The sequence below is a fragment of the Somniosus microcephalus genome, unplaced genomic scaffold, assembly GCF_052327205.1.
Source record: "Somniosus microcephalus isolate GS21.2 unplaced genomic scaffold, FLI_Smic_1.0 unresolved_chr1, whole genome shotgun sequence".
Lineage (NCBI taxonomy): Eukaryota > Metazoa > Chordata > Chondrichthyes > Squaliformes > Somniosidae > Somniosus > Somniosus microcephalus.
Genome location: NW_028225179.1, coordinates 169,281,282 through 169,844,347, shown reverse-complemented (window position 1 = coordinate 169,844,347; position 563,066 = coordinate 169,281,282). Strand labels below are relative to the sequence as shown.

At 50.2% G+C, this 563,066-nt stretch overlaps 6 protein-coding genes, 2 long non-coding RNA genes and 1 pseudogene across 19 annotated transcripts; 3 read left to right on the top strand and 6 right to left on the bottom strand.

The window, feature by feature from the left end:
- Positions 1-3,095: 3,095 nt before the first annotated feature.
- LOC147096547 (uncharacterized) lies at positions 3,096-41,382 on the bottom strand. The gene is made up of 5 exons (XM_085975359.1): positions 41,042-41,382; positions 33,511-33,677; positions 29,876-30,396; positions 18,067-19,849; positions 3,096-4,058 (listed from the first exon to the last, which is right to left on the bottom strand). The coding sequence occupies exons 4-5, from the start codon at positions 19,740-19,742 to the stop codon at positions 3,458-3,460; spliced, it is 2,277 nt and encodes a 758-aa protein (XP_085831485.1). The 5' UTR covers positions 19,743-19,849; positions 29,876-30,396; positions 33,511-33,677; positions 41,042-41,382; the 3' UTR covers positions 3,096-3,457.
- Positions 41,383-50,036: 8,654 nt separating this feature from the next.
- On the bottom strand, positions 50,037-50,750 carry LOC147096546 (uncharacterized). Its single transcript, XR_015074662.1, has 2 exons — positions 50,345-50,750; positions 50,037-50,076 (listed from the first exon to the last, which is right to left on the bottom strand). It is a non-coding gene; the product is annotated as an uncharacterized LOC147096546 (long non-coding RNA).
- Positions 50,751-54,214: 3,464 nt separating this feature from the next.
- LOC147096545 (uncharacterized) lies at positions 54,215-54,972 on the bottom strand. Its single transcript, XR_015074661.1, has 2 exons — positions 54,523-54,972; positions 54,215-54,254 (listed from the first exon to the last, which is right to left on the bottom strand). It is a non-coding gene; the product is annotated as an uncharacterized LOC147096545 (long non-coding RNA).
- A 43,242-nt stretch (positions 54,973-98,214) lies between these two features.
- Positions 98,215-539,764, top strand: LOC147096539 (uncharacterized). Of its 5 annotated transcripts, none has more exons than XM_085975343.1 (4): positions 98,215-98,945; positions 99,538-99,702; positions 522,110-522,894; positions 534,905-539,764. In XM_085975343.1, exon 4 carries the CDS (start codon positions 535,014-535,016, stop codon positions 536,901-536,903), a length of 1,890 nt encoding a protein of 629 aa, XP_085831469.1. In that variant the 5' UTR covers positions 98,215-98,945; positions 99,538-99,702; positions 522,110-522,894; positions 534,905-535,013; the 3' UTR covers positions 536,904-539,764. The 5 variants fall into 5 exon arrangements, 4 of the variants coding, with proteins under 4 accessions (XP_085831469.1, XP_085831467.1, XP_085831466.1 ...); XR_015074933.1 differs by lacking the exons at positions 98,215-98,945; positions 99,538-99,702; positions 534,905-539,764 and adding exons at positions 509,038-509,437; positions 513,665-513,877; positions 532,168-532,318; XM_085975341.1 differs by lacking the exons at positions 98,215-98,945; positions 99,538-99,702 and adding exons at positions 509,038-509,437; positions 513,665-513,816.
- LOC147096544 (uncharacterized) lies at positions 123,620-168,273 on the top strand (the record flags this gene model as incomplete). The annotated part of the gene is made up of 2 exons (XM_085973836.1): positions 123,620-124,635; positions 165,141-168,273. Coding segments are annotated over 2 exons (1,314 nt in total), but the record flags the coding sequence as incomplete, so codon positions are not given.
- On the top strand, positions 186,703-188,081 carry LOC147096543 (uncharacterized; annotated as a pseudogene).
- On the bottom strand, positions 231,886-488,063 carry LOC147096540 (uncharacterized). Of its 8 annotated transcripts, none has more exons than XM_085975334.1 (5): positions 260,965-261,049; positions 259,017-259,181; positions 250,286-250,467; positions 246,558-247,058; positions 231,886-236,736 (listed from the first exon to the last, which is right to left on the bottom strand). In XM_085975334.1, exon 5 carries the CDS (start codon positions 236,625-236,627, stop codon positions 234,738-234,740), a length of 1,890 nt encoding a protein of 629 aa, XP_085831460.1. In that variant the 5' UTR covers positions 236,628-236,736; positions 246,558-247,058; positions 250,286-250,467; positions 259,017-259,181; positions 260,965-261,049; the 3' UTR covers positions 231,886-234,737. The 8 variants fall into 8 exon arrangements, with proteins under 8 accessions (XP_085831460.1, XP_085831458.1, XP_085831457.1 ...); XM_085975332.1 differs by lacking the exon at positions 260,965-261,049 and adding an exon at positions 259,259-259,673; XM_085975331.1 differs by lacking the exon at positions 260,965-261,049 and adding an exon at positions 259,358-259,672.
- LOC147096542 (uncharacterized) lies at positions 292,329-378,719 on the bottom strand. Its single transcript, XM_085974184.1, is given in 3 exon segments — positions 292,329-293,398; positions 376,823-377,063; positions 377,065-378,719. Coding segments are annotated over 3 exon segments (1,863 nt in total). The 5' UTR covers positions 377,784-378,719; the 3' UTR covers positions 292,329-292,495.
- On the bottom strand, positions 473,793-482,087 carry LOC147096541 (uncharacterized). Its single transcript, XM_085975356.1, has 2 exons — positions 481,267-482,087; positions 473,793-476,108 (listed from the first exon to the last, which is right to left on the bottom strand). The coding sequence occupies exon 1, from the start codon at positions 481,857-481,859 to the stop codon at positions 481,359-481,361; it is 501 nt and encodes a 166-aa protein (XP_085831482.1). The 5' UTR covers positions 481,860-482,087; the 3' UTR covers positions 473,793-476,108; positions 481,267-481,358.
- Positions 539,765-563,066: the final 23,302 nt, after the last annotated feature.

Here is a 563,066-nt window from a genome sequence, read left to right as displayed (position 1 = left end):
AGGTTGCAGCCGGGGTGCTGCGCATGGCGATGACGTCATTGCCGGCGGTGCAGTGCCACGGGGAGCTACCGACTACCTCCGCCGCTAACCTCCTGCTGAATATCGCGGGAGGCACAAAGCAACCCAATTTCACCCCCTTGTCCAAGTAGTGAGCGGCCTCCTTATTCTACCCACCAAAACACACCACCTCACACTGACCTATAGTGAAATTCATTAACACACCACCTCGCACTGATCTATAGTGAAATTCATTAACACACTCCCTCACACTGATCAATGGTGAAATTCATTAACACACCGCCTCACACTGATCTAAAGTGAAATTAATTAACACACCACCTCACACTGACCTATAGTGAAATTCATTAACACACCACCTCACACTGATCTATAGTGAAATTCATTAACACACCACCTCACACTGATCTACAGTGAAATTCATTAACACACCACCTCACACTGATCTATAGTGAAATTCATTAACACACCACCTCACACTGATCTATAGTGAAATTCATTAACACACCACCTCACACTGATCTACAGTGAAATTCATTTGCCAATTACACGCCCATTGTGAAATTTATTAATGTCTTCTTGCATTTTGTCTTCCTCAGTATTAACTCTACCTCCCAATTTGGTGTTATCGACAAATTTTGAAATTGTTCTTCTGATTCACGTGTCCAAATCGTTTATGTAAATGGTGAACAATAGTGATCCCAGTGCCGATCCCTGTGGAACACCACTTCCCACCTTTTGCCAGTCTGAGTAGCTACTCTTAACCCCTACTCTCTGTTTTCTGTTTTGTGACCAGCTTGCTAGCCATAACAGTATGTAAGATCGACAAGATGACCAAGGGCAGGCCGTGCGGAGTGAAGGGCCAGGCAGCAGAATGGATGGAAAGCTGGCTACAAAACAGAAATCAGAGGGTTGGAGTTAAGGGTAGTTTGTTGCGATCTTTCCATTCATTCTGTTGCCTGGCCCTTGACTCCACACAGCCTGACCGTGGTCATCTTGTAGACCGTACATACTGCAGACACAGTGCACCAGTGGTGGAGGGGGTGGATATTGAGTCCTGTGGCAGGGGCACTGATGAAGTGGATTTCTCTGTCCGTGAGTTTCGAGGCATCGCTAGTTGTGTTTTTCACCTCTTTTCACCTTTAAAAAAAACCTTGCTGCCGGTTTATTAAAGCCATTAACAGCCGCTCGGGTGGGACACACCAATAAATGAGGCCTTGTTTCCCTCAGAATGACAGGCCTGAAACCCGAGTTAGAAAACATTCAGTAATTAAACCAGACTGGGCGGGGCCTGAGGTGCGAGTTAGTAACGGAAAATTGGTGGCCAGCGTACTTCACACTAGGGCTGAGGACCCGGGGACTCGGGTTTCTGTGTCATTTATTGATTAATTTTGTTTATTGCTGAATCTCAATCAGACTGGTGGGTCATCTTGCTGTCTGATGGAGGTGAGGGTCCCCAATGGAGGGCTCTCTATGCGGGAGTCCTTCCCAGCACCATTGGGGATCTGGGGTGGAGACTGTTGCAGGGAGCTGTCGTGTGCAACAGTTTAAGCTCCTTTCCGGACTCCAAGGTCAGATGTGATGTTTGTGACCTAGAGGAGTCCACGGGCCGTGTATATATTCAGTGTGAGAGGTTACAGCCCCTGTATAGTTCCCTGAAGGGGCTGCTCCTCAACTCTTGGTTACACTTTAGCCCCACGCTCCTAATCTTTGGCCGCCCGGTGCGGAGGATCTCCTCCTGGACCTGCTCGTGGGCCTGGTGAAAACAGCAATTTGTAGGCCCTGGATGGGCGGGGCCCATGGGGGTTCACTCTGGCTGCCTGCTTCTCTCCCATGGTCTTGTCCCTGCCCGGGTGGCACTGGAGAGGGAGCAGGCGGTGTCCACCGGTTCACTTGATACCTTCCTCGACTGGTGGACATGGAAGGTATCAAGATGCGATAATCGATCCTCACAATCACATTGTGATTTAATTATTAATTGTGTGTGTGTCACAAATACACTTCTTCTATTTTGATACAGAAGTTCTACTAGACATGTTAAACTACTAGTTATTTAATCCGGGCTGCAGCTGCTGAAAGGTTGACTGTACTGAGGTTTGTGGCCAGAGCTGGCAGACATGTTGTTCTGAAGTCTGATGTCTCACACCTGAAGAGTCTGTTTATGTCGTGTTGTAATGACACTTTTCTGTTGCCTGGTGTCAGAAATAGAAATCAAAGGAAGATGATGCCCCACTCTGTTAATCAACTCTTCGACACATTTCCATTTCTTAATTTACAAAGATCACAACTCCATTAGTGAACAATGGATTGCCAGTCTGCCACTTTTTAGTGAGGCTTGAAAGGATTTGCTGTGAAGCTACACCTGCCCATCTGTCTGTGTGTCACTGTGTTTGGATTGTGTTAGACAACAGTCCTAATATCTCACCTACATCCATTACAATTTTTGAAATGTTAGATTGTACTTGGAAGAGGTTGAGTTTGAATCTGACAATTCTGAAATTGGGAGCTGTTAATAATTTCTGTTTTTCACATAACTATATAGTGATGTGATCAGTCAAAGCAAATTAAAAGATGCTGCTATTTACTCAACACAACTGAATAATTCTACAAGGATGCTATCACAGTCTTCCTCAGTATTAAATACACCCCCCAATTTAGTGTCATCAGCAAATTTTGAAATTGTACTTCAGATTCCCAAGTCCAAATCATTCATGTAAATGGTGAACAACAGTGGTCCCAGCACCAATCCCCGTGGAACACCACTTCCCACCTTCCACCCGTCTGAGTAAATACCTTTAACTCATCCCATCACTATAACTGGACTTGTCTCCATTCCCGTGCCGAGGGGATTGCTGTACCAGATGGGAGGGGCAACATTTGGGGACTCTCGATTCTCCACCAATTCCCATTCCCCTTCTTTCTGGTGGATAACGGAGGTGCCACTGTGTGTAATGTGCAAGTCAGTAAGAGTTGTCAGCGAGGATTAATCAGCACTTTCTAATTGGAGATGATAATCAATGGAATCTTTCAGACAATGAATTGTAGATTTTATAGCAAAGATTAATATACAATTGAAGTAAAAGTTCATAATTTTATTGTAAAATATTTCAGGGACACACATCAGAAATTAAGGGGAAAGATCAGACAGCAGTACTTAAAGGGACACTGTTGCCCCGACAACTCAATCAGCTATATATCCAGAATATTAAAATCCAGCCCAGTTATAGGGGTTATTAACATCAGCAGAAACAAACCCCAACTGTCAGAATGAACATGGTTCAGTCCTGGATGTGATTAACAGCAGCAATAACAGCAGAATCGAACCTCTGCAGTCACTTGTGAACTTGCTGGTGTCTCAGCAGGTTGGATGACTGATTGAATCCCTTCCCTCACACTGAGCAGGTGAACGGCCTCTCCCCGGTGTGAACTCGCTGGTGTGTCAGCAGGTTGGATGACTGATTGAATCTCTTCTCACACACACTGAGCAGGTGAACGGCCTCACCCCGGCGTGAACTCGCTGGTGTGTCAGCAGGTTGGATGACTGAGTGAATCTCTTCCCACACACGGAGCAGGTGAACGGCCTCTCCCCGGTGTGAACTCGCTGGTGTGCCAGCAGGTTGGATGAATGATTGAATCCCTTCTCACACACTGAGCAGGTGAACGGCCTCTCCCCGGCATGAACTCGCTGGTGTGCCAGCAGGTTGGATGACTGATTGAATCCCTTCTCACACACTGAGCAGGTGAACGGCCTCTCCCCGGTGTGAACTCGCTGGTGTGTCAGCAGGTTGGAGGACTGAGTGAATCCCTTCCCACACACGGAGCAGGTGAACGACCTCACCCCAGTGTGAGCTCTCAGGTGTGTCAGCAGGTTGGATGAATTAGTGAATCCCTTCCCACACACGGAGCAGGTGAATGGCCTCTCCCCAGTGTGAATGTGCTGGTGTCTCAGAAGGTCAGAGGAATTAGTGAATCCCTTCTCACACACAGAGCAGGTGAACGGTCTCTCCCCAGTGTGAATGTGCTGGTGTATCAGCAGGTTGGATGAATTAGTGAATCCCTTCTCACACACGGATCAGGTGAATGGTCTCTCCCCAGTGTGAATGTGCTGGTTTATCAGCAGGTTGGATGAATTAGTGAATCCCTCCTCAGACATGGAGCAGGTGAACGGTCTCTCCCCAGTGTGAATGTGCTGGTGTCTCAGCAGGTTGGATGAATTAGTGAATCCCTTCCCACACTCGGAGCAGGTGAATGGCCTCTCCCCGGTGTGAACTCACTGCGTCGATGAGTTTCCAGCTGGGACATGGAGCTGAATCAGTTGAAGCCTCATCCACACACACAACACGTGTACGGTTTCTCCCCGCTGTGAACGGTGCGATGTTTTTTCAGACTGTGTAACTGGTTAAAGCTCTTTCCACAGTCAGTGCACTGGAACACTCTCACTAGGGTGTGTGAGTCTCGGTGCTTTTCCAGTCACACCGATCTTTGAAATCTTTTCCCACAGACAGAACAGGCAAACATTTCTCCTTCCAAATTCAAAGGCCAATATTCCCTGTAAAAGCAGTTTACAAAAGACATCACTGTAAGTTCAGGATTAAAATTTGGAACAGATAATTCTAGTTTCTATGGAACATTCTCTCCTCTCTTATTACATAGAATTACACAGATTGTACAGCACAGAAACAGGCCAATCGGCCCAACTGGTCCATGTGGTGTTTATGCTCCACACGAGCCTCCTCCCATCTCTCTTCATCTCACCCTATCAGCATCTCCTTCTATTCCTTTCTCCCATGTGTTTATCCAGCTTCCCCTTAAATACATCCATGCTCTTCGCCTCAACTATTCCCTGTGGCAGCAAGTTCCACATTCTCAGCACCCTCTGGGTGAAGGCGTTTAATCTAAATAGGACTTCCCTGGGCAGCCAATCAGCACTGCTGCCTCTTTTGTGCATTTCCTGGCGAGGCGAAACAGTTGATATTTTCTGATCAAAAAGAGCTGAGGCAGCATTAGTCCTGTTTTGCCTCCTTTGGAGACCAGGTGTACGAGTACAGTGAGCGCAGCCTTCACAGCAACCGCAATAAAATTGTTACAGTTGTGAAGGAACTTTGTGTAAGTGCACTGGATCACAAACAAAATATGTGTGTTGATTATTGTCTTATTACATGATGTGCCAAATAACTGCCTGAATCCAAGAGGTTAAAGCTTAAAACTAAAGGCTTTTATTAAGTAAGAACATGGCATCGAGTTAACACAGGGCAACCATCATTCATCACTGACCCAGCCCTTATGAGTAAGACTCACACAAATCCGGAAGGATCCAGAGGGGCAGGGCTAGGGAGGAGCATTAGTGGCTACACCTGTAGAACATTCCAGACATTAACAAGTACAACAACAACAGACAATACAAATGCCAGAACACAGAGTTATTTCATCACATTCACCTCCTGCTATAGATTCAGTCTGTCAGGAGGTCTGATAGTCCTCTGGGAATGACGTAACTCTTGCTGAGGTTCCTCCCAGGGTACTAACTCCGGTTCATTCAAATTCCCAAATCATCAGTGTTTTCCACACTGAGGGTTTGTGTCTCTGAAGGTCCAATACCACGATTGAAAACTACTCTCAGAGTCGAACTCTTTTCGAGCTCCAGCAGGTGCAAGATCTTTAATAGAGACTGTATCCTCTCACCCATCTGGATATTGAATGTACGCAAACTGGGGATTAGCATGGAGGAGTTGTACTTCCTCCACCAGTGGATCAGTCTTGTGGCCTCTCACATGTCTGCGCAACAGCACAGGGCCCGTGGTCGTCAACCACGTGGGTAACAGTACTCCATTGGTAGCTTTTCTTGGAAAGCTAAACATCCTTTCTTGAGGGGTGGCATTCGTCACTGTACACAAAAGAGACCTTATGGAATGCAGCATGTCTGGCAGGACATCCTGCCAGTGAGAGGTCGGCAGGCCTCGCGACTTCAGAGACTGTACGCTAGCCTTCCACACTGTCACATTTTCTTTCTCGACCTGACTATTACCACAAGGGTTATAGCTGGTAGTTCTACTCGTTGCAATCCCTTTCGATAGCAAAAACTGTCGCAATTCTTCGCTCATAAAGGCAGAACCCCTATCACTATGTTATAGTTAGGCATGCCAAACAAGGAAAACAGTTGGCAGAGGCATTTAATCACAACAGCACTGGTCACATCCGGACAGGGGATAACAAAAGGGAACCGAGAGTGCTCGTCTATTATATTAAGAAAATAGACATTACGGTCGCTCGATGGAATGGGACCTTTAAAATCGAGACTCAAACGCACAAATGGTCGAGTTGCTTTAATAAGATGAGCTGGCTCGGACGGCTTATAGAAGCGGGGTTTGCATTCAGCACAAACACGACAGGTTCTGTTCATTGTCCGGACCTCCTCAATAGAATAGGGTAGATTGTGGGACTTAATGAAGTGGTTCATTCTGGTAACCCCAGGGTGGCAGAGTTCATCATGGAGACTTTGAAGCTTATCTATATCTAGACTAGCACATACTCCTCATGACAAAGCATCCGATGGCTCATTGAATACTCCAGGCCTGTACTGAATATCATAGTCATATGTTGACAGTTCTATTCGCCATCTTAAAATCTTATCATTTTTGATCTTGCCTCTCTGCTTAGTATTGAACATAAAGGCCACAGATCGCTGGCCAGTAATAAGCGTAAAATGTTGGCCAGCGAGATAATGTCTCCAATACCTGACTGCTTCGATAATCGCCTGTGCCTCCTTTTCCACTGAAGAATGTCGAACTTCTGGTCCTTGCAAAGTACGAGAGAAGAAAGCTACTGGTCTACCAGCTTGGTTAAGAGTTGCTGCCAACGCAAAATCAGATGCATCACTTTCCACTTGAAAAGGGAGCTTCTCATCCACGGCACATACCACTGCCTTCGCAATGTCCTGTTTGATATTAAAGAAAACCTCCTGAGCTTCCACCGATAGCAGAAAAGACCTTGACTTAATGAGGTCGGACTTTATCTGAGTAGCTAGCCACCCACTGGGCATAGTACGAGAAGAATCCCAGACACCTTCTTAAAGCTTTTACAGTGTGAGGTAAAGATAATTCCTTAAGTGGGCGTAATCTTTCAGGATCTGGCCCGATTACCCCATTCCCCACAACGCAACCAAGAATACACAAACATGTAGTATTGAAGGTACACTTGTTTTCGTTGTAGGTCAGGTTTAACCTCTTAGCAGTCTCCTGGAACTTCACGAGATTTTGATCATGCTCCCGTTGGTCGCGGCCATAGATAGTAACATTGTCCAGGTACGGGAATGTTGCTTCCAATGCGTATTCATCCACCATATGATCCATCTCCCGTTGGAAGATGGATACCCCACTCGTCACTCCAAAGAGCACCCTAAGGAATTGGTACAGGCGCCCATTAGCTTCAAAGGCCATATAAGGTTGGTCTTCTATTTTGACGGGGAGTTGATGGCAGGCAGACTTTAAATCAATGGTGGAGAACACGCGGTACTGAGCTATCTGGTTCACCATCTCAGAAATACGAGGCAAAGGGTAGGCATCTAATTGGGTATACAAGTTTATAGTCTGACTACAATCAACCACAAGTCTTTTCTTTTCATTAGTTTTAACCACCACCACCTGGGCACGCCATGGGCTATTACTGTGTTTGATGATTCCCTCCCGTTGAAGCCTTTCCACTTCCTCTTTTACTAATTTTTTATCTTCTGAACTATACCGTCGACTCTTAGTCGCTATAGGTCTACAATTACGAGCAAGGTTCACGAACAAAGAAGGCGGACTTATTTTTAAAGTAGAAAGGCCGCAGACTGTGAGCGGAGGCTGGGATCCACCATACTTAAGGGTGACGCTCTCATGCTGACACTGGAAGTCCAAGCCTAAAATTAAGTTCACACACAACTGAGGTAATATGAGGAGTTTAAAGTCCTTATACTCTGTATCCTTAACGGTCAATGTGACTTTACAATATCCAGTTACCTCCGAAGTAAGGAACTTGGACGCCATCACGATTTCACTTTGAGTAGGATACACCTTCAATGAACAGGAGTTAACAAGGTTGGGGTATATAAAACTTTCAGTACTGCCACAGTCTATCAAACACCCAGTAGGACGACCATTAATCTCGATGTCCATCATAGATTTCGACAAGGAACATGGTATGGTCTGGTCAACCGTTGCCGAGGCTAGAGTAAAACGATAGGCGGCAGCAGAGAAGACATCGGGTACAGGATTACCCTTACACATTTTACGAAAATGTCCCCGTTTCTTACATTTAAAACAGGTAGCCTCTCTGGCTGGGCATCTTTGCCTGGGGTGTTTAGATTGGCCACAAAAATAACACATAGACCCATGGGGTACAGCCACAACAATAGGATTAAGTGGAGGCTCCTTTGGTGTTATGGATGCCTCCATACTCAGAACGCACGAGGCTGAGAGAGATGCATGGGCTGATGCATACACTTCTAAATTCTTCTGGGCTACATCGAATGATCGAGCAGTAGCGACGACCGTTTTTAAAACTAATGAGTCATTCTCGAGGAGTCTCTGTCTAATATAATTAGATCGGAGGCCAGATATGAAAGAATCGTGGATGGATTCTTCCTGATACAATATGGCAGAGACAGCCTTATAGTTGCAATCCTTAGCCAAAGCCTTAAGACCTTGCAGGAAATCGTCCAGGGATTCCTCGGGTAATTGCCTGCGAGTAGACAAATGATACCTGACGTATACTTCATTAACCAACTTAAGGTACTGGGCCTTAAGGGCTGCGAGGGCCTCTTCATATGTAGTAATATCTTCAATTATAAAGTAAGTTTGATGACTTACCAAGTTGGTTAGAAGACCCAACTTGTTAACCGTCGGATCGAACGATGCGATGAAGTGTTCAAAACATCGAAGCCAATGCGTAAATTTCTTCAACGCATCTGCCGAATGGGGATCGATATCCAGATGCTCTGGTTTCAAAAATCGATCCATCGTGCAAAAATTGTTACTTAATAGAATTGATGTGCCAAATAACTGCCTGAATCCAAGAGGTTAAAGCTTAAAACTAAAGGCTTTTATTAAGTAAGAACATGGCATCGAGTTAACACAGGGCAACCATCATTCATCACCGACCCAGCCCTTATGAGTAAGACTCACACCAATCCGGAAGGATCCAGAGGGGCGGGGCTAGGGAGGAGCATTAGTGGCTACACCTGGAGAACATTCCAGACATTAACAAGTACAACAACAACAGACAATACAAATGCCAGAACACAGAGTTATTTCATCACATTACCCTACTGTAAAGTGCCTTGAGATGTTTTAAAAGCTCTATATAAATGTAAATTGTTGTTGGTGTATAGAGAACTCTGTTGAAATTTAGTGAAATGATCAATAATGAAGGAAGATCATTTCTTTGTTTGGTTCTGTTAGTTTTCATAGAATCATGGAAATGTACAGCACGAAGGAGGCCATTCGGCCCATCGTGCCTGTGCTGTCTCTTAGAAAGAGCACTCGTGCTTAGTCCCACATCCCTGCTTGTTGTCCGTAACCCTGTAAGATCCTCATCCTCAAGTACCCGCCCAACTCCCTTTTAAACTCATTGATGGAATCAGCTCATGACCTTTTCAGGTCGAGCGTTCCAGATCCCCACAACTCTCTGAGTTTTATTCAATTGTTACCACAGTTGCTTCTGTGGAGGTTTAATAATAAATGCATTTTGCCATGAAAGCAATTAAAACATTCCTAGTATATAAATAGACAGATGCATCAAAATATTAAAATTGTGGGAGGGAGGGCAGTGCTCGCCCAGGGCCCAATAAACAATGGAATTCTTGTTTCCCAACCCAATGTTCAGAAGATGAAGTCCCAGAGCTGCCTCTGGCTCGGTTCCACCTGCCCTATTCTGACAAGCTGAGGTGTTGGTCAGTGCACTGTGATTGCCCTGTGGGCAGAAAATGGCAAATCTAGAAATATGACCAAAATAACACATTTTAACCCCAAAGCTGTAAATCCCCGTCCCACACACTCTCCCTCCTCCCTGTGCTGAAATCCAAACCCATCGCACCATCTCCAACATTTCTTTCCTCCACTCCCAGTTTTCCCCCTCCCTCTACTCTGGTTGGGTTCAGTTCCACACCCGCTGTGTGCAGAGTGAGAATAAAATCAATGAGTCAATGATTGTCTCTCCTGGTCACTGGGACCCTGAAACCTTCAGTTCCACACCCGCTGTGTGCAGAGTGAGAATAAAATCAATGAGTCAATGATTCTCTCCTGGTCACTGGGACCCTGAAGCCCCGCCCACTCTCTGTTCCTGTACCAAGATGGCCGCACATGCGCCGTGCTACAGGTGGAACCGGTCTGTCTTTCCTCCACCAAGATGGTGGCATCTAACCCGGGCCTGTCACTGAGAAAAAGCCTCACCGCTGCCATCCGGTGGAACACATTCGGCCGCTGGATCTCATTCGGGCCTGAGACCATTCTCCAACTTTAAAAACTCTGCGGTGCGGCCTACCCATAGTTTATTAATCTCCCGGCCCCGCTCCCACCGACCTGCATCTCCGCCCGGCGACCGCGCGGGGCTTTCTCTGTAAAGTCGGTGAGGGCCACATGACCCGAGCCCAGGGCCTGATTGATGGGAGCTTCCTACCAACAGGGAGCGAGTGGGGCGGGGCTGGAGGAGCGAGCCGGCGGCGGTTCCTCCAACCAATCGGGGAGCCCGAGGGGCAGGAATGGCGGCACCCAGTGGGTGGGGCTGGAGGAGCAAGCCAGTGGCGGGTCCTCCAACCAATTGGGGAGCCCAAGGCGTGGGACTAGCGGCACCCAGTAGGCGGGGCTGGAGGAGCGATCCGGCGGCGGGTCCTCCAACCAATCCGGGAGCTCAAGGGGCAGGACTAGTGCCGGCTGATTGTCTGATCCGCAGGGTAGCGAGTTTCTCCAGTCCCTTATTCAGGGCCCGGGGCCAGGGGAGGCTGTGGGCCTTTATTCCCCGCATTGGACACAAGGCTCTTTGGCTCACAACACACTGGCTCAGGTTTTAATACAGACTTTTAAAATTAATCAATAAAAGCAGATAAACCCCGTGCTTCTGTGGAAACCCGCCCCTAACTGACAAGGCGCCCGCACTTCCCCACCATGACTCCTCAATAGCTAGGTTTCCCGCAAGTGAAATTCGGTCAGGATAGTGCTGGGTTGGGGCCATGCCCCACCCAGCTCGGGCCATCTCTTCCACGTAGGATGAATAGGCAGGTTCCTCCAGACCCTGTCCGGTTTCTCCCGAAGGTCGCTGCGGGGTCTCCTCCTAGATTCGTCCAGTGGCGAGGTGATCCCCAACATTCTGTATAACTATATCTTCATTCGATGCTCAGCTCGGGCTGGGCGAACAGGGCTGCTCCTTTGTCCACTCTCCTGCAAAAGAACTTAAAAGGACACGCAGCCAGGTCTCTCACTGACCTGCTGCCTTAGGTGGAGACATGGTCGGGTCCCTCGGCCTCGGACCAAAATACAAGCATTTGGCACACTTATAAACTTAAACCTTGAACTTAAACTCAAAACTACTAGTTACATTCTAAACTTAAAATTTAAACACCTTAAAAGCAAGCTATAAACATTGGTAACTTAACACAAAGCTATAATACAAATGCCGCCCATCTCCAGACGGCCAGGTTAATCTCTGGTGTCACTGTCGCAGATTACTGCTGCCTGCAGCAAAGCTGGACTGCCTCCTGCTTCAGGTCCCTGGCAGCTTATGGCTGCTAGTTGGGGACCTCTGTGGTCTGTTTCCTCCCGGGCTCAGGAGATTGCTCTTTGTGGCGGGTACTCTGGTGACCATCTTATCTTGGGCTTGTGGACCCGCTGAGACCTTCTGAGGGGCGTCTCTGTGGGGGAAACTTTGGCTGACGGACCCTGAGCCTGGGTCACAGCCCTAGCTGGCTGGGAACCTTCTCCCCCTGATGCAAACAGCCCGCACTGTTTAATATACCTGGCAGCCTGCCAGTAATCCGGGTTTGTCTCCTTTTCCCTACCCACTCCTGTACTGGGGGCAGGTATCCCCTCACCACCCGCTGCTGGTGGCTGAAAATCTTCCTCTCCAGGTCCAAAACCTGGTACCAGCTCCTTCCATATGTCCCCTGCAAGAGGAATTGCTATCCCTTCCTCCCAGAGTCCCACACCATAGGGGGAATCACTCTAGAAGCAGGCTGGGAAGCTTGTCCCTTTAACCAGGCGACTGTGCCTGCGTGAGAAAACTGAAGAGGAGCCGCTGTGGTCACGGGCTGGGGAACTGCACCTGCGCGAACAGGCCATTCAAAAGACTGGGGAATTCCTGTCTCCAGGCCGGTGACTACGCTTGAGCAGGCAGTCTCTTCAAAAGGCGGCTCCTCCCTGGAGCCCCCCAAGCGATTTTCTGTGAATGAACTTGCAGCAGCCTGCAGATTTCTACTCTCAGGCTGCGGTTTCTCTGTTTCTGAACTAAGTAACTGGTTCAAATTTAAACTTTGGCCAAAACTTAGGTCCCACTGGGGCGGGGAAGTGTCCCAATTGGTGGGCCGGACAACTTTTCCCTTGAAACAAGCCACAGCGCCTGTCTTTACAGCCTGTGAACTTGAACTTGTATGGTCAGATTTATACAATTTACATTGGTTGGCGTGGAACCACTTTGTGCACCGGGGTAGTTTTACTGCATAGACCATGGGGCTGGCCCTATCAACTATACTATAGGGTCCCATGTAGAGCGGCTCTAAACTTCCCACCTGGGCATAGTTTCTTACCATCATGAGGTCTCCTATCTCCCACTGGTGGCTCTTGCTAGGCTCGAGCAGAGGCCGGTTATTCCGATGCTGCTTCCCCATGCTGTCTGCTGCCTGCCCATAAATTACCCCCGCCTGCTCCTGACCGGTGAATCCCGATAGTATGTATGGAACCCCGTTAGACAGAGATGTGGTGGTGGGATTATCCGTATGGATCACGGTGCATGATGCCCCCGTATTCAATAGATAAGTCCCTGTAACCTTCTCTACCTCCATCTGTACGAGCGGTCTCTTCCATTCATCGTCCTGGAGATTACACAGACGGACAGGCTGCGCGGGCTCCAGTCATTGTGGGGAGGCAGAGGTGGGCGAGGGGGCTGCAGCACCACTGATGGCTGCTACCTTTCCCTGATTGGCCCTGAGGAAAGATTTTATCGACTCCATGACGGACTCGACTGTATCGGGAGGAGTTTCTGTCTCTGCCTTCTGAGTTGGGCCTCGGGGGTCCGGGCTTTATCATCTCTCCCAGGCTTTTCACAATCCCTGTGCCAGTGGCCATCCTCCCCGCACCTGGAACAAGTGACCTTGTTCTGGGAGGGGCGGCTCCCCTCCTGGCACCACTCTTTCTTAAGAGTTTTGAGCCCCTGGTTTAACCTCGTGGACCTTACCCTTTTGCTGGGGGTTCCCACTATTCCGACCGTTCCTATATGCTACTGTGAGCTGCCGGATTACAGTCTCTTCAGTTGCTAGGAGGTCTCGGTGGTCAAACCAAGTATCAGCCTTTGCTTTTATCTGGGGCAGGCAATTGGACACCAGGCAACGAAGCCATTGGGTCCGCTGCTGCTGGTTCAGGTGTGCCCTATCTTGTCCCCCTGTACACGCGCTGTTGTAGACTGGCCACAGCCTGTCTGCAAATGCCTGTGGGGTCTCCCCTTCCTTCTGCAGAGTTTTCCCTATGCGATCAAACGGACTGCCGTCGTTCGCACCCATGGCTTCCAGTGTTTCCTCCTTTAGGTCCTCAAAACCCTTCTGCCCTCTCTTAGCCTCATCTGAAAGGGTCTGATAGAGCTTACTATCTACAGAGAAAAGCAACATCTTGGCTTTCTCTTCGTCATCACAGCCGTTAACACAGGCTGCCTGTTCTATCTCTTGGAAGTGCACTGAGGGTTTCCCTTTTCGGAGAGCAGGGGAATATGTTTCACCAGGCCTCTGAGCTGTTCGGTATCATAGGGTACCAGATAGGTATGCTGAACAGCCCCATGGTCATTATCGTTCACGGGCGGACCGTACCTCCGTTGTCGGAGGGGGTACACTGGTCCTGGTCCCCGCCTACCTAGTGGGGCTTGCTGGCGTTCTCCGACCACCCCATTGTCCACCCCTTCTTGCTGCCAGAGCTCCTCAAAACTCGGAGCTGTGGGCTGCGGTCTTGGGATCTCTAATTCCCTAGCCAGCTCTGTTCTGGGTGCTGCCTGTGGGGCGGTTTGATTTGGGCTGCTGGTACTGTCCGACGGACTTCCCTTCGGACTTATGAGACATACCATCCCTTTAGTCCTTAATAACTCCATACCCAAACTCTCTATCTTTCTGTTACATGGGGTATGATCTGCTCCACTAAATCTTTGGTCGCAGGCCAGCTTATAAGCTGCCTTTACCTCCCTAACCTTTTCCTCCTGCTCTGTTACTTCTGAGGTGAGGCGGGCATTCTCTTCCAGCAGTCTCATCTCGTTACTCTTTGCTTCTGTAATTTGGCACTTTAGGAACTCTATCTTGTGCCTCGTGTGGCTTTTGCCCTCGCTAGCTTCTTGGGTGAGATGAGCATTTTCCTCCTGTAGCCTCATCTAGCCTCTGTGACTTCCTGCACAAGGCGCTCTATCTCTGCCTGGCATTTTGTGACCTCTAGTGTGAGGCGTGCATTTCCTTCCCACACCCTCATCCCACTATCTCTGGCCTCATTCACCTCTCTTATGAGGCGTTCTACCTCCGCCTGGCATTTTTCAAACTCTGACTCCCGATTCTTGGCCTCTGTAACCTCCTCCCGCACCCTCATCTCACCCTTCTTAACCCAGCCACCTATACTATAATAGGTCAGCTTACATGCTGCCGCTAACTTCTGCAGGGCTACCCACAGACTGAAAGCAAGAAAAGCAAGAGCTGATGCTTTCTCCAGATCCAGACCACTTATCCTATCAAAAACTTCCTCCAGTCCTGCCGCGGTCACCAATTTGTAGGTGGGCATCCTTTACCTGGTTTACGGTAATTTACCTGGTCAGGCAGCCTTTGCCATTGCACTGTGACCAATTTCAATCAGCGGTTTCCAATTGCTAAAAAAAAAACCTCCAGTTCTGACTGGAGGAACTTATAATTAATGATATATTAAAAACGGACAAATAGCCTGGATGCAAGAAAGTCAAATTTTATTAAAACTAAAGAAACTACACCACACGATCAAAGTAATCACAGTAAAATTGCTTAACAGGGGAAGGCAGACGGCAAAAATGAGGGATAAATGGCTGCAATGTTAACCTTACAATCTTAGCAATATTTCCCTTAAATTACCACCCCTTTACTTCTCCCTAGATTGTCTTGCTAGTGGGTCAGAAGTCTTGCTCACCTGCAGTCCAAAGAGTAAAAGAGACAAAAAAGGGGGCAGAGGACTTCCTGGGCTTAATCTTTATACCCTGGGAGTCCCTGCTGTTTTCGCGCCGAAAAGGTCCGTGCTCAATTTCGCTCCAAAAAGTCCAAATACACAAGAGAAGGGCTTTTAACTTCCTCCATTCATACATGGAGACATCACGTAGTAGTCAATTTCAGTGAATGGATGTGTGTTAGCAACCCATTGTGCTTGCCGTCCGATGATTGGCTGATTCAAATGGGCCACTCCCCAGTGTAAACAAGCAGCTTGTAGGCTACCAGACCCACCCAATACCACAGGGTGACTGACAGCTCGGTCTCCATTCAAACTTACTACAGGGCAGCGCTGAGCTTCTCATATGCTAACAGCCTGTCTGTCCTTTTCTGCTGCCTTTTAAAATTCTGTTTCCATGAAGTCTGTTCAGCCATTTTTATGCCCTGGGCAATTTAAACAGTCCAAAACTCAAGAGTACATCTTTTAATAAAATGTACAATCTTAAAGTGTGCGATTTTCACAAAGTTCTTTGATTCCAGTGTCCAAGTGCTGCCTAGCTTACGAGCTTTTTAACGCAGCCTTTTGCGGTTCTGGGTATGTTTTAAAACATTGTCCAACCCAGAGACAATTTAATTCACACAAGTCTTCGTCTACGATGTGGATTAATATTTCCCGATCTTCGGGGGCTGAGGGGATTTTGCGACCCCTACAGTGGTGGGTGAACGACTAGAGACCATTGTCAAGGACAAAATTAATTCTCACTTGGAGAAGCATGGATTAATAAGGGGCAGCCAGTATGGATTTGTTAAAGGTAAATCGTGTCTGATTAACCTGATTGAGTTCGCTGATGAAGTAACAGAGGGTTGATGAAGGTAGTGCAGCAGATGTTGTATATATGGACTTTCAAAAGGCATTTGATAAAATACCACAAGAGACTTACTCTGAAAATAGAAGCAGAGGGAATTAAAGGGCTGATGGTAATTTGGGTATATAATTGGCTAAGGGAGAGGAGGCAGTGAGCAGTGCTGAGGGATGTTTTTCTGACTGGAGGGAAGTATGCAGTGGGCTCCCCCAGGGGTCGGGATTAGGACCATTGCTTTTCTGGTTATATATAACTGACCTGGACTTGGGTATAGGTGAACAATTTCAAAGTTTACGGATGATATTATTTACTATGTTGCCAAGTTTTGAGAGTGTAGTAGTAGCAGACTTCAGAAGGACAGAGACAGACTGTGAAATGAGCAGACACAAGGCAGATGAAATTAAATGAGGATAAGTGTGAAGTGATGCACTTTGGGAGAAACAACAGGGAGAGGCCGTATCATCTAAATGGGACTAGTTTGAGGGGGTGCAAGAGCAGAGGGACCTGGGGGTCCATATTCACAAGTCTTTGAAAGTGCCACGGCAAGTTGGTGAGGCGGTTCAGAAAGCGTATGGGATACTTGGCTTTGTAAATAGGGCCATTGAATACAAAAACAAGGAAGTTACACTAAACCTTTACAAATCACTAGTTAGGAACATAGGACAGGAGGAGGCCATTCAGCCCCTCGAGCCTGTTCCGCCATTCAATGAGATCATGGCTGATCTGTGACCTAACTCCATACACCCGCCTTTGGCCCATATCCCTTAATACCTTTGGGTAACAAAACCTATCAATCTCAGATTTAAAATTAACAATTGACCGAGCATCAATTGCTGTTTGCGGAAGAGAGTTCCAAACTTCTACCACCCTTTGTGTGTAGAAGTGTTTCCTAATTTCACTCCTGAAAGGTCTGGCTCTAATTTTTAGACTATGCCCCCAGTCCTAGAATCCCCAACCAGCGGAAATAGTTTCTCTCTATCTACCCTATCTGTTCCCCTTAATATCCTGAAAACTTCGATCAGATCACCCCTTAACTTGCTAAATTCCAGGGAATACAACCCTAATTTGTGTAATCTCTCCTCGTAACTTAACCCTTGAAGTCCGGGTATCATTCTGGTAAACCTACACTGCACTCCCTCCAAGGCCAATATATCCTTCCTAAGGTGTGATGCCCAGAACTGCTCACAGTGCTCCAGGTGTGGTCTAACCCGGGTTTTGTACAGCTGCAGGGTTTTGGCCTCAGCTGGAGTCTTGTGTACAGTTCTGGGCACCACACTTTAGGAAGGATGTCAAGGTCTTGGAGAGGGTGCAGAGGAGGTTGGCCAGGATGGTACCAGGGATGAGGGACTTCAGTTATGTGGAGAGATTGGAGAAGCTGGGATTGTTCCCCTTAGAGCAGAGAAGGTTAAGAGGAGACCTAATAGAGGTGTTCAAAATGATGAGGGGATTTGATCGAGAAAGTAGAGAGAAACTGTTCACTCTGGCAAGTAGGTCGGTAACCAAAGGTCACAGATTTAAAATAGTTGCTAAAAGAACTAGAGGGGAAATGAGGAGAATTGTTTTCATACAGGGGGTTGTTAAGGTCTGGAACACACCATCTGAAAGGATGCTGGAATCAGGTTCCACAGGAACTTTCAAACAGTAATTGGACAAGTCCTTGAAGAGGACTAGTTTGCAGAGTTCTGGGGTAAAGCTGGGGTGTGGGACTAAATTGGACAGCTCTTTCAAAGACACGATGGGCCGAATCACCTCCTTCTGTGCTGTTAGATTCTATGATCAGTGTGAAGTCGCTGGTGTCTCTTCAACTCCCCGGAGCTTTTAAAGCTCTTCCCACAGTCAGAACATTTAAAGGGCCTCTCGTCAGTGTGAACTTGCTGATGTGTCAGCAGGTTGGAGGGCCGAGCGAATCCCTTCCCACACACGGAGCAAATGAATGGTCTCTCCCCAGTGTGAACTCGCTGGTGTGTCAGCAGGTTGGATGACTGAGTGAATCCCTTCCCACACACGGAGCAAGTGAACGGTCTCTCCCCAGTGTGAACTCGCCGATGTGCCAGCAGGTTGGCTGAATCAGCGAATCCCTTCCCACACACAGAGCAGCTGAACGGCCTCTCCCCGGTGTGTAGGTGTTGGTGTAGCTTGAGGTCCCCGGATCTTATAAAACTCTTCCCACACTCAGAACATTTAAAAGGTCTCTCGTTAGTGTGAACTCGCTGGTGCCCCTTCAGCTCCCCGGAGCTTTTAAAGCTCTTCCCACAGTCAGAACATTTAAAGGGCCTCTCGTCAGTGTGAACTCGCTGATGTACCAGCAAGGTGGATGACTGAGTGAATCCCTTCCCACACATGGAGCAGGTGAACGGGCTCTCCCCGGTGTGTAGGTGTTGGTGTAGCTTGAGCTCCCCGGAGCTTTTAAAACTCTTCGCACACTCAGAACATTGAAAGGGTCTCTCGTCAGTGTGAACGCGCTGGTGTCCCTTCAGCTCCCCAGAGCTTTTAAAGCTCTTCCCACAGTCAGAACATTGAAATGGTCTCTCATCAGTGTGAACTCGCTGGTGTCCCTTCAGTTCCTGGGGGCTTTTAAAGCTCTTCCCACAGTCAGAACATTGAAATGGTCTCTCATCAGTGTGAACTCGCTGGTGTCCCTTCAGTTCCCAGGAGCTTTTAAAGCTCTTCCCACAGTCAGAACATTGAAATGGTCTCTCATCAGTGTGGACAAGTTGGTGTCCCTTCAGTTCCCCGGGGCTTTTAAAGCTCTTCCCACAGTCAGGACACTGAAATGGTCTCTCATCAGTGTGGACAAGTTGGTGTAGCTTTAGTACCTTGGGGCTTTTAAAGCTCTTCCCACAGTCAGGACACTGAAATGGTCTCTCATCAGTGTGGACAAGTTGGTGTCCCTTCAGTTCCCTGGGGCTTTTAAAGCTCGTCCCACAGTCAGCACATTGAAATGGTCTCTCATCAGTGTGAACAAGCTGGTGTCTCTTCAGATACTTAGCGCTTTTAAAGCTCTTCCCACAGTCAGAACATTGAAATGGTCTCTCATCAGTGTGGACAAGTTGGTGTTGCTTTAGTTCCCCGGGGCTTTTAAAGCTCTTCCCACAGTCAGAACATTGAAATGGTCTCTCATCAGTGTGGACAAGTTGGTGTTGCTTTAGTTCCCCGGGGTTTTTAAAGCTCTTCCCACAGTCAGGACACTGAAATGGTCTCTCCTTAGTGTGAACTCCCTGGTGTGTTTGCAGGTGGGATGAACAAACAAATCCCATTCCACACACGGAGCAGGTGAACAGACTGTCCCTGGTGTGACTGCGCCGTTGAACTTTCAATGCAGACGGGGAACTGAAGCCCTTCCCGCCGTCCCCACCTTTACCCGGTTTCTCCCCGGTGTGACGGTGCAAGTGTCTCACCAGGTCAGGCGATCGGCTGAATCCGCGTCCACACACTGAACACGTGTGTGGTTTGTCTGCGTTGCGATCGCTGCTCTCTCCTTCCATGTGCAAAGGCCGATGATATTCAGGTCCTGATGAATCCAGCGACTGTCAGATCTTGACGTGATGTTTGGTCTGAGCTTCCCGCCTGTAACTGCTCCACTTCTATAACCCTGCAAATTGAGATCAGAAAAGGATCAGAGGCAAACTGTTGTTCAATTTTCCCCTTTCCGAACCTAGGGGCAGTGAAACTGATTTTCAGGCCCCAGCTGCTGCACAGGTTGGTTGAAAGGATCAGCAGTAATGGCGGCTGTAATACCCACAAGGCCCTGGCTCTGCAGAAAGTGCTCTGTTGACTCTGAGTCCCGCACATGTGCTCATGGCCCCCGCGCTCTCTCTCCTGCTCTACAATCGCCCATCCCGATCGGTCCACAACACGCATGCTCAGCACACAAAACCCCGCGGTTGGAACATCGGGCGTGCATGCGGAGCCGCAACATCTGGTACACGTGAGCGGCTCAGGTGGGGGCGAGTCGGTGTTTCGCCTCAGCCGCCAGGGAGGTGCGCATGCACAGGACAACCCAACATTCTTCCCGTCAGCAATCACTCCCTCGTTTCTTTAATAAAAACAGAAAATGCTGGAAATACTCAGCAGGTCAGGCAGCATCTGTGGAGAGAGAAACAGAGTTAACATTTCAGGTCGATGACCATTTGTCAGAACTGCTTGCTCTTTAGTGTCAGCCAGTGGCTCAGTGGGTAGCACTCGCGCCTGAGTCAGAAAGTTGTTGGTTCATAGTCCCACTCCAGAGACTTGAGCACAAAAATCCAGGCTGACACTCCAGTGCAGTGCTGAGGGAGTGCTGCACTGTCAGAGGTGCCGTCTTTCGGATAAGATGTTAAATTGAGGCCCTGTTTGCTCTCTCAGGTGGATGTAAAAGATCCCATGGCAATATTTCAGGAAAGAAAGACTTGCATTTATATAGTGCCACCAGATATCCTAAAGTGCTTTACAGCCAATGAAGTACTACAATGAAGTAGTCACTGTTGTAATGTGGGAAAGAGCAGGGGAATTATCCCCAGCGTCTGAGCCAATGTTTATCCCTCAATCAACATAAAAAAGATAGATTATCTGGTCATTATCACATTGCTGTCTGTGGGAGCTTGCTGTGCTCTAACTGACTGCCGCATTTCCTACATTACAACAGTTACACTTCAAAAGTACTTCATTGGCTGTAAAGTACTTTGGGACGTCCGGTGGTGGTGAAAGGCGCAATATAAATGCAAGTCTTTCTTTCTTCACTGGTCTCACCAGCGACCTCTTCTGGCGGTTGGTTGATTGACAGGCGAGAGCCCGCACAAGCGCACTCGGAGCAGCGGATTGGGCCGAGTCCGGCACAGTGACCCCTCCCAGTCACAAAGGGTAATGACTGCGCATGCCCAGAGGAGACCAACCCCCCTCCCCCACTCGGAGCTGCGCCTGCGCACTTGGATCCTGCTGGACAGAGTCGGCGCGGGGCCATTCCGGGGAAAGGCCTTGGTGTCGGTTCCAGAGTCGCGATCGGTGACGCGAAGTGAGTTTTCTCCGTTCCGATTGGGTGGAGAATGGCGCGGGGTGGATCGGGAGAGAATCGAGAGAAATAGAAAAACCGGAGAGTCTGCGAGGCCCCGGACCGAGCGGCGGCACTTGGACGGTGCACGTGATCTCCTCGGGGACACGTCACCCGGGCCCGCGGCCTGATTGACGGCAGCTTCCGACCAATAGGGAGCAAGCGAGGCGGGGCTGGAGGAGCAAGCCGGCGGCGGGTCCTCCAATCGGGGAGCCTGAGGGGCGGGACTAGCGGCACCCAGTGGGCAGGGCTGGAGGATCGAGCGGGCGGCGGGTCCTCCAACCAATCGGAGAGCCCGAGGGGCGGGACCAGCGCCGGCTGATTGTCTGATCCGCAGGGCAGCGAGTTTCTCCAGTCCCTTGTTCAGGGCCAGGGGAAGCTGTGGGCCTTTATTCCCCGCATTGGACACAAGGCTCTTTGTCTCAGGCATAGGGTGACGTCACACTGAAACTTTCCGCCCTCCTTTACAAAGATGGCTGCCGTTAACCTGGGCCTGTAAGGGGAAGAAATCCCCACAACTGCAAACACAGGATCTTCAGCTTATTATTGGGGGCTTGCCTCCTGCACGAGTTGTTTATGAAGCCTCCCCACCCACCTACTGGTCCATTACTCCCTCCGTCGCGATTTTTACCCACTGCACCATCGCACTCCCGGCTTCAGCCCCTCTCCATCTCCAGTAACGCACTGCGCATGCTCAATATACCGCCCCCCCCCCGCGCCTGCGCGCTGGGCTCTTGTAGGCTGGGTGCGGCACGTGGTCCACCACGGGGAATGCTGGGTAAAAGACCAGATTAGTGAATGGAACATGATTTACTGTGATCAGATTGAGGACTGAACCATGTTCATTCTAGTAGTCATGGTTTGTTTCTGCTGATCTTAATAACTCCTGTATCTGCGCTGGAGATTAATATTCTGTTTAAATAGTGAATAAATAAAGCTCGAGGAACAGCACCTCATCTTTCGATTAGCCACTTTACAGCCTTCTGGACTCAACATTAAGTTCAACAATTTCAGACTTTAACCCTTACTCCCATTTTTCATGCTGTATGATTTTGCCATCCCCATTTGCAACATTTTCCAAGACTCGGTTTCACAGCCACATCTCTTTCCTCAGCACCTGTCTCCAGTTCCAACTTATTCCACGTGGATTCCAACTGAACTTCCACCCTTCGTGTTTCAGATCCACCCAGGATAACTTTCCTGCCTCTTACCTTAGTAATATCTGTTACATCTCCAGCTTTTTCCAGTTCTGATGAAGGGTCCCAGACCTGAAACGTTAACTCTGTTTCTCTCTCCACGGATCCTGCCTGGCCTGCTGAGTATTTCCAGCATTTTCTGTTGTTATTTCAGTGAATAAATAAGCTTTGTTTCAAACACAGTGTGTCAAATATTTGATTTCTCCATGATAAGAGAAGACGAATTGATGTTCTGTTCCAGACTGTTTAATTTTTGGGCCTTTTCTTACTCGAGATTATTTCCGTTCTCACCTCGTTCGCCTTCTACTACATCAAACCCCAAGCTTGCTCCGTTTACATAGAAACATAGAAGATAGGAGCAGGAGTAGGCCATTCGGCCCCTTGAGCCTGCTCCGCCATTCAATGAGATCATGGCTGATCATCCAAATTCAGTACCCGGTCCCTGCCTTCTCCCCATATCCCTTGATACCTTTAGCTCTAAGAAATATATCTAACTCCTTCTTGAATATATTTAAAGACTTGGCCTCAACCGCCTTCTGTGGTAGAGAATTTCACAGGTTCACCACTCTCTGGGTGAAGAAATTCTTCCTCATCTCTATCCTAAATGGCTTACCCCTTATCCTTAGACTGTGACCCCTGGTTCTGGGCTCTCCGACCATCAGGAACATTCTACCTGCATCTAATTTGTCCAGACCTGTCAGAATTTTATAAGTTTCGATGAGATCCCCGCTCATTCTTCTAAACTCCAGCGAGTATAAGCCCAATCGACCCAATCTCTCCTCATACGTCATTCCTGCCATCCCAGGGATCAGCCTTGTGAATCTTCGCTGAACTCCTTCCATGGCAAGAACATCCTTCCTCAGATAAGGCGACCAAAACTACACCCAATACTCAAGGTGTGGTCTCACCAAGGCCCTGTACAACTGCAGCAGGACATCCTTGCTCCTGTACTCAAACCCTTTTGCTATGAAGGCCAACATACCATTTGCCTTCTTCACCGCCTGCTACACCTGCATGCTTACCTTCAGCGACTGGTGCACAAGGACACCCAGGTCTCGTTGCACTTCCCCTTCTCCCAATCTATTGCCATTCAGATAACAGTCTGCCTTTCTGTTTTTGACACCAAAGTGGATAACCTCGCATTTATCCACGTTATATTGCATCTGCCACGCTTCTGCCCAATCACCCAACCTCTGGGATCTCAGAAAACACCATGAATATACAACTGGTGGATTTGACTGCTGTTTTACAATCATAATTCTCCATTTGTGTGTGTGCCCGTGCATTATAACTATCAATCAGCGGCCTTTCCTTTCCCCACTGTGGAAATGTAAAAGCGATTCAGTTAATTCAGTACCAGTTTGAGTCTTTGTAAAATTCAGTACTTTGCTGTTTCACTGACACTGCCACTAGTGTAATAAACACACAAAAGCAACAGAGGGGCAGGGAGAATGTATGAGAAATGACTAGTGGTAACATAATAGGGAACACTAATGCCTTTTATAAACATATAAAGCGTGAAAGAATAGTCCAAGGAAAGGTGGGGCCGATTACTGACCAAAAAGGCAATCTTGTGGAAGCAGAGGACATGGCTGAGGTACTAAATTAACACTTTGGCTCCGTATTCACTAAAGGAGAGGATGCTGCCAATCGTACAGTAAAGGAGGAGGTGGTAGAGAAATTGGACAGGATATAAATCGATTAGGACGATGTACTAAAACGGTCGACAGGGCTCAAAGTAGAAATGTCACCCACTCTGCCACAATCTTCCAATCCTTAGATATGGGAAAGGTGCCAGAGGACGGGAGGGCTGCAAACGTTACTTCACTGTTCAAAAAAGGAGAGCGCGATGAACCAAATAACTACAGGCGACTCAGCTTAACATCGGTGTTATTTCCGAAACACAATTAACCGTCACTTGGAAGAACATGGGTTGATTAGCGACAGACAAAATGGATTTTATTTAAAGGCAAATCAAACCTGGCTGACTTGAATGAGCCAATGGATGAAATAGGAGAGGGTTGATGAAGGTAGTGCAGTTGATGTTCTGTTTCTGGACTTTCAGAAGGCCTTTGATAAAGTACCTCATAATAGACTGGTGAACAAAATTGGAGCCAATGATATTAAAGGAGCAGTGGCAGCGTGGATACTAAATTGGTGAAGGGACAGAAAACAGACAGTAGTTGTGAACCGATATTGTTCACACTGGAGGGAAGTTTACAGTGTCCCCAGGGGGCGGGATTAGGACCACTGCTCTTTGATTTATTTCAGTGACATGGACTTAGGTATACAGGGCATAGTTTAAAAGTTTGTCGATGACACGAATCTCGGAAAAGTCGGAAACCGTGAGGAGGATAGCAGAAGACTTCAGGAGGAAATAGAGACACTGGTGAAATGGGCAGACACATGGCAGGTGAAGTTTAATGCAGAGAAGTGTGAAATGCTGCATTTTGGAAGGAAGAATGAGGCGATGCAATTTAAACCAACTGGTACAATTTAAAAGGGTTGCAGGAACAGTAAAACTTGGGGGTATAGATACAGAAATCTTTTGACGGTGGTAGGACAGGACGATAAGGCTTTCAGAAACGTATATGGGAGCATTGGCTTTATAAATTGAGGCACAGGAACATCGGAACAGGAGTAGGCCGCTCATTCACTCCCAGCTTGTTCCTCCATTCAATTCGATCATGGCTGAGCTGTATCTTAACTCCATCTCCCCACCTTGGTTCCATAACCCTAAATACCATTGCCTAACACAAATCTCTCAATGACAGTTCTGTCATTTTTAATTGACCGAACCTCAACAGCTTCTTGAGGGCGAGTGTTCTAGATTTCCACTACACTGTCTGAAGAAATGCTTTGTAACATCACCCCTGAACGGCCTCGCTCTGCGGTTAAGGTTACGTGGACCCCTAGTTCTCTCTGCCCATCCACAGTTCCTAACTTCTAACATCACCCCTGAACGGCCTCGCTCTGCGGTTAAGGTTACGTGGACCCCTCGTTCTCTCTGCTCATCCACAGTTCCTAACTTCTAACCATTTAGAACATTCTCTGATCGATCCTTTTTAGGTCCAACGTGAATGAGCTCATTTCTTTCTGAAGTGAGGGGAGTGCGACAAACTCGCTCAATCCACTCCAGGAGGGTGGGTTCTCCGGCGTTCTGAATGTTATTTAATATTGGTGTCGCGAGTCTAACGCCCTCGAACGTCTATGTGGACACGGTGTCAAGATGTAATGAGAGTGGGAGGAGGCTCCCGTGGAGTATAAACACAGCATAGACCACTAGAGCCGAATGGACTGTTTCTCTGCTGCAGTTTCGATGTAAATCTAATCTGCCCCGAACTGTCACAAACTCCAATCTCTGTGACTGTGACCATGGTGTGTAACCCTTCCTTGTCCATCATTCACCTTCCCACAGCATTCGATATAGTCTCATCTGGCATTCTTTTCCATGTCATGGCCTCCACTGTCCATCCCATAAAACTGATCCTCATGTGCTTCCTGTCCTAGCTCCCTGATCGCAGATCGCAAATCTCCAGCAATGGGTTAACTTTTGTCTTTCTATCAACACCTATATTGTTGGCCAATATTGAACCGATGATGCTGCTTCTGGTGCATAGTAACCGATTACTGTAGCGCCGGAGGCAGATTGGATTGTTTCAATATCTGCTTCTTGGGATTTGCTGGTGGATTGAAATCTCGGTGCCGAGATCGCCTCATCAGGCACCTCCATTGACTGGGCGAGGCTGCATCATAGACCCATAATATGATACAGCACAGAAGGTCATTCAGCCCATCAGGCACCTCCATTGACTGGGCGAGGCTGCATCATAGACCCATATGATACAGCACAGAAGGTCATTCAGCCCATCAGGCACCTCCATTGACTGGGCGAGGCTGCATCATAGACCCATAATATGATACAGCACAGGAGGTCATTCAGCCCATCACACCGGTGCTGACTCTTTGGAAGAGCTATCCCATTATTACCACTGTCCCTCTCTTTCCCCATAGCCCTGTAAATGTTTTCCCTTCAAGTATTTATCCAATTCCCTTTTCAATGTTACAACAGAATCTGCTTCCTCCACCCTTTCGGGCAATGCATTCCAGATCACACTAACTCGCTGTGTAACACAATGTTACCTCACCACCCTTTCGGACAATGCATTCCAGATCTCACTAACTCGCTGTGTAACACAATGTTACCTCACCACCCTTTCGGACAATGCATTCCAGATCTCACTAACTCGCTGTGTAACACAATGTTACCTCACCACCCTTTCGGACAATGCATTCCAGATCTCACTAACTCGCTGTGTAACACAATGTTACCTCACCACCCTTTCGGACAATGCATTCCAGATCACACTAACTCGCTGTGTAACACAATGTTACCTCACCACCCTTTCGGACAATGCATTCCAGATCTCACTAACTCGCTGTGTAACACAATGTTACCTCACCACCCTTTCGGACAATGCATTCCAGATCTCACTAACTCGCTGTGTAACACAATGTTACCTCACCACCCTTTCGGGCAATGCATTCCAGATCACACTAACTCGCTGTGTAACAATGTTTTCTCACCTCGCCTGTGGCTCTTTTTCCACTCACTTGAAGTCTGCGTCGTCTGGTTACTGACCCTTCTGCCAATGGAAACAGTTCCTCCTTATTTACTCATCAAAACTATTCATGAGTTTCAACAGCTCTATAAAATCTTCGTTTAACCAACTCTGCTCTAAAGAGAACAAACCAGTCTCTCCCCAGAACTGAAGTCCCTGATCCTTGGTGCAGAAGAGATTTGAGAGAATTGTACTATCTCCAAGGCCTTGATATCCTTCCTAAAGTGTGGTGCCCAGAATTGAAAACCAGACTCCAGCTGAGGCCTAACCAGTCTGTTATAACAGTTTAACATAACTTCCTTGCTGTTATTCGCTATTCCTCTTGTAATAAAGCCAAGGACCTCGCTCATGGTGTCAGCACTTGACTAATGAGCACTGTAGGAGGGGAGGACATTCACCACTGCTCCACTAATATTAACAGTGGTGTCACTTTAAGCAGATTGGTGACGCAATATCTTTAGGGGTCTTACAATATCTGGAAATGTCAAATACATAACTGGTTTGATCTGACTGCTGTTTTACAATTATAATTCTCCACGTGTGCGCGTGTCCCGCTGTGTGTCTAACAAACTCTCAGTCAGCGTCCTTCCCTTTCCCCACTGGGGAAATGTGAAAGCGATTCAGTCGCGGATCAGTAATTTCTCCAAACTTAAGTTGATGTTATTCGCCGGCATTAAGTTATAACCCAATTTGAGACCTTGTAAGATGGAGTTTTCTGCTGTTTGACACACGCAGACTCTGGTATAATAAACACACGACAACAACAGCAGCACCGTAGGGAATCAAGCTGAATACAGAAAGTACAGAGGAGAAATCAAAAACAAACTAAGAGGGGCACGGAAAAACTGAGGAAAGATTAGTGGGAATAGAATAGGGAACATTAAAATCTTTCTTAAACATGTAAAGCCTAAAAGGAGAGTCAATGGAAAGGTGCGATGATTAAGGACCAAAAGCGCAATCTTCTGGTGGATGCAGTGGGCATGGCTGAGGTACTGAATGAGTACTTTGCATCTGCCTTCACTAAAGAAGAGGATGCTGCCAATGTTACAGTGAAGGAGAGGGTGGTAGTGAAATTGGACAGGATATAAATAGACCAAGAGGATGTAGTGAAACAGTTGACAGCGCTCAAAGTGGAAGTGTCATGGTCTGGATGGGATACATCCTGGGTTACTGAGAGAAGTCTGGCTCTGGCCACAATCTTTGAATCCTCCTTGGATAGGGGAGTGGTGCCACAGGACTGGGGATTTGCAAATGTTACCCCCTCGTTTAAAAATGGAGCGTGTGGTAAACCAATGAACGACAGGCGAATCAGTCTAGCGCCGGTGTTCAGGAACCTTCTGGAGATAAATCATTGAGAACCTGCTAAGATATCATCTCTCCTTACAGCAGTAATTGACTCCTTGATTAATATTGCAACACCCCCTCCTCTTTTACACCCCTGTCTTGCCTGAAGATTCTATACCCTGGAATACTGAGCTGCCAGTCCTGCCCCTCCCTCAACCATGTCTCTGTGATAGCAACAATATCATACTCCCATGTGTTCATCAACACCTTGAATTCATCTGCCTTACTCGCAAGACTCCTTGCATTAAAATAAATGCCATCCAGCCTTGCCATGCTCCCTTGTGCCGTTACATATTTGCTCTGCCTTGCAGGCTGACCTGGTTTTTCCTCTATATTTGGCTGTGCATCACCCTCTACTGTAGCTCCACTCTGTATCCCATCCCCCTGCCAAGTTAGTTTAAACTCCCAACAGTACTAACAAACCTCCCTGCAAGGATGTTGGTCCCGTTCCGGTTCAGGTGCAAACCGTCCGACTTGTACAGGTCCCACCTTCCCCAGAAACAGAGCCAGTGATCAAAGAAACTAAAGCCCTCCCCCCTGCACCAACTCTTTAGCCACGCATTCATCTGCTCTATCCTCCTATTCCTATACTCACTAGCACATGGCACCGGGAGTAATCCAGAGATTACAACCTTTGAGGTCCTGCTTTTTAATCTGCTACCTAGCTCCCTAAATTCTTGTTGCAGGACCTCATCCCGCTTTCTATCTATGTCCTTGGTACCAATGTGAACCACGACCTCTGACTGTTCGCCCTCCCCCTTCAGAATACCCTGCAGCCGTTCAGTGACATCCTTGACCCTGGCACCAGGGAGGCAACATACCATCCTGGAGTCACGTCTGCGGCCACAGAAACGTCTATCTGTTCCCCTTACGATAGAATCCCCCATCACTATTGCTCTCCCACTCTTTTTCCTCCCCTCCTGTGCAGCTGAGCCACTCGTAGTGCCACGGACTTGGCTCTTGCTGCATTCCCAAGAAAGCATCTCCCCCAGCAGTATCCAAAACGGAAAATCTGTTGGCGAGGGAGATGGACCCTGCACTACCTTCCTAGTTCTTTTACTCTGTCTGGCGGTCACCCATTCCGTCTGACCACCTCGTTAGACGAGCTATCTATGAAGATCTCAGCTTCGCGGATGCTCCACAGTGACTCCAGCCACAGCTCCAGCTCAGAAACATGGATTTTGAGTAGCTGCAGCTGGAGACACTTCCTGCACACATGTTCGCCCTGGACACCGAAAGTGTCCCTGACTTCCCACACAGCACAGGAGGAGCACGCCACACTGCCGAGCTGCCCTGCCATGTCCTACCCTTAATTTACTCCCTTTAAAGAATATTAAATACACTAGGGACCTTACTTCCCTTTAAACACTACTTACGCTAAACTAGAGACCTTACTTTTACTTTAACGACTGGGCTGTAGAAATACTCACCAGGTCCTACTTCCCAATCAGCTCCTTCCCTGGTTGCGACGTCACTTTAGCGGTTTTGCAGTTGTAGTTTGACTGCTCCCGCTCTCAGACTCTTTCCTGCAGTCCTGTGACGTCTCTCCTCGATTTTGCTGTACTTTTGGAATTCGCCGGACTTGTATCTGCCTCTTCACTGCTGCCGACTCCTTGAAGGTCCACGCTGTCCTCGGCCTCCCGCTCTATTTATGCCTCCTCACTGCTGCCGACTCCTTGAAGGTCCGCGCTGTCCTCGGCCTCCCGCTGTATTTATGCCTCCTCACTGCTGCTGCCGACTCCTCGCAGGTCCGCGCTGTCCTTGGCCTCACGCTCTATTTATGCCTCCTCGCTGCTGCTGCCGACTCCTCGCAGGTCCGCGCTGTCCTCGGCCTCACGTTGTATTTATGCCTCCTCGCTGCTGCTGCTGCCGACTCCTCGCAGGTCCACGCTGTCCTCGGCCTCCCGCTCTATTTATGCCTCCTCGCTGCTGCCAACTCCTCGCAGGTTCTCTTTAGAGCAGAAAAATGTTAATTGGGAGATTTAATAGAGGTGTTCAAAATCATGAAGGTGTTTCCATAGAGTAAATAAGGAGCAACTGTACCCACTGACAGAAGGGTCGGTAAACAGAGGAGACGGATTTAATGTAATTGACAAAACGCCAGAGGTGAGGTGAGAAGATTGTTTTTAGGCATCGTGTTATTATGATCTGGAATGCAATGTCTGAATGAGTGATGGGAGCAGAGACAATAGTAACTTTTAAACCTGAATTAGTGAAATACACAAAGGGGAGAACATTAGCAGTGCTCTGGGCACAGAGCAGGGGAGTGGGACACATTGGCCTGCTCTTTCAAAGAGCCGCTACAGGCCCGCTGGGCCCAATGGCCTCATTCTGTGCTGTCTGGTCCCAAGTTTCTATGGTATCAACCTCGAACTCTTTGTTCCTGAGCGAGTAATAAACGATAAATGTACCTGAATGCTATTTACAGAAGCAGACCTTTAGCGTCTGAAATTGCATTGGGAAGTTTAATTCTGTTAACCAGCAAACGATGACCAAAAATGGATTAAAAAAGGGAGAAAATCAAATGAGTATACCAGCAAGAAACATTTAAAAATTGTAGGAGCTTCTGAAAGTAAGTAAACATGGAGAGTAGCAAAAGTAAGCATTGGTCCCTTAGAGGCTGAGACAGGAGAAATTATAATGGGAAATGAGGAAATGGCAGATTTTAAACAAATATTTTGTATCTGTCTTCACAGTAGAAAACACAAATAGCGTACCAAAAATAGCAGGGAACCAAGGGACTAATGAAAGTGCTGACATCAATTACTTTAAGTTCCTTCAAGAAAAAAAGTACTTGAGAAACTAATGGGACTAAAATCCGACAAATCCCATGGACCTGACGGCCGACATCCTAAGGTTCTACAAGAGGTGGCTGAAGAGAGAGTGGATGCATTGGTTGTGATCTTCCAAAATCCCCTACATTCTGGAACAGTCCCAGCAGATTAGAAGGTAGAAAAAGTAACCCCGCTATTCTAGAAAGGGGGGGGGGGAGAGAGAGAAAGCAGGGAACTACAGGCCAGTGAGCCTGGCGTCAGGAAAATGCTGGAATCCATTATTAAGGGAGGGGTAAGAGGGCACTTAGAAAATCATATGATCAGGCGGAGTCAACATGGTTTTATGAAAGAGAAATCATGCTATTAGTGTTTTTTGAGGATGCAACTAGCTGGATAGATAATGGGGAACTGGTGGATGTAAAATATTTGGATTGCCAAAAGGCATTTGATAAGGTGCCACATAAAAGGTTGCTGTGCAAGATAAGGACTCATGGGGTTGAGGGGAATATATTAGCTACAAGGACAGGTTGGAGAAGCTGGATCTGTTTTCATTAGAGCAAAGGAGGTTGAGGGGTGATTTGATCGAGGTGTACAAGATTATGACGGGTTTGGATAGATTAGACAGGGAAAGGCTGTTCCCACTAATGGATGGTACAAGGACTAGGGGACACAGAGTTAAGGTTTTGGACAAGAGGTACAAGGGGGGATGTGAGTAAAAACCTTTTTACACAGCGAGTGGTGAGGACCTGGAACTCGCTGCCGACGGAAGTGGTGGAAGCGGAGACACTCAATGTTTTCAAGGGGAGACTGGATAGGCACTTGAGGGAAATAAACTTGCAGGGCTACGGGGATAGAGCGGGGGAATGGGACTGACTGGATTGCTCTACAGAGAGCCGGCACGGACTGGGTGGGCCGAATGGCCTCCTTCTGTGCCATTATGACTATTAGCATTGATAGAGGATTGGTTAACTGACAGAAAACAGAGAGTAGGGATAAACAGGACATTTTCAGCTTGGCAGGCTAGTGGGGTGCCACAAGGATCAGTGCTGGGGCCTCTGCTATTTACAATCTATATTACTGACTTAGATGAAGGGACCGAGTGTAATGGATCCAAGTTTGCTGCTGATACAAAGCTAGGTGGGACAGTAAGCTATGGGGACACAGAGCCTGCAAAGAGATATGGGCAGTCTAAGTGTGCGGGCAGTAAGGTGACAGATGGAACATAATGTGGGGAAATGTGTGCGTATTCACTTTAGTAGGAAGAACAGAAAAACAGAACCTTTTTTAAATGGTGAAAAATTATTAAATGTTGGTGTTCAGAGAGATTTAGGTGTTCTCGTACAGGAAACAAAGTTAGCATGCAGGTACAGCGAGCAATTGGGCAGGCGGATGGCATGTTGGCCTTTATTACAATTGGAATACAACAGTGAGGAAGTCTTGCTACAATTGGACAGGGCTTTGGTGAGACAACACCGGAGTACCGGGCACAGTTTGGTCTCCTTATCGTTAAAGGATGGGATAAAGACAGTAGGGAGAAATGAACTTAGTTCCAAAAGTAAAGTAAATAAATCAGTTTGGGTGGAGCCAAGAAACAGCAAGGGGCAGAAAACATTGGTTGGAGGTGATTATAGGCCCCCAAACTGTACTTGTAATGTAGGGCAGCGTATAATTCAGGGAACTAGAGGTACATGTAGCAAGGGTAATATATTAATCATGGGGGATTTTAAGCTCTGTATAGATTGGGAAAAACAAATCTGCAGTAATAGTGTGGGGACATCATCTGAGTCAATGGGACTCTCTCTGACTTTTCTCCCCGGTCCATCTCCGGGACCAGTGTGTATCTGAGTCAATGGGACTCTCTGACCTTTCTCCCCAGTCTATCTCCAGGACCAGTGTGTATCTGAGTCAATGGGACTCTCTCTGACCTTTCTCCCCAGTCTATCTCCAGGACCAGTGTGTATCTGAGTCAATGGGACTCTCTCTGACCTTTCTCCCCAGTCTATCTCCAGGACCAGTGTGTATCTGAGTCAATGGGACTTTCTCTGACCTTTCTCCCCAGTCTATCTCCAGGACCAGTGTGTATCTGAGTCAATGGGACTCTCTCTGACCTTTCTCCCCAGTCCATCTCCAGGACCAGTGTGTATCTGAGTCAATGGGACTCGCTCTGACCTTTCTCCCCAGTCCATCTCCAGGACCAGTGTGTATCTGAGTCAATGGGACTCGCTCTGACCTTTCTCCCCAGTCCATCTCCAGGACCAGTGTGTATCTGAGTCAATGGGACTCTCTCTGACCTTTTTCCCCGGTCGATCTCTGGAAGCTCTTTGAATCGGAAGAGTTCTCTCCGGTTGGTGCTCTCACAATCCTGTGTTGGTTCACCTGCTGTCGCTCCTCAGTCTAAAATCCCGGGTTACTCTGAGCTGTGAACCTTTCTCAATCACTCAGTCAATCACCGGGAGATCTAATTACGGCAAAACAGAAAATAACAACATGAAAAGTGTGAAGTAATGTAATGTAGACCTTTCTTCAGCTTAATAAAAATAAAAGTTTGGGTCCGAGTGCTTCTGTCTGATGTTGTCCCTTCTCTCAGATCCCCGCCACGCCCGCCTGGGCTTCCAGCAAATCACCAAAGTTCTGGATAGAAATGTACAATTTCCCTGTGCTTTCGGCAAACCGAAGCTGGGGCATCTCTCCCAGGAAACACACTGGCTGATCTCACTGGGCCCATCCTCCCCGGGTTACACACTGTCTGATCTCACTGGGCCCATCCTCCCCGGGTTACACACTGTCTGATCTCACTGGGCCCATCCTCCCCGGGTTACACACTGTTTCATCTCACTGGGCCCATCCTCCCCGGGTTACACACTGTCTGATCTCACTGGGCCCATCCTCCCCGGGTTACACACTGTCTGATCTCACTGGGCCCATCCTCCCCGGGTTACACACTGTCTGATCTGACTGGGCCCATCCTCCCCGGGTTACACACTGTCTGATCTCACTGGGCCCATCCTCCCCGGGTTACACACTGTCTGATCTCACTGGGCCCATCCTTCCCAGGTTACACACTGTCTGATCTCACTGGGCCCATCCTCCCCGGGTTACACACTGCCTGATCACACTGGGCCCATCCTCCCCGGGTTACACACTGTCTGATCTCACTGGGCCCATCCTCCCCGGGTTACACACTGCCTGATCTCACTGGGCCCATCCTCCCCGGGTTACACACTGTCTGATCTCACTGGGCCCATCCTCCCCAGGTTACACACTGTCTGATCTCACTGGGCCCATCCTCCCCGGGTTACACACTGTCTGATCTCACTGGGCCCATCCTCCCCGGGTTACACTGTCTGATCTCACTGGGCCCATCCTCCCCGGGTTACACACTGTCTGATCTCACTGGGCCCATCCTCCCCGGGTTACACACTGTCTGATCTCACTGGGCCCATCCTCCCCGGGTTACACACTGTCTGATCTCACTGGGCCCATCCTCCCCGGGTTACACACTGTCTGATCTCACTGGGCCCATCCTCCCCGGGTTACACACTGTCTGATCTCACTGGGCCCATCCTCCCCGGGTTGCACACTGTCTGATCTCACTGGGCCCATCCTCCCTGGGTTACACACTGTCTGATCTCACTGGGCCCATCCTCCCCGGGTTACACACTGTCTGATCTCACTGGGCCCACCCTCCCCGGGTTACACACTGTCTGATCTCACTGGGCCCACCCTCCCCGGGTTACACACTGTCTGATCTCACTGGGCCCATCCTCCCCGGGTTACACTGTCTGATCTCACTGGGCCCATCCTCCCCGGGTTACACACTGCCTGATCTCACTGGGCCCATCTTCCCCGGCTTACACACTGTCTGATCTCACTGGGCCCATCCTCCCCGGGTTACACACTGTCTGATTTCACTGGGCCCATCCTGCCGTGTTACACACTGTCTGATCTCACTGGGCCCATCCTCCCCGGGTTACACACTGTCTGATCTCACTAGGCCTATCCTCCCCAGGTTACACACTGCCTGATCTCACTGGGCCCATCCTCCCCGGGTTACACACTGTCTGATCTCACTGGGCCCATCCTCCCCGGGTTACACACTGTCTGATCTCACTGGGCCCATCCTCCCCGGGTTACACACTGTCTGATCTCACTGGGCCCATCCTCCCCGGGTTACACACTGTCTGATCTCACTGGGCCCATCCTACCCGGGTTACACACTGTCTGATCTCACTGGACCCATCCTCCCCGGGTTACACACTGTCTGATCTCACTGGGCCCATCCTCCCCGGGTTACACACTGTCTGATCTCACTGGGCCCATCCTCCCCGGGTTACACACTGCCTGATCTCACTGGGCCCATCCTCCCCGGGTTACACACTGTCTGATCTCACTGGGCCCATCCTCCCCAGGAAACACACGGTCTGATCTCACTGGGCCCATCCTCCCCGGGTTACACTGTCTGATCTCACTGGGCCCATCCTCCCCAGGTTACACACTGTCTGATCTCACTGGGCCCACCCTCCCCGGGTTACACACTGTCTGATCTCACTGGGCCCATCCTCCCCGGGTTACACACTGTCTGATCTCACTGGGCCCATCCTCCCCGGGTTACACACTGTCTGATCTCACTGGGCCCATCCTCCCCGGGTTACACACTGTCTGATCTCACTGGGCCCATCCTCCCCGGGTTACACACTGTCTGATCTCACTGGGCCCATCCTCCCCGGGTTACACACTGTCTGATCTCACTGGGCCCACCCTCCCCGGGTGACACACTGTCTGATCTCACTGGGCCCATCCTCCCCGGGTTACACACTGTCTGATCTCACTGGGCCCATCCTCCCCAGGTAACACACTGTCTGATCTCACTGGGCTCATCCTCCCCGGGTTACACACTGTCTGATCTCACTGGGCCCACCCTCCCCGGGTTACACACTGTCTGATCTCACTGGACCCATCCTCTCCGGGTTACACACTGTCTGATCTCACTGGGCCCATCCTCCCCGGGTTACACACTGTCTGATCTCACTGGGCCCATCCTCCCCGGGGTACACACTGTCTGATCTCACTGGGCCCATCCTCCCCGGGTTACACACAGTCTGATCTCACTGGGCCCATCCTCCCCAGGTTACACACTGTCTGATCTCACTGGGCCCATCCTCCCCAGGTTACACACTGTGAGCTCACTGGGCCCATCCTCCCCGGGTTACACACTGTCTGATCTCACTGGGCCCATCCTCCCCGGGTTACACACTGTCTGATCTCACTGGGCCCATCCTCCCCGGGTTACACACTGTCTGATCTCACTGGGCCCATCCTCCCCGGGTTACACACTGTCTGATCTCACTGGGCCCATCCTCCCCGGGTTACACACTGTCTGATCTGACTGGGCCCATCCTCCCCGGGTTACACACTGTCTGATCTCACTGGGCCCATCCTCCCCGGGTTACACACTGTCTGATCTCACTGGGCCCATCCTCCCCGGGTTACACACTGTCTGATCTCACTGGGCCCATCCTCCCCGGGTTACACACTGTCTGATCTCACTGGGCCCACCCACCCCCCGGGTTACACACTGTCTGATCTCACTGGGCCCATCCTCCCCGGGTTACACACTGTCTGATCACACTGGGCCCATCCTCCCCGGGTTACACACTGTCTGATCTCACTGGGCCCATCCTCCCCGGGTTACACACTGTCTGATCTCACTGGGCCCATCCTCCCCGGGTTACACACTGTCTGATCTCACTGGGCCCATCCTCCCCGGGTTACACACTGCCTGATCTCACTGGGCCCATCCTCCCCGGGTTACACACTGTCTGATCTCACTGGGCCCATCCTCCCCCGGTTACACACTGTCTGATCTCACTGGGCCCATCCTCCCCCGGTTACACACTGTCTGATCTCACTGGGCCCATCCTCCCCAGGTAACACACGGTCTGATCTCACTGGGCCCATCCTCCCCGGGTTACACTGTCTGATCTCACTGGGCCCATCCTCCCCGGGTTACACACTGTCTGATCTCACTGGGCCCATCTTCCCCGGCTTACACACTGTCTGATCTCACTGGGCCCATCTTCCCCGGCTTACACACTGTCTGATTTCACTGGGCCCATCCTGCCGTGTTACACACTGTCTGATCTCACTGGGCCCATCCTCCCCGGGTTACACACTGTCTGATCTCACTGGGCCCATCCTCCCCGGGTTACACACTGTCTGATCTCACTGGGCCCATCCTCCCCGGGTTCCACACTGTCTGATCTCACTGGGCCCATCCTCCCCGGGTTCCACACTGTCTGATTTCACTGGGCCCATCCTGCCGTGTTACACACTGTCTGATCTCACTGGGCCCATCCTCCCCGGGTTACACACTGTCTGATCTCACTAGGCCTATCCTCCCCAGGTTACACACTGCCTGATCTCACTGCGCCCATCCTCCCCGGGTTACACACTGTCTGATCTCACTGGGCCCATCCTCCCCGGGTTACACACTGTCTGATCTCACTGGGCCCATCCTCCCCGGGTTACACACTGTCTGATCTCACTGGGCCCATCCTCCCCGGGTTACACACTGTGTGATCTCACTGGGCCCATCCTCCCCGGGTTACACACTGTCTGATCTCACTGGGCCCATCCTCCCCGGGTTACACACTGTCTGATCTCACTGGGCCCATCCTCCCCGGGTTACACACTGTCTGATCTCACTGGGCCCATCCTCCCCGGGTTACACACTGTGTGATCTCACTGGGCCCATCCTCCCCGGGTTACACACTGTCTGATCTCACTGGGCCCATCCTCCCCGGGTTACACACTGTCTGATCTCACTGGGCCCATCCTCCCCGTGTTACACACTGTCTGATCTCACTGGGCCCATCCTCCCCGGGTTACACACTGTCTGATCTCACTGGGCCCATCCTCCCTGGGTTACACACTGTCTGATCTCACTGGGCCCATCCTCCCCGGGTTACACACTGTCTGATCTCACTGGGCTCATCCTCCCCGGGTTACACACTGTCTGATCTCACTGGGCCCATCCTCCCCGGGTTACACACTGTCTGATCTCACTGGGCCCATCCTCCCCGGGTTACACACTGTCTGATCTCACTGGGCCCATCCTCCCCGGGTTGCACACTGTCTGATCTCACTGGGCCCATCCTCCCTGGGTTACACACTGTCTGATCTCACTGGGCCCATCCTCCCCGGGTTACAGACACTCTGATCTCACTGGGCCCATCCTCCCCGGGTTACACACTGTCTGATCTCACTGGGCCCATCCTCCCTAGGTTACACACTGTGAGCTCACTGGGCCCATCCTCCCCGGGTTACACACTGTCTGATCTCACTGGGCCCATCCTCCCCGGGTTACACACTGTCTGATCTCACTGGGCCCATCCTCCCCGGGTTACACACTGTCTGATCTCACTGGGCCCATCCTCCCCGGGTTACACACTGTCTGATCTCACTGGGCCCATCCTCCCCGGGTTACACACTGTCTGATCTGACTGGGCCCATCCTCCCCGGCTTACACACTGTCTGATCTCACTGGGCCCATCCTCCCCGGGTTACACACTGTCTGATCTCACTGGGCCCACCCACCCCCCGGGTTACACACTGTCTGATCTCACTGGGCCCATCCTCCCCGGGTTACACACTGTCTGATCACACTGGGCCCATCCTCCCCGGGTTACACACTGTCTGATCTCACTGGGCCCATCCTCCCCGGGTTACACACTGTCTGATCTCACTGGGCCCATCCTCCCCGGGTTACACACTGTCTGATCTCACTGGGCCCATCCTCCCCGGGTTACACACTGTCTGATCTCACTGGGCCCATCCTCCCCGGGTTACACACTGTCTGATCTCACTGGGCCCATCCTCCCCGGGTTCCACACTGCCTGATCTCACTGGGCCCATCCTCCCCGGGTTACACACTGCCTGATCTCACTGGGCCCATCCTCCCCCGGTTACACACTGTCTGATCTCACTGGGCCCATCCTCCCCAGGTAACACACGGTCTGATCTCACTGGGCCCATCCTCCCCGGGTTACACTGTCTGATCTCACTGGGCCCATGCTCCCCGGGTTACACACTGTCTGATCTCACTGGGCCCATCTTCCCCGGCTTACACACTGTCTGATCTCACTGGGCCCATCTTCCCCGGCTTACACACTGTCTGATTTCACTGGGCCCATCCTGCCGTGTTACACACTGTCTGATGTCACTGGGCCCATCCTCCCCGGGTTACACACTGTCTGATCTCACTGGGCCCATCCTCCCCGGGTTACACACTGTCTGATCTCACTGGGCCCATCCTCCCCGGGTTACACACTGTCTGATCTCACTGGGCCCATCCTCCCCGGGTTACACACTGTGTGATCTCACTGGGCCCATCCTCCCCGGGTTACACACTGTCTGATCTCACTGGGCCCATCCTCCCCGGGTTACACACTGTCTGATCTCACTGGGCCCATCCTCCCCGGGTTACACACTGTCTGATCTCACTGGGCCCATCCTCCCCGGGTTACACACTGTCTGATCTCACTGGGCTCATCCTCCCCGGGTTACACACTGTCTGATCTCACTGGGCCCATCCTCCCCGGGTTACACACTGTCTGATCTCACTGGGCCCATCCTCCCCGGGTTACACACTGTCTGATCTCACTGGGCCCATCCTCCCCGGGTTACACACTGTCTGATCTCACTGGGCCCATCCTCCCCGGGTTACACTGTCTGATCTCACTGGGCCCATCCTCCCCGGGTTACACACTGTGTGATCTCACTGGGCCCATCCTCCCCGGGTTACACACTGTCTGATCTCACTGAGCCCATCCTCCCCGGGTTACACACTGTCTGATCTCACTGGGCCCATCCTCCCCGGGTTACACACTGTCTGATCTCACTTAGCCCATCCTCCCCGGGTTGCACACTGTCTGATCTCACTGGGCCCATCCTCCCCGGGTTACACACTGTCTGATCTCACTGGGCCCATCCTCCCCGGGTTACACACTGTCTGATCTCACTGGGCCCATCCTCCCCGGGTTACACACTGTCTGATCTCACTGGGCCCATCCTCCCCGGGTTACACACTGTCTGATCTCACTGGGCCCATCCTCCCCGGGTTACACACTGTCTGATCTCACTGGGCCCATCCTCCCCGGGTTACACACTGTCTGATCTCACTGGGCCCATCCTCCCCGGGTTACACACTGTCTGATCTCACTGGGCCCATCCTCCCCGGGTTACACACTGTCTGATCTCACTGGGCCCATCCTCCCCGGGTTACACACTGTCTGATCTCACTGGGCCCATCCTCCCCGGGTTACACACTGTCTGATCTCACTGGGCCCATCCTCCCCGGGTTACACACTGTCTGATCTCACTGGGCCCATCCTCCCCGGGTTACACACTGTCTGATCTCACTAGGCCCATCCTCCCCGGGTTACACACTGTCTGATCTCACTGGGCCCATCCTCCCCGGGTTACACACTGTCTGATCTCACTGGGCCCATCCTCCCCGGGTTACACACTGTCTGATCTCACTGGGCCCATCCTCCCCGGGTTACACACTGTCTGATCTCACTGGGCCCATCCTCCCCGGGTTACACACTGTCTGATCTCACTGGGCCCATCCTCCCCGGGTTACACACTGTCTGATCTCACTAGGCCCATCCTCCCCGGGTTACACACTGTCTGATCTCACTGGGCCCATCCTCCCCGGGTTACATCCTGTCTGATCTCACTGGGCCCCACACTCCGACCCTAGATTGCCTGAGAGAGGCCGGCGCTGCTGTAAATGCCGGAGATTCTCTGATCCACACTCACCGCACCATCCGCCGCTCCTCAGTCCCGCCGCCACTTTCTCTCCTTCCTCAAACCGGAGCCTCATCCGGGGACTGCGAGCAGCACCGAGCATGCGCACTGCGGCCTCACAGCGCGCGCTTAAAGTCCCTCACGGAGTCCGTCTCTTCTATTGGCTGCGACTGGTAGATTGACAGTTTGCACCACCAATCGCAGCCCGCAACGCCTCGGTGTCCCGCCCACTATGTTGAAAGTCCGCCGCCTGCGCCGGGGTCACGTGGCTTCTGATCGGCCGTTCAACCGCCGCAGCGCGCGGGTGACGTCATAGCCCAGGTCCGTCCTCCCTCCCCCGGGTGGGCTGCGGATGTCCTTCCCCCGCTGGGCGGACTCCGCTCTAACTCTGTTCCTCCGGGCTGCGGCTGCAGCAGCCGCCGGCCCAGCCGAACCTTCTGATTGGCTGAAAACCCGCAAATCTCTGCCTCTGATTGGCGCGTTTTTCAGTCCGCTCCAACCTCGGACACCAACGAAAAAGGCGGCTTATAGAATAAGAGCTCGTCTGTGAATCAGACTGGTTATTGTTAAAGTGATGGCCCTCTGTGGGACTGAATATTAACCAGTTATTGAAATCATTGCATCTGTGGGACTGAATATTAACCAGTTATTGAAATCATTGCATCTGTGGGACTGAATATTAACCAGTTATTGAAATCATTGCATCTGTGGGACTGAATATTAACCAGTTATTAAAATCATTGCATCTGTGGGACTGAATATTAACCAGTTATTAAAATCATTGCATCTGTGGGACTGAATATTAACCAGTTATTAAAATCATTGCATCTGTGGGACTGAATATTAACCAGTTATTGAAATCATTGCAACTGTGGGATTGAATAATCATTTTGATTAAAATTATAGCGTCTGTGGGACTGAATAATCATTAAAATGGCATCTGTGAGACTGAATAATTCATTATTAAATTTGAATTATGGCAAATTGATCCTTTAAAATTACTGGTTCCTGAATTGACAGATTTAATTTCATTTTAGCTTTTCAGCGACCCGCTTATAAATGAGTGCTTTGTACAAAACACGGCAGTGACAATGCATCATTTTGTTATATATTTGTTAAATTTCAATCTATTTTAAATTAACGATATACTGTATTACAAAAACACACCAGCAAAATCTGAACATACGACAAAAAAATGAAAGTGAGGGTCAAATAAAGAAAGGATGATAAAACATTTTTTAAAAGAGTTTCATTCTGTCCATATTTCAAATGTCATTAGTCAAATGAAAATAAATAGTCCCTTCTGGATCTCGTGAGTGGCTCTGAAAAGAGCCTTTGGGTTGAGTTTTTAAGGTGGGAGGAACGAGAGGCTTTATTTGCAGCTGGTGTATTTGGTGACTGCTTTTGTCCCCTCCGAGACGGCGTGCTTGGCCAGTTCCCCCGGGCAGCAGGAGACGGACGGCGGTCTGGATCTCCCAGCCGGGAGGAGATGATCTGGCGTTTGGTGTAATGGATCAGGCGGGAGGCCTCGCAGGACTGAGTGATTGATAGGGAATAAGGCGGACGTCAACCCTTTATATCAGAGGGGAGAAGAAGCTCTCCCGGTTTACCCTTACTGAAGTGCCGAACAACGGTCTGAATCCAAGAGGTTAAGGCTTATAACTCAAGGCTTTTATTAAGTAAGAACATAACATAATATTAACACAGGGCAACCATCATTCATCACCGACCCAGCCCTTATGAGTAAAACCCAGCTCTTATAAGTAAGACTCACACCAATCCAGAGGCGCCGGGTTAGGGAAGAGCATTAGTGATTACACCTGTAAAACATTCCAGACATTAACAAGTACAACACAACAGCCAATACAAATGCCAGAACACAGAGTTATTTCATCACATTCACCCCCTGCTATAGATTCAGTCTGTCAGGAGGTCTAATAGTCCTCTGGGAACGACGTAACTCTTGCTGAGGCTCCTCCCGGAGTACTAACTCCGGTTCATTCAAAGTCCCAGAATGATCAGTGTTTTCCACACTGAGAGTTTGTGTCTCTAAAGGTCCAATACCATGATTAAAAACTCTACTCTCAGAGTCAAACTCTTTTTGAGCTCCAGCAGGTGCAAGATCTTTAATAGGGACCGTATCCTCTCGCCCATCCGGATATTGAATATACGCATACTGGGGATTAGCATGGAGGGGTTGTACTTCCTCCACCAGTGGATCAGTCTTGTGGCCTCTCATGTCTGCGCAACAGCACAGGGCCCGTGGTCGTCAACCATGTGGGTAACGATACTCCATTAGTAGCTTTTCTTGGAAAGCTAAACATCCTTTCATGAGGAGTGGCATTCGTCGCTGTACACAAAAGAGACCTTATGGAATGCAGCATGTCTGGAAGGACATCCTGCCAGCAAGAGGTCGGCAGGCCTCGCGACTTCAGAGACAATACGATAGTCTTCCACACTGTCGCATTTTCTTTCTCGACCTGCCCATTACCACGAGGGTTATAGCTGGTAGTTCTACTCGTTGCAATCCCTTTCGATAGCAAAAACTGTCGCAATTCTTCACTCATAAAGGAAGAACCCCTATCACTATGTATATAGTTAGGCATGCCAAACAAAGAAAACAGTTGGCAGAGGCATTTAATTACAACAGCACTAGTCACATCCGGACAAGGGATAACAAAAGGGAACCGAGAGTACTCGTCTATAATATTAAGAAAATAGACATTACGGTCACTCGATGGAAGGGGACCTTTAAAATCGAGACTCAAACGCTCAAATGGTCGAGTTGCTTCAATAAGATGGGCTGGCTCGGACGGCTTATAGAAGTGGGGTTTGCATTCAGCACAAACACGACAGGTTCTGGTCATTGTCCGGACCTCCTCAACAGAGTAGTGTAGATTGTGAGACTTAATGAAGTGGTTCATTCTGGTAACCCCAGGGTGGCAGAGTGCGTCGTGGAGACTTTGAAGCTTATCTATACCCAGACTAGCACATACTCCTCGTGACAAAGCATCCGATGGCTCATTAAATACTCCAGGCCTGTACTGAATATCATAGTCATATGTTGACAGTTCTATTCGCCATCTTAAAATCTTATCATTTTTGATCTTGCCTCTCTGCTTAGTATTGAACATAAAGGCCACAGATCGCTGGTCAGTAATGAGCGTAAAACGTCGGCCAGCGAGATAATGTCTCCAATACCTGACTGCTTCAATAATTGCCTGTGCCTCCTTTTCCACTGAAGAATGTCGAACTTCTGGTCCTTGCAATGTACGAGAGAAGAAAGCTGCTGGTCTACCAGCTTGGTTAAGAGTTGCTGCCAACGCAAAATCAGATGCATCACTTTCCACTTGAAGAGGGATCTTCTCATCCACGGCACATACCACTGCCTTCTCAATGTCCCGTTTGATTTTTAAAAAGCCTCCTGAGCTTCCACCGACAGCGGAAAAGACATTGACTTAATGAGGTCGGACTTTATCTGAGTAGTTAGCCACCCACTGGGCATAGTACGAGAAGAATCCCAGACACCTTCTTAAAGCTTTTACAGTGTGAGGTAAAGGTAATTCCTTAAGTGGGCGTTGTGGCGTACCGATCACAGAAAGGACACAATCTGCTTTTCGGTCCGTAGACTATAAATCAGGCGTCATGCCTTTAAGAAGGATCACACCTTTAAGAAACTCGATCTGCAACATAGTTAAGCCCAGAGCAGGGGAGGAGCAGTCGAAGCTGCGGACTGATGAAAGGCAGTCGGACTTGGTGTAGTCTCTGACGCCATTTTTGTGTTCAACATGCAGTCTCAACAATTAAACCTTTTCTGTTGAACCTCTCCGAGTTCAGTATTTTTTGCTAGGAGTACGTAGACTCCTACAGCGTAATCTTTCAGGATCCGGCCCAATTACCCCATTCTCCACAACGCAACCAAGAATACACAAACGTGTAGTATTGAAGGTACACTTGTTTTCGTTGTAGGTCAGGTTTAACCTCTTTGCAGTCTCTCGGAACTTCGCGAGATTTTGATCATGCTCCCATTGGTCGCGCCCACGGATAGTAACATTGTCCAGGTACGGGAATGTTGCTTCCAATGCGTATTCATCCACCATACAATCCATCTCCTGTTGGAAGATGGATACCCCATTCGTCACTACAAAGGGCACCCTAAGGAATTGGTACAGGCGCCCATTAGCTTCGAAGGCCGTATAAGGTCGGTCTTCTATTTTAATGGGGAGTTGATGGTAGGCAGACTTTAAATCAATGGTGGAGAACACGCGGTACTGAGCTATCTGGTTCACCATCTCAGAAATACGAGGCAAAGGATAGGCGTCTAATTGGGTATACAAGTTTATAGTCTGGCTATAATCGACCACAAGTCTTTTCTTTTCATTAGTTTTAACCACCACCACCTGGGCACACCACGGGCTATTACTGTGTTCGATGATTCCCTCCCGTTGAAGCCTTTCCACTTCTTCTTTTATAAATTTTTTATCTTCTGAACTATACCGTCGACTCTTAGTCGCTATAGGCCTACAATTAGGAGCAAGGTTCACGAACAAAGAAGGCGGACTTATTTTTAAAGTAGAAAGGCCGCAGACTGTGAGTGGAGGCTGGGATCCACCATACTTAAGGGTGATGCTCTCATGCTGACACTGGAAGTCCAAGCCTAAAATTAAGTTCACACACAACTGAGGTAATATGAGGAGTTTAAAGTCCTTATACTCCGTATCCTTAACGGTCAATGTGACTTTACAATATCCAGTTGCCTCCGAAGTAAGGGACTTAGACGCCATCACGATTTCACTTCGAGTAGGATACACCTTCAATGAACAGGAGTTAACAAGGTTGGGGTGTATAAAACTTTCAGTACTGCCACAGTCTATCAAACACCCAGTAGGACGACCATTAATCTTGATGTCCATCATAGATTTCGACAAGGAACTCGGTATGGGCTGGTCAACCGTAACCGAGGCAACAGCAGAGAAAACATCGGGTACAGGATTACCCTTACACACTTTACTAAAATGTCCCCGTTTCTTACATTTAAAACAGGTAGCCTCTCTGGCTGGGCATCTTTGCCTGGGATGTTTAGATTGGCCACAAAAATAACACTTAGACCCATGGGGTACAGCCGCAACAATAGGATTAAGTGGAGGCTCCTTTGGTGTTATGGATGCCTCCATACTTGGAGCACACGAGGCTGAAAGAGACACATGGGCAGATGCATACACTTCTAAATTCTTCTGGGCTACCTCTAATGATCGAGCAGTAGCGACGACCATTTTTAAAACTAACGAGTCATTCTCGAGAAGTCTCTGTCTAATATAATTAGATCAGAGACCAGATATGAAAGAATCACGGATGGCTTCTTCCTGATACACTATGGCAGAGACAGCCTTGTAGTTGCAATCCTTTGCCAAAGCCTTAAGGTCCTGCAGGAAATCGTCCAGAGATTCCTCAGGTAATTGCCTGCGAGTAGACAAAAGATACCTGGCGTATACTTCATTGACCGACTTAAGGTACTGGGCTTTAAGGGCTGCCAGGGCCTCTTCATAAGTAGTAATATCTTCAATTATGAAGTAAGTTTGATGACTTACCAAGTTGGTTAAAAGACCCAACTTGTTAACCGTCGGATCAGTGAATGATGCGATGAAGTGTTCAAAACATCGAAGCCAATGCGTAAATTTCTTCGACGCATCTGCCGAATGGGGATCGATATCCAAACGCTCTGGTTTCAATAATCGATCCATCTTCCAAAGGTTGTTACTTAATAAAATTGAAGTGCCGAACAATGGTCTGAATCCAAGCGGTTAAGGCTTAAAACTCAAGGCAAGTAAGAACAGAACATAATATTAACACAGGGCAACCATCATTCATCACCAACCCAGCCCTTATGAGTGAAACCCAGCTCTTATAAGTAAGACTCCCACCAATCCAAAGGATCCAGAGGGGCACTCTTTTGGTTGAACCAAACATAAACAAATAGACTGTAACTAATAAAACTTGAAATATACCTTAACAAATCAAATTAAAATTTGGTTGTCCAAATCAATTATGCACTCCAGTCCCCGCGGCGCCCACCGGTCACGGAAATACTCGAGCATGCCGGCGGACACTGCGTGCTCCATCTCCAGGGCCACCCGGGCGCGAACATGGCCGCGGAAGAGAGGCAGGCAATCCGGCTGGACGACCCCCTCGACCGCCCGCTGCCTGGACCAATTGATGGCTTTTTTAGCCAGGCCCAGGAGCAGACCCACGAGGAGGTCCTCCAACCTGCCCGCTCCCCTCCGCACCGGGTGACCGTAGATCAAGAGCGTGGGACTGAAGTGCAACCAAAAATCGAGGAACAGCCCCTTCAAATAATGGAAGAGGGGCTGCAACCTCTCACACTCTGTATATATATGAAAAACGGACTCCTCCAGGCCGCAGAAAAAACAGGCGGCCTGGGAGTCCGTGAACCTATTAAAAAATATATTGCACGGGACTGCTCCGTGCAACACCCTCCAGGCCAAGTCCCCAATAGAACAAGGGAGGACTCCCGCATAGAGAGCCCTCCATTGGGGACCTCCGCCTCCGCCGGGAGGCAAGACGGCACGCCAAGATGTGTCCGGACGGCAGGCGAAGATGGCAAAGTGGAGAGTGTGCAGGAGCAGCCTGTACAGGAAACACCTCCGTATGGAATGAAAAGGCATGGAGGGTATTTCCTCGAGATGGCTCAAGTTGTGAGGCGCCGGTTCCCGAGGGGAGTTTCGGGGCCGGGCGCCGATGAGGAATTCCGTCCGAACGGGGGAAAGCTCGGATGGGATCGCCCAACGTGCTTGAGCCGCCTCGATACACCTTGTGGCGCCGGGGCGCAGTGTCGCTTTCATCGACTCGATGGCTTTGACCGCGAGCTGGACGTTGGCCCAAGACATGCGCCGCGCCAACTCCTCCAGCGCCATCCAGCTCGCTCCTCCACCATCGAGCAGGTCCCCGACTCTGGTCACCTTGCCAGGCACAGCCCTGCCCTCCGCCAGCCGCCTGAACCCACGGCCGTGGAGGTGCGGATTCCTGAGCAGCGGCTCCCGAAGGACAGCCGCCATTCCTGACGGGGGAGAGCTCCACCTGGAAGCGACGTAGTTCCAAACCCATAGCAGTTCCTGGTAAAAGACAGGCAGCTCCTGCAGGCTGGCACGCGTGCCACCCACTTTCACAAACAGGAGCTGCATGTCGTAATTGAGGCCGTGCAGCTGGCGGAAAAAATACGTCGCCAGTGCACACCATCTCGGAGGATTCTCGACATACAGGTATCTCTGCAGCGTCTGAAGATGGAAAGTCGCAGCCTGGGTGCGAAGGCACACCAGCGCCTGACTGCCCTCCCTAAGCGGAAGACTCAGAACCGCGGCAGAGACCCAGTGCTTCCTTTTGTCCCAGAAGAAGTCGATGAGCTTCTTCTGCATCTTGGCGACAAACGCAGGGGGAGGGATCAAAGTGACCAACCGGTACCACAACATGGCGGCCACCAGCTGGTTTATGACCAGCGCTCGACCCCTGTAGGACAACACTCGGAGCAGTCCTGTCCAGCGTCCTAAGCGAGTGGTGACTTTGGCCTCCAACTCTTGCCAGTTCGCCGGCCAGGCGTCCTCGGCAGGGCTAAGGTTCGGATCAGCCACAATCCTATTGAATGGCGGAGCAGGCCCGAGGGGCCGTATGGTCTACTTCTGCTCCTACTTCTGATGTTCTTATGTTCTTTTTCTCTTCACATATCTATAAAAGCTTTTACAGTCAGTTTATATGTTCCCTGCAAGCTTACTCTCATATTCTATTTTCCCCTTCTTAATTAATCCCTTTGTCCTCCTTTGTTGAATCCTAAACTTCTCCCAATCCTCAGGTTTACTGCTTTTTCTGGCCAATTTATATGTCCTCTCCTTGGATCTTATGCTATCCCTAATTTCCCTTGTTAGCCACGGTTGAGTCACCTTTTTTGTTTTATTTTTATGCCAAACTGGGATGAACAAATTCTGTAGTTCATCCATGCGGTCTTTGAATGTTTGCCATTGCCTATCCACCATCAACCCTTTGAGTGACATTCCCCAATCAATGCTACCCAACTCGTTCCTCAGACCATCGTAGTTTCCTTTATTTAAATTTAGGACCCTAGTCTCTGAGTCAACAATTTCATTCTCCATCTTAATTAAGAATTCGATCATATTATGATCACTCCGACCCAAGGGGCCTCGTACAACAAGATTACTGATTAATCCTTTCTCGTTACATAATACCCAGTCTAAGATGACCTGATCTCTGGTTGGTTCCTCGACATATTGGTCCAGGAAACCATCCTGTAAGCATAAGAACATAAGAACATAAAAAATAGGAGCAGGAGTAGGCCATACGGCCCCTCGGGCCTGCTCCGCCATTCAATAGGATCATGGCTGATCTGAATCTAGGCTCATGTCCACTTCCCTGCCCTCTCCCCATAACCCCTAATTCCCTTATCTGCTAGGAAAATGTCTATCTCCATTTTAAATTTATTTAATGTTGCAGCTTCCACAGCTCTCTGGGGTAGCAAATTCCATAGATTTACTACCCTCTGAGTGAAGAAGTTTCTCCTCATCTCAGTTTTGAAAGGGCAGCCCCTTATTCTAAGATTATGCCCCCTAGTTCTAGTCTCACCCATCAGTGGAAACATCCTCACCGTATCCACCCGATCAAGCCCCCTCACAATCTTATATGTTTTGATAAGATCGCCTCTCATTCTTCTGAACTCCAATGAGTAGAGTCCCAACCTACTCAACCTTTCCTCATACGTCAACCCCCTCATCTCTGGAATCAACCGAGTGAACCTTCTCTGAACCGCCTCGAGAGCAAGTATATCTTTTCTTAAATATGGAAACCAAAACTGCATGCAGTATTCCAGGTGTGGCCTCACCAATACCCTGTATAACTGCTGTTCTGCCCTCGCAACGCGATCCTATGCAGAGCTAGACAGATAGCGAACAACTCGATATCTTCCAATAAAATCACAAGGCTTGACTTTTCTTGTAACGCTTTACTGAAAGATTCTTACTGTAAAACTGAAATACAACACAGAAATGGAAGGACACATTAGTATACAGACGCATAATTGATATGTATACACAAATTTAGGTACGCCTGGGCAACACGGTACATCTGGCAACGAATTACATTTAGCAAGCTGGAAGGCATTCTCTTTAAATTAGCCCTGTACATAGTGTATCCAATACGGCTGCTAGTTAACCAGCTAGACAGAAAAAGTTACAACTAAACATTTTCTACAACATACAGTGTACGCTAATCGCCTATAGCATTCTAAATACTCACAGACAAACAATTTCCAAGACTGAAGCGTGGGGACAATACAACCGAGGAGCACCGTGGCGCAGGTCTTGTTCCGGCGGCAGCTCCACGAGGAATGAACTTGCAGTGCCGTGGGGAGCGTGATGACCTCATCACGCTCGGGGTCGTGACGTCGTCGCGTTTGCCGGTAGTTGCGTCGCTGGCCGTTGGGGCCTAGGTCGGGAGCAGGAGCTGGAGGCCAGGCTGGGCCGGTGCTTGCCGCGGGAGCGGAAGATAGCGGCGCTCCCGGCGGCTGATCGATGCGGCCGAAGACGCTGGGCCGGGCTGTGCCGGCAGCCTTTCTGGAGAGCCGAGTCGGGCCGGCAGCCGCCTCACGCACGTCACGTCGTACGTGACGTGACGTCAGCACGCTAAGGCGCGTCTTAAAGGGGCAATGGTCCTAAACGGTGAGTTAAAGGGGCAACGGCCCTAACAGGTAAGTTATACATATATAAGTAGGTTATGTACATACAGTGAGGTTAAGTTAGAGGGAGAGACAGCACACTCCCCACTTGGTACAATTCCATTTGTACCACTACAGATACAAAATAACCTGAAGAAAACGTCCTTTGGCTGCCACACACTCAGAGTCCGTTCTCTAGATTTCTTCGGAAAGGAGGACTATGATCTGAGACTGGCCTCAGAAACACCTTGACAGTCTCTTCCTTGACGATCTTCGCCTCCACCTTGCGGACCCTCTTGTCCCTGCTCGGCAGAGTTTTGACAGCCAGTCCCACTGGCCGTTTGTTTGTGTGCTTGGCTGTCTTTCAGCAAGACGACATCTCTCATTTTGACATTCGGCTTGTCTTCTGTCCATTTCCTACGGCTCTGTAGGGTGGGCAAATACTCTCCTCTCCATCTCTTCCAAGAAGTGTCTGCACGACACTGTACTTGCTTCCCATGCAGCTCGGCCATGTCGAAGTTTCCAGGGGGAGCTGAAATAGCACTCATCTTTTGAGTCAGGAGCATCGCTGGGGTGGGGACTGCAGGCATGCCTGGGTCAGTGGACACCGGCACCAGGGTTCTCCTGAGCGAGCAGAGGCGCCCCGCAGCCTGCTCCCCGCTACTTGGAAGACGGCGTCCAGGAGAGCGAAACGGCAGGGGTGCCGCCCAGCTGTGTCTATCGTCCTTGGACCTTTCAAACACTGAGCATCCGAGGCCATCTGTGCTCACAGTGGGGCCTGCCTCTTCCTCACAGGCAGAGGAGGTTGACCTATGATGCTGCGTCATGTCGTCGTAGTCCTCCTTTACCTGGATCCTGTTTGGGCATGGGCTGAGACAGGATGTGCGACCGTTGCGCAACACGTTTGCTTTATAGACGCTGACATCCGCTGGTTTGTGGACTGTTCCCAGGCAAACTCCACCCACGAGGACCCATCCCAAGTCAAGCCGCTGCGCATAGGGAGCATCGTGGGGCCCGTTGATGTGCTCACGCACCTTGTGCACCCTTAAGATGTCTCTTCCCAATAGCAGGAGGATTGCAGCGTCCGGGTCCACAGCTGGAATCTTATTGGCAATTGGCTGTAGGTGGGGTTGATGGCGTGCGACCTCTGGGGAGGGGATTTCCGTCCTGTCCTCTGGCATCATGTCGCACTCAATCAAGGTGGGGAGGGGAAGCTGTAGTTTCCCATCCATGGACTCGATCATGAAGTTCCCAACTCTCCTACCCGTAGTCTCTGTTGTCCCTGCACAGGTTTTTAGCGTGTACGGAGCGGTGCTGGCCTTGACGTCGAAGAGATTGAAGAATTCCGTCTTCGCTAGGGACTTGTTACTTTGCTCGTCGAGCACTGCATACATTTTGATTGCCTTCTCCTTTTTCCCTGCAGGATATGCTTTAACCAAGCAGATTTTGGAGCATGAGCGTGGGCTGCTTGCATTTCCGCAAACCTCTGTACACTTGGAGGTGACTGAAGATGTGCTTTCGCTTTGCTCCCCGCTATCCTCTTTGTCAACCGCGGCGCTCTCGGTGGTTGACGGAGGAGGACCTGGATGCAGGGCTGCTATGTGTTTTTCGCTGTTGCACTCAAGGCACTTGATTGTCGCCTTGCAGTCTTTTGCCATGTGCGTAGTCGACCCACAACACCTGAAGCAGATGCGGTTCTCTTTCAGGTATGACGTGCGTTCATCAATGGGCTTGTCTCTAAAGCTTCGACACTTTTTGAGTGGGTGGGGCTTCTTGTGTATAGGACACTGACGATCTGGGTCATCCACTTCATTCCCAGCAGAACTGGATTGGTTGACTGAGGGTTCGGCTGGAACATCTGTTTTGTGCACACTCACAGAGGCTTTGTTGCTGTCCTTTGTGGGTTTCTCTGTTCTCGAAGGAGCGTAACTGCTGGAGGTGGAGAAAGCGAAACTTGGATCATTCCTCACCCTTGCCTGTTGTTGGACAAACCTGGAGAAGAGAGAGAAGGGGGGAAATGCCACTCCATTGTCCTCCTTGTACTTGGATCCCTTAGCTATCCATTTCTCTTGAAGATTGTGGGGGAGCTTTTCCACTATTGGGTTTACCCCACGAGCCGTATCCAAATACGAGAGGCCGGTCAGGTAACCTTCTCCCTTGGCACACTCCAGTTCGAGGAGAATGTCACCCAGTTCTCTGAGCTCGGCATTATCCTTGTTGGTTAGCTTCGGGAAGTCCTCAAGCTTCTTGAGCAGTGCGTGTTCGATGACTTCTGGTGTCCCATAGCAGTCGTCGAGACGTTGCCAGACCAGGTTGAGGCCTGCTGTGGGATTGAGGACGTGCGCTGAGCGAATTCTCTTTGCCTGCCTTGACGACTCGGCTCTGAGCCACTTTATCATCAAGTCTAGTTCTTCTCTGGCCGACAGATTCAAGTCCTTGGTGGTACTCAGGAAGGATGCTCTCCATGACCAACAATCTTCAGGATGGTCATCGAATTCTAGGAGGCCTGAACTTAATAATTCTCGGCGAGTAAGGTACCTGGCGAAGTCTTGTGCGCCTTGTGGCTCGGGCGAGGACTGCTTAGCTGGATTGGCCGAGTGTTGTGGAGGTCTCTGCAGGTGAGTCTTACTCGTTTCTTCTCTTTTAAGCTCAGTGTCTCTGAAAACAGGCCGTTTGTTGCTGGGGTGAGTAGCTAGTTCTACGTCGAGATACCTGAATGTTTCCTTTGGGAGCACTTTGGAGTGTTGTTGGACATACTCATTTGTACGTTGCACTGGACTGAGGGGCTGTTCCAGGTCATATGTTTCCTGGCTGGGCTCCCCGCGTTCGCTCTCCTCATCTCCTTCATAGGCTGCGGCTTCGGCTTTAGCGGCAGCGGCAGCTCTCTGGCTTTGGAGAATGTGGAGAATGGCAGCGAGATCAGCTCTCTGCTTTACAAGGTCAGCTTTCTGCTTCATCATACTAGCGTCGAGGTCGGCTCTCTGCTTCATGAGGTCAGCTTCTTTTTCAGCGAAGGACAATTGCACTTGGGTGGCCTTTGCCTTGGCACGTGCTTTGGCGGCTGTAGAAGCTGTCGATGACGACGGTCTGCTGGACCGCCGAGATGACCTAGAGGATACTTTAGAGAACTGTGACTTGGCATCGTTTGCTGGGAGAGCTGTCGGTGACGACGGTCTGCTGGACCGTCGAGATGTTCTAGAGGCTGCTTTAGAGGACTGTGACTTGGCCTCGTTTGCTGGGAGAGGCTCATTCTTCTCGATTGGCTGGTCGACTTCCTCTAGAGTATATTGTTTTCCTGAGCGTAGACTCATGGTAGCTGAGTGGTATCTTCCTGTGCTTGAGCCCGCTGTGCTGCTGTCTTTTTACTGTTCTGCCCTCGCAACGCGATCCTATGCAGAGCTAGACAGATAGCGAACAACTCGATATCTTCCAATAAAATCACAAGGCTTGACTTTTCTTGTAACGCTTTACTGAAAGATTCTTACTGTAAAACTGAAATACAACACAGAAATGGAAGGACACATTAGTATACAGACGCATAATTGATATGTATACACAAATTTAGGTACGCCTGGGCAACACAGTACATCTAGCAACGAATTACATTTAGCAAGCTGGAAGGCATTCTCTTTAAATTAGCCCTGTACATAGTGTATCCAATACGGCTGCTAGTTAACCAGCTAGACAGAGAAAGTTACAACTAAACATTTTCTACAATATGCAGTGTACGCTAATCGCCTATAGCATTCTAAATACTCACAGACAAACAATTTCCAAGACTGAAGCGTGGGGACAATACAACCGAGGAGCACCGTGGCGCAGGTCTTGTTCCGGCGGCAGCTCCACGAGGAATGAACTTGCAGTGCCGTGGGGAGCGTGATGACCTCATCACGCTCGGGGTCGTGACGTCGTCGCGTTTGCCGGTAGTTGCGTCGCTGGCCGTTGGGGCCTAGGTCGGGAGCAGGAGCTGGAGGCCAGGCTGGGCCGGTGCTTGCCGCGGGAGCGGAAGATAGCGGCGCTCCCGGCGGCTGATCGATGCGGCCGAAGACGCTGGGCCGGGCTGTGCCGGCAGCCTTTCTGGAGAGCCGAGTCGGGCCGGCAGCCGCCTCACGCACGTCACGTCGTACGTGACGTGACGTCAGCACGCTAAGGCGCGTCTTAAAGGGGCAATGGCCCTAAACGGTGAGTTAAAGGGGCAACAGCCCTAACAGGTAAGTTATACATATATAAGTAGGTTATGTACATACAGTGAGGTTAAGTTAGAGGGAGAGACAGCACAACTGCAGCAAGACTTCCCTGCTTTTATACTCCATCCCCCTTGCAATAAAAGCCAAGATTCCATTGGCCTTCCTGATCACCTGCTGCAACTGCATACTAACCTTCTGTGTTTCATGCACCAGGACCCCCAGATCCCTTTGTACTGTAGCACTTTGCAGTTTCTCTCCATTTAGATAATAACTTGCTCTTTGATTTTTCCTGCCAAAGTGCATAACCTCACACTTTCCAACATTATATTCCATCTGCCAAATCTCTGCCCACTCATTTAGCCTGTCTATGTCCTTTTGCAGGTTTTTTATGTCTTCTTCACTCACTGTTTTCCCTCCCATCTTTGTATCGTCGGCAAACTTGGATATGTTGCACTCGGTCACTTCCCCCAAATCGTTAATATAGATTGTAAAGAGTTGGGGTCCCAGCACTGATCCCTGTGGGACACCACTAGTTACTAATTGCCAGCCCGAGAACGAACCATTTATCCCAACTCTTTGTTTTCTGTTAGATAGCCAATCTTCCACCCATGCCAGTATATTACCCCCAATCCCGTGATTTTTTATCTTGATCAGTAATCTTTTGTGTGGAACCTTGTCAAATGCCTTTTGGAAGTCCAAATACACTACATCCACTGGTTCCCCTTTATCCACCCTGTATGTTACATCCTCAAAGAATTCGAGCAAATTTGTCAAACATGACTTCCCCTTCATAAAACCATGCTGACTCTGTCCTATTAAATTATGTTTATCCAAATGCTCTGATACTGTTTCCTTAATAATGGACTCCAACATTTTGCCAACCACAGATGTTAGGCTAACTGGTCTATAGTTTCCAGCTTCTTGTCTACTTCCCTTCTTAAATAAGGGTGTTACATTAGCAGTTTTCCAATCTGCCAGGACCTTTCCTGAGTCCAGGGAGTTCTGGAAAATAATCACCAATGCATCCACAATCCCTACCGCCACTTCTCTCAAGACCCTAGGATGTAGGCCAGCAGGTCCGGGGGATTTATCCGCCTTAAGTCCCATTATTTTACTGAGTACCATCTCTTTAGTTATTTTAATCGTGTTTAGCTCCTCCCCCCCAATTGCCCCCTGTTTGTCCAGTGTTGGGATATTTTTAGTGTCCTCTACTGTAAAGACTGATACAAAATATTTGTTCAGCATCTTTGCCATCTCCATGTTCCCCACCACTACTTTCCCGGTCCCATCCTCTAAGGGACCAACGTTCACTTTAGCCACTCTATTTCTTTTTATATCGCTGTAGAAACTCTTGCTACCTGTTTTTATATTTTTTGCTAGTTTACTTTCATAATCTATCTTCCCTTTCTTAATTAATCTTTTAGTTATTGTTTGCTGGCTTTTAAATGCTTCCCAATCTTCTATCCTCCCACTAGATTTGGCTAATTTATATGCCCTTGTTTTCAGTTGGATACTATCCTTTATTACTTTACTAAGCCACGGATGGCTGTCTTTTCTTTTACTCCCCTTTTTCCTCAGTGGAATATATTTATCTTGAAAGATGTGAAATATCTCCTTGAATGTAGACCACTGCTCTTGTACCGTCTTACACTTTAATCTGTTTTCCCAGTCCACTTTAGTCAATTCTACTCTCATACCTTCATAGTCTCCTTTATTTAAGCTTAGTACACTGGTTTGAGATCCAACTCTCTCACCCTCAAACTGAATTTGGAATTCAACCATATTATGGTCACTCATTCCAAGGGGATCCTTTACTGGGACATTTTTTATTAATCCTGTCTCATTACACAGGACCAGATCTAAGATTGCCTGCCCCCTGGTTGGTTCAGTTACATACTGCTCAAGGAACCCATCCCTAATACACTCTATGAACTCTTCCTCAATGCTGCCCTGCCCAATTTGATTTGTCCAGTCAATATGAAAGTTAAAATCCCCCATGATTATAGCTGTTCCCTTATTACAAGCCCCAACTATTTCCTGATTTATACTCCGACCAACAGAGTTGCAACTGTTAGGAGGCCTATAGACTACGCCCACTAGTGACTTTTTCCCCTTATTATTCCTTATCTCCACCCAAACTGTTTCACTATCCTGATCCTTTGACCCAATATCATTTCTGACTATTGCAGTGATTCCATCCTTGATTAACATAGCAACCCCACCTCCCTTTCCTTCCTGTCTGTCCTTCCTAATTGTCAAATACCCTTGTATGTTTAGTTCCCAGTCATGATTATCTTGCAGCCATGTTTCCGTAATGGCCACCAGATCATACCCATGTGTAGTTATTTGCACCGTCAACTCGTCAATTTTGTTACGAATGCTGCGTGCATTCAGATAAAGAACTTTCAAATATGTTTTCTGACAATTTATTCCTGCTTTTACCCCTTTTTCTACTTTACCTTTATCATTATACATTCTGTCCCTTCCTGACACGCTCTGGTTTTTAATTCCCCCACTGGGTTGACCATTTAGGACTGAGATGAGGAGAAATGTCTTCACTCAGAGGGTTGTGAATCTTTGGAATTCTCTGCCCCAGAGGGCTGTGGAGGCTCAGTTGTTGAGTATAATCAAGGCTGAGATCGATAGATTTTGGGACTCATGGGGAATCGAGGGATATGGGGATCGGGCGGGAAGGTGGAGATGAGGTAAAAGATCAGCCATGATCTTATTGAATGGTGGAGCAGGCTCGAAGGGCCGAATGGCCTGCTCCTGCTCCTATTTCTTATGTTCTTAAGAAAGCTGTTTGCTATAGCCGGCTGCGCCACGACAAATACACAGAGGATTTCAGTTACGTGGAGAGACTGGAGAAGCTGGGATTGTCCTCCTTGGAGCAGAGAAGGTGCAGCGGAGATTCAATAGAGGTGTTCAAAACATGAAGGGTTTTGATAGAGTAAATAGGAGCATGGGAACAGGAGGAGGCCATTCAGCCCCTCCAGCCTGTTCCGCCATTCAATGAGAACATGGCCGATCTGTGTCTTAACTACACCCACCTGCCTTGGTTCCATATCCCTTTGCTCCCTTGTCTAGCAAAAATCTATCGCTCTGGGATTTAAAATGATTAATTGAGCTGGCATTGACTGCTTTCTGTGGGAAAGGGTTCCACACTTCTACCACCATTTGTGTGAAGAAGTGTTTCCCAACTTCTCTCCTGAATGACCTGGCTCTGATTTTAAGGTGATGTCCCCTTGTCCTCGACTTCCCCACCGGCAGAAAAAGTTTCTCTCTATCTACTCTACCAATTCCTTTCAAAATCCTAAAATCCTCAATCACTCCTTAACCTTCTAGATTCCAGGGAATACAAGCCTAGTTTATGTAATCTCTCCCTCATAATCTAACCCTTGGAGCCCGGGTAACATTCTGGTGAATCTGTGCTGCACTCCTTCCAAGGCCAGTATATCCTTTCTGACGTGCGGTGCCCAGAACTGTACACAGTGCTCCAGGGAGTTCCTGGGAGTTAATGTGCGTAGGTCACTGAAGGTAGCAGGACATATTGAGAGAGTGGTTAACAAAGCATATGGGATCTTGGGCTTCATAAATAGAGGTATTGAGTACAAAAGTAGAGAAGTTATGCTGAACCTTTATAAAGCGCTGGTTAGGCCACAACTGGAGTATTGCATCCAGTGCTGGTCACCACACTTTAGGAAGGATGTGAAGGCCCTTGAGAGGGTGCAGAGGAGATTCACCAGAATGGTTCCGGGGATGGGGGATCTTAGCTACAAGGACAGGTTGGAGAAGCTGGATTTGTTTTCATTAGAGCAAAGGAGGTTGAGGGGTGATTTGAATGAGGTGTAAAAGATTATGACAGGTTTGGATAGGCTAGACAGGGAAAGGCTGTTCCCACTAGTTGATGGTACAAGGTCTAGGGGACACAGATTTAAGGTTTTGGGCAAGAGATACAGGGGGGATGTGAGGAAAAACTTTTTTACGCAGCCAGTGGTGATGACCTGGATCTCGCTGCCGATGGAAGTGGTGGAAGTGGAGACACTCAATGTTTTCAAGGGGAGACTGGATAGGCACTTGAGGGAAATAAACTTGCAGGGCTACGGGGATAGAGTGGGGGAATGGGACTGACTGGATTGCTCTACAGAGAGCCGGCACGGGCTCAATGAGCCGAATGGCCTCCTTCTGTGCCATTATGACTCTCTGGGGTCTAACCAGGGCTTTGTATAGCTGTAGCTTATAAGGAGAAACTGGTTCCAGTGGCAGGAGGGTCGGTAACCAGAAGACACAGATTTAAGGTCATTGACAAAAGAACCAGAGGCGAGGTGAGGAGAATTTTATTGACACAGCGAGTTGTTGTGATCTGGAATGCGCTGCCTGAAAGGGCGGTGGAAGCAGAGTCAATAATAACGTTCAATGGGGAATTGGATAAACACTTGAAGGGGAAACATTTGCAGGGCTATGGGGACAGAGCAGGGGAGTGGGACTAAATGGAGAGCTCTTTCAAAGAGCCGGCACAGGCACAATGGGCTGAATGGCCTCCTTCTGTGCTGTATGATTCTAGGAGCCACTCCTGGAGCGGAGTGGTGCCCACAGGGATCGTTTGGCAGGAAATTGGGAGGAGATGGTGCACACGCAGACAGCACCTGATTTCGAGACACTGTCCTTTTAAAATTGGTCCTCCACAGGCAAGGAGGGACTTGGTCCCTTTAATGAAAATCACATTGAAAAGGAGAGTCCCTGTCCCTTTAAGAGCCCTCTGCCCACCATTCCCACGTTTTTCTTAAAGTCTTTGAAATTAATAATAAAAGTTCATGCAGAAAAAATGTGAGTGTGTGACTGTATTTTTGTGAGTATCTGTGTCTGTGTCTGTCTGACTGTATGTGTGTGTGTCTGTGTAGAATAGCATCATAGAATGATACAGTACAGAATCTCTTCTTAATCTTCTCTGCTCCAAGGAGAACAACCCCAGCTTCTCCCGTCTCTCCACAGAACTGAAGTCCCTCATCCTTGATCAAATTCTCCTAAATTTATTCTGCACCCTCTCAAGGCCTTGACATCCTTCCTAAAGTGTGGTGCCCAGCGGAAGCCTAGCCAGTGTTTTATAAAGGCTTAGCATAACTTCCTTGCTTTTGTACTCTATTCCTCTATTAATAAAGTCAAGGATCCTGTATGCTTTATTAACAGCCTTCTCAACTTGTCCTGCCACCTTCTAAGATTAGTGTACATACCCCCCGAGGCCTCTCTGTTCCTGCACCCTCTTTAAAACTGGACCATTTAGTTTATATTGCCTCTCCTCATTCTTCCTACCTGTGGTGATTATTCTTGTTTTATAAGAAGCATTGTAATTGGTTGCCTGTTTTCCTGCCTTGAGATATATGCTGTAAACTTATTGGTTAGTTGATTCCATGTGATTTGTGGTGGCCATCTTAAATTCAGTTTTCTACAGTTTGGTTGAGACTGGGTGCTCAACATGTACTTGCTGGTTTTTTAAGGTTAATAAAGCCTAGCTTTTGAAAGGCAAGCTACTCTTTATTTCCCTACCAAAATGAATCACTTCACACTTCTCTACATTAAATTTAATCTGCCACGTTTCTGCCCATTTCACCAGTCTGGCTACATCCTCCTGAAGTCTGTTACTATCCTCATTGTTTGCTACATTTCCGAGTTTCATGTCATCTGTAAATTTTGAAATTTTGCCCTGGATCCCCAAGTCCAGGTCATTAATATATATCAAAAAAAGCAGTGGTCTGAATCAATGTTCACGTTAAGTTGCGCGGCCACGCAGCGGTCTGGAGGTCCCGCGCAGCCGGCTCACCGCCCTATAAATGGAATAAACGCGCATGCGCGGAAATTTGAATGGGCCGTGCAGCCCGTTAAAGGGACACGCACCTCAAAAAAAGAGGGAACATTGATCCTAATACCGATCCCTGGGGAACATCACTGTTTACCTCCCTCCAGTCTGAAAAGAAACCGTTCACCACTACTCTCTGCTTTCTGTCCCTTGGCAGAAAATTGGGAGGGGGGCGAGAGCAAACAGCACCTGATTTCTCACCAAGCACTCACGGGAGCAGGGGATTTGCCCTACTTTAAATGTCAGTCTCTTAAATATACATTATAATATAAAAAGGGAGACGCTGTCCCTTTAAAATCGGTCATCCACGTGGACGCGGTCCCTTTAATGAAAACTCATAGAAAAAGAGCGCGCCCGCCACTCCCATATTCTCTTAAAGTGCTTGAAATTAATAATTAAAAATGCAGAAAATTAACATTAAAAAAATTAATTCAGGGAGAAAAGATATTTTTATTCACATTTGCTCCACAGGGTTTCTTGTTTCTGTTTCATCAATTTAAAAACGAACTGCTTTTTTTATGATCAGCCATGATCGCATTGAATGGCGGAGCAGGCTTGAGGGGCTGAATGGCCGACTCCTGCTCCTATCTCCTATGTTTCTCTGTTTAAAACAAGTATCTTCTGTAAAATAAAATTAGTTTGAGCTGTAAAATGGGAAAGGAACATTAAAAATAAACTTTCCCAGGCTCACAGATCCTGACCAGGCCCCTTTACAAAATGGCGGCGGGCTGATCCCAGGCCCCGCCTCCTCCTTCACCGCGATTGGTTGGAGGACCAAAGCCCCTCGGTCGGTCCTCCAGGCTCCGCCCCCCCACGCTCATTGGTGGAGAGCTCAGTGTCAGTCGGTGCACGCCGGCGACGTCATGACGTTGCAGGGTGGGTGGTTGGAGCAGGCGGGAAATTAAATTCATTTAAATTAAATCTCCCGTCAGCCTCCTCTGTCCCACTCAGTCGGCGCAAGTCTTGCCTCTCGGGCTCCCCGATTGGTTGGAGGACCCGCCGCCGGCTCGCTCCTCCATCCCCACCACTGGGTGCCGCTAGTCCCGCCCCTCGGGCTCCCCGATTGGTTGGAGGACCCGCCGCCAGCTCGCTCCTCCAGCCCCGCCCCGCTCGCTCCCTATTGGTGGGAAGCTGCCGTCAATCAGGCCGCGGGCCCGGGTGACGTGTCCCCGAGGAGATCACGTGCACCGTCCAAGTGCCGCCGCTCGGTCTGGGGCCTCGCGGACTCTGAGGTTTTTCTATTTCTCTCGATTCTCTCCCGATCCACCCCGCGCCATTCTCCACCCAATCGGAGCGGAGAAAACTCACTTCGCGTCACCGATCACGACTCTGGAACCGACACCAAGGCCTTTCCCCGGGATGGCTCCGCGCCGACTCCGTCTGGCAGGATCCGAGTGCGCAGGCGCAGCTCCGAGTGGGGGAGGGGGGGTTGGTCTCCTCTGGGCATGCGCGGTCATTACCCTTGGTGACTGGGAGGGGCCACTGTGCCGAACTCGGCCCAAGCCGCCACTCCGAGTGCGCATGCGCGGAATCTCGGCTGTCAATCAACCAACCACCAGAAGAGGTCGCTGGTGAGACCAGTGAAGAAAGAAAGACTTGCATTTATATAGCGCCTTTCAACACCACCGGACGTCCCAAAGTACTTTACAGCCAATGAAGTACTTTTGCAGTGTAGTCACTGTTGTAATGTAGGAAATGCGGCAGTCAATTAGCGCACAGCAAGCTCCCACAAACAGCAATGTGATAATGACCAGATAATCTATCGTTTTTTATGTTGATTGAGGGATAAACATTGGCTCGGACACTGGGGATAATTCCCCTGCTCTTTCCCACATTACAACAGTGACTACTTCATTGTAGTACTTCATTGGCTGTAAAGCACTTTCGGATATCTGGTGGCACGATATAAATGCAAGTCTTTCTTTCCTGAAATAATGCCATGGGATCTTTTACATCCACCTGAGAGAGCAAACAGGGCCTCAATTTAACATCTCATCCGAAAGACGGCACCTCCGACAGTGCCACACTCCCTCAGCACTGCACTGGAGTGTCAGCCTGGATTTTTGTGCTCAAGTCTCTGGAGTGGGACTATGAACCCACAACTTTCTGACTCCGAGGCGTGAGTGCTGCCCACTGAGCCACTGGCTGACACGAAAGAGCAAGCAGTTCTGACAAATGGTCATCGACCTGAAACGTTAACTCTGTTTCTCTCTCCACAGATGCTGCCTGACCTGCTGAGTATTTCCAGCATTTTCTGTTTTTATTAAAGAAACGAGGGAGTGATTGCTGACAGGAAGAATGTTGGGTTGTCCTGCGCATGCGCACCTCCCTGGCGGCTGAGGCGAAACACCGACTCGCCCCCACCTGAGCCGCTCACGCATACCAGATGTTGCGGCTCCGCATGCACGCCCGATGTTCCAACCGCGAGGTTTTGTGTGCTGAGCATGCATGTTGCAGACCGATCGGGACGGGCGATTGTAGAGCAGGAGGGAGAGCGCGGGGGCCATGAGCACATGCGCGGGACTCGGAGTCAACAGAGCACTTTCTGCAGAGCCGGGGCCTTGTGGGTATTACAGCCGCCATTACTGCTGATCCTTTCAACCAACCTGTGCAGCAGCTGGGGCCTGAAAATCGGCTTCACTGCCCCTAGGTTCGGAAAGGGGAAAATTAAACAACAGTTTGCCTCTGATCCTTTTCTGATCTCAATTTACAGGGTTATAGAAGTGGAGCAGTTACAGGCGGGAAGCTCAGACCAAACATCACGTCAAGATCTGACAGAGTCGCTGGATTCATCAGGACCTGAATATCATCGGCCTTTGCACATGGAAGGAGAGAGCAGGGATCGCAACGCAGACAAACCGCACACGTGTTCAGTGTGTGGACGCGGATTCAGCCGATCGCCTGACCTGGTGAGACACGTGCACCGTCACACCAGGGAGAAACCGGGTAAAGGTGGGGATGGCGGGAAGGGCTTCAGTTCCCCGTCTGCATTGGAAGTTCAACGGGGCAGTCACACCAGGGACAGTCTGTTCACCTGCTCCGTGTGTGGAAAGGGATTTGTTTGTTCATCCCACCTGCAAACACACCAGGGAGTTCACACCGAGGAGAGACCATTTCAGTGTTCTGACTGTGGGAAGAGCTTTAAAAGCCCCGGGGAACTAAAGCAACACCAACTTGTCCACACTGAGGAGAGACCATTTCAATGTTCTGACTGTGGGAAGAGCTTTAAAAGAGCTCAGTTTCTGAAGGGACACCAGCTTGTTCACACTGATGAGAGACCATTTCAATGTTCTGACTGTGGGAAGAGCTTTAAAGCCCCAAGGAACTAAAGCTACACCAACTTGTTCACACTGATGAGAGACCATTTCAGTGTCCTAACTGTGGAAAGGTCTTTAAAAGCCCCGGGGAACTAAAGCAACACCAACTTGTTCACACTGACGAGAGACCCTTTAAATGTTCTGACTGTGGGAAGAGCTTTAAAAGCTCCAGGGAGCTGAAGGGACACCAGCGACTTCACACTGGGGAGAGACTCATGCAATGTTCTGAGTGTGGGAATAGTTTTAAAAGCTCCGGGGCGCTCAAGAAACACCAACACCTACACACTGGGGAGAGGCCGTTCACCTGCTCCGTGTGTGGGAAGGGATTCACTGTGTCATCCAGCCTGCTGGCACATCAACGAGTTCACACTGGGGAGAGACCGTTCACCTGCTCTGTGTGTGGGAAGGGATTCACTCGGTCATCCCACCTGCTGACACATCAGCGAGTTCACACTGACGCGAGGCCCTTTAAATGTTCTGACTGTGGGAACAGCTTTAAAAGCTCCAGCGAGCTGAAGAGACACCAGCGAGTTCACACTGGGGAGAGACCGTTCACCTGCTCTGTGTGTGGGAAGGGATTCACTTGGTCATCCAACCTGCTGACACATCAGCGAGTTCACACTGACGAGAGGCCCTTTCAATGTTCTGACTGTGGGAAGAGCTTTAAAAGCTCCAGGGATCTGAAGAGACACCAATACCTACACACTGGGGAGAGGCTGTTCACCTGCTCCGTGTGTGGGAAGGGATTCGCTCGGCCCTCCTACGTGCTGGTACACCAGCGAGTTCACACTGACGAGAGGCCCTTTAAATGTTCTGACTGTGGGAAGAGCTTTATAAGCTCCGGGGAGCTGAAGGAACATCAGCGAGTTCACACTGACGAGAGGCCCTTTAAATGTTCTGACTGTGGGAAGAGTTTTAAAAGCTCCCGGGAGCTCAAGAGACACCAACACCTACACACTGGGGAGTGGCCGTTCACCTGCTCCGTGTGTGGTAAGGGATTCAATCAGTCATCCTACCTGCTGGTACATCAGCGAGTTCACACTGGGGAGAGACCGTTCACCTGCTCCGTGTGTGGGAAGGGATTCACTCAGTCATCCAACCTGCTGACACACCAGCGACTTCACACTGATCATAGATTCTAACAGCACAGAAGGAGGTGATTCGGCCCATCGTGTCTGTGCCAATCGTGTCTTTGAAAGAGCTGTCCAATTTAGTCCCAAACCCCAGCTTTATCCCCAGAACTCTGCAAACTAGTCCTCTTCAAGGACTCGTCCAATTACTGTTTGAAAGTTCCTGTGGAACCTGATTCCAGCATCCTTTCAGATGGTGCATTCCAGATCTGAACAACCCTCTGTATGAAAACAATTCTCCTCATTTCACCTATAGTTCTTTTAGTAACTATTTTAAATCTGTGACCTTTGGTTACCGACCCACTTGCCAGAGTGAAAAGTTTCTCTCTACTTGCTCGATCAAATCCCCTCATCATTTTGAATACCTCTATTAGGTCTCCTCTTAACCTTCTCTGCTCTAAGGGGAACAATCCCAGCTTCTCCAGTCTCTCCACATAACTGAAGTCCCTCATCCCTGGTACCATCCTGGTCAACCTCTTCTGCACCCTCTCCAAGGCCTTGACATCCTTCCTAAAGTGTGGTGCCCAGAACTGTACACAAGACTCCAGCTGAGGCCAAAACCCTGCAGCTGTACAAAACCCTGGTTAGACCACACCTGGAGCACTGTGAGCAGTTCTGGGCATCACACCTTAGGAAGGATATATTGGCCTTGGAGGGAGTGCAGCGTAGGTTTACCAGAATGATACCTGGACTTCAAGGGTTAAGTTACGAGGAGGGATTATACAAATTAGGGTTGTATTCCCTGGAATTTAGAAAGTTAAGGGGTGATCTGATCGAAGTTTTCAGGATATTAAGGGGAACAGATAGGGTAGATAGAGAGAAACTATTTCCGCTGGTTGGGGATTCTAGGACTGGGGGCAGAGTCTAAAAATTAGAGCCAAACTTTTCAGGAGTGAAATTAGGAAACACTTCTACACACAAAGGGTGGTAGAAGTTTGGAACTCTCTTCCGCAAACAGCATTTGATGGGGGATCAATTGTTAATTTTAAATCTGAGATTGATAGGTTTTTGTTAACCAAAGGTATTAAGGGATATGGGCCAAAGGCGGGTGTATGGATTAGGTCGCAGATCAGCCATGATCTCGTTGAATGGCGGAACAGGCTCGAGGGACTGAATGGCCTCCTGTCCTATGTTCCTAACTAGTGATTTGTAAAAGTTTAGTGTAACTTCCTTGTTTTTGTATTCAATGGCCCTATTTACAAAGCCAAGTATCCCATACGCTTTCTGAACCGCCTCAACAACTTGCCGTGGCACTCTCAAAGACTTGTGAATATGGACCCCCAGGTCCCTCTGCTCTTGCACCCCCTCAAAATAGTCCCATTTAGATTATACGGCCTCTCCCTGTTGTTTCTCCCAAAGTGCATCACTTCACACTTATCCTCATTTAATGTCATCTGCCTTGTGTCTGCTCATTTCACAGTCTGTCTCTGTCCTTCTGAAGTCTGCTACTACTACACTCACAAAACTTGACAACATAGTAAATAGTATCATCCGTAAACTTTGAAATTGTTCACCTATACCCAAGTCCAGGTCATTTATATCTAACAAGAAAAGCAATGGTCCTAATCCCGACCCCTGGGGGAGCCCACTGCATACTTCCCTCCAGTCAGAAAAACATCCCTCAGCACTGCTCACTGCCTCCTCTCCCTTAGCCAATTATATACCCAAATTACCATCAGCCCTTTCATTCCCTCTGCTTCTATTGTCAGAGTAAGTCTCTTATGTGATATTTTATCAAATGCCTTTTGAAAGTCCATATATACAACATCTGCTGCACTACCTTCATCAACCCTCTGTTACTTCATCAGAGAACTCAATCAGGTTAATCAGACACGATTTACCTTTAACAAATCCATACTGGCTGCCCCTTATTAATCCATGCTTCTCCAAGTGAGAATTAATTTTGTCCTTGACAATGGTCTCTAGTCGTTCACCCACCACTGTAGGGGCCGCAAAATCCCCTCAGCCCCCGAAGATCGGGAAATATTAATCCACATCGTAGACGAAGACTTGTGTGATTTAAATTGTCTCTGGGTTGGACAATGTTTTAAAACATAGCCAGAACTGCAAAAGGCTGCGTTAAAAAGCTCGTAAGCTAGGCAGCACTTGGACACTGGAATCAAAGAACTTTGTCAAAATCGCACACTTTAAGATTGTACATTTTATTAAAAGATGTACTCTTGAGTTTTGGACTGTTTAAATTGCCCAGGGCATAAAAATGGCTGAACAGACCTCATGGAAACAGAATTTTAAAAGGCAGCAGAAAAGGACAGACAGGCTGTTAGCATATGAAAAGCTCAGCGCTGCCCTGTAGTAAGTTTGAATGGAGCCCGAGCTGTCAGTCACCCTGTGGTATTGGGCGGGTCCGGTAACCTACAAGCTGCTTGTTTACACTGGGGAGTGGCCCATTTGAACCAGCCAATCATCGGACGGCAAGCACAATGGGTTGTTAACACACATCCATTCGCTGAAATTGACTCTACTAGGTGATGTCTCCATGTATGAATGGAGGAAGTTAAAAGCCCTTCTCTTGTGTATTCGGACTTTTTGGCGCGAAATTGCGCACGGACCTTTTCGGCGCGAAAACAGCAGGGACTTCCAGGGTATAAAGATTAAGCCCAGGAAGTCCTCTGCCCCCTTTTTTGTCTCTTTTACTCTTTGGACTGCAGGTGAGCAAGGCTTCTGACCCACTAGCAAGACAATCTAGGGAGAAGTAAAGGGATGGTAATTTAAGGGAAATGTTGCTAAGATTGTACGGTTAACATTGTCGCCATTTATCCCTCGTTTTTGCCGTCTGCCTTCCCCTGTTAAGCAATTTTACCATGATTACTTTGATCGTGTGGTGTAGTTTCTTTAGTTTTAATAAAATTTGACTTTCTTGCATCCAGACCATTTGTCCGTTTTTAATATATCATTAATTATAAGTTCCTCCAGTCAGAACTGGAGGTTTTTTTTTTAGCGATTCGAAACCGCTGATTGAAATTGGTCACAGTGCAGTGGCAAAGGCTGCCTGACCAGGTAAATTACCATAAACCAGGTAAAGGATGCCCACCTACAAATTGGCGACCGCAGCAGGACTGGAGGCAGTTTTTGATATGATCAGTGGTCTGGATCTGGAGAAAGCATCAGCTCTTGCTTTTCTTGCTTTCAGTCTGTGGGTAGCCCTGCAGAAGTTAGCGGCAGCATGTAAGCTGACCTATTATAGTATAGGTGGCTGGGTTAAGAAGGGTGAGATGAGGGTGCGGGCGGAGGTTACAGAGGCCAAGAATCGGGAGTCAGAGTTTGAAAAATGCCAGGCGGAGGTAGAACGTCTCATAAGAGAGGTGAATGAGGCCAGAGATAGTGGGATGAGGGTGTGGGAAGAAAATGCACGCCTCACACGAGAGGTCACAAAATGCCAGGCAGAGATAGAGCGCCTTGTGCAGGAAGTCACAGAGGCTAGGGACAGTGAGATGAGGCTACAGGAGGAAAACGCACATCTCACCCAAGAAGCCAGCGAGGGCAAAAGCCACACGAGGCACAAGATAGAGTTCCTAAAGTGCCAAATTACAGAAGCAAAGAGTAACGAGATGAGTCTGCGGGAAGAGAATGCCCGCCTCACCTCAGAAGTAACAGAGCAGGAAGAAAAGGTTCGGGAGGTAAAGGCAGCTTATAAGCTGGCCTGCGACCAAAGATTTAGTGGAGCAGATCATACCCCATGTAACAAAAAGATAGAGAGTTTGGGTATGGAGTTATTAAGGACTAAAGGGATGGTATGTCTCATAAGTCCGAAGGGAAGTCCGTCGGACAGTACCAGCAGCCCATATCAAACCGCCCCATAGGCAGCACCCAGAACAGAGCTGACTAGGGAATTAGAGATCCCAAGACCACAGCCCACAGCTCCGAGTTTTGAGGAGCTCTGGCAGCAAGAAGGGGTGGAAAATGGGGTGGTAGGAGAACGCCAGCAAGTCCCACTAGGCAGGCAGGGACCAGGACCAGTGTACACCCTCCGACAACAGAGGTACGGTCCGCCCGTGAATGATAATGACCCAGGGGCTGTTCAGCATACCTATCTGGTACCTTATGATACCCACAGCTCAGAGGCCTGGTGAAACATATTCCCCTGCTGTCCGAAAAGGGAAACCCTCAATGCACTTCCAAGAGATAGAACAGGCAGCCTGTGTTAACGGCTGTGATGACGAAGAGAAAGCCAAAATGTTGCTTTTCTCTGTAGATAGTAAGCTCTATCAGACCCTTTCAGATGAGGCTAAGAGAGGGCAGAAGGGTTTTGAGGACCTAAAGGAGGAAACACTGGAAGCCATGGGCGCGAACGACGGCAGTCAGTTCGATCGCATAGGGAAAACTCTGCAGAAGGAAGGGGAGACCCCTGCAGGCATTTGCAGACAGGCTGTGGCCAGTCTACAACAGCGCGTGTACAGGGGGACAAGATAGGGCACGCCTGAACCAGCGGCAGCGGACCCAATGGCTTCGTTGCCTGGTGTCCAATTGCCTGCCCCAGATAACAGCAAAGGCTGATACTTGGTTTGACCACCGAGACCCCCTAGCAACCGAAGAGACTGTAATCCGGCAGCTCACGGTAGCATATAGGAATGGTAGGAATAGTGGGACCCCCCAGCAAAAGGGTAAGGTCCACGAGGTTAAACCTGGGGCTCAATACAAGAAAGAGTGGCGCCAGGAGGGGAGCCGTCCCTCCCAGAACAAGGTCACTTGTTACAGGTGCGGGGAGGATGGCCACTGGTGCAGTGATTGTGAAAAGCCTCAGAGAGATAAAGCCAGGACCCCCGAGGCCCAACTCAGAAGGCAGAGACAGAAACTTCTCCCGATACAGTCGAGTCCGTCATGGATTCGATAAAATCTTTCCTCAGGGCCAATCAGGGAAAGGTAGCAGCCATCAGTGGTGCTGCAGCCCCCTCGCCCACCTCTGCCTCCCCACAATGACTGGAGCCCGCGCAGCCTGTTCGTCTGTGTAATCTCCGGTACGATGAATGGAAGAGACCGCTCGTACAGATGGAGGTACAGAAGGTTACAGGGACTTATCTATTGGATACGGGGGCATCATGCACCGTGATCCATATGGATAATCCCACCACCTCACCTCATACTATCGGGATTCACCAGTCAGGAGCAGGCGGGGGTAATTCATGGGCAGGCAGCAGACAGCATGGGGAAGCAGCATCGGAATAACCTGCTGCTGCTCGAGCCTAGCAAGAGCCACCAGTGGGAGATAGGAGACCTAGTGATGGTAAGAAACTATGCCCAGGTGGGAAGTTTAGAGTCACTCTACATGGGACCCTATAGTATAGTTGATAGGGCCAGCCCCATGGTCTATGCAGTAAAACTACCCTGGTGCACAAAGTGGTTCCACGCCAACCAATGTAAATTGTATAAATCTGACCATACAAGTTCAAGTTCACAGGCTGTAAAGACAGGCGCTGTGGCTTGTTTCAAAGGAAAAGTTGTCCGGGCCACCAATTGGGACACTTCCCCGCCCCAGTGGGACCTAAGTTTTGTCCAAAGTTTAAATTTGAACCAGTTATTTAGTTCAGAAACAGAGAAACCGCAGCCTGAGAGTAGAAATCTGCAGGCTGCTGCAAGTTCATTCACAGAAAATCGCTTGGGGGGCTCCAGGGAGGAGCCACTTTTTGAAGAGACTGCCTGCTCCTGTGTAGTCACCGGTCTGGAGACAGGAATTCCCCAGTCTTTTGAACGGCCTGTTCACGCAGGTGCAGTTCCCCAGCCCGTGACCACAGCGGCTCCTCTTCAGTTTTCTCGCGCAGGCGCAGTCGCCTGGTTAAAGGGACAAGCTTCCCAGCCCACTTCTAGAGTGGTTCCCCCTATGGTGTGGGACTCTGGGAGGAAGGGATAGCAATTCCTCTTGCAGGGGACATATGGAAGGAGCTGGTACCAGGTTTTGGACCTGGAGAGGAAGATTTTCAGCCACCAGCAGCGGGTGGTGAGGGGATGCCTGCCCCCAGTACAGGAGTGGGTAGGGAAAAGGAGACAAACCCGGATTACTGGCAGGCTGCCAGGTATATTAAACAGTGCGGGCTGTTTGCATCAGGGGGAGAAGGTTCCCAGCCAGCTAGGGCTGTGACCCAGGCTCAGGGTCCGTCAGCCAAAGTTTCCCCCACAGAGACGCCCCTCAGAAGGTCTCAGCGGGTCCACAAGCCCAAGATAAGATGGTCACCAGAGTACCCGCCACAAAGAGCAATCTCCCGAGCCCGGGAGGAAACAGACCACAGAGGTCCCCAACTAGCAGCCATAAGCTGCCAGGGACCAGAAGCAGGAGGCAGTCAAGCTTTGCTGCAGGCAGCAATAATCTGCGACAGTGACACCAGAGATTAACCTGGCCGTCCGGAGATGGGCGGCATTTGTATTATAGCTTTGTGTTAAGTTACCAATGTTTATAGCTTGCTTTTAAGGTGTTTAAATTTTAAGTTTAGAATGTAACTAGTAGTTTTGAGTTTAAGTTCAAGGTTTAAGTTTATAAGTGTGCCAAATGCTTGTATTTTGGTCCGAGGCCGAGGGACCCGACCATGTCTCCACCTAAGACAGCAGGTCAGTGAGAGACCTGGCTGCATGTCCTTTTAAGTTCTTTTGCAGGAGAGTGGACAAAGGAGCAGCCCTGTTCGCTCAGCCCGAGCTGGGCATCGAATGAAGGTATAGTTATACAGAATGTTGGGGATCACCTCGCCACTGGACGAATCCAGGAGGAGACCCCGCAGCGACCTTCGGGAGAAACCGGACAGGGTCTGGAGGAACCTGCCTATTCATCCTAAGTGGAAGAGATGGCCCCAGCTGGGTGGGGCACGGCCCCAACCCAGCACTATCCTGACCGAATTCCACTTGCGGGAGACCTCGCTATTGCGGAGTCATGGTGGGGAAGCACGGGCGCCTTGTCAGATAGGGACGTGTTCCCCGGAAGTGGGTGGTGGTGGCCCAGGAAAGATTGTAAAGGGGAGGGGGAGACCCAAGAGTCACGTGGGTGCGTTCGGGGAAGGGAGGAACTCACCCGGGGCACACGGGTAAAGTTAGAGTGTAAGTGTGGCTGGGAAGGATGAGTGGGTGGCCGGATCTGGGATCCAAGTTTGAGTGTGGGGCCAGTGAGAGCCGCCACACAGGCACCCATCATTTTCTGCAGCCAGTCGAGGGAAGACGGGAGGGGGTGGGACTGGGAGTCACAATCCCATACTCCCCGGTCTCGGTCTGTGAAACATGAGGGGTACCCCGCCTCCACAAAGGGACAAGGGAATGGCTCGGGGCTGGCTGATCAGACTGTTCTGTAAAATCCATTCTGTATGTTTTAAAAGTTTAAGACCATTAAAGGGGGGGTGGAAGGAACATTTACTGCCCGGGTGGGAGGAGCAATACCCACTCGAATTTCGCGACCCATCATTGGCACATGATGGTCGGGGTTTATTTCAGCATTTTGTTTCAAATGTTTAATGAAGATTTTTGTATTTTGTTTTACAGTTCCAAGCAGTGCAGAGGCGTAGGACCGTCTCCGTGCTTGGGATCATTTTGATTACATTGTATAACCAAGATTGCAACATTTTGTAATATGTTATAATATAACAAGTGGTGCAGGGGTATGAGACCCCTTATTGTAACATTTTGTAATTGATGTATTTGTAGATGCCTACTGTACCATGGTTTTTCTCAGATTTGAGGGGAATAGACGGGTCGGGGAATCAGTGATAGGTAGCTATAGGTAAATACAGGGGATGATTGTTTGTGGGGGGTCAGAAAATTTGCTCACTTCTTCAAGAGGATACTACAAGCAAGTTGGAAGTATCCAAGGGGGAATGTAGGGGTCACAAAATCCCCTCAGCCCCCGAAGATTGGGAAATATTAATCCACATCGTGGACGAAGACTTGTCCAAGTGCTGCCTCGCTTACGAGCTTTTTAACGCAGCCTTTTGCAGTTCTGGGTATGTTTTAAAACATTGTCCAACCCAGAGACAATTTAAATCACACTGGAATCAAAGAACTTTGTGAACATCGCACACTTTAAGATTGTACATTTTATTAAAAGATGTGCTCTTGAGTTTTGGACTGTTTAAATTGCCCAGGGCATAAAAATGGCTGAACAGACCTCATGGAAACAGAATTTTAAAAGGCAGCAGAAAAGGACAGACAGGCTGTTAGCACATGAAAAGCTCAGTGCTGCCCTGCAGTAAGTTTAAATGGAGCCCGAGCTGTCAGTCACCCTGTGGTATTGGGTGGGTCCGGTAACCTACAAACTGCTTGTTTACACTGGGGAGTAGCCCGTTTGAATCAGCCAATCATCGGACAGCAAGCACAATGGGTTGTTAACACACATCCATTCACTGAAATTGACTCTACTATGTGATGCCTCCATGTATGAATGGAGGAAGTTAAAAGCCCTTCTCTTGTGTATTCGGACTTTTCGGTGCAAAATTGCGCACGGACCTTTTCTGCGCGAAAACAGCAGGGACTCCCAGGGTATAAAGATTAAGCCCAGGAAGTCCTCTGCCCCCTTTTTTGTCTCTTACTCGTTGTACTGCAGGTGAGCAAGGTTTTGACCCACTAGCAAGACAATCTAGTGAGAAGTAAAGGGGTGGTAATTTAAGGGAAATGTTGCTAAGATTGTAAGGTTAACATTGTAGCCATTTATCCCTCATTTTTGCCGTCTGCCTTCCCCTGTTAAGCAATTTTACCATGATTACTTTGATCATGTGGTGTAGTTTCTTTAGTTTTAATAAAATTTGACTTTCTTGCATCCAAACCATTTGTCTGTTTTTAATATATCATTAATTATAAGTTCCTCCAGTCAGAACTGGAGGGGGGGTTTAGCGATTCGAAACCACTGATCGGAATTGGTCACAGTGCAGTGCCAAAGGCTGCCTGACCAGGTCAATTACCGTAAACCAGGTAAAGGATGCCCACCTACACCACTGACATTAGACTGATTGGCCTGTAGTTACCAGGTTTATCCCTCTTCCCTTTTTTAAACAGGGTGTAACATTTGCAATCCTCCAGTCTTCTGGCACCACTCCCATATATCTGAGGGAGATTGAAAGATTGTGGTTGGAGCTTCTGCTATCTCCACCCTAGCTTCCCTCTGCAATCTAGGATGCATCCACCTGGACTGGGTGACTTGTTAACTTTGAGTGATGACAACGTACTTAGCACTTCCTTTCTATCCATTTTTATCCAATTTCTCTACACCCCCTCCTCTACTGCGACATTAACTTCATCCTCTTCTTTTGTGAAGACAGATGCTAAGTACTCAATCAGTACCTCAGCCACGACCTCTGCCTCCGTATGATGAGCTCCTATTTGGTCCCTAATCGGCCCCACCATTCCTTTAACTATCCTTTTACTTTTCAGATGTTTATAAAAGATTTTTGGGTTCCCTTTTACATTACCCACTAATCTTTTCTTGTGTTCGCCCTTGTGTCAGCTGTGGCTCAGTGGCTAGCACACTTACTCTCTGAGTCAGAAGGTTGTGGGTTCTAGTCCCACTCCATGGAACTTGAGCACATAAAGCTAGGCTGATACTCCAGGGGAGTGCTGCACTGTTTCTGATGAGACTTTAAACCGAGTCCCTGTCTGCTCTCTCAGGTGGATGTAAAAGATCCCATGGCACTCTTTTGAAGAAGAGTAGGGGAGTTATCCCCAGTGTCCTGGCCAATTTTTCCTTCAACCAACACAACAAAAACAGATTACCTGGTTATTATCACAATGCTGTTTGTGGGAGCTTGCTGAGCACAAATTGGCTGCTGTGTTTCCCACATTACAACAATGACTCCACTTCAAAAGTACTTCATTGGCTGTAAAGAGCTTTGAGATGTCTGGTGGTCGTGAAAGGCGTTATATCAATGCAAGTCTTTCTTTCATATATCCTTTTTCAATTTCCCCCCACTCTCTCTATTCTCCTGGTTTTTAGCTGTATTCTGTACCTGACATTTGTCGTAAACCTCCTTTTTCTGTTTTATTCTAATGTCTACATCCTTTGTCATCCAGGGAGCTTGAGCTTTGGACGCCCCATCTTTCCTCCTTATGGGAATATGCTTGGTTTGTACCTGGTGTCAAATTTTGTTTTATAACGCTCCCATGAAGCACGTTGGGACATTTCACTATGTTAAATACATTCTATAAATACAAGTTGTTGTTATTGTCTGAAACTAACAAATTCCACAGAGGAAAAATAACAGTATTTTTACTCCCAAATATTAAATATTTTGTTCCATGAGATTTATCTGCTTTTATTGATGAATTTGAAAAGTCTCTATTAAAACCTGAGCCAGTGTGTTGTGAGACAAAGAGCCTTGTGTCCAATGCGGGGAATAAAGTCCCACAGCCTCCCCGGGCCCCGGGCCCCGAACAAAGGACTGGAGAAACTCGCTGCCCTGCGATCAGACAATCAGCCGGCGCTAGTCCCGCCCCTCGGGCTCCCCGATTGGTTGGAGGACCCGCCGCCGGCTCGTTCCTCCAGCCCCGCCCACTGGGTGCCGCTAGTCCCGCCCCTCGGGCTCCCCGATTGGTTGGAGGACCCGCCGCCGGCGCCGCTGGTCCCGCCCCTCGGGCTCTCCGATTGGTTGGAGGACCCGCCGCCGGCTCGCTCCTCCAGCCCCGCCCCGCTCGCTCCCTATTGATCGGAAGCTCCCGTCAATCACCCGGGCAGTGTGAGCTCAGCATGCGCGGACCTTGGCAGCTGCCGCTGACACATCAGGTAAGAGAGCTCAGGGAGCGGGTTAATGAACCCCAGGGGAGGCTGCGAGATTCTCAGCAGCTCAGCTCTGCTCGGTGCTGTGTGAACGGGCTGCTCCACACCCCGGCTGCTCACGGGGAATGTCAGTGTGGAGGGCCCAGTGCAGAAGGCCCAGGGTAGAAGGCCCAGAGGAGAGTGTCCTCGGTGGGGGGCCCAGCACGGAGGACCCCAGGTGGGGGGCCCAGCAAGGAGGACCCTAGGCGGGAGGCCCAGCATGGAGGACCCCAGGCGAGCGGCCCAGCACGGAGGACCCCAGGCGGGGGGCCCAATGCGGAGGACCCCAGGCGGGGGCCCAGTGCGGAGGGCCCACTGGAGAGTGTCCTAGGCGGGAGGCACAGCACGGAGGACCCCAGGCGGAAGGCCCAGCATGGAGGGCCCCAGGCGGGAGGCCCACCACGGAGGGCCCCAGGTGGGGGGCCCAGCACGGAGGACCCCAGGCAGGGGGCCCAGGGCGGAGGGCCCACTGGAGAGTGTCCTAGGCAGGAGGCACAGCACGGAGGACCCCAGGCGGAAGGCCCAGCATGGAGGGCCCCAGATGGGAGGCCCACCACGGAGGGCCCCAGGCGGGGGGCCCAGCACGGAGGACCCCAGGCAGGGGGCCCAGGGCGGAGGACCCTAGGCGGGGGGCCCAGGGCGGAGCGGCTGGTCGACAGAAGCGGAGTCGGGAGATGCTGTGGGTGAGCATGCTGCACTGTTTCTAAAGTTGAAGAACGGTCTCCGGCCCGAATGAGTTCCAGCGGCCCCGCCTGTGCTTCATCTGGTGGCAGCTGTGAGGCTTTGTTTCGGGTGATGGGATCGGGTTTGTGCGCTGCCATTTTGGTGGAGGAAAGACAGACTGTTCCTATCTATAGTCTGGTGCTTGAACAGCCATAAGATGGGAAAAGAGAACGGGATACAAGAGAAAGGAAAAAAGGAAAATAAAAGACAAAACAAGGTATATCGGCAAGGAATAACCAATGTCTTGATGGCTGGGTCCTGTGAGTGATTACAGCAAGAAGAAGGAAATTTGAGTACTCGTTTTCCTCTTTTACGGGATTTGAGAAAGTGGTCGGCTTCTTTTCTGTGGAAAGGTTGAAGACTGTGGATAAGGATTATGACATTATTTGGTTGGATAACATCAAGTGAAGACCAGGAGTTATTAGAGTGCCAATAGGACTGGTGTTGAACTGGTATGACTTGTTTTTTGAAGAAGTTTCGGGTTCTGGTTAAAAGTAGTTTACTTGAAGTCTTAAGTGATTTTTTGATATGGTTGTGGACTTTGAATATTGTGGTGTTATTTAGTGTTAAAGCCTTCATTAATCGAATGAACGAACGAATGCTCTAGTGAACGCACGCATGCGGATACAAATATATGCACGCACGCATACACAATGGAACTTACGTTCGACCGAATGAAGGGCCCGCTCCCCAGGACGGGGGTCACTCGGTGAGTGTGAGGCCTGCCGGATGGATGAATGAACGCACGCATGCACAAAGGTCGACAAATGACACGCACACATACACAATGGAACTTATGTTCGACCGAATGAAGGGCCCGCTCCCCAGGATGAAGGCCAGCTTGGTGAGCGTGAAGCCTGCCGGACGGGTGAACGAACGCACGCATGCACGCAGATAGAAATGGCACACATGTACACAGTCATGCACATTGGAACTTACGCTTGAGCGAACGAACGGACGAATGGAGGAATGAATGATTGAACGATGCCAGTTGGACTGGTGTGTATGGATTCTTGGTTTATTAAATAGTTGCAGTTTGTACTGTAAATATTGATTTACCTGTAAAATTTATTGTTGTATTTATATTGTTGACCATAATTGGTCAATGAATGTAATGGATTTACTATGTAACTGATGAGTTGTATAAGTACTGTTGTACTTGAATGTTAAAATTTTAAAAAGGACAACAGGTTATACCAAGCAAAAGTGACGAGTTACTAGATTGCCAGTAGGACTGGGATGTATTGTTTTTTACTATGGGTACCTGTATTGTTGACATTGGTATTGTCTGGAAAAATTTATTATTGTATTTGTACTGTTAATCTTAAAGCTGTTTTTTTTTAAGGCTTAGCCTTATTGTGGTTAATGAATGTAATGGATTTATCATGTAATTGTTGAGTTGTAACAAGTACTACCAGATTTAAATAAAAGAGAAAAAATGAACCTCGGGATCCCCGATAGCCAGCCAGGAATCTGGTGCTGCTGCTGTGCCAGAAGAGAAGAGAGGAGAGGAGAGGACAGGACAGGTGAGGTCTCTCTCTCTGTGTCCAGGAGGAGAGACCACATCTGTTGCTGCTGCAGCTACTATTGGGGTGCCAGAGGAGAGGAGAGGAGAGACCAGGAGACCAGACCAGAGCTAACAACAAAGGGAAGCCATTCCATCACTGTTTCCCCAGCTGGTCTCCATTACAGGAGAGGGAGAGAGGTGAGAAAAATGAACATCCTACATCTGTTCAGAAGGAGGGAGAGCCATTGGAATACTTCTACAGGTGGGTGTTTCATGGTGCACTCTCATAAAGACTCTGGGCTAGAAATTCGGTATCGCCCCATTTGGGGCGCTAGTCCTGGCGAAGCGCAAAGTTTAGCGCCACCTAGCGTGATATTGGGCTGCAGCGCCCCCGAAGGCGATTGCGGCGCTAAATCAGGTGCTGCACGCTACTCTTAAGGCGCTAACCCGGCGGCACAACCCAATTTCACCGCGGCGGGGCGCAGCGCAGGTGCTGTCAATAATCACTTTCCCTGAGACACACTGGCGCCGGCCAGCTCTTAAAGGGGCAGGTCAATTGGCATCACCAGGCACACTCACTGCCTTGTAGGCCTTTAAATCGGTGGATTTATCATGTCATTGATGAGTTGTAACAAGTACTACCAGATTTAAATAAAAGAGAAAAAATGAACCCCGGGATCCCTGATAGCCAGCTAGGAATCTTGTGCTCAATGGACAATTGATGGATATGAGGTGCCTCTTTAGAGAGAGACAAAGAGAGGCAAAGAGAGAGAGAAAGGGGGGTGGGAAGGAGGGAGGCCGCAGGGGCTGGGTCTCCACTCAAGATGGTGGGTGGGTGCTCACAGGGGTGCACTCTCCGAAAAGTAAGTCTCTATTGATGGTCTTCTTGTGGGGGGAGAAGATGTCTTCACCTGGGCAAATAAAGCTGGAGATGCCCAGGCTCAGTCCACCACCAGGTCTTAACGATGTGATAATTAAATGATGACTTCACCTGGGCAGCTCCAGCTGTCCCAGGTCAAGCAATAGGGAGGGGTGTTTGCTAGTGGTGTGTGTGGCCTAGTTTTTACAAGAGCCACACACACTCACACACACCCCTAGATGTTTTCTTCTCCTTCTTCTTTCCTCCCCCCCACTTAAATACAAAGTCTTTATGAGAGTGCACCATGAAACACCCACCTGTAGAAGTTTTCCAATGGCTCTCCCTCCTTCTGAACAGATGTAGGATGTTCGTTTTTCTCACCTCTCTCCCTCTCCTGTAATGGAGACCAGTTGGGGAAACAGTGATGGAATGGCTTCCCTTTGTTGTTAGCTCTGGTCTGGTCTCCTGGTCTCTCCTCTCCTCTGGCACCCCAATAGTAGCTGCAGCAGCAACAGATGTGGTCTCTCCTCCTGGACACAGAGAGAGAGACCTCACCTGTCCTCTCCTCTCCTCTCTTCTCTTCTGGCACAGCAGCAGCACAAGATTCCTGGCTGGCTATCAGGGATCCCGAGGTTCATTTTTTCTCTTTTATTTAAATCTGGTAGTACTTGTTACAACTCATTAATTACATGATAAATCCATTACATTCATTAACCACAATAAGCCTTAAAAAACAGCTTTAAGATTAACAGTACAAATACAATAATACATTTTTCCAGACAAAACCAATGTCAACAATACAGGTACCCATAGTAAAAAACAATACATACCAGTCCTACTGGCAATCTAGTAACTCTTCATTTTTGCTTGGTATAACCTGTTGTCCTTTTTAAAATGTTAACATTCAAGTACAACAGTACTTATACAACTCATCAGTTACATAGTAAATCCATTACATTCACTGACCAATTATGGTCAACAATATAAATACAACAATAAATTTTACAGGTAAATCAATAATGTTTACAGTACAAACTGCAACTATTTAATAAACCAAGAATCCGTACACACCAGTCCAACTGGCATCGTTCAATCATTCATTCCTCCATTCGTGCGTTCGTTCGCTCAAGCGTAAGTTCCATTGTGCATGACTGCATACATGTGTGTCATTTCTATCTGCGTGCATGCGTGCGTTCGTTCATCCGTCCGGCAGGCTTCACGCTCACCAAGCGGGCCTTCATCCTGGGGAGCAAGGGCCCTTCATTCGATCGAACGTAAGTTCCATTGTGTATGTGTGTGTATCATTTGTCTACCTGTGTGCATGCATTCGTTCATCCATCCGGCAGGCCTCACGCTCACCGAGTGACCCCCGTCCTGGGGAGCGGGCCCTTCATTCGGTCGAACGTAAGTTCCACTGTGTATGCGTGTGTGCGTGGATATATTTGTATCCGCATGCGTGCGTTCACTAGAGCATTCGTTCGTTCATTCGATTAAGGAAGGCTTTAACACTAAATAACACCACAATATACAAATTCCTACAACCATATCAAAAAATCACTTAAGACTTCAAGTAAACTACTTTTAACCAGAACCCGAAACTTCTTCAAAAAACAAGTAATACCAGTTCAACACCAGTCCTATTGGCACTCTAATAACTCCTCGTCTTCACGTGATGTTATCCAACCATATAATGTCATAATCCTTATCCACAGTCTTCAACCTTTCCACAGAAAAGAAGCCGACCACTATCTCAAATCCCGTAAAAGAGGAAAATGAGTACTCAAATTTCCTTCTTCTTGCTGTTATCACTCACAGGACCCAACCATCAAGACATTGGTTATTCCTTGCCGATATACCTTGTTTTGTCTTTTATTTTCCTTTTTCACTTTTATCCCGTTCTCTTTTCCCATCTTATGTCTGTTCAAGCACCAGACTATAGATAGGAACAGTCTGTCTCTCCTCCACCAAAATGGCAGCGCACAAACCCGATCCCATCTCCGAAACAAAGCCTCACAGCTGCCACCAGACGAAGCACAGGCGGGGCCGCTGGACCTCATTCGGGCCGGAGACCGTTCTTCAACTTTAGAAACCGTGCAGCATGCTCACCCACAGCATCTCCCGACTCCGCTTCTGTCGACCAGCCGCTCCACCCTGGGCCCCCAGCCTGGGGTCCTCCGCCCTGGGCCCCCCGCCTGGCGTCCTCCGTGCTGGGCCCCCCGCCTGGGGTCCTCCGCCCTGGGCCCCCCTCCTGATGTCCTCTGCCCTGGGCCCCCCGCCTGGGGTCCTCCGCCCTGGGCCCCCCGCCTGGGGTCCTCCTTGCTGGGCCTCCCGCCTAGGGCCCTCCGTGCTGTGCCTCCCGCCTGGGGTCCTCCATGCTGGGCCCCCCGCCTAGGGTCCTCCAAGCTGGGCCCCCTGCCTAGGGTCCTCCGTGCTGGCCCCCCCCCCCGCCTAGGGTCCTCTGTGCTGGGCCTCCCGCCTGGGGTCCTCCGTACTGGGCCCCCCGCCTGGGGTCCTCCCTGCTGGGCCCCCCACCTGGGGTCCTCCGTGCTGGGCCTCCCGCCTAGGACACTCTCCTCTGGGTCCTCCGTGCTGGGCCTCCCACCTGGGGTCCTCCGTGCTGGGCCCCCCGCCTAGGACACTCTCCTCTGGGCCTTCCACCCTGGGCCTTCTGCACTGGGCCTTCCGCACTGACATTCTCCGTGAGCAGCCGGGGTGTGGAGCAGCCCGTTCACACAGCACCGAGCAGAGCTGAGCTGCTGAGAATCTCGCAGCCTCCCCTGGGGTTCATTAACCCGCTGCCTGAGCTCTCTCACCTGATGTGTCAGTGGCAGCTGCCAAGGTCTGCGCACGTTCAGCTCACACTGCCCGGGTGATTGCCGGGAGCTTCCGACCAATAGGGAGCCGGCGGCGGGTCCTCCAACCAATCGGGGAGCCCGAGGGGCGGGACTAGTGCTGGCTGATTGATCCGCAGGGCAGCGAGTTTCTCCAGTCCCTTGTTCAGGGCCCGGGGCCAGGGGAGGCTGTGGGCCTTTATTCCCCGCATTGGACACAAGGCTCTTTGTCTCACAACACACTGGCTCAGGTTTTAATAGAGACTTTTTAAATTCATCAATAAAAGCAGATAAATCTCGTGGAACAAAATATTTAATATTTGGGAGTAAAAATACTGTTATTTTTCCTCTGTGGAATTTGTTAGTTTCCGACAATAACAACGATTTGTATTTATAGAACGTATTTAATGTAGTAAAATGTCCCAACGTGCTTCACGGGAGCGTTATAAAACAAAATTTGACACCAGGTACAAACCAAGCACATTCCCATAAGGAGGAAAGATGGGGCGTCCAAAGCTCAAGCTCCCTGGATGACAAAGGATGTAGACGTTAGAATAAAACAGAAAAAGGAGGTTTACGACAAATGTCAGGTACAGAATACCGTCAAAAACCAGGAGAATACAGAGAGTGGGGGGAAATTGAAGAAGGATATATGAAAGAAAGACTTGCATTTATATAGCACCTTTCACAACCACCAGACATCTCAAAGCTCTTTACAGCCAATGAAGTACTTTTGAAGTGGAGTCATTGTTGTAATGTGGGAAACACGGCAGCCAATTTGTGCTCAGCAAGCTCCCACAAACAGCATTGTGATAATAACCAGGTAATCTGTTTTTGTTATGTTGGTTGAGGGATAAATATTGGCCAGGACACCGGGGATAACTCCCCTACTCTTCTTCAAAAGAGTGCCATGGGATCTTTTACATCCACCTGAGAGCAGACAGGGCCTCAGTTTAAAGTCTCATCAGAAACAGTGCAGCACTCCCTCAGCACTGCACTGGAGTGTCAGCCGAGCTTTATGTGCTCAAGTCCCTGGAGTGGGACGAGAACCCACAACCTTCTGACTCAGAGAGCAAGTGTGCTGCCCACTTTTTTTTTATGTTGTACTTTATTGAACATTAAGAAGATTTACAACATCGTGATCATTACATTGTATGATACAAATCAATTCCACTGCCCTGCACAGCCATTCCGCCACCACATTTTAACATCAAAACCTGAAGTTTAATTTGTCACCTGTAACATATATTAATCGATTGTACTTTAAAAATTGGTTGTAAAATACTGTCCTTAAATTCCTTTCTGAATAAAACATCCACAGAGCCTTATAATGATCTTTTAGCTTATATTTAAAATACTCTTTTAGATTGATTCTCCTCCCCTTAAAAAACAGAGCATTCCTTCTTTGTACAATCACGAATCTAGCCAAACTGAATATTAAATTAATTGCCACTCCGCTAGACTCTGGCAGACTCTCCTGCAATCCCCATCTCAAAATTGAGTCCCACAGGATTCCCATTCTCGCTGTTCGGTCCCCACACAGCAAAAAAGCTTCACACAACTGTCGAACATAGTACTTAAAGTCATTTACCTGTGGACATAACACCAGTAAATGGGACAGAGTCTCATCCTGTGTCCCACACATTGGGCAAGTTGCCGCCTCCACTCGTCCAATCTTGCACAAGGCCGTCATGGTAAAAATCCGGTTATGAGCCAATTTGAAATCCAGTTCAATCCATTCTGGGCATTTAAAATTCGCCCACACTCCCTTCCAAATCCTGTTGAAGTCCAGCTGTGGGTGAATACTCTGCCAAAACTCCTGACCAGCAGGTGTCTTGAATCTCCATTCTCTGAATACCTCACAGAAATCTCGAGTATTACAGTTGTCAAATTGAACTAACTCTCCCCCTTTCTCCAGTACAAAGCTTGGAAAAGCATGACGCATTTTACTTCCTTTGGAGATTTCCACATTTATTTCTTCCATCCAATCCTGTGGCATTGCCCTCACAATCTTCTCATACATGATTCCTGTTGCTTTTCCTTCTACCTCCTGATCCTCCTCCCACACCATGTCCCTCACTATCGCTTCTGGCAACCAACCTGGAATCACCTCGTATAATACATCTTTCACAGATATAATCCCAGCTTCTATAAAAGCTTGATTAAATAAAACCTCTCCTTCGATGTTGACCCACCTGTTCAAAAATAAGGGCTGTTCTAAAAATTCCTCAGCCCCCTTGGGCGTAAACAGCACACTTTTTAAAAATTGAGCCCAAGTCTCTACAACCCCCTTATAAAACCTAGGGAGAAGCTTAATCGATTTCAAAAACATATTATTGTATTCCACATACAATATCCCCTGCCCTCCTATCCCACTTTGTTTTAAAAAATGCTCAAAACATCTCTTCCAAAAACTTGAATTTGACTTCTGAAGAAATCTCTTCACACATTTGATTCTAAAGGATTTTTTCTTCAAATCAATATCTGGGAAATTGAGTCCTCCCTGATTTCTCTGTCCAATGATGGTATTGTAAGCCACCAAGGCTGGTTTCCCTTCCCATAAAAACCTCACACAAGCCTCTCGGATGGACTTTTCTGCCCACTCAGGAATATCCTCCACCGTCAATAAGTACCATAGCTTAGATAGCAGGAGAGCAGACACCACTGTCACTCTTCCTTGCACTTTCAACCACCTTCTTTCCCATCTTCCCAAAATCTTTTTAATTTTCATAACCTTCGGTTCCCAATTTAATCGATCCACTTCTTCCCTGTCTTTCTTGCACCCCATATGCACCCCCAGAACTTCCAAAACCTCCACCACCTTAAAGGGACATTCCCCCAACCATTCCCCCCTACCCCACCCTGCAACCAGGCATTGGGACTTACTATAATTCACTCTGGCACCTGAAGCTCTCCAATATTCCTCCACTACCTCCATAGCTTTCCTCACTGACTCCCCATTTCTCAATGTTAAGGTTGTGTCATCTGCATATTGGTGTATCACCAACACCAGCCCGGAACTGGGTACCACAATCCCAACTACACCTTGTTTCTTTCGCATCATGTAACCTAATGGTTCTGCTACCAATGTGTACAGCAGTGGGGACAGGGGACAACCCTGTCTCACTGATCTCTGTATCGGAAAATACTTAGATAAAAAACCATTACATTTAACACAGCTAAATATGTTTGAATAAAAAATCCTTATCCACTGAATGAAATTTTCCTTGAAACCAAATGCTTCCAAAACCTTCAATAAAAACTCATGAGAGACCCTATCAAAGGCTTTCTCTTGATCTATCTTTAATACATAAGCCTCCCTCCCACTCTCTTCCATGAGTTCTATTGCATCTCGGATTGAGACCACAGAGTCTGCAATGTCCCGGCCTATGACTCCATAGGACTGAGAGGGCCAAACTATCTCCGGTAACACCTCCTTCAAACGATTTGCCATAACTCTCGCCAAGATCTTATAATCCACATTTAATAGTGTGATGGGCCTCCAATTCTTCAGATCCCGTCTATCCTCTTTATTTTTATAAGCTAAGCTTATGATACCTCTCCTCATAGATGGGGCCAGGCTTCCCTCAATTTTAATTTCCTTAAAAACTTCTAAGAGCAATGGACTTAAAATCTCGAAAAATTCCTTATAAAATTCTGCACTTAGTCCATCGGACCCTAGGCTTTTCCCCCCCTTCATTCCACTTATTGCTATTTTTATTTCCGCTAATCCTACTTCTTTATCACACATGCTTCTCTCATCCTCCTTTAACCCCTTTTCAATAAAAGCAGTAACCTTCTCCATCTCCAAATTGGAAATGTCTTCTTTTGTATATAGCTCTTGATAAAAGCTGCTAGCTGCCTCCAAAATCTCCTCACTTTCATGAATGATCTTCTCCCCAACCTTCAACTCCTCAATTAACGATAATCTCTGTCGCAGCTTCTCTTGCTCTAGAAAATATCTAGTGCATCTTTCGCCCTCCAATGCATCTCTAGCCTTTGCACGGAGAATGGCCCCCTTGCATTTTTCAGCTTGCAATAATTCCCACTCTTCCTTTAGCACCCGGAACTTAGTCTCAGCTCCCTTATCTCCTCCGTCAACTGCTTTACAGACATCCGTAAAGCTTTTGTTTATATTCTCTTCTCAATGCCGGTTAGCTGCCGCCCTCTTTTTCCCATAACGTACCGAAAAAACTTTTACCTCATATTTGAAATTGTCCCACCAAACTCTTCTTTCTTTCAAGAACAGAAGTTCCTTCTGAGCATTCTTTATTATATTTATAATCCCTTCTTTATAAGCACTTTCCTTCAGGTGTTGATTGTTTAAAATCCACACCCCTGAACCGATCTTAACTCTGCTGTTCCTAATTCTAAGAACCAAAGCCGAGTGATCACTAAAAAATACTTTTTTATAATAAATTTCCATCACCTCCGAACTTAACCCTTCCCGCATTAGCACAAAATCTATTCGGCTCTTTTTTAAAACATCACCCACCCAACCTGCTCTGGAGAATTCCCTTTTTATGGGGTTCCGGTCCCTCCATAAGTCTCTCAAATTTAAATTTGCCATCATTTTTATAATCATCCCTCTGGAGTTATCCTCTTTAAAGGTCATCTGGGCTGAAATGTCCATCCAAGATAAAAATACATTAAAATCCCCCACTAAACAAGGATGTTCCACCTCTGCCACTTCAGTGAATAACCCCCGAAAAAACTCGCGACGCTTGCAATGGTCGTTCGGTGCATAGATATTAAAAAGATCGCAATTAAATCCCTCCAATTTTACCCTTAGCCGTAAAAACCTCCCCTCAGTGTCCTTGTCCACCAAGGCAACGTTCTCTTCTATGGACGGACTCACCAAAACAGCCACCCCTCTACGGTTATTGTTTGCACAACTTGCAAACACCTCTCCCTTCCAAACCTTCTGAACTCTTTCTAGAATATCCTCATCCCAAAAGGTTTCTTGCAGACACAACAAGTCCGTGCCTTTAAAACCCTGCAACAACTGCTGCAATTTCTTCTCACCCCTCAGTCCGTTCACATTGATCGAGACCAATGTAATCATGGCTCCAAAGAAGGGAATTATGCCTGATAATCTCCCCATCATTTAATCTCTGGCTCTTCCCTCATCTCATGCTCCTTCTCAACTTTTCGGGCAGCTGTTGCTTTTTCCTGCAGCCTCCGGCTCTTTTTCCCCTCCTGTTTGACCCCTCCCTGCTGTTTCAGCCTCTTCCTTGCCTTAAGTTTGGACCCATGAGCTGCCCTTTCTCCCTCCTTCTGCCCCTCACTAACCTTTGCCTTTCCAAATGATGCCACCCCATCCCCGACTTCCATGTCTCTGTCCCCCTCTAATTCCTCACACTCAAGCTCTTCTGCAACCCCCTGTGCCTGCTCCCCGTCAGATACATAATCCTGCTCCCCGTCAAGATACTTCATCTCCCATAGAGAGTCTTCCTGCTATCGCAGTTTCTCCCACTGTGCCGCCCCCTTCGACCACGTCTCTACCTCTGACCCTTGCACCTTGTTCCCTCACTCCATGGGACAATGGTGCACCTAAATTGTTCCCTTCTGACGCCTCTATCTCGCCGATCCCATTCTGCTGTCCCTTTAAGGCTCCTGCCTCTTGCACCCTCTCCCCGCCCTGCCCCCTCCCGTTCACCAAAATATCTGACTCCCCGCCTCTCCCCGGAGCACTCACTTCCACCACACACCCCGCTCCTGCCTCCTCTCCCCCCGCAGACACCAGACTCCCCAGGGGGAGCCGAACTGCACTAAGGCTCGAGTCTGCACTCGACCCTTGCTGCCCGCTGCTGTCTTTATTCTCCTCCATAGCACTCACCGTGTTTTCCACCATCTCCATCTCGATCTCTGCTCCGCCAACCTCTACCTCTTCCTGTGCTCCTTTTTCCTTCATTTTACCGGCTGTGTCCTCCGACTGCACCGCACCTCCGGCCGTTCCACACTCCTCTCCTGCTCCTTCTCCCATCTCATCACTCATTTCGCTCCCTTCCACCACACACTCACAGCGGGCGGGGCCTTTACGACACACCCCACAGCTCTCCGCCTTGCAGCTCCGTGCGATATGTCCTGACTAACCGCAATTGTAACAATACAAATCAGGACAGTTTCTTACGAGATGGTCATGCCCCAGACAATAGTAACACACCTTTACTTGGTTATCATGCAGCACACGAAAGTACTGTACTCCTTCCAGTGTCTCGAACTTCATACTGTAAGGCAAAGACCTCACCCCCTCTGGGAACCGCACCTTTACATACCGGGTTCCGTCTGCTACCCGTGTTCCCGGATAGTACCTCCTCTTTATTTCAGAACAGATTTTAATGTCCCACAACTCCAACCTTTTGCTCAGCACTTCGTCCTCGATGTATACAGGCAAGTTCAAAAATGAAACCACCACCTCCTCTGAATATAGCAGAGTCACCTCCAAAAATTTTTCCCCAACTTTCAGACTGAGCAGCAGTTTTTCCACCTCCTCACGACCACTGACCGTCACCTCAAATCCCACATTTGGTTTTGGTCGGCAGGCAAAACAGCTTCCCTCACCACAGTCCTCATGAACCGCCTGGATTATATCCCAGGCTCGAATCTTCTTATCTTCACATTGCACCACCACCGTATTTTCTTTACCAAACCTCCTGAGGTCCCGGCCCAAATCTTTGGGCCTTTTTTTTCCTCTTCCCACCACAGTTTCTTCCCTAATAAAATTCCTCTCGGGAATATTGTCCTCTGAGGGGCCCGGCACTCCGGACCCCTCAGCAGCCATCTGGCTGTTTTTGTGGGCCAAAAAGGCCCTAAAACCTGAAAACACCCCAAAACTCTCCACCAACTTTTTACAAAACTTCCTCCAACACCCAGCTGCAATTAGGCAATCAGTCACATCTGGCTCACTCCTAGCACCTCCCACCTAGAGAGTGCTACCCACTGAGCCCCAGCTGACACAAGGGAGAGAATACAAGAAAAAATTAGTGGGTAATGTAAAAGTTAATGTCGCAGTAGAGGAGGGGGGAGTAGAGAAATTGGATAAAAATGGATAGAAAGGAGGTGCTAAATAGGTTGTCATCACTCAAAGTTAACAAGTCACCCAGTCCAGGTGGATGCATCCTAGATTGCAGAGGGAAGCTAGGGTGGAGATAGCAGAAGCTCCGACCACAATCTTTCAATCTCCCTCAGATATATGGGAGTGGTGCCAGAGGACTGGAGGATTGCAAATGTTACACCCTGTTTAAAAAAAGGGGAGAGGGATAAACCTGGTAACTACAGGCCAATCAGTCTAATATCAGTGGTGTAGGTGGGCATCCTTTACCTGGTTTACGGTAATTGACCTGGTCAGGCAGCCTTTGCCACTGCACTGTGGCCAATTCCAATCAGCGGTTTCGAATCGCTAAACCCCCCCTCCCTCCAGTTCTGACTGGAGGAACTTATAATTAATGATATATTAAAAACGGACAAATGGTCTGGATGCAAGAAAGTCAAATTTTATTGAAACTAAAGAAACTACACCACACGATCAAAGTAATCACGGTAAAATTGCTTAACAGGGGAAGGCAGACGGCAAAAACGAGGGATAAATGGCTACAATGTTAACCTTACAATCTTAGCAACATTTCCCTTAAATTACCACCCCTTTACTTCTCACTAGATTGTCTTGCGAGTGGGTCAAAACCTTGCTCACCTGCAGTCCAAAGAGTAAGAGACAAAAACGGGGGCAGAGGACTTCCTGAGCTTAATCTTTATACCCTGGGAGTCTTCGTCTACGATGTGGATTAATATTTCCCGATCTTCGGGGGCTGAGGGGATTTTGCGGCCCCTACAGTGGTGGGTGAACGACTGGAGACCATTGTCAAGGACAAAATTAATTCTCACTTGGAGAGGCATGGATTAATAAGGGGCAGCCAGGATGGATTTGTTAAAGGTAAATCGTGTCTGATTAACCTGATTGAGTTCTCTGATAAAGTAACAGAGGGTTGATGAAGGAGTTCCATATTCAATTAGAGGGTGAGAAAGTTGGATCTCAAACAAGCGTGCTGAGCTTGAATAAAGGAGACTATGAAGGTATGAGAGCGGAATTAATTAGAGTGGACTGGGAAAATTGATTAAAGGGTAAGACGGTACATGACCAGTGGTGTACATTTAAGGAGTTATTTTACAACTTCCAAAAAAAATATATTCCACTGAGGGAAAAAGGGTGTAAAAGAAAAGATAGCCATCCGTGGCTAAGTAAAGTAATTAAGGATAGTATCCGACTAAAAACAAGGGCATATAAGGTAGCCAAATCTAGTGGGAGGATGGAAGATTGGGAAGTCTTTAAAAGACAGCAAAAAATAACAAAAAGATTGATTAAGAAAGGGAAGATAGATTATGAAAGTAAATTAGCAAAAAATATAAAAACAGACAGTAAAAGTTTCTATAGTTATATAAAAAGAAAAAGGGTGGCTAAAGTAAATGTTGGTCCCTTAGAGGATGAGACCGGGAAATTAATGGTGGGAAACATGGAGATGGCAAAAACACTGAACAATTATTTTGTATCAGTCTTTACAGTAGAGGACACTAAGAATATCCCAACACTGGACAAACAGGGGGCTCTAGGGGGGGAGGAACTAAATACAATTAAAATCACTAAGGAAGTGGTACTTGGTAAAATAATGGGACTCAAGGCGGATAAATCCCCTGGACCTGATGGCTTGCATCCCAGGGTCTTGAGGGAAGTAGCGGTAGGGATTGTGGATGCATTGGTAATAATTTTCCAAAACTCACTGGACTCAGCAAAGGTCCCGGCAGATTGGAAAACTGCTAATGTAACACCCTTATTTAAAAAGGGTAGTAGGCAGAAGGCTGGAAACTATAGACCTGTTAGCCTAACATCTGTGGTTGGTAAAATGTTAGAGTCCATTATTAAGGAGACAGTAACGGGACATTTGGATAAACATAATTTAATAGGGCAAACTCAGCATGGTTTCATGAAGGGGAAGTCATGTTTAACAAATTTGCTTGAGTTTTTTGAGGAAGCAACATACAGGGTGGATAAAGGGGAACCAGTGGACGTAGTGTATTTAGACTTCCAAAAGGCATTTGACAAGGTGCCACACAAAAGATTATTGCTCAAGATAAAAAATCACGGGATTGGGGGTAATATTCTGGTGTGGGTGGAGGATTGGCTCTCTAACAGAAAGCAGAGAGTTGGGATGAATGGTTCGTTCTCAGATTGGCAACCAGTAACTAGTGGTGTTCCGCAGGGGTCAGTGCTGGGTCCCCAACTCTTTACAATCTATATTAACGATTTGGAGGAGGGGACCGAGTGTAACATATCAAAGTTTGCAGATGATACAAAGATGGGACGGAAAGTAGTGAGTGAGGAGGACATAAAAAACCTGCAAAGGGACATAGACAGGCTAAGTAAGTGGGCAGAGATTTGGCAGATGGAATACAATACTGGAAAGTGTGAGGTTATGCACTTTGGCAGGAAAAATCATAGAGCAAGTTATTATCTTAATGGCAAGAAACTGGAAAGTACTGTAGTACAAAGGGATCTGGGGGTCCTGGTGCACGAAACTCAAAAAGTTAGTATGCAGGTGCAGCAAGTGATTAAGAAGGCCAATGGAATGTTGGCTTTTATTGCTAGGGGGTTGGAATATAAAAACAGGGAGGTATTGCTGCAGTTGTACAAGGTATTGGTGAGGCCGCACCTGGAATACTGCATACAGTTTTGGTGTCCATACTTAAGAAAAGACATACTTGCTCTCGAGTCAGTACAAAGAAGGTTCACTCGGTTAATCCCGGGGATGAGGGGGTGGACATATGAGGAGAGGTTGAGTAGATTGGGACTCTACTCATTGGAGTTCAGAAGAATGAGAGGCGATCTTATTGAAACATATAAGATTGTGAAGGGGCTTGATCGGGTGGATGCGGTGAGGATGTTCCCAATGATGGGTGAAACTAGAACTAGGGGGCATAATCTTAAAATAAGGGGCTGCTCATTCAAAACTGAGATGAGGAGAAACTTCTTCACTCAGAGGGTGGTAGGTTTGTGGAATTTGCTGCCCCAGAAAGCTGTGGAAGCTACATCATTAAATAAATTTAAAACAGAAATAGTTTCCTAGAAGTAAAGGGAATTAAGGGTTACGGGGAGCGGGCAGGAAATTGGACATGAGTCTGGGTTCGGAATGGTCATGGCCCTGTGGGTAGTGGAGCGGGCCCAGGGGCCGTGTAGCCTTGTTCTGCTCCTACTGTGTTCTAATTCTGTTAGATTTCAGGAGATGGTTTTATTCCTGTTCCTGGCTGGGGTGGAGATCGCCTTTACAGAAGGTAAGTACTGTAGAAAATATAGGGACAGAGTGATCTCCTGGAAGAATTTCGATCGCCTAGATGGGTCGGAGAGGAATTTCCCAGATTTTTTTCTCCCAAATTGGCCATTGGGTCTTTATCTGGTTTTTCGCCTCTCCCGGGAGATCACATGGGTTCGGGTGGATGCAGAGTGATAGAAGATTTGAGGTTAGGATCAGATCAGCCATGATCTTATTGAATGGTGGAGCAGGCTCGAGGGGCCGATTGGCCTACTCCTGCTCCTATTTCTTATGTTCTTATGTTCTTATGTACTGCAGATGTTGTATATATGGACTTTCAAAAGGCATTTGATAAAATACCACATAAGAGACTTACTCTGAAAATAGAAGCAGAGGGAATTAAAGGGCTGATGGTAATTTGGGTATATAATTGGCTAAGGGAGAGGAGGCAGTGAGCAGTGCTGAGGGATGTTTTTCTGACTGGAGGGAAGTATGCAGTGGGTTCCCCCAGGGGTCGGGATTAGGACCATTGCTTTTCTTGTTATATATAACTGACCTGGACTTGGGTATAGGTGAACAATTTCAAAGTTTACGGATGATACTATTTACTGTGTTGCCAAGTTTTGTGAGTGTAGTAGTAGCAGACTTCAGAAGGACAGAGACAGACTGTGAAATGAGCAGACACAAGGCAGATGACATTAAATGAGGATAAGTGTGAAGTGATGCACTTTGGGAGAAACAACAGGGAGAGGCCGTATAATCTAAATGGGACTATTTTGAGGGGGTGCAAGAGCAGAGGGACCTGGGGGTCCATATTCACAAGTCTTTGAAAGTGCCACGGCAAGTTGGTGAGGCGGTTCAGAAAGCGTATGGGATACTTGGCTTTGTCAATAGGGCCATTGAATACAAAAACAAGGAAGTTACACTAAACCTTTACAAATCACTAGTTAGGAACATAGGACAGGAGGAGGCCATTCAGCCCCTCGAGCCTGTTCCGCCATTCAATGAGATCATGGCTGATCTGTGACCTAACTCTATACACCCGCCTTTGGCCCATATCCCTTAATACCTTTGGTTAACAAAAACCTATCAATCTCAGATTGAAAATTAACAATTGATCGAGCATCAATTGCTGTTTGCGGAAGAGAGTTACAAACCTCTACCACCCTTTGTGTGTAGAAGTGTTTCCTAATTTCACTCCTGAAAGGTCTGGCTCTAATTTTTAGACTATGCCCCCAGTCCGAGAATCCCCAACCAGCAGAAATAGTTTCTCTCTATCTACCCTATCTGTTCCCCTTAATATCCTGAAAACTTCGATCAGATGACCCCTTATCTTTCTAAATTCCAGGGAATACAACCCTAATTTGTGTAACCCCTCCTCGTAACTTAACCCTTGAAGTCCAGGTATCATTCTGATAAACCTACGCTGCACTCCCTCCAAGGCCAATATATCCTTCCTAAGGTGTGGTGCCCAGAACTGCTCACAGTGCTCCAGGTGTGGTCTAACCAGGGTTTTGTACAGCTGCAGGGTTTTGGCCTCAGTTGGAGTCTTGTGTACAGTTCTGGGCACCACACTTTAGGAAGGATGTCAAGGCATTGGAGAGGGTGCAGAGGAGGTTGACCAGGATAGTACCAGGGATGAGGGACTTCAGTTATGTGGAGAGATTGGAGAAGCTGGGATTGTTCCCCTTAGAGCAGAGAAGGTTAAGAGGAGACCTAATAGAGGTGTTCAAAATGATGAGGGGTTTTGATCGAGCAAGTAGGGAGAAACCGTTCACTCTGGCAAGTGGGTCGGTAACCAAAGGTCACAGATTTAAAATAGTTGCTAAAAGAACTAGAGGGAAATGAGGAGAATTGTTTTCACACAGAGGGTTGTTAAGATCTGGAACACACCATCTGAAAGGATGCTGGAATCAGGTTCCACAGGAACTTTCAAATGGTAATTGGACATGCCCTTGAAGAGGACTAGTTTGCAGAATTCTGGGGATAAAGCTGGGGTTTGGGACTAAATTGGACAGCTCTTTCAAAGAGCCGGCACAGACATGATGGGCCGAATCACCTCCTTCTGTGCTGTTAGATTCGATGATCAGTGTGAAGACGCTGGTGTCTCTTAAGGCTCTTCGAGCTTTTAAAACTCTTCCCACAGTCAGAACATTTAAAGGGTCTCTTGTCAGTGTGAACAAGCTGGTGTGACAGGAGGGTGGATGACTGAGTGAATCCCTTCCCACACACGGAGCAGGTGAACGGCCTCTCACCAGTGTGGAGGAGCCGGTGTCTCTTCAGCTCCCAGGAGCTTTTAAATCAGAATCAGAAGAATCAGAATCAGAAACCCCACAGTGTAGATAGAGGCCATTTCGGCCCATCGAGCCTGCACCGACACATATCCCACGTAACCCCTACACCAACACATATCCCACCCTATCCCCGTAACCCCACGTATTTAATCCCCCTAACACTAAGGGTCAATTTATCATAGCCAATCAACCTAACCCGCACATCTCCCACACTCAGAACAGTTAAATGGTCTCTCCCCAGTGTGAACAAGCTGGTGTCTCTTCAGCTCCTGGGGGCTTTTAAAGCTCTTCCCACAGTCAGAACATTTAAAGGGTCTCTCGTCAGCGTGAACAAGCTGGTGTGACAGGAGGGCGGATGACACAGTGAATCCCTTCCCACACATGGAGCAGGTGAACAGCCTCTCTGCAGTGTGAACTCGCTAGTGTTGCTTGAGCTCCCCAGGGATTTTAAAACTCTTCCCACACTCAGAACATTTAAAGGGTCTCTCATTCGTGTGAACTCGCTGGTGTCCCTTCAGCTCCCCAGGGCTTTTAAAGCTCTTCCCACAGTCAGAACAGTTAAATGGCCTCTCATCAGTGTGAACAAGCTGTTGTCTCAGCAGGGTGGAGGACTTCAAGAATCCCTTCCCACACATGGAGCAAGTGAACAGCCTCTCCGCAGTGTGAACTCGCTGGTGTCCCTTCAGATCCCCGGGGCTTTTAAAACGCTTCCCACAGTCAGGGCAGTTAAATGGCCTCTCATCAGTGTGAACAAGCTGGTGTGAAAGGAGGGTGGAGGACCGAGCGAATCCCTTCCCACACACGGAGCAGGTGAACGGTCTCTCCCCAGTGTGTAGGAGCCAGTGTCCCTTCAGCTCCTGGGGGCTTTTAAAGCTCTTCCCACAGTCAGAACATTTAAAGGATCTCTCGTCACTGTGAACAAGCTGGTGTGTCTGCAGGTTGGATGACTCACTGAATCCCTTCCCACACATGGAGCAGGTGAATGGCCTCTCCCCAGTGTGGAGGCGCTGGTGTCTCTGCAGGTTGGCTGTCTGAGTGAATCCCTTCCCACAATTGGAGCAGGTGAACGGCCTCTCCCCAGTGTGAACTCGCTGGTGTTGCTTGAGCTCCCGGGGACTTTTAAAGCTCTTACCACAGTCAGGACAGTTAAAGGGTCTCACATCAGTGTGAACAAGCTGGTGTTTCTTCAGATCCCTGGGGCTTTTAAAGCTCTTCCCACAGTCAGAACACTGAAATGGTCTCTCCCCAGTGTGAACTCGCTGGTGTGTTTGCAGGTGGGATGAACAAACAAATCCCTTTCCACACACGGAGCAGGTGAACAGACTGTCCCTGGTGTGACTGTGCCATTGAACTTCCAATGCAGACGGGGAACTGAATCCCTTCCCGCCGTCCCCACCTTTACCCGGTTTCTCCCCGGTGTGACGGTGCACGTGTCTCACCAGTTCAGGCAATTGGCTGAATCCGCGTCCACACACCGAACACGTGTGTGGTTTGTCATCGCTGCAATTGCTGCTTTCTCCTTCCATGTGCAAAGGCTGATGATATTCAGGTCCTGATGAATCGAGTGACTCTGTCAGATCTTGACGTGATGTTTGGTCTGAGCTTCCCGCCTGTAACTGCTCCACTTCTATAACCCTGTAAATTGAGATCAGAAAAGGATCAGAGGCAAACTGTTGTTTAATTTTCCCCTTTCCGAACCTAGGGGCAGTGAAGCTGATTTGCAGGCTCCAGCTGCTACACAGGTTGGTTGAAAGGATCAGCAGTAATGGCGGCTGTAATACCCACAAGCCCCCGCGCTCCAGAAAGCACTCTGTTGACGCTGAGTCCCGTGCATGTGCTCATGGCCCCGGCGCTCTCCCTCCTGCTCTACAGTTGCCCGTCCCGATCAGTCCGCAACACGCATGCTCAGCACACAAAACCCCGCGGTTGGAACACCGGCCGCGCATGCGGAGCCGCAACATCTGGTACTGGTGCGCGGCTCAGGTGGGGGCGAGTCGGTGTTTTGCTTCAGCCGCCAGGGAGGTGCACATGCGCAGGACGACCCAACATTCTTCCTGTCAGCAATCACTCCCTCGTTTCTTTAATAAAAACAGAAACTACTGGAAATACTCAGCAGGTCAGGCAGCATCTGTGGAGACAGAAACAGAGTTAATGTTTCAGGTCGATGACCTTTCGTCAGAACTGCTTGTTCTTTAGTGTCAGCCAGTGGCTCAGTGGGTAGCACTCTCGCCTCTGAGTCAGAAAGTTGTGGGTTCATAGTCCCACTCCAGAGACTTGAGCACAAAAATGCAGGCTGACACTCCAGTTCAGTGCTGAGGGAGTGTGGCACTGTCGGAGGTGTCGTTTTTTGGATGAGATGTTAAACTGAGGCCCTGTCTGCTCTCTCAGGTGGATATAAAAGATCCCATGGCACTATTTCAAGAAAGACAGGCTTGCATTTATATGGTGCCTTTCACGACCAGCAGATGTCTTGAAGTGCTTTACAGCCAATGAGGTACGATTGGAGTGTAGTCACTGTTGTAATGTGGGAAAGAGCAGGGGAGTTATCCCCCGGTGTCCTAGCCAATGTTTATCCCTCAATTAACACAACAAAAAGATAAGATTATCTGGTCATTATCACATTGCTGTTTGTGGGAGCTTGCGGTGCGCTTACTGACTTCCGCGGTTCCTACGCCAGAACCAGGGGTCACAGTCTAAGGATAAGGGGTAGGCCATTTAGGACAGAGATGAGGAGGAATTTCTTCACCCAGAGAGTGGTGAACCTGTGGAATTCTCTACCACAGAAAGCTGTGGAGGCCAATTCATTAAATATATTCAAGAAGGAGTTGGATATATTTCTTAAGGCTAAAGGGATCAAGGGGTATGGGGAGAAAGCAGGAACAGGGTACTGAATTTGGATGATCAGCCATGATTTCATTGAATGGCGGAGCAGGCTCGAGGGGCCGAATGGCCTACTCCTGCTCCTATCTTCTCTGTTTCTTTGTTTACATTATAACAGTAACTGCACTTCAAAAAGTACTTCATTGGCTGTAAAGCGCTTTGGGACATCCGGTGGTGGTGAAAGGCGCTATATAAATGCAAGTCTTTCTTTCTTCACTGGTCTCACCAGCGACCTCTTCTGGCTGCTGGCTGATTGACAGCCATGAGCCGGCGCATGCGCACACGGAGCGGCGGTTTGTGCCGAGTCCGGCACAGCGACCCCTGCCGGTCACCAAGGGTAATAACCGCGCATGCCCACTGGAGACCAACCCCATCCCCCACTCGGACCTACGCCTGCGCACTCGGATCCTGCCGGACAGAGTCGGCGCGGGGCATTCCGGGAAAGGTCTTGGTGTCGGTTCCAGAGTCGCGATCGGTGAGGCGAAGTGAGTTTTCTCCGCTCCGATTGGGTGGAGAATGGCGCGGGGTGGATCGGGAGAGAATCGAGAGAAATAGAAAAACCTCAGAGTCCGCGAGGCCCCGGACCGAGCGGCGGCAGTTGGACAGTGAACGTGATCTCCTCGGGGACACGTCACCCGGGCCCGCGGCCTGATTGACGGCAGCTTCCCACCAATAGGGAGTGAGCGGGGCGGGGCTGGAGGAGCGAGCCGGCGGAGGGTCCTCCAACCAATCGGGGAGTCCGAGGGGCGGGACTAGCGCCCGCTGATTGTCTGATCCGCAGGGCAGCGAGTTTCTCCAGTCCCTTGTCCGGGGCCCGGGGCGGCTGTGGGCTTTTATTCCCCGCATTGGACACAAGGCTTTTTGTCTCAGGCATATGGTGACGTCGCACTGAAACTTTCCTCCCTCCTTTACAAAGATGGCTGCCGTTAACCTGGGCCTGTATATGTTCTGATGTAGTCCTCCCACCACTGGGAGCGACAGTGATGCGTTCGTGCGACATATCTCTACCGCGCAGGCGCAGTGCCGCTCCCTTTCCTCTCCCGCGCAGGCGCAGTGCCGCTCCCCTTCTCCCGCGCAGGCGCAGTGCCGCTCCCCTGCCCTCCGGCGCAGGCGCAGTGCCGCACCCTTTCTCCCTCTCCCGCGCAGGTGCAGTGCCGCTCCCCTGCCCTCCGGCGCAGGCGCAGTGCCGCTCCCCTGCCCTCCGGCGCAGGCGCAGTGCCGCTCCCCTGCCCTCCGGCGCAGGCGCAGTGCCGCTCCCCTGCCCTCCGGCGCAGGCGCAGTGCCGCGCCCCTGCCCTCCGGCGCAGGCGCAGTGCATTTTCCCTGCTGTGTGCTGTGCCGGGCGGCGCAGGTTGATCGGTGAGTGAGGGTCAAACACAGGCTGGTTGCCCGGTTTACAGGGCCTGCTCTGTGATTGAGGGTACTCGGCCCGACAGCGGCTGCTCAGCCCCGAGTTTAGATCACAGCGAGGGAGGGTCACCGCTCCGGGCAGTAACTCCGCACAGAAAATGGCGCATCTCCGCCCAGAGCAGTGAGAATGGGGGAGTCTCAGGAGGCCGGAAATTTACTGTGAGCAAAATCTCCAAACTAAACACACAGCCCCGCAACTGGGGATCTGAGGAAAATCTCCAAACTAAACACACAGCCCCGCAACTGGGGATCTGAGGAAAATCTCCAAACTAAACACACAGCCCTGCAACTGGGGATCTGAGCAAAGGCACAAAATCAAACAAATACTCTGCCTTCACATTGGATTATTAGTAAGCAGATTAAAAGTCTACATTAGTGGTTAGCACTGTTGCCTCACAGCGCCAGGGACCCGGGTTCGAATCCGGCCTCGGGTGACTGTGTGGAGTTTGCACATTCTCCCCGTGTTTGCGTGGGTTTCCTCCGGGTGCTCCGGTTTCCTCCCACAGTCCAAAGATGTGCGGGTTAGGTTGATTGGCTATGATAAATTGACCCTTAGTGTTAGGGGGATTAAATACGTGGGGTTACGGGGATAGGGTGGGATATGTGTTGGTGTAGGGGTTACGGGGATCGGGTGGGATATGTGTCGGTGCAGGCTCGATGGGCCGAAATGGCCTCTGCACTGTGGGGTTTCTGTGATTACTTTATTTCACGCTTTCAGTGTTGTTCTTATTTTCTGCTTTGCCACAATTAGATCTCCCGGTGAATGATGGTGTGATTGACGAAGGTGCTCAGCTCGAAGTAAACAGGGATTGTCGACTGAGGAACAACAGCCGGTTAACCAGCACAGGATTGTGAGCACCAACCGGAGAGAACCCTTCCGATTCAAAGAGCTTCCAGAGATCGACTGGGGAGCAAGGTAAGAGAAAGTCCCATTGACTCAGATACACACTGGTCCCAGAGATGGACGGGGGAGAAAGGTCAGAGAGAGTCCCATTGACTCAGATACACACTGGTCCTGGAGATGGACTGGGGAGAAATGTCAGAGAGAGTCCCATTGACTCAGATACACACTGGTCCTGGAGATGGACGGGGGAGAAAGGCCAGAGAGAGTCCCATTGACTCAGATACACACTGGTCCTGGAGATGGACTGGGGAGAAAGGTCAGAGAGTCCCATTGACTCAGATACACACTGGTCCTGGAGATGGACTGGGGAGAAAGGTCTGAGAAAGTCTCATTGACTCAGATACACACTGGTCCTGGAGATGGACTGGGGAGAAAGGTCAGAGAGAGTCCCATTGACTCAGATACACACTGGTCCTGGAGATGGACTGGGGAGAAAGGCCAGAGAGAGGCCCATTGACTCAGATACACACTGGTCCTGGAGATGGACTGGGGGGAAAGGTCAGAGAGAGTCCCATTGACTCAGATACACACTGGTCCTGGAGATGGACTGGGGAGAAAGGTCAGAGAGTCCCATTGACTCAGATACACACTGGTCCTGGAGATGGACTGGGGAGAAAGGTCAGAGAGAGTCCCATTGACTCAGATACACACTGGTCCTGGAGATGGACTGGGGAGAAAGGTCAGAGAGTCCCATTGACTCAGATACACACTGGTCCTGGAGATGGACTGGGGAGAAAGGTCAGAGAGGGTCCCATTGACTCAGATACACACTGGTCCTGGAGATGGACTGGGGGGAAAGGTCAGAGAGAGTCCCATTGACTCAGATACACACTGGTCCTGGAGATGGACTGGGGAGAAAGGTCAGAGAGTCCCATTGACTCAGATACACACTGGTCCTGGAGATGGAGTGGGGAGAAAGGTCAGAGAGAGTCCCATTGACTCAGATACACACTGGTCCTGGAGATGGACTGGGGAGAGAGGTCAGAGAGTCCCATTGACTCAGATACACACTGGTCCTGGAGATGGACTGGGGAGAAAGGTCAGAGAGGGTCCCATTGACTCAGATACACACTGGTCCTGGAGATGGACTTGGGAGAAAGGCCAGAGAGAGTCCCATTGACTCAGATACACACTGGTCCTGGAGATGGACTGGGGAGAAAGGTCAGAGAGAGTCCCATTGACTCAGATACACACTGGTCCTGGAGATGGATTGGGGAGAAAGGTCAAAGATTGTCCCATTGACTCAGATACACACTGGTCCTGGAGATGGACCGGGGAGAAAGGTCAGAGAGAGTCCCATTGACTCAGATACACACTGGTCCTGGAGATGGATTGGGGAGAAAGGTCAGAGATTGTCCCATTGACTCAGATACACACTGGTCCTGGAGATGGACCGGGGAGAAAGGTCAGAGAGAGACCCATTGACCCAGATACACACTGGTCCTGTAGATGGACTGGGGAGAAAGGTCAGAGAGAGTCCCATTGACTCAGATACACACTGGTCCTGGAGATGGACTGGGGAGAAAGGTCAGAGAGTCCCATGGACTCAGATACACACTGGTCCTGGAGATGGACTGGGGAGAAAGGTCAGAGAGTCCCATTGACTCAGATACACACTGGTCCTGGAGATGGACTGGGGAGAAAGGTCAGAGAGGGTCCCATTGACTCAGATACACACTGGTCCTGGAGATGGACTGGGGAGAAAGGTCAGAGAGAGTCCCATTGACTCAGATACACACTGGTCCTGGAGATGGACTGGGGAGAAAGGTCAGAGAGAGTCTCATTGACTCAGATACACACTGGTCCTGGAGATGGACTGGGGAGAAAGGTCAGAGAGTCCCATTGACTCAGATACACACTGGTCCTGGAGATAGACTGGGGAGAAAGGTCAGAGAGAGTCTCATTGACTCAGATACACACTGGTCCTGGAGATGGACTGGGGAGAAAGGTCAGAGAGTCCCATTGACTCAGATACACACTGGTCCTGGAGATGGACTGGGGAGAAAGGTCAGAGAGAGTCCCATTGACTCAGATACACACTGGTCCTTGGGATGGACTGGGGAGAAAGGTCAGAGAGAGTCCCATTGACTCAGATACACACTGGTCCTGGAGATGGACTGGGGAGAAAGGTCAGAGAGGGTCCCATTGACTCAGATACACACTGGTCCTGGAGATGGACTGGGGAGAAAGGTCAGAGAGAGTCCCATTGACTCAGATACACACTGGTCCTGGAGATGGACTGGGGAGAAAGGTCAGAGAGAGTCTCATTGACTCAGATACACACTGGTCCTGGAGATGGACTGGGGAGAAAGGTCAGAGAGTCCCATTGACTCAGATACACACTGGTCCTGGAGATAGACTGGGGAGAAAGGTCAGAGAGAGTCTCATTGACTCAGATACACACTGGTCCTGGAGATGGACTGGGGAGAAAGGTCAGAGAGTCCCATTGACTCAGATACACACTGGTCCTGGAGATGGACTGGGGAGAAAGGTCAGAGAGAGTCCCATTGACTCAGATACACACTGGTCCCGGAGATAGACTGGGGAGAAAGGTCAGAGAGAGTCCCATTGACTCAGATACACACTGGTCCTTGGGATGGACTGGGGAGAAAGGTCAGAGAGAGTCCCATTGACTCAGATACACACCGGTCCTGGAGATGGACTGGCGAGAAAGGTCAGAGAGAGTCTCATTGACTCAGATACACACTGGTCCTGGAGGTGGGCTGGGGAGAAAGGTCAGAGAGAGTCCCATTGACTCAGATACACACTGGTCCTGGAGATAGACTGGGGAGAAAGGTCAGAGAGAGTCCTATTAAGAACATAAGAAGCAGAAGCAGGAGTAGGTCATATGGCCCCTCGGGCCTGCTTCGCCATTCAATAGGATCATGGCTGATCCGAACCTAGACTCACGTCCACTTCCCTGCCCTCTCCCCGTAACCTTTAATTCCCTTATCTGCTAGGAAAATGTCTGTCTCCGTTTTAAATTTATTTAATGTCGCAGCTTCCACAGCTCTCTGAGGTAGCAAATTCCATAGATTTACTACCCTCTGAGTGAAGAAGTTTCTCCTCATCTCAGTTTTGAAAGGGCAGCCCCTTATTCTAAGATTATGCCCCCTAGTTCTAGTCTCACCCATCAGTGGAAACATCCTCACTGCATCCACCCGATCAAGCCCCCTCACAATCTTATATGTTTCGATAAGATCGCCTCTCATTCTTCTGAACTCCAATGAGTAGAGTCCCAATCTACTCAACCTTTCCTCATAAGTCAAACCCCTCATCTCCGGAATCAACCGAGTGAACCTTCTCTGAACCGCCTCAAGAGCAAGTTTATCTTTTCTTAAATATGGAAACCAAAACTGCACGCAGTATTCCAGGTGTGGCCTCACCAATACCCTGTATAACTGCAGCAAGACTTCCCTGTTTTTATACTCCATCCCCCTTGCAATAAAAGCCAAGGTTCCATTGGTCTTCCTGATCACCTGCTGCACCTGCATACTAACTTTTTGTGTTTCATGCACCAGGACCCCCAGATCCCTTTGTACTGTAGTACTTTGCAGTTTCTCTCCATTTAGATAATAACTTGCTCTTTGATTTTTTCTGCCAAAGTGCATAACCTCACACTTTCCAACGTTATATTGCATCTGCCAAATCTCTGCCCACTCACTTAGCCTGTCTATGTCCTTTTGCAGGTTTTTTATGTCTGCCTCACTCACTGCTTTCCCTCCCATCTTTGTATTGTCGGCAAACTTGGATATGTCGCACTCGGTCCCTTCCTCCAAATCGTTAATATAGATTGTAAAGAGTTGGGGTCCCAGCACTGACACCTGCAGAACACCACTAGTTACTGATTGCCAGCCCGAGAACGAACCATTTATCCCAACTCTTTGTTTTCTGTTAGATAGCCAATCTTCCACCCATGCCAATATATTACCCCCAATCCCGTGATTTTTTATCTTGATCAGTAATCTTTTGTGTGGAACCTTGTCAAATGCCTTTTGGAAGTCCAAATACACTACATCCACTGGTTCCCCTTTATCCACCCTGTATGTTACATCCTCAAAGAATTCGAGCAAATTTGTCAAACATGACTTCCCCTTCGTAAAACCATGCTGACTCTGTCCTATTAAATTATGTTTATCCAAATGCTCTGTTACTGTTTCCTTAATAATGGACTCCAACATTTTGCCAACCACAGATGTTAGGCTAACTGGTCTATAGTTTCCAGCTTTTTGTCGACTTCCCTTCTTAAATAAGGGTGTTACATTAGCAGTTTTCCAATCTGCCGGGACCTTTCCTGAGTCCAGGGAGTTCTGGAAAATGATCACCAATGCATCCACAATCCCTACCGCCACTTATCTCAAGACCCTAGGATGTAGGCCATCAGGTCCGAGGGATTTATCCGCCTTAAGTCCCATTATTTTACTGAGTACCATCTCCTTAGTGATTTTAATCGTGTTTAGCTCCTCCCACCACCCCCCCCCCCCCATTGCCCCCTGTTTGTCCAGTGTTGGGATATTTTTAGTGTCCTCTACTGTAAAGACTGATACAAAATATTTGTTTAACATCTTTGCCATCTCCATGTTCCCCACCACTAGTTTCCCGGTCCCATCCTCTAAGGGACCAACGTTCACTTTAGCCACCCTTTTTCTTTTTATATAGCTGTAGAAACTCTTGCTATCTGTTTTTATATTTTTTGCTAGTTTACTTTCATAATCTATCTTCCCTTTCTTAATTAATCTTTTAGTTATTGTTTGCTGGCTTTTAAATGCTTCCCAATCTTCTATCCTCCCACTAGATTTGGCTACTTTATATGCCCTTGTTCTGCCCTCGCAACGCGCTTCTATGCAGAGCTAGACAGATAGCGAACAACTCGATATCTTCCAATAAAATCACAAGGCTTGACTTTTCTTGTAACGCTTTACTGAACGATTCTAATTGTAAAACTGAAATACAACACAGAAATGGAAGCACACATTAGTATACAGGCGCATAACTGATATGTATACACAGATTTAGGTACGCCTGAGCAACACAGTACATTTAGTAAACTGGGAGGCATTCTCTTTAAATTAGCCCTGTACATAGTGTATGAAAATACAGCTACTAGTTAATCAGCTAGACAGAGAAAAGTTACAACTAAACATTTTCTACAACATACAGTGCACATTAATCATCCATAGCATTCTAAAATACTTACAGACAAACAATTTCCAAGACTCAAGCATGGGGACGATACAACTGCCCGGAGCCTGTGCTGCTGTAGGAGCACCGTGGTGTAGGTCTGTGTCCCAGCGAGGACTCCACGAGGACTACGTAGCAGTCCTGTGGGGAGCGTGATGACCTCATCACGCTCGGTAGCGTTGTCCGCGCTTGGGGCGTCACGTGATGCGCGTGGTCGCGTTTCTGGCCGTGGAGGCCGAAGTCGGGAGCGGGAGCTGGAGGCCAGGCTGAGCCGATGCTTGCCGCGGGAGCGGAAGATCGCGTCGCTCCCGGCGGCTGGTAGATGCGGCCGAAGACGCTAGGCCGGGCTGTGCCGGCAGCCTTTCTGGAAGGCCGAGTCGGGCCGGCAGCCGCCTCACGCACGTCACGTCGTACGTGCCGTGACGTCAGCACGCTACGTTGTACGTGACGTGACGTCAGCACACTAAGGCGCGTCTTAAAGGGGCAATGGCCCTAAAAGGTAAGTTAAAGGGGCAACGGCCCCAACAGGTAGGTTATACATATATAAGTAAGTTAAATACATACAGTGAGGTTAAGTTAGAGGGAGAGGCAGCACAGCCCTTGTTTTCAGTTGGATACTATCCTTTATTACTTTACTAAGCCACGGCTGGCTGTCTTTTCTTTTACTCCCCTTTTTCCTCAGTGGAATATATTTATCTTGAAAGATGTGAAATAGCTCCTTGAATGTAGACCACTGCTCTTGTACCGTCTTACACTTTAATCTGTTTTCCCAGTCCACTTTAGTCAATTCTACTCTCATACCTTCATAGTCCCTTTATTTAAGCTTAGCACGCTGGTTTGAGTTCCAACTCCCTCACCCTAAAACTGAATTTGGAATTCAACCATATTATGGTCACTCAGTCCAAGGGGATCCTTTACTAGGACATTTTTTATTAATCCTGTCTCATTACACAGGACTAGATCTAAGATTGCCTGCCCCCTGGTTGGTTTAGTTACATACTGCTCAAGGAACCCGTCCCTAATACACTCTATGAACTCTTCCTCAATGCTGCCATGCCCAATTTGATTAGTCCAGTCAATATGAAAGTTAAAATCCCCCATGATTATAGCTGTTCCCTTATTACAAGCCCCAACTATTTCCTGATTTATACTCCGACCAACAGAGTTGCAACTGTTAGGAGGCCTATAGACTACGCCCACTGGTGACTTTTTCTTCTTCTTATTCCTTATCTCCACCCAAACTGTTTCACTATCCTGATCCTTTGACCCAATATCATTTCTGACTATTGCAGTGATTCCATCCTTGATTAACATAGCAACCCCACCTCCCTTTCCTTCCTGTCTGTCCTTCCTAATTGTCAAATACCCTTGTATGTTTAGTTCCCAGTCATGATTATCTTGCAGCCATGTTTCCGTAATGGCCACCAGATCATACCCATGTGTAGTTATTTGCACCGTCAACTCGTCAATTTTGTTACAAATGCTGCATGCATTCAGATAAAGAACTTTCAAATATGTTTTCTGACAATTTATTCCTGCTTTTACCCCTTTTACTACTTTATCTTTTTCATTATACATTCTGCCCCTTCCTGACACGCTCTGGTTTTTAATTCCCCCACTGCTACCTTGCTCTATTGCCTTCTCCACTGTCATTTTTATTTTTCGCTCTCTTAAAACCTCCCCCCCACTAATTAGTTTAAAGCCCTCTCTACAGCCCTAGTTATTCGATTCGCCAGGATTCTAGTCCCAGCACTGGCCAAGTGAAGTCCGTCCCAACGGAACAGCTCTCTCCTGTCCCAGTACTGATGCCAGTGTCCCAGGAAGCAAAACCCATTTCTCCCACACCAGTCTTTGAGCCACGCATTTAACTCTCTAACTTTATTTACCCTAGCCAAATTTGCACGTGGCTCAGGTAGTAATCCAGAGATTATTACCCTTGTGGTTCTGCTTTTTAATTTGGCCCCTAGCTGCTCAAACTCCCTCAGCAGAACCTCCTTCCTTGTCCTATCTATGTCATTGGTACCAACATGGACCACGACAACTGGATCCTCCCCCTCCCACTCCAAGTTTCTCTCCAGCCCAGAGGAGATGTCCTTAACCCTGGCACCGGGCAGGCAACACAGCCTTCGGGACTCTCGCTCTCGGCTGCAAAGAACTCTATCTATCCCCCTAACGATACTATCCCCCTACCACTACAACATTTCTTTTAACTCCCCCCACTTGAATGGCCCCCCGCTCCATGGTGCTGTTGCCAGGTTGCTCATCCTCCCCGCAGTCCCTGTTCCCATCCTCACAGGGAGTAAGAGCCTCGAACCTGTTGGACAAGTGCAAGGGCTGCGGCTCCTCCAACGCTACCTCCTGGATCCCCGTACCTGCCTCACTTCTAGTCCCTGGCCACGGACTACATCTGAATTAATTAATCTAATTGGTGTGACTACCTCCTGATACAGAGTCCAGGTAACTCTCCCCCTCCCTGATGTGTCTCAGTGTTTGAAGCTCGGACTCCAGCTCTTCAACACGGAGCCGGAATTCCTCGAGCAGCCAACACTTACTGCAAATGTGATCACCGTGAGCATCAATGGTGTCCACCAGCTCCCACATATTGCAGCAGCAATACATCACCTGATCTCCCATTCTATGTAATTAATTACATTTATTAATATTATTTTTAAATACCCTCTGCTCTGATTCTAGATGATGAATATCGCACCTTAGAAACTATAAACCAGAGTTTAAGCTTAAAAAAAAAAGAGAAATACTTACCAACCAATCACTTACCAGCTTTCTGGTGACGTCACACTTGGATTAATTTTTACCTCTCTCCTTCCCTCCGAGTTCCGAGTTCGGAGACTGGTAAACCTTACCTGGTCTCTGGGTCCTTTTATAGCCCCGCTCTGCCGCTCGAGATTCCCGCCGACGCTGTGAGGCCTTACCTGGGTCTCTGGGGCCTTTTATAGCCCCGCTCTGCCGCTCGAGATTCCCGCCGACGCTGTGAGGCCTTACCTGGTCTCTGGGGCCTTTTATAGCCCCGCTCTGCCGCTCGAGTTTCCTGCCGATGCTGTGAGGCCTTACCTGGTCTCTGGGGCCTTTTATAGCCCCGCTCTGCCGCTCGAGTTTCCCGCCGACGGTGTGAGGCCTTACCTGGTCTCTGGGGCCTTTTATAGCCCCGCTCTGCCGCTCGAGATTCCCGCCGACGCTGTGAGGCCTCACCTGGTCTCTGGGGCCTTTTATAGCCCCGCTCTGCCGCTCGAGATTCCCACCGACGCTGTGAGGCCTTACCTGGTCTCTGGGGCCTTTTACAGCCCCGCTCTGCCGCTCGAGATTCCCGCCGACGCTGTGAGGCCTTACCTGGGTCTCTGGGGCCTTTTATAGCCCCGCTCTGCCGCTCGAGATTCCCGCCGACGCTGTGAGGCCTCACCTGGTCTCTGGGGCCTTTTATAGCCCCGCTCTGCCGCTCGAGATTCCCGCCGACGCTGTGAGGCTTTACCTGGTCTCTGGGGCCTTTTATAGCCCCGCTCTGCCGCTCGAGTTTCCCGCCGACGCTGTGATATACACTGGTCCTGGAGATGGACTGGGGAGAAAGGTCAGAGAGAGTCCCATTGACTCAGATACACACTGGTCCTGGAGAAGGACTGGGGAGAAAGGTCAGAGAGAGTCCCATTGACTCAGATACACACTGGTCCTGGAGATGGACTGGGGAGAAAGGTCAGAGAGGGTCCCATTGACTCAGATAGTCAGAGTGTGAAAGGCTTAGAGGGTGCAGAATTCTTAAAGTGCATCCAGGAGAGCTTTTTGAGCCAGCATGTAGAAAGTCCTACAAGAGAGGGGGCGGTACTGGACCTAATTCTAGGGAATGTGGCCGTGCAAGTGGTAGAAGTGTTAGTAGGAGAGCACTTTGGTGACAGTGACCATAATTCAGTGAGATTTAAGGTAGCCATGGAAAAGGACAGAGATGGACCGGAAATAAAGGTTCTAAATTGGGGGAAGGCCGATTTTAATAGGATAAGGCAGGATCTGGCCAAAATGGACTGGGATCAGCTACTTGTAGGAAAATCCACATCGGAGCAATGGGAGTCTTTCAGAAGGGAATTTGAGATCGTACAATGGCAACATGTTCCCGTAAAGGTCAAGGGTGGGTCCAAAAACCCCAGGGAACCTTGGATGTCAAGGGATATACGAGAATGGATTAGGAAAATAAGGAGGGCTTTTGGCAGATACAAAAGGCTAAAGACAGAGGAAGCCCTAGAGGAGTATAAAAAGTGCAGGGGGATACTTAAAAAAGAAATTAGGAGAGCGAGGAGGGGCCATGAAATAACACTGGCGAGCAAAATCAAGGAAAATCCTAAGGTGTTTTATAAGTATATTAAGGGAAAGAGGATAACTAGGGAAAGAGTAGGGACCAAAGTGGCAATCTGTGTGTGGAGCCGGAAGATGTAGGTGGGGTTCTAAATGAATTTTTTGCATCTGTTTTCACTATGGAGAAGGACGATGTCAACATAGATATAGGGCAGGGGGACTGTGATATACTCGAACATATTAGCATCGAGAAGGAGGAGGTATTGGCGGTTCTAGCAGGCTTAAAAGTGGATAAATCCCCAGGCCCGGACGAGATGTATCCCAGGCTGCTGTGTGAGGCAAAAGAGGAGATTGCAGGGGCTCTAACACAAATTTTCAGAACCTCTCTGGCCACAGGGGATGTGCCAGAGGACTGGAGAACAGCTAATGTAGTACCATTATTCAAGAAGGGTAGTAGGGATAAACCAGGGAACTACAGGCCAGTGAGCCTAACATCAGTGGTAGGGAAATTATTGGAAAAAATTCTGAGGGACAAAATTAGTCTCCACTTGGAGAGGCAAGGATTAATCAGGGATAGTCAACATGGCTTTGTCAAGGGAAGTTCATGTCTGACTAATTTGATTGAATTTTTTGAGGGGGTGACTAGGTGTGTGGATGAGGGTAGTGCAGTGGATGTGGTATACATGGATTTCAGTAAGGCTTTCGATAAAGTCCCGCATAGGAGACTGGTCAAGAAGGTAAGAGCCCATGGGATCCAGGGTGCCTTGGCACATTGGATACAAAACTGGCTTAGTGGCAGAAGGCACAGGGTGATGGTCAAAGGTTGTTTTTGTGACTGGAAGCCTGTGTCCAGTGGGGTACCGCAGGGATCGGTGCTGGGTCCCTTGCTGTTTGTGGTCTACATTAATCATTTAGATGTGAATGTAAAAGGTATGATCAGTAAGTTCGCAGATGACACGAAAATTGGTGAGGTGGTAAATAGCGAGGAGGGTAGCCTCAGTCTGTAGGACGATATAGATGGGTTGGTCAGATGGACGGAACAGTGGCAAATGGAATTTAACTCTGAAAAGTGTGAGGTGATGCACTTTGGAGGGACTAACAAGGTAAGGGAATACACAATGAATGGTAAGACCCTAGGTAAGACGGAGGGTCAGAGGGTCAAGGATGTCACTGAACTGCTGCAGGGCATTCTGAAGGGGGAGGGTGAACAGGCAGAGGTCGTGGTTCACATTGGGACCAATGACATGGGTAGGAAGAGGGATGAGGTCCTGCAGCAAGAATTTAGGGAGCTAGGTAGCAGATTAAAGGGCAGGACCTCAAAGGTTGTAATCTCTGGATTACTCCCGGTGCCACGTGCTAGTGAGTATAGGAATAGGAGGATAGAGCAGATGAATGCGTGGCTAAAGAGTTGGTGTAGGAGGGAGGGCTTTAGTTTCCTGGATCACTGGCTCTGCTTCTGGGGAAGGTGGGACTTGTACAAGTCGGACGGGTTACACCTGAACCAGAGAGTGACAAATATCCTTGCGGGGAGGTTTGCTAGCACTGTTGTGGGGGGTTTAAACTAACCTGGCAGGGGGATGGGATACAGAGTGGAGCTACAATAAGGGGTGATGTACAGCCAAATATAGAGGAAAAAACAAGTCAGCTTGGAAGGAAGGGCAAATATGTAACGGCACAAGGGAGTAGGGCAAGGCTGGATGGCATTTATTTAATGCAAGGAGTCTTGTGAATAAGGTGGATGAACTGAAGGTGTTGATGAACACATGGGAGTATGATATTGTTGCTATCACGGAGACATGGTTGAGGGAGGGGCAAGACTGGCAGCTCAATATTCCGGGGTATAGAATCTTCAGGCGAGACAGAGGGGGAGGTAAAAGAGGAGGGAGTGTCGCAATATTAATTAAGGAGTCAATTACTGCTATAAGGAAGGATGATATATTAGCAGGTTCCTCTAATGAGGCCATATGGGTGGAACTTAAAAACAAAAAGGGGGCAAGCACTTTGCTGGGAGTGTACTATAGGCCCCCAAACAGTCAGGGGGAGATAGAGGAACAGATATGTAGGCAAATCTCAAAGAAATGTGCAAATAATAGGGTAATAATAGTGGGGGATTTCAACTTCCCCAATATTAACTGGGATAGTCAGAGTGTGAAAGGCTTAGAGGGTGCAGAATTCTTGAAGTGCATCCAGGAGAGCTTTTTGAGCCAGCATGTAGAAAGTCCTACAAGAGAGGGGGCGGTACTGGACCTAATTCTATGGAATGTGGCCAGCCAAGTGGAAGAAGTGTTAGTAGGTGAGCACTTTGGTGACAGTGACCATAATTCGGTGAGATTTAAGGTAGTCATGGAAAAGGACAGAGATGGACTGGAAATAAAGGTTCTAAATTGGGGGAAGGCCGATTTTAATAGGATAAGGCAGGATCTGGCCAATGTGGACTGGGATCAGCTACTTGTAGGAAAATCCGCATCGGAGCAATGGCAGTCTTTCAGAAGGGAAATTGAGATCGTACAATGGCAACATGTTCCTGTAAAGGTCAAGGGTGGGTCCAAAAACCCCAGGGAACCTTGGATGTCAAGGGATATACGAGAATGGATTAGGAAAAAAAGGAGGGCTTTTGGCAGATACAAAGGACTAAAGACAGAGGAAGCCCTAGAGGAGTATAAAAAGTGCAGGGGGATACTTAAAAAAGAAATTAGGAGAGCGAGGAGGGGCCATGAAATAACACTAGCGAGCAAAATCAAGGAAAATCCTAAGGTGTTTTATAAGTATATTAAGGATAAGAGGATAACTAGGGAAAGAGTAGGGCCCATTCGGGACCAAAGTGACGATCTGTGTGTGGAGCCGGAAGATGTAGGTGGGGTTCTAAATGAATTTTTTGCATCTGTTTTCACTATGGAGATGGACAATGTAAACATAGATATAGGGCAGGGGGACTGTGATATACTCGAACATATTAGCATCGAGAGGGAGGAGGTATTGGCGGTTCTAGCAGGCTTAAAAGTGGATAAATCCCCAGGCCCGGACGAGATGTATCCCAGGCTGCTGTGTGAGGCGAAAGAGGAGATTGCAGGGACTCTAACACAAATTTTCAGAACCTCTCTGGCCACAGGGGATGTGCCGGAGGACTGGAGAACAGCTAATGTCGTACCATTATTCAAGAAGGGTAGTAGGGATAAACCAGTGAACTGCAGGCCAGTGAGCCTAACATCAGTGGTAGGGAAATTATTGGAAAAAATTCTGAGGGACAAAATTAGTCTCCACTTGGAGCGGCAAGAATTAATCAGGGATAGTCAGCATGGCTTTGTCAACGGAAGATCATGTCTGACTAATTTGATTGAATTTTTTGAGGGGGTGACTAGGTGTGTGGATGAGGGTAGTGCAGTGGATGTGGCTTAGTGGCAGAAGGCAGAGGGTGATGGTGGAAGGTTGTTTTTGTGACTGGAAGCCTGTGTCCAGTGGGGTACCGCAGGGATCGGTGCTGGGTCCCTTGCTGTTTGTGGTCTACATTAATGATTTGGATGTGAGGGAGCCGATGTCCTCGGGGTAATATTTTCTAGGGCGGTTCGGGAGGATTTAAACTAATTTGGCAGGGGGATGGGAACCTAGGTAGTGGAAAAGAGGGAAGTCATATGAAGTTAGAAATAGATGGTAGAAAGGTGAGAAGCAATAAGCAAAGGAGAGAAACACAAAGGGCCAAACTAATTTATAATGAGAGTGTGAAAAAAGCAAGCCTGAAGGCTTTGTATCTTAATGCTAGAAGCATTAGGAACAAGGTGGATGAATTAGTTGTGGAAATAGAGGTAAACAAGTATGATTTGATTGGGATTACAGAAACGTGGCTGCAGGGTGGGCAAGGCTGGGAACTTAACATCCAGGGATATACAATATTTAGGAAGGATCGGCAAAAAGGTAGGGGAGGTGGGGTAGCATTGCTGGTAAAGGAGGGGATTAATGCAATGGAAAGGAAGGATATTAACTCGGATGAAACGGAATCTGTATGGGTAGAAATGAGAAATAGCAAGGGGAGGAAAACGTTAGTGGGTGTGATATATAGGCCTCCAAATAGTAATATGGAGGTGAGGGAAGGCATAAAAAGGGAAATTAGAGAAGCGTGCGATAAGAGCACAGCTGTCATCATGGATGACTTTAATTTACATATTGATTGGACTACCCAAATTAGTAAAAATTCTGAGGAGGAGGAATTCCTGGAATGTTTTCGGGACGGTTATCTGGACCAATATGTCGAGGAGCCGACTCGAGATCAGGCCATTTTAGACTGGGTATTGTGCAATGAGAAGGGACTTATCAGCAATCTTCTTGTACGAGGCCCCTTGGGTCAGAGCGATCATAATATGATCGAGCTCTCAGTCGAGATGGAGAGTGAGGAAATTGAATCAGAGACTAAGGTCCAGAACTTAAATAAAGGGAATTACGAGGGTATGAGACGGGAATTGGGTAAGATTGATTGGGTGGTGTTTCTGGGGGGATTGACAGTGGAGAGACAATGGCAAGCATTCAAAGATAGAATGGAAGAATTCCAGAACATGTTTATACCGGTTTGGCATAAAAATAAACCTAAAAAGGTGACTCAACCGTGGATAACGAGGGAAATTAGGGACAGTATAAAATCAAAAAAAAGGGCATATCAACTGGCAAAAAAAAGCACCAGACCGGAAGATTGGGGGCAGTACAGGATACAGCAAAAGAGGACAAAGGGATTAATCAGGAAGGGGAAAATAGAATACGAAAGTAAACTTGCAGCAAACATAAAGACAGACTGCAAAAGCTTTTATCGGTATATCAGGAGGAAAAGACTGGTAAAATCCCAAGTCGGTCCCTTGCAGTCCGATTCGGGAGAATATATAATGGAGAATAAGGAAATGGCAGACCAATTAAACTCATACTTTGGTTCTGTATTCACAAAGGAGGACACAAATAACCTCCCAGGAATATCGGCAAACATAGGGACTAATGAGAGGGAGGAGCTGACAGAAATTAGTATCTCTAGGGATATGGTGTTGGGTAAGTTGAGGGGACTGAAGGCCGACAAATCCCCGGGGCCTGATAAACTACATAACCACATAAAAGATTAGCATGGAAAATTGAGGCTCATGGGATAAAGGGGAAAGTTTTGGCGTGGATAGGGAACTGGCTGTCAGATAGAAAACAGAGAGTTGGAATAAACGGCTCATTTTCTGAATGGCAGGCAGTAACAAGTGGGGTACCACAGGGATCTGTCCTGGGCCCCCAGCTGTTCACAATTTACATTAATGACCTGGATCAGGGAGTCGGATGCAGCATTTCCAAATTTGCAGACGACACTAAACTAGGAGGGGGGGTGGGCTCAGAGGAAGAGACCAGGAAGCTCCAGAGCGATTTGGACAGACTGGGCGATTGGGCGGATAAATGGCAGATGCACTATAATGTGGACAAGTGCGAAGTTATCCACCTTGGGTGCAGGAACGGGAGGGCAAATTATTATTTAAATGGCAATAGATTGGGAGAGGGGGAAGTACAGAGAGACCTGGGTGTTCTTGTACACCAGTCACTGAAGGCGAGCATGCAGGTGCAACAGGCGGTCAAGAAGGCAAACGGTATGCTGGCCTTCATAGCAAAAGGGTTAGAATACAGGAACAGGGATACCTTGCTGCAGCTGTACAGGGCACTGGTGAGACCACACCTCGAGTACTGTGTACAGTTTTGGTCGCCTCATCTGAGGAAGGATGTTCTTGCCATGGAGGGGGTGCAGCGGCGATTCACCAGGCTGATACCAGGAATGGCGGGAATGACCTATGAGGAGAGACTATGTAGTTTAGGGATGTACACACTGGAGTTTAGAAGATTGAGAGGGGACCTCATAGAAGTGTATAAAATTCTGACAGGTCTAGACAGACTGGATGCAGAAGGAATGTTTCCCTTGGCGGGTGAGAACAGAACTAGAGGACATAATTTAAGGATAAGGGCTAAACCATTTAGGACAGAGATGAGGGGGAATTTCTTCACTCAGAGAGTGGTGAACCTGTGGAACTCATTGCCACAGAGGGCAGTGTACGCCAGCTCATTAAATATATTTAAGAGGGAATTAGATATATTTCTACGGGCAAAAGGGGTTAAGGGTTACGGAGAGAAGGCGGGGACGGGATACTGAATTAAAGGATCAGCCATGATCTCATCGAATGGCGGAGCAGGCACGAAGGGCCGAATGGCCTACTCCTGCTCCTATCTTCTATGTATCTATGTATGTATCTATGTACATCCTAGGGTACTTAAGGAGGTGGCCCTGGAGATAGCAGATGCTCTAAGGATCATCTTCCGGAACTCCATTGACTCGGGAACAGTACCCGTGGATTGGAGGGTAGCTAATGTTACCCCAATATTTAAAAAGGGGGGTAGAGAGAAAGCAGGGAATTATAGACCAGTAAGCCTTACATCGGTTGTGGGCAAAATGCTAGAGTCCATTATTAAGGATAAAATAGCGGAGCACTTGACAAATGGGGAAAGGATCGGACAGAGTCAACATGGATTTACAAAGGGTAAATCGTGTTTGACTAATCTGCTGGAATTTTTTGAGGAAGTAACTGGTAAAATAGATGGGGGAGAGCCAGTGGATGTGGTGTACCTTGACTTCCAGAAAGCCTTCGATAAGGTTCCACACAAAAGATTATCATGCAAAATTAAGGCTCATGGGATTGGGGGCAAAGTATTAACGTGGATAGAGAACTGGCTGGCGGATAGAAAACAGAGAGTTGGAATAAACGGCTCGTTTTCGGAGTGGCAGGCAGTGACCAGCGGGGTGCCGCAAGGATCTGTCCTGGGACCCCAGCTGTTCACAATATATATAAATGATCTGGATCAGGGAATTGGATGCAATATTTCCAAATTCGCTGACGACACTAAACTAGGAGGAGGGGTGGGCTCTGATGAGGATGTCAGGAGGCTACAGTGCGATTTGGACAGGTTGGGGGACTGGGCGGATACGTGGCAGATGCACTATAATGTGGATAAATGCGAGGTTATCCACTTTGGGGGTAAAAACAGGAGGGTGGATTATTATCTAAATGGCAATAGATTGGGAGATGGGGAAGTGCAGAGGGACCTGGGTGTTCTTGTGCACCAGTCACTGAAGGAGAGCATGCAGGTGCAACAGGCGATTAAGAAGGCAAATGGTATGTTGGCCTTCATATCAAGGGGGTTCGAGTATAGGAATAGGGATACCTTACTACAGCTGTACAAGGTGCTGGTGAGACCACATCTGGAGTATTGTGTACAGTTTTGGTCGCCCCATCTGCGGAAGGATGTTCTTGCCATGGAAAGAGTGCAGCGGCGATTCACCAGGCTGATACCTGGAATGGCGGGAATGACCTACGAGGAGAGATTGAATAGTTTGGGCTTGTACTCACTGGAGTTTAGAAGATTGAGAGGGGATCTCATCGAAACATATAAAATTATGGCAGGCCTGGACAGGCTGAATTCAGAGAGAATGTTTCCAATGGCAGGGGAGCACAGAACCAGGGGCCACAGTCTAAAAATAGCGGGCAAATCATTTAAAACAGAGATGAGGAAGAATTTCTTCACTCAAAGAGTGGTGAGCCTGTGGAATTCCCTGCCACAGAGGGCTGTGAAGGCTAATTCAATAAATATTTTCAAGAGAGAATTGGATATATTTCTGAAGGCTAAGGGGATTAAGGGTTACGGAGAAAAGGCGGGGACGGGGTACTGAACTGGTAAGATCAGCTATGATCTCAGACGAAGATCAGCCATGATCTCATTGAATGGCGGAGCAGGCTCGAAGGGCCGAATGGCCTACTCCTGTTCCTATCTCTATGTTTCTATGTATGATCAGTAAGTTCGCAGATGACACGAAAATTGGTGGGGTGGTAAATAGTGAAGAGGGTAGCCTCAGTCTGCAGGATGATATAGATGGGTTGGTCAGATGGGCGGAACAGTGGCAAATGGAATTTAACCCTGAAAAGTGTGAGGTGATGCACTTTGGAGGGACTAACAAGGCAAGGGAATACACAATGAATGGTAAGACCCTTGGTAAGGCGGAGGGTCAGAGGGACCTTGGTGTGCAAGTACACAGATCCCTGAAGGCAGCAGAACAGGTGGATAAGGTGGTTAAAAAGGCATATGGGATACTTGCCTTCATTAGCCGAGGCATAGAATATAAGAGCAGGGAGGTTATGGTGGAGCTGTATAAAACGCTGGTTAGGCCACAGCTGGAATACTGTGTGCAGTTCTGGTCGCCACACTATAGGAAGGATGTGATTGCTTTGGAGAGGGTGCAGAGGAGATTCACCAGGATGTTACCTGGGCTGGAGAGTGTCAGCTATGAAAAGAGACTGGACAGGCTGGGTTTGTTTTCCTTGGAGCAGAGAAGGCTGAGGGGGGACCTGATTGAGGTGTACAAAATTATGAGGGGCATAGATAGGGTAGATAGAAAGGAACTTTTCCCCTTGGTAGAGGGGTCAATAACAAGGGGGCATAGATTCAAGGTAAGGGGCAGGAGGTTTAGAGGGGATTTGAGGAAGAACTTTTTCACCCAGAGGGTGGTTGGAATCTGGAACTCACTGTCTGAAAGGGTGGTAGAGGCAGAAACCCTCGCAACATTCAAGAAGCATTTGGAAGAGCACTTGAAATGCCAGAGCATACAAGGCTACGGACCAAACGCTGGAAAATGGGATTAGGTTAGACAGGGCTTGATGGCCGGCACGGACGCGATGGGCCGAAGGGCCTCTTTCCGTGCTGTATAACTCTATGACTCTATGACTACAGTTCATTCTATGACACCCACAAGTCGTGTACTCAAACGGATCAAGCTTGGGGTTTGATGTGGTAGAAGGCGAACGAGATGAGAATGGAAATAATCTCGAGTAAGAAAAGGCCCAAAAATTAAACAGTCTGGAACAGAACATCAATTCGTCTTCTCTTATCATGGAGAAATCAAATATTTGACACATTGTGTGTTTGAAACAAAGCTTATTTATTCACTGAAATAACAACAGAAAATGCTGGAAATACTCAGCAGGCCAGGCAGGATCCGTGGAGAGAGAAACAGAGTTAACGTTTCAGGTCTGGGACCCTTCATCAGAACTGGAAAAAGCTGGAGATGTAACAGATATTACTAAGGTAAGAGGCAGGAAAGTTATCCTGGGTGGATCTGAAACATGAAGGGTGGAAGTTCAGTTGGAATCCACGTGGAATAAGTTGGAACCGGAGACAGGTGCTGAGGAAAGAGATGTGGCTGTGAAACCGAGTCTTGGAAAATGTTGCAAATGGGGATGGCAAAATCATACAGCATGAAAAATGGGAGTAAGGGTTAAAGTCTGAAATTGTTGAACTCAATGTTGAGTCCAGAAGGCTGTAAAGTGCCGAATCGAAAGATGAGGTGCTGTTCCTCAAGCTTTATTTATTCACTATTAAAACAGAATATTAATCTCCAGCGCAGATACAGGGGTTATTAAGATCAGCAGAAACAAACCATGACTACTAGAATGAACATGGTTCAGTCCTCAATCTGATCACAGTAAATCATGTTCCATTCACTAATCTGGTCTTTTACCCAGCATTCCCCGCGGTGGACCACATGCCGCACCCAGACTACAAGAGCCCAGCGCGCAGGCGCGGGAGGGGCCGGTATATTGAGCATGCGCAGTGCGTTACTGGAGATGGAGAGGAGCTGAAGCCGGGAGCGCGATGGTGCAGCGGGTAAAAATCGCGACGGAGGGGAGTAATGGACCGGTAGGTGGGTGGGGAGGCTTCATAAACAACTCGTGCAGGAGGCAAGCCCCGAATAATAAGCTGAAGATCCCGTGTTTGCAGTTGTGGGGATTTCTTCCCCTTACAGGCCCAGGTTAACGGCAGCCATCTTTGTAAAGGAGGGCGGAAAGTTTCAGTGCGACGTCACCCTACCTGAAACAAAGAGCCTTGTGTCCAATGCGGGGAATAAAGGTCCACAGCCTCCCCTGGCCCCGGGCCCTGAACAAGGGACTGGAGAGACTCGCTGCCCTGCGGATCAGACAATCAGCCGGGGCTAGTCCCGCCCCTCGGGCTCCCCGATTGGTTGAAGGACCCGCCGCCGGCTCGCTCCTCCAGCCCCGCCCACTGGGTGCCGCAAACCCCGCCCCTCGGGCTCCCCGATTGGTTGGAGGACCCGCCGCCGGCTAGCTCCTCCAGCCCCGCCCACTGGGTGCCGCTAGTCCCGCCCCTCGGGCTCCCCGATTGGTTGGAGGACCCGCCGCCGGCTCGCTCCTCCAGCCCCGCCCCGCTCGCTCCCTATTGGTCGGAAGCTGCCGTCAATCAGGCCGCGGGCCCGGGTCACGTGTCCCTGAGGAGATCACGTGCACCGTCCAACTGCCGCCGCTCGGTCTGGGTCCTCGCGGACTCTGAGGTTTTTCTATCTCTCTTTATTCTCTCCCGATCCACCCCGCGCGATTCTCCACCCAATCGGAGCGGAGAAAACTCACTTCGCGTCACCGATCGCGACTCTGGAACCGACACCAAGGCCTTTCCCCGGAATGGCCCCGCGCCGACTCCGTTCGGCAGGATCCGAGTGCGCAGGCGCAGCTCCGAGTGGGGGAGGGGGTTGGTGTCCTCTGGGCATGCGCGGTTGTTGCCCTTGGTGACCGGGAGGGGTCGCTGTGCCGGACCCTTAATGGCAAGAAACTGAAAGTACTGAAGTACAAAGAGATCTGGGGGTCCTGGTGCACGAAACTCAAAAGGTTAGTATGCAGGTGTAGCAAGTGATTAAGAAGGCCAATGGAATGTTGGCTTTCATTGCTAAGGGGATAGAATATAAAAATAGGGAGGTATTGCTTCAGTTGTACAAGGTATTGGTGAGACCGCACCTGGAATACTGCGTACAGTTTTGGTGTCCATACTTAAGAAAGGACATACTTGCTCTCGAGTCAGTACAAAGAAGGTTCACTCGGTTAATCCCGGGCATGAGGGGATGGACATATGAGGAGAGGTTGAGTAGATTGGGACTCTACTCATTGGAGTTCAGAAGAATGAGAGGCGATCTTATTGAAACATATAAGATTGTGAAGGGGTTGGATCGGGTGGATGCGGGGAGGATGTTCCCGATGATTGGTGAAACTAGAACTAGGGGACATAGTCTTAGAATAAGGGGCTGCTCTTTCAAAACTGAGATGAGGAGGAACTACTTCACTCAGAGGGTGGTAGGTCCATGGAATATGCTGCCCCAAAAAGCTGTAGAAGCAAATCATTACATAAATTTAAAACAGAAATAGACAGTTTCCTAGAAGTAAAGGGAATTAAGGGTTACGGGGAGCGGGCAGGAATTTGGACATGAGTCTAGGTTCGGATCGGTCATGGCCCTGTGGGTAGCGGAGCGGGCCCAGGGGCCATGTAGCCTGATCCTGCTCCTATTTCATGTGTCTAATTCTGTTAGATTCAGGAGATGGTTCTGTGATAGTAGATTGGCGGTTAGGATCAGATCAGCCATGATCTTATTGAATGGCGGAACAGGCTCGAGGGGCCGATTGGCCTACTCCTGCTCCTATTTCTTATGTCCTTAAACCGCCGCTCCCTGTGCGCACTCTCAGCTGTCAATCAACCAACCGCCAGAAGAGGTCGCTGGTGAGACCAGTGAAGAAAGAAAGACTTGGATTTCGATAGCGCCTTTCACCACCACCGGACGTCCCAAAGTGCTTTACAGCCAATGAAGTACTTTTGCAGTGTAGTCACTGTTGTAATGTAGGAAATGCGGCAGTCAATTAGCACACAGCAAGCTCCCACAAACAGCAATGTGATAATGACCAGATAATCTATCGTTTTTTTATGTTGATTGAGGGATAAACATTGGCTCGGACACTGGGGATAATTCCCCTGCTCTTTCCCACATTGCAACAGTGACTACTTCATTGTAGTACTTCATTGGCTGTAAAGCCCTTTAGGATATCTGGTGGCACTATATAAATGCAAGTCTTTCTTTCCTGAAATAGTGCCATGGGATCTTTTACATCCACCTGAGAGGGCAAACAGGGCCTCAATTTAACATCTCATCTGAAAGACGGCACCTCCGACAGTGCCGCACTCCCTCAGCGCTGCACTGGAGTGTCAGCCTGGATTTTTGTGCTCAAGTCTCTGGAGTGGGACTATGAACCCACAACTTTCTGACTCAGAGGCGCGAGTGCTGCCCACTGAGCCACTGGCTGACACTAAAGAGCAAGCAGTTCTGACGAATGGTCATCGACCTGAAACGTTAACTCTGTTTCTCTCTCCACAGATGCTGCCTGACCTGCTGAGTATTTCCAGAATTTTCTGTTTTTATTAAAGAAACGAGGGAGTGATTGCTGACGGGAAGAATGTTGGGTCGTCCTGCGCATGCGCACCTCCCTGGCGGCTGAGGCGAAACACAGACTCGCCCCCACCTGAGCCGCGCACCAGTACCAGATGTTGTGGCTCCGCATGCACGCCCGATGTTCCAACCGCGGGATTTTGTGTGCTGAGCATGCGTGTTGCGGACCGATCGGGATGGGCGATTGTGGAGCAGGAGGGAGAGCGCGGGGGCCATGAGCACATGCGCGGGACTCAGAGTCAACAGAGTGCTTTCTGGAGCGTGGGGGCTTGTGGGTATTACAGCCGCCATTACTGCTGATCCTTTCAACCAACCTGTGCAGCAGCTGGGGCCTGAAAATCAGCTTCACTGCCACTAGGTTCGGAAAGGGGAAAATTAAACAACAGTTTGCCTCTGATCCTTTTCTGATCTCAATTTACAGGGTTATAGAAGTGGAGCAGTTACAGGCGGGAAGCTCAGACCAAACATCACGTCAAGATCTGACAGAGTCGCTGGATTCATCAGGACCTGAATATCATCGGCCTTTGCACATGGAAGGAGAGAGCAGGGATCGCAACGCAGACAAACCACACACGTGTTCAGTGTGTGGACGCGGATTCAGCCGATCGCCTGACCTGTTGAGACACGTGCACCATCACACCGGGGAGAAACTGAGTAAAGGTGGGGACGGCGGGAAGGGCTTCAGTTCCCTGTCTGCATTGAAAGTTCAACGGCGCAGTCACACCAGGGACAGTCTGTTCACCTGCTCCGTGTGTGGAATGGGATTTGTTTGTTCATCCCACCTGCAAACACACCAGGGAGTTCACACTGAGGAGAGACCATTTCAGTGTCCTGACTGTGGGAAGAGCTTTAAAAGCCCCGGGGAACTAAAGCAACACCAACTTGTCCACACTGATGAGAGACCATTTCAATGTTCTGACTGTGGGAAGAGCTTTAAAAGCGCTCAGTATCTGAAGGGACACCAGCTTGTTCACACTGATGAGAGACCATTTCAATGTTCTGACTGTGGGAAGAGCTTTAAAAGCCCCAAGGAACTAAAGCAACACCAACTTGTCCACACTGACGAGAGACCCTTTAAATGTTCTGACTGTGGGAAAAGCTTTAAAAGCCCCCAGGAGCTGAAGGGACACTGGCTCCTACACACTGGGGAGAGGCCGTTCACCTGCTCTGTGTGTGGGAAGGGATTCACTCAGTCATCCAAACTGCTGACACATCAGCGAGTTCACACTGGGGAGAGACCCTTTAAATGTTCTGACTGTGGGAAGAGCTTTAAAAGCTCCGAGGATGTGAAGGGACACCAGCGAGTTCACACTGGGGAGAGGCTGTTGCAATGTTCTGAGTGTGGGAAGAGTTTTAAAAGCTCCGGGGAGCTCAAGAGACACCAACACCTACACACTGGGGAGAGGCCGTACATCTGCTCTGTGTGTGGGAAGGGATTCGCTCATTCATCCAACCTGCCGGTACATCAGCGAGTTCACACTGGGGAGAGGCCGTTCACCTGCTCCGTGTGTGGGAAGGGATTCACTCAGTCATCCAGCCTGCTGATACATCAGCGAGTTCACACTGGGGAGAGACAGTTCACCTGCTCTGTGTGTGGGAAGGGATTCACTCAGTCATCCCACCTGCAAACACACCAGGTAGTTCACACTGGGGAGAGACCATTTCAGTGTCCTGACTGTGGGAAGAGATTTAAAAGCCCCGGGGAATTAAAGCAACACCAACTTGTCCACACTGATGAGAGACCATTTCAATGTTCTGACTGTGGGAAGAGCTTTAAAAGCGCTCATTATCTGAAGGGACACCAGCTTGTTCACACTGATGAGAGACCATTTCAATGTCCTGACTGTGGGAAGAGCTTTAAAAGCCCTGGGGAACTAAAGCAACACCAACTTGTCCACACTGATGAGAGACCATTTCAATGTTCTGACTGTGGGAATTGCTTTAAAAGCGCTCAGTATCTGAAGGGACACCAACTTGTTCACACTGATGAGAGACCATTTCAATGTCCTGACTGTGGGAAGAGCTTTAAAAGCCCCGGGGAACTAAAGCAACACCAACTTGTCCACACTGATGAGAGACCATTTCAATGTTCTGACTGTGGGAAGAGCTTTAGAAGCGCTCAGTATCTGAAGGGACACCAGCTTGTTCACACTGACGAGAGTCCCTTTAAACGTTCTGACTGGGAAGAGCTTTAAAAGCTCTGGGGAGCTGAAGGGACACCAGCGAGTTCACACTGGGGAGAGACTCTTTCAATGTTCTGAGTGTGGGAAGAGTTTTAAAAGCTCCGGGGAGCTCAAGAGACACCAACACCTACACACTGGGGAGAGACCGTTCAGCTGCTCTATGTGTGGGAAGGGATTCGCTCATTCATCCGACCTGCTGATACATCAGCGAGTTCACACTGCGGAGAGACAGTTCACCTGCTCTGTGTGTCGTAAGGGATTCGCTCATTCACCCAACCTGCTGGTACATCAGCGAGTTCACACTGGGGAGAGGCCGTTCGCCTGCTCCGTGTGTGGGAAGGGATTCACTCAGTCATCCAACCTGCTGATACATCAGCGAGTTCACACTGGGGAGAGACAGTTCACCTGCTCTGTGTGTGGGAAGGGATTCGCTCATTCACCCAACCTGCTGGTACATCAGCGAGTTCACACTGGGGAGAGGCCGTTCGCCTGCTCCGTGTGTGGGAAGGGATTCACTCAGTCATCCAACCTGCTGATACATCAGCGAGTTCACACTGGGGAGAGACAGTTCACCTGCTCTGTGTGTGGGAAGGGATTTACTCAGTCATCCAACCTGCTGACACATCAGTTAGTTCACACTGACGAGAGGCCCTTTAAATGTTCTGACTGTGGGAAGAGCTTTAAAAGCTCCGGGGAGCTGAAGGCACACCAGCGAGTTCACACTGGGGAGAGACTCTTTCAATGTTCTGAGTGTGGGAAGAGCTTTAAAAGCACCTGGGAGCTCAAGAGACACCAACACCTACACACTGGGGAGAGGCCGTTCACCTGCTCCGTGTGTGGGAAGGGATTCACTCGGTCATCCTACCTGCTGGTACATCAGCGAGTTCACACTGGGGAGAGACCGTTCACCTGCTCCGTGTGTGGGAAGGGATTCACTCAGTCACCCAACCTGCTGACACACCAGCGACTTCACACTGATCATAGAATCTAACAGCACAGAAGGTGGTGATTTGGCCCATCGTGTCTTTGAAAGAGCTGTCCAATTTAGTCCCAAACCCCAGCTTTATCCCCAGAACTCTGCAAACTAGTCCTCTTCAAGGACTCGTCCAATTACTGTTTGAAAGTTTCTGTGGAACCTGATTCCAGCATCCTTTCAGATGGTGCGTTCCAGATCTGAACAACCCTCTGTATGAAAACAATTCTCCTCATTTCACCTATAGTTCTTTTAGTAACTATTTTAAATCTGTGACCTTTGGTTACCAACCCACTTGCCAGAGTGAACAGTTTCTCCCTCCTTGCTCGATCAAAATCCCTCATCATTTTGAACACCTCTATTAGGTCTCCTCTTAACCTTCTCTGCTCTAAGGGGAACAATCCCAGCTTCTCCAGTCTCTCCACATAACTGAAGTCCCTCATCCCTGGTACCATCCTGGTCAACCTCCTCTGCACCCTCTCCAAGGCCTTGACATCCTTCCTAAAGTGTGGTGCCCAGAACTGTACACAAGACTCCAGCTGAGGCCAAAACCCTGCAGCTGTACAAAACCCTGGTTAGACCATACCTGGAGCACTATGAGCAGTTCTGGGCACCACATCTTAGGAAGGATATATTGGCCTTGGAGGGAGTGCAGCGTAGGTTTACCAGAATGATACCCGGACTTCAAGGGTTAAGTTACGAGGAGAGATTACACAAATTAGGGTTGTATTCCCTGGAATTTAGGAAGTTAAGGGGTGATCTGATCGAAGTTTTCAGGATATTAAGGGGAACAGATAGGGTAGATAGAGAGAAACTATTTCCGCTGGTTGGGGATTCTAGGACTGGGGGCATAGTCTAAAAATTAGAGCCAGACCTTTCAGGAGTGAAATTAGGAAACACTTCTACACACAAAGGGTGGTAGAAGTTTGGAACTCTCTTCCGCAAACAGCAATTGATGCGAGATCAATTGTTAATTTTAAATCTGAGATTGATAGGTTTTTGTTAACCAAAGGTATTAAGGGATATGGGCCAAAGGCGGGTGTATGGAGTTAGGTCACAGATCAACCATGATCTCATTGAATGGCGGAACAGGCTCGAGGGGCTGAATGGCCTCCTCCTGTCCTATGTTCCTAACTAGTGATTTGTAAAGGTTTAGTGTAACTTCCTTGTCTTTGTATTCAATGGCCCTATTGACAAAGCCAAGTATCCCATACGCTTTCTGAACCGCCTCACCAACTTGCCGTGGCACTTTCAAAGACTTGTGAATATGGACCCCCAGGTCCCTCTGCTCTTGCACCCCCTCAAAATAGTCCCATTTAGATTATACGGCCTCTCCCTGTTGTTTCTCCCAAAGTGCAACACTTCACACTTATCCTCATTTAATGTCATCTGCCTTGTGTCTGCTCACTTCACAGTCTATCTCTGTCCTTCTGAAGTCTGCTACTACTACACTCACAAAACTTGGCAACACAGTAAATAGTATCATCCGTAAACTTTGAAATTGTTCACCTATACCCAAGTCCAGGTCATTTATATATAACAAGAAAAACAATGGTCCGAATTCTGACCCCTGGGGGAGCCCACTGCATACCTCCCTCCAGTCAGAAAAACATCCCTCAGTACTGCTCACTGCCTCCTCTCCCTTAGCCAATTATATACCTAAATTACCATCTGCCCTTTAATTCCCTCTGCTTCTATTTTCAGAGTAAGTCTCTTATGTGGTACTTTATCAAATGTCTTTTGAAAGTCCATATATACAACATCTGCTGCACTACCTTCATCAACCCTCTGTTACTTCATCAGAGAACTCAATCAGTTTAATCAGACACGATTTACCTTTAACAAATCCATACTGGCTGCCCCTTATTAATCCATGCTTCTCCAAGTGAGAATTAATTTTGTCCTTGGCAATGGTCTCTAGTCGTTCACCCACCACTGTAGGATCGCAAAATCCCCTCAGCCCCCGAAGATCGGGAAATATTAATCCACATCATGGATGAAGACTTGTGTGATTTAAATTGTCTCTGGGTTGGACAATGTTTTAAAACATACCCAGAAGCGCAAAAGGCTGCGTTAAAAAGCTCGTAAGCTAGGCAGCACTTGGACACTGGAATCAAAGAACTTTGTGAAAATCGCACACTTTAAGATTGTACATTTTATTAAAAGATGTACTCTTGAGTTTTGGACTGTTTAAATTGCCCAGGGCATAAAAATGGCTGAACAGACCTCATGGAAACAGAATTTTAAAAGGCAGCAGAAAAGGACAGACAGGCTGTTAGCATATGAAAAGCTCAGCGCTGCCCTGTAGTAAGTTTGAATGGAGCCCGAGCTGTCAGTCACCCTGTGGTATTGGGCGGGTCCGGTAACCTACAAGCTGCTTGTTTACACTGGGGAGTAACCCGTTTGAATCAGCCAATCATCGGACAGCAAGCACAATGGGTTGTTTACACACATCCATTCACTGAAATTGACTCTACTACGTGATGTCTCCATGTATGAATGGAGGAAGTTAAAAGCCCTTCTCTTGTGTATTCGGACTTTTCGGCGTGAAATTGCGCACGGACCTTTTTGGCGCAAAAACAGCAGGGACTCTCAGGGTATATACATTAAGCCCAGGAAGTCCTCTGCCCCCTTTTTTGTCTCTTACTCTTTGGACTGCAGGTGAGCAAGGTTTTGACTCACTAGCAAGACAATCTAGTGAGAAGTAAAGGGGTGGTAATTTAAGGGAAATGTTGCTAAGATTGTAAGGTTAACATTGTAGCCATTTATCCCTCGTTTTTACCGTCTGCCTTCCCCTGTTAAGCAATTTTACCGTGATTACTTTGATCGTGTGGTGTAGTTTCTTTAGTTTTAATAAAATGTCACAGGTGGCAGAGGTCGTTGTGGAGGGTCTGCAGTCCATCAATTTGCGCGTTGGCGCATGTACTTCGTGATAGAGCATCTGGGGGTTCGTTCAGTTTACCAGGCCGGTACAAGATATCATAATCGTAGGTGGAGAGCTCGATTCTCCACCTCAAGATCTTGTCGTTCTTGATTTTGCCCCTCAGCTTGTTATTAAACATAAAAGCGACCGAGCGCTGGTCGGTGAGGAGGGTAAATCGTTTGCCTGCCAGGTAATGCCTCCAGCGTCGTACTGCCTCCACGATCGCCTGGGCCTCCTTCTCGACCGAAGAGTGTCGGATCTCAGGGCCCTGGAGGGTCCTTGAGAAGAAGGCCACAGGTCTCCCCGCCTGGTTAAGGGTTGCAGCTAGGGCGAAGTCGGATGCATCGCTCTCCACTTGGAAAGGGATAGACTCATCCACCGCGTGCATTGTGGCCTTAGCAATGTCTCCCTTTATGAGGGAGAAGGCTGCGCATGCTTCTGCCGTCAGGGGGAAGGAGGTCGACTTCATGAGGGGTCTGGCTTTGTCCGCATAATTGGGCACCCATTGGGCATAGTAGGCGAAGAGCCCCAGGGTTCTCTTCAGCGCCTTTGGACAGTGGGGGAGGGGAAGCTCCATGAGGGGGCACATTCTTTCGGGGTCGGGGCCGATGACTCCATTCTCTACTACGCAGCCGACGATGGCAAGGCGCGAGGTGTTAAACACACATTTCTCCTTATTGTAGGTGAGGTTCAGCCGTTGGGCCGTACGGAGGAATCTCTCCAGATTAACATCATGGTCCTGCCGGTCGCAGCTGCAGATGGTGACGTTATCTAGATAAGGGAACGTGGCATGCAGCCCGTTCTGGTCAACCATCCGGTCCATCTCCCTTTGGAAGACCGAAACCCCGTTGGTGACGCCGAAGGGAACCCTAAGGAAGTGGTAGAGGCGGCCATTCGCCTCGAAGGCGGTATACTGGTGGTTCTCAGGGCGGATAGGGAGTTGGTGATAGGCCGACTTAAGGTCGATGGTAGAGAATACCCGGTACTGTGCAATCTGATTGACCATATCAGATATGCGGGGAAGGGGGTATGCGTCCAGCTGGGTGTACAGGTTTATGGTTTGGCTGTAGTCGATGACCAGGCGGTGTTTATCGCCGGTCTTAACGACTACGACCTGGGCACGCCAGGGGCTGTTGCTTCTCTCGATGATGCCCTCCTTCAGGAGTCGCTGCACCTCGGAGCTTATAAAAGCTCTGTCCCCGGCGCTGTACCGCCTGCTCTTGGTAGCGATGGGTTTACAGTCACGGGTGAGGTTAGCAAACAGGGAGGGGGGCGGGACCTTGAGGGTGGATAGGCCGCAGGTGGTATGCGGTGGGCAGTTTAAAAGCTGCTGGTTGTAGACTGTGAGTGGGGGGAGGGGTCCACCATATGCCAAAGTGACACTTTGAAGGTGGGATTGGAAATCCAGCCCTAGTAGGACGGCAGCGCAGAGCTGGGGCAGGACGAGAAGTTTAAAATTTTTATACTCCGTGCCCCTAACCGACAGGGTCACAACACAATAGCCGCTGATGTCTGTAGAATGGGACCTCGACGCCATCGAGATCCGGTTGTGCGTTGGCCGGACAGTGAGGGAGTAGTGGCTCACCGTGTCTGGATGGATGAAACTCTCCGTGCTTCCGCTGTCGAACAGGCAGGTCGTGGCGTGGCCGTTTACTTTGATGTCCATCATGGACTTGGACAGGTGATGCGGGCGAGCTTGGTCAAGTGTGACGGAGGCTAGTGTATGGCTGAGCGAGCTGCTGTAGTCTGTGGGTGAGGCGGTGGTCAGGTCTGGAGACAAGGTGGCGGTCGAGTGTGGTGAACAAAATGGCGACGCCCACGACGTTGAATAAAATGGCGGAGAAGATGGCCGCCCCCACAACTCACATGAGGCACTGCCGGCGTCGGTGGCCTTGATCAAAGATGGCCGCCCCCACGACTCACACGAGGGGATACTGGCATCTGTGGCCTTGATGAAAGATGGCCGCCCCCACAACTCGCATGAGGCACTGCTGGCGTCTGTGGCTTTCCCCCTGCAGGCCTTCGCGAAGTGGCCTTTCTTGTGGCAGTCGGAGCAGGTCGCGTTTCTTGCAGGGCAGCGCACCCTCGGGTGTTTCGCCTGGCCACAGAAGAAGCAGCCGGCGGCCCGATCGCGGGGCTCCGATGTCGCAGCCGGTGCCGGGGGTGGCGGTCCCGATCGGTTCCGGGACACCGACGCTGTGGTAGGTCCCAGAGGTGGCGGTGCGAGGGGTATTGCGGCCGGGATCGGGCCCGAGTCCCAGGGTCGCGCAGCACAGTACCTGGAGTATGCCTCGAGGTCCCGATGGACCACTTCCAAGGAGCGAGCGAGGATAGCAGCTGTTTTCAGGTCGAGGTCCTTTGATTCCAGCAGTCTTTGCCGTGAGTAGTCTGACCGAAGGCCTTTCACGAAGGCATCTTGGATGTTTCCATCTGTATGTTCTGCAGCTGTTACGGCTTTAAAGTCACAGTCCCTGCCGAGTATTTGCAGCGCCCGTAAGAAATCATCAACCGACTCTCCTGGCTGTTGCGAGCGGGATCTTAGGAGATGCCTGGCGTACATTGAGTTTACAGGGCTCCGATACTGTTCTTTTAGCAGGTTGAGGGTGTCCTCGTATGTGGCAATATCCCAGATGAGTGCAAATACTTTAGGGCTCACCTGAGCGGTCAGAACTCTTAGTTTAGATGCCGGAGGCACGCCGGATTCTCCCAGGTAGGCTTCGAAGCAGCTCAGCCAGTGTTCGAAGTCGAAGGCTGAATTCGCAGCCTGTGGGTTTAGATCCAGGTACGGCGGCCGGAGGGCTCGTAGCCAGGCCGGCTGCTAGGGCTGTTGTAGATGGCCGTTTGGCTGAGGCTGTACGTCTGGCTGGTCGTTTGGCTGCTCCGTTGTAGACATTTCAAAATTTAGCCAATAAAATTGATATACCTATCAATTCAGTTCATGAAAAGCGACGAGTTAAGTTAGTAACTATAGGTTTTTATTGGCTAAATAACAGAGCCCACCCTCGTGGGTGATCGGATCCAACAAGGAGGAATACCAGCCAGTCGACCACCTTTATACCTGGGCAAGCAGGCGGAGCCATGGGCGGAGTCAGCTGTGGTCAGCCCAGGTATAACAGCATGGCAAGAGGTGACCTTGTGTAGTGATACAACAGTGTAAACAGTGATAACCATAGTGTAACGATATAAACAGTGATAACCATAGTGTAACGATAGTGAACGATAAAAGTGGTTTACCACAGGCGTCACCAGGTTTTTCCATTTCATCAAATCCCGTAACCTGCCCTACTCCATCGAGGAGGTCAGGACCTTGACCAGGAACTGCCAAATCTGTGCCGAGTGCAAACCGCATTTTTATAGGCCAGACAGAGTGAGCCTGATCAAAGCCACGCGCCCCTTCGAGCGGCTGAGCGGCGATTTTAAAGGGCCCCTCCCCTCCTCTGACCGCAATGTGTACTTCCTCAATATAATTGACGAGTACTCCCATTTCCCGTTTGCCATCCCTTGCTCAGACATGACCAATACCACGGTCATTAAATGTCTGAATGACCTCTTCGCATTGTTCGGTTTCCCTAGCTATATTCATAGCGACAGGGGCTCATCCTTTATGAGCGATGAACTTCGTCAGTACCTGCTCGCGAGAGGTATTGCTACAAGCAGGACCACCAGCTACAACCCCCGGGGGAATGGCCAGGTGGAAAGAGAGAATGCGATGGTCTGGAAGGCAGTCCTTTTAAACTTGAAATCTAAGGGCCTTCCGACTTCTCGCTGGCAGGAGGTCCTCCCTGCGGCGCTCCATTCCATTCGGTCACTGCTCTGTACAGCCACCAATGCCACCCCTCATGAGAGAATGTTCTCCTTCCCCAGGAAGTCCACGTCGGGGGTCTCGTTACCGACATGGCTGACTTCTCCCGGACCCGTCCTACTGCGGAAGCACGTGAGGTCCCATAAGACGGACCCCCTGGTCGAGAGGGTGAGCCTCCTCCACGCCAACCCTCAGTATGCTTACGTGGTGTACCCGGACGGGCGGGAGGACACAGTCTCCATACGAGACCTCGCACCTTCGGGTGCTCCCGAAACACTTCCTTCGCCACCCACCACTACCCACGCCTACCCCCAGTATGCTTACGTAGCGTACCCGGACGGGTGGGAGGACACAGTCTCCACACAAGACCTCGCACCTTCGGGTGCCCCTGAGACACCACCATCGCCACCCACCACTACCCACACCCCGACCCCTGTAGACGGCATGCCGCAGCCCCAGGACCCGCCATTGACTACACAACCTCTCAACGAGACGCCAGGTTCGGCGTTGGATGCTGCACCATCACCGCCGCTGCTACGATGATCAGGACGGCATACAAGGCCACCTGATAGACTTAATTACACGAACTTTTAGGTTACACGAACTTTTAGTACACTTCACCCCGCCGGACTCAATTTTAAACAAGGGGTGAATGTGGTAAACCACTGTTTGTTATTGTTGTTGTTGTTGTTGTTGCACACTGTTGTGCCTATGCATGCCTCAGCTGACTCCGCCCCTGGCTCCACCCACATTGCCGGGTATAAAGGTGACTGCTCTGCAGCCCCCTGCCCTTTTGGATACCAGGCAACCACGAGAGGCATGCTCTGTTCTTTGCTAATAAAAGCCTATTAATTAACTCTCTGTCTTTTATGAGGAATTGATAGCGCATCAATTTTATTAGCAAAACAAAATGTCGGGTCCAAATGCTGAACAGCAGGAGCTGCATCAACCGACGGCGCCAAATGCTGAGCAGCAGGCGCTGCTGCGAGCCCTCAGACCAACATGCCTGGACCTAGACCCCCAAGAAGCGGGTTCGGCTACCAAATTCGCTCAATGGCTGCGTTGCTTCGAGGCTTACCTGGAAGCCTCAACTGTGACCCTAGATGAAAACAAGCTGAAAATCCTGGCCTCAAAGGTGAGCCACCAAGTTTATACACTAATCCAGGACGCGATGACCTATGCGGCGGCTATCAATCTGCTTAAAGGGCAGTACGCACACCCGGTAAATACGGTCTATGCCAGGCACCTCTTAAGATCCCGCAGACAGCAGCCCGGGGAATCGGTGGAGGCTTTCCTGCGGGCACTACGGATACTCGGCTGAGGCTGCGATTGCAAAGAAGTATCAGCCGCAGCACACACGGACGGACTGATCTGAGATGCTTTCGTTGCAGGTCTAAGGTCCGACTACTCCCGGCAGAGACTGTTGGAGAAGGGAGAAATAGACCTGAAAAAGGCAGTGTCCCTCGCGCTCTCACTCGACGCGGCCCACAGGAATATGGACGCTTTCTCCCCTAACCGCTCCGCACCATGGACGCCGCAACCTTGGCTCATGGGACCACCACCTCCAACTGCTGCAGCGATGTCCAAGGCACAGAAATGTTATTTTTGTGGCCAGGCAAAACACCCCAGAGCACGCTGCCCGGTGAAAAACGCTACCTGCTCCGGCTGCGGGAAGAAAGGACACTATGTCAGCGCCTGCAAAGGTAAAACCGCTAACGCCAGCAGCGCCGCGTGCGAACCGTGGGGGCAGCCATCTGGTCCGCCATCTTGGGCTCCCCCAGCCGCGTAGGGATCGGGATCATGTAAGAATTCGCAATAATTTACAGTTCTGAAGATTCATGTTTTTGATTAAAGTATCCCTGGGCAATGTGCTTTTTAAATTTCCAAGGATAAAATGGCTGTCACACCACATGGCTGAAGGACAAAAGAGGTTTGGAATGCAGCTTTCTGTGTGGAAGTAAGGTTCAATGAAGACAAAGGACAATGCTTTGTTTACAAAGCAACTGAATGCTATTTAGCATTTGTTTAGATACACCTGAAACTGCAGAAGAGCCGTTTGCACCTTGAATGGGAAGCGTTAACTTTGAATGGGTTTCCAATCACCCAGTACTGGACTATAGAGCAGATGTATCTCCCTATTGTTTCAGCACAGGGAGCTCTGAAAATCACATTCACTCAGGCTAACTCAAAGTGGTTAGATTATCACAGGGAAATTTTGCACACAGCCTGCAAGGCAGGATATGAGGGGCTCACCAGATATAAAGATAGATGCTGAAGCCAGCTCTCTCTCTCTTGACTTCCTGGGATGATAAGGTGAGCTCTCTCTCTCTCTCTCTCTCTCTCTCTCTCTTCGCTGGACCATGTGAGCAGAGATTTTCTGACTCTCAACAAGGCAACCTAGCTTGTACCCCTCGTTTTTGCCGTGTGTACCCCCTTGATATATAGTTTTACAATTTTACTGTGTTCGTGTGGGATAGTTTGATATTGTGATTGTAGTTTCTTTTAGTTAATAAAGCTTGATAATTTTCTCTCATCCAAACCACGTGTTCCGTTTTAATATCATTAATTATAAGTTCCTCCACTCAGAACTAAAGGAGGGGTAGCAAAATTGGTTTAGAGTGCAGCAGCAAAAAGACTGCTGGCCAGGTAGATTACCTTAAACCAGTTTAAACGAAGCCCCCGGAATCCTTACAATCATGGGCGCCGCCATTTTGTCCGCCATCTTGGACGCCTCCAACTTCAATCACGGGGGACCCGGACTCAACCACCGCCTCATCTGACGACCACATCGACTCGCTTGACCATACGCTGGCCTCTGTGACGCTGGACCAATCTCTCCCTCATCAACTGTCCAGGTCCATGATGGACATTACGGTAAACGGCCGCGCCACTACCTGCCTTTTTGACAGCGGGAGCACGGAGAGCTTTATCCACCCCGACACGGTGCGCAGTTACTCTCTCCCGGTCCTGCCGATGCGCCATCGGATATCTATGGCTTCCAAAGCCCAGTCAGCGGACGTCGGTGGCTACTGTGCAGTGACCCTTTCAGTACGGGGCACAGAATACAAAAATTTTAAACTTCTGGCCCTGCCCCATCTCTGCGCTGCCATTCTACTGGGGTTGGATTTTCAGTGCAACCTTAAAAGTGTCACATTAGCATACGACGGACCCCTCCCCCCACTCACAGTCTGCAGCCAGCAGTTTTTAAATCGCCCGCCGTGCACCATTTGCAGCCTCTCCACCCTTAAAGTCCCCCCCCTCCTTGTTCGCTAACCTCACCCGCGACTGTAAGCCCATCGCTACCAAAAGCAGGCGTTACAGTGCCGGGGATAGGAGCTTCATTAAATCCGAGGTAGCGAGACTCCTGAAGGAAGGGATTATTGAGAGTAGCACCAGCCCATGGCGAGCACAAGTGGTGGTAGTGAAGACTGGCGGAAAACAGCGCCTAGTTATTGACTACAGCCAGACGATCAATCGCTACACCCAGTTGGATGCATACCCACTCCCCCGCATATCTGACATGGTCAATCAGATAGCACAATACCGGGTGTTCTCGACGATTGATCTGAAGTCGGCATACCACCAGCTCCCCATCAGGGCTGAGGACCGCCAGTACACAGCTTTTGAAGCTGACAGTCATCTCTACCACTTCCTCAGAGTTCCCTTCGGCGTCACCAATGGGGTTTCAGTCTTCCAACGGGAGATGGACCGGATGGTTGACCAGAACGCGCTCCAGGCCACTTTCCCCTATCTAGACAACGTCACCATCTGCGGCCACGACCAGCAGGACCATAATGTAAACCTAGAGAAATTCCTCCGTACGGCCCAGCGGCTGAATCTAACATACAACAAGGACAAATGTATGTTTCGTACCACGCGCCTTGCCATTCTTGGCTGCGTAGTGGAGAACGGAGTCATCGGCCCCGACCCCGACAGAATGCACCCCCTTATGGAGCTCCCCCTCCCCCACTGCCAAAAAGCACTGAAGAGATGCCTAGGGTTTTTCTCTTACTATGCTCAGTGGGTGCCCAACTATGCGGACAAAGCCAGACCCCTCATCAAGTCCGCCTCCTTCCCCCTGACAGCAGAGGCATGTGCAGCCTTCACTGTCATAAAAAGAGATATTGCGAAGGCCACAATGCACACAGTGGATGAGTCCATCCCTTTCCAAGTGGAGAGCGACGCATCCGACTTTGCCCTAGCTGCAACCCTTAACCAGGCAGGGAGACCCGTGGCCTTTTTCTCAAGGACCCTCCAGGGCCCCGAGATTCGACACTCCTCTGCCGAAAAGGAGGCCCAGGCCATTGTGGAAGCTGTGTGACATTGGAGGCATTACCTGGCCGGAAAACGATTTACCCTGCTCACTGACCAGCGGTCAGTAGCTTTTATGTTTAATAATAAGCAGAGGGGCAAAATCAAGAATGACAAGATCTTGAGGTGGAGAATCGAACTCTCCACCTACAATTATGATATCTTGTACCGGCCCGGGAAACTCAATGAGCCCCCAGATGCCCTATCACGTGGTACATGCACCAACGCGCAGGTTGATAGACTGAAGACCCTCCACAATACCTATCAATTCAGTTCATGAAAAGCGACGAGTTAAGTTAGTAACTATAGGTTTCTTTTGGCTAAATAACAGAGCCCACCCTCGTGGGTGATTGGATCCAACAAGGAGGAATACCAGCCAGTCGACCACCTTTATACCTGGGCAAGCAGGCGGAGCCATGGGCGGAGTCAGCTGTGGTCAGCCCAGGTATAACAGCATGGCAAGAGGTGACCTTGTGTAGTGATACAACAGTGTAAACAGTGATAACCATAGTGTAACGATATAAACAGTGATAACCATAGTGTAACGATAGTGAACGATAAAAGTGGTTTACCACATTCACCCCTTGTTTAAATTTGAGTCCGGCGGGGTGAAGTGTACTACCAGTTCGGGTATGTCAGTCTGTCCGGAGGCCTCGTAAGCCTTTCTGATTGGCGCAGCAGCAGCGGCGGTGGTGCAGTATCCGATGTTAATGCTGGTGTCTGCGTGGTCGGCGAAGGCTCATGGGGTTCCGGCATGCCGTCTACCTGGGCTGGATTTGGGGGTGTGGTGGGGGGTAACGGTGGTGTCTCAGGGGTGCCCGAGGGTGCGAGGTCTCGTAAGGAGACTGTGTCCTCCCGCCCGTCTGGGTATGCCACATAGGCGGACTGGGGGTTGGCGTGCAGAAGGTCCACCCTCTCGACCAGGGGGTCTGTTTTATGGGCCCTCACGTGCTTTCGCAGCAAGACGGGCCCCGGAGAAGTCAGCCATGTTGGTAGCGAGGTTCCCGTAGTCGACTTCCTGGGGAAAACAAACATTCATTCATGGGGGGTGGCGTTAATGGCAGTGCAAAGCAGTGACCGGATGGAATGCAGCGCTGCCGGGAGGACTTCCTGCCAGCGAGAGGTTGGGAGGCCCTTAGACTTTAAGGCTAAGAGAACGGCCTTCCAGACAGTCGCGTTCTCTCTTTCCACCTGGCCGTTCCCTCGGGGGTTGTAGCTGGTGGTCCTGCTTGCAGCAATACCTCTCGCTAGTAGGAACTGGCGAAGTTCCTCGCTCATGAAGGATGAGCCCCGGTCGCTATGTATATAGTTCGGGAACCCGAACAAGGCGAAGAGGTCGTTCAGGCATTTGATGACCGTGGTACTGGTCATGTCTGGGCAGGGGAAGGCAAAGGGGAAACGGGAGTACTCATCAATAATGTTGAGGAAGTACACAGTACGGTCAGAGGACGGGAGGGGCCCCTTAAAATCGATGCTCAAGCGCTTGAAGGGGCGGGTGGCCTTGATCAGGCTTGCTCTGTCCGGCCTAAAGAAATGCAGTTTGCATTCGGCACAGGTTTGGCAGTTCCTGGTCATGGTCCTGACCTCCTCGATGGAGTAGGGCAGGTTGCGGGCCTTAATGAAGTGGTAAAGTCTGGTGACCCCGGGGTGGCAGAGGTCGTTGTGGAGGGTCTGCAGTCTATCAATTTGCGCGTTGGCGCATGTACTTCGTGATAGAGCATCTGGGGGTTCGTTCAGTTTACCAGGCCGGTACAAGATATCATAATCGTAGGTGGAGAGCTCGATTCTCCACCTCAAGATCTTGTCGTTCTTGATTTTGCCCCTCAGCTTGTTATTAAACATAAAAGCAACCGAGCGCTGGTCGGTGAGGAGGGTAAATCGTTTGCCTGCCAGGTAATGCCTCCAGCGTCATACTGCCTCCACGATCGCCTGGGCCTCCTTCTCGACCGAAGAGTGTCGGATCTCAGGGCCCTGGAGGGTCCTTGAGAAGAAGGCCACAGGTCTCCCCACCTGGTTAAGGGTTGCAGCTAGGGCGAAGTCGGATGCATCGCTCTCCACTTGGAAAGGGATAGACTCATCCACCGCGTGCATTGTGGCCTTAGCAATGTCTCCCTTTATGAGGGAGAAGGCTGCGCATGCTTCTGCCATCAGGGGGAAGGAGGTCGACTTCATGAGGGGTCTGGCTTTGTCCGCATAATTGGGCACCCATTGGGCATTGTAGGCGAAGAGCCCCAGGGTTCTCTTCAGCGCCTTTGGACAGTGGGGGAGGGGAAGCTCCATGAGGGGGCACATTCTTTCGGGGTCGGGGCCGATGACTCCATTCTCTACTACGCAGCTGAGGATGGCAAGGCGCGAGGTGTTAAACACACATTTCTCCTTATTGTAGGTGAGGTTCAGCCGTTGGGCCGTATGGAGGAATCTCTCCAGATTAACATCATGGTCCTGCCGGTCGCGGCTGCAGATGGTGACGTTATCTAGATAAGGGAACGTGGCATGCAGCCCGTTCTGGTCAACCATCCGGTCCATCTCCCTTTGGAAGACCGAAACCCCGTTGGTGACGCTGAAGGGAACCCTAAGGAAGTGGTAGAGGCGGCCATTCGCCTCGAAGGCGGTATACTGGTGGTCCTCAGGGCGGATAGGGAGTTGGTGATAGGCCAACTTAAGGTCGATGGTAGAGAATACCCGGTACTGTGCAATCTGATTGACCATATCAGATATGCGGGGAAGGGGGTATGCGTCCAGCTGGGTGTACCGGTTTATGGTTTGGCTATAGTCGATGACCAGGCGGTGTTTATCGCCGGTCTTAACGACTACGACCTGGGCACGCCAGGGGCTGTTGCTTCTCTCGATGATGCCCTCCTTCAGGAGTCGCTGCACCTCGGAGCTAATAAAAGCTCTGTCCCCGGCGCTGTACCACCTGCTCTTGGTAGCGATGGGTTTACAGTCACGGGTGAGGTTAGCGAACAGGGAGGGGGGCGGGACCTTGAGGGTGGATAGGCCGCAGGTGGTACGCGGTGGGCGGTTTAAAAGCTGCTGGTTGTAGACTGTGAGTGGGGGGAGGGGTCCACCGTATGCCAAAGTGACACTTTGAAGGTGGGATTGGAAATCCAGCCCTAGTAGGACGGCAACGCAGAGCTGTGGCAGGACGAGAAGTTTAAAATTTTTATACTCCGTGCCCCTAACCGACAGGGTCACAGCACAATAGCCGCTGATGTCTGTAGAATGGGACCTCGACGCCATCGAGATCCGGTTGCGCGTTGGCCGGACAGTGAGGGAGTAGTGGCTCACCGTGTCTGGATGGATGAAACTCTCCGTGCTTCCGCTGTCGAACAGGCAGGTCGTGGCGTGGCCGTTTACTTTGATGTCCATCATGGACTTGGACAGGTGATGCGGGCGAGCTTGGTCAAGTGTGACGGAGGCTAGTGTATGGCTGAGCGAGCTGCTGTAGTCTGCGGGTGAGGCGGTGGTCAGGTCTGGAGACAAGGTGGCGGTCGAGTGTGGTGAACAAAATGGCGACGCCCACGACGTTGAATAAAATGGCGGAGAAGATGGCCGCCCCCACAACTCACATGAGGCACTGCCGGCATCGGTGGCCTTGATCAAAGATGGCCGCCCCCACGACTCACACGAGGGGATACTGGCATCTGTGGCCTTGATGAAAGATGGCCGCCCCCACAACTCGCATGAGGCACTGCTGGCGTCTGTGGCTTTCCCCCTGCAGGCCTTCGCGAAGTGGCCTTTCTTGTGGCAGTTGGAGCAGGTCGCGTTTCTTGCAGGGCAGCGCGCCCTCGGGTGTTTCGCCTGGCCACAGAAGAAGCAGCCGGCGGCCCGATCGCGGGGCTCCGATGTCGCAGCCGGTGCCGGGGGTGGCGGTCCCGATCGGTTCCGGGACACCGACGCTGTGGTAGGTCCCAGAGGTGGCGGTGCGAGGGGTATTGCGGCCGGGATCGGGCCCGAGTCCCAGGGTCGCGCAGCACAGTACCTGGAGTATGCCTCGAGGTCCCGATGGACCACTTCCAAGGAGCGAGCGAGGATAGCAGCTGTTTTCAGGTCGAGGTCCTTTGATTCCAGCAGTCTTTGCCGTGAGTAGTCTGACCGAAGGCCTTTCACGAAGGCATCTTGGATGTTTCCATCTGTATGTTCTGCAGCTGTTACGGCTTTAAAGTCACAGTCCCTGCCGAGTATTTGCAGCGCCCGTAAGAAATCATCAACCGACTCTCCTGGCTGTTGCGAGCGGGATCTTAGGAGATGCCTGGCGTACATTGAGTTTACAGGGCTCCGATACTGTTCTTTTAGCAGGTTGAGGGCGTCCTCGTATGTGGCAATGTCCCAGATGAGTGCAAATACTTTAGGGCTCACCTGAGCGGTCAGAACTCTTAGTTTAGATGCCGGAGGCACGCCGGATTCTCCCAGGTAGGCTTCGAAGCAGCTCAGCCAGTGTTCGAAGTCGAGGGCTCAATTCGCAGCCTGTGGGTTTAGATCCAGGTACGGCGGCCGGAGGGCTCGTAGTCAGGCCGGCTGCTGGGGCTGTTGTAGATGGCCGTTTGGCTGAGGCTGTACGTCTGGCTGGTAGTTTGGCTGCTCCGTTGTAGACATTTCAAAATTTAGCCAATAAAATTGATATACCTATCAATTCAGTTCATGAAAAGCGACGAGTTAAGTTAGTAACTAGGTTTTTATTGGCTAAATAACAGAGCCCACCCTCGTGGGTGATCGGATCCAACAAGGAGGAATACCAGCCAGTCGACCACCTTTATACCTGGGCAAGCAGGCGGAGCCATGGGCGGAGTCAGCTGTGGTCAGCCCAGGTATAACAGCGTGGCAAGAGGTGACCTTGTGTATTGATACAACAGTGTAAACAGTGATAACCATAGTGTAACGATATAAACAGTGATAACCATAGTGTAACGATAGTGAACGATAAAAGTGGTTTACCACAGGCGTCACCAGGTTTTTCCATTTCATCAAATCCCGTAACCTGCCCTACTCCATCGAGGAGGTCAGGACCTTGACCAGGAACTGCCAAATCTGTGCCGAGTGCAAACCGCATTTTTATAGGCCAGACAGAGTGAGCCTGATCAAAGCCACGCGCCCCTTCGAGCGGCTGAGCGGCGATTTTAAAGGGCCCCTCCCCTCCTCTGACCGCAATGTGTACTTCCTCAATATAATTGACGAGTACTCCCATTTCCCGTTTGCCATCCCTTGCTCAGACATGACCAGTACCACGGTCATTAAATGTCTGAATGACCTCTTCGCATTGTTCGGTTTCCCTAGCTATATTCATAGCGACAGGGGCTCATCCTTTATGAGCGATGAACTTCGTCAGTACCTGCTCGCGAGAGGTATTGCTACAAGCAGGACCACCAGCTACAACCCCCGGGGGAATGGCCAGGTGGAAAGAGAGAATGCGATGGTCTGGAAGGCAGTCCTTTTAAACTTGAAATCTAAGGGCCTTCCGACCTCTCGCTGGCAGGAGGTCCTCCCTGCGGCGCTCCATTCCATTCAGTCACTGCTCTGTACAGCCACCAATGCCACCCCTCATGAGAGAATGTTCTCCTTCCCCAGGAAGTCCACGTCGGGGGTCTCGTTACCGACATGGTTGACTTCTCCCGGACCCGTCCTACTGCGGAAGCACGTGAGGTCCCATAAGACGGACCCCCTGGTCGAGAGGGTGAGCCTCCTCCACGCCAACCCTCAGTATGCTTACGTGGTGTACCCGGACGGGCGGGAGGACACAGTCTCCATACGAGACCTCGCACCTTCGGGTGCTCCCGAAACACTTCCTTCGCCACCCACCACTACCCACGCCTACCCCCAGTATGCTTACGTAGCGTACCCGGACGGGTGGGAGGACACAGTCTCCACACGAGACCTCGCACCTTCGGGTGCCCCTGAGACACCACCATCGCCACCCACCACTACCCACACCCCGACCCCTGTAGACGGCATGCCGCAGCCCCAGGACCCGCCATTGACTACACAACCTCTCAACGAGACGCCAGGTTCGGCGTTGGATGCTGCACCATCACCGCCGCTGCTACGATGATCAGGACGGCATACAAGGCCACCTGATAGACTTAATTACACGAACTTTTAGGTTACATGAACTTTTAGTACACTTCACCCCGCCGGACTCAATTTTAAACAAGGGGTGAATGTGGTAAACCACTGTTTGTTATTGTTGTTGTTGTTGTTGTTGCACACTGTTGTGCCTATGCATGCCTCAGCTGACTCCGCCCCTGGCTCCACCCACATGCCCGGGTATAAAGGTGACTGCTCTGCAGCCCCCTGCCCTTTTGGATACCAGGCAACCACGAGAGGCATGCTCTGTTCTTTGCTAATAAAAGCCTATTAATTAACTCTCTGTCTTTTATGAGGAATTGATAGCACATCAGTCACTTTCTTGCATCCAGACCATTTGTCCATTTTTAATATATCATTAATTATAAGTTCCTCAAGTCAGAACTGGAGGGGGGCGGGGGTTTAGCGATTCAAAACCGCTGATTGGAATTGGTCACAGTGTAGTGGCAAAGGCTGCCTGACCAGGTAAATTACCGTAAACCAGGTAAAGGATGCCCACCTACACCACTGACATTAGACTGATTGGCCTGTAGTTACCAGGTTTATCCCTCTTCCCTTTTTTTAAACAGGGTGTAACATTTGCAATCCTCCAGTCCTCTGGCACCACTCCCATATATCTGAGGGCAATTGAAAGATTGTGGTCGGAGCTTCTGCTATCTCCACCCTAGCTTCCCACTGCAATCTAGGATGCATCCACCTGGACTGGGTGACTTGTTAACTTTGAGTGATGACAACCTATTTAGCACCTCCTTTCTATCCATTTTTATCCAATTTCTCTACTCCCCCCTCCTCTACTGCGACAGTAACTTCATCCTCTTCTTTTGTGAAGACAGATGCTAAGTACTCAATCAGTACCTCAGCCATGCCCTCTGCCTCCGTATGATGAGCTCCTATTTGGTCCCTAATCGGCCCCACCATTCATTTAACTATCCTTTTACTTTTCATATGTTAATAAAAGATTTTTCGGTTCCCTTTTACATTACCCACTAATCTTTTCTTGTATTCTCTCCCTTGTGTCAGCTGTGGCTCAGTGGGTAGCACACTTGCTCTCTGAGTCAGAAGGTTGTGGGTTCTAGTCCCACTCCAGGGACTTGAGCACATAAAGCTAGGCTGACACTCCAGTGCAGTGCTGAGGGAGTGCTGCACTGTTTCTGATGAGACTTTAAACTGACGCCCCGTCTGCTCTCAGGTGGATGTAAAAGATCCCATGGCACTCTTTTGAAGAAGAGTAGAGGAGTTATCCCCGGTGTCCTGGCCAATATTTATCCCTCAACCAACATAACAAAAACAGATTACCTGGTTATTATCACAATGCTGTTTGTGGGAGCTTGCTGAGCACAAATTGGCTGCCGTGTTTCCCACATTACAACAATGACTCCACTTCAAAAGTACTTAATTGGCTGTAAAGAGCTTTGAGATGTCTGGTGGTTGTGAAAGGCGCTATATAAATGCAAGTCTTTCTTTCATATATCCTTTTTCAATTTCCCCCCACTCTCTCTATTCTCCTGGCTTTTGACTGCATTCTGTACCTGACATTTGTCGTAAACCTCCTTTTTCTGTTTTATTCTAACGTCTACATCCTTTGTCATCCAGGGAGCTTGAGCTTTGGTCGCCCCATCTTTCCTCCTTATGGGAATATGCTTGGTTTGTACCTGGTGTCAAATTTTGTTTTGTAACGCTCCCGTGAAGCATGTTGGGACATTTTACTACATTAAATACGTTCTATAAATACAAATCGTTGTTATTGTCGGAAACTAACAAATTCCACAGAGGAAAAATAACAGTATTTTTACTCCCAAATATTAAATATTTTGTTCCACGAGATTTATCTGCTTTTATTGATGAATTTAAAAAGTCTCTATTAAAACCTGAGCCAGTGTGTTGTGAGACAAAGAGCCTTGTGTCCAATGCGGGGAATAAAGGCCCACAGCCTCCCCGAGCCCCGGGCCCTGAACAAGGGACTGGAAAAAGGATGCCCCGGAGCATGGTACATCGGCGAGACCATGCAGACACTGCGACAACGGATGAACGGACACCGCGCAACAATCGCCAGGCAGGAGTGTTCCCTCCCAGTCGGGGAACACTTCAGCAGTCAAGGACATTCAACCTCCGATCTTTGGGTAAGCATTCGCCAAGGCGGCCTTCGAGACACACGACAACGCAAAATCGTCGAGCAGAAACTGATAGCCAAGTTCCGCACACATGAGGACGGCCTCAACCGCGATCTTGGGTTCATGTCACGCTACATGTAACCCCACCTGACATACGGTCACCCAGAGTCAAGTCGTCGTTGGCTTGTTCTCTCTACACAGATGCGGCCGGACCTGCTGTGATTTCCAGCAAAAAAAAATGTTTTTTTGTCTGTTTTTTGTTTTTCATACAGACCCCAGCATCTGCAACATTTGACCACTTGTGACCCCACCTCATTGTTCTTTGATGTAATGTTTTCCTGACTAACCTGTTTGGACACCATTCACACCTTTGATCGCTGTGATTATCTCTCTGCCGAGGTGTGATAAATGGCAGTTAGAAAGATTACCTGTAATCATCTGGCATTATTCTCTGACTATATAAGCTGTGTCTTTATGCATCTCTCCTATTCTGCCCTTGCAGTGCGTTCCTATGCAGAGCTAGACAGGTAGCTAACAACTTGATATCTTCCCATAAAAATCACAAGGCTTGACTTTTCTTGTAAACTTTACTGAAAGATTCTTATTGTGAAACTGAAATACAATACAGAAATGGAAGCACACATTAGTATACAAGCACATAACTGATGTGCAGACACAAATTTAGGTACGCCTGAGCAACACAGTACATTTGGCATGTAACTTACCAAAACACGTGGAAACACAGCTTACTGTGAATATACATTTAGCAAACTGAAAGGCATTCTCTTTAAATTAGCCCTGTACATAGTGCATCAAAATACAGCTACAAGTTAACCAGCTAGACAGAGAGCGAGCACTTCACGGCTAGCTGTGTAAGTTTGCTTACAGAGAAAAGTTACAAACTAAACATTTTCTGCAAAATATAGTGTACACTAATCATCGAAAACATTCTCAAGTACTTACAGACAAATAGTGTCCAAGGCTGGAGCGTGACAAGAATACAAAGGGATCTGGGGGTCCTGGTGCACGAAACTCAAAAAGTTAGTATGCAGGTGCAGCAAGTGATCAAGAAGGCCAATGGAATGTTGGCTTTTATTGCGAGGGGGATGGAATATAAAAACAGGGAGGTATTGCTGCAGTTGTACAAGGTATTGGTGAGACTGCACCTGGAATACTGCATACAGTTTTGGTGTCCATACTTAAGAAAAGACATACTTGCTCTCGAGTCAGTACAAAGAAGGTTCACTTGGTTAATCCTGGGGATGAGGGGGTGGTCATATGAGGAGAGGTTGAGTAGATTGAGACTCATTGGAGCTCAGAAGAATGAGAGGTGATCTTATTGAAACATATAAGATTGTGAAGGGGCTTGATTGGGTGGATGCGGTGAGGATGTTCCCAATGATGGGTGAAACTAGAACTAGGGGGCATAATCTTAGAATAAGGGGCTGCTCTTTCAAAACTGAGATGAGGAGAAACTTCTTCACTCAGAGGGTGGTAGGTTTGTGGAATTTGCTGCCCCAGAAAGCTGTGGAAGCTACATCATTAAATAAATTTAAAACAGAAATAGATAGTTTCCTAGAAGTAAAGGGAATTAAGGGTTACGGGGAGCGGGCAGGGAATTGGACATGAGTTTAGGTTCGGAATGGTCATGGCCCTGTGGGTAGTGGAGTGGGCCCAGGGGCCGTGCAGCCTGGTTCTGCTCCTACTGTGTTCTAATTCTGTGTTAGATTTCAGGAGATGGTTTTATTCCTGTTCCTGGCTGGGGTGGAGATCGCCTTTACAGAAGGTAAGTACTGTAGAAAATATAGGGACAGAGTGATCTCCTGGATGAATTTCAATCGCCGAGATAGGTCGGAGAGGAATTTCCCAGATATTTTTCTCCCAAATTGGCCATTGGGTTTTTTATCTGGTTTTTCGCCTCTCCCGGGAGATCACATGGGTTCGGGTGGATGGAGAGTGATAGAAGATTTGAGGTTAGGATCAGATCAGCCATGATCTTATTGAATGGTGGAGCAGGCTCGAGGGGCCGATTGGCCTACTCCTGCTCCTATTTCTTATGTTCTTATAACTTCCCAGACCATGTGTGGCTGCAGGTCTGTGATATACTGTAGTTTGCTTTACGGCACTTTATAGAGTCATAGACTCAGAGTTATACAGCACGGATAGAGGCCCTTCGGCCCATTGTGTCTGCGCTGGCCATCAAGCCCTGTCTAATCTAATCCCATATTCCAGCATTTGGTCCGTAGCCTTGTATGCTATGGCATTTCAAGTGCTCATCCAAATGCTTCTTAAATGTTGTGAGGGTTCCTGCCTCCACAACCGTTTCAGGCAGTGAGTTCCAGACTCCAACCACCCTGTGGGTGAAAAAGTTCTTTCTCAAATTCCCTCTAAACCTCCCGCCCTTTACCTTAAATCTATGCCCCCTAGTTATTGACCCTTCTACTAAGGGAAAAAGCTCCTCAGTATCCATCCTATCCATGCCCCTCATAATTTTGTACACCTCAATCATGTCCCCCCTCAGCCTCCTCTGCTCCAAGGAAAACAAACCCAATCTGCCCAGTCTCTCTTCATAGCTGAAGCGCTCCAGCCCTGGTAACATCCTGGTGAATCTCCTCTGCACCCTCTCCAAAGCGTTCACATCCTTCCTGTAGTGTGGCGACCAGAACTGCACACAGTATTCCAGCTGTGGCCTAACCAGTGTTTTATACAGCTCCATCATAACCTCCTTGCTCTTATATTCTATGCCTCGGCTAATGAAGGCAAGTATCCCATATGCCTTTTTTACCACCTTATCCACCTGTTCCGCCGCCTTCAGGGATCTGTGTACTTGCACACCCAGATCCCTCTGACCCTCCATCTTGCCTAGGGTCTTACCATTCATTGTGTATTCCCTTGCCTTGTTAGTCCCCCCAAAGTGCATCACCTCGCACTTTTCCGGGTTAAATTCCATTTGCCACTGTTCCGCCCATCTGACCAACCCATCTATATCGTCCTGTGCTTTACTGCACTTGCTAGGTACCAAATATCCACTAGGTGGTGGCACACAATGGAAATCGACCCAAATTACTCAAACCCCTGAATTAACTGGAAAACTAACATAAATTCCTAAAGGAAGGCAGCACATCTCCACTTCACCTGACGAAGGAGCAGCGCTCCGAAAGCTTGTGATTTCAAATAAAACTGTTGGACTACAACCTGGTGTTGTGTGACTTCTTACATTTGTCCACCCCAGTCCAACTCTGGCATCTCCACACCATTGAATACAAAAACAAGGAAGTTACACTAAACCTTTACAAATCACTAGTTAGGAACATAAGACAGGAGGAGGCCATTCAGCCCCTCGAGCCTGTTCCGCCATTCAACGAGATTGTTGTGTCTGTGTGTTGATAGAGACACTGAAGACAGGAGTTGGTTTCATAGGTGTTGACTAAACAAAGTCTGGAGGGGAACTAACTGATACAACACAATATACAGGCTTATATAGCCCGAGTGGCCATTACCGGCATTACAGTACACCTGGGGCTCTTAAAGGCACATACACTACAATTCCTCCCCTTTTAGCCAACCAGTACATAATATTTTAAGTAATTATTAATTACATGTTACAAGAAAAATAATCTACACATTGCTGCAGTTAATTAATTATAAGTCAGTCTCTCTGGAGGCTTCCTGACTCGGTCCGGATAACGCCTCGGTGGTGTAGTAGTTTCTGGTGGTGTAGTAGGTTCTTTTGGCAAGGCTGATTCGGCTTGAATGCCAGTGTCGGGTTCATCGGGTTCCAGTATCACCGGATCGGAGGTAGATATGTGTATCTCTACTTCATCATTAGGCGTATAGAGTTGTAGTGTAGGTTGTCCCTTTTCGGATGACTCTATGATTTGGTCAGCATGGCGCCTTATTATGCTTTCTCCGATGTCCACGGTATACATCAGCGGTCCTAGTCATGTGCAGATAGTTCCAGGCTGCCATTTCTTGGTACGGTAGTCCCGGGCCAAAACTTGTTGACCTATCTGGAAGGTTCTAGTTGGCCGTTCATTCATGCCTTGAAATTGCCGGTTCTCCACGTCCCTTCTGATGTTGGGCTTGATCAAATCCAGCCGGCATTTTAGGCTTCTATTGAAGAACATCATGGCGGGAGTTTGGTTTGTAACCATATGTGTTGCATTCCTGTATGCGAACAAGAAGTTATCCACCTTGTGCTGAAGTTTTATGTCTTCATTACCCATGGCCTTTATGGCCTTCTTGAAGGTCTGGACAAACCTTTCAGCCAATCCATTGGTGGCAGGATGGTATGGGGCGGACATGTAGTGCTTAACCCCATTGCTTTTTAAGAACTTCCTGAATTCTTCGGACACAAATTGCGGTCCATTATCAGAACAGATCTGTTCCGGCAGCCCATTTCTGGCAAATATGGTCCTTAATACTGTGATGGTTTCTTTCCGTGGTGGTGGAGGACATCTTTATTACCTCCGGCCACTTGGAGTGTGCATCAACCGCGATTAAGAACATTGAGTCCATAAATGGACCAGCAAAGTCGATGTGTACCCTTTGCCAGGGAGATGAGGGCCACTCCCATGGATGTAGAGGGGCTTGGGGTGGAGCGTTTTGGACCTTCTGGCATCCTAGGCAGCCCTTGGTCATTTCTTCGATGTCTCCATCGATACCTGGCCGCCATACAAACGCCTTGGCTAGTTTCTTCATTTTTACTCCTCCCAGATGCCCCTCGTGAAGCTCCTTTAGAACTTTATCCTGAAGTTTGGGTGGAATCACCACTCTGGATCCACACATCAAGGTTCCTCGGCACACTGACAGCTGTTCTCTTCTTTGCGAGAATGCTGGCAACAGTGGTTCGCCATGTGCTGGCCATCCCTTCACTGTTAAATCGTAGACTCGTGAGAGAGTCGGGTCATTTCTAGTTTCCCTTTCAATGGCAGAATTTGTTACTGGTAGACATTCGACTATGGTAGAGTGGAAAATCTCCACTGGGTCTATGGTAGGTGCTTCTTCTACCGTTGGCAATGGTAGGCGCGATAACCTGTCAGCATTCCCATGCTGTTTGGATCCTTTGTATTCTATGTTGTATTGGTGTGCCCCTAGAAAAAGGGACCACCTCTGTAGCCTTTGCGCTGTCATAATGGGAACACCCTTTTTAGGGTTGAATATGGAAATGAGGGGTTGATGGTCAGTCAACAAGGTAAATTTTTGTCCGTGTAGGTAATGGTTGAATTTCTTCACTCCCCATACCAGGCTGAGTGCTTCCCTGTCGATTTGGGCATAGTTACGCTCAGCTGAGTTTAATGAGCGTGACGCAAAAGCTATCGGCCATTCCGAGCCATCAGGGAATTTATGCGATAATACTGCTCCTACGCCATAAGGGGATGCATCGCATGCCAGTCTGATTGGCAGTGATGGGTTGTAATGAGCCAAAACTTCTTTGGACGTGATTAAGTCTGCATTTATGGAAGGCACGTTTACAGTCTTCGCTCCATTTCCAAATTACTCCTGTTTGTAGCAGTTCATTAAGAGGGTGTAGAAGAGTTGATAAGTTCGGTAAAAATTTATGATAGTAATTTATTAATCCCAGGAACGACCTTAATTGTGAAACATTTTCAGGTGCTGGGGCTTTTATGACCGCTTCAATTTTTTCAGGTGACTTATGCAACCCTTCCTTATTAATTATGTAGCCACAATATGATATTTGATTTTGGAAAAATTCGCAGTTGGGGCGATTTGCTCATAGGCCCCATTCTCTCAGCCTAGTGAGCACCTGCTCCAAATTGGCAAGGTGCTCGTTGTCGTTTTCTCCTGTTACAAGGATGTTGTCTAGGTAGCATTGAGTCCCCGGAATCCCTTGGAGGACTTGCTCCATAGCTCTTTGCCAGATAGCTGGAGCGGATGCTACTCCGAAAACCAGTCGATTGTACTGGTACAGACCTTTGTGTGTATTTATCGTGAGATATTTTTTAGAGGCCTCTTCAACCTCCATCTGTAGATATGCCTGTGCCAAGTCAATTTTGGTGAAACGTTTCCCTCCGGATAGTGAGGCAAAAATATCTTCTATCCTCGGAAGAGGATACTGTACCGTGTGAAGGACCGGGTTTACAGTCACCTTGACGTCTCCACAGATGCGAATTTTTCTCTGTTCTTCAGATTTATCATTATTCAATGCTATCTTCATGACTGGAACGATGGGTGTTGCCCACTCGCTCCAATCTATTTTGGATAATACGCCTGCCCTTTCCAAATTCTCCAGCTCTGCCTCGACTGCTGGACGAATTGCGTATGGCACCGGTCTTGCCTTAAAAAACTTGGGAATTGTTGCATCTTCCACTTTTATTGAGGCGGTGATGCCTTTCAAGGTTCCTAGTTTCTCTTGAAACACTTCTTTGGCGTTGGCCAAGATGTCTTTTAATCGTTCAGGTATGACGTCATCATCGTTTTTTTTCTTACTGGTCACCGTCAGTGCCTGAATGGAGTGCCAGTCTAAACGTATTTTCCTGATCCATTCACGTCCCAACAGCGGTGGACCACCATCTTGTAGAATGTATAAATACAACTTTTGTATTTCCTTGCCGTTGTATACAACAGGCACCCTTATTTTTCCTTTGGGGTATACTTTCTGCCCGTATATGTTTTCAAGATAATGGATGTGTCTTTTAAAGGTATATGCGGAAATAGCCGCTTGTAATCCCGTCGATTTATGACGGTCAGAGCTGATCCTGTATCTAGCTCCATTTTAACTGGGGACCCTGCTATCGTGAGGGTAACCCAAATGGTCTGGTAATCATCTTTGGCAATTACATTATGTAATTTGAGACAGCTTAGTCTCTTGTTTTCAGAGTCGCTATCGCTCTTCTGGTCTTCGGAGCTTCTGTCCGTCATCATTTGTACCTTTCTGTACTTTCCTTTATTGATTTTTTTTTTCCTGTCTGTGGATTTTTTTTGTCCAGATCGGCATACCCATGCAATGTGTCCAATCTTTCCGCATTGCCTGCATGCTTTGTCCTTGAACCAGCAGTCCCTCTGGTCATGGGTGGATCTGCCGCAGCGATAACATCTCTCGAAACCCTGTGTCATTTCATGGGTGCCGAAGTCCTGTGTCTTTTGTTGTGTCTCTGCAGCTCCTCTTGCGGCTGCTTCGTATGATACAGCTACACTGAAAGCCTTGTCCAGTGTTAAATCTTTTTCAGAAAGCAGCCTTTTCTGTGTTGCTTCACTTAAAAGACCGCAGACGAATTTGTCTCGAAGATAATCTGCTAGTCCTGCCCCGAATTGGCAGTGTTTTGATAGCTTTCTTAATTCGGTGAGGTAATCAGCGTTACTTTCATTCTTGTGTTGATTTCTCTTGAAGAATTTGAATCGTTCCGCTATCAGCAGCGGTGTTGGGTTTAAGTGCTCCTGTAGGGTATCAACAATTTCTTTAAAATTCTTGTCCTTTGGTTTGGCTGGAGTGATTAAATTTCGTAACAGCCCGTATGTCTTTGCGCCCATTAGATTTAGCAGTACTGAAGCTTTTTTTTCATCTTCTATTCCATTTGCTGTGCAATATGCCTCCACTCTTTCCACATATGTGGTCCAATCCTCTATCTCGTTATCAAAAGCAGCAATATTGCCAGACTTAGGCATCCTAGAAATAAAATGGCGCTTCCCGCGCTTTTCTTTCTTTTCTGCAGAAAAGATATGGCGCTTCCCGCGCTTCCCCGCCGCTGCTGCCGATGACAACGCTGTTTCCCGCGGTTTCCGTTCTTTTTATTTATTTATTTACAGTTGGAGACTCGTTCCCGCCGGACTCTCTCTCTAGGTCTGAACGCCGACCTGCTTGCAGCGCCAGCCGTCTCCCGAGTGCTCCCTCCCCGTCTGTTACTGCTTGCCTCCGCTTTCGCTGTTTGGCCTAGCTGTAGAGCCAGCCGCTGGAACCCCAGCCCGATGCCCAGGAAGGATTATTGCAGTACCTGCCACCAGCTTGGCTAGCTGGTGAAACCACAGCTTTTTCTTTTTCTTGATTTTTCTTCAACTTTGGACGCCAGAGGAATCAATGTCCTTGAGGTGCTGCTGAATTGCAGGTAAGTCCGTTTCCAATTCGTCGCCACTGTTGTGTCTGTGTGTTGATAGAGACACTGAAGACAGGAGTTGGTTTCATAGGTGTTTACTAAACAAAGTCTGGAGGGGAACTAACTGATACAACACAATATACAGGCTTATATAGCCCGAGTGGCCATTACCGGCATTACAGTACACCTGGGGCTCTTAAAGGCACATACACCACAGAGATCATGGCTGATCTGCGACCTAACTCCATACACCCGCCTTTGGCCCATATCCCTTAATACCTTTGGTTAACAAAAACCTATCAATCTCAGATTTAAAATTAACAATTGATCGAGCATCAATTGCTGTTTGCGGAAGAGAGTTCCAAACTTCTACCACCCTTTGTGTGTAGAAATGTTTCCTAATTTCACTCCTGAAAGGTCTGGCTCTAATTTTTAGACTATGCCCCCAGTCCTAGAATCCCCAACCAGCAGAAATAGTTTCTCTCTATCTACCCGATCTGTTCCCCTTAATATCCTGAAAACTTCGATCAGATCACCCCTTAACTTTCTAAATTCCCAGGAATACAACCCTAATTTGTGTAATCCCTCCTCGTAACTTAACACTTGAAGTCCAGGTATCATTCTGGTAAACCTACGCTGCACTCCCTCCAAGGCCAATATATCCTTCCTAAGGTGTGGTGCCCAGAACTGCTCACAGTGCTCCAGGTGTGGTCTAACCCGGGTTTTGTACAGCTGCAGGGTTTTGGCCTCAGCTGGAGTCTTGTGTACAGTTCTGGGCACCACACTTTAGGAAGGATGTCAAGGCCTTGGAGAGGGTGCAGAGGAGGTTGACCAGGATGGTACCAGGGATGAGGGACTTCAGTTATGTGGAGAGACTGGAGAAGCTGGGATTGTTCCCCTTACAGCAGAGAAGGTTAAGAGGAGACCTAATAGAGGTGTTCAAAATGATTAGGGGTTTTGATCGAGCAAGTAGAGAGAAACTGTTCACTTTGGCAAGTGGGTCGGTAACCAAAGGTCACAGATTTAAAATAGTTACTAAAAGAACTAAAGGTGAAATGAGGAGAATTATTTTCATACAGAGGGTTGTTCAGATCTGGAACGCACCATCTGAAAGGATGCTGGAATCAGGTTCCACAGGAACTTTCAAACAGTAATTGGACATGTCCTTGAAGAGGACTAGTTTGCAGAGTTCTGGGGATAAAGCTGGGGTTTGGGACTAAATTGGACAGCTCTTTCAAAGAGCCGGCACAGACACGATGGGCCGAATCACCTCCTTCTGTGCTGTTAGATTCTATGATCAGTGTGAAGTCGCTGGTGTCCCTTAAGGATGTTAGAGCTTTTAAAGCTCTTCCCACAGTCAGAACATTTAAAGGGCCTCTCGTCAGTGTGAACTCGCTGATGTGTCAGCAGGTTGGATGACTGAGTGAATCCCTTCCCACACACGGAGCAGGTGAACGGTCTCTCCCCAGTGTGAACTCGCTGATGTCCCAGCAGGTTGGATGACCGAGCGAATCCCTTCCCACACACGGAGCAGGTGAACGGCCTCTCCCCAGTTTGTAGGTGTTGGTGTTGCTTGAGCTCCCTGGAGCTTTTAAAACTCTTCTCACAGTCAGAACATTTAAAGGGCCTCTCGTCAGTGTGAACTCGCTGGTGTTCCATCAGCTTCCCCGAGCTTTTAAAGCTCTTCCCACAGTCAGAACATTTAAAGGGCCTCTCGTCAGTGTGAACTCGCTGGTGTCCCTTCAGCGTCCCAGAGCTTTTAAAGCTCTTCCCACAGTCAGAACATTGAAAGGGCCTCTCGTCAGTGTGAACTCGCTGGTGTACCAGCAGGTTGGAGGGCCGAGCGAATCCCTTCCCACACACGGAGCAGCTGAACAGCCTCTCCCCAGTGTGCAAGTGTTGGTGTTGCTTGAGCTCCCCGGAGCTTTTAAAGCTCATCCCACAGTCAGAACATTTAAAGGGCCTCTCATCAGTGTGAGCTCGCTGATGGGTCAGCAGCTTGGATGACTGAGTGAATCCCTTCCCACACACGGAGCAGGTGAACGGCCTCTCCCCAGTGTGTAGGAGCCAGTGTCCCTTCAGCTCCTGGGGGCTTTTAAAGCTCTTCCCACAGTCAGAACATTGAAATGGTCTCTCATCAGTGTGAACTCGCTGGTGTCCCTTCAGATACTGAGCGCTTTTAAAGCTCTTCCCACAGTCAGAACATTGAAATGGTCTCTCCTCAGTGTGAACTCCCTGGTATGTTTGCAGGTGGGATGAACAAACAAATCCCTTTCCACACACGTAGCAGGTAAACAGACTGTCCCTGGTGTGGCTGCGCCGTTGAACTTCCAACGCAGACGGGGAACTGAAGCCCTTCCTGCCGTCCCCACCTTTACCCGGTTTCTCTCCGGTGTGACGGTGCACGTGTCTCACCAGGGCAGGCGATCGGCTGAATCCGCATCCACACACCGAACACGTGTGCGGTTTGTCTGCGTTGCGATCCCTGCTCTCTCCTTCCATGTGCAAAGGCCGATGATATTCAGGTCCTGATGAATCCAGCGACTGTGTCAGATCTTGACGTGATGTTTGGTCTGAGCTTCCCGCCTGTAACTGCTCCACTTCTATAACCCTGTAAATTGAGATCAGAAAAGGATCAGAGGCAAACTGTTGTTTAATTTTCCCCTTTCCGAACCTAGGGGCAGTGAAGCTGATTTTCAGGCCCCAGCTGCTGCACAGGTTGGTTGAAAGGATCAGCAGTAATGGCGGCTGTAATACCCACAAGCCCCGGCTCTGCAGAAAGTGCTCTGTTGACTCTGAGTCCCGCGCATGTGCTCATGGCACCCGCGCTCTCCCTCCTGCTCTACAATCGCCCGTCCCGATCAGTCCACAACACGCATGCTCAGCACACAAAACCCCGCGGTTGGAACATCGGGCGTGCGTGCGGAGCCACAACATCTGGTACGCGTGAGCGGCTCAGGTGGGGGCGAGTCGGTGTTTTGCCTCAGCCGCTAGGGAGGTGCGCATGCGCAGGACGACCCAACATTCTTCCCGTCAGCAATCACTTCCTCGTTTCTTTAATAAAAACAGAAAATGCTGGAAATACTCAGCAGGTCAGGCAGCATCTGTGGAGAGAGAAACAGAGTTAATGTTTCAGGTCGATGACCATTCGTCAGAACTGCTTGCTCTTTAGTGTCAGCCAGTGGCTCAGTGGGTAGCACTCTCGCCTCTGAGTCAGAAAGTTGTGGGTTCATAGTCCCACTCCAGAGACTTGAGCACAAAAGTCCAGGCTGACACTCCAGTGCAGTGCTGAGGGAGTGCGGCACTGTCGGAGGTGCCGTCTTTCGGATGAGATGTTAAATTGAGGCCCTGTTTGCTCTCTCAGGTGGATGTAAAAGATCCCATGGCATTATTTCAGGAAAGAAAGACTTGCATTGATATAGTGCCACCAGATATCCTAAAGTGCTTTACAGCCAATGAAGTACTACAATGAAGTAGTCACTGTTGTAATGTGGGAAAGAGCAGGGGAATTATCCCCAGTGTCCGAGCCAATGTTTATCCCTCAATCAACATAAAAAAAGATAGATTATCTGGTCATTATCACATTGCTGTTTGTGGGAGCTTGCTGTGCGCTAATTGACTGCCGCATTTCCTACATTACAACAGTGACTACACTGCAAAAGTACTTCATTGGCTGTAAAGCACTTTGGGACATCCGGGGTGGTGAAAGGCGCTATATAAATGCAAGTCTTTCTTCCTTCACTGGTCTCACCAGCGACCTCTTCTGGTGGTTGGTTGATTGACAGCCGAGATCCCGCGCATGCGCACTCGGAAAGGCGGTTTGGGCCGAGTCCGGCACAGCGACCCCTCCCGGTCACCAAGGGTAATGACCGCGCATGCCCAGAGGAGACCAACCCCCGCCCCGCACTCGGATCCTGTCGGACGGAATCGGCGCGGGGCCATTCCGGGGAAAGGCCTTGGTGTCGGTTCCAGAGTCGCGATCGGTGACGCGAAGTGAGTTTTCTCCGCTCCGATTGGGTGGACAATGGCGCGGGGTGGATCGGGAGAGAATCGAGAGAAATAGAAAAACCTCAGAGTCCGCGAGGCCCCGGACCGAGCGGCGGCACTTGGACGGTTAACGTGATCTCCTCGGGGACACGTCACCCGGGCCCAGGGCCTGATTGACGGCAGCTTCCCACCAATCGGGAGCGAGCGGGGCGTGCCTGGAGGAGCGAGCCGGCGGCGGGTCTTCCAACCAATCGGGGAGCCCGAGGGGCGGGACTAGCGGCACCCAGTGGGCGGGGCTGGAGGAGCGAGCGGCCGGTGGGTCCTCCAACCAATTGGGGAGTCCGAGGGGCGGGACTAGCGGCATCCAGTGGGCGGGGCTGGAGGAGCGAGCCGGCGGCGGGTCTTCCAACCAATCGGGGAGCCCGAGGGGCGGGGCTAGCGGCACCCAGTGGGCGGGGCTGGAGGAGCGAGCCGGCGGCGGGTCCTCCAACCAATCGGGGAGCCCGAGGGGCGGGGCTGGCGCCGGCTGAGTGGGACAGAGGAGGCTGACGGGAGATTTAATTTAAATGAATTTAATTTCCCGCCTCCTCCAACCGCCCACCCTGCAATGTCACGACGTCGCCAGCTCGCCACCAATGAGCGAGGGGAGGCGGAGCCTGGAGGACCGACCGAGGGGCTTTGGTCATCCAACCAATCGCGGCGAAGGAGGAGCCGGGGCCTGGGATCAGCCCGCCGCCATTTTGTAAAGCGGCCTGGTCAGGATCTGTGAGCCTGGGAACGTTTATTTTTAATGTTCCTTTTCTTATTTTACAGAAGATACTTGTTTTAAACAGAGAAACATAGACGATAGGAGCAGGAGTCGGCCATTCGGCCCCTCGAGCCTGCTCCGCCATTCAATGCGATCATGGCTGATCATAAAAAAAGCAGTTTGTTTTTAAATTGATGAAACAGAAACAAGAAACCCTGTGGAGCAAATGTGAGTAAAAATATTTTTTCTCCCTGAATTAATTTTTTAAATATTAATTTTCTGCGTTTTTAATTATTAATTTCAAGCACTTTAAGAGAATATGGGAGTGGTGGGTGTTCTCTTAAAGGGACAGGCGCTCTCTTTTTCTATGAGTTTTCATTAAAGGGACCGCGTCCCTGTGGATGACCGATTTTAAAGGGACAGCGTCTTCCTTTTTATATATAATGTATATTTAAGAGACTGACATTTAAAGTAGGGCAAATCCCCTGCTCCCGTGATTTCTTGGTGAGAAATCAGGTGCTGTTTGCTCTCTCCCCCTCCCAATTTTCTGCCAAGGGACAGAAAGCAGAGAGTAGTGGTGAACGGTTTCTTTTCAGACTGGGGGGAGGTAAACAGTGATGTTCCCCAGGGATCGGTATTAGGATCAATGTTCCCTTTTTTTTTGAGGTGCGTGTCCCCTTTAACGGGCTGCACGGCCCATTCAAATTTCCGCGCATTCGCGTTTATTCCATTTATAGGGCGGTGAGCCGGCTGCGCGGGACCTCCAGACCGCTGCGTGGCCGCGCAACTTAATGTGAACATTGATTCGGACCACTGCTTTTTTTGATATATATTAATGACCTGGACTTGGGGATCCAGGGCAAAATTTCAAAATTTACAGATGACACGAAACTCGGAAATGTAGCAAACAATGAGGATAGTAACAGACTTCAGGAGGATGTAGCCAGACTGGTGAAATGGGCAGAAACGTGGCAGATTAAATTTAACGTAGAGAAGTGTGAAGTGATTCACTTTGGCAGGAAGAATGAGGAGAGGCAATATAAACTAAATGGTCCAGTTTTAAAGAGGGTGCAGGAACAGAGAGGCCTCGGGGGGTATGTACACAAATCTTAGAAGGTGGCAGGACAAGTTGAGAAGGCTGTTAATAAAGCATACAGGATCCTTGACTTTATTAATAGAGGAATAGAGTACAAAAGCAAGCAGGTTATGCTAAGCCTTTATAAAACACTGGCTAGGCTTCCGCTGGGCACCACACTTTAGGAAGGATGTCAAGGCCTTGAGAGGGTGCAGAATAAATTTAGGAGAATTTGATCAAGGATGAGGGACTTCAGTTCTGTGGAGAGACGGGAGAAGCTGGGGTTGTTCTCCTTGGAGCAGAGAAGATTAAGAGGAGATTCTGTACTGTATCATTCTATGATGCTATTCTACACAGACACACACACACATACAGTCAGACAGACACAGACACAGATACTCACAAAAATACAGTCACACACTCACATTTTTTCTGCATGAACTTTTATTATTAATTTCAAAGACTTTAAGAAAAAGGTGGGAATGGTGGGCAGAGGGCTCTTAAAGGGACAGGGACTCTCCTTTTCAATGTGATTTTCATTAAAGGGACCGAGTCCCTCCTTGCCTGTGGAGGACCAATTTTAAAAGGACAGCGTCTCAAAATCAGGTGCTGTCTGCGTGTGCACCACCTCCTCCCAATTTCCTGCCAAGCGATCCCAGCGGGCACCACTCCTCTCCAGGAGTGGCTCCTAGAATCATACAGCACAGAAGGAGGCCATTCAGCCCATCGTGCCTGTGCCGGCTCTTTGAAAGAGGTCATTTTAATTCACCGCTCCATTCCCACTCGGACCTCACCGTCCTTGGCCTCTTGTATTGTTCCACGGAAGCTCAACGTAAACTCGAGGAACAGCACCTCATCTTCCGATTAGGCACTTTGCAGCCTTCCGGACTCAATATCGAGTTCAACAATTTCAGATCATAACCTCAGCCCCTATTTCATTTTTTCTTGTAATTTTTCCACTCCTTTCCCCCCCACCCCCCTTTCCTTTTGTTTCTCACACCTGGCAGCTATGTCTTGCCTTGCCAGTACACTTTACACCTAATCTCAGCCTCTTACCATCACGTCTAGCTTCTAATACCTTTTATTGTCTCTTTTACTTCTTTTGTTTCTTTCATTCTTTTGTCCGATCGCAGCCTTGCCTCCGATCTATCTTCTTTTCTTTCCAGTTTTGAAGCAACTCAAATTTCTCTCCATGGATGTTGCCTGACCTGCTGAGCTTTTCCAGCATTTTCTGTTGGTACTTTGAAAGAGCTCTCCATTTAGTCCCACTCCCCTGCTCTGTCCCCATAGCCCTGCAAATTTTACCCCTTCAAGTGTTTATCCAATTCCCCAGTGAACGTTATTATTGAACCTGCTTCCATCGCCCTTTCAGGCAGCGCATTCCAGATCACAACAACTCGCTGCGTCAATAAAATTCTCCTCACCTCGCCTCTGGTTCTTTTGTCAATGACCTTAAATCTGTGTCTTCTGGTTACCGACCCTCCTGCCACTGGAACCAGTTTCTCCTTATAAGCTACAGCTATACAAAGCCCTGGTTAAACCCCATCTGGAGCACTGTGTACAGTTCTGGGCACCGCACCTCAGAAAGGATATACTGGCCTTGGAAGGAGTGCAGCACAGATTCACCAGAATGTTACCCGGGCTCCAAGGGTTAGATTATGAGGGAGAGATTACATAAACTAGGCTTGTGTTCCCTGGAATCTAGAAGGTTAAGGAGTGATTGAGGATTTTAGGATTTTGAAAGGAATTGGTAGAGTAGAGAGAAACTTTTTCTGCCGGTGGGGGAGTCGAGGACAAGGGGTCATCACCTTAAAATCAGAGCCAGGCCATTCAGGAGAGAAGTTGGGAAACACTTCTTCACACAAAGGGTGGTAGAAGTGTGGAACCCTCTCCCACAGAAAGCAGCCAATGCCAGCTCAATTAATCATTTTAAATCCCAGAGCGATAGATTTTTGCTAGACAAGGGAGCAAAGGGATATGGAGCCAAGGCAGGTGGGTGGAGTTAAGACACAGATCGGCCATGATCTCATTGAATGGTGGAACAGGCTGGAGGGGCCGAATGGCTTCCTCCTGTTCCCATGTTCCTATTTACTCTATCAAAAACCTTCATGTTTTGAACACCTCTATTAAATCTCCGCTGCACCTTCTCTGCTCCAAGGAGAACAATCCCAGCTTCTCCAGTCTCTCCACATAACTGAAATCCTCTGTGGCCTAGAAATTCAGTTGGTTGCGCCAGCCGCTAGCGCCTTAGGAGGAGTAGATGTCGGGCGCTAGGCGGCTAGCGCCCGGGCGCAGCGCGATCTGCGCCTCGCCCCAACTTCACTAGAGATTTAGCGGTGGCGCAAAGTCTTTGCGCGCGCTCAGCTGAGCGCGCAGATCCTGACGTCATTTCATCGTGCAACGCCCTTTGTGCGCCCCCAACCGGAACTTCAGTTGCGCCGCCCCATTGTGCGCCTGGCGCCCCTAGCGACTGTTAGAGTGGAACGGTGCTCAGCCGATGCGGGGCGCGGGGGTGCGCTATTTAAAGGGGACTCCTCCTGCCGTATAAGTGGCAGCCATTTTGTGCCAATCCCTCTGTGTGAGAGACGGATATTTGGAGAGAGACAAAGGCAGAGAGCTTTCTGCTTTGACTCAGCGCTCGCACAGGTACTTGTGGCTTCAGGCCAGAGCTTTGCACTTGGATTTCACTTTCAGTGCCATAGCCTTGAGTGGCCACATATAATGGGGGCTGCAATGGGTGGAAACGTTGGCTTTCTGCATTGCATTCAAAGGGATCAGAGACGCCGTGAGAGAGTGCCAGTCACGGCCAGACGGAGATTGGCCAACAGGCGTCGGCACAGGAGGCCTTACCCACCCAGGGTATACCGCCAGCAGTTCTTATATCTGACCATGTCTGAGGAGCAGTGTGTTTGGAGGATGCGATTCAGAAGGGAGGTGGTCACTGAGATCTGCCACCTGCTTCGCAGAGATCTGCAGCCACAGCTGAGGAGCAGGACGTCTCTGTCAGTGGCAGTGAAGGTGACGGTGGCTCTCAACTTCGATGCCACTGGCTCCTTCCAATCCGCTACTGGGGACATTGCCAACATCTCCCAGTTCGCGGAACATTGCTGCATCCGCCAGGTGAACAATGCCCTTTTCAGAAGGAGACGTCAGTACATCTCCTTCCCCATGACCCTGGACAAGCAGCAAGAGCGTGCAATGGGATTTGGAAGAATAGCGGGCTTCCCCGTTGTTGAAGGCGTGGAACTGATGAACCCGCAATGGTCAGGCCTTGCTTCAGGGCTGTAGTGTGCAGGGCATGGCAGCCAAACAAGTCGACCCTTCCCCTTTAAGAGCTGACCGGCGCCAGCGTGTCTGCCTTCATTGAGCAAGTTGCCGCACCTGCGCTGCGCCCGTCCTCGGTGTTAGCGCCCCGGATCGCCGGCTTAGCGCCTAATGATAGTTGTGCATTGCCTGTTTTAGCGCAGCAGCAACCTCTTGGGGCGATGCGACTGAATATCGGCGAAGGTGGCGCGACTTTGCGCCGGGCGCAAACTTTAGCGGCCGCCCGACTTTACCGCCCCAAAAGTGGCTATACTGAATTTCTAGGCCTGTGTGTTTGTCGTGGTGCAGCAGGCTATAGCAAACAACTTTCTTAAGAACATAAGAAATAGGAGCAGGAGTAGGGCATTCGGCCCTTCGAGCCTGCTCCGCCATTCAATAAGATCATTTCTGTGCTTCTACCTCATCCCCACCTTCCCGCCCAATCCCCATGTCCCTTGATTCCCCATGAATCCAAAAATCTATCGATCTCAGCCTTGATTATACTCAATGACTGAGCCTCCACAGCCCTCTGGGGCAGAGAATTCCAAAGATTCACCGCCCTCTGAGTGAAGAAATTTCTCCTCATCTCAGTCCTAAATGGCCGACCCCTTATTCTGAGACTGTGACCCCTGGTTCTAGACTCCCCAGCCAGGGGAAACAGTCTCCCAGCATCTACCCTGTCAAGCCCTGTAAGCATTTTGTATGTTTCAATGACATCACCTCTCATTCTTCAATATTCTTGGGAATATAGGCCTAGTCTCCTTAATTTCTTCTCATAGGACAATCCCCCCATCCCAGGAATGAGTCTGTTGAACCTTTGTTGCACTCCCTCTATGGCAAGTATATCCTTCCTTAGGTAAGGAGACCAAAACTGTACACAGTACTCCAGGTGTGGTCTCACCAAGGCCCTATATAATTGCAGTAAGACTTCTTCACTCTTATACTCCAATCCTCTTGTAATAAAGACTAACGTACCATTTGTTTTCCTAATTGCTTGCTGCACCTGCGTGTTAAGATGAGAAATGATAAAGGCAAGAAGCCACTTGTGGGAGTGGTGTACAGGCCCCCTGACAGTAACCACACGGTAGGATGGAGTATAAAGGAAGAAATAATGGGAGCTTGTCAGAAAGGTATGGCAATAATCATGGGGAATTTTAATCTACATATAGACTGGAAAAATCAGATGGGCAAAGGTAGCCTAGATGAGGAGTTCATAGAATGTTTTCGGGACAGTTTCTTTGAACAGCACGTTCTGGAGCCAATCAGAGAGCAGGCTATGCTAGACCTGACATTGTGCAACGAGGTAGGATTAATTAATGACCTCATAGTGAAGGCGCCCCTAGGTAGCAGCGATCATAATATGATTGAATTTTACATTCAGTTTGAGGGAGAGAAGAGTGGGTCCAAGACTAGTATTTTAAACTTAAATTCTGAGGGCATGAAAGCAGAGCTAGCTAAAGTGAACTGGCCAATTATGTTAAGGGATCGGTCAATAGAGTTGCAGTGGCAGACATTTAAGGGGATATTTCAGAATACACAGAATAGATACATTCCAACGAGAAAGAAAAATTCCAAGGGGAGGACCCACCATCCGTGGTTAACTAAAGAAGTTAAAGAAAGTATCAAACTTTAAAAAAAGCATATCATTGCGCAAAGAAGGCTGGCAGCTCAGAAGATTGGACAGAATATAAAAAACAGCAGAGCATGACTAAAAGATTAATAAGGAGAGAAAAATTAGAGTACCAGAGAAAGCTAGCTAGAAATATAAAAACAGATAGTAAGAGTTTCTATAGATATTTTAAAAAGAAAAGAGTTAACAAAGTGAGCACTGGTCCTGTAGAAAGTGAGTCTGGGGAATTAATAATGGAAAATAAGGAGATGGCAGTTGAATTGAACAGGTATTTTGCATCGGTCTTCACTATAGAGGATTCAAGTAACATCTCAGAAATAGCTGTAAATCAGGAAATGGAAGGGAGGGAGGAACTCAAGAAAATTACAATCACCAGGGAAGTGGTACTGAGCAAATTGTTGGAGCTGCGGGCTGACAAGTCCCCGGGTCCTGATGGACTTCATCCTCGGGTCTTAAAAGAAGTGGCTAGGGAGATAGTTGATGCGTTGGTTTTAATTTTCCAAAATTCCCGAGATTCGGAAAAGGTTCCATTAGATTGGAAAATAGCGAATGTAACTCCTTTATTCAAAAAGGGAGGGAGACAGAAAGCAGGAAACTACAGGCCAGTTAGCTTAACATCTGTCATAGGGAAGATGTTAGAAGCTATTATTAAAAACGTTATAGCAGGGCACTTGGAAAAGTTCAAGGTAATCAGGCAGAGTCAACATGGTTTTGTGAACGGGAAATCATGTTTAACCAATTTATTGGAGTTCTTTGAGGAAGTAACATGTGCTGTGGATAAAGGGGAACCGGTGGATGTACTATACTTAGATTTCCAGAAGGCATTTGATAAGGTGCCACATCAAAGGTTATTGCGGAAAATAAAAGCTCATGGTGTAGGGGGTAACATGTTGGCATGGATAGAAGATTGGCTAGCTAACAGGAAACAGAGAGTAGGCATAAATGGGTCATTTTCTGGTTGGCAAGATGTAACGAGTGGTGTGCCACAGGGATCAGTGCTGGGACCTCAACTTTTTACAATTTATGTAAATGACATGGATGAAGGGACCGAAGGCATGGTTGCTAAATTTGCTGTTGACACAAAGATAGGTAGGAAAGTAAATTGTGAAGAGGACATAAGGAGGCTACAAAGGGATATAGATAGGTTAAGTGAGTGGGCAAAGATCTGGCAAACTGAGTATACTGTGGGAAAATGTGAAGTTGTCCATTTTGGCAGGAAGAATAAAAAAGAAGCATATTATCTAAATGGTGAGCGATTGCAGAGCTCTGAGATGCAGAGGGATCTGGGTGTCCTAGTGCATGAATCGCAAAAGGTTAGTATGCAGGTACAGCAAGTAATCAGGAAAGCTAATAGAATGTTATCGTTTATTGCGAGGGGAACTGAATACAAAAGTAGGGAGGTTATGCTTCAGTTATACAGGGCATTGGTGAGACCACATCTGGAGTACTGTGTACAGTATTGGTCTCCTTATTTAAGGAAGGATGTAAATGCGTTGGAAGCAGTTCAGAGAAGGTTTACTAGACTAATACCTGGAATGGGCGGGTTGTCTTGTGAGGAAAGGTTGGACAGGCTAGGCTTGTATCCGCTGGAGTTTAGAAGAGTAAGAGGTGACTTGATTGAAACATATAAGATCCTGAGGGGTCTGGACAGGGTGGATGTGGAGAGGATGTTTCCTCTTGTGGGAGAATCTAGAACTAGGGGTCACTGTTTAAAAATAAGGGGTCTCCCATTTAAGACAGAGATGAGGAGAATTTTTTTCTCACACAGGGTCGCGAGACTTTGGAACTCTCTTCCTCAGAGGGCGGTGGAAGCAAAGTCTTTGAATATTTTTAAGGCAGAGGTAGATAGATTCTTGATAAGCAAGGGGGTGAAAGGTTATCGAGGGTAGGCGGGAATGTGGAGTAATCGGATCAGCCATGATCTTATTGAATGGCGGAGCAGGCTCGAGGGGCCGAGAGGCCTACTCCTGCTCCTAATTCGTATGTGACCTATGTAACCTGTGCAGCAGCTGGGGTCTGAAAATCAGCTTCACTGCCCCTGGGCTGGGAAAGGGGGACATGAGGCAACATTCTCCCTCTTACCCCTTTCTACACTCCTTTTACAGGATTTTAGAAGTGGAGCATTTACAGACAGGAAGCTCAGACCGAACATCACGTCAAGAACAGAGAGAGTCGCTCGATTCATCAGGACCTGATTCAATCGCTCCTCCAATCTGCTGGCATACCAGGGAGTTCACACTAATGAGAGACGTTTTAAATGGTCTGAGTGTGGGAAGAGCTTCAAGATCTACAAGTACCCGAAGCGACACCAGTGGCTACACACTGGGGAGAGCCCGTTCACCGGCCCCATGTGTGGGAAGGGATTCACTCAGTCATCCGCTCCGATGGCTCACCAACGAGTTCACACTGGGGAGAGGCCGTTCACCTGCTTCGTGTGGGGGAAGGGATTCACTCGATCACCCCACCTGTTGAGACACCAGCGAGTTCACACTGATGAGAGACCGTTTAAATGTTCTGACTATGGGAAGAGCTTTAAACGCTCTGGGGATCTGATGGGACACCAGCGAGTTCACACTGGGGAGAGGACGTTCACCTGCTCTGTGTGTGGGAAGAGATTCACTTGGCCATCCCACCTACTGAGACACAAGCAAGTCCACACTGGAGAGAGACCATTCACCTGCTCCGTGTGTGAGAAGGGATTCGCTCAGTTCTCCAACCTGCTGAGACACCAGCGCGTTCAGACTGTTCTAGTCACAGTCGTAGAGTCATAACGGCACAGAAGGAGGCCATTCGGCCCATCGAGCTCGTACCGGCTCTCTGTAGAGCAATCCAGTCAGTCCCACTCCCCCGCTCTATCCCCGTAGCCCTGCAAGTTTATTTCCCTCAAGTGCCTATCCAGCCTCCCCTTGAAAACATTGAGTGTCTCCGCTTCCACCACTTCCGTCGGCAGCGAGTTCCAGGTCATCACCACTCGCTGTGTAAAAAGGTTTTTACTCTCATCCCCCCCTGTATCTCTTGCCCAAAACCTTAAATCTGTGTCCCCTAGTCCTTGTACCATCAACTAGTGGAAACAGCCTTTCCCCGTCTAGCCTATCCAAACCCATCATAATCTTGTGCACCTCCATCAAATCACCCCTCAACCTCCTTTGCTCTAATGAAAACAAATCCAGCTTCTCCAACCTGTCCTTGTAGCTAAGATCCCCCATCCCCGGAACCATTCTGGTAAATCTCCTCTGCACCCTCTCAAGGGCCTTCACATCCTTCCTAAAGTTTGGTGACAAGAACTGGATGCAATACTCCAGTTGTGGCCTAACCAGTGCTTTATAAACTTTCAGCATAACTTGTCTACTTTTGTACTCAATATCTCTATTTATGAAGCCCAAGATCCCATATGCTTTGCTAACCACTCTCAATATGTCCCACCACCTTCAAGGACCTATGCACATTAACTCCCAGGTCCCTCTGTCCCTGCACACACTTTAAAACTGTGCCATTAAGTGTATATTGCCTCTCCCTGTTCCTTCTGCCAAAATGCATCACCTCACACTTCTCTGTATTAAATTCCATCTGCCACTTGCCTGCCCATTCTGCTAGCCTTTCTATGTCCTGTTGCAGTCGATTGATATCATCCTCACTGTTTGTCACACCCCCAAGTTTGGTGTCATCGGCAAATTTAGAAATTCTACTCTGAATTCCAATATCCAGGTCATTTATATATATCAAAAAAATTATATAACTGTTGTGCTGATGATTCTATAGACTCTGGAACAGTTCCCATGGATTTGAGGGTAGCTAATGTTACCCCACTGTTTGAAAAAAGGTGGTAGAGAGAAAACGGGGACTTATAGACCGGTAAGCCTGACATCAGTAGTGGGGAAAATGCTAGAGTTCATTATAAAAGATGTAATAGCAGAGCACTTGGAAAACAATAACAGGATCAGACAAAGTCAACATGGATTTACAAAAGGTAAATCGTGCTTGACTAATCTACTGGAATTTTTTGAGGATGTAACTGGTAGAATAGATAAGGGAGAACCAGTGGATGTGGTGTATTTGGACTTTCAGAAGGCTTTCAATAAGGTCCTGCATAAGAGATTAGCGTGTAAAGTTCAGGCACATGGGATTGGGGGCAAGGTACTGACTTGGATAGAGAACAGGTTGGCAGATGGGAAGCAAAGAGTTGGAATAAACAGGTCTTTTTCCGAGTGGCAGGCAATGACTAATGGGGTACCGCAGGGATCGGTCCTAGGACCCCAGCTATTCACAATGTATATTAATGATCTAGACGAGGGAACTAGATGTAATATCTCCAAGTTTGCAGACGACACAAAGCTGGGTGGGTGTGTGTGCTGTGAGGAGGATGCTGAGAAACTCCAGTATGATTTGGACAGGTTGGGTGATTGGGCAGATGCCTGGCAGATGCAGTATAACGTGGATAAATGCGAGGTTATCCACTTTGGTGGCAAAAACAGGAAAGCAGATTATTATCTGAATGGCAATAGATTGGGAGAAGGGGAAGTGCAACGAGACCTGGGTGTCCTTGTGCACCAGTCGCTGAAGGTAAGCATGCAGGTGCAGCAGGCGGTTAAGAAGGCAAATGGTATGTTGGCCTTCGTAGCGAGAGTGTTTGAGTACAGGAACAAGGATGTCTTGCTGCAGTTGTACACAGGGCCTTGGTGAGACCACACCTTGAGTATTGTGTGCAGTTTTGGTCACCTTATCTGAGGAAGGATGTTCTTGCCATGAGTGCAGCGAAGATTCACCAGGCTGAAACCTGGGATGGAGGAATGACGTATGAGGAGAGATTGGGTCGATTGGGCTTATACTCGCTGGAGTTTAGAAGAATGAGAGGGGATCTCATTGAAACTTATAACATTCTAACAGGACTAGACAGACTAGATGCAGGAAGGATGTTCCCGATGGTGGGTGAGTCCAGAATCAGGGGTCACAGTCTAAGGATAAGGGGTAAGCCATTTAGGACAGAAATGAGGAGGAATTTCTTCACCCAGAGAGTGGTGAACCTGTGGAATTCTCTACCACAGAAGGCAGTTGAGGCCAATTCATTAATATATTCAAGAAGGAGTTGGATATATTTCTTAAGGCTAAAGGGATCAAGGGATATGTGGAGAAGGCAGGGACAGGGTACTGAGTTTGGATGATCAGCCATGATCTAATTAAATGGTGGAACAGGCTCGAGGGGCCGAATGGCCTACTCCTGCTCCTGTCTTCTATGTTTCTATGATTCCCTTCTTTTGACTGTTCTTGGTGTTACATAGAATGTACAGCACAGAATCAGGACGTTCAATCCAACTTGTCCATGCCGGTGTTTATGCCCCACACCCACCCTACTTCAATTAACCCAATCTACATATCCTCCTATTCCTTACACACTCATGTGGCTTCCCCTTAAATGCATCTGTACTTTTAGCCTCAACTACTCTTGGTGGTGGCAAGTTCCACATTCTCACCACTCTCTGGGTAAAGAAGCTTCTCCTGAATTCCCTCTTGGATTTATTAGTGACCATCTCATAATTCGTGGATGATAAAACTCCAATAACTGGACTGGATTTTAATATTCTGTATCAATAAATCAGCTTCGTTAGAAACACACAGTCGATTGAGTCCTTGTTTCTAAGATAAGTCGAGAGCCAATTGATTACTTGTTACAGACATTCCCTGTCCTCTCAATGACTGTGTCCAGGGGAGAAGCTGAGGGGCTTCTGTTACTTTCGTGGAGTGAATTTTTCTGCTCATCGAGATTCTGGATGTCATTATGGGGAAAGGAACATTTTAAGATTCTCAGCACCTGGCGTCAACATCAAACACTCCCAGGTCAGGTACAGCACGGGGTTAGATACAGAGTAAAGATCCCTCTAGACTGTCCCATTAAACACTCCTGGGGCAGCTACATCTCGGGTTAGAGACAAAGTAAAGCTCCCTCTACACTGTCCCATTAAACACTCCTGGGGCAGGTACAGCACGGGTTAGATACAGAGTAAAGCTCCCTCTACACTGTCCCATCAAACACTCCCAGGGCAGGTACAGCATGGGTTAGATACAGAGTAAAGCTCCCTCTACACTGTCCCATCAAACACTCCCAGGGCAGGTACAGTACGGGCTAGATACAGAGTAAAGCTCCCTCTACACTGTCCCATCAAACACTCCCAGGGCAGTTACAGCACGGGTTAGATACAGAGTAAAGCTCCCTCTACACTGTCCCATCAAACACTCCCAGGGCAAGTACAGCATGGGTTAGATACAGAGTAAAACTCCCTCTAGACTGTCCCATCAAACACTCCCAGGGCAGGTACAGCACAGGTTAGATACAGAGTAAAGTTCCCTCTAAACTGTCCCATCAATCACTCCCAGGGCAGGTACAGCACAGGTTAGATACAGAGTAAAGCTCCCTCTACACTGTCCCATCAAACACTCCCGGGGCAGGTACAGCCCGGGTTAGATACAGAGTAAAGCTCCCTCTACACAGTCCCATCAAACACTCCCAGGGCAGGTACAGCACGGGTTAGATACAGAGAAATGCTCACTCTACACTGTCCCATCAAACACTCCCAGGGCAGGTACAGCACGGGTTAGATACAGAGTAAAGCTCCCTCTACACTGTCCCATCAAACACTCCCAGGGCAGGGACAGCACGGGTTAGATACAGAGTAAAGCTCCCTCTGCACTGTCCCATCACACACTCCCAGGGCAGGTACAGCACGGGGTTAGATACAGAGTAATGCTCCCTCTACACTGTCCCATCAAACACTCCCGGGGCAGGTACAGCCCGGGTTAGATACAGAGTAAAGCTCCCTCTACACAATCCCATCAAACACTCCCAGGGCAGGTACAGCACGGGTTAGATACAGAGTAAAGCTCCCTCTACACTGTCCCATCAAACACTCCCAGGGCAGGTACAGCACGGGTTAGATACAGAGTAAAGCTCCCTCTACACTGTCCCATCAAACACTCCCAGGGCAGGTACAGCACGGGTTAGATACAGAGTAAAGCTCCCTCTACACTGTCCCATCAAACACTCCCAGGGCAGGTACAGCACGGGTTAGATATAGACAGATTTTGGCAAGATAAGGGAGTGATGGGTTATGGGGAGCGGGCGGGGAAGTGGCTTTGAGCCCAAGATCAGCCATGATCTTATTGAATGGCGGAGCAGGCTCGAGGGGCCAAGTGGCCTATTCCTGCTCCTATTTCTTATGTTCTTGTGTTCAAAGCGGATAACTTTACACTTCTCCGCATTATATTCCATCTGCCATGTTCTTGCCCATTCACTGAACCTGTCGATATCCCTTTGCAGCCTCTTTGTGTCCTCCTCACAACTCACTGTCCCACCGAGCTTTGTATCGTCAGTAAACTTGAATATATCGGTCCCCTCATCTAAGTCATTGATAGAGATTGTGAATAGCTGAGGCCCCAGCACTGATCCTTGCGGGACCCCACTAGTTACAGCCTGCCAGCCCGAAAATGAGCCGTTTATTCCTACTCTCTGTTTTCTGACCGTTAACCAATCCTCTATCCATGCTAATATTACCCCCAATCCCATGAGCCCTAATTTAGTGTGACAGCACCCTGGGAGGAAAGGGCACCTGCTCCTGATCACCACCCACTTAACTTGACAAGGTCGGACTGTCTACACCACAACTCCAGATATCCACAGCCATGCCTCAGCTGTCCAGAGCCTTGCTCAGGCCCCATCCGGAGGACTGCCTTCAGTTTCAGGCACCGCACCTCAGAAAGGGACACACTGGCCTTGGAGGGGGTGCCGGGCAGATTCACCTGGAGGACACCGGGGCTGAGAAGGTCTCATTATGGGGACGGAACCATCGAATGAAACAGCACAGAAGGAGGCCATTCGGCCCACCGTGCCTGTGCCGGCTCTTTGGTCGAGCTCTCCAATTAGTCCCACTCCCCCCTGCTCGTTCCCCATTGCCCTGTAAATGTCTCCCCTTCAAGTATTTACCCACTTTTTTGAAAGTTACTGTTGAATCTGCTTCCACCGCCCTTTCAGGCAGCGCATTCCAGCTCATAACTGGCTGTGTTTAAAATCTGTTTCCTCGTGTCGCCTCTGGTTCTTTTGCCTGAAATCTGTGTCCTCTGGTTACCGACCCTCCTGCCACTGGAAACAGTTTCTCCTTATTTACTCGATCCAAACCCTTCATGGTCTTGAACCCCTCTATCAGATCTCCCTTTAACCTTAGCCGGGCAGGTGGAAGGGGTATCAGTGGGAGAGCATTGTGGGGGTAGTGATCATCATTCAGTTAGATTTAGAGTAGTTCTGGAAAAGGACACAGATAGACCAGGAATAAAAGTTCTCAATTGGGGAAAAGCCAATTTCACTGAGCTGAGATGTGATTTAGCCAAAGTGGACTGGAAGCAGCTACTTGAAGGTAAATCCGTGTCGGAGCAGTGGGAGGAGCGAGTGAGGGCTCAGCGAAAGGATGTTCCCTTAAAGAAAAAGGGTGGGACCAACAAGTCTAGAGCCCCCTAGATGTCAAGGGGCAGACCGGGTAGGATAAAGAACAAAAGGGAGGCTTCTGACAGTCCCTGAGGGCTCAATCCCACAGAATCCCCAGAGGAACAGAGAAAGGGCAGGGGGGAAATTAAACAGGAAATGAGGAAAGGGTGGGACCAACAAGTCTAGAGCCCCCGAGATGTCAAGGGGCAGACCGGGTAGGATAAAGAACAAAAGGGAGGCTTCTGACAGTCCCTGAGGGCTCAATCCCACAGAATCCCCAGAGGATCAGAGAAAGGGCAGGGGGGAAATTAAACAGGAAATGAGGAAAGGGTGGGACCAACAAGTCTAGAGCCCCCGAGATGTCAAGGGGCACACCGGGTAGGATAAAGAACAAAAGGGAGGCTTCTGACAGTCCCTGAGGGCTCAATCCCACAGAATCCCCAGAGGATCAGAGAAAGGGCAGGGGGGAAATTAAACAGGAAATGAGGAAAGGGTGGGCCCAACAAGTCTAGAGCCCCCGAGATGTCAAGGGGCAGACCGGGTAGGATAAAGAACAAAAGGGAGGCTTCTGACAGTCCCTGAGGGCTCAATCCCACAGAATCCCCAGAGGAACAGAGAAAGGGCAGGGGGGAAATTAAACAGGAAATGAGGAAAGGGTGGGCCCAACAAGTCTAGAGCCCCCGAGATGTCAAGGGGCAGACCGGGTAGGATAAAGAACAAAAGGGAGGCTTCTGACAGTCCCCGAGGGCTCAATCCCACAGAATCCCCAGAGGAACAGAGAAAGGGCAGGGGGGAAATTAAACAGGAAATGAGGAAAGGGTGGGACCAACAAGTCTAGAGCCCCCTAGATGTCAAGGGGCACACCGGGTAGGATAAAGAACAAAAGGGAGGCTTCTGACAGTCCCTGAGGCCTCAATCCCACAGAATCCCCAGAGGATCAGAGAAAGGGCAGGGGGGAAATTAAACAGGAAATGAGGAAAGGATGGGACCAACAAGTCTAGAGCCCCCGAGATGTCAAGGGGCAGACCGGGTAGGATAAAGAACAAAAGGGAGGCTTCTGACAGTCCCTGAGGGCTCAATCCCACAGAAGCCCCAGAGGATCAGAGAAAGGGCAGGGGGGAAATTAAACAGGAAATGAGGAAAGGGTGGGCCCAACAAGTCTAGAGCCCCCTAGATGTCAAGGGGCAGACCGGGTAGGATAAAGAACAAAAGGGAGGCTTCTGACAGACCCCGAGGGCTCAATCCCACAGAATCCCCAGAGGAGTGGAGAAAGGGCAGGGGGGGAAATTAAACAGGAAATTAGGAAAGGGTGGGACCAACAATTAGACTCGGGAACAGTGCCGATGGATTGGAGGGTAGCTAACGTTACCCCACTATTCAAAAAGGGGGGTAGGGAAAAAGCAGGTAATTACAGACCTGTAAGCCTTACATCAGTTGTGGGCAAAATGCTGGAGTCCATCATTAAGGATGAAATAGCGGAGCACTTAGCAAATGGGGACAGGATAGGACAGAGTCAACATGGATTTACAAAGGGTAAATCGTGCTTGACTAATCTATTGGAATTTTTTGAGGGAGTAACTGGTAGAATAGATGGGGGAGAGCCAGTAGATGTGGTGTACCTGGACTTCCAAAAGGCCTTCGATAAGGTCCCACATAAAAGATTAGCATGGAAAATTGAGGCTCATGGGATAAAGGGGAAAGTTTTGGCGTGGATAGGGAACTGGCTGTCAGATAGAAAACAGAGAGTTGGAATAAACGGCTCATTTTCTGAATGGCAGGCAGTAACAAGTGGGGTACCACAGGGATCTGTCCTGGGCCCCCAGCTGTTCACAATTTACATTAATGACCTGGATCAGGGAGTCGGATGCAGCATTTCCAAATTTGCAGACGACACTAAACTAGGAGGGGGGGTGGGCTCAGAGGAAGAGACCAGGAAGCTCCAGAGCGATTTGGACAGACTGGGCGATTGGGCGGATAAATGGCAGATGCACTATAATGTGGACAAGTGCGAAGTTATCCACCTTGGGTGCAGGAACGGGAGGGCAAATTATTATTTAAATGGCAATAGATTGGGAGAGGGGGAAGTACAGAGAGACCTGGGTGTTCTTGTACACCAGTCACTGAAGGCGAGCATGCAGGTGCAACAGGCGGTCAAGAAGGCAAACGGTATGCTGGCCTTCATAGCAAAAGGGTTAGAATACAGGAACAGGGATACCTTGCTGCAGCTGTACAGGGCACTGGTGAGACCACACCTCGAGTACTGTGTACAGTTTTGGTCGCCTCATCTGAGGAAGGATGTTCTTGCCATGGAGGGGGTGCAGCGGCGATTCACCAGGCTGATACCAGGAATGGCGGGAATGACCTATGAGGAGAGACTATGTAGTTTAGGGATGTACACACTGGAGTTTAGAAGATTGAGAGGGGACCTCATAGAAGTGTATAAAATTCTGACAGGTCTAGACAGACTGGATGCAGAAGGAATGTTTCCCTTGGCGGGTGAGAACAGAACTAGAGGACATAATTTGAGGATAAGGGCTAAACCATTTAGGACAGAGATGAGGGGGAATTTCTTCACTCAGAGAGTGGTGAACCTGTGGAACTCATTGCCACAGAGGGCAGTGTACGCCAGCTCATTAAATATATTTAAGAGGGAATTAGATATATTTCTACGGGCAAAAGGGGTTAAGGGTTACGGAGAGAAGGCGGGGACGGGATACTGAATTAAAAGATCAGCCATGATCTCATCGAATGGCGGAGCAGGCACGAAGGGCCGAATGGCCTACTCCTGCTCCTATCTTCTATGTATCTATGTAACAAGTCTAGAGCCCCCTAGATGTCAAGGGGCAGACCGGGTAGGATAAAGAACAAAAGGGAGGCTTCTGACAGTCCCTGAGGGCTCAATCCCACAGAATCCCCAGAGGATCAGAGAAAGGGCAGGGGGGAAATTAAACAGGAAATGAGGAAAGGGTGGGACCAACAAGTCTAGAGCCCCCGAGATGTCAAGGGGCAGACCGGGTAGGATAAAGAACAAAAGGGAGGCTTCTGACAGTCCCTGAGGGCTCAATCCCACAGAATCCCCAGAGGATCAGAGAAAGGGCAGGGGGGAAATTAAACAGGAAATGAGGAAAGAGAGAGCATGAAAAAATATCGGCCGGTAAGATCAAGGAAAACCCAAAGATGTTTTATAAATACATTCGGAGCGAGAGGATAACTAAAGAAAGAGTCGGGCCTATTAGAGACCATGAAGGTAATCTATGTGTGGAGGCGGAAGACACGGGTATGGTCCGAAATGAACACTTTGTGTCTGTGTTCACAAAAGAGAGGGACGATGCAGACATCGCAATCAGGGAGGAGGCGTGTGAAATATTAGGTGAAGTAATCACAGTGAGAGAGGAAGTATTAAGGGGTTTAGCATCTTTCAAAGTGGATAAATCCCCAGGCCCGGATGAAGTGTATCCCAGGCTGTTAAGAGAAGCATCGAAGATAGGAGCAGGAGTAGGCCATTCGGCCCCTCGAGCCTGCTCCACCATTTAATGAGATCATGGCTGATCATCCAAGTTCAGTACCCTGTCCCTGCCTTCTCTCCATATCACTTGATCCCTTTAGCCTTAAGAAATATATCCAACTCTTTCTTGAATATATTTAATGAATTGGCCTCCACTGCCTCCTGTGGTAGAGAATTCCACAGGTTCACCACTCTCTGGGTGAAGAAATTCCTCCTCATCTCTGTCCTAAATGGCTTACCCTTATCCTTAGACTGTGACCCCTGGTTCTGGACTCCCCGGCCATCGGGAACATCCTTCCTGCATCTAGTCTGACTCGTCCTTTTAGAATTTTATAAGTTTCAATGAGATCCCCTCTCATTCTTCTAAACTGCAGCGAATATAAGCCTAATCGACCCAATCTCTCTTCATACGTCATTCCTGCCATCCCAGGTATCAGCCTGGTGAATCTTCGCTGAACTCCTTCCATGGCAAGAACGTCCTTCCTCAGATAAGGCGACCAAAACTGCTAACTCAAGGTGTGGTCTCACCAAGGCCCTGTACAACTACAGCAAGACATCCTTGCTCCTGTACTCAAACCCTCTCGCTACGAAGGCCAACATACCATTTGCCTTCTTAACCGCCTGCTGCACCTGCATGCTTACCTTCAGCGACTGGTGCACAAGGGCACCCAGGTCTCGTTGCACTTCCCCTTCTCCCAATCTATTGCCGTTCAGATAATAATCTGCCTTCCTGTTTTTGCCCCCAAAGTGGATAACCTCGCATTTATCCACATTATATTGCATCTGCCCAATCACCCAACCTGTCCAAACCATACTGGAGTTTCTCGGCATCCTCCTCACAGCACACACGCCCACCCAGCTTTGTGTCGTCTGCAAATTTGGAGCTATTACATCTAGTTCCCTCATCTAGATCATTAATATATACTGTGAATAGCTGGGGTCCAAGGACCGATCACTGCGATATCGATCTAGAATTCTTTAAAATAGGCTTTGCTGACTCAGCAAACCTCATTTGCTTTGCTGTTTTTGGCTGACGAAATAAAAGTTTTTTTTTGGCTGCCTGCAGGTATTTAATTGAGTTAGTTCAGGCTTGCTGTCAGTCCTGGCCCTGGTCCCGCCCCTTCCTGCACCTCATTGGCTGACACCGCTGTCAATCGACACCACGAGGGGCAGGGGAAGGGAGGGTGATTGACAGGTGGTGATTGAGAGAAGCGCCTGCCCGCGCTGTGATTGGTGCAGGGGAAGGGAGGGTGATTGACAGGTGGCGATTGAGAGAAGCGCCTGCCCGCGCTGTGATTGGTGCAGGGGAAGGGAGGGTGATTGACAGGTGGTGATTGAGAGAAGCGCCTGCCCGCGCTGTGATTGGTGCAGGGGAAGGGAGGGTGATTGACAGGTGGCGATTGTTGAAGCGCCTGCCCGCGCTGTGATTGGTGCAGGGGAAGGTCAGTGGGCATGTCCGGGCGCGGCCCACGTGGGGTAGTCAAAGGCTGGCTGGAGCGCATGCGCAGCCCGCCTCGCACCGTTGGGAAGCTTTTCAAAAACATTTTTTTACAAAAGAAATTGAAAACACTCATTAATTCCCCCAACCTCCTCCGCTCTAAAGTGCGATTATTATTATTATTGTTTTTCCTCATTTCTGTGGGGTGTCTTTTTTTTTACCTTGCGGTGGCGCGCACCGATCCAACCGTCCCCTGGGCGTTGCGTGGTGGCGTCAGCGCGTAATCGGAGGGGGGGGGTGTGATTGACGCGAGGCCCCCTCCAATCAGGAGCGCGCAAAACGCTGGGAGGACCGGGCGAGCTGACGGTCCTCCAACCATTGGCGGCGCGGGAGGCAGGGGGCGGTACCTCGGTGGGCTGCGTGCGCCGCTTTCCTGCTTTCGTTGTCTGCAGGAGCTGTTAAAGGGAAGGGGAGGAGGGGGTGGAAAAAAACCCAGCTTGTGATCTTTTTTTTCCCCACACTTAGACACGACAAACACGTACCACACTTTAACCTATCATAGAAAAAGATAAAACTTAACATGAAATCCTTATATATTTCGACCTGGAATATCCAAGGTCTACGCTCTTCAGTGCGAGAAGTGAAGAGTAGGACCCCAGAGTTCATAGAGGAAACTAAAGATCTAGATATTATCATTTTACAGGAAACTTGGTATAAAGGAAAAGGACACACCGGCTGTCCCCAAGGGTACACTGAGCTAGTGGTCCCCTCCAATAAATTACCAAGTGTAACCCAAGGCAGAGACTCCGGAGGCATACTGATCTGGTTTAAAACAGAACTTAAGAATTACATCAAATTTATAAAAAAGGGCGAAAACCATATGTGGCTCAAACTTGAGAGGGAGATTATCTCAAACACCCAAGATGTTTACATTTGCGCACTTTATATCCCTCCAATCGATTCCCCGTACTACAAAGAGGACACCTTCTCCAACATGGAGGGGGAAATTATCCAATACCAGGCCCAGGGGAACGTGTTGATCTGTGGGGACCTCAATTCAAGAACGGGCGAAGAACCAGACTTCACCAATAATCAGGGAAACAATTACGTATTCGGGAATAACCACTTTGACATCCCTTCCCTTCCATACAGGCATAACTGCGACAAGCAGTCAAATACCAACGGTAAACAGCTACTACAGCTCTGTCGAAACCTGGGTCTGTACATTGTCAATGGTAGGTTCATAGGAGACCTCCTAGGAAGATCGACCTACTGCTCACCTCTTGGCTGCAGCACAGTAGACTATATGATTACAGACTTGGACCCATCCTCTTTCAGAGCATTCACAGTCAAACCACAAACAACACTGTCAGATCACAGCCAAATTACTATGTTTCTCAAAAAGACAGAAACAAACAACATAGAAACACAACCCAGTAAACTGTACAACACCAAAAAATCGTACAGATGGGCCAAAAATGACACGGAAAAATACCAGAAAACAATTAGCAATGCATCAACTCAAGCTCTCTTAGACACCTTTCTGGATAACATATACACTCACAATAAAGAAGGCGTAAACCGGGCAGTTAGTAAACTAAACAATATTTTTGATAATTTGGCAACAAATGCAAACTTGAAAGCTCGCAAGAACAAACCCAAAACAAAAAACTATGAAAAATGGTTTGACCATGATTGCCATAACATGAGGAAAAAACTTAGAAAACTATCAAACCAAAAACACAGACATCCAGAAAATGAGGAATTACGCCTTACTTATTGTCAGACGCTAACACAATACAGAAACACACTCAGGACCAAAAAAGAGCAATTTATTAAGAATACACTCAGCTCCATGGAGGAATCCATTGAGTCGAATTGTTTCTGGGACAACTTGAAAACACTACACAAAAAACAACACGACGATTTGTCCATTCAAAATGGGGACACATGGGTAAACCACTTTGAAAAATTATACCAGAAAAACACACTAAGACCAGAGCAACACCAAATACGCAAAAAACTGGAAAAGCTTGAAATGGCCATAAAAGATAACCAAAACCCGCTAGACACCATAATAACAGAAAAAGAACTTCTTGAAAAACTCAAGGGCCTGCGACCAGGAAAAGCTTGCGGGACAGACGGCATACTAAACGAGATGATTAAACACGCAGACGACAAACTGAAACTGGCTATCCTAAAACTCTTCAACATGGTTCTGAGTGTCGGTTATTTCCCTGACATCTGGAACAAAGGACTCATAACACCCATATACAAAAGTGGGGACAAAATCGACCCAAACAACTATCGAGGCATCTGTGTAAACAGTAACCTGGGGAAGGTATTCTGTAGCATCATAAACAAAAGACTTATAAACTTCCTTGAAGAGCACAATGTCTTGAGTAAAAGCCAAATTGGATTCCTGCCAAACTATAGAACATCCGATCATATCTTCACCCTACAGACCCTAATTGACAAACACGTTCACCATAACAAAAGCAAAATCTACGCATGCTTTGTAGATTTCCAGAAGGCTTTCGACTCCATCTGGCATGACGGTTTATTCCTGAAACTTATCGAAAGCGGGGTAGGAGGTAAAACATATGATGTAATTAAATCAATGTATACAAACAATAAATGTGCAGTTAAAATTGGAGACAAACAAACAAAATACTTCCCACAGGGGCGGGGGGTGACGCAGGGCTCACCAATCTCACCGACACTCTTTAATATTTACATTAATGGATTGGCAAAACTACTTGAACAATCTACAGCACCCGGCCTCACCCTATATGAATCCAAGGTTAAATTCCTCCTCTATGCCGACGACCTGGTTCTGCTGTCACCAACTAAGGAGGGTCTACAGCAGAACCTGGACCTGCTGGAGTCGTACTGCCAGACTTGGGCCCTGACAATAAATCCCCAAAAAACCAAAGTCCTTGTGTTCCAGCAAAGATCCAAACAACATGGACCCACAATAAATTTCACAGTAGGAACAACCAAAATTGAACAAACCACTAACTACACATACTTGGGCTTAAAAATCAGTTCTACGGGAAACGTCAAACTGGCTGTGAATGAACTGAAAGAGAAAGCAAGAAGGGCTTTCTATGCCATCAAAAAATCAATCCAAATAGAAATCCCAATTAGCATTTGGCTCAAAATTTTCAAATCAGTAATTGAACCAATTGCACTCTATGGCAGTGAGGTCTGGGGACCACTAACACAACAAGATTTTGCAAAATGGGACAAACACCCAATTGAGATCCTACATGCGGAATTCTGTAAAAGTATCCTCCGGACTCAAAGGAAAACAGTAAACAACGCATGCAGGGCGGAACTAGGCCAATACCCATTAATAATCACTATCCAAAAAAGAGCCACCAAATTTTGGAATCACCTACAAATGAGCAACCCCCAATGCTATCACTACGATGCCCTGAAATGCCAAGAGCTGACCATAAAGAAGAATACCCTCAGTCAACTAGTCCTGGGACTCAATAAAGTAACTAATAACAATACTAACAATAACCAGTCCCAGGACAGTGACAGGGTAACACAAAGAATTCGACCCAACACAATCGTCGCTAAGCAAAAGGAAAAATATCTGTCATATTGGGCAGAAACAACAAAAACCCAAAGCAAACTCAATTGCTACTTGGCCCTAAACAGACAATACAACATAGCTGATTACCTGACCATGGTAAAGGATAACAAACTGAGAAGAACCTTGACAAGGTACAGACTTAGCGAACATAGCCTAGCGATCGAAAAAGGCAGACACAGGCAGACCAGGCTGCCAAGAGAAGACAGGATATGCTCTCACTGCAGTCAGGGAGTAGTTGAGACAGAGATGCACTTCCTCACAGCCTGTGGAAAATATCAGGGCATCAGAGAGAATTTCTATCAAAAATTCTCACAAATATGCCCTGAATTCAGAAATCTGACTGACAACCAAAAACTCCCATTCCTACTGGGGGAGGAGAGAAGCTGTGTAACACTGGCGGCACACTATGTTACAGCTTGCCATGAACAGAGGGACAACCAGTAAACTAAGACAAGAGTATATATAAACAAGGCGAAAATATATTTATAAACTCAGGGATATACCTGTTTATACACTGTATGAATGGAACCGCGTTTATGTGTTCAACCATAAATGTATTTTGATGCTTTGGCAACATAAGATGTACCTTATCATGCCAATAAAGCGATTTGTATTATTGTATTGTTTATTCCTTTACATTACCTTTATTGCAAGGCTGTTCATCAACTGCATTCATTTAAAAATAAGTGAATCTTTTCTCTTTTATCCAGAACAAAGAGCCCTGGTGCTGTGAACATTTTGGTGGGCAGCCACTTTTAAAGGGACAAAGACCAGCATTCTTCCTCCTCTCTCTCTCTCTCTCTTGTGATTATTTGTGGTGGGTGAGAGGGGGGGGGGGGGGTGAGTCAAAGGGGACTGCGGCCCCTTTTCAACAAAAAATTATTGCTTGGCCATTTAAAGGGGAATGGTGCCCCCCCCCCCAGGTATTTAAAGGGGCAGTGCCTCTCTCTTTATCATGTAAGAGCAGGGAGGTTCTGCTTGAACTGTACAAAAACACCAGTTAGGCCACCGGCTAGAGTGCTGCGTGCAGTTCTGCTCGCCCCATTGCAGGAAAGATGTGACTGTGCTCGAGACGGGAGATTTACGAGGGTGTAGCCAGGCCTAGAGAATTTCAGCTACAAGGAAAGATTGAATACATAGAAACATAGAAGATAATCTACATCCCAGGGTACTTAAGGAAGTGGCCCTAGAAATAGTAAATGCATTGCTGGTCATCTTCCAAAATTCGATAGGCTCTGGAACAGTACCCATGGATTAAACATAGAAACATAGAAACATAGAGATAGGAACAGGAGTAGGCCATTCGGCCCTTCGAGCCTGCTCCGCCATTCAATGAGATCATGGCTGATCTTCGTCTGAGATCTTAGCTGATCGTACCAGTTCAGTACCCCGTCCCCGCCTTTTCTCCGTAACCCTTAATCCCCTTAGCCTTCAGAAATATATCCAATTCTCTCTTGAAAATATTTATTGAATTAGCCTTCACAGCCCTCTGTGGCAGGGAATTCCACAGGCTCACCACTCTTTGAGTTCTGTCCTAAAAGGCTTATCCCTTATCCTTAGACTGTGACCCCTGGTTCTGGACTCCCCGACCATCGGGAACATCCTTCCTGCATCCAGTCTGTCCAGTCCCATCAGAATTTTATAGATTTCGATGAGATCCCCTCTCATTCTTCTAAACTCCAGCGAGTACAAGCCCAGTCGTCCCAATCTCTCCTCATACATCATTCCTGCCATCCCAGGTATCAGCCTGGTGAATCTTTGCTGCACTCCTTCCATGGCAAGAACATCCTTCCTCAGATAAAGCGACCAAAACTGCACACAATACTCAAGATGTGGTCTCACCAAGGCCCTGTACAACTGCAGCAAGACATCCTTGTTCCTGTACTTGAACCCTCTCGCTACGAAGGCCAACATACCATTTGCCTTCTTCACCGCCTGCTGCACGTGCATGCTTACCTTCAGCGACTGGTGCACAAGGACACCCAGGTCTCGTTGCACTTCCCCTTCTCCCAATCTAGTGCCGTTCAGATGATAATCTGCCTTCCTGTTTTTGACACCAAAGTGGATAACCTCATATTTATCCACGTTATATTGCATCTGCCATGCTTCTGCCCAATCACCCAACCTGTCCAAATCATCCTGTAGTTTCTCGGCATCCTCCTCACAGCACACACGCCCAACCAGCTTTGTGTCGTCTGCAAATTTGGAGATATTACATCTAGTTCCCTTGTCTAGATCATGAATATATATTGTGAATAGCTGGGGTCCAAGGACCGATCCCTGCGGTAACCCATTAGTCACTGCCTGCCACTCGGAAAAAGACCTGTTTATTCCAACTCTTTGCTTTCTATCTGCCAACCAGTTCTCTATCCAAGTCAATACCTTGCCCCCCAATCCCATGTGCCTTAACTTTACACGCTAATCTCTTATGTGGGACCTTATCGAAAGCCTTCTGAAAGTCCAAATACACCACATCCACTGGTTTGCCCTTATCTATTTTACTAGTTACATCCTCAAAAAATTCCAGTAGATTAGTCAAGCACGATTTACCTTTTGTAAATCCATGTTGACTTTGTCCGATCCTGTCACTGTTTTCCAAGTGCTCTGCTATTACATCTTTTATAATGGACTCTAGCATTTTCCCCACTACCGATGTCAGTAATTCCCCGTTTTCTCTCTACCACCTTTTTTGAATAGTGGGGTAACATTAGCTACCCTCCAATCCATGGGTACTGTTCCAGATTCCATCGAAAACCCAGCAGCTTCTCCTTCATCTCCACTCCACCTCAAACTGCTGCAACAAAAAGACCTACACAGGCGGCCAGGGACCGACTTCCGTCAGCCTGCAATAAAACTCTTCCCGACAGCCGCTGACTAATGGCGGCAGCAGCACCCACAATTCCCCACGCCCCAGAAACCTCTCTATGCAACGCGCTGATTTCCCCGCTGAGAGTGCGCATGCTCCCCGGGGCCGAGGGCCATTCTGGGAGCCTGGCTCCTGTCCTTTGTCCTGAGTCGGACTTGGTGGAACCGGCTGAAGAAACCGGGAAGCGGCGGCTCAGATGGGGGAGGCGCAGCACCCTGGGTTTCCTGGTGCCGGGGCCCTGGCCGCACATCCGCAGGGCCCGGCTGCTCTGATTCTGATTGAGTTTTTTGATGAGGTAACAGAGGGGGTTGATGAGGGCAATGCGGTTAACGAGGTGTACATGGATTTCCAAAAGGCGTTCGACAGCGTGTAAAGTTAAAGGCACATGGGATTGGGGCAAGGTATTGACTTGGATAGAGAACTGGTTGGCAGAGAGAAAGCCAAGAGTTGGAATAAACGGGTCTTTTTCCGAGTGGCAGGCAGTGACTAGTGGGGTACCGCAGGGATCGGTCCTTGGACCCCAGCTATTCACAATATATATTAATGATCTGGACAAGGGAACTAGATGTAATATCTCCAAGTTTGCAGACGACACAAAGCTGGGTGGGCGTGTGTGCTGTGAGGAGGATGCCGAGAAACTCCAGTATGATTTGGACAGGTAGGGTGATTGGGCAGAAGCATGGCAGATGCAATATAATGTGGATAAATGCGAGGTTATCCACTTTGGTGTCAAAAACAGGAAGGCAGATTATTATCTGAATGGCAATAGATTGGGAGAAGGGGAAGTGCAACAAGACCGAGGTGTCCTTGTGCACCAGTCGCTGAAGGTAAGCATGCAGGTGCAGCAGGCAGTTAAGAAGGCAAATGGTATGTTGGCCTTCGAAGCGAGAGGGTTTGAGTACAGGAACAAGGATGTCTTGCTGCAGTTGTACAGGGCCTTGGTGAGTCCACATCTTGAGTATTGTGTGCAGTTTTGGTCGTCTTATCTGAGGAAGGATTTTCTTGCCATGGAAGGAGTGCAGCGAAAATTCACCAGGCTGATACCTGGCATGGCAGGAATGATGTATGAGGCGAGATTGGGTCGATTGGGCTTGTACTTGCTGGAGTTTAGAAGAATGAGAGGGGATCTCATTGAAACTTATAAAATTCTAACAGGACTACACAGACTAGATGCAGGAAGGATGTCCCCGATGGCGGGGGAGCCCAGAACCAGGGGTCACAGTCTAAGGATAAGGGGTAAGCCATTTAGGACAGAGATGAGGAGGAATTTCTTCACCCAGAGAGTGCTGAACCTGTGGAATTCTCTACCACAGAAGGCAGTAGAGGCCAATTCATTAAATATATTGAAGAAGGAGTTAGATATATTTCTTAAAGCTAAAGGGATCAAGGGATATGGGGAGAAGGCAGGGACAGGGTACTGAATTTGGATGATCAGCCATGATCTCATTGAATGGTGGAGCAGGCTCGAGGGGCCGAATGGCATACTCCTGCTCCTATCTTCTATGTTTCTATGTGTCCCCAGGTATTTAAAGGGGCAGTGCCTCTCTCTTTCTGTATCATGTAAGAGCAGGGAGGTTCTGCTTGAACTATACAAAAACACCAGTTAGGTCACCGCGTGCAGTTCTGATTGCCCCATTGCAGGAAAGATGTGACTGTGCTCGAGACGGGAGATTTACGAGGATGTTGCCAGGACTAGAGAATTTCAGCTGCAAGGAAAGATTGAATACATAGAAACATATAGAAGATAGGAGCAGGAGTCGGTCATTCGGCCCCTTGAGCCTGCTCCGCCATTCAATGAGATCATGGTTGATCATCCAAATTCAGTACCCTGTCCCTGCTTTCTCCCCATATCCCTTGATCCCTTTAGCCTTAAGAAATATATGTAACTCCTTCTTGAATATATTTAATGAATTGGCCTCCACTGCCTTCTGTGGTAGAGAATTCCACAGGTTCACCACTCTCTGGGTGAAGAAATTCCTCCTCCTCTCAGGATAGAGAACTGGTTGGCGGACAGGAAGCAAAGAGTTGGAATAAACGGGTTGTTTTCCGAGTGGCAGGCAGTGACTAGTGGGGTACCGCAAGGATCGGTCCTAGGACCCCAGCTGTTCACAATATATATTAATGATCTGGACGAGGGAATTGGATGTAATATCTCCAAATTTGCAGATGACACAACGCTGGGTCGGAGGGTATGCTGTGAGGAGGATGTCGAGAAACTCCAGTACGATTTGGACAGGTTGGGTGATTGGGCAGAAACATGGCAAATGCACTATAATGTGAATAAATGTGAGGTTATCCACTTTGGTGGCAAATACAGGAAGGCAGATTATTATTTGAATGGCAATAGATTGGGAGAAGGGGAAGTGCAAAGAGACCTGGGTGTTCTTGTGCACCAGTCGCTGAAGGTAAGCATGCAGGTGCAGCAGGCGGTTGAGAAGGCAAATGGTATGTTGGCCTTCGTAGCAAGAGGGTTCGAGTACAAGAACAAGGATGTCTTGCTGCAGTTGTACAGGGCCTTGGTGAGACCACACCTTGAGTATTGTGTGCAGTTTTGGTCGCCTTACCTGAGGAAGGACGATCTTGCCATGGAAAGAGTGCAGCGAAGATTCACCAGGCTGATACCTGGGATGGCAGGAATGATGTATGAGGAGAGATTGTGTCGATTGGGCTTATACTCACTGGAGTTTAGAAGATTGAGAGGGGATCTCATCGAAACCTATAAAATTCTGTCAGGCCTGGACAGACCAGATGCAGGAAGAATGTTTCTGATGGCTGGGGAGTCCAGAACCAGGGGTCATAGTATAAGGATAAGGGGTAAGCCATTTAGGACTGAAATGAGGAGGAATTTCTTCACCCAGAGAGTGGTGAACCTATGGAATTCTCTGCCACAGAGAGCGGTGGAGGCCAGTTCATTAAGTATATTCAAGAAAGAGTTGGATATATTTCTTAAGGCTAAAGGGATCAAGGGATATGGGGAGAAGGCAGGGACAGTGTACTGAATTTGGATGATCAGCCATGATCTCATTGAATGGCGGAGCAGGCTCAAAGGGCCGAATGGCCTACTCCTGCTCCTATCTTCTATGTTTCTATCAAGGGAGGTGGATTCTGGGGGAGATTAGGTTGTTAAACAGACACTGTCTGTACAATGTAAAAGAGTATTGTTTTAGGAACAAGTATTTCTGTACAGGCTTCTAATCCAGTTTACATCTACAGATTTGTTTTAATTCATTCTTGGGATGTGGGCGTAGCTCGCAAGAGCAGCAAATATTGCCAATCCCCAGTTTCCCGTTGAGAAGGGGCTGGTGAGTCACCTTCTTGAACTACTGCAGTCCGTGTGGTGAAGGTATTCCCACAATGTTGTTCGGTAAGGAGTTCCAGGATTATGACCCAGCAACGATGAATATATCTGAGTCAGGATGACGTGTGACTTGGAGGGGAACTTGGAGGTGATGGTGCTCCCATACAACAGCTGCCCTTGTCCTTCTAGGTGGTGGAGGTTGTGGGTTTTGGAGGTTCTATCAAAGTTCTGGTCGAGTTGCAGATGTATAAAGCTCCTTTCCTTCGCCCCTCCCACCTCTCTCTCTCTCCTCCCATAGAGGCCAGAGTCTTGTGTAGGCCCAGACCAGGTGGCGGATTCCCTTCCCTGAAGTACATCAGTGAACCAGTTGGGTATTTATGACAATCCAGCAGCTTTCATGGTCACTTTTTTCTAGTGCCGGCCCCACAATTGACCAGATTCATTGAGCTCAATTTCACAACCTGCCTTTGTTTTCTTGTGGGTTGTCTCTCATGCTCCCTGTTTTATATTAATTTTACAGGGCACTGGAAGGGGAGGATTTACAGACGGTAAGCTCAAACCAAACATCACTTCAAGATCTGACAGTCACTCGACTCATCAGATCTGAATATCACCAGCCTCTGAACATGGAAGCAAAAAGCACCGTTCACAGCGGGGAGAAACCGTACACGTGTTCTGTGTGTGGACGAGGCTTCAGCCGATCCTCTGGCCTATCGAGACACAAGCGCATTCACACTGGGGAGAGGCCGTTCACCTGCTCTGAGTGTGGGAAGGGATTCACTCAGTCATCCCACCTACTGACACACCAGCGAGTTCACACTGGGGAGAGGCCGTTCACCTTCTCTGAGTGTGGGATGGAATTCACTCAGTCATCCAACCTGCTGATACACCAGCGTGTTCACAGTGGGGAGAGGCCGTTCACCTGCTCTGAGTGTGGGAAGGGATATACTCAGTCATCCAACCTGCTGACACACCAGCGAGTTCACACTGGGGAGAGACCATTCACCTGCTCTAAGTGTGGGAAGGGATTCACTCAGTCATCTGAACTTCAGACACACCAGCGTGTTCACACCGGGGAGAGACCGTTCACCTGCTCTGAGTGTGGGAAGGGATTCACTAATTCATCCAACCTGCTGAATCACCAGCGAGTTCACACTGGAGAGAGACCGTTCACCTGCTCTGAGTGTGGGAAGGGATTCACTAATTCATCTCACCTACTGACACACCAGCGTGTTCACACTGGAGAGAGCATGTTCACCTGCTCTGAGTGTGGGAAGGGATTCACTCGGACATCCCACCTACGGACACACCAGCGAGTTCACACTGGGGAGAGGCCGTTCACCTGCTCTGAGTGTGGGAAGGGATTCACTCAGTCATCCGACCTGCTGAATCATCAGCATGTTCACACTGGGGAGAGGCCATTCACCTGCTCTGAGTATGGGAAGGGATTCACTAATTCATCCAAGCTGCTGAATCACCAGCGAGTTCACACTGGGGAGAGGCCGTTCAACTGCTCCGAGTGTGGGAAAGGATTCACTAATTCATCCAACCTGCTGAATCACCAGCGAGTTCACACTGATGAGAGACCTTTTAATTGCCCAGACTGTGGGAAGTGCTTTAAAAGTTCCAGGGAACTGACATGCCATCAACGTGTTCACACTGACGAGAGACCGTTCAGGTGCTCTCACTGCGGGACTAGGTTCAGGCGATCATCTGAGCTCACTGTACACCAGCGCACTCACACTGGGGAGGGGACGTTCACCTGCTCCGTTTGTGGGAAGGGATTCACTCTGGCATCCAACCTGCTGAATCACCAGCGAGTTCACACTGGGGAGAGGGAGTTCACCTGCTCCGTGTGAGGGAAGGGATTCACTCTGGCATCCAAACTGCTGACACATCAACAAGTTCACACTGTGGAGAGGCCGTTCACCTGCTCTGAGTGTGGGAAGGGATTCACTCTGGCATCCAAACTGCTGACACACCAGCGAGTTCACACTGGGGAGAGGTCGTTCTCCTGCTCCGTGTGTGGGAAGGGATTCACTCAGTCATCCGACCTGCTCAGACACCAGCGAGTTCACACTGGGGAGAGGCCGTTCACCTGCTCTGAGTGTGGGACGGGATTCACTAAGTCATCCAACCTGCTGACACACCAGCGAGTTCACAAGTGACTGCAGGGGTTGGATTCTGCTGTCACTGCTGCTGTTAATCACATCCAGGACTGAACCATGCTCATTCTGACAGTTGGGGTTTGTTTCTGCTGATGTTAATAACCCCTATAACTGGGCTGGAGTTTAATATTCTGGATAGATGTCAAATAAATCAGCTTTGTTTTAAACACATTGTTGTAGATTTTTGTCTTTCCCACCTGAGTTGTTTAGCATCACCTGGCTGGAGCTCAGAAAGGACAATCTGGGGGAAGATCGTACAGTGGGAACAGAACTCCAGCCTGGACACAGTGCTTCAGGGCCACACTGAGAGGGGCAAACGGCACATTGGTCTTTCTGGTCTCCCTTCACTGACAGCAAAGTTGCCGTGCGGGTTAATCTTGAGGCGTGTGAGAAACGTGTCCCAGCTGCTCTCTGCCATGGTTCAGAGCTCCTAGGCACGGAACAGGAGGCTCCTTTAGGCGTGTACCCCAGTGCTTTTTTTTAATGGCCTTATTAACCTGTGTTGTTACTTTTAGTGATTTGTGTATCTGTATCCCTGGATCCCTCTGCTCCTCCAGCCCATTTAGACTCTTAGGGAGAAATTCGGAGGTGCCGGGGCTATTTTCAGCACCCCGAAGAAGTTAGCACCCCTACGCATTAAATTCAGTGGTAGCGCCCCAGGCAGGAGGCAGGGTGCTACTGGAAGCGCTCCCCTCCCTCTTGAGGTGCTACCAGTGAATTTCACAGCGCTTCGTGTAACAGCGCCACGCCCATCAGCACATAGCACCGTGTCATAGCAGACCTCCCTCCCTGATTATAGGGGAGGGGCCCAGCACTGCGCACACCGGGGCCCTGCTGGACAACCGGCGAGTGGGGTGTCAGATCAAGAGGAGCGCCGGGCTGTGCGATCGCGGCCGACACCCCGAAGAAGAAAGGGGAAGTAGGCAGGTGCTGGCTGTCGTACAAAATAAAAGGTTGCCGCCTGACACCTGCCCTTTAAGTGGCGTCGCCGCGGCTGCAGAAATGGCCCCTGACCCTGTCGGACATATCGTCTGGCGATAGGTCAGGGGTCGCAACCCAAGGTTGCAGCCGGGGTGCTGCGCGTGGCGATGACGTCATTGCCGGCGGTGTAGTGCCGCGGGGAGCTATTGACTACCTCCGCCGCTAACCTGCTGAATATCGCGGGAGGCACAAAGCATCCCAATTTCACCCTCTTGTCCAAGTAGTGAGTGGCCTCCTTATTCTTCCCACCAAAACACACCACCTCACACTGACCTATAGTGAAATTCATTAACACACCACCTCACACTGATCTACAGTGAAATTCATTCACACACCCTCACACTGATCTACAGGGAAATTCATTAACACACCACCTCACACTGATCTATAGTGAAATTCATTAACACACCACCTCACACTGATCTATAGTGAAATTCATTAACATGCCACCTCACACTGATCTACAGTGAAATTCATTAACACACCGCCTCACACTGATCAAAAGTGAAATTCATTAACACACCCCCTCAGGCTGATCGATAGTGAAATTCATTAACACACCACCTCAGACTGATCCATAGTGAAATTCATTAACACACCACCTCACACTGATCTACAGTGAAATTCATTAACACCCCACCTCACACTGATCTATCGTGAAATTCATTAACACACCACCTCACACTGACCTATAGTGAAATTCATTAACACACCATCTCACACTTGTCTATAGTGAAATTCATTAACACACCACCTCACACTGACCTATAATGAAATTCATTAACACACCACCTCACACTTATCTATAGTGAAATTCATTAACACAGCACCTCACATTGACCTATAGTTAAATTCATTAACACACCACCCCACACTGATCTACAGTATATTTCATTAACACACCACTTCAAACTGATCTACAGTGAAATTCATTAACACACCGCCTCACACTGATCTCTCGTGAAATTCGTTAACACACCACCTCACACTGATCTACAATGAAATTCATCAACACACCCCCCACACTTATCTAAATTGAAATTCATTAACACACCACCTTACATTGATCTACAGTGAAATTCATTAACACACCACCTCACACTGATCTATAGTGAAATTTATTAACACACCACCTCACACTGACCTACAGTGATATTCATTAACACACCACCTCACACTGATCTATACTGAAATTTATTAACACACCACCTCACACTGATCTACAGTGACATTCATTTGCCAATTACACACCAACTCACACTGATCTATAGTGAAATTCATTAACACACCACCTCACACTGATCTACAGTGACATTCATTAACACACACCCTCACACTTATCTAAAGTGAAATTCATTAACACACCACCTTACACTGATCTACAGTTGATTTCATTAACACACCACATCACACTTATCTACAGTGAAATTTATTAACACGCCTCCTCACACTGACATACAGTGAAATTCATTAACACACCACCTCACACTGATCTACAGTGAAATTCATTAACACACCACCTCACACTGATCTACAGTGAAATTCATTAACACACCACCTCACACTGATCTACAGTGAACTTCATTAACACACCACCTCACACTGATCTATTGTGAAATTAATTAACACACCACCTCACACTGACCTATAGTGAAATTCATTAACACACCACCTCACACTGATCTACAGTGAAATTCATTAACACACCACCTCACACTGACCTATAATGAAATTCATTAACACACCACCTCACACTGACCTACAGTGAAATTCATTAACACACCACCTCAAACTGATCTACAGTGAACTTCATTAACACACCACCTCACACTGATCTATAGTGAAATTAATTAACACACCACCTCACACTGACCGATAGTGAAATTCATTAACACACCACCTCACACTGATCTACAGTGAAATTCATTAACACACCACCTCACACTGACCTATAATGAAATTCATTAACACACCACCTCACACTGATCTACAGTGAAATTCATTAACACACCACCTCACACTGACCTACAGTGAACTTCATTAACACACCACCTCACACTGATCTATAGTGAAATTAATTAACACACCACCTCACACTGACCTATAGTGAAATACATTAACACACCACCTCACACTGATCTACACTGAAATTCATTAATACACCACCTCACACTGATCTACAGTGAAATTCATTAACCCACCACCTCACACTGATCTGCAGTGAAATTCATTAACACACCACCTCACACTGATCTACAGTGAAATTCATTAACCCACCACCTCACACTGCTCTACAGTGAAATTCATTAACACACTAACTCACACTGATCTATAGTAAAATTCATTAACACACCACTTCACACTGATCTACAGTGAAATTCATTAACACACCACCTCACACTGATCTATAGTGAAAATCATTAACACACCACCTCACACTGATCTACAATGAAATTCATTAACACACCCCTCACACTGATCTACCATGAAATAAATTAACACACCACCTCACACAGATCTACAATGAAATTCATTAACACACCACCTCACACTGATCTACAGTGAAATTAATTAACACACCACCTCACACAGAGCTATAGTGAAATTCATTAACACACCCCCTCACACTGATCTACAGTCAAATTCATTAACACACCACCTCACATTGATCTATAGTGAAATTCATTAACACACCACCTCACACTGATCTCTCATGAAATTCATTAACACACCACCTCACACTGATCCATAGTGAAATTCATTAAACTGCCACCTCACACTGATCTCTTGTGAAATTCATTAACACACCACCTCATACTGACGTATAGTGAAATTCATTAACGCACCACGTCACATTGATCTATAGTGTAATTCATTAACACAGCACCTCACACTGACCCATAATGAAATTCATTAACACACCACCTCACACTGATCTACAGTGAAATTCATTAACACACCACCTCACACTGATCTATAGTAAAATTCATTAACACACAACCTCACACTGATCTACAGTGAAATTCATTAACACACCACCTCACACTGATCTATAGTGAAATTCATTAACACACCACCTCACACTGATCTACGATGAAATTCATTAACGCACCCCCTCACACTGATCTACCATGAAATTAATTAACACACCACCTCACACTGATCTGTAGTGAAATTCATTAGCTAGCCTCCTCACACTGATCTCTCGTGAAATTCATTAACACACCACCTCACACTGATCCATAGTGAAATTCATTAACCTGCCACCTCTCACTGATCCACTGTGAAATTCATTAACACACACCCTCAACCTGATCTGTAGTTAATTCATTAACACACCACCTCACACTGATCTATAGTGAAATTCATTAACACACACCTCACAATGATCTATAGTGAAATTCATTAACACACCACCTCACACTGATCTACAGTGAAATTCATTAACGCACCCCATCAAACTGATCTATAGTGAAATTCATTAACACACCACCTCACACTGATCTACAGTGAAATTCATTAACACACCCCCTCACACTGATCTATAGAGAAATTCATTAACACACCACCTCACACTGATCTATAGTGAAATTCAATAACACGCCACCTCACACAGATCTACCGTGAAATTAATTAACACGCCTCCTCACACTGACCTCTCGTGAAATTCATTAACACACCACCTCAAACTGATCCATAGTGAAATTCATTAACCTGCCACCTCACACTGATCTATAGTGAAATTCATTAACACACCACCTCACACTGACCTATAGTGAAATTCATTAACGCACCACATCACACTGATCTATAGAGAAATTCATTAACACACCACCTCACACTGACGTAGAATGAAATTCATTAACACACCACCTCACACTGATCTACAGTGAAATTCATTTACACACCACCTCACACTGATTTACAGTGAAATTCATTACCACACAACCTCACGCTGATCTATAGTGAAAATCATTACCACACCACCTCACGCTGATCTATAGTGAAAATCATTAACACACCACCTCAAACTGATCTACAGTGAAATTCATTAACCCACCACCTCACACTGATCTACAGTGAAATTCATTAACACACTAACTCACACTGATCTATAGTAAAATTCATTAACACACCACCTTAGACTGATCTACTGTGAAATTCATTAACACACCACCTCACACTGACGTATAACGAAATTCATTAACACACCACCTCACACTGATCTAAAGTGAAATTCATTAACACACCACCTCACACTGATTTACAGTGAAATTCATTACCACACCACCTCACGCTGATCTGCAGTGAAGTGCATTAATACACCACCTCACACTGATCTATAGTGAAATTCATTAACACACCACCTCACACTGATCTATAGTGAAATTCATTAACACACCCCCTCACACTAATCAATAGTGAAATTCATTAACACACCACCTCACACTGACCTATAGTGAAATTCATTAACACACCATCTCACACTGATCTATAGTGAAATTCATCAACACACCACCTCACACTGACCTATAGTGAAATTCATTAACACACCACCTCACACTGATCTACAGTAAAATTCATTAACACACCACCTCACACTGATCTATAGTGAAACTCATTAACACACCACCTCACACTGATCTACAGTGAAATTCATTAACACACCACCTCACGGTGATCTATCGTGAATTTCATTAACGCACCACCTCACACTGATCTCTCGTGAAATTCATTAACACACCACCTCACACTGATCCATAGTGAAATTCATTGACCTGCCACCCCACACTGATCTCTTGTGAAATTCATTAACACACCACCTCATACTGACGTATAGTGAAATTCATTAACGCACCACGTCACATTGATGTATAGTGAAATTCATTAACACAGCACCTCACACAGACCCATAATGAAATTCATTAACACACCACCTCACACTGATCTACAGTGAAATTCATTAACACACTACCTCACACTGATCTATAGTATAATTCATTAACACACAACCTCACACTGATCTACAATGAAATTCATTAACGCACCCCCTCACACTGATCTACCTTGAAATTAATTAACACACCACCTCACACTTATCTGTAGTGAAATTCATTAACTAGCCTCCTCACACTGATTTCTCGTGGAATTCATTAACACACCACCTCACACTGATCCATAGTGAAATTCATTAACCTGCCACCTCTCACTGATCTACTGTGAAATTCATTAACACACACCCTCAACCTGATCTGTAGTTAAATTCATTAACACACCACCTCACACTGATCTATAGTGAAATTCATTAACACACCCCTCACAATGATCTATAGTGAAATTCATTAACACACCACCTCACACTGATCTACAGTGAAATTCATTAACGCACCCCATCACACTGATCGATAGTGAAATTCAATAACACACCACCTCCCACTGATCTACAGTGAAATTCATTAACACACCCCCTCACACTGATCTATAGTGAAATTCATTAACACACCACCGCACACTGATCTATAGTGAAATTCATTAACACACCACCTCACACTGATCTATAGTGAAATTCATTATCACACCACCTGACACTGATTTTTGTGAAATTCATTGACACACCACCTCATGCTGATCTATAGTGAAATTCTATAACACGCCACCTCACACAGATCTACAGTGAAATTAATTAACACGCCTCCTCACACTGACCTCTCGTGAAATTCATGAACACACCACCTCACACTGATCCATAGTGAAATTCATTAACCTGCCACCTCACACTGATCTATAGTGAAATTCATTAACACACCACCTCACACTGACCTATAGTGAAAATCATTAACGCACCACGTCACACTGATCTATAGTGAAATTCATTAACACACCCCCTCACACTGATCTACAGTCAAATTCATTAACACACCACCTCACGTTGATCTATAGTGAAATTCATTAACGCACCACCTCACACTGATCTCTCGTGAAATTCATTAACACACCACCTCACACTGATCCATAGTGAAATTCATTGACCTGCCACCTCACACTGATCTCTTGTGAAATTCATTAACACACCACCTCATACTGACGTATAGTGAAATTCATTAACGCACCACGTCACATTGATGTATAGTGAAATTCATTAACACAGCACCTCACACTGACCCATAATGAAATTCATTAACACACCACCTCACACTGATCTACAGTGAAATTCATTAACACACCACCTCACACTGATCTATAGTATAATTCATTAACACACAACCTCACACTGATCTACAATGAAATTCATTAACGCACCCCCTCACACTGATCTACCTTGAAATTAATTAACACACCACCTCACACTTATCTGTAGTGAAATTCATTAACTAGCCTCCTCACACTGATCCCTCGTGGAATTCATTAACACACCACCTCACACTGATCCATAGAGAAATTCATTAACCTGCCACCTCTCACTGATCTACTGTGAAATTCATTAACACACACCCTCAACCTGATCTGTAGTTAAGTTCATTAACACACCACCTCACACTGATCTATAGTGAAACTCATTAACACACCCCTCACACTGATCTATAGTGAAATTCATTAACACACCACCTCAAACTGATCTACAGTGAAATTCATTAACGCACCCCATCACACTGATCTATAGTGAAATTCAATAACACACCACCTCCCACTGATCTACAGTGAAATTCATTAACACACCCCCTCACACTGATCTATAGTGAAATTCATTAACACACCACCTCACACTGATCTATAGTGAAATTCATTATCACACCACCTGACACTGATTTTTGTGAAATTCAATAACACACCACCTCATGCTGATCTATAGTGAAATTCAATAACATGCCACCTCACACAGATCTACAGTGAAATTAATTAACACGCCTCCTCAGACTGACCTCTCGTGAAATTCATTGACACACCACCTCACACTGATCCATAGTAAAATTCATTAACCAGCCACCTCACACTGATCTATAGAGAAATTCATTAACGCACCACGTCACACTGATCTATAGTGAAATTCATTACCACACCACCTCACACTGACGTATAATGAAATTCATTAACACACCACCTCACACTGATCTACAGTGAAATTCATTAACACACCACCTCACACTGATTTACAGTGAAATTCATTACCACACCACCTCACGCTGATCTATAGTGAAAATCATTAACACACCACCTCACACTGATCTACAGTGACATTCATTAACCCACAACCTCACACTGATCTACAGTGAAATTCATTAACACACTAACTCACACTGATCTACAGTGAAATTCATTACCACACCACCTGACGCTGATCTATAGTGAAAATCATTAACACACCACCTCACACTGATCTGCAGTGAAATTCATTAACACACTAACTCACACTAATCTATAGTAAAATTCATTAACACACCACCTCACACTGATCTACAGTGAAATTCATTAACACACCACCTCACACAGATCTATAGTGATATTCTTTAACACACCACCTCATACTGATCTACAATGAAATTCATTACCACGCCCCCTCACACTGATCTACCATGAAATTAATTAACACACCACCTCACACTGATCTAAAGTGAAATTCATTAACTAGCCTACTCAAACTGATCTCTCATCAAATTCATTAACACACCACCGCACACTGATCCATAGTGAAATTCATTAACCTGCCACCTCTCACTGATCTACTGTGAAATTCATTAACACACACCATCAACCTGATCTGTAGTGAAATTCATTAACACACCACCTTACACAGCTCTATAGTGAAATTCATTAACACTCCCCTCACACTGATCTACAGTGACATTCATTAACACACCACCTCACACTGACCTATAATGAAATTCATGAACACACCACCTCACACTGAACTACAGTGAAATTCATTAACACACCACCTCACACTGACCTACAGTGAAATTCATTAACGCACCACGTTACACTGATCTATAGTGAAATTCATTAACACACCACCTCAAACTGACCTATAATGAAATTCATGAACACACCACCTCACACTGATCTCCAGTGAAATTCCTTACACACCACCTCACACTGATCTACAGTGAAATTTATTACCACACCACCTCACACTGGCCTATAGTGAAATTCATTAACACACCACCTTACACTGATCTACAGTGAAATTCATTAACCCACCACCTCACACTGATCTACAGTGAAATTCATTAACACACCACCTCACACTGATCTACAGTGAAATTCCTTAACACACCACCTCACACTGATCTACAGTGAAATTCATTACCACACTAACTCACACTGATCTATAGTAAAATTCATTAACACACCACCTCACACTGATCTACAGTTGATTTCATTAACACACCACATCACACTTATCTACAGTGAAATTTATTAACAGGCCACCTCACACTGACCTACAGTGAAATTCATTAACACACCACCTCACACTGATCTACAGTGAAATTCATTAACACACCACCTCACACTGATCTACAGTGAAATTCATTAACACACCACCTCACACTGATCTACAGTGAACTTCATTAACACACCACCTCACACTGATCTATAGTGAAATTAATTAACACACCACCTCACACTGACCTATAGTGAAATTCATTAACACACCACCTCACACTGATCTACAGTGAAATTCATTAATACGCCACCTCACACTGACCTATAATGAAATTCATTAACACACCACCTCACACTGACCTACAGTGAAATTCATTAACACACCACCTCAAACTGATCTACAGTGAACTTCATTAACACACCACCTCACACTGATCTATAGTGAAATTAATTAACACACCACCTCACACTGACCGATAGTGAAATTCATTAACACACCACCTCACACTGATCGACAGTGAAATTCATTAACACACCACCTCACACTGACCTATAATGAAATTCATTAACACACCACCTCACACTGATCTACAGTGAAATTCATTAACACACCACCTCACACTGACCTACAGTGAACTTCATTAACACACCACCTCACACTGATCTATAGTGAAATTAATTAACACACCACCTCACACTGACCTATAGTGAAATACATTAACACACCACCTCACACTGATCTACACTGAAATTCATTAATACACCACCTCACACTGATCTACAGTGAAATTAATTAACCCACCACCTCACACTGATCTACAGTGAAATTCATTAACACACCACCTCACACTGATCTACAGTGAAATTCATTAACCCACCACCTCACACTGCTCTACAGTGAAATTCATTAACACACTAACTCAGACTGATCTATAGTAAAATTCATTAACACACCACCTCACACTGATCTACAGTGAAATTCATTAACACACCACCTCACACTGATCTATAGTGAAAATCATTAACACACCACCTCACACTGATCTACAATGAAATTCATTAACACACCCCTCACACTGATCTACCATGAAATAAATTAACACACCACCTCACACAGATCTACAATGAAATTCATTAACACACCCCCTCACACTGATCTACAGTCAAATTCATTAACACACCACCTCACATTGATCTATAGTGAAATTCATTAACACACCACCTCACACTGATCTCTCATGAAATTCATTAACACACCACCTCACACTGATCCATAGTGAAATTCATTAAACTGCCACCTCACACTGATCTCTTGTGAAATTCATTAACACACCACCTCATACTGACGTATAGTGAAATTCATTAACGCACCACGTCACATTGATCTATAGTGTAATTCATTAACACAGCACCTCACACTGACCCATAATGAAATTCATTAACACACCACCTCACACTGATCTACAGTGAAATTCATTAACACACTACCTCACACTGATCTATAGTATAATTCATTAACACACAACCTCACACTGATCTACAATGAAATTCATTAACGCACCCCCTCACACTGATCTACCTTGAAATTAATTAACACACCACCTCACACTTATCTGTAGTGAAATTCATTAACTAGCCTCCTCACACTGATTTCTCGTGGAATTCATTAACACACCACCTCACACTGATCCATAGTGAAATTCATTAACCTGCCACCTCTCACTGATCTACTGTGAAATTCATTAACACACACCCTCAACCTGATCTGTAGTTAAATTCATTAACACACCACCTCACACTGATCTATAGTGAAATTCATTAACACACCCCTCACAATGATCTATAGTGAAATTCATTAACACACCACCTCACACTGATCTACAGTGAAATTCATTAACGCACCCCATCACACTGATCTATAGTGAAATTCAATAACACACCACCTCCCACTGATCTACAGTGAAATTCATTAACACACCCCCTCACACTGATCTATAGTGAAATTCATTAACACACCACCTCACACTGATCTATAGTGAAATTCATTATCACACAACCTGACACTGATTTTTGTGAAATTCATTGACACACCACCTCATGCTGATCTATAGTGAAATTCTATAACACGCCACCTCACACAGATCTACAGTGAAATTAATTAACACGCCTCCTCACACTGACCTCTCGTGAAATTCATGAACACACCACCTCACACTGATCCATAGTGAAATTCATTAACCTGCCACCTCAAACTGATCTATAGTGAAATTCATTAACACACCACCTCACACTGACCTATAGTGAAAATCATTAACGCCCCACGTCACACTGATCTATAGTGAAATTCATTAACACACCACCTCACACTGACGTACAATGAAATTCATTAACACACCACCTCACACTTATCTAAAGTGAAAATCATTAACACACCACCTCACACTGATTTACAGTCAAATTCATTACCACACCACCTCACGCTGATCTGCAGTGAAGTGCATTAATACACCACCTCACACTGACCTATAGTGAAATTCATTAACACACCACCTCACACTGATCTATAATGAAATTCATTAACACACCCCCTCACACTAATCTATAGTGAAATTCATTAACACACCACCTCACACTGACCTATAGTGAAATTCATTAACACACCATCTCACACTGATCTATAGTGAAATTCATTAACACACCACCTCACACTGACCTATAGTGAAATTCATTAACACACCACCTCACACTGTTCTGCAGTAAAATTCATTAACACACCACTTCACACTGATCTATAGTGAAATTCATTAACACACCCCCTCACACTGATCTACAGTCAAATTCATTAACACACCACCTCACGTTGATCTATAGTGAAATTCATTAACGCACCACCTCACACTGATCTCTCGTGAAATTCATTAACACACCACCTCACACTGATCCATAGTGAAATTCATTGACCTGCCACCTCACACTGATCTCTTGTGAAATTCATTAACACACCACCTCAAACTGACGTATAGTGAAATTCATTAACGCACCACGTCACATTGATGTATAGTGAAATTCATTAACACAGCACCTCACACTGACCCATAATGAAATTCATTAACACACCACCTCACACTGATCTACAGTGAAATTCATTAACACACCACCTCACACTGATCTATAGTATAATTCATTAACACACAATCTCACACTGATCTACAATGAAATTCATTAACGCACCCCCTCACACTGATCTACCTTGAAATTAATTAACACACCACCTCACACTTATCTGTAGTGAAATTCATTAACTAGCCTCCTCACACTGATCCCTCATGGAATTCATTAACACACCACCTCACACTGATCCATAGAGAAATTCATTAACCTGCCACCTCTCACTGATCTACTGTGAAATTCATTAACACACACCCTCAACCTGATCTGTAGTTAAGTTCATTAACACACCACCTCACACTGATCTATAGTGAAATTCATTAACACACCCCTCACACTGATCTATAGTGAAATTCATTAACACACCACCTCAAACTGATCTACAGTGAAATTCATTAACGCACCCCATCACACTGATCTATAGTGAAATTCAATAACACACCACCTCCCACTGATCTACAGTGAAATTCATTAACACACCCCCTCACACTGATCTATAGTGAAATTCATTAACACACCACCTCACACTGATCTATAGTGAAATTCATTATCACACCACCTGACACTGATTTTTGTGAAATTCAATAACACACCACCTCATGCTGATCTATAGTGAAATTCAATAACATGCCACCTCACACAGATCTACAGTGAAATTAATTAACACGCCTCCTCAGACTGACCTCTCGTGAAATTCATTGACACACCACCTCACACTGATCCATAGTAAAATTCATTAACCAGCCACCTCACACTGATCTATAGTGAAATTCATTAACACACCACGTCACACTGATCTATAGTGAAATTCATTAACGCACCACATCACACTGATCTATAGTGAAATTCATTACCACACCACCTCACACTGACCTATAATGAAATTCATTAACACACCACCTCACACTGATCTACAGTGAAATTCATTAACACACCACCTCACACTGATCTATAGTGAAATTCATTATCACACCACCTGACACTGATTTTTGTGAAATTCAATAACACACCACCTCATGCTGATCTATAGTGAAATTCAATAACACACCACCTCACACTGATCCATAGTAAAATTCATTAACCAGCCACCTCACACTGATCTATAGTGAAATTCATTAACCAGCCACCTCACACTGATCTATAGTGAAATTCATTAACGCACCACGTCACACTGATCTATAGTGAAATTCATTACCACACCACCTCACACTGACCTATAATGAAATTCATTAACACACCACCTCACACTGATCTACAGTGAAATTCATTAACACACCACCTCACACTGATCTACAGTGAAATTCATTACCACACCACCTCACGCTGATCTATAGTGAAAATCATTAACACACCACCTCACACTGATCTGCAGTGAAATTCATTAACACACTAACTCACACTAATCTATAGTAAAATTCATTAACACACCACCTCATACTGATCTACAGTGAAATTCATTAACACACCACCTCACACAGATCTATAGTGATATTCTTTAACACACCACCTCATACTGATCTACAATGAAATTCATTACCACGCCCCCTCACACTGATCTACCATGAAATTAATTAACACACCACCTCACACTGATCTAAAGTGAAATTCATTAACTAGCCTACTCAAACTGATCTCTCATCAAATTCATTAAAACACCACCGCACACTGATCCATAGTGAAATTCATTAACCTGCCACCTCTCACTGATCTACTGTGAAATTCATTAACACACACCATCAACCTGATCTGTAGTGAAATTCATTAACACACCACCTTACACTGCTCTATAGTGAAATTCATTAACACTCCCCTCACACTGATCTACAGTGACATTCATTAACACACCACCTCACACTAACCTATAGTGAAATTCATTAACACACCACCTCACATTGAACTACAGTGAAATTCATTAACACACCACCTCACACTGACCTACAGTGAAATTCATTAACGCACCACGTTACACTGATCTATAGTGAAATTCATTAACACACCACCTCAAACTGACCTATAATGAAATTCATGAACACACCACCTCACACTGATCTCCAGTGAAATTCCTTACACACCACTTTACACTGATCTACAGTGAAATTTATTACCACACCACCTCACACTGGCCTATAGTGAAATTCATTAACACACCACCTCACACTGATCTACAGTGAAATTCATTAACCAACCACCTCACACTTATCTACAGTGAAATTCTTTAACACACCACCTCACACTGATCTACAGTGAAATTCCTTAACACACCACCTCACACTGATCTACAGTGAAATTCATTACCACACTAACTCACACTGATCTATAGTAAAATTCATTAACACACCACCTCACACTGATCTACAGTTGATTTCATTAACACACCACATCACACTTATCTACAGTGAAATTTATTAACACGCCACCTCACACTGACCTACAGTGAAATTCATTAACACACCACCTCACACTGATCTACAGAGAAATTCATTAACACACCACCTCACACTGATCTACAGTGAAATTCATTAACACACCACCTCACACTGATCTACAGTGAACTTCATTAACACACCACCTCACACTGATCTATAGTGAAATTAATTAACACACCACCTCACACTGACCTATAGTGAAATTCATTAACACACCACCTCACACTGATCTACAGTGAAATTCATTAACACACCACCTCACACTGACCTATAATGAAATTCATTAACACACCACCTCACACTGACCTACAGTGAAATTCATTAACACACCACCTCAAACTGATCTACAGTGAACTTCATTAACACACCACCTCACACTGATCTATAGTGAAATTAATTAACACACCACCTCACACTGACCGATAGTGAAATTCATTAACACACCACCTCACACTGATCTACAGTGAAATTCATTAACACACCACCTCATACTGACCTATAATGAAATTCATTAACACACCACCTCACACTGATCTACAGTGAAATTCATTAACACACCACCTCACACTGACCTACAGTGAACTTCATTAACACACCACCTCACACTGATCTATAGTGAAATTAATTAACACACCACCTCACACTGACCTATAGTGAATTACATTAACACACCACCTCACACTGATCTACACTGAAATTCATTAATACACCACCTCACACTGATCTACAGTGAAATTCATTAACCCACCACCTCACACTGATCTACAGTGAAATTCATTAACACACCACCTCACACTGATCTACAGTGAAATTCATTAACCCACCACCTCACACTGCTCTACAGTGAAATTCATTAACACACTAACTCACACTGATCTATAGTAAAATTCATTAACACACCACCTCACACTGATCTACAGTGAAATTCATTAACACACCACCTCACACTGATCTATAGTGAAAATCATTAACACACCACCTCACACTGATCTACAATGAAATTCATTAACACACCCCTCACACTGATCTACCATGAAATAAATTAACACACCACCTCACACAGATCTACAATGAAATTCATTAACACACCACCTCACACTGATCTACAGTGAAATTAATTAACACACCACCTCACACAGAGCTATAGTGAAATTCATTAACACACCCCCTCACACTGATCTACAGTCAAATTCATTAACACACCACCTCACATTGATCTATAGTGAAATTCATTAACACACCACCTCACACTGATCTCTCATGAAATTCATTAACACACCACCTCACACTGATCCATAGTGAAATTCATTAAACTGCCACCTCACACTGATCTCTTGTGAAATTCATTAACACACCACCTCATACTGACGTATAGTGAAATTCATTAACGCACCACGTCACATTGATCTATAGTGTAATTCATTAACACAGCACCTCACACTGACCCATAATGAAATTCATTAACACACCACCTCACACTGATCTACAGTGAAATTCATTAACACACCACCTCACACTGATCTATAGTAAAATTCATTAACACACAACCTCACACTGATCTACAGTGATATTCATTAACACACCACCTCACACTGATCAATAGTGAAATTCATTAACACACCACCTCACACTGATCTACGATGAAATTCATTAACGCACCCCCTCACACTGATCTACCATGAAATTAATTAACACACCACCTCACACTGATCTGTAGTGAAATTCATTAGCTAGCCTCCTCACACTGATCTCTCGTGAAATTCATTAACCCACCACCTCTCACTGATCCACAGTGAAATTCATTAACACACACCCTCAACCTGATCTGTAGTTAATTCATTAACACACCACCTCACACTGATCTATAGTGAAATTCATTAACACACACCTCACAATGATCTATAGTGAAATTCATTAACACACCACCTCACACTGATCTACAGTGAAATTCATTAACGCACCCCATCACACTGATCTATAGTGAAATTCATTAACACACCACGTCACACTGATCTACAGTGAAATTCATTAACACACCCCCTCACACTGATCTATAGTGAAATTCATTAACACACCACCTCAAACTGATCTATAGTGAAATTCAATAACACGCCACCTCACACAGATCTACCGTGAAATTAATTAACACGCCTCCTCACACTGACCTCTCGTGAAATTCATTAACACACCACCTCAAACTGATCCATAGTGAAATTCATTAACCTGCCACCTCACACTGATCTATAGTGAAATTCATTAACACACCACCTCACACTGACCTATAGTGAAATTCATTAACGCACCACATCACACTGATCTATAGAGAAATTCATTAACACACCACCTCACACTGACGTAGAATGAAATTCATTAACACACCACCTCACACTGATCTACAGTGAAATTCATTAACACACCACCTCACACTGATTTACAGTGAAATTCATTACCACACAACCTCACGCTGATCTATAGTGAAAATCATTACCACACCACCTCACGCTGATCTATAGTTAAAATCATTAACACACCACCTCAAACTGATCTACAGTGAAATTCATTAACCCACCACCTCACACTGATCTACAGTGAAATTCATTAACACACTAACTCACACTGATCTATAGTAAAATTCATTAACACACCACCTTAGACTGATCTACTGTGAAATTCATTAACACACCACCTCAAACTGACGTATAACGAAATTCATTAACACACCACCTCACACTGATCTAAAGTGAAATTCATTAACACACCACCTCACACTGATTTACAGTGAAATTCATTACCACACCACCTCACACTGATCTGCAGTGAAGTGCATTAATACACCACCTCACACTGATCTATAGTGAAATTCATTAACACACCACCTCACACTGATCTATAGTGAAATTCATTAACACACCCCCTCACACTAATCTATAGTGAAATTCATTAACACACCACCTCACACTGACCTATAGTGAAATTCATTAACATACCATCTCACACTGATCTATAGTGAAATTCATTAACACACCCCCTCACACTAATCTATAGTGAAATTCATTAACACACCACCTCACACTGACCTATAGTGAAATTCATTAACACACCATCTCACACTGATCTATAGTGAAATTCATCAACACACCACCTCACACTGACCTATAGTGAAATTCATTAACACACCACCTCACACTGATCTACAGTAAAATTCATTAACACACCACCTCACTCTGATCTATAGTGAAACTCATTAACACACCACCTCACACTGATCTACAGTGAAATTCATTAACACACCACCTCACACAGAGCTATAGTGAAATTCATTAACACACCCCCTCACACTGATCTACAGTCAAATTCATTAACACACCACCTCATGGTGATCTATCGTGAATTTCATTAACGCACCACCTCACACTGATCTCTCGTGAAATTCATTAACACACCACCTCACACTGATCCATAGTGAAATTCATTGACCTGCCACCTCACACTGATCTCTTGTGAAATTCATTAACACACCACCTCATACTGACGTATAGTGAAATTCATTAACGCACCACGTCACGTTGATGTATAGTGAAATTCATTAACACAGCACCTCACACTGACCCATAATGAAATTCATTAACACACCACCTCACACTGATCTACAGTGAAATTCATTAACACACTACCTCACACTGATCTATAGTATAATTCATTAACACACAACCTCACACTGATCTACAATGAAATTCATTAACGCACCCCCTCACACTGATCTACCTTGAAATTAATTAACACACCACCTCACACTTATCTGTAGTGAAATTCATTAACTAGCCTCCTCACACTGATTTCTCGTGGAATTCATTAACACACCACCTCACACTGATCCATAGTGAAATTCATTAACCTGCCACCTCTCACTGATCTACTGTGAAATTCATTAACACACACCCTCAACCTGATCTGTAGTTAAATTCATTAACACACCACCTCACACTGATCTATAGTGAAATTCATTAACACACCCCTCACAATGATCTATAGTGAAATTCATTAACACACCACCTCACACTGATCTACAGTGAAATTCATTAACGCACCCCATCACACTGATCTATAGTGAAATTCAATAACAAAGCACCTCCCACTGATCTACAGTGAAATTCATTAACACACCCCCTCACGCTGATCTATAGTGAAATTCATTAACACACCACCTCACACTGATCTATAGTGAAATTCATTATCACACCACCTGACACTGATTTTTGTGAAATTCATTGACACACCACCTCATGCTGATCTATAGTGAAATTCTATAACACGCCACCTCACACAGATCTACAGTGAAATTAATTAACACGCCTCCTCACACTGACCTCTCGTGAAATTCATGAACACACCACCTCACACTGATCCATAGTGAAATTCATTAACCTGCCACCTCACACTGATCTATAGTGAAATTCATTAACACACCACCTCACACTGACCTATAGTGAAAATCATTAACGCACCACGTCACACTGATCTATAGTGAAATTCATTAACACACCACCTCACACTGACGTACAATGAAATTCATTAACACACCACCTCACACTTATCTAAAGTGAAAATCATTAACACACCACCTCACACTGATTTACAGTGAAATTCATTACCACACCACCTCACGCTGATCTGCAGTGAAGTGCATTAATACACCACCTCACACTGACCTATAGTGAAATTCATTAACACACCACCTCACACTGATCTATAATGAAATTCATTAACACACCCCCTCACACTAATCTATAGTGAAATTCATTAACACACCACCTCAGACTGACCTATAGTGAAATTCATTAACACACCATCTCGCACTGATCTATAGTGAAATTCATTAACACACCACCTCACACTGACCTATAGTGTAATTCATTAACGCACCACCTCACACTGATCTCTCGTGAAATTCATTAACACACCACCTCACACTGATCCATAGTGAAATTCATTGACCTGCCACCTCACACTGATCTCTTGTGAAATTCATTAACACACCACCTCATACTGACGTATAGTGAAATTCATTAACGCACCACGTCACATTGATGTATAGTGAAATTCATTAACACAGCACCTCACACTGACCCATAATGAAATTCATTAACACACCACCTCACACTGATCTACAGTGAAATTCATTAACACACCACCTCACACTGATCTATAGTATAATTCATTAACACACAACCTCACACTGATCTACAATGAAATTCATTAACGCACCCCCTCACACTGATCTACCTTGAAATTAATTAACACACCACCTCACACTTATCTGTAGTGAAATTCATTAACTAGCCTCCTCACACTGATCCCTCGTGGAATTCATTAACACACCACCTCACACTGATCCATAGAGAAATTCATTAACCTGCCACCTCTCACTGATCTACTGTGAAATTCATTAACACACACCCTCAACCTGATCTGTAGTTAAGTTCATTAACACACCACCTCACACTGATCTATAGTGAAACTCATTAACACACCCCTCACACTGATCTATAGTGAAATTCATTAACACACCACCTCAAACTGATCTACAGTGAAATTCATTAACGCACCCCATCACACTGATCTATAGTGAAATTCAATAACACACCACCTCCCACTGATCTACAGTGAAATTCATTAACACACCCCCTCACACTGATCTATAGTGAAATTCATTAACACACCACCTCACACTGATCTATATTGAAATTCATTATCACACCACCTGACACTGATTTTTGTGAAATTCAATAACACACCACCTCATGCTGATCTATAGTGAAATTCAATAACATGCCACCTCACACAGATCTACAGTGAAATTAATTAACACGCCTCCTCAGACTGACCTCTCGTGAAATTCATTGACACACCACCTCACACTGATCCATAGTAAAATTCATTAACCAGCCACCTCACACTGATCTATAGTGAAATTCATTAACGCACCACGTCACACTGATCTATAGTGAAATTCATTACCACACCACCTCACACTGACGTATAATGAAATTCATTAACACACCACCTCACACTGATCTACAGTGAAATTCATTAACACACCACCTCACACTGATTTACAGTGAAATTCATTACCACACCACCTCACGCTGATCTATAGTGAAAATCATTAACACACCACCTCACACTGATCTACAGTGACATTCATTAACCCACAACCTCACACTGATCTACAGTGAAATTCATTAACACACTAACTCACACTGATCTACAGTGAAATTCATTACCACACCACCTGACGCTGATCTATAGTGAAAATCATTAACACACCACCTCACACTGATCTGCAGTGAAATTCATTAACACACTAACTCACACTAATCTATAGTAAAATTCATTAACACACCACCTCACACTGATCTACAGTGAAATTCATTAACACACCACCTCACACAGATCTATAGTGATATTCTTTAACACACCACCTCATACTGATCTACAATGAAATTCATTACCACGCCCCCTCACACTGATCTACCATGAAATTAATTAACACACCACCTCACACTGATCTAAAGTGAAATTCATTAACTAGCCTACTCAAACTGATCTCTCATCAAATTCATTAACACACCACCGCACACTGATCCATAGTGAAATTCATTAACCTGCCACCTCTCACTGATCTACTGTGAAATTCATTAACACACACCATCAACCTGATCTGTAGTGAAATTCATTAACACGCCACCTTACACTGCTCTATAGTGAAATTCATTAACACTCCCCTCACACTGATCTACAGTGACATTCATTAACACACCACCTCACACTGACCTATAGTGAAATTCATTAACACACCACCTCACACTGAACTACAGTGAAATTCATTAACACACCACCTCACACTGACCTACAGTGAAATTCATTAACGCACCACGTTACACTGATCTATAGTGAAATTCATTAACACACCACCTCAAACTGACCTATAATGAAATTCATGAACACACCACCTCACACTGATCTCCAGTGAAATTCCTTACACACCACCTCACACTGATCTACAGTGAAATTTATTACCACACCACCTCACACTGGCCTATAGTGAAATTCATTAACACACCACCTCACACTGATCTACAGTGAAATTCATTAACCCACCACCTCACACTGATCTACAGTGAAATTCATTAACACACCACCTCACACTGATCTACAGTGAAATTCCTTAACACACCACCTCACACTGATCTACAGTGAAATTCATTACCACACTAACTCACACTGATCAATAGTAAAATTCATTAACACACCACCTCACACTGATCTAAAGTGAAATTCATGAACACACCACCTCACACTGACCTCTAATGAAATTCATTAACACACCACCTCACACTGATCTACAATGAAATTCATTAACACGCCCCCTCACACTGATCTACCGTGAAATTAATTAACACATCACCTCACACTGATCTATAGTGAAATTCATTAACTAGCCTCCTCACACTGATCTTTCATGAAATTCATTAACACACCACCTCACACTGATCCTTAGTGAAATTCATTAATCTGCCACATCACACTGATCTACTGTGAAATTCATTAACACACACCCTCAACCTGATCTGTAGTGAAATTCATTAACACACCACCTCACACTGATCTATAGTGAAATTCATTAACACACCCCTCACACTGATGTATAGTGAAATTCATTAACACACCACCTCACACTGATCTACAGTGAAATTCATTAACGCACCCCATCACACTGATCTATAGTGAAATTAATTAACGCACCACCTCACACTGATCTACAGTGAAATTCATTAACACACCCCCTCACACTGATCTATAGTGAAATTCATTAACACACCACCTCACACTGATCTATAGTGAAATTCATTATCACACCACCTCACACTGATCTATGGTGAAATTCTTTAACACACCACCTCACACTGATCTACAGTGAAATTCATTAACACACCTGCTCAAACTGATCTACAGTAAAATTCATTTGCCAATTACACGCCCATTCTGCAATTTATTAGTGTCTTCTTGCATTTTGTCTTCCTCAGTATTAACTCTACCTCCCAATTTGGTGTTATCGACAAACTTTGAAATTGTTCTTCTGATTGACGTGTCCAAATCGTTTATGTAAATGGTGAACAATAGTGATCCCAGCGCCGATCCCTGTGGAACACCACTTCCCACCTTTTGCCAGTCTGAGTAGCTACTCTTAATACCTACTCTCTGTTTTCTGTTTTGTGGCCAGCTTGCTATCCGTAACAGTATGTAAGATCGACAAAATGACCAAGGTCAGGCCATGTGGAGTGAAGGGCCAGGCAGCAGAATGGATGGAAAGCTGGCTACAAAACAGAAATCAGAGGGTTGGAGTTGAGGGAAGTTTGTAGCGATCTTTCCATCCATTCTGTTGCCTGGCGCTTGATTCCACACGGCCTGACCGTGGTCATCTTGTAGACCGTACATACTGCAGACACAGTGCACCAGTGGTGGAGGGGGTGGACATTGAGTCCTGTGGCAGGGCCGCTGATGAAGTGGATTTCTCTGTCCGTGAGTTTTGAGGCATCGCTAGTTGCGTTTTTCACCTCTTTCCACCTTTAAAAAAAACCTTGCTGCCAGTTTATTAAAGCCGTTAACAGCCGCTCGGGTGGGACACCCCAATAAATGAGGCCTTGTTTCACTCAGAATGACAGGCCTGAACCCGAGTTAGAAAACATTTAGTAATTAAACCAGACTGGGTGGGGCCTGATGTGCCAGTTAGTAATGGAAAGTTGGTGGCCAGCATACTTCACACCAGGGCTGAGGACCCGGGGACTCGGGTTTCTGTGTCATTTATTGATAAATTTTGTTTATTGTTGAATCTCAATCAGACTGGCGGGTCATCTTGCTCTCTGACGGAGGCGAGGGTCCCCAATGGAGGGCTCTCTATGCGGGGGTCCTTCCCAGCACCATTGGGGATCTGGGGTGGAGACTGTTGCAGGGAGCTGTCGTGTGCAACAGTTTAAGCTCCTTTCCGGACCCCAAGGTTAGATGTGTTTTCTGCGGCCTAGAGGAGTCCACGGGCCATGTATATATTCAGTGTGAGAGTTTGCAGCCCCTGTATAGTTACCTGAAGGGGCTGCTCCTCAACTCCTGGTTGCACTTTAGCCCCACGCTCCTAATCTTTGGCCGCCTGGTGCGGAGTGGGGGTGGGTAAGTCGGAGGATCTTCTCCTGGACCTGCTCTTGGGCCTGGTGAAAACAGCAATTTGTAGGCCCAGGATGGGCAGGGCCCATGGGGGGGTCTCTCTGGCTGCCTACCTCTCTCCCATGGTCTTGTCCCTGCCCGGGTGGCCCTGGAGAGGGAGCAGGCGGTGTCCACCAGTTCACTTGATACCTTCCTCGACTGGTGGACACGAAAGGTATCAAGATGCGATAATCGATCCTTACAATCACATTGTGATTTAATTATTAATTGTGTGTGTGTCACAAATACATTTCTTCTATTTTGATACAAAAGTTCTACTAGACATGTTAAACTACTAGTTATTTAATCAGGGCTGCAGCTGCTGAAAGGTTGACTGTACTGGGGTTTCTGGCCAGAGCTGGCAGACGTGTTGTTCTGAAGTCTGATGTCTCACACCTGAAGAGTCTGTTTATGTCGTGTTGTAATGACCTTTTTCTGTTGCCTGGTGTCAGAAATAGAAATCAAAGGAAAATGATGCCCCACTCTGTTAATCAACTCTTTGACACATTTCCATTTCTTAATTTACAAAGATCACAGCTCCATTAGTGAACAATGGATTGCCAGTCTGCCACTTTTTAGTGAGGCTTGAAAGGATTCGCTGTGAAGCTACACCTGCCCATCTGTCTGTGTGTCACTGTGTTTGGATTGTGTTCGACAACAGTCCTAATATCTCGCCTACATCCATTACAATTTTTGAAATGTTAGATTGTACTTGGAAGAAGTTGAGTTTGAATCTAACAATTCTGAAAATGGGAGCTTTTAATGATTTCTGTTTTTCACATAATTATATAGTGACTAGCTGAAGTGCCCGGCCGTGCCAAGGCTTTTTCGAGGGAATGTTGTTGTTGGAAGAGAGAGAGAGAGCGACTGGGGGGAAGAGAGAGCGACTGGGGGGAAGAGAGAGAGCGACTGGGGGGAAGAGAGAGAGCGACTGGGGGGAAGAGAGAGCGCGACTGGGGGGAAGAGAGGGAGGGGAGGGGGGAGGGAAGAGGGGGAGGGGAGGGGGGGAGGGAAGAGGGGGAGGGGAGGGGGGGGAGGGGAAGGGGGGAGGGGGAGGGCGGGGGAGGGAGGGGGAGGGTGGGGAAGGGAGGGCGGGGGGAGGGGAGGGGGGGAGGGAGGGAGGAGGGGGAAGGGAGGGAGGGGAGGGAGGGGAAGGGCGGGGGGGCAGGAGAGGGAGGGGGGAGGGGGAGGGCGGGGGAGAGCGGGGAAGGGAGGGCGGGGGGGAGGAAGGGAGGGGGAAGGGAGGGCAGGGGGGAGGGCGGGGGGGAAGGGAGGGGGGAAGGGAGGGGGGAAGGGCGGGGGGGAAGGGAGGGGGGAGGGCGGGGGTGGAAAAGGGGGGGAAGGGAGGGCAGGGGGCGACCCCCCGGAGGGTCACGGCCCCCCCCGAGGGTCGCGGCCCCCGAAGGTCGTGGACCCACCCCCAAGGTGAAGACCGCCGTTTGCGCGTGCAGCAGGAGCTGAGACGTGGCGTCTCTCTCGGCCGGCGGGCCCGGTTGCCAGGGCAACCGTGACGCTGACCAAGCCAGAGAGAGAGATGCCGCATCTCAGCTGCTCCTGCTGCGCGCGCGGCACCCCCCCTGAGGGTCGCGGCTCCTCCCCCGAGGATCGCGGCCCCCCCCCAGGGGAAGACCGCTGATTGCGGCTGTGCGAGACGTCCGGCGGGCCCGGTTGCCAGGGTAACGCTGGAAGCTCAGCAAACCCCGCCCCCCGGCCGAGCCAGAGATGTCTCAGCTCCTGCTGCGTGTGCACCCTAGCGGCGCTGGGCTGAGGCTCTTCCCTCCAGCCTTCGAGTGGGGCCGGGAGGTGCCTAGCTCGGGCGTGGGTGCGGAGGAGACACCGAGGCTTCTAGGCCTACCTGGAAAAAGGGGAAAGGTAGGAAAATTAATGAGATTAGATAAGTTAATTACTTTCTAAATCATTTTTTTTTTAAAACAATATGTGTTTTAAAAGCAACGTTTTTTTTTAAGACGCAGAAAGCGGGAAAAAGAAAGGAAAAGTTTGGAATCAAGATGGCGGCGACTCACCTCGGTTCAGAACGATAAAGCCCGGCCACACACGCACCAATTGGCCCGGCGGCACACGCCAGCAACCCGGCGTATGATTGGTCGAGCTCGAGGTCACTCTGTCGCTAATGAGCGGATAATGAGATGCTAATGAGCAGAACGTTGAAGGTTTTTGGGATACCGCGGGCGGGATTTTAGCCCGGCCGAAACGTAAATACACTTAAAACTGTCTCGGAAGCGTAAGCTTTCTTTGGAGGTAACGCGCGCGTAGGTACGCCCTGTAACTTTTGAGTGCATACCCATAAGCACACGCGATGACAGACAGATAGACAGATAGACAGATAGACAGACAGACAGATAGACAGATAGACAGACAGAATGACAGAAGTACCGATTTATATATATAGATGTGATCAGTCAAAGCAAATTAACAGATGGTGCTATTTACTGAACACAACTGAATAATTCTACAAGGATGCTATCGCAGTCTTCCTCAGTATTAACTACACCCACCAATTTAGTGTCATCAGCAAATTTTGAAATTGTACTTCTGGTTCCCAAGTCCAAATCATTCATGTAAATGGTGAACAACAGTGGTCCCAGCACCAATCCCCGTGGAACACCACTTCCCACCTTCCACCCATCTGAGTAAATACCTTTAACTCATCCCATCACTATAACTGGACTTGTCTCCATTCCCGTGCCGAGGGGATTGCTGTACCAGATGGGAGGGGCAACATTTGGGGACTCTCGATTCTCCACCAATTCCCATTCCCCTTCTTTCTGGTGGATAATGGAGGTGCCACTGTGTGTAATGTGCAAGTCAGTAAGAGTTGTCAGTGAGGATTAATCAGCACTTTCTAATTGGAGATGATAATCAATGGAATCTTTCAGACAATGAATTGTAGATTTTATAGCAAAGATTAATATACAATTGAAGTAAAAGTTCCTAATTTTATTGTAAAATATTTCAGGAACACTCATCAGAAATTAAGGGGAAAGATCAGACAGCAGTACTTAAAGGGACACTGTTGCCCCGACAACTCAATCAGCTATATATCCAGAATATTAAAATCCAGCCCAGTTATAGGGGTTATCAACATCAGCAGAAACAAACCCCAACTGTCAGAATGAACATGGTTCAGTCCTGGATGTGATTAACAGCAGCAATAACAGCAGAATCAAACCTCTGCAGTCACCTGTGAACTTGCTGGTGTCTCAGCAGGTTGGATGACTGATTGAATCCCTTCTTACACACTGAGCAGGTGAACGCCCTCTCCCCGGTGTCAACTCGCTGGTGTGTCAGCAGGTTGGATGACTGAGTGAATCTCTTCCAACACACGGAGCAGGTGAATGGCCTCACCCCAGTGTGAACTCGCTGGTGTGTCAGCAGGTTGGATGACTAATTGAATCCCTTCCCACACACGGAGCAGGTGAATGGCCTCTCCCCAGTGTGAATGTGCTGGTGTCTCAGAAGGTTAGAGGAATTAGTGAATCCCTTCTCACACACGGGGCAGGTGAACGGCCTCTCTGCAGTGTGAATGTGCTGGTGTATCAGCAGGGTGGATGAATTAGTGAATCCCTTCTCACACACAGGGCAGGTGAATGGTCTCTCCCCAGTGTGAATGCACTGGTGCTCAATGAGGTGAGATGACTACCTGAACCTCTTCCCACAGTGAGAGCAACTGAATGGTCTCTCCTCAGTGTGAAGTCGCTGGTGTGTCAGAAGGTGGGATGACTGACTAAATCCCTTCCCACACTCGGAGCAGGTGAACGGCCGCTCCCCAGTGTGACTGCACGATGAGTTTCCAGCCAGGGCGGGGAGCTAAATCCCTTCCCACAGTCCCCACATTCCCACAGTTTCTCCGCGGTGTGGGTGTCCTTGTGTCTCTCCAGGTTGGACAATCGGTTGAAGCCTCATCCACGCACACAACACGTCTACGGTTTCTCCGGGCTGTGAACAGTGCGATGTTTTTTCAGACTGTGTAACTGGTTAAAGCTCTTTAGTCAGTGCACTGGAACACTCTCACTCGGGTGTGTGTGTCTCGGTGCTTTTCCAGTCACACCGATCTTTGAAATCTTTTCCCACAGACAGAACAGGCAAACATTTTTCCTTCCACATTCAAAGGCCGATGATATTCCCTGTAAAAGCAGTTTACAAAAGACATCACTGTAAGCTCAGGATTAAAATTCGGAACAGATAATTCTAGTTTCTATGGAACATTCTCTCCTCTCTTATTACATAGAATTACACAGATTGTACAGCACAGAAACAGGCCAATCGGCCCAACTGGTCCATGTGGTGTTTTTGCTCCACACGAGCCTCCTCCCATCTCTCTTCATCTCACCCTATCAGCATCTCCTTCTATTCCTTTCTCCCATGTGTTTATCCAGCTTCCCCTTAAATACATCCATGCTCTTCGCCTCAACGACTCCCTGTGGCAGCAAGTTCCACATTCTCAGCACCCTCTGGGTGAAGGAGTTTAATCTAAATAGGACTTTCCTGGGCAGCCAATCAGCACTGCTGCCTCTTTTGTGCATTTCCTGGCGAGGCGAAACAGTTGATATTTTCTGATCAAAAAGAGCTGAGCTCGGCAGCATGAGTCCTGTTTTGCCTCCTTTGGAGACCAGGTGTACGAGCAGAGTGAGCGCAGCCTTGACAGCAACCGCAATAAAATTGTTACAGTTGTGAAGGAACTTTGTGTCAGTGCACTGGACCACAAACAAAATATGTGTGTTGATTGTTGTCTTATTACCCTACTGTAAAGTGCCTTGAGATGTTTTAAAAGCTCTATTTAAAGGTAAGTTGTTGTTGGTGTATAGAGAACTCTGTTGAAATTTAGTGAAATGATCAATAACGAAGGAAGATAATTTCTTTGTTTGGTTCTGTTAGTTTTCATAGAATCATGGAAACGTACAGCACGAAGGAGGCCATTCGGCCCATCGTGCCTGTGCTGTCTCTTAGAAAGAGCACTCGTGCTTCGTCCCACATCCCTGCTTGTTGTCCGTAACCCTGTAAGATCCTCATCCTCAAGTACCCGCCCAACTCCCTTTTCAAATCATTGATGGAATCAGCTCATGACCTTTTCAGGTCGAGCGTTCCCGATCCCGACAACTCTCTGAGTTTTATTCAATTCCTACCACAGTTGCCTTCTGTGAAGGTTTAATAATAAATGCATTTTGCTATGAAAGCAATTAAAACATTCCTAGTATATAAATAGACAGATGCATCAAAATATTAAAATTGTGGGAGGGAGGGCAGTGCTCGCCCAGGGCCCAATAAACAATGGAATTCTTGTTTCCCAACCCAATGCTCAGAAGATGAAGTCCCAGAGCTGCCTCTGGCTCGGTTCCACCTGCCCTATTCTGACAAGCTGAGGTGTTGGTCAGTGCACTGTGATTGCCCTGTGGGCAGAAAATGGCAAATCTAGAAATATGACCAAAATAACACATTTTAACCCCAAAGCTGTAAATCCCCGTCCCACACACTCTCCCTCCTCCCTGTGCTGAAATCCAAACCCATCGCACCGTCTCCAACATTTCTTTCCTCCACTCCCAGTTTTCCCCCTCCCTCTGCTCTGGTTGGGTTCAGTTCTACACCCGCTGTGCGCAGAGTGAGAATAAAATCAATGAGTCAATGATTGCCCCTCTTGGTCACTGGGACCCTGAAGCCCTGCCCACTCTCTATTACTGTACAAAGATGGCCGCGCATGCACCCTGCTGCAGGTAGAACCAGTTTGTCTTTCCTTCACCAAGTTGGCGGCACGTAACCCGGGCCTGTCATCGAGAAAAAGCCTCACCGCTGCCGTCCGGCAGAACACATTCAGCCACTGGATCTCATTCAGGCCTGAGACTGTTCTCCAACTTTATAAAACCTGCAGCGTGGCCTACCCGCAGTTTACTTTTTTTTAGTTCATATTTTTTTCTATATATATTTTTAAATTTTTTTAAATATTTTTTTTGCTTCATTTTTTTTGTGCTTTTTTTTAATGACATTCACAGAGCTCAAGTCTCAGCTCTCTGTACAAAGTCACAAGCCCTCATGCCTACAAGGCAGGGGTCCCAGTGTCTCCAAGTTAATGATGTGATCTCCAAGCTTCTTGATCATCTTCACTTGTTCATCCAAATAGTGGGTCTCCAGGAATTCACAAAGTTGAGGGTCGGCGTTCGCAGTGGAGAGTTTGTGCAGACCCAGCAGACTCTGGTCGACATTCTTCTCCATCTGCAGGGCTCTCTGCATCGCCGAGCGGAGCCTCCTGCTCTCCCAGCCGAACAGATGGACTGTAAAGAAGCTTAAAAACACTGGATTAATTTAAAAAACGAATCAAATTAAATTAAAATCACATTGGCCGGGGTGATGATGCACTCCAGTCCCCGCGGCGCCCACCTGTCTCGGAAGGTCTCAAGTGTGCCGGCAGACACCACATGCTCCATCTCCAGGGTAACCCGGACGCGAACATAGCCGCGGAAGAGAGGCAGGCAATCGGGCCGAACGACCCCCTCGACCGCCAGCTGCCTGGACCTGTTTATGGCCACTTTGACCAGGCCCAGGAGCAGTCCTACAAGGAGGTCCTCCGACCTGCCCTCTCTCCTCCGCACCGGGTGGCCGTAGATCAGGAGCGTGGGACTGAAGTGCAGCCAAAAATCGAGGAGCAGCCCCTTCAAATAATGGAACAGGGACTGCAACCTCTCACATTCCACATAAACATGGAACACGGACTCCTCTAGGCTGCAAAAATAGCAAGAGGCATGGGAGTCCGTGAACTTACTTAAAATCTTATTGCACGGGACTGCTCCATGCAACACCCTCCAGGCCAAGTCCCCAATAGATAAAGGGGGGACTCCCGCGTAGAGAGCCCCCCATTGGGGACCTCCGCCTCCACCGTACGGCAAGATGGCACGCCAAGGCGTGTCCAGACGGCAGGCGAAGATGACAAAGTGGAGAGTGTGCAGGAGCAGCCCGTACAGGAAACCCCTCCGCGCAGAACTAAAAGGCACGGAGGGCATTTCCTCAAGATGGCTCAAGTTGTGAGGCGCCGGTTCCCGAGAGGGGTTTTGGGGTCATGCGCCGATGAGGAATTCCATCCGAACAGGGGTCAGTTCAGACGGGATTGCCCCACGTGCCTGAGCCTCCTCGATACACCTCGTGGAGTCGAGGCCCAGTGCCGCTTTCAGCGTCTCGATGGATTTGGCTGTGAGCCGGACGTTGGCCCAGGGCAGGCACTGCACCAGCTCCTCCGGCACCATCCAGCCCGCTCCTTCGCCATCGAGCAGGTCCCCGATCCTGGTCACCTTACCAGGCACAGCCCTGCCCTCTGCCAGCCGCCCAATCCAGCGGTCACGGGGGTACGGATTCCTGAGCAGCTTCTCCTGAAGGAGAGCTGCCACTCCTGACAGGGGAGAACTCCGCCTGGAGGCGACGCTGTTCCAGACCCATAGCAGTTCCTGGTAAAAGACAGGCAGCTCCCACAGGCAGGCACGCGCATGGCCCAATTCCATGAACAGGAGCTGCGTGTCGTAATTGAGGCCGTGCAGCTGGCGGAAGAAATACATCACCAGCGCACACCATCGAAGAGGATTCTCGACGTATAGGTATCTCTGCAGGGTCCGAAGATGGAAAGTCGCTGCCCGGGTGCGAAGGCACACCAATGCCTGACCGCCCTCCCTAAGCGGGAGACTCAGAACCACGGCAGAGACCCAGTGCTTCCCTTTGTCCCAGAAGAAGTCAATGAGCTTCTTCTGCATCTTGGTGACAAACGCAGGGGGCGGGATCAAAGTGATCAACCGGTACCACAACATGGCGGCCACCAGCTGGTTTATGACCAGCGCTCGACCCCTGTAGGACAACACTCGGAGCAGTCCTGTCCAGCGTCCTAGGCGAGCAGTGACTTTGGCCTCCAGCTCCTGCCAGTTCACTGGCCAGGCGTCCTCGGCGGGGCTGAGGTAGACTGCCACGTAGAGGAGGTGCATGGTGCTCCGGCAGGGAGTCCACCCGCCGCTGGCCCACCAGGAGTCCAGAACATTTCTCCCAGTTGATCCTGGCGGGGGATGCGTCCGAGTAAATCTGCTGGCATTCTCGCATCCTCCGCAAGTCAGCGGGATCCGTGACCATGAGGAGCACGTCATCGGCGTAAGCCGAGAGGATGACCTCCATGCCCGGCCCTTGCAGAGCCAGTCCCGTCAGCCTCTTCCGCAAGAGGCGCAGGAAAGGCTCCACGCAGATGGCATATAACTGGCCGGACATGGGGCATCCCTGACGCACCCCCCTCCCGAAGCGAAGGGGCGCCGTCAAAGACCCATTAACTTTAATCAGACACTCCGCAGCAGCGTACAGAAGTTGGATCCGGGTGATGAAATGCATCCCGAACCCAAATGCGTGCAGAGTTCCGAAGAGATACTCGTGATCCACCCTGTCGAGCGCCTTCTCCTGATCCAGGGAAAGGAAGGCGACCGACAGACCAGATCTCTGGGAATGGTGGACCATGTCCTGGACCAGATGGATGTTATCGTGGATAGTCCAGCCCAGGACTGTGTAGGACTGGTCGGGTGGATCATGTGGGCCAGCACGGTGCCAAGGCGGGCAGACATGGCCCTGGCAAAAATTTTATAATCCGTTCTGAGGTGGGAGACCCGGCGCCAGTTTTTTAATAGACGGAGATCGCCCCTCTTAGGCAGCAGGACAATGACCGCCCTGCGCCAAGAGAGGGGCATCTCCCCGGTCGCCAGACTTTCCCCAGGACCCGCACGTAGTCGCCCCCCAGGATGTCCCAGAATGCCCTGTGGAACTCCACGGTCAGCCAGTCCAGCCCCGGGGACTTTCCCTTCGAGAGCTGGCCGAGGGCACCGGTCAGCTCCGCCAAGCTTAGCGGAGCGTCCAATTTTTCGGCGCCCTCCGGGCCGACCTTCAGCGACTCCTCCCACAAAACTCTGCACACATCCTCGCTGGACAGATCCAGAGAGAACAGAGCCCTGTAATAGGCCTGGGTCTTCGCGCTGATCCCCTCCGGATCCGAGACCAGAGATCCGTCATCGGCCAGCAGCCCCAAGAGCTGCTTACGGACCCCCCATTTTTTCCAGCGAGTAGAAGAAGGGGGAGCTGCGGTCCAGGTCCCAGAGGATCTGGATCCGCGACCTCACGAACGCGCCTCAGGACCCGATGAGCTGCAGGTCCTTCAGTGTGCCCTTCTTCTCTTCATACACCTTCCACAGGGCCGGGTCATCGACGACTTGACCGAGACGGGACTCCAGGTCGAGCACCTCCCTCTCCAACCGCCTGACCCAGGCCTCCAGCCTCTTGGTCGATCCCCTCGTGTACTCCTGACAGAAGAGACAGACATGAGCCTTGTCCACGTCCCACCATAGCCTCAAGGAGGGGAAGCCCCCCCACTTCCTTCTCCAGTCGGCCCAGAACCGACGAAACAAATCCCAGAGCCGCTCGTCCTCCAGCAGCAGGTTGTTAAAATGGCAGTACGCGGATCCCCCGGCGCACGCAATGGAGCGAGCTCCACCCACACCAGGTGGTGGTCCATGCACAGCACCGGCCGCATGGAAGCCGCCAGGATGCAGGAGACGTACGCCCAGGAAATGTAAAGGCGGTCGATTCTGGACCTTCCTCCTCCAGACCTTACGTAAGTGAAGGCGCTGGAGTCGGGATGGAGATTTTGCCAGACGTCCACCAAGTCGAAGGACCCGACCAGGTCCCTCAACTTCTCCACTGACACCAGGCTGCGCGGGGGACCCTACCGGTCCCTCACCTCGAGGGTGCAATTAAAATCTCCCCCTAGGATGACGCACTCGCCGACGTTGATGGAGCCCAGAAGAGCGGACACTTCTACAAAGAAGCACACTTGCTGCGCACTGGCCGCAGTGACCTGAAGCAAGTGGCCCGGCACGTGCTCCTTGAACACAAGATAACCGGCTGAAAATGCAGGGCCAGCAAGATAGCCACCCCGCTGGAATAGTTGGAGAGGTGACTCATGCTGACCCCTCCTTGCCACTCCAGGAGCCACATGGCCTCGTCCTCCGGAACGGTGTGGGTTTCTTGCAGGAAGCACACCACATACCTCCCGTCCCGGAGGACCAAGAAGTTATTAAATCTACGGCGCGCATCTCTGCTGCCATTCATGTTGAGGCTGGCTATGGCTATCTTCATGACAAGCGCATAGTGCAACCTCTACTTAACCTAATGGGAGGAGGGAGAGCGGCCGCTATTCGACCACCACTCCCTCAGCAGCCCAGCGAGGAACTTGTTGATCCGACGCTGCTCCCATGGCCCCGCGCTCTCGTCCGCACCCATGGATTTGACAGCAGCACGTACGGAGCTGACAAGCAGCACCAGATCCGACCATCTGTCTAGGGCCTTGGAGGCAGGGCAGTTCTTTCGTACATGCCCCACCTCCTTACAGGCATGGCACTGCACACCGTCCAATGTCCAAAAGATGTGGTGGGGAGCCCCCTCATGGCACACAATAAAAGCACCCTCGGTGTCCTCCTCCCGGGCCAGCTGAACAAAAAGCTGGTGCTGGAAGGAGAAGACATGCCGGAGGCTGGCCTCCCTGCATCCGAGCGGGATGGGTGTGATCCCCGACCTCACCTCCCCCAGTTGACGTAGGTGGGGGGAGGAGGAGCTCAGCCAAAACAAAGGGCGGGATGTTTGACAAGAGGATCCTTTGCACGGTGGCCTCGAGAGGATCCACCGGCAGGAAGGTCCCACCCACGGTGAGCCCCTTGGTTACAGCCAGGGACACCGACCGCTCCGACGCCAGGAGGAACACCGCCTTGTCATACATTTTTGAGGCAGCGACAATGGCTGAAGGGCCGACAACCCCAGCCATGGCCTTCACGCACGCCTCGATAGTCATGTTGGGGTGAGTGTAGCTCTTCACCCCGTGTTTTTTAGTGATGAGGCGGAATGGTGACGGGGCAGCAGAAGCAGCGGGAGCAGCTGTGGCCATGGCTGCCACACTTGCGTAAGACCTTGCTGGCCCCGTCACCAGCGATGATGTGGTCGCCATCGTGGGGCGCTTATTATAAAGGGCTACACCCACCCAAGTCACAGGCCTGGTGATGTTAATGGCCTCAGTGGTTGTTTTCCCTGAGCAGAGGGAGCTTTAAAAGTGAAGGCACACCTCTCCCCTTGTTGATTAAATTGGGAGAGGGGCCTTCTCTCCTCTGCTCAACGGGCAATTAATGGATATGAGGTGCCTCTTTAGAGAGAGACAAAGAGAGAGGCAAAGGGAGAGAGAAAGGGGGGTGGGAAGGAGGGAGGCTGCAGGGGCTGGGTCTCCACTCAAGATGGTGGGTGGGTGCTCGCAGGGGTGCACTTTCTGAAAAATAAGTCTCTATTGATGGTCTTCTTGTGGGGGGAGAAGATGTCTTCACCTGGGAAAATAAAGCTGGAGATGCCCAGGCTCAGTCCACCACCAGGTCTTAACGATGTGATAATTAAATGATGACTTCGCCTGGGCAGCTCCAGCTGTCCCAGGTCAAGCAATAGGGAGGGGTGTTTGCTAGTGGTGTGTGTGGCTTGGTTTTTACAAGAGCCACACACGCTCACACACACCCCTAGATGTTTTTTTCTCCTTCTTCTTTCCTCCCCCCCCCACTTAAATACAAAGTCTTTACGAGAGTGCACCATGAAACACCCACCTGTAGAAGTTTTCCAACGGCTCTCCCTCCTTCTGACCAGATGTAGGATGTTCGTTTTTCTCACCTCTCTCCCTCTCCTGTAATGGAGACCAGTTGGGGAAACAGTGATGGAATGGCTTCCCTTTGTTGTTAGCTCTGGTCTGGTCCCCTGGTCTCTCCTCTCCTCTGGCACCCCAATAGTAGCTGCAGCAGCAACAGATGTGGTCTCTCCTCCTGGACACACAGAGAGAGACCTCACCTGTCCTGTCCTCTCCTCTCCTCTCTTCTCTTCTGGCACAGCAGCAGCACAAGATTTCTGGCTGGCTATCAGGGATCCCGAGGTTCATTTTTTCTCTTTTATTTAAATCTGGTAGTACTTGTGACAACTCATCAATTACACGATCAATCCATTACATTCATTAACCACAATAAGGCTAAGCCTTAAAAAACAGCTTTAAGATTAACAGTACAAATACAATAATACATTTTTCCAGACAAAACCAATGTCAACAATACAGGTACCCGTAGTAAAAAACAATACATCCCAGTCCTACTGGCAATCTAGTAACTCTTCATTTTTGCTTGGTATAACCTGTTGTCCTTTTTAAAATTTTAACATTCAAGTACAACAGTACTTATACAACTCATCAGTTACATAGTCAATCCATTACATTCATTGACCAATTATGGTCAACAATATAAATACAACAATAAATTTGACAGGTAAATCAATAATACTTACAGTACAAACTGCAACTATTTAATAAACCAAGAATCCGTACACACCAGTCCAACTGGCATCGTTCAATCATTCATTCCTCCATTCGTCCATTCGTTCGCTCAAGCGTAAGTTCCATTGTGCATGACTGTGTACATGTGTGCCATTTCTATCTGCGTGTATGCGTGCGTTCGTTCATCTGTCCGGCAGGCTTCACGCTCACCAAGCGGGCCTTCATCCTGGGGAGCGAGGGCCCTTCATTCGACCGAACGTAAGTTCCATTGTGTATGTGTGCGTATCATTTGTCTACCTGTGTGCATGCGTGCATTCATTCATCCGTCCGGCAGGCCTCACACTCACCGAGTGACCCCCGTCCTGGGGAGCGGGCCCTTCATTCGGTCGAACGTAAGTTCCATTGTGTATGTGTGCGTATCATTTGTCTACCTGTGTGCATGCGTGCGTTCGTTCATCCGTCCGGCAGGCCTCACACTCACCGAGTGACCCCCGTCCTGGGGAGCGGGCTCTTCATTCGGTCGAACGTAAGTTCCATTGTGTATGCGTGCATATCATTTGTCTACCTGTGTGCATGCGTGCGTTTGTTCATCTGTCCGGCAGGCCTCACGCTCACCGAGTGACCCCCGTCCTGGGGAGCGAGGGCCCTTCATTCAGTCGAACGTAAGTTCCATTGTGTATGCGTGCTTGCGTGCATATATTTGTATCCGCATGCGTGCGTTCACTAGAGCGTTCGTTCATTCGATTAAGGAAGGCTTTAACACTAAATAACACCACAATATACAAAGTCCTACAACCATATCAAAAAATCACTTAAGACTTCAAGTAAACTACTTTTAACCAGAACCCGAAACTTCTTCAAAAAACAAGTAATACCAGTTCAACGCCAGTCCTATTGGCACTCTAATAACTCCTGGTCTTCACGTGATGTTATCCAACCATATAAAGTCATAATCCTTATCCACAGTCTTCAACCTTTCCACAGAAAAGAAGCCGACCACTTTCTCAAATCCCGTAAAAGAGGAAAACGAGTACTCAAATTTCCTTCTTCTTGCTGTAGTCACTCACAGGACCCAGCCATCAAGGCATTGGTTATTCCTTGATGATATACCTTGTTTTGTCTTTTATTTTCCTTTTTTCCTTTTTCACTTGTATCCCGTTCTCTTTTCCCATCTTATGGCTGTTCAAGCACCAGACTATAGATAGGAACAGTCTGTCTTTCCTCCACCAAAATGGCAGCGCACAAACCCGATCCCATCACCGAAACAAAGCCTCACAGCTGCCACCAGACGAAGCACAGGCGGGGCCGCTGGAACTCATTCGGGCCGGAGACCGTTCTTCAACTTTAGAAACCGTGCAGCATGCTCACCCACAGCATCTCCCGACTCCGCTTCTGTCGACCAGCCGCTCCGCCCTGGGCCCCCCGCCTGGGGTCCTCCACCTGGGCCCCCCGCCTGGGGTCTCTGCCCTGGGCCACCCACCTGGGGTCCTCCGTGCTGGGCCTCCCGCCTGGGGTCCTCCGTGCTGAGCCCCCCACATGGGGTCCTCCGTGCTGGGCCTCCCGCCTGGGGTCCTCCGCGCTGGGCCTCCTGCCTCGGGTCCTCCGCGCTGGGCCTGCCGCCTGGGGTCCTCCGCGCTGGGCCCCCCGCCTGGGATCCTCCGCGCTGGGCTCCCCGCCTGGGGTCCTCCGCGCTGGGACCCCCGCCTGGGGTCCTCCGCGCTGGGCCTCCCGCCTGTGGTCCTCCGCCCTGGGCCCCCCGCCTGGGGTCCTCCGTGCTGGGCCTCCCACCTTGGGTCCTCCGTGCTGGGCCCCCCACCTGGGGTCCTCCGTGCTCGGCCTCCCGCCTGGGGTCCTCCGCCCTGGGCCCCCCGCCTAGGGTCCTCCGTGCTGGGCCCCCCACCTGGGGTCCTCCATGCTGGGCCTCCCGCCTAGGACACTCTCCTCTGGGTCTTCCACCCTGGGCCTACTGCACTGGGCCCTCCGCACTGGCATTCCCCGTGAGCAGCCGGGGTGTGGAGCAGCCCGTTCACACAGCACCAAGCAGAGCTGAGCTGCTGAGAATCTCGCAGCCTCCCCTGGGGTTCATTAGCCCGCTCCCTGAGCTCTCTCACCTGATGTGTCAGCGGCAGCTGCCAAGGTCCGTGCATGCTCAGCTCACACTGCCCGGGTGATTGACGGGAGCTTCCAACCAATAGGGAGCGAGCAGGGCAGGGCTGGAGGAGCGAGCCGGCGGCGGGTCCTCCAACCAATCGGGGAGCCCGAGGGGCGGGACTAGCGCCGGCTGATTGTCTGATCCGCAGGGCAGCGAGTTTCTCCAGTCCCTTGTTCAGGGCCCGGGGCCAGGGGAGGCTGTGGGCCTTTATTCCCCGCATTGGACACAAGGCTCTTTGTCTCACAACACACTGGCTCAGGTTTTAATAGAGACTTTTTAAATTCATCAATAAAAGCAGATAAATCTCGTGGAACAAAATATTTAATATTTGGGAGTAAAAATACTGTTATTTTTCCTGTGTGGAATTTGTTAGTTTCGGACAATAACAACAACTTGTATTTATAGAACGTATTTAATGTCGTAAAATGTCCCAACGTGCTTCACGGGAGCGTTATAAAACAAAATTTGACACCAGGTACAAACCAAGCATATTCCCATAAGGAGGAAAGATGGGGCGTCCAAAGCTCAAGCTCCCTGGATGACAAAGGATGTAGACATTAGAATAAAACAGAAAAAGGTTTACGACAAATGTCAGGTACAGAATACAGTCAAAAACCAGGAGAATACAGAGAGTGGGGGGAAATTGAAAAAGGATATATGAAAGACTTGCATTTATATAGCGCCTTTCACGACCACCAGACATCTCAAAGCTCTTTACAGCCAATGAAGTACTTTTGAAGTGGAGTCATTGTTGTAATGTGGGAAACACGGCAGCCAATTTGTGCTCAGCAAGCTCCCACAAACAGCATTGTGATAATAACCAGGTAATCTGTTTTTGTTATGTTGGTTGAGGGATAAATATTGGCCAGGACACCAGGGATAACTCCCCTACTCTTCTTCAAAAGAGTGCCATGGGATCTTTTACATCCACCTGAGAGCAGACGGGGCCTCAGTTTAAAGTCTCATCAGAAACAGTGCAGCACTCCCTCAGCACTGCACTGGAGTGTCAGCCTAGCTTTATGTGCTCAAGTCCCTGGAGTGGGATTAGGAACCCACAACCTTCTGACTCTGAGAGCAAGTGTGCTACCCACTGAGCCACAGCTGGCACAAGGGAGAGAAGACCAGAAAATGTGCGCGTCTGGTCCAGATCCTGCATAGCTTGCCAGCGTGCCAAAATCCACCAGCACGTCAAAGCCCCACTCGAGGAGTTCACCGTGCCAGAAAGAAGGTTTGACCACGTCCACATCGACCTCGTCGGCCCCCTGCCGCCATCACAAGGTCACACGCACCCGCTGACAATCGTGGACCGTACCACCCATTGGCCCGAGGCCATTCCACTGACGTCCACCACCACCGCCGACATCGCGAGGGCGTTCATCGGTACTTGGGTTGCTCGGTTCGGCATCCCCCCCGACATGACCTGCGCCAGGGACCCGGGTTCGAATCCGGCCTCGGGTGACTGTCTGTGTGGAGTTTGCTCATTCTCCCCGTGTTTGCGTGGGCTTCCTCCGGGTGCTCCGGTTTCCTCCCACAGTCCAAAGATGTGCGGGTTAGGTTGATTGGCTATGATAAATTGACCCTTAGTGTTAGGGGGATTAAATACGTGGGGTTACATGGATAGGGTGGGATATGTGTTGGTGTAGGGGTTACGGGGTTATGGGGATCGGGTGGGATATGTGTCGGTGCAGGCTCGATGGGCCAAAATGGCCTCTATCTGCACTGTGGGGTTTCTGTGATTTCTGTGAAGGCTAAGTCTTTAAAAAAAAACAGCTTTAAGATTAACAGTACAAATACAATAATAAATTTTTCTAGACAAAAACAATGTCAACAATACAGGTACCCGTAGTAAAAAACAATACATACCAGTCCTACTGGCAATCTAGTAACTCGTCATTTTTGCTTGGTATAACCTGTTGTCCTTTTTAAAATTTAACATTCAAGTACAACAGTACTTATACAACTCATCAGTTACATAGTAAATCCATTACATTCATTGACCAATTATGGTCAACAATATAAATACAACAATAAATTTTACAGGTAAATCAATATTTACAGTACAAACTGCAACTATTTAATAAACCAAGAATCCGTACACACCAGTCCAACTGGCATCATTCAATCATTCATTCCTCCATTCGTCCGTTCGTTCGCTCAAGCGTAAGTTCCATTGTGCATGACTGTGTACAGGTGTGCCATTTCTATCTGCGTGCATGCGTTCGTTCATCCGTCCGGCAGGCTTCACGCTGGGGAGCGGTCCCTTCATTGGGTTGAACGTAAGTTCCATTGTGTATGCGTGTGTGCATATATTTGTATCCGCATGCGTGCGTTCACTAGAGCATTCATTCATTCGATTAAGGAAGGCTTTAACACTAAATAACGCCACAATATACAAAGTCCCACAACCATATCAAAAAATAACTTAAGACTTCAAGTAAACTACTTTTAACCAGAACCCGAAACTTCTTCAAAGAACAAGTAATACCAGTTCAACGCCAGTCCTATTGGCACTCTAATAACTCCTGGTCTTCACTTGATGTTATCCAACCATATAATGTCATAATCCTTATCCACAGTCTTCAACCTTTCCACAGAAAAGAAGCCGACCACTTTCTCAAATCCCGTAAAAGAGGAAAACGACTACTCAAATTTCCTTCTTCTTGCTGTAATCACTCACAGGACCCAGCCATCAAGACATTGGTTATTCCTTGCCGATATACCTTGTTTTGTCTTTTATTTTCCTTTTTCACTTTTATCCCGTTCTCTTTTCCCATCTTATGGCTGTTCAAGCACCAGACTATAGATAGGAACAGTCTGTCTTTCCTCCACCTAAATGGCAGCGTACAAACCCGATCCCAGCACCGAAACAAAGCCTCACAGCTGCCACCAGACGAAGCACAGGCGGGGCCGCTGGAACTCATTCGGGCCGGAGACCGTTCTTCAACTTTAGAAACCGTGCAGCATGCTCACCCACAGCATCTCCCGACTCCGCTTCTGTCGACCAGCCGCTCCGCCCTGGGCTCCCCGCCTGGGGTCCTCCACCTGGGCCCCCTGCCTGGGGTCCTCCGCCCTGGGCCCCCTGCCTGGGGCCCTCCGTGCTGGGCCCCCTGCCTGGGGCCCTCCGTGCTGGGCCTCCCGCCTAGGCCACTCTCCTCTAGGTCTTCCACCCTGGGCCTTCTGCGCTGGGCCCTCCACACTGGCATTCCCCATGAGCAGCCGGGGTGTGGAGCAGCCCGTTCACACAGCACTGAGCAGAGCTGAGCTGCTGAGAATCTCGCAGCCTCCCCTGGGGTTCATTAACCCGCTCCCTGAGCTCTCTCACCTGATGTGTCAGCGGCAGCTGCCAAGGTCTGCGCATGCTCAGCTCACACTGCCCGGGTGATTGACGGGAGCTTCCGACCAATAGGGAGTGAGCGGGACGGGGCTGGAGGAGCGAGCCGGCGGCTGGTCCTCCAACCAATTGGGGAGCCCGAGGGCGGGACTAGCGCCGGCTGATTGTCTGATCCGCAGGGCAGCGAGTTTCTCCAGTCCCTTGTTCAGGGCCCGGGGAGGCTGTGGGCCTTTATTCCCCGCATTGGACACAAGGCTCTTTGTCTCACAACACACTGGCTCAGGTTTTAATAGAGACTTTTCAAATTCATCAATAAAAGCAGATAAATCTCGTGGAACAAAATATTTAATATTTGGGAGTAAAAATACTGTTATTTTTCCTGTGTGGAATTTGTTAGTTTCAGACAATAACAACGATTTGTATTTATAGAACGTATTTAATGTAGTAAAATGTCCCAACGTGCTTCACGGGAGCGTTATAAAACAAAATTTGACACCAGGTACAAACCAAGCATATTCCCATAAGGAGGAAAGATGGGGCGTCCAAAGCTCAAGCTCCCTGGATGACAAAGGATGTAGACATTAGAATAAAACAGAAAAAGGTTTACGACAAATGTCAGGTACAGAATGCAGTCAAAAACTAGGAGAATACAGAGAGTGGGGGGAAATTGAAAAAGGATATATGAAAGAAAGACTTGCATTGATATAGCACCTTTCACAACCACCAGACATCTCAAAGCTCTTTACAGCCAATGAAGTACTTTTGAAGTGGAGTCATTGTTGTAATGTGGGAAACACGGCAGCCAATTTGTGCTCAGCAAGCTCCCACAAACAGCATTGTGATAATAACCAGGTAATCTGTTTTTGTTATGTTGGTTGAGGGATAAATATTGGCCAGGACACCGAGGATAACTCCCCTACTCTTCTTCAAACGGATCTTTTACAGCCACCTGACAGAGCATCCACCTGGGCCTCAGCTTAAAGTCTCATCAGAAACAGTGCAGCACTCCCTCAGCACTGCACTGGAGTGTCAGCCTAGCTTTATGTGTTCAAGTCCCTGGAGTGGGACTAGAACCCACAACCTTCTGACTCAGAGAGCAAGTGTGCTACCCACTGAGCCACAGCTGACACAAGGGAGAGAATACAAGAAAAGATTAGTGGGTAATGTAAAAGGGAACCCAAAAATCTTTTACAAACGTATTAATAGTAAAAGGATAGTTAAAGGAATGGTGGGGCCGATTAGGGACCAAATAGGAGCTCATCATACGGAGGCAGAGGGCGTGGCTGAGGTACTGAATGAGTACTTAGCATCTGTCTTCACAAAAGAAGAGGATGAAGTTAATGTCGCAGTAGAGGAGGGGGGAGTAGAGAAATTGGATAAAAATGGATAGAAAGGAGGTGCTAAATAGGTTGTCATCACTCAAAGTTAACAAGTCACCCAGTCCAGGTGGATGCATCCTAGATTGCAGAGGGAAGCTAGGGTGGAGATAGCAGAAGCTCCGACCACAATCTTTCAATCTCCCTCAGATATATGGGAGTGGTGCCAGATGACTGGAGGATTGCAAATGTTACACCCTGTTTAAAAAAAGGGAAGAGGGATAAACCTGGTAACTACAGGCCAATCAGTCTAATGTCAGTGGTGTAGCTGAGCATCCTTTACCTGGTTTACGGTAATTTACCTGGTCAGGCAGCCTTTGCCACTGCACGGTGACCAATCCCAATCAGCGGTTTTGAATCGCTAAACCCCCCCACCTCTCCAGTTCTGATGTGAGGAACTTATAATTAATGATATATTAAAAATGGACAAATGGTCTGGATGCAAGAAAGTGAAATTTTATTAAAACTAAAAGAAACTACACCACACGATCAAAGTAGTCACGGTAAAATTGCTTAACGGGAAGGCAGACGGCAAAAACAAGGGATAAATGGCTACGTTAACTTTACAATCTTAGCAACATTTCCCTTAAATTACCACCCCTTTACTTCTCACTAGATTGTCTTGCTAGTGGGTCAAAACCTTGCTCACCTGCAGTCCAAAGAGTAAGAGACAAAAAAGGGGCAGAGGACTTCCTGGGCTTAATCTTTATACCGAGAGTCCCTGCTGTTTTCGCGCCGAAAAGGTCCGTGCGCAATTTCGCGCCATAAAGTCCGAATACACAAGAGAAGGGCTTTTAACTTCCTCCATTCATACATGGAGACATCACGTAGTAGTCAATTTCAGTGAATGGATGTGTGTAAACAAACCATTGTGCTTGCTGTCCGATGATTGGCTGATTCAAACGGGCTACTCCCAGGTGTAAACAAGCAGCTTGTAGGTTACCGGACCCACCCAATACCACAGGGTGACTGACAGCTCGGGCTCCATTCAAACTTACTACAGGGCAGCGCTGAGCTTTTCATATGCTAACAGCCTGTCTGTCCTTTTCTGCTGCCTTTTAAAATTCTGTTTCCATGAGGTCTGTTCAGCCATTTTTATGCCCTGGGCAATTTAAACAGTCCAAAACTCAAGAGTACATCTTTTAATAAAATGTACAATCTTAAAGTGTGCGATTTTCACAAAGTTCTTTGATTCCAGTGTCCAAGTGCTGCCTAGCTTACGAGCTTTTTAACGCAGCCTTTTGCGGTTCTGGGTCTGTTTTAAAACATTGTCCAACCCAGAGACAATTTAAATCACACAAGTCTTCGTCCACGATGTGGATTAATATTTCCCGATCTTCGGGGGCTGAGGCGATTTTGCGACCCCTACAGTGGTGGGTGAACGACTAGAGACCATTGTCAAGGACAAAATTAATTCTCACTTGGAGAAGCATGGGTTAATAAGGGGTAGCCAGGATGGATTTGTTAAAGGTACAGCGTGTCTGATAAACCTGATTGAGTTCTCTGATGAAGTGACAGAGGGTTGATGAAGGTAGTGCAGCAGATGTTGTATGTATGGAATTTCAAAAGGCATTTGATAAAATACCACAGAAGAGACTTACTCTGAAAATAGAAGCAGAGGGAATTAAAGGGCTGATGGTAATCTGGGTATATAATTGGCGAAGGGAGAGGAGGCAGTGAGCAGTGCTGAGGATGTTTTTCTGACTGGAGGGAAGTATGCAGTGGGCTCCCCCCGGGGTCGGGATGAGGACCATTGCTTTTCTTGTTATATATACCAAGACCTGGACTTGGGTATAGGTGAACAATTTCAAAGTTTACGGATGATACTATTTACTATGTTGCCAAGTTTTGTGAGTGTAGTAGTAGCAGACTTCAGAAGGACAGAGACAGACTGTGAAATGAGCAGACACAAGGCAGATGAAATTAAATGAGGATGTGTGAAGTGATGCACTTTGGGAGAAACAACAGGGAGAGGCCGTATAATCTAAATGGGACTAGTTTGAGGGGGTGCAAGAGCAGAGGGACCTGGGGGTCCATATTCACAAGTCTTTGAAAGTGCCACGGCAAGTTGGTGAGGCGGTTCAGAAAGCGTATGGGATACTTGGCTTTGTCAATAGGGCCATTGAATACAAAAACAAGGAAGTTACACTAAACCTTTACAAATCACTAGTTAGGAACATAGGACAGGGGGAGGCCATTCAGCCCCTCGAGCCTGTTCCGCCATTCAATGAGATCATGGCTGATCTGTGACCTAACTCCATACACCCGCCTTTGGCCCATATCCCTTAATAGCTTTGGTTAACAAAAACCTATCAATCTCAGATTGAAAATTAACAATTGATCGAGCATCAATTGCTGTTTGCGGAAGAGAGTTCCAAACCTCTACCACCCTTTGTGTGTAGAAGTGTTTCCTAATTTCACTGCTGAAAGGTCTGGCTCTAATTTTTAGACTCTGCCCCCAGTCCTAGAATCCCCAACCAGCGGAAATAGTTTCTCTCTATCTACCCTATCTGTTCCCCTTAATATCCTGAAAACTTCGATCAGATCACCCCTTAATCTTCTAAATTCCAGGGATTACAACCCTAATTTGTGTAATCCCTCCTCGTAACTTAACCCTTGAAGTCCAGGTATCATTCTGGTAAACCTACGCTGCACTCCCTCCAAGGCCAATATATCCTTCCTAAGGTGTGATGCCCAGAACTGCTCACAGTGCTCCAGGTGTGGTCTAACCAGGGTTTTGTACAGCTGCAGGGTTTTGGCCTCAGCTGGAGTCTTGTGTACAGTTCTGGGCACCACACTTTAGGAAGGATGTCAAGGCCTTGGAGAGGGTGCAGAGGAGGTTGACCAGGATGGTACCAGGAATGAGGGACTTCAGTTATGTGGAGAGATTGGAGAAGCTGGGATTGTTACCCTTAGAGCAGAGAAGGTTACGAGGAGACCTAATAGAGGTGTTCAAAATGATGAGGGGATTTGATCGAGCAAGTAGGGAGAAACTGTTCACTTTGGCAAGTGGGTCGGTAACCAAAGGTCACAGATTTAAAATAGTTGCTCAAAGAACTAGAGGGGAAATGAGGAGAATTGTTTTCATACAGAGGGTTGCTAAGATCTGGAACGCACCATCTGAAAGGATGCTGGAATCAGGTTCCACAGGAACTTTCAAACAGTAATTGGACGAGTCCTTGAAGAGGACTAGTTTGCAGAGTTCTGGGGATAAAGCTGGGGTGTGGGACTAAATTGGACAGCTCTTTCAAAGACACGATGGGCCGAATCACCACCTTCTGTGCTGTTAGATTCTATGATCAGTGTGAAGTCGCTGGTGTCTCTTCAACTCCCCGGACCTTTTAAAGCTCTTCCCACAGTCAGAACATTTAAAGGGCCTCTCGTCAGTGTGAACTCGCTGATGTGTCAGCAGGTTGGATGACTGAGTGAATCCCTTCCCACACACAGAGCAGGTGAACGGCCTCTCCCCAGTGTGAACTCGCTGGTGTCCCTTCAGATCCCCTGAGCTTTTAAAGCTCTTCCCACAGTCAGAACATTTAAAGGGCCTCTCGTCCGTGTGAACTCGCCGATGTGCCAGCAGGTCGGATGAATCAGCGAATCCCTTCCCACACACAGAGCAGCTGAACGGCCTCTCCCCAGTGTGTAGGCGTTGGTGTCTCTTGAGCTCCCGGGAGCTTTTAAAACTATTCCCACACTCAGAACATTTAAAGGGTCTCTCGTTAGTGTGAACTCGCTGGTGCCCCTTCAGCTCCCCGGAGCTTTTAAAGCTCTTCCTACAGTCAGAACATTTAAAGGGCCTCTCGCCAGTGTGAACTCGCTGATGTATCAGCAGGTGGGATGAATCCATGAATCCCTTCCCACACACAGAGCAGGGGAACAGTATCTCCCCAGTGTGAACTCGCCGATGTGCCAGCAGGTTGGATGACTGAGTGAATCCCTTCCCACACACGGAGCAGGTGAACGGTCTCTCCCCAGTGTGAACTCGCTGGTGTACCAGCAGGCGGGATGGCTGAGTGAATCCCTTCCCACACACGGAGCAGGTGAATGGCCTCTCCCCAGTATGTAGGTGTTGGTGTCTCTTCAAACCCCGGGAGCTTTTAAAGCTCTTCCCACAGTCAGAACATTTAAAGGGTCTCTCGTCAGTGTGAATAAGTTGGTGTAGCTTTAGTTTCTCGGGGCTTTTAAAGCTCTTCCCACAGTTAGGACACTGAAATGGTCTCCCATCAGTGTGAACTCCCTGGTGTCCCTTCAGACACCGAGCGCTTTTAAAGCTCTTCCCACAGTCAGAACATTGAAATGGTCTCTCCTCAGTGTGGACAAGTTGGTGTAGCTTTAGGTCGCCGGGGCTTTTAAAGCTCTTCCCACAGTCAGAACATTGAAATGGTCTCTCATCAGTGTGGACAAGTTGGTGTAGCTTTAGTTCCCCGGGGCTTTTAAAGCTCTTCCCACAGTCAGAACATTGAAATGGTCTCTCATCAGTGTGAATAAGTTGGTGTCGCTTTAGTTCCCCGCGGCTTTTAAACCTCTTCCCACAGTCAGAACATTTAAAGGGTCTCTCATCAGTGTGAATAAGTTGGTGTTGCTTTACTTCCCCGGGGCTTTTAAAACTCCTCCCACAGTCAGAACATTGAAATGGTCTCTCATCAGTGTGGACAAGTTGGTGTTGCTTTAGTTCCCTGGGGCTTTTAAAGCTCTTCCGACAGTCAGGACACTGAAATGGTCTCTCATCAGTGTGAATAAGTTGGTGTCGCTTTAGTTCCCCGGGGCTTTTAAAGCTCTTCCCACAGTCAGAACATTGAAATGGTCTCTCATCAGTGTGGACAAGTTGGTGTTGCTTTAGTTCCTTGGGGCTTTTAAAGCTCTTCCCACAGTCAGAACATTGAAATGGTCTCTCCTCAGTGTGAACTCGCTGGTGTGTTTGCAGGTGGGATGAACAAACAAATCCCTTTCCACACACGGAGCAGGTGAACAGACTGTCCCTGGTGTGACTGTGCCGTTGAACTTCCAATGCAGACGGGGAACTGAAGCCATTCCCGCCGTCCCCACTTTTACCCGGTTTCTCCCCGGTGTGACGGTGCACGTGTCTCACCAGGTCAGGCGATCGGCTGAATCCACGTCCACACACTGAACACGTGTGCGGTTTGTCTGCGTTGCGATCCCTGCTCTCTCCTTCCATGTGCAAAGGCCGATGATATTCAGGTCCTGATGAATCCAGTGACTCTGTCAGATCTTGACGTGATGTTTGGTCTGAGCTTCCCGCCTGTAACTGCTCCACTTCTATAACCCTGTAAATTGAGATCAGAAAAGGATCAGAGGCAAACTGTTGTTTAATTTTCCCCTTTCCGAACCTAGGGGCAGTGAAGCTGATTTTCAGGCCCCAGCTGCTGCACAGGTTGGTTGAAAGGATCAGCAGTAATGGCGGCTGTAATACCCACAAGCCCCCGCGCTCCAGAAAGCACTCTGTTGACTCTGAGTCCCGCGCACGTGCTCATGGCCCCTGCGCTCTCTCTCCTGCTCTACAATCGCCCGTCCCGATCGGTCCACAACACGCATACTCAGCACACAAAACCCCACGGTTGGAACATCGGGCGTGCATGCGGAACCGCAACATCTGGTACGCCCGAGTGGCTCAGGTGGGGGTGAGTCGGTGTTTCGCCTCAGCCACAGGGAGGTGCGCATGCGCAGGACGACCCAACATTCTTCCTGTCAGCAATCACTCCCTCGTTTCTTTAATAAAAACAGAAAATGATGGAAATACTCAGCAGGTCAGGCAGCATCTGTGGAGTGAGAAACAGAGTTAACATTTCAGGTCGCTGACCATTCGTCAGAACTGCTTGCTCTTTAGTGTCAGCCAGTGGCTCAGTGGGCAGCACTCTCGCCTCGGAGTCAGAAAGTTGTGGGTTCATAGTCCCACTCCAGAGACTTGAGCACAAAAATCCAGGCTGACACTCCAGTGCAGTGATGAGGGAGTGCGGCACTGTCGGAGGTGCCGTCTTTCGGAAGAGAGGTTAAATTGAGGCCCTGTTTGCTCGCTCAGGTGGATGTAAAAGATCCCATGGCATTATTTCAGGAAAGACTTGCATTTATATAGTGCCACCAGATATCCTAAAGTGCTTCACAGCCAATGAAGTACTACAATGAAGTAGTCACTGTTGTAATGTGGGAAAGAGCAGGGGAATTATCCCCAGCGTCTGAGCCAATGTTTATCCCTCAATCAACATAAAAAATGATAGATTATCTGGTCATTATCACATTGCTGTCTGTGGGAGCTTGCTGTGCGCTAACTGACTGCCGCATTTCCTACATTACAACAGTGACTACACTGCAAAAGTACTTCATTGGCTGTAAAGTACTTTGGGACGTCCGGTGGTGGTGAAAGGCGCTACATAAATGCAAGTCTTTCTTTCTTCACTGGTCTCACCAGCGACCTCTTCTGGCGGTTGGTTGATTGACAGACGAGAGCCCGCGCATGCGCACACGGAGCGGCGGTTTGGGCCGAGTCCGGCACAGCGACCACTCCCGGTCACCAAGGGTAATGACCGCGCATGCCCAGAGGAGACCAACCCCCCCCTCCCCCAACTCGGAGCTGCGCCTGCGCACTCGGATCCAGCCGGACGGAGTCGGCGCGGGGCCATTCCGGGGAAAGGCCTTGGTGTCGGTTCCAGAGTCGCGATCGGTGACGCGAAGTGAGTTTTCTCCGCTCCGATTGGGTGGAGAATGTCGCGGGGTGGATCGGGAGAGAATCGAGAGAAATAGAAAAACCTCAGAGTCCGCGAGGCCCCGGACCGAGCGGCGGCACTTGGACGGTGCACGTGATCTCCTTGGGGACACGTCACCCAGGCCCGCCGCCTGATTGACGGCAGCTTCCCACCAATAGGGAGGGAGCGAGCGCGGCTGGGCTGGAGGAGCGAGCCGGCGGCGGGTCCTCCAACCAATCGGGGAGCCCGAGGGGCGGGACTAGCGGCACCCAGTGGGCGGGGCTGGAGGAGTGAGCTGGCGGCGGGCCCTCCAACCAATCGGGGCGCCCAAGGGGTGGGACTAGCGACACCCAGTGGGCGGGGCTGGAGGAGCGAGCCAGCGGCGGGTCCTCCAACCAATCGGGGCGCCCAAGGGGTGGGACTAGCGACACCCAGTGGGCGGGGCTGGAGGAGCGAGCCGGCGGCGGGTCCTCCAACCAATCCGGGAGCCCGAGGGGCGGGACTAGCGCCGGCTGATTGTCTGATCCGCAGGGCAGCGAGTTTCTCCAGTCCCTTGTTCAGGGCCCGGGGCAGCTGTGGGCCTTTATTCCCCGCATTGGACACAAGGCTCTTTATCTCAGGCATAGGGTGACGTCGCACTGAAACTTTCCGTCCTCCTTTACAAAGATGGCTGCCGTTAACCTGGGCCTGTAAGGGGAAGAAATCCCCGCAACTGCAAACAAGGGATCTTCAGCTTATTATGCGGGGCTTGCCTCCTGCACGAGTTGTTTATGAAGCCTCCCCACCCACCTACCGGTCCATTACTCCCCTCCGTCGCGATTTTTACCGGCTGCACCATCACGCTCCCGGCTTCAGCTTTCAATTAGGCACTTTACAGCCTTCTGGACTCAACATTGAGTTCAACAATTTCAGACTTTAACCCTTACTCCCATTTTTCATGCTGTATGATTTTGCCATCCCCATTTGCAGCATTTTCCAAGACTCGGTTTCACAGCCACATCTCTTTCCTCAGCAACTGTCTCCGGTTCCAACTTATTCCACGTGGATTCCAACTGAACTTCCACCCTTCCTGTTTCAGATCCACCCAGGATAACTTTCCTGCCTCTTACCTTAGTAATATCTGTTACATCTCCAGCTTTTTCCAGTTCTGATGAAGGGTCCCAGACCTGAAACGTTAACTCTGTTTCTCTCTCCACAGATCCTGCCTGGCCTGCTGAGTATTTCCAGCATTTTCTGTTGTTATTTCAGTGAATAAATAAGCTTTGTTTCAAACACACAGTGTGTCAAATATTTGATTTTTCCATGTTAAGAGAAGACGAATTGATGTTCTGTTCCAGACTGTTTAATTTTTGGGCCTTTGCTCACTCTAGATTATTTCCGTTCTCATCTCGTTCGCCTTCTACCACATCAAACCCCAAGCTTGCTCCGTTTACATAGAAACATAGAAGATAGGAGCAGGAGTAGGCCATTCGGCCCCTCGAGCCTGCTCCGCCGTTCAATGAGATCATAGCTGATCATCCAAATTCAGTACCCGGTCCCTGCCTTCTCCCCATATCCCTTGATACCTTTAGCTCTAAGAAATATATCTAACTCCTTCTTGAATATATTTAAAGACTTGGCCTCAACCGCCTTCTGTGGTAGAGAATTCCACAGGTTCACCACTCTCTGGGTGAAGAAATTCTTCCTCATCTCTGTCCTAAATGGCTTACCCCTTATACTTAGACTATGACCCCTGGTTCTGGACTCTCCGACCATCAGGAACATTCTACCTGCATCTAATTTGTCCAGACCTGTCAGAATTTTATAAGTTTCGATGAGATCCCCGCTCATTCTTCTAAACTCCAGCGAGTATAAGCCCAATCGACCCAATCTCTCCTCATACGTCATTCCTGCCATCCCAGGGATCAGCCTTGTGAATCTTCGCTGAACTCCTTCCATGGTAAGAACATCCTTCCTCAGATAAGGCGACCAAAACTACACCCAGTACTCAAGGTGTGGTCTCACCAAGGCCCTGTACAACTGCAGCAGGACATCCTTGCTCCTGTACTCAAACCCTTTTGCTATGAAGGCCAACATACCATTTGCCTTCTTCACCGCCTGCTACACCTGCATGCTTACCTTCAGCGACTGGTGCACAAGGACACCCAGGTCTCGTTGCAATTCCCCTTCTCCCAATCTATTGCCATTCAGATAACAGTCTGCCTTTCTGTTTTTGGACACCAAAGTGGACAACCTCGCATTTATCCACGTTATATTGCATCTGTCACGCTTCTGCCCAATCACCCAACCTCTGGGATCTCAGAAAACACCACGAATATACAACTGGTGGATTTGACTGCTGTTTTACAATCATAATTCTCCATTTGTGTGTGTGCCCGTGCATTATAACTATCAATCAGCGGCCTTTCCTTTCCCCACTGTGGAAATGTAAAAGCGATTGTTAATTCAGTACCAGTTTGAGTCTTTGTAAAATTCAGTACTTTGCTGTTTCACTAACGCTGCCACTAGTGTAATAAACACACAAAAGCAACAGAGGGGCAAGGAGAATGTATGAGAAATGATTAGTGGTAACATAATAGGGAACACTAATGCCTTTTATAAACATATAAAGCGTGAAAGAATAGTCCAAGGAAAGGTGGGGCCGATTACTGACCAAAAAGGCAATCTTGTGGAAGCAGAGGACATGGCTGAGGTACTAAATTAACACTTCGGCTCCGTATTCACTAAAGGAGAGGATGCTGCCAATCGTACAGTAAAGGAGGAGGTGGTAGAGAAATTGGACAGGATATAAATCGATTAGGACGATGTACTAAATTGGTTGGCAGGGCTCAAAGTAGAAATGTCACCCGCTCTGCCACAATCTTCCAATCCTTGGATATGGGAAAGGTGCCAGAGGACGGGAGGGCTGCAAGCGTGACTTCCCTGTTCAAAAAAGGAGAGCGCGATGAACCAAATAACTACAGGCCACTCAGCTTAACATCGGTGTTATTTCCGAAACACAATTAACCGTCACTTGGAAGAACATGGGTTTATTAGCGACAGACAAAATGGATTTTATTTAAAGGCAAATCTAACCTGGCTGACTTGAATGAGCCAATGGATGAAATAGGAGAGGGTTGATGAAGGTAGTGCAGTTGATGTTCTGTTTCTGGACTTTCAGAAGGCCTTTGATAAAGTACCTCATAATAGACTGGTGAACAAAATTGGAGCCAATGATATTAAAGGAGCAGTGGCAGCGTGGATACTAAATTGGTGAAGGGACAGAAAACAGACAGTAGTTGTGAACCGATATTGTTCACACTGGAGGGAAGTTTACAGTGTCCCCAGGGGGCGGGATTAGGACCACTGCTCTTTTGGATTTATTTCAGTGACATGGACTTAGGTATACAGGGCATAGTTTAAAAGTTTGTCGATGACACGAATCTCTGAAAAGTCGTAAACCGTGAGGAGGACAGCAGAAGACTTCAGGAGGAAATAGAGACACTGGTGAAATGGGCAGACACATGGCAGGTGAAGTTTAATGCAGAGAAGTGTGAAATGCTGCATTTTGGAAGGAAGAATGAGGCGATGCAATTTAAACCAACTGGTACAATTTAAAGGGGTTGCAGGAACAGTAAAACTTGGGGGTATAGATACAGAAATCTTTTGACAGTGGCAGGACAGGACGATAAGGCTTTTAGAAACGTATATGGGAGCATTGGCTTTATAAATAGAGGCACAGGAACATCGGAACAGGAGTAGGCCACTCATTCACTCCCAGCTTGTTCCTCCATTCAATTCGATCATGGCTGAGCTGTATCTTAACTCCATCTCCCCGCCTTGGTTCCATATCCCTAAATACCATTGCCTAACACAAATCTATCAATCACAGTTTGTCATTTTCAATTGACCGAACCTCAACAGCTTCTTGAGGGCGAGTGTTCCAGATTTCCACTACACCGTGTCTGAAGAAATGCTTTCCAACATCACCCCTGAACGGCCGAGCTCTGTGGTTAAGGTTACGTGGACCCCTAGTTCTCTCTGCCCATCCACAGTTCCTAACTTCTAACATCACCCCTGAACGGCCTCGCTCTGCGGTTAAGGTTACGTGGACCCCTCGTTCTCTCTGCTCATCCACAGTTCCTAACTTCTAACATCACCCCTGAACGGCCTCGCTCTGCGGTTAAGGTTACGTGGACCCCTAGTTCTCTCTGCCCATCCACAGTTCCTAACTTCTAACCATTTAGAACATTCTCTGATCGATCCTTTTTAGGTCCAACGTGAATGAGCTCATTTCTTTCTGAAGTGAGGGGAGTGCGACAAACCCGCTCAATCCACTCCAGGAGGGTGGGTTCTCCGGCGTTCTGAATGTTATTTAATATTGGTGTCACGAGTCTAACGCCCTCGAACGTCTATGTGGACACGGTGTCAAGATGTAATGAGAGTGGGAGGAGGCTCCCGTGGAGTATAAACACAGCATAGACCACTAGGGCCGAATGGACTGTTTCTCTGCTGCAGTTTCGATGTAAATCTAATCTGCCCCGAACTGTCACAAACTCCAATCTCTGTGACTGTGACCATGGTGTGTAACCCTTCCTTGTCCATCATTCACCTTCCTTGTCTATCATTCGATATAGTCTCATCTGGCATCCTTTTCCATGTCATGGCCTCCATTGTCCATCCCATAAAACTGATCCTCATGTGCTTCCTGTCCTAGCTCCCTGATCGCAGATCGCAAATCTCCAGCAATGGGTTAACTTTTGTCTTTCTATCCACACCTATATTGTTGGCCAATATTGAACCGATGATGCTGCTTCTGGTGCATAGTAACCGATTACTGTAGCGCCGGAGGCAGATTGGATTGTTTCAATATCTGCTTCTTGGGATTTGCTGGTGGATTGAAATCTCGGTGCCGAGATCGCCTCATCAGGCACCTCCATTGACTGGGCGAGGCTGCATCATAGACCCATAATATAATACAGCACAGGAGGTCATTCAGCCCATCAGGCACCTCCATTGACTGGGCGAGGCTGCATCATAGACCCATAATATGATACAGCACAGGAGGTCATTCAGCCCATCAGGCACCTCCATTGACTAGGCGAGGCTGCATCATAGACCCATAATGATACAGCACAGAAGGTCATTCAGCCCATCAGGCACCTCCATTGACTAGGCGAGGCTGCATCATAGACCCATAATATGATATCCCATTATTACCACTGTCCCTCTCTTTCCCCATAGCCCTGTAAATGTTTTCCCTTCAAGTATTTATCCAATTCCCTTTTCAATGTTAACAGAATCTGCTTCCTCCACCCTTTCGGGCAATGCATTCCAGATCTCACTAACTCACTGTGTAACACAATGTTACCTCACCACCCTTTCGGACAATGCATTCCAGATCACACTAACTCGCTGTGTAACACAATGTTACCTCACCACCCTTTCGGGCAATGCATTCCAGATCACACTAACTCGCTGTTTAACACAATGTTACCTCACCACCCTTTCGGGCAATGCATTCCAGATCTCACTAACTCGCTGTGTAACACAATGTTTCCTCACCACCCTTTCGGACAATGCATTCCAGATCACACTAACTCACTGTGTAACACAATGTTTCCTCACCTCGCCTGTGGTTCTTTTTCCACTCACTTTAAATCTGCATCGTCTGGTTACTGACCCTTCTGCCAATGGAAACAGTTCCTCCTTATTTACTCATCAAAACCATTCATGAGTTTCAACAGCTCTATAAAATCTTCATTTAACCAACTCTGCTCTAAAGAGAACAAACCAGTCTCTCCCCAGAACTGAAGTCCCTGATCCTTAGTACAATTCTCTCAAATCTCTTCTGCACCATCTCCAAGGCCTTGATATCCTCCCTAAAGTGTGGTGCCCAGAATTGAAAACCAGACTCCAGCTGAGGCCTAACCAGTCTGTTCTAACAGTTGAACATCACTTCCTTGCTGTTATTCGCTATTCCTCTTGTAATAAAGCCGAGGACATGGCTCATGGTGTCAGCACTTGACTAATGAGCACTGTCGGAGGCGAGGACATTCACCACTGCTCCACTAATATTAACAGTGGTGTCACTTTAAGCAGATTGGTGATGCAATATCTTTAGGGGTCTTACAATATCTGGAAACCTCTTAAATACATAACTGGTTTGATCTGACTGCTGTTTTACAATTATAATTCTCCACGTGTGCGCGTGTCCCGCTGTGTGTCTAACAAACTCAGTCAGCGTCCTTCCCTTTCCCCACTGTGGAAATGTGAAAGCGATTCAGTCCCGGATCAGTAATTTCTCCAAACTTAAGTGATGTTATTCGCCGGCATTAAGTTATAACCAAATTTGAGACCTTGTAAGATGGAGTTTTCTGCTGTTTGACACACGCAGACTCTGGTATAATAAACACACGACAACAACAGCAGCACCGTAGGGAATCAAGCTGAATACAGAAAGTACAGAGGAGAAATCAAAAACAAACTAAGAGGGGCACGGAAAAACTGAGGAAAGATTAGTGGGAATAGAATAGGGAACATTAAAATCTTTCTTAAACATGTAAAGCCTAAAAGGAGAGTCAATGGAAAGGTGCGATGATTAAGGTGCAATAGGGCAATCTTCTGGTGGATGCAGTGGGCATGGCTGAGGTACTGAATGAGTACTTTGCATCTGCCTTCACTAAAGAAGAGGATGCTGCCAATGTTACAGTGAAGGAGAGGGTGGTAGTGAAATTGGACAGGATATAAATAGACCAAGAGGATGTAGTGAAACAGTTGACAGCGCTCAAAGTGGAAGTGTCATGGTCTGGATGGGATGCATCCTGGGTTACTGAGAGAAGTCTGGCTCTGGCCACAATCTTTGAATCCTCCTTGGATAGGGGAGTGGTGCCACAGGACTGGGGATTTGCAAATGTTACCCCCTCGTTTAAAAATGGAGCGTGTGGTAAACCAATGAACTACAGGCGAATCAGTCTAGCGCCAGTGTTCAGGAACCTTCTGGAGATAAATCATTGAGAACCTGCTAAGATATCATCCCTCCTTACAGCAGTAATTGACTCCTTGATTAATATTGCAACACCCCCTCCTCTTTTACACCCCTATCTTGCCTGAAGATTCTATACCCTGGAATACTGAGCTGCCAGTCCTGCCCCTCCCTCAACCATGTCTCTGTGATAGCAACAATATCATACTCCCATGTGTTCATCAACACCTTAAATTCATCTGCCTTACTCGCAAGACTCCTTGCATTAAAATAAATGCCATCCAGCCTTGCCATACTCCCTTGTGCCGTTACATATTTGCTCTGCCTTGCAGGCTGACCTGTTTTTTCCTCTATATTTGGCTGTGCATCACCCTCTACTGTAGCTCCACTCTGTATCCCATCCCCCTGCCAAGTTAGTTTAAACTCCCAACAGTACTAACAAACCTCCCTGCAAGGATGTTGGTCCCGTTCCGGTGCAAACCGTCCAACTTGTACAGGTCCCACCTTCCCCAGAAACAGAGCCAGTGATCAAAGAAACTAAAGCCCTCCCTCCTGCACCAACTCTTTAGCCACGCATTCATCTGCTCTATCCTCCTATTCCTATACTCACTAGCACATGGCACCGGGAGTAATCCAGAGATTACAGTCTTTGAGGTCCTGCTTTTTAATCTGCTACCTAGCTCCCTAAATTCTTGTTGCAGGACCTCATTCCACTTCTATCTATGTCCTTGGTACCAATGTGAACCACGACCTCGGACTGTTCGCCCTCCCCCTTCAGAATGCCCTGCAGCCGTTCAGTGACATCCTTGACCCTGGCACCAGGGAGGCAACATACCATCCTGGAGTCACATCTGCAGCCACAGAAACGTCTATCTGTTCCCCTTACGATAGAATCCCCCATCACTATTGCTCTCCCACTCTTTTTCCTCCCCTCCTGTGCAGCTGAGCCACTCGTAGTGCCACAGACTTGGCTCTTGCTGCATTCCCAAGAAAGCATCTCCCCCAGCAGTATCCAAAACAGAAAATCTGTTGGCGAGGGAGATGGACCCTGCACTACCTTCCTAGGTCTTTTACTCTGTCTGGTGGTCACCCATTCCATCTGACCACCTCGTTAGACGAGCTATCTATGAAGATCTCAGCTTTGCGGATGCTCCACAGTGACTCCAGCCGCAGCTCCAGCTCAGAAACGTGGATTTCGAGTAGCTGCAGCTGGAGACACTTCCTGCACACATGTTCGCCCTGGACACCGAAAGTGTCCCCGACTTCCCACATAGCACAGGAGGAGCACTCCACACTGCCGAGCTGCCCTACCATGTCCTACCCTTAATTTACTCCCTTTAAAGAATATTAAATACACTAGGGACCTTACTTCCCTTTAAACACTACTTACGCTAAACTAGAGACCTTACTTTTACTTTAACGACAGGACTGTAGAAATACTCACCAGGTCCTACTTCCCAATCAGCTCCTTCCCTGGTTGCGACGTCACTTTAGCGGTTTTGCAGTTGTAGTTTGACTGCTCCCGCTCTCAGACTCTTTCCTGCAGTCCTGTGACGTCTCTCCTCGATTTTGCTGTACTTTTGGAATTCGCTGGACTTGTATCTGCCTCCTCACTGCTGCCGACTCCTTGAAGGTCCACGCTGTCCTCGGCCTCCCGCTCTATTTATGCCTCCTCACTGCTGCCGACTCCTTGAAGGTCCGCGCTGTCCTCGGCCTCACGCTGTATTTATGCCTCCTCGCAGGTCCGCACTGTCCTCGGCCTCCCGCTGTATTTATGCCTCCTCGCTGCTGCTGCCGACTCCTCGCAGGTCCGCGCTGTCCTCGGCCTCCCGCTCTATTTATGCCTCCTCGCTGCTGCTGCCGACTCCTCGCAGGTCCGCGCTGTCCTCGGCCTCCCGCTCTATTTATGCCTCCTCGCTGCTGCTGCCAACTCCTCACAGGTTCTCTTTAGAGCAGAAAAATGTTAATTGGGAGATTTAATAGAGGTGTTCAAAATCATGAAGGTGTTTCCATAGAGTAAATAAGGAGCAACTGTACCCACTGACAGAAGGGTCGGTAAACAGAGGAAACGGATTTAATGTAATTGACAAAACGCCAGAGGTGAGGTAAGATAAGATTGTTTTTAGGCATCGTGTTATGATCTGGAATGCAATGTCTGAATGAGTGATGGGAGCAGAGACAATAATAACTTTTAAACCTGAATTAGTGAAACACACGAAGGGGAGAACATTAGCAGTGCTCTGGGCACAGAGCAGGGGAGTGGGACACATTGGCTGCTCTTTCAAAGAGCCGGTACAGGCCCGCTGGGCCCAATGGCCTCATTCTGTGCTGTCTGGTCCCAAGTTTCTATGGTATCAACCTCAAACTTTGTTCCTGAGCGAGTAATAAATGATAAATGTACCTGAATGCTATTTACAGAAGCAGACCTTTAGCGTGTGAAATTGCATTGGGAAGTTTAATACTGTTAACCAGCAAACGATGACCAAAAATTGATAAAAAGGGAGAAAATCGATTGAGTATACCAGCAAGAAACATTTAAAAATTGTAGGAGCTTCTGAAAGTAAGTAAACATGGAGAGTAGCAAAAGTAAACATTGGTCCCTTAGAGGCTGAGACAGGAGAAATTATAATGGGAAATGAGGAAATGGCAGATTTTAAACAAATATTTTGTATCTGTCTTCACAGTAGAAGACACAAATAGCGTACCAAAAATAGCAGGGAACCAAGGGAGTAATGAAAGGACTGACATCAATTACTTTAAGTTCCTTCGAGAAAAAAAGTACTTGAGAAACTAATGGGACTAAAATCCGACAAATCCCCAGGACCTGACGGCCGACATCCTAGGGTTCTACAAGAGGTGGCTGAAGAGAGAGTGGATGCATTGGTCGTGATCTTCCAAAATTCCCTAGATTCTGGAACAGTCCCAGCGGATTAGAAGGTAGAAAAAGTAACCCCTCTATTCTAGAAAGGGGGAAGAGAGAAAGCAGGGAACTACAGGCCAGTGAGCCTGGCGTCAGAAAAATGGTGGAATCCATTATTAAGGGAGGGGTAAGAGGGCACTTAGAAAATCATATGATCAGGCGGAGTCAACATGGTTTTATGAAAGAGAAATCATGCTATTAGTGTTTTTTGAGGATGCAACTAGCTGGATAGATAATGGGGAACTGGTGGATGTCAAATATTTGGATTGCCAAAAGGCATTTGATAAGGTGCCACATAAAAGGTTGCTGTGCAAGATAAGGACTCATGGGGTTGAGGGGAATATATTAGCTACAAGGACAGGTTGGAGAAGCTGGATCTGTTTTCATTCGAGCAAAGGAGGTTGAGGGGTGATTTGATCGAGGTGTACAAGATTATGACGGGTTTGGATAGGCTAGACAGGGAAAGGCTGTCCCCACTAATGGATGGTACAAGGACTAGGGGACACAGATTTAAGGTTTTGGGCAAGAGATACAGGGGGGGCGATGTGAGTAAAAACCTTTTTACACAGCGAGTGGTGAGGACCTGGAACTCGCTGCCGACGGAAGTGGTGGAAGCGGAGACACTCGATGTTTTCAAGGGGAGACTGGATAGGCACTTGAGGGAAATAAACTTGCAGGGCTACGGGGATAGAGCGGGGGAATGGGACTGACTGGGTTGCTCTACAGAGAGCCGGCACGGACTTGATGGGCCGAATGGCCTCCTTCTGTGCCGTTATGACTATTAGCATTGATAGAGGATTGGTTAACTGACAGAAAACAGAGAGTAGGGATAAACAGGACATTTTCAGCTTGGCAGGCTAGTGGGGTGCCACAAGGATCAGTGCTTGGGCCTCTGCTATTTACAATCTATATTACTGACTTAGATGAAGGGACCGAGTGTAATGTATCCAAGTTTGCTGCTGATACAAAGCTAGGTGGGACAGTAAGCTATGGGGACACAGAGCCTGCAAAGGGATATGGGCAGTCTAAGTGTGCAGGCAGTAAGGTGACAGATGGAATATAATGTGGGGAAATGTGTGCGTATTCACTTTAGTAGGAAGAGTAGAAAAACAGAACCTTTTTTAAATGGTGAAAAATTATTAAATGTTAGTGTTCAGAGAGATTTAGGTGTTCTCGTACAGGAGACAAAGTTAGCATGCAGGTACAGCGAGCAATTGGGCAGGCGGATGGCATGTTGGCCTTTATTACAAGGGGTTGGAATACAACAGTGAGGAAGTCTTGCTACAATTGGACAGGGCTTTGGTGAGACAACACCGGAGTACCGTGCACAGTTTTGGTCTCATATCGATAAAGGATGGGATAAAGACAGTAGGGAGAAATGATCTTAGTTCCAAAAGTAAAGTAAATAAATCAGTTTGGGTGGAGACAAGAAACAGCAAGGGGCAGAAAACATTGGTTGGAGGTGATTATAGGCCCCCAAACTGTAGTTGTAATGTAGGGCGGCGTATAATTCAGGGAGCTAGAGGTGCATGTAGCGAGGGTAATACATTAATCATGGGGGATATTAAGCTATGTATAGATTGGGGAAACCAAATCTGCAGTAATAGTGTGGGGACATCATCTGAGTCAATGGGACTCTCTCTGACCTTTCCCTCCAGTCCATCTCCAGGACCAGTGTGTATCTGAGTCAATGGGACTCTCTGACCTTTCTCCCCAGTCCATCTCCAGGACCAGTGTGTATCTGAGTCAATGGGACTCTCTGGCCTTTCTCCCCAGTCCATCTCCAGGACCAGTGTGTATCTGAGTCAATGGGACCCTCTCTGACCTTTCTCCCCAGTCCATCTCCAGGACCAGTGTGTATCTGAGTCAATGGGACTCTCTCTGACCTTTCTCCCCAGTCCATCTCCAGGACCAGTGTGTATCTGAGTCAATGGGACTCTCTCTGACCTTTCTCCCCAGTCTATCTCCAGGACCAGTGTGTATCTGAGTCAATGGGACTCTCTCTGACCTTTCTCCCCAGTCTATCTCCAGGGCCAGTGTGTATCTGAGTCAATGGGACTCTCTCTGACCTTTCTCCCCAGTCCATCTCCAGGACCAGTGTGTATCTGAGTCAATGGGACTCTCTCTGACCTTTCTCCCCAGTCCATCTCCAGGACCAGTGTGTATCTGAGTCAATGGGACTCTCTCTGACCTTTCTCCCCAGTCCATCTCCAGGACCAGTGTGTATCTGAGTCAATGGGACTTCCTCTTACCTTTTTCCCCGGTCGATCTCTGGAAGCTCTTTGAATCGGAAGAGTTCTCTCTGGTTGGTGCTCTCACAATCCTGTGTTGGTTCACCTGCTGTCGTTCCTCAGTCTACAATCCCGGTTTACTCTCAGCTGTGAACCTTTCTCAATCACTCAGTCTTTCACCGGGAGATCTAATTATGGCAGGACTGAAAATAACAACATGAAGAGTGTGAAGTAATGTAATGTAGACTTTTCTTCTGCTTAATAAAAATAAAAGTTTGGGTCCGAGTGCTTCTGTCTGATTTTTGTCCCTTTTCTCAGATCCCCGCCATGCCCGCCTGGGCTTCCAGCAAATCACACTGCCTGATCTCACTGGGCCCATCCTCCCCGGGTTACACACTGTCTGATCTCACTGGTCCATCCTCCCCGGGTTACACACTGTCTGATCTCACTGGTCCATCCTCCCCGGGTTACACACTGTCTGATCTCACTGGGCCCATCCTCCCCGGGTTACACACTGTCTGATCTCACTGGTCCATCCTCCCCGGGTTACACACTGTCTGATCTCACTGGGCCCATCCTCCCCGCTTTACACACTGTCTGATCTCACTGGGCCCATCCTCCCCGGGTTACGCACTGTCTGATCTCACTGGGCCCATCCTCCCCGGGTTACACACTGTCTGATCTCACTGGGCCCATCCTCCCCGGGTTACACACTGTCTGATCTCACTGGGCCCATCCTCCCCGGGTTACACACTGTCTGATCTCACTGGGCCCATCCTCCCCGGGTTACACACTGTCTGATCTCACTGGGCCCATCCTCCCCGGGTTACACACTGTCTGATCTCACTGGGCCCATCCTCCCCCGGGTTACACACTGTCTGATCTCACTGGGCCCATCCTCCCCGGGTTACACACTGTCTGATCTCACTGGGCCCACCCTCCCCGGGTTACACACTGTCTGATCTCACTGGGCCCATCCTCCCCGGGTTACACACTGTCTGATCTCACTGGGCCCATCCTCCCCGGGTTACACACTGTCTGATCTCACTGGGCCCATCCTCCCCGGGTTACACACTGTCTGATCTCACTGGGCCCATCCTCCCCGGGTTACACACTGTCTGATCTCACTGGGCCCATCCTCCCCGGGTTACACACTGTCTGATCTCACTGGGCCCATCCTCCCCGGGTTACACACGGTCTGATCTCACTGGGCCCATCCTCCCCGGGTTACACACTGTCTGATCTCACTGGGCCCATCCTCCCCGGGTTACACACTGTCTGATCTCACTGGGCCCATCCTCCCCGGGTTACACACTGTCTGATCTCACTGGGCCCATCCTCCCCGGGTTACACACTGTCTGATCTCACTGTGCCCATCCTCCCCGGGTTACACACTGTCTGATCTCACTGGGCCCATCCTCCCCGGGTTACACACTGTCTGATCTCACTGGGCCCATCCTCCCCGGGTTACACACTGTCTGATCTCACTGGGCCCATCCTCCCCGGGTTACACACTGTCTGATCTCACTGGGCCCATCCTCCCCGGGTTACACACTGTCTGATCTCACTGGGCCCATCCTCCCCGGGTTACACACTGTCTGATCTCACTGGGCCCATCCTCCCCGGGTTACACACTGTCTGATCACACTGGGCCCATCCTCCCCGGGTTACACACTGTCTGATCTCACTGGGCCCATCCTCCCCGGGTTACACACTGTCTGATCTCACTGGGGCCCATCCTCCCCGGGTTACACACTGTCTATCTCACTGGGCCCATCCTCCCCGGGTTACACACTGTCTGATCTCACTGGGCCCATCCTCCCCGGGTTACACACTGTCTGATCTCACTGGGCCCATCCTCCCCGGGTTACACACTGTCTGATCTCACTGGGCCCATCCTCCCCGGGTTACACACTGTCTGATCTCACTGGGCCCATCCTCCCCGGGTTACACACTGTCTGATCTCACTGGGCCCATCCTCCCCGGGTTACACACTGTCTGATCTCACTGGGCCCATCCTCCTCGGGTTACACACTGTCTGATCTCACTGGGCCCATCCTCCCCGGGTTACACACTGTCTGATCTCACTGGGCCCATCCTCCCCAGGTTACACACTGTCTGATCTCACTGGGCCCATCCTCCCCGGGTTACACACTGTCTGATCTCACTGGGCCCATCCTCCCCGGGTTACACACTGTCTGATCTCACTGGGCCCATCCTCCCCGGGTTACACACTGTCTGATCTCACTGGGCCCATCCTCCCCGGGTTACACACTCTCTGATCTCACTGGGCCCATCCTCCCCGGGTTACACACTGTCTGATCTCACTGGACCCATCCTCCCCGGGTTACACACTGTCTGATCTCACTGGGCCCATCCTCCCCGGGTTACACACTGTCTGATCTCACTGGGCCCATCCTCCCCGGGTTACACACTGTCTGATCTCACTGGGCCCATCCTCCCCGGGTTACACACTGTCTGATCTCACTGGGCCCATCCCCCCCGGGTTACACACTGTCTGATCTCACTGGGCCCATCCTCCCCGGGTTACACACTGTCTGATCTCACTGGGCCCATCCTCCCCCGGTTACACACTGTCTGATCTCACTGGGCCCATCCTCCCCGGGTTACACACTGTCTGATCTCACTGGGCCCATCCTCCCCGGGTTACACAGTGTCTGATCTCACTGGGCCCATCCTCCCCGGGTTACACACTGTCTGATCTCACTGGGCCCATCCTCCCCGGGTTACACACTGTCTGATCTCACTGGGCCCATCCCCCCCGGGTTACACACTGTCTGATCTCACTGGGCCCATCCTCCCCGGGTTACACACTGTCTGATCTCACTGGGCCCATCCTCCCCGGGTTACACACTGTCTGATCTCACTGGGCCCATCCTCCCCGGGTTACACACTGTCTGATCTCACTGGGCCCATCCTCCCCGGGTTACACACTGTCTGATCTCACTGGGCCCATCCTCCCCGGGTTACACACTGTCTGATCTCACTGGGCCCATCCTCCCCGGGTTACACACGGTCTGATCTCACTGGGCCCATCCTCCCCGGGTTACACAATCATAGAAATTTACTGCACAGGAGGGGGACATTCGGCCCATCTTGTCCGAGCCGGCTGACAAAGATCTATCCACTCTAATCCCACTTTCCCGCACTTGGTCCGTAGCCGTGTAGCTTTCGGCACTTCAAGCAGTTTTTAAACGTGATGAGGTTCTCTGCCTCTACCACCCTTTCAGGCAGTGAGTTCCAGACCTCCACCACCCTCTGGGTGTAAAAAACTTCGCCTCAAAACCCCTCTAATCCTTTGACCATCGGCTTTAAATCTATGCCCCCTGGCTATTGACCTCTCCATGAAGGGAAATAGGTCCTTCCCATCCACTCAATCTAGGCCCCTAATAATTTGATGCACCTCAATCGAGTCTCCCGCTTGGCCTTCTCAGTTCCAGAGAAAACAACCCCAGCCTATCCAATCGTTCCACATAGCAAAAATTCCCCAGCCCAGGCAAAATCCCCGTAAATCTCCTCTGTACCCCGTCTAGTGCAATCACATCCTTCCTGTAATGTGTTGACCAGACCAGCACGCAGTATTCCAGCTGAGGCCTGTGGAAATGTGAATAAAATGGACGATGAATTGGCTTACAAAAATGGCTTCGCACAAGGAAAGTCTAGATTAGATTAAAGAGCAGCCCCAGCTTTGCAAAGTGCAAAGCTAGCAGAAAAGAGAGACACCTGCCCCAGCCTGCGGCCAAGTGTTAACGAGCAATAAAGGTCACTGAAAGGGCTTAACTGCTAGCTAGAAGATGATTGACTAGCTATTGTGCGGTGCCCAATCACGATCCGGTACTTCTGGAAGGCATATGCAGCAGTGAGACAAGTCAGGACTTGCCCGCCAGACTGAAGACCAGATCATGGCCAAACTGAAAGGGCTTAAGTGATCCCCATTGGAGAACGCTTGTTGCCAGGGAAGTGATGTAATGACCCTTGTCCCACTGTATAAAAGGGGCTTCCCTACCGGTATTCGCTCTTAGCCAGAAGACGTGTGGATCATCAAGAGAGTCAGACACCTCCCGGGGACGTAAATGCTGGCAACACGTGCCTAACCCGGTGTGACTCTCGGGACACGAATGTACTGTAAAAGACCTCAATATACTGTGTGACCACTGCGAACAGTTGGAAGTAATAAAATGTTGTTTTAATTCTCCGAACCCTCGAGCCTGAAATCATTCTTCGTACTACGGAACTCAAGACGAATACCAGGAAAACCCGGTTCTAACAACCAGGTAAGGCCTCACAGCGTCGGCGGGAATCTCGAGCGGCAGAGCGGGGCTATAAAAGGCCCCAGAGACCAGGTGAGGCCAACCAGTCTCCGAACTCGGAGGGAAGGAGAGAGGTAAAAATTAATCCAAGTGTGACATCATCAGAAAGCGGGTAAGTGATTGGTTGGTAAGTATTTCTCTTTTTTTTTAAGCTTAAACTCTGGTTTATAGTTTCTAAGGTGCGATATTCATCATCTAGAATCAGAGCAGAGGGTATTTAAAAATAATATTAATAAATGTAATTAATTACATAGAATGGGAGATCAGGTGATGTGTTGCTGCTGCAATATGTGGGAGCTGGTGGACACCATTGATGCTCACGGTGATCACATTTGCAGTAAGTGCTGGCTGCTCGAGGAATTCCGGCTCCGTGTTGAAGAGCTGGAGTCCGAGCTTCAAACACTGAGACACATCAGGGAGGGGGAGAGTTACCTGGACTCTGTGTATCAGGAGGTAGTCACATCAATTAGATTAATTAATTCAGATGTAGTCCGTGGCCAGGGACTAGAAGTGAGGCAGGTACGGGGATCCAGTAGGTAGTGTTGGAGGAGCCGCAGCCCTTGCTCTTGTCCAACAGGTTTGAGGCTCTTACTCCCTGTGAGGATGGGAACAGGGACTGCGGGGAGGATGAGCAACCTGGTCACAGCACCGTGGAGCGGGGGGCCATTCAAGTGGGGGGAGTTAAAAGAAATGTTGTAGTGGTAGGGGATAGTATCGTTAGGGGGATAGATAGAGTTCTTTGCAGCCGAGAGCGAGAGTCCCGAAGGCTGTGTTGCCTGCCCGGTGCCAGGGTTAAGGACCTCTCCTCTGGGCTAGAGAGAAACTTGGAGTGGGAGGGGGAGGATCCAGTTGTCGTGGTCCATGTTGGTACCAACGACATAGATAGGACAAGGAAGGAGGTTCTGCTGAGGGAGTTTGAGCAGCTAGGGGCCAAATTAAAAAGCAGAACCACAAGGGTAATAATCTCTGGATTACTACCTGAGCCACGTGCAAATTTGGCTAGGGTAAATAAAATCAGAGAGTTAAATGCGTGGCTCAAAGACTGGTGTGGGAGAAATGGGTTTTGCTTCCTGGGACACTGGCATCAGTACTGGGACAGGAGAGAGCTGTTCCGTTGGGACGGACTTCACTTGGCCAGTGCTGGGACTAGAATCCTGGTGAATCGAATAACTAGGGCTGTAGAGAGGGCTTTAAACTAATTAGTGGGGGGGAGGTTTAAAGAGAGCGAAAAATAAAAATGACAGCGGAGAAGGCAATAGAGCAAGGTAGCAGTGGGGGAATTAAAAACCAGAGCGTGTCAGGAAGGGACAGAATGTATAATGAAAAAGGTAAAGTAGTAAAAGGGGTAAAAGCAGGAATAAATTGTCAGAAAACATATTTGAAAGTTCTTTATCTGAATGCATGCAGCATTTGTAACAAAATAGATGAGTTGACGGTGCAAATAACTACACATGGGTATGATCTGGTGGCCATTACGGAAACATGGCTGCAAGATAATCATGACTGGGAACTAAACATACAAGGGTATTTGACAATTAGGAAGGAGAGACAGGAAGGAAAGGGAGGTGGGGTTGCTATGTTAATCAAGGATGGAATCACTGCAATAGTCAGAAATGATATTGGGTCAAAGGATCAGGATAGTGAAACAGTTTGGGTGGAGATAAGGAATAATAAGAGGAAAAAGTCACTAGTGGGCGTAGTCTATAGGCCTCCTAACAGTTGCAACTCTGTTGGTCGGAGTATAAATCAGGAAATAGTTGGGGCTTGTAATAAGGGAACAGCTATAATCATGGGGGATTTTAACTTTCATATTGACTGGACTAATCAAATTGGGCATGGCAGCATTGAGGAAGAGTTCATAGAGTGTATTAGGGACGGGTTCCTTGAGCAGTATGTAACTGAACCAACCAGGGGGCAGGCAATCTTAGATCGGGTCCTGTGTAATGAGACAGGATTAATAAAAAATGTCCTAGTAAAGGATCCCCATGGACTGAGTGACCATAATATGGTTGAATTCCAAATTCAGTTTGAGGGTGAGAGAGTTGGAACTCAAACCAGCGTGCTAAGCTTAAATAAAGGAGACTATGAAGGTATGAGAGTAGAATTGACTAACGTGGACTGGGAAAACAGATTAAAGTGTAAGACGGTACAAGAGCAGTGGTCTACATTCAAGGAGACATTTCACATCTTTCAAGATAAATATATTCCACTGAGGAAAAAGGGGAGTAAAAGAAAAGACAGCCATCCGTGGCTTAGTAAAGTAATAAAGGATAGTATCCGACTGAAAACAAGGGCATATAAAGTAGCCAAATCTAGTGGGAGGATAGAAGATTGGGAAGCATTTAAAAGCCAGCAAACAATAACTAAAAGATTAATTAAGAAAGGGAAGATAGATTATGAAAGTAAACTAGCAAAAAATATAAAAACAGATAGCAAGAGTTTCTACAGCTATATTAAAAAGAAAAAGGGTGGCTAAAGTGAACGTTGGTCCCTTAGAGGATGGGACCGGGAAACTAGTGGTGGGGAACATGGAGATGGCAAAGATGCTGAGCAAATATTTTGTATCAGTCTTTACAGTAGAGGACACTAAAAATATCCCAACACTGGATAAACAGGGGGCAATGGGGGGGGAGGGGGGGAGGAGCTAAACACGATTAAAATCACTAAGGAGATGGTACTCAGTAAAATAATGGGACTTAAGGCGGATGAATCCCCCGGACCTGATGGCCTACATCCTAGGGTCTTGAGAGAAGTGGCGGTAGGGATTGTGGATGCATTGGTGATCATTTTCCAGAACTCCCTGGACTCAGGAAAGGTCCCGGCAGATTGGAAAACTGCTAATGTAACACCCTTATTTAAGAAGGGAAGTAGACAAAAAGCTGGAAACTATAGACCAGTTAGCTAAACATCTGTGGTTGGCAAAATGTTGGAGTCCATTATTAAGGAAACAGTAACAGAGCATTTGGATAAACATAATTTAATACGACAGAGTCAGCATGGTTTTACGAAGGGGAAGTCATGTTTGACAAATTTGCTCGAATTCTTTGAGGATGTAACATACAGGGTGGATAAAGGGGAACCAGTGGATGTAGTGTATTTGGACTTCCAAAAGGCATTTGACAAGGTTCCACACAAAAGATTACTGATCAAGATAAAAAATCACAGGATTGGGGGTAATATACTGGCATGGGTGGAAGATTGGCTATCTAACAGAAAACAAAGAGTTGGGATAAATGGTTCGTTCTCGGGCTGGCAATCAGTAACTAGTGGTGTTCTGCAGGGGTCAGTGCTGGGACCCCAACCCTTTACAATCTATATTAACGATTTGGAGGAAGGGACCGAGTGCAACATATCCAAGTTTGCCGACAATACAAAGATGGGAGGGAAAGCAGTGAGTGAGGAGGACATAAAAAACCTGCAAAAGGACATAGACAGGTTAAGTGAGTGGGCAGAGATTTGGCAGATGCAATATAATGTTGGAAAGTGTGAGGTTATGCACTTTGGCAGAAAAAAATCAAAGAGCAAGTTATTATCTAAATGGAGAGAAACTGCAAAGTACTACAGTACAAAGGGATCTGGGGGTCCTGGTGCATGAAACACAAAAAGTTAGTATGCAGGTGCAGCAGGTGATCAGGAAGGCCAATGGAATCTTGGCTTTTATTGCAAGGGGGATGGAGTATAAAAACAGGGAAGTCTTGCTGCAGTTATACAGGGTATTGGTGAGGCCACACCTGGAATACTGCGTGCAGTTTTGGTTTCCATATTTAAGAAAAGATATACTTGCTCTCGAGGCGGTTCAGAGATGGTTCACTCGGTTGATTCCGGAGATGAGGGGGTTGACTTATGAGGAAAGGTTGAGTAGATTGGGACTCTACTCATTGGAGTTCAGAAGAATGAGAGGCGATCTTATCGAAACATATAAGATTGTGAGGGGGCTTGATCGGGTGGATGCAGTGAGGATGTTTCCACTGATGGGTGAAACTAGAACTAGGGGGCATAATCTTAGAATAAGGGGCTGCCCTTTCAAAACTGAAATGAGGAGAAACTTCTTCACAGAGGGTAGTAAATCTATGGAATTTGCTACCTCAGAGAGCTGTGGAAGCTGCGACATTAAATACATTTAAAACGGAGATAGACATTTTCCTAGCAGATAAGGAAATTAGAGGTTACGGGGAGAGGGCAGGGAAGTGGACGTGAGTCTAGGTTCGGATCAGCCATGATCCTATTGAATGGCGGAGCAGGCCCGAGGGGCCATATGGCCTACTCCTGCTTCTTATGTTCTTAATAGGACTCTCTCTGACCTTTCTCGCCAGTCCATCTCCAGGACCAGTGTGTATCTGAGTCAATGGGACTCTCTGACCTTTCTCCCCAGTCCATCTCCAGGACCAGTGTGTATCTGAGTCAATGGGACTCTCTCTTACCTTGTTCCACAGTCAATCTCTGGAAGCTCTTTGAATCGGAAGGGTTCTCTCCGGTTGGTGCTCACAATCCTGTGCTGGTTAACCGGCTGTTGTTCCTCAGTCGACAATCCCTGTTTACTTCGAGGTGAGCACCTTCGTCAATCACACCATCATTCACCGGGAGATCTAATTGTGGCAAAGCAGAAAATAAGAACAATATTGAAAGTGTGAAATAATGTAATGTAGACTTTTAATCTGCTTACTAATAATCCAATGTGAAGGTGGAGTATTTGTTTGAATTTGTGCCTTTGCTCAGATCCCCAGTTGCGGGGCTGTGTGTTTAGTTTGGAGATTTTGCTCACAGTAAATTTCCGGCCTCCTGAGACTCCCCCATTCTCACAGCTATAGGCGGAAATGCGCCATTTTCTGTGCGGAGTTACTGCCCGGAGCGGTGACCCTCCCTCGCTGTGATCTAAACTCGGGGCTGAGCAGCCGCTGTCGGGCCGAGTTCCCTCAGTCACAGAACGGGCCCTGTAACCCGCGCAACCAGCCTGTGTCTGACCCTCACGCACCGCCCGGCCCAGCACACAGCAGGGGAGCGGCACTCCGCCTGCGCCGGAGTGCAGGGGAGCGGCACTGCGCCTGCGCCGGAGTGCAGGGGAGCGGCACTGCGCCTGCGCCGGAGTGCAGGGGAGCGGCACTGCGCCTGCGCCGGAGTGCAGGGGAGTGGCACTGCGCCTGTGCCGGAGGGTAGGGGAGCGGCACTGCGCCTGCGCCGGAGGGCAGGGAAGCGGGACTGCGCCTGCGCCGGAGGGCAGGGGAGCGGGACTGCGCCTGCGCCGGAAGGCAGGGGAGCGGCACTGCGCCTGTGCCAGAGGGCAGGGGAACGGCACAACGCCTGCGCGGGAGGGCAGGGGAGTGGCACTGCACCTGCGCGGGAGAGGGAGAAAGGGAGCGGCACTGCGCCTGCGACGGACGGCAGGGTAGCGGCACTGCGCCTGCGCGGGAGAGGGAGAAAGGGAGCGGCACTGCGCCTGCGCCGGAGGGCAGGGCAGCGGCACTGCACCTGCGCGGGAGAGCAAGGGAGCGGCACTGCGCCTGCGCGGGGGGGAGTAAGGGAGCGGTACTGCGCCTGCGCCGGAAGGCAGGGGAGCGACACTGCGCCTGCGCGGGAGAGGAAAGGGAGCGGTACTGCGCCTGCGCGGTAGAGCTATGTCGCACGAACGCATCACTGTCGCTCCCAGTGGTGGGAGGACTACATCGGAACATATACGGGTCCAGGTTAACGGCAGCCATCTTTGTAAAGGAGGGAGGAAAGTTTCAGTGCGACGTCACCATATGCCTGAGACAAAGAGCCTTGTGTCCAATGCGGGGAATAAAGGCCCATAGCCTCCCCGGGCCCTGAACAAGGGACTGGAGAAACTCGCTGCCCTGCGAATCAGACAATCAGCCGGTGCTAGTCCCGCCCCTCGGGCTCCCCGATTGGTTGGAGGACCCGCCGCCGGCTCGCTCCTCCAGCCCCGCCCACTGGGTGTCGCTAGCCCCGCCCCTCGGGCTCCCCGATTGGTTGGAGGACCCGCCGCCGGCTCGCTCCTCCAGCCCCGCCCACTGGGTGCCGCTAGCCCCGCCCCTCGGGCTCCCCGAATGGTTGGAGGACCCGCCGCCGGCTCGCTCCTCCATCCCCACCACTGGGTGCCGCAAGCCCCGCCCCTCGGGCTCCCCGATTGATTGGAGGACCCGCCGCCGGTTCGCTACTCCAGCCCCGCCCCGCTCGCTCCCTATTGGTGGGAAGCTGCCGTCAATCAGGCCGCGGGCCGGGGTGACGTGTCCCCGAGGAGATCACGTGTACCGTCCAAGTGCCGCCGCTCGCTCCGGGACCTCGCGGACTCTGAGGTTTTTATATTTCTCTCGATTCTCTCCCGATCCACCCCGCGCCATTCTCCACCCAATCGGAGCGGAGAAAACTCACTTCGCGTCACCGATCGCGACTCTGGAACCGATACCGAGGCCTTTCCCCGGAATGGCCCCGCGCCGACTCCGTCCGGCAGGATCCGAGTGCGCAGCCGCAGCTCCGAGTGGGGGAGGGGGGTTGGTCTCCTCTGGGCATGCGCGGTCATTACCCTTGGTGACCGGGCGGGGTCGCTGTGCCGGACTCGGCCCAAACTGCCGCTCCCTGTGCGCATGCGCGGGCTTTCGGCTGTCAATCCACCAAGCGCCAGAAGAGGCCGCTGGTGAGACCAGTGAAGAAAGAAAGACTTGCATTTATATAGCGCCTTTCACCACCACCGGACGTCCCAAAGTACTTTACAGCCAATGAAGTACTTTTGAAGTGTAGTCACTGTTGTAATGTAGGAAATGCGGCAGTCAGTTAGCGCACAGCAAGCTCCCACAGACAGCAATGTGATAATGACCAGATATATCATTTTTTTATGTTGATTGAGGGTTAAACATTGGCTCGGACACTGGGGATAATTCCCCCGCTCTTTCCCACATTACAACAGTGACTACTTCATTGTAGTACTTCATTGGCTGTAAAGCACTTTAGGATATCTGGTGGCACTATATAAATGCAAGTCTTTCTTTCCTGAAATAATGCCATGGGATCTTTTACATCCACCTGAGAGAGCAAACAGGGCCTCAATTTAACATCTCATCCGAAAGACGGCACCTCCGACAGTGCCGCACTCCCTCAGCACTGCACTGGAGTGTCAGCCTGGATTTTTGTGCTCAAGTCTCTGGAGTTGGACTATGAACCCACAACTTTCTGACTCAGAGGCAAGAGTGCTACCCACTGAGCCACTGGCTGACACTAAAGAGCAAGCAGTTCTGACGAATGGTCATCGACCTGAAACGTTAACTCTGTTTCTGTCTCCACAGATGCTGCCTGACCAGCTGAGTATTTCCAGCATTTTCTGTTTTTATTAAAGAAACGAGGGAGTGATTGCTGACGGGAAGAATGTTGGGTTGTCCTGCGCATGCGCACCTCCCTGGCGGCTGAGGCGAAGCACCGACTCGCCCCCACCAGAGCCACGCACGCGTACCAGATGTTGTGGCTCCGCATGCACGCCCGATGTTCCAACCGCGGGGTTTTGTGTGCTGAGCATGCGTGTTGCGGACCGATCGGGACAGGCGATTGTAGAGCAGGAGGGAGAGCGCGGGGGCCATGAGCACATGCACGGGACTCAGAGTCAACAAAGTGCTTTCTGGAGCGCGGGGGCTTGTGGGTATTGCAGCCGCCATTACTGCTGATCCTTTCAACCAACCTGTGCAGCAGCTGGGGCCTGAAAATCAGCTTCACTGCCCCTAGGTTCGGAAAGGGGAAAATTAAACAACAGTTTGCCTCTGATCCTTTTCTGATCTCAATTTACAGGGTTATAGAAGTGGAGCAGTTACAGGCGGGAAGCTCAGACCAAACATCACGTCAAGATCTGACAGAGTAGCTGGATTCATCAGGACCTGAATATCATCGGCCTTTGCACATGGAAGGAGAGAGCAGGGATCGCAGCAATGAGAAACTGCACACTTGTTCAGTGTGTGGACGCGGATTCAGCCGATCGCCTGACCTGGTGAGACACGTGCACCGTCACACCGGGGAGAAACCGGGTAAAGGTGGGGACGGGGGGAATGGATTCAGTTCCCCGTCTGCATTGGAAGTTCAACGGCGCAGTCGCACCAGGGACAGTCTGTTCACCTGCTCCGTGTGTGGAAAGGGATTTGTTTGTTCATCCCACCTGCAAACACACCAGGGAGTTCACACTGATGGGAGACCATTTCAGTGTCCTGACTGTGGGAAGAGCCTTAAAAGCCCCGGGGAACTAAAGCAACACCAACTTGTCCACACTGATGAGAGACCATTTCAATGTTCTGACTGTGGGAAGAGCTTTAAAAGCGCTCAGTATCTGAAGGGACACCAGCTTGTTCACACTGATGAGAGACCATGTCAATGTTCTGACTGTGGGAAGAGCTTTAAAAGCCCCAAGGTACTAAAGCTACACCAACTTGTCCACACTGATGAGAGACCATTTCAATGTTCTGACTGTGGGAACAGCTTTAAAAGCGCTCAGTATCTGAAGGGACACCAGCTTGTTCACACTGATGAGAGACCATTTCAATGTTCTGACTGTGGGAAGAGCTTTAAAAGCCCCAAGGAACTAAAGCTACACCAACTTGTTCACACTGATGAGAGACCATTTCAATGTTCTGACTGTGGGAAGAGCTTTAAAAGCCCCAAGGAACTAAAGCTACACCAACTTGTTCACACTGATGAGAGACCATTTCAGTGTCCTAACTGTGGGAAGATCTTTAAAAGCCCCGGGGAACTAAAGCAACACCAACTTGTTCACACTGACGAGAGACCCTTTAAATGTTCTGACTGTGGGAAGAGCTTTAAAAGCTCCGGGGAGCTGAAGGGACACCAGCGACTTCACACTGGGGAGAGACTCATGCAATGTTCTGAGTGTGGGAATAGTTTTAAAAGCTCCGGGGCGCTCAAGAAACACCAACACCTACACACTGGGGAGAGGCCGTTCACCTGCTCCGTGTGTGGGAAGGGATTCACTGTGTCATCCAACCTGCTGGCACATCAACGAGTTCACACTGGGGAGAGACCGTTCACCTGCTCTGTGTGTGGGAAGGTATTCACTCGGTCATCCCACCTGCTGACACATCAGCGAGTTCACACTGACGCGAGGCCCTTTAAATGTTCTGACTGTGGGAAGAGCTTTAAAAGTTCCAGTGAGCTGAAGAGACACCAGCGAGTTCACACTGGGGAGAGGCCGTTCACCTGCTCTGTGTGTGGGAAGGGATTCACTCGGTCATCCAACCTGCTGACACATCAGCGAGTTCACACTGACGAGAGGCCCTTTAAATGTTCTGACTGTGGGAAGAGCTTTAAAAGCTCCCCGGATCTGAAGAGACACCAATACCTACACACTGGGGAGAGGCTGTTCACCTGCTCCGTGTGTGGGAAGGGATTCGCTCGGCCCTCCTACCTGCTGGTACACCAGCGAGTTCACACTGACGAGAGGCCCTTTAAATGTTCTGACTGTGGGAAGAGCTTTATAAGCTCCGGGGAGCTGAAGGGACATCAGCGAGTTCACACTGATGAGAGGCCCTTTAAATGTTCTGACTGTGGGAAGAGTTTTAAAAGCTCCCGGGAGCTCAAGAGACACCAACACCTACACACTGGGGAGTGGCCGTTCACCTGCTCCGTGTGTGGTAAGGGATTCAATCAGTCAGCCTACCTGCTGGTACATCAGCGAGTTCACACTGGGGAGAGGCCGTTCACCTGCTCCGTGTGTGGGAAGGGATTCACTCAGTCATCCAACCTGCTGACACACCAGCGACTTCACACTGATCATAGAATCTAACAGCACAGAAGGAGGTGATTCGGCCCATCGTGTCTGTGCCCATCGTGTCTTTGAACGAGCTGTCCAATTTAGTCCCAAACCCCAGCTTTATCCCCAGAACTCTGCAAACTAGTCCTCTTCAAGGACTCGTCCAATTACTGTTTGAAAGTTCCTGTAGAACCTGATTCCAGCATCCTTTCAGATGGTGCGTTCCACATCTGAACAACCCTCTGTATGAAAACAATTCTCCTCATTTCACCTCAAGTTCTTTTAGTAACTATTTTAAATCTGTGACCTTTGGTTACCGACCCACTTGCCAGAGTGAACAGTTTCTCTCTACTTGCTCGATCAAATCCCCTCATCATTTTGAACACCTCTATTAGGTCTCCTCTTAATCTTCTCTGCTCTAAGGGGAACAATCCCAGCTTCTCCAGTCTCTCCACATAACTGAAGTCCCTCATCCCTGGTACCATCCTGGTCAACCTCCTCTGCACCCTCTCCAAGGCCTTGACATCCTTCCCAAAGTGTGGTGCCCAGAACTGTACACAAGACTCCAGCTGAGGCCAAAACCCTGCAGCTGTACAAAACCCTGGTTAGACCACACCTGGAGCACTGTGAGCAGTTCTGGGCATCACACCTTAGGAAAGATATATTGGCCTTGGAGGGAGTGCAGCGTAGGTTTACCAGAATGATACCTGGATTTCAAGGGTTAAGTTACGAGGAGAGATTACACAAATTAGGGTTGTATTCCCTGGAATTTAGAAAGTTAAGGGGTCATCTGATCGAAGTTTTCAGGATATTAAGGGGAACAGATAGGGTAGATAGAGAGAAACTATTTCTGCTGATTGGGGATTCTAGGACTGGGGGCAGAGCCTAAAAATTAGAGCCAGACCTCTCAGGAGTGAAATTAGGAAACACTTCTACACACAAAGGGTGGTAGAGGTTTGGAACTCTCTTCCGCAAGCAGCAATTGATGCTCGATCAATTGTTAATTTTAAATCTGAGATTGATAGGTTTTTGTTAACCAAAGGTATTAAGGGATATGGGCCAAAGGCGGGTGTATGGAGTTAGGTCACAGATCAGCCATGATCTCATTGAATGGCGGAACAGGCTCGAGGGGCTGAATGGCCTCCTCCTGTCCTATGTTCCTAAGTAGTGATTTGTAAAGGTTTAGTGTAACTTCCTTGTTTTTGTATTCAATGGCCCTATTGACAAAGCCAAGTATCCCATACGCTTTCTGAACCGCCTCACCAACTTGCCGTGGCACTTTCAAAGACTTGTGAATATGCACCCCCAGGTCCCTCTGCTCTTGCACCCCCTCAAAAATAGTCCCATTTAGATTATACGGCCTCTCCCTGTTGTCTCTCCCAAAGTGCATCACTTCACACTTATCCTCATTTAATGTCATCTGCCTCGTGTCTGCTCATTTCACAGTCTGTCTCTGTCCTTCTGAAGTCTGCTACTACTACACTCACAAAACTTGGCAACATAGTAAATAGTATCATCCGTAAACTTTGAAATTGTTCACTTATACCCAAGTCCAGGTCAGTTATATCTAACAAGAAAAGCAATGGTCCTAATTCCGACCCCTGGGGGAGCCCACTGCATACTTCTCTCCAGTCAGAAAAACATCCCTCAGCACTGCTCACTGCCTCCTCTCCCTTAGCCAATTATATACCCAAATTACCATCAGCCCTTTAATTCCCTCTGCTTCTATTTTCAGAGTAAGTCTCTTATGTGGTATTTTATCAAATGCCTTTTGAAAGTCCATATATACAACATCTGCAGTACCTTCATCAACCCTCTGTTACTTCATCAGCGAATCAATCAGGTTAATCAGACATGATTTACCTTTAACAAATCCATCCTGGCTGCCCCTTATTAATCCATGCTTCTCCAAGTGAGAATTAATTTTGTCCTTGACAATGGTCTCTAGTCGTTCACCCACCACTGTAGGGGCCGCAAAATCCCCTCAGCCCCTGAAGATCGGGAAATATTAATCCACATCGTAGACGAAGACTCCCAGGGTATAAAGATTAAGCCCAGGAAGTCCTCTGCCCCCTTTTTTGTCTCTTACTCTTTGGACTGCAGGTGAGCAAGGTTTTGACCCACTCGCAAGACAATCTAGTGAGAAGTAAAGGGGTGGTAATTTAAGGGAAATGTTGCTAAGATTGTACGGTTAACATTGTAGCCATTTATCCCTTGTTTTTGCCGTCTGCCTTCCCCTGTTAAGCAATTTTACCGTGATTACTTTGATCGTGTGGTGTAGTTTCTTTAGTTTCAATAAAATTTGACTTTCTTGCATCCAGACCATTTGTCCGTTTTTAATATATCATTAATTATAAGTTCCTCCAGTCAGAACTGGAGGGGGGGTTTAGCGATTCAAAACCGCTGATTGGAATTGGCCACAGTGCAGTGGCAAAGGCTGCCTGACCAGGTCAATTACCGTAAACCAGGTAAAGGATGCCCACCTACACCACTGACATTAGACTGATTGGCCTGTAGTTACCAGGTTTATCCCTCTCCCCTTTTTCAAACAGGGTGTAACATTTGCAATCCTCCAGTCCTCTGGCACCACTCCCATATATCTGAGGGAGATTGAAAGATTGTGGTCGGAGCTTCTGCTGTCCCCACCCTAGCTTCCCTCTGCAATCTAGGATGCATCCACCTGGACTGGGTGACTTGTTAACTTTGAGTGATGACAACCTATTTAGCACCTCCTTTCTATCCATTTTTATCCAATTTCTCTACTCCCCCCTCCTCTACTGCGACATTAACTTCATCCTCTTCTTTTGTGAAGACAGATGCTAAGTACTCATTCAGTACCTCAGCCACACCCTCTGCCTCCGTATGATGAGCTCCTATTTGGTCCCTAATCGGCCCCACCATTCCTTTAACTATCCTTTTACTTTTCATATGTTTATAAAAGATTTTTGGGTTCCCTTTTACATTACCCACTAATCTTTTCTTGTACTCTCTCCCTTGTGCCAGCTGGGGCTCAGTGGGTAGCACTCTCTTGGTGGGAGGGTCTAGGAGTGAGCCAGGTGTGACTGGTTGCCTAATTGCAGCTGGGTGTTGGAGGGAGTTTTGTAAAAAGTTGGTGGAGAGTTTTGGGGTGTTTTCAGGTTTTAGGGCCTTTTTGGCCCACAAAAAACAGCCAGATGGCTGCTGAGGGGTCCGGAGTGCCGGGCCCCTCGGAGGACAATATTCCCGAGAGGAATTTTATTAGGGAAGAAACTGTGGTGGGAAGGGGGAAAAAAAAGGCCCAAAGATTTGGGCCGGGACCTCAGGAGGTTTGGTATAGAAAATACGGTGGTGGTGCAATGTGAAGATAAGAAGATTCGAGCCTGGGATATAATCCAGGCGGTTCATGAGGACTGTGGTGAGGGAAGCTGTTTTGCCTGCCGACCAAAACCAAATGTGGGATTTGAGGTGACGGTCAGTGGCCGTGAGGAGGTGGAAAAACTGCTGCTCAGTCTGAAAGTTGGGGAGAAATTTTTGGAGGTGACTCTGCTATATTCAGAGGAGGTGGTGGTTTCATTTTTGAACTTGCCTGTATACATCGAGGACGAAGTGCTGAGCAAAAAGTTGGAGTTGTGGGACATTAAAATCTGTTCCGAAATAAAGAGGAGGTACTATCCGGGAACACGGGTAGCAGACGGAACCCGGTATGTAAAGGTGCAGTTCCCAGAGGGGGTGAGGTCTTTGCCTTACAGTATGAAGTTCGAGACACTGGAAGGAGTAAAGTACTTTCGTGTGCTGCATGATAACCAAGTAAAGGTGTGTTACTATTGTCTGGGGCATGACCATCTCGTAAGAAACTGTCCTGATTTGTATTGTTACAATTGCGGTTAGTCGGGACATATCGCGTGGAGCTGCAAGGCGGAGAGCTGTGGGGTGTGTCGTAAAGGCCCCGCCCGCTGTGAGTGTGTGGCAGAAGGGAGCGAAATGAGTGATGATGAGATGGGAGAAGGAGCAGGAGAGGAGTGTGGAACGGCCGGAGGTGCGGTGCAGTCGGAGGACACAGCCGGTAAAATGAAGGAAAAAGGAGCACAGGAAGAGGCAGAGGTTGGCGGAGCGGAGATCGAGATGGAGATGGCGGAAAACACGGCGAGTGCTATGGAGGAGAATAAAGACAGCAGCGGGCAGCAAGGGTCGAGTGCAGACTCGAGCCTTAGTGCAGTTCGGCTCCCCCTGGGAAGTCTGGTGTCTGCGGGGGGAGAGGAGGCAGGAGCGGGGTGTGTGGTGGAAGTGAGAGCTCCAGGGAGAGGCGGGGAGTCAGATATTTTGGTGAGCGGGAGGGGGCAGGGCGGGGAGAGGGTGCAAGAGGCAGGAGCCTTAAAGGGACAGCAGAATGGGATTGGCGAGATAGAGGCGTCAGAAGGGAACAATTTAGGTGTGCCATTGTCCCATGGAGTGAGGGAACAAGGTGCAAGGGTCAGAGGTAGAGACGTGGTCGAAGGGGGCAGCACAGTGGGAGAAACTGCGATAGCAGGAAGGCTCTCTATGGGAGATGGAGTATCTGACGGGGAGCAGGATTATGTATCTGATGGGGAGCAGGCACAGGGGGTTGCAGAAGAGCTTGAGTGTGGGGAATTAGAGGGGGACAGAGACATGGAAGTCGGGGATGGGGTGGCATCATGTGGAAAGGGAAAGGTTAGTGAGGGCAGAAGGAGGGAGACGGGGTAGCTCCTGGGCCCAAAGTTAAGGCAAGGAAGAGGCTGAAACAGCAGGGAGGGGTCAAACAGGAGGGGAAAAAGAGCCGGAGGCTGCAGGAAAAAGCAACAGCTGCCCGAAAAGTTGAGAAGGAGCATGAGAGGAGGGAAGAACCAGAGATTAAATGATGGGGAGATTATTGGGCATACTTCCCTTCTTTGGAGCCATGATTACATTGGTCTCGATCAATGTGAACGGACTGAGGGGTGAGAAGAATTTACAGCAGTTGTTGCAGGGTTTTAAAGGCATGGACTTGTTGTGTCTGCAAGAAACCTTTTGGGATGAGGATATTCTAGAAAGAGTTCAGAAGGTTTGGAAGGGAGAGGTGTTTGCAAGTTGTGTAAACAATAACCGTAGAGGGGTGGCTGTTTTGGTGAGTCCGTCCATTGAAGAGAACGTTGCCTTGGTGGACAAGGACACTGAGGGGAGGTTTTTACGGCTAAGGGTAAAATTGGAGGGATTTAATTGTGATCTTTTTAATATCTATGCACCGAACGACCATTGCAAGCATCGCGAGTTTTTTTGGGGGTTATTCACTGAAGTGGCAGAGGTGGAAAATCCTTGTATAGTGGGGGATTTTAATGTATTTTTATCTTGGATGGACATTTCAGCTCAGATGACCTTTAAGGATGATAACTCCAGAGGGATGATTATAAAAATGATGACAAATTTAAATTTGAGAGACTTATGGAGGGACCGGAACCCCATAAAAAGGGAGTTCTCCAGAGCAGGTTGGGTGGGTGATGTTTTAAAACAGAGCCGAATAGATTTTGTGTTAATGCGGGAAGGGTTAAGTTCAGAGGTGATGGAGATTTATTATAAAAAAGTATTTTTTAGTGATCACTCAGCTTTGGTTCTTAGAATTAGGAACAGCAGAGTTAAGATCGGTTCAGGGGTGTGGATTTTAAACAATCAATACCTGAATGAAAGTGCTTATAAAGAAGGGATTATAAATATAATAAGGAATGCTCGGAAGGAACTTTTGTTCTTGAAAGAAAGAAGAGTTTGGTGGGACAATTTCAAATATGAGGTAAAAGTTTTTTCGGTACGTTATGGGAAAAAGAGGGCGGCAGCTAACCGGCATCGAGAAGAGAATATACACAAAAGGTTTATGGATGTCTGCAAAGCAGTTGACAGAGGGGATAAGGGAGCAGAGACTAAGTTCCGGGTGCTAAAGGAAGAGTGGGAATTATTGCAAGCTGAAAAATGCAAGGGGGCCATTCTCCATGCAAAGGTTAGAGATGCATTGGAGGGCGAAAGATGCACTAGATATTTTCTAGAGCAAGAGAAGCTGCGACAGAGATTATCGTTAATTGAGGAGTTGAAGGTTGGGGAGAAGATCATTCATGAAAGTGAGGAGATTTTGGAGGCGGCTAGCAGCTTTTATCAAGAGCTATATACAAAAGAAGACATTTCCAATTTGGAGATGGAGAAGGTTACTGCTTTTATTGAAAAGGGTTCAAAGGAGGATGAGAGAAGCATGTGTGATAAAGAAGTAGGATTAGCGGAAATAAAAATAGCAATAAGTGGAATGAAGGGGGGGAAAAGCCCAGGGTCCGATGGACTAAGTGCAGAATTTTATAAGGAATTTTTTGAGATTTTAAGTCCATTGCTCTTAGAAGTTTTTAAGGAAATTAAAATTGAGGGAAGCCTGGCCCTATCTATGAGGAGAGGTATCATAAGCTTAGCTTATAAAAATAAAGGGGATAGACAGGATCTGAAAAATTGGAGGCCCATCACACTATTAAATGTGGATTATAAGATCTTGGCGAGGGTTATGGCAAATCGTTTGAAGGAGGTGTTACCGGAGATAGTTTGGCCCTCTCAGTCCTATGGAGTCATAGGCCGGGACATCGCAGACGCTGTGGTCTCAATCCGAGATGCGATAAAGCTCATGGAAGAGAGTGGGAGGGAGGCTTATGTATTAAAGATAGATCAAGAGAAGGCCTTTGCTAGGGTCTCTCATGAGTTTTTATTGAAGGTTTTGGAAGCATTTGGTTTCAAGGAAAATTTCATTCAGTGGATAAGGATTTTTTATTCAAACATATTTAGCTGTGTTAAATGTAATGGTTTTTTATCTAAGTATTTTCCAATACAGAGATCAGTGAGACAGGGTTGCCCCCTGTTCCCACTGCTGTACACATTGGTAGCAGAACCATTAGGTTACATGATGCAAAAGAAACAAGGTGTAGTTGGGATTGTGGTACCCAGTTCCGGGCTGGTGTCGGTGCTACACCAATATGCAGATGACACAACCTTAACATTGAGAAATGGGGAGTCAGTGAGGAAAGCTATGGAGGTAGTGGAGGAATATTGTAGAGCTTCAGGTGCCAGAGTGAATTATAGTAAGTCCCAATGCCTGGCTGCAGGGAGGGGTAGGGGGGAATGGTTGGGGGAATGTCCCTTTAAGGTGGTGGAGGTTTTGGAAGTTCTGGGGGTGCATATGGGATGCAAGAAAGACAGGGATGAAGTGGATCGATTAAATTGGGAACCGAAGGTTATGAAAATTAAAAAGATTTTGGGAAGATGGGAAAGAAGGTGGTTGAAAGTGCAAGGAAGAGTGACAGTGGTGTCTGCTCTCCTGCTATCTAAGCTATGGTACTTATTGACGGTGGAGGATATTCCTGAGTGGGCAGAAAAGTCCATCTGAGAGGCTTGTGTGAGGTTTTTATGGGAAGGGAAACCAGCCTTGGTGGCTTACAATACCATCATTGGACGGAGTAATCAGGGAGGACTCAACTTCCCAGATATTGATTTGAAGAAAAAACCCTTTAGAATCAAATGGGTGAAGAGATTTCTTCAGAAGTCAAATTCAAGTTTTTGGAAGAGTTGTTTTGAGCATTTTTTAAAACAAAGTGGGATAGGAGGGCAGGGGATATTGTATGTGGAATACAATAATATGTTTTTGAAATCGATTAAGCTTCTCCCTAGGTTTTATAAGGGGGTTGTAGAGACTTGGGCTCAATTTTTAAAAAGTGTGCAGTTTATGCCCAAGGGGGCTGAGGAATTTTTAGAACAGCCCTTATTTTTGAACAGGTGGGTCAACATCGAAGGAGAGGTTTTATTTAATCAAGCTTTTATAAAAGCTGGGATTATATCGGTGAAAGATGTGTTATACGAGGTGATTCCAGGTTGGTTGCCGGAAGCGATAGTGAGGGACATGGTGTGGGAGGAGGATCAGGAGGTAGAAGGAAAAGCAATAGGAATCATGTATGAGAAGATTGTGAGGGCAATGCCACAGGATTGGATGGAAGAAATAAATGCGGAAATCTCCAAAGGAAGTAAAATGCGTCCTGCTTTTCCAAGCTTTGTACTGGAGAAAGGGGGAGAGTTAGTTCAATTTGACAACTGTAATACTCGAGATTTCTATGAGGTATTCAGAGAATGGAGATTCAAGACACCTGCTGGTCAGGAGTTTTGGCAGAGTATATCCCCACAGCTGGACTTCAACAGGATTTGGAAGGGAGTGTGGGCGAATTTTAAATGCCCAGAATGGGTTGAACTGGATTTCAAATTGGCTCATAACCAGATTTTTACCATAACGGTCTTGTGCAAGATTGGACGAGTGGAGGCGGCAACTTGCCCAATGTGTAGGACACAGGATGAGACTCTGTCCCATTTACTGGTGTTATGTCCACAGTTAAATGACTTTAAGTACTATGTTCGACAGTTGTGTGAAGCTTTTTTGCTGGGTGGGGACCGAACAGCGAGAATGGGAATCCCGTGGGACTCAATTTTGAGATGGGGATTGCAGGAGAGTCTGCCAGAGTCTAGCGGAGTGGCAATTAATTTAATGTTCAGTTTGGCTAGATTCATGATTGTGCAAAGAAGGAATGCTCTGTTTTTTAAGGGGAGGAGAACCAATCTAAAAGAGTATTTTAATTTAAATATAAGCTAAAAGACCATTATAAGACTCTGTGGATGTTTTATTCAGAAAGGAATTTAAGGACAGTATTTTACAACCAATTTTTAAAGTACAATCGATTAATATATGTTACAGGTGACAAATTAAACTTTAGGTTTTGATGTTAAAATGTGATGGCAGAATGGCAGAATTGATTTGTATCATACAATGAAATGATCACGATGTTGTAAATGTTCTTAATGTTCAATAAAGTATCATAAAAAAAAAGTGGGTAGCACACTTGCTCTCTGAGTCAGAAGGTTGTGGGTTCTAGTCCCACTCCAGGGACTTGAGCACATAAAGCTAGGCTGACACTCCAGTGCAGTGCTGAGGGAGTGCTGCACTGTTTCTGATGAGACTTTAAACTGAGGCCCCGTCTGCTCTCAGGTGGATGTAAAAGATCCCATGGCACTCTTTTGAAGAAGAGTACGGGAGTTATCCCCGGTGTCCTGGCCAATATTTATCCCTCAACCAACATAACAAAAACAGATTACCTGGTTATTATCACAATGCTGTTTGTGGGAGCTTGCTGAGCACAAATTGGCTGCCGTGTTTCCCACATTACAACAATGACTCCACTTCAAAAGTACTTCATTGGCTGTAAAGAGCTTTGAGATGTCTGGTGGTTGTGTAAGGCGCTATATCAATGCAAGTCTTTCTTTCATATATCCTTTTTCAATTTCCCCCCACTCTCTGTATTCTCCTGGTTTTTGACTGTATTCTGTACCTGACATTTGTCGTAAACCTCCTTTTTCTGTTTTATTCTAACGTCTACATCCTTTGTCATCCAGGGAGCTTGAGCTTTGGACGCCCCATCTTTCCTCCTTATGGGAATGTGCTTGGTTTGTACCTGGTGTCAAATTTTGTTTTGTAACGCTCCCGTGAAGCACGTTGGGACATTTTACTACATTAAATATGTTCTATAAATACAAATCGTTGTTATTGTCGGAAACTAACAAATTCCACAGAGGAAAAATAACAGTATTTTTACTCCCAAATATTAAATATTTTGTTCCACGAGATTTATCTGCTTTTATTGATGAATTTAAAAAGTCTCTATTAAAACCTGAGCCAGTGTGTTGTGAGACAAAGAGCCTTGTGTCCAATGCGGGGAATAAAGGCCCACAGCCTCCCCTGGCCCCGGGCCCTGAACAAGGGATTGGAGAAACTCGCTGCCCCGCGGATCAGACAATCAGCCGGCGCTAGTCCCGCCCCTCGGGCTCCCCGATTGGTTGGAGGACCCGCCACCGGCTCGCTCCTCCAGCCCCGCCCCGCTCGCTCCCTATTGGTCGGAAGCTCCCGTCAATCACCCGGGCAGTGTGAGCTGAGCATGCGCAGACCTTGGCAGCTGCCGCTGACACATCAGGTGAGAGAGCTCAGGGAGCGGGTTAATGAACCCCAGGGTAGGCTGCAAGATTCTCAGCAGCTCAGCTCTGCTCGGTGCTGTGTGAACGGGCTGCTCCACACCCCGGCTGCTCACGGGGAATGTCAGTGTGGAGGGCCCAGTGCAGAAGGCCCAGGGTGGAAGACCCAAAGGAGAGTGTCCTAGGCAGGAGGCCCAGCACGGAGGACACCAGGCGGGTGGCCCAGCGCGGAGGACCCCAGGTGGGAGGCCCAGGGCGGGGGGCCCAGGGTGGAGGATCCCAGGTGGGGGGCCCAGGGCGGAGTGCCCCAGGCGGGAGGCCCAGCACGGAGGACCCCAGGCAGGGGGCCCAGGGCAGAGGACCCCAGGCAGGGGGCCCAGAGCGGAGGACCCCAGGCGGGAGGCCCAGCACAGAGGACACCAGGCGAGGGGCCCAGCACGGAGGACCCCAGGCGGGAGGCCCACCACGGAGATCCCCAGGCGGGAGGCCCAGCACGGAGGGCCCCAGGGCGGAGGACCCAGGCGGGAGGCCCAGCATGGAGGACCCCAGGCGGGAGGCCCAGCACGGAGGACCCCAGGCGGGAGGCCCAGCACAGAGGACCCCAGGCGGGGGGCCCAGGGCGGAGCGGCTGGTCGACAGAAGCGGAGCCGGGAGATGCTGTGGGTGAGCATGCTGCACGGTTTCTAAAGTTGAAGAATGGTCTCCGGCCCGAATGAGTTCCAGCGGCCCCGCCTGTGCTTCGTCTGGTGGCAGCTGTGAGGCTTTGTTTCGGTGATGGGATCGGGTTTGTGCGCTGCCATTTTGGTGGAGGAAAGACAGACTGTTCCTATCTATAGTATGGTGCTTGAACAGCCATAAGATGGGAAAAGATAACGGGATACAAGTGAAAAAGGAAAAAAGGAAAATAAAAGACAAAACAAGGTATATCGGCAAGGAATAACCAATGTCTTGATGGCTGGGTCCTGTGAGTGACAACAGCAAGAAGAAGGAAATTTGAGTACTCGTTTTCCTCTTTTACGGGATTTGACAAAGTGGTCGGCTTCTTTTCTGTGGAAAGGTTGAAGACTGTGGATAAGGATTATGACATTATATGGTTAGATAACATCAAGTGAAGACCAGGAGTTATTAGAGTGCCAATAGGACTGGCGTTGAACTGGTATTACTTGTTTTTTGAAGAAGTTTTGGGTTCTGGTTAAAAGTAGTTTACTTGAAGTCTTAAGTGATTTTTTGATATGGTTGTAGGACTTTGTATATTGTGGTGTTATTTAGTGTTAAAGCCTTCCTTAATCGAACGAACGAACGCTCTAGTGAACGCACGCATGCGGATACAAATATATGCACGCATGCACGCATACACAATGGCACTTACATTCGACCGAATGAAGGGCCCTCACTCCCCAGGATGAAGGCCCACTTGGTGAGCGTGAAGCCTGCCGGATGGATGAACGAACGCACGCAAGCACGCAGATAGAAATGGCACACATGTATGCAGTCATGCACAATGGAACTTACGCTTGAGCGAACAAACGGAAGAATGGAGGAATGAATGATTGAACGATGCCAGTTGGACTGGTGTGTACGGATTCTTGGTTTATTAAAGAGTTGCAGTTTGTACTGTAAATATTATTGATTTACCTGTAAAATTTATTGTTGTATTTATATTGTTGACCATAATTGGTCAATGAATGTAATGGATTTACTATGTAACTGATGAGTTGTATAAGTACTGTTGTACTTGAATGTTAAAATTTTAAAAAGGACAACAGGTTATACCAAGCAAAAATGATGAGTTACGAGACTGCCAGTAGGACTGGTATGTATTGTTTTTTACTACGGTTACCTGTATTGTTGACATTGGTTTTGTCTGGAAAAATTTATTATTGTATTTGTACTGTTAATCTTAAAGCTGTTTTTTAAGGCTTAGCCTTATTGTGGTTAATGAATGTAATGGATTTATAATGTAATTGATGAGTTGTAACAAGTACTACCAGATTTAAATAAAAGAGAAAAAATGAACCCCGGGATCCCTGATAGCCAGCCAGGAATCTTGTGCTGCTGCTGTGCCAGAAGAGAGGAGAGGAGAGGAGAGGACAGGACAGGTGAGGTCTCTCTCTCTGTGTCCAGGAGGAGAGACCACATCTGTTGCTGCTGCAGCTACTATTGGGGTGCCAGACGAGAGGAGAGACCAGGAGACCAGACCAGAGCTAACAACAAAGGGAAGCCATTCCATCACTGTTTCTCCAACTGGTCTCCATTACAGGAGAGGGAGAGAGGTGAGAAAAACGAACTTCCTACATCTGTTCAGAAGGAGGGAGAGCCATTGGAAAACTTCTACAGGTGGGTGTTTCATGGTGCACTCTCACAAAGACTTTGTATTTAAGTGGGGGGGAGGAAAGAAGAAGGAGAAGAAAACATCTAGGGGTGTGTGTGAGTGTGTGTGGCTCTTGTAAAAACTCGGCCACACACACCACTAGCAAACACCCCTCCCTATTGCTTGACCTGGGACAGCTGAAGCTGCACAGGCAAAGTCATCATTTAATTATCACATCTTTAAGACCTGGTGGTGGACTGAGCCTGGGCATCTCCAGCTTTATTTTCCCAGGTGAAGACATCTTCTCCCCCCACAAGAAGACCATCAATAGAGACTTATTTTTCAGAGAGTGCACCCCTGCGAGCACCCACCCACCATCGTGAGTGGAGACGCAGCCCCTGCGGCCTCCCTCCTTCCCACCCCCCTTTCTCTCTCTCTTTGCCTCTCTCTTTGTCTCTCTCTAAAGAGGCACCTCATATCCATTAATTGCCCATTGAGCAGAGGGGAGAGGGCCCCTCTCCCAATTTAATCAACAAGGGGAGAGGTGTGCCTTCACTTTTAAAGCTCCCTCTGCTCGGGGAAAACAACCACTGAGGCCATTAACGTCACCAGGCCTGTGACTTGAGTGGGTGTAGCCCTTTATAATAAGCGCCTCATGATGGCGACCACATCATCGCTGGTGACGAGGCCAGCAAGGTCATATGCAAGTGTGGCAGCCACAGCCACAGCTGCTCCTGCTGCTTCTGCTGCCCCATCACCATTCCACCTTATCACTAAAAAACACGGGGTGAAGAGCTACACTCACCCCAACATGACTATCGAGGCATGCGTGAAGGCCATGGCTGGGGTTGTCGGCCCTTCAGCCATTGTCGCCACCTCGAAAATTGACGGCAAGGCGGTGTTCTTCCTGGCGTCAGAGCCGGCGGTGTCCGTGGCTGTAACCAAGGGGCTCACCATGGGCAGGCCCCTCCTGCCAGTGGATCCTCTCGAGGCCACCGTGCAAAGGATCCTCTTGTCAAACATCCCGCCCTTTGTTTTGGCTGAGCTCCTCCTCCCCCCACCTGCACCAACTGGGGGAGGCGAGGTCGGGGATCACACCCATCCCACTCGGATGCAGGGAGGCCAGCCTCCGGCATGCCTTCTCCTTCCAGCACCAGCTTTTTGTTCAGCTGGCCCGGGAGGAGGACACCGAGGGCACTTTTATCATGTGCCATGAGGTGGCTCCCCACCGCATCTTTTGGACATCGGACGGTGTGCGGTGCCATGCCTGCAAGAAGGTGGGGCACGTACAAAAGAACTGCCCTGCCTCCAAGGCCCTAGACAGATGGTCAGATCTGGTGCTGCTCGTCGGCTCCGTACGTGCCGCTGTCAAATTTATGGGTGCGGACGAGGGCGCGGGGCCACGGGAGCAGCGTCGGATCAGCAAGTTCCTCGCTGGGCTGCTGAGGGAGTGGCGGTCGAATAGCGGCCGCTCTCCCTCCTCCCGTTAGGTTAAGTAGAGGTTGCACTATGCTCTTGTCATGAAGATAACCATAGCCAGCCTCAACATCAACGGCAGCAGAGATGCGCGCCGTAGATTTAATAACTTCTTGGTCCTCCGGGACGGGAGGTATGCGGTGTGCTTCCTGCAAGAAACCCACACCGTTCCGGAGGACGAGGCCACATGGTTCCTGGAGTGGCAAGGAGGTGTCAGCATGAGTCACCTCACCAACTATTCCAGCGGGGTGGCTATCTTGCTGGCCATGCATTTTCAGCCGGTTATCTTGTGGATCAAGGAGCATGTGCCAGGCCGCTTGCTTCAGGTCACTGTGGCCGGTGCGCAGCAAGTGTGCTTCTTTGAAGAAGTGTCCGCTCTTCTGGGCTCCATCGATGTCGGCGAGTGCGTCATCCTCGGGGGAGATTTTAATTGCACCCTCGAGGCGAGGGACCGGTAGGGTTCCCCGCGCAGCCTGGTGTCAGTGGAGAAGTTGAGGGACCTGGTCGGGTCCTTCGACTTGGTGGACGTCTGGTGAAATCTCCATCCCGACTCCAGCGCCTTCACTTATGTAAGGTCTGGAGGAGGAAGGTCCAGAATCGACCGCCTTTACATTTCCTGGGCGTACGCCTCCTGCATCCTGGTGGCTTCCATGCAGCCGGTGCCGTGCACGGACCACCACTTGGTGTGGGCGGAGCTCGCTCCATTGCATGCGCCGGAGGGGTCCATGTACTGGCATTTTAACAACCTGCTGCTGGAGGACGAGTGGTTCCGGGATACGTTTCGTCGGTTCTGGGCCGACTGGAGAAGGAAGCGGGGGGGCTTCCCCTCCTTGAGGCTATGGTGGGACGTGGGCAAGGCTCATGTCCGTCTCTTCTGTCAGGAGTACACGAGGGGATCGACCAAGAGGATGGAGGCCTGGGCCAGGCGGTTGGAGAGGGTGGTGCTCGACCTGGAGTCCCATCTCGGTCAAGTCGTCGATGACCTGGCCCTGCGGAAGGTGTACAAAGAGAAGAAGGGCACACTGAAGGACCTGCAGCTCGTCAGGTCCCGAGGCACGTACGTGAGGTTGCGGATCCAGATCCTCCGGGACCTGGACCGCGGCTCCCCCTTCTACTCGCTGGAAAAAATGGGGGGTCCGTCAGCAGCTCTTGGGGTTGCTGGCCGATGACGGATCTCTGGTCTCGGATCCGGAGGGGATCAGCGCGAAGACCCGGGCCTATTACAGGGCTCTTTTCTCTCCGAATCCGTCCAGTGAGGACGTGCGCAGAGTTTTGTGGGAGGAGTTGCTGAAGGTCGGCCCGGAGGGCGCCGAAAAATTGGACGCTCCGCTAAGCTTGGCGGAGCTGACCGGCGCCCTCCACCAGCTCTCTAGGGGAAAGTCCCCGGGGCTGGACGGGCTGACCGTGGAGTTCCACAGGGTGTTCTGGGACATCCTGGGGGGTGACTACATGCGGGTCCTGGGGGAAAGTCTGGCGACCGGGGAGATGCCCCTCTCTTGGCGCAGGGCGGTCATTGTCCTGCTGCCTAAGAGGGGCGATCTCCGTCTATTATAAAACTGGCGCCCGGTCTCCCACCTCAGGACAGATTATAAAATTTTTGCCAGGGCCATATCTGCCCGCCTTGGCACCGTGCTGGCCCACATGATCCACCCAACCAGTCCTACACAGCCCTGGGCTGGACTATCCATGATAACATCCATCTGGTCCAGGACCTGGTCCACCATTCCCAGAGATCTGGTCTGTCGGTCACCTTGCTTTCCCTGGATCAGGAGAAGGCGTTCGACAGGGTGGATCACGAGTATCTCTTCGGAACTCTGCGCGCATTCGGGTTCGGGATGCATTTCGTTGCCCGGATCTTTCTTCTGTACGCTGCCACGGAGTGTCTGATTAAAGTTAACGGGTCTTTGACGGCGCCGCTTCGCTTCGGGAGGGGGGTGCGTCAGGGATGCCCCATGTCCAGCCAGTTATATGCCGTCTGAGTGGATCCTTTCCTGTGCCTCTTGCGGAAGAGGCTGACAGGACTGGCTCTGCAAGGGCTGGGTGTGGAAGTCATCCTCTCGGCTTATGCCAATGACGTGCTCCTCATGGTCACGGATCCCGCTGACTTGCGGAGGATGCGAGAATGCCAGCAGATTTACTCGGACGCATCCTCCGCCAGGATCAACTGGGAGAAATGTTCTGGACTCCTGGTGGGCCAGCGGCAGGTGGACTCCCTGCCGGAGGAGTTCAGGCCCTTCGCCTGGAGCACCATAATCCTCATCTATTTGGGAGTCTACCTCAGCCCCGCCGAGGATGCCTGGCCGCTGAACTGGCAGGAGCTGGAGGCCAAAGTCACCGCTCACCTAGGACGCTGGACAGGACTGCTCCGAGTGTTGTCCTACAGGGGTCGAGCGCTGGTCATAAACCAGCTGGTGGCCGCCATGTTGTGGTACTGGTTGGTCACTTTGATCCCGCCCCCTGCGTTTGTCGCCAAGATGCAGAAGAAGCTCATTGACTACTTCTGGGACAAAGGGAAGCACTGGGTCTCTGCCGCGGTTCTGAGTCTTCCGCTTAGGGAGGGCGGTCAGGCGTTGGTGTGCCTTCGCACCCGGGCAGCGACTTTCCGTCTTCGGACCCTGCAGAGATACCTGTACGTCGAGAATCCTCTTCGGTGGTGTGCGCTGGCGACGTATTTCTTCCACCAGCTGCACGGCCTCAATTACGACATGCAGCTCCTGTTCGTGGAATTGGGCCATGCGCGTGCCTGCCTGCGGGAGCTGCCTGTCTTTTACCAGGAACTGCTATGGGTCTGGAACAGTGTCGCCTCCAGGCGGAGTTCTCCCCTGTCAGGAGTGGTGGCTCTCCTTCAGGAGCTGCTGCTCAGGAATCCGCACCTCCGTGACCGCTGGATTGGGCAGCTGGTGGAGGGCAGGGCTGTGCCTGGTAAGGTGACCAGGGTCGGGGACCTGCTTGATGGCGGAGGAGCAGGCTGGATGGTGCCAGAGGAGCTGGCGCAGCACCTGTCCTGGGCCAATGTCCGGCTCACGGCCAAATCCATCGAGACGCTGAAAGCGGCACTGGGCCTCGACTCCACGAGGTGTATCGAGGAGGCTCAGGCATGTGGGGCAATCCCATCCGAACTGACCCCTGTTCAGATGGAATTCCTCATTGGCGCATGGCCCCAAAACCCCTCTCGGGAACCGGCGCCTCACAACTTGAGCCATCTCGAGGAAATGCCCTCCGTGCCTTTTAGGTCTGCACGGAGGGGTTTCCTGTACGGGCTGCTCCTGCACACTCTCCACTTTGTCATCTTTGCCTGCCGTCCAGACATGCCTTGGCGTGCCATCTTGCCGTCCGGTGGAGGCGGCGGTCCCCAATGGGGGGCTCTCTACGCGGGAGTCCTCCCTTTATCTATTGGGGACTTGGCCTGGAGGGTGTTGCATGGAGCAGTCCCATGCAAAAAGATTTTAAGTAAGTTCACGGACTCCCACGCCTCTTGCTATTTTTGCAGCCTAGAGGAGTCCGTGTTCCATGTTTATGTGGAATGTGAGAGGTTGCAGCCCCTGTTCCATTATTTGAAGGGGCTGCTCCTCGATTTTTGGCTGCACTTCAGTCCCACGCTCCTGATCTACGGCCACCCGGTGCAGAGGAGAGAAGGCAGGTCGGCGGACCTCCTTGTAGGACTGCTCCTGGGCCTGGCCAAAGTGGCCATAAACAGGTCCAGACAGCGGGCGGTCGAGGGGGTCGTTCGGCCCAATTGCCTGCCTCTCTTCCGCGGCTATGTTCACGCCCGGGTTGCCCTGGAGATGGAGCACGCGGTGTCTGCCGGCACACTCGAGACCTTCCGAGACAGGTGGGCACTGCAGGGACTGGAGTGCATCATCACCCCAGCCAATGTGATTTTAATTTAATTTGATTCATTTTTAAAATTAATCCAGTGTTTTTAAGCTTCTTTACAGTCCATCTGTTCGGCTGGGAGAGGGGGAGGCTCCGCTCAGCGATGCAGAGAGCCCTGCAGATGGAGAAGAATGTCGACCAGAGTCTGCTGGATCTGCACAAACTCTCCACTGGGAACGCCGACCTTCAACTTTGTGAATTCCTGGAGACCCACTATCCGGAAGAACAAGCGAAGATGATCAAGAAGCTTGGAGATCACATCATTAACTTGAAGAGACTGGGACCCCTGACTTGTAGGCATGAGGGCTTGTGACTTTGTACAAAGAGCCGAGACTTGAGCTCTGTGAATGTCATTAAAAAAAAGCACCAAAAAAAAGAACCAAAAAAAGCATTAAAAAATGTTTTTCAAAAAATATATTAAAAAATCTAAACAAAAAAAAACTGCGGGTAGGCCGCGCCGCAGGGTTTATAAAGTTGGAGAACGGTCTCAGGCCCAAATGAGATCCAGCGGCTGAATGTGTTCCGCCGGACGGCAGCGGTGAGGCTTTTTCTCGGTGACAGACCCAGGTTACGCGCCGCCATCTTGGTGAAGGAAAGACAGACCGGTTCTACCTGCAGCAGGGCGTATGCATGGCCATCTTTGTACAGGAACAGAGAGTGGGCAGGGCTTCAGGGTCCCAGTGACCAAGAGGGGCAATCATTGACTCTTTGATTTTATTCTCACTCTGCACACAGCGGGTGTGGATCTGAAGGTTTCAGGGTTCCAGTGACCAAGAGGGACAATCATTGACTCATTGATTTTATTCTCGCTCTGCACACAGTGGGTGTAGAACTGAACCCAACCAAAGTAGAGGGAGGGGGAAAACTGGGAGTGGAGGAAAGAAATGTTGGAGATGGTGCGATGGGTTTGGATTTCAGCACAGGGAGAAGGGAGAGTGTGTGGGACGGGGATTTACAGCTTTGGGGTTAAAATGTGTTACTTTGGTCGTATTTCTAGATTTGCCATTTTCTGCCCACAGGGCAATCACAGTGCACTGACCAACACCTCGCCTGCTCCATGTGTGGGAAGGGATTCAATCAGTCATCCAACCTGCTGACACACCAGCGAGCTCACACTGGGGTGAGGCCGTTCACCTGCTCCATGTGTGGGAAGAGATTCACTCAGTCATCCAACCTGCTGACACACCAGCGAGTTCACACCAGGGAGAGGGCGTTCACCTGCTCACTGTGTGAGAAGGGAATCAATCAGCCATCCAACCTGCTGAGACACCAGCAAGTTCACAAGTGACTGCAGAGGTTCGATTCTGCTGTTATTGCTGCTGTTAATCACATCCAGGACTGAACCATGTTCATTCTGACAGTTGGGGTTTGTTTCTGCTGATGTTAATAACCCCTATAACTGGGCTGGATTTTAATATTCTGGATATATAGCTGACTGAGTTGTCGGGGCTGCAGTATCCCTTTAAGTACTGCTGTCTGATCTTTCCCCTTTATTTCTGATGAGTGTTCCTGAAATATTTTACAATTATGAACTTTTACTTCAATTGTATATTAATCTTTGCTATAAAATCTACAATTCATTGTCTGAAAGATTCCATTGATTATCATCTCCAATTAGAAAGTGCTGATTAATCCTCACTGACAACTCTTACTGACTTGCACATTACACACAGTGGCACCTCCATTATCCACCAGAAAGAAGGGGAATGGGAATTGGTGGAGAATCGAGAGTCCCCAAATGTTACCCCTCCCGTCTGGTACAGCAATCCCCTCGGCACGGGAATGGAGACAAGTCCAGTTATAGTGACGGGATGAGTTAAAGGTATTTACTCAGACGGGCGGAAGGTGGGAAGTGGTGTGCCACGGGGATTGGTGCTGGGACCACTATTATTCACCGTTTACATGAATGATTTGGACTTGGGAATCAGAAGTACAATTTCAAAATTTGCAGATGACAATAAATTGGGGGGTGTAGTTAATACTGAGGAAGACTGTGATAGCATCCTTGTAGAATTATTCAGTTGTGTTCAGAAAATAGCAGCATCTTTTAATTTGCTTTGACTGATCACATCACTATATATTTATGTGAAAAACAGAAATCATTAAAAGCTCCCAATTTCAGAATTGTTAGATTGAAACTCAACTTCTTCCAAGTACAACCTAACATTTCAAAAATTGTAATGGATGTAGGCGAGATATTAGGACTGTTGTCTAACACAATCCAAACACAGTGACACACAGACAGATGGGCAGGTGTAGCTTCACAGCGAATCCTTTCAAGCCTCACTAAAAAGTGGCAGACTGGCAATCCATTGTTCACTAATGGAGTTGTGATCTTTGTAAATTAAGAAATGGAAATGTGTCAAAGAGTTGATTAACAGAGTGGGGCATCATCTCCCTTTGATTTCTATTTCTGACACCAGACAACAGAAAAAGGTCATTACAACACGACATAAACAGACTCTTCAGGTGTGAGACATCAGACTTCAGAACAACACGTCTGCCAGCTCTGGCCACAAACCTCAGTACAGTCAACCTTTCAGCAGCTGCAGCCCTGATTAAATAACTAGTAGTTTAACATGTCGAGTAGAACTTTTGTATCAAAATAGAAGAAATGTATTTACATAGAGATAGGAACAGGAGTAGGCCATTCGGCCCTTCGAGCCTGCTCCGCCATTCAATGAGATCATGGCTGATCTTACCAGTTCAGTACCCCGTCCCCACCTTTTCTCCGTAACCCTTAATCCCCTTAGCCTTCAGAAATATATCCAATTCTCTCTTGAAAATATTTATTGAATTAGCCTTCACAGCCCTCTGTGGCAGGGAATTCCACAGGCTCACCACTCTTTGAGTGAAGAAATTCTTCCTCATCTCTGTTTTAAATGATTTGCCCGCTATTTTTAGACTGTGGCCCCTGGTTCTGTGCTCCCCTGCCATTGGAAACATTCTCTCTGAATTCAGCCTGTCCAGGCCTGCCATAATTTTATATGTTTCGATGAGATCCCCTCTCAATCTTCTAAACTCCAGTGAGTACAAGCCCAAACTATTTAATCTCTCTTCGTAGGTCATTCCCGCCATTCCAGGTATCAGCCTGGTGAATCGCCGTTGCACTCTTTCCATGGCAAGAACATCCTTCCGCAGATGGGGCGACCAAAACTGTACACAATACTCCAGATGCGGTCTCACCAGCACCTTGTACAGCTGTAGTAAGGTATCCCTATTCCTATACTCGAACCCCCTTGATATGAAGGCCAACATACCATTTGCCTTCTTAATCGCCTGTTGCACCTGCATGCTCTCCTTCAGTGACTGGTGCACAAGAACACCCAGGTCCCTCTGCACTTCTCCATCTCCCAATCTATTGCCATTTAGATAATAATCTACCCTCCTGTTTTTACCCCCAAAGTGGATAACCTCGCATTTATCCACATTATAGTGCATCTGCCACGTATCCGCCCATTCCCCCAACCTGTCCAAATCGCACTGTAGCCTCCTGACATCCTCATCAGAGCCCACCCCTCCTCCTAGTTTAGTGTCGTCAGCGAATTTGGAAATATTGCATCCAATTCCCTGATCCAGATCATTTATATATATTGTGAACAGCTGGGGTCCCAGGACAGATCCTTGCGGCACCCCGCTGGTCACTGCCTGCCACTCCGAAAACGAGCCGTTTATTCCAACTCTCTGTTTTCTATCCGCCAGCCAGTTCTCTATCCACGTTAATACTTTGCCCCCAATTCCATGAGCCTTAATTTTGCATGATAATCTTTTGTGTGGAACCTTATCGAATGCTTTCTGGAAGTCAAGGTACACCACATCCACTGGCTCTCCCCCATCTATTTTACCAGTTACTTCCTCAAAAAATTCCAGCAGATTAGTCAAACACGATTTACCCTTTGTAAATCCATGTTGACTCTGTCCGATCCTTTCCCCATTTGTCAAGTGCTCCGCTATTTTATCCTTAATAATGGACTCCAGCATTTTGCCCACAACCGATGTAAGGCTTACTGGTCTATAATTCCCTGCTTTCTCTCTACCCCCCTTTTTAAATATTGGGGTAACATTAGCTACCCTCCAATCCACGGGCACTGTTCCCGAGTCAATGGAGTTCCGGAAGATGATCCTTAGAGCATCTGCTATCTCCAGGGCCACCTCCTTAAGTACCCTAGGATGTAGTTTATCAGGCCCCGGGGATTTGTCGGCCTTCAGTCCCCTCAACTTACCCAACACCATATCCCTAGAGATACTAATTTCTGTCAGCTCCTCCCTCTCATTAGTCCCCATGTTTGCCGATATTCCTGGGAGGTTATTTGTGTCCTCCTTTGTGAATACAGAACCAAAGTATGAGTTTAATTGGTCTGCCATTTCCTTATTCTCCATTATATATTCTCCCGAATCGGACTGCAAGGGACCGACTTGGGATTTTACCAGTCTTTTCCTCCTGATATACCGATAAAAGCTTTTGCAGTCTGTCTTTATGTTTGCTGCAAGTTTACTTTCGTATTCTATTTTCCCCTTCCTGATTAATCCCTTTGTCCTCTTTTGCTGTATCCTGTACTGCCCCCAATCTTCCGGTCTGGTGCTTTTTTTTGCCAGTTGATATGCCCTTTTTTTTTATTTTATGCTGTCCCTAATTTCCCTCGTTATCCACGGTTGAGTCACCTTTTTAGGTTTATTTTTATGCCAAACCGGTATAAACATGTTCTGGAATTCTTCCATTCTATCTTTGAATGCTTGCCATTGTCTCTCTACTGTCAATCCCCCCAGAAACACCACCCAATCAATCTTACCCAATTCCCGTCTCAGACCCTCGTAATTCCCTTTATTTAAGTTCTGGACCTTAGTCTCTGATTCAATTTCCTCACTCTCCATCTCGACTGAGAGCTCGATCATATTATGATCGCTCTGACCCAAGGGGCCTCGTACAAGAAGATTGTTGATAAGTCCCTTCTCATTGCACAATACCCAGTCTAAAATGGCCTGATCTCGAGTCGGCTCCTCGACATATTGGTCCAGATAACCGTCCCGAAAACATTCCAGGAATTCCTCCTCCTCAGAATTTTTACTCATTTGGGTAGTCCAATCAATATGTAAATTAAAGTCACCCATGATGACAGCTGTGCTCTTATCGCACGCTTCTCTAATTTCCCTTTTTATGCCTTCCCTCACCTCCATATTACTATTTGGAGGCCTATATATCACACCCACTAACGTTTTCCTCCCCTTGCTATTTCTCATTTCTACCCATACAGATTCCATTTCATCCGAGTTAATATCCTTCCTTTCCATTGCATTAATCCCCTCCTTTACCAGCAATGCTACCCCACCTCCCCTACCTTTTTGCCGATCCTTCCTAAATATTGTATATCCCTGGATGTTAAGTTCCCAGCCTTGCCCACCCTGCAGCCACGTTTCTGTAATCCCAATCAAATCATACTTGTTTACCTCTATTTCCACAACTAATTCATCCACCTTGTTCCTAATGCTTCTAGCATTAAGATACAAAGCCTTCAGGCTTGCTTTTTTCACACTCTCATTATGAATTAGTTTGGCCCTTTGTGTTTCTCTCCTTTGCTTATTGCTTCTCACCTTTCTACCATCTATTTCTGACTTCATATGACTTCCCTCTTTTCCACTACCTAGGTTCCCATCCCCCTGCCAAATTAGTTTAAATCCTCCCGAACCGCCCTAGAAAATATTACCCCGAGGACATCGGCTCCCTCACAGTTCAGGTGTAGACCGTCCCCTTGGTACAGGTCCCTCCTCCCCAAGAACTGGTTCCAATGCCTCAAGAATTTAAATCCCTCTCCCTTGCACCACTGCTCAAGCCACGTATTTAGCTTATTTATCTTACTCTCTCTAAACTTATTAGCTCGTGGCACTGGTAGCAATCCAGAGATTACTACCTTTGAGGTCCTACTTTTCAATTTAGCTCCTAACTCCCTAAATTCAGCTTGTAGGACCTCCTCCCTCTTTTTACCTACATCGTTGGTACCTACATGTACCACGACAACTGGCTGATCCCCCTCCCCCTTCAGAATGCTCTGCACCCGCTCCGAGACATCCTTGACCCTTGCACCAGGGAGGCAACATACCATCTTGGAGTCTCGGTCTCGGCCACAGAAACTCCTGTCTATCCCCCTTACAATTGAATCCCCTATCACTATAGCCCTATCCCTCTTTTTCCCGCCCTTCTGTGCAGCAGAGCCAGTCATGGTGCCCTGAACCTGGCTGCTGGTGCCTTCCCCTGATAAGTCATCTCCCCCAACAGTACCCAAAATGGTAAACCTGTTTTGGAGGGAGATGACCGCAGGTGACTCCTGCACTACCTTTACCCTGCCTTTTGGTCACCCATTTACTGTCTGAGCTAGCCTTTACCTGCGGTGTGACCAACTCACTGAATGTGCTATCCACAAGATCCTCAGCATCGCGTATGCTCCAGAGTGAGTCCATTCGCAGCTCCAGCGCCGCCATGCGGTCCGCTAGGAGCTGCAGCTGGACACACTTCCTGCACACATAGTTGTCAGGGACAGTGTCCCTGATTTCCCACATGGCACAGGAGGAGCATGACACGGGTCTGAGCTGCCCTTCCATGACTTAACCCTTACAAGACCCTTTTATTTACAACGATTTAGCTTAATTATTGAATTCTACTTAGAATAAGTTTGTGAAAGTACTCACCAACCAGTCACCTACCTGTTTTCTGGTGTTGTATTTGTGACACACACACAATTAATAATTAAATCACAATGTGATTGTGAGGATCGATTATCGCCTCTTGATACCTTCCGTGTCCACCGGTCGAGGAAGGTACCAAGTGAACCGGTGGATACCGCCTGCTCCCTCTCCAGGGCCACCCAGGCAGGGACAAGACCATGGGAGAGAGGCAGGCAGCCAGAGCAACCCCCCCCCATGGGCCCCGCCCATCCTGGATCTACAAATTGCTGTTTTCACCAGGCCCAAGAGCCGGTCCAGGAGAAGATCCTCCCACTTACCCACCCCCCTCCGCACCAGGTAGGCAAAGATTAGGAGCGTGGGGCTAAAGTGTAACCAAGAGTTGAGGAGGAGCCCCTTCAGGGAACTATACAGGGGCTGTAACCTCTCACACTGAATATATACACGGCACGTGGACTCCTCTAAGCCACAGAAAACACATCTGGCCTTGGAGTCTGGAAAGGAGCTTAAACTGTTGCACACGACAGCTCCCTGCAACAGTCTCCACCCCAGATCCCCAATGGTGCTGGGAAGGACTCCCGCATAGAAAGCCCTCCATTGGGGACCCTCGCCTCCGTCAGACAGCAAGATGACCCGCCAGTCTGATTGAGATTGGTCAATAAACAAAATTAATCAATAAATGATACAGAAACCTGAGTCCCCGGGTCCTCAGCCCTGGTGTGAAGTACGCTGGCCACCAATTTTCCATTACTAACTGGCACCTCAGGCCCTGCCCAGTCTGGTTTAATTACTAAATGTTTTCTAACTCGGGTTTCAGGCCTGTCATTCTGAGGGAAACAAGGCCTCATTTATTGGTGTGTCCCACCCGAGCGGCTGTTAATGGCTTTAATAAACTGGCAGCAAGGTTTTTTTTAAAGGTGGAAAGAGGTGAAAAACGCAACTAGCGATGCCTCAAAACTCACGGACAGAGAAATCCACTTCATCAGCGCCCCTGCCACAGGACTCAATATCCACCCCCTCCACCACTGGTGCACTGTGTCTGCAGTATGTACGGTCTACAAGATGACCATGGTCAGGCCATGTGGAGTCAAGGGCCAGGCAGCAGAATGGATGGAAAGAACGCTAAAAACTTCCCTTAACTCCAACCCTCTGATTTCTGTTTTGTAGCCAGCTTTCCATCCATTCTGCTGCCTGGCCCTTCCCTCCACACGGCCTGACCTTGGTCATCTTGCCGATCTTACATACTGTTATGGATAGCAAGCTGGTCACAAAACAGAAAACAGAGTAGGGGTTAAGAGTAGCTACTCAGACTGGCAAAAGGTGGGAAGTGGTGTTCCACAGGGATCGGCACTGGGATCACTAATTTTCAACATTAACATAAACGATTTGGACTCGTGAATCAAAAAAACAATTTCAAAGTTTTTCGATAACACCAAATTGGGAGGTAGTTAATACTGAGGAAGACAAAATGCAAGAAGACATTAATAAATTCCAGAATAGGTGTGTAATTGGCAAATGAATTTCACTGTAGATAAGTGTGAGGTGGTATGTTAATGAATGTCACTATAGATCAGTGTGAGGTGGTGTGTTAATGAATTTCACTATAGATCAGTGTGAGGTGGTGTGTTATTGAATGTCACTGTAGATCAGTGTGAGGTGGTGTGTTAATGAATTTCACTATAGATCAGTGTGAGGTGGTGCGTTAATGAATATCACTATAGATCAGTGTGAGGTGGTGTATTAATGAATTTCACTATAGATCAGTGTGAGGTGGTGTGTTAATGAATTTCAGTGTAGATCAGTGTGAGGTGGTGTGTTAATGAATTTCACTGTAGATCAGTGTGAGGTGGTGTGTTAATTAATTTCACTATAGATCAGTGTGAGGTGGTGTGTTAATGAATTTCACTGTAGATCAGTGTGAGGTGGTGTGTTCATGAATTTCAGTGTAGATCAGTGTGAGGTGGTGTGTTAATGAATTTCACTGTAGATTAGTGTAAGGTGGTGTGTTAATGAATTTCACTGTAGATCAGTGTAAGGTGGTGTGTTAATGAATTTCACTATAGATCAGTGTGAGGTGGTGTGTCAATGAATGTCACTATAGATCAGTGTGAGGTGGTGTGTTAATGAATTTCACTATAGATCAGTGTGAGGTGGTGTGTTGATGCATTTCACTATAGATCAGTGTGAGGTGGTGTGTTAATGAATTTCACTATAGATCAGCGGAGGTGGTGTGTTAATGAATGTCACTATAGATCAGTGTGAGGTGATGTGTTGATGAATTTCACTATAGATCAGTGTGAGGTGGTGTGTTAATGAATGTCACTATAGATCAGTGTGAGGTGGCGTGCTAATGAATTTCACTATAGATCAGTGTGAGGTGTGTTAATGAATTTCACTATTGATCAGTGTGAGGGGGTGTGTTAATGAATTTCACCATAGATCAGTGTGAGGCGGTGTGTTAATGAATGTCATTATAGATCAGTGTGAGGTGGTGTGTTAAAGAATTTCACTGTAGATCAGTGTGAGGTGGTGTGTTAATGAATTTCACTATAAGTCAGTGTGAGGTGGTGTGTTTTGGTGGGAAGAATAAGGAAGCCAATCACTACTTGGACAAGGGGGTGAAATTGGGTTGCTTTGTGCCTCCCACGATATTCAGTGGGAGGTTAGCGGCAGAGGTAGTCGGTAGCTCCCTGCAGCACCGCACCGCCGGCAATGACGTCATCGCCACGCGCAGCACCCCGGCTGCAACCTTGGGTTGCGACCCCCTGACCTATCGCCGGACGATATGTCCGACAGGGTCAGGGGTTGTTTCTGCAGCTGCAGCAACGCCACTTAAAGGGCAGGTGTCGGGCGGCAACTTTTTATTTTGGCTGACTGCCAGCACCTGCCCCCTTCCCTTTTCTTCTTCGGGGTGTCGGCTGCGATCGCACAGCCCGGCGCTCCTCTTGATCCGACACCCCACTCCCCGGTGGTCCAGCAGGGCCCCGTGGTGCGCAGTGCTACGACCCTCCCCTTTAATCAGGGAGGAAGCTCTGCTATGAAGCGGTGCTATGTGCCGACGGGCATGGCGCTGTTACTTGAAGCGCCATGAAATTCACTGGTAGCGCCTCAAGAGGGGAGCGCGTCCAGTAGCACCCTGCCTCCTGCCTGGGGTGCCACCACTGAATTTAATGCGCAGGGGCGCTAACTTTTTTGGGGCGCTAAAATTAGCCCTGGTGACATTAGCGACCCAAAGGGGGCACCACCAAATTTCCCCCTAAGAGTCTAAATGGGCTAGAGGAGCAAAGGGATCCAGGGATACAGATACACAAATCAGTAAAAGTAGCGACACAGGTTAATAAGGCCATTAAAAAAAAAGCACTGGGGTACATTCCTAAAGGAGCCTTCTGTTCCGTGCCTAGGAGCTCTGAACCATGGTAGAGAGCGGCTGGGACATATTTCTCACATGCCTCGAGATTAACCTGCACAGCAACTTTGCTGTCAGTGAAGAGAGACGAGAAAGACCAAAGTGCCGTTTGCCTCTCTCAGTGTGGCCCTGAAGGACTGTGTCCAGGCTGGAGTTCTGTTCCCACCGTACGATCCTCCCCCAGATTGTCCTTTCTGAGCTCCAGCCAGGTGATGCTAAACACTCAGGTGGGAAAGACAAAACTCTACAACAATGTGTTTAAAACAAAGTTGATTTATTTGACACATATCCAGAATATTAAACTCCAGCCCAGTTCCTGGAGTTATTAACATCAGCAGAAAAAATCCCCAACTGTCAGAATGAACATGGTTCAGTCCTGGATGTGATTAACAGCAGCAATAACAGCAGAATCCAACCCCTGCAGTCACTTGTGAACTCGCTGGTGTGTCAGCAGGTGGGATGAGTGAGTGAATCCCTCCCCACACACGGAGCAGGTGAACGGCCTCTCCCCAGTGTGCGTGCATTCGTGTTGTATCAGCTTCCTTTTGCTTATAAAACTCTTCTCACAGTCCGAGCATTTAAAAGGTGGCTCATCAGTGTGAACTCGCTGGTGTTTCAGCAGGTTGGATGGATTAGTGAATCCCTTCCCACACTCAGAGCAGGTGAACGGCCTCTCCCCGGTGTGAACACGCTGGTGTATCAGCAGGTCGGATGAATTAGTGAATCCCTTCCCACACTCAGAGCAGGTGAACGGCCTCTCCCCGGTGTGAACACGCTGGTGTGTCAGCAGGTGGGATGAATTAGTGAATCCCTTCCCACACTCAGAGCAGGTGAATGGCCTCTCCCCGGTGTGAACTCGCTGGTGCATCAGCAGTTTGGATGACTGAGTGAATCCCATCCCACACTCAGAGCAGGTGAACAGCCTCTCCCCGGTGTGAACACGCTGGTGTATCAGCAGGTTGGATGACTGAGTGAATCCCATCCCACACTCAGAGCAGGTGAATGGCCTCTCCCCGGTGTGAACTCGCTGGTGTATCAGCAGTTTGGATGACTGAGTGAATCCCATCCCACACTCAGAGCAGGTGAACTGCCTCTCCCCGGTGTGAACACGCTGGTGTATCAGCAGGTTGGATGACTGAGTGAATCCCATCCCACACTCAGAGCAGGTGAACGGCCTCTCCCCGGTGTGAATGCGCTTGTGTGTTGATAGGCCAGAGGATTGGCTGAAGCCTCGTCCACACACAGAACACGTGTACGGTTTCTCCCCGCTGTGAACGGTGCTTTTTGCTTCCATGTTCAGAGGCCGATGATATTCAGATCCGATGAGTCAAGTGACTCGGTCATATCTTGACATGATGTTTGGTTTGAGTTTCTTGTCTGCAAATCCTCCCCTTCCAGTGCCCTGTAAAATTAATTTAAAACAGGGAGCGTGAGAGACAACCCACAAGAAAACAAAGGCAGGTTGTGAAATTGAGCTCAATGAATCTGGTCAATTGTGGGGCCGGCACTAGAGAAAAGTGACCATGAAAGCTGCCAGATTGTCATAAATACCCAACTGGTTCACTGATGTCCTTCAGGGAAGGGAATCCGCCACCTGGTCTGGGCCTACACAAGACTCTGGCCTCTATGGGAGGAGAGAGAGAGGTGGGTGTGGGAGGGGGAGGGGGCGAAGGAAAGGAACTTTATACATCTGCAACTCGACCAGAACTTTGATAGAACCTCCAAAACCCACAACCTCCACCACCTAGAAGGACAAGGGCAGCTGTTGTATGGGAGCACCATCACCTCCAAGTTCCCCTCCAAGTCACACACCATCCTGACTCAGATATATTCATCGTTGCTGGGTCATAATCCTGGAACTCCTTACTGAACAACATTGTGGGAATACCTTCACCACACGGACTGCAGTAGTTCAAGAAGGTGACTCACCAGCCCCTTCTCAACGGGAAACTGGGGATTGGCAATACAGGAAACTTTCGTTTAAACGGAGGTTAAATATCCGGAACGCTCTATCCACCGGCAAAATTGAGGAGTGGGTTCAGATAACTTTTTTTACTTTTAGCTGCTTTTTTTCTCCATTTGTGGCTCTGCAAGCATCTAGCTGAAGCTGTTGCTTAGCTACAGAGATGCTTGCAAGCTGCGCCGACTGTTTTGAAGCTGTGGCTAAGCAACAGGGTTTGTTGCTTCAGACGGAGCTCAGAAGCTCCGTATCTTTTAACTATAGCGCTCGTTTCTCCGGCAGTGTTGATTGACCGGCACCAGCTCGGTCCCGTCAGTGCCGGATACCAGAAAGTTTCCTGTATTTGCTGCTCTTGCGAGCTACGCCCACATCCCAAAAATGAATTAAAACAAATCTGTAGATGTAAACTGGATTAAAAGCCTGTACAGAAATACTTGTTCCTAAAACAATACTCTTTTACATTGTACGGACAGTGTCTGTGTAACAACCTAATCTCCCCTAGGATCCACCTCCCTTGACAGTCTCACATTTGAAATTGTTGGGTCCTCCTGGGCTCAGAAGTACTGGGGGTTAAACCCAGCAGCTTCTCCTCCATCTCCACTCCAGCTCAAACTGAAACATAGAAACATATACAGACATAGAAACATAAAAGATAGGAGCAGGAGTAGGTTATTCAGCCCCTCAAGCCTGCTCCGCCATTCAATGCGATCATGGCTGATTATCCAAATTCAGTACCTGGTCCCTGCTTTCTCCCCATACCCCTTGAACCCTTTTGCTTTAAGAAATATATCCAACTCCTTCTTGAATATATTTAATGTATTGGCCTCTACGGCCTTCTGTGGTAGAGAATTCCATAGGTTCACCACTCTCTGGGCGAAGAAATTCCTCCTCATTACTGTCCTAAATGGCTTACCCCGTATCCTTAGACTGTGACCACTGGTTCTGGGCTCCCTGACCATCGGGAACATCCTTCCTGCATCTAGTCTGTCCAGTCCTGTCAGAATTTTATAAGTTTCAATGAGATCCCCTCTCATTCTTCTAAACTCCAGTGAGTACAAGCCCAATCGTCCCAATCTCTCCTCATACGTAATTCCTGCCATCTCAGGTATCAGCCTGGTAAATCTTCGTTGAACTCCTTGCACGGCAAGAACATCCTTCCTCAGATAAGGCGACCAAAACTGCACACAATACTCAAGATGTGGTCTCACCAAGGCCCTGTACAACTGCAGCAAGACATCCTTGTTCCTGTACTCAAACCCTCTCGCTATGAAGGCCAACATACCATTTGCCTTCTTAACCACCTGCTGCACCTGCATGCTTACCTTCAGCGACTGGTACACAAGGACACCCAGGTCTCGTTGCACTTCCCCTTCTCCCAATCAATTGCCATTCAGATAATAATCTGCCTTCCTGTTTTTGCCACCAAAGTGGATAACCTCGCATTTATCCACATTATACTGCATCTGCCATGCTTCTGCCCAATCACCCAACCTGTCCAAATCATCCTGGAGTTTTTCGGCATCCTCCTCACACACGCCCACCCTGCTTTGTGTCGTCTGCAAACTTGGAGATGTTACATCTAGTTCCCTCGTCTAGATCATTTATATATATTGTGAATAGCTGGGGTCCTAGGACCGATCCCTGCGGTACCCCACTAGTCACTGCCTGCTACTCGGAAAAAGACCCGTTTATTCCAACTTTTTGCTTCCTGTCTGCCAACCAGTTCTCTATCCAAGTCAGTACCTTGCCCCCAATCCCATGTGCCTTAACTTTACACGCTAATCTCTTATGCGGGACCTTATCGAAAGCCTTCTGAAAGTCCAAATACACCACATTCACTGGTTCTCCCTTATCTATTCTACCAGATACATCCTCAAAAAATTCCAGATTAGTCAAGCATGATTTACCTTTTGTAAATCCATGTTGACTTTGTCCGATCCTGTCACTGTTTTCCAAGTGCTCTGCTATTACATCTTTTATAATGGACTCTAGCATTTTCCCCACTACCGATATAATTCCCCGTTTTCTCTCTACCACCTTTTTTGAATAGTGGGGCAATATTAGCTGCCCTCCAACCCATGGGAACTGTTCCAGAGTCTATCGAATTTTGGAAGATGACCAGCAATGCATCTACTATTTCTAGGGCTACTTCCTTAAGTACCCTAGGATGTCGATTATCAGGCCCTGGGGATTTATCGGCCTTCAATCCCGTCAATTTCCCTAACACCATTTCCCTACAAATACTGATTTCTTTCAGTTCCTCCCTCTCATTAGACCCTATGTTCCTCGACATCTCTGGGAGGTTATTTGTGTCCTCCTTTGTGAAGACAGAACCAAAGTATGTATTTAATTGGCCAGCCATTTCTTTGTTCCCCATTATAAATTCCCCTGATTCTGACTGCAAGGGACCTATACTTGACTTCACCAATCTTTTTCTCTTCACATATATACAGTTAGTTTTTATGTTCCCTGAAAGCTTACTCTCATACTCTATTTTCCCCCATTTAATTAATCCCTTTGTCCTCCTTTGCTGAATCCTAAACTGCTTCCAATCCTCAGGTTTACTACGTTTTCTGGCCAATTTATATGTCCTCTCCTTGGATCTTACGCTATCCCTAATTTCCCTTGTTAGCCACAGTTGAGTCACACTTTTTGTTTTACTTTTATGCCAAACAAGGATGAACAAATTCTGTAGTTCATCCATGCGATCTTTGAATGTTTGCCATTGCCTATCCACTGTCAACCCTTTGAGTAACATTCCCCAATCAATCCTACCCAACTCGCGCCTCATACCATCGTAGTTTCCTTTATTTAAATTCAGGACCCTAGTCTCTGAGTCAACTGCTTCACTCTCCATCTTAATGAAGAATTCTATCATATTATGATCGCTCTGACCCAAGGGGCCTCGCACAACAAGATTGCTAATTAATCCTTTCTCATTACATAATACCCAGATTAAGATGGCCTGATCTCTAGTTGGTTCCTCGACATATTGGTCCAGGAAACCATCCCGTATACACTCCAGGAATCCCTCCTCCACAGTATGGTTACTAATTTGGTTAGTCCAATTTATATGTAGATTAAAGTCACCCATGATAACTGCTGTGCCCTTATTGCACGCATCTCTAATTTCCCATTTAATGCCATCCCCAACCTCTGCATAACTGTTTGGAGGTCTGTATAACACTCCCACTAACGTTTTCTGCCCCTTGCTATTTCTCAGCTCTACCCATACAGATTCCACATCATCAGAGCTAATATCCTTCCTTTCAATTCTGTTAATCTCCTCTTTAAAAAGCAATGCTACCCCACCTCCTTTTCCTTTTTGCCGATCTTTCCTGAATATTGAAAACCCCTGCATGTTGAGTTCCCAGCCTTGGTCTCCCTGGAGCCATGTTTCCGGAATCCCAATCATATCATATCCGTTTACCTCTATTTGCGCAGATAATTCATCCACCTTATTACGAATGCTCCTCGCATTAAGACACAAGGCCTTCAGTCTTGTTTTTTTTAACACTCTTACACCTTTTAGAATTATTATTTACTGTGGCCATGTTTGATTTAAACCCTTGATTTCTCTGACCACCAGCTTTGTTTTTCTCCGTCCTGTCTTTTGCTTCTATCCTGGTTTCCCTTTCCTCTGTCTCCCTGCTCAGGTTCCCAACCCCCTGCCATTTTAGTTTAAACCCTCCCCCACAGCACTAGCAAACATTCCCCCTAGGACAGCGGTCCCAGTCCTGCCCAGGTGCAAACCGTCCAGTTTGTACTAGCCCCACCTCCCCCAGAACCGGTTCCAATGTCCCAGGAATTTGAATCCCTCCCACATGCACCATTCCTCTAGCCACATAGTCATCTGAAATATCCTTCTATTTCTACTCTGACTAGCACATGGCACTGGTAGCAATCCTGAGATTACTACCTTGGAGGTCCTATTTTTTAATTTACCTCCTAACCCCCTATATTCAGCTTTTAGGACCTCATCCCGTTTTTTTACCTGTATCGTTGGTACCTATATGCACCATGACAATTGGTTGTTCCCGCACACATGGTTATCAGCGACACAGGAAGTGTCACAAGAATTACAGACACCCTATAAACACTGCCGCCTCGCTCTTTATATCACCGCCGCCGCTCCTCACAGGTCCGCTGCTGTGGGGCTTACCTGCTCCACCACCTCCCTTTATATCACCACCGCCGCTCCTCACAGGTCCGCCACCGCCATGGGGCCTACCTGTGCCTCGGATAATAGATACATAGAAGATAGGAGCAGGAGTTGAGCATTCGGCCCCTCGAGTACCTGAAGGAAAGAAATGTGCAGGGTTACGGAGAAAGGGCGGGGAATGGGACTCGCTGAAGTGGTCTTGCAGAGAGCTGGCACGGGCTCGACAGGCCGAATGGCCTCCTTCTGTGCTGTAACCATTCTCTGATTCTATAAAATATTAGAAAGTTTGTTCTACAGAAGCACGAGGTTTATCTGCTTTTATTGATGAATTTTAAAAGTCTGTAGTAAAACCTTGTGTCCAATGCGGGGAATAAAGGCCCACAGCCTCCCCGGGCCCCGGGCCCTGAACAAGGGACTGGAGAAACTCGCTGCCCTGCGGATCAGACAATCAGCCGGCGCTAGTCCCACCCCTCGGGCTCCCAGATTGGTTGGAGAAACCGCCGCCGGCTCGCTCCTCCAGCCCCGCCCACTGGGTGCCGCTAGTCCCGCCCCTCGGGCTCCCCGATTGGTTGGAGGACCCGCCGCCGGCTCGCTCCTCCAGCCCCGCCCACTGGGTGCCGCTAGCCCCGCCCCTCGGGCTCCCCGATTGGTTGGAGGAACCGCCGCCGGCTCGCTCCTGCAGCCCCGCCCCGCTCGCTCCCTATTGGTGGGAAGCTGCCGTCAATCAGGCGGCGGGCCCGGGTGACGTGTCCCCGAGGAGATCACGTTTACCGTCCAAGTGCTGCCGCTCGGTCCGGGGCCTCGCGGACTCTGAGGTTTTTCTATTTCTCTCGATTCTCTCCCGATCCACCCCGCGCCATTCTCCACCCAATCGGAGCGGAGAAAACTCACTTCGCGTCACCGATCGCGACTCTGGAACCGACACCAAGGCCTTTCCCCGTAATGGCCCCGCGCCGACTCCGTCCGGCAGGATCCGAGTGCGCAGGCGCAGCTCCGTGTGGGGGGAGGGGGCTTGGTCTCCTCTGGGCATGCGCGGTCATTACCCTTGGTGAGCGGGAGGGGTCGCTGTGCCGGACTCGACCCAAACCGCCGTCCCGTGTGCGCATGCGCGGGCTCTTGGCTGTAAATCAACCAACCGCCAGAAGAGGTCGCTGGTGAGACCAGTGAAGGAAGACTTGCATTTATATAGCGCCTTTCACCACCACCGGACGTCCCACAGTACTTTACAGCCAATGAAGTACTTTTGCAGTGTAGTCACTGTTGTAATGTAGGAAATGCGGCAGTCAATTAGTGCACAGCAAGCTCCCACAGACAGCACTGTGATAATGACCAGATAATCTATCATTTTTTATGTTGATTGAGGGATAAACATTGGCTCGGACGCTGGGGATAATTCCCCTGCTCTTTCCCACATTACAACAGTGACTACTTCATTGTAGTACTTCATTGGCTGTAAAGCACTTTAGGATATCTGGTGGCACTATATAAATGCAAGTCTTTCTTTCCTGAAATAGTGCAATGGGATCTTTTACATCCACCTGAGAGAGCAAACAGGGCCTCAATTTAACATCTCATCCGAAAGACGGCACCTCCGACAGTGCCGCACTCCCTCAGCACTGCACTGGAATGTCAGCCTGGATTTTTGTGCTCAAGTCTCTGGAGTGGGACTATGAACCCACAACTTTCTGACTCAGAGGCGAGAGTGCTGCCCACTGAGCCACTGGCTGACACTAAAGAGCAAGAAGTTCTGACGAATGATCATCGACCTGAAACGTTAACTCTGTTTCTGTCTGCACAGATGCTGCCTGACCTGCTGAGTATTTCCAGCATTTTCTGTTTTTATTAAAGAAACGAGGGAGTGATTGCTGACGGGAAGAATGTTGGGTCGTCCTGCGCATGCGCACCTCCCTGGTGGCTGAGGCGGAACACCGACTCGCCCCCACCTGAGCCGCTCACGTGCACCAGATGTTGCAGCTCCGCATGCACGCCTGATGTTCCAACCGTGGGGTGTTGTGTGCTGAGCATGCGTATTGCTGACCGATCGGGACGGGCGATTGTAGAGCAGGAGGGAGAACGCGGGGGCCATGAGCACATGCGCGGGACTCAGAGTCAACAGAGCACTTTCTGGAGCGGGGGGGCTTGTGGGTATTACAGCCGCCATTACTGCTGATCCTTTCAACCAACCTGTGCAGCAGCTGGGGCTTGAAAATCAGCTTCACTGCCCCTAGGTTCGGAAACGGGAAAATTAAACAACAGTTTGCCTCTGATCTTTTTCTGATCTCAATTTACAGGGTTATAGAAGTGGAGCAGTTACAGGCGGGAAGCTCAGACCAAACATCACGTCAAGATCCGACAGAGTCGCTGGATTCATCAGGACCTGAATATCATCGGCCTTTGCACATGGAAGGAGAGAGCAGGGATCGCAACGCAGACAAACCGCACACGTGTTCAGTGTGTGGACGCGGATTCAGCCGATCGCCTGACCTGGTGAGACACGTGCACCGTCACACCGGGGAGAAACCGGGTAAAGGTGGGGACGGCGGGAAGTGCTTCAGTTCCCCGTCTGCATTGAAAGTTCAACGGCGCTGTCACAACAGGGACAGTCTGTTCACCTGCTCCGTGTGTGGAAAGGGATTTGTTTGTTCATCCCACCTGCAAACACACCAACTTGTTCACACTGAGGAGAGACCATTTCAATGTTCTGACTGTGGGAAGAGCTTTAAAAGCGCTCAGTATCTGAAGGGACACCAACTTGTCCACACTGATGAGAGACCATTTCAATGTTCTGACTGTGGGACGAGCTTTAAAGGCCCCAGGGAACTAAAGCAACACCAACTTGTCCACACTGATGAGAGACCATTTCAATGTTCTGACTGTGGGGCGAGCTTTAAAGGCCCCAGGGAACTAAAGCAACACGAACTTGTCCACACTGATGAGAGACCATTTCAATGTTCTGACTGTGGGAAGAGCTTTAAAAGCGCTAAGTATCTGAAGGGACACCAGCTTGTTCACACTGATGAGAAACCATTTCAATGTTCTGACTGTGGGAAGAGCTTTAAAAGCCCCGGGGAACTAAAGCAACACCAACTTCTCCACACTGACAAGAGACCCGTTAAATGTTCTGACTGTGGGAAGAGCTTTAAAAGCGCTCGGTATCTGAAGAGACACCAGCTTGTTCACACTGATGAGAGACCATTTCAATGTTCTGACTGTGGGAAGAGCTTTAAAAGCCCCCGGCAGCTGAAGGGACACTGGCTCCTACACACTGGGGAGAGGCTGTTCACCTGCTCTGTGTGTGGGAAGGGATTCACTCATTTATCCAACCTGCTGAATCATCAGCGAGTTCACACTGACGAGAGGCCCTTTAAATGTTCTGACTGTGGGAAGAGCTTTAAAAGCTCCGGGGAGCTGAAGGGACACCAGCGAGTTCACACTGACGAGAGGCCCTTTAAATGTTCTGACTGTGGGAAGAGTTTTAAAAGCTCCCGGGAGCTCAAGAAACACCAACACCTACACACTGGGGAGAGGCCGTTCAGCTGCTCTGTGTGTGGGAAGGGATTCGCTGATTCATCCAACCTGCTGGTACATCAGCGAGGTCACACTGGGGAGACGCCGTTCACCTGCTCTGTGTGTGGGAAGGGATTCACTCATTTATCCAACCTGCTGACACATCAGCGAGTTCACACTGGGGAGAGACCCTTTAAATGTTCTGACTGTGGGAAGAGCTTTAAAAGCTCTGGGGAGCTGAAGGGACACCAGCGAGTTCACACTGGGGAGAGACTCTTGCAATGTTCTGAGTGTGGGAATAGTTTTAAAAGCTCCGGGGCGCTCAAGAAACACCAACATCTACACACTGGGGCGAGGCCGTTCACCTGCTCTGTGTGTGGGAAGGGATTCACTCAGTTATGCCACCTGCTGACACATCAGCGAGTTCACACTGACGAGAGGCCCTTTAAATGTTCTGACTGTGGGAAGAGCTTTAAAAGCTCCATGGAGCTGAAGAGACACCAGCGAGTTCACACTGGGGAGAGGCCGTTCACCTGCTCTGTGTGTGGGAAGGGATTCACTCAGTCATCCCAGCTGCTGAGACATCAGCGAGTTCACACTGACGAGAGGCCCTTTAAATGTTCTGACTGTGGGAAGAGCTTTATAAGCTCCGGGGATCTGAAGAAACACCAATACCTACACACTGGGGAGAGGCTGTTCACCTGCTCTGTGTGTGGGAAGGGATTCGCTCGGCCCTCCTACCTGCTGGTACACCAGCGAGTTCACACTGACGAGAGGCCCTTTAAATGTTCTGACTGTGGGAAGAGTTTTAAAAGCTCCTGGGCGCTCAAGAGACACCAACACCTACACACTGGGGAGAGGCCGTTCAGCTGCTCCGTGTGTGGGAAGCGATTCACTCAGTCATCCAACCTGCTGGCACATCAGCGAGTTCACACTGATCGTAGAATCTAACAGCACAGAAGGAGGTGAATCGGCCCATCGTGTCTGTGCCCATCGTGTCTTTGAAAGAGCTGTCCAATTTAGTCCCAAACCCCAGCTTTATCCCCAGAACTCTGCAAACTAGTCCTCTTCAAGGACTCATCCAATTACTGTTTGAAAGTTCCCGTGGAACCTGATTCCAGCATCCTTTCAGATGGTGCGTTCCAGATCTGAACAACCCTCTGTATGAAAACAATTCTCCTCATTTCCCCTCTAGTTCTTTTAGTAACTATTTTAAATCTGTGACCTTTGGTTACCGACCCACTTGCCAGAGTGAACAGTTTCTCTCTACTTGCTCGATCAAATCCCCTCATCATTTTGAACACCTCTATTAGGTCTCCTCTTAACCTTCTCTGCTCTAAGGGGAACAATCCCAGCTTCTCCAATCTCTCCACATAACTGAAGTCCCTCATCCCTGGTACCATCCTGGTCGACCTCCTCTGCACCCTCTCCAAGGCCTTGACATCCTTCCTAAAGTGTGGTGCCCAGAACTGTACACAAGACTCCAGCTGAGGCCAAAACCCTGCAGCTGTACAAAACCCTGGTTAGACCACACCTGGAGCACTGTGAGCAGTTCTGGGCATCACACCTTAGGAAGGATATATTGGCCTTGGAGGGAGTGCAGCGTAGGTTTACCAGAATGATACCTGGACTTCAAGGGTTAAGTTACGAGAAGGGATTACACAAATTAGGGTTGTATTCCCTGGAATTTAGAAAGTTAAGGGGTGATCTGATCGAAGTTTTCAGGATATTAAGGGGAACAGATAGGGTAGATAGAGAGAAACTATTTCCGCTGGTTGGGGATTCTAGGACTGGGGGCATAGTCTAAAAATTAGAGCCAGACCTTTCAGGAGTGAAATTAGGAAACACTTCTACACACAAAGGGTGGTAGAAGTTTGGAACTCTCTTCCGCAAACAGCAATTGATGCTCAATCTGAGATTGATAGGTTTTTGTTACCCAAAGGTATTAAGGGATATGGGCCAAAGGCAGGTGTATGGAGTTAGGTCACAGATCAGCCATGATCTCATTGAATGGCGGAACAGGCTCGAGGGGCTGAATGGCCTCCTCCTGTCCTATGTTCCTAACTAGTGATTTGTGAAGGTTTAGTGTAACTTCCTTGTTTTTGTATTCAATGGCCCTATTGACAAAGCCAAGTATCCCATACGCTTTCTGAACTGCCTCACCAACTTGCCGTGGCACTTTCAAAGATTTGTGAATACGGACCCCCTGGTCCCTCTGCTCTTGCACCCCCTCAAAATAGTCCCATTTAGATTATACGGCCTCTCCCTGTTGTTTCTCCCAAAGTGCATCACTTCACACTTATCCTCATTTGATTTCATCTGCCTTGTGTCTGCTCATTTCACAGTCTGTCTCTGTCCTTCTGAAGTCTGCTACTACTACACTCACAAAACTTGGCAACATAGTAAATAGTATCATCCGTAAACTTTGAAATTGTTCACCTATACCCAAGTCCAGGTCAGTTATATATAACAAAAAAAGCAATGGTCCTAATTCCGACCCCTGGGGGAGCCCACTGCATACCTCCCTCCAGTCAGAAAAACATCCCTCAGCACTGCTCACTGCCTCCTCTCCCTTAGCCAATTATATACCCAAATTACCATCGGCCCTTTAATTCCCTCTGCTTCTATTTTCAGAGTAAGTCTCTTATGTGGTATTTTATCAAATGCCTTTTAAAAGCCCATATATACAACATCTGCTGCACTACCTTCATCAACCCTCTGTTACTTCATCAGAGAACTCAATCAGGTTAATCAGACACGATTTACCTTTAACAAATCCATACTGGCTGCCCTTATTAATCCATGCTTCGCCAAGTGAGAATTAATTTTGTCCTTGACAATGCTCTCTAGTCATTCACCCACCACTGTCGGGGTCGCAAAATCCCCTCAGCCCCCGAAGATCAGGAAATATTAATCCACATCGTGGATGAAGACTTGTGTGATTTAAATTGTCTCTGGGTTGGACAATGTTTTAAAACATACCCAGAACCGCAAAAGGCTGCGTTAAAAAGCTCGTAAGCTAGGCAGCACTTGGACACTGGAATCAAAGAACTTTGTGAAAATCGCACACTTTAAGATTGTACATTTTATTAAAAGATGTACTCTTGAGTTTTGGACTGTTTAAATTGCCCAGGGCATAAAAATGGCTGAACAGACCTCATGGAAACAGAATTTTAAAAGGCAGCAGAAAAGGACAGACAGGCTGTTCGCATATGAAAAGCTCAGCGCTGCCCTGTAGTAAGTTTGATTGGAGCCCGAGCTGTCAGTCACCCTGTGGTATTGGGCGGGACCGGTAACCTCCAAGCTGCTTGTTTACACTGGGGAGTAGCCCATTTGAATCAGCCAATCATCGGACGGCAAGCACAATGGGTTGTTAACACACATCCATTCACTGAAATTGACTCTACTACGTGATGTCTCTACGTGATGACTCCATGTATGAATGGAGGAAGTTAAAAGCCCTTCTCTTGTGTATTCGGACTTTTCGGCGTGAAATTGTGCACGGACCTTTTCGGCGCGAAAACAGCAGGGACTCCCAGGGTATAAAGATTAAGCCCAGGAAGTCCCCTGCCCCCTTTTTTGTCTCTTTTACTCTTTGGACTGCAGGTGAGCAAGGCTTCTGACCCACTAGCAAGACAATCTAGTGAGAAGTAAAGGGGTGGTAATTTAAGGGACATGTTGCGAAGATTGTACGGTTAACATTGTAGCCATTTATCCCTCGTTTTTGCCATCTGCCTTCCCCTGTTAAGCAATTTTACCGTGATTACTTTGATCGTGTGGTGTAGTTTCTTTAGTTTTAATAAAATTTGACTTTCTTGCATCCAGACCATTTGTCCGTTTTTAATATATCATTAATTATAAGTTCCTCCAGTCAGAACTGGAGGGGGGGTTTTTAGCGATTCGAAACCGCTGATTGAAATTGGTCACAGTGCAGTGGCAAAGGCTGCCTGACCAAGTAAATTACTATAAACCAGGTAAAGGATGCCCACCTACAAATTGGCGACCGCAGCAGGACTGGTGGCAGTTTTTGATATGATAAGTGGTCTGGATCTGGAGAAAGCATCAGCTCTTGCTTTTCTTGCTTTCAGTCTGGGTAGCCCTGCAGAAGTTAGCGGCAGCATGTAAGCTGACCTATTATATTATAGGTGGCTGGGTTAAGAAGGGTGAGATGAGGGTGCGGGTGGAGGTTACAGAGGCCAATAATCGGGAGTCAGAGTTTGAAAAATGCCAGGCGGAGGTAGAACGCCTCATAAGAGAGGTGAATGAGGCCAGAGATAGTGGGATGAGGGTGTGGGAAGAAAATGCACGCCTCACACTAGAGGTCACAAAATGCCAGGCAGAGATAGAGCGCCTTGTGCAGGAAGTCACAGAGGCTAGGGACAGTGAGATGAGGCTACAGGAGGAAAATGCACATCTCACCCAAGAAGCTAGCGAGGGCAAAAGCCACACGAGGCACAAGATAGAGTTCCTAAAGTGCCAAATTACAGAAGCAAAGAGTAACGAGATGAGACTGTGGGAAGAGAATGCCCGCCTCACCTCAGAAGTAACAGAGCAGGAGGAAAAGGTTAGGGAGGTAACAGAAAGATAGAGAGTTTGGGTATGGAGTTATTAAGGACTAAAGGGATGGTATGTCTCATAAGTCTGAAGGGAAGTCTGTCGGACAGTACCAGCAGCCCAAATCAAACCGCCCCACAGGCAGCACCCAGAACAGAGCTGGCTAGGGAATTAGAGATCCCAAGACCGCAGCCCACAGCTCCGAGTTTTGAGGAGCTCTGGCAGCAAGAAGGGGTGGACAATGGGGTGGTAGGAGAACGCCAGCAAGTCCCACTAGGCAGGCGGGGACCAGGATCAGTGTACCCCCTCCGACAACGGAGGTACGGTCCACCCGTGAACGATAATAACCCAGGGGCTGTTCAGCATACCTATCTGGTACCCTATGATACCCACAGCTCAGAGGCCTGGTGAAACATATTCCCCTGCTCTCCGAAAAGGGAGACCCCTCAGTGCATTTCCAAGAGATAGAACAGGCAGCCTGTGTTAACGGCTGTGATGACGAAGAGAAAGCCAAAATGTTGCTTTTCTCTGTAGATAGTAAGCTCTATCAAACCCTTTCAGATGAGGCTAAGAGAGGGCAGAAGGGTTTTGAGGACCTAAAGGAGGAAACACTGGAAGCCATGCGCGCGAACGACGGCAGTCCGTTCGATCGCATAGGGAAAACTCTGCAGAAGGAAGGGGAGACCCCACAGGCATTTGCAGACAGGCTGTGGCCAGTCTACAACAGTGCGTGTACAGGGGGACAAGATAGGGCACACCTGAACCAGCAGCAGCGGACCCAATGGCTTCGTTGCCTGGTGTCCAATTGCCTGCCCCAGATAAAAGCAAAGGCTGATGCTTGGTTTGACCACCGAGACCCCCTAGCAACCGAAGAGACTGTAATCCGGCAGCTCACGGTAGCATATAGGAACGGTAGGAATAGTGGGACCCCCCAGCAAAAGGGTAAGGTCCACGAGGTTAAACCTGGGGCTCAATACAAGAAAGAGTGGCGCCAGGAGGGGAGCCGTCCCTCCCAGAACAAGGTCACTTGTTACAGGTGCGGGCAGGATGGCCACTGGCGCAGGGATTGTGAAAAGCCTGGGAGAGATGATAAAGCCAGGACCCCCGAGGCCCAACTCAGAAGGCAGAGACAGAAACTTCTCCCGATACAGTCGAGTCCATCATGGAGTCGATAAAATCTTTCCTCAGGGCCAATCAGGGAAAGGTAGCAGCCATCAGTGGTGCTGCAGCCCCCTCACCCACCTCTGCCTCCCCACAATGACTGGAGCCCGCGCAGCCTGTCCGTCTGTGTAATCTCCAGTACGATGAATGGAAGAGACCGCTCGTACAGATGGAGGTAGAGAAGGTTACAGGGACTTATCTATTGGATACGGGGGCATCATGCACCGTGATCCATATGGATAATCCCACCACCTCACCTCTGTCTAACGGGGTTCCATACATACTATCGGGATTCACCGGTCAGGAGCAGGCGGGGGTAATTTATGGGCAGGCAGCAGACAGCATGGGGAAGCAGCATCAGAATAACCAGCTGCTGCTCGAGCCTAGCAAGAGCCACCAGTGGGAGATAGGAGACCTAGTGATGGTAAGAAACTTTTCCCAGGTGGGAAGTTTAGAGCCACTCTACATGGGACCCTATAGTATAGTTGATAGGGCCAGCCCCATGGTCTATGCAGTAAAACTACCCCGGTGCACAAAGTGGTTCCACGCCAACCAATGTAAATTGTATAAATCTGACCATACAAGTTCAAGTTCACAGGCTGTAAAGACAGGCGCTGTGGCTTGTTTCAAGGGAAAAGTTGTCCGGCTCACCAATTGGGACACTTCCCCGCCCCAGTGGGACCTAAGTTTTGGCCAACGTTTAAATTTGAACCAGTTATTTGGTTCAGAAACAGAGAAACCGCAGCCTGAGAGTAGAAATCTGCAGGCTGCTGCGAGTTCATTCACAGAAAATCGCTTGGGGGGCTCCAGGGAGGAGCCGCCTTTTGAAGAGACTGCCTGCTCATGCGTAGTCGCCGGTCTGGAGACAGGAATTCCCCAGTCTTTTGAACGGCCTGTTCGCGCAGGTGCAGTTCCCCAGCCCGTGACCACAGCGGCTCCTCTTCAGTTTTCCTGCACAGGCGCAGTCGCCTGTTTAAAGGGACAAGCTTCCCAGCCCGCTTCTAGAGTGGTTCCCCCTATGGTGTGGGACTCTGGGAGGAAGGGATAGCAATTCCTCTTGCAGGGGACATATGGAAGTAGCTGGTACCAGGTTTTGGACCTGGAGAGGAAGATTTTCAGCCACCAGCAGCGGGTGGTGAGGGGATACCTGCCCCCAGTACAGGAGTGGGTAGGGAAAAGGAGACAAACCCGGATTACTGGCAGGCTGCCAGGTATATTAAACAGTGCGGGCTGTTTGCATCAGGGGGAGAAGGTTCCCAGCCAGCTAGGGCTGTGACCCATGCTCACGGTCCGTCAGCCAAAGTTTCCCCCACAGAGACGCCCCTCAGAAGGTCTCAGCGGGTCCACAAGCCCAAGATAAGATGGTCACCAGAGTACCCAGCACAAAGAGCAATCTCCCGAGCCCGGGAGGAAACAGATCACAGAGGTCCCCAACTAGCAGCCATAAGCTGTCAGGGACTTGAAGCAGGAGGCAGTCCAGCTTTGCTGCAGGCAGCAGTAATCTGCGACAGTGACACCAGAGATTAACCTGGCCATCCGGAGATGGGCGGCATTTGTATTATAGCTTTGTGTTAAGTTACCAATGTTTATAGCTTGCTTTTAAGGTGTTTAAATTTTAAGTTTAGAATGTAACTAGTAGTTTTGAGTTTAAGTTCAAGGTTTAAGTTTATAAATGTGCCAAATGCTTGTATTTTGGTCCGAGGTCGAGGGACCCGACCATGTCTCCACCTAAGACAGCAGGTCAGTGAGAGACCTGGCTGCATGTTCATTTAAGTTCTTTTGCAGGAGAGTGGACAAAGGAGCAGCCCTGTTCGCCCAGCCCGATCTTGGCATCGAATGAAGATATGGTTATACAGAATGTGGGGATCACCTCGCCACTGGACGAATCCAGGAGGAGACCCTGCAGCGACCTTTGGGAGAAACCGGACAGGGTCTGGAGGAACCTGCCTAATCATCCTACGTTGAAGAGATGGCCCCAGCTGGGTGGGGCACGGTTCCAACCCAGCACTATCCTGACCGAATTTCGCTTGCGGGAGACCTCGCTATTCAGGAGTCATGGTGGGGAAGCACGGACGCCTTGTCAGATAGGGACGCGTTCCCCGGGAGTGGGTGGTGGTTGCCCGGGAAAGATTGTAAAGGGGAGGGGGAGACCCAAGAGTCGCGTAGGTGCATTCGGGGAAGGGAGGAACTCACCCGGGGCCCACGGGTAAAGTTAGAGTGTAAGTGTGGCTGGGAAGGATGAGTGGGTGGCCGGATCTGGGATCCAAGTTTGAGTGTGGGGCCAGTGAAAGCCGCCACACAGGCACCCATCCTTTTCTGCAGCCAGTCGAGGGAAGACGGGAGGGGGAGGGACTGGGAGTCACAATCCCATACTCCCCGGTCTCGGTCTGTGAAACATGAGGGGTACCCCGCCTCCACAAAGGGACAAGGGAATGGCTCAGGGCTGGTGGATCAGACTGTTCTGTAAAATCCATTCTGTATGTTTTAAAAGTTTAAGACCATTAAAGGGGGGGGTGGAAGGAACATTTACTGCCCGGGTGGTAGGAGCAATACCCACTCGAATTTCACGACCCATCATTGGCACGTGATGGTCGGGGTTTATTTCAGCGTTTTCTTTCAAATGTTTAATGAAGATTTTTGTATTTTGTTTTACAGTTCCAAGCGGTGCAGAGGCGTAGGACCCTCTCCATGCTTGGGATCATTTTGATTACATTGTATAACCAAGATTGCAACATTTTGTAATATGTTATAATGTAACAAGTGGTGCAGGGGTATGAGACCCCTTATTGTAACATTTTGTAATTGATGTATCTGTAGATGCCTACCGTACCATGGTTTTTCTCGGATTTGAGGGGATTAGACGGGTCGGGGAATCAGTGATAGGTAGCTATGGGTAAATACAGGGGATGATTGTTTGTGGGGGGTCAGAAAATTTTGCTCACTTCTTCAAGAGGATACTACAAGCAAGTTGGAATTATCCAAGGGAGGAATGTAGGGGTCGCAAAATCCCCTCAGCCCCCGAAGATTGGGAAATATTAATCCACATCGTGGACGAAGACTTGTGTGATTTAAATTGTCTCCGGGTTGGACAATGTTTTAAAACATACCCAGAACCGCAAAAGGCTGCGTTAAAAAGCTCGTAAGCTAGGCAGCACTTGGACACTGGAATCAAAGAACTTTGTGAAAATCGCACACTTTAAGATTGTACATTTTATTATAAGATGTACTCTTGAGTTTTGGACTGTTTAAATTGCCCAGGGCATAAAAATGGCTGAACAGACCTCATGGAAACAGAATTTTAAAAGGCAGCAGAAAAGGACAGACAGGCTGTTAGCATATGAAAAGCTCAGCGCTGCCCTGTAGTAAGTTTGAATGGAGCCCGAGCTGTCAGTCACCCTGTGATATTGGGCGGGACCGGTAACCTACAAGCTGCTTGTTTACACTGGGGAGTAGCCCGTTTGAATCAGCCAATCATCGGACAGCAAGCACAATGGGTTGTTTACACACATCCATTCACTGAAATTGACTCTACTACGTGATGTCTCCATGTATGAATGGAGGAAGTTAAAAGCCCTTCTCTTGTGCATTTGGGCTTTTCGGCGCGAAATTGCGCACGGACCTTTTCGGTGCAAAAACAGCAGGGACTCCCAGGGTATAAAGATTAAGCCCAGGAAGTCCTCTGCCCCCTTTTTTGTCTCTTACTCTTTGGACTGCAGGTGAGCAAGGTTTTGACCCACTAGCAAGACAATCTAGTGAGAAGGGGTGGTAATTTAAGGGAAATGTTGCTAAGATTGTACGGTTAACATTGTAGCCATTTAACCCTCGTTTTTGCCGTCTGCCTTCCCCTGTTGAGCAATTTTACCGTGATTACTTTGATCATGTGGTGTAGTTTCTTTAGTTTTAATAAAATTTGACTTTCTTGCATCCAGACCATTTGTCCATTTTTAATATATCATTAATTATAAGTTCAAGTCAGAACTGGAGGGGGGGGTTTAGCGATTCAAAACCGCTGATTGGAATTGGTCACCGTGCAGTGGCAAAGGCTGCCTGACCAGGTAAATTACCGTAAACCAGGTAAAGGATGCTCAGCTACACCACTGACATTAGACTGATTGGCCTGTAGTTACCAGGTTTATCCCTCTTCCCTTTTTTTAAACAGGATGTAACATTTGCAATCCTCCAGTCATCTGGCACCACTCCCATATATCTGAGGGAGATTGAAAGATTGAGGTCAGAGCTTCTGCTATCTCCACCCTAGCTTCCCTCTGCAATCTAGGATGCATCCACCTGGACTGGGTGACTTGTTAACTTTGAGTGATGACAACCTATTTAGCACCTCCTTTCTATCCATTTTTATCCAATTTCTCTACTCCCCCCTCCTCTACTGCGACATTAACTTCATCCTCTTCTTTTGTGAAGACAGATGCTAAGTACTCATTCAGTACCTCAGCCACGCCCTCTGCCTCCGTATGATGAGCTCCAATTTGGTCCCTAATCGGCCCCACCATTCCTTTAACTATCCTTTTACTATTCATATGTTTATAAAAGATTTTTGGGTTCCCTTTTACATTACCCACTAATCTTTTCTTGTCTTCTCTCCCTTGTGTCAGCTGTGGCTCAGTGGGCAGCACACTTGCTCTCTGAGTCAGAAGGTTGTTCTAGTCCCACTCCAGGGACTTGAGCACATAAAGCTAGGCTGACACTCCAGTGCAGTGCTGAGGGAGTGCTGCACTGTTTCTGATGAGACTTTAAACTGAGGCCCCATCTGCTCTCTCAGGTGGATGTAAAAGATCCCATGGCACTCTTTTGAAGAAGAGTAGGGGAGTTATCCCCGGTGTCTCGGCCAATATTTATCCCTCAACCAACATAACAAAAACAGATTACCTGGTTATTATCACAATGCTGTTTGTGGGAGCTTGCTGAGCACAAATTGGCTGCTGTGTTTCCCACATTACAACAATGACTCCACTTCAAAAGTATTTCATTGGCTGTAAAGAGCTTTGAGATGTCTGGTGGTCGTGAAAGGCGCTATATCAATGCAAGTCTTTCTTTCATATATCCTTTTTCTATTTCCCCCCACTCTCTCTATTCTCCTGGTTTTTGACTGCATTCTGTACCTGACATTTGTCGTAAACCTCCTTTTTCTGTTTTATTCTAACGTCTACATCCTTTGTCATCCAGGGAGCTTGAGCTTTGGACACCCCATCTTTCCTCCTTATGGGAATATGCTTGGTTTGTACCTGGTGTCAAATTTTGTTTTGTAACGCTCCCGTGAAGCACGTTGGGACATTTTACTACATTAAATACGTTCTATAAATACAAATCGTTGTTATTGTCTGAAACTAACAAATTCCACAGAGGAAAAATAACAGTATTTTTACTCCCAAATATTAAATATTTTGTTCCACGAGATTCATCTGCTTTTATTGATGAATTTTAGAAGTCGCTATTAAAACCTGAGCCAGTGTGTTGTGAGACAAAGAGCCTTGTGTCCAATGCGGGGAATAAAGGCCCACAGCCTCCCCGGGCCCCGGGCCCTGAACAAGGGACTGGAGAAACTCGCTGCCCTGCGGATCAGACAATCACCCGCCGCTAGTCCCGCCCTCGGGCTCCCCGATTGGTTGGAGGACCCGCTGCCGGCTCGCTCCTCCAGCCCCGCCCCGCTTGCTCCCTATTGGTCGGAAGCTCCCGTCAATCACCCGGGCAGTGTGAGCTGAGCATGCGCGGACCTTGGCAGCTGCCGCTGACACATCAGGTGAGAGAGCTCAGGGAGCGGGTTAATGAACCCCAGGGGAGGCTGCGAGATTCTCAGCAGCTCAGCTCTGCTCGGTGCTGTGTGAACGGGCTGCTCCACACCCCGGCTGCTCACGGGGAATGTCAGTGCGGAGGGCCCAGTGCAGAAGGCCCAGGGTGGAAGACCCAGAGGAGAGTGTCCTAGGCGGGAGGCCCAGCACGGAGGACCCCAGATGGGGGGCCCAGCACGGAGGACCCCAGGCGGGGGGCCCAGCACGGAGGACCCCAGGCAGGGGGCCCAGGGCAGAGGACCCCAGGCGGGGGGCCCAGAGCGGAGGACCCCAGGCGGGAGGCCCAGCACAGAGGACCCCAGGCGAGGGGCCCAGCACGGAGGACCCCAGGCGGGAGGCCCACCACGGAGGGCCCCAGGTGGGTGGCCCAGCACGGAGGGCCCCAGGGCAGAGGACCCCATGCGGGGGGCCCAGCACGGAGGGCCCCAGGCGGGGGGCCCAGGGCGGAGGACCCCAGGCGGGGGCCCAGGGCGGAGTGGCTGGTCGACAGAAGCGGAGCCGGGAGATGCTGTGGGTGAGCATGCTGCACGGTTTCTAAAGTTGAAGAACAGTCTCCGGCCCGAATGAGTTCCAACGGCCCCGCCTGTGCTTCATCTGGTGGCAGCTGTGAGGCTTTGTTTCGGTGATGGGATCGGGTTTGTGCGCTGCCATTTTGGTGGAGGAAAGACAGACTGTTCCTATCTATAGTCTGGTGCTTGAACAGCCATAAGATTGGAAAAGAGAACGGGATACAAGTGAAAAAGGAAAAAAGGAAAATAAAAGACAAAACAAGGTATATCAGCAAGGAATAACCAATGTCTTGATGGCTGGGTCCTGTGAGTGATAACAGCAAGAAGAAGGAAATTTGAGTAGTCGTTTTCCTCTTTTACGGGATTTGAGAAAGTGGTTGGCTTCTTTTCTGTGGAAAGGTTGAAGACTGTGGATAAGGATTATGACATTATATGGTTGGATAACATCACGTGAAGATGAGGAGTTATTAGAGTGCCAATAGGACTGGCGTCGAACTGGTATTACTTGTTTTTTGAAGAAGTTTCGGGTTCTGGTTAAAAGTAGTTTACTTGAAGTCTTAAGTGATTTTTTGATATGGTTGTATGACTTTGTATATTGTGGTGTTATTTAGTGTTAAAGCCTTCCTTAATCGAACGAACGAACGCTCTAGTGAACGCACGCATGCGGATACAAATATATGCACGCACACACGCATACACAGTGGAACTTACGTTCGACCAAATGAAGGGCCCGCTCCCCAGGACAGGGGTCACTCGGTGAGCGTGAGGCTTGCTGGATGGATGAACGAACGCACGCATGCACACAGGTAGACAAATGATATGCACGCATACACAATGGAACTTACGTTCGACTGAATGAAGGGCCCATCGCTCCCCAAGACGGGGGTCACTCGGTGAGTGTGAAGCCTGCCGGACGGATGAACGAACGCACGCATGCGCACAGGTAGACAAATGATATGCACACATACACAATGGAACTTACGTTCGGTCGAATGACGGGCCCTCGCTCCCCAGGATGAAGGCCCGCTTGGTGAGCACGAAGCCTGCCGGACGGATGAACGAACGCACGCATGCACGCAGATAGAAATGACACACATGTATGCAGTCATGCACAATGGAACTTACGCTTGAGCGAACGAACGGACGAATGGAGGAATGAATGATTGAACGATGCCAGTTGGACTGGTGTGTACGGATTCTTGGTTTATTAAATAGTTGCAGTTTGTACTGTAAATATTATTGATTTACCTGTAAAATTTATTGTTGTATTTATATTGTTGACCATAATTGGTCAATGAATGTAATGGATTTACTATGTAACTGATGAGTTGTATAAGTACTGTTGTACTTGAATGTTAAAATTTTAAAAAGGACAACACGTTATACCAAGCAAAAATGAAGAGTTACTAGATTGCCAGTAGGACTGGGATGTATTGTTTTTTACTACTGGTACCTGTATTGTTGACATTGGTTTTGTCTGGAAAAATGTATTATTGTATTTGTACTGTTAATCTTAAAGCTGTTTTTTAAGGCTTAGCCTTGTTGTGGTTAATGAATGTAATGGATTTATCATGTAATTGATGAGTTGTAACAAGTACTACCAGATTTAAATAAAAGAGAAAAAATGAACCTTGGGATCCCTGATAGCCAGCCAGGAATCTTGTGCTGCTGCTGTGCCAGAAGAGAGGAGAGGAGAGGAGAGGACAGGACAGGCGAGGTCTCTCTCTCTGTGTCCAGGAGGAGAGACCACATCTGTTGCTGCTACAGCTACTATTGGGGTGCCAGAGGAGAGGAGAGGAGAGGAGAGACCAGACCAGAGCTAACAACAAAGGGAAGCCATTCCATCACTGTTTCCCCAACTGGTCTCCATTACAGGAGAGGGAGAGAGGTGAGAAAAACGAACATCCTACATCTGTTCAGAAGGAGGGAGAGCTGTTGGAAAACTTCTACAGGTGGGTGTTTCATGGTGCACTCTCATAAAGACTTTGTATTTAAGTGGGGGGGGGAGGAAAGAAGAAGGAGAAGAAAACATCTAGGGGTGTGTGTGAGTGTGTGTGGCTCTTGTAAAAACTAGGCCCCTGGTGATGTTAATGGCCTCAGTGGTTGTTTTCCCTGAGCAGAGGGAGCTTTAAAAGTGAAGGCACACCTCTCCCCTTGTTGATTAAATTGGGAGAGGGGCCTTCTCTCCTCTGCTCAATGGGCAATTAATGGATATGAGGTGCCTCTTTAGAGAGAGACAAAGAGAGAGGCAAAGAGAGAGAGAAAGGGGGGTGGGAAGGAGGGAGGCCGCAGGGGCTGGGTCTCCACTCAAAATGGTGGGTGGGTGCTCGCAGGGGTGCACTCTCTGAAAAATAAGTCTCTATTGATGGTCTTCTTGTGGGGGGAGAAGATGTCTTCACCTGGGAAAATAAAGCTGGAGATGCCCAGGCTCAGTCCACCACCAGGTCTTAATGATGTGATAATTAAATGATGACTTCACCTGGGCAGCTCCAGCTGTCCCAGGTCAAGCAATAGGGAGGGGTGTTTGCTAGTGGTGTGTGTGGCCGAGTTTTTACAAGAGCCACACACACTCACACACACCCCTAGATGTTTTCTTCTCCTTCTTCTTTCCTCCCCCCCACTTAAACACAAAGGGCTAGAAATTCAGTTGGTAGCGCCACAGATTAGCTCCTAAAGCGGCCAAAAAGTGGGGCGCTAACCAATTTCCGGGTGGGCGTATGGCGCCTAGCACCTCGCCCCATATTGAGCATGCATTTAGCGCTGGCGTTAAATCTTAGTGCCCGCTCATGGGCGCAGGCAGATTATGACGTCATTTGAGTGTGCAACGCCTTTTGGGTGCCCCGGACCAGAAATTCAGTGGCACCCCCCTCCGTAGCACCTGGCGCTAATAGTGACAGCTTACCTGGGCCTTACCAAGTCGCTCTCGGGCTGGAGGAGCGTTATTTAAAGGGGACTGGTGTGGTTTAAAAGCGGCAGCCATTTTTGGAGCACAACTTCCTCGAGAGCTACAAAGAGTTGCTGAGCTGCACACTGAGAGCCATTTGACCACTGAGCCAGTGCAGGCAGACGAACTTCTGCCTTCTGACCATCACCTTGCTGTTGGTGAGCCTTAACAACGGGGAACCTTCCTGTGGGCACTTATTATGGGGGCTGCATTGGAGGGGAACGTCCTGCTGCTGAATCATCTGAAAAGGGCACTGAGACGCTGGGAGAGGGAGGTGGGCATGGCCAGATGGAGGAGGGCCAACAGACGTCGCCACAGCAGACCATACGCTGGCAGGGTTTTCCGACAGCAATTTTCCCACATGAACATGTCGGAGGAGCAGTGTGTCAGAAGGCTGCGATTTAGAAAGGAGGTGGTGACTGAGCTGTGCCAGCTGCTTCAGCCAGATCTGCAGCCTCAGATAAGATGCAGGACATCTCTGTCGGTGGCTGAGAAGATGCCTGCTGGCCTGAACTTCTACGCGAGCGGCTCGTCTCAGGCTGCGCGTCAGAGACTGATCAGAAGTAGCTTCTAGGCCCCTCTCACGGAATGCTTGCTGCCATTCCAAGAACAGGAATGAAACCGGTCTGATACCCCCAAGGAAGATGCATGTAAATAGCAGACATGGCCATTGTAAATGAAGAAAGTGCTTCATTACACAAAATGTGGTTCCTTCAAACATGAGAAAGCTATGGCAACAGAAAGCAAAACTAATACACTGACACATAACTGACTCTCACACCCGGGAGACTGTCCAAAATATAAATAACATTCTGACCATCTTCCTTGGCCTTGATTCCACTGCGCCAACCAAAGCATCCAATGCCCCATCAGTGAGGCGTTCCGCCCTCTGCCTCACCCTTTCCATGTCTTGCTAGGCTGGTGCGCCACAGGTAGGCTCCCACTGATTTAAAGGCCTACAAGGCAGTGAGTGTGTCTGGTGTTGCCAATTGACCTGCCCCTTTAAGAGCTGGCCGGCGCCAGTGTGTCTCAGGGAAAGTGATTATTGACAGCAACTGCGCTGCGCCCCGTCGCCGCGAAATTGGGTTGCGCTGCCGGGTTAGCGACTTAGGAGTCTCATGCAGCACCTGATTTGGCGCCGCAATCACCTTCAGGTGGCGCTAAATTGCGCCTGGCGCTAAACTTTGCGCTTCACCAGGACTAGCGCCCCAAACAGGGAGATACCGAATTTCTAGCCCTCTAGAGTCTTTATGAGAGTGCACCATGAAACACCCACCTGTAGAAGTTTTCCAACAGCTCTCCCTCCTTCTGAACAGATGTAGGATGTTCGTTTTTCTCACCTCTCTCCCTCTCCTGTAATGGAGACCAGTTGGGGAAACAGTGAAGGCTTCCCTTTGTTGTTAGCTCTGGTCTGGTCTCTCCTCTCATCTCATCTGGCACCCCAATAGTAGCTGCAGCAGCAACAGATGTGGTCTCTCCTCCTGGACACAGAGAGAGAGACCTCACCTGTCCTGTCCTCTCCTCTCCTCTCTTCTCTTCTGGCACAGCAGCAGCACCAGATTCCTGGCTGGCTATCAGGGATCCCGAGGTTCATTTTTTCTCTTTTATTTAAATCTGGTAGTACTTGTTACAACTCATCAATTACGCGATAAATCCATTACATTCATTAACCACAATAAGGCTAAGCCTTAAAAAACAGCTTTAAGATTAACAGTACAAATACAATAATACATTTTTCCAGACAAAACCAATGTCAACAATACAGGTACCCATAGTAAAAAACAATACATACCAGTCCTACTGGCAATCTAGTAACTCGTCATTTTTGCTTGGTATAACGTGTTGTCCTTTTTAAAATTTTAACATTCAAGTACAACAGTACTTATACAACTCATCAGTTACATAGTAAATCCATTACATTCATTGACCAATTATGGTCAACAATATAAATACAACAATAAATTTTACAGATAAATCAATAATGTTTACAGTACAAACTGCAACTATTTAATAAACCAAGAATCCGTACACACCAGTCCAACTGGCATCGTTCAATCATTCATTCCTCCATTCGTCCGTTCGTTCGCTCAAGCATAAGTTCCATTGTGCATGACTGTGTACATGTGTGCCATTTCTATCTGCGTGCATGCGTGCGTTCGTTCATCCGTCCGGCAGGCTTCATGCTCACCAAGCGGGCCTTCATCCTGGGGAGTGAGGGCCCTTCATTCGGTCGAATGTAAGTTCCATTGTGTATGTGTGGGTATCATTTGTCTACCTGTGTGCATGCATGCGTTCGTTCATCCGTCCGGCAGGCCTCACACTCACCAAGTGACCCCCGTCCTGGGGAGCGGGCCCTTCATTCGGTCGAACGTAAGTTCCATTGTGTATGTGTGGGTATCATTTGTCTACCTGTGTGCATGCATGCGTTCGTTCATCCGTCCGGCAGGCCTCACACTCACCAAGTGAACTCCGTCCTGGGGAGCGGGCCCTTCATTCGGTCGAACGCAAGTTCCATTGTATATGTGTGCGTATCATTTGTCTACCTGTGTGCATGCGTGCGTTCGTTCATCCGTCCGGCAGTCCTCACACTCACTGAGTGACCCCCGTCCTGGGGAGCGGGCCCTTCATTCGGTCGAACGTAAGTTCCATTGTGTATGCGTGCGTGTGTGCATATATTTGTATCCGCATGCGTGCGTTCACAAGAGCGTTCGTTCATTCGATTAAGGAAGGCTTCAACACTAAATAACACCACAATATACAAAGTCCTACAACCATATCAAAAAATCATTTAAGACTTCAAGTAAACTACTTTTAACCAGAACCCGAAACTTCTTCAAAATACAAGTAATACCAGTTCAACGCCAGTCCTATTGGCACTCTAATAACTCCTCATCTTCACTTGATGTTATCCAACCATATAATGTCATAATCCTTATCCAGTCTTCAACCTTTCCACAGAAAAGAAGCCAATCACTTTGTCAAATCCTGTAAAAGAGGAAAACGACTACTCAAATTTCCTTCTTCTTGCTGTTATCACTCACAGGACCCAGCCATCAAGACATTGGTTATTCCTTGCTGATATACCTTGTTTTGTCTTTTATTTTCCTTTTTTCCTTTTTCACTTTTATCCCGTTCTCTTTTCCCATCTTATGGCTGTTCAAGCACCAGACTATAGATAGGAACAGTCTGTCTTTCCTCCACCAAAATGGCAGCGCACAAACCCGATCCCATCACCGAAACAAAGCCTCACAGCTGCCACCAGATGAAGCACAGGCGGGGCCGTTGGAACTCATTCGGGCCGGAGACCGTTCTTCAACTTTAGAAACCGTGCAGCATGCTCACCCACAGCATCTCCCGGCTCCGCTTCTGTCGACCAGCCGCTCCGCCCTGGGCCCCCCGCCTGGGGTCCTCCGCCCTGGGCCCCCCGGCTGGAGTCCTCCGTGCTGGGCCCCCCGCCTGGGGTCCTCCGTGCTGGGCCTCCCGCCTAGGACACTCTCCTCTGGGTCCTCCGTGCTGGGCCCCCTGCCTAGGGTCCTCCGTGCTGGGCCTCCCACCTAGGACACTCTCCTCTGGATCCTCCATGCTGGGCCTCCCACCTGGGGTCCTCCGTGCTGGGCCTCCAGCCTAGGGTCCTTCGTGCTGGGCCCCTCGCCTGGGGTCCTCTGTGCTGGGCCTGCCGCCTGGAGTCCTCCGCTCTGGGCCCCTCGCCTGGGGCCCTCCGCCCTGGGCCCCCTGCCTGGCGTCCTCCGTCCTGGGCCTCCCACCTGGGGCACTCCGCCCTGGGCCCCCCGCCTGCGGTCCTCCGCCCTGGGCCCCCCGCCCTGGGCCTCCCGCCTGTGGTCCTCCATGCTGGGCCTCCCACCTCGGGTCCTCCATGCTGGGCCCCCCGCCTGGGGTCCTCCATGCTGGGCCCCCCGCCTGGGGTCCTCCGTGCTGGGCCTCCCACCTCGGGCACTCCGTCCTGGGCCCCCCACCTGGGGTCCTCCGCCCTGGGCCTCCCGCCTGTGGTCCTCCATGCTGGGCCCCCACCTGGGGTCCTCCGTGCTGGGCCTCCCGCCTAGGACACTCTCCTCTGGGTCTTCCACCCTGGGCCTTCTGCACTGGGTCCTCCGCACTGACATTCCCCGTGAGCAGCCGGGGTGTGGAGCAGCCCGTTCACACAGCACCGAGCAGAGCTGAGCTGCTGAGAATCTCGCAGCCTCCCCTGGGGTTCACTAACCCGCTCCCTGAGCTCTCTCACCTGATGTGTCAGCGGCAGCTGCCAAGGTCCGCACATGCTCAGCTCACACTGCCCGGGTGATTGACAGGAGCTTCCGACCAATAGGGAGCTGGCGGCGGGTCCTCCAACCAATCGGGGAGCCCGAGGGGCGCGACTAGCGCCCGCTGATTTTCTGATCCGCAGGGCAGCGAGTTTCTCCAGTCCCTTGTTCAGGGCCCGGGGCCAGGGGAGGCTGTGGGCCTTTATTCCCCACATTGGACACAAGGCTCTTTGTCTCACAACACACTGGCTCAGGTTTCAATAGAGACTTTTTAAATTCATCAATAAAAGCAGATAAATCTCGTGGAACAAAATGTTTAATATTTGGGAGTAAAAATACTGTTATTTTTCCTCTGTGGAATTTGTTAGTTTCAGACAATAACAACGATTTGTATTTATAGAACGTATTTAATGTAGTAAAATGTCCCAACATGCTTCACGGGAGCGTTATAAAACAAAATTTGACACCAGGTACAAACCAAGCATATTCCCATAAGGAGGAAAGATGGGGCGTCCAAAGCTCAAGCTCCCTGGATGACAAAGGATGTAGACGTTAGAATAAAACAGAAAAAGGAGGTTTACGACAAATGTCAGGTGCAGAATACAGTCAAAAACCAGGCGAATAGAGAGAGTGGGGGGAAATTGAAAAAGGATATATGAAAGAAAGACCTGCATTGATATAGCGCCTTTCACAACCACCAGACATCTCAAAGCTCCTTCCAGCCAATGAAGTACTTTTGAAGTGGAGTCATTGTCGTAATGTGGGAAACACGGCAGCTAATTTGTGCTCAGCAAGCTCCCACAAACAGCATTGTGATAATAACCAGGTAATCTGTTTTTGTTATGTTGGTTGAGGGATAAATATTGGCCAGGACACCGGGGATAACTCCCCTACTCTTCTTCAAAAGAGTGCCATGGGATCGTTTACATCCACCTGAGAGAGCAGACGGGGCCTCAGTTTAAAGTCTCATCAGAAACAGTGCAGCACTCTCTCAGCACTGCACTGGAGTATCAGCCTAGCTTTATGTGCTCAGGTCCCTGGAGTAGGACTAGAACCCACAACCTTCTGACTCAGAGAGCAAGTGTGCTGCCCACTGAGCCCCAGCTGGCACAAGGGAGAGAAGACAAGGAAAGATTAGTGGGTAATGTAAAAGGGAACCCAAAAATCTTTTATAAACATCTGAAAAGTAAAAGGATAGTTAAAGGAATGGTGGGGCCGATTAGGGACCAAATAGGAGCTCATCATACGGAGGCAGAGGGCGTGGCTGAGGTACTGAATGGGTACTTAGCATCTGTCTTCACAAAAGAAGAGGATGAAGTTAATGTCACAGTAGAGGAGGGGGGGGGAGTAGAGAAATTGGACAAAATTGGATAGAAAGGAGGTGCTAAATAGGTTGTCATCACTCAAAGTTAACAAGTCACCCAGTCCAGGTGGATGCATCCTAGATTGCAGAGGGAAGCTTGGGTGGAGATAGCAGAAGCTCCGACCACAATCTTTCAATCTCCCTCAGATATATGGGAGTGGTGCCAGAGGACTGGAGGATTGCAAATGTTACACCCTGTTTAAAAAAAGGGGAAGAGGGAAAACCTGGTAACTACAGGCCAATCAGTCTGATGTCAGTGGTGTAGCTGAGCATCCTTTACCTGGTTTACGGTAATTTACCTGGTCAGGCAGCCTTTGCCACTGCACTGTGACCAATTCCAATCAGCAGTTTCAAATCGCTAACCACACCCCCTCTCCAGTTCTGACTGGAGGAACTTACATGTAATACCCACTGGAAATGTTATGTACGCTAAGTTTGCTTATCAATCTTTAACTTAGACACTATTATTATTGTTATAAATCCCTGGGTTAAAGTTGCCCATGTGAAGGTACGGCAAGAACTATTAAGGACACAATGTGACTAAGAGCAGACTTTCCATAATTCTGCACCAGTATCAACTGTTGCAGACAGTGAGGCTGGGCAGTCTCCAGGCAGAAACCCCAGGGGGAAGGGGTAGAGTCGGGGTTTTCGAGCGGGGAAAGCGAGCGACTGGAAGAAAAGAGGGCAGGAGCTCTGAAAAGAGGGCTCAGGAGGCAAATGGCTGCCGCATCCCGTCCCGGGCTTCCAAACTCCGCCGCCGCCCTTCGTATTAGTAGCTCTGCATCCAGAACTCAAAGTGGGATTCAGTGATCGTGAAGAGAATTCAACGAAGGGGTTCGGAGTCGTAAGTCTTGCAGACATTATACATACCATGAGCTCCAACTTAAGCGCACCAATGAAAGAGTGCACTCGAATTTGGACACAGGGACAGATTCTCCTTTGAATCCATATAAATGGAGAATGTATGTTTATTATGTCTAGATTCATTCTAATGTATGCAAATGTCTAATTTAGGTCATTGACCCGTAATCTTCTTATACTGTCTGACGTTAAAACTATAAAGTAAGATCATTAGAATTAAGCCATTGTAGTAGTGATCTCCTTACTGGACTATAGAATACTGTCTACAACAGAGACCACATCTCACATTTATCTAGAGAACCGTGAAGGGGTTACATTTTGGGGGCTCGTCCGGGATTGTGGTCTATTTATGTCAGTAAACTAACAGTATTGAATGCTCATTGCTAAGAGAGTGGTTTGTGGTTTCTACTGGGCTGTTTGAGCATAAAAGATGGATGTTATTGAGGTTGAAGCTTGGTGCAAACGGAAGCAGATAGCTACTACCCATGCCATTGTGCTGAATGGTGTTGCTAACGATGACCCTGATGATGTCTTGCTAAGGGCTCTGAATTGTGTCAAAGCCTTTGGAAAGGTTAGGATAGTTGAGCGCTGCTTGGATACAGCTACCAAGAAGCAGTTTGTGTTGATCCAGACATCAGAGAACCTGAGAGGTCATGGTTTACCTGAGGCAGTTGGGCTTTCTGAAGAGGCTGGTCCCTGGCCAGTTCAGTTTGTCCCTTTACTACTAAGGAAGAAGAAGGGTTTCAGACCAAGTTGTTGTCATTCTTGAGACAAGAAGGAAAGACTGTTGCTGATGTCAAAGGTCTGATAGGTCCTTCGGCCCTGGATATGAACACTCAGTTGGTCAGTGCCATTAGTTCTCTGGTGGATAAATGCACCAATCTGCCCTTCGAGGCTCAGGGATACCGTAAGCTCCGTATGTTCTCAGGAGTGAGACCAACTCCCAGTGGGGAAGAGTACGACGACGCCTGGGCTGAGCAGACCCTGCCTCTGCTAGAGGAATGGCAGTGCAGTGACAATGTGAAGAGGCAGAGAATAGTAGAAAGCCTTAAGGGTCCTGCTGCTGACATTGTAAGATTCTTAAAGGCGCAGAACACCTCTGCTACTTCCTTTGACCAAATGCAGGCTCTAGAAACTGCCTTTGGAACTACTGAAACCATTTCAGATTTGATGGTCAGATTCAGAAGCACATTCCAGTGTGAGGGAGAGAAGCTGTCCAGTTATCTGCTGAGAATAGACAAACTGCTGCATTGTATGTTACGGAAAAGAGGGATTGAGTTGCCTGAAATGAATCGGTTCCGCATTGAACAGGTTGTGCGAGGTGCATTGCTCGAAGACGTGACTGCTCTTCGCATACGCATGACCCATAAGTTGCGAGATCCACCGACCTTCACTGAGCTGCTAAGGGAAGTCAGAGAGGAGGAGGATATGCTTCAGGCCCGGAATGTAGCAAAGAGTGCTGTGATGTCCAAGCTTGTGACTCCTGTTACAGTTACTACTCCTAAGGGTGATGTCAACCCTGAGATGGAACAGCTGAAGAAGGAAATAAATGTCATGAGAGCCGAGATGGCATATCTTCGGTCTAAGCCCACCACAGAAAGGGATGACGCACGGGTGCAAAGGGTTGAACACCCTGCGAAGTCTAACAGCAAAATGAATGATTCCTCTAAAGGATATCCCCATGAAGGAGATAGACCTGGAGTCTTTTGTTATAACTGTGGAAAGGATGGACATTTCAAACGAGAATGTAGAGGTGAGGAAAATCTAAAAAAAGTAAATGACCGTCTCATAAAACTTACCAAGAAGTCGGGAAACTACAAAGGGGCACAGTAACGGAACGGCCTGCTGTCCCTGTAGTTAAGACACGTTCCGCTAAGTGCAATAATAGACGAGGGGATATGAAAGACATCATACCTGAAGGTTTAGTAGGGCCGAGTTCTGCTGTATCAATACAGATTGAAGGCATTTATACTAAAGCTATCCTCGACACGGGTTCTCAGGTTACCATACTGTACAGATCCTTCTATGACCGATACCTGACGCATTTGCCGTTAACCCCAATCAGTCTTCTGCAGATCTGGGGCCTTAGTCCTGCTGATTACCCATATGATGGCTATTTGTCGCTGAGGTTGGAGTTCTTGGAAGCTGATGTAGGGACCACTGAGACCATTGATGCACTTGTGTTGGTTTGCCCTGACCCCATGGTGAAAGGTGAGGTTTCCATACTGGTTGGCAGTAATACACCCATAGTGAGACGACTCCTGACAAGCTGCAAAGAGCAGGGAGGTGAAAACTTCTTGAGCACCAGGCACATTCACCCTGTTTTCAAAAAGGCTTTTGAGAAACTGTCTGAACTTTCTTCCGATGTAGATGATAGCAAAAGAGGATCTGTGTGGTACATTCGAGCCAAACCTATCATTCCTGCGTCCTGGAAGAGTGGCTAGAATCCCTGGGATACCAAAATTCCCTGGAACGCCAGGTACTGAAGCCATTCTGATAGAGTCACCTGATGATCCTGCAGAAGAGTCACGGTTTCCAGATGAGCTTCTGGTGAGACCAGAGTTGCAGACCCCGACAGCTGTGATGTCAAGGAGAGTTACAGTGACCGTGAGGAATATGTCAGGCAAAGGAATCACATTGAGGAAAGGAATGCCGATTGCGCATCTGTTTCCTGTAAATGTACTGTCGTCACATGTGAAGGAAGAGTCCAAAGTTAACTCAACTGGAGATCTGACACCCTCCTCTTTCAACTTTGGAGATTCATTCGTTCCTAAAGAATGGAAGGACCGATTAGTCAGGAAGATGATGGAGCGGAGAGGAGTTTTCTCTACTCATGAGTTTGATGTTGGTCGTAGTAAGAGTACTCGCCATTCTATCAGAATTACCGAGGATAAACCCTTTCGGGAGAGGTCTCGACGGCTGGCACCAGCTGACATCGAAGCAGTGAGACAGCACCTGTCGCAGTTAAAAGAAGCTGAGATCATTACCGAGTCCAGGAGTCCTTATGCATCTCCTATAGTGGTGGTGAGGAAAAAGAACGGAAAGATTCGGATGTGTGTGGACTTTAGGACGCTTAACAGATGTACTATTCCCGACCAATACACCGTTCCAAGAATTGAGGATGCACTGGCTTGTCTTAATGGAAGCAAGTGGTTCAGTGTGTTGGATCTCAGAAGTGGATACTACCAAATACCGATGAGTGAATCGGACAAAGAAAAGACAGCCTTTATATGTCCAGTTGGGTTCTACCAATTTGAAAGGATGCCACAGGGAGTTTCAGGCGCTCCAGCAACTTTTCAAAGAATAATGGAACAAACAGTTGGGGACATGAACTTGCTTGAAGTATTGGTGTACTTGGATGATATCATTGTGTTTGGGGCAACCCTTGAAGAACACGAAGCTCGGTTGCTGAAAGTGCTTGGTCGCCTGGAGGATGAAGGTCTCAAGCTATCATTGGACAAGTGTCAGTTTTGCCAAACATCCGTGTCCTATGTGGGGCATATTGTATCACAGGATGGAGTAGCCACAGATCCATCCAAGATCGAAGCTGTTACCACATGGCCCAACCCGAACACAGTGACTGCCTTGCGGTCATTTCTTGGGTTCTGCGGATATTGCAGGCGCTTTGTGCAGGATTACTCCAAAGTGGCCCATCCTCTGAATCAGCTGCTGGCTGGTTACCTCCCACCAGTCGAGAGGAAGAAAAAGGCTAAAGGTAAAGAGAACAAGGACTACTTCAAACCCTCTGAGCCTTTTGGTGTTAGATGGGATGAGAAATGCGAAGAGGCCTTCCACACCTTAAAGCAAAGTCTTACTCAAGCCCCCGTGTTGGCTTTTGCAAACCCACAGCTGCCATATGTGCTACACGTGGATGCCAGTCAAGAAGGGTTGGGTGGTGTGTTGTATCAGGACCAAGGAGCAGGGCTGAGGCCCGTAGCGTTCATCAGCCGCAGTCTTACGCCATCAGAGCGTAACTACCCAGCTCATAAGCTAGAATTCTTGGCGTTGAAGTGGGGGGTGGTGGATAAGCTGCAGGATTATCTGTATGGAGCGAAGTTTGAAGTGAGGACAGACAATAATCCATTAACCTATGTGTTGACTTCGGCAAAACTTGATGCCACCGGCCACCGCTGGCTTGCTGCACTATCTGCTTACGACTTTAGTCTCAGGTACAGACCTGGGAACCAGAACATTGACGCAGATGCTCTGTCTCATCGCCCACACTACCAGAAACCGGAGTGGAAAGATGTTGCTTCAGCAGATGTGAAAGTAATGTGTCAGATGTCCGTGGTATCTGGACCAAAGAATTCATTTCATGCCCGAGAGATTGACCACTTGGGAGCGTCAATGCATGCTGTTCCCCAGGCATTTTGCAACCTTTCCAGTTTGGATGTACAAAACTTACCCATGTTGTGTTCATCTGAAATATCCAAAGCACAACAGGAGGATCCCTGTATTCATGAGGTGTTTTCAGCTCTCCGTCTGGGTGATATTACACAGATCAACAAATCAAAACATCCTGACTGTCGTCTGCTCCTAAGAGAATGGGACCACTTGGAAATTAAAGAGGGAGTGTTGTGTAGAATCACTCACCCACCCACTAAACCATGTCATTCACAGTTGGTCCTGCCTGAAAAGTACAGGGAAATAGTGATGAAATCTCTGCATGATGACGCAGGTCATCTGGGAGTAGATAAGACCTATGGGTTGGTCAAGGACAGATTCTATTGGCCGCATATGAAGTCTGCGGTTAAGGAGTTCTGCAAGTCCTGTGCACGCTGTGTCCAGAGAAAGACTTTACCTAAAAGAGTTGCTCCTCTGTTTCACATGCAAAGTGATGGACCTCTAGACCTTGTCTGTATGGATTTTCTGTCCATCGAACCCGATTCCAGCAATACCGCAAATGTCTTGGTCATTACAGATCATTATACTCGCTATGCCCAAGCTTTTCCCACAAAGGATCCGAAAGCATCCACCGTTGCCAAAGTGTTGTGGGAGAAATACTTCATCCACTATGGACTGCCAAAGCGAATACACAGTGATCAAGGTAGAGACTTTGAAAGTAGACTTATACATGAGTTGTTGTCCATGCTCGGGATTGAGAAGTCAAGAACAACTCCATACCATCCTCAGGGAGATCCTCAACCTGAACGGTTTAACCGTACTTTGTTAGACATGCTTGGAATGCTGGATTCAAAGCGAAAGAACAAGTGGAGTCGGCACATTGGACATCTTGTTCATTCTTATAATTGTACCTGAAATGACGCTACTGGTTTTTCACCGTACTACCTCATGTTTGGACGTGAAGTGAGGATGCCGGTGGATTTGTGTTTCGGAGTATCCAGTGATGGCACATCACAGAAAATTTACCTCAAGTATGTATCTGACATGAGAAAGGAATTGCAAGCTGCTTATGAACTTGCTGAGTCTGTTTCTGCCAAACAGAATAAAGGAAATAAGCAGAGGTATGACCAGAAGATCCGTTTTTCCCAACTCATGCCTGGTGACTGAGTTCTCATACGGAACCTAGGACTTCAAGGGAAACATAAGTTAGCAGACCGCTGGCTGGGCTTCTACACCTGACATTGTTGAAAGTCAAATGTCACAACTACCTGTGTTTCGGCTAAAACCTGCAGGTGGGAATGGACCCATAAAAATACTGCACCGGAATCATAGCCTGCCATTGGGACAGCAAGTGCGTCTGGATCCGCCAGCGGATAATGAGCCGACACCTAGTAGGAGAACCCTGCAGAGAAGAAGAAGAAAAAAAATGAGAAACCAGGAAAACTTTGTTCCAGAAGACAGAAAACCCATGACACAGTGTGTGGATCATGAGGAACCTGATGAGTCGGAAGATGAAGAATGGGATCTATGGTACTGAAATAAAGAGTAGGTTTGCCTTTCTAAATCTAGGCTTTATTAACCTTAAAAACCCAGCAGCACATCTTCAACACCCAGTCCCAACCAAGGCTGTAGAGAACTGAATTTAAGATGGCCACCACAAATCACATGACATCAACTACCAATGAGTTTACAGCATATATCTCAAGGCAGGAAACAGGCAACCAATTACAATGTTTCTTATAAAACAAGAATAATCACCACATTCACCCCTCCTTTTAAAACATACTCCAACCTAGGTAGCCTTTACAATTTACAATTAATTATTTATAACTAAAACAATACAAATATAATATTTCAACAATTTTAAAACATTACTATCAAATTATTTTAAAAGTCCATTTTCAATCGGTCGACCGGATATCTTGTTTGTGTCGACCTTCTTAACCTTGGTGAAATTCCTTGCCCTCCCACACCAGGAGACACGGAAGTATCTTCTGCAGGAATGCTATCCATATCCCGATTATCAACGGTTTCCGGATTAGAAATCCCATTAGGAGGTAAACTGGGGAGGTCATGAACATCCATCGAGGGCTGACTAATAGAATTATAATTATCTGCAATAGGATTGGAAATATTCGTAGTATCTGTGACGACATCCACATTATCTGAATCATGACTATTGTTAATATCCTCAGAAGAGGGCTGGCCACCACAAGGAGCCAAGTCTTTAATTGAAACAGTACTTTCTTTCCCATCTTGGAATCGAATATGAGCATATTGGAAATTTGCCTCCAACAGCTCCACCTCCTCCACTAAAGGATCATATTTTGACAGTCTAACATGGCGTCGGAGCAGCACAGGTCTTTGCATAGTAAGCCATGAAGGTACCGAATATCCCGTAGTAGATCTCCGCGGATAGTTAAAGAGCCTTTCATGGGGGTCACATTAGTAGCCGTTGAAAGCAATGATCTAATGGAATGCAGGGCATCAGGCAGTACCATTTCCCACTGTGTATTCTTAAGGTTCCGGGATGTCAAAGCCAACATAACTGCCTTCCAGATCACCCCATTATATCGTTCACACTGTCCATTACCCTGGGGATTATACGGGGTAGTTCTACTAGTAGAGATTCCCCGACTCTGGAGGTATTCCTTCAACTGGGAAGACATAAAAGAACTTCCCTGATCCGAATGGATATACGCAGGCATCCCAAAGATGACAAAAAGTTGAGTCAGACATTTGATAACTGTAGCAGCTGATACATCTGCGCAAGGGAAAGCAAAAGGGAACCTTGAAAACTCATCCACAACAGTAAATATATATCGATTCTGAGTCGTTGAAGGAAAAGGCCCCTTAAAATCAACGCTCAAACGTTCAAAAGGAGAAGTAGCCTTTATAAGATGAGCTCGTTGAGGCTTAAAGAAATTCGGTTTACACCGAGCACAGATAGAACATGATGAAGTCATCCGCTTGACGTCTTCAACTGAAAAGGGCAAATTCTTACTGCGTACGAAGTGTATCATCCTCGTAACACCAGGATGACACAAAGCATTATGAAGATTAATAAGCGTATCTTCGTGAATCACTGAACAATAAGCCCTCGACAGCGCATCAGCAGCAACATTATCCTTCCCCGGACGATAAACTATATCAAAATGGTAGCATGCCAACTCAATCCTCCACCTCATTATTTTATCATTCTTGATCTTTCCAAAATGTTTGACATCAAACATAAAGGACACAGATTTTTGGTCAGTTACCAACGTAAAATGTCGCCCCGATAAATAATGTCTCCATTTACGCAGTGCTTCTACTATTGCATACGCCTCTTTCTCTATTGAGGAGTGTCTTTTCTCACTATTGTTCAAAGTACGTGAGAAAAAGGCCACAGGTCTTCCATTTTGGTTCAGAGTAGCCCCAATTGCAAAATCGGAAGCGTCCGTCTCAATCACAAAGGGAACCTGCTCATCAATAGAATGCACAACTGCTCCAAGGATATCCTTTTTAAAATTATCAAAACATGTCCTGGCCTCCCATGATAAAGGATATGTCCTAACCCGAATAAGGGGCCGGATCTTCTGCGAAAAGTTTGCAATCCAATTAGAATAATAAGAAAACAGTCCAACAACTCGTTGCAAAGCCTTAGAATTAGTAGGACAAGGTAAATCAATCAATGGTGGCAGGCGTTCTGGATCTGGTTTAATCTTGTTTCCCGAGATAATATACCCCAGTAGATTTACCTCAGTGGTCGAAAAGATACACTTCTCTTTACTGAAAGTTAAGCCAACTTTTTCCGCAGCTTGAAGGAATCTTTCTAAATTAGAATCATGCTCCACCCTTGATTTGCCACACACCGTGATGTCATCTAAATATGAAAAGGTGTCAGAGAGAGAGTTATCACTTATAAAAGCATCCATTGCCCGTTGAAAACAGGCAACACCTTTAAATGTGGAGGGGGGAGGGTGTCCCTTTATATGTGTAGGGGTGGGTGTCCCTTTAAATGTGGAGGGTGTGGGTGCCCCTTTTAATGTGGAGGGGGTGGGTGTCCCTTTTAATGTGGAGGGGGTGGGTGTCCCTTTAAATGTGGAGGGGGTGGGTGTCCCTTTAAATGTGGAGGGGGTGGCTGTCCCTTTAAATGTGGAGGGGGTGGGTGTCCCTTTAAATGTGGAGGGGGTGGCTGTCCCTTTAAATGTGGAGAGGCGGGGCCGTGCATGCTCATTCGGCCCCCTCACCACAACACCAGGCTGCCAGTGCGCCTGCGCAAGGCCTCCGGGGAGCAGACGGAAGGCCGGGCCCGGGGAAGAGGCGGAATCAGCGGCCGGGGTAAAGTAAAGTGTTGGGGCATAGATTTAAATCGAGGTGAGGGGGGGAGCGGAGAGCGAGATTATAAAGTAAAATACGAGAAAAACCAAACCTGAGAGTCGGGCAGGCGGGTCCTCCGCGGACGCCGAACGGAGCAGATTGAAACGCGCGGCGGAGTGAGCCGGAGCAATGTGATTCTGACTGACGGGAGCACGGACCAATAGGAAGAGGGCTGAGCTGGGAGGACTGAACTGGGCGGCCTGGTCCTCCAACCAATGGCGGCGCGGCAAGGGGGCGGGGCCTCTCCAATACAATACAATACAATACAAATCGCTTTATTGGCATGATAAGGTACATCTTATGTTGCCAAAGCATCAAAATACATTTATGGTTGAACACATAAACGCGGTTCCATTCATACAGTGTATAAACAGGTATATCCCTGAGTTTATAAATATATTTTCGCTCCAGCTCAGGTGCGCTGGGGCCGATTGTGACGCGCTGTCCCCAGGTGAGAGCAGCTCAGTCAGCACAGAGCTGGGGCTGGAATCTGGGAGAGGGGCCGCAGGCAGCACAGAGCTGGGGCTGGAATCTGGGAGAGGGGCCGCAGGCAGCACAGAGCTGGGGCTGGAATCTGGGAGAGGGGCCGACCAGACCTGATGGCCGAGACTGTCCCCGCCCCTCCCCCGACCCGACCTGACCAGTCCTGATGGCCGAGACTGTCCCCGCCCCTCCCCCGACCTGACCAGTCCCGAGGGCCGAGACTGTCCCCGCCCCTCCCCCGACCCGACCAGTCCTGATGGCCGAGACTGTCCCCGCCCCTCCCCCGACCTGACCAGTCCCGAGGGCCGAGACTGTCCACGCCCTCACCCGACCCGACCAGTCATGATGGCTGAGACTGGCCCCGCCCCTCCCCCGACCCGACCAGTCCTGATGGCCGAGACTGTCCCCGACCCGACCAGTCCCGATCGCCGAGACTGTCCCCGCCCCTCCCCCGACCCGACCAGTCCTGATGGCCGAGACTGTCCCCGCCCCTCCCCCGACCCGACCAGTCCTGATCGCCGAGACTGTCCCCGCCCCTCCCCCGACCCGACCAGTCCTGATGTCCGAGACTGTCCCCGCCCCTCCCCCGACCCGACCAGTCCTGATGCCGAGACTGCCCCACCCCTCCCCCGAACCGACCAGTCCTGATGTCCGAGACTGTCCCCGCCCCTCCCCCGACCCGACCAGTCTTGATGGCCGAGACTGTCCCCGCCCCTCCCCCGACCCGACCAGTCCTGATGGCCGAGACTGCCCCGCCCCTCCCCCGACCCGACCAGTCCTGATGCCGAGACTGCCCCGCCCACCCCCGACCCGACCAGTTCTGATGGCCGAGACTGGCGCCGCCCCTCCCCCGACCCGACCAGTCTTGATGGCCGAGACTGTCCCCGCCCCTCCCCCGACCCGACCAGCCCTGATGGCCAAGACTGTCCCCGCCCCTCCCCCAACCCGGCCAGTCCTGATGGCCGAGACTGTCCCCGCCCCTCCCCCGACCCGGCCAGTCCTGAGGCCGAGACTGTCCCCGCCCCTCCCCCGACCAGTCCTGATGGCCGAGACTGTCCCCGCTCCTCCCCCGACCCGACCTGACCAGTCCTGATGGCCGAGACTGTCCCCGTCCCTCCCCCGACCCGACCTGACCAGTCCTGATGGCCGAGACTGTCCCCGCCCCTCCCCGGACCCGACCAGTCCTGATGGCCGAGACTGTCCCCGCCCCTCCCCCGACCCGACCTGACCAGTCCTGATGGCCGAGAGTGTCCCCGACCCGACCAGTCCTGATGGCCGAGACTGGCGCCGCCCCTCCCCCGACCAGACCAGTCCTGATGGCTGAGACCGTCCCCGCCCTTCCCCCGACCAGTCCTGCTGGCCGAGACTGTCCCCGCCCCTCCCCCGACCACACCAGTCCTGATGGCCGAGACTGTCCCCGCCCCTCCCCCGACCACACCAGTCCTGATGGCCGAGACTGTGCCGCCCCTCCCCTGACCCGACCCGACCAGTCCTGATGGGCGAGATTGTCCCCGCCCCGCCCCCGACCACACCAGTCCTGATGGCCGAGACTGTCCCCGCCCCTCCCCCGACCCGACCAGTCCTGATGGCCGAGACTGTCCCCGCCCCTGCCCGACCCGACCCGACCAGTCCTGATGGCCGAGACTGTCCCCGCCCCTCCCCCGACCTGACCAGTCCTGATGGCCGAGAATGTCCCCGCCCCTCCCCCGACCAGTCCTGCTGGCCGAGACTGTCCCCGCCCCTCCCCCGACCCGACCAGTCCTGATGGCCGAGACTGGTGCCGCCCCACCCCCGACCCGACCTGTCCTGATGGCCGAGAGTGTCCCCGCCCCTCCCCCAACCCGGCCAGTCCTGATGGCCCAGACTGTCCCCACTCCTCCCCCGACCCGACCTGACCAGTCCTGATGGCCGAGACTGTCCCCGACCCGACCAGTCCTGATGGCCCAGACTGTCCCCGCTCCTCCCCCGACCTGACCAGTCCTGATGGCCGAGAGTGTCCCCGACCCGACCAGTCCTGATGGCCGAGACTGTCCCCGCCCCTCCCCCCACCCGGCCAGTCCTGATGGCCGAGACTGTCCCCGCCCCTCCCCCGACCCGACCAGTCCTGATGGCCGAGACAGTCCCCGCCCCTCCCCCGACCTGACCAGTCCTGATGGCCGAGAATGTCCCCGCCCCTCCCCCGACCCGACCAGTCCTGATGGCCGAGACTGTCCCCGCCCCTCCCCCGACCCGACCAGTCCTGATGGCTGAGAATGTCCCCGACCCGACCAGTCCCGATGGCCGAGACTGTCCCCGCCCCTCCCCCGACCCGACCAGCCCTGATGGCTGAGACTGTCCCCGCCCCTCCCCCGACCCGACCAGTCTTGATGGCCGAGACTGTCCCCGCCCCTGCCCCGACCCGAACAGTCCTGATGGCGGAGACTGGCGCCGCCCCTCCCCCGACCCGACCTGACCAATCCTGATGGCCGAGACTGTCCCTCCCCCGACCCGACCAGTCCTGGTGGCCGAGACTGTCCCCGCTCCTCCCCCGACCCGACCAGTCCTGATGGCCGAGACCGTCCCCGCCCCTCCCCCGACCAGTCCTGCTGGCCGAGACTGTCCCCGCCCCTCCCCCGACCCGACCAGTCCTGATGGCCGAGACGGTCCCCGACCCGACCAGTCCTGATGGCCGAGACTGTCCCCTCCCCTCCCAGGACCCGACCAGTCCTGATGGCCGAGACTGTCCCCGCCCCTCCCCCAACCCGGCCAGTCCTGATGGCCAAGACTGTCCCCGCCCCTCCCTCGACCAGTCCTGATGGCCAAGACTGTCCCCGCCCCTCCCTCGACCAGTCCTGATGGCCGAGACTGCCCCGCTCCTCCCCCGACCCGACCCGACCAGTCCTGATTGCCGAGACTGTCCCCGCCCCTCCCCCGACCACACCAGTCCTGATGGCCGAGACTGTCCCCGCCCCTCCCCCGACCTGACCATTCCTGATGGCCGAGACTGTCCCCGCCCCTCCCCCGACCCGACCAGTCCTGATGGCCGAGACTGTCCCCGCCCCTCCCCCGACCAGTCCTGATGGCCGAGACTGTCCCCGCTCCTCCCCCGACCCGACCAGTCCTGATGGCCGAGGCCGTCCCCGCCCCTCCCCCGACCAGTCCTGCTGGCCGAGACTGTCCCCGCCCCTCCCCCGACCCGACCAGTCCTGATGGCCGAGACTGTCCCCGCCCCTCCCCCGACCCGGCCAGTCCTGATGGCCAAGACTGTCCCCGCCCCTCCCTCGACCAGTCCTGATGGCCGAGACTGTCCCCGCCCCTCCCCCGACCTGACCATTCCTGATCGCCGAGACTGTCCCCGCCCCTCCCCCGACCACACCAGTCCTGATGGCCGAGACTGTCCCCGCCCCTCCCCCGACCAGTCCTGATGGCCGAGACTGTCCCCGCCCCTCCCCCGACCCGACCAGTCCTGATGGCCGAGACTGTCCCCGCCCCTCCCCCGACCCGACCTGTCCTGATGGCCGAGACGGTCCCCGCCCTCACCCGACCCGACCAGTCATGATGGCTGAGACTGGCCCCGACCCGACCAGTCCTGATGGCCGAGAATGTCACCGCCCCTCCCCCGACCCGACCAGTCCTGATGGCCGAGACTGTCCCCGCCCCTCCCCCGACCCGACCAGTCCTGATGGCTGAGACTGTCCCCGCCCCTCCCCCGACCCGACCAGTCCCGAGGGCCGAGACTGTCCCCGCCCCTCCCCCGACCCGACCAGTCCTGCTGGCCGAGACTGTCCCCGACCCGACCAGTCCTGATGGCCGAGACTGTCCCCGCCCCTCCCCCGACCCGGCCAGTCCTGATGGCCAAGACTGTCCCCGCCCCTCCCTCGACCAGTCCTGATGGCCGAGACTCTCCCCGCCCCTCCCCCGACCACACTAGTCCTGATGGCCGAGACTGTCCCCGCCCCTCCCCCGACCTGACCATTCCTGATCGCCGAGACTGTCCCCGCCCCTCCCCCGACCACACCAGTCCTGATGGCCGAGACTGTCCCCGCCCCTCCCCCGACCAGTCCTGATGGCCGAGACTGTCCCCGCCCCTCCCCCGACCCGACCAGTCCTGATGGCCGAGACTGTCCCCGCCCCTCCCCCGACCCGACCTGTCCTGATGGCCGAGACGGTCCCCGCCCTCACCCGACCCGACCAGTCATGATGGCTGAGACTGGCCCCGCCCCTCCCCCGACCCGACCAGTCCTGATGGCCGAGAATGTCCCCGCCCCTCCCCCGACCCGACCAGTCCTGATGGCCGAGACTGTCCCCGCCCCTCCCCCGACCCGACCAGTCCTGATGTCTGAGACTGTCCCCGCCCCTCCCCCGACCCGACCAGTCCCGAGGGCCGAGACTGTCCCCGCCCCTCCCCCGACCCGACCAGTCCTGATGGCTGAGACTGTCCCCGCCCCTCCCCCGACCCAACCAGTCCTGATGGCCGAGGCTGTCTCCGCCCCTCCCCGACCAGTCCTGATGGCCGAGACTGTCCCCGCCCCTCCCCCGACCAGTCCCGATGGCCGAGACTGTCCCCGCCCCTCCCCCGACCCGACCCGACCAGTCCTGATGGCCGAGACTGTCCCCGCCCCTCCCCCGACCCGACCAGTCCTGATGGCCCAGACTGTCCCCGCCCCTCCCCCGACCAGTCCTGATGGCCGAGACTGGCCCCGCTCCTCCCCCGACCCGACCTGACCAGTCCTGATGGCCGAGAGTGTCCCCGACCCGACCAGTCCTGATGGCCGAGACCGTCCCCGCCCCACCCCCCACCCTGCCAGTCCTGATGGCCGAGACTGTCCCCGCCCCTCCCCCGACCCGACCAGTCCTGATGGCCGAGACAGTCCCCGCCCCTCCCCCGACCTGACCAGTCCTGATGGCCGAGAATGTCCCCGCCCCTCCCCCGACCCGACCAGTCCTGATGGCCGAGACTGTCCCCGCCCCTCCCCCGACCCGACCAGTCCTGATGGCTGAGAATGTCCCCGACCCGACCAGTCCCGATGGCCGAGACTGTCCCCGCCCCTCCCCCGACCCGACCAGCCCTGATGGCTGAGACTGTCCCCGCCCCTCCCCCGACCCGACCAGTCCCGAGGGCCGAGACTGTCCCCGCCCCTCCCCCGACCAGTCCTGATGCCGAGACTGTCCCCGCCCCTCCCCCGACCCGACCAGTCTTGATGGCCGAGACTGTCCCCGCCCCTCCCCCGACCCGAACAGCCCTGATGGCGGAGACTGGCGCCGCCCCTCCCCCGACCCGACCTGACCAATCCTGATGGCCGAGACTGTCCCTCCCCCGACCCGACCAGTCCTGGTGGCCGAGACTGTCCCCGCTCCTCACCCGACCCGACCAGTCCTGATGGCCGAGACCGTCCCCGCCCCTCCCCCGACCAGTCCTGCTGGCCGAGACTGTCCCCGCCCCTCCCCCGACCCGACCAGTCCTGATGGCCGAGACGGTCCCCGACCCGACCAGTCCTGATGGCCGAGACTGTCCCCTCCCCTCCCAGGACCCGACCAGTCCTGATGGCCGAGACTGTCCCCGCCCCTCCCCCAACCCGGCCAGTCCTGATGGCCAAGACTGTCCCCGCCCCTCCCTCGACCAGTCCTGATGGCCAAGACTGTCCCCGCCCCTCCCTCGACCAGTCGTGATGGCCGAGACTGCCCCGCTCCTCCCCCGACCCGACCCGACCAGTCCTGATGGCCGAGACAGTCCCCGCCCCTCCCCCGACCCGACCAGTCCTGATGGCCGAGACTGTCCCCGCCCCTCCCCGACCCGACCAGTCCTGATGGCCGAGACTGTCCCCGCCACTCCCCTGACCCAACCAGTCCTGATGGCCGAGACTGTCCCCGCCCCTCCCCCGACCCGACCAGTCCTGATGGCCGAGACTGTCCCCGCCCCTCCTCCGACCCGACCAGTCCTGATGGCTGAGACTGTCCCCGCCCCTACCCCGACCTGACCAGTCCTGATGGCCGAGACTGTCTCCGCCCCTCCCCGACCAGTCCCGATGGCCGAGACTTTCCCCGCCCCTCCCCCGACCAGTCCCGATGGCCGAGACTGTCCCCGCCCCTCCCCCGACCCGACCCGACCAGTCCTGATGGCCGAGACTGTCCCCGCCCCTCCCCCGACCCGACCAGTCCTGATGGCCGAGACTGGCCCCGCCCCTCCCCTGACCCGACCAGTCCTGATGGCCGAGACTGTCCCCGCCCCTCCCCCGACCAGTCCCGATGGCCGAGACTGTCCCCGCCCCTCCCCCGACCAGTCCCGATGGCCGAGACTGTCCCCGCCCCTCCCCCGACCCGACCCGACCAGTCCTGATGGCCAAGACTGCCCACGCCCCTCCCCCGACCCGACCAGTCCTGATGTCCGAGACTGCCCACGCCCCTCCCCCGACCCGACCAGTCCCGATGTCCGAGACTGTCCCCGCCACTCCCCCAACCCGACCAGTCCTGAGGGCCGAGACTGTCCCCTCCCCCGACCCGACCAGTCCTGATGTCCGAGACTGCCCACGCCCCTCCCCCGACCCGACCAGTCCCGATGGCCGAGACTGTCCCTGCCCTTCCCCCGACCCGACCAGTCCCGATGGCCGAGACTGTCCCCGCCTCTCCCCCGACCCGACCAGTCCTGATGGCCAAGACCGCCCACGCCCCTCCCCCGACCCGACCAGTCCTGATGGCCGAGACTGCCCACGCCCCTCCCCCGACACGACCAGTCCTGATGGCTGAGACTGTCCCCGCCCCTCCCCCGACCCGACCAGTCCTGATGGACGAGACTGTCCCCGCCCCTCCCCCGACCCGAACAGTCCTGATGGCCGAGACTGTCCCCGCCCCTCCCCCGACCCGACCAGTCCTGATGGCTGAGACTGTCCCCGCCCCTCCCCCGACTTGACCAGTCCTGATGGCCGAGACTGTCCCCGACCCGACCAGTCCTGATGGCTGAGACTGTCCCCGCCCTTCCCCCGACCCGACCTGTCGTGACGCCGAGGCTGTCCACGCCCCTCCCCCGACCCGAGCTGTCCTGATGGCCGAGACTGTCCCCGCCCCTCCCCCGACCAGTCCTGATGCCGAGACTGTCCCCGTCCCTCCCCCGACCCGACCAGTCCTGATGGCCGAGACTGTACCCGCCCCTCCCCCGACCCGACCAGTCCTGATGCCGAGACTGCCCCGCCCCTCCCCCGACCCGACCAGTCCTGATGGCTGAGACTGTCCCCGCCCCTCCCCGACCACACCAGTCCTGATGGCCGAGACTGTCCCCGCCCCTCCCCCGACCTGACCATTCCTGATGGCCGAGACTGTCCCCGCCCCTCCCCCGACCCGACCAGTCCTGATGGCCGAGACTGTCCCCGCCCCTCCCCCGACCAGTCCTGATGGCCGAGACTGTCCCCGCTCCTCCCCCGACCTGACCAGTCCTGATGGCCGAGACCGTCCCCGCCCCTCCCCCGACCAGTCCTGCTGTCCGAGACTGTCCCCGCCCCTCCCCCGACCCGACCAGTCCTGATGGCCGAGACTGTCCCCGCCCCTCCCCCGGCCCGGCCAGTCCTGATGGCCAAGACTGTCCCCGCCCCTCCCTCGACCAGTCCTGATGGCCGAGACTGTCCCCGCCCCTCCCCCGACCACACCAGTCCTGATGGCCGAGACTGTCCCCGCCCCTCCCCCGACCTGACCATTCCTGATCGCCGAGACTGTCCCCGCCCCTCCCCCGACCACACCAGTCCTGACGGCCGAGACTGTCCCCGCCCCTCCCCCGACCAGTCCTGATGGCCGAGACTGTCCCCGACCCGACCAGTCCTGATGGCCGAGACTGTCCCCGACCCGACCAGTCCTGATGGCCGAGACGGTCCCCGCCCTCACCCGACCCGACCAGTCATGATGGCTGAGGCTGGCCCCGCCCCTCCCCCGACCCGACCAGTCCTGATGGCCGAGGCCGTCCCCGACCCGACCAGTCCTGATGGCCGAGATTCTCCCCGCCGCTCCCCCGACTCGACCAGTCCTGATGGCCGAGACCGTCCCCGACCCGACCAGTCCTGATGGCCGAGTCTGTCCCCGACCTGACCAGTCCTGATGGCCGAGACTGTCCCCGCCCCTCCCCCGACCAGTCCTGATGGCCAAGAATGTCCCCGCCCCTCCCCCGACCCGACCAGTCCTGATGGCCGAGTCTGTCCCCGACCCGACCAGTCCTGGTGGCCGAGATTGTCCCCGCTCCTCCCCCGACCCGACCAGTCCTGATGGCCGAGACCGTCCCCAACCCGACCAGTCCTGATGGCCGAGACTGTCCCCTCTCCTCCCCCAACCCGGCCAACCCTGATGGCCGAGACTGTCCCCGCTCCTCCCCCGACCCGACCCGACCAGTCCTGATGGCTGAGACTGTCCCCGCCCCTCCCCCGACGCGATCCGACCAGTCCTGATGGCCGAGACTGTCCCCATTCTCCCCCGACCCGACCCGACCATTCCTGATGGCCGAGACTGTCCCCGCCCCTCCCCCGACCAGTCCTGATGGCCGAGACTGTCCCCGCCCCTCCCCCGACCCGACCAGTCCTGATGGCCGAGATTGTCCCCGCCCCTCCCCCGACCCGACCAGCCCTGATGGCCGAGACTGTCCCCGACCCGACCAGTCATGATGGCCGAGACTGTCCCCGCCACTCCCCCGACCCGACCAGTCCTGATGGCCGAGACGGTCCCCGCCATCACCCGACCCGACCAGTCATGATGGCCGAGATTGTCCATTCCCCTCCCCCAACCCGACCAGTCATGATGGCCGAGACTGTCCCCACCCCTCCCCCGACCCGACCAGTCCTGATGGCCGAGACTGCCCCTGCCCCTCCCCCGACCCAACCAGTCCTGATGGCCGAGACTGTCCCCGCCCCTCCGCCGACCAGACCAGTCCGGATGGCCGAGACTGCCCACACCCCTCCCCCGACCCGACCCGACCAGTCCTGATGGCCGAGACTGTCCCCGCCCCTCCCCCGACCCGACCAGTCCTGATGGCCGAGACTGTCCCCGCCCCTCCCCTGACCCAACCAGTCCTGATGGCCGAGACTGTCCCCGCCCCTCCCCCGACCCGACCAGTCCTGATGGCCGAGACTGTCCCCGCCCCTCCCCCGACCCGACCAGTCCTGATGGCTGAGACTGTCCCCGCCCCTCCCCCGACCCGACCAGTCCTGATGGCCGAGACTGTCCCCGCCCCTCCCCGAAACGTCCCGATGGCCGAGACTGTCCCCGCCCCTCCCCCGACCAGTCCCGATGGCCGAGACTGTCCCCCCCCTCCCCCGACCCGACCCGACCAGTCCTGATGGCCGAGACTGTCCCCGCCCCTCCCCCGACCCGACCAGTCCTGATGGCCGAGACTGTCCCCGCCACTCCCCTGACCCGACCAGTCCTGATGGCCGAGACTGTCCCCCGCCCCTCCCCCGACCAGTCCCGATGGCCGAGACTGTCCCCGCCCCTCCCCCGACCGGACCCGACCAGTCCTGATGGCCGAGACTGTCCCCGCCCCTCCCCCGACCAGTCCTGATGGCCGAGACTGTCCCCGCCCCTTCCCTGACCCGACCAGTCCTGATGGCCGAGACTGTCCCCGCCCCTCCCCCGACCAGTCCCGATGGCCGAGACTGTCCCCCGCCCCTCCCCCGACCAGTCCCGATGGCCGAGACTGTCCCCGCCCCTCCCCCGACCCGACCCGACCAGACCTGATGGCCAAGACTGCCCACGCCCCTCCCCCGACCCGACCAGTCCTGATGTCCGAGACTGCCCACGCCCCTCCCCCGACCCGACCAGTCCCGATGGCCGAGACTGTCCCCGCCCCTCCCCCAACCCGACCAGTCCTGAGGGCCGAGACTGTCCCCGCCCCTCCCCCGACCCCGACCAGTCCTGATGTCCGAGACTGCCCACGCCCCTCCCCCGACCCGACCAGTCCCGATGGCTGAGACTGCCCACGCCCCTCCCCCGACCCGACCAGTCCCCGATGGCTGAGACTGTCCCTGCCCCTCCCCCGACCCGACCAGTCCTGATGGCCGACACTGTCCCCGCCCCTCCGCCGACCAGACCAGTCCGGATGGCCGAGACTGCACACACCCCTCCCCCGAACCGACCCGACCAGTCCTGATGGCCGAGACAGTCCCCGCCCCTCCCCCGACCCGACCAGTCCTGATGGCCGAGACTGTCCCCCGCCCCTCCCCCGACCCGACCAGTCCTGATGGCCGAGACTGTCCCCGCCCCTCCCCTGACCCAACCAGTCCTGATGGCCGAGACTGTCCCCGCCCCTCCCCCGACCCGACCAGTCCTGATAGCCGAGACTGTCCCCGCCCCTCCCCCGACCCGACCAGTCCTGATGGCTGAGACTGACCCCGCCCCTCCCCCGACCCGACCAGTCCTGATGGCCGAGACTGTCTCCGCCCCTCCCCCGACCAGTCCCGATGGCCGAGACTGTCCCCGCCCCTCCCCCGACCAGTCCCGATGGCCGAGACTGTCCCCGCCCCTCCCCCGACCCGACCCGACCAGTCCTGATGGCCAAGACTGCCCACGCCCCTCCCCCGACCCGACCAGTCCTGATGTGCGAGACTGCCCACGCCCCTCCCCCGACCCGACCAGTCCTGATGGCCGAGACTGTCCCCGCCCCTCCCCCGACCAGTCCTGATGGCCGAGACTGTCCCCGCTCCTCCCCCGACCCGACCAGTCCTGATGGCCGAGACCGTCCCCCGCCCCTCCCCCGACCAGTCCTGCTGGCCGAGACTGTCCCCGCCCCTCCCCTGACCCGACCAGTCCTGATGGCCGAGACTGTCCCCGCCCCTCCCCCGACCCGGCCAGTCCTGATGGCCAAGACTGTCCCCGCCCCTCCCTCGACCAGTCCTGATGGCCGAGACTGTCCCCGCCCCACCCCCGACCACACCAGTCCTGATGGCCGAGACTGTCCCCGACCCGACCAGTCCTGATGGCCGAGACGGTCCCCGCCCTCACCCGACCCGACCAGTCATGATGGCTGAGACTGGCCCCGCCCCTCCCCCGACCCGACCAGTCCTGATGGCCGAGGCCGTCCCCGACCCGACCAGTCCTGATGGCCGAGATTCTCCCCGCCCCTCCCCCGACTCGACCAGTCCTGATGGCCGAGACCGTCCCCGACCCGACCAGTCCTGATGGCCGAGTCTGTCCCCGACCTGACCAGTCCTGATGGCCGAGACTGTCCCCGCCCCTCCCCCGACCAGTCCTGATGGCCAAGAATGTCCCCGCCCCTCCCCCGACCCGACCAGTCCTGATGGCCGAGACTGTCCCCGCTCCTCCCCCGACCCGACCAGTCCTGATGGCCGAGACTGTCCCCTCCCCTCCCCCAACCCGGCCAATCCTGATGGCCGAGACTGTCCCCGCTCCTCCCCCGACCCGACCCGACCAGTCCTGATGGCTGAGACTGTCCCCGCCCCTCCCCCGACGCGATCCGACTAGTCCTGATGGCCGAGACTGCCCCGTTCCTCCCCCGACCCGACCCGACCATTCCTGATGGCCGAGACTGTCCCCGCCCCTCCCCCGACCAGTCCTGATGGCCGAGACTGTCCCCGCCCCTCCCCCGACCCGACCAGTCCTGATGGCCGAGACTGTCCCCGCCCCTCCCCCGACCCGACCAGTCCTGATGGCTGAGACTGTCCCCGCCCCTCCCCCGACCCGACCAGTCATGATGGCCGAGACTGTCCCCGACCCGACCAGTCCTGATGGCCGAGACGGTCCCCGCCCTCACCCGACCCGACCAGTCATGATGGCCGAGACTGTCCCCGCTCCTCCCCCGACCTGACCCGACCAATCCTGATGGCCGAGATTGTCCTTTCCCCTCCCCCGACCCGACCAGTCATGATGGCCGAGACAGTCCCCGCCCCTCCCCCGACCCGACCAGTCCTGATGGCCGACATTGTCCCCGCCCCTCCCCCGACCCGACCAGTCCTGATGGCCGAGACTGTCCCCGCCCCTCCCCTGACCCAACCACTCCTGATAGCCGAGACTGTCCCCGCCCCTCCCCCGACCCGACCAGTCCTGATGGCTGAGACTGACCCCGCCCCTCCCCCGACCCGACCAGTCCTGATGGCCGAGACTGTCTCCGCCCCTCCCCCGACCAGTCCCGATGGCCGAGACTGTCCCCGCCCCTCCCCCGACCAGTCCCGATGGCCGAGACTGTCCCCGCCCCTCCCCGACCCGACCCGACCAGTCCTGATGGCCAAGACTGCCCACGCCCCTCCCCCGACCCGACCAGTCCTGATGTCCGAGACTGCCCACGCCCCTCCCCCGACCCGACCAGTCCTGATGGCCGAGACTGTCCCCGCCCCTCCCCCAACCAGTCCTGATGGCCGAGACTGTCCCCGCTCCTCCCCCGACCCGACCAGACCTGATGGCCGAGACCGTCCCCGCCCCTCCCCCGACCAGTCCTGCTGGCCGAGACTGTCCCCGCCCCTCCCCCGACCCGACCAGTCCTGATGGCCGAGACTGTCCCCGCCCCTCCCCCGACCCGGCCAGTCCTGATGGCCAAGACTGTCCCCGCCCCTCCCTCGACCAGTCCTGATGGCCGAGACTGTCCCCGCCCCTCCCCCGACCACACCAGTCCTGATGGCCGAGACTGTCCCCGCCCCTCCCCCGACCAGTCCTGATGGCCGAGACTGTCCCCGCCCCTCCCCCGACCCGACCAGTCCTGATGGCCGAGACTGTCCCCGACCCGACCAGTCCTGATGGCCGAGACGGTCCCCGCCCTCACCCGACCCGACCAGTCATGATGGCTGAGACTGGCCCCGCCCCTCCCCCGACCCGACCAGTCCTGATGGCCGAGGCCGTCCACGACCCGACCAGTCCTGATGGCCGAGATTCTCCCCGCCCCTCCCCCGACTCGACCAGTCCTGATGGCCGAGACCGTCCCCGACCCGACCAGTCCTGATGGCCGAGTCTGTCCCCGACCTGACCAGTCCTGATGGCCGAAACTGTCCCCGCCCCTCCCCCGACCAGTCCTGATGGCCAACAATGTCCCCGCCCCTCCCCCGACCCGACCAGTCCTGATGGCCGTGTCTGTCCCCGACCCGACCAGTCCTGGTGGCCGAGATTGTCCCCGCTCCTCCCCCGACCCGACCAGTCCTGATGGCCGAGACCGTCCCCGACCCGACCAATCCTGATGGCCGAGACTGTCCCCTCCCCTCCCCCAACCCGGCCAATCCTGATGGCCGAGACTGTCCCCGCTCCTCCCCCAACCCGACCCGACCAGTCCTGATGGCTGAGACTGTCCCCGCCCCTCCCCCGACGCGATCCGACCAGTCCTGATGGCCGAGACTGTCCCCGCTCCTCCCCCGACCCGACCCGACCATTCCTGATGGCCGAGACTGTCCCCGCCCCTCCCCCGACCAGTCCTGATGGCCGAGACGGTCCCCGCCCCTCCCCCGACCCGACCAGTCCTGATGGCCGAGACTGTCCCCGCCCCTCCCCCGACCCGACCAGTCCTGATGGCTGAGACTGTCCCCGCCCCTCCCCCGACCCGACCAGTCATGATGGCCGAGACTGTCCCCGACCTGACCAGTCCTGATGGCCGAGACTGTCCCCGCCCCTCCCCCGACCAGTCCTGATGGCCAAGAATGTCCCCGCCCCTCCCCCGACCCGACCAGTCCTGATGGCCGAGACTGTCCCCGCTCCTCCCCCGACCCGACCAGTCCTGATGGCCGAGACTGTCCCCTCCCCTCCCCCAACCCGGCCAATCCTGATGGCCGAGACTGTCCCCGCTCCTCCCCCGACCCGACCCGACCAGTCCTGATGGCTGAGACTGTCCCCGCCCCTCCCCCGACGCGATCCGACTAGTCCTGATGGCCGAGACTGCCCCGTTCCTCCCCCGACCCGACCCGACCATTCCTGATGGCCGAGACTGTCCCCGCCCCTCCCCCGACCAGTCCTGATGGCCGAGACTGTCCCCGCCCCTCCCCCGACCCGACCAGTCCTGATGGCCGAGACTGTCCCCGCCCCTCCCCCGACCCGACCAGTCCTGATGGCTGAGACTGTCCCCGCCCCTCCCCCGACCCGACCAGTCATGATGGCCGAGACTGTCCCCGACCCGACCAGTCCTGATGGCCGAGACGGTCCCCGCCCTCACCCGACCCGACCAGTCATGATGGCCGAGACTGTCCCCGCTCCTCCCCCGACCTGACCCGACCAATCCTGATGGCCGAGATTGTCCTTTCCCCTCCCCCGACCCGACCAGTCATGATGGCCGAGACAGTCCCCGCCCCTCCCCCGACCCGACCAGTCCTGATAGCCGAGACTGTCCCCGCCCCTCCCCCGACCCGACCAGTCCTGATGGCTGAGACTGACCCCGCCCCTCCCCCGACCCGACCAGTCCTGATGGCCGAGACTGTCTCCGCCCCTCCCCCGACCAGTCCCGATGGCCGAGACTGTCCCCGCCCCTCCCCCGACCAGTCCCGATGGCCGAGACTGTCCCCGCCCCTCCCCGACCCGACCCGACCAGTCCTGATGGCCAAGACTGCCCACGCCCCTCCCCCGACCCGACCAGTCCTGATGTCCGAGACTGCCCACGCCCCTCCCCCGACCCGACCAGTCCTGATGGCCGAGACTGTCCCCGCCCCTCCCCCAACCAGTCCTGATGGCCGAGACTGTCCCCGCTCCTCCCCCGACCCGACCAGACCTGATGGCCGAGACCGTCCCCGCCCCTCCCCCGACCAGTCCTGCTGGCCGAGACTGTCCCCGCCCCTCCCCCGACCCGACCAGTCCTGATGGCCGAGACTGTCCCCGCCCCTCCCCCGACCCGGCCAGTCCTGATGGCCAAGACTGTCCCCGCCCCTCCCTCGACCAGTCCTGATGGCCGAGACTGTCCCCGCCCCTCCCCCGACCACACCAGTCCTGATGGCCGAGACTGTCCCCGCCCCTCCCCCGACCAGTCCTGATGGCCGAGACTGTCCCCGCCCCTCCCCCGACCCGACCAGTCCTGATGGCCGAGACTGTCCCCGACCCGACCAGTCCTGATGGCCGAGACGGTCCCCGCCCTCACCCGACCCGACCAGTCATGATGGCTGAGACTGGCCCCGCCCCTCCCCCGACCCGACCAGTCCTGATGGCCGAGGCCGTCCCCGACCCGACCAGTCCTGATGGCCGAGATTCTCCCCGCCCCTCCCCCGACTCGACCAGTCCTGATGGCCGAGACCGTCCCCGACCCGACCAGTCCTGATGGCCGAGTCTGTCCCCGACCTGACCAGTCCTGATGGCCGAAACTGTCCCCGCCCCTCCCCCGACCAGTCCTGATGGCCAAGAATGTCCCCGCCCCTCCCCCGACCCGACCAGTCCTGATGGCCGTGTCTGTCCCCGACCCGACCAGTCCTGGTGGCCGAGATTGTCCCCGCTCCTCCCCCGACCCGACCAGTCCTGATGGCCGAGACCGTCCCCGACCCGACCAGTCCTGATGGCCGAGACTGTCCCCTCCCCTCCCCCAACCCGGCCAATCCTGATGGCCGAGACTGTCCCCGCTCCTCCCCCGACCCGACCCGACCAGTCCTGATGGCTGAGACTGTCCCCGCCCCTCCCCCGACGCGATCCGACCAGTCCTGATGGCCGAGACTGTCCCCGCTCCTCCCCCGACCCGACCCGACCATTCCTGATGGCCGAGACTGTCCCCGCCCCTCCCCCGACCAGTCCTGATGGCCGAGACGGTCCCCGCCCCTCCCCCGACCCGACCAGTCCTGATGGCCGAGACTGTCCCCGCCCCTCCCCCGACCCGACCAGTCCTGATGGCTGAGACTGTCCCCGCCCCTCCCCCGACCCGACCAGTCATGATGGCCGAGACTGTCCCCGACCCGACCAGTCCTGATGGCCGAGACGGTCCCCGCCCTCACCCGACCCGACCAGTCATGATGGCCGAGACTGTCCCCGCTCCTCCCGCGACCTGACCCGACCAATCCTGATGGCCGAGATTGTCCTTTCCCCTCCCCCGACCCGACCAGTCATGATGGCCGAGACTGTCCACGCCCCTCCCCCGACCCGACCAGTCCTGATGGCCGAGACTGTCCCCGACCCGACCAGTCCTGATGGCCGAGACGGTCCCCGCCCTCACCCGACCCGACCAGTCATGATGGCTGAGACTGGCCCCGCCCCTCCCCCGGCCCGACCAGTCCTGATGGCCGAGGCCGTCCCCGACCCGACCAGTCCTGATGGCCGAGATTCTCCCCGCCCCTCCCCCGACTCGACCAGTCCTGATGGCCGAGACCGTCCCCGACCCGACCAGTCCTGATGGCCGAGTCTGTCCCCGACCTGACCAGTCCTGATGGCCGAGACTGTCCCCGCCCTTCCCCCGACCAGTCCTGATGGCCAAGAATGTCCCCGCCCCTCCCCCGACCCGACCAGTCCTGATGGCCGAGATTGTCCCCGCTCCTCCCCCGACCCGACCAGTCCTGATGGCCGAGACCGTCCCCGACCCGACCAGTCCTGATGGCCGAGACTGTCCCCTCCCCTCCCCCAACCCGGCCAGTCCTGATGGCCGAGACTGTCCCCGCTCCTCCCCCGACCCGACCCGACCAGTCCTGATGGCTGAGACTGTCCCCGCCCCTCCCCTGACGCGATCCGACCAGTCCTGATGGCCGAGACTGTCCCCGCTCCTCCCCCGACCCGACCCGACCATTCCTGATGGCCGAGACTGTCCCCGCCCCTCCCCCGACCAGTCCTGATGGCCGAGACTGTCCCCGCCCCTGCCCCGACCCGACCAGTCCTGATGGCCGAGACTGTCCCCGCCCCTCCCCCGACCCGACCAGTCCTGATGGCCGAGACTGTCCCCGCCCCTCCCCCGACCCGACCAGTCATGATGGCCGAGACTGTCCCCGCCCCTCCCCCGACCCGACCAGTCCTGATGGCCGAGACGGTCCCCGCCCTCACCCGACCCGACCAGTCATGATGGCCGAGACTGTCCCCGCTCCTCCCCCGACCTGACCCGACCAATCCTGATGGCCGAGATTGTCCTTTCCCCTCCCCCGACCCGACCAGTCATGATGGCCGAGACTGTCCCCGCCCCTCCCCCGACCCGACCAGTCCTGATGGCCGAGACTGTCCCCGCCCCTCCCCCGACCCGACCAGTCCTGATGGCCGAGACTGTCCCCGCCCCTCCCCCGACCCGACCAGTCCTGATGGCCGAGACTGTCCCCGCCCCTCCCCCGACCCGACCAGTCCTGATGGCTGAGACTGTCCCCGCCCCTCCCCCGACCCGACCAGTCCTGATGGCCGAGACTGTCCCCGCCCCTCCCCGACCAGTCCCGATGGCCGAGACTGTCCCCGCCCCTCCCCCGACCAGTCCCGATGGCCGAGACTGTCCCCGCCCCTCCCCCGACCCGACCCGACCAGTCCTGATGGCCGAGACTGTCCCCGCCCCTCCCCCGACCCGACCAGTCCTGATGGCCGAGACTGTCCCCGCCCCTCCCCTGACCCGACCAGTCCTGATGGCCGAGACTGTCCCCGCCCCTCCCCCGACCAGTCCCGATGGCCGAGACTGTCCCCGCCCCTCCCCCGACCAGTCCCGATGGCCGAGACTGTCGCCGCCCCTCCCCCGACCCGACCAGTCCTGATGGCCAAGACTTTCCACGCCCCTCCCCCGACCCGACCAGTCCTGATGTCCGAGACTGCCCACGCCCCTCCCCCGACCCGACCAGTCCCGATGGCCGAGACTGTCCCCGCCCCTCCCCCGACCCGACCAGTCCTGAGGGCCGAGACTGTCCCCGCCCCTCCCCTGACCCGACCAGTCCTGATGGCCGAGACTGTCCCCGCCCCTCCCCCGACCAGTCCCGATGGCCGAGACTGTCCCCGCCCCTCCCCCGACCAGTCCCGATGGCCGAGACTGTCCCCGCCCCTCCCCCGACCCGACCCGACCGGTCCTGATGGCCAAGACTGCCCACGCCCCTCCCCCGACCCGACCAGTCCTGATGTCCGAGACTGCCCACGCCCATTCCCCGACCCGACCAGTCCTGATGGCCGAGACTGTCCCCGCTCCTCCCCCGACCCGACAAGTCCTGATGGCCGAGACCGTCCCCGCCCCTCCCCCGACCAGTCCTGCTGGCCGAGACTGTCCCCCGCCCCTCCCCCGACCCGACCAGTCCTGATGGCCGAGACTGTCCCCGCCCCTCCCCCGACCCGGCCAGTCCTGATGGCCAAGACTGTCCCCGCCCCTCCCTCGACCAGTCCTGATGGCCGAGACTGTCCCCGCCCCTCCCCCGACCACACCAGTCCTGATGGCCGAGACTGTCCCCGCCCCTCCCCCGACCTGACCATTCCTGATCACCGAGACTGTCCCCGCCCCTCCCCCGACCACACCAGTCCTGATGGCCGAGACTGTCCCCGCCCCTCCCCCGACCAGTCCTGATGGCCGAGACTGTCCCCGCCCCTCCCCCGACCCGACCAGTCCTGATGGCCGAGACGGTCCCCGCCCTCACCCGACCCGACCAGTCATGATGGCTGAGACTGGCCCCGCCCCTCCCCCGACCCGACCAGTCCTGATGGCCGAGGCTGTCCCCGACCCGACCAGTCCTGATGGCCGAGATTCTCCCCGCCCCTCCCCCGACTCGACCAGTCCTGATGGCCGAGACCGTCCCCGACCCGACCAGTCCTGATGGACGAGTCTGTCCCCGACCTGACCAGTCCTGATGGCCGAGACTGTCCCCGCCCCTCCCCCGACCAGTCCTGATGGCCAAGAATGTCCCCGCCCCTCCCCCGACCCGACCAGTCCTGATGGCCGAGTCTGTCCCCGACCCGACCAGTCCTGGTGTCCGAGATTGTCCCCGCTCCTCCCCCGACCCGACCAGTCCTGATGGCCGAGACCGTCCCCGACCCGACCAGTCCTGATGGCCGAGACTGTCCCCTCCCCTCCCCCGACCCGACCCGACCAGTCCTGATGGCTGAGACTGCCCCGCCCCTCCCCCGACGCGATCCGACCAGTCCTGATGGCCGAGACTGTCCCCGCCCCTCCCCCGACCAGTCCTGATGGCCGAGACTGTCCCCGCCCCTCCCCCGACGCCCGACCAGTCCTGATGGCCGAGACTGTCCGCGCCCCTCCCCCCGACCCGACCAGTCCTGATGGCCGAGACTGTCCCCGCCCCTCCCCCGACCCGACCAGTCCTGATGGCCGAGACTGTCCCCGCCCCTCCCCCGACCCGACCAGTCCTGATGGCCGAGACTGTCCCCCGCCCCTCCCCCGACCCGACCAGTCATGATGGCCGAGACTGTCCCCGACCCGACCAGTCCTGATGGCCGAGACGGTCCCCCGCCCTCACCCGACCCGACCAGTCATGATGGCCGAGACTGTCCCCCGCTCCTCCCCCGACCTGACCCGACCAATCCTGATGGCCGAGATTGTCCTTTCCCCTCCCCCGACCCGACCAGTCATGATGGCCGAGACTGTCCACGCACCTCCCCCGACCCGACCAGTCCTGATGGCCGAGACTGTCCCCGACCCGACCAGTCCTGATGGCCGAGACGGTCCCCGCCCTCACCCGACCCGACCAGTCATGATGGCTGAGACTGGCCCCGCCCCTCCCCCGACCCGACCAGTCCTGATGCCGAGGCCGTCCCCGACCCGACCAGTCCTGATGGCTGAGATTCTCCCCGCCCCTCCCCCGACTCGACCAGTCCTGATGGCCGAGACCGTCCCCGACCCGACCAGTCCTGATGGCCGAGTCTGTCCCCGACCTGACCAGTCCTGATGGCCGAGACTGTCCCCGCCCCTCCCCCGACCAGTCCTGATGGCCAAGAATGTCCCCGCCCCTCCCCCGACCCGACCATGTCCTGGTGGCCGAGATTGTCCCCGCTCCTCCCCCGACCCGACCAGTCCTGATGGCCGAGACCGTCCCCGCCCCTCCCCCAACCCGGCCAGTCCTGATGGCCGAGACTGTCCCCGCTCCTCCCCCGACCCGACCAGTCCTGATGGCCGAGACTGTCCCCTCCCCTCCCCCAACCCAGCCAGTCCTGATGGCCGAGACTGTCCCCGCTCCTCCCCCGACCCGACCAGTCCTGATGGCCGAGACTGTCCCCTCCCCTCCCCCAACCCGGCCAGTCCTGATGGCCGAGACTGTCCCCGCTCCTCCCCAGACCCGACCCGACCAGTCCTGATGGCTGAGACTGTCCCCGCACCTCCCCCGACGCGATCCGACCAGTCCTGATGGCCAAGACTGTCCCCGCTCCTCCCCCGACCCGACCCGACCATTCCTGATGGCCGAGACTGTCCCCGCCCCTCCCCCGACCAGTCCTGATGGCCGAGACTGTCCCCGCCCCTCCCCCGACCCGACCAGTCCTGATGGCCGAGACTGTCCCCGCCCCTCCCCCGACCCGACCAGTCCTGATGGCCGAGACTGTCCCCGCCCCTCCCCCGACCCGACCAGTCATGATGGCCGAGACTGTCCCCGCCCCTCCCCCGACCCGACCCGCCCCTCCCCCGACCCGACCAGTCCTGATGGCCGAGACGGTCCCCGCCCTCACCCGACCCGACCAGTCATGATGGCCGAGACTGTCCCCGCTCCTCCCCGACCTGACCCGACCAATCCTGATGGCCGAGATTGTCCTTTCCCCTCCCCCGACCCGACCAGTCATGATGGCCGAGACTGTCCCCGCCCCTCCCCCGACCCGACCAGTCCTGATGGCCGAGACTCTCCTGCCCCTCCCCCGACCCGACCAGTCCTGATGGCCGAGATTGTCCCCGCCCCTCCGCCGACCAGACCAGTCTGGATGGCCGAGACTGCCCACACCCCTCCCCCGACCCGACCCGACCAGTCCTGATGGCCGAGACTGTCCCCGCCCCTCCCCCGACCCGACCGGTCCTGATGGCCGAGACTGTCCCCGCCCCTCCCCCGACCCGACCAGTCCTGATGGCCGAGACTGTCCCGCCCCTCCCCTGACCCGACCAGTCCTGATGGCCGAGACTGTCCCCGCCCCTCCCCCGACCCGACCAGTCCTGATGGCCGAGACTGTCCCCGCCCCTCCCCCGACCCGACCAGTCTGATGGCTGAGACTGTCCCCGCCCCTCCCCCGACCCGACCAGTCCTGATGGCCGAGACTGTCCCCGCCCCTCCCCGACCAGTCCCGATGGCCGAGACTGTCCCCGCCCCTCCCCCGACCAGTCCCGATGGCCGAGACTGTCCCCGCCCCTCCCCCGACCCGACCCGACCAGTCCTGATGGCCGAGACTGTCCCCGCCCCTCCCCCGACCCGGCCAGTCCTGATGGCCGAGACTGTCCCCGCCCCTCCCCTGACCCGACCAGTCCTGATGGCCGAGACTGTCCCCGCCCCTCCCCCGACCAGTCCCGATGGCCGAGACTGTCCCCGCCCCTCCCCCGACCAGTCCGATGCCGAGACTGTCGCCGCCCCTCCCCCGACCCGACCAGTCCTGATGTCCGAGACTGCCCACGCCCCTCCCCCGACCCGACCAGTCCCGATGGCCGAGACTGTCCCCGCCCTCCCCCGACCCGACCAGTCCTGAGGGCCGAGACTGTCCCCGCCCCTCCCCCGACCCGACCAGTCCTGATGGCCAAGACTGCCCACGCCCCTCCCCCGACCCGACCAGTCCTGATGGCCGAGACTGCCCACGCCCCTCCCCCGACACGACCAATCCTGATGGCCGAGACTGTCCCCGCCCCTCCCCCGACCCGACCAGTCCTGATGGACGAGACTGTCCCCGCCCCTCCCCCGACCCGACCAGTCCTGATGGCCGAGACTGTCCCCGCTCCTCCCCCGACCCGACCAGTCCTGATGGCCGAGACCGTCCCACACCTCCCCCGACCAGTCCTGATGGCCAAGACTGCCCACGCCCTCCCCCGACCCGACCAAGTCCTGATGGCCGAGACTGCCCACGCCCCTCCCCCGACACGACCAGTCCTGATGGCCGAGACTGTCCCCGCCCCTCCCCGACCCGACCCGACCAGTCCTGACGGCCGAGACTGTCCCCGCCCCTCCCCCGACCCGACCCGACCAGTCCTGATGGCCGAGACTGTCCCCGCCCCTCCCCCGACCCGACCAGCCCTGATGGCCGAGACTGTCCCCGCCCCTCCCCCGACCCGACCAGTCCTGATGGCTGAGACTGTCCCCGCCCTTCCCCCGAGCCGACCTGTCGTGACGCCGAGGCTGTCCCTCCCCTCCCCCAACCCGGCCAGTCCTGATGGCCGAGACTGTCCCCGCCCCTCCCCCGACCCGACCAGTCCTGATGGCTGAGACTGTCCCCGCCCTTCCCCCGACCCGACCAGCCCTGATGGCCGAGACTGTCCACGCCCCTCCCCCGACTCGACCAGTCCTGATGCCGAGACTGTCCCCGTCCCTCCCCCGACCCGGCCAGTCCTGATGTCCGAGACTGTCCCCGCTCCTCCCCCGACCCGACCTGACCAGTCCTGATGGCCGAGACTGTCCCCGCCCCTCCCCCGACCAGTCCTGATGGCTGAGACTGTCCCCGCTCCTCCCCCGACCCGACCTGACCAGTCCTGATGGCCGAGACTGTCCCCGCCCCTCCCCCGACCCGACCAGTCCTGATGGCCGAGACTGTCCCGCCCCTCACCCGACCCGACCAGTCCTGATGGCTGAGACTGTCCCCGCCCTTCCCCGACCCGACCTGTCCTGACGCCGAGACTGTCCACGCCCCTCCCCCGACTCGACCAGTCCTGATGGCCGAGACTGTCCCCGCCCCTCCCCCGACCAGTCCTGATGGCCGAGACTGTCCCCGCTCCTCCCCCGACCCGACCTGACCAGTCCTGATGGCCGAGACTGTCCCCGCCCCTACCCCGACCAGACCAGTCCTGATGGCCGAGACCGTCCCGCCCCTCCCCCGACCAGTCCTGCTGGCCGAGACTGTCCCCGCCCCTCCCCTGACCCGACCAGTCCTGATGGCCGAGATTGTCCCCGCCCCTCCCCCGACCACACCAGTCCTGATGGCCGAGACTGTCCCTGCCCTCCCCTGACCCGACCGACCAGTCCTGATGGCCGAGACTGTCCCGCCCCTCCCCCGACCCGACCAGTCCTGATGGCCGAGATTGTCCCCGCCCCTCCGCTGACCCGACCAGTCCTGATGGCCGAGACTGTCCCCGCCCCTGCCCCGACCACACCAGTCCTGATGGCCGAGACTGTCCCCGCCCCTCCCCCGACCCGACCCGACCAGTCCTGATGGCCGAGACTGTCCCCGCCCCTGCCCCGACCACACCAGTCCTGATGGCCGAGACTGTCCCCGCCCCTCCCCCGACCCGACCAGTCCAGATGGCCGAGACTGTCCCCGCCCCTCCCCCGACCCGACCCGACCAGTCCTGATGGCCGAGACTGTCCCCGCCCCTCCCCCGACCAGACCCGACCAGTCCTGATGGCCGAGACTTTCCCCGCCCTTCCCCCGACCCGACCAGCCCTGATGGCTGAGACTGTCCACGCCCCCCCCGACTCGACCTGTCCTGACGCCGAGACTGTCCACGCCCCCCCCGACTCGACCAGTCCTGATGGCCGAGACTGTCCCCGACCCCGTGCCGACCTGTCGTGACGCCGAGACTGTCCCGCCCCTCCCCGACCAGTCCTGATGCCGAGACTGTCCCCGCCCCTTCCCCGACCCGACCAGACCTGATGCCGAGACTGCCCCTCCCCCGACCCGACCAGTCCTGATGGCCGAGACTGGCGTCGCCCCTCCCCCGACCCGACCAGCCCTGATGCCGAGACTGCCCCTCCCCCGACCCGACCAGTCCTGATGGCCGAGACTGGCGCCGCCCCTCCCCCGACCCGACCAGTCCTGATGGCCGAGACTGGCGCCGCCCCTCCCCCGACCCGACCAGTCCTGATGGCCGAGACTGTCCCCGCCCTTCCCCCGACCCGGCCAATCCTGATGGCAGAGACTGTCCCCGCTCCTCCCCCGACCCGACCTGACAGTCCTGATGGCCGAGACTGTCCCCGCCCCTCCCCCGAACAGTCCTGATGGCTGAGACTGTCCCTGCCCCTCCCCCGACCCGACCTGACCAGTCCTGATGGCCAAGACGGTGCCCGCCCCTACCCCGACCAGACCAGTCCTGATGGCCGAGACCGTCCCCGCCCCTCCCCGACCTGACCAGTCCTGATGGCCGAGACTGTCCCCGCCCTTCCCCCGACCCGACCTGTCCTGACGCCGAGACTGTCCCCGCCCCTCCCCGACCAGTCCTGATGCCGAGACTGTCCCCGACCCGACCAGTCCTGATGCCGAGACTGTCCCCGACCCGGCCAGTCCTGATGCCGAGACTGCCCCGCCCCTCGCCCGACCCGACCAGTCCTGATGCCGAGACTGCCCCGCCCCTCCCCCGACCCGACCAATCCTGATGGCCGAGACTGGCGCCGCCCCTCCCCCGACCCGAACAGTCTGATGGCCGAGACTGTCCCCGCCCCTCCCCCGACCAGTCCTGATGGCCGAGACTGTCCCCGCTCCTCCCCCGACCAGACCTGACCAGTCCTGATGGCCGAGACTGTCCCCGCCCCTACCCCGACCAGACCAGTCCTGATGGCCGAGACCGTCCCCAGCCCCTCCCCGACCAGTCCTGCTGGCCGAGACTGTCCCCGCCCCTCCCCGACCCGACCAGTCCTGATGGCCGAGACTGTCCCCGCCCCTCCCCCGACCCGACCAGTCCCGATGGCCGAGACTGTCCCGCCCCTTCCCCGACCGGTCCTGCTGGCCGAGACTGTCCCCACCCTCCCCCGACCCTACCAGTCCTGATGCCGAGACTGTCCCCACCCCTCCCCCGACCCGACCAGTCCTGATGGCCGAGACTGTCCCGCCCTCCCCCGACCCGAACAGTCCTGATGGCCGAGACTGTCCCCTCCCCTCCCCCGACCCGACCCGACCAGTCCCGATGGCCGAGACTGTCCCTGCCCCTCCCCCGACCCGACCAGTCCTGATGGCCGAGACTGGCGCCGCCCCGACCCCGACCCGACCAGTCCTGATGGCGGAGACTGTCCCCGCCCGTCCCCCGACCCGACCTGTCCTGATGGCCGAGACTGGCGCCGCCCCTCCCCCAACCCGGCCAGTCCTGATGGCCCAGACTGTCCCCGCCCCTCCCCCGACCAGTCCTGATGGCCGAGACTGTCCCCGCTCCTCCCCCGACCCGACCTGACCAGTCCTGATGGCCGAGACCGTCCCCGCCCCTACCCCGACCAGTCCTGCTGGCCAAGACTGTCCCCGCCCCTCCCCGACCCGACCAGTCTGATGGCCGAGACTGTCCCCTCCCCCGACCAGTCCTGATGGCTGAGACTGGCCCTGCCCCTCCCCCGACCCGACCAGTCCTGATGGCCGAGAATGTCCCCGACCCGACCAGTTCTGATGGCCGAGAATGTCCCCGCCCCTCCCCGACCCGACCAGTCCTGATGGCCGAGACTGTCCCCGCCCCTCCCCCGACCCGACCAGTCCCTGATGGCTGAGACTGTCCCCGCCCCTCCCCCGACCCGAACAGTCCTGATGGCCGAGACTGCCCCCGCACCTCCCCCGACCCGAACAGTCCTGATGGCCGAGACTGGCGCCGCCCTCCCCCGACCCGACCTTACCAATCCTGATGGCCGAGACTGTCCCTCCCCCGACCCGACCAGTCCTGGTGGCCGAGACTGTCCCCGCTCCTCACCCGACCCGACCAGTCCTGATGGCCGAGACTGTCCCCGCCCCTCCCCCGACCCGGCCAGTCCTGATGGCCGAGACTGTCCCCGCCCCTCCCCCGACCCGGCCAGTCCTGATGGCCGAGACTGTCCCCGCCCCTCCACCGACCAGTCCTGATGGCCGAGACTGTCCCCGCCCCTCCCCCGACCCGAGCTGTCCTGATGGCCGAGACTGTCCCCGCCCCTCCCCCGACCAGTCCTGATGCCGAGACTGTCCCCATCCCTCCCCCGACCCGACCAGTCCTGATGTCCGAGACTGTCCCCGCCCCTCCCCCGACCCGACCAGTCCTGATGCCGAGACTGCCCCGCCCGTCCCCCGACCCGACCAGTCCTGATGGCCGAGACTGGCGCCGCCCCTCCCCCGACCCGACCAGTCCTGATGGCCGAGACTGGCGCCGCCCCTCCCCCGACCCGACCAGTCCTGATGGCCGAGACTGTCCCCGCCCCTCCCCCGACCCGGCCAGTCCTGATGGCCGAGACTGTCCCCGCTCCTCCCCCGACCCGACCTGACCAGTCGTGATGGCCGAGACTGTCCCCGCCCCTCCCCCGACTAGTCCTGACGCCGAGACTGTCGCCGACCCGACCAGTCCTGCTGGCCGAGACTGTCCCCGCCCCTCCCCCGACCCGACCAGTCCTGATGCCGAGACTGCCCCGCCCCTCCCCCGACCCGATCAGTCCTGATGGCCGAGACTGGCGCCGCCCCTCCCCCAACCCGACCAGTCCTGATGGCCGAGACTGGCGCCGCCCCTCCCCCGACCTGACCAGTCCTGATGGCCGAGACTGTCCCCGCCCCTCCCCCGACCCGGCCAGTCCTGATGGCCGAGACTGTCCCCGCTCCTCCCCCGACCCGACCTGACCAGTCCTGATGGCCGAGACTGTCCCCGCCCCTCCCCCGACCAGTGCTGATGGCCGAGACTGTCCCCGCTCCTCCCCCGACCCGACCTGACCAGTCCTGATGGCCGAGACTGTCCCCGCCCCTACCCCGACCAGACCAGTCCTGATGGCCGAGACCGTCCCCGCCCCTCCCCCGACCAGTCCTGCTGGCCGAAACTGTCCCCGCCCCTCCCCTGACCCGACCAGTCCTGATGGCCGAGATTGTCCCCGCCCCTCCCCCGACCATACCAGTCCTGATGGCCGAGACTGTCCCCGCCCCTCCCCTTCCCCGACCCGACCAGTCCTGATGGCCGAGACTGTCCCCGCCCCTCCCCCGACCCGCCCCGACCAGTCCTGATGGCCAAGAATGTCCGCGCCCCTCCCCGACCCGACCAGTCCTGATGGCCGAGACTGTCCCCACCCCTCCCCCGACCCGACCAGTCCTGATGGCCGAGACTGTCCCCGCCCCTCCCCCGACCCGACCCGACCAGTCCCGATGGCCGAGACTGTCCCTGCCCCTCCCCCGACCCGACCAGCCCTGCTGGCCGAGACTGTCCCCGCCCCTCCCCTGACCCGACCAGTCCTGATGGCCGAGACTGTCCCCGCCCCTCCCCTGACCCGACCAGTCCTGATGGCCGAGATTGTCCCCGCCCCTCCCCCGACCACACCAGTCCTGATGGCCGAGACTATCCCTGCCCCTCCCCTGACCCGACCCGACCAGTCCTGATGGCCGAGACTGTCCCCGCCCCTCCCCTGACCCGACCAGTCCTGATGGCCGAGATTGTCCCCGCTCCTCCGCTGACCCGACCAGTCCTGATGGCCGAGACTGTCCCCGCCCCTCCCCGACCCGACCAGTCCTGATGGCCGAGACTGTCCCCGCCCCTCCCCCGACCCGACCAGTCCCGATGGCCGAGACTGTCCACGCCCCTTCCCCGACCGGTCCTGCTGGCCGAGACTGTCCCCGCCCCTCCCCCGACCCGACCAGTCCTGATGCCGAGACTGTCCCCACCCCTGCCCCGACCCGACCAGTCCTGATGGCCGAGACTGTCCCCGCCCCTCCCCCGACCCGAACAGTCCTGATGGCCGAGACTGTCCCCTCCCCTCCCCCGACCCGACCCGACCAGTCCCGATGGCCGAGACTGTCCCTGCCCCTCCCCCGACCCGACCAGTCCTGATGGCCGAGACTGGCGCCGCCCCGACCCCGACCCGACCTGTCCTGATGGCGGAGACTGTCCCCGCCCGTCCCCCGACCCGACCTGTCCTGATGGCCGAGACTGGCGCAGCCCCTCCCCCAACCCGGCCAGTCCTGATGGCCCAGACTGTCCCCGCCCCTCCCCCGACCCGACTAGTCCTGATGGCGGAGACTGTCCCCGCCCGTCCCCCGACCCGACCTGTCCTGATGGCCGAGACTGGCGCCGCCCCTCCCCCAACCCGGCCAGTCCTGATGGCCCAGACTGTCCCCGCCCCTCCCCCGACCAGTCCTCATGGCCGAGACTGTCCCCGCTCCTCCCCCGACCCGACCTGACCAGTCCTGATGGCCGAGACCTTCCCCGCCCCTACCCCGACCAGTCCTGCTGGCCGAGACTGTCCCCGCCCCTCCCCCGACCCGACCAGTCCTGATGGCCGAGACTGTCCCCTCCCCCGACCAGTCCTGATGGCTGAGACTGGCCCTGCCCCTCTATCGACCCAACCAGTCCTGATGGCCGAGACTGTCCCCTCCCCCGACCAGTCCTGATGGCTGAGACTGTCCCCGCCCCTCTATCGACCCGACCAGTCCTGATGGCCGAGAATGTCCCCGCCCCTCCCCCGACCCGACCAGTTCTGATGGCCGAGAATGTCCCCGACCCGACCAGTCCTGATGGCCGAGACTGTCCCCGCCCCTCCCCCGACCCGACCAGTCCTGATGGCTGAGACAGTCCCCGCCCCTCCCCCGACCCGAACAGTCCTGATGGCCGAGACTGTCCCCGCCCCTCCCCCGACCCGAACAATCCTGATGGCCGAGAGTGGCGCCGCCCCTCCCCCGACCCGACCTGACCAATCCTGATGGCCGAGACTGTCCCTCCCCCGACCCGACCAGTCCTGGTGGCCGAGACTGTCCCCGCTCCTCACCCGACCCGACCAGTCCTGATGGCCGAGACTGTCCCTCCCCCGACCCGACCAGTCCTGGTGGCCGAGACTGTCCCCGCCCCTCCCCCGACCCGGCCAGTCCTGATGGCCGAGACTGTCCCCGCCCCTCCCCCGACCCGGCCAGTCCTGATGGCCGAGACTGTCCCCGCCCCTCCACCGACCAGTCCTGATGGCCGAGACTGTCCCCGCCCCTCCCCCGACCCGAGCTGTCCTGATGGCCGAGACTGTCCCCGCCCCTCCCCCGACCAGTCCTGATGCCGAGACTGTCCCCGTCCCTCCCCCGACCCGACCAGTCCTGATGGCCGAGACTGTCCCCGCCCCTCCCCCGACCCGACCAGTCCTGATGCCGAGACTGCCCCGCCCCTCCCCCGACCCGACCAGTCCTGATGGCCGAGACTGGCGCCGCCCCTCCCCCGACCCAACCAGTCCTGATGGCCGAGACTGGCGCCGCCCCTCCCCCGACCCGACCAGTCCTGATGGCTGAGACTGTCCCCGCCCCTCCCCCGACCCGGCCAGTCCTGATGGCCGAGACTGTCCCCGCTCCTCCCCCGACCCGACCTGACCAGTCGTGATGGCCGAGACTGTCCCCGCCCCTCCCCCGACCAGTCCTGATGCCGAGACTGTCGCCGACCCGACCAGTCCTGATGGCCGAGACTGTCCCCGCCCCTCCCCCGACCCGACCAGTCCTGATGCCGAGACTGCCCCGCCCCTCCCCCGACCCGATCAGTCCTGATGGCCGAGACTGGCGCCGCCCCTCCCCCGACCCGACCAGTCCTGATGGCCGAGACTGGCGCCGCCCCTCCCCCGACCCGACCAGTCCTGATGGCCGAGACTGTCCCCGCCCCTCCCCCGACCCGGCCAGTCCTGATGGCCGAGACTGTCCCCGCTCCTCCCCCGACCCGACCTGACCAGTCCTGATGGCCGAGACTGTCCCCGCCCCTCCCCCGACCAGTCCTGATGGCCGAGACTGTCCCCGCTCCTCCCCCGACCCGACCAGTCCTGATGGCCGAGACCGTCCCCGCCCCTCCCCCGACCAGTCCTGCTGGCCGAGACTGTCCCCGCCCCTCCCCTGACCCGACCAGTCCTGACGGCCGAGATTGTCCCCGCCCCTCCGCTGACCCGACCAGTCCTGATGGCCGAGACTGTCCCCGCCCCTGCCCCAACCACACCAGTCCTGATGGACGAGACTGTCCCCGCCCCTCCTCCGACCCGATCAGTCCTGATGGCCGAGACTGTCCCCGCCCCTCCCCCGACCCGACCCGACCAGTCCTGATGGCCGAGACTGTCCCCGCCCCTCCCCCGACCCGACCAGTCCTGATGGCCGAGACTGTCCCCGCCCCGACCCGACCCGACCAGTCCTGATGGCCGAGACTGTCCCCGACCCGACCAGTCCTGATGGCCGAGACTGTCCCCGCCCCGACCCGACCCGACCAGTCCTGATGGCCGAGACTGTCCCCGCCCCGACCCGACCCGACCAGTCCTGATGGCCGAGACTGTCCCCGACCCGACCAGTCCTGATGGCCGAGACTGTCCCCGCCCCTCCCTGACCCGACCAGTCCCGATGGCCGAGACTGTCCCCGCCCCTTTCCCGACCCGACCAGTCCTGATGCCGAGACTGTCCCCACCCCTCCCCCGACCCGACCAGTCCTGATGGCCGAGACTGTCCCCTCCCCTCCCCCGACCCGACCCGACCAGTCCCGATGGCCGAGACTGTCCCTGCCCCTCCCCCGACCCGACCAGTCCTGATGGCCGAGACTGGCGCCGCCCCGACCCCGACCCGACCAGTCCTGATGGCGGAGACTGTCCCCGCCCGTCCCCCGACCCGACCTGTCCTGATGGCCGAGACTGGCGCCGCCCCTCCCCCAACCCGGCCAGTCCTGATGGCCCAGACTGTCCCCGCCCCTCCCCCGACCCGACCCGACCTGTTCTGATGGCCGAGACTGACCCCGCTCCTCCCCCGACCCGACCTGACCAGTCCTGATGGCCGAGAACGTCCCCGCCCCTACCCCGACCAGTCCTGCTGGCCGAGACTGTCCCCGCCCCTCCCGCGACCCGACCAGTCCTGATGGCCGAGACTGTCCCCTCCCCCGACCAGTCCTGATGGCTGAGACTGGCCCCGCCCCTCCCCCGACCCGACCAGTCCTGATGGCCGAGAATGCCCCCGCCCCTCCCCCGACCCGACCAGTTCTGATGGCCGAGAATGTCCCCGCCCCTCCCCCGACACGACCAGTCCTGATGGCCGAGACTGTCGGCGACCCGACCAGTCCTGATGGCTGAGACTGTCCCCGCCCCTCCCCCGACCCGAACAGTCCTGATGGCCGAGACTGTCCCCGCCCCTCCCCCGACCCGAACAGTCCTGATGGCCGATACTGGCGCCGCCCCTCCCCCGACCTGACCAATCCTGATGGCCGAGACTGTCCCTCCCCTGACCCGACCAGTCCTGGTGGCCGAGACTGTCCCCGCTCCTCCCCCGACGCGGCCAGTCCTGATGGCCGAGACTGTCCCCGCCCCTCCCCCGACCCAGCCAGTCCTGATGGCCGAGACTGTCCCCGCCCCTCCCCCGACCCGGCCAGTCCTGATGGCCGAGACTGTCCCCGCCCCTCCACCGACCCGACCCGACCAGTCCTGATGGCCGAGATTGTCCCCGCCCCTCCCCCGACCTGACCATTCCTGATGGCCGAGACTGTCCCCGCCCCTCCCCCGACCCGACCAGTCCTGATGGCCGAGACTGTCCCCTCCCCCGACCCGACCAGTCCTGATGGCTGAGACTGTCCCCGCCCCTCCCCCGACCCGACCAGTCCTGATGGCCGAGAATGTCCCCGCCCCTCCCCCGACCCGGCCAGTCCTGATGGCCGAGAATGTCCCTGCCCCTCCCCCGACCCGACCAGTCCTGATGGCCGAGACTGTCCCCGCCCCTCCTCCGACCCGACCAGTCCTGATGGCTGAGAATGTCCCCGCCCCTCCCCCGACCCGACCAGTCCTGACGGCTGAGAATGTCCCTCCCCCGACCCGACCAGTCCTGACAGCTGAAAATGTCCCCGCCCCCTCCCCCGACCCGACCAGTCCCGAGGGCCGAGACTGTCCCAGCCCCTCCCCCGACCCGACCAGTCCTGATGCCGAGACTGTCCCCGACCCGACCAGTCCTGATGGCTGAGACTGTCCCCGCCCCGACCCGACCAGTCCTGATGGCCGAGTCTGTCCCCGCCCCTCCCCCGACCCGAACAGTCTTGATGGCCGAGACTGGTGCCGCCCCTCCCCCGACCCGATCTGACCAATCCTGATGGCCGAGACTGTCCCCGACCCGACCAGTCCTGGTGGCCGAGACTGTCCCCGCTCCTCCCCCGACCCGACCAGTCCTGATGGCCGAGACCGTCCCCGCCACTCCCCCGACCAGTCCTGCTGGCCGAGACTGTCCCCGCCCCTCCCCCGACCCGACCAGTCCTGATGGCCGAGACGGTCCCCGACCGGACCAGTCCTGATGGCCGAGACTGTCCCCTCCCCTCCCCCAACCCGGCCAGTCCTGATGGCCGAGACTGTCCCCACCCCTCCCTCGACCACACCAGTCCTGATGGCCGAGACTGTCCCCGCCCCTCCCCCGACCTGACCATTCCTGATGGCCGAGACTGTCCCCGCCCCTCCCCCGACCCGACCAGTCCTGATGGCCGAGACTGTCCCCGCCCCTCCCCCGACCAGTCCTGATGGCGGAGACGATGCCGCCCTCACCCGACCAAACCAGTCCTGATGGCCGAGACTGTCTCCGCTCCTCCCCCGACCCGACCAATCCTGATGGCCAAGACTGTCCCCGCTCCACCCCCGACCAGTCCTGATGGCCGAGACTGTCCTCGCTCCTCCCCCGACCTGACCCGACCAGTCCTGATGGCCGAGACTGTCCCCGACCCGACCAGTCCTGATACATACATAGATACATAGAAGATAGGAGCAGGAGTAGGCCATTCGGCCCTTTGTGCCTGCTCCGCCATTTAATGAGATCATGGCTGATCCTTTAATTCAGTATCCCGTCCCCGCCTTCTCTCCGTAACCCTTAACCCCTTTTGCCCGTAGAAATATATCTAATTCCCTCTTAAATATATTTAATGAGCTGGCGTACACTGCCCTCTGTGGCAATGAGTTCCACAGGTTCACCACTCTCTGAGTGAAGAAATTCCCCCTCATCTCTGTCCTAAATGGTTTAGCCCTTATCCTTAAATTATGTCCTCTAGTTCTGTTCTCACCCGCCAAGGGAAACATTCCTTCTGCATCCAGTCTGTCTAGACCTGTCAGAATTTTATACACTTCTATGAGGTCCCCTCTCAATCTTCTAAACTCCAGTGTGTACATCCCTAAACTACATAGTCTCTCCTCATAGGTCATTCCCGCCATTCCTGGTATCAGCCTGGTGAATCGCCGCTGCACCCCCTCCATGGCAAGAACATCCTTCCTCAGATGAGGCGACCAAAACTGTACACAGTACTCGAGGTGTGGTCTCACCAGTGCCCTGTACAGCTGCAGCAAGGTATCCCTGTTCCTGTATTCTAACCCTTTTGCTATGAAGGCCAGCATACCGTTTGCCTTCTTGACCGCCTGTTGCACCTGCATGCTCGCCTTCAGTGACTGGTGTACAAGAACACCCAGGTCTCTCTGTACTTCCCCCTCTCCCAATCTATTGCCATTTAAATAATAATTTGCCCTCCCGTTCCTGCACCCAAGGTGGATAACTTCGCACTTGTCCACATTATAGTGCATCTGCCATTTATCCGCCCAATCGCCCAGTCTGTCCAAATCGCTCTGGAGCTTCCTGGTCTCTTCCTCTGAGCCCACCCCACCTCCTAGTTTAGTGTCGTCTGCAAATTTGGAAATGCTGCATCCGACTCCCTGATCCAGGTCATTAATGTAAATTGTGAACAGCTGGGGGCCCAGGACAGATCCCTGTGGTACCCCACTTGTTACTGCCTGCCATTCAGAAAATGAGCCGTTTATTCCAACTCTCTGTTTTCTATCTGACAGCCAGTTCCCTATCCACGCCAAAACTTTCCCCTTTATCCCATGAGCCTCAATTTTCCATGCTAATCTTTTATGTGGGACCTTATCGAAGGCCTTTTGGAAGTCCAGGTACACCACATCTACTGGCTCTCCCCCATCTATTCTACCAGTTACTCCCTCAAAAAATTCCAATAGATTAGTCAAGCACGATTTACCCTTTGTAAATCCATGTTGACTCTGTCCTATCCTGTCCCCATTTGCTAAGTGCTCCGCTATTTCATCCTTAATGATGGACTCCAGCATTTTGCCCACAACTGATGTAAGGCTTACAGGTCTGTAATTACCTGCTTTTTCCCTACCCCCCTTTTTGAATAGTGGGGTAACGTTAGCTACCCTCCAATCCATCGGCACTGTTCCCGAGTCTAATGAATTCTGAAAAATCATCCTTAGTGCATCCGCTATCTCTAGGGCCACCTCCTTCAGTACCCTAGGATGCATGTTATCAGGCCCTGGGGATTTGTCCACCTTCAATCCCTTTAGCTTCCTTAACACCATATCCTTAGAGATATTGATTTGCGTCAGTTCCTCCTTTGCCAATGTCCCTATTTTTCCCGATATCCCAGGGAGGTTTTTTGTGTCTTCCTTCGTAAAGACTGACCCAAAGTATGCATTTAGTTGATCTGCCATTTCCTTATTTCCCATTATATATTCCCCCGTATCTGACTGCAATGGACCAACTTTGGTTTTCACCAGTCTTTTCCTTTTGATATATTTATAAAGGCCGAGACTGTCTCCTCCCCCGACCCAACCTGTCCTGATGGCTGAGAGTGTCCCCGCCCCTCCCCCGACCCGACCAGTCCTGATGGCCGAGACTGTCCCCGCCCCTCCCCCCACCCAACCCGACCAGTCCTGATGACTGATTCTGTCCCCGCTCCTCCCCCGACCCGACCCGACCAGTCCTGATGGCCGAGACTGTCCCCACCCCTCCCCCGACCTGACCAGTCCTGATGGCCGAGACTGTCCCCACCCCTCCCCCGACCTGACCAGTCCTGATGGCCGAGACTGTCCCCGCCCCTCCCCCGACCACATAGAAGCCTGGTTGGGTCATGGAATATGTGGGTCAGTGGCAGCTTGGATAAGGAATTGGCTTAAGGACTGAAAACAGCGAGTTGTGGTAAATGGCTGTTTTTCAAACTGGAGGATTGTAGACAGTGGTCTTCCCCGAGGGGCAGTGCTGGGGCCACTGCTTTTTTTGATAAATATAAATTACCTGGATATTGGAATGCAGAGTAGAATTTCTAAATTTGCCAATGACACCAAACTTGGAGGTGTGGCAAACAGTGAGGATGATACCAATCCACTGCAACAGGACATAGAAGAATAGCAGAATGGGCAGACAAGTGGCAGATGGAATTTAGTACAGAGAAGTGTGAGGTGATGCATTTTAGCAGAAGGAACAGGGAGAGGCAATATACACTTAATGGCACAGTTTTAAAGAGTGTGCAGGGACAGAGGGACCTGGGAGTTAATGTGCGTAGGTCCCTGAAGGTGGCGGGTCATATTGAGAGTGTGGTTAACAAAGCATTTGGGATCTTGTAAGGGGTTTTGTCCTCGGTCTCTCTCCCGTGAGACCTCTCTCTTTTACACAGTAATTTACCGAGAGTTTCGACCCACTCACCCCTTAGGTTCTGTACACTGGACTTTGAGGCAGGAACTACAATGCAGAGAATACTCTGCAGACCAGGTTTAATGAAACGAAGTGAAATTTTATTGCATGAAGAAAAATTGGATGTAAGCCAATAAGGTACATGGGAGGGGAAAACAAATCATAATACAGTACTGACCAATATATCCGCAGGCATATTATACTTTACAAGGTTCAACATGAAATATTGGAAACACACAGAAAATCGAGGGACAACAACTCATTGTTAATTATCCCTTAAAATGCCCACCCCCTAAACCTAGCTAGGTTAGATTAGGAGGGGCCAGAAACATGCTCACCAGTCCCAGTTAGAAAATAGAGGTTTTGAAGTCTGCGTTTTGGTCCTCTCAGGCGTCCTGTCTCCACGTGGTCAGCGGAACGCAGCGGGCTGCGACAGACTCTTTTCTCCCTCGAGGTGATGGACACGGACAGGCTGGATGTTAGCAGGCCTGGACGTCGGCGTGGAGAGAGCCCAACTGTTTGACCATTTTCAGATAGGTTTCTTTGTGGAGGGTTGCCGTCTTTTGTCTCGTCAACGGCCCGGGGTTTATCGATGATCTCCCGATAGCTACCCCGGGTCTGGACGCAGACTCTGCCTGGACCACCAATGCCTCTACAAAGCTCTCTTTCGATCAACTCCGTCGGTCATCTCCCGGATGCTCTCCCTTCAAGAAGTGCTCCCGATGATCTCTGATGGCCTTGATGCTCCCGATCCTTCCCGATGGCCTCAATCTCCGATGGTCTCGAATCAATAGCCCCCGATGCCTACCCCGGGTCTCCAGTTATACTTTTCATCGAGGCCCTTATCTCCCACCATATCAAGGTTAGTCTTTGTTTAACTTTTGGTGGGCTTGTAGCACAGCGGGGTAGTCATTGTGTTTGAAGTACCTTCAGGATGGCCGGTAACTGCCATCTCTGGTCTGGAATGACCTTGTATTGTCTTTAATGAGTCTTGATGTCCCCCTTCGAACTTGAAGCTGTTTCCCTTTGTCTGGGTAAACAGTTTGATGGCCTTTATCTACAGGCCGATCTGATTGGATCTGCATCCAATCCATATGTATGGGGTTCTGTCTGGTTTCGCATTCTCTGAAACTGCATTCCAGAACTTACTGTGGGCTGAATCCACAAAAGCTGTCTGTGGACTGCAGGAACCATTTAAAAAATGTCCCAAAAAGCTGGTCACGGGGTCTGGTGGCCATTTTGTGTGCCCCTTTTCCTGGGCTTCTTTTCAAACAGTCTTTAAAAAATTAAGGCCTTTTCTGCCAATAGACCCTTATAGGACAATGTTCAATTTTGCAAATCCTACAATCTTGGGCTTAATAAATAGAGGTATTGAGTACAAAAGTAGAGAAGTTATGCTGAACCTTTATAAAGCACTGGTTAGGCCACAACTGGAGTATTGCGTCCAGTGCTGGTCACCACACTTTAGGAAGGATGTGAAGGCCCTTGAGAGGGTGCGGAGGAGATTTACCAGAATGGTTCCGGGGATGGGGGATCTTAGCTACAAGGACAGGTTGGAGAAGCTGGATTTGTTTTCATTAGAGCAAAGGAGGTTGAGGGGTGATTTGATAGAGGTGTACAAGATTATGATGGGTTTGGATAGGCTAGACAGGGAAAGGCTGTTCCCACTAGTTGCTGGTACAAGGACTAGGGGACACAGATTTAAGGTTTTGGCCAAGAGATACAGGGGGGATGTGAGGAAAAACTTTTTTACGCAGCGAGTGGTGAGGACCTGGAACTCGCTGCCGACGGAAGTGGTGGAAGTGGAGACACTCGATGTTTTCAAGGGGAGACTGGATAGGCACTTGAGGGAAATAAACCTGCAGGACTACGGGGATAGAGCGGGGGAATGGGACTGACTGGATTGCTCTACAGAGAGAGCCGGCACGGACTCGATGGGCCGAATGGTCTCTTTTTTTTGCCATTATGACTCTATGACCTCTACCACCTAGAAGGACAAGGGCAGCAGACGCAGGGGAACACCACCACCTCCAAGTTCCCCTCCATGTTACACACCACCCTGACTTGGAAGTATATCGCTGATCCTTCATCGTCGCTGGGTCAAAATCTTGGAACTCCCTCCGAACAGCACTGTGGGAGCACCTTCACCACACGGACTGCAGCGGTTCAAGAAGGCGGCTCACTACCACCTTCTCAAGGGCAACTAGGGATGGGCAATAAATGCTGGCATTACCAGCGACGCCCAGATCCCATGAACGAATAAAATAAAAACGACCTCCCTGATTTTGTCCGTATATTTTCCTTTCCTGCTCTTTCTCTTCCTGCCTTTCCTATCCACATCTCTCTCCAATTGGCTGCTACATTACATTCCTACATGACCACACTTCAGAAGTCCTGTAATTGCTGCACAACGCTTGGAGATGTCCTGAAATTGTGAAAGGTGCGATACATATTCAAGATCTTTCTTTCTTCGTACTTACCTTCTCCTCTCCTGTCTCATTTTTGAAATGTCAATGTTTCTTATCATCACTCACTTTCTCCTCCAATTCTTCTCTTCTCATCTCCTTCGTTTGTCTCTTTCTTACTTTGATCTTCAGTTTCTCTTTCCATGTCTCTCATTGATTTCCAATGTCCTGTTTCGCTTCCCTTATTACTCTCACTATTACCTCAATGCTAATCAATCGGGGGAAACTCTCCACTGGCTGGAGTCAGACTGAGCACAAAGGAAGATGGTTGTGGTGGTTGGCGGTCAATCATCACAGCCCCAGGATATCGCTGCAGGAGTTCTCAGGGCAGTGTCCTCGGCCCAACCATCTTCAACTGCTCCATCAGTGACCTTCCCTCCATCATAAGGTCAGAAGTGGGGATGTTCCCTGATGACTGCACAGTGTTCAGTTCCATTTGCAACTCCTCAGATAATGAAGCCGTCCATGCCCGCATGCAACAAGACCTGGACGACATTCAGGCTTGGACTGATAAGTGGCAGGTAACATTCGCACCACACAAGTGCCAGGCAATGACTATCACCGACAAGCGAGCATCTAACCACCGCCCCTTGACATTCAACAGCATTACCATCGCCGAATCCCCCACCATCAATATCCTGGGGTCACCATTGACCAGAAACTTGACTGGACCAGCCACATAAATACTGTGGCAACAAGAGCAGGCCAGAGGCTAGGTATTCCGTGGCATCCCATCCACCAACTTAAACATTCACTCCCTCCACCACCAGCGCACCGTGGCTGCAGTGTGTGCCATCTACAAGATGCACTGCAGCAACTTGCCAAGGCTTCTTCGGCAGCACCTCCCAAACCCCCGACCTCTTCTACCTAGAAGGACAAGGGCAGCCGGTGCATGGGAACAACTGATAGAATACATAGGTCCCTGAAGGCAGCAGGACAGGTGGATAAGGTGGTTAAAAAGGCATATGGGATACTTGCCTTCATTAGCCGAGGCATAGAATATAAGAGCAGGGAGGTTATGATGGAGCTGTACAAAACGCTGGTCAGGCCACAGCTGGAATACTGTGTGCAGTTCTGGTCACCACACTATAGGAAGGATGTGATTGCATTGGAGAGGGTGCAGCGGAGATTCAGCAGGATGTTACCTGGGCTGGAGCGCTTCAGCTATGAAGAGAGACTGGACAGGCTGGGGTTGTTTTCCTTAGAGCAGAGAAGGCTGAGGGGGGACCTGATTGAGGTGTACAAAATTATGAGGGGCATAGATAGGGTAGATAGAAAGGAACTTTTCCCCTTAGTAGAGGGGTCAATAACCAGGGGGCATAGTTTCAAGGTAAGGGGCAGGAGGTTTAGAGGGGATTTGAGGAAAAACTTTTTCACCCAGAGGGTGGTTGGAATCTGGAACTCACTGCCTGAAAGGATGGTAGAGGCAGGAACCCTCACAACATTCAAGAAGCATTTAGATGAGCACTTGAAACACCATAGCATACAAGGCTACGGACCAAGTGCTGGAAAATGGGATTAGAATAGGCAGGGCTTGATGGCCGGCGCGGACACGATGGGCCGAAGGGCCTCATTCTGTGCTGTATAACTCTATGACTCTATGACCACCACCTCCAAGTCAAACACCATCCCCACCTGCTTCAAGATGACATCGGTTATTCCAGTCCCCAAAAAAACAAAAGTAACCTGTTTAAATGACTACCGCCCCATAGCACTCACTTCTGTCATGATGAAGTGCTTTGAGAAGCTGGTCAAAACCCACATCGACTCCTTACTAACTGACACACTGGACCCACTCCAATTTGCTTACCGCCCAAAAAGATCTAGGGATGATGCCATCGCCACTGTACTGCACACTGCCTTATCACACCTGGATAAGAGGAACACCTATGTGAGAATGTTGTTCATTGATTATAGTTCAGCATTCAATACCATTATCCCCTCCAAGCTCAGTGAGCTAGGACTTAATACCTCCCTATGCAACTGGATCCTGGACTTCCTGACGGGCAGACCCCAGGTGGTGAAAATAGGCAGTAACACCTCCTCAACACTGATCCTGAACACGGGAGCTCCCCAGGGTTGTGTGCTCAGCCCCCTTCTGTACTCCCTGTTTACTCACGATTGCATGGCCACGCACAACTCCAACTCCATCATCAAGTTTGCTGATGACACTACCGTTGTAGGCCTGATCACAGATGGCGACGAGACAGGCTACAGGGAGGAGGTAAGAGCTCTAGCAGAATGGTGCAAGTACAACAACCTCTCCCTCAACATCAGCAAAACAAAGGAGATGATCGTGGATTACAGGAAGTGGCAGGGAGAGGGACACACCCCGATCTACATCGAAGGGGCTGAGGTGGAGAGGGTCAGCAGCTTCAAATTCCTGGGTGTATTCATTACGGAGGACTTAACGTGGTCCCATCACATCGACGTCGTAACCAAGAAGGCATGCCAACGCCTGTTCTTCCTCAGGAGACTGAAGAAATTTGGAATGGCCCCCCAGATTCTCACCAACTTCTACCGGTGCACCATCGAGAGTATCCTGTCCGGCTGCATCACGACCCGGTATGGCAACTGCACCGCCACAGACCGCAAGGCTCTACAGATGGTGGTGAAAGCTGCACAACACACTATAGGAATTAAACTACCTGCTGTGCAGGATATCTACCCCGAGAGGTGCCGGGGAAGGCCCTGAGAATCATTAAAGACGCGAGCCACCCCAGCCACAACCTCTTCGCCCTGCTCCCGTCCGGTAAGAGATACCGAAGCATACGGTCTCGTACCAGCAGGTTTCGAAACAGCTTCTACCCCCAGGCCATAAGACTCATGAACGTATAATTTATTATTATTTATTACTGTTGTTTTATTTATTATTACTGTATTTCTATTAGTATTTTTATCATTGTTATGCCATATTTATTCCAATGTTGGGAGGACTCGTAAAAATCAACATTTCATTGTGCAGTACACACATCTGCTGCATATATGACAAGTAAAATTGAATTGAATTGAAGTATATCAGCCATTCCTTCATTGTCGCTGGGTCAAAATCCTGGAACTCCCTGACAGCACAGTGGGAGCACCTTCACCACACGGACTGCAGCAGTTCAAGAAGGCGGCTCACCACCACCTGCTCAAGGGCAATTAGCGATGGGCAATAAATGCTGGCCTTGCCAGCGACGCCCACATCCCATGAATGAATAAAAAAAACTTCATCCCATAACACGGGTCCAGGGGCTCAGTGCTGTTTAATTAATCAGAAAAAGACAAAGTACAACAACATACTGGTCAGATTAACAGAGTCTCATCATATTTATGAGGCCACAAACTTAAAATAGTCACTAATTGTGGTGATTATTTCCTATGTTTAATAAGAAGTATTGTGATTGGTGAATGGGGTGGTTGTTCTCTGTATTAGTAAGAAGTATTGTAATTGGTTGTTTGTTTCTACCTTGAGATATATGTTGTAAACTCATTGGTAGTTGATGTCAGGTGATTTGTGGTGGCCATCTTAAATTCAGTTCTCTCTAGTCATTGTTGGAGACTGGTGTTGAAAGATGTGCTACTGGGTTTTTAAAGTTAATAAAGCCTAGATTAGAAAGGCAAATCTATTCTTTATTTCAATTTATTAACTTTTTATCAGAATGGAGCGATATCTTCAACCGGAACGATTCAATGCTGACCCTAATTCTGCAGGAGTGGATGATAAATGGAAACATTGGTATTGTACATTTACAAACTTTTTGGGTGTGTTGGAACAAGAGTCTCTGAATAAGCTGAATATGCTGATCAACTACATTGCTCCGGATGTGTATAAGTATATTTTGGACTGTAAAACTTACGAATTGGCTATTTCTACATTGGAGAAGATTTTTGTTAAACCAAAGAATGAGGTATTTGCACGTTACCTTCTATCTGCCCGTAGGCAGCAGGTGGGAGAATCTTTGGATACTTATTTACAAGCACTTCGGCACCTTGGTGCTAACTGTAATTATAAAGCCGTGACGGCCGAAGAATATAAGGAAGAATCGGTACGGGATGCTTTTATTAATGGACTACTGTCTAGATCAATTCGTCAGCGGTTGTTAGAAAATAAGACTTTGTATCTCAAGAGTGCTTTTGAGCAAGCTTCTACATTGGATATGGCTCAGAGAAGTTCGGATTCTTATGCTCTTCTAATCGGCCTGTGACTGTGGTTTCGGCAGTTCCGGACAAAAAGGAATTAGGTGGACTTAATGGGAGTGGTTTACTAGATTCTGAAATAGTTTCTACTCCAATAGCTCCGCCTTTTACTTTGGCGGCTGTTGCCTCTAGGATTCAGAAGTGTTATTTTTGTGGGAATGTCCGGCATCCTCATTTGAAGTGTCCTGCCCGGGAGACTGTATGTAGTAAATGCGGCAAGAGAGGTCATTATGCACGTGTTTGTAAATCATTAGGTTCAATTACCTCCTCTTCTGCGACTATTCAACCTGTAGAGCGGGCGTTTATTGCATCAATTTCTGCTGCATTTGCTCATGGCCTAAACAGCTATAGTTGTGGCCCAAGTTAATGGGTTAGAAGTGAAGGCTCTCATAGATACAGGCAGTACCGAGAGTTTTATAAGTCTTCAGTTTGTGAAGGAAAAGTGTTTGAAAATCTTGCCTGTTACTTATCAGGTGTGTATGGCTCAGACGACCCTTACTTCACAAGTAGCTGGTTGTTGCCTTGTGAAATTGATTCTTCTAGGTAATACGTATACTGATATACGCCTATCTGTTTTGCCTAATCTTTGTGCAGATATTTTGATTGGTCATGATGTGCTTAAATGACACGAGAGTCTTAGTCTTTCGTTTGGAGGGACTAAGCCACCCTTATCCATTTGTGGATGAACTTCTTTATCCAATTCCCCATTATCACTTTTTTCCAATTTGATGCCGGAATGTAAGCCAATTGCTACCAAGTCAAGAAGGTATAGCAGTCAGGATAGAGAATTTATTAATTCTGAAGTCCAACGTCTTTTATTGGAAGGAATCACTGAACCTAGTTGTTTGCCTTGGCGGGCTCAGGTAGTTGTCACCACTAACGAGAGGCATAAGAAATGAATGGTGATAGACTACTCTCAAACTATTAATAGGTATACTCAATTAGATGCGTACCCTTTGCCTAAGATTGATGAGCTTATCAACAAAGTATCTCAGTATAAGTTTTTTAGCACTATTGATTTAAAGAGTGCTTATCATCAGATTCCTATTGTTAAGAGGGATCAACCATATACAGCCTTTGAGGCTGGTGGAAAGCTGTATCAGTTTTGCCGAATACCATTTGGTGTTACTAATGGTGTTGCTTGTTTTCAACGGGCAATGGATGCTTTTATAAGTGATAACTCTCTCTCTGACACCTTTTCATATTTAGATGATATCACGGTGTGTGGTAAATCAAGGGTGGAGCATGATTCTAATTCAGAAAGATTCCTTCAAGCTGCGGAAAAAGTTGGTTTAACTTTTAATAAAGAGAAGTGTATCTTTTCGACTACTGAGGTAAATCTACTGGGGTATATTATCTCGGGAAATAAGATTAAACCAGATCCAGAACGTCTGCGACCATTGATCGATTTACCTTATCCTACTAATTCTAAGGCTTTGCAACGAGTTGTTGGACTGTTTTCTTACTATTCTAATTGGATTGCAAACTTTTCGCAGAAGATCCGGCCCCTTATACGGGTTATGACATATCCTCTATCATGGGAGGCCAGGACATGTTTTGATAAATTTAAAAAGGATATCCTAGGAGCAGTTGTGCATTCTATTGATGAGCAGGTTCCCTTTGTGATTGAGACGGATGCTTCTGATTTTGCAATTGGGGCGACTCTGAACCAAAATGGAAGACCTGTGGCCTTTTTCTCACGTACTTTGAACAATAGTGAAAAAAGGCATTCTTCAATAGAGAGAGGCATATGCAATAGTAGAAGCACTGCGTAAATGGAGACATTATTTATCGGGGCGACATTTCACATTGGTAACCGATCAAAAATCTGTGTCCTTTATGTTTGATGTTAAACATTTTGGAAAGATCAAAAATGATAAAATAATGAGGTGGAGGATTGAGTTGGCATGTTACCATTTTGATATAGTTTATCGTCCGGGGAAGGATAATGTTGCTGCTGATGCACTGTCGAGGGCTTATTGTTCTGTGATTCATGGAGATACGCTTATTAATCTTCACAATGCCTTATGTCATCCTGGGGTTACGAGGATGATACACTTAGTACGCAGTAAGAATTTGCCCTTTTCAGTTGAAGACATCAAGCGGATGACTTCATCATGTTCTATCTGTGCTCGGTGTAAACCGAATTTCTTTAAGCCTCAACGAGCTCATCTTATAAAGGCTACTTCTCCTTTTGAACGTTTGAGCGTTGATCCAGGAGGGAATTCAGGAGAAATATCTTTACCCAGAGAGTGGTGAGAATGGGGAACTCGCTACCACAGGGAGTAGTTAAGGTGAACAGCACAGATGGATTTATGGGGAAGCCACACGAGGGAGAAAGGAATGGGAGGATATGTTGATCGGGTTAATTGAGGTAGGGTGGGTGTGGGACATAAGCACTGGCATGGACCAGTTGGGCCGAATGGCCTGTTTCTGTGCTATACATTCTATGTAACACCATGAACAGTTAATCAAAGGTAATCATCAGCACAACAGTCTTAAAGATTAAACAGCAGTACAAGAATTTATAACACATTCATCCATTCCATGTTCATGTCACCCCAGCTGTCTACAGGGCCCTGTGCTACAGAACAGTGTGAACTCGCTGGTGTGTCAGCAGAGTCGAGGACTGAGAGAATCCCTTCCCACACACAGAGCAGGTGAACGGCCTCTCCCCAGTGTGAATTCGCTGGTGTCTCTTCAGCTCCCCAGAGCTTTTAAAGCTCTTACCACAGTCAGAACATTTAAATAGTCTCTCATCAGTGTGAACTTGCTGGTGTGTCAGCAGGTTGGATGACTGAGTGAATCCCTTCCCACACACGGAGCAGGTGAACTCGCTGGTGTCCGTTCAGATTCCTGGAGCTTTTAAAGCTCTTCCCACAGACAGAACATTTAAATGGTCTCTCATCGGTGTGAACTTGCTGGTGTCCCTTCAGATCCCTAGAGGTTTTAAAGTCTTTCCCACAGTCAGAACATTTAAATGGTCTCTCATCAGTGTGATATCGCTGGTGTGTCAGTAGGTGGGATGACTGAGTGAATCCCTTCCCACACACAGAGCAGGTGAATGCCCTCTCCCCAGTGTGAACTCGCTGGTGCCCCTTCAGATCCCCAGAGGTTTTAAAGCTCTTCCCACAGTCAGAACATTTAAATGGTCTCTCATCGGAGTGAACTCGCTGGTGTCTCACCAGGCTTGATGGCTGAGTGAATCCCTTCCCACACACACAGCAGGTGAACGGTCTCTTTCCTGCTGTCTCCAGCTGGTGGCCCTTCAGCTCCTGGGACCTTTTAAAGCTTTTCCCACAGTTGGAATGTTTTACCGGCCTGTCCCCAGCGTGAACTCGCTGGTGTGCCAGCAGACTAGAGGACCGAGTGAATCCCTTCCCACACTCAGAGCAGGTGAACGGCCTCTCCCCAGTGTGAACTTGCTGGTGTCTCTCATCGGTGTGGACAAGCTGGTGTCTCAACAGCACGGAGTGTGCAATTAATCCCTTCCCACACACGGAGCGGGTTAAAGGTCTCTCCCTAGTGTGATCTTGCTGGTGTGCCATCGGAGCGGACGACTGAGTGAATCCCTTCCCACACACGGGGCCGGTGAACGGGCTCTCCTCAGTGTGTAGCCACTGGTGTCGCTTCAGGTACTTGTAGATTTTGAAGCTCTTCCCACACTCAGAACATTTAAAAGGTCTCACATCATTGTGAACTCGCTGGGGTGCCAGCAGATTGGAGGAGCGACTGAATCAGGTCCTGATGAATCGAGCGACTCTGTCTGTTCTTGACGTGATGTTTGGTCTGAGCTTCCTGTCTGTAAATGCTCCACTTCTAAAACCCTGTAAAAGGAGTGTAGAAAGGGGTAAGAGGGAGAATGTTGCCTCATGTCCCCCTTTCCCAGCCCAGGGGCAGTGAAGCTGATTTTCAGGCCCCAGCTGCTGCACAGGTTACATACGAACATACGAATTAGGAGCAGGAGTCGGCCTCTCGGCCCCTCGAGCCTGCTCCGCCATTCAATAAGATCATGGCTGATCCGATTACGTCACTTTCCTGCCTACCCCCGATAACCTTTCACCCCCTTGCTTATCAAGAATCTATCTACCTCTGCCTTAAAAATATTCAAAGACTCTGCTTCCACCGCCCTCTGAGGAAGAGAGTTCCAAAGAAGGCCATCAGGCCCCGGGGACTTGTCAGGCCGCAGCTCCAACAATTTGCTCAGTACCACTTCCCTGGTGATTGTCATTTTCACAGATCACAGAAATCACAGAAACCCCACAGTGCAGATAGAGGCCATTTCGGCCCATCGAGCCTGCACCGACACATATCCCACCCGATCCCCGTAACCCCTACACCGACACATATCCCACCCGATCCCCGTAACCCCTACACCAACACATATCCCACCCTATCCCCGTAACCCCTACACCAACACATATCCCACCCGATCCCCGTAACCCCTACACCAACACATATCCCACCCGATCCCCGTAACCCCACTTATTTAATCCCCCTAACACTAAGGGTCAATTTATCATAGCCAATCAACCTAACCCGCACATCTTTGGACTGTGGGAGGAAACCGGAGCACCCGGAGGAAACCCACGCAAACACGGGGAGAATGTGCAAACTCCACACAGGGAGGGAGGAATTTCTTGAATTCCTCCCTCCCTTCCATTTCCTGATTTACAGCTATTTCTGGGATGTTACTTGTATCCTCTATAATGAAGACCGATGCAAAATACCTGTTTAATTCAACTGCCATCTCCTTATTTTCCATTATTAATTCCCCAGACTCACTTTCTATAGGACCAATGCTCACTTTGTTAACTCTTTTTTAAATATCTATAGAAACTCTTACTATCTGTTTTTATATTTCTAGTTAGCTTTCTCTGGTACTCTCATTTTTCTCTCCTTATTAATCTTTTAGTCATTCTTTGCTGTTTTTTATATTCTGTCCAATCTTCTGACCTGCCACCCATCTTTGCGCAATTATCTGCTTTTTCTTTAAGTTTGATACTATCTTTAACTTTTTTAGTTAACCACGGATGGTGGGTCCTCCCCGTGGAATTTTTCTTTCTCGTTGGAATGTATCTATTCTGTGTACAGGAAACTTTCTGGTACCCGGCACTGATGGGACCGAGCTGGTGCCGTTAGATCAAAACTGCCGGAGAAACCAGCGCTAATGTTAAAACATACAGAGCTTCTGAGCAGCTTGCAAGCATCTCGCTGAAGCTGTTGCTTAGCTACAGAGACGCTTGCAGAGCCAGGACTGGAGAAAAGTAGCAACAAAAAGAAAAAAAACTTATCTGAACCGACTCCTGAATTTTGCCAGTAGATAGAGTTTTTTTGGACATTTAACCTCCGGATAAATGAAGGTTTCCTGTATTCTGAAATATCCCCTTAAATGTCTGCCACTGCAACTCTATTGACCTATCCCTTAACCTAATTGCCAGTTCACTTTAGCTAGCTCTGCTTTCATACCTTCAGAATTGGCCTTATTTAAGTTTAAAATACTAGTCTGGGACCCACTCTTCTCTCCCTCAAACTGAAGGTAAAATTCAATCATATTATGATCGCTGCTACCTAGGGGCGCCTTCACTATGAGGTCATTAATTAATCCTACCTCGTTGCACAATACCAGGTCTGGTATAACCTGCTCTCTGGTTGGCTCCAGAACGTGCTGTTCAAAGAAACTATCCCGAAAACATTCTATGAACTCCTCATCTGGGCTACCTTTGCCCATCTGATTTTTCCCATCTATATGTAGAATAAAATCCCCCACAATTATTGCCATACCTTTCTGACAAGCTCTCATTATTTCTTCCTTTACACTCCATCCTACTGTTAGAGGGCCTGTACACCACTCCCACAAGTGACATTTTGCCTTTATCATTTCTCATCTCTACCCAAACCGCTTTGACATCCTGGTTTCCTGAACTTGGGTCATCCCTCTCTATTGTGCTAATACCATCATTAATTATCAGAGCCACCCCTCTACCCTTTCCCACCTTCCTGTCCTCCCTAAATGTCATGTACCCTTCAGTATTCAGGTCCCAATCTATGTCACCCTGCAGCCATGTTTCTGTAATGGCGATCAGGTCGTACTTATTTATTCCTATTTGCTCTATCAGTTCACCTGTTTTGTTTTGAATGCTTCGTGTATTCAGATGCAGAGCCTTTAGTTTTGTCCTTTTATTATTTTTGTAACCTCTAGCCTTAACTGTTGATTTACTCTTAGATTTGTACTCTCTATCCCTTCCTGTCACGGTCTGTTTATCATTTCCCATATTAATACCTTTCTCTCTTGCCTTGTCTCCACTCTTTGATTTACCACATCTCAACAAGTTTGATCCCTTGCCCCCACTATTTAGTTTAAAACCCTCTCTACCGCCCCAGTTATATGACTTGCCAGAACACTGGTCCCAGCACGGTTCAGGTGAAGACCGTCCCAACGATACAGATCCCACTTTCCCCAGTGTGGTGCCAATGCCCAGGAATCGAAACCCATTTCTCCCACACCAGTCTTTGAGCCACGCATTCATCTCTCTAATTTTATTTGCCCTATGCCAATTTGCTCGTGGCTCAGGTAAGAATGCAGACATTATTATCCTTGAGGTTCTACTTTTTAATTGAGCCCCTAGCTGCTCACACTCTCTCAGCAGAACCTCTTTCCTAGTTCTACCTATGTCGTTGGTACCAACATGGACCGTGGCCACTGGCTCCTCCCCCTCTCACTGCAAGTTCCTCTCCAGCCCGGAAGAGATGTCCCGAACCCTGGCACTGGGCAGGCAACACAGCCGTCTGGACTCTAACTGGTTGAAAGGATCAACAGTAATGGCGGCTGCAATCCCCACAAGCTCCCGCGCTCCAGCCGCCGCGCTGAGTTGTGGCTGAGCCCACGCCTGCGCCCCATAGCCCCGCCCTCTCCTCCTCCACAGGCGCCCGGCCCACACCGCGCATGCTCAGCACACACCCTGGGCCCCTGTCAATCATCCTCCCCCGCGCCTGTGCGCTTGGCCCCTGAGCTCCAGGCTGCTGCGCGGGGCTTTCTTTGTAAAGTCGGTGTTGGTGAAGAGCCGCAATCAGTGAGGGAAAGTGAGTTTTCCCCCAGATCCGATTGAGATCAGAGGAGGGGAGAGAATAAAGGGGAATCCAAACCTGAGAGTCCGAGGGCTCTGCAGGCACTGAATGGAGCGACTTCACTCGGGCGGAGCCGGAGAGTGCCTCAGGGGCACGTGACTGTGGGCAGCGGGTGGGATTGATGTGTCCGCCGACCAATAGGGAGAGAGATCGCGGGAGCAGTGGGCGGGCGGCGGGTGACGCGCTCTCCAACGTCTTGATGTCATAAAAAGTGCAGGCGTCATAACGTGTTTCTGCTGAGTGCTGTACATCAATGAGTCGGTCTTGAACAGAGCAAGTATGATTAAGAAGTTTGCAGATGATGCAAAAGTTGTCCGTGTGGTTGATAAAGAAGGAGAAAGCTGCAGACTGCAGGAAGATATCAATGGACTGGTCAGGTGGGCAGAACAGTGGCAAATGGAATTCAATCCAGAGAAGTGTGAGGTAATGCATTTGGGGAGGACAACAAGGCAAGGGAATACACATTAAATGGTAGGACACTGAGAAGTGCAGAGGATCAGAGGGACCTTGGAGTGCATGTCCACAGATCCCTGAAGGTAGCAGGACAGGTAGATAAGGTGGTTAAGACGGCACACGGGATACTTGCCTTTATTAGCCGAGGCATAGAATATAAGAGCAGGGAGGTTATGCTTCAACTGTATAAAACACTAGTTAGGCCACAGCTAGAGTACTGCGTACAGTTCTGGTCACCACATTACAGGAAGGATGTGATTGCACTAGAGAGGGTGCAGAGGAGATTTACGAGGATGTTGCCTGGGCTGGGGAATTTCAGCTATGAGGAAAGATTGGATAGGCTGGGGTTGTTTTCTTTGCAACAGAGAAGGCTGAGGGGAGACTTAACTGAGGTGTATACAATTATGAGGGACCAAGATAGAGTGGATAGGAAGGACCTATTTCCCTTGGCAGAAGGGTCAATAACCAGGGGGCATAGATTTAAAGTAATTGGTTGAAGGTTTAGAGAGAATTTGAGGCAAACTTTTTTCACCCAGAGGGTGGTGGGGGTCTGGAACTCACTGCCTGACAGGGTGGTAGAGGCAGAGACCCTCATCACATTTAAAAAGTACTTGGATGTGTACTTGAAGTGCTGTAACCTACAGGGCTACGGACCAAGTGCTGGAAAGTGGGATTAGGGTGAAGAGCTCTTTGTCGGCCGGCACGGACATGATGGGCCGAATGGCCTCCTTCTGTGCTGTAAATTTCTATGATTCTATGAGTGAGGGAGTCTGGGGGTCAAGGTTGACTGACAGTCTGTGCTGACCCTTGACCTCCCTTTCCCCCGCTCCCCAGGATAGGTTGCCCATTCCAGCTGCTCACTGTGGGGGTGCTCAGCTGATCCCGGCCTGGGATGCAGTTGGGGAGACTGCAGTTAGCCTCAGTGCCCTGGGCTCCTGCTACTGATCACTGTCCAGTCACCCCGGCAGCAAAGGCCGAGTCTGCAAAGGGGGCTTGATTTTGTCTGTGATGCCCCCCCAAGGTTGAATAGGCTGCCAACAGTCACTGCACACCCTCACACATTGGCCACTCGTAGGGGCACTAGAAGGCAACCAGTGACTGTGGGACTGTATCCCAGCGGATACCCGCCCTTCACAATAGAGGGAGGGAAACTTGAATGACAGTTTAAAAAACTAAAAAGGGCAGGGGGAGTTCTCCCTGTGTCCTGGGGCCAATGTTTATCGCTCACCCAACATCACCAATACAGCTTATCCAGTCATTATCACACTGCTATCTGTGTGAGCTTGGTGTGAGTGAATTCACTGCCACGTTTCCTGCCTGAAACCCTCATCCAAACCTTTGTTACCTCCAGACTCGACTGTTCGTACCCTAACTCGCACCAAGTCCCGTTCACCCTGTGCTCGCTGACCTACATTGGCTCCCGGTCCAGTGATCTCATCCTTGTTCTCAAATCTCTCCATGGCCCTCGGTCTCTCCCTATCTCTGTAACCTCCTCCAGCCCCACAACCCTCCCCGATCTCTGCGCTCCTTGATATACGATGATCAGCCATGATCTCATTGAATGGCGGAGCAGGCTCGAGGGGCCGAATGGCCTACTCCTGCTCCTATCTTCTATGTTTCTATGTTTCCCACCCCTCCAGCCAAATCCTCTGGTAGTCTCCTAGCTCGTCCTGTCATTAATTCATAGGGGGTCAGTCCGGTCGTTCGTCCTGGGGTGGCTCGCAGCCTCATTAGTATGCTGGGTAATGTTTCCGACCATCCCTTCCCTGTTTCTTGGATGACTTTTGTCAGTGTGTTTTTCAGTGTCCTATTCATTCTTTCTACCATCCCCGAGCTCTGGGGGTGATATGGGATGTGATATTTTGTGTCACATGTAGCAGCTTACAGATTTCTTTCATTATTTTGCTGGTGAAATGAGTGCCGTTGTCTGAGTCAATTTGCAGAGGCACTCCCCAACGGGGTATAAGCTCGGTAGCCAATATTAGTGCAACTGTTTTTGCAGAGCAGTCTCGGGTGGCAAAGGCTTCCACCCAGCTGGTAAATTGGTCAATTATTACCAGGCAATATTTCTTCCCCCGGTCCTGCGCTAAGGGGCCGGTGAAGTCAATTTGTAAGTTTTCCCAGGGTCCTTGGGGCCTGGGTTGGTTTGCTACTCTAACTCGACATCTCTGTCCTACATTATTCTTGCGCACATTACACAGCGGTGGCAATATTTTGCTACTTCCCGACCCATCTTTGGCCACCACCAGTACTGTGTCAGTAGGTGCAACATGTTACTTCTGCCAGTATGTGTTACACCATGGTATAGCGCCATCAGTTGTTGTCTACAAAATTCCGGTGCCGCCACCTGGTTACGTGGGCCCCATTTCCAAATTCCATCTTGTAATTGCGCGCCAGCTTGTCTCCATTTCTCCTTTTGCTCTTTACGAGTATTTTCTTGTAGCTCCATTATATTCACTTCCTGTACCCCACTGACTATCATGACCATATTTATTTTGTTTTTGAACGCGTCCTCTGGTTGCATTTCTTCCGCAGCTAGTTTTGCGGCTAGATCTGCATACCTATTCCCCATCGGGGCCTGGTACTGGGGTTCATAGAAACATAGAAGGTAGGAGCAGGAGTGGGCCATTCGGCCCCTCGAGCCTGCCCCGCCATTCAATGAGATCATGGCTGATCATCCAAATTCAGTACCCTGTCCCTGCCTTCACCCCATATCCCTTGATCCCTTTAGCCTTAAGAAATATATCCAACTCCTTCTTGAATATATTTAATGAATTGGCTTCCACTGCCTTCTGTGGTAGAGAATTCCACAGGTTCACCACTCTCTGGGTGAAGAAATTCCTCCTCATCTTTGTCCTAAATGGTTTACCCCTTATCCTTAGACTGTGACCACTGGTTCTGGACTCCCCGGCCATCGGGAACATCCTTCCTGCATCTAGTCTGTCTAGTCCTGTTAGAATTTTATAAGTTTCAATGAGATCCCCTCTCATTCTTCTAAACTCCAGCGAGTATAAGCCCAATCGACCCAATCTCTTCTCATACGTCATTCCTGCCATCCCAGGTATCAGCCTGGTGAATCTTCGCTGCACTCCCTCCATGGCAAGAACATCCTTCCTCAGATAAGGCGACCAAAACTGCACACAATACTCAAGATGTGGTCTCACCAAGGCCCTGTACAACTGCAGCAAGACATCATTGTTCCTGTACTCAAACCCTCTCGCTACGAAGGCCAACATACCATTTGCCTTCTTAGCCACCTGCTGCATCTGCATGCTTACCTTCAGCGACTGGTGCACAAGGACGCCCAGGTCTCGTTGCACTTCCCCTTCTCCCAATCTATTGCCATTCAGATAATAATCTGCCTTGCTGTTTTTGACACCAAAGTGGATAACCTCGCATTTATCCACGTTATACTGCACCTGCCATGCTTCTGCCCAATCACCCAACCTGTCCAAATCATACTGGAGTCTCTCGGCATCCTCCTCACAGCACAAATGCCCACCCAGCTTTGTGTCGTCTGCAAACTTGGAGATATTACATCTAGTTCCCTCGCCCAGATCATTAATATATATTGTGAATAGCTGGGGTCCAAGGACTGATCCCTGTGGTACCCGGCTAGTCACTGCCTGCCACTCGGAAAAAGAGCCGTTTATTCCAACTCTTTGTTTCCTGTCTGCCAACCAGTTCTCTATCCAAGTCAATACCTTGCCCCCAATCCCATGTGCGTTAACTTTACACGCTAATCTCTTATGCGGGACCTTATCGAAAGCCTTCTGAAAGTCCAAATACACCACATCCACTGGTTCTCCCTTATCTATTTTACCAGTTACATCCTCAAAAAATTCCAGTAGATTAGTCAAGCATGATTTACCCTTTGTAAATCCATGTTGACTTTGTCCGATCCGGTCACTTGCTTCCAAGTGCTCTGCTATTACATCCTTTATAATGGACTCTAGCATTTTCCCCACTACCGATGTCATGCTTACCGGTTTGTAATTCCCCGTTTTCTCTCTACCACCTTTTTTGAACAGTGGGGTAACATTAGCTACCGTCCAATCCATGGGAACTGTTCCAGAGTCTATCGAATTTTGGAAGATGACCAGCAATGCATCTACTATTTCTGGGGTCACTTCCTTCAGTACCCTAGGATGTAGATTATCAGGCCCTGGGGATTTATCGGCCTTCAATCCCGTCAATTTCCCTAACAGCATTTCCTTACAAATATTGATTTCTTTCAGTTCCACCCTCTCATCAGACCCTATGTTCCCCGACATCTCTGGGAGGTTATTTGTGTCCTCCTTTGTGAAGACAGAACCAAAGTATGTGTTTAAGGCCAGGACCAGTACAAGATAGATTAAGGCGATACTTAATACAACTAAATCAGGAGGTACAAGCACTAAATAAAGAAGTAAGGAACCAACAACAGATTAAAGATCTAGAAAGGCAGAATGCTGGACTTAAACCAGACGAGTTGCCCAGAATAGGTCAACAAGTAATGACGCAAGTTATCGGAAGAAAGGGAATGGGGCCCGTTGGATGGGGCCATGTACTGTATTAATGACAAGTGATACGTGTGTTTGTCTACAGGAACCGATGGGTATGTGATGGAAGCAATGGACCCAGGTGAAACCATTTAACACTAAAGACCCCCATTCTACCCTCTCCTCTAGGGGAAAGAGCTCGGAAGATGACCAGACCTCTGTTTACATTACAGATAAACATGGATCCAGTCGACCCTTTATATCAGAGGGTCCGTCTCGGGGAGAAGAAGCTCTCCCGGTTTACCCTTACACCTGAGAACTCATTTTTAATGTGGAAGCAAGTCATCCTCGGTTCCGAGGGACTGCCTAAGAAGAAAGAAGAAGATATAATTGGAGTAAGACTTCTTTACTCCTGTACTCAAATCCTCTTGTAATGAAGGCCAGCATACCATTTGCCTTCTTAACTGCCTTTCACGACCACCAGACGTCCCAAAGTGCTTTACAGCCAATGAAGTACATTTGAAGTGTATTCACTGTTGTAATGTGGGAAACGCTGCAGCCAATTTGCGCACAGCAAGCTCCCACAAACAGCAATGTGATAATGGCCAGATAATCTGTTTTTTCGTCATGTTGATTGAGGGATAAATATTGGGCTCAAAACACCGGGGATAACTTCTTCGAAATAGCACCACGGGATCTTTTACGTCCACCTGAGGGGGCAGGCGGGGGCCTCGGTTTAACGTCTCACCCTTCGGACGGCACCTCCGACACTGCAGCGCCCCTTCATTACTGCCCCTCCGACAATGCGGCTCTCCCGTGGCACTGCCCCTCCGACAATGCGGCTCTCCCGTGGCACTGTCCCTCCGACAGTGCGGCGCTTCCGCAGTACTGCCCCTCCGACGGCGCGGCGCTCCTTCATTACTGCCCCTCCGACAATGCGGCTCTCCCGTGGCACTGCCCCTCCGACAATGCAGCTCTCCCGTGGCACTGTCCCTCCGACAGTGCGGCGCTTCCGCAGTACTGCCCCTCCGATGGCGCGGCGCTCCCTCAGTACTGCCCCTCCGACAGTGCGGCGCTCCCTCAGCACTGTCCCTCCGACAGTGCGGCGCTCCCTCAGTACTGCCCCTCCGACAGTGCGGCGCTCCCTCAGCACTCTCCCTCCGACAGTGCGGCGCTCCCTCAGCACTGTCCCTCCGACAGTGCGGCGCTCCCTTAGTACTGTCCCTCCGACAGTGCGGCGCTCCCTCAGCACTGCCCCTCCGACAGTGCGGCGCTCCCTCAGTACTGCCCCTCCGACAGTGCGGCGCTCCCTCAGTACTGCCCCTCCGACAGAGCGGCGCTCCCTCAGCACTGCCGCTCCGACAGTGCGGCGCTCCCTCAGTACTGCCCCTCCGACAGTGCGGCGCTCCCTCAGTACTGCCCCTCCGACAGTGCAGCACTCCCTCAGCACTGCCCCTCCGACAGTGCGGCGCTTCCTCAGCACCGTACTGGAGTGTCAGCCTCGCTTTATATGCTCAAGTCCCTGGAGCGGGATTTGAACCCACAACCTTCTGACTCTGCTATCCACTGAGCCACAGCTGACTCCAGTCTTTTACACAGTTTCATCATAACTTCCTTGCTTTTGCACTCTACGCCTCTCCTAAAGCAGGGGGGTTATGATGAATTGTTAAACAGTTATTTTCTGCAGAGTGACCAAGGCTGTCTGTATGAAACAATTTTGCATTTGAAAGAAGCTTGTATTGTAAAGCTTCTGCCCCTTTGCCAGGCCTGCTGCCTGCGGCCCCTCTCCCAGATTCCAGCCCCAGCTCTGTGCTGCCTGTGGCCCCTCTCCCAGATTCCAGCCCCAGCTCTGTGCTGACTGAGCTGCTCTCACCTGGGGACAGTGCGTCACAATCGGGCCCAGCGCACCTGAGCTGGAGAGGAGGCCCCGCCCCCTTGCCGCGCCGCCATTGGTTGGAGGACCAGGCCGCCCAGTTCAGTCCTCCCACCTCAGCCCTCTTCCTATTGGTCAGAGCTCCCGTCAGTCAGAATCACATTGGTCCGGCTCACTCTGCCACCCCGCGCGGCTCAATTCGTTCCGTCCGGCGTCCACGGAGGTCCCGCCCGCCCGCCTCTCAGGTTTGGATTTTCTCGTCTTTTACTTTATAATCTCGCTCTCCGCTCCCCCCTCACCTCGATTTAAATCGATTCCCCAACACTTGACTTTACCTCGGCCACTGATTCCGCCTCTTCCCCGGGCCCGGGCTTCCGTCTGCTCCCCGGAGACCCCGCGCAGGCGCACTGGCAGCCTGGTGTTGTGGAGGGGCCGAATGAGCATGCGCGGCCCCGCCTCTCCACATTTAAAGGGACACCCACCCCCTTCACAATTAAAGGGACACCCACCCCCTTCACATTTAAAGGGACACCCACCCCCTTCACATTTAAAGGGACACCCACCCCCTCCACATTTAAAGGGACACCCGCCTCCTCCACATTTAAAGGGACTCCCTCCCCCCCTCTCATGTCCTCTACTGTGGAGGAGGAATTCCTGGAGTGTTTATGGGATGGTTTCCTGGACCAATATGCCGAGGAACCAACCAGAGATCAGGCCATCTTAGACTGGGTATTATGTAACGAGAAAGGATTAATTAGCAATCTTGTTGTACGAGGCCCCTTGGGTCGGAGTGATCATAATATGATTGAATTCTTCATTAAGATGGAGAATTAAGTAGTTGACTCAGAGACTAGGGTCCTCAATTTAAATAAAGGAAACTACGATGGTCTGAGGCATGAGTTGTGTAGGATTGATTGGGGAATGTCACTCAAAGGGTTGACGGTGGATAGGCAATGGCAAACATTCAAAGACCGAATGGATGAACTACAGAATTTGTTCATCCTAGTTTGGCATAAAAATAAAACAAAAAAGGTGACCGTGGCTAACAAGGGAAATTAGGGATAGCATAAGATCCAAGGAGAGACATTTTAATTGGCCAGAAAAAACAATAATCCTGAGGATTGGGAGCAATTTAGGATTCAACAAAGGAGGACAAAGGGATTAATTAAGAGGGGGAAAATAGAATATGAGAGTAAGCTTTCAGGGAACATAAAAACTGACTGTAAAAGCTTTTGTAGATATGTGAAGAGAAAAAGATTGGTGAAGTCAAGAGTAGGTCCCTTGCAGTCAGAATCAGGGGAATTTATAATGGGGAACAAAGAAATGGCAGACCAACTAAATACATATTTTGCTTCTGTCTTCACAAAGGAGGACACAAATAACCTCCCAGAGATGTCGGGGAACAGGGACTGCGGGGAGGATGAGCAACCTGACCACAGCACCGTGGAGCAGGGGGCCATTCAAGTGGGGGGAGTTAAAAGAAATGTTGTAGTGGTGGGGGATAGTATCATTAGGGAGATAGATAGAGTTCTTTGCAGCCGCAAGCGAGAGTCCCGAAGGCTGTGTTTGCCTGCCCGGTGCCAGGGTTAAGGACATCTCCTCTGGACTGGAGAGAAACTTGGAGTGGGAGGGGGAGGATCCAGTTGTCGTGGTCCATGTTGGTACCAGCGACATAGATAGGACAAGGAAGGAGGTTCTGCTGAGGGAGTTTGAGCAGCTAGGGGCCAAATTAAAAAGCAGAACCACAAGGGTAATAATCTCTGGATTATTACCTGAGCCACGAGCGAATTTGGCTAGGACAAATAAAATTAGAGAGTTAAATGCGTGGCTCAAAGACTGGTGTGGGAGAAATGGGTTTTGCTTCCTGGGACACTGGCACCAGTACTGGGGCAGGAGGGAGCTGTTCCATTGGGATGGGCTTCACTTGGCCAGTGCTGGGACTAGAGTCCTGGCGGATCATATAACTAGGGCTGTAGAGAGGGCTTTAATCTAACTAGTGGGGGGGAGGTTCCTAGAGAGCAAATAATAAAAATGACAACAGAGAAGGTCATAGACTTAGGTAGCAGTGGGGAAATTAAAAACCAGAGCGTGTCAGGAAGGGGCAGAAGGTATGGAGTAAAAGGTAAAGTAATAAAAAGGGCAAAAGCAGGAACTAAGTGTCACAAAACATCTTTGAAAGTCCTCTATCTGAATGCACGTAGCATTCGTAACAAAATAGATGAGTTAATGGCACAAATATCTACATATGGGTATGATCTTGTGGCCATTACAGAAACATGGCTGCAGGGTGACAATGCCTGGGAATTAAACATACCAGGTTATTTAACGATCAGGAAGGACAGGCAGGAAGGAAGGGGAGGTGGGGTGGCTATGTTAATAAAGGAAGGAATCACTGTAATACAGAGAAATGATATTGGGTCAAAAGATCAGGATAATGAAACAGTTTGGGTGGAGGTAAGGAATAATAAGGGGAAAAAACACTAGTGGGCGTAGTCTATAGGCCTCCGAACAGTGGCAACTCTGTTGGACGGAGTATCAATCAGGAAATAGTTGAGGCTTGTAATAAGGGAACATCTATAATTATGGGGGATTTTAACTATCATATTAATTGGACAAATCAAATTGGGCAGGGCTGCCTTGAGGATGAGTTCATTGAGTGTATTAGGGATGGGTTTCTTGAGCAGTATGTAACTGAACCGACCAGGGGGCAAGCAACCTTAGATCTGGTCCTGTGTAACGAGACAGGATTAATTAAAAATGTCCTAGTAAAGGATCCCCTTGGAATGAGTGACCATAACATGGTTGAATTCCATATTCAATTAGTTTGAGCTGTAAAATGTGAAAGGAAAATTAAAAATAAACTTTCCCAGGCTCACAGATCCTGACCAGGCCGCTTTACAAAATGGCGGCGGGCCGATCCCAGGCCCCGCCTCCTCCTTCGCCGCGATTGTTTGGAGGGCCAAAGCCCTTCGGTCGGTCCTCCAGGCTCCGCCTTCCCTCGCTCATTGGTGGAGAGCTCAGTGTCAGTCGGTGCACGCCGGCAACGTCGTGACGTTGCAGGGTGGGCGGTTGGAGCAGGCGGGAAATTAAATTCATTTAAATTAAATCTCCCGTCAGCCTCCTCTGTCCCACTCAGCCGTCACAAGTCCCGCCCCTCGGACTCTCCGATTGGTTGGAGGACCCGCCGCCGGCCCGCTCCTCCAGCCCCGCCCACTGGGTGCCGCTAGTCCCGCCCCTCGGGCTCCCCGATTGGTTGGAGGACCCGCCGCCGGCTCGCTCCTCCAGCCCCGCCCACTGGGTGCCGCTAGTCCCGCCCCTCGGGCTCTCCGATTGGTTGGAGGACCCGCCGCCGGCTCGCGCCTCCAGCCCCGCCCACTGGGTGCCGCTAGTCCCGCCCGCGGCTCGCTCCTCCAGCCCCGCCCACTGGGTGCCGCTAGTCCCGCCACTCGGGCTCCCCGATTGGTTGGAGGACCCGCCGCCGGCTCGCGCCTCCAGCCCCGCCCCGCTCGCTCCCTATTGGTGGGAAGCTTCCGTCAATCAGGCGGCTGGCCCGGGTGACGTGTCCCCGAGGAGATCACGTGCACCGTCCAAGTGCCGCCGCTCGGTCCGGGGCCTCGCGGACTCTGAGGTTTTTCTATTTCTCTCGATTCTCTCCCAATCCACCCCGCGCCATTCTCCACCCAATCGGAGCGGAGAAAACTCACTTCGCGTCACCGATCGCGACTCGGGAACCGACACCAAGGCCTTTCCCCGGAATGGCCCCGCGCCGACTCCGTCCGGCAGGATCCGAGTGCGCAGGCGCAGCTCCCAGTGGGGGAGGGGGTTTGGTCTCCTCTGTGCATGCGCGGACATTACCCTTGGTGACCGGGCGGGGTCGCTGTGGCGGACTCGGCCCAAACCGCCGTCCCGTGTGCGCATGCGCGGGCTCTCGGCTGTCCATCCACCAACCGCCAGAAGAGGTCGCTGGTGGGACCAGTGAAGAAAGAAAGACTTGCATTTATACAGCGCCTTTCACCACCACCGGACGTCCCAAAGTGCTTTACAGCCAATGAAGTACTTTTGAAGTGTAGTCACTGTTGTAATGTAGGAAATGCGGCAGTCAGTTAGCGCACAGCAAGATCCCACAAACAGCAATGTGATAATGACCAGATAATCTATCATTTTTTATGTTGATTGAGGGATAAACATTGGCTCGGACACTGGGGATAATTCCCCTGCTCTTTCCCACATTACAACAGTGACTACTTCATTGTAGTACTTCATTGGCTGTAAAGCACTTTAGGATATCTGGTGGCACTATACAAATGCAAGTCTTTCTTTCCTGAAATAATGCCATGGGATCTTTTACATCCACCTGAGAGAGCAAACAGGGCCTCAATTTAACATCTCATCCGAAAGACGGCACCTCCGACAGTGCCGCACTCCCTCAGCATGCACTGGAGTGTCAGCCTGGATTTTTGTGCTCAAGTCTCTGGAGTGGGACTATGAACCCACAACTTTCTGACTCAGAGGCGCGAGTGCTACCCACTGAGCCACTGGCTGACACTAAAGAGCAAGCAGTTCTGACGAATGGTCATCGACCTGAAACGTTAACTCTGTTTCTCTCTTCACAGATGCTGCCTGACCTGCTGAGTATTTCCAGCATTTTCTGTTTTTAATTAAAGAAACGAGGGAGTGATTGCTGACGGGAAGAATGTTGGGTTGTCCTGCGCATGCGCACCTCCCTGGTGGCTGAGGCGAAACACCGACTCGCCCCCACCTGAGCCGCTCACACGTACCAGATGTTGCGGCTCCGCATGCACGCCCGATGTTCCAACCACGGGGTTTTGTGTGCTGAGCATGCGTATTGCGGACTGATCGGGACGGGCGATTGTAGAGCAGGAGGGAGAGCGCGGGTGCCATGAGCACATGCGCGGGACTCAGAGTCAAGAGTGCTTTCTGGAGCGCGGGGGGGCTTGTGGGTATTACAGCCGCCATTACTGCTGATCCTTTCAACCAACCTGTGCAGCAGCTGGGGCCTGAAAATCAGCTTCACTGCCCCTAGGTTCGGAAAGGGGAAAATTAAACAACAGTTTGCCTCTGATCCTTTTCTGATCTCAATTTACAGGGTTATAGAAGTGGAGCAGTTACAGGCGGGAAGCTCAGACCAAACATCACGTCAAGATCTGACAGAGTCACGGGATTCATCAGGACCTGAATATCATCGGCCTTTGCACATGGAAGGAGAGAGCAGGGATCACAACGCAGACAAACCGCACACGTGTTCAGTGTGTGGACGTGGATTCAGCCGATCACCTGACCTGGCGAGACACGTGCACCGTCACACCGGGGAGAAACCGGGTAAAGGTGGGGACGGCGGGAAGGGCTTCAGTTCCCTGTCTGCATTGGAAGTTCAACGGCGCAGTCACCCCAGGGACAGTCCGTTCACCTGCTCCGTGTGTGGAAAGGGATTTGTTTGTTCATCCCACCTGCAAACACATCAGGGAGTTCACACTGAGGAGAGACCATTTCAGTGTCCTGACTGTGGGAAGAGCTTTAAAAGCGCTCAGTATCTGAAGGCACACCAGCTTGTTCACACTGATGAGAGACCATTTCAATGTTCTGACTGTGGGAAGAGCTTTAAAAGCCCCAGGGAACTAAAGCAACACCAACTTGTCCACACTGATGAGAGACCATTTCACTGTCCTGACTGTGGGAAGAGCTTTAAAAGTGCTCAGCATCTGAAGGGACACCAGCTTGTTCACACTGATGAGAGACCATTTCAATGTTCTGACTGTGGGAAGAGCTTTAAAAGCCCCAGGGAACTGAAGGGACACCAGCTTGTTCACACTGACGAGACAGCCGTTAAATGTTCTGACTGTGGGAAGAGCTTTAAAAGCCCCCAGGAGCTGAAGCGACACTGGCTCCTACACACTGGGGAGAGGCCGTTCACCTGCTCTGTGTGTGGGAAGGGATTCACTCGGTCACCCCACCTACTGACACACCAGCGAGTTCACACTGGGGAGAGGCCGTTCACCTGCTCCGTGTGTGGGAAGGGATTCATTCAGTCATCCCACCTGCTGGAGCATCAGCGAGTTCACACTGGGGAGAGACCGTTCACCTGCTCCGTGTGTGGGAAGGTATTCGCTCGGCCCTCCAACCTGCTGGTACATCAGCGAGTGCACACTGGGGAGAGGCTCTTCACCTGCTCCGTGTGTGGGAAGGGATTCACTCAGTCATCCAACCTGCTGAGACATCAGCGAGTTCACACTGACGAGAGGCCCTTTAAATGTTCTGACTGTGGGAAGAGCTTTAAAAGCTCTAACATCCTTAAGGGACACCAGCGACTTCACACTGATCATAGAATCTAACAGCACAGAAGGAGGTGATTCGGCCCATCGTGTCTGTGCCGATCGTGTCTTTGAAAGAGCTGTCCAATTTAGTCCCAAACCCCAGCTTTATCCCCAGAACTCTGCAAACTAGTCCTCTTCAAGGACTCGTCCAATTACTGTTTGAAAGTTCCTGTGGAACCTGATTCCAGCATCCTTTCAGATGGTGCGTTCCAGATCTGAACAACCCTCTGTATGAAAACAATTCTCCTCATTTCCCTCTAGTTCTTGTGGTAACTATTTTAAATCTGTGACCTTTGGTTACCGACCCACTTGCCAGAGTGAACAGTTTCTCCCTACTTGCTCGATCAAAACCCCTCATCGTTTTGAACATCTCTATTAGGTCTCCTCTTAACCTTCTCTGCTCTAAGGGAAACAATCCCAGCTTCTCCAATCTCTCCACATAACTGAAGTCCCTCATCCCTGGTACCATCCTGGTCAACCTCCTCTGTATCCTCTCCAAGGCCTTGACATCCTTCCTAAAGTGTGGTGCCCAGAACTGTACACAAGACTCCAGCTGAGGCCAAAACCCTGCAGCTGTACAAAACCCGGGTTAGACCACACCTGGAGCACTGTGAGCAGTTCTGGGCATCACACCTTAGGAAGGATATATTGGCCTTGGAGGGAGTGCAGCGTAGGTTTACCAGAATGATACCTGGACTTCAAGGGTTAAGTTACGAGGAGGGATTACACAAATTAGGGTTGTATTCCCTGGAATTTAGAAAGTTAAGGGGTGATCTGATCGAAGTTTTCAGGATATTAAGGGGAACAGATAGGGTAGATAGAGAGAAACTATTTCCGCTGGTTGGGGATTCTAGGACTGGGGGCAGAGTCTAAAAATTAGAGCCAGACCTTTCAGGAGTGAAATTAGGAAACACTTCTACACACAAAGGGTGGTAGAAGTTTGGAACTCTCTTCCGCAAACAGCAATTGATGCTCGATCAATTGTTAATTTTAAATCTGAGATTGATAGGTTTTTGTTAACCAAAGGTATTAAGGGATATGGGCCAAAGGTGGGTGTATGGAGTTAGGTCACAGATCAGCCATGATCTCATTGAATGGCGGAACAGGCTCGAGGGGCTGAATGGCCTCCTCCTGTCCTATGTTCCTAACTGGTGATTTGTAAAGGTTTAGTGTAACTTCCATGTTTTTGTATTCAATGGCCCTATTTACAAAGCCAAGTATCCCATACGCTTTCTGAACCGTCTCACCAACTTGCCGTGGCACTTTCAAAGACTTGTGAATATGGACCCCCAGGTCCCTCTGCTCTTGCACCCCCTCAAACTAGTCCCATTTAGATTATACGGCCTCTCCCTGTTGTTTCTCCCAAAGTGCATCACTTCACACTTATCCTCATTTAATTTCATCTGCCTTGTGTCTGCTCATTTCACAGTCTGTCTCTGTCCTTCTGAAGTCTGCTACTACTACACTCACAAAACGTGGCAACATAGTAAATAGTATCATCCGTAAACTTTGAAATTGTTCACCTACACCCAAGTCCAGGTCATTTATATCTAACAAGAAAAGCAATGGTCCTAATTCCGACCCCTGGGGGAGCCCACTGCATACTTCCCTCCAGTCAGAAAAACATCCCTCAGCACTGCTCACTGCCTCCTCTCCCTTAGCCAATTATATACCCAAATTACCATCAGCCCTTTAATTCCCTCTGCTTCTATTTTCAGAGTAAGTCTCTCATGTGGTATTTTATCAAATGCCTTTTGAAAGTCCATATATACAACATCTGCTGCACTACCTTCATCAACCCTCTGTTACTTCATCAGAGAACTCAGTCAGGTTAATCAGACATGATTTACCTTTAACAAATCCATACTGGCTGCCCCTTATTAATCCATGCTTCTCCAAGTGAGAATTCATTTTGTCCTTGACAATGGTCTCTAGTCGTTCACCCACCACTCACAGAATCACAGAAACCCCACAGTGCAGATAGGGGCCATTTCGGCCCATCGAGCCTGCACCGACACATATCACACCCGATCCCCGTAACCCCTACACCAACACATATCCCACCCTATCCCCGTAACCCCACGTATTTAATCCCCCTAACACTAAGGGTCAATTTATCATAGCCAATCCACCTAACCCGCACATCTTTGGACTGTGGGAGGAAACCGGAGCACCCGGAGGAAACCCACGCAAACACGGGGAGAATGTGCAAACTCCACACAGACAGTCACCCGAGGCCGGATTCGAACCCGGGTCCCTGGCGCTTGTCATAGAGTCATAGAGTCATAGAGTTTTACAGCACAGAAAGAGGCCCTTCGGCCCATCGTGTCTGCGCCGCCCATCCCTCCCTGTCCAGTCTAATCCCATTTTCCAGCATTTGGTCCATAGCCTTGTATGCAATGGCATTTCAAGTGCTCATCCAAATGCTTCTTGAATGTTGTGAGGGTTCCTGCCTCTACCACCCTTTCAGGCAGTGAGTTCCAGCTTCCAACCACCCTCTGGGTGAAAAAGTTCCTCCTCAAATCCCCCCTAAATCTCCTGCCCCTTACCCTGAATCTGTGCCCCCTTGTTATTGACCCCCCTACTAAGGGGAAAAGTTCCTCTTTATCTACCCTATCTATGCCCCTCATCATTTTGTACACCTCAATCAGGTCCCCCCTCAGCCTTCTTTGCTCCAAGGAAAACAACCCCAGCCTGTCCAGTCTCTCTTCATAGCTGAGGCGCTCCATCCCAGGTAACATCCTGGTGAATCTTCTCTGCACCCTCTCCAAAGCAATCACATCCTTCCTATAGTGAGGCGACCAGAACTGCACACAGTACTCCAGCTGTGGCCTCACCAGCGTTTTGTACAGCTCCATCATAACCTCCCTGCTCTTATATTCTATGCCTCTGCTAATGAAGGCAAGTATCCCATAAGCCTTTTTAACCACCTTATCTACCTGTTCCGCTGCCTTCAGCGATCTATGTACATGTACACCAAGGTCCCTCTGACCCTCTGTACTTCCTAGGGTCCTACCACTCATTGTGTATTCCCTTGCCTTATTTGTCCGTCCAAAATGCATCACCTCGCACTTTTCCGGGTTAAATTCCATTTGCCACCTTTCCGCCCATCTGACCAACCCGTTAATATTGTCCTGTAGCCTGAGGCTTTCCTCCTCGCAATTTACCACCCCACCAATTTTCGTGTCATCCGCGAACTTACTGATCATACCCTTTACATTCTCATCCAAATCATTAATGTAGATCACAAACAGCAAGGGACCCAGCACCGATCCCTGAGGTACCCCACTGGACACAGGCTTCCAGTCACAAAAGCAACCTTCCACCATCACCCTCTGCCTCCTGCCACTCAGCCAGTTTAGGATCCAACGCGCCAAGGCCAACAGTGCTAACCACTATGCCACCGTGCTGCCCCTGTAGGGGTCGCAAAATCCCCTCAGCCCCCGAAGATCGGGAAATATTAATCCACATCGTAGACGAAGACTTGTGTGATTTAAATTGTCTCTGGGTTGGAAAATGTTTTAAAACATACCCAGAAGCGCAAAAGGCTGCGTTAAAAAGCTCGTAAGCTAGGCAGCACTTGAACACTGGAATCAAAGAACTTTGTGAAAATCGCACACTTTAAGATTGTACATTTTATTAAAAGATGTACTCTTGAGTTTTGGACTGTTTAAATTGCCCAGGGCATAAAAATGGCTGAACAGACCTCATGGAAACAGAATTTTAAAAGGCAGCAGAAAAGGACAGACAGGCTGTTCGCATATGAAAAGCTCAGCGCTGCCCTGTAGTAAGTTTGAATGGAGCCCGAGCTGTCAGTCACCCTGTGGTATTGGGCGGGTCTGGTAACCTACAAGCTGCTTGTTTACACTGGGGAGTGGCCCATTTGAATCAGCCAATCATCGGACAGCAAGCACAATGGGTTGTTTACACACATCCATTCACTGAAATTGACTCTACTACGTGATGTCTCCATGTATGAATGGAGGAAGTTAAAAGCCCTTCTCTTGTGTATTCGGAGTTTTCGGTGCAAAATTGCGCACGGACCTTTTCGGCGCGAAAACAGCAGGGACTCCCAGGGTATAAAGATTAAGCCCAGGAAGTCCTCTGCCCCCTTTTTTGCCTCTTTTACACTTTGGACTGCAGGTGAGCAAGGCTTCTGACCCACTAGCAAGACAATCTAGGGAGAAGTAAAGGGGTGGTAATTTAAGGGAAATGTTGCTAAGATTGTAAGGTTAACATTGTAGCCATTTATCCCTCATTTTTGCCATCTGCCTTCCCCGGTTAAACAATTTTACCGTGATTACTTTGATCGTGTGGTGTAGTTTTTTTAGTTTTAATAAAATTTGACTTTCTTGCATCCAGACTATTTGTCCGTTTTTAATATATCATTAATTATAAGTTCCTCCAGTCAGAACTGGAGGTTTTTTTTTTAGCAATTTGAAACCGCTGATTGAAATTGGTCACAGTGCAGTGGCAAAGGCTGCCTGACCAGGTAAATTACCGTAAACCAGGTAAAGGATGCCCACCTACAAATTGGCAACCACGGCAGGACTGGAGGAAGTTTTTGATAGGATAAGTGGTCTGGATCTGGAGGAAGCATCAGCTCTTGCTTTTCTTGCTTTCAGTCTGTGGGTAGCCCTGCAGAAGTTAGCGGCAGCATGTAAGCTGACCTATTATAGTATAGGTGGCTGGGTTAAGAAGGGTGAGATGAGGGTGCGGGAGGAGGTTACAGAGGCCAAGAATCGGGAGTCAGAGTTTGAAAAATGCCAGGCGGAGGTAGAACGCCTCATAAGAGAGGTGAATGAGGCCAGAGATAGTGGGATGAGGGTGTGGGAAGAAAATGCACGCCTCACACTAGAGGTCACAAAATGCCAGGCAGAGATAGAGCGCCTTGTGCAGGAAGTCACAGAGGCTAGGGACAGTGAGCTGAGGCTACAGGAGGAAAACGCACATCTCCCCCAAGAAGCTAGCGAGGGCAAAAGCCACACGAGGCACAAGATAGAGTTCCTAAAGTGCCAAATTACAGAAGCAAAGAGTAACGAGATGAGACTGTGGGAAGAGAATGCCTGCCTCACCTCAGAAGTAACAGAGCAGGAGGAAAAGGTTCGGGAGGTAAAGGCAGCTCATAGGCTGGCCTGCGACCAAAGATTTAGTGGAGCAGATCATACCCCATTTAACAGAAAGATAGAGAGTTTGGGTATGGAGTTATTAAGGACTTGAAATAAAGAATAGATTTGCCTTTCTAATCTAGGCTTTATTAACTTTAAAAAATCCAGTTGCACATCTTTCAACACCAGTCTCCAAGCATGACTGGAGAGAACTGAATTTAAGATGGCCACCACAGATCACCTGACATGAACTACCAATGAGTTTACAGCATATACCTCAAGGTAGAAACAAACAACCAATTACAATACTTCTTACTAACAGAGAGAACAACCACCACATTCACCAATCACAATACTTCTTATTAAACATAGGAATAATCACCACATTCACCCCTTCTTTTAAAACATGCTCCAACCTAAATAACCTTTACAATTTATAATTAATTTATTTACAACTAAAATACAAATATAATATTTCAACAATTTTAAAACATTACTATCAATTTAAAAGTCCATTTTCAATCGGTCGACCGGATATCTTGTTCGTGTCGACCTTCTTAACCTTGGTGAAATTCCTTGCCCTCCCACACCCGGAGACACCGAAGTATCTTCTGCAGGAAGGCTATCCATATCCCGATTATCAACGGTTTCCGGATTGGAAATCCCATCAGGAAGTAAACTGGGATGGTCATGAACATCCATCAAAGGCTGACTAATAGAAGTATAATTATCTGCAATAGGATTGGAAATATTCGTAGTATCTATAACAACATCCACATTATTTGAATCATGACTATTATTAGTATCCTCGGAAGAGGGCTGGCCACCACAAGGAGCCAAGTCTTTAATTGAAACAGTACTTTCTTTCCCATCTTGGAATCGAATATGAGCACATTGGGAATTTGCCTCCAACAGCTCCACCTCCTCCACTAAAGGATCATATTTTGACAATCTAACATGGCGTCGAAGCAGCACAGGTCCCTGCATAGTAAGCCATGAAGGTACCGAATATCCCGTAGTAGATCTCCGCAGGTAATTAAAGAGCCTTTCATGGGGGGTCACATTAGTAGCCGTTGAAAGCAATGATCTAATGGAATGCAGGGCATCAGGCAGTACCATTTCCCACTGTGTATTCTTAAGGTTCCGGGATGTCAAAGCCAACATAACTGCCTTCCAGATCACCCCATTGTATCGTTTGCACTGTCCATTACCCTGGGGGTTATACGGGGTATTTCTACTAGTAGAAATTCCCCGACTCTGAAGGTATTCCTTCAACTGGGAAGACATAAAAGAACTTCCCTGATCCGAATGGATATACGCAGGCATCCCAAAGATGACAAAAGGTTGAGTCAGACATTTGATAACAGTAGCAGCTGATACATCTGCGCAAGGAAAAGCAAAGGGAAACCTTGAAAACTCATCCACAACAGTAAATATGTATCGATTTTGAGTCGTTGAAGGAAGAGGTCCCTTAAAATCAACGCTCAGACGTTCAAAAGGAGAAGTAGCCTTTATAAGATGAGCTCGTTGAGGCTTAAAGAAATTTGGTTTACACCGAGCACAGATAGAACATGATGAAGTCATCCGCTTGACGTCTTCAACTGAAAAGGGCAAATTCTTACAGCGTACGAAGTGTATCATCCTCGTAACCCCAGGATGACATAAGGCATTGTGAAGATTAATAAGCGTATCTCCGGGAATCACAGAACAATAAGCCCTCGACAGTGCATCAGCAGCAAACTTATCCTTCCCCGGGCGATAAACTATATCAAAATGGTAACATGCCAACTCAATCCTCCACCTCATTATTTTATCATTTTTGATCTTTCCAAAATGTTTAACATCAAACATAAAGGACACAGATTTTTGATCGGTTACCAACGTGAAATGTCGCCCCGATAAATAATGTCTCCATTTACGCAGTGCTTCTACTATTGCATATGCCTCTTTCTCTATTGAAGAATGTCTTTTTTCACTATTGTTCAAAGTACGTGAGAAAAAGGCCACAGGTCTTCCATTTTGGTTCAGAGTAGCCCCAATTGCAAAATCAGAAGCATCCGTCTCAATCACAAAGGGAAGCTGCTCATCAATAGAATGCACAACTGCTCCTAGGATATCCTTTTTAAAATTATCAAAACATGTCCTGGCCTCCCATGATAGAGGATATGTCGTAACCCGAATAAGGGGCCGGATCTTCTGCGAAAAATTTGCAATCCAATTAGAATAGTAAGAAAACAGTCCAACAACTCGTTGCAAAGCCTTAGAATTAGTAGGACAAGGTAAATCAATCAATGGTCGCAGACGTTCTGGATCTGGTTTAATCTTATTTCCCGAGATAATATACCTCAGTAGATTTACCTCAGTGGTCGAAAAGATACACTTCTCTTTATTAAAAGTTAAACCAACTTTTTCTGCAGCTTGAAGGAATCTTTCTAAATTAGAATCATGCTCCACCCTTGATTTACCACACACCGTGATATCATCTAAATATGAAAAGGTGTCAGAGAGAGAGTTATCACTTATAAAAGCATCCATTGCCCGTTGAAAACAAGCAACACCATTAGTAACACCAAATGGTATTCGACAAAACTGATACAGCTTTCCACCAGCCTCAAAGGCTGTATATGGTTGATCCCTCTTAACAATAGGAATCTGATGATAAGCACTCTTTAAATCAATAGTGCTAAAAAACGTATACTGAGATACTTTATTGATAAGCTCATCAATCTTAGGCAAAGGGTACGCATCTAATTGAGTATACCTATTAATAGTTTGAGAGTAGTCTATCACCATTCGTTTATTATGTCTCTCGTTAGTGGTGACAACTACCTGAGCCCGCCAAGGCGAACAACTAGGTTCAATGATTCCTTCCAATAAAAGACGTTGGACTTCAGAATTAATAAATTCTCTATCCTGACTGCTATACCTTCTTCACTTGGTAGCAATTGGCTTACAATCCGGCATCAAATTAGAAAAAAGTGATAATGGAGAAATGGATAAAGAAGTTAATCCACAAATGGATAAGGGTGGCTTAGTCCCTCCAAACGAAAGACTGAGAGACTCGTGTAATTGACGCACATCATGACCAATCAAAATATCCGCACAAAAATTAGGCAAAACAGATTGGCGTATATCAGTATATGTATTACCTAAAAGAATCAATTTCACAAGGCAACAACCAGCTACTTGTGAAGTAAGGGTCGTCTGAGCCATACACACCTGATAAGTAAGAGGCAAGATTTTCAAATACTTTTCCTTCGCAAACTGAAGACTTATAAAACTCTCGGTACTGCCCGTATCTATGAGAGCCTTCACTTCTAAACCATTAACTTGGGCCGTAACTATAGCTTTGTTTAGGCCATGAGCAAATGCAGCAGAAATTGATGCAATAAACGCCCTCTCTACAGGTTGAATAGTCGCAGAGGAGGAGGTAATTGAACCTAATGATTTACAAACACGTGCATAATGACCTCTCTTGCCGCATTTACTACACACAGCCTCCCGGGCAGGACACTTCAAACGAGGATGCCGGACATTCCCACAAAAATAACACTTCTGAATCCTAGAGGTAACAGCCGCCGAAGTAGAAGCTGTTTCAGAATCTAGTAAACCACTCCCATTAAGTCCACCTAATTCCTTTTCGTCCGGAACTGCCGAAACCACAGTCGCAGGCTGATTAAGAAGAGCATAAGAATCCGAACTTCTCTGAGCCATATCCAATGTAGAAGCTTGCTCAAAAGCACTCTTGAGATCCAAAGTCTTATTTTCTAACAACCGCTGACGAATTGATCTAGACAGTAGTCCATTAATAAAAGCATCCCGTACCGATTCTTCCTTATATTCTTCGGCCGTCATGGCTTTATAATTACAGTTAGCACTTGATGCGCTATCAATTACTCATAAAAGACTGAGAGTTAAGAGAGTAACTAAAGGCTTTTATTAACAAAAGAATGAAGGTCTGCCTCGAGTGGTCGACCGGTCCAGAATACAAAGGGCTGGGGAGCAGTCACCTTTGTACTAGGACTTGTGGGAGGAGTCAGCCGAGGCATGTCCAGGCATGTATACAGTGGAATACAAACAGTGGTTTACCACATTCACCCCTTGTTTAAAATTGAGTCCGGCGGGGTGAAGTGTATTAAAAGTTAGTGTATTGGAGTCTCTCCGGAGGTCTTGTCTGCCGCTGTGATCGGCGTGGCGACGGCAGGGGTAGTGGAGCTTCTGGCGTCGAGTCCTGCGTAGGCTGTGGCACAGGCGTGTCGTCCTCGTAGATGTCGAGCGGGTCGCGGGGCCCAGGCCTGCCGTCTGCTGGGGCTGGATATCGGGTCGTGGGGGGGTGGGTAGTGGGTAGTGGGTTACTACGGCCCCGAGGGTGCAAGGTCTCTTATGGAGACTGTGTCCTCCCGCCCGTCCGGGTATGCAATGTAAGCATACTGGGGGTTGGCGTGGAGGAGGTCGACCCTCTCGACCAGGGGGTCCGTTTTATGGGTCCTCACATGTCTTCTCAGTAGGACCGGCCCTGGGGACGTCAGCCATGGCGGTAGAGATGTCCCCAATGTGGACTTCCTTGGGAAGACAAACATTTTCTCATGAGGGGTGGCGTTAGTGGCAGTGCAGAGCAGTGACCGAATAGAGTGGAGCGCATCGGGGAGCACATCCTGCCAGCGGGAGGTTGGAAGGCCCCTAGACTTTAAGGCTAGCAGGGCGGCCTTCCAAACTGTCGCATTTTCTCTTTCCACCTGTCCGTTCCCCCGGGGGTTGTAACTGGTGGTCCTGCTTGTGGCAATACCCCAAGTTAGCAGGTACTGACGGAGTTCGTCGCTCATAAACGATGAGCCCCGGTCGCTATGGCTATAGCTGGGGAAACCGAACAGGGTGAAGAGGTCGTTCAGACATTTAATGACCGTGGCACTGGTCATGTCCGGGCAGGGGATGGCGAACGGGAAACGGGAGTACTCATCAATGATATTGAGGAAGTACACATTGCGGTCGGAGGAGGGGAGAGGCCCTTTAAAATCAACGCTCAGGCGCTCGAAGGGGCGAGTGGCTTTTATCAGGTGGGCCCTGTCTGGTCTATAAAAGTGCGGTTTGCACTCAGCGCAGACTTGGCAGTTCCTGGTCATGGTCCTGACCTCCTCAATAGAGTAAGGCAGGTTGCGGGCCTTGATGAAGTGGAAGAACCTGGTGACCCCCGGGTGGCAGAGGTCATTGTGGAGGGCCCGCAGTCTATCGATCTGCGTGCTGGTGCAGGTGCCACGCGATAGCGCATCCGGGGGTTCATTGAGCTTCCCGGGCCGGTACAAGATCTCGTAATTGTAGGTGGAAAGTTCGATTCTCCACCTCAAGATCTTGTCATTTTTGATTTTGCCCCTCTGCTTGTTGTTGAACATGAAAGCAACTGAACGCTGGTCAGTGAGCAGGGTAAATCGTTTTCCGGCCAGGTAGTGCCTCCAATGATGCACAGCCTCCACAATCGCCTGGGCCTCCTTCTCAACAGCGGAGTGTCTGGTCTCCGGGCCTTGGAGGGTTCGTGAAAAGAAGGCCACGGGTCTCCCCGCCTGATTGAGGGTAGCGGCCAGTGCAAAGTCGGATGCGTCGCTTTCCACCTGGAAGGGGATGGATTCGTCCACTGCGTGCATGGTGGCTTTGGCAATGTCCTCCTTGATACGGCGGAAGGCTAAGCGGGCCTCTGCCATCAAGGGAAAAGAGGTGGACTTGATCAGCGGACGGGCCTTGTCCGCATAGTAGGGGACCCACTGGGTGTAATAGGAGAAAAACCCTAGGCACCTCTTCAGGGCCTTGAGGCAGTGGGGCAGTGGGAGTTCCATAAGGGGACGCATCCGGTCGGGGTTGGGGCCGATGACTCCGTGTTCCACAACACAGCCAAGGATGGCGAGGCGGTTTGTGTGGAATATGCACTTCTCCTTGTTATATGTCAGGTTCAGGAGTTGGGCGGTGCGGAGGAATTTTTTGAGGTTTGCGTCATGGTCCTGCAAGTCATGGCCGCAGATGGTCACATTGTCCAGATATGGGAAAGTGGCCTGCAACGCATTTTGATCTACCATCCGGTCCATCTCCCTTTGGAAGACGGAGACCCCGTTGGTGACGCCAAAGGGAACCCTAAGGAAGTGATAGAGGCGGCCGTTTGCCTCAAAGGCAGTATACTGGCGGCCCTCAGGGCGGATAGGGAGCTGGTGGTATGCTGATTTCAGGTCAATGGTCGAGAAGACGCGGTACTGCGCGATCTGGTTGACCATATCAGCTATGCGGGGGAGTGGGTAGGCGTCCAGCAGGGTGTAGCGATTTATTGTCTGGCTGTAGCCGATGACCAGGCGCTGCTTCTCGCCGGTCTTAACGACCACAACCTGGGCTCGCCAGGGGCTGGTGCTGCCCTCAATAATCCCTTCCTTCAGGAGCCGCTCCACTTCGGTTTTAATGAAAACCCTGTCCCCGGCACTGTATCGCCTGCTCTTTGTGGCGATGGGCTTACAGTCGGGGGTGAGGTTAGCAAACAGTGGGGGGGGGGGGTGACTCTGAGTGTGGAGAGGTTGCACCTGGTGCGCGGCGGGCAATTTGGAAGCTGCTGGCTGCGGACTGTGAGTGGGGGTAGGGGTCCACCGTACGCCATCGTAACACTTTTAAGGTGGCACTGAAAATCTAACCCCAGCAGGACGGCAGCGCAGAGGTCGGGCAGGACCAGAAGTTTAAAATGATCGTACACAGTCCCGTCTACTACGAGTGTCACCACGCAGTAGCCGCCGATGTCCGCCGACTGGGACTCGGAGGCCATAGAAATCCGCTGGTGCACAGGCAGGACTGGGAGAGAGCAACGCCGCACCGTGTCAGGGTGTATGAAGCTCTCCGTGCTCCCAGAGTCAAAAAGGCAGATTGTATCGTGACCATTTACCTTAATGTCCATTGTGGAACTGGCCAGCTGGTGCGGTCTCGCTTGGTCCAGTATAACGGATGCCAGCGTAGGGGTCGGTGTGCCGCTGCGGGTATCAGATGAGGCGGTGTTGGGGGCCTGCTGCGTTCCGGCTGTCGTCCAAGATGGTGGCGTCCATGATCCCCATGTGGCTGGAGGCGTCCAAAATGGCTGCTGTACCGGTGGTTCGCACATGGCCGGGGAGGCCCAAGATGGCGGCCCGCATGGCCCACATGTGGCGCTGCTGGGGTTCGGGGTGGCTTTGGCCCTGCAGACGCTAGTGTAGTGTCCCTTCTTCCCGCAGCCCGAGCAGATCGCGTTTTTCGCCGGGCAGCGCGCTCTGGGGTGTTTTGCCTGGCCACAGAAGTAGCATTTCTGGCCTTGGGGCACTGCTGTCTGGCCTTGGGACACTGCTGCGGTAGTTGGGCCGTTGCTGGGGTGTGGCTGGGGTGGCACGGCGCTATGAGGCGGTCCTACCGTGTCCCAGGCTGTCATTCCCCGCGGCGTCCACGGTGCAGAGGAGTAGGCATCCATGCCCCGGTAGGCTGCATCCAATGATAGTGCGAGTTCAGAGGCCTTGTTGAGGTCGAGGTCACTCTGCTCCAACAGTCGCTGTCGGGTGTAATTGGATCTGTGGCCCGCTACAAAAGCATCTCGGATAAGTTCCTCTGTGTACACGGCGGCCTTTACATCCTTACGACCACAGGCCCGGCCAAGCACAGACAGTGCCTGAAGGTATTCCACGGTCGATTCCCCAGGTTGTTGTTTACGACTCCCCAGAAGGTGCCTGGCGTACACTTCGTTCACTGGGCGCGTGTCCTGGTCCTTGAGGAGCTTGATAGCGTCCGCGTATGAGGTCGCATCTTGGATGACCGGGTACACTCGGTGGTTCATTTTGGAGGTCAGGACATCCAGTTTGTCCTCGTCCGATTTGATTGCTGCGGAGGCGGTCAGGAATTTTTCGAAACACTTAAGCCAGTGAGTAAACTTGGTGGATGAGTCCGCCTCCCGATGATCTAAGTCCAGGCATGCTGGTGTGAGGATCTTCTCCATTATAAAAATTTTGTTAATAAAATTGATGCGCTATCAATTACTCATAAAAGACTGAGAGTTAAGAGAGTAACTAAAGGCTTTTATTAACAAAAGAATGAAGGTCTGCCTCGAGTGGTCGACTGGTCCAGAATACAAAGGGCTGGGGAGCAGTCACCTTTATACTAGGACTTGTGGGAGGAGTCAGCCAAGGCATGTCCAGGCATGTATACAGTGGAATACAAACAGTGGTTTACCACAGCACTAAGGTGCCGAAGTGCTAGTAAATAAGTATCCAAAGATTCTCCCACCTGCTGCCTACGGGCAGATAGAAGGTAGTGTGCAAATACCTCATTCTTTGGTTTAACAAAAATCTTCTCCAATGTAGAAATAGCCAAATTGTAAGTTTTACAGTCCAAAATATACTTATACACATCCGGAGCAATGTAGTTGATCAGCATATTCAGCTTATTCAGAGACTCTTGTTCCAACACACCCAAAAAGTTTGTAAATGTACAATACCAATGTTTCCATTTATCATCCACTCCTGCAGAATTAGGGTCAGCATTGAATCGTTCCGGTTGAAGATATCGCTCCATTCTGATAAAAAGTTAATAAATTGAAATAAAGAATAGATTTGCCTTTCTAATCTAGGCATTATTAACTTTAAAAAATCCAGTAGCACATCTTTCAACACCAGTCTCCAACCATGACTGGAGAGAACTGAATTTAAGATGGCCACCACAGATCACCTGACATGAACTACCAATGAGTTTACAGCATATATCTCAAGGTAGAAACAAACAACCAAATACAATACTTCTTACTAACACAGAGAACAACCACCACATTCACCAATCACAATACTGCTTATTAAACATAGGAATAATCACCACAGGACTAAAGGGATGTTATGTCTCATAAGTCCGAAGAGAAGTCCGTTGGACAGTACCAGCAGCCCAAATCAAACCGCCCCTCAGGCAGCACCCAGAACAGAGCTGGCTAGGGAATTAGAGATCCCAAGACCGCAGCCCACAGCTCTGAGTTTTGAGGAGGTCTGGCAGCAAGAAGGGGTGGACAATGGGGTGGTAGGAGAATGTCAGCAAGTCCCACTAGGCAGGCGGGGACCAGGACCAGTGTACCCCCTCCGACAACGGAGGTACGGTCTGCCCGTGAATGATAATGACCCAGGGGCTGTTCAGCATACCTATCTGGTACCCTATGATACCCAACAGCTCAGAGGCCTGGTGAAACATATTCCCCTGCTCTCCAAAAAGGGAAACCCTCAGTGCACTTCCAAGAGATAGAACAGGCAGCCTGTGTTAACGGCTGTGATGACGAAGAGAAAGCCAAGATGTTGCTTTTCTCTGTAGATAGTAAGCTCCATCAGACCCTTTCAGATGAGGCTAAGAGAGGGCAGAAGGGTTTTGAGGACCTAAAGGAGGAAACACTGGAAGCCATGGGTGCGAACGATGGCAGTCCATTCGATCGCATAGGGAAAACTCTGCAGAAGGAAGGGGAGACCCCACAGGCATTTGCAGACAGGCTGTGGCCAGTCTACAACAGCGCGTGTACAGGGGGACAAGATAGGGCACACCTGAACCAGCGGCAGCGGACCCAATGGCTTCATTGCCTGGTGTCCAATTGCCTGCCCCAGATAAAAGCAAAGGCTGATACTTTGTTTGACCACCGAGACCCCCTAGCAACCGAAGAGACTGTAATCCGGCAGCTCACAGTAGCATATAGGAACGGTCGGAATAGTGGGACTCCCCAGCAAAAGGGTACGGTCCACGAGGTTAAACCTGGGGCTCAATACAAGAAAGAGTGGCGCCAGGAGGGGAGCCGTCCCTCCCAGAACAAGGTCACTTGTTACAGGTGCGGGGAGGATGGCCACTGGCACAGGGATTGTGAAAAGCCTGGGAGAGATGATAAAGCCCGGACCCCCAAGGCCCAACTCAGAAGGCAGAGACAGAAACTTCTCCCGATACAGTCGAGTCCATCATGGAGTCGATAAAATCTTTCCTCAGGGCCAATCAGGGAAAGGTAGCAGCAATCAGTGGTGCTGCAGCCCCCTCACCCACCTCTTCCTCCCCACAATGACTGGAGCCCGCGCAGCCTGTCCGTCTGTGTAATCTCCGGTACGATGAATGGAAGAGACCGCTCGTACAGATGGAGGCAGAGAAGGTTACAGGGACTTATCTATTGGATACGGGGGCATCATGCACTGTGATCCATATGGATAATCCCACCACCTCACCTCTGTCTAACGGGGTTCCATACATACTATCGGGATTCACCGGTCAGGAGCAGGTGGGTGTAATTTATGGGCAGGCAGCAGACAGCATGGGGAAGCAGCATCGGAATAACCGGCTGCTGCTCGAGCCTAGCAAGAGCCACCAGTGGGAGATAGGAGACCTAGTGATGGTAAGAAACTATTCCCAGGTGGGAAGTTTAGAGCCACTCTACATGGGACCCTATAATATAGTTGATAGGGCCAGCCCCATGGTCTATGCAGTAAAACTACCCCGGTGCACAAAGTGGTTCCATGCCAACCAATGTAAATTGTATAAATCTGACCATACAAGTTCAAGTTCACAGGCTGTAAAGACAGGCGCTGTGGCTTGTTTCAAGGGAAAAGTTGTCCGGCCTACCAATTGGGACACTTCCCCACCCCAGTGGGACCTAAGTTTTGGCCAAAGTTTAAATTTGAACCAGTTACTTAGTTCAGAAACAGAGAAACCGCAGCCTGAGAGTAGAAATCTGCAGGCTGCTGCGAGTTCATTCACAGAAAATCACTTGGGGGGCTCCAGGGAGGAGCCGCCTTTTGAAGAGACTGCCTGCTCATGCGTAGTCGCCGGTCTGGAGACAGGAATTCCCCAGTCTTTTGAACGGCCTGTTCACGCAGGTGCAGTTCCCCAGCCCGTCACCACAGCAGCCCCTCTTCAGTTTTCTCGCGCAGGCGCAGTCACCTGGTTAAAGGGACAAGCTTCCCAGCTCGCTTCTAGAGTGGTTCCCCCTATGGTGTGGGACTCTGGGAGGAAGGGATAGCAATTCCTCTTGCAGGGGACATATGGAAGGAGCTGGTACCAGGTTTTGGACCTGGAGAGGAAGATTTTCAGCCACCAACAGTGGGTGGTGAGGGGATACCTGCCCCCAGTACAGGAGTGGGTAGGGAAAAGGAGACAAACCCGGATTACTGGCAGGCTGCCAGGTATATTAAACAGTGCGGGCTGTTTGCATCGGGGGAGAAGGTTCCCAGCCAGCTAGGGCTGTGACCCAAGCTCAGGGTCCGTCAGCCAAAGTTTCCCCCACAGAGACGCCCCTCAGAAGGTCTCAGCGGGTCCACAAGCCTAAGATAAGATGGTCACCAGAGTACCCGCCACAAAGAGCAATCTCCCGAGCCCAGGAGGAAAAGGATCACAGAGGTCCCCAACTAGCAGCCATAAGCTGCCAGGGACTAGAAGCAGGAGGCAGTCCAGCTTTGCTGCAGGCAGCAGTAATCTGCGACAGTGACACCAGAGATTAATCTGGCTGTCCGGAGATGGGCGGCATTTGTATTATAGCTTTGTGTTAAGTTACCAATGTTTATAGCTTGCTTTTAAGGTGTTTAAATTTTAAGTTTAGAATGTAACTAGTAGTTTTGAGTTTAAGTTCAAGGTTTAAGTTTATAAGTGTGCCAAATGCTTGTATATTGGTCCGAGGTCGAGGGACCCGACCATGTCTCCACCTAAGACAGCAGGTCAGTGAGAGACCTGGCTGCATTTTAAGTTCTTTTGCAGGAGAGTGGACAAAGGAGCAGCCCTGTTCGCTCAGCCCGAGCTGGGCATCGAATGAAGGTATAGTTATACAGAATGTTGGGGATCACCTCGCCACTGGACGAATCCGGGAGGAGACCCCGCAGCGACCTTCGGGAGAAACCAGACAGGGTCCAGAGGAACCTGCCTATTCATCCTACGTGGAAGAGATGGCCCGAGCTGGGTGGGGCATGGCCCCAGCCCAGCACTATCCTGACCGAATTTCACTTGCGGGAGACCTCGCTATTGAGGAGTCATGGTGGGGAAGTGCGGGCGCCTTGTCAGATAGGGACGCGTTCCCCGGGAGTGGGTGGTGGTGGCCCGGGAAAGATTGTAAAGAGGAGGGGTAGACCCAAGAGTCGCGTGGGTGCGTTCGGGGAAGGGAGGAACTCACCCGGGGCCCACGGGTAAAGTTAGAGTGTAAGCGTGGCTGGGAAGGATGAGTGGGTGGCCGGATCTGGGATCCAAGTTTGAGTGTGGGGCCAGTGAGAGCCGCCACAGAGGCACCCATCATTTTCTGCAGCCAGTCGAGGGAAGACTGGAGGGGGAGGGACTGGAGTCACAGTCCCATACGCCCCGGTCTCGGTCTGTGAAACATGAGGGGTACCCCGCCTCCACAAAGGGACAAGGGAACGGCTCGGGGCTGGCGGATCAGACTGTTCTGTAAAATCCATTCTGTATGTTTTAAAAGTTTAAGACCATTAAAGGGGGGGTGGTGGGAACATTTACTGCCCGGGTGGGAGGAGCAATACCCACTCGAATTTCACGACCCATCATTGGCACGTGATGGTTGGGGTTTATTTCAGCATTTTGTTTCAAATGTTTAATAAAGATTTTTGTATTTTGTTTTACAGTTCCAAGCGGTGCAGAGGCATTGGACCCCCTCCGTGCTTGGGATCATTTTGATTACATTGTATAACCAAGATTGCAACATTTTGTAATATGTTATAATGTAACAAGTGGTGCAGGGGTATGAGACCCTTATTGTAACATTTTGTAATTGATGTATCTGTAGATGCCTACCGTACCATGGTTTTTCTCGGATTTGAGGGGAATAGATGGGTTGGGGAATCAGTGATAGGTAGCTATAGGTAAATACACGGGATGATTGTTTGTGGGGGGGTCAGAAAATTTTGCTCACTTCTTCAAGAGGATACTACAAGCAAGTTGGAAGTATCCAAGGGGGGAAATGTAGGGGTCGAAAATCCCCCCAGCCCCCGAAGATTGGGAAATATTAATCCACATCGTGGACGACGACTTGTGTGATTTAAATTGTCTCTGGGTTGGACAATGTTGTAAAACATACCCAGAACTGCAAAAGGCTGCGTTAAAAAGCTCGTAAGCTAGGCAGCACTTGGACACTGGAATCAAAGAACTTTGTGAAAATCGCACACTTTAAGATTGTACATTTTATTAAAAGATGTACTCTTGAGTTTTGGACTGTTTAAATTGCCCAGGGCATAAAAATGGCTGAACAGACCTCATGGAAACAGAATTTTAAAAGGCAGCAGAAAAGGACAGACAGGCTGTTAGCATATGAAAAGCTCAGCACTGCCCTGTAGTAAGTTTGAATGGAGCCCGACCTGTCGGTCACCCTATGGTATTGGGCGGGTCCGGTAACCTACAAGCTGCTTGTTTACACTGGGGCGTAGCCTGTTTGAATCAGCCAATCATCAGACAGCAAGCACAATGGGTTGTTTACACACATCCATTCACTGAAATTGACTCTACTACACGATGTCTCCATGTATGAATGGAGGAAGTTAAAAGCCCTTCTCTTGTGTATTCGGACCTTTCGGAGCGAAATTGCGCACGGACCTTTTCGGCGCGAAAACAGCAGGGACTCCCAGGGTATAAAGATTAAGCCCAGGAATTCCTCTGCTCCCTTTTTTGTCTCTTACTCTTTGGACTGCAGGTAAGCAAGGTTTTGACCCACTAGCAAGACAATCTAGTGAGAAGGGGTGGTAATTTTAAGGGAAATGTTGCTAAGATTGTACGGTTAACATTGTAGCCATTTATCCCTCATTTTTGCCGTCTGCCTTCCCCTGCTAAGCAATTTTACCGTGATTACTTTGATCATGTGGTGTAGTTTCTTTAGTTATAATAAAATGTGACTTTCTTGCATCCACACCATTTGTCCGTTTTTAATATATCATTAATTATAAGTTCCTCAAGTCAGAACTGGAGGGGGGGTTAGCGATTCAAAACCGCTGATTGGAATTGGTCAAAGTGCAGTGGCAAAGGCTGCCTGACCAGGTAAATTACCGTAAACCAGGTAAAGGATGCCCACCTGCACCACTGACATTAGACTGATTGGCCTGTAGTTACCAGGTTTATCCCTCTTCCCTTTTTTTAAACAGGGTGTAACATTTGCAATCCACCAGTCATCTGGCACCACTCCCATATATTTGCGGGAGATTGAAAGATTGTGGTCGGAGCTTCTGCTATCTCCACGCTAGCTTCCCTCTGCAGTCTAGGATGCATCCACCTGGACTGGGTGACTTGTTAACTTTGAGTGATGACAACCTATTTAGCACCTCCTTTCTATCCATTTTTATCCAATTTCTCTACTCCCCCTCCTCTACTGCGACATTAACTTCATCCTCTTCTTTTGTGAAGACAGATGCTAAGTACTCATTCAGTACCTCCGCCACACCCACTGCCTCCATATGATAAGCTCCTATTTGGTCCCTAATTGGCCCCACCATTCCTTTAACTATCCTTTTACTTTTCATATGTTTATAAAAGATTTTTGGGTTCCCTTTTACATTACCCACTAATCTTTTCTTGTATTCTCTCCCTTGTGTCAGCTGGGGCTCAGTGGGTAGCACACTTGCTCTCTGAGTCATGAAGGTTGTGGGTTCTAGTCCCACTCCAGGGACTTGAGCACATAAAGCTAGGCTAACACTCCAGTGCAGTGCTGAGGGAGTGCTGCACTGTTTCTGATGAGACTTTAAACTGAGGCCCCGTCTGCTCTCAGGTGGATGTAGAAGATCCCATGGCACTCTTTTGAAGAAGAGTAGGGGAGTTATCCCCGGTGTCTCGGCCAATATTTATCCCTCAACCAACATAACAAAAACAGATTACCTGGTTATTATCACAATGCTGTTTGTGGGAGCTTGCTGAGCACAAATTGGCTGCCGTGTTTCCCACATTACAACAATGACTCCACTTCAAAAGTACTTCATTGGCTGTAAAGAGCTTTGAGATGTCTGGTGGTCGTGAAAGGCGCTATATCAATGCAAGTCTTTCTTTCATATATCCTTTTTCAATTTCACCACACTCCCTGTATTCTCCTGGTTTTTGACTGTATTCTGTACCTGACATTTGTCGTAAACCTCCTTTTTCTGTTTTATTCTAACCTCGATATCCTTTGTCATCCAGGGAGCTTGAGCTTTGGACGCCCCATCTTTCCTCCTTATGGGAATGTGCTTGGTTTGTACCTGGTGTCAAATTTTGTTTTATAACGCTCCCGTGAAGCATGTTGGGACATTTTACTACATTAAATACGTTCTATAAATACAAATTGTTGTTATTGTCTGAAACTAACAAATTCCACAGATGAAAAATAACAGTATTTTTACTCCCAAATATTAAATATTTTGTTCCACGAGATTTATCTGCTTTTATTGATGAATTTAAAAAGTCTCTATTAAAACCTGAGCCAGTGTGTTGTGAGAGAAAGGGCTAGAAATTCAGTTGGTTGCGCCAGCTGCTAGCGCCTTAGGAGGAGTAGATGTCGAGCGCTAGGCGCTTAGCGCCCGGGCGCAGCACAATCTGCGCCTCGCCCCAACTTCAGTAGACATTTAGCGCCGGCGCAAAGTCTTTGCGCGCGCTCAGTTGCGCGCGCCGATCATGACGTCATTTCCTCGTGCAACGCCCTTTGTGCGCCCTGAACCGGATCTTCAGTCGCGCCGGGCCATTGTGCGCCTGGCGGCCCTAGCGACTGTTGAGTCGAACGGTGCTCAGCCGATGCGGGCCGCGGGGAGCGCAAATTAAAGGGCACTCCTGCAGTACAAAAGGCAGCCGTTTTGATGAGAGACAAAGGTAGGGAGGAGGAGGAGGAGGAGGAGGAGGAGGTGGTGGTGGTGGTGTACCGGTACCACATAACAGACTGATGGAGAGAACCTCTCCCAAAAACAGCAATACAGCAGTCTCGCCCTTTCAAAAAAACAAATGCACCCTCCCCCTTTAAGAGCTCACCGGAGCCAGAGTGTCTGCCATCAATCGGCAGCTCGCCGCACCTGCCCTGTGCCCAACTTCCGGTGTTAGCGCCCCGGCCCGCCGGCTTAGCGCCTAATGATAGTCGTGCATCGCCTGTTTTAGCGCAGCAGCAACCTCTTAGGGCGATGCGACTGAATATCGGCGAAGGGGGCTCGACTTTGCGCCGGCCGCAAACTTTAGCGGCCGCCCGACTTTACCGCCCCAAAAGTGGCTATGTTGAATTTCTAGGCCAAAGAGCCTTGTGTCCAATGCGGGGAATAAAGGCCCACAGCCTCCCCTGGCCCCGGGCCCTGAAGAAAGGACTGGAGAAACTCGCTGCCCTGCGGATCAGACAATCAGCCGCCGCTAGTCCCGCCCCTCGGGCTCCCCGATTGGTTGGAGGACCCGCCGCCGGCTCGCTCCTGCAGCCCCGCCCCGCTCGGTCCCTATTGGTCGGAAGCTCCCGTCAATCACCCGGGCAGTGTGAGCTGAGCATGCGCGGACCTTGGCAGCTGCCGCTGACACATCAGGTGAGAGAGCTCAGGGAGCGGGTTAATGAACCCCAGGGGAGGCTGCGAGATTCTCAGCAGCTCAGCTCTGCTCGGTGCTGTGTGAACGGGCTGCTCCACACCCCGGCTGCTCACGGGGAATGCCAGTGCGGAGGACCCCAGGCAGAGGGCCCAGGGCGGAGGACCCCAGGCGGGGGGCCCAGGGCGGAGGACCCCAGGCGGGGGCCCAGAGCGGAGCAGCTGGTCGACAGAAGCGGAGTCGGGAGATGCTGTGGGTGAGCATGCTGCACGGTTTCTAAAGTTGAAGAACGGTCTCCGGCCCGAATGAGTTCCAGCGGCCCCGTCTGTGCTTCGTCTGGTGGCAGCTGTGAGGCTTTGTTTCGGTGATGGGATCGGGTTTGTGCGCTGCCATTTTGGTGGAGGAAAGACAGACTGTTCCTATCTATAGTCTGGCGCTTGAACAGCCATAAGATGGGAAAAGAGAACGGGATAAAAGTGAAAGTAAAATAGGAAAATAAAAGACAAAACAAGGTATATCAGCAAGGAATAACCAATGTCTTGATGGCTGGGTCCTGTGAGTGATTACAGCAAGAAGAAGGACATTTGAGTACTCGTTTTCCTCTTTTACGGGATTTGAGAAAGTGGTCGGCTTCTTTTCTGTGGAAAGGTTGAAGACTGTGGATAAGGATTATGACATTATATGGTTGGATAACATCACGTGAAGACGAGGAGTTATTAGAGTGCCAATAGGACTGGCGTTGAACTGGTATTACTTGTTTTTTGAAGATGTTTCGGGTTCTGGTTAAAAGTAGTTTACTTAAAGCCTTAAGTGATTTTTTGATATGGTTGTAGGACTTTGTATATTGTGGTGTTATTTAGTGTTAAAGCCTTCCTTAATCGAACGAAAGAATGCTCTAGTGAACGCACGCATGCGGATACAAATATATGCACGCACGCACGCATACACAATGGAACTTACGTTCGATCGAATGAAGGGCCCTCGTTCCCCAGGATGAAGGCCTGCTTGGTGAGCGTGAAGCCTGCCGGACAGATGAACGAACGCACGCATGCACGCAGACAGAAATGACACACATGTACGCAGTCATGCACAATGGAACTTACGCTTGAGCGAACGAACGGACGAATGGAGGAATGAATGATTGAACGATGCCAGTTGGACTGGTGTGTACGGATTCTTGGTTTATTAAATAGTTGCAGTTTGTACTGTAAACATTGATTTAACTGTAAAATTTATTGTTGTATTTGTATTGTTGACCATAATTGGTCAATGAATGTAATGGATTTACTATGTAACTGATGAGTTGTATAAGTACTGTTGTACTTGAATGTTAAATTTTAAAAAGGACAACAGGTTATACCAAGCAAAAATGACGAGTTACTAGATTGCCAGTAGGACTGGGGTGTATTGTTTTTTACTACAGGTACCTGTATTGTTGACATTGGTTTTGTCTAGAAAAATTTATTATTGTATTTGTACTGTTAATCTTAAAGCTGTTTTTTTTTAAGGCTTAGCCTTATTGTGGTTAATGAATGTAATGGATTTATCATGTAATTGATGAGTTGTAACAAGTACTACCAGATTTAAATAAAAGAGAAAAAATGAACCCCGGGATCCCTGATAGCCAGCCAGCAATCTTGTGCTCAATGGACAATTAATGGATATGAGGTGCCTCTTTAGAGAGAGACAAAGAGAGAGAGAAAGGGGGGTGGGAAGGAGGGAGGCCACAGGGGCTGGGTCTCCACTCAAGATGGTGGGTGAGTGCTCGCAGGGGTGCACGCTCTGAAAAATAAGTCTCTATTGATGGTCTTCTTGTGGGGGGAGAAGATGTCTTCACCTGGGCAAATAAAGCTGGCGATGCCCAGGCTCAGTCCACCACCAGGTCTTAACGATGTGATAATCTGGTATATCAGGAGGAAAAGACTGGTAAAATCCCAAGTCGGTCCCTTGCAGTCCGATTCGGGAGAATATATAATGGAGAATAAGGAAATGGCAGACCAATTAAACTCATACTTTGGTTCTGTATTCACAAAGGAGGACACAAATAACCTCCCAGGAATATCGGCAAACATAGGGACTAATGAGAGGGAGGAGCTGACAGAAATTAGTATCTCTAGGGATATGGTGTTGGGTAAGTTGAGGGGACTGAAGGCCGACAAATCCCCGGGGCCTGATAAACTACATCCTAGGGTACTTAAGGAGGTGGCCCTGGAGATAGCAGATGCTCTAAGGATCATCTTCCGGAACTCCATTGACTCGGGAACAGTACCCGTGGATTGGAGGGTAGCTAATGTTACCCCAATATTTAAAAAGGGGGGTAGAGAGAAAGCAGGGAATTATAGACCAGTAAGCCTTACATCGGTTGTGGGCAAAATGCTAGAGTCCATTATTAAGGATAAAATAGCGGAGCACTTGACAAATGGGGAAAGGATCGGACAGAGTCAACATGGATTTACAAAGGGTAAATCGTGTTTGACTAACCTGCTGGAATTTTTTGAGGAAGTAACTGGTAAAATAGATGGGGGAGAGCCAGTGGATGTGGTGTACCTTGACTTCCAGAAAGCCTTCGATAAGGTTCCACACAAAAGATTATCATGCAAAATTAAGGCTCATGGGATTGGTGGCAAAGTATTAACGTGGATAGAGAACTGGCTGGCGGATAGAAAACAGAGAGTTGGAATAAACGGCTCGTTTTTGGAGTGGCAGGCAGTGACCAGCGGGGTGCCGCAAGGATCTGTCCTGGGACCCCAGCTGTTCACAATATATATAAATGATCTGGATCAGGGAATTGGATACAATATTTCCAAATTCGCTGACGACACTAAACTAGGAGCAGGGGTGGGCTCTGATGAGGATGTCAGGAGGCTACAGTGCGATTTGGACAGGTTGGGGGAATGGGCGGATACGTGGCAGATGCACTATAATGTGGATAAATGCGAGGTTATCCACTTTGGGGGTAAAAACAGGAGGGTAGATTATTATCTAAATGGCAATAGATTGGGAGATGGGGAAGTGCAGAGGGACCTGGGTGTTCTTGTGCACCAGTCACTGAAGGAGAGCATGCAGGTGCAACAGGCGATTAAGAAGGCAAATGGTATGTTGGCCTTCATATCAAGGGGGTTCGAGTATAGGAATAGGGATACCTTACTACAGCTGTACAAGGTGCTGGTGAGACCGCATCTGGAGTATTGTGTACAGTTTTGGTCACCCCATCTGCGGAAGGATGTTCTTGCCATGGAAAGAGTGCAGCGGCGATTCACCAGGCTGATACCTGGAATGGCGGGAATGACCTACGAGGAGAGATTAAATAGTTTGGGCTTGTACTCACTGGAGTTTAGAAGATTGAGAGGGGATCTCATCGAAACATATAAAATTATGGCAGGCCTGGACAGGCTGAATTCAGAGAGAATGTTTCCAATGGCAGGGGAGCACAGAACCAGGGGCCACAGTCTAAAAATAGCGGGCAAATCATTTAAAACAGAGATGAGGAAGAATTTCTTCACTCAAAGAGTGGTGAGCCTGTGGAATTCCCTGCCACAGAGGGCTGTGAAGGCTAATTCAATAAATATTTTCAAGAGAGAATTGGATATATTTCTGAAGGCTAAGGGGATTAAGGGTTACGGAGAAAAGGCGGGGACGGGGTACTGAACTGGTAAGATCAGCTAAGATCTCAGACGAAGATCAGCCATGATCTCATTGAATGGCGGAGCAGGCTCGAAGGGCCGAATGGCCTACTCCTGTTCCTATCTCTATGTTTCTATGTTTCTATGACTTCACCTGGGCAGCTCCAGCTGTCCCAGGTCAAGCAATAGGGAGGGGTGTTTGCTAGTGGTGTGTGGCCTAGTTTTTACAAGAGACACACACGCTCACACACACCCCTAGATATTTTCTTCTCCTTCTTCTTTCCTCCCCCCCCCCACCTAAATACAAAGTCTTTATGAGAGTGCACCATGAAACACCCACCTGTAGAAGTTTTCCAACAGCTCTCCCTCCTTCTGAACAGATGTAGGATGTTCATTTTTCTCACTTCTCTCCCTCTCCTGTAATGGAGACCAGTTGGGGAAACAGTGATGGAATGGCTTCCCTTTGTTGTTAGCTCTGGTCTGGTCTCCTGGTCTCTCCTCTCCTCTGGCACCCCAATAGTAGCTGCAGCAGCAACAGATGTGGTCTCTCCTCCTGGACACAGAGAGAGAGACCTCACCTGTCCTGTCCTCTCCTGTCCTCTCCTCTCCTCTCTTCTCTTCTGGCACAGCAGCAGCACCAGATTCCTGGCTGGCTATCAGGGATCCCGAGGTTCATTTTTTCACTTTTATTTAAATCTGGTAGTACTTGTTACAACTCATCAATTACATGATAAATCCATTACATTCATTTACCACAATAAGGCTAAGCCTTAAAAAACAGCTTTAAGATTAACAGTACAAATACAATGATACATTTTTCCAGACAAAACCAATGTCAACAATACAGGTACCCGTAGTGAAAAACAATACATACCAGTCCTACTGGCAATCTAGTAACTCGTCATTTTTGCTTGGTATAACCTGTTGTCCTTTTTAAAATTTTAACATTCAAGTACAACAGTACTTATACAACTCATCAGTTACATAGTAAATCCATTACATTCATTGACCAATTATGGTCAACAATATAAATACAAAAATAAATCTTACAGGTAAATCAATAATATTTACAGTACAAACTGCAACTATTTAATAAACCAAGAATCCGTACACACCGTCCAACTGGCATCATTCAATCATTCATTCCTCCATTCGTCCGTTCGTTCGCTCAAGCGTAAGTTCCATTGTGCATGACTGCGTACATGTGTGTCATTTCTATCTGCGTGCATGCATGCGTTCGTTCATCCATCCGGCAGGCTTCACGCTCACCAAGCGGGCCTTCATCCTGGGGAGCGAGGGCCCTTCATTCGATCGAACGTAAGTTCCATTGTGTATGTGTGCGTATCATTTGTCTACCTGTGTGCATGCGTGCGTTCGTTCATCCGTCCGGCAAGCCTCACGCTCACCGAGTGACCCCCGTCCTGGGGAGCGGGCCCTTCATTCGGGCGAACGTAAGTTCCACTGTGTATGCGTGTGTGCGTGCATATATTTGTATCCACATGCATGCGTTCACTAGAGCGTTCATTCATTCGATTAAGGAAGGCTTTAACACTAAATAACACCACAATATACAAAGTCCTACAACCATATCAAAAAATCACTTAAGACTTCAAGTAAACTACTTTTAACCAGAACCCGAAACTTCTTCAAAAAACAAGTAATACCAGTTCAACGCCAGTCCTATTGGCACTCTAATAACTCCTCGTCTTCACTTGATGTTATCCAACCATATAATGTCATAATCCTTATCCACAGTCTTCAACCTTTCCACAGGAAAGAAGCCGACCACTTTCTCAAATCCCGTAAAAGAGGAAAACGAGTACTCAAATTTCCTTCTTCTTACTGTTATCACTCACAGGACCCAACCATCAAGACATTGGTTATTCCTTGCCGATACACCTTGTTTTGTCTTTTATTTTCCTTTTTCACTTGTATCCCGTTCTCTTTTCCCATCTTATGGCTGTTCAAGCACCATACTATAGATAGGAACAGTCTGTCTTTCCTCCACCAAAATGGCAGCGCACAAACCCGATCCCATCACCGAAACAAAGCCTCACAGCTGCCACCAGACGAAGCACAGGCGGGGCCGCTGGAACTCATTCGGGCCGGAGACCATTCTTCAACTTTAGAAACCGTGCAGCATGCTCACCCACAGCATCTCCCGACTCCGCTTCTGTCGACCAGCCGCTCAGCCCTGGGCCCCCCGCCTGGGGTCCTCTGTGCTGGGCCCCACGCCTGGGGTCCTCCGTGCTGGGCCCCCCGCCTGGGGTCCTCCACCCTGGGCCCCCCGCCTGGGGTCCTGCACCCTGGGCCCCCCCGCCTGGGGTCCTCCGTGCTGGGCCCCCCGCCTGGGGCCCTCCGTGCTGGGCCCCCCGCCTGGGGCCCTCCATGCTGGGCCCCCCGCCTGGGGTCCTCTGCCCTGGGGCCCTCCATGCTGGGCCACCCGCCTGGGGCCCTCCATGTTAGGCCTCCCACCTGGGGTCCCCCGTGCTGGGCCCCTCGCCTGGGGTCCTCTGTGCTGGGCCTCCTGCCTGGTGTCCTCCGCTCTGGGCCCCCCACCTGGGGTCCTCCGCCCTGGGCCCCCTGCCTGGGGTCCTCCGTGCTGGGCCTCCAACCTGGGGCACTCCGCCCTGGGCCCCCTGCCTGGGGTCCTCCGCCCTGGGCCCCCCGCCCTGGGCCTCCCGTCTGGGGTCCTCCGTGCTGGGCCCCCCATCTGGGATCCTCCATGCTGGGCCCCCTGCCTCGGGTCCTCCGTGCTGGGCCCCCCGTCTGGGGTCCTCCGTGCTGGGCCTCCCGCCTAGGACACTCTCCTCTGGGTCTTCCACCCTGGGCCTTCTGCACTGGGCCCTCCGCACTGACATTGCCCGTGAGCAGCCGGGGTGTGGAGCAGCCCGTTCACACAGCACCGAGCAGAGCTGAGCTGCTGAGAATCTCACAGCCTCCCCTGGGGTTCATTAACCCGCTCCCTGAGCTCTCTCACCTGATGTGTCAGCGGCAGCTGCCAAGGTCCGCACATGCTCAGCTCACACTGCCCGGGTGATTGACAGGAGCTTCCAACCAATAGGGAGCGAGCGGGCGGGGCTGGAGGAGCGAGCCAGGCTGATTGTCTGATCCGCAGGGCAGCGAGTTTCTCCAGTCCCTTGTTCAGGGCCCGGGGCCCGGGGAGGCTGTGGGCCTTTATTCCCGCATTGGACACAAGGCTCTTTGGCTCACAACACACTGGCTCAGGTTTTAATAGAGACTTTTTAAATTCATCAATAAAAGCAGATAAACCCCGTGGAACAAAATATTTAATATATGGGAGTAAAAATACTGTTATTTTTCCTCTGTGGAATTTGTTAATTTCCGACAATAACAACGATTTGTATTTATAGAACGCATTTAATGTAGTAAAATGTCCCAACATGCTTCACGGGAGCGTTATAAAACAAAATTTGACACCAGGTACAAACCAAGCACATTCCCATAAGGAGGAAAGATGGGGCGTCCAAAGCTCAAGCTCCCTGGATGACAAAGGATGTAGACGTTAGAATAAAACAGAAAAAGGTTTACGACAAATGTCAGGGACAGAATACAGTCAAAAACCAGGAGAATACAGAGAGTGTGGGGAAATTGAAAAAGGATATATGAAAGAAAGACTTGCATTGATATAGCGCCTTTCACAACCAACAGACATCTCAAAGCTCTTTACAGCCAATGAAGTACTTTTGAAGTGGAGTCATTGTTGTAATGTGGGAAACACGGCAGCCAATTTGTGCTCAGCAAGCTCCCACAAACAGCATTGTGATAATAACCAGGTAATCTGTTTTTGTTATGTTGGTTGAGGGATAAATATTGGCCAGGACACCGGGGATAACTCCCCTACGCTTCTTCAAAAGAGTGCCATGGGATCTTTTACATCCACCTGAGAGCAGATGGGGCCGCAGTTTAAAGTCTCATCAGAAACAGTGCAGCACTCCCTCAGCACTGCACTGTCAGCCTAGCTTTATGTGCTCAAGTCCCCTGGAGTGGGACTAGAACCCACAACTTTCATGACTCAGAGAGCAAGTGTGCTACCCACTGAGCCACAGCTGGCACAAGGGAGAGAAGACAAGAAAAGATTAGTGGGTAATGTAAAAGGGAACCCAAAAATCTTTTATAAACATCTGAAAAGTAAAAGGATAGTTAAAGGAATGGTGGGGCCGATTAGGGACCAAATAGGAGCTCATCATACGGAGGCAGAGGGCGTGGCTGAGGTACTGAATGAGTACTTAGCATCTGTCTTCACAAAAGAAGAGGATGAAGTTAATGTCGCAGTAGAGGAGGGGGGAGTAGAGAAATTGGATAAAAATGGATAGAAAGGAGGTGCTAAATAGGTTGTCATCACTCAAAGTTAACAAGTCACCCAGTCCCGGTGGATGCATCCTAGATTGCAGAGGGAAGCTAGGGTGGAGATAGCAGAAGCTCTGACCACAATCTTTCAATCTCCCTCAGATATATGGGAGTGGTGCCAGAGGACTGGAGGATTGCAAATGTTGCACCCTGTTTAAAAAAAGGGAAGAGGGATAAACCTGGTAACTACAGGCCAATCAGTCTAATGTCAGTGGTGTAGGTGGGCATCCTTTACCTGGTTTACGGTAATTTACCTGGTCAGGCAGCCTTTGCCACTGCACTGTGACCAATTCCAATCAGCGGTTTTGAATCGCTAAACCACCCCCCTCCAGTTCTGACTTGAGGAACTTATAATTAATGATATATTAAAAACGGACAAATGGTCTGGATGCAAGAAAGTGAAATTTTATTAAAACTAAAGAAACTACACCACACGATCAAAGTAATCATGGTAAAATTGCTTAACAGGGGAAGGCAGACGGCAAAAACGAGGGATAAATGGCTACAATGTTAACCGTACAATCTTAGCAACATTTCCCTTAAATTACCACCCCTTTACTTCTCACTAGATTGTCTTGCTAGTGGGTCAAAACCTTGCTCACCTGCAGTCCAAAGAGTAAGAGACAAAAAAGGGGGCAGAGGACTTCCTGGGCTTAATCTTTATACCGAGAGTCCCTGCTGTTTTCGCACCGAAAAGGTCCGTGCGCAATTTCGCGCCGAAAAGTCCGAATACGCAAGAGAAGGGCTTTTAACTTCCACCATTCATACATGGAGACATCACGTAGTAGAGTCAATTTCAGTGAATGGATGTGTGTAAACAACCCATTGTGCTTGCTGTCCGATGATTGGCTGATTCAAATGGGCTACTCCCCAGTGTAAACAAGCAGCTTGTAGGTTACTAGATCCGCCCAATACCACAGGGTGACTGACAGCTCGGGCTCCATTCAAACTTACTACAGGGCAGCGCTGAGCTTTTCATATGCTAACAGCCTGTCTGTCCTTTTCTGCTGCCTTTTAAAATTCTGTTTCCATGAGGTCTGTTCAGCCATTTTTATGCCCTGGGCAATTTAAACAGTCCAAAACTCAAGAGTACATCTTTTAATAAAATGTACAATCTTAAAGTGTGCGATTTTCACAAAGTTCTTTGATTCCAGTGTCCAAGTGCTGCCTAGCTTACGAGCTTTTTAACGCAGCCTTTTGCGGTTCTGGGTATGTTTTAAAACATTGTCCAACCCAGAGACAATTTAAATCACACAAGTCTTCGTCCACAATGTGGATTAATATTTCCCGATCTTCGGGGGCTGAGGGGATTTTGCGACCCCTACAGTGGTGGGTGAACGACTAGAGACCATTGTCAAGGACAAATTTAATTCTCACTTGGAGAAGCATGGATTAATAAGGGGCAGCCAGTATGGATTTGTTAAAGGTAAATCGTGTCTGATTAACCTGATTGAGTTCTCTGATGAAGTAACAGAGGGTTGATGAAGGTAGTGCAGCAGATGTTGTATATATGGACTTTCAAAAGGCATTTGATAAAATACCACATAAGAGACTTACTCTGAAAATAGCAGCAGAGGGAATTAAAGGGCTGATGGTAATTTGGGTATATAATTGGCTAAGGGAGAGGAGGCAGTGAGCAGTGCTGAGGGATGTTTTTCTGACTGGAGGGAAGTATGCAGTGGGCTCCACCAGGGGTCGGAATTAGGACCATTGCTTTTCTTGTTATATATAAATGACCTGGACTTGGGTGTAGGTGAACAATTTCAAAGTTTACGGATGATACTATTTACTGTGTTGCCAAGTTTTGTGAGTGTAGTAGTAGCAGACTTCAGAAGGACAGAGACAGACTGTGAAATGAGCAGACACAAGGCAGATGACATTAAATGAGGATAAGTGTGAAGTGATGCACTTTGGGAGAAACAACAGGGAGAGGCCGTATAATCTAAATGGGACTATTTTGAGGGGGTGCAAGAGCAGAGGGACCTGGGGGCCCACATTCACAAATCTTTGAAAGTGCCACGGCAAGTTGGTGAGGCGGTTCAGAAAGCGTATGGGATACTTGGCTTTGTAAATAGGGCCATTCAATACAAAAACAAGGAAGTTACACTAAACCTTTACAAATCACTAGTTAGGAACATAGGACAGGAGGAGGCCATTCAGCCTCTCGAGCCTGTTCCGCCATTCTATGAGATCATGGCTGATCTGCAACCTAACTCCATACACCCGCCTTTGGCCCATATCCCTTAATACCTTTGGTTAACAAAACCTATCAATCTCAGATTGAAAATTAACAATTGATCGAGCATCAATTGCTGTTTGCGGAAGAGAGTTCCAAACTTCTACCACCCTTTGTGTGTAGAAGTGTTTCCTAATTTCACTCCTGAAAGGTCTGGCTCTATTTTTAGACTCTGCCCCCAGTCCTAGAATCCCCAACCAGCGGAAATAGTTTCTCTCTATCTACCCTATCTGTTCCCCTTAATACCCTGAAAACTTCGATCAGATCACCCCTTAACTTTCTAAATTCCAGGGAATACAACCCTAATTTGTGTAATCTCTCCTCGTAACTCAACCCTTGAAGTCCAGGTATCATTCTGGTAAACCTACGCTGCACTCCCTCCAAGGCCAATATATCCTTCCTAAGGTGTGATGCCCAGAACTGCTCACAGTGCTCCAGGTGTGGTTTAACCCGGGTTTTGTACAGCTGCAGGGTTTTGGCCTCAGCTGGAGTCTTGTGTACAGTTCTGGGCACCACACTTTAGGAAGGATGTCAAGGCCTTGGAGAGGGTGCAGAGGAGGTTGACCAGGATGGTACCAGGGATGAGGGACTTCAGTTATGTGGAGAGACTGGAGAAGCTGGGATTGTTCCCCTTAGAGCAGAGAAGGTTAAGAGGAGACCCAATAGAGGTGTTCAAAATGATGAGGGGTTTTGATCGAGCAAGTAGGGAGAAACTGTTCACTTTGGCAAGTGGGTCGGTAACCAAAGGTCGCAGATTTAAAATAGTTACTAAAAGAACGAGAGGGAAATGAGGGGAATTGTTTTCACACAGAGGGTTGTTCAGATCTGGAACGCACCATCTGAAAGGATGCTGGAATCAGGTTCCACAGGAACTTTCAAACAGTAATTGGACGAGTCCTTGAAGAGGACGAGTTTGCAGCGTTCTGGGGATAAAGCTGGGGTGTGGGACTAAATTGGACAGCTCTTTCAAAGACATGATGGGCACAGACACGATGGGCCGAATCACCTCCTTCTGTGCTGTTAGATTGTATGATCAGTGTGAAGTCGCTGGTGTCCCTTAAGGATGTTAGAGCTTTTAAAGCTCTTCCCACAGTCAGAACATTTAAAGAGCCTCTCGTCAGTGTGAACTTGCTGATGTCTCAGCAGGTTGGATGACTGAGTGAATCCCTTCCCACAAACGGAGCAGGTGAACAGACCCTCCCCAGTGTGAACTTGCTGATGTACCAGCAGGTTGGAGGGCCGAGCGAATACCTTCCCACACACGGAGCAGGTGAACGGTCTCTCCCCAGTGTGAACTCGCTGATGTAACAGCAGGTTGGATGACCGAGCAAATCCCTTCCCACACACAGAGCAGGTGAACGGTCTCTCCCCAGTGTGAACTTGCTGATGTACCAGCAGGTGGGATGACTGAATGAATCCCTTCCCACACACGGAGCAGGTGAACGGCCTCGCCCCAGTGTGTCGGTGTTGGTGTCTCTTCAACTCCCCGGAGCTTTTAAAGCTCTTCCCACAGTCAGAACATTTAAAGGGCCTCTCGTCAGTGTGAACTCGCTGATGTGTCAGCAGGTTGGAGGGCCGAGCGAATCCCTTCCCACACACGGAGCAGGTGAACGGTCTCTCCCCAGTGTGAACTCGCTGATGTACCAGCAGGTGGGATGACTGAATGAATCCCTTCCCACACACGGAGCAGGTGAACTGCCTCTCCCCAGTGTATCGGTGTTGGTGTCTCTTCAACTCCCCGGAGCTTTTAAAGCTCATCCCACAGTCAGAACATTTAAAGGGTCTCTCGTCAGTGTGAACTTGCTGATGTACCAGCAGGTGGGATGAATCAATGAATCCCTTCCCACACACGGAGCAGGTGAACGGTCTCTCCCCAGTGTGAACTCGCTGGTGTGTCAGTAGGTGGGATGACCGAGTGAATCCCTTCCCACACACAGAGCAGGTGAACGGCCTCTCCCCAGTGTGTAGGAGCCAGTGTCCCTTCAGCTCCTGGGGGCTTTTAAAGCTCTTCCCACAGTCAGAACATTTAACGGGTCTCTCGTCAGTGTGAACAAGCTGGTGTCCCTTCAGTTCCCTGGGGCTTTTAAAGCTCTTCCCACAGTCAGAACATTGAAATGGTCTCTCATCAGTGTGAACAAGCTGGTGTCCCTTCAGATGCTGAGCACTTTTAAAGCTCTTCCCACAGTCAGGACACTGAAATGGTCTCTCATCAGTGTGGACAAGTTGGTGTTGCTTTAGTTCCCTGGGGCTTTTAAAGCTCTTTCCACAGTCAGAACATTGAGATGGTCTCTTATCAGTGTGAACAAGCTGGTGTCCCTTCAGATACTGAGCGCTTTTAAAGCTCTTCCCACAGTCAGGACACTGAAATGGTCTCTCCTCAGTGTGAACTCCCTGGTGTGTTTGCAGGTGGGATGAACAAACAAATCCCTTTCCACACACGGACCAGGTGAATGGACTGTCCCTGGTGTGACTGCGCTGTTGAACTTCCAATGCAGACAGGGAACTGAAGCCCTTCCTGCCGTCCCCACTTTGACCCGGTTTCTCCCCGGTGTGACGGTGCACGTGTCTCACCAGGTCAGGCGATCGGCTGAATCCGAGTCCACACACCGAACACGTGTGCGGTTTGTCTGCGTTGCGATCCCTGCTCTCTCCTTCCATGTGCAAAGGCCGATGATATTCAGGTCCTGATGAATCCAGCGACTCTGTCAGATCTTGACGTGATGTTTGGTCTGAGCTTCCCGCCTGTAACTGCTCCACTTCTATAACCCTGTAAATTGAGATCAGAAAAGGATCAGAGGCAAACTGTTGTTTAATTTTCAGGCCCCAGCTGCTGCACAGGTTGGTTGAAAGGATCAGCAGTAATAGAAACATAGAAACATAGAGATAGGAACAGGAGTAGGCCATTCGGCCCTTCGAGCCTGCTCCGCCATTCAATGAGATCATGGCTGATCTTCATCTGAGATCTTAGCTGATCTTACCAGTTCAGTACCCCGTCCCCGCCTTTTCTCCGTAACCCTTAATCCCCTTAGCCTTCAGAAATATATCCAATTCTCTCTTGAAAATATTTATTGAATTAGCCTTCACAGCCCTCTGTGGCAGGGAATTCCACAGGCTCACCACTCTTTGAGTGAAGAAATTCTTCCTCATCTCTGTTTTAAATGATTTGCCCGCTATTTTTAGACTGTGGCCCCTGGTTCTGTGCTCCCCTGCCATTGGAAACATTCTCTCTGAATTCAGCCTGTCCAGGCCTGCCATAATTTTATATGTTTCGATGAGATCCCCTCTCAATCTTCTAAAGTCCAGTGAGTACAAGCCCAAACTATTCAATCTCTCCTCGTAGGTCATTCCCGCCATTCCAGGTATCAGCCTGGTGAATCGCCGCTGCACTCTTTCCATGGCAAGAACATCCTTCCGCAGATGGGGCGACCAAAACTGTACACAATACTCCAGATGCGGTCTCACCAGCACCTTGTACAGCTGTAGTAAGGTATCCCTATTCCTATACTCGAACCCCCTTGATATGAAGGCCAACATACCATTTGCCTTCTTAATCGCCTGTTGCACCTGCATGCTCTCCTTCAGTGACTGGTGCACAAGAACACCCAGGTCCCTCTGCACTTCCCCATCTCCCAATCTATTGCCATTTAGATAATAATCTACCCTCCTGTTTTTACCCCCAAAGTGGATAACCTCGCATTTATCCACATTATAGTGCATCTGCCACGTATCCGCCCATTCCCCCAACCTGTCCAAATCGCACTGTAGCCTCCTGACATCCTCATCAGAGCCCACCCCTCCTCCTAGTTTAGTGTCGTCAGCGAATTTGGAAATATTGCATCCAATTCCCTGATCCAGATCATTTATATATATTGTGAACAGCTGGGGTCCCAGGACAGATCCTTGCGGCACCCCGCTGGTCACTGCCTGCCACTCCGAAAACGAGCCGTTTATTCCAACTCTCTGTTTTCTATCCGCCAGCCAGTTCTCTATCCACGTTAATACTTTGCCCCCAATCCCATGAGCCTTAATTTTGCATGATAATCTTTTGTGTGGAACCTTATCGAAGGCTTTCTGGAAGTCAAGGTACACCACATCCACTGGCTCTCCCCCATCTATTTTACCAGTTACTTCCTCAAAAAATTCCAGCAGATTAGTCAAACACGATTTACCCTTTGTAAATCCATGTTGACTCTGTCCGATCCTTTCCCCATTTGTCAAGTGCTCCGCTATTTTATCCTTAATAATGGACTCTAGCATTTTGCCCACAACCGATGTAAGGCTTACTGGTCTATAATTCCCTGCTTTCTCTCTACCCCCCTTTTTAAATATTGGGGTAACATTAGCTACCCTCCAATCCACGGGTACTGTTCCCGAGTCAATGGAGTTCCGGAAGATGATCCTTAGAGCATCTGCTATCTCCAGGGCCACCTCCTTAAGTACCCTAGGATGTAGTTTATCAGGCCCCGGGGATTTGTCAGCCTTCAGTCCCCTCAACTTACCCAACACCATATCCCTAGAGATACTAATTTCTGTCAGCTCCTCCCTCTCATTAGTCCCTATGTTTGCCGATATTCCTGGGAGGTTATTTGTGTCCTCCTTTGTGAATACAGAACCAAAGTATGAGTTTAATTGGTCTGCCATTTCCTTATTCTCCATTATATATTCTCCCGAATCGGACTGCAAGGGACCGACTTGGGATTTTACCAGTCTTTTCCTCCTGATATACCGATAAAAGCTTTTGCAGTCTGTCTTTATGTTTGCTGCAAGTTTACTTTCGTATTCTATTTTCCCCTTCCTGATTAATCCCTTTGTCCTCTTTTGCTGTATCCTGTACTGCCCCCAATCTTCCGGTCTGGTGCTTTTTTTTGCCAGTTGATATGCCCTTTTTTTTGATTTTATGCTGTCCCTAATTTCCCTCTATATCCACGGTTGAGCCACCTTTTTAGGTTTATTTTTATGCCAAACCGGTATAAACATGTTCTGGAATTCTTCCATTCTATCTTTGAATGCTTGCCATTGTCTATCCACTGTCAATCCCCCCAGAAACACCACCCAATCAATCTTACCCAATTCCCGTCTGGCGGCTGTAATACCCACAAGCCTCCGCGCTCCAGAAAGCACTCTGTTGACTCTGAGTCGGTGCACGGAGCAGGGAGGTGAGGAGCCCGGTATAAAAACCGACGCGACCAGCGAGGCCCGAGACCAGTCGGAGCACGGAGCAGGGAGGTGAGGAGCCCGGTATAAAAACCGACGCGACCAGCGAGGCCCGAGACCAGTCGGAGCACGGAGCAGGGAGGTGAGGAGCCCGGTATAAAAACCGGCGCGACCAGCGAGGCCCGAGACCAGTCGGAGCACGGAGCAGGGAGGTGAGGAGCCCGGTATAAAAACCGGCGCGACCAGCGAGGCCCGAGACCAGTCGGAGCACGGAGCAGGGAGGTGAGGAGCCCGGTATAAAAACCGGCGCGACCAGCGAGGCCCGAGACCAGTCGGAGCACGGAGCAGGGAGGTGAGGAGCCCGGTATAAAAACCGACGCGACCAGCGAGGCCCGAGACCAGTCGGAGCACGGAGCAGGGAGGTGAGGAGCCCGGTATAAAAACCGGCGTGACCAGCGAGGCCCGAGACCAGTCGGAGCACGGAGCAGGGAGGTGAGGAGCCCGGTATAAAAACCGGCGCGACCAGCGAGGCCCGAGACCAGTCGGAGCACGGAGCAGGGAGGTGAGGAGCCCGGTATAAAAACCGGCGCGACCAGCGAGGCCCGAGACCAGTCGGAGCACGGAGCAGGGAGGTGAGGAGCCCGGTATAAAAACCGGCGCGACCATCGAGGCCCGAGACCAGTCGGAGCACGGAGCAGGGAGGTGAGGAGCCCGGTATAAAAACCAGCGCGACCAGTGAGGCCCGAGACCAGTCGGAGCACGGAGCAGGGAGGTGAGGAGCCCAGTATAAAAACCGGCGTGACCAGCGAGGCCCGAGACCAGTCGGAGCACGGAGCAGGGAGGTGAGGAGCCCGGTATAAAAACCGGCGCGACCAGTGAGGCTTACCAACTCAGCAGCGGGGAGAGAGGTAAAAAGTAATCAGTGTGTGACATCACCAGGGAGCAGGTAAGTGATTGGTTGGTGAGTATTTCTCTTTTTTAAAACTTTAACTCTGTAGTTTATAGTTACTAGGGTCTTTTCTGGTGTAGCAGGGACTGTTGGTAGACTATACAAGTGCCTTAGAGATATCTTTAATTGGGGATAGTAAGTAAATTAATTTAAATTAATTAAAGGGTAAGTCATGCCAGGTGAGCCCAGCCCCGTGATATGCTCCTCTTGCTCTATGTGGGAATTCAGGGACACTGCCGGTGCCCCTGGTGACCACGTGTGCCAGAAATGCATCCAGCTGCAGCTACTAGCAGACCGCATTGAGGCGCTGGAGCTGCGGGTGGATGAGTTTTGGAGCATTCACGATGCTGAGAGGGTCGTGGATAACACGTTTAGTGAGTTGGTCACACCGCAGGTAAGGGCTGCACAGGAAGAAAGGAAATGGGTGACCACCAGGCGGAGCAGTAGAAGCAGGCAGGTAGTGCAGGAGACCCCTGTGACCATTCCCCTCTCAAACAGGTATACCGATTTGGATACTGTTGAGGGGGATGACTCACCAGGGGAAGGCAGCAGCAGCCAACTTCCTGGCACTGGGGGTGCTCCTGCTGCCCAGGAAGGGAGGAAAAAGAGTGGGAGAGCAATAGTGGTAGGGGATTCTATAGTAAGGGGAACAGATAGGCGTTTCTGTGGCTGTAGACGTGAATCCAGGATGGTTTGTTGCCTCCCTGGTGCCAGGGTCAAGGATGTCACTGAGCGGCTGCAGGGCATTCTGGAGGGGGAGGGTGAACAGCCAGAGGTCGTGGTCCACATTGGTACCAACGACATAGGTAAAAAGAGGGATGAGGTCCTGCAGCAAGAATTTAGGGAGCTAGGTGGAAGATTAAAGAGCAGGACCTCAAAGGTTGTAATCTCTGGATTACTCCCGGTGCCACGTGCTAGTGAGTATAGGAATAGGAAGATAGAACAGATGAATGCGTGGCTAAAGGGATGGTGCAGGAGGGAGGGCTTTAGTTTCCTGGATCACTGGGTCTGCTTCTGGGAAAGGTGGGACTTGTAAAAGTCGGACGGTTTACACCTGAACCAGAGGGGAACCAATATCCTTGCGGGGAGGTTTGCTAGCACTGCTGTGGGGGGTTTAAACTAACTTGGCAGGGGGATAGGGTACAGAGTGGAGCTATAGTAGGGGGTGATTTACAGCCAAATACAGAGGGAAAAACAAGTCAGCTGGGAAGGCAGAGCAAATATGTGAAGGCAAAAGGGAATATGGCAGGGCTGGAAGGCATTTATTTTAATGCAAGGAGTCTTGCAAATAAGGTGGATGAACTGAAGTTGTTGTTGAACACATGGGAGTACGATATTGTTGCTATCACGGAGACATGGTTGAGGGAGGGTCAGGACTGGCAGCTCAATATTCCGGGGTATAGAATCTTCAGGCGAGACAGAGGGGGGTGTAAAAGGGGAGGGGGTGTTGCAATATTAATTAAGGAGTCAATTACTGCTGTAAGGAGGGACGATATATTAGCGGGTTCCTCTAATGAGGCCATATGGGTAGAACTTAAAAACAAAAAGGGGGCAAGCACTTTGCTGGTAGTGTACTATAGGCCCCCAAACAGTCAGGGGGAGATAGAGGAACAGATATGTAGGCAAATCTCAGAGAAGTGTGAAAATAATAGGGTAATAATAGTGGGGGATTTCAACTTCCCCAATATTAATTGGGATAGTCAGAGTGTGAAAGGCTTAGAGGGTGCAGAATTCTTAAAGTGCATCCAGGAGAGCTTTTTGAGCCAACATGTAGAAAGTCCTACAAGAGAGGGGGCGGTACTGGACCTAATTCTAGGGAATGTAGCCGGGCAAGTGGTGGACGTGTCAGTAGGAGAGCATTTTGGCGACAGTGACCATAATTCGGTGAGATTTAAGGTGGTCATGGAAAAAGACAAAGACGGCCCGGAAATAAGGGTTCTAAATTGGGGGAAGGCCGATTTTAATATGATAAGGCAGGATCTGGCCAAAGTGGACTGGGAGCAGCTGCTTATAGGAAAATCCACATCAAAACAGTGGGAGACTTTCAGAAGGGAAATAGAGAGAGTACAACGCCAACATGTTCCTGTAAAGGTCAAGGGTGGGACCAACAAGCAAAGGGAACCTTGGATGACAAGGGATATACAAAAATGCATTTGGAAAAAAAGGGGGGCTTTTGGCAGTTACAAAAGACTAAAGACGGAGGAAGCCCTAGAGGAGTATAAAAAGTGCAGGGGCATACTTAAAAAAGAAATTAGGAGGGCGAGGAGGGGCCATGAAATAACACTGGCGAGCAAAATAAAGGAAAATCCTAAGATGTTTTATAAGTATATTAAGGGCAAGAGGATGACCGGGAAAGGGTAGGGCCCATTAGGGACCAAAGTGGCAATCTGTGTGTAGAGCCAGATGATGTAGGCGGGGTTTCAAATGAATTTTTTGCATCTGTGTTCACTATGGAGAAAGACGATGTAGACATAGAAATCGGGCAAGGGGACTGTGATATACTTGAACATATTAGCATCGAGAGGGAGGAGGTACTAGCGGTTTTAGCAGGCCAAAAAGTGGATAAATCCCCAGGCCCGGACGAGATGTATCCCAGGCTGTTGTGTGAGGCAAAGGAGGAGATTGCAGGGGCTCTGACACAAATTTTCAGAACCTCTCTGGCCACAGGGGATGTACCAGAGGACTGGAGAACAGCTAACGTAGTACCATTATTCAAGAAGGGTAGCAGGGATAAACCAGGGAATTACAGGCCAGTGAGCCTAACATCTGTGGTAGGGAAATTATTGGAAAAAATTCTGAGGGACAAAATTAGTCTCCAGTTGGAGAGGCAAGGATTAATCGGGGATAGTCAGCATGGCTTTGTCAAGGGTAAATCATGTCTGACCAATCTGATTGAATTTTTCGAGGGGGTGACTAGGGGGGTGGATGAGGGAAATGCTGTGGATGTGGTTTACATGGACTTCAGTAAAGCTTTTGACAAAGTCCTGCATAGGAGACTGGTCAAGAAGGTAAGAGCTCATGGGATCCAGGGTGCCTTGGCGCGTTGGATCCTAAACTGGCTGAGTGGCAAGAGGCAGAGGGTGATGGTCGAAGGTTGCTTTTGTGACTGGAAGCCTGTGTCCAGTGGGGTACCTCAGGGATTGGTGCTGGGTCCCTTGCTGTTTGTGATCTACATAAATGATTTGGATGAGAATGTAAAAGGTATGATCAGTAAGTTCGCAGATGACACGAAAATTGGTGGGGTGGTAAATTGCGAGGAGGAATGCCTCAGGCTACAGGACGATATAAACGGGTTGGTCAGATGGGCGGAAAAGTGGCAAATGGAATTTAACCCTGAAAAGTGCGAGGTGATGCATTTTGGACGGACAAATAAGGCAAGGGAATACACAATGAGTGGTAGGACCCTAGGAAGTACAGAGGGTCAGAGGGACCTTGGTGTACATGTACATAGATCCCTGAAGGCAGCGGAACAGGTAGATAAGGTGGTTAAAAAGGCATATGGGATACTTGCCTTCATTAGCCGAGGCACAGAATATAAGAGCAGGGAGGTTATGATGGAGCTGTACAAAACGCTGGTGAGGCCACAGCTGGAGTACTGTGTGCAGTTCTGGTCGCCTCACTATAGGAAGGATGTGATTGCTTTGGAGAGGGTGCAGAGAAGATTCACCAGGATGTTACCTGGGATGGAGCGCCTCAGCTATGAAGAAAGGCTAAACAGGCTGGGGTTGTTTTCCTTGGAGCAAAGAAGGCTGAGGGGGGACCTGATTTAGGTGTACAAAATGATGAGGGGCATAGATAGGGTAAAGAGGAACTTTTCCCCTTAGTAGGGGGGTCAATAACAAGGGGGCATAGATTCAGGGTAAGGGGCAGGAGATTTAGAGGGGATTTGAGGAGGAACTTTTTCACCCAGAGGGTGGTTGGAATCTGGAACTCACTGCCTGAAAGGGTGGTAGAGGCAGGAACCCTCACAACATTCAAGAAGCATTTGGATGAACACTTGAAATGCCATTGCATACAAGGCTATGGACCAAATGCTGGAAAATGGGATTAGACTGGACAGGGATGGATGGACGGCGCAGACACGATGGGCCGAAGGGCCTCTTTCTGTGCTGTAAAACTCTATGACTCTATGACTCTATGAGTCCCGCGCATGTGCTCATGGCCCCCGCGCTCTCCCTCCTGCTCCACAATCGCCCGTCCCGATTGGTCAACACGCATGCTCAGCACACAAAACCCCGCGGTTGGAACATCGGGCGTGCATGCGGAGCCGCAACATCTGGTACGCGTGAGCGGCTCGGGTGGGGGCGAGTCGGTGTTTCGCCTCAGCCGCCAGGGAGGTGCGCATGTGCAGGACGACCCAACATTCTTCCTGTCAGCAATCACTCCCTCGTTTCTTCAATAAAAACAGAAAATGCTGGAAATACTCAGCAGGTCAGGAAGAATCTGTGAAGAGAGAAACAGAGTTAACGTTTCAGGTCGATGACCATTCGTCAGAACTGCTTGCTCTTTAGTGTCAGCCAGTGGCTCAGTCGATAGCACTCTCGTCTCTGAGTCAGAAAGTTGTGGGTTCATAGTCCCACTCCAGAGACTTGAGCACAAAAATCCAGGCTGACGCTCCAGTGCAGTGCTGAGGGAGTGCGGCACTGTCGGAGGTGCCGTCTTTCGGATGAGATGTTAAATTGAGGCCCTGTTTGCTCTCTCAGGTGGATGTAAAAGATCCCATGGCACTATTTCAGGAAAGAAAGACTTGCATTTATATAGTGCCACCAGATATCCTAAAGTGCTTTACAGCCAATGAAGTACTACAATGAAGTAGTCACTGTTGTAATGTGGGAAAGAGCAGGGGAATTATCCCCAGTGTCCGAGCCAATGTTAATCCCTCAATCAACATAAAAAATGATAGATTATCTGGTCATTATCACATTGCTGTTTGTGGGAGCTTGCTGTGCGCTAACTGACTGCCGCATTTCCTACATTACAACAGTGACTACAGTGCAAAAGTACTTCATTGGCTGTAAAGTGCTTTGGGAAGTCCGGTGGTGGTGAAAGGCGCTATATAAATGCAAGTCTTTCTTCCTTCACTGGTCTCACCAGCGACCTCTTCTGGCGGTTGGCGGATTGACAGCCGAGATTCCGCGCATGCGCACAGGGAGCGGCGGTTTGGGCCGAGTCCGGCACAGCGACCCCTCCCGGTCACCAAGGGTAACGACCGCGCATGCCCAGAGGAGACCAGCCCCCCTCCCCCCACTCGGAGCTGCGCCTGCGCACTCGGATCCTGCCGGACGGAGTCGGCGCGGGGCCATTCCGGGGAAAGGCCTTGGTGTCGATTCCAGAGTCGCGATCGGTGACGCGAAGTGAGTTTTCTCCGCTCCGATTGGGTGGAGAATGGCGCGGGGTGGATCGGGAGCGAATCGAGAGAAATAGAAAAACCTCAGAGTCCGCGAGGCCGCGGACCGAGCGGCGGCACTTGGACGGTGCACGTGATCTCGTCGGGGACACGTCACCCGGGCCCGCGGCCTGATTGACGGCAGCTTCCCACCAATAGCGAGCGAGCGGGGCGGGGCTGGAGGAGCGAGCCGGCGGCGGGTCCTCCAACCAATCGGGGAGCCCGAGGGGCGGGACTAGCGGCATCCAGTGGGCGGGGCTGGAGGAGCGAGCCGGCGGCGGGTCCTCCAACCAATCGGGGAGCCCGAGGGGCGGGACTAGCGCCGGCTGATTTTCTGATCCGCGGGGCAGCGAGTTTCTCCAGTCCCTTGTTCAGGGCCCGGGGCCCGGGGAGGCTGTGGGCCTTTATTCCCCGCATTGGACACAAGGCTCTTTGGCTCACAACACACTGGCTCAGGTTTTAATAGAGACTCTTTAAATTCAGCAATAAAAGCAGATAAACCTCGTGCTTCTGTGGAACAAACTTTCTAATATTTTATAGAATCATAAAATGGTTACAGCACAGAAGGAGGCCATTCAGCCCGTCGAGCCTGTGCCGGCTCTCTACAAGACCACTTCAGCGAGTCCCACTCCCCGCCCTTTCCCCGTAACCCTGCAATTCTTTTTCATTCAGGTACTTATCCAATTCCCTTTTGAAAGCCATGATTGAATCTGCCTCCACCACCCTTTCAGGCAGTGCATTCCAGATCCTAACTGCTCGCTGAGTAAAAAAGTTTTTCCTCATGTCGCCTTTGGTTCTTCTGCCAATCACCTTAAATCTGTGTCCTCTGGTTCTCGACCCTTCCGCCAATGGGAACAGTTTCTACTCTGTCCAGACCCATCATGATTTTGAACACCTCTATCAAATCTCCTCTTTACCTTCCCTGCTCTAAGTAGAACCACCCCAGCTTCTCGAGTCTATCCACATAACTGAAGTCCCTCATCCCTTATCCCTGGAACCATTCTTGTAAATCTTTTCTGCACCTTCTCTGAGGCCTTCACATCCTTCCTAAAGTGCGGTGCCCAGAATTGGACACAATTCGCCAGTTGAGGCCGAACCAGTGTTTTATAAAGGTTCATCATAACTTCCTTGCTTTTGGATTCTATGCCTCTATTTATTAAGCCCAGGATCCCGTATGCTTTTTTAACCGCTTTCTCAACCTGCCCTGCCACCTTCAACGATTTGTGCACACATACCCCCAGGTCTCTCTTTCATGCACCCACTTTAGAATTGTACCCTTTAGTTTATATTGCCTCACTTGGTTCTTCCTACCAAAATGTATCACTTTGCACTTTTCTGCATTAAATTTCATCTCCCACATGACCGCCCATTCCACCAGCATGTCTATGTCCTCTTGAAATCTATCACTATCCTCCTCACTGTTCACTTTACTTCCACGTTTTCTGTCATCTGCAAATTTTGAAATTGTGCCCTGTACACCCAAGTCTAAATCATTAATATATATCAAGTAAAGCAGTGGTCCTAGTACCGACCCCTGGGGAACACCACTGTATACCTTCCTCCAGTCTGAAAGACAACCATTCACCACTACGCTCTGTTTTCTGTCACTTTGCCAATTTTGTATCCATGTTGCCACTGTCCCTTTTATTCCATGGGCTTCAACTTTGCTGGCAAGCCTATTATGTGGTACTTGTCGAACGCCTTTTGGAAATAAATGTACACCACGTTAACCGCATTGCCCTCATCAACCCTCTCTGTTACCTTATCAAAAACTCAATCAGAATCAGAGCGGCCGGGCCCGGCGGACGTGCGGCCAGAGCCCCGGCACCAGGAAACCCAGGGTGCAGCGCCTCCCCCATCCGAGCCGCCGCTTCCCGGTTTCTTCAGCCGGTTCCGAGTCTGAATCGGGAAAAGGACAGGAGCCAGGCTCCCAGAATGGCCCGCGGCCCCGGGGGGCATGCGCACTCTCAGCGGGGAAATCAGCGCATTGGATAGAGCGGTTTCTGGGGCACGGGGGATTGTGGGTGCTGCGGCCACCATTAGTCAGCGGTTGTCGGGAAGAGTTTTATTTCAGGCTGGCGGAAGGTAGGTCCCTGGCCGCCTGTGTAGGTATTTTTGTTGCTTCATTGTTGAGGATGTAACTAGTAAAATAGATAAGGGAGAACCAGTGGATGTTGTGTATTTGGACTTTCAGAAGGCTTTCGATAAGGTCCCGCATAAGAGATTAGCGTGTAAAGTTAAGGCACATGGGATTGGGGGCAAGGTAGTGACTTGGATAGAGAACTGGTTGGCAGACAGAAAGCAAAGAGTTGGAATAAACGGGTCTTTTTCCGAGCGGCAGGCAGTGACTAGTGGGGTACCGCAGGGATCGGTCCTTGGACCCCAGCTATTCAAAATATATATTAATGATCTAGAGAGGGGAACTAGATGTAATATCTCCAAATTTGCAGACGACACAAAGCTGGGTGGGTGTGTGTGCTGTGAGGAGGATGCTGAGAAACTACAGGATGATTTGGACAGGTTGGGTGATTGGGCAGAAGCATGGCAGATGCAATATAACGTGGATAACTGTGAGGTTATCCACTTTGGTGGCCAAAACAGGAAGGCAGATTATTATCTGAATGGCAATAGATTGGGAGAAGGGGAAGTGCAACGACACCTGGGTGTCCTTGTGCACCAGTCGCTGAAGGTAAGCATGCAGGTGCAGTAGGTGGTTAAGAAGGCAAATGGTATGTTGGCCTTCATAGCGAGACGGTTTGAGTACAGGAACAAGGATGTCTTGCTGCAGTTGTACAGGGCCTTGGTGAGACCACATCTTGAGTATTGTGTGCAGTTTTGGTCGTCTTATCTGAGGAAGGATGTTCTTGCCATGGAAGGAGATCAGCAAAGATTCACCAGGCTGATACCTGGGATGGCAGGAATGATGTATGAGGAGAGATTGGGATGATTGGGCTTGTACTCGCTGGAGTTTAGAAGAATGAGAGGGGACCTCATTGAAACTTATAAAATTCTGACAGGACTAGACAGACTAGATGCAGGAAGGATGTTCCCGATGGTCGGGGAGTCCAGAACCAGGGGTCACAGTCGAAGGATAAGGGGTAGGCCATTTAGGACAGAAATGAGGAGGAATTTCTTCACCCAGAGAGTGGTGAACCTGTGGAATTCTCTACCACAGAAGGCAGTAGAGGCCAATACATTAAATATATTCAAGAAGGAGTTGGATATATTTCTTAAGGCTAAAGGGATCAAGGGGTATGGGGAGAAAGCAGGGACCGGGTACTGAACTTGGATGATCAGCCATGATCGCATTGAATGGTGGAGCAGGCTCGAGGGGCCGAATGGCCTACTCCCCCTATCTGCTATGTTTCTATGTTTCAGTTGGAGCTGGAGTGGAGATGGAGGAGAAGCTGCTGGGTTTAACCCCCAGTACTTCTGAGCCCAGGAGGACCCAACAATTTCCAATGTGAGACTGTCAAGGGAGGTGGATTCTAGGGGAGATTAGGTTGTTAATCAGATACTGTCCGTACAATGTAAAAGAGTATTGTTTTAGGAACAAGTATTTCTGTACAGGCTTTTAATCCAGTTTACATCTGCAGATTTGTTTTAATTCATTCTTGGGATGTGGGCGTAGCTCGCAAGAGCAGCAAATATTGCCAATCCCCAGTTTCCCGTTGAGAAGGGGGTGGTGAGTCACCTTCTTGAACTACTGCAGTCCGTGTGGTGAAGGTATTCCCACAATGTTGTTCGGTCAGGAGTTCCAGGATTATGACCCAGCAACGATGAATATATCTGAGTCAGGATGACGTGTGACTTGGAGGGGAACTTGGATGTGATGGTGCTCCCATACAACAGCTGCCCTTGTCCTTCTAGGTGGTGGAGGTTGTGGGTTTTGGAGGTTCTATCAAAGTTCTGGTCGAGTTGCAGATGTATAAAGTTCCTTTCCTTCGCCCCCTCCCCCTCCCCCTCCCACCTCTCTCTCTCCTCCCATAGAGGCCAGAGTCTTGTGTAGGCCCAGACCAGGTGGCGGATTCCCTTCCCTGAAGGACATTAGTGAACCAGTTGGGTATTTATGACAATCCGGCAGCTTTCATGGTCACTTTTTTCTAGTGCCGGCCCCACAATTGACCAGATTCATTGAGCTCAATTTCACAACCTGCCTTTGTTTTCTTGTGGGTTGTCTCTCACGCTCCCTGTTTTATATTAATTTTACAGGGCACTGGAAGGGGAGGATTTACAGACGGTAAGCTCAAACCAAACATCACTTCAAGATCTGACAGAGTCACTCTACTCATCAGATCTGAATATCATCGGCCTCTGAACATGGAAGCAAAAAGCACCGTTCACAGCGGGGAGAAACCGTACACATGTTCTGTGTGTGGATGAGGCTTCAGCCGATCCTCTGGCCTATCGAGACACAAGCGCATTCACACCAGGGAGAGACTGTTCACCTGCTCTGAGTGTGGGAAGGGATTCACTAATTCATCCCACCTACTGACACACCAGCGAGTTCACACTGGGGAGAGGCCATTCACCTGCTCTGAGTGTGGGAAGGGATTCACTCGGTCATCTGACCTTCAGACACACCAGCGAATTCATACTAGGGAGAGGCCGTTCACCTGCTCTGAGTGTGGGAAGGGATTCACTAATTCATCCAACCTGCTGAATCACCAGCGAGTTCACACTGGAGAGAGGCCGTTCACCTGCTCTGAGTGTGGGAAGGGATTCACTAATTCATCCAACCTGCTGAATCACCAGCGGGTTCACACTGGAGAGAGACCGTTCACCTGCTCTGAGTGTGGGAAGGGATTCACTAATTCATCCAACCTGCTGAATCACCAGCGAGTTCACACTGGAGAGAGACCGTTCACCTGCTCTGAGTGTGGGAAGGGATTCACTCAGTCATCCCACCTACTGACACACCAGCGAGTTCACTCTGGGGAGAGGCCGTTCACTTGCTCTGAGTGTGGGAAGGGATTCACGAATTCATCCAACCTGCTGAATCACCAGCGAGTTCACACAGGGGAGAGACCGTTCACCTGCTCTGAGTGTGGGAAGGGATTCACTAATTCATCCAACCTGCTGAATCACCAGCGAGTTCACACTGGAGAGAGGCCGTTCACCTGCTCTGAGTGTGGGAAGGGATTCACTAATTCATCCAACCTGCTGAATCACCAGCGAGTTCACACTGGAGAGAGACCGTTCACCTGCTCTGAGTGTGGGAAGGGATTCACTAATTCATCCAACCTGCTGAATCACCAGCGAGTTCACACTGGAGAGAGGCCGTTCACCTGCTCTGAGTGTGGGAAGGGATTCACTCAGTCATCCCACCTACTGACACACCAGCGAGTTCACTCTGGGGAGAGGCCGTTCACTTGCTCTGAGTGTGGGAAGGGATTCACGAATTCATCCAACCTGCTGAATCACCAGCGAGTTCACACTGCGGAGAGACCGTTCACCTGCTCTGAGTGTGGAAAGGGATTCACTCAGTCATCCACCCTGCTGAATCACCAGCGAGTTCACACTGGGGAGAGGCAGTTCACATGCTCTGAGTGTGGGAAGGGTTTCACGAATTCATCCAACCTGCTGAATCATCAGCATGTTCACACTGGGGAGAGGTGGTTCACCTGCTCTGAGTGTGGGAAGGGATTCACTAATTCATCCAACCTACTGAAACACCAGCGAGTTCACACTGGGGAGAGGGCGTTCACCTGCTCTGAGTGTGGGAAGGGATTCACTCAGTCATCCCATGTACTGACACACCAGCGAGTTCACACTGATGAGAGACCGTTCAGGTGCTCTCACTGCGGGACTGGGTTCAGGCGATCATCTGAGCTCACTGTACACCAGCGCACTCACACTGGGGAGAGGCCATTCACCTGCTCCGTTTGTGGGAAGGGATTCACTGAGTCATCCAACCTGCTGAATCACCAGCGAGTTCACACTGGGGAGAGGCCGTTCACCTGCTCCGTGTGAGGGAAGGGATTCACTCTGGCATCCAAACTGCTGACACACCAACGAGTTCACACTGGGGAGAGGCCGTTCTCCTGCTCCGTGTGTGGGAAGGGATTCACTCAGTCCTCCAACCTGCTGACACACCAGCGAGTTCACAAGTGACTGCAGGGGTTGGATTCTGCTGTTGTTGCTGCTGTTAATCACATTCAGGACTGAACCATGTTCATTCTGACAGTTGGGGTTTGTTTCTGCTGATGTTAATAACCCCGATAACTGGGCTGGAGTTTAATATTCTGGATAGATGTCAAATAAACGAGCTTTGTTTTAAACACATTATTGTAGATTTTCTTCTTTCCCACCTGAGTGTTTAGCATCACCTGGCTGGAGCTCAAAGGATAATCTGTGGGAGGATCATATGGCGGGAACAGAACTCCAGTCCTTCAGGGCCACACTGAGAGGGGCAAACGGCACTTTGGTCTTTCTTGTCTCTCTTCACTGACAGCAAAGTTGCCGTGCGGGTTAATCTCGAGGCGTGTGAGAAACGTGTCCCAGCCGCTCTCTGCTATGGTTCAGAGCTCCTACGCATGGAACAGAAGGCTCCTTTAGGAATGTACCCCAGTGCTTTTTTTTTAATGGCCTTATTAACCTGTGTTGCTACTTTTAGTGATTTGTGTATCTGTATCCCTGGATCCCTCTGCTCCTCCAGCCCATTTAGACTCTTAGGGAGAAATTCGGTGGCGCCGGGGCTAATTTTAGCGCCCCGAAAAAGTTAGCGCCCCGCGCATTAAATTCAGTGGTAGCGCCCCAGGCAGGAGGCAGGGTGCTACTGGAAGTGCTCCCCTCCCTCTTGAGGCACTACCAGTGAATTTCACGGTGCTTTGTGCAACAGCACCATGCCCGTCGGCACATAGCACCGTGTCATAGCAGACCTCCCTCCCTTATTAAAGGGGAGGGGCCTAGCACTGCACACACCGGGGCCCTGCTGGACCACCGGGGAGTGGGGTGTCAGATCAAGAGGAGCGCCGGGCTGCACGATCGTGGCCGACACCCCGAAGAAGAAAGGGGAAGGGGGCAGGTGCTGGCTGTCAGCCAAAATAAAAAGTTGCCGCCCAACACCTGCCCTTTAAGTGGCATCGCCATGGCTGCAGAAACGACCCCTGACCCTGTCAGACATATCGTCCAGTGATAGGTCAGGGGTCGCAACCCAAGGTTGCAGCCGGGGTGCTGCGCGTGGCGATGACGTCTTTGCCGGCGGTGCAGTGCCGTGGGGAGCTACCGACTACCTCTGACGCTAACCTCCTGCTGAATATCGCAGGAGGCACAAAACAACCCAATTTCACCCTCTTGTCCAAGTAGTGAGTGGCCACCTTATTCTTCCCACCAAAACACACCACCTCACACTGATCTATAGTGAAATTCATTAACACACCACCTCACACTGACCTATAGTGAAATTCATTAACACACCACCTCACACTGACCAACAGTGAAATTCATTAACAGACCCCCTCACACTGATCTATAGTGACATTCATTAACAGACCCCCTCACACTGATCTATAGTGAAATTCATTAACACACCACCTCACACTGATCTACAGTGAAATTCATTAACACACCCCCTCACACTGATCTACAGTGAAATTCATTAACATACCCCCTCACACTGATCTATAGTGAAATTCATTAACACACCACCTCACTCTCATCTATAGTGAAATTCATTAACACACCCCCCTCACACTGATCTACAGTGAAATTCATTAACACACCACCTCACACTGACCTATAGTGAAATTCATTAACACACCCCCTCACACTGATCAATGGTGAAATTCATTATCACAGCGCCTCACACTGATCTATAGTGAAATTCATTAACACACCACCTCACACTGATCTACAGTGAAATTCATTAACACACCACCTCACACTGATCTATAGTGAAATTCATTAACACACCACCTCACACTGATCTATAGTGAAATTCATTAACACACCACCTCACACTGATCTATAGTGAAATTCATTAACATGCCACCTTACACTGATCTACAGTGAAATTCATTTGCCAATTACATGCCCATTGTGAAATTTATTAATGTCTTCTTGCATTTTGTCTTCCTCAGTATTAACTCTACCTCCCAATTTGGTGTTATCGACAAACTTTGAAATTGTTCTTCTGATTCACATGTCCAAATCGTTTATGTAAATGGTGAACAATAGTGATCCCAGCGCCGATCCCTGTGGAACACCACTTCCCACCTTTTGCCAGTCTGTGTAGCTACTCTTAACCCCTACTCTCTGTTTTCTGTTTTGTGACCAGCTTGCTATCCATAACAGTATGTAAGATCGACAAGATGACCAAGGTCAGGCCGTGTGGAGTGAAGGGCCAGGCAGCAGAATGGATGGAAAGCTGGCGACAAAACAGAAATCAGAGGGTTGGAGTTAAGGGTAGTTTGTTGCGATCTTTCCATTCATTCTGTTGCCTGGCCCTTGACTCCACACGGCCTGACCGTGGTCATCTTGTAGACCGTACATACTGCAGACACAGTGCACCAGTGGTGGAGGGGGTGGATATTGAGTCCTGTGGCAGGGGCGCTGATGAAGTGTATTTCTCTGTCTCTGAGTTTTGAGGCATCGCTATTTGCATTTTTCACCACTTTCCACCTTTAAAAAAAACCTTGCTGCCAGTTTATTAAAGCCATTAACAGCCGCTCGGGTGGGACACACCAATAAAGGAGGCCTTGTTTCCCTCAGAATGACAGGCCTGAACCCGAGTTAGAAAACATTCAGTAATTAAACCAGACTGGGCGGGGCCTGAGGTGCCAGTTAGTAACGGAAAATTGGTGGCCAGCGTACTTCACACCAGGGCTGAGGACCCGGGGACTCGGGTTTCTGTGTCATTTATTGAATCATTTTGTTTATTGCCCAATCTCAATCAGACTGGCGGGTCATCTTGCTTTCTGACGGAGGCGAGGCGAGGGTCCCCAATGGAGGGCTCTCTATGCGGGGGTCCTTCCCAGCACCATTGGGGATCTGGGGTGGAGACTGTTGCAGGGAGCTGTCGTGTGCAACAGTTTAAGCTCCTTTCCGGACTCCAAGGTCAGATGTGATGTTTGCGACCTAGACGAGTCCACGTGCCGTGTATATATTCAGTGTGAGAGGTTACAGCCCCTGTATAGTTACCTGAAGGGGCTGCTCCTCAACACTTGGTTACACTTTAGCCCCACGCTCCTAATCTTTGGCCGCCCGGTGCGGAGTGGGGGTGGGTAAGTCAGAGGATCTTCTCCTGGACCTGCTCTTGGGCCTGGTGATAACAGCAATTTGTAGGCCCAGGATGGGCGGGGCCCATGGGGGTTCACTCTGGCTGCCTGCCTCTCTCCCATGGTCTTGTTCCTGCCCGGGTGGCCCTGGAGAGGGAGCAGGCGGTGTCCACCGGTTCACTTGATACCTTCCTCGACTAGTGGACACAGAAGGTTTCAAGATGCGATAATTGATCCTCACAATCACATTGTGATTTAATTATTAATTGTGTGTGTGTCACAAATACATTTCTTCTATTTTGATACAAAAGTTTTACGAGACATGTTAAACTATTAGTTATTTAATCAGGGCTGCAGCTGCTGAAAGGTTGACTGTACTGAGGTTTGTGGCCAGAGCTGGCAGACGTGTTGTTCTGAAGTCTGATGTCTCACACCCGAAGAGTCTGTTTATGTCGTGTTGTAATGACCTTTTCCTGTTGCTTGGTGTCAGAAATAGAAATCAAAGGAAGATGATGCCCCACTCTGTTAATCAACTCTTTGACACATTTCCATTTCTTAATTTACAAAGATCACAACTCCATTAGTGGACAATGGATTGCCAGTGTGCCACTTTTTAGTGAGGCTTGAAAGGATTCGCTGTGAAGCTACACCTGCCCATCTGCCTGTGTGTCACTGTGTTTGGATTGTGTTAGACAACAGTCCTAATATCTCGCCTACATCCATTACAATTTTTGAAATGTTAGATTGTACTTGGAAGAAGTTGAGTTTGAATCTGACAATTCTGAAATTGGGAGCTGTTAATAATTTCTGTTTTTCACATAACTATATAGTGATGTGATCAGTCAAAGCAAATTAAAAGATGCTGCTATTTACTGAACACAACTGAATAATTCTACAAAGATGCTATCACAGTCTTCCTCAGTATTAACTACACCCGCCAATTTAGTGTCATCAGCAAATTTTGAAATTGTACTTCTGATTCCCAAGTCCAAATCATTCATGTAAATGGTGAACAACAGTGGTCCCAGCACCAATCCCCGTGGAACACCACTTCCCACCTTCCACCCATCTGAGTAAATACCTTTAACTCATCCCATCACTATAACTGGACTTGTCTCCATTCCCGTGCCGAGGGGATTGCTGTACCAGATGGGAGGGGCAACATTTGGGGACTCTCGATTCTCCACCAATTCCCATTCCCCTTCTTTCTGGTGGATAATGGAGGTGCCACTGTGTGTAATGTGCAAGTCAGTAAGAGTTGTCAGCGAGGATTAATCAGCACTTTCTAATTGGAGATGATAATCAATGGAATCTTTCAGACAATGAATTGTAGATTTTATAGCAAAGATTAATATACGATTGAAGTAAAAGTTTATAATTTTATTGTAAAATATTTCAGGGACACACATCAGAAATTAAGGGGAAAGATCAGACAGCAGTACTTAAAGGGACACTGTTGCCCCGACAACTCAATCAGCTATATATCCAGAATATTAAAATCCAGCCCAGTTATAGGGGTTATTAACATCAGTAGAAACAAACCCCAACTGTCAGAATCAACATGGTTCAGTCCTGGATGTGACTAACAGCAGCAATAACAGCAGAATCGAACCTCTGCAGTCACTTGTGAACTTGCTGGTGTCTCAGCAGGTTGGATGACTGATTGAATCCCTTCTCACACACTGAGCAGGTGAACGGCCTCTCCCCGGTGTGAACTCGCTGGTGTGCCAGCAGGTTGGATGACTGATTGAATCCCTTCTCACACACTGAGCAGGGGAATGGCCTCTCCCCGGTGTGAACTCGCTGGTGTGTCAGCAGGTTGGATGACTGATTGAATCCCTTCCCACACACAGAGCAGGTGAACGGCCTCACCCCAGTGTGAGCTCTCAGGTGTGTCAGCAGGTTGGTGACTGATTGAATCACTTCCCACACACGGAGCAGGTGAATGGCCTCTCCCAAGTGTGAATGTGCTGGTGTCTCAGAAGGTCAGAGGAATTAGTGAATCCCTTCTCACACACGGAGCAGGTGAATGGTCTCTCCCCAGTGTGAATGTGCTGGTGTATCAGCAGGTTGGATGAATTAGTGAATCCCTTCTCACACACGGAGCAGGTGAATGGTCTCTCCCCAGTGTGAATGTGCTGGTTTATCAGCAGGTTGGATGAATTAGTGAATCCCTCCTCACACATGGAGCAGGTGAACGGTCTCTCCCCAGTGTGAATGTGCTGGTGTATCAGCAGGTTGGATGAATTAGTGAATCCCTTCCCACACTCGGAGCAGGTGAACGACCTCTCCCCGGTGTGAACTCGCTGCGTCGATGAGTTTCCAGCTGGGACATGGAGCTGAATCAGTTGAAGCCTCATCCACACACACAACACGTGTATGGTTTCTCCCCGCTGTGAACGGTGCAATGTTTTTTCAGACTGTGTAACTGGTTAAAGCTCTTTCCACAGTCAGTGCACTGGAACACTCTCACTAGGGTTTGTGTGTCTCGGTGCTTTTCCAGTCACACCGATCTTTGAAATCTTTTCCCACAGACAGAACAGGCAAACATTTCTCCTTCCACATTCAAAGGCCGATATTCCCTGTAAAAGCAGTTTACAAAAGACATCACTGTAAGTTCAGGATTAAAATTTGGAACAGATAATTTTAGTTTCTATGGAACATTCTCTCCTCTCTTATTACATAGAATTACACAGATTGTACAGCACAGAAACAGGCCAATCGGCCCAACTGGTCCATGTGGTGTTTATGCTCCACACGAGCCTCCTCCCATCTCTCTTCATCTCACCCTATCAACATCTCCTTCTATTCCTTTCTCCCATGTGTTTATCCAGCTTCCCCTTAAATACATCCATGCTCTTCGCCTCAACTACTCCCTGTGGCAGCAAGTTCCACATTCTCAGCACCCTCTGGGTGAAGGAGTTTAATCTAAATAGGACTTTCCTGGGCAGCCAATGAGCACTGCTGCCTCTTTTGTGCATTCCCTGGCGAGGCGAAACAGTTGATATTTTCTGATCAAAAAGAGCTGAGCTCGGCAGCATTAGTCCTGTTTTGCCTCCTTTGGAGACCAGGTGTACGAGCAGAGTGAGCGCAGCCTTCACAGCAACCGCAATAAAATTGTTACAGTTGTGAAGGAACTTTGTGTCAGTGCACTGGATCACAAACAAAATATGTGTGTTGATTATTGTCTTATTACATGATGTGCCAAATAACTGCCTGAATCCAAGAGGTTAAAGCTTAAAACTAAAGGCTTTTATTAAGTAAGAACATGGCATTGAGTTAACACAGGGCAACCATCATTCATCACTGACCCAGCCCTTATGAGTAAGACTCACACAAATCCGGAAGGATCCAGAGGGGCGGGGCTAGGGAGGAGCATTAGTGTAGAACATTCCAGACATTAACAAGTACAACAACAACAGACAATACAAATGTCAGAACACAGAGTTATTTCATCACATTACCCTACTGTAAAGTGCCTTGAGATGTTTTAAAAGCTCTATATAAAGGTAAGTTGTTGTTGGTGTATAGAGAACTCTGTTGAAATTTAGTGAAATGATCAATAACCAAGGAATATCATTTCTTTGTTTGGTTCTGTTAGTTTTCACAGAATCATGGAAACATACAGCACGAAGGAGGCCATTCGGCCCATCGTGCCTGTGCTGGCTCATAGAAAGCGCCCTCGTGCTTCGTCCCACATCCCTGCTTGTTGTCCGCAACCCTGTAAGATCCTCATCCTCAAGTACCCGCCCAACTCCCTTTTAAAATCATTGATGGAATCAGCTCATGACCTTTTCAGGTCGAGTGTTCCAGATCCCGACAACTCTCTGAGTTTTATTCAATTGTTACCACAGTTGTTTCTGTGAAGGTTTAATAATAAATGCATTTTGCTATGAAAGCAATTAAAACATTCCTAGTATATAAATAGACAGATGCATCAAAATATTAAAATTGTGGGAGGGAGGGCAGTGCTCACCCAGGGCCCAATAAACAATGGAATTCTTGTTTCCCAACCCAATGCTCAGAAGATGAAGTCCCAGAGCTGCCTCTGGCTCGGTTCCACCTGCCCTATTCTGACAAGCTGAGGTGTTGGTCAGTGCACTGTGATTGCCCTGTGGGCAGAAAATGGCAAATCTAGAAATATGACCAAAATAACACATTTTAACCCCAAAGCTGTAAATCCCCGTCCCACACACTCTCCCTCCCCCCTGTGCTGAAATCCAAACCCATCGCACCATCTCCAACATTTCTTTCCTCCACTCTCAGTTTTCCCCCTCCCTCTACTCTGGTTGGGTTCAGTTCTACACCCGCTGTGTGCAGAGTGAGAATAAAATCATGAGTCAATGATTGTCTCTCCTGGTCACTGGGGCCCTGAAGCCCCGCCCACTCTCTGTTCCTGTACAAAGATGGCTGCACATGCACCCTGCTGCAGGTAGAAACGGTCTGTCCTTCCTTCACCAAGATGGTGGCGCGTAACCCAAGCCTGTCACCGAGAAAAAGCCTTACCGCTGCCGTCCGGCAGAACACATTCGGACACTGGATCTCATTCGGGCCTGAGACCGTTCTCCAACTTTATAAACCCTGCGGCGCGGCCTACCCGCAGTTTATTATTTTTTTTATTTATTATTTTTTGGTTCATTTTTTTAAAAATGACATTCACAGAGCTCAAGTCTCGGTTCTTTGTACAAAGTCACAAGCCCTCATGCCTACAAGGCCAGGGTCCCAGTCTCGACAAGTAAATGATGTGATCGCCAAGCTTCTTGATCATCTTCACTTGTTCATCCGGATAGTGGGTCTCCAGGAATTCACAAAGTTTAGGGTCGGCGTTCCCAGTGGAGAGCTGTGCAGATCCAGCAGACTCTGGTCAACATTCTTCTCCATCTGCAGGGCTCTCTGCATCGCCGGCCAGAGGCTCTCGCTCTCCCAGCCGAACAGATGGACTGTAAAGAAGCTTAAAACACTGGATTAATTTTAAAAACTTACCAATTAAATTAAAATCACATTGGCCGGGGTGATGATGCACTCCAGTCCCCACGGCACCCACCTGTCTCAGAAGGCCTCAAGTGTGCCGGCAGACACCGCGTGCTCCATCTCCAGGGCAACCCGGGCGCGAACATAGCTGCAGAATAGAGGCAGGCAATCGGGCCGAATGACCCCCTCAACCGCCCGCTGCCTGGACCTGTTTATGGCCACTTTGGCCAGGCCCAGGAGCAGTCCTACAAGGAGGTCCTCCGACCTGCCCTCTCCCCTCCGCACCGGGTGGCCATAGATCAGGAGCATGGGACTGAAGTGCAGCCAAAAATCGAGGAGCAGCCCCTTCAAATAATGGAACAGGGGCTGCAACCTCTCACGTTCCACATAAATGCGGAACACGGACTCCTCTAGGCCGCAAAAATAGCAAGAGGCCTGGGAGTCCGTGAACTTACTTAAAATCTTATTGCACGGGACCGCTCCATGCAACACCCTCCAAGCCAAGTCTCCAATAGATAAAGGGAGGACTCCCGCGTAGAGAGCCCCCCATTGGAGACCTCCGCCTGTGTGCGGACGGCAGGCAAAGATGACAAAGTGGAGAGTGTGCAGGAGCAGCCCGTACAGGAAACCCCTCTGCGCAGAACTAAAAGCCATAGAGGGCATTTCCTCGAGACAGCTCAAGTTGTGAGGTGCCGGTTCCCGAGAGGGGCTTCAGGGCCATGCGCCGATGAGGAATTCTGTCCGAACAGGGGTCAATTCGGACGGGATCGCCGCACGTGCCTGAGCCTCCTCGATACACCTATTGGAGTCAGGGATCAGCGCCGCTTTCAGCGTCTCGATGGCTTTGGCCGCGAGCCGGACGTTGGCCCAGGACAGGCGCAGCGCCAGCTCCTCCGGCACCATCCAGCCCACTCCTCTGCCATCGAGCAAGTCCCCGACCCTGGTCACCTTACGAGGCACAGCTCTGCCCTCCGCCAGCCACCCGATTCAACGGTCACGGAGGTGCAGATTCCTGAGCAGCGGCTCCTGAAGGAGAGCCACCACTGCTGACAGTGGAGAACTCCACCTGGAGGCGACGCTGTTCCAGACCCATAGCAGTTCCTGGTAAAAGACAGGCAGCTCCCGCAGGCAGGCAGGCGCATGGCCCAATTCCACAAACAGGAGCTGTGTGTCGTAATTGAGGCCGTGCAGCTGCCGGAAGAAATACGTCACCAGCGCACACCATCGAAGAGGATTCTCGACGTACAGGTATCTCTGCAGGCTCCGAAGATGGAAAGTCACCGCCCGGGTGCAAAGGCACACCAGCGCCTGACCGCCCTCCCAAAGCGGGAGACTCAGAACCGCGGCAGAGACCCAGTGCTTCCCTTTGTCCCAGAAGAAGTCGATGAGCTTTTTCTGCATCTTGGCGACAAACGCAGGGGGCGGGATCAAAGTGACCAACCGGTACCACAACATGGCGGCCACCAGCTGGTTTATGACCAGCGCTCGACCCCTGTAGGACAACACTCGGAGCAGTCCTGTCCAGCATCCTAGGCGAGCGGTGACTTTGGCCTCCAGCTCTTGCCAGTTCACTGGCCAGGCGTCCTCGGCAGGGCTGAGGTAGACTCCCAAGTAGAGGAGGTGTGTGGTGCTCCAGGCGAAGGGCCTGAACTCCTCTGGCAGGGAGTCCACCCACCACTGACCCACCTGGAGCCCGGAGCATTTCTCCCAGTTGATCCTGGCAGAGGATGCGTCCGAGTAAATCTGCTGGCATTCTCGCATCCTCCGCAGGTCGACAGGATCCGTGACCATGAGGAGCACATCATCGGCGTAAGCCGAGAGGACGACTTCCACACCCGGCCCTTGCAGAGCCAGTCCCATCAACCTCTTCTGCAAGAGGCGCAGGAAAGCTCCCTGCAGACAGCGTATAACTGACCGGACATGGGGCATCCCTGACGCACTCCCCTCCCGAAACAAAGGGGCACCGTCAAAGACCCGTTAACTTTTATCAGACACTCCGCGGCGGCGTACAGAAGTCAGATCCGGGCGATGAAATGCATCCTAAACCCGAATGCGCACAGAGTTCCGAAGAGATACTCGTGATTCACCCTGTCGAAGGCCCTCTCCTGATCCAGGGAAAGGAAGGCGACCGACAGACAAGCCCTCTGGGAATGGTGGACTAGGTCCCGGACCAGATGGATGTTATCATGGATAGTCCGGCCCGGGACTGTGTAGGGCTGGTTGGGGTGGATCATGTGGGCCAGCACAGTGCCAAGGCGGGCAGACATGGCCCTGGCAAAAATTTTATAATCCGTGCTGAGAAGGGAGACCGGGCTGAGAAGAGAGACCGGGCGCCAGTTTTTTAAAAGGCGGAGATCGCCCCTCTTAGGCAGCAGGACAATGACCGCCCTGCGCCAAGAGAGGGGCATCTCCCCGGTCGCCAGACTTTCCCCCAGGACCCGCACGTAGTCGCACCCCAGGACGTCCCAGAACGCCCTGTGGAACTCCACGGTCAGCCCGTCCAGCCCTGGGGACTTTCCCCTCGAGAGCTGGCTGAGGGCATCAGTTAACTCCACCAAGCATAGCGGAGTGTCCAATTTTTCGGCGCCCTCCGGGCCGAGCTTCAACATGTCCTCCCACAAAACTCTGCGCACATCCTCGCTGCACGGATCCGGAGAGAACAGAGCCCTGTAATAGGCCCGGGTCTCCACGCTGATCCCCTCCGGATCCGAGACCAGAGATCTGTCGTCGGCCAGCAGCCCCAAGAGCTGCTTACGGATCCCCCGTCTTTTTTCCAGTGAGTAGAAGAAGCGGGAGCCGCGGTCCAGGTCCCGGAGGATCTGGATCCGTGACCTCACCTACGTGCCTCGGGACCTGACGAGCTGCAGGTCCTTCAGTGCACCCTTCTTCTCTTTGTACACCTTCCACAGGGCATGGTCATCGACGACTTGACCGAGACGGGACTCCAGGTCGAGCACCTCCCTCTCCAACCGCCTGACCCAGGCCTCCTGCCTCTTGGTCGACCCTCTCGTGTACTCCTGACAGAAGAGATGGACATGAGCCTTGGCCACGTCCCACCATAGCCTCAAGGAGGGGAAGCCCCCTCGCTTCCTTCTCCAGTCGGCCCAGAACCGACGAAACGAATCCCGGAACCGCTCGTCCTCCAGCAGCAGGTTGTTAAAATGCCAGTACGCGGACCCCCCCCCCCGGCGCGCACAATGGAGTGTGCTCTGCCCACACCAGGTGGTGGTCCGTGCATGGCACTGGCCGCATGGAAGCCGCCGGGACGCAGGAGACGTACGCCTGGGAAATGTAAAGGCGGTCGATTCTGGACCTTCCTCCTCCAGACCTCATGTAAGTGAAGGTGCTGGAGTCGGGATGGAGATTCCGCCAGATGTCCACCAAGTCGAAGGATCCAACCAGGTCCCTCAACTTCTCCACCGACTCCAGGCTGCGTGGGGGACCCGAACGGTCCCTCTCCTCAAGGGTGCAGTTAAAATCTCCCCCGAGGATGACGCACTCGCCGACGTCAATGGAGCCCAGAAGAGTGGACACTTCTTCAAAGCACACTTGCTGCGCACCGGCCACAGTGACTGGAAGCAAGCGGCCCGGCACGTGCTCCTTGACCCACAAGATAACCGGTTGAAAATGCAGGGCCAGCAAGATAGCCACCCCGCTGGATTAGTTGGAGAGGTGACTCATGCTGACCCCTCCTTGCCACTCCAGGAGCCACGTGGCCTCGTCCTCCGGAACGGTGTGGGTTTCTTGCAGGAAGCACACCGCATACCTCCCGTCCCGGAGGACCGAGAAGTTATTAAATCTACGGCGCGCATCTCTGCTGCCGTTGATGTTGAGGCTGGCTATGGTTATCTTCATGACAAGAGCATCGTGCAACCTCAACCTAACGGGAGGAGGGAGAGCGGCCGCTATTCGACCGCCACTCCCTCAGCAGCCCAGCGAGGAACTTGTTGATCCGACGCTGATCCCGTGGCCCCGCGCCCTCGTCCGCGCCCATGGATTTGACAGCGGCACGTACGGAGCTGACGAGCAGCACCAGATCTGACCATCTGTCTAGGGCCTTGGAGGCAGGGCAGTTCTTTCGTACGTGCCCCACCTCCTTACAGGCGTGGCACTGCACACCGCCCGACGTCCAAAAGACGCGGTGGGCAGCCCCCTCGTGGCACACGATAAAAGCGCCCTCGGTGTCCTCCGCCTGGGCCAGCTGAACAAAAAGCTGGTGCTGGAAGGAGAAGACGTGCCGAAGGCTGGCCTCCTTGCATCCGAGCGGGATGGGTGTGATCCCCAACCTCACCTCCCCCAGTTGACGTAGGTGGGGGAGGATGAGCTCAGCCAAAACAAAGGGCGGGACGTTTGAAAAGAGGATCCTTTGTGCGGTGGCCTCGAGAGGATCCACCGGCAGGAAGGTCCCGCCCACAGTGAGCCCCTTGGCTACAGCCAGGGACACCGCCCGCTCCGATGCCAGGAAGAACACCGCCTTGCCATACATTTTCGAGGCGGCGACGATGGCTGAAGGGCCGACAACCCCAGCCATGGCCTTCACGCACGCCTCGATAGTCAAGTTGGGGTGAGTGTAGCTCTTCACCCCGTGTTTTTTAGTGATGAGGCGGAATGGTGACGGGGCAGCAGAAGCAGTGGGAGCAGCTGTGGCCGTGGCTGCCACACTTGCGTATGACCTTGCTGGCCCCGTCACCAGCGATGATCTGGTCGCCATCATGGGGTGCTTATTATAAAGGGCTACACCCACCCAAGTCACAGGCCTGGTGATGTTAATGGCCTCAGTGGTTGTTTTCCCTGAGCAGAGGGAGCTTTAAAAGTGAAGGCACACCTCTCCCCTTGTTGATTAAATTGGGAGAGGGGCCTTCTCTCCTCTGCTCAATGGGCAATTAATGGATATGAGGTGCCTCTTTAGAGAGAGACAAAGAGAGAGAGAAAGGGGGGTGGGAAGGAGGGAGGCCGCAGGGGCTGGGTCTCCACTCAAGATGGTGGGTGGGTGATCGCAGGGGTGCACTTTCTGAAAAATAAGTCTCTATTGATGGTCTTCTTGTGGGGGGAGAAGATGTCTTCACCTGGGAAAATAAAGCTGGAGATGCCCAGGCTCAGTCCACCACCAGGTCTTAACGATGTGATAATTAAATGATGACTTCGCCTGGGCAGCTCCAGCTGTCCCAGGTCAAGCAATAGGGAGGGGTGTTTGCTAGTGGTGTGTGTGGCCTAGTTTTTACAAGAGCCACACACACTCACACACACCCCTAGATGTTTTCTTCTCCTTCTTCTTTCCTCCCCCCCCCACTTAAATATAAAGTCTTTATGAGAGTGCACCATGAAACACCCACCTGTAGAAGTTTTCCAACGGCTCTCCCTCCTTCTGAACAGATGTAGGATGTTCGTTTTTCTCCCTCTCTCCCTCTCCTGTAATGGAGACCAGTTGGGGAAACAGTGATGGAATGGCTTCCCTTTGTTGTTAGCTCTGGTCCGGTCTCCTGGTCTCTCCTCTCCTCTGGCACCCCAATAGTAGCTGCAGCAGCAACAGATGTGGTCTCTCCTCCTGGACACAGAGAGAGAGACCTCACCTGTCCTCTCCTCTCCTCTCTTCTCTTCTGGCACAGCAGCAGCACTAGATTCCTGGCTGGCTATCAGGGATCCCGAGGTTCATTTTTTCTCTTTTATTTAAATCTGGTAGTACTTGTTACAACTCATTAATTACATGATAAATCCATTACATTCATTAACCACAATAAGGCTAAGCCTTAAAAAACAGCTTTAAGATTAACAGTACAAATACAATAATACATTTTTCCAGACAAAACCAGTATCAACAATATAGGTACCCGTAGTAAAAAACAATACATACCAGTCCTACTGGCAATCTAGTAACTCTTCATTTTTGCTTGGTATAACCTGTTGTCCTTTTTAAAATTTTAACATTCAAGTACAACAGTACTTATACAACTCATCAGTTACATAGTCAATCCATTACATTCATTGACCAATTATGGTCAACAATATAAATACAATAAATTTTACAGGTAAATCAATAATGTTTACAGTACAAACTGCAACTATTTAATAAACCAAGAATCCGTACACACCAGTCCAACTGGCATCGTTCAATCATTCATTCCTCCATTCGTCCGTTCGTTCGCTCAAGCGTAAGTTCCATTGTGCATGACTGTGTACATGTGTGCCATTTCTGTCTGTGTGTATGTGTGCGTTCGTTCATCTGTCCGGCAGGCTTCACGCTCACCAAGCGGGCCTTCATCCTGGGGAGTGAGGGCCCTTCATTCGATCGAACGTAAGTTCCATTGTGTATGTGTGCGTATCATTTGTCTACCTGTGTGCATGCGTGCATTCGTTCATCCGTCCGGCAGGCCTCACACTCACCGAGTGACCCCCGTCCTGGGGAGCGGGCCCTTCATTCGGTCGAACGTAAGTTCCATTGTGTATGTGTGCGTATCATTTGTCTACCTGTGTGCATGCGTGCGTTCGTACATCCATCTGGCAGGCCTCACGCTCACCGAGTGACCCCCGTCCTGGGGAGCGGGCTCTTCATTCGGTCGAACGTAAGTTCCATTGTGTATGCGTGCATATCATTTTTCTACCTGTGTGCATGCGTGCGTTTGTTCATCTGTCCGGCAGGCCTCACGCTCACCGAGTGACCCCCGTCCTGGGGAGCGAGGGCCCTTCATTCAGTCGAACGTATGTTCCATTGTGTATGCGTGCGTGTGTGCATATATTTGTATCCGCATGCGTGCGTTCACTAGAGCGTTCGTTCATTCGATCAAGGAAGGCTTTAACACTAAATAACACCACAATATACAAAGTCCTACAACCATATCAAAAAATCACTTAAGACTTCAAGTAAACTACTTTTAACCAGAACCCGAAACTTCGTCAAAAAACAAGTAATACCAGTTCAACGCCAGTCCTATTGGCACTCTAATAACTCCTCGTCTTCACGTGATGTTATCCAACCATATAATGTCATAATCCTTATCCACAGTCTTCAACCTTTCCACAGAAAAGAAGCCGACCACTTTCTCAAATCCTGTAAAAGAGGAAAACGAGTACTCAAATTTCCTTCTTCTTGCTGTAGTCACTCACAGGACCCAGCCATCAAGACATTGGTTATTCCTTGCCGATATACCTTGTTTTGTCTTTTATTTTCCTTTTTTCCTTTTTCACTTTTATCCCGATCTCTTTTCCCATCTTATGGCTGTTCAAGCACCATACTATAGATAGGAACAGTCTGTCTTTCCCCCACCAAAATGGCAGCGCACAAACCCGACCCCATCACCGAAACAAAGCCTCACAGCTGCCACCAGACGAAGCACAGGCAGGGCCGCTGGAACTCATTCGGGCCGGAGACCGTTCTTCAACTTTAGAAACCGTGCAACATGCTCACCCACAGCATCTCCCGACTCTGCTTCTGTCGACCAGCCGCTGCGCCCTGGGCCCCCCGCCTGGGGTCCTCCACCTGGGCCCCCTGCCTGGGGTCTCTGCCCTGGGCCCCCCACATGGGGTCCTCCGTGCTGGGCCTCCCGCCTGGGGTCCTCTGTGCTGAGCCCCCCACATGGGGTCCTCCGTGCTGGGCCTCCCGCCTGGGGTCCTCCGTGCTGGGCCTCCCGCCTGGGGTCCTCCGCGCTGGGCCTCCCGCCTGGGGTCCTCCGCGCTGGGCCCCCCGCCTGGGGTCCTCCGCGCTGGGCCCCCCGCCTGGGGTCCTCCGCGCTGGGCCTCCCGCCTGGGGTCCTCCGCCCTGGGCCCCCCGCCTGGGATCCTCCGTGCTGGGCCCCCCGCCTGGGGTCCTCCATGCTGGGCCTCCCACCTGGGGGCTTCCGTGCTGGGCCCCCCACCTGGGGTCCTCCGTGCTGGGCCTCCCGCCTGGGGCCCCCCGCCTAGGGTCCTCCGTGCTGGGCCCCCCACCTGGGGTCCTCCGTGCTGGGCCTCCCGCCTAGGACACTCTCCTCTGGGTCTTCCACCCTGGGCCTTCTGCACTGGGCCTTCCGCACTGGCATTCCCCGTGAGCAGCCGGGGTGTGGAGCAGCCTGTTCACACAGCACCGAGCAGAGCTGAGCTGCTGAGAATCTCGCAGCCTCCCCTGGGGTTCATTAACCCGCTCCCTGAGCTCTCTCACCTGATGTGTCAGCGGCAGCTGCCAAGGTCCGCGCATGCTCAGCTCACACTGCCCGGGTGATTGACAGGAGCTTCCAACCAATAGGGAGTGAGCAGGGCAGGGCTGGAGGAGCGAGCCGGCGGTGGGCCCTCCAACCAATCGGGGAGCCCGAGGGGCGGGACTAGTGCCGGCTGATTGATCCGCAGGGCAGCGAGTTTCTCCAATCCCTTGTTCAGGGCCCGGGGCCAGGGGAGGCTGTGGGCCTTTATTCCCCGCATTGGACACAAGGCTCTTTGGCTCACAACACACTGGCTCAGGTTTTAATAGAGACTTTTTAAATTCATCAATAAAAGCAGATAAATCTCGTGGAACAAAAAATTTAATATTTGGGAGTAAAAATACTGTTATTTTTCCTCTGTGGAATTTGTTAGTTTCAGACAATAACAACGATTTGTATTTATAGAACGTATTTAATGTAGTAAAATGTCCCAACATGCTTCACGGGAGCGTTATAAAACAAAATTTGACACCAGGTACAAACCAAGCATATTCCCATAAGGAGGAAAGATGGGGCGTCCAAAGCTCAAGCTCCCTGGATGACAAAGGATGTAGACGTTAGAATAAAACAGAAAAAGGTTTACGACAAATGTCAGGTACAGAATAGAGTCAAAAACCAGGAGAATAGAGAGAGTGTGGGGAAATTGAAAAAGGATATATGAAAGAAAGACTTGCATTGATATGGCGCCTTTCATGACCACCAGACATCTCAAAGCTCTTTACAGCCAATGAAGTACTTTTGAAGTGGAGTCATTGTTGTAATGTGGGAAACACGGCAGCCAATTTGTGCTCAGCAAGCTCCCACAAACGGCATTGTGATAATAACCAGGTAATCTGTTTTTGTTATGTTGGTTGAGGGATAAATATTGGCCAGGACATCGGGGATAACTCCCCTACTCTTCTTCAAAAGAGTGCCAAGGGATCTTCTACATCCACCTGAGAGCAGACGGGGCCTCAGTTTAAAGTCTCATCAGAAACAGTGCAGCACTCCCTCAGCACTGCACTGGAGTGTCAGCCTAGCTTTATGTGCTCAAGTCCCTGGAGTGGGACTAGAACAACCTTCTGACTCAGAGAGCAAGTGTGCTACCCACTGAGCCACAGCTGACACAAGGGAGAGAAGACAAGGAAAGATTAGTGGGTAATGTAAAAGAGAACCCAAAAATCTTTTATAAACATATGAAAAGTAAAAGGATAGTTAAAGGAATGGTGGGGCCGATTAGGGACCAAATAGGAGCTCATCATACGGAGGCAGAGGGCGTGGCTGAGGTACTGAATGAGTACTTAGCATCTGTCTTCACAAAAGAAGAGGATGAAGTTAATGTCGCAATAGAGGAGGGGGGAGTAGAGAAATTGGATAAAAATGGATAGAAAGGAGGTGCTAAATAGGTTGTGAGCACTCAAAGTCACCCAGTCCAGGTGGAAGCATCCCAGATTGCAGAGGGAAGCTAGGGTGGAGATAGCCGAAGCTCCGAGCACAATCTTTCAATCTCCCTCAGATATATGGGAGTGGTGCCAGATGACTGGAGGATTGCAAATGTTACACCCTAATGTCAGTGCCGTAGGTGGGCATCCTTTACCTGGTTTACGGTAATTTACCTGGTCAGGCAGCCTTTGCCACTGCACTGTGACCAATTCCAATCAGCGGTTTTGAATCGCTAAACCGCCCCCCCCCTCCAGTTCTGACTGGAGGAACTTATAATTAATGACATATTAAAAACGGACAAATGGTCTGGATGCAAGAAAGTCACATTTTATTAACACTAAAGAAACTACACCACACGATCAAAGTAATCACAGTAAAATTGCTTAACAGGGGAAGGCAGACGGCAAAAACAAGGGATAAATGGCGACAATGTTAACCGTACAATCTTAGCAACATTTCCCTTAAATTACCACCCCTTTACTTCTCACTAGATTGTCTTGCTAGGGGGTCAGAAGCCTTGCTCACCTGCAGTCCAAAGAGTAAAAGAGACAAAAAAGGGGGCAGAGGACTTCCTGGGCTTAATCTTTATTCCCTGGGAGTCCCTGCTGTTTTCGATCCGAAAAGGTCCGTGCGCAATTTTGCACCGAAAAGTCCGAATACACAAGAGAAGGGCTTTTAACTTCCTCCATTCATACATGGAGACATCACGTAGTAGAGTCAATTTCAGTGAATGGATGTGTGTAAACAACCCATTGTGCTTGCTGTCTGATGATTGGCTGATTCAAATGGGCTACTCCCCAGTGTAAACAAGCAGCTTGTAGGTTACCGGGCCCGCCCAATACCACAGGGTGACCGACAGCTCGGGCTCCATTCAAACTTACTACAGGGCAGCGCTGAGCTTTTCATATGCGAACAGCCTGTCTGTCCTTTTCTGCTGCCTTTTAAAATTCTGTTTCCATGAGGTCTGTTCAGCCATTTTTATGCCCTGGGCAATTTAAACAGTCCAAAACTCAAGAGTACATCTTTTAATAAAATGTACAATCTTAAAGTGTGTGATTTTCACAAAGTTCTTTGATTCCAGTGTCCAAGTGCTGCCCAGCTTACGAGCTTTTTAACGCAGCCTTTTGCGGTTCTGGGTATGTTTTAAAACATTGTCCAACCCAGAGACAATTTAAATCACACAAGTCTTCGTCCACGATGTGGATTAATATTTCCCGATCTTCGGGGGCTGAGGGGATTTTGCGACCCCTACAGTGGTGGGTGAACGACTAGAGACCATTGTCAAGGACAAAATTAATTCTCACTTGGAGAAGCATGGATTAATAAGGGGCAGCCAGTATGGATTTGTTAAAGGTAAATCGTGTCTGATTAACCTGATTGAGTTCTCTGATGAAGTAACAGAGGGTTGAGGAAGGTAGTGTAGCAGATGTTGTATATATGGACTTTCAAAAGGCATTTGATAAAATACCACATAAGAGACTTACTCTGAAAATAGAAGCAGAGGGAATTAAAGGGCCGATGGTAATCTGGGCATATAATTGGCTAAGGGAGAGGAGGCGGTGAGCAGTGCTGAGGGATGTTTTTCTGACTGGAGGGAAGTATGCAGTGGGCTCCCCCAGGGGTCGGGATTAGGACCATTGCTTTTCTTGTTATATATAACTGACCTGGACTTGGGTATAGGTGAACAATTTCAAAGTTTACGGATGATACTATTTACTATGTTGCCAAGTTTTGTGAGTGTAGTAGTAGCAGACTTCAGAAGGACAGAGACAGACTGTGAAGTGAGCAGACACAAGGCAGATGAAATTAAATGAGGATAAGTGTGAAGTGATGCACTTTGGGAGAAACAACAGGGAGAGGCCGTATAATCTAAATGGGACTATTTTGAGGGGGTGCAAGAGCAGAGGGACCTGGGGGTCCATATTCACAAGTCTTTGAAAGTGCCACGGCAAGTTGGTGAGGCGGTTCAGAAAGTGTATGGGATACTTGGCTTTGTAAATAGGGCCATTGAATACAAAAACAAGGAAGTTACACTAAACCTTTACAAATCACTAGTTAGGAACATAGGACAGGAGGAGGCCATTCAGCCCCTCGAGCCTGTTCCGCCATTCAATGAGATCATGGCTGATCTGTGACCTAACTCCATACACCCGCCTTTGGCCCATATCCCTTAATACCTTTGGTTAACAAAAACCTATCAATCTCAGATTTAAAATTAACAATTGATCGAGCATCAATTGCTGTTTGCGGAAGAGAGTTCCAAACTTCTACCACCCTTTGTGTGTAGAAGTGTTTCCTAATTTCACTCCTGAAAGGTCTGGCTCTAATTTTTAGACTATGCCCCCAGTCCTAGAATCCCCAACCAGCGGAAATAGTTTCTCTCTATCTACCCTATCTGTTCCCCTTAATATCCTGAAAACTTCGATCAGATCACCCCTTAACTTTCTAAATTCCAGGGAATACAACCCTAATTTGTGTAATCCCTCCTCGTAACTTAACCCTTGAAGTCCGGGTATCATTCTGGTAAACCTACGCTGCACTCCCTCCAAGGCCAATATATCCTTCCTAAGGTGTGGTGCCCAGAACTGCTCACAGTGCTCCAGGTGTGGTCTAACCAGGGTTTTGTACAGCTGCAGGGTTTTGGCCTCAGCTGGAGTCTTGTGTACAGTTCTGGGCACCACACTTTAGGAAGGATGTCAAGGCCTTGGAGAGGGTGCAGAGGAGGTTGACCAGGATGGTACCAGGGATGAGGGACTTCAGTTATGTGGAGATTGGAGAAGCTGGGATTGTTCCCCTTAGAGCAGAGAAGGTTAAGAGGAGACCTAATAGAGATGTTCAAAATGATGAGGGGATTTGATCGAGCAAGTAGGGAGAAACTGTTCACTTTGGCAAGTGGGTCGGTAACCAAAGGTCACAGATTTAAAATAGTTGCTAAAAGAACTAGAGGGGAAATGAGGAGAATTGTTTTCATACAGAGGGTTGTTAAGATCTGGAACGCACCATCTGAAAGGATGCTGGAATCAGGTTCCACAGGAACTTTCAAACAGTAATTGGACGAGTCCTTCAAGAGGACTAGTTTGCAGAGTTCTGGGGATAAAGCTGGGGTGTGGGACTAAATTGGACAGCTCTTTCAAAGACACGAGGGGCCAAATCACCTCCTTCTGTGCTGTTAGATTCTATGATCAGTGTGAACACGCTGGTGTCTCTTCAACTCCCCAGAGCTTTTAAAGCTCTTCCCACAGTCAGAACATTTAAAGGGCCTCTCGTCAGTGTGAACTCGCTGATGTGTCAGCAGGTTGGATGACTGAGTGAATCCCTTCCCACACACGGAGCAGGTGAACAGCCACCCCCCAGTGTGTAGGTGTTGGTGTAGCTTGAGCTCCCCGGAGCTTTTAAAACTCTTCCCACACTCAGAACATTGAAAGGGTCTCTCGTCAGTGTGAACTCGCTGGTGTACCAGCAGGTTGGAGGGCCGAGCGAATCCCTTCCCGCACACGGAGCAGGTGAACGGCCTCTCCCCAGTGTGTAGGTGTTGGTGTAGCTTGAGCTCCCCGGAGCTTTTAAAACTCTTCCCACACTCAGAACATTGAAAGGGTCTCTCGTCAGTGTGAACTCGCTGGTGTACCAGCAGGTTAGAGGGCCGAGCGAATCCCTTCCCACACACAGAGCAGGTGAACGGTCTCTCCCCAGTGTGAACTCGCTGATGTACCATCAGGTGGAATGACTGAATGAATCCCTTCCCACACACGGAGCAGGTGAATGGCCTCTCCCCAGTGTGTAGGTGTTGGTGTCTCTTCAACTCCCTGGAGCTTTTAAAGCTCATCCCACAGTCAGAACATTTAAAGGGTCTCTCGTCACTGTGAACTCGCTGATGTCCCAGCAGTTGGGATGAATCAGTGAATCCCTTCCCACACACGGAGCAGGTGAACGGCGTCTCCCCAGTGTGAACTCGCTGATGTACCAGCAGGTGGGATGAATTAGTGAATCCCTTACCACACACGGAGCAGGTGAACGGCCTCTCCCCAGTGTGTAGGAGCCAGTGTCCCTTCAGCTCCTGGGGGCTTTTAAAGCTCTTCCCACAGTCAGAACATTTAAAGGGTCTCTCGTCAGTGTGAATAAGTTGGTGTTGCTTTAGTTCCCCGGGGCTTTTAAAGCTCTTCCCACAATTAGGACACTGAAATGGTCTCTCCTCAGTGTGAACTAGCTGGTGTCCCTTCAGTTCCCTGGGGCTTTTAAAGCTCGTCCCACAGTCAGAACATTGAAATGGTCTCTCATCAGTGTGAACAAGCTGGTGTCTCTTCAGATACTGAGCGCTTTTAAAGCTCTTCCCACAGTCAGAACATTGAAATGGTCTCTCATCAGTGTGGACAAGTTGGTGTTGCTTTAGTTCCTTGGGGCTTTTAAAGCTCTTCCCACAGTCAGAACATTGAAATGGTCTCTCCTCAGTGTGAACTCCCTGGTGTGCTTGCAGGTAGGATGAACAAACAAATCCCTTTCCACACACGGAGCAGGTGAACAGACTGTCCCTGGTGTGACTGCGCCATTGAACTTCCAATGCAGACGGGGAACTGAAGCACTTCCCGCCGTCCCCACCTTTACCCGGTTTCTCCCTGGTGTGACGGTGCACGTGTCTCACCAGGTCAGGCGATCGGCTGAATCCGAGTCCACACACCGAACACGTGTGCGGTTTGTCTGCGTTGCGATCCCTGCTCTCTCCTTCCATGTGCAAAGGCCGATGATATTCAGGTCCTGATGAATCCAGCGACTCTGTCAGATCTTGACGTGATGTTTGGTCTGAGCTTCCCGCCTGTAACTGCTCCACTTCTATAACCCTGTAAATTGAGATCAGAAAAGGATCAGAGGCAAACTGTTGTTCAATTTTCCCCTTTCCGAACCTCGGGGCAGTGAAGCTGATTTTCAGGCCCCAGCTGCTGCACAGGTTGGTTGAAAGGATCAGCAGTAATGGCGGCTGTAATACCCACAAGGCCCCAGCTCTGCAGAAAGTGCTCTGTTGACTCTGAGTCCCGCGCATGTGCTCATGGCCCCCGCGCGCTCCCTCCTGCTCTACAATCGCCCGTCCCGATCGGTCCGCAACACGCATGCTCAGCACACAAAACCCCGCAGTTGGAACATCGGGCGTGCATGCGGAGCCACAACATCTGGTACGCGTGCGCGGCTCAGGTGGGGGCGAGTCGGTGTTTCGCCTCAGCCGCCAGGGAGGTGCGCAAGCGCAGGACGACCCAACATTCTTCCTGTCAGCAATCACTCCCTCGTTTCTTTAATAAAAACAGAAAATGCTGGAAATACTCAGCACGTCAGGCAGCATCTGTGGAGACAGAAACAGAGTTAACGTTTCAGGTCGATGACCATTCGTCAGAACTGCTTGCTCTTTAGTGTCAGCCAGTGGCTCAGTGGGCAGCACTCTCGCCTCTGAGTCAGAAAGTTGTGGGTTCCAGTCGCACTCCAGAGACTTGAGCACAAAAATCCAGGCTGACACTCCAGTGCAGTGCTGAGGGAGTGCTGCACTGTCAGAGGTGCCGTCTTTCGGATGAGATGTTAAATTGAGGCCCTGTTTGCTCTCTCAGGTGGATGAAAAAGATGCCATGGCATTATTTCAGGAAAGAAAGACTTGCATTTATGTAGTGCCACCAGATATCCTAAAGTGCTTTACAGCCAATGAAGTACTACAATGAAGTAGTCACCGTTGTAATGTGGGAAAGAGCAGGGGAATTATCCCCAGCGTCCGAGCCAATGTTTATCCCTCAATCAACATAAAAAAATGATAGATTATCTGGTCATTATCACATTGCTGTCTGTGGGAGCTTGCTGTGCGCTAACTGACTGCCGCATTTCCTACATTACAACAGTGACTACACTTCAAAAGTACTTCATTGGCTGTAAAGTACTTTGGGACGTCCGGTGGTGGTGAAAGGCGCTATACAAATGCAAGTCTTTCTTTCTTCACTGGTCTCACCAGCGACCTCTTCTGGCGGTTGGTTGATTGACAGACGAGAGCCCGCGCATGCGCACTCGGAGCGGTGGTTTGGGCCGAGTCCGGCACAGTGACCCCTCCCGGTCACAAAGGGTAATGACCGCGCGTGCCCAGAGGAGACCAGCTCCCCCTCCCCCACTCGGAGCTGCGCCTGCGCACTCGGATCCTGCCGGACGGAGTCGGCGCGGGGCCATTCCGGGGAAAGGCCTTGGTGTCGGTTCCAGAGTCGCGATCGGTGACGCGAAGTGAGTTTTCTCCGCTCCGATTGGGTGGAGAATGGCGCGGGGTGGATTGGGAGAGAATCGAGAGAAATAGAAAAACCTCAGAGTCTGCGAGGCCCCGGACCGAGCGGCGGCACTTGGACGGTGCACGTGATCTCGTCGGGGACACGTCACCCGGGCCTGTGGCCTGATTGACGGCAGCTTCCGACCAATAGGGAGCGAGCGGGGCGGGGCTGGAGGAGCGAGCCGGCGGCAGGTCCTCCAATCGGGGAGCCTGAGGGGCGGGACTAGCGGCACCCAGTGGGCAGGGCTGGAGGAGCGAGCGGGCGGCGGGTCCTCCAACCAATCGGAGAGCCCGAGGGGCGGGACCAGCGCCGGCTGATTGTCTGATCCGCAGGGCAGCGAGTTTCTCCAGTCCCTTGTTCAGGGCCCGGGGCCAGGGGAGGCTGTGGGCCTTTATTCCCCGCATTGGACACAAGGCTCTTTGTCTCAGGCATAGGGTGACGTCGCAGTGAAACTTTCCGCTCTCCTTTACAAAGATGGCTCTTTATCTCAGGCATAGGGTGACGTCGCACTGAAACTTTCCGCTCTCCTTTACAAAGATGGCTCTTTGTCTCAGGCATAGGGTGACGTCGCACTGAAACTTTCCGCTCTCCTTTACAAAGATGGCTGCCGTTAACCTGGGCCTGTAAGGGGAAGAAATCCCCACAATTGCAAATACGGGATCTTCAGCTTATTATTGGGGGCTTGCCTCCTGCATGAGTTGTTTATGAAGCCTCCCCACCCACCTACCGGTCCATTACTCCCTCCGTCGCGATTTTTACCGGCTGCACCATCGCGCTCCCGGCTTCAGCCCCTCTCCATCTCCAGTAACGCACTGCGCATGCTCAATATACCGGCCCCTCCCGCGCCTGCGCGCTGGGCTCTTGTAGGCTGGGTGCGGCACGTGGTCCACCACGGGGAATGCTGGGTAAAAGACCAGATTAGTGAATGGAACATGATTTACTGTGATCAGATTGAGGACTGAACCATGTTCATTCTAGTAGTCATGGTTTGTTTCTGCTAATCTTAACTCCTGTATCTGCGCTGGAGATTAATATTCTGTTTAAATAGTGAATAAATAAAGCTCGAGGAACAGCACCTCATCTTTCGATTAGGCACTTTACACCCTTCTGGACTCAACATTGAGTTCAACAATTTCAGACTTTAACCCTTACTCCCATTTTTCAATGTGTATGATTTTGCCATTCCCATTTGCAACATTTTCCAAGACTCGGTTTCACAGCCACATCTTTTTCCTCAGCACCTGTCTCCGGTTCCAACTTATTCCACGTGGATTCCAACTGAACTTCCACCCTTCGTGTTTCAGATCCACCCAGGATAACTTTCCTGCCTCTTACCTTAGTAATATCTGTTACATCTCCAGCTTTTTCCAGTTCTGATGAAGGGTCCCAGACCTGAAACGTTAACTCTGTTTCTCTCTCCACGGATCCTGCCTGGCCTGCTGAGTATTTCCAGCATTTTCTGTTGTTATTTCAGTGAATAAATAAGCTTTGTTTCAAACACACAGTGTGTCAAATATTTGATTTCTCCATGATAAGAGAAGACGAATTGATGTTCTGTTCCAGACTGTTTAATTTTTGGGCCTTTTCTTACTCTAGATTATTTCCGTTCTCATCTCGTTCACCTTCTACCACATCAAACCCCAAGCTTGCTCCGTTTACATAGAAACATAGAAGATAGGAGCAGGAGTAGGCCATTCGGCCCCTCGAGCCTGCTCCGCCATTCAATGAGATCATGGCTGATCATCCAAATTCAGTACCCGGTCCCTGCCTTCTCCCCATATCCCTCGATACCTTTAGCTCTAAGAAATATATCTAACTCCTTCTTGAATATATTGAAAGACTTGCCTCAACCGCCTTCTGTGGTAGAGAATTCCACAGGTTCACCACTCTCTGGGTGAAGAAATTCTTCCTCATCTCTATCCTAAATGGCTTACCCCTTATCCTTAGACTATGACCCCTGGTTCTGGACTCTCCGACCATCAGGAACATTCTACCTGCATCTAATTTGTCCAGACCTGTCAGAATTTTATAAGTTTCGATGAGATCCCCGCTCATTCTTCTAAACTCCAGCGAGTATAAGCCCAATCGACCCAATCTCTCCTCATACGTCATTCCTGCCATCCCAGGGATCAGCCTTGTGAATCTTCGCTGAACTCCTTCCATGGCAAGAACATCCTTCCTCAGATAAGGCGACCAAAACTGCACACAATACTCAAGGTGTGGTCTCACCAAGGCCCTGTACAACTGCAGCCGGACATCCTTGCTCCTGTACTCAAACCCTTTTGCTATGAAGGCCAACATACCATTTGCCTTCTTCACCGCCTGCTGCACCTCCATGCTTACCTTCAGCGACTGGTGCACAAGGACACCCAGGTCTCATTGCACTTCCCCTTCTCCCAATCTATTGCCATTCAGATAACAGTCTGCCTTTCTGTTTTTGACACCAAAGTGGATAACCTCGCATTTACCCACCTTATATTGCATCTGCCACGCTTCTGCCCAATCACCCAACCTCTGGGATCTCAGAAAACACCATGAATAGATAACTGGTGGATTTGACTGCTGTTTTACAATCATAATTCTCCATTTGTGTGTGTGCCCGTGCATTATAACTATCAATCAGCGGCCTTTCCTTTCCCCACTGTGGAAATGTAAAAGCGATTGTTAATTCAGTACCAGTTTGAGTCTTTGTAAAATTCAGTACTTTGCTGTTTCACTAACGCTGCCACTAGTGTAATAAACACACAAAAGCAACAGAGGGGCAGGGAGAATGTATGAGAAATGATTAGTGGTAACATAATAGGGAACACTAATGCCTTTTATAAACATATAAAGCGTGAAAGAATAGTCCAAGGAAAGGTGGGGCCGATTACTGACCAAAAAGGCAATCATCTTGTGGAAGCAGAGGACATGGCTGAGGTACTAAATTAACACTTTGCCTCCGTATTCACTAAAGGAGGATGCTGCCAATTGTACAGTAAAGGAGGTGTTAGAGAAATTGGACAGGATATAAATCGATTAGGATGATGTACTAAATTGGTTGGCAGGGCTCAAAGTAGAAATGTCACCCGCTCTGCCACAATCTTCCAATCCTTAGATATGGGAAAGGTGCCAGAGGACAGGAGGGTTGCAAACGTTACTTCCCTGTTCAAAAAAGGAGAGCGCGATGAACCAAATAACTACAGGCGACTCAGCTTAACATCGGTGTTATTTCCGAAACACAATTAACCGTCACTTGGAAGAACATGGGTTTATTAGTGACAGACAAAATGGATTTTATTTAAAGGCAAATCAAACCTGGCTGACTTGAATGAGCCAATGGATGAAATGAGAGGGTTGATGAAGGTAGTGCAGTTGATGTTCTGTTTCTGGACTTTCAGAAGGCGTTTGATAAAGTACCTTATAATAGACTGGTTAACAAAATTGGAGCCAATGATATTAAAGGAGCAGTGGAAACGTGGATACTAAATTGGCGAAGGGACAGAAAACAGACAGTAGTTGTGAACCGATATTGTTCACACTGGAGGGAAGTATACAGTGTTCCCAGGGGTCGGGATTAGGACCACTGCTCTTTTTGATTTATTTCAGTGACATGGACTTAGGTATACAGGGCATAGTTTAAAAGTTTGTCGATGACACGAATCTCGGAAAAGTCGTAAACCGTGAGGAGGATAGCAGAAGACTTCAGGAGGAAATAGAGACACTGGTGAAATGGGCAGACACATGGCAGGTGAAATTTAATGCAGAGAAGTGTGAAATGCTGCATTTTGGAAGGAAGAATGAGGCGATGCAATTTAAACCAACTGGTACAATTTAAAGGGGTTGCCGGAACAGTAAATCTTGGGGGTATAGATACAGAAATCTTTGACAGTGGCAGGACAGGACGATAAGGCTTTTAAAAACGTATATGGGAGCATTGGCTTTATAAATAGAGGCACAGGAACATCGGAACAGGAGTAGGCCACTCATTCACTCCAGCTTGTTCCTCCATTCAATTCGATCATGACTGAGCTGTATCTTAACTCCATCTCCCCGCCTTGGTTCCATAACCCTAAATACCATTGACTAACACAAATCTATCAATCACAGTTTTGTCACTTTCAATTGACCGAGACTCAACAGCTTCTTGAGGGCGAGTGTTCCAGATTTCCACTACACTGTGTCTGAAGAAATGCTTTGTAACATCACCCCTGAACGGCCTCGCTCTGCGGTTAAGGTTACGTGGACCCCTAGTTCTCTCTGCCCATCCACAGTTCCTAACTTCTAACCAGTTAGAACATTCTCTGATCGATCCTTTTTAGGTCCAACGTGAATGAGCTCATTTCTTTCTGAAGTGAGGGGAGTGCGACAAACTCGCTCAATCCACTCCAGGAGGGTGGGTTCTCCGGCGTTCTGAATGTTATTTAATATTGGTGTCACGAGTCTAACGCCCTCGAACGTATATGTGGACACGGTGTCAAGATGTAATGAGAGTGGGAGGAGGCTCCCGTGGAGTATAAACACAGCATAGACCACTAGAGCCGAATGGACTGTTTCTCTGCTGCAGTTTCGATGTAAATCTAATCTGCCCCGAACTGTCACAAACTACAATCTCTGTGACTGTGACCATGGTGTGTAACCCTTCCTTGTCCATCATTCACCTTCCCACAGCATTCGATATAGTCCCATCTGGCATTCTTTTCCATGTCATGGCCTCCACTGTCCATCCCATAAAACTGATCCTCATGTGCTTCCTGTCCTAGCTCCCTGATCGCAGGTCGCAAATCTCCAGCAATGGGTTAACTTTTGTCTTTCTATCCATACCTATATGCTTGGCCAATATTGAACCGATGATGCTGCTTCTGGTGCATAGTAACCGATTACTGTAGCGCCGGAGGCAGATTGGATTGTTTCAATATCTGCTTCTTGGGATTTGCTGGTGGATTGAAATCGCGGTGCCGAGATCGCCTCATCAGGCACCTCCATTGACTGGGCGAGGCTGCATCATAGACCCATAATATGATACAGCACAGAAGGAGGTCATTCAGCCAGGCATGTCGGTGCTCTTTGGAAGAGCTATCCCATTACCACTGCCCCTCTCTTTCCCCATAGCCCTGTAAATGTTTTCCCTTCAAGTATTTATCCAATTCCCTTTTCAATGGGACAACAGAATCTGCTTCCTCCACCCTTTCGGGCAATGCATTCCAGATCACACTAACTCGCTGTGTAACACAATGTTACCTCACCACCCTTTCGGGCAATGCATTCCAGATCTCACTAACTCGCTGTGTAACACAATGTTACCTCACCTCGCCTGTGGCTCTTTTTCCACTCACTTTAAATCTGCATCGTCTGGTTACTGACCCCTTCTGCCAATGGAAACAGTTGCTCCTTATTTATTCATCAAAACCAGTCATGAATTTCAACAGCTCTATAAAATCTTCGTTTAACCAACTCTGCTCTAAAGAGAACAAACCAGTCTCTCCCCAGAACTGAAGTCCCTGATCCTTAGTACAATTCTCTCAAATCTCTTCTGCACCATCTCCAAGGCCTTGATATCCTCCCTAAAGTGTGGTGCCCAGAATTGAAAACCATACTCCAGCTGATGCAGTATAATGTGGATAAATGCAAGGTTATCCACTTTGGTGGCAAAAACAGGAATGCAGATTATCTGAATGCACTTCCCCTTCTCCCAATCTATTGCCAATGAAACCTGGGCGTCCTTGTGCACCAGTCGCTAAAGGTAAGCATGCAGGTGCAGCAGGCAAATGGTATGTTGGCCTTCGTAGCGAGGCTTTGAGTACAGAAACAAGGATGTCTTGCTGCAGTTGTACAGGCCTTGGTGAGACCGCACCTTGAGTATTGTGTGCAGTTTTGGTCACCTCATCTGAGGAAGGATGTTCTTGCCATGGAGGGAGTGCAGCGAAGATTCACCAGGCTGATAGCTGGGATGGCAGGAATGACGTATGAGAGATTGGGTCGATTGGGCTTATACTCGCTGGAGTTTAGAAGAATGAGAGGGGATCTCATAGAAACCTATAAAATTCTAACAGGACTAGACAGACTAGATGCAGGAAGGATGTTCCCGATGGCCGGGGAGTCCAGAACCAGGGGGTCACACTCTAAGGATAAGGGGTAAGCCATTTAGGACAGAGATGAGGAGGAATTTCTTCACCCAGAGAATGGTGAACTTGTGGAATTCTCTACCACAAGTAGGGTTGCAAAATTCTGGGAATTTTTAGAAAGAGGAAACTTTCCATGGGAATTTAGAGTTTTTTTGCACACTGATGGTTTTTGTCTCTGACCCTTATATTATCTTTGTCGTCAAAATAGACATACTGTTCCATACAAATAAAAACAGGCTTTCAAAACTTTATTTAGGTTATAATTTTGAACTTTATTGAACCCCCACAAAAAAGACCCATCTAAAATAAAATAAAAAGAGCATCAGCTTATTTAGCCTGGAATGTGTCCTTATTTTGTCCCTTTGAGTCTTCTACTCCTCATTGCTCCTCCTGATTCTCTGACTCTGGCTCCGACGTGTCCATTTCCTCCGCTGTGTCAGTGTCTAGCTGTGTGGTGGACACTTCTGTATCTGGCTCAATAAGTTGTAGGTTCGCCCGGATAGCCACCAGTTTATCCACTCTCGTTAGTCAGCCTGTTGCGCACCTTTGTATGCGTATTCCCAAAAAGTGACCAGTTTCGTTCAGAGGCCGCTGATGAAGGTGGGATTTGGAGTATCACCGATGCAATAGGTGACAGGGCCGCAGCTGCACAAAGTCCCTTCCACCAGGTATGTGCAGATATGCTTGCATGATTCCCATATCCCATCCCCATTCTAAAGACCTTGCTTGGTAGAGAACTTTGCCCACATCCAGCTTGAGATGGTGTGAGAGGGTAGAAATCACACTAAGCGCTGTTGATCTGTTCTCCAGAAAGTAATGGTCTCCCAACATGCTTTGGGTCCAGCATGCATGCTGCAGCATGAATCGGCTTGACACAAAATTCTTCACACGTCTGTATGAATTGAACAATTGCCTTCTCCTCTGCTTTGAGCAGCAGGGATGTGGGTAGGGTAATGCTGATTTGTTCTTTTAAATCAGTAAAAAGCCTGAGAACATCTGACAAGACAGCGTCATCTCCTTCAATCTGAGCAATTGCAGATGCTACTGGTGAGAGTAGTTTAAGGCTTCTAACCACTCTCTCCCAAAACACATCATCCAGCAGTATTTTCTTGATGGTGGTTTCCATATCCCCAGACTGGGATATTGCCATTTCTTGCAGCGACTCCTTACCCTCCAGAAGGCTGTTGTACATTATGACAACACCACCCCATCTAGTGTTGCTGGGCAGCTTCAGTGTGGTGTTCTTGTTCTTTGTCATTTGCTTGGAGTTGTAGGTTGCTGCAACTACCTGTTTTCCCCTGACATACTTAACAACTTGCTTGGCTCTCTTGTACAGTGCTTCCATGGTTCTCAAACCCATGATGCCCTTGAGGAGCAGGTTAAGCCCATGAGCTGCGCACCCAATAGACGTAATATGAGGGTAGGCCTCCTCCACTTGAGCCCAAGCAGCCTTCATATTCGCAGCATTGTCAGTAACTACTGCAAAGACCTTTTGTGATCCAAGATCGTTGATGACCGCTTTCAGCTCATCAGCAATGTATGTGCCTGTTGTCCTTCGTGTCTGTGTTCTTGAAGAACACTGGGAGAGTGGAGACGATGTAGTTTATGATACCCTCCCCTCGTACATTTGACCACCCATCTGAGATAACTGCAACACAGTCTGCCATCGCTTTCGTTTCTTTGCGCTTTCCTTGGACTCTTATACTCAGCCTCCAGCAAATAAGTAGACAAAGCATGTCTGGTGGGAGGACAGTATGCAGGGCGAATAACATTGAAAAATCTCTTCCAGTACACATTGGCGGTGAGCCTGTTGCATATACAGCTCGAGCAAGGCACTCATCTGCATTCTTCTGGCTATGGTTATCCATTGTATCAAAGAACCTTCCAAGTGGGCCAGGAGTTGCTGATAAGGAGCCTGATGCTCAATGAGAACCATCATCTTCTTGAATGGAAGCAGAGGAACTCTGGGCTGACTGCTGTGAGCTTTGAGTGAAGTTGTTGCATTTGGATAAATGCTGCTGCATCTTTGCGGCACTCTTTACATATGGCTTTCTACAGTGTTTGCACATGTACACAGTCTTTCCATCTTTAATGCCTGGGGTAAAATCCTTCCACACATCCGACAGTAAACGTGGCATTGTTCTATGCAGAGAAATAAAGGGCATTCAGCTGTGTCGAACTGCGGTCGATCAGCACGATTGCAACAGGGTGAGTACATTTTTGCTGATGCTCCAGGTGATGGAAGCATGACCTGCACACACGACACTACATCACCAATAGTGTATTATTTTGTATATTTTAAATTGAAGGACAACAGAGTTCAACAAGTAACTGGTATATTTGGTATAAAGTCTGATTTACTTACTGCATCATCACAACATCAGCAGAAAACAAAATGACTTCCCTCAGGACCCCTAACCTAGATCTTAAAAAAAACTATAGCAGTCTTACAGATGCCTGCAGGCCAATCACAATTCAATATGCAAATATTACAAATAGAGGGAGCTAATCGTTCATCCACCCAATCAGGACACATTTGTCCACAGTCACACACAAAACTTGTAATTATTAAAACAAGCCAAGAAGATAAACATATATTGATTAAGAAATTCCTTAATAATTAAGATTCCATCTCTGTTAGTAATTTTAGAGAGAGAGGACCTGTGGGGGAAAAAAAAATACAAAAAAAACATTATGCTAGCATGTGCTTTTTTGGGCAAAATTCCCAAGCTAAACTTCCCGTGCAAAATTTCCGGAAATTTACTGGAAACTTTCCACCCCTACACAGAAGGCAGTAGAGGCCAATTCATTAAATATATTCAAGAAGGAGTTGGATATATTTCTTAAGGCTAAAGGGATCAAGGGATATGGGGAGAAAGCAGGGACAGGGTACTGATTTTGGATGATCAGCCATGATCGCATTGAATGGCGGAGCAGGCTCGAGGGGCTGAATGGCCTACTCCTGCTCCTATCTTCTATGTTTCTAAAAGGCATTTGATAAGGTGCCACATAAAAGGTTGCTATGCAAGATAAGGACTCATGGGGTTGAGGGTAATATATTAGCTACAAGGACAGGTTGGAGAAGCTGGATTTGTTTTCATTAGAGCAAAGGAGGTTGAGGGGTGATTTGATCGAGGTGTACAAGATTATGACGGGTTTGGATAGGCTAGACGGGGAAAGGCTGTCCCCACTAATGGATGGTACAAGGACTAGGGGACACAGATTTAAGGTTTTGGGCAAGAGGTACGGGGGCGAATGTGAGTAAAAACCTTTTTACACAGCGAGTGGAGAGGACCTGGAACTCGCTGCCGACAGAAGTGGTGGAATCGGAGACACTCAATGTTTTCAAGGGGAGACTGGATAGGCACTTGAGGGAAATAAACTTGCAAGGCTACGGGGATAGAGCGGGGGAATGGGACTGACTGGATTGCTCTACAGAGCCGGCACGGACTCGAAGGGCCTCCTTCTGTGCCGTTATGACTATTAGCATTGATAGAGGATTGGTTAACTGACAGAAAACAGAGAGTAGGGATAAACAGGACATTTTCAGCTTGGCAGGCTAGTGGGGTGCCACAAGGATCAGTGCTTGGGCCTCTGCTATTTACAATCTATATTACTGACTTAGATGAAGGGACCGAGTGCAATGTATCCAAGTTTGCTGCTGATACAAAGCTAGGTGGGACAGTAAGCTATGGGGACACAGAGCCTGCAAAGGGATATGGGCAGTCTAAGTGTGCGGGCAGTAAGGTGACAGATGGAATACAATGTGGGGAAATGTGTGCGTATTCACTTTAGTAGGAAGAACAGAAAAACAGAACCTTTTTTTAAATGGTGAAAAATTATTAAATGTTGGTCTTGAGAGATTTAGGTGTTCTCGTACAGGAAACAAAGTTAGCATGCAGGTGCAGCGAGCAATTGGGCAGGCGGATGGCATGTTGGCCTTTATTACAAGGGGGTGGAATACAACAGTGAGGAAGTCTTGCTACAATTGGACAGGGCTTTGGTGAGACAACACCCGGAGTACCGTGCACAGTTCTGGTCTCATATCAATAAAGGATGAGATAAAGACAGTAGGGAGAAATTATCTTAGCTCCGAAAATAAAGTAAAAAAAATCAGTTTGGGTGGAGCCAAGAAACAGCAAGGGGCAGAAAACATTGGTTGGAGGTGTTTATAGGCCCCCAAACTGTAGTTGTAATGTAGGGCGGCGTATAATTCAGGGAACTAGAGGTGCATGTAGCAAGGGTAATAGCTTATTGATGCGCCATCAATGACTCAAAAGACTGAGGTTGAGCAAGTAACAACCAGGCTTTTATTAACTAAAGAATGAAGGTCTTGTCTCGAGTGGTCGACCCGTCCAGAATACTAAGGGACTGGGAGGTAGTCACTTATATACCTGGAATAGTGGGAGGAATCAGCCGAGGCATGTCCAGACCTGTACCTAGTGGAATACACATACAGACATACAGGTATAACAGTGGTTTACCACATTCACCTTGTTTAAAAAAGGAGTCCGGCGGGGTGAAGTGTATTTAAAAGTTTGTGTATTGGAGTCTCTCCGGGGGTCTTGTCTGCCACTGTGATCGACGCGGCGACGGCAGGGGTGGTGGAGCTTCCGGCGTCGCGTCCCGTGTAGGCTGGGGCCCTGGAGTGTAGTCCTCGTGGGTGATGGTCCAAGGCGAGCCGGCTGCTGGGGTTGGATATTGGGTCATGAGTGGGGGTGGTAATGGGTAGTGGGTTACAGCGGTCCCCAAGGGTGCGAGGTCTCGTATGGAGACTGTGCCCTCCCGCCCGTCCGGGTACGCAATGTAAGCGTACTGGGGGTTGGCGTGGAGGAAGTCGACCCTCTCGACCAGGGGGTCCGTTTTATTGGCCCTCACGTGTCTTCAGTAGTACCGGCCCTGGGGACGTCAGCCATGGCGGTAACGATGTCCCCGATGTGGACTTCCTTGGGAAGACAAACATTTTCTCGTGAGGGGTGGCATTGGTGGCAGTGCAGAGCAGTGACCGAATCGAGTGGAGCGCATCGGGGAGCACCTCCTGCCAGCGGGAGGTCGGAAGGCCCCTAGACTTTAAGGCTAGTAGGGCGGCCTTCCAAACTGTTGCATTCTCTCTTTCCACCTGTCCGTTCCCCCGGGGGTTGTAACTGGTGGTCCTGCTTGTGGCTATACCCCTAGCGAGCAGGTACTGGCGGAGTTAGTCGCTCATAAACGATGAGCCCCGGTCGCTATGGATATAGCTGGGGAAACCGAACAGGGTGAAGAGGCTGTTCAGAGATTTAATGACCGTGGCACTGGTCATGTCTGGGCAGGGGATAGCGAACGGGAACCGGGAGTACTCGTCAATGATGTTGAGGAAGTACACATTGCGGTCGGAGGAGGGGAGAGGCCCTTTGAAATCGACGCTCAGGTGTTCGAAAGGGCAAGTGGCTTTTATCAGGTGGGCTGTGTCTGGTCGATAAAAGTGCGGTTTGCACTCAGCGCAGACTTGGCAGTTCTTGGTCATGGTCCTGACCTCCTCGATGGAGTAAGGCAGGTTGCGGGCCTTGATGAAGTGGAAGAACCTGGTGACCCCCGGGTGGCAGAGGTCATTGTGGAGGGCCCTCAGCCTATCGATCTGCGCGCTGGCGCAGGTACCACGCGATAGGGCATCTGAGGGTTCCTTGAGCTTCCCAGGCCGGTACAAGATCTCGTAATTGTAGGTGGAAAGTTCGATTCTCCACCTCAAGATCTTGTCATTTTTGATTTTGCCCCTCTGCTTGTTGTTAAACATGAAAGCAACTGAACGCTGGTCAGTGAGCAGGGTAAATCGTTTTCCGGCCAGGTAGTGCCTCCAATGACGCACAGCCTCCACAATAGCCTGGGCCTCCTTCTCGACCGCTGAGTGTCTGGTCTCCGGGCCCTGGAGGGTTCGTGAGAAGAATGCCACAGGTCTCCCCGCCTGATTAAGGGTGGCAGCCAGAGCGAAGTTGGACGCATCGCTTTCCACCTGGAAGGGGATGGATTCGTCCACTGCGTGCATGGTGGCTTTGGCAATGTCTTCCTTGATCCGGTGGAAGGCTAAGCGGGCCTCTGCCGTCACGGGAAAAGAGGTGGACTTCATCAGCGGACGGGCTTTGTCTGCATAGTAGGGGACCCACTGAGCGTAGTAGGAAAAAAACCCTAGGCACCTCTTCAGAGCTTTTAGGCAGTGGGGGTTCCATAAGGGGACGCATCCGGTCCGGGTCGGGACCGATGACCGTGTTCCACAACACAGCCAAGGATGGCGAGGCGGTCTGTGCGGAATATGCACTTCTCCTTGTTATATGTCAGGTTCAGGAGTTGGGCGGTGGAGGAATTTCTCAAGGTTTGCGTCATGGTCCTGCAAGTCATGGCCGCAGATGGTCACATTATCTAGGTAAGGGAAAGTGGCCTGCAGCTCGTTTTGATCAACCATCCGGTCCATCTCCCTTTGGAAGACGGAGACCCCGTTGGTAACGCTGAAGGGAACCCTAAGGAAGTGATAGAGGCGGCCGTTTGCCTCAAAAGCAGTATACCAGCAGTCTTCAGGGCTGATGGGGAGCTGGTGGTACGCTGATTTCAGGTCAATGGTCGAAAAGACACGGTACTGCGCGATCTGGTTGACCATGTCAGCTGTGCGGGGGAGTGGGTAGGCGTCCAGCAGGGTGTAGCGGTTTATTGTTTGGCTGTAGTCGATGACCAGGCGTTGTTTCTCGCCGGTCTTAACGACCACAACCTGGGCTCGCCAAGGGCAGGAGCTGCCCTCAATAATCCCCTCCTTCAGGAGCCGTTCCACTTCGGTTTTGATGAAAACCCTGTCCCCTGCACTGTATCGCCTGCTCTTTGTGGCGATGGGCTTACAGTCGGGGGTGAGGTTAGCAAACAGTGGGGGGGGGGGGGGGGGGGGGGGGGGGGGGGTGGGACTCAGTGCGGAGAGGTTGCATCTGGTGCGCGGCGGGCAATTTGGAGGCTGCTGGCTGCGGACTGTGAGTGGGGGGGGGGGGGGAAAAAGAGAGGGGGCCACCGTAACGCTTTTGAGGTGGCACTGGAAATCCAACCCCAGTACAACGGCAGCGCAGAGGTCGGGCAGGACCAGGAGTTTAAAATTATTGAACACAGTCCCGTCTACTACTAGTGTCACCACGCAGTAGCCGCCAATGTCCACTGACTGGGACTCGGAGGCCATAGAAATCCGCTGATGCGCAGGCAGCACTGGGAGAGAGCAACGCCGCACCGTGTCGGGGTGGATGAAGCTCTCTGTGCTCCCGGAGTCAAAAAGGCAGTTTATTGCATGGCCATTTACCTTAACGTCCATTTTGGACCGAGCTAGTTGGTGCGGTCTCGTTTGGTCCAGCATCAGAGGCCAGCGTAGGGGTCGGTGTGTCGCTGCGGGTATCAGATGGGGGGGTTGGCGGTCTGCTGCGTCCCGGCTGGTGTCCAAGATGGCGGCGTCCATGATTCCCATGTGGCTGGAGTCGTCCAAGATGGCTGCTGCTGCGGTGGTTCGCACGTGGCTGGGGAGGCCAGAGATGGCGGCCCGCACGGCCCACACACGGCGCTGTTGGTGGCCCAAGATGGCGGCTCGCACGGCCCACACGCGGCGCTGCTGGCGTTCGGGGTGGCTTTGGCCTTGCAGACGCTGGCGTAGTGTCCCTTTTTCCCGCAGCCCGAGCAGGTCGCATTCTTCGCCGGGCAGCGCGCTCTGGGGTGTTTGGCCTGGCCACAGAAGTAGCATTTCTGGCCTTGGGATACTGCTGGCTGGCTTTGGGACACTGCTGCGGTAGTTGGGCCATTGTTGGGCTGTGGCTGGGGTGGCACGGTGCTATGGGGCTGTCCTACCGTGTCCCAGGTTGTCATTCCCCGCGGCGTCCACGGTGCAGAGCAGTAGGCATCCATGCCCCGGAAGGCTGCGTCCAGCGTTAGTGCGATGTCGGAGGCTTTGTCGAGGGTGAGGTCACTCTGCTCCAGCAGTCGCTGTCGGGTGTAGTTGGACCTGTGGCCCGCTACGAAGGCATCCCAGATCAGTTCCTCCGTGTACTTAGTGGGCGTTACCGCCTTACACCCACAGGCCCAGCCAAGCACGGACAGTGCTTGGAGGTATTCCTCAGTCGATTCCCCAGAAGGTGCCTAGCGTATACTTCGTTCACAGGGCGCGTGTACTGGGTCTTGAGGAGCTGGAGGGCGGCTGTGTATGAGGTCGCGTCCCGGATGACTGAGTACGCTCGGTGGTTCACCTTGGAGATCAGGACAGACAGTTTGTTCGCATCCGTTTCGACCGCAGTGGAGGCAGTCAGGAATGTCTCGAAGCACGTGAGCCAGTGAGCAAACTTGGTGGAAGCGTCTGCTTCCCGACTGTCCAGGTCCAGGCATGCTGGTGTGAGGATCTTCTCCATTATAAAAAATTTAGTTAATAAAATTGATGCGCCATCAATTACTCAAAAGACTGAGGTTAAACGAGTAACAACCAGGCTTTTATTAACTAAAGAATGAAGGTCTTGTCTCGAGTGGTCGACCCGTCCAGAATACTAAGGGACTGGGAGGTAGTCACTTATATACCTGGAATAGTGGGAGGAGTCAGCCGAGGCATGTCCAGACCTGTACCTAGTGGAATACACATACAGACAGGTATAACAGTGGTTTACCACACTTATCATGGGGGATTTTAAGCTATGTATAGATTGGGAAAACCAAATCTGCAGTAAAAAAGTGTGGGGACATCATCGGAGTCAATGGGACTCTCGCGGACCTTTCTCCCCAGTCCATCTCCGGGACCAGTGTGTATCTGAGTCAATGGGACTCTCTCTGACCTTTCTCCCCAGTCCATCTCAATCACTCAGTCTTTCACCGGGAGATCTAATTATGGCAGGACAGAAAATAACAATATCAACAGTGTGAAGTAATGTAATATAGACATTTCTTCTGCTTCATAAAAATAAAAGTTTGGGTCGGAGTGCTTCTGTCTGATGTTGTCCCTTTTCTCAGATCCCTGCCACGCCCGCCTGGGCTTCCAGCAAATCACCAAAGTTCTGGATAGAAATGTACAATTTCCATGTGCTTTAGGCAAACCGAAGCTGGGGCAATCTTTCCCAGGTAACACACTGACTGATCTCACTGGGCCCATCCTCCCCAGGTTACACACTGTCTGATCTCACTGGGCCCATCCTCCCCAGGTTACACACGGTCTGATCTCACTGGACCCATCCTCCCCGGGTTACACACTGTCTGATCTCACTGGGCCCATCCTCCCCGGGTTACACAATCATAGAAACTTACTGCACAGAAGGCCGCCATTCGGCCCATCTTGTCCGAGCCGGCTGACAAAGATCTATCCACTCTAATCCCACATTCCAGCAGTTGGTCCATAGCCTGGTAGCTTACGGCACTTCAAGCAGTTTTTAAACGTGATGAGGTTCTCTGCCTCTACCACCCTTTCAGGCAGTGAGTTCCAGACCTCCACCACCCTCTGGGTGTAAAAAACTCACCTCAAAACCCCTCTAATCCTTTGACCATCTGCTTTAAATCTATGCCCCCCCTGGTTATTGACCCTTCTGCTAAGGAAATAGGTCCTTCCTCTCCACTCTATCTAGGCCCCATATAATTTGAGACACCTCAATCAAGTCTCCCCTTGGCCTTCTCTGTTCCAAAGAAAACAACCCCAGCCTATCCAATCTTTCCACATAGCAAAAATTCCCCAGCCCAGGCAAAATCCCCGTAAGTCTCCTCTGCACCCTCTGGTGCAATCACATCCTTCCTGTAATGTGGTGACCAGAACTGCACGCAGTATTCTAGCTGTGGTCTAGCCATACAGTTCACGCATTACCTCCCAGCTCTTATATTCTATGCCTCGGCTAGTAAAGACCTTTCTCCCCAGTCCATCCACTAGAGGGTGCAGAGCAGATGTAATTTTTTTCACCCAGAGGGTGGTGGGGGTCTGGAACTCACTGCCTGAAAGGGTGGTAGAGGCAGAGACCCTCAGCACATTTAAAAAGTACTTGGGTGTACACTTGAAGAGCCGTAACCGACAGGGCTGTGGAGCAAGAGTCTGCAGGACAAATTCATGGAATCCATTCGGGACAGTTTCCTGGAACAAAATGTCATGGAACCAACAATGTTAGAACTTGTATTGTGTAATAAGACAGGGTTAATTAGCAACCTCATAGTAAAGGATCCAGTGGGGCAGAGTGATCATAATATGTTAGAACTTCACATTAATTTTGAGAGAGTGACTTGCCTAAGTCCAAAACTAGTGTCTTAAACTTAAATAAAGCCAATTACATAGGTATGAGGGGCGAGTTGGCTGAGGTAGATTGGAAAAATAGATTAAAAAGGTATGGCAGTAGATAAGCAGTGGCTAGCATTTAAAGAAATATTTCATAATTCTCAAATAAAATACATTCCATTGAGAAACAAAAACTCCACAGGAAGTGATCCAACCATGGCTAACTAAAGGTGGTAAGGATAGCATTAGATTGACAGAAGCTTATAATGTTGCAAAGAATAATAGTAAGCCTGAGGATTGAGTTTCAGAAACCAGCAAAGAGTGACCAAAAATTGATTAAAAAAAGGGAAAAAATGCAATGGCAGAAAACGAGCAAGAAATCTAAAAGCAGATTGTAAGGTTTGCTACAAGTATGTAGGAAGGAAGACATTTGCAAAAGTAAACATTGGTCCCTTAGAGGCTGAGACAGGAGAAATGATTATGGGGAATAAGGAAATGGCAGAAACGTTAAACAAATATTTTGTATCTGTCTTCACAGTAGAAGACACAAAAAGCATATCAAAAATGGTGGGGAACCAAGGGTCTAATGAGGGTGAGGAACTTAACGTAATTCATATGAGTAGCGAAAAAGTACTTGAGAAACTAATCGGACTGAAAACCGACAAATCCCCTGGACCTGACGGCCTACATACTAGGGTTGTAAAAAGAGGTGGCTGAAGAGATAGTGGACGCATTGGTTTTGATCTTCCAAAATTCCCTAGATTCTGGAATGGTCCCAGCAGATTGGAAGGTCGCAAATGTAACACCGCTATTCAAGAAAGGAGGGAGAGGAAAAACAGGGAACGACAGGCCAGTTAGCCCGACATCAGTCATTCGGAAAACACTGGAATCCATTGTTAAGGAAGTGGTATCCAGGCACTTAGAAAAATCATAACATGATTAGGCACAGTCAACATGGTTTTATGAAAGGGAAATCATGTTTGACAAATTTAGAGTTTTTTGATGATGTTACTAGCAGGGTAGATAAAGGGGAACCAGTGGATGTAGTATATTTAGATTTCCAAAAGGCAGTCGATAAGGTGTCACATAAAAGGTTATTGCACAAGATTAGGGCTCATGGGGTTGGGGTAATACAGTAGCATGGATCAAGGATTGGTTACCAGACAGAAAACAGAGTAGGGATAAACGGATCTTTTTCAGGTTGGCAGGCTGTAACTAGTGGGGTGCCGCAAGGATCAGTGTTGGGGCCTCAGCTATTTACAATCTACATTAATGACCTAGATGAAGGGACAATGTGTAATGTATCCAAGTTTGCTGACGATACAAATCTAGGTGGGACGGTAAGCGGTGAGGAGAACACAAAGACTCTGCAAAGGGATATAGACAAGACTGAGTGGGCAGTAAGGTGGCAGATGGAGTGTAATGTGGGGAAATGTGAGGTTATTCACTTTGGTAGGAAGAATAGAAAAACAGAATATTCTTTAAATGGTGAGAAACTTTCAAATGTTGGTGTTCAGAAAGATTTGGGTGTCCACGTGCAAGAAACACAAAGCTAGCGTGCAGGTACAGCAAGCAATAAGGAAGGCAAGTGACATATTGGCGTTTATTGCAAGGGGGTTGGAGTATAAGAGTAAGGAAGTCTTGCTCCAATTGTACAGGGCCTTGGTGAGACCACACCTGGAGTACTGTGCACAGTTTTAGTCTCCTTATCTAAGGAAGGATATACTTGCCTTGGAGGCGGTGCAACGAAGGTTCACTAGATTGATTCCTGGGATGAGAGGGCTGTCCGATGAGGAGAGATTGTGTAGAATGGGCCGATACTCTCGAGTTTAGAAGAATGAGAGGTGATCGCATTGAAACATGTAAGATTCTGAAGGGGATTGACAGGGTAGATGCGGAGAGGTTGTTTCCCTGGGCTGGAGTGTCTAGAACTAGGGGGCATAGTCTCGGGGCATAGTCTCACAACGTGGACCACTTTCCATACCTCGGGAGCCTACTGTCAACAAGAACAGATGGCGATGACAAAGTCTAACACCACCTGCAGTGTGCCAGTGCAGCCTTCGGTCGCCTGAGAAAGTGTGTGTTTGAAGACCAGGACCTCAAACCCTGCACTAAGCTCATGGCCTACAGAGCAGCAGTGATACCCGCCCTGCTGTATGCCTCAGAGACATTGACCATGTACAGCAGGCACCTCAAAGCACTGGAGGTACCACCAACGCTGCCTCCGCAAGATCCTGCAAATCCATTGGCAGGATAGACGCACCAACGTCGGTGTTCTCGCTCAGGCCAACATCCCCAGCAGCAAAGCTTTGACCACGCTCGATCAGCTCCAATGGACGGGTCACATTGTCCACATGCCCGATACGAGACTCCCAAAACAAGCGCTCTACTCGGAGCTCCGACACGGCAAGAGAGCCCCAGGTGGGCAGAGGAAACGCTTCAAGGACACCCTCAGACTCCTTGAAAAAGTGTAACATCCCCACCGACACCTGGGAATCCCTGGCCCAAGACCGCACAAAGTGGAGAAGAAGCATCCGGGAAGGCACCGAACACTCCTCGCGGGAGCAATCGGAAGACAAACGCAGGCAGCGCAAGGAGCGCACGTCAACCCAAGCCGCACCCACCCACCCAAAGAATCACCCCCCACAGCCCGCTCCCCCAACCAGGTGCCCGCTTCCTCTACCAGCCCCCGGCGCCCGATCCTAACGCCCCCTCCCCCCGGGCCCCCGCTCCCAAACCCCCGCTCCCTCCCTCACCCCCCCACTCCTCCTGGGTTTCCGCTCCCTCACCCCCCTGCCTCCCGTTCCCTCCTCCCCCCGCTTCCCCCGGGCTCCCGCTCCCTCACCCCCCGCTCCCTCACCCCCTGGCTCCCGTTCCCTCCTCCCCCCGCTCCCGCTCGCTCCCTCACCCCCTGGCTCCCGTTCCCTCCTCCCCCCGCTCGCTCCCGCTCCCTCACCCCCCCGCTCCCGCTCCCTCACCGCCCCCCCCCCCCCGGGCTCCCGCTCCCTCACCGCCCCCCCGGGCTCCCGCTCCCTCACCGCCCCCCCGGGCTCCCGCCCCCCCCCCCGGGCTCCCGCTCCCCCCCCCGGGCTCCCGCTCCCTCACCGCCCCCCCGGGCTCCCGCCCCCCCCCGGGCTCCCGCTCCCTCACCGCCCCCCCCGGGCTCCCGCTCCCTCACCGCCCCCCCCCCCGGGCTCCCGCTCCCTCTCTCCCCCCCGGGCCCCCGCTCCCGCTCCCTCTCTCCCCCCCGGGCCCCCGCTCCCTCCCCCTCCTCCCTCTCTCCCCCCCGGGCCCCCGCACCCACCCCCGGCTCCCTCACCCCCGCTGCTCCCTCACCCCCGCTGCTCCCCCACTCCCGCTGCGACCCCAGCTTCCCAGAGATTGCCTGAGAGAGAGGCCGGCGCTGCTGTAAATGCCGGAGATTCTCTGATCCACACTCACCGCACCATCCGCCGCTCCTCAGTCCCGCCGCCATTTTATCTCCTTCCACAAACCGGAGCCTCATCCGGGGACTGCGAGCAGCACCGAGTATGCGCACTGCGGCCACGCAGCCCGCGCTTATAGTTCCTCACGGAGTCCGTCTCTTCTATTGGCTGCGACTCGTAGATTGACAGCTGCGCTCACCAATCGCAACGCCTCGGGCCACGCCCACTGTGTTAAAAGGCCGCCGCCAGCTCCGGGGTCACGTGGCTCCTGATCGGCCGTTCAATCGCCTGAGCGCGCGGGTGACGTCATAGCCCCGCCCACCCGCGAGCCCTTGTTGCCCAAGGTGCCGGCCGACTGCTGTCCCTTCTCCCCGGGCGGGCGGCGGCTGTCCTTCCCCCCGGGGCGCACTCCTCTCTAACTCTGTTCTCCAATTGCTCCTCCCCGCTCCGGGCTGCGGCTTTTATAGCAGCCGCCGGCCCCGCCCAGCCCAGCCCAGCCGCGCCTTCTGATTGGCTGAAAACCCGGCAAATCTCCGCCTCTGATTGGCGCGTTTTTCAATCCGCTCCAACCTCGGACACCAACGAAAAAGGCGGCTTATAGAATAAGAGCTCGTCTGTGAATCAGACTCGTTATTGTTAAAGTGATGGCCCTCTGTGGGACTGAATATTAACCAGTTATTAAAATCATTGCATCTGTGGATTGAATAATAATCATTATTGCCTAAATTATTGCATCTGTGGATTTGAATAATAATCATTATTGTTAAAATTATTGCATCTGTGGGATTTAATAATAATCGTTAAAATTATGGTATCTGGAACTGAATAATTAAAACTATGGCATTTGTGAGACTAAATAATAATCAACTTCTTCACTCAGAGGGTAGTAAATCTATGGAATTTGCTACCCCAGAGAGCTGTGGAAGCTGCAACATTAAATAAATTTAAAATGGAGATAGACAGTTTCCTAGCAGATAAGGGAATTAGGGGTTATGGGGAGAGGGCAGGGAAGTGGACGTGAGTCTAGATTCAGATCAGCCATGATCCTATTGAATGGCGGAGCAGGCCCGAGGGGCCGTATGGCCTACTCCTGCTCCTATTTCTTATGTTCTTATGTTTACGGGATGGTTTCCTGGACCAATATGTCGAGGAACCAACCAGAGATCAGGCCATCTTAGACTGGGTATTATGTAACGAGAAAGGATTAATTAGCAATCTTGTTGTACGAGGCCCCTTGGGTCGGAGTGATCATAATATGATTGAATTCTTAATTAAGATGGAGAATGAAATTGTTGACTCAGAGACTAGGGTCCTAAATTTAAATAAAGGAAACTACGATGATCTGAGGAACGAGTTGGGTAGCATTGATTGGGGAATGTCACTCAAAGGGTTGACGGTGGATAGGCAATGGCAAACATTCAAAGACCGCATGGATGAACTACAGAATTTGTTCATCCCAGTTTGGCATAAAAATAAAACAAAAAAGGTGACTCAACCGTGGCTAACAAGGGAAATTAGGGATAGCATAAGATCCAAGGAGAGGACATATAAATTGGCCAGAAAAAGCAGTAAACCTGAGGATTGGGAGCAGTTTAGGATTCAACAAAGGAGTACAAAGGGATTAATTAAGAAGGGGAAAATAGAATATGAGAGTAAGCTTGCAGGGAACATAAAAACTGACTGTAAAAGCTTTTATAGATATGTGAAGAGAAAAAGAACATAAGAACATAAGAAGTAGGAGCAGAAGTAGACCATACGGCCCCTCGGGCCTGCTCCGCCATTCAAAAGGATTGTGGCTGATCCGAACCTTAGCCCTGCCGAGGACACCTGGCCGGCGAACTGGCAAGAGTTGGAGGCCAAAGTCACCACTCGCTTAGGACGCTGGACAGGACTGCTCCGAGTGTTGTCCTACAGGGGTCGAGCGCTGGTCATAAACCAGCTGGTGGCCGCCATGTTGTGGTACCGGTTGGTCACTTTGATCCCTCCCCCTGCGTCTGTCGCCAAGATGCAGAAGAAGCTCATCGACTTCTTCTGGGACAAATGGAAGCACTGAGTCTCTGCCGCGGTTCTGAGTCTCCCGCTTAGGGAGGGTGGTCAGGCGCTGGTGTGCCTTCGCACCCAGGCTGCGACTTTCCATCTTCAGACGCTGCAGAGATACCTGTACGTCGAGAATCCTCCGAGATGGTGTGCGCTGGTGACTTATTTTTTCCGCCAGCTGCACGGCCTCAATTACGACATGCAGCTCCTGTTTGTGAAAGTGGGCGGCACGCGTGCCAGCCTGCAGGAGCTGCCTGTCTTTTACCAGGAACTGCTATGGGTTTGGAACTACGTTGCTTCCAGGCGGAGCTCTCCCCCATCAGGAATGGCGGCTGTCCTTCAGGAGCCGCTGCTCAGGAATCCGCACCTCCACGACCGTGCGTTCAGGCGGCTGGCGGAGGGCAGGGCTGTGCCTGGCAAGGTGACCAGAGTCGGGGATCTGCTCGATGGTGGAGGAGCGGGCTGGATGGCGCCGGAGGAGTTGGTGCGGCGCATGTCTTGGGCCAACGTCCAGCTCGCGGTCAAAGCCATCGAGTCAATGAAAGCGACACTGCGCCCCGGCGCCACAAGGTGTATCGAGGCGGCTCAAGCACGTGGGGCAATCCCGTCCGAGCTTTCCCCCGTTCGGACTGAATTCCTCATCGACGCCCGGCCCCGAAACTCCCCTCGGGATCCGGCGCCTCACAACTTGAGCTGTCTCGAGGAAATACCCTCCGTGCCTTTTCATTCCACACGGAGGTGTTTCCTGTACGGGCTGCTCCTGCACACTCTCCACTTTGCCATCTTCGCCTGCCGTCCGGACACGCCTTGGCGTGCCGTCTTGCCTTCCGGCGGAGGCGGAGGTCCCCAATGGAGGTCTCTCTATGCGGGAGTCCTCCCTTGTTCTATTGGGGACTTGGCCTGGAGGGTGTTGCACGGAGCAGTCCCGTGCAATATATTTTTTAATAGGTTCACAGACTCCCAGGCCGCCTGTTTTTTCTGCGGCCTGGAGGAGTCTGTTTTTCATATATATACGGAGTGTGAGAGGTTGCAGCCCCTCTTCCATTACTTGAAGGGGCTGATCCTCAATTTTTGGTTGCACTTCAGTCCCACGCTCTTGATCTACGGTCACCCGGTGCGGAGGGGAGCGGGCAGGTTGGAGGACCTCCTCGTGGGTCTGCTCCTGGGCCTGGCTAAAAAAGCCATCAATTGGTCCAGGCAGCGGGCAGTCGAGGGGGTCGTCCAGCCGGATTGCCTGCCTCTCTTCCGCGGCCATGTTCGTGCCCGGGTGGCCCTGGAGATGGAGCACGCGGTGTCCGCCGGCACGCTCGAGTATTTCCACGACCAGTGGGTGCCGCGGGGACTGGAGTGCATAATTGATTTGGACAACCAAATTTTAATTTGATTTGTTAAGGTTTATTTAAAGTTTTATTAGTTACAGTCTATTTGTTTATGTTTGGTTCAACCAAAAAAGTGCCCCTCTGGATCCTTTGGATTGGTGGGAGTCTTACTTATAAGAGCTGGGTTTTACTCATAAGGGCTGGGTCGGTGATGAATGATGGTTGCCCTGTGTTAATATTATGTTATGTTCTTACTTAATAAAAGTCTTGAGTTTTAAGCCTTAACCTCTTGGATTCAGACCATTGTTCGGCACTTCAATTTTATTAAGTAACAACTTTTGGAAGATGGATCGATTATTGAAACCAGAGCATTTGGATATCGATCCCCATTCGGCAGATGCGTCGAAGAAATTTACGCATTGGCTTCGATGTTTTGAACACTTCATCGCATCATTCACTGATCCGACGGTTAACAAGTTGGGTCTTTTAACCAACTTGGTAAGTCATCAAACTTACTTCATAATTGAAGATATTACAACTTATGAAGAGGCCCTGGCAGCCCTTAAAGCCCAGTACCTTAAGTCGGTCAACGAAGTATACGCCAGGTATCTTTTGTCTACTCGCAGGCAATTACCCGAGGAATCTCTGAACGATTTCCTGCAGGACTTTAAGGCTTTGGCTAAGGATTGCAACTACAAGGCTGTCTCTGCCATAGTGTATCAGGAAGAAGCCATCCGTGATTCTTTCATATCTGGTCTCCGATCTAATTATATTAGACAGAGACTACTCGAGAATGACTCGTTAGTTTTAAAAACGGTCGTCGCTACTGCTCGATCATTAGAGGTAGCCCAGAAGAATTTAGAAGTGTATGCATCAGCCCATGCGTCTCTTTCAGCCTCGTGTGCTCTGAGTATGGAGGCATCCATATCACCAAAGGAGCCTCCACTTAATCCTATTGTTGCGGCTGTACCCCATGGGTCTGTGTTATTTTTGTGGCCAATCTAAACATCCCAGGCAAAGACGCCCAGCCAGAGAGGCTACCTGTTTTAAATGTAAGAAACGGGGACATTTTAGTAAAGTGTGTAAGGGTAATCCTGTACCCAATGTTTTCTCTGCTGTTGCCTCGGTTACGGTTGACCAGCCCATACCGAGTTCCTTGTCGAAATCTATGATGGACATCAAGATTAATGGTCGTCCTACTGGGTGTTTGATAGACTGTGGCAGTACTGAAAGTTTTATACACCCCAACCTTGTTAACTCCTGTTCATTGAAGGTGTATCCTACTCGAAGTGAAATCGTGATGGCGTCTAAGTCCCTTACTTCGGAGGTAACTGGATATTATAAAGTCACATTGACCGTTAAGGATACGGAGTCTAAGGACTTTAAACTCCTCATATTACCTCAGTTGTGTGTGAACTTAATTTTAGGCTTGGACTTCCAGTGTCAGCATGAGAGCGTCACCCTTAAGTATGGTGGATCCCAGCCTCCGCTCACAGTCTGCGGCCTTTCTACTTTAAAAATAAGTCCGCCTTCTTTGTTCATGAACCTTGCTCCTAATTGTAGACCTATAGCAACTAAGAGTCGACGGTATAGTTCAGAAGATAAAAAATTTATAAAAGAGGAAGCGGAAAGGCTTCAACGGGAGGGAATCAGCGAACACAGTAATAGCCCGTGGCGTGCCCAGGTGGTGGTGGTTAAAACTAATGAAAACAAAAGACTTGTGGTCGATTATAGCCAGACTATAAACTTGTATACCCAATTAGACGCCTATCCTTTGTCTCGTATTTCTGAGATGGTGAACCAGATAGCTCAGTACCGTGTGTTCTCCACCATTGATTTAAAGTCTGCCTACCATCAACTCCCCATTAAAATAGAAGACCGACCTTATACGGCCTTCGAAGCTAATGGGCACCTGTACCAATTCCTTAGGGTGCCCTTTGGAGTGACGAATGGGGTATCCATCTTCCAACGGGAGATGGATCGTATGGTGGATGAATACGCATTGGAAGCAACATTCCCGTACCTGGACAATGTTACTATCTGTGGGCGCGACCAATGGGAGCATGATCAAAATCTCATGAAGTTCCTAGAGACTGCAAAGAGGTTAAACCTGACCTACAACGAAAACAAGTGTACCTTCAATACTACACGTTTGTGTATTCTTGGTTGCGTTGTGGAGAATGGGGTAATTGGGCTGATCCTGAAAGATTACGCAGTAGGAGTCTACGTACTCCTAGCAAAAAATACTGAACTCGGAGAGGTTCAACAGAAAAGGTTTAATTGTTGAGACTGCATTTTGAACACAAAAATGGCGTCAGAGACTACACCAAGTCCGACTGCCTTTCATCAGTCCACAGCTTCGACTGCTCCTCCCCCGCTCTGGGCTTAACTATGTTGCAGATCGAGTTTCTTAAAGGTGTGATCCTTCTTAAAGGCATGACGCCTGATTTATAGTCTACGGACCAAAAACGGATTGTGTCCTTTCTGTGATCGGTACGCCACACAGCTCCCCCCAGAATCCGCTAGTAGGGAGTGTACAAACCGGCGTGGCGGCTTGATGGCACGGCCGGAACGGCTCTTGGCGGTTGGTGTCGGGAGCGGGGCGGTCGGACGCGTCGGGCTCTTAGGCAGTCTGCCCCGCGGTGGGGGTTGGCCCACTTGAACGGGTTCGTCGGGCTCTAGGTGCGCCAGCTTGAGCCGGTCGACCGACACCTTGTCAGTTCTGCCGCCCACTTCGAGGAGGAAGAACTTGTTCCCCGTCTGGAGTACCTTGTAAGGTCCGTCGTATGGGGGCCGTAGAGGTCCTCAGTGGGCGTCATGGCACATGAAAACAAATTTGGCCATGTGCAGGCTAGGTGGTACGTGGGTTGCTGGTTCGTCGTGCCGGCTGGTGGGTACCGGAGCGAACTGTTGTGCTCGGTTGGCGAAAGCGCGGCGTTGCTGGTCAGCCGACCAGGGGGTCGTGGCAGTGGGCAGGAACTCTCCGGGTATGCGCAGCGGCTGGCCGTACACGAGTTCCGCTGCCGAGGCTTGCAGGTCTTCCTTGACCGCGGAGCGTAGGCCAAGTAGCACCCACGGGAGGCGGTCGATCCAAGCCTCATCCTCGAGGCTGGCGCGGAGGGACGCCTTCATGGACCTGTGGAATTGCTCGCACAGTCCGTTGGCTTGGGGGTGGTAAGCCGTGGTGTGGTGAACGGCCACCCCGAGGTTTCGGGCGATGGCGGCCCACAGATCAGAGGTGAACTGCGGGCCTCTATCCGACGTCATCACAGAATCACAGAAACCCCACAATGCAGATAGAGGCCATTTCGGCCCATCGAGCCTGCACTGCACGGTGGCATAGTGGTTAGCACTGTTGCCTCACAGCGTCAGGGACCCGGGTTCGAATCCAGCCTCGGGTGACTGTCTGTGTGGAGTTTGCACATTCTCCCCGTGTTTGCGTGGGTTTTCTCCGGGTGCTCCGGTTTCCTCCCACAGTCCAAAGATGTGCGGGTTAGGATGATTGGCTATGATAAATTGAGCCTTAGTGTTAGGGGGATTAAATACGTGGGGTTACGGGGATAGGGTGGGATATGTGTTGGTGTAGGGGTTACGGGGATCGGGTGGGATATGTGTCGGTGCAGGCTCGATGGGCCGAAATGGCCTCTATCTGCACTGTGGGGTTTCTGTGATTTCTGTGATCTGTGATATCCCACCCGATCCCCGTAACCCCTACACCAACACATATCCCACCCTATCCCCGTAACTCCACGTATTTAATCCCCCTAACACTAAGGGTCAATCTATCATAGCCAATCAACCTAACCCGCACATCTTTGGACTGTGGGAGGAAACCGGAGCACCCGGAGGAAACCCATGCAAACACGGGGAGAATGTGCAAACTCCACACAGACAGTCACCCGAGGCCGGATTCGAACCCGGGTCCCTGGCGCAGGTCATGTTGGAGGGGACGCCGAACCGAGCGACCCAGGTACCGATGAACGCCCTCGCGATGTCGGCGGTGGTGGTGGACGTCAGAGGAATGGCCTCGGGCCAGCGGGTGGTATGGTCCATGATTGTCAGCAGGTGCGTGTGACCTTGTGATGGTGGCAGGGGGCCGACGAGGTCGATGTGGACGTGGTCAAACCTTCTTTCTGGCACGGTGAACTCCTCGAGTGGGGCTTTGATGTGCTGGTGGATTTTGGCACGCTGGCAAGCTATGCAGGATCTGGACCAGATGCGCACATCTTTGTGCAGGTCACGCCAGACAAATCGGTTGGCCACCAGTCTAATGGACGCGCGGGTGCTGGGGTGTGAGAGGCCGTGGACGATGTTGAACACCCGTTTTCGCCAGGACGCTGGGACTATGGGGCGGGGCTGCGCCAAGGAGGTGTCGCATTTGTCAGGGGTTTGTGGTCGACAAACGCGGTGAAGGGGCGGCCCTCCAGAAGAAATCTAAAATGGCGGACTGCCAGGTAAAGTGCGAGGAGCTCGTGGTCAAAGGCGCTGTATTTGGCCTCCGGGGGGCGCAGTTGGCGGCTGAAAAAGGCCAGCGGTTGCCAGGCCCCATCAACCCACTGTTCGTACACGGCGCCGACCGCATGGTCGGAGGCGTCCGTGGTGAGGGCCACCCTGGCGTTGGGCTGTGGGTGAGCGAGCATGGTGGCGTCGGCACGCGCCTTTTTGGTCGAGTCGAAAGCGGTCAACATGTCCGCCGACCACTCAATCGCCATTCTGTCTTTCTTACCCCGGAGGGCTTCATATAGGGGCCGCATGAGGGAGGCCGCTCCGGGAATGAAGCGGTTGTAAAAGTTGATCATCCCCAAGAACTCCTGGAGGCCTTTGATGGTGGTGGGCCGGGGGAACTGCTGGACGGCTTGCATCTTGGCGGGCAGGGGAATGGCTCCGTCCTGCGTGATGTGGTGGCCGAGGAATTCGATCCTGCTGAGGCCGAATTGGCACTTGGCTGGGCTGATGATGAGCCCGTGCTCACTGACCACTGGAACAGGGTGCGGAGGTGCTCGATGTGTTCCTGCTTGGAGGAACTAGCTACCAGGATGTCATCCAGGTAGACAAAGAGGAACTTCAGGTCCCGGAGGACCGAGTCCATGAGCCGCTGGAAGGCCTGGGCCGCGTTTTTGAGGCCAAAGGGCATTCGGAGGAACTCTAATAGCCCAAAAGGGGTGATTATGGCCGTTTTGGGAACGTCTGTGGGGTGGACTTGCACCTGATGGTAACCGCGCACCAGGTCGACTTTGGAGAAGACTGAGCGGCCGGCCAGTCTAGCCAAGAAGTCTTGAATGTGCGGTATGGGGTACCGATCTGGCATGGTGGCATTGTGATATACCTATCAATTCGTCCAATAAAAAGCGACGAGTTAGGAACGTAACTAAAGGTTTTTATTGACTAAATAACAGAGCCCACCCTCGTGGGTGATCGGGTCCAACAAGGAGGAATACCAGCCAGTCGACTACCTTTATACCTGGGCAGGTAGGTGGAGCCATGGGCGGAGTCGGAGGTGGTCAGCCCAGGTATAACAGTGCGACAAGAGGCGACCTCGTATCGTGATACAACAGTGATAACGGTGATAACAATACAACAGTGATACTATAGTGTAATGATAAAAGTGGTTTACCACATTCACCCCTTGTTTAGATTTGAGTCCGGCGGGGTGAAGTGTACTACCAGTTCTGGTATGTCAGTCTGTCCGGAGGCCTCGTAAGCCTCTCCGATCGTCGCAGCGGCGGTGCTGCATTATCCGGTGTTAGTGCTGGTGTCTGCGTGGTCGGCGAAGGCTCGTGGGGTTCCGGCATGCCGTCTACCTGGGCTGGAATTGGGGGGGTGGTGGGGGGGGGTAAAGGTGGTGTCTCCGGAGTGCCCGAGGGTGCGAGGTCTCGTAAGGAGACAGTGTCCTCCCGCCCGTCTGGGTAAGCCACGTAGGCGTACTGGGGGTTGGCGTGCAGGAGGTTCACCCTCTCGACCAGGGGGTCTGTTTTATGGGCCCTCACGTGCTTTCGCAGCAAGACGGGCCCCGGAGAGGTCAGCCAGGTTGGTAGAGTGGTTCCCGTAGTCGACTTCCTGGGGAAAACAAACATTCGTTCATGGGGGGTGGCGTTAACGGCAGTGCAAAGTAGTGACCGGATGGAGTGCAGCGCTGTCGGGAGGACTTCCTGCCAGCGGGAGGTTGGGAGGCCCTTAGACTTTAAGGCTAAGAGGACGGCCTTCCATACCGTCGCGTTCTCTCTTTCCACCTGGCCGTTCCCTCGGGGGTTGTAGCTGGTGGTCCTACTTGCTGCAATACCTCTCGCTAGTAGGAACTGACGGAGTTCCTCGCTCATGAAAGAGGAGCCCCGGTCACTATGTATATAGTTTGGGAACCCGAACAAGGTGAAGAGGTCGTTCAGGCATTTAATGACCGTGGTACTGGTCATGTCTGGGCAGGGGAAGGCAAAGGGGAAACGGGAGTACTCATCAACAATGTTGAGGAAGTACACATTACAGTCAGAGGACGGGAGGGGCCCCTTAAAGTCGATGCTCAGGCGCTCGAAGGGGCGGGTGGCCTTGATCAGGCTTGCTCTGTCCGGCCTAAAGAAGTGCGGTTTGCACTCGGCACAGGTCTGGCAGTTCCTGGTTATGGTCCTGACCTCCTCGATGGAGTAGGGCAGGTTGCGGGCCTTAATGAAGTGGTAAAGTCTGGTGACCCCGGGGTGGCAGAGGTCGTTGTGGAGGGTCTGAAGTCTATCACTTTGCGCGCTGGCGCATGTAATTCGTGACAGAGCATCGGGGGGTTCGTTCAGCTTACCTGGCCGGTACAAGATATCATAATCGTAGGTGGAGAGCTCGATTCTCCACCTCAAGATCTTGTCATTCTTGATTTTGCCCCTCAGCTTGTTATTAAACATAAAAGCGACCGAACGTTGGTCGGTAAGGAGGGTAAATCGTTTGCCTGCCAGGTAGTGCCTCCAGCGTCGTACCGCCTCCACAATCACCTGGGCCTCCTTCTCAACCGACGAGTGTCGGATCTCAGGGCCCTGTAGGGTCCTTGAGAAGAAGGCCACCGGTCTCCCCTCCTGGTTAAGGGTGGCGGCTAGGGCGAAGTCGGATGCATCGCTCTCGACTTGGAAGGGGATGGACTCATCCACTGCGTGCATAGTGGCCTTGGCAATGTCTCCCTTAATGAGGGAAAAGGCTGCGCACGCTTCCTCCGTAAGGGGGAAGGATGTGGACTTCATGAGGGGTCTGGCTTTGTCCGCATAATTGGGCACCCATTGGGCATAGTAGGCGAAGAGCCCCAGGGTTCTCTTAAGTGCCTTAGGGCAGTGGGGGAGGGGTAGCTCCATGAGGGGGTGCATTCTTTCGGGGTCGGGGCCGATGAGTCCATTCTCTACTACACAGCCAAGGATGGCAAGGCGCGAGGTGTTAAACACACATTTCTCCTTATTGTAGGTGAGGTTCAGCCGTTGGGCTGTACGGAGGAATTTCTCCAGATTCACATCGTGGTCCTGCCGGTCACGGCCGCAGATGGTGACGTTATCTAGGTAGGGGAATGTGGCCTGCAGTCCGTTCTGGTCAACCATCCGGTCCATCTCCCTTTGGAAGACCGAGACCCCGTTGGTGACACCGAAGGGGACCCTAAGGAAGTGGTATAGGCGCCCATTCACCTCGAAGGCGGTGTACTGGCGGTCCTCGGGGTGGATAGGGAGTTGGTGGTAGGCCGACTTAAGGTCGATGGTCGAGAATACGCGGTATTGTGCAATCTGATTGACCATGTCAGATATGCGGGGAAGGGGGTGTGCGTCCAGCTGGGTGTATCTGTTTATGGTCTGGCTGTAGTCGATGACCAGGCGATTTTTATCGCCGGTCTTAACGACCACGACCTGGGCACGCCAGGGGCTGTTGCTCCCCTCGATGATGCCCTCCTTCAGGAGACGCTGCACCTCAGAGCTAATGAAAGCTCTGTCCCCAGCGCTGTACCGCCTGCTCTTGGTAGCGACGGGTTTGCAGTCGGGGGTGAGGTTAGCGAACAGGGAAGGTGGCGGCACCTTGAGGGTGGATAGGCTGCAGGTGTTACGCGGTGGGCGGTTTAACCTTCGCTGGTTGTTGACTGTGAGTGGGGGGAGGGGTCCACCGTATGCTAGGGTTACACTTTGGAGGTGGGATTGGAAGTCCAGCCCTAGTAGGACGGCAGCGCAGAGCTGGGGGAGGACGAGGAGTTTAAAGTTTTTATACACTGTACCCTTAACCGACAAGGTCACAGCACAGTAGCCGCTAATGTCTGTGGCGTGGGACCTCGATGCCATCGAGATTCGGTTGCGCGTTGGCAGGACAGGGAGGGAGTAGTGGCTCACCGTGTCTGGGTGGATGAAGCTCTCCGTGCTTCCGCTGTCGAACAGGCAGGTCGTGGCGTGGCCGTTTACTTTGATGTCCATCATCGACTTGGACAGGTGGTGTGGGCGGGCTTGATCCAGAGTGACGGAGGCTAGTGTGTAGGTAAGCGAGTCGTTGTCGTCTGCGGGCGAGGCGGTCGTCGGGTCCGGGGGCCCGGTGGCAGTCGGGCGTGGTGGGTAAAATGGCGTCTCCCACGAGGTAGGACAAAATGGCGGAGAAGATGGCTGCCCCCATAACTCACATGAGGCACTATTGGGGTCGGTTGCCTTGATCAAAGATGGCCGCCCCCATGACTCACGTGTGGGGATACTGGCCTCAGTTGCCGTGAAAGAAGATGGCCGCCCCCACAGTTCGCATGAGGCACTGCTGGCCTCTGAAGATCCGCTCCTGCAGGCCTTAGAGAAGTGGCCTTTCTTCCTGCAGGTTGCGCAGGTAGAGTTCCTGGCTGGGCAGCGCGACCTCGGGTGCTTCTCCTGGCCGCAAAAGAAGCAGCCGGCGGCCCGATCGCGGGTGCCCGATGTCGGAGCCGGTACCGAGGGTGGCGGGCCCGGTCGGGTCCGGGACGCCGACGCTGAGGTAGGTCCCGGGGGCGGCGCTGCGAAGGGTATTGCGGTAGGGGTCGGGCCCGAGTCCCAGGGTCGCGAGCAGTACCTGGAAAACGCCTCCTGGTCCTGATGGGCCACCTCCAGGGAGAGAGCGAGGGCTTCAGCTTTGTCCAGGTCGAGGTCTTTAGCTTCAAGCAGTCTTTGCCGTGAGTAGTCGGACCGTAGGCCTTTCACAAAGGCATCGCGGATATTATCTTCCGTATTTTCAACAGCCGTCACCGCTTTAAAGTCACAGTTCCTGCCGAGTGCTCTTAGCGCCCGTAAAAATTCAGCTACAGACTCTCCTGGCTGTTGCGGGCGGGATCTTAGGAGGTGCCTGGTGTACATGTAATTTACCGGGCTGCGGTACTGCTGTTTCAGTAGGTTGATAGCGGCCTCGTATGTAGTCGTATCCTGGATGAGTGCGTATACTCTCGGGCTCGCTTGGGCGTTCAGAAGTCTTAGTTTGGATCTCTGCGGGGCGCCGGATTCTTCCAGGTAGGATTCGAAGCAGTCCAGCCAGTGTTTGAAGTTGAGGGCTGAGTTTGCTGCCTGTGGGTTTAGATCCAGGTACGGTGGTTTGAGGGCTTGCAGCCAAGCCGGCTGGTGTGGCTGGTGTAGCCCGGTGTCTGAAAGCTGCTGTGGCTGTGCTTCTGGGAGGGCTTCTGGCTGGCCAGTAGTAGACATCTTTAAAATTTAGTCAATAAAATTGATATACCTATCAATTCGTCCAATAAAAAGCGACGAGTTAGGAACGTAACTAAAGGTTTTTATTGACTAAATAACAGAGCCCACCCTCGTGGGTGATCGGGTCCAACAAGGAGGAATACCAGCCAGTCGACTACCTTTATACCTGGGCAGGTAGGTGGAGCCATGGGCGGAGTCGGAGGTGGTCAGCCCAGGTATAACAGCGCGACAAGAGGCGACCTCGTATCGTGATACAACAGTGATAACGGTGATAACAATACAAGAGTGATACTATAGTGTAACGATAAAAGTGGTTTACCACACATTGTTTAGGCGCCGGTAGTCCCCGCAGGGGCGCCATCCCCCATCGGGTTTGGTGACGATGTGGAGTGGGGAGGCCCAGGGGCTGTTGGAGCGGCGGATGATGCTGAGTGGTTCCATTGTGGCAAACTCGGCCCGCGTGATCTCCAGCTTGGCCGGGTCCAGCCTACGGGCGTGGGCATACACCGGTGTGCCTGTGGTGGGGATGAAGTGTTCTACCCCGTGCTTAGCAACTTTCGCGGAGAAGGTCGGGTTGGTGAGGGCTGGGAATTCAGCCAGGAGTGCTGAGTAGTCGTCCGTTGAGCGGGCGCGGCACTGCCACGCCATTTCGGTGGGTTGGGAGGGGGCCATAGCGCCCGGGATAGGTGACATGGTGTTCATGTCCACGAAGCGGCGCCGAGGCATGTCGACCAACAGGCCGTGGGCGCACAGGAAATCCGCACCGAGGAGCGGGGAGAGCACCTTGGCGGTGGGAAACTCCCAGTGGTAGCGGCGGCCTGCGAGGTCGATGGTGACGGTGCGGGTGCCGTATGTCCGTATGTCGGTGCCGTTGGCGACAGCCAGCGCAGGGCCGCGGCCGCCTAGCTGGATCTCGAGGGCGGGCGCGGGGCTGATGCTGCGCGCCCGTGTCGCATAGGAAACGGCGTCTGGAGGCGCTGTCCGTAACGTACAGCAGCGCGCCTGCTTGCCCCATGGCCATCGTGTAGGCCGGTGTGGGGGCGGTTGGAAATGTGCAGGGATGGCTGCAGCGGCATGCCCGTGCGCCGAACCGGGTATGGAAGTAGCAGTAGCCCTGGGTCGGAGGGCTTGGGGGACGTGGGGGCCTCATGGCCGAGCTGTGTGGCCACGCGATAGAGGGTGGAGCGCGCGCCGACGCTGCGGAGGCCAGGTTGGGGGTGATGGCTGATGTACCTCAATAACTCCAAGACTCGAAGTTAGCAGAATAAAACAAGGCTTTTAAAAGCAAAGAAAAGAAGCCGGTGTCTGCACCTAGCTTCACCTAGCATGCTGCTGTACTACTGCAAGACAAGCCTGAACTTGTCTTAAATAGGGCCAGGTATGGGTGGGGCCGACACACAAAGGGGGCGGTGCCCTATACGCAATACCAGGTACAAACACCGGAACAGGCAATACAATATATACAGTTAACTACAGAGTCTGATGAATGGCATATTTCATCACAACGGCGTGGTTGGAGCCAGCGGACAGGAGCTTATTGGCTTCATCGGCCAGGGCTTCGAGGTCCGTGAGGCTGGACGCCACAATCGCCGGGCGGATGCTGGGAGGTAGTTGGCGGATAAAGAGCGTGCGGAAGAGGGAGCCGGGCGGTTTCTCGTCGGTCAGAGCAAGCATGTGTGAGAGCAAGTCTGACGGCGTGGAGTCACCGAGGCCCGGGAGTTCAAGGAGGTGGCAGTTGCGCAAAAATTGGGGGGCTGTGAATTTTTTAAGGAGCGCGGCCTTGAGATGTGCGTACTTGCCTTCCTCCGAAGGGTTTTGTAGTGTTGTCCAGACTTTCGTGATTGTGGAGCTTCCCAGGGAGATGAGGAGGTAGTCGTACATCATTGCGTCGGCGGTGATGCCGCGGAGTCGGAATTGCGATTCAGCTTGAAGGAACCAGGCGGTGGCTAGGTTCTCCCAGAACTCCGGCAGCTTCACAGAAACTGCGTTTGTGTCAGCCATGGTTACGCTTAGGAGTTGTCCTGAGCATCGGGGTCACCAATGTAGGAGTCTACGTACTCCTAGCAAAAAATACTGAACTCGGAGGGGTTCAACAGAAAAGGTTTAATTGTTGAGACTGCATTTTGAACACAAAAATGGCGTCAGAGACTACACCAAGTCCGACTGCCTTTCATCAGTCCACAGCTTCGACTGCTCCTCCCCCGCTCTGGGCTTAACTATGTTGCAGATCGAGTTTCTTAAAGGTGTGATCCTTCTTAAAGGCATGACGCCTGATTTATAGTCTACGGACCGAAAAGCGGATTGTGTCCTTTCTGTGATCGGTACGCCACAACGCCCACTTAAGGAATTACCTTTACCTCACACTGTAAAAGCTTTAAGAAGGTGTCTGGGATTCTTCTCGTACTGTGCCCAGTGGGTGGCTAACTACTCAGATAAAGTCCGACCTCTTATTAAGTCGACGTCTTTTCCGCTGTCGGTGGAAGCTCAGGAGGCTTTTTTTAAATATCAAATGGGACATTGAGAAGGCAGTGTTATGTGCCGTGGATGAGAAGATCCCTTTTCAAGTGGAAAGTGATGCATCTGATTTTGCGTTGGCAGCAACTCTTAACCAAGTTGGTAGACCAGTAGCTTTCTTCTCTCGTACATTGCAAGGACCAGAAGTTCGACATTCTTCAGTGGAAAAGGAGGCACAGGCAATTATTGAAGCAGTCAGGTATTGGAGGCATTATCTCGCTGGCCGACGTTTTACGCTCATTACTGACCAGCGATCTGTGGCCTTTATGTTCAATACTAAGCAGAGAGGCAAGATCAAAAATGATAAGATTTTAAGATGGCGAATAGAACTGTCAACATATGACTATGATATTCAGTACAGGCCTGGAGTATTCAATGAGCCATCGGATGCTTTGTCACGAGGAGTATGTGCTAGTCTGGGTATAGATAAGCTTCAAAGTCTCCACGACGCACTCTGCCACCCTGGGGTTACCAGAATGAACCACTTCATTAAGTCTCACAATCTACACTATATTGAGGAGGTCCGGACAATGACCAGAACCTGTCGTGTTTGTGCTGAATGCAAACCCCGCTTCTATAAGCCGTCCGAGCCAGCTCATCTTATTAAAGCAACTCGATCATTTGAGTGTTTGAGTCTCGATTTTAAAGGTCCCCTTCCATCGAGTTACCGTAATGTCTATTTTCTTAATATTATAGACGAGTACTCTCGGTTCCCTTTTGTTATCCCCTGTCCGGATGTGACCAGTGCTGTTGTAATTAAATGCCTCTGCCAACTGTTTTCCTTGTTCGGCATGCCTAACTATATACATAGTGATAGGGGTTCTGCCTTTATGAGCGAAGAATTGCGACAGTTTTTGCTATCAAAAGGGATTGCAATGAGTAGAACTACCAGCTATAACCCTCGTGGTAATGGGCAGGTCGAGAAAGAAAATGTGACAGTGTGGAAGGCTATCGTACTGTCTCTGAAGTCGCGAGGCCTGCCGACCTCTCGCTGGCAGGATGTCCTGCCAGACGTGCTGCATTCCATAAGGTCTCTTTTGTGTACAGCGACGAATGCCACCCCTCATGAAAGGATGTTTAGCTTTCCAAGAAAAGCTACCAATGGAGTATCGTTACCCACATGGTTGATGACCACGGGCCCTGTGCTGTTGCGCAGACATGTGAGAGGCCACAAGACTGACCCACTGGTGGAGGAAGTACAACTCCTCCATGCTAATCCCCAGTATGCGTACATTCAATATCTGGATGGGCGAGAGGATACGGTTTCTATTAAAGATCTTGCACCTGCTGGAGCTCAAAAAGAGTTTGACTCTGAGAGTAGAGTTTTTAATCATGGTATTGGACCTTTAGAGACACAAACTCTCAGTGTGGAAAACACTGATCATTCTGGGACTTTGAATGAACCGGAGTTAGTACCCTGGGAGGAGCCTCAGCAAGAGTTACGTCATTCCCAGAGGACTATTAGACCTCCTGACAGACTGAATCTATAGCAGGGGGTGAATGTGATGAAATAACTGTGTTCTGGCATTTGTGTTCTGGCATTTGTATTGGCTGTTGTGTTGTACTTGTTAATGTCTGGAATGTTTTACAGGTGTAATCACTAATGCTCTTCCCTAGCCCGGCCCCTCTGGATTGGTGTGACACTTACTTATAAGAGCTGGGTTGTACTCATAAGGGCTGGGTCGGTGATGAATGATGGTTGCCATGTGTTAATATTATGTTATGTCCTTACTTAATAAAAGCCTTGAGTCATAAGCCTTAACCTCTTGGATTCAGACCGTTGTTCGGCACTTCAGTAAGGGTAAACCGGGAGAGCTTCTTCTCCCCTCTGATATAAAGGGTCGACGTCCGCCTTATTCCCTATCAATCACTCAGAGTCCTGCGAGGCCTCCCGCCTGATCCATTACACCAAACGCCAGACCATCTCCTCCCGGCTGGGAGATCCAGACCGCCGTCCGCCTCCTGCTGCCCGGGGGAACTGGCCAAGCACGCCGTCTCGGAGGGGACGAAAGCAGTCACCAAATACACCAGCTGCAAATAAAGCCTCTCGTTCCTCCCACCTTAAAAACTCAACCCAAAGGCTCTTTTCAGAGCCACTCACGAGATCCAGAAGGGACTATTTATTTTCATTTGACTAATGACATTTGAAATATGGACAGCATAAAGAATGAAACTCTTTTAAAAAATGTTCTATCATCCTTTCTTTATTTGACCCTCACTTTCATTTTTTTGTCGTATGTTCAGATTTTGCTGGTGTGTTTTTGTAATACAGTATATCGTTAATTTAAAATAGATTGAAATTTAACAAATATATAACAAAATGATGCATTGTCACTGCCCTGTTTTGTACAAAGCACTCATTTATAAGCGGGTCGCTGAAAAGCTCAAATGAAACTAAATCTGTCAATTCAGGAACCAGTAATTTTAAAGGATCAATTTGCCATAATTCAAATTTAATAATGAATTATTCAGTCTCACAGATGCCATTTTAATGATTATTCAGTCCCACAGATGCCATAATTTTAATTAAAATGATTATTCAATCCCACAGATGACAATCTTTAGCAGTAATGATTATTATTTAGTCTCACAAATGCCATAGTTTTAATTATTCAGTCCCAGATACCATAATTTTAACGATTATTATTCAATCCCACAGATGCAATAATTTAAACAATAATGATTATTATTCAAATCCACAGATGCAATAATTTGTGAATAAAGGAGACTATGAAGGTATGAGAGCGGAATTGAGTAGAGTGGATTGGGAAAATAGATTAAAGGGTAAGACGATACATGATCAGTGGTGTACTTTCAAGGAGTTATTTTACAACTTCCAAAAAAAATATATTCCACTGAGAAGAAAAGGGTGTAAAAGAAAAGACAGCCATCCGTGGCTAAGTAAAGAAATTAAGGAAAGTATTCGACTAAAAACAAGGGCATATAAGGTAGCCAAATCTAGTGGGAGGATAGAGGATTGGGAAAACTTTAAAAGACAGCAAAAAATAACAAAAAGATTGATTAAGAAAGGGAAGATAGATTATGAAAGTAAATTAGCAAAAAATATAAAAACAGATAGTAAGAGTTTTTATAGTTATATAAAAAGAAAAAGGATGGCTAAAGTAAATGTTGGTCCCTTAGAGGATGAGACCAGGAAATTAATGGTGGGAAATATGGAGATGGCAAAAACACTGAATGAATATTTGACATCAGTCTTTACAGTAGAAGACACTAAGAATATCCCAACACTGGACAAACAGGGGGCTAAAGGGGGGGAGGAGCTAAACACGATCAAAATCACTAAGGAAGTGGTACTCGGTAAAATAATGGGACTCAAGGCGGATAAATCATCTGGACCTGATGGCTTACATCCTAGGGTCTTGAGGGAAGTGGCGGTAGGGATTGTGGATGCATTGGTAATAATTTTCCAAAACTCCCTGGACTCGGCAAAGGTCCCGGCAGACTGGAAAACTGCTAATGTAACACCCTTATTTAAAAAGGGCAGTAGACAGAAGGCTGGAAACTATAGACCGGTTAGCCTAACATCTGTGGTAGGTAAAATTTTGGAGTCCATTATTAAGGAGACAGTAACAGGACATTTGGATAATCATAATTTAATAGGACAAAGTCAGCATGGTTTTATGAAGGGGATGTCATGTTTGACAAATTTGCTGGAGTTCTTTGAGGAAGTAACGTATAGGGTGGATAAAGGGGAACCAGTGGACGTAGTGTATTTCGGCTTCCAAAAGGCATTTGACAAGGTGCCACACAAAAGATTATTGCTTAAGATAAAAAATCATGGGATTGGGGGTAATATTCTGGCATGGATAGAGGATTGGCTATCTAACAGAAGGCAGAGAGTTGGAATAAATGGTTCATTCTCAGACTGGCAATCAGTAACTAGTGGTGTTCCGCAGGGGTCAGTGCTGGGTCCCCAACTCTTTACAATCTATATTAATGATTTGGAGGAGGGGACCGAGTGTAACATATCAAAGTTTGCAGATGATACAAAGATGGGAGGGAAAGTAGTGAGTGAGGAGGACATAAAAAACCTGCAAGGGGACATCGACAGGCTAAGTAAGTGGGCAGAGATTTGGCAGATGGAATACAATACTGGAAAGTGTGAGGTTATGCACTTTGGCAGGAAAAATCGTAGAGCAAGTTATTATCTTAATGGCAAGAAACTGGAAAGTACTGAAGTACAAAGGGATCTGGGGGTCCTGGTGCACGAAACTCAAAAGGTTAGTATGCAGGTGCAGCAAGTGATTAAGAAGGCCAATGGAATGTTGGCTTTCATTGCTAGGGGGATAGAATATAAAAATAGGGAGGTATTGCTTCAGTTGTACAAGGTATTGGTGAGACCGCACCTGGAATACTGCGTACAGTTTTGGTGTCCATACTTAAGAAAGGACATACTTGCTCTCGAGTCAGTACAGAGAAGGTTCACTCGGTTAATCCCGGGGATGAGGGGATGGACATATGAGGAGAGGTTGAGTAGATTGGGACTCTACTCATTGGAGTTCAGAAGAATGAGAGGCGATCTTATTGAAACATATAAGATTGCGAAGGGGTTGGATCGGGTGGATGCGGGGAAGATGTTCCCGATGATGGGTGAACCTAGAACTAGGGGGCATAGTCTTAGAATAAGGGGCTGCTCTTTCAAAACTGAGATGAGGAGTGATATACCTATCAATTCATCCAATGAAAAGCGACGAGTTAAGAAAGTAACTATAGGTTTTTATTGGCTAAATAACAGAGCCCACCCTCGTGGGTGATCGGATCCAACAAGGAGGAATACCAGCCAGTCGACCACCTTTATACCTGGGCAGGTAGGTGGAGCCATGGGCGGAGTCAGCAGTGGTCAGCCCAGGTATAACAGCGTGACAAGAGGCGACCTCGTATAGTGATACAACAGTGTGAACAGTGATAACGATATAACAGTGATAACTATAGTGTAACGATAGTGAACGAAAGAAGTGGTTTACCACAAGGAGGAACTACTTCACTCAGAGGGTGGTAGGTCCATGGAATATGCTGCCCCAAAAAGCTGTAGAAGCTACATCATTACATAAATTTAAAACAGAAATAGACAGTTTCCTAGAAGTAAAGGGAATTAAGGGTTACGGGGAGCGGGCAGGAATTTGGACATGAGTCTAGGTGCGGATCGGTCATGGCCCTGTGGGTAGCGGAGCGGGCCCAGGGGCCGTGTAGCCTGATCCTGCTCCTGTTTCGTGTGTCTAATTCTGTTAGATTCAGGAGATGGTTCTGTGATAGTGGATTGGCGGTTAGGATCAGATCAGCCATGATCTTATTGAATGGCGGAGCAGGCTCGAGGGGCCGATTGGCCTACTCCTGCTCCTATTTCTTATGTTCTTATGTTCTTATAATGATTATTATTCAATCCCACAGATGCAATAATTTAAACAATAATGATTATTATTCAATCCAACAGATGCAATAATTTAAACAATAATGATTATTATTCAATCCCACAGATGCAATAATTTAGACAATAATGATTATTATTCAATCCCACAGATGCAATGATTTAAACAATAATGATCATTATTCAGTCCCACAGATGCAATGATTTTAATAACTGGTTAATATTCAGTCCCACAGATGCAATGATTTTAATAACTGGTTAATATTCAGTCCCACAGAGGGCCATCACTTTAACAATAACGAGTCTGATTCACAGACGAGCTCTTATTCTATAAGCCGCCTTTTTCGTTGGTGTCCGAGGTTGGAGCGGATTGAAAAACGCGCCAATCAGAGGCGGAGATTTGCCGTGTTTTCAGCCAATCAGAAGGCGCGGCTGGGCTGGGCTGGGCGGGGCCGGCGGCTGCTATAAAAGCCGCCGCCCGGAGCGGGGAGGAGCAATTGGAGACCAGAGTTAGAGAGGAGCCCACACACCCCCCCCCCCCCCCCGGGGGAAGGACAGCCGACGCCCGCCCGGGGAGAAGGGACAGCAGTCGGCCGGCACCTTGGTCAACAAGGGCTCGCGGGTGGGCGGGGCTATGACCTCACCCACGCGCTGAGGCGGTTGAACGGCCGATCAGGAGCCACGTGACCCCGGAGCTGGCGGCGGCCTTTTAAAACAGTGGGCGGGGCCCCGAGGCGTTGCGGGCTGCGATTGGTGAGCGCAGCTGTCAATCTACGAGTCGCAGCCAATAGAATAGACGGACTCCGTGAGGGACTTTAAGCGCGGGCTGCGTGCCCGCAGCGCGCATGCTCGGTGCTGCTCGCAGTCCCTGGATGAGGCTCCGGTTTCAGGAAGGAGATAAAACGGCGGCGGGACTGAGGAGCGGCGGATGGTGCGGTGAGTGTGGATCAGAGAATCTCCGGCATTTACAGCAGCGCCGGCCTCTCTCAGGCAATACCTGGGGGCGAAGCGGGCGCGGGGGGCTGGAAGCGGGCCCCGGGGGGTGGTGGAGGAAGCGGGCACCTGGGTGGGGGGAGCGGGCTGTGGGGGGCGATTCTTTGGGTGAGGGGTTGGTGGAGGAAGCGGGCACCTGGTTGGGGGGGAGCGGGCTGTGGGGGGTGATTCTTTGGGTGGGTGGGTGCGGCTTGGGTTGACGTGCGCTCCTTGCGCTGCCTGCGTTTGTCTTCCGATTGCTCCCGCGAGGAGTGTTCGGTGCCTTCCCGGATGCTTCTTCTCCACTTTGTGCGGTCTTGGGCCAGGGATTCCCAGGTGTCGGTGGGGATGTTACACTTTTTCAAGGAGTCTGAGGGTGTCCTTGAAGCGTTTCCTCTGCCCACCTGGGGCTCTCTTGCCGTGTCGGAGCTCCGAGTAGAGCGCTTGTTTTGGGAGTCTCGTATCGGGCATGTGGACAATGTGACCCGTCCATTGGAGCTGATCGAGCGTGGTCAAAGCTTTGCTGCTGGGGATGTTGGCCTGAGCGAGAACACCGACGTTGGTGCGTCTATCCTGCCAATGGATTTGCAGGATCTTGCGGAGGCAGCGTTGGTGGTACCTCCAGTGCTTTGAGGTGCCTGCTGTACATGGTCAATGTCTCTGAGGCATACAGCAGGGCGGGTATCACTGCTGCTCTGTAGGCCATGAGCTTAGTGCAGGGTTTGAGGTCCTGGTCTTCAAACACACACTTTCTCAGGCGACCGAAGGCTGCACTGGCACACTGCAGGTGGTGTTAGACTTTGTCATCGCCATCTGTTCTTGTTGACAGTAGGCTCCCGAGGTATGGAAAGTGGTCCACGTTGTGAGACTATGCCCCGAGACTATGCCCCCTAGTTCTAGACACTCCAGCCCAGGGAAACAACCTCTCCGCATCTACCCTGTCAATCCCCTTCAGAATCTTACATGTTTCAATGCGATCACCTCTCATTCTTCTAAACTCGAGAGTATCGGCCCATTCTACACAATCTCTCCTCATCGGACAGCCCTCTCATCCCAGGAATCAATCTAGTGAACCTTCGTTGCACCGCCTCCAAGGCAAGTATATCCTTCCTTAGATAAGGAGACTAAAACTGTGCACAGTACTCCAGGTGTGGTCTCACCAAGGCCCTGTACAATTGGAGCAAGACTTCCTTACTCTTATACTCCAACCCCCTTGCAATAAACGCCAATATGTCACTTGCCTTCCTTATTGCTTGCTGTACCTGCACGCTAGCTTTGTGTTTCTTGCACGTGGACACCCAAATCTTTCTGAACACCAACATTTGAAAGTTTCTCACCATTTAAAGAATATTCTGTTTTTCTATTCTTCCTACCAAAGTGAATAACCTCACATTTCCCCACATTACACTCCATCTGCCACCTTACTGCCCACTCAGTCTTGTCTATATCCCTTTGCAGAGTCTTTGTGTTCTCCTCACCGCTTACCGTCCCACCTAGATTTGTATCGTCAGCAAACTTGGATACATTACACATTGTCCCTTCATCTAGGTCATTAATGTAGATTGTAAATAGCTGAGGCCCCAACACTGATCCTTGCGGCACCCCACTAGTTACAGCCTGCCAACCTGAAAAAGATCCGTTTATCCCTACTCTGTTTTCTGTCTGGTAACCAATCCTTGATCCATGCTACTGTATTACCCCAACCCCATGAGCCCTAATCTTGTGCAATAACCTTTTATGTGACACCTTATCGACTGCCTTTTGGAAATCTAAATATACTACATCCACTGGTTCCCCTTTATCTACCCTGCTAGTAACATCATCAAAAAACTCTAAATTTGTCAAACATGATTTCCCTTTCATAAAACCATGTTGACTGTGCCTAATCATGTTATGATTTTTCTAAGTGCCTGGATACCACTTCCTTAACAATGGATTCCAGTGTTTTCCGAATGACTGATGTCGGGCTAACTGGCCTGTCGTTCCCTGTTTTTCCTCTCCCTCCTTTCTTGAATAGCGGTGTTACATTTGCGACCTTCCAATCTGCTGGGACCATTCCAGAATCTAGGGAATTTTGGAAGATCAAAACCAATGCGTCCACTATCTCTTCAGCCACCTCTTTTTACAACCCTAGTATGTAGGCCGTCAGGTCCAGGGGATTTGTCGGTTTTCAGTCCGATTAGTTTCTCAAGTACTTTTTCGCTACTCATATGAATTACGTTAAGTTCCTCACCCTCATTAGACCCTTGGTTCCCCACCATTTTTGATATGCTTTTTGTGTCTTCTACTGTGAAGACAGATACAAAATATTTGTTTAACGTTTCTGCCATTTCCTTATTCCCCATAATCATTTCTCCTGTCTCAGCCTCTAAGGGACCAATGTTTACTTTTGCAAATGTCTTCCTTCCTACATACTTGTAGCAAACCTTACAATCTGCTTTTAGATTTCTTGCTCGTTTTCTGCCATTGCATTTTTTCCCTTTTTTTAATCAATTTTTGGTCACTCTTTGCTGGTTTCTGAAACTCAATCCTCAGGCTTACTATTATTCTTTGCAACATTATAAGCTTCTGTCAATCTAATGCTATCCTTACCACCTTTAGTTAGCCATGGTTGGATCACTTCCTGTGGAGTTTTTGTTTCTCAATGGAATGTATTTTATTTGAGAATTATGAAATATTTCTTTAAATGCTAGCCACTGCTTATCTACTGCCATACCTTTTTAATCTATTTTTCCAATCTACCTCAGCCAACTCGCCCCTCATACCTATGTAATTGGCTTTATTTAAGTTTAAGACACTAGTTTTGGACTTAGGCAAGTCACTCTCTCAAAATTAATGTGAAGTTCTAACATATTATGATCACTCTGCCCCACTGGATCCTTTACTATGAGGTTGCTAATTAACCCTGTCTTATTACACAATACAAGTTCTAACATTGTTGGTTCCATGACATTTTGTTCCAGGAAACTGTCCCGAATGGATTCCATGAATTTGTCCTGCAGACTCTTGCTCCACAGCCCTGTCGGTTACGGCTCTTCAAGTGTACACCCAAGTACTTTTTAAATGTGCTGAGGGTCTCTGCCTCTACCACCCTTTCAGGCAGTGAGTTCCAGACCCCCACCACCCTCTGGGTGAAAAAAATTACATCTGCTCTGCACCCTCTAGTGGATGGACTGGGGAGAAAGGTCTTTACTAGCCGAGGCATAGAATATAAGAGCTGGGAGGTAATGCGTGAACTGTATGGCTAGACCACAGCTAGAATACTGCGTGCAGTTCTGGTCACCACATTACAGGAAGGATGTGATTGCACCAGAGGGTGCAGAGGAGACTTACGGGGATTTTGCCTGGGCTGGGGAATTTTTGCTATGTGGAAAGATTGGATAGGCTGGGGTTGTTTTCTTTGGAACAGAGAAGGCCAAGGGGAGACTTGATTGAGGTGTCTCAAATTATATGGGGCCTAGATAGAGTGGAGAGGAAGGACCTATTTCCTTAGCAGAAGGGTCAATAACCAGGGGGGGCATAGATTTAAAGCAGATGGTCAAAGGATTAGAGGGGTTTTGAGGTGAGTTTTTTACACCCAGAGGGTGGTGGAGGTCTGGAACTCACTGCCTGAAAGGGTGGTAGAGGCAGAGAACCTCATCACGTTTAAAAACTGCTTGAAGTGCCGTAAGCTACCAGGCTATGGACCAACTGCTGGAATGTGGGATTAGAGTGGATAGATCTTTGTCAGCCGGCTCGGACAAGATGGGCCGAATGGCGGCCTTCTGTGCAGTAAGTTTCTATGATTGTGTAACCCGGGGAGGATGGGCCCAGTGAGATCAGACAGTGTGTAACCCGGGGAGGATGGGTCCAGTGAGATCAGACCGTGTGTAACCTGGGGAGGATGGGCCCAGTGAGATCAGACAGTGTGTAACCTGGGGAGGATGGGCCCAGTGAGATCAGTCAGTGTGTTACCTGGGAAAGATTGCCCCAGCTTCGGTTTGCCTAAAGCACAGGGAAATTGTACATTTCTATCCAGAACCTTGGTGATTTGCTGGAAGCCCAGGCGGCCATGGCGGGGATCTGAGAAAAGGGACAACATCAGACCGAAGTACTCGGACCCAAACTTTTATTTTTATGAAGCAGAAGAAATGTCTATATTACATTACTTCACACTGTTGATATTGTTATTTTCTGTCCTGCCATAATTAGATTTCCTGGTGAAAGACTGAGTGATTGAGAGGTTCACAGCTGAGAGTAAACCGGGATTGTAGACTGAGGAACGACAGCAGGTGAACCAACACAGGATTGTGAGCACCAACCGGAGAGAACTCTTCCGATTCAGAGATCGATTGGGGAAAAAGGTCAGAGAGAGTCTCATTGACTCAGATACACACTGGTCCTGGAGATGGACTGGGGAGAAAGGTCAGAGAGAGTCCCATTGACTCAGATATTGAAATAAAGAGTAGATTTGCCTTTCTAAATCTAGGCTTTATTAACTTTAAAAATCCAGTTGCAGATCTTTCAACACCCAGTCCCAACCAAGGCTGTAGAGAACTGAATTTAAGATGGCCACCACAAATCACATGACATCAACTACCAATGAGCTTACAGCATATATCTCAAGGCAGGAAACAAACAACCAATTACAATACTTCTTACTAAACATGAAGAATAATCACCACATTCACCCCTCCTTTTAAAATATACTCCAACCTAAATAACCTTTACAATTTACAATTAATTATTTACAACTAAAACAATACAAATATAATATTTCAACAATTTTAAAACATTACTATCAATTTAAAAGTCCATTTTCAGTCGGTCGACCGGATATCTTGTTCGTGTCGACCTTCTTAACCCTGGTGAAATTCCTTGCCCTCCCACACCAGGAGACACAGAAGTATCTTCTGCAGGAAGGCTATCCATATCCCGATTATCAACGGTTTCCGGATTGGAAATCCCATCAGGAAGTAAACTGGGACGGTCATGAACATCCATCGAAGGCTGACTAATAGAAGTATAATTATCTGCAATAGGATTGGAAATATTTGTAGTATCTGTAACGACATCCACATTATCTGAATCATGACTATTGTTAATATCCTCAGAAGAGGGCTGGCCACCACAAGGAGCCAAGTCTTTAATTGAAACAGTACTTTCTTGCCCATCTTGGAATCGAATATGAGCATATTGGGAATTTGCTTCCAACAGCTCCACCTCCTCCACTAAAGGATCATATTTTGGCAATCTAACATGGCGTCGAAGCAGCACAGGTCCCTGCATAGTAAGCCATGAAGGTACCGAATATCCCGTAGTAGATCTCCGCGGATAGTTAAAGAGCCTTTCATGGGGGGTCACATTAGCCGTTGAAAGCAATGATCTAATGGAATGCAGGGCATCAGGCAGTATCATTTCCCACTGTGTATTCTTAAGGTTCCGGGATGTCAAAGCCAACATAACTGCCTTCCAGATCACCCCATTGTATCGTTCGCACTGTCCATTACCCTGGGGATTATACGGGGTAGTTCTGCTAGTAGAAATTCCCCGACTCTGAAGGTATTCCTTCAACTGGGAAGACATAAAAGAACTTCCCTGATCCGAATGGATATACGCAGGCATCCCAAAGATGACAAAGTTGAGTTAGACATTTGATAACTGTAGCAGCTGATACATCTGCGCAAGGAAAAGCAAAAGGGAACCTTGAAAACTCATCCACAACAGTAAATATATATCGATTTTGTGTCGTTGAAGGAAGAGGCCCCTTAAAATTGACGCTCAAACGTTCAAAAGGAGAAGTAGCCTTTATAAGATGAGCTCGTTGAGGCTTAAAGAAATTCGGTTTACACCGAGCACAGATAGAACATGATGAAGTCATCCGCTTGACGTCTTCAACTGAAAAGGGCAAATTCTTACTGCGTACGAAGTGTATCATCCTCGTAACCCCAGGATGGCATAAGGCATTGTGAAGATTAATAAGCGTATCTCCGTGAATCACAGAACAATAAGCCCTCGACAGCGCATCAGCAGCAACATTATCCTTCCCCGGACGATAAACTATATCAAAATGGTAGCATGCCAACTCAATCCTCCACCTCATTATTTTATCATTCTTGATCTTCACAGAATCACAGAAACCCCACAGTGCAGATAGAGGCCATTTCGGCCCATCGAGCCTGCACCGACACATATCCCACCCGATCCCCATAACCCCTACACCAACACATATCCCACCCTATCCCCGTAACCCCACGTATTTAATCCCCCTTACACTAAGGGTCAATTTTATCATAGCCAATCAACCTAACCCGCACATCTTTGGACTGTGGGAGGAAACCGGAGCACCCGGAGAAAACCCACGCAAACACGGGGAGAATGTGCAAACTCCACACAGACAGTCGCCCGAGGCCGGATTCGAACCCGGGTCCCTGGCGCTGTGAGGCAACAGTGCTAACCACTATGCCAAAATGTTTGACATCAAACATAAAGGACACAGATTTTTGGTCAGTTACCAACGTAAAATGTCGCCCCGATAAATAATGTCTCCATTTACGCAGTGCTTCTACTGTTGCATACGCCTCTTTCTCTATTGAAGAATGTCTTTTTTCACTATTGTTCAAGGTACGTGAGAAAAAGGCCACAGGTCTTCCATTTTGGTTCAGAGTAGCCCCAATTGCAAAATCAGAAGCGTCCGTCTCAATCACAAAGGGAACCTGCTCATCAATAGAATGCACAACTGCTCCAAGGAGATCCTTTTTAAAATTATCAAAACACGTCCTGGCCCCTCATGATAGAGGATATGTCGTAACCCGAATAAGGGGCCGGATCTTCTGTGAAAAGTTTGCAATCCAATTAGAATAATAAGAAAACAGTCTAACAACTCGTTGCAAAGCCTTAGAATTAGTAGGACAAGGTAAATCAATCAATGGTCGCAGACGTTCTGGATCTGGTTTAATCTTGTTTCCCGAGATAATATACCCCAGTAGATTTACCTCAGTGGTCGAAAAGATACACTTCTCTTTATTGAAAGTTAAACCAACTTTTTCCGCAGCTTGAAGGAATCTTTCTAAATTAGAATCATGCTCCACCCTTGATTTGCCACACACCGTGATGTCATCTAAGTATGAAAAGGTGTCAGAGAGAGAGTTATCACTTATAAAAGCATCCATTGCCCGTTGAAAACAAGCAACACCATTAGTAACACCAAATGGTATTCGGCAAAACTGATACAGCTTTCCGCCAGCCTCAAAGGCCGTATATGGTTGATCCCTCTTAACAATAGGAATCTGATGATAAGCACTCTTTAAATCAATAGTGCTAAAAACCTTATACTGAGATACTTTGTTGATAAGCTCATCAATCTTAGGCAAAGGGTACGCATCTAATTGAGTATACCTATTAATAGTTTGGGAGTAGTCTATCACCATTCGTTTCTTATGTCTCTCGTTAGTGGTGACAACTACCTGAGCCCGCCAAGGCGAACAACTAGGTTCAATGATTCCTTCCAATAAAAGACGTTGAACTTCAGAATTAATAAATTCTCTATCCTGACTGCTATACCTTCTTGACTTGGTAGCAATTGCTTACAATCCGGCATCAAATTGGAAAAAAGTGATAATGGAGAAATGGAAGAGGTTAATCCACAAATAGATAAAGGTGGCTTAGTCCCTCCAAACGAAAGACTGAGAGACTCGTGTAATTGAAGCACATCATGACCAATCAAAATATCCGCACAGAGATTAGGCAGAACAGATAGGCGTATATCAGTATACGTATTACCTAGAAGAATCAATTTCACAAGGCAACAACCAGCTACTTGTGAAGTGAGAGTCGTCTGAGCCATACACACCTGATAAGTAACAGGCGAAATTTTCAAACGCTTCTCCACAAACTGAAGACTTATAGATACGGGCAGTACCGAGAGTTTTATAAGGGCCTTCACTTCTAACCCATTAACTTGGGCCGTAACTATAGCTTTGTTTAGGCCATGAGCAAATGCAGCAGAAATTGATGCAATAAACGCCCTATCTAAAGGCTGAATAGTCACAGAGGAGGTAATTGAACCTGATGATTTACAAACACGTGCATAATGACCTCTCTTGCCGCATTTACTACACGCAGCCTCCCGAGCAGGACACTTCAGATGAGGGTGCCGGACGTTCCCACAAAAATAACACTTCTGAATCCTAGAGGCAACAGCCGCCGAAGTAGAAACTGTTTCAGAATCTAGTAAACCACTCCTATTAAGTCCACATAATTCCTTTTCATCCGGAACTGCCGAAACCACAGTCGCAGGCCGATTAAAAAGAGCATAAGAATCCGAACTTCTCTGAGCCACATCCAATGTAGAGGCTTGCTCGAAAGCACTCTTAAGATCCAAAGTCTTATTTTCTAACAACCGCTGACTAATTGATCTAGACAGTAATCCATTAATAAAAGCATCCCGTACCGATTCTTCCTGATCTTCTTCTGCCGTCACGGCCTTATAATTACAGTTAGCACTAAGGCGCCGAAGTGCTTGTAAATAAGTATCCAAAGATTCTCCCACCTGCTGCCTACGGGCAGATAGAAGGTGACATGCAAATACCTCATTCTTTGGTTTAACAAAAATCTTTTCCAATGTAGAAATAGCCAATTCGTAAGTTTCACAGTCCAAAATATACTTATACACATCCGGAGCAATGTAGTTGATCAGCATATTCAGCTTATTTAGAGACTCTTGATCCAACGCACCCAAAAAGTTTTTTAATGTACGATACCAGTGTTTCCATTTATCATCCACTCCTGCAGAATTAGGGTCAGCATTGAATCGTTCCGGTTGAAGATATCGCTCCATTCTGACTTAAAGTTAATAAATTGAAATAAAGAGTAGATTTGCCTTTCTAAATCTAGGCTTTATTAACTTTAAAAATCCAGCAGCAGATCTTTCAACACCCAGTCCCAACCAAGGCTGTAGAGAACTGAATTTAAGATGGCCACCACAAATCACATGACATCAACTACCAATGAGTTTATAGCATATATCTCAAGGCAGGAAACAAACAACCAATTACAATACTTCTTACTAAACATAAAGAATAATCACCACAGATACACACTGGTCCTGGAGATGCACTGGGGAGAAAGTTCAGAGAGAGTCCCATTGACTCAGATACACACTGGTCCTGGAGATAGACCGGGGAGAAAGGTCAGAGAGAGTCCCATTGACTCAGATACACACTGGTCCTGGAGATGGACTGGGGAGAAAGGTCAGAGAGAGTCCCATTGACTCAGATACACACTGGTCCTGGAGATAGACCAGGGAGAAAGGTCAGAGAGAGTCCCATTGACTCAGATACACACTGGTCCTGGAGATGGACTGGGGAGAAAGGTCAGAGAGTCCCATTGACTCAGATACACACTGGCCCTGGAGATAGACTGGGGAGAAAGGTCAGAGAGTCCCATTGACTCAGATACACACTGGTCCTGGAGATGGACTGGGGAGAAAGGTCAGAGAGAGTCCCATTGACTCAGATACACACTGGTCCTGGAGATGGACTGGGGAGAAAGGTCAGAGAGTCCCATTGACTCAGATACACACTGGTCCTGGAGATGGACTGGGGAGAAAGGTCAGAGAGTCCCATTGACTCAGATACATACTGGTCCTGGAGATGGACTGGGGAGAAAGGTCAGAGAGAGTCCCATTGACTCAGATACTCACTGGTCCTGGAGATGGACTGGGGAGAAAGCTCAGAGAGAGTCCCATTGACTCAGATACACACTGGTCCTGGAGATGGACTGGGGAGAAAGGTCAGAGAGATTCCCATTGACTCAGATACACACTGGTCCTGGAGATAGACTGGGGAGAAAGGTCAGAGAGAGTCCCATTGACTCAGATACACACTGGTCCTGGAGATAGACTGGGGAGAAAGGTCAGAGAGAGTCCCATTGACTCAGATACACATGTCCTGGAGATGGACTGGGGAGAAAGGTCAGAGAGTCCCATTGACTCAGATACACACTGGTCCTGGAGATGGACTGGGGAGAAAGGTCAGAGAGAGTCCCATTGACTCAGATGATGTCCCCACACTATTACTGCAGATTTAGTTTCCCCAATCTATACATAGCTTAAAATCCCCCATGATTACTATATTACCCTTGCTACATGCACCTCTAGTTCCCTGAATTATACGCCGCCCTACATTACAACTACAGTTTGGGGGCCTATAAACACCTCCAACCAATGTTTTCTGCCCCTTGCTGTTTCTTGGCTCCACCCAAACTGATTTATTTACTTTATTTTTGGAGCTAAGATCATTTCTCCCTACTGTCTTTATCCCATCCTTTATCGATATGAGACCAAAACTGTGCACGGTACTCCGGTGTTGTCTCACCAAAGCCCTGTCCAATTGTAGCAAGACTTCCTCACTGTTGTATTCCAACCCCTTGTAATAAAGGCCAACATGCCATCCGCCTTCTCAATTGCTCGCTGTACCTGCATGCTAACTTTGTTTCCTGTACGAGAACACCTAAATCTCTCTGAACACCAACATTTAATAATTTTTCACCATTTAAAAAAGGTTCTGTTTTTCTACTCTTCCTACTAAAGTGAATACGCACACATTTCCCCACATTATGTTCCATCTGTCACCTTACTGCCCGCACACTTAGACTGCCCATATCCCCTTGCAGGCTCTGTGTCCCCATAGCTTATTTTCCCACCTAGCTTTGTATCAGCAGCAAACTTGGATCCATTGCACTCGGTCCCTTCATCTAAGTCAGTAATATAGATTGTAAATAGCAGAGGCCCCAGCACTGATCCTTGTGGCACCCCACTAGCCTGCCAAGCTGAAAATGTCCTGTTTATCCCTACTCTCTGTTTTCTGTCAGTTAACCAATCCTCTATCAATGCTAATAGTCATAACGGCATAGAAGGAGGCCATTCGGCCCATCGAGTCCGTGCCGGCTCTCTGTAGAGCAATCCAGTCAGTCCCATTCCCCCGCTCTATCCCCGTAACCCTGCAAGTTTATTTCCTTCAAGTGCCTGTCCAGTCTCCCCTTGAAAACATCGAGTGTCTCCGCTTCCACCACTTCCGTCGGCAGCGAGTTCCAGGTCCTCACCACTCGCTGTGTAAAAAGGTTTTTACTCACATCCCCCCTTGTATCTCTTGCCCAAAACCTTCAATCTGTGTCCCCTAGTCCTTGTACCATCCATTAGTGGGAACAGCCTTTCCCTGTCTAGCCTATCCAAACCCATCATAATCTTGTACACCTCGATCAAATCACCCCTCAACCTCCTTTGCTCTAATGAAAACAAATCCAGCTTCTCCAACCTGTCCTTGTAGCTAATATATTCCCCTCACCCCATGAGTCCTTATCTTGCACAGCAACCTTTTATGTGGCACCTTATCAAATGCCTTTTGGCAATCCAAATATTTGACATCCACCAGTTCCCCATTATCTATCCAGCTAGTTGCATCCTCAAAAAACACTAATAGCATGATTTCTCTTTCATAAAACCATGTTGACTCCGCCTGATCATATGATTTTCTAAGTGCCCTCTTACCCCTCCCTTAATAATGGATTCCAGCATTTTCCTGACGCCAGGCTCACTGGCCTGTAGTTCCCTGCTTTCTCTCTTCCCCCTTTCTAGAATAGCGGGGTTACTTTTTCTACCTTCTAATCCACTGGGACTGTTCCAGAATCTAGGGGATTTTGGAAGATCACAACCAATGCATCCACTCTCTCTTCAGCCACCTCTTGTCGAACCCTAGGATGTCGGCCGTCAGGTCCAGGGGATTTGTCGGATTTCAGTCCCATTAGTTTCTCAAGTACTTTTTTTCTCGAAGGAACTTAAAGTAATTGATGTCAGCACTTTCATTAGTCCCTTGGTTCCCTGCTATTTTTGGTGCGTTATTTGTGTCTTCTACTGTGAAGACAGATACAAAATATTTGTTTAAAATCTGCCATTTCCTCATTTCCCATTATAATTCCTCCTGTCTCAGCCTCTAAGGGACCAATGCTTACTTTTGCTACTCTTCATGTTTACTTACTTTCAGAAGTTCCTACAATTTTTAAATGTTTCTTGCTGGTATACTCAGTCGATTTTTCTCCCTTTTTATCAATTTTTGGTCATCGTTTGCTGGTTAACAGAATTAAACTTCCCAATGCAATTTCACACGCTAAAGGTCTGCTTCTGTAAATAGCATTCAGGTACATTTATCGTTTATTACTCGCTCAGGAACAAAGAGTTCGAGGTTGATACTATAGAAACTTGGGACCAGACAGCACAGAATGAGGCCATTGGGCACAGCGGGCCTGTACCGGCTCTTTGAAAGAGCAGACCAATGTGTCCCACTCCCCTGCTCTGTGCCCAGAGCACTGCTAATGTTCTCCCCTTTGTGTATTTCACTAATTCAGGTTTAAAAGTTACTATTGTCTCTGCTCCCATCACTCATTCAGACATTGCATTCCAGATCATCATAACACGATGCCTAAAAACAATCTTATCTTACCTCCCCTCTGGCATTTTGTCAATTACATTAAATCCGTCTCCTCTGTTTACCGACCCTTCTGTCAGTGGGTACAGTTGCTCCTTATTTACTCTATGGAAACACCTTCATGATTTTGAGCACCTCTATTAAATCTCCCAATTAACATTTTTCTGCTCTGAAGAGAACCTGTGAGGAGTCGGCAGCAGCAGCGAGGAGGCATAAATAGAGCGGGAGGCCGAGGACAGCGCGGACCTGCGAGGAGTCGGCGGCAGCAGCAGCGAGGAGGCATAAATACAGCGGGAGGCCGAGGATAGCGCGGACCTGCGAGGAGTCGGCAGCAGCAGCGAGGAGGCATAAATACAGCGGGAGGCCGAGGACAGCGTGGACCTGCGAGGAGTCGGCAGCAGCAGCGAGGAGGCATAAATACAGCGGGAGGCCGAGGACAGCGCGGACCTGTGAGGAGTCGGCAGCAGCAGCGAGGAGGCATAAATAGAGCGGGAGGCCGAGGACAGCGCGGACCTGCGAGGAGTCGGCAGCAGCAGCGAGGAGGCATAAATAGAGCGGGAGGCCGAGGACAGCGCGGACCTTCAAGGAGTCGGCAGCAGTGAGGAGGCATAAATACAGCGGGAGGCCGAGGACAGCGCGGACCTGCGAGGAGCCGGCAGCAGCAGCGAGGAGGCATAAATAGAGCGGGAGGCCGAGGACAGCGCGGACCTTCAAGGAGTCGGCAGCAGTGAGGAGGCATAAATACAGCGGGAGGCCGAGGACAGCGTGGACCTTCAAGGAGTCGGCAGCAGTGAGGAGACAGATACAAGTCCAGCGAATTCCAAAAGTACAGCAAAATCGAGGAGACGCGTCACAGGACTGCAGGAAAGAGTCTGAGAGCGGGAGCAGTCAAACTACAACTGCAAAACCGCTAAAGTGACGTCGCAACCAGGGAAGGAGCTGATTGGGAAGTAGGACCTGGTGAGTATTTCTACAGTCCAGTCGTTAAAGTAAAAGTAAGGTCTCTAGTTTAGCGTAAGTAGTGTTTAAAGGGAAGTAAGGTCCCTAGTGTATTTAATATTCTTTAAAGGGAGTAAATTAAGGGTAGGACGTGGCAGGGCAGCTCGGCAGCGTGGAGTGCTCCTCCTGTGCTATGTGGGAAGTCGGGGACACTTTCGGTGTCCAGGGCGAACATGTGTGCAGGAAGTGTCTCCAGCTGCAGCTACTCGAAATCCACGTTTCTGAGCTGGAGCTGTGGCTGGAGTCACTGTGGAGCATCCGCGAAGCTGAGATCTTCATAGCTCGTCTAACAGGGTGGTCAGACGGAATGGGTGACCGCCAGACAGAGTAAAAGAACTAGGAAGGTAGTGCAGGGTCCATCTCCCTCGCCAACAGATTTTCCGTTTTGGATACTGCTGGGGAGATGCTTTCTTGGGAATGCAGCAAGAGCCAAGTCCGTGGCACTACGAGTGGCTCAGCTGCACAGGAGGGGAGCAAAAAGAGTGGGAGAGCAATAGTGATAGAGGATTCTATCGTAAGGGGAACAGATAGACGTTTCTGTGGCCGCAGATGTGACTCCAGGATGGTATGTTGCCTCCCTGGTGCCAGGGTCAGGGATGTCACTGAACGGCTGCAGGGCATTCTGAAGGGGGAGGGCGAACAGTCAGAGGTCGTGGTTCACATTGGTACCAAGGCCATAGATAGAAAGCGGGATGAGGTCCTGCAACAAGAATTTAGGGAGCTAGGTAGCAGATTAAAAAGCAGGACCTCAAAGGTTGTAATCTCTGGATTACTCCCGGTGCCATGTGCTAGTGAGTATAGGAATAGGAGGATAGAGCAGATGAATGCGTGGCTAAAGAGTTGGTGCAGGAGGGAGGGCTTTAGTTTCTTTGATCACTGGCTCTGTTTCTGGGGAAGGTGGGACCTGTACAAGTCGGACGGTTTGCACCTGAACCGGAACGGGACCAACATCCTTGCAGGGAGGTTTGTTCGTACTGTTGGGAGTTTAAACTAACTTGGCAGGGGGATGGGATACAGAGTGGAGCTACAGTAGAGGGTGATGCACAGCCAAATATAGAGGAAAAAACAGGTCAGCCTGGAAGGCAGAGCAAATATGTAACGGCACAAGGGAGCATGGCAAGGCTGGATGGCATTTATTTTAATGCAAGGAGTCTTGCGAGTAAGGCAGATGAATTTAAGGTGTTGATGAACACATGGGAGTATGATATTGTTATCACAGAGACATGGTTGAGGGAGGGGCAGGACTGGCAGCTCAGTATTCCAGGGTATAGAATCTTCAGGCAAGACAGAGGGGGGTGTAAAAGAGGAGGGGGTGTTGCAATATTAATCAAGGAGTCAATTACTGCTGTAAGGAGAGATGATATCTTAGCAGGTTCTCATTGATTTATCTCCAGAAGGTTCCTGAACACCGGCGCTAGACTGATTCGCCTGCAGTTCATTGGTTTACCACACGCTCCATTTTTAAACGAGGGTAACATTTGCAAATCCCCAGTCCTGTGGCACCACTCCCCTATCCAAGGAGGATTCAAAGATTGTGGCCAGAGCCTTCCTTCTCTCAGTAACCCAGGATGCATCCCATCCAGACCATGACACTTCCACTTTGAGCGCTGTCAACTGTTTCACTACATCCTCTTGGTCTATTTATATCCTGTCCAATTTCACTACCACCCTCTCCTTCACTGTAACATTGGCAGCATCCTCTTCTTTAGTGAAGGCAGATGCAAAGTACTCATTCAGTACCTCAGCCATGCCCACTGCATCCACCAGAAGATTGCCCTTTTGGTCCTTAATCATCGCACCTTTCCATTGACTCTCCTTTTAGGCTTTACATGTTTAAGAAAGATTTTAATGTTCCCTATTCTATTCCCACTAATCTTTCCTCAGTTTTTCCGTGCCCCTCTTAGTTTGTTTTTGATTTCTCCTCTACTTTCTGTATTCAGCTTGATTCCCTACGGTGCTGCTGTTGTTGTCGTGTGTTTATTATACCAGAGTCTGCGTGTGTCAAACAGCAGAAAACTCCATCTTACAAGGTCTCAAATTGGGTTATAACTTAATGCCGGCGAATAACATCAACTTAAGTTTGGAGAAATTACTGATCCGGGACTGAATCGCTTTCACATTTCCACAGTGGGGAAAGGGAAGGGCGCTGACTGAGAGTTTGTTAGACACACAGCGGGACACGCGCACATGTGGAGAATTATAATTGTAAAACAGCAGTCAGATCAAACCAGTTATGTATTTAAGACATTTCCAGATATTGTAAGACCCCTAAAGATATTGCGTCACCAATCTGCTTAAAGTGACACCACTGTTAATATTAGTGGAGCAGTGGTGAATGTCCTCGCCTCCGACAGTGCTCATTAGTCAAGTGCTGACACCATGAGCCATGTCCTCGGCTTTATTACAGGAGGAATAGCGAATAACAGCAAGGAAGTGATGTTCAACTGTTAGAACAGACTGGTTAGGCCTCAGCTGGAGTCTGGTTTTCAATTCTGGGCACCACACTTTAGGGAGGATATCAAGGCCTTGGAGACGGTGCAGAAGAGATTTGAGAGAATTGTACTAAGGATCAGGGACTTCAGTTCTGGGGAGAGGCTGGTTTGTTCTCTTTAGAGCAGAGTTGGTTAAACGAAGATTTTATAGAGCTGTTGAAACTCATGATTGGTTTTGATGAGTAAATAAGGAGGAACTGTTTCCATTGGCAGAAGGGTCAGTAACCAGACGACGCAGATTTAAAGTGAGTGGAAAAAGAGCCACAGGCGAGGTGAGGTAACATTGTTACACAGTGAGTTAGTGAGATCTGGAATGCATTGTCCGAAAGGGTGGTGAGGTAACATTGTGTTACACAGCGAGTTAGTGTGATCTGGAATGCATTGTCCGAAAGGGTGGTGAGGTAACATTGTGTTACACAGCGAGTTAGTGAGATCTGGAATGCATTGTCCGAAAGGGTGGTGAGGTAACATTGTGTTACACAGCGAGTTAGTGAGATCTGGAATGCATTGTCCGAAAGGGTGGTGAGGTAACATTGTGTTACACAGCGAGTTAGTGAGATCTGGAATGCATTGTCCGAAAGGGTGGTGAGGCAACATTGTGTTACACAGCGAGTTAGTGTGATCTGGAATGCATTGCCCGAAAGGGTGGTGAGGTAACATTGTGTTACACAGCGAGTTAGTGAGATCTGGAATGCATTGTCCGAAAGGGTGGTGAGGTAACATTGTGTTACACAGCGAGTTAGTGTGATCTGGAATGCATTGCCCGAAAGGGTGGTGAGGTAACATTGTGTTACACAGCGAGTTAGTGAGATCTGGAATGCATTGTCCGAAAGGGTGGTGAGGTAACATTGTGTTACACAGCGAGTTAGTGAGATCTGGAATGCATTGTCCGAAAGGGTGGTGAGGTAACATTGTGTTACACAGCGAGTTAGTGTGATCTGGAATGCATTGTCCGAAAGGGTGGTGAGGTAACATTGTGTTACACAGCGAGTTAGTGAGATCTGGAATGCATTGTCCGAAAGGGTGGTGAGGTAACATTGTGTTACACAGCGAGTTAGTGTGATCTGGAATGCATTGTCCGAAAGGGTGGTGAGGTAACATTGTGTTACACAGCGAGTTAGTGTGATCTGGAATGTATTGTCCGAAAGGGTGGTGAGGTAACATTGTGTTACACAGCGAGTTAGTGTGATCTGGAATGCATTGTCCGAGAGGGTGGTGAGGTAACATTGTGTTACACAGCGAGTTAGTGAGATCTGGAATGCATTGTCCGAGAGGGTGGTGAGGTAACATTGTGTTACACAGCGAGTTAGTGAGATCTGGAATGCATTGCCCGAAAGGGTGGTGAGGTAACATTGTGTTACACAGCGAGTTAGTGAGATCTGGAATGCATTGCCCGAAAGGGTGGTGAGGTAACATTGTGTTACACAGCGAGTTAGTGAGATCGGGAATGCATTGCCCGAAAGGGTGGTGAGGTAACATTGTGTTACACAGCGAGTTAGTGAGATCTGGAATGCATTGTCCGAAAGGGTGGTGAGGTAACATTGTGTTACACAGCGAGTTAGTGAGATCTGGAATGCATTGCCCGAAAGGGTGGTGAGGTAACATTGTGTTACACAGCGAGTTAGTGAGATCTGGAATGCATTGCCCGAAAGGGTGGTGAGGTAACATTGTGTTACACAGCGAGTTAGTGTGATCTGGAATGCATTGTCCGAAAGGGTGGTGAGGTAACATTGTGTTACACAGCGAGTTAGTGAGATCTGGAATGCATTGCCCGAAAGGGTGGTGAGGTAACATTGTGTTACACAGCGAGTTAGTGAGATCTGGAATGCATTGTCCGAAAGGGTGGTGAGGTAACATTGTGTTACACAGCGAGTTAGTGAGATCTGGAATGCATTGTCCGAAAGGGTGGTGAGGTAACATTGTGTTACACAGCGAGTTAGTGTGATCTGGAATGCATTGTCCGAAAGGGTGGTGAGGTAACATTGTGTTACACAGCGAGTTAGTGAGATCTGGAATGCATTGCCCGTGAGGGTGGTGAGGTAACATTGTGTTACACAGCGAGTTAGTGAGATCTGAAATGCATTGCCCGTGAGGGTGGTGAGGTAACATTGTGTTACACAGCGAGTTAGTGAGATCTGGAATGCATTGTCCAAAAGGGTGGTGAGGTAACATTGTGTTACACAGCGAGTTAGTGAGATCTGGAATGCATTGCCCGAAAGGGTGGAGGAAGCAGATTCTGTTGTAACATTGAAAAGGGAATTGGATAAATGCTTGAAGGGAAAACATTTACAGGGCTATGGGGAAAGAGAGGGACAGTGGTAATAATGGGATCGTTCTTCCAAAGAGTCAGCACCGGTGTGATGGGCTGAATGACCTCCTGTGCTGTATCATATTATGGGTCTATGATGCAGCCTCGCCCAGTCAATGGAGGTGCCTGATGGGCTGAATGACCTCCTGTGCTGTATCATATTATGGGTCTATGATGCAGCCTCGCCCAGTCAATGGAGGTGCCTGATGGGCTGAATGACCTTCTGTGCTGTATCATATTATGGGTCTATGATGCAGCCTCGCCTAGTCAATGGAGGTGCCTGATGGGCTGAATGACCTCCTGTGCTGTATCATATTATGGGTCTATGATGCAGCCTCGCCCAGTCAATGGAGGTGCCTGATGGGCTGAATGACCTCCTGTGCTGTATCATATTATGGGTCTATGATGCAGCCTCGCCCAGTCAATGGAGGTGCCTGATGGGCTGAATGACCTCCTGTGCTGTATCATATTATGGGTCTATGATGCAGCCTCGCCTAGTCAATGGAGGTGCCTGATGAGGCGATCTCGGCACCGCGATTTCAATCCACCAGCAAATCCCAAGAAGCAGATATTGAAACAATCCAATCTGCCTCCGGCGCTACAGTAATCGGTTACTATGCACCAGAAGCAGCATCATCGGTTCAATATTGGCCAACAATATAGGTGTGGATAGAAAGACAAAAGTTAACCCATTGCTGGAGGTTTGCGACCTGCGATCAGGGAGCTAGGACAGGAAGCACACGAGGATCAGTTTTATGGGATGGACAGTGGAGGCCATGACATGGAAAAGAATGCCAGATGAGACTATATGGAATGCTGTGGGAAGGTGAATGATGGACAAGGAAGGGTTACACACCATGGTCACAGTCACAGAGATTGGAGTTTGTGACAGTTTGGGGCAGATTAGATTTACATCGAAACTGCAGCAGAGAAACAGTCCATTCGGCTCTAGTGGTCTATGCTGTGTTTATACTCCACGGGAGCCTCCTCCCACTCTCATTACATCTTGACACCGTGTCCACATAGACGTTCGAGGGCGTTAGACTCGCGACACCAATATTAAATAACATTCAGAACGCCGGAGAACCCACCCTCCTGGAGTGGATTGAGCGAGTTTGTCGCACTCCCCTCACTTCAGAAAGAAATGAGCTCATTCACGTTGGACCTAAAAAGGATCGATCAGAGAATGTTCTAAATGGTTAGAAGTCAGCAACTGTGGATGGGCAGAGAGAACGAGGGGTCCACGTAACCTTAACCGCAGAGCGAGGCCGTTCAGGGGTGATGTTAGAAGTTAGGAACTGTGGATGGGCAGAGAGAACTAGGGGTCCACGTAACCTTAACCGCAGAGCGAGGCCGTTCAGGGGTGATGTTAGAAGTTAGGAACTGTGGATGGGCAGAGAGAACGAGGGGTCCACGTAACCTTAACCGCAGAGCGAGGCCGTTCAGGGGTGATGTTAGAAGTTAGGAACTGTGGATGGGCAGAGAGAACGAGGGGTCCACGTAACCTTAACCGCAGAGCGAGGCCGTTCAGGGGTGATGTTAGAAGTTAGGAACTGTGGATGGGCAGAGAGAACTAGGGGTCCACGTAACCTTAACCGCAGAGCGAGGCCGTTCAGGGGTGATGTTAGAAGTTAGGAACTGTGGATGGGCAGAGAGAACGAGGGGTCCACGTAACCTTAACCGCAGAGCGAGGCCGTTCAGGGGTGATGTTACAAAGCATTTCTTCAGACACAGTGTAGTGGAAATCTGGAACACTCGCCCTCAAGAAGCTGTTGAGTCTCGGTCAATTGAAAATGACAGAACTGTGATTGATAGATTTGTGTTAGGCAATGGTATTTAGGGATATGGAACCAAGGCGGGGAGATGGAGTTAAGATACAGCTCAGCCATGATCGAATTGAATGGAGGAACAAGCTGGAACGAATGAGTGGCCTACTCCTGTTCCGATGTTCCTGTGCCTCTATTTATAAAGCCAATGCTCCCATATACGTTTCTAAAAGCCTTATCGTCCTGTCCTGCCACTGTCAAAGATTTCTGTATCTATACCCCCAAGTTTTACTGTTCCTGCAACCCCTTTAAATTGTACCAGTTGGTTTAAATTGCATCGCCTCATTCTTCCTTCCAAAATGCAGCATTTCACACTTCTCTGCATTAAACTTCACCGGCCATGTGTCTGCCCATTTCACCAGTGTCTCTATTTCCTCCTGAAGTCTTCTGCTGTCCTCCTCACGGTTTACGACTTTTCCGAGATTCGTGTCATCGACAAACTTTTAAACTATGCCCTGTATACCTAAGTCCATGTCACTGAAATAAATCAAAGAGCAGTGGTCCTAATCCCGCCCCCTGGGGACACTGTAAACTTCCCTCCAGTGTGAACAATATTGGTTCACAACTACTGTCTGTTTTCTGTCCCTTCACCAATTTAGTATCCACGCTGCCACTGCTCCTTTAATATCATTGGCTCCAATTTTGTTCACCAGTCTATTATGAGGCACTTTATCAAAGGCCTTCTGAAAGTCCAGAAACAGAACATCAACTGCACTACCTTCATCAACCCTCTCCTATTTCATCCATTGGCTCATTCAAGTCAGCCAGGTTAGATTTGCCTTTAAATAAAATCCATTTTGTCTGTCGCTAATAAACCCATGTTCTTCCAAGTGACGGTTAATTGTGTTTCGGAAATAACACCGATGTTAAGCTGAGTCGCCTGTAGTTATTTGGTTCATCGCGCTCTCCTTTTTTGAACAGTGAAGTAACGTTTGCAGCCCTCCCGTCCTCTGGCACCTTTCCCATATCCAAGGATTGGAAGATTGTGGCAGAGCGGGTGACATTTCTACTTTGAGCCCTGCCAACCAATTTAGTACATCGTCCTAATCGATTTATATCCTGTCCAATTTCTCTAACACCTCCTCCTTTACTGTACGATTGGCAGCATCCTCTCCTTTAGTGAATACGGAGCCAAAGTGTTAATTTAGTACCTCAGCCACGTCCTCTGCTTCCACAAGATTGCCTTTTTGGTCAGTAATCGGCCCCACCTTTCCTTGGACTATTCTTTCACGCTTTATATGTTTATAAAAGGCATTCGTGTTCCCTATTATGTTACCACTAATCATTTCTCATACATTCTCCTTGCCCCTCTGTTGCTTTTCTGTGTTTATTACACTAGTGGCAGCGTTAGTGAAACAGCAAAGTACTGAATTTTACAAAGACTCAAACTGGTACTGAATTAACTGAATCGCTTTTACATTTCCACAGTGGGGAAAGGAAAGGCCGCTGATTGATAGTTATAATGCACGGGCACACACACAAATGGAGAATTATGATTGTAAAACAGCAGTCAAATCCACCAGTTGTATATTCATGGTGTTTTCTGAGATCCCAGAGGTTGGGTGATTGGGCAGAAGCGTGGCAGATGCAATATAACGTGGATAAATGCGAGGTTGTCCACTTTGGTGTCAAAAACAGAAAGGCAGACTGTTATCTGAATGGCAATAGATTGGGAGAAGGGGAAGTGCAACGAGACCTGGGTGTCCTTGTGCACCAGTCGCTGAAGGTAAGCATGCAGGTGTAGCAGGCGGTGAAGAAGGCAAATGGTATGTTGGCCTTCATAGCAAAAGGGTTTGAGTACAGGAGCAAGGATGTCCTGCTGCAGTTGTACAGGGCCTTGGTGAGACCACACCTTGAGTACTGTGTGCAGTTTTGGTCGCCTTATCTGAGGAAGGATGTTCTTGCCATGGAAGGAGTTCAGCGAAGATTCACAAGGCTGATCCCTGGGATGGCAGGAATGACGTATGAGGAGAGATTGGGTCGATTGGGCTTATACTTGCTGGAGTTCAGAAGAATGAGGGGGGATCTCATCGAAACTTATAAAATTCTGACAGGTCTGGACAAATTAGATGCAGGTAGAATGTTCCTGATGGTCGGAGAGTCCAGAACCAGGGGTCATAGTCTAAGGATAAGGGGTAAGCCATTTAGGACATTGATGAGGAAGAATTTCTTCACCCAGAGAGTGGTGAACCTGTGGAATTCTCTACCACAGAAGGCGGTTGAGGCCAAGACTTTAAATATATTCAAGAAGGAGTTAGATATATTTCTTAGAGCTAAAGGTATCAAGGGATATGGGGAGAAGGCAGGGACCGGGTACTGAATTTGGATGATCAGCCATGATCTCATTGAACGGCGGAGCAGGCTCGAGGGGCCGAATGGCCTACTCCTGCTCCTATCTTCTATGTTTCTATGTAAACGGAGCAAGCTTGGGGTTTGATGTGGTAGAAGGCGAACGAGATGAGAACGGAAATATTCTAGAGTAAGAAAAGGCCCAAAAATTAAACAGTCTGGAACAGAACATCAATTTGTCTTCTCTTATGGAGAAATCAAATATTTGACACACTCTGTTTTTGAAGCAAAGCTTATTTATTCACTGAAATAACAACAGAAAATGCTGGAAATACTCAGCAGGCCAGGCAGCATCCGTGGAGAGAGAAACAGAGTTAACGTTTCAGGCCTGGGACCCTTCATCAGAACTGGAAAAAGCTGGAGATGTAACAGATATTACTAAGGTAAGAGGCAGGAAAGTTATCCTGGGTGGATCTGAAACACGAAGGGTGGAAGTTCAGTTGGAATCCACGTGGAATAAGTTGGAACCGGAGACAGTTGCTGAGGAAAGAGATGTGGCTGTGAAACCGAGTCTTGGAAAATGTTGCAAATGGGGATGGCAAAATCATACAGCATGAAAAATGGGAGTAAGGGTTCAAGTCTGAAATTGTTGAACTCAATGTTGAGTCCAGAAGGCTGTAAAGTGCCGAATCGAAAGATGAGATGCTGTTCCTCGAGCTTTATTTATTCGCTATTTAAACAGAATATTAATCTCCAGCGCAGATACAGGAGTTATTAAGATTAGCAGAAACAAACCATGACTACTAGAATGAACATGGTTCAGTCCTCAATCTGATCACAGTAAATCATGTTCCATTCACTAATCTGGTCTTTCACCCAGCATTCCCCGCGGTGGACCACGTGCCGCACCCAGCCTACAAGAACCCAGCGCGCAGGCGCGGGAGGGGCCGGTATATTGAGCATGCGCAGTGCGTTACTGGAGATGGAGAGGGGCTGAAACCGGGAGCACGATGGTGCAGCGGGTAAAAATTGCGACGGAGGGAGTAATGGACCGGTAGGTGGGTGGGGAGGCTTCATAAACAACTCGTGCAGGAGGCAAGCCCCCAATAATAAGCTGAAGATCCCGTGTTTGCAGTTGTGGGGATTTCTTCCCCTTACAGGCCCAGGTTAACGGTAGCCATCTTTGTAAAGGAGAGCAGAAAGTTTCAGTGCGACGTCACCCTATGCCTGAGACAAAGAGCCATCTTTGTAAAGGAGGGCGGAAAGTTTCAGTGCGACGTCACCCTATGCCTGAGATAAAGAGCCTTGTGTCCAATGCGGGGAATAAAGGCCCACCGCCTCCCCGGGCCCTGAACAAGGGACTGGAGAAACTCGCTGCCCTGCGGATCAGACAATCAGCCGGCGCTAGTCCCGCCCCTCGGGCTCTCCGATTGGTTGAAGGACCCGCCGCCCACTCGCTCCTCCAGCCCCGCCCTGCTCGCTCCCTATTGGTCGGAAGCTGCCGTCAATCAGGCCGCGGGCCCGGGTGACGTGTCCCTGAGGAGATCACGTGCACCGTCCAAGTACTGCCGCTCGGTCCGGGGCCTCGCGGACTCTGAGGTTTTTCTATTTCTCTCGATTCTCTCCCAATCCACCCTGCGCCATTCTCCACCCAATTGGAGCGGAGAAAACTCACTTTCCGTCACCGATCGCGACTCTGGACCCGAAACCACGGCCTTTCCCCGAAATGGCCCCGCGCCGACTCCGTCCGGCAGGATCCGAGTGCGCAGGCGCAGCTCCGAGTGGGGGAGGGGGGCTGGTCTTCTCTGGGCATGCGCGGTCATTACCCTTTGTGACCGGGAGGGGTCGCTGTGCCGGACTCGGCCCAAACCGTCGCTCCGAGTGCTCATGTGCGGGCTCTCGTCTGTCAATCAACCAACCGCCAGAAGAGGTCGCTGGTGAGACCAGTGAAGAAAGAAAGACTTGCATTTATATAGCGCCTTTCACCACCACCGGACGTCCCAAAGTGCTTTACAGCCAAGGAAGTACTTTTGAAGTGTAGTCACTGTTGTAATGTAGGAAATGCGGCAGTCACTTAGCGCACAGCAAGCTCCCACAAACAGCACTGTGATAATGACCAGATAACCTATCATTTTTTATGTTGATTGAGGGATAAACATTGGCTCGGACACTGGGGTTAATTCCCCTGCTCTTTCCCACATTACAACAGTGACTACTTCATTGGCTGTAAAGCACTTTAGGATATCTGGTGGCACTATATAAATGCAAGTCTTTCTTTCCTGAAATAATGCCATGGGATCTTTTACATCCACCTGAGAGAGCAAACAGGGCCTCAATTTAACATCTCATCCGAAAGACGGCACCTCCGACAGTGCCGCACTCCCTCAGCACTGCACTGGAGTGTCAGCCTGGATTTTTGTGCTCAAGTCTCTGGAGTGGGACTATGAACCCACAACTTTCTGACTCAGAGGCGAGAGTGCTGCCCACTGAGCCACTGGCTGACACTAAAGAGCAAGCAGTTCTGACGAATGGTCGTCGACCTGAAATGTTAACTCTGTTTCTCACTCCACAGATGCTGCCTGACCTGCTGAGTATTTCCAGCATTTTCTGTTTTTATTAAAGAAACGAGGGTGTGATTGCTGACAGGAAGAATGTTGGGTCGTCCTGCCTCCCTGGCGGCTGAGGCGAAACACCGACTCGCCCACACCTGAGCCGCTCACCTGTACCAGATGTTGTGGCTCCGCATGCACGCCCGATGTTCCAACCGCGGGGTTTTGTGTGCTGAGCATGCGTGTTGCGGACCGATCGGGACGGGCGATTGTAGAGCAGGAGGGAGCGCGCGGGGGCCATGAGCACATGCGCGGGACTCAGAGTCAACAGAGCACTTTCTGCAGAGCCGGGGCCTTGTGGGTATTTCAGCCGCCATTACTGCTGATCCTTTCAACCAACTTGTGCAGCAGCTGGGGCCTGAAAATCGGCTTCACTGCCCCTAGGTTCGGAAAGGGGAAAATTGAACAACAGTTTGCCTCTGATCCTTTTCTGATCTCAATTTACAGGGTTATAGAAGTGGAGCAGTTACAGGCCGGAAGCTCAGACCAAACATCACGTCAAGATTTGACAGAGTCGCTTGATTCATCAGGACCTGAATATCATCGGCCTTTGCACATGGAAGGAGAGAGCAGCGATCGCAACGCAGACAAACCGCACACGTGTTCAGTGTGTGGACGCGGATTCAGCCGGTCGCCTGACCTGGTGAGACACGTGCACCGTCACACCAGGGAGAAACCGGGTAAAGGTGGGGACGGCGGGAAGGGCTTCAGTTCCCCGTCTGCATTGGAAGTTCAATGGCGCAGTCACACCAGGGACAGTCTGTTCACCTGCTCCGTGTGTGGAAAGGGATTTGTTTGTTCATCCCACCTGCAAGCACACCAGGGAGTTCACACTGAGGAGAGACCACTTCAATGTTCTGACTGTGGGAAGAGCTTTAAAAGCCCCGGGGAACTAAAGCTACACCAACTTGTCCACACTGATGAGAGACCATTTCAATGTTCTGACTGTGGGAAGAGCTTTAAAAGTGCTCGGTATCTGAAGGCACACCAGCTTGTTCACACTGATGGAAGACCATTTCAATGTTCTGACTGTGGGACGAGCTTTAAAAGCCCCAGGGAACTGAAGGGACACCAGCTTGTTCACACTGACGAGAGACCATTTCAGTGTCCTAACTGTGGGAAGAGCTTTAAAAGCCCCGGGGAACTAAAGCGACACCAGCTTGTTCACACTGACGAGAGACCCTTTAAATGTTCTGACTGTGGGAAGAGCTTTAAAAGCCCCCAGGAGCTGAATAGACACTGGCTCCTACACACTGGGGTGAGGCCGTTCACCTGCTCCGTGTGTGGGAAGGGATTCACTAATTCATCCCACCTGCTGGTACATCAGCGAGTTCACACTGGGGAGATGCCGTTCACCTGCTCTGTGTGTGGGAAGGGATTCACTGATTCATCCCACCTGCTGGTACATCAGCGAGTTCACACTGACGAGAGACCCTTTCAATGTTCTGACTGTGGGAAGAGTTTTAAATGCTCCAGGGGTTTGAAGAGACACCAACACCTACACACTAGGGAGAGGCCATTCACCTGCTCCGTGTGTGGGAAGGGATTCATTCAGTCATCCCACTTGATGGTACATCAGCGAGTTCATACTGGGGAGAGACCGTTCACCTGCTCCGTCTGTGGGAAGGGATTCGCTCGGCTCTCCAACCTGCTGGAACACCAGCGAGTTCACACTGACGAGAGACCCTTTCAATGTTCTGACTGTGGGAAGAGCTTTAAAAGCTCTGGGGAGCTGAAGGGACACCAGCGCGTTCACACTGGGGAGAGACTCTTTCAATGTTCTGAGTGTGGGAAGAGTTTTAAAAGCTCCAGGGAGCTCAAGAAACACCAACACCTACACACTGGGGAGAGGCCGTTCACCTGCTCCATGTGTGGGAAGGGATTCTCTCAGTCATCCACACTGCTGGTACATCAGCGAGTTCACACTGGGGAGAGACCATTCACCTGCTTTGTGTGTGGGAAGGGATTCACTCAGTTACCCAGCCTGCTGACACATCAGCGAGTTCACACTGATGAGAGGCCCTTTAAATGTTCTGACTGTGGGAAGAGCTTTAAAAGCTCCAGGGAGCTGAAGGGGCACCAGCGAGTTCACACTAACGAGAGACCCTTTAAATGTTCTGAGTGTGAGAAGAGTTTTAAAAGCTCCGGGGACCTCAAGCTACACCAACACCTACACACCGGGGAGAGGCCGTTCAGCTGCTCTGTGTGTGGGAAGGGATTCGCTGATTCATCCAACCTGCTGGCACATCGGCGAGTTCACACTGGGGAGAGACCGTTCACTTGCTCCGTGTGTGGGAAGGGATTCACTCAGTCATCCAACCTGCTGACACATCAGCGAGTTCACACTGACGACCGGCCCTTTAAATGTTCTGACTGTGGGAAGAGCTTTAAAAGCTCCAGGGAGTTGAAGAGACACCAGCGACTTCACACTGATCATAGAATCTAACAGCACAGAAGGAGGTGATTCGGCCCATCGTGTCTTTGAAAGAGCTGTCCAATTTAGTCCCACACCCCAGCTTTATCCCCAGAACTCTGCAAACTAGTCCTCTTCAAGGACTCGTCCAATTACTGTTTGAAAGTTCCTGTGGAACTTGATTCCAGCATCCTTTCAGATGGTGCGTTCCAGAGTTTAACAACCCTCTGTATGAAAACAATTCTCCTCATTTCCCCTCTAGTTCTTTTAGCAACTATTTTAAATCTGTGACCTTTGGTTACCGACCCACTTGCCAAAGTGAACAGTTTCTCCCTACTTGCTCGATCAAATCCCCTCATCATTTTGAACATCTCTATTAGGGCTCCTCCTAACCTTCTCTGCTCTAAGGGGAACAATCCCAGCTTCTCCAATCTCTCCACATAACTGAAGTCCCTCATCCTGGTCAACCTCCTCTGCACCCTCTCCAAGGCCTTGACATCCTTCCTAAAGTGTGGTGCCCAGAACTGTACACAAGCCTCCAGCTGAGGCCAAAACCCTGGAGCTGTACAAAACCCGGGTTAGACCACACCTGGAGCACTGTGAGCAGTTCTGGGCATCACACCTTAGGAAGGATATATTGGCCTTGGAGGGAGTGCAGCGTAGGTTTACCAGAATGATACCCGGACTTCAAGGGTTAAGTTACGAGGAGGGATTACACAAATTAGGGTTGTAATCCCTGGAATTTAGAAGATTAAGAGGTAATCTGATCGAAGTTTTCAGGATATTAAGGGGAACAGATAGGGTAGATAGAGAGAAACTATTTCCGCTGGTTGGGGATTCTAGGACTGGGGGCATAGTCTAAAAATTAGAGTCAGACCTTTCAGGAGTGAAATTAGGAAACACTTCTACACACAAAGGGTGGTAGAGGTTTGGAACTCTCTTCCGCAAACAGCAATTGATGCTCGATCAATTGTTAATTTTCAAGCTGAGATTGATAGGTTTTTGTTAACCAAAGGTATTAAGGGATATGGGCCAAAGGCGGGTGTATGGAGTTAGGTCACAGATCAGCCATGATCTCATTGATTGGCGGAACAGGCTCGAGGGGCTGAATGGCCTCCTGTCCTATGTTCCTAACTAGTGATTTGTGAAGGTTTAGTGTAACTTCCTTGTTTTTGTATTCAATGGCCCTATTTACAAAGCCAAGTATCCCATACGACTTCTGAACCGCCTCACCAACTTGCCGTGACACTTTCAAAGACTTATGAATATGGACCCCCAGGTCCCTCTGCTCTTGCACCCCCTCAAAATAGTCCCATTTAGATTATACGGCCTCTCCCTGTTGTTTCTCCCAAAGTGCATCACTTCACACTTATCCTCAATTAATGTCATCTGCCTTGTGTCTGCTCATTTCACAGTCTGTCTCTGTCCTTCTGAAGTCTGCAACTACTACACTCACAAAACTTGGCAACATAGTAAATAGTATCATCCGTAAACTTTGAAATTGTTCACCTATACCCAAGTCCAGGTCAGTTATATATAACAAGAAAAGCAATGGTCCTAATTCCGACCCCTGGGGGAGCCCACTGCATACTTCCCCCCAGTCAGAAAAACATCTCTCAGCACTGCTCACTGCCTCCTCTCCCTTAGCCAATTATATACCCAAATTATCATCAGACCTTTAATTCCCTCTGCTTCTATTTTCAGAGTAAGTCTCTTATGTGGTACTTTATCAAATGCCTTTTGAAAGTCCATATATACAACATCTGCTGCACTACCTTCATCAACCCTCTGTCACTTCATCAGAGAACTCAATCAGGTTAATCAGACACGCTGTACCTTTAACAAATCCATTCTGGCTGCCCCTTATTAACCCATGATTCTCCAAGTGAGAATTAATTTTGTCCTTGACAATGGTCTCTAGTCGTTCACCCACCACTGTAGGGGTCGCAAAATCGCCTCAGCCCCCGAAGATCGGGAAATAATCCACATCGTGGATGAAGACTTGTGTGATTTAAATTGTGTCTGGGTTGGACAATGTTTTAAAACATACCCAGAACCGCAAAAGGCTGCGTTAAAAAGCTCGTAAGCTGGGCAGCACTTGGACACTGGAATCAAAGAACTTTGTGAAAATCGCACACTTTAAGATTGTACATTTTATTAAAAGATGTACTCTTGGGTTTTGGACTGTTTAAATTGCCCAGGGCATAAAAATGGCTGAACTGACCTCATGGAAACAGAATTTTAAAAGGCAGCAGAAAAGGACAGACAGGCTGTTAGCATATGAAAAGCTCAGCGCTGCCCTGTAGTAAGTTTGAATGCAGCCCGAGCTGTCAGTCACCCTATGGTATTGGGCGGGTCCGGTAACCTACAAGCTGCTTGTTTACACTGGGGAGTAGCCCATTTGAATCAGCCAATCATCGGACGGCAAGCACAATGGATTGTTAACACACATACATTCACTGAAATTGACTCTACTGCGTGATGTCTCTACGTGATGACTCCATGTATGAATGGAGGAAGTTAAAAGCCCTTCTCTTGTGTATTCGGACTTCTCGGCGCGAAATTGCGCACGGACCTTTTCGGCGCGAAAACAGCAGGGACTCCCAGGGTATAAAGCTTAAGCCCAGGAAGTCCTCTGCCCCCTTTTTTGTCTCTTTTACTCTTTGGACTGCAGGTGAGCAAGGCTTCTGACCCACTAGCAAGACAATCTAGTGAGAAGTAAAGGGGTGGTAATTTAAGGGAAATGTTGCTAAGATTGTACGGTTAACATTGTAGCCATTTATCGCTCGTTTTTGCCGTCTGCCTTCCCCTGTTAAGCAATTTTACCGTGATTACTTTGATCGTTTGGTGTAGTTTCTTTAGTTTTAATAAAATTTGACTTTCTTGCATCCAGACCATTTGTCCGTTTTTAATATATCATTAATTATAAGTTCCTCCAGTCAGAACTGGAGGGGGGGGTTTTTAGCGATTCGAAACCGCTGATTGAAATTGGTCGCAGTGGCAAAGGCTGCCTGACCAGGTAAATTACCATAAACCAGGTAAAGGATGCCCACCTACAAATTGGCGACCGCAGCAGGACTGGAGGCAGTTTTTGATATGATAAGTGGTCTGGATTTGGAGAAAGCATCAGCTCTTGCTTTTCTTGCTTTCAGTCTGTGGGTAGCCCTGCAGAAGTTAGTGGCAGCATGTAAGCTGACCTATTATAGTATAGGTGGCTGGGTTAAGAAGGGTGAGATGAGGGTGCGGGCGGAGGTTACAGAGGCCAAGAATCAGGAGTCAGAGTTTGTAAAATGCCAGGCGGAGGTAGAACGCCTCATAAGAGAGGTGAATGAGGCCAGAGATAGTGGGATGAGGGTGTGGGAAGAAAATGCACGCCTCACACTAGAGGCCACAAAATGCCAGGCAGAGATAGAGCGCCTTGTGCAGGAAGTCACAGAGGCTAGGGACAGTGAGGTGAGGCTACAGGAGGAAAATGCACATCTCACCCAAGAAGCCAGCGAGGGCAAAAGCCACACGAGGCACAAGATAGAGTTCCTAAAGTGCCAAATTACAGAAGCAAAGAGTAACGAGATGAGACTGCGGGAAGAGAATGCCCGCCTCACCTCAGAAGTAACAGAGCAGGAAGAAATGGTTAGGGAGGTAAAGGCAGCTTATAGGCTGGCCTGCGATCAAAGATTTAGTGGAGCAGATCATACCCCATGTAACAGAAAGATAGAGAGTTTGGGTATGGAGTTATTAAGGACTAAAGGGATGGTATGTCTCATAAGTCCGAAGGGAAGTCCGTCGGACAGTACCAGCAGCCCAAATCAAACCGCCCCACAGGCAGCACCCAGAACAGAGCTGGCTAGGGAATTAGAGATCCCAAGACCACAGCTCCGAGTTTTGAGGAGGTCTGGCAGCAAGAAGGGGTGGACAATGGGGTTGTTGGAGAACGCCAGCAAGTCCCACTAGGCAAGCGGGGACCAGGATCAGTGTACCCCCTCCGACAACGGAGGTACGGTCCGCCCGTGAACGATAATGACCCAGGGGCTGTTCAGCATACCTATCTGGTACCCTATGATACCCAACAGCTCAGAGGCCTGGTGAAACATATTCCCCTGCGCTCTGAAAAAGGAGACCCCTCAATGCACTTCCAAGAGATAGAACAGGCAGCCTGTGTTAATGGCTGTGATGACGAAGAGAAAGCCAAAATGTTGCTTTTCTCTGCAGATAGTAAGCTCTATCAGACCCTTTCAGATGAGGCTAAGAGAGGGCAGAAGGGTTTTGAGGACCTAAAGGAGGAAACACTGGAAGCCATGGGCGCAAACGACGGCAGTCCGTTCGATCGCATAGGGAAAACTCTGCAGATGGAAGGGGAGACCCCACAGGCATTTGCAGACAGGCTGTGGCCAGTCTACAACAGCGCGTGTACAGGGGGACAAGATAGGGCACACCTGAACCAGCGGCAGCGGACCCAATGGCTTCATTGCCTGGTGTCCAATTGCCTGCCCCAGATAAAAGCAAAGGCTGATACTTGGTTTGACCACCGAGACCCCCTAGCAACCGAAGAGACTGTAATCCGGCAGCTCACGGTAGCATATAGGAACGGTAGGAATAGTGGGACCCCCCAGCAAAAGGGCAAGGTCCACAAGGTTAAACCTGGGGCTCAATACAAGAAAGTGGCGCCAGGAGGGGAGCCGTCCCTCCCAGAACAAGGTCACTTGTTACAGGTGCGGGGAGGGTGGCCACTGGCGCAGGGATTGTGAAAAGCCTGGGAGAGATGATAAAGCCAGGACCCCCGAGGCCCAACTCAGAAGGCAGAGACAGAAACTTCTCCCGATACAGTCGAGTCCGTCATGGAGTTGATAAAATCTTTCCTCAGGGCCAATCAGGGAAAGGTAGCAGCCATCAGTGGTGCTGCAGCACCTTCGCCCACCTCTGCCTCCCCACAATGACTGGAGCCCGCGCAGCCTGTCCGCCTGTGTAATCTCTGGTACGATGAATGGAAGAGACCGCTCGTACAGATGGAGGTAGAGAAGGTTACAGGGACTTATCTATTGGATATGGGGGCATCATGCACCATGATCCATACGGATAATCCCACCACCTCACCTCTGTCTAACGGGGTTCCATACATACTATCGGGATTCACCGGTCAGGAGCAGGCGGGGGTAATTTATGGGCAGGCAGCAGACAGCATGGGGAAGCAGCATCGGAATAACCGGCCTCTGCTCGAGCCTAGCAAGAGCCACCAGTGGGAGATAGGAGACCTCGTGATGGTAAGAAACTGTGCCCAGGTGGGAAGTTTAGAGCCACTCTACATGGGACCCCATAGTATAGTTGATAGGGCAGCCCCATGGTCTGTGCAGTAAAACTACCCCGGTGCACAAAGTGGTTCCACGCCAACCAATGTAAATTGTATAATTCTGACCATACAAGTTCCAGTTCACAGGCTGTAAAGACAGGCGCTGTGGCTTGTTTCAAAGAAAAAGTTGTCCGGCCCACCAATTGGGACACTTCCCCGCCCCAGTGGGACCTAAGTTTTGGCCAAAGTTTAAATTTGAACCAGTTATTTAGTTCAGAAACAGAGAAACCACAGCCTGAGAGTAGAAATCTGCAGGCTGTTGCGAGTTCATTCACAGAAAATCGCTTGGGGGGGCTCCAGGGAGGAGCCGCCTTTTGAAGAGACTGCCTGCTCATGCGTAGTCGCCGGTCTGGAGAGAGGAATTCCCCAGTCTTTTGAATGGCCTGTTCGCGCAGGTGCAGTTCCCCAGCCCGTGACCACAGCGGCTCCTCTTCAGTTTTCTCGCGCAGGCGCAGTCGCCTGTTTAAAGGGACAAGCTTCCCTGTCCGCTTCTAGAGTGGTTCCCCCTATGGTGTGGGACTCTGGGAGGAAGGGATAGCAATTCCTCTTGCAGGGGACATATGGAAGGAGCTGGTACCAGGTTTTGGAACTGGAGAGGAAGATTTTCAGCCACCAGCAGCGGGTGGTGAGGGGATACCTGCCCCCAGTACAGGAGTGGGTAGGGAAAAGGTGACAAACCCGGATTACTGGCAGGCTGCCAGGTATATTAAACAGTGCGGGCTGTTTGCATCAGGGGGAGAAGGTTCCCAGCCAGCTAGGGCTGTGACCCAGGCTCAGGGTCCGTCAGCCAAAGTTTCCCCCACAGAGACGCCCCTCAGAAGGTCTCAGCGGGTCCGCAAGCCCAAGATAAGATGGTCACCAGAGTACCAGCCACAAAGAGCAAGCTCCCGAGCCCGGGAGGGAACAGATCACAAAGGTCCCCAACTAGCAGCCATAAGCTGCCAGGGACCAGAAGCAGGAGGCAGTCCAGCTTTGCTGCAGGCAGCAGTAATCTGCGACAGTGACACCAGAGATTAACCTGGCCATCCGGAGATGGGCGGCATTTGTATTATAGCTTTGTGTTAAGTTACCAATGTTTATAGCTTGCTTTTAATGTGTTTAAATTTTAAGTTTAGAATGTAACTAGTAGTTTTGAGTTTAAGTTCAAGGTTTAAGTTTATAAGTGTGCCAAATGCTTGTATTTTGGTCCGAGGCCGAGGGACCCGACCATGTCTCCACCTAAGACAGCAGGTCAGTGAGAGACCTGGCTGCATGTCCTTTTAAGTTCTTTTGCAGGAGAGTGGACAAAGGAGCAGCCCTGTTCGCCCAGTCCAAGCTGGGCATCGAATGAAGATATGGTTATACAGAATGTTTGGGATCACCTCGCCACTGGACAAATTCAGGAGGAGACCCCACAGCGACCTTCGAGAGAAACCAGACAGGGTCCAGAGGAACTTGCCTATTCATCCTACGTGGAAGAGATGGCCCCAGCTGGGTGGGGCATGGCCCCCAACCCAGCACTATCCTGACCGAATTCCACTTGCGGGAAACATCGCTATTGGGGAGTCATGGTGGGGAAGCGCGGGCGCCTTATCAGATAGGGACGCGTTCACCGGGAGTGGGTGGTGGTGGCCCGGAAAAGATTGTAAAGGGGAGGGGGAGACCCAAGAGTCACGTGGGTGCGTTCGGGAAAGGGAAGAACTCACCCGGGGCCCGCGGGTAAAGTTAGAGTGTAAGGGTGGCTGGGAAGGATGAGTGGGTGGCCGGATCTGGGATCCAAGTTTGAGTGTGGGGCCAGTGAGAGCCGCCACACAGGCACCCATCATTTTCTGCAGCCAGTCGAGGGAAGACGGGAGGGGCAGGGACTGGGAGTCACAATCCCATACTCCCCGGTCTCGGTCTGTGAAACATGAGGGGTACCCCGCCTCCACAAAGGGACAAGGGAACGGCTCGGGGCTGGCGGATCAGACTGTTCTGTAAAATCCATTCTGTATGTTTTAAAAGTTTAAGACCATTAAAGGTGGGGGGGGGGGGGTGGAAGGAACATTTACTGCCTGGGTGGGAGAAGCAATATCCACTCGAATTTCGCGACCCATCATTGGCACGTGATGGTCGGGGTTTATTTCAGCGTTTTGTTTCAAATGTTTAATGAAGATTTTTGTATTTTGTTTTACAGTTCCAAGCGGTGCAGAGGCGTAGGACCCTCTCCGTGCTTGGGATCATTTTGAATACATTGTATAACCAAGATTGCAACATTTTGTAATATGTTATAATGTAACAAGTGGTGCAGGGGTATGAGACCCCTTATTGTAACATTTTGTAATTGATGTATCTGTAGATGCCTACCGTACCATGGTTTTTCTCGGATTTGAGGGGAATAGACGGGTCGGGGAATCAGTGATAGGTAGCTATAGGTAAATACAGGGGATGATAGTTTGTGGGGGGTCAGAAAATTTTGCTCACTTCTTCAAGAGGATACTACAAGCAAGTTGGAAGTATCCAAGGGCGGAATGTAGGGGTCGCAAAATCCCCTCAGCCCCCGAAGATTGGGAAATATTAATCCACATCGTGGATGAAGACTTGTGTGATTTAAATTGTCCCTGGGTTGGACAATGTTTTAAAACGGACCCAGAACCGGAACAGGCTGCGTTAAAAAGCTCGTAAGCTAGGCAGCACTTGGACACTGGAATCAAAGAACTTTGTGAAAATCGCACACTTTAAGATTGTACATTTTATTAAAAGATGTACTCTTGAGTTTTGGACTGTTTAAATTGCCCAGGGCATAAAAATGGCTGAACAGACCTCATGGAAACAGAATTTTAAAAGGCAGCAGAAGAGGACAGACAGGCTGTTAGCATATGAAAAGCTCAGCGCTGCCCTGTAGTAAGTTTGAATGCAGCCCGAGCTGTCAGTCACCCTGTGGTATTGGGCGGGTCCGGTAACCTACAAGCTGCTTGGTTACACTGGGGAGTAGCCCGTTTGAATCAGCCAATCATCAGACAGCAAGCACAATGGTTTGTTTACACACATCCATTCACTGAAATTGACTCTACTACGTGATGTCTCCATGTATGAATGGAGGAAGTTAAAAGCCCTTCTCTTGTGTATTCGGACTTTTCGGCATGAAATTGCGCACGGACCTTTTCGGCGCGAAAACAGCAGGGACTCTCAGGGTATAAAGATTAAGCCCAGGAAGTCCTCTGCCCCCTTTTTTGTCTCTTACTCTTTGGACTGCAGGTGAGCAAGGTTTTGACCCACTAGCAAGACAATCTAGTGAGAAGTAAAGGGGTGGTAATTTAAGGGAAATGTTGCTAAGATTGTAAGGTTAACATTGTAGCCATTCAGCCCTCGTTTTTGCCGTCTGCCTTCCCCGTTAAGCAATTTTACCGTGATTACTTTGATCGTGTGGTGTAGTTTCCTTAGTTTTAATAAAATTTCACTTTCTGGAGGGGCGGGGGGTTTAGCGATTCAAAACCGCTGATTGGAATTGGTCACAGTGCAGTGGCAAAGGCTGCCTGACCAGGTAAATTACCGTAAACCAGGTAAAGGATGCTCAGTTACACCACTGACATTAGACTGATTGGCCTGTAGTTACCAGGTTTATCCCTCTTCCCTTTTTTTAAACAGGTTGTATGTAGTGTCCGTGTGTAGATAAAGACACTGAAGACGGGAGTTGGTTCATAGGTATTTACTAAGCAAGTCTGGGGGGGGTTCTAAAGGATATACACAATACACAGGCTTATATAGCCCAAGTGGCAATTACCGGCATTACGCACACCTGGGGCTCTTAAAGGCACATACACCACAATTCCTCCCCTTCTAGCTAACTAGTACATCATATTTTAAGTAATTATTAATTACATGTTATATGCAAAATAATATACATTGCTGTATTAATTAATTATAAGTTAGTCTCAGGAGGCTTCCTGGCTCAGTCCGGATAATGCCTCGGGGGTGTAGTAGTTTCTGGTGGTGTAGTAGGTTCTTCTGGCAAGGCTGATTCGGCTTGAAGGCCAGTGTCGGGTTCATCGGGCTCCAGTATCACCGGATCGGAGGTAGATATGGGTATCTCTACTTCATCGTTAGATGTATAGAGTGGTGGTGTAGGTTGTCCCTTTTCGGATGACTTGATGATTTGGTCAGCATGGCGCCTTATTATGCTTTCTCCGATGTCCACGGTATACATCAGTGGTCCTAGTCGTGTGCAGATAGTTCCAGGCTGCCATTTCTCGGTACGGTAGTCCCGGGCCAAAACCGGTTGGCCTATCTGGAAGGCCCTAGTTGGCCTTTCACTCATACCATGAAACTGCCGGTTCTCCACGTCCCTTCGGATGTTGGGCTTGACCAAATCCAGCCGGCATCTTAGGTTTCTATTGTAGAACATCATGGCGGGAGTTTGGTTGGTAACCATATGTGTTGCATTCCTATATGCAAATAAGAAGTTATCCACTTTGTGCTGAAGTTTTATGTCTTCATTACCCATGGCCTTTATGGCCTTCTTGAAGGTCTGGACAAACCTTTCAGCCAATCCATTGGTGGCGGGATGGTATGGGGCGGACGTGTAGTGCTTTACTCCATTGTTCTTTAAGAACTTTCTGAATTCTTCGGACACAAATTGCAGTCCATTATCAGAACATATCTGTTCCGGCAGCCCATTCCTGGCAAATATGGTCCTTAATACTGTGATGGTTTTTTCCGTGGTGATGGAGGACATCTTTATTACCTCCGGCCACTTGGAGTGTGCATCAACTGCGATTAAGAACATTGAGTCCATAAATGGACCAGCAAAGTCGATGTGCACCCTTTGCCAGGGAGATGAGGGCCACTCCCATGGATGTAGAGGGGCCTGTGGCGGAGCATTTTGGACCTTCTGGCATCCTAGGCAGCTCTTGGTCATGTCTTCGATGTCTCCATCGATAGCTGGCCACCACACAAACGCCCTAGCTAGGTTCTTCATTTTCACTCCACCCAGATGCCCCTCGTGAAGCTCCTTTAGCACTTTATCCTGGGGTTTGGGTGGAATCACCACTCTGGATCCACACATCAAGGTTCCTCGGCACACTGACAGCTGTTCTCTTCTTTGCGAGAATGCTGGAAACAGTGGTTCGCCATGTGCTGGCCATCCCTTCACTGTTAAATCGTAGACCTGTGAGAGAGTAGGGTCATTTCTTGTCTCCCTTTCAATGGCAGAATTTGTCACCAGTAGACATTCCACTATGGTAGAGTGGAATATCTCTACTGGGTCCACTGTAGGTGCCTCTTCTATCGTTGGCAACGGTAGGCGCGATAAACTGTCAGCATTCCCATGCTGTTTTGACTCTTTGTATTCAATGTTGTATTGGTGTGCCCCTAGAAAAAGGGACCACCTCTGTAGTCTTTGTGCCGTCATGATGGGGACACCTTTTTTAGGGTTGTATATGGAGATGAGGGGTTGATGGTCAGTCAGCAAGGTAAATTTTTGTCCGTGTAGGTAATGGTTGAATTTCTTCACTCCCCATACCAGACTGAGTGCTTCCCTGTCTATTTGGGCATATTTACGCTCAGCTGAGTTTAATGAGCGTGACGCAAAAGCTATCGGTCGTTCTGAGCCATCAGGGAATTTATGGGATAATACTGCTCCTATGCCATAAGGGGATGCATCGCACGCCAGTCTGATTGGTAGTGATGGGTTGTAATGAGCCAAAACTTTCTCGGATGTGATTAAGTCTTTACATTTATGGAAGGCACGTTTACAGTCTTTGTTCCATTTCCAAATCACTCCTGTCTGTAGAAGATCATTAAGAGGGTGTAGAATAGTTGATAAGTTTGGTAAAAATTTATGATAGTAATTTATTAATCCCAGGAATGACCTTAATTGTGAAACATTTTCAGGTGCTGGGGCTTTTATAACTGCTTCAATTTTTTCAGGTGACTTATGCAACCCTTCCTTATTAATTATGTGACCACAATATGATATCTGATTTTGGAAAAATTCGCACTTGGGGCGATTTGCTCGTAGGCCCCGTTCTTTCAGTCTAGTGAGCACCTGCTCCAAATTGGCAAGGTGCTCGTTGTCGTTTTCTCCTGTTATAAGGATGTCATCTAGGTAGCATTGAGTCCCTGGAATCCCTTGCAGGACTTGCTCCATAGCTCTTTGCCAGATAGCTGGAGCTGATGCTACTCCAAAAACCAGTCGATTGTACTGGTACAGGCCTTTGTGTGTGTTTATTGTGAGATACTTTTTAGAGGTCTCCTCAACCTCCATCTGTAGATATGCCTGTGCCAAGTCAATTTTTGTGAAACGTTTCCCTCCGGATAGTGAGGTGAAAATATCTTCTATCCTTGGAAGAGGATACTGTACCATGTGAAGGACCGGGTTTACAGTCACCTTAAAATCCCCACAGATGCGAATTTTTCTCTGTTCCTCAGAGTTATTTTTCAATGCTTTTTTCATGACTGGAACGATGGGTGTTGCCCATTCGCTCCAATCTATTTTGGATAATACGCCTGCCTTTTCCAAATTCTTCAGCTCTGCCTCGACTGCCGGACGTATTGCGTATGGCACCGGTCTTGCCTTAAAAAATTTGGGAATTGCTGCATCGTCCACTTTTATTGAGGCGGTGATGCCTTTCAAGGTTCCTAGTTTCTCTTGAAACACTTCTTTGGCGTTTGCCAAGATGTCTTTTAATCGTTCAGGTATGATGTCATCATTGTTTTTTTCCTTACTGGTCACCATCAGTGCCTGAATGGAGTGCCAGTCTAAACGTATCTTCCTTATCCATTCACGTCCCAACAACGGTGGACCACCATCTTGTAGAATGTATAAATACAACTTTTGTATTTCTTTGCCGTTGTATACCACAGGCACACTTATTTTTCCTTTGGGGTAGACTTTCTGCCCCATATATGTTTTTAAGATAATGGATGTGTCTTTTAGAGGTATATGCGAAAATAGCCTCTCGTAATCTCGTCGATTTATTATGGTTAGAGCTGATCCTGTATCTAGCTCCATTTTAACTGGCGACCCTGCTATTGTGAGGGTAACCCAAATGGTTTGGTAATCCTCTTTGGCAAGTACATTATGTAATTTGAGACAGCTTAGTCTCTTGTTTCCGGAGTCGCTATCGCTATTCTGGTCTTCGGAGCTATTGTCCGTCATCATTTGTACCTTCCTGTACTTTTCTTTATTGATTCTTTGTTTTCTGTCAGTGGATTTATTTTGTCCAGATTGGCATACCCGTGCAATGTGTCCAATCTTACCGCATTGCCTGCATGCTTTGCCCTTGAACCAGCAGTCCCTCTGGTTATGGGTGGATCTGCCGCAGCGATAACATCTTCCGAACTCCTGTGTCATTTCATGGGTGCCGAAGTCCTGTGTCTCTCGTTGTATCTCTGCAGCTCCTTTTGCTGCTGCTTCGTATGATACTGCCCAGGTGAAGGGCCGAATGGCCTACTCCTGCTCCTATCTTCTATGTATCTATGTATCTATGTGTCAGCTGTGGCTCAGTGGGTAGCACACTTACTCTCTGAGTCAGAAAGTTATGGGTTTTAGTCCCACTCCAGGGACCTGAGCACATAAAGCTAGGCTGACACTCCAGTGCAGTGCTGAGGGAGTGCTGCACTGTTTCTGATGAGACTTTAAACTGAGGCCCAGGTGGATGCTCTCTCAGGTGGATGTAAAAGATCCCGTGGCACTCTTTTGATGAAGAGTAGGGGAGTTATCCCCGGTGTCCTGGCCAATATTTATCCCTCAACCAACATAACAAAAACAGATTTCCTGGTTATTATCACAATGCTGTTTGTGGGAGCTTGCTGAGCACAAATTGGCTGCCGTGTTTCCCACATTACAACAATGACTCCACTTCAAAAGTACTTCATTGGCTGTAAAGAGCTTTGAGATGTCTGGTGGTCATGAAAGGCGCTATATCAATGCAAGTCTTTCTTTCATATATCCTTTTTCAATTTCCCCCCACTCTCTCTATTCTCCTGGTTTTTGACTGCATTCTGTAACTGACATTTGTTGTAAACCTCCTTTTTCTGTTTTATTCTAATCTCGATATCCTTTGTCATCCAGGGAGCTTGAGCTTTGGACGTCCCATCTTTCCTCCTTATGGGAATATGCTTGGTTTGTACCTGGTGTCCAATTTTGTTTTATAACGCTCCCGTGAAGCACATTGGGCATTTTACTACTTTAAATACGTTCTATAAATACAAATCGTTGTTATTGTCTGAAACTAACAAATTCCACAGAGGAAAAATAACAGTATTTTTACTCCCAAATATTAAATATTTTGTTCCACGAGATTTATCTGCTTTTATTGATGAATTTAAAAAGTCTCTATTAAAACCTGAGCCAGTGTGTTGTGAGACAAAGAGCCTTGTGTCCAATGCGGGGAATAAAGGCCCACAGCCTCCCCGGGCCCCGGGCCCTGAACAAGGGACTGGAGAAACTCGCTGCCCCGCGGATCAGACAATCAGCTGGCGCTAGTCCCGCCCCTCGGGCTCCCCGATTGGTTGGAGGACCCACCGCCGGCTCGCTCCTCCAGCCCCGCCCCGCTCGCTTCCTATTGGTCGGAAGCTCCCGTCAATCACCCGGGCAGTGTGAGCTGAGCATGCGCGGACCTTGGCAGCTACCACTGACACATCAGGTGAGAGAACTCAGGGAGCGGGTTAATGAACCCCAGGGGAGGCTGCGAGATTCTCAGCAGCTCAGCTCTGCTCGGTGCTGTGTGAACGGGCTGCTCCACACCCCGGCTGCTCACGGGGAATGTCAGTGCGGAGGACCCAGTGCAGAAGGCCCAGGGTGGAAGACCCAGAGGAGAGTGTCCTAGGCGGGAGGCCCAGCACGGAGGACCCCAGGTGGGGGGCCCAGCATGGAGGACCACAGGTGGGAGGCCCAGGGCGGAGGACCACAGGCGGGAGGCCCAGGGCGGGGGCCCAGGGCGGAGGACCCCAGGCGGGGGGCCCAGGGCGGGGGGCCCATGGCGGAGGACCACAGGCGGGGGGCCCAGGGCGGAGTGCCCCAGGTGGGAGGCCCAGCACGGAGGACCACAGGCAGGGGGCCCAGGACGGAGGACCCCAGGCAAGGGGCCCAGAGCGGAGGACTCCAGGCGGGAGGCCCAGCACAGAGGACCCCAGGCGAGGGGCCCAGCATGGAGGACCCCAGGCGGGAGGCCCAGCACGGAGGACCATAGGTAGGGTGCCCAGCACGAAGGACCCTAGGCGGGAGGCCCAGCACGGAGGACCCCAGGTGGGAGGCCCAGCACGGAGGACCCAGAGGAGAGTGTCCTAGGTGGGAGGCCCAGCACAGAGGACCCCAGGCGGGGGGCCCAGCATGGAGGACCCAGAGGAGAGTGTCCTAGGTGGGAGGCCCAGCACGGAGGACCCCAGGCGGGAGGCCCAGCACGGAGGACCCCAGGCAGGAGGCCCAGCACGGAGGACCCCAGGCAGGGGGCCCAGGACGGAGGACCCCAGGCAAGGGGCCCAGAGCGGAGGACTCCAGGCGGGAGGCCCAGCACAGAGGACCCCAGGTGAGGGGCCCAGCATGGAGGACCCCAGGCGGGAGGCCCAGCACGGAGGACCATAGGTAGGGTGCCCAGCACGAAGGACCCTAGGCGGGAGGCCCAGCACGGAGGACCCCAGGTGGGAGGCCCAGCATGGAGGACCCAGAGGAGAGTGTCCTAGGTGGGAGGCCCAGCACGGAGGACCCCAGGCGGGGGGCCCAGCATGGAGGACCCAGAGGAGAGTGTCCTAGGTGGGAGGCCCAGCACGGAGGACCCCAGGTGGGAGGCCCAGCACAGAGGACCCCAGGCGGGAGGCCCAGCACGGAGGACCCCAGGCGGGTGGCCCAGGGTGGAGCGGCTGGTCGACAGAAGCGGAGCCGGGAGATGCTGTGGGTGAGCATGCTGCACGGTTTCTAAATTTGAAGAACGGTCTCCGGCCCGAATGAGTTCCAGCGGCCTCGCCTGTGCTTCGTCTGGTGGCAGCTGTGAGGCTTTGTTTCGGGTGATGGGATCGGGTTTGTGTGCTGCCATTTTGGTGGAGGAAAGACAGACTGTTCCTATCTATAGTATGGTGCTTGAACAGCCATAAGATGGGAAAAGAGAACGGGATAAAAGTGAAAAAGGAAAAAAGGAAAATAAAAGACAAAACAAGGTATATCAGCAAGGAATAACCAATGTCTTGATGGCTGGGTCCTGTGAGTGATAACAGCAAGAAGAAGGACATTTGAGTACTCGTTTTCCTCTTTTACGGGATTTGAGAAAGTGGTCGGCTTCTTTCCTGTGGAAAGGTTGAAGACTGTGGATAAGGATTATGACATTATATGGTTGGATAACATCAAGTGAAGATGAGGAGTTATTAGAGTGCCAATAGGACTGGTGTTGAACTGGTATTACTTGTTTTTTGAAGAAGTTTTGGGTTCTGGTTAAAAGTAGTTTACTTGAAGTCTTAAGTGATTTTTTGATATGGTTGTAGGACTTTGTATATTGTAGTGTTATTTAGTGTTAAAGCCTTCCTTAATCGAATGAACGAACGCTCTTGTGAACGCACGCATGCGGATACAAATATATGCACACACGCACGCATACACCATGGAACTTATGTTCGACCGAATGAAGGGCCCGCTCCCCAGGACGGGGGTCACTCGGTGAGTGTGAGGCCTGCCGGACGGATGAACGAACGCACGCATGCACACAGGTAGACAAATGATACGCACACATACACAATGGAACTTACGCTCGACCGAATGAAGGGCCCTCACTCCCCAGGATGAAGGCCTGCTTGGTGAGCATGAAGCCTGCCGGACGGATGAACGAACGCACGCATGCACGCAGATAGAAATGGCACACATGTACACAGTCATGCACAATGGAACTTATGCTTGAGCGAACGAACGGACGAATGGAGGAATGAATGATTGAACGATGCCAGTTGGACTGGTGTGTACGGATTCTTGGTTTATTAAATAGTTGCAGTTTGTACTGTAAACATTATTGATTTACCTGTAAAATTTATTGTTGTATTTATATTGTTGACCATAATTGGTCAATGAATGTAATGGATTTACTATGTAACTGATGAGTTGTATAAGTACTGTTGTACTTGAATGTTAAAATTTTAAAAAGTACAACAGGTTATACCAAGCAAAAATGACGAGTTACTAGATTGCCAGTAGGACTGGTATGTATTGTTTTTTACTATGGGTACCTGTATTGTTGACATTGGTTTTGTCTGGAAAAATGTATTATTGTATTTGTACTGTTAATCTTAAAGCTGTTTTTTAAGGCTTAGCCTTATTGTGGTTAATGAATGTAATGGATTTATCATGTAATTGATGAGTTGTAACAAGTACTACCAGATTTAAATAAAAGAGAAAAAATGAACCCCGGGATCCCTGATAGCCAGCCAGGAATCTGGTGCTGCTGCTGTGCCAGAAGAGAAGAGAGGAGAGGAGAGGACCGGACAGGTGAGGTCTCTCTCTCTGTGTCCAGGAGGAGAGACCACATCTGTTGCTGCTGCAGCTACTATTGGGGTGCCAGACGAGAGGAGAGGAGAGACCAGGAGACCAGACCAGAGCTAACAACAAAGGGAAGCCATTCCATCACTGTTTCCCCAACTGGTCTCCATTACAGGAGAGGGAGAGAGGTGAGAAAAACGAGCATCCTACATCTGTTCAGAAGGAGGGAGAGCTGTTGGAATACTTCTACAGGTGGGTGTTTCATGGTGCACTCTCATAAAGACTCTAGAGGGCTAGAAATTCGGTATCTCCCCGTTTGGGGTGCTAGTCCTGGCGAAGCGCAAAGTTTAGCGCCAGGTGCAATTTAGCGCCACCTGAAGGTGATTGCGGTGCTAAATCAGGCGCTGCATGAGACTCCTAAGGCGCTAACCCGGCAGCGCAACCCAATTTCGCAGCGACGGGGCGCAGCGCAGGTGCTGTCAATAATCACTTTCCCTGAGACACACTGGCGCCGGCCAGCTCTTAAAGGGGCAGGACAATTGCCATCACCAGACACACTCACTGCCTTGTAGGCCTTTAAATCGGTGGGAGCCTACCTGTGGCGCACCAGCCTAGCAAGACATGGAAAGGGTGAGGCAGAGGGCGGAACGCCTCACTGATGGGGCATTGGATGCTTTGGTTGGCGCAGTGGAATCAAGGCCAAGGAAGATGGTCGGAATGTTATTTATGTTTTGGACAGTCTCCCGGGTGTGAGAGTCAGTTATGTGTCAGTGTATTAGTTTTGCTTTCTGTTGCCATAGCTTTCTCATGTTTGAAGGAACCACATTTTGTGTAATGAAGCACTTTCTTCATTTACAATGGCCATGTCTGCTATTTACATGCATCTTCCTTGGGGGTATCAGACCGGTTTCATTCCTGTTCTTGTATGGCAGCAAGCATTCCGTGAGAGGTGCCTAGAAGCTACTTCTGATCAGTCTCTGACGCGCAGCCTGAGAAGAGCCGCTCGCGTAGAAGTTCAGGCCAGCAGGCATCTTCTCAGCCACCGGCAGAGATGTCCTGCACCTTATCTGAGGCTGCAGATCTGGCTGAAGCAGCTGGCACAGCTCAGTCACCACCTCCTTTCTAAATCGCAGCCTTCTGACACACTGCTCCTCCGACATGTTCATGTAGGAAAACTGCTGTCGGAAAACCCTGCCAGCGTAAGGTCTGCTGTGGCGACGTCTGTTGGCCCTCCTCCATCTGGCCATGCCCGCCTCCCTCTCCCAGCGTCTCAGTGCCCCTTTCAGATGATTCAGCAGCAGGACGTTCCCCTCCAATGCAGCCCCCATAATAAGTGCCCACAGGAAGGTTCCCCGTTGTTAAGGCTCACCAATAGCAAGGTGATGGTCAGTAGGCTGAAGATCATCTGCCTGCACTGGCTCAGTGGTCAAATGGCTCTCAGTGTACAGCTCAGCAACTCTTTGTAGCTCTCGAGGAAGTTGTGTTCCAAAAATGGCTGCCGCTTTTAAACCACACCAGTCCCCTTTAAATAACGCTCCTCCAGCACGAGAGCGACTTGGTAAGGCCCAGGTAAGCTGTCACTATTAGCGCCAGGTGCTACGGAGGGGGGTGCCACTGAATTTCTGGTCCGGGGCGCCCAAAAGGCGTTGCACACTCAAATGACGTCATAATCTGCCTGCGCCCATGAGCGGGCGCTAAGATTTAATGCCGGCGCTAAATGCATGCTCAATATGGGGCGAGATGCTAGGCACCCTACGCCCACCCAGAAATTGGTTAGTGCCCCACTTTTCGGCCTCTTTAGGCGCTAATCTGTGGCGCTACCAACCGAATTTCTAGCCCTTTGTGTTTAAGTGGGGGGGGAGGAAAGAAGAAGGAGAAGAAAACATCTAGGGGTATGTGTGAGTGTGTGTGGCTCTTGTAAAAACTAGGCCACACACACCACTAGCAAACACCCCTCCCTATTGCTTGACCTGGGACAGCTGGAGCTGCCCAGGTGAAGTCATCATTTAATTATCACATCGTTAAGACCTGGTGGTGGACTGAGCCTGGGCATCGCCAGCTTTATTTTCCCAGGTGAAGACATCTTCTCCCCCCACAAGAAGACCATCAATAGAGACTTATTTTTCAGAGAGTGCACCCCTGCGAGCACCCACCCACCATCTTGAGTGGAGACCCAGCCCCTGCGGCCTCCCTCCTTCCCACCCCCCTTTCTCTCTCACTTTGCCTCTCTCTTTGTCTCTCTCTAAAGAGGCACCTCATATCCATCAATTGCCCATTGAGCAGAGGGGAGAAGGCCCCTCTCCCAATTTAATCAACAAGGGGAGAGGTGTGCCTTCACTTTTAAAGCTCCCTCTGCTCAGGGAAAACAACCACTGAGGCCATTAACATCACCAGGCCTGTGACTTGGGTGGGTGTAGCCCTTTATAATAAGCGCCCCACGATGGCGACCACATCATCGCTGGTGACGGGGCCAGCAAGGTCTTACGCAAGCGTGGCAGCCATGGCCACAGCTGCTCCCGCTGCTTCTGCTGCCCCGTCACCATTCCACCTCATCACTAAAAAACACGGGGTGAAGAGCTACACTCACCCCAACATGACTATCGAGGCGTGCGTGAAGGCCATGGCTGGGGTTGTCGGCCCTTCAACCATTGTCGCTGCCTCAAAAATGTATGGCAAGGCGGTGTTCCTCCTGGCGTTGGAGCGGTCAGTGTCCCTGGCTGTAACCAAGGGGCTCACCATGGGCGGGACCTTCCTGCCGGTGGATCCTCTCGAGGCCACCGTGCAAAGGATCCTCTTGTCAAACATCCCGCCCTTTGTTTTGGCTGAGCTCCTCCTCCCCCCACCTACGTCAACTGGGGGAGGTGAGGTCGGGGATCACACCCATCCCGCTCGGATGCAGGGGGGCCAGCCTCCGGCATGTCTTCTCCTTCCAGCACCAGCTTTTTGTTCAGCTGGCCCGGGAGGAGGACACCGAGGGCGCTTTTATTGTGTGCCATGAGGGGGCTCCCCACCACATCTTTTGGACATCGGGCGGTGTGCAGTGCCACGCCTGTAAGAAGGTGGGGCATGTACGAAAGAACTGCCCTGCCTCCAAGGCCCTAGGCAGATGGTCGGATCTGGTGCTGCTCGTCGGCTCCGTACGTGCCGCTGTCAAATCCATGGGCACGGACGAGGGCGCGGGGCCACGGGAGCAGCGTCGGATCAACAAGTTCCTCGCTGGGCTGCTGAGGGAGTGGCGGTCGAATAGCGGCCGCTCTCCCTCCTCCCGTTAGGTTAAGTAGAGGTTGCACTATGCTCTTGTCATGAAGATAACCATAGCCAGCCTCAGCATCAACGGCAGCAGAGATGCGCGCCGTAGATTTAATAACTTCTTGGTCCTCCGGGACGGGAGGTATGCGGTGTGCTTCCTGGAAGAAACCCACACCGTTCCGGAGGACGAGGCCACGTGGCTCCTGGAGTGGCAAGGAGGGGTCAGCATGAGTCACCTCACCAACTATTCCAGCGGGGTGGCTATCTTGCTGGCCCTGCATTTTCAGCCGGTTATCTTGTGTTCAAGGAGCACGTGTCGGGCCGTTTGCTTCAGGTCACTGCGGCCGGTGCGCAGCAAGTGTGCTTCTTTGAAGAAGTGTCCGCTCTTCTGGGCTCCATCGACGTCGGCGAGTGCGTCATCCTCGGGGGAGATTTTAATTGCACCCTCGAGGCGAGTGACCATTTGGGTCCCCCGCACAGCCTGGCATTGGTGGAGAATTTAAGGGACCTGGTTGGGTCCTTCGACTTGGTGGACGTCTGGCGGAATCGCCATCCCGACTCCAGCGCCTTCACTTACGTGAGGTCTGGAGGAGGAAGGTCCAGAATCGACCGCCTTTACATTTCCCGGGCGTACGTCTCCTGCGTCCCAGCGGCTTCCATGTGGCCGGTGCTGTGCATGGACCACCACCTGGTGTGGGCAGAGCTCGCTCCATTGCACATGTCGGGGGGTCCACGTACTGGCATTTTAACAACCTGCTGCTGGAGGACGAGTGGTTCCGGGATTCATTTCGTCGGTTCTGGGCCGACTGGAGAAGGAAGCAGGGGGGCTTCCCCTCCTTGAGGCTATGGTGGGACCTGGACAAGGCTCACGTCCATCTCTTCTGTCAGGAGTACACAAGGGGGTCGACCAAGAGGCGGGAGGCCTGGGTCAGGTGGTTGGAGAGGGAGGTGCTCGACCTGGAGTCCTGTCTCGGTCAAGTCGTCGATGACCCAGCCCTGCGGAAGGTGTACGAAGAGAAGAAGGGCACACTGAAGGACCTGCAGCTCATCGGGTCCCGAGGTGCGTACGTGAGGTCGCGGATCCAGATCCTCCGGGACCTGGACCGCGGCTCCCCTTCTTCTACTCGCTGGAAAAAATGGGGGGTCCATAAGCAGCTCTTGGGTCTGCTGGCCGACGACAGATCTCTCGTCTTGGATCCGGAGGGGATCAGCGCGACGACCTGGGCCTATTACAGGGCTCTGTTCTCTCCGGATCCGTCCAGCGAGGATGCACGCAGAGTTTTGTGGGAGGACTTGTTGAAGGTTGGCCCGGAGGGCGCCGAAAAATTGGACGCTCCGCTAAGCTTGGTGGAGCTGACCGGCGCCCTCAGCCAGCTCTTGAAGGGAAGTCCCCGGGGCTGGATGGGCTGACCGTCGAGTTCCAGAGGGCATTCTGGGATGTCCTGGGGGGCCACTACATATGGGTCCTGGGGGAAAATCTGGCGACCGGTGAGATGCCCCTCTCTTGGCGCAGGGCGGTCATTGTCCTGCTGCCTAAGAGGGGTGATCTCCGCCTATTAAAAAACTGGCGCCCAGTCTCCCACCTCAGTACGGATTATAAAATTTTTGCCAGGGCCATGTCTGCCCGCCTTGGCACTGTGCTGGCCCACATGATCCACCCGACCAGTCCTACACAGTCCTGGGCTGGACTATCCACGATAACATCCATCTGGTCCGGGACATGGTCCACCATTCCCAGAGATCTGGTCTGTCGGTCGCCTTCCTTTCCCTGGATCAGGAGAAAGCATTCGACAGGGTGGATCACGAGTATCTCTTCGGAACTCTGCACGCATTCGGGTTTGGGACGCATTTCGTCGCCCGGATCCAACTTCTGTACGCTGCCGCGGAGTGTCTGATTAAAGTTAACGGGTCTTTGACGATGCCGCTTCGCTTTGGGAGGGGTGTGCATCAGGGATGCCCCATGTCCGACCAGTTATATGCCATCTGCGTGGAGCCTTTCCTGCGCCTCTTGCGGAAGAGGCTGACGGGACTGGCTCTGCAAGGGTCGGGTGTGGCAGTCGTCCTCTCGGCTTACGCCGATGACGTGCTCCTCATGGTCACGGATCCCGCTGACTTGCGGAGGATGCGAGAATGCCAGCAGATTTACTCGGACGCATCCTCCGCCAGGATCAACTGGGAGAAATGTTCTGGACTCCTGGTGGGCCAGTGGCGGGTGGACTCCCTGCCGGAGGAGTTCAGGCCCTTTGCCTGGAGCACCACGCACCTCCTCTACTTGGGAGTCTACCTCAGCCCCGCCGAGCACGCCTGGCCGGTGAACTGGCAAGAGCTGGAGGCCAAAGTCACCGCTCGCCTAGGACGCTGGACAGGACTGCTCCGAGTGTTGTCCTACAGGGGTCGAGCGCTGGTCATAAACCAGCTGGTGGCTGCCATGTTGTGGTACCGGTTGGTCACTTTGATCCTGCCCCCTGCGTTTGTCGCCAAGATGCAGAAGCAGCTCATCGACTTCTTTGGGACAAAGGGAAGCACTGGGTCTCTGCCGTGGTTCTGAGTCTTCCACTTAGGGAGGGCGGTCAGGTGTTGGTGTGCCTTCGCACCCGGGCGGCGACTTTCCATCTTCGGACCCTGCAGAGATACCTGTACGTCGAGAATCCTCTTCGGTGGTGTGCGCTGGCAACGTATTTCTTCCGCCAGCTGCACGGCCTCAATTACGACATGCAGCTCCTGTTTGTGGAATTGGGCCATGCGCGTGCCTGCCTGCGGGAGCTGCCTGTCTTTTACCAGGAACTGCTATGGGTCTGGAACAGTGTCACCTCCAGGCGGAGTTCTCCCCTGTCAGGAGTGGCGGCTCTCCTTCAGGAGCTGCTGCTCAGGAATCTGCACCTCCGTGACCGCTGGATCGGGCAGCTGGCAGAGGGCAGGGCTGTGCCTGGTAAGGTGACCAGGGTTGGGGGCCTGCTCGATGGCGGAGGAGCGGGCTGGATGGTGCCAGAGGAGCTGGCACAGCACCTGTCCTGGGCCAACGTCCGGCTCATGGCCAAATCCATCGAGACGCTGAAAGCGGCACTGGGCCTCGACTCCACTAGGTGTATCGAGGAGGCTCAGACACGTGGGGCGATCCCGTTTGAATTGACCCCTGTTCGGACAGAATTCCTCATTGGCGCGTGGCCCTGAAACCCCTCTCGGGAACCGGCGCCTCACAACTTGAGCCATCTCGAGGAAATGCCCTCCGTGCCTTTTAGTTCTGCGCGGAGGGGTTTCCTGTACGGGCTGCTCCTGCACACTCTCCACTTTGCCATCTTTGCCTGCCGTCCGGACACGACACGCCTTGGCATGCCATCTTGCCATCCGGTGGAGGTGGAAGTCCCCAATGGGGGGCTCTCTGCTCAGGAGTCCTCCCTTTATCTATTGGGGACTTGGCCTGGAGGGTGTTGCATGGAGCAGTCCCGTGCAATAAGATTTTAGATAAGTTCACGGACTCCCAGGCCTCTTGCTATTTTTGTGGCCTAGAGGAGTCCGTGTTCCATGTTTATGTGGAATGCGAGAGGTTGCAGCCCCTGTTCCATTATTTGAAGGGGCTGCTCCTCGATTTTTGGCTGCACTTCAGTCCCACGCTCCTGATCTACGGCCACCCGGTGCGGAGGAGAGAGGGCAGGTCAGAGGACCTCCTCGTGGGACTGCTCCTGGGCCTGGCCAAAGTGGCCATAAACAGGTCCAGGCAGCGGGCGGTCGAGGGGGTCGATCGGCCCGATTGCCTGCCTCTCTTCCACGGCTATGTTCATGCCCGGGTTGCCCTGGAGATGGAGCACGCGGTGTCTGCCGGCACACTTGAGGCCTTCTGAGACAGGTGGGTGCCGCGGGGACTGGAGTGCATCATCACCCCGGCCAATGTGATTTTAATTTAATTTGATTCGTTTTTTAAATAAATCCAGTGTTTTTAAGCTTCTTTACAGTCCATCTGTTCGGCTGGGAGAGCGAGAGGCTCCGCTCGGCGATGCAGAGAGCCCTGCAGATGGAGAAGAATGTCGGCCAGAGTCTGCTGGATGTGCACAAACTCGCCACTGGGAACGCTGACCCTCAACTTTGTGAATTCCTGGAGACCCACTATCTGGATGAACAAGTGAAGATGATCAAGAAGCTTGGAGATCACATCATTAACTTGTAGAGACTGGGACCCCTGCCTTGTAGGCATGAGGGCTTGTGACTTTGTACAAAGAGCTGAGACTTGAGCTCTGTGAATGTCATTTAAAAAAAGCACTAAAAAAAGAACTAAAAATTTTTTTTAGAAATTAAAAAAATATACATAAAAAAATATAAACTAAAAAAATAAAAACTGCGGGTAGGCCACGCCGCAGGGTTTATAAAGTTGGAGAATGGTCTCAGGCCCGAATGAGATCCACCGGCTGAACGTGTTCCGCCGGACGGCAGCGGTGAGGCTTTTTCTCAGTGACAGGCCTGGGTTGGTGGCAAAAACAGGAAGGCAGATTATTATTTGAATGGCAATAGATTGGGAGAAGGGGAAGTGCAAAGAGACCTGGGTGTTCTTGTGCACCAGTCGCTGAAGGTAAGCATGCAGGTGCAGCAGGCGGTTAAGAAGGCAAATGGTATGTTGGCGTTCGTAGCGAGAGGGTTTGAGTACAGGAACAATGATGTCTTGCTGCAGTTGTACAGGGCCTTGGTGAGACCGCACCTTGAGTATTGTGTGCAGTTTTGGTTACCTTACCTGAGGAAGGACGTTCTTGCCATGGAGGGAGTGCAGCGAAGATTCACCAGGCTGATACCTGGGATGGCAGGAATGACGTACGAGGAGAGATTGTGTCGATTGGGCTTATACTCACTGGAGTTTAGAAGATTGAGAAGGGATCTCATTGAAACCTATAAAATTCTGTCATGTCTGGACAGACTAGATGCAGAAAGGATGTTTCTGATGGCCGGGGAGTCCAGAACCAGGGGTCATAGTCTAAGGATAAGGGGTAAGCCATTTAGGACTGAAATGAGGAGGAATTTCTTCACCCAGAGAGTGGTGAACCTGTGGAATTCTCTGCCACAGAGGGCGGTGGAGGCCAGTTCATTAAATATATTCAAGAAAGAGTTGGATATATTTCTTGAGGCTAAAGGGATCAAGGGATATGGGGAGAAGGCAGGGACAGGGTACTGAATTTGGATGATCAGCCAGGATCTCATTGAATGGCGGAGCAGGCTCGAAGGGCCGAATGGCCTACTCCTGCTCCTATCTCCTATGTTACGCGCTGCCATCTTGGTGAAAGAAAGACAGACCGGTTCTACCTGCAGCAGGGCGCATGCACGGCCATCTTTGTACAGGAACAGAGAGTGGGCAGGGCTTCAGGGTCCCAGTGACCAAGAGGGGCAATCATTGACTCATTGATTTTATTCTCACTCTGCACATAGCGGGTGTGGAACTGAAGGTTTCAGGGTCCCAGTGACCAAGAGGGACAATCATTGACTCATTGATTTTATTCTCACTCTGCACACAGCGGGTGTGGAACTGAACCCAACCAGAGTAGAGGGAGGGGGAAAACTGGGAGTGGAGGAAAGAAATGTTGGAGATGGTGCGATGGGTTTGGATTTCAGCACAGGGAGGAGGGAGAGTGTGTGGGACGGGGATTTACAGCTTTGGGGTTAAAATGTGTTATTTTGGTCATATTTCTAGATTTGCCATTTTCTGCCCACAGGGCAATCACAGTGCACTGACCAACACCTCAGCTTGTCAGAATAGGGCAGGTGGAACCGAGCCAGAGGCAGCTCTGGGACTTCATCTTCTGAGCATTGGGTTGGGAAAGAAGAATTCCATTGTTTATTGGGCCCTGGGCGAGCACTGCCCTCCCTCCCACAATTTTAATATTTTGATGCATCTGTCTATTTATATACTAGGAATATTTTAATTGCTTTCATAGCAAAATGCATTTATTATTAAACCTTCACAGAAGGCAACTGTGGTAACAATTGAATAAAACTCAGAGAGTTGTCGGGAGCTGGAACGCTCGACCTGAAAAGGTCATGAGCTGATTCCATCAATGATTTTAAAAGGGAGTTGGGCGGGTACTTGAGGATGAGGATCTTACAGGGTTACGGACAACAAGCAGGGATGTGGGACGAAGCATGAGGGCTCTTTCTAAGAGGCAGCACAGGCATGATGGGCCGAATGGCCTCCTTCATGCTGTACATTTCC

Coding starts and splice junctions, on each gene's coding strand:
- LOC147096547 (XM_085975359.1), bottom strand. CDS start 19,742: ATGGAAGGAGAGAGCAGCGATCGCAACGCAGACAAACCACACACGTGT. Junction 4,059..18,066: donor AAGAGCTTTAAAAGCTCCGG/GGAGTTGAAGAG, acceptor CACTAATTCATC/CAACCTGCTGATACACCAGC.
- LOC147096539 (XM_085975343.1), top strand. CDS start 535,014: ATGGAAGGAGAGAGCAGCGATCGCAACGCAGACAAACCGCACACGTGT.
- LOC147096540 (XM_085975335.1), bottom strand. CDS start 236,627: ATGGAAGGAGAGAGCAGGGATCGCAACGCAGACAAACCGCACACGTGT.
- LOC147096541 (XM_085975356.1), bottom strand. CDS start 481,859: ATGGATGCCTACTGCTCTGCACCGTGGACGCCGCGGGGAATGACAACC.